Genomic DNA, 497,871 nt, shown 5'->3' with positions numbered 1-497,871 from the left:
AATGTCATCTGTTGTAGTTTTGTGAAAAATTAGAGAATTCTATTAAAATCAAATCTATATAAATTTGAATATTTCAAGTGTAATTATCAGTTGTGCCTTCTTAAAGTAATTTATTTTTAGCTACTCAAAGCAATAAGTGTATTTATTTCCCATAAACCATTACAGCATGTGTTACGTTGGGAAATAGTTTCGGTTAGATTTGTCGTTAGTTATATTTAATCCGATGTTTTTGAATTTTTGTTTATGTTTAGAAACCGATATCAGTTGAGTTGAAGTCACTTAAGGTCGCTTTGTTGAAAGCGTAAATGTATTTTTATGTAATTTGGATGTTTTGAGATTCTTTGATATATAGTAGAATATAGAAAGAGTAGGCCTACCATGTGTAAGTGTACCTGAATTACAATGTAGAATCCACCTTCTAGATGGACTTTGCCGCTATCGTGAACCTCTATGTGGATGACAGTGCACTTTTACTTACGTATAATCGTGTTAAGGTTAAGACCCAGAAATTTAATCATTATAGTGCAACTCTTAGTGTTTTCTATCGATAACATTTATGTGCAGATTTAGTCTAAGATCAATATTTATGTACTTCTAGATTCTTAAAGCGAATTTGCCGGACAAAAATTTTCTTTGTCAAATTATAAATGTTCACTTTCAAAAGCCTGGATGAATTGTGAATTGATTGATTCCAATCTATCAATCTGTTAGAGTTTTGCGTAATATTTTCAGAATTGGTATTTTGTTAGTGAACATTTGTTAATCAATCAGGTGTTGAGGCTGTCATTGGATCCAATTTTTTCCCCTATTTTTGTACATAAAAACAAGCTAATGCGGTGGAAATGCTCAATTTTTCCCTTGTTTACAATGTGCCAATTAGAAAACTTGAGTTGTACAACATTACGCCTCCATTTGTAGTGTCTTATCGTCAAAAGAACCACGATGAGCCTTGTCGATGTGCTGTTTTCTATGTACGGGGTCGAGTAACGATATTGTTTATTTTACTTTCATCAATAAGAATTTGTAATTTCCATCCAAATTGTGTAACTTGTAGATTGTAACTAGATGTTCAAGTAACGACGTGAATCATGTTGTCTTTCCTTTTTCCCAAACTGACTATGTCGGTAGTTCTCAAATTTTACATCAAGGTTGAAGATTTGAGGATTGCTGTCCCATAGTGATAATAGTTTTATTTACTGATTCAAATAAGTATTGAAAACCTTGAGAGTAGAATTGGTGTTAGTTTAGATTATATAAATGTTTTTTTTATTTGTGAACTTTTAAAAGTGAACAGTGTTATTCAATCTGGGCATCGAAACATTCCCAGCTTTTATAAAATTGTGTATTGCTGTCAATGGTTTTACTTAAAGTATTGAATAACATTTATGGTTGAAATTTATCCCATTAAAATAGAGCAGTTAAAACGATTGGCCATGTAATGTCTTACTGAAAGATTTCTATTACATTTTGTATTTTTTTTATCGTTAAAGTATTGATATCAAAATTGCTTGGTATTTTGAACTTAAAATCTTTGTCTGCTTCAATGAACTGATGTATATAACGTTTCTCACAATCAAATTTTACTTTTGTTTGTATTTTCTTGCTGTTTTCTTTTGTAATATCAAAACTAATACCACCACTGAGGGCAATGATATCACCCAGCATAGAGTAATAAAATTGTGATCATTAATATCAGAGTACAAAAAATTGAAACTTTAAATATTTTACACATAAGCCATTTTGTATTAGGTTATCAATTAATGTGCTATATAACAAAATAAAATAGTAACAATACCAGGGTTTAGACAGTAGGTAAGTTTACCTGAATTTTCCTTTGCCCGATTGGATTTTCAGTTAAATCTATTTAAATAACATTATGTTTAAAAAGTACCTAGGTTTGCTGCTACAGGGAGGGTAATAATGTGGGTTTTTAGAATATCAATAGCTTAGTATAAAATCAGTTAATTGGCCGAGTTTTATCAAAATATATCTGTAAACAAACAAACTACAACAGTTTGCTTATTCTCCATAAGAATAGCATGATAATTTTTAATTTACTTAAGCTCTAAAAATGGTGCTAAGATAAATTGGGAATTTTTTTGTTTTTAGGTAAAAATGAGAAAAATCTATTTTCACCCCATAAAACCGCGGGTAACCAGGAGTAACATTTGTAAAACCGCGTTCCCATAGTCCAATCCTGCTGGTTCACGAACTTACCTATTCAAGTTTATCCCGCCCTACACCTGTAAGCCAAATTTCATAAAAAACTGATAAAAATTACTCAAGTTATCATTCACAGACACACATATATATTTAAAAATTTTAACGAATAATGGTTTTGGCCTCTGGGGACATCAAAATGAAAAAGTAAATCGATCCTGGGCACAGGTCTTACCATGAGACCTACGGTAATAGCTACTTCCATTTATAGAAATTAACTAAAACAAAACACACTTTATTGCCTTCCCTGTAGCAGTAAACCTATGTACCTGTTAAACTAATGTTATTTAAAATAAATCTTATCTTACTAATATTATAAACTAGCTGGCCCGACAGACGTTATCCTGTCCTAATGTGGTTTTATGTCAAATGCTCGTTCTTTTTCAAGATGAGCTTGTTCGCATAACTCAAACACGTCCTGGTTGAAGTTCGTTCGCTACGCTCATTCACCTTTAGGTTGGAGCTTGTTCGCTGCGCTCACTTGCCAGCAGTTTAGCTCGTTCGCAACGCTAACTCGCCTCCACGTTGAAGTTCGTTCGCTATGCTCACTCACCTTTTGGTTGCAAATTAGCTGCTGTCATAAATTTAAAAAATAATACAGTAGTGCTGTGCCCTGTTGGTAAACCTATTAACTTTTTAATGCTAATGAACATCACAGAATCAAATTGTTTAGTTGAACCAGCTGTTGAGATTCTTTAATTCAATTTAAATATGAGTACTCATTAGGTTAACATGGGAAACTCCAGAGTCACTGGGGCGGAGCCCTTTTGACGGATCTGCACCAATCTTCACACAAACCATCCTTGAATAATGCTTAATAATGTCTGAAAGTTTCATTACAATCTGTCGAGCGGTTTCGGAGTCCATAAAGGACAAACAAACATACATTGGATTTTATATATATAGATGTGAAAGTTTGTGTGTTTGTTTGTGTGTTTAAAGGTCAATCATGCATAAACCACTGGATGGATTGGGCTGAAATTTGGCATGATGATAGCTCACATACCCGATTAACATATAGGCATATTCTTATCTCAAAAATCCCTTCGGGCTCCGCCCTAGTGGCTCTGTAGTTCCCCATGTTAACCTTATGAGTATTCATATTTAAAGGGAATTAAATAATTTAGTCAGCTGTTTCAACTAAAAAAGTTGGTTCTATGATATGCAAAAGCATTAAAAAGTTATAAGATTTACCAACAGGGTGCAGCACTATATTTTTTTTGCATTTATGTAAACAGCTAATTTGAACTAAGCAGCAACAAACAACTGTGATACGCAATGAAAACTGTCAAAGTAGGATTGTTTACAGTTATGTTTATGTTTTTAATGTCATGAATAATTTGTGATTTTTAAAATTTGTAATACTTGATTTTTCTTTATTGTTTAGGTGAAGAGGTAGAACATTATGGCTATGATAGATGTGTAATACCATAGTATACCGTCAATTTAAAGAAGCAAATTTTATCAAACTTTGTCCTCCCCCATTGCAAACGCAAAGCTTGAGTATAACTGCAATGTATGCCAACCCCGTACGAAGGACGGGTACTCTGCTAGTAGGGAATAAATATGACATTTAAAGGAGATATTTTAGTATAAATCCCATCAGGCAAATTGAGATTCGCTTGGCTTGCTGCGGCGGGGGTATTTAAATATTTGACGAGTTTAGTTACATAAATAAAACTGGTTGATTTATTTCCTTTGGTGGTGTCATTATTGCAATTTTATCAGACAATGAATTTGAAGTACTAAAAAAAATGGTTAAATTAAGTCAACTATGTGAATTTAAAGCTGTCATTATTGCAATTTTATCAGACAATGAGTTTGAAGTACTAAAAAAAATGGTTAAATTAAGTCAACTATGTGAATTTAAAAAGTTTACTTTAGAATCTGTCTACAAAATCAATGTACTAAGATTTTTAAATGAACAATGAATTTGATAATTATTTCTGTAATATTAATTACAAGTTTTATAAATAATTTATTCTGCTTAATTTGCACTTGAAACTTTAAACAGATAGATAGTTTAAGAAACCTTTAAGACTTTACCATTCATTTGATAATGAAGTTAAGTAAGTACCTGTATAGTTTTGTAGACATTATTTGGAGAAAGAAGTGGAATGTGTAAGTGATTGTATTATAGATCTATTGGTTTTATTCGTTATTCGTAAAATAAGTTTAAGTGCTTCTGAAGCGTTTGGTCGGAATGTCCCCAATGTTGTAAATATGTAATACGTACGAAACAAACTGCAGAGTCTAGCGTTGTAACAGGGTAACTGGAATATTCAGTGCTAACAGATGAGAATACTCAAAGAAATTCATTTCTGACGTACATTCGCCACAAGATCCTCTTTAGCTTTATTTAAATTATCAGCCATCGATAGCGACATAGATTTATTAAAAATAATAGTGGTTTTTGTCGTTTAATACTAAGTAGTGATACTGATAATGTGTTTTATTCCAGATTTATTGAATACCATTATAGATACCGCAAGTGGTTGTTTTAACATAACAATATTACAAAAGTGTGCATTTTATTCTTGATTACCAATTTTGGACATAGTATAGGTATTATATGCCATTGTGAAATTGTAAAATACCCTTTAAAATGTGCATCAGTCTTTTGAAATTTCACAATGCCTGAGTACAAAAGACAAGAACTGATCGCGAAAAAGTTTAAATTTACAAGATTTTAATGTTAAATAATCTATTTTGTGAGTTAGATAAGAAAATTTATATAATGCTATGTTTATTGTAAATTTCAAGTATTACGCCATTGAATAAATACACTTCACAATTTGCACAGTATATTTGTATGTGTTTCTATCCCCTTGCCTTTAATTTATAGTCCTTTTAGAGCAGATTTCAGAGTTTAGGCTAGACTTGGCGGAAATGTATAGTACTTCACTTCTACAGTGCAGTGTTCCGACCAAATGACCAGTCTTTTGTCTATTTATCTGCCTACCAACTCTCCAACTCTGTACCTTTAGTAGCCCACAGCCCAGTCAGTGTAGGTTGTTTGTTGGGGATAATTAAGAACAAACAAGGTAAACATAAGTTGATAATGCACACATACCTTTTACCATAGACCTTTTCATTAACATATAATGTGAGGAATTACAGAATATTAATACAATTTATTGTATATTTAAATTTGCAAATTTATTGAATTTTATATACTGTACTAATCATTTTCAGAAGAAATCTATAGTGTAGTGTAATTAGGTTGAAGTTTATCATCTAAATTATGTTATTGATATTGGATACTTCACTATAAATATTTTATTCCCTCTGAGGAAAGTTACAAAATCTTGACAATGATATAAATTAAACAGTTTCCACCCATAATATTTTGCATGTAAGCAATTCAAATAGACTATTATCTAGTCATTATTGTTGTAATTCTTCTGTAGTTGTAGCCTGCCAGTCAGGTCGTGGCAGCCAAGGTGAACTTCTTTTCATATCCAGCTACTTGGGGATAAGATTCCAGTCGTTCAAATTGGTTTGCTGGCTTGTGGGTAAAATTCCACTTTTTGAGTTGAACTCATAAGGAGGATAAAATTCCAGCAGTGCACTCTTGGTTCTTTATTTTTTTATAATTTAGTCAGTTTTGATTATACTAATTTAAATTTACAACTGACAAGATACATTTAATTCCACCTTTAATTTATTTAACTCTTGTTGTGCAACTCAACAGTTAGTTAGCCAAATTTTACCCTCTTGGCTGTGATGTCAGTTTTGCTCTGGGGGGTTTTAATTCGCTACCCCAAAAATAGAAGCAAATACAAGACCAAAAACCTATTTGCTGATGCCATTTTACAAACTGCTTCTTAGAAATAACTTGAATCATCAGTGGGTTAGTGGCTAGGGTAAACACCCTAGTTTCAGTTGTAATCGCTGCTGTCTGTGTGGCTGTCAAACCGCCTCATCGGCGTTTCGGTCAGAGACATCAACCCGCCACCACAAAAAAAAACGTTGTGACGATTGACGTGGTGGCGCCTTGGCGTTCCCAACCCAATGACAAGCTGCGAGGAGTCAAGTCACAAACATGTTTACGGGAATGTTGCTGGAAGTCAACAGTCCCGGAAGATCAAATAATTTATACCTGTGCCGCTAGGTCAAAAACTACAATGTTTGCAGTGTCTGTAGATCAAAAGTCCCAGTAAGTCAAATAATACAGTCCGAGCTAAAAACGTGGTCTATGTTAAAGCGGGAATGTTGCTGAAAGTCAACAGTCCCGGAAGATCAAATAATTTATACCTGTGCCGCTAGGTCAAAAACTACAATGTTTGCAGTGTCTGTAGATCAAAAATCCCAGAAAGTCAAATAGTACAGTCCGGGCTAAAAGTTTAGTCTATGTTAAAGCAATTGACTTATTGGGAATTTGACCTAATGCAACAGCAGGATTAATATAACGAAATACGGTAAAATACAAGTTCAGTTTCGCTGAGTCAAAAGTGTCGGAAGATCAAAAGCAATAAAAGTGAACGTCGATTCAGTGTAAAGTAGACCTCCTGCAACGCTTACTACACCAACAAAACTCGCTTTTAGTTACTTCGTGTTTTGTCATAATTAGAATAGAGCTAAAATTATCATATTTGGTACATAGCTTATTTATTAATGCTTCTTGCCAACTGTTTGGTCAACACTGTAAATAGGTATAGTTTATGTAATGAAAAGCCTTTCGTCAAAATTTGTGGCATAAAATACACGCAAGGACGATCTGAACATTTCTGGTTATTATATACGTTTGTAAAAGGAGATCCATTTAACTGTAGAACTATTTTATGAGTTATAATGTAGTCTACATATAAACTGTGTAATGTATTACGCCACGGAAGGGTTGAAACCTGTCCAAACTACAGTCCACTCTTGGTAATTCAAACACCTGATAATTCAAAACTTTCGATAATTCAAAATGAAGGCTCAGTCCCTATAGAATCTCTCAATATTTCAAATTTTTTCCATGCATTTTGATACACTCGGTATTTCAAAGCCCACATAGAGGGCAGGTCAATTTGTAACACGCAGTAATTCGAAGTTTCGTCGGAAAAACACTCTATAATTCGAAGTAACTCAGTAATTCGAAGTTTCGTCGGTGAATACTCTATAATTCGAAGTCATGCTGTAATTCGAAGTTTCGTAGAAAAAACACTCTATAAATCAAAGTCACGCAGTAATTCAAAGTTTAGTCGGCAAAACACTCTATAATTCGAAGTGATCTCTTCCTGTTATAACAGGAAACTATACAGTACAGAACATCCTGTTCCCATGGTAGGCTAGTGTTGGACGTTTTGATGTTTGTTTAGTTAGAGCAGTAGTCTGAGTTAGTTCGCTGACTTGTTTTCTAAGTTGGCAATCCGATCTCTAGATTGCGCGACATCTCCTTGAGCACAAACGCGTAGTTGTCGACAGCGGATAGTTCAGCTATTGGCGAAATATATAGCGCTAAATAACAGATTTCTTTGCAACTACAGTAACTGAAAAATGAGCCGTTGATTGTTTAAAAGTGTACTAAAATACGGTATGATGTTTTATTGTAACGTGCTGTACCTTTGTATGTATTAAACAAATTAACTCTCTGTAATTCGAATGGTTTATTTTTCTCCCGATAAATCGAACTCTTGATAATTCAAATTTATATGCTTGGCCCACCAATTTCGAATTATCAAGAGTCTACTGTATCATATATATTATTATAACGTAAATGGGGTTTTTTCACGATTCTGAATCAACCAGTCGATGGATTTTCATTAGTTTTGTGTTGAAAGAAAGACAATTTTGAGAACTAGATAATTTCAAAGCCATAATTTAAAATTAATGTCCCAGTTTTTTATAAATTAAGTTTTAGTTTTTAAAAAGTCTAGCAGCCGATGCTAACCTTCTCCAATAAGTCAATGCTTCTAGCTAGCTTTTAGTACATTATAATTTGCTTAACATAACAGCTGTAACATTCGTATTTGTGACACAAATTCAGCATTTGGAAGAAAATTCAAATACATACTTATGGTTGACTTATTTATACTATGTATGTGTAATGCTGACCATTGATACATTTAATTCTTCGGTACGAGGATGGCAGTTTAATTAAATGTGCATAGTAAAATACAGTAGTAGGATGTTCAAATTATTTTTTAAAGTATTCTTTGTAATCATCGATTTGTTTTAGTCCAATATAATTTGTTTTAACTAACAGCTGGTTGAATGTGCTATGTATACTTATAAAAGGCAAAGCCCTCACTGACACACTCACTCTCACTCACGCATCATCACTAATTCTCCCACTTCCCATTTACCTAGGAGGCTGAAATTCGATACACCGATTCTTTGGGCATTAAATAGGAAAACTAAGTAGTTTTTATTATGATCGGGCATTCGGGCTCCGCCCCAGTGGCTCTGGAGTTTCCCATCTTAACCTTATGATTTTTCATATTTAAAAGGAATTAATGAATCATAACAGCTGTGTCAATTTAACAATTTATGACAACAGCTAATTTGCAACCAAAAGCTGAGTGAGCGTTTCGAACGAACTTCAACCTGGAGGCGAGTTAACCCCAAGGCAAGTGAGCTCAGCGAACGAGCTCCAACCTAAAGGTGAGAGAGCGTAGCGAACGAACTTCAACCAGGACTTGATTGAGCCATGCGAACGAGCTAATCTTGAAAATTAATTAGTTTAACGGGGCAAAGCCAGCGGGTACAGCTTGTTATTCTATAGAATTATTAGGTTTTTAGCTGTCATCGTTATTCGGGGACCGAGCAGGTCCCTAGCAGCGACCACAGAATTAAAATTTTAATTTTAATTCTGTGGTCGCTGGTCCCTAGGGCCGCAAAATTAGCTGCCCGCTTACTTACTTAAAACATGAATGCATATTAAATACACAATCAGTATCCATAGAATTATTTTATTGTCACCGTTGCCTAGCAACAATTTATTTTTATTTTTGCTGATGCCTCGAATTATTTCTTCACATAACCTTAAAGTTGTAGTTGTGCTAACCATCAGTGTGCATTATTATAGAGGTGAATAGTGGCAATAGGGTATAGTGTGGTGCAAAATAGCGTTCGTACCACGGACCGAAATGGTTTTGCAGCTCTCGATCGAGACGAAGTCGAACTATCTCGAGCCGGCAAAACCTTATTTTTGGCCCTAGGTACGAAATATACTATTAAATGGGTTGTAGCTTAATCGGGTTTCAACTTTATTTAATTTACAGTCTGTTTCAAAAGTAGAAAAATAAGCAAATACATTAACAATAATACAACGTTAAAAGTATAGTGATTTACCACTCTCAACACTAGCTGACAAAGATAATTTTGATAACACAGCCGAATCTGAATGGGAGGTTTAAATGTCGTAAATGGTGTTGTGATTGTACAATAAATTTAGTGCAAGATGAGAGCTCGCCTTGTGGTCGGAAACTTGACCAAAAGTATGTATTTTTCCAACTTATCTATATTTACCCTATGCTATAAATAAGACATGTAAATGGAATTTCTTCTATTTGGTTTTATTTTCTGTTTACATTTAGTTGTTATTTCGTTACCTACATGGCAACCCATACGGCCCAAGTTATTTTTAAAATTTTAAATTCGTTTCTTGTGTTTATTTTTGAGCTTATTTTAATTTATAAAGGGATTCATCATATCTACAGGAAAATATCTTTCATTTGGTACCAACCGCGTGTAATTCGTTCCAGTAGTATGGTCAGGCTAGCTGTCATAAGTTTTGCAAAAGTTGTTTTGTATAAGACGATTTTGAATGATTTTCCAATTTGATTATCTTTTTTCACTAGATTTTGTAATTTCTTCTTTGACTTTTCAAATTCTAAGATTATTATGAAGTGTTCTGTTAGTAACAAACCAAGGTGCGTTGACAATTTTACGTAGCAATTTTGATTGGTATCGTTGAAAAATTTCAATGTTTGATGTACTTGATGATCCCCAAAGTTGGATCCCATAAGTCCAAATTGGTTTTATAACTTTTCTGCAAAGTAACATTATTTTGTGTACTAAGTTTTGATTTAGATCCAAGAAGACAATTAAGCTTAGTTATTTTAAAATTTAGATATTGTCTTTTAGTCCAGATATGTGCCTTCCAATTAAGCTTTGCATCTAAGTGCATGCCCAAGTATTTTATTTCTGTTACTTTAGGGTGGTAAATATTGTTCATGGATACTGGAGGACATGTAGCCAGATTTAGGGTAAAAGTAATGTTTTCTGATTTATTTTCACTAATTTTGAACCTCCATGTTTTAAACCAATGTGAAATTTCATCCAAGTTTAACTGTAAATTTGCTGTAGTTTGAACCGGTTTGTCGTGGACAGATAAATGGTCATATCATCCGCAAATGTGGCAACGATAGTATTTACAATTTCTGGTAGGTCCGATGTAAAGGGAATATACAAGTATGGTTCAAGTACGCTTCCTTTGGGGATTCCTGATTCTATAGGGTAAAGGTCAGTTAAATAATTTTGATGTTTAATTTGGAAAGTTCTGTTTGTAAGATATGATTTTTAAATATGAAAAACTGAATGGGGTAGCTAAATGTGGCATTCTTGTCAATAGTTCGATATATCGATAGTAATATACACTAACACAATCGTAATAAACGAAATAATTTAATTATATTTACTAAACAGATGCTTGTTTGCATTAGCAAAATAAATAACAATTTAGAAGTCATTTTGAGAAGTTATCTTAGTATTTCTGTTAAAGAAATGACATTTCTTCATAATCTTAACATCTCAAATTACTTTAATACTTTCTTCTGAAATGGCTACCATACTAAATTCAAACTCACATAACAAGAAATTAAATAACATCTAAACATAAATTAAAAAGTTTTACACCACAATTAAAAAAACAAATGTACGATTGCTCTTGCTCATTCTTCGTCAGATTAGGCATAGGCACGAGACCCTCCTTCATTGCGCAGTCTGTAGTCTTGGAGATAAGAGAGATATGCGGTAAAGATAAGCAAGAACTGGAAAGGTCCGTTGTGGGTTTGCAATATTTATCTCAAAATTCAGCGCAAGGTTAACTAAATTTTGGAATTAGGGTCTGAATACGTGATTGGTGAAATCCAGGAGGCAATACTGAACTTGCACTACTTATGTTTTATCGCATTTTTTACCTTATCTACCAAAATTATGCTATTTTCCTTTGGCACTTTAAGGGGAAACGACTATTTCACCCTGAAAATCACGTTTGGAAATCGAGAAAAGCTTTAGAAATCGGCGATTATAAGCGCTTGAAAAATCTTTTTTTCTTTTAATGGAAGCCTATTTTTTATTATTCGAGTCATTTCAAACTTCTTTTCCTCTTGCACTTTTTCAGCAAACACATATTTCACCACGAAAAACACGTTTGAAAATCGTTAAAAGCGTTATAAATCATTAATATCGCCACATTTGACTGGTAAGTGTCAATAAAAGAGTGTAAAAGAGTCCTTGGAGCCTAGACGTTGTAACTCATAAAACAATGTAAGAACTACAAAGACAATTTATAATTTAACAATATACTAGATATTTAAATTACAATCACTCTGATGTTTGAAAAAATACTTTTGGACTGTAAATAAATCTCCAGCTGCTGTCTGAAATTAACGTAATTAACATCGCTCTTATGGGGGACAAATCCAAGATGGCTGTTAGCTTTCATTGACTCCACTGGAGAACACTAAAAAACTACAAAGAACATTTCTAATCTCACACTATACTCGATGTTAAATTATAATCACTTTGGTGTTTGAAAAAATATTTTTGGACGATAAATCGCTCTTCAGCAGATGTTTGAAATTATCCAAAATGGCCACTAGCCTCCAAGGACTCCCTAAAATAACCTTTAGCTGAGCTCCTCAGCCCTAACCTAAGCTGGGTTTACCCAAAATCGGTAATTTTCGGCACTTTGCTGATCTAAGCATGGGTTAGGTTAGGTTAGGTTAGAGTAAGCTAGGTTGGATTACTTTGGTTTACCCACAAATTGGTAATTTTCGGCACTATGCTATTTTTTAATAAGTAAGGTAAATTAATAAGTACGCAATTAATAAGTACGGTAAACCATATTACTGCAGAGGCCGGTCTTTATAAGTTATATTGTCTATGAGAGATTTATTTTGGACCTATTTGCATATAGTCTGGTTGCCGGTCAAAAAACCTGGAAGTAAGGTCCACCCGAAGTTTTATGGTGTTTTCTGTTTCTTCAAGACCTACATAACTAAAATCTGCAAGGTGCCACTTTGTCACCGTTGAGCAAATTGAAATATTCAAGATGGCGGCCAAGATGGCTTAAAAACTGTATATTTGCTGTATCTTTCCCTATAGAAGAGACAGGATAATAATTTTTGTGTCTAATTTTATGTTTTAAGGGTCAGAGAATACCAATAATTGATTATCTTAGTAATAAAATACCCCCGCCACAGCAAACCTGCCGACTAAGCGAATTTCCAGTTGCCTGAATTGATTTTCAATTAAATGTATTTAATTAACATTAATTTTTATGAGTACTTAGGCTTGCTGCTACAGGGAGGGTAAAAAAGTGTTTTTTTTTTGTGAAATATTAATAACTTAGTATAAAATAAATAAATTTAACAATTTTGATCAAAATATATATTTTAATATAAAAAATATATAAAATATAATCAAGAATAACATGAGAATTTTAAAATAACGATTATTTGTATTTTCTCCGTAACTAATAATGGTACAAAAACACTTTGATATACTAAATTATTTTGTTCTTTTAAGCTCTTTAAGAAGATTTGAAGAGAAATTGGAAAATTTTGTGTTTAGAGGGTCAAAAATTAGACAAACAAATTTTTACCCCATAAAACCCCACGTAAAACCCCGTTCCCATGGTCCGATCATGGTGGTTTGGTTTACTAATCCTGTATATCTGCTGTATCTTTCCCTATAGAAGAGACAGTCAATCATTTTGTGCCTAGTTTGATGTTTTAATTAGAACATTACCCAAAATAATAAATCAATATAAGTTTTTAATAAATTTCCACATTAATTTGTTGCCAAGTTACCTTATCAACAATGTTTTCAAGTATTTACTTGACTTAAAACATTATATCTATGGTTTCTGAGGATAAGTGCTACATTCAAACAGAACACAGTCATCAAATCAGTTAACTTACAAGCAGTTCTCCTAATTGATGCTTGTGCTGTACTGGGGACAGTGCATTACCCTTCTTCAGGAACTGTGAATGACTTTATCAACTGCTTTTTAAATTATAGTTTTCTTGAATTAAGAAAAAAACACTGTTCTTTAGGCTAGTCAAAATACGGTCCAACATCAAACTTAAGGTAAAAGAAATAAAATATATTTCTTCCCCATATATTCCAAAATATATGGGATTTTGTCAAAAAAGGTGTCAAGAATATTATACTAAAAATCAAGAAAATCCAAGTGGTGGAAAGCCGCCATTTTTGAAAAAACTTCCGCCATATTGGATTTATGTAAGCTTTTAGTAAAACATCAATTATTTGACAACTAATCGTCTTAACGATTTGCGGTTTGTCTTAATAGATTCCTCTTCAAGTTTACTTTAAGATAATAATAACCTTATACAATTTCATTATTGATTTATTTAAAATAGACAGCTTTAAATTGAAACAATAGCAAATTTCGAAGATTTTTTTTGTAAAACCTTTAAATGTTTGCAAATACAAACTCAGGTGATAAGAACATTCATATTTTGTGTCTCTTAAAAGAATCTGAATACAATTTTCAACAATTATCAACCTCATATCAGTTTGTATATTGCTTTGAAGATATATTATGGGATATATTGTTATTAGTCTTCAACTTGGAACGCTAGTCGTGACGCGGGCTGCACCACTACATCTAGTTCGATTAAAATACACTTTGAGGTGGGAAAAATTGCTTTGAGAACATTTAAAACATATTTTGGAATCATACATTCATACATATAGGGCAATGTATAAAAAGATCTGACAAAATCTTAGCATGAGAACACTGAACACTGTTTTTCATAATATGTTGGTGCAGACAAGCCTTGTATGGTTTTTGCACCTATTGTATAATATGCATGTATTCATTATAGTTCAATAAATAAATTGATTGATTGAAAAAGTTGGGGTTTTGAAACATACCAAAATTCAATTTTTCATAATAGACAATTGCATATATGTGTCCGTGAACACGATAACTTGAGTAATTTTTATACAATTTTGATGACATTTGGTTTGAAGGTATAAGGCAGGATAAACTTGAATGAGTTCGAGAACCAGCATGATCGGACCATGGGAACGGGGGTTTACGCGGGGTTTTATGGAGTAAAAATTGTTTTTTCTAATTTTTCACCCTCTAAACGCAAAATTTTCCAATTTCTCTTCAAACCTTCTTAAAGAGCTTATAAAAGCAAATAATTTAGTATATCAAAGTGTTTTTGTACCATTATTAGATACGGAGAAAATTTAAATAATTGTTATTTTAAAATTCCTATGTTATTCTTATGGGGAATATTGTAAAATGTTGTAGTCTGCTTGTTTATGGATATATTTTGATCAAACTTGGTAAATTTATTTATTTTATACTAAGTTATTAATATTTCACAAAAAAAAACACTTTTTTACCCTCCCTGTAGCAGCAAGCCTAAGTACTCATAAAAATTAATGTTAATTAAATACATTTAATTGAAAATCAATTCAGGCAACTGGAAATTCGCTTAGTCGGCAGGTTTGCTGTGGCGGGGGTCTTTTTATTACTAAGATAATCAATTATTGGTATTCTCTGACCCTTAAAACATAAAATTAGACACAAAAATTATTATCCTGTCTCTTGTATAGGAAAAGATACAGCAAATATACAGTTTTTAAGCCATCTTGGCCGCCATCTTGAATATTTCAATTTGCTCAAGGGTGACAAAGTGGCACCTTGCAGATTTTAGTTATGTAGGTCTTGAAGAAACAGAAAACACCATAAAACTTCGGGTGGACCTTACTTTCAGGTTTGGGTGAAAAATGCCTTTTGGCAACTAGACTAATAAGTATGGTGATGCAAATGCAGTTGTCATCGAATTTATAATCATCGATCAGTCTAAGTTTTATTTTGTCAATAAATGTAAATATCCTTTTTGGTTAACAAAGGATGCAACCGAATCTGTAAATTAAGACAAGTATGCGAAAAACTTAAGTTTTCCAACCACCATTATTGCCTTGTTTACAACTATAAAATCGGAAGTAAAAATAACAATTAGGACAGCGTATACTAACTATTTGATTTTTGTTGTGAGTTGTATACAATATCACTTCTTTTTGAAATTATGTCAAGTCCAAGAGACATACATCTAGTTTTGTATTAAAGTCTTCTGTCAAGAACTACACGAATGTAAATGTTACTGTGGACAAGGTAGCTGAAACATTTGCAAATAGGTGTAATAAATTTAAGAATATTGTATTAGTAAAAGTATCATATACATTTGTCATTGATATCACTGTATTAAATAATGTATTACCTAATTATTTGTAGGGAGTAAATTAGTTAGTAGACTATCTATTAATCGATTTGCAAGGTACATTATGAATATTTCATAATGTAGCTTGTAAATCGATTAATGTATTTAAACCAGACGCTCGTCAAATAATGCAGTTCAAGGCGGAAATGTAGTGAGGGATACATCAGGATTAGAATGTGTGTTACAGAACAAGAAACTGATGACAATAGTTGGAATAACTAGTCAATGTCAACGCACTCGATAAAAGCGCGGGATTAAAAAAGGCGCGAATATGTGCAAGTACTACTGTATAACCAACGACAACACCTATGAAAAACCAGACATAAGCTATATTACAACCAGGCCTACGAAAAAGTCAAACTATGTAAATAATGAATCACTGAATATGATTAGACGAAATCACAGAGGTACAAACTATGTTAGATATTTACGTGGTAAAGGAGTGTAGTTTCCTGATAGGTCTAAACAACGTCATCAGTTACCAAATCAATTATTTTTACTAGTTTTAGTCATACAATTGTTCTCATTTAAACTTGCGCTATTATGCTAATTCAACCTAGGGCAGATGTAGTTCCCACAATATATCTATACTTACACGAGGAGAGCGTGGTTTCGGTGATTTTGTAAAGTAAGAAATAATAGATGTAGAAAGAAATGTGTAGATTTTGAACTTTTTTCTTTTTTCATTGATTTACTGTGTTGATTATGCACCACAGTGCTTTGTACTGTAATTATTTTCTGCCATTATGAAAAATTCATTGCCAATATTTCTTTCAAGGTCCCTTGCATTATTTTGCGTGTACTAATATGTACTAGGTGTACAATGCAGTTGTCTGCTTGCAATTTTGAGCGGAGCTATCATAGTACTGTAATCCAATACTTTTTGCAAAGTCAATGCTAAATATAGTTCACGTAATTGAGATGTCTCCTACAAGTCCACTAAGTCAATTGTATAATTGTTTCTCATAAATGGGATGACTACTTGTAGTATCCAAAGTCAATGCTTTATCTGTTTCTCTTAAATGAAATCTCTACTTGCAGTATCTAAAGTTAATGATAAATCTATGCTAAAACTATTGCCTTGGGTGTAGTACGCCAGTGTCACGGTGATAACGGCGGGAGTGGTCGTGGTAGGCACGGATGAGTCGTTGTTCTTGCAAGGCTGTTTTTTGCCTGTCTTCTGGCTCAGTCAGCACTTACACCATCGGGAAGAGATAGTACATCCAAACTAACAAAAATAGGTTCCAAGGACCCATATTAGATTTAATACAATTGGCGGCAAACGTTATTGTTGATTAGTATGTTAAATAACAATAAAACTGTTGTAGGAGTTTGTTCCTAACCGTAGGTGCTCTGTATAATATTTAAATCGCTAAAATTATACCCCAACAATCAACGTTTACAATCGTGATACGTAAACAAATGATCCAATAATATGTAAGCCGAAGGATCGTCGTAAATTAATGTCTTTCGTGTAATACAACAATATGATAATAAACAATGTTACTATATCACTAATAACGTGTACGTAGACCGTCGTAATTAGGCTCAAATTAAAATATAATAATGCAATGTCAGTATTAAACAATCTTAATACTTGTGCGTAACAATATTGCTGTACTACAGAGAAACAAGGGTTTTCGAGTCGCTGTTGAATAATAGGACAACAAGAAATTTAATAATAATACGTTAATGAATACTATTACTATTAAACAGTTTCAATCCCAAATATTTTACGGGCAAGCAAGTCGGTTGTATTATGCAGAAATAAAGCCTATAGTAGAATTATGAACGAGGAAACTCAAATAGTAAACCGCACGAATACCGTTATCAAACAGCTGATTGGGCCCCTCTTATCTCTTGCCCATTCATCCAGAGTACAATTGACGAGCTTAAACAGTGTACAGTACATTTCTTTTTACGTACAGGTCTAGAAGGGTAGGTACAGGTCGACTAGCATTTACAATTCTCACCAAATATTTGGTAAACTGAATGATAACTGAAAGATAACTGAATGCTCTGACATGAAGCAGTGTTCTTCTTTACCTATAAAACAAGGTTGACACCTTTCTTCACTGATCACGTAATGCGTGATTTTCTATAAAGTCTTGGAAAATAAAAGGAAAAATAGATAGACTACAGGTGTACTGTATGTGGTTTACACACAAATATTCATCAAACTGTGTGATAGTTTGTTATAGCAATGAACAGTTTGAGAGTACCTATCGTATTGTTTAAGTCGATGGAAAATCTCTGTTGATCCTGTTTTACAAGCAAACCAAAAAGATACAGTAGTCACCACTCTATGCGACATATTCTAGCCAGAATATTGTAATCGTATGATTCTATAAGCATTGGTAGGATTGCAAAGTACTACACAAACATTATTTCAAGGGTAATAACAGTCACAATTTCCGCTGACTTTAAAAGAGTCAACTAAACTATTATACTAATGGACACACAACTAAATGGAACAACTAATGGAAATTCTCACGATGTACATTCGTTCGATATAAGCATTGAGTATACACGTCAGTACATACGTGTATACCCAATGATATAAGCAACGGTTCTTGCAATTTATTGCTTATTGTTTTTTAGAGTTGTTTTCGGACTTACTCACACTCGTATAAGGTTTTCCACGTTTGTCATTGATAATGTAGCCATGTTGCTTTGAAATGGCGACCATACAAAATGTATGCATTTTAAGCCAAGTATGAATGGAGATGAGTGTGGGATGAGTGGAGCGATCTTGTTGTCCTGTTTGTGACTAAGGCCGACATAATCCTTAGACACAGCTGTTAATTAATAGTGCATACAGTCAATTAATAGCAGCAGAGGTCAAGTTTGGTATCAAATTAAAGGTTTTATTCATAAAAATACATTGCTGCAAACCCAAACTCAAACGAGGATGATGATAATAACGTTAATGATGTCGCTAAAACGTATCGTTTGAAATTTAACAGCTGAAAATAAGTGAAATAGAAAAGGTTTTGGTTAAATCCATCAAATTGTAATTGGACACTAGTAAATACTAGTGCACTTGTTGCTACCTCCCCCCTTCGGTTTCATGTATTCCTCTCAATCAGTTCAAACCTAGGAGGATTAAACATTAATGTTAATTAATGTTAAATCCTCCTAGATTCAAACCTGAAACACCCAGATCGAAACTCGCCTGTCGTTATTTTACCATCGCCTGTTTTTTAAATATATTTTTCAAAAAAGAAATATTATATTGATTTACTTTGGTTTTTAAAAATGTTAACGTTTTATTTTGTTAAAGATTTATGGTGATACGTAAATATTGTGGTGTAGTAGAGTATATTATATTGTAGTTAAGTGTTAAATTTTGAAATTTTAGGGTGAATCGAGATGAATCTTTGTTTATAACATGGGTCTCTCCTACCTTAACATACATACCAAGTTTGATAAACATCGGTTGGAAAAGTGCAAAGATAAATATTTGTATGTAAAAAATACAAAATGGCGGATATCTGGTTAACGAAATTATTTTGGAAAAAATGTTATCCTTGATTTTCTGTTTATTTTGACCCAAGGAATTACTAGGTAAAGTATCTCCCCGCTTATTTTAACACCCTGTTTATGATGTATTCTTATAAGTGAAAAATGTTAGCTGGTAATAAAGAAAGATGTTTTATAAATAATATGAATGTACTGGTGATCTGTATATTCACCTTTTTCTTGTCCTTAGATAAATTAAATTAGATAAATTAAAAGTCCACTCAGCAGTCGCATCGTACGATGTAGTTCTTTCCATGCGTTGCGAAATGCTACATTTGCCGTCCTCTTCAACCCAAGTTATCTACTGAACCACTGATAGTAAAAAATTCAAAAAAATATATTTTACGCATTACACTTTTGGCTACAACTTTGCCACAGACAAAACCTCTCTAACCCAAAAACAAAAAAAAAATCTCGCATGCTAACTTTTTCATGTTAGAAATCACGATTTAAAACTATTTCACCATACAAATCATTTTTTATTAATTAGATCGGTAAATAGTTTAAAGTTCCAACAAAATAGTCATCGAGTAGGACTAACCAAGAAGCTCTGTGCCAAATTTCAAAATTTTAGCACAACTTTAAGAACACCAAAACACGAAATTATTGAAGACATGCGTCGAGAGGACTATCGTTGTTTTTAACAGATTATACTTTTGACCTTCCGGCACTGTTGACTCAGCGAAACTGAACTTATATTTTATCTTATTTCGTTATATTAAAACTGCTGTTGCATTAAGTCAAATTCCCAATAAGTCAATTGCTTTAAAATAGACTAAACTTTTAGCCCGGACTGTACTATTTGACTTTCTGGGATTTTTGATCTACAGACACTGCAAACATTGTAGTTTTTGACCTAGCGGCACAGGTTTAAATTATTTGACCTTCCGGGACTGTTGACTTTCTGCAACGCGTCCGTTAAAGCAATTGACTTATTGGGAATTTGACCTAATGCAACAGCAGTTTTAATATAACGAAATACGGTAAAATACAAGTTCAGTTTCGCTGAGTCAACAGTGCCGGAAGATCAAAAGCAATAAAAGTGAACGTCGATTCAGTGTAAAGTAGACCTCCTGCAACGCTTACTACACCAACAAAACTCGCTTTTAGTTACTTCGTGTTTTGTCATAATTAGAAAAGAGCTAAAATTATCATATTTGGTACATAGCTTATCTATTAATGCTTCTTGCCAACTGTTTGGTCAACACTGTAAATAGGTATAGTTTATGTAATGAAAAGCCTTTCGTCAAAATTTGTGGCATAAAATACACGCAAGGACGATCTGAAAATTTCTGGTTATTATATACGTTTGTAAAAGGAGATCCATTTAATTGTAGAACTATTTTATGAGTTATAATGTAGTCTACATATAAACTGTGTAAATGTATTACGCCTCGGAAGGGTTGAAACCTGTCCAAACTATCATATATATTATTAAAACGTAAATGGGGTTATTTCACATTCTGAATCAACCAGTCGACGGATTTTCATTATTTTTGTGTTGAAAGAAAGATAATTTTGAGAACTAGGGAATGTCATAGCCATAATTATAATTAAGGGTCCCAGTTTTTTAGAAATTAAGTTTTAATTTTTAAAAAGTCTAGCAGCCGACGCTAACCTTCTAAGCTGGCTTTTAGTACAATATAATTTGCTTAACATAACAGCTGTAAACATTCAGCATTTGTGACACAAATTCAGCATTTGGAAACAAATTTAATGACATATTTAGAGTTGCCTTATTTATACTATGTGTAATGCTGACCATTGATACATTCAATTTAGGTATGAGGATGGCAGATTAATTAAATATGCATAGTAAAATAGTAGGATGTTCAAATTATTTTTTAAAGGAATCTTTATAACCATCGTTTTGTTTTAGTCCCATATAATTTGTTTTAACTAACAGCTGGTTGAATGTAATATTGTTCTATATAACTATTAGGTTTTTGGAGAATTTCCCATATAGGGAATAAGCTATTACCGTAGTACTTATGGTAACACCTGGACCCGGGACCGATTTAATTTTTCTTTGTGAGGTCCCTAGAGGCCAAAAACACCAATTCAGGGTGATCAGCTCAAGGAGGCCACCATTGGGAAATCGGAAACGGTAAGAATTAGAGAAAACTTTAAATGGGGGACATTCCATTATTTTTTGTGGCAGTTAAAAATATGATTTTAGTTTTTTTATCATGTTTTCGGATGGAATATGCAATTTAAAAACTTTTTTAGTCTTGACATTTTTTCGATAAACCCACTCGTTTAGGAGTACAGCCTGTGGAAAAATTACTTCCGTTGTACATTTTACATCATGTAAAAAACTCCTAAACGAGTAAGTTTAGAGCAAAATTGCAAAAAGTAAATTACTCTTAGAATTGCATCTACATTCCTTAAAGACTATAAAATAAGTTTTCCACTTTTCAAGTTTGCCGCCATTTTTTAAATAATAGGCCTATAATTCATATTTTTAATGAATTTTATGGTCTTTTTGGAATGTGGATGCAAATTGTAAGACTTTTTTACTCTTCGCATTTTTGCTATAAACTTACTTGTTTAGGAGCTACATGATGTAAAATGTACACCGGAAGTCATTTTTCCATAGGCTGTAACTCCTGAACGAGTGGGTTTATCGAAAAAATGTCAAGGCTAAAAAAGTTTTTAAATTGCCTATTCTATCCGAAAACATGATCAACTATAGGGTGTTCCATAAGAAATTTCAAATTTGGCCGCCATTTCGGAATAAACTTAAATCATATTTTTAACTGCCACAAAAAATAAAGGAATGTCCTCCATTTTAAGTTTTCTCTAATTCTTACCGTTTCTTATATCCCAATGGTGGCCTCCTTGAGTTGATCACCCTGTATAGCCTATATTTATTTATTTATATGTTTTTCCCGGGGGAAACCCCAGGACCCCCTCCTTTTTGGGGGTATTCCATACCCCCCCAGGCCCCCGGTGACCCCCCAAAATATATGTCTAGGACCGCCCTTGTCTTCTTTGCCTATAAAACACATGGGATACAGCCTTTTTTCACTGATCACGTAATGCGTGATTTTCTATAAAGTCTTGGAAAAATAAAAGGTAAAATAGATTGAATACAGGTGTACTGGGTATGTGGTTTACACACAAATATTCATCAAACTGTGTGATATTTTGTTATTATTGCAATGAACAATTTGAGAGTATCGTATTGTTTAAGTCGATGGAGAATCTCTGTTGATCCTGTTTTACAAGCAAACCAAAAAGATACAGTAGTCACCACTCTAAAAAATTGTAATCGTATGATTCTATAAGCATTCGTAGGATTGCAAAGTACTACACAAACATTATTTCAAGGGTAATAACAGTCACAATTTCCGCTGACTTTATAAGAGTCAACTAAAATATTATACTAAACTAATGGACACACAACTAAATGGAACAACTAATGGAAATTCTCACGATGTACATTCGTTCGATATAAGCATTGAGTATACACGTCAGTACATACATGTATACCCAATGATATAAGCTACGGTTCTTGCAATTTATTGCTTATTGTTTTTTAGAGTTGTTTTCGGACTTACTCACACTCGTATAAGGTTTTCCACGTTTGTCATAGATAATGTAGCCATGTTGCTTTGAAATGGCGACCATACAAATGTATGCATTTTAAGCCAAGTATGAATGGAGATGAGTGTGGGATGAGTGGAGCGATCTTGTTGTCCTGTTTGTGACCAAGGCCGACATAATCCTTAGACACAGCTGTTAATTAATAGTGCATACAGTCAATTAATAGCAGCAAAGGTCAATTTTTGTATAAAATTAAAGGTTTTATTCATAAAAATACATTGCCGCAAACCCAAACTCAAACGATGATAATGATAATAACGTTAATGATGTCGCTAAAACGTATCGTTTGAAATTTAACAGCTAAAAATAAGTGAAATAGAAAAGGTTTTGGTTAAATCCATCAAATTGTAATTGGACACTAGTAAATACTAGTGCACTTGTTGCTACCTCCCCCCTTCGGTTTCATGTATTCCTCTCAATCAGTTCAAACCTAGGAGGATTAAACATTAATGTTACCTAATTCCTAATTAATGTTAAATCCTCCTAGATTCAAACCTGAAACACCCAGATCGAAACTCGCCTGTCGTTATTTTACCATCGCCTTTTTTAAAATATATTTTTCAAATACCCCCGCTGCAGCAAACCTGCCGTCTTAGCGAATTTCCATTTGGCTGAATTGATTTTCAATTGATCTATTTAAATAACATTAGGTTTAACGATTACCTAGGTTTGCTGCTACAAGGAAACTAATAAAGTGTGTGTTTTAAGTAAAATAATTATTGCTTAGTATAAAATGAATATATTTGCCAAGTTTGATCAAAAGATATCCATAAACAAGCAAACTACAACATTTTACAATATTCTCCATAAGAATAACATGGGAATTTTAAATTGACCATTTTTTTAGTTTTCTCCGTAACCAATAACCGTACAAAAACACTTTGATATACTGAATTGTTTGTTTTTTTTAAGCTCTTTAAGAAGGTTTAGAGGAAAATTGGGAAATTTTGTGTTTTGAGGGTCAAAAGTGAGAAAAACCAATTTTTACCCCATAAAACCCTGTTCCCATGGTCCGATCATGCTGGATCGCGAACTCATTCAAGTTTATCCCGCCTTACACCTTTAAACCAAATTTCATCAAAATCGGATAAAAATTACTCAAGTTATCGTGTTCACGGACACACACACATATATATATATATATATACATATATAAAAATTTGAACGAATGGTGTTTTTGGCCTCTGGGGACATCAAAATGAAAAAGTAAATCGGTCCCGGGCCTAAGTGTTACCATGAGACCTACGGTAATAGCTACTTCCCTATAGGGAAATTCGCTAAAAAGAAAGATTATATTGATTTACTTTGGATTTTAAAAATTTTAACGTTTTATTTTGTTAAATATTTATGGTGATACGTAAATATTGTGGTGTAGTAAAGTATATTATATTTTCATCTTGTGTATTATATTGTATTTAAGTGTTAAATTTTGAAATTTTAGGGTGAATCGAGATGAATCTTTTTTTATAACATGGGTATCTCCTGCCTTAACATACATACCAAGTTTCATAAACCACGGTTGGAAAAGTGCAAAGATAAATATTTGTATGTAAAAAATACAAAATGGTGGATATCTGGTTAACGAAACGATTTCGGAAAAAATGTTATCCTCGATTTTCTGTTTATTTTGACCCAAGGAATTACTAGGTAATGCATCTCCCCGCTTATTTTTAACACCCTGTTTATGATGTATTCTTATGAGTGAAAAATGTAAGCTGGTAATACAGAAAGATGTTTTATAAATAATATGAATGTACTGGTGATCTGTATATTCATCTTTTTCTTGTTCTTAGAAGTGTAAATTAAAAGTCCACTCAGCAGTCGCATCGTACGATGTAGTTCTTTCCATGCGTTGCGAAATGCTAAATTTGCCGTCCTCTTCAACCCAAGTTATCTATTGAACCACTGATTGTAAAAAATTCAAAAAAATATATTTTACGCATCACACTTTTGGCTACAACTTTGCCACAGACAAACCTGTCTAACCCAAAAACAAAAAAAAATCTCGCATGCTAACTTTTTCATGTTAGAAATCACGATTTAAAACTATTTCACCATACATATAAATTTTTATTAATTAGATCGGTAAATAGTTTAAAGTTCCAACAAAATAGACATCGAGTAGGACTAACCAAGAAGCTCTGTGCCAATTTTCAAAATTTTAGCACAACTTTAAGTACACCAAAACACGAAGTTATTGAAGTCATGCGTCTAGAGGACTATCGTTGTTTTTAACAGATTATACTTTTGACCTTCCGGCACTGTTGACTCAGCGAAACTGAACTTATATTTTATCTTATTTCGTTATATTAAAACTGCTGTTGCATTAGGTCAAATTCCCAATAAGTCAATTGCTTTAACATAGACCACGTTTTTAGCTCGGACTGTACTATTTGACTTACTGGGATTTTTGATCTACAGACACTGCAAACGTTGTAGTTTTTGACCTAGCGGCACATGTATAAATTATTTGACCTTCCGGGACTGTTGACTTTCTGCAACGCGTCCATGTTTACTTACCACATCACAGCAAATTTGACTATCACACATATATTAATTTTGATTAGGGTAGGTTATTCAATACAGAAAGACACTGGAAGTTGCAACACATTTAATTCTTCACTTACTGTTAGCATTATGCTATTATTAATATTGTTAGTAATTCTGGATTCATTGTGCTGTGTGTATATGAACCATTTTGTAGTAAGTCACCGAGTAGGGAGTTCCTACATAAACTGTGTCTATTGGTGTCTTTCCAACCTTTTAGGACATATGTGAGAAGTCCAGTTTTGACGCTTTTAGACATTGCCTTATACCTATTGTCGTAAACGGGAAAATGGACGCTGCATGATTTTTACACTACTGTATAGCACAATTTTATAGCTAGTTCATCACATATCACGTCAGACTATTTTTAGATACATGATTTTAGACGAAATATGGTAAGAAAATGCTTTAGACGCCAAAGGGTTAGGAGCTATGGGACCCTATTGTAAAATTCAACAATGTATTTAAAAATAGATTGTGAATACCCATCAAGGACAAAGAATAGTTAGGAGCATGTTTATAGTTTATGCTCCAAATGAGTGAAGAAGTTTAAATAAATCCAAGCACAATGTGGAAATTCAAAGATTGTCTCTCCCGTTAAAATTCTACTGACATTTATAAATAAATAAGATAAATTAACTATCTAATAGTAAAGCAAATGAGTCACCTGAGACCGGACTAAACTATCTTTTCACGGCTGTGAATTTAATCAGAACAAATTAAGCTATACAACCTAGAGTGTACGGGCCGAAATTTTACCCCAGAACTATTGTTGAAGGACATTAAATTTGAATAATATTACTATTACAGGCCAATCTGGTCTGGGGGTAAAACCCCAGGCAAACAAAGACAAACAACAAACTTTTTTACACAAAAAATATGTTGTTCTGGGATATCTATCCTGACACATAGATAATTTGATTTTGAGTTTGTTTAAATATTAGAATAATTTGTTTTACATTTGAGCTATAGGGACTTTTGTCCCTATAAGCCTCTAGTTTTCGTTAGTTTCCCAAATCCGTGGGGGTAAATTCAGCCCGCGAACAAACTTTAGAGCGCTCAGGTTACTATGGCACATAGTGACGTCAAGTGGGTAAAATTCCGGTGACCCAAATTTACGCCCTGCTCATTTAACTAGGGGTTTAAACAACAGGTACTGCGTAGGTGTACGGCCCAGAATTTTACCCCCCGAAATTTTTCCCTCGGAATTTCCCCCCCGGAATTTCACCCCTGGACTTTTATTACCACAATATTACCCCCTCGTCAGATAGAGAAATTGGCGAGGATAATTAATTTTGTACTTAATGGATGTGGTACTTTTGATTAATTTGTTCTAATTTGTGTAATTGATTATGGACTTAAATAAGATTCCACAATCTTTTGATGTATTAAACCTAGGTTCTGCCGCCGAATTTTTAAAGTGCGTTAAGGATATGACGATTGTTTTTTTGATATTTTTCTATAGGAAACAGTAGGAAAACTTAAGTGTGTGCATACATTGAATTATTTTGTTAAAATATTTAATTTGTCTACAAAATGTAATAGGAACAGCAAAAATAATACGTCTTTTATTTGAAAATGCCTTTTATACAACATTATTTATTCTCATCAAATTCTATATCTGGCCAGGAGACCAGGGGGTAAAATTCCGGTGGTTATAATCCGGGGGTAAAAATATAATCCTGGGTCCGGAAAATCCGGGCAGTACACTCTAGGCACAGATAATATGGTTATATTATCTGTGCTCTAGGTCAACCGTGAAAAGATGTTTAATTCCACCTTTAATTTATTCAACTCGTGTTGTGCAACTTAAACAAACGTTCACGGCCGCAATTTTACCCCCTAGGCTGCGATGCCAGTTTTGCACGGGAGGTAAAATTTCACTGGGGAAATTCTGCTACCCCAAGAAAATAAGCTCTTTAGACTGAATTGGAACTGAAGTAACAAAGCCATAACAGATATAATCAATGCCACAATTTAGTGTTTTTCTCTTCACTAGAACAGAGTAGTTAGAGGCTTCATGTATTCATAGTTCAAACCATACCATAACCCACATGCAAACTTAAAAGGAAAAAATATGATAAGATAAAGAAGTGGATAAAGATGGATAGTGCTGGGTTCACAACAGACCAACCGTATGATTCGGTTGTGTTTCGATTGTTATCAACTGAAAGTCGAAATCGTAATCGTAGAGAATCGAACCGATGTTGTTATCGTAAGTTACGTTACGAGCGAGAGTGAAGTGAAATAAATGGTTGCCTACCTTGTTTCCGTTCCACGAACCCTTGTCTCTCGTAACACCACCCACCAGCGCGCCTTCTCCCACCACCGCGTCATACGCCCGTCATGTTTCCGTGAGGCCGGAGTTGGCGCGAAATTTAACATTGCATGCTAATAAATGGGCTGATAGCGCATGTTCAACCCTCGAGTTCTTACTTGAAAAAAGTTAAATAAATGCGTTTTGTGGTGATAACATTTCTGTTAATACTAGTCTTTATTTACAATTACCTGAAATAGCCACAGTTCAGAGATACATGTAATATATCTACATGATAAATTGCATTTGAACATCTGAACTGTGAGTAGGTTTTCATTGCATATTCAGTTCTTGGGGCCCAAAATAAAATTCTAAACATATTTATAATCAAGCTTCTAGTATGGCAAGCATTCCTTTGTTTTATAACTAGAGAGTATATATCCTGGCTAAAAATCATACTTTAACGTTTCTAACTAATCATAAATGACCTGAAAGTAATAGGATATGTAGTTTTTTTTTTAAATACAGTTAAAATAATTTTGATTATAACAATCTGTTAGCACTGCAGAACTGTATGTAAAAGCAAATAAAAGTAATATATTATTTTTATTAAGGCATGACCATGAACGCCTTTTAAGGTGAACCATGAACCATGAATGCAATTTATGGCCTATTACTGTAGGCTATGATTCTGATTCACTCACTAATAGGCTACATTTATAAAATTCTTGAATTTGTTATATCATACTTTTAAAGACACAATACCAGAAATTATTCCTTACTAGATTAGAATCACCATTTTAAGGGTAATTAAATAAATTTCAAAATAGCTTATATTATATTAAGTTTAGGCTAATAACAAGACGCATGAAAACAGTAAACCTCTGAAACTTAGATTCTTTCAAGTTAGGCTATGTAAAAATCCATGTTGGAGTCCTAAAAAATGTTATTTTTTTACCACTGTTACCGTTTGACTGTCTTCGCTATAAGTTGAGATCTTCATTAGGCAATTATAATTATTGTGAAACATTGACATTGCACAATTCCAATGCTGAAGGACAGTTAAGTATTTTGAATAACTTAAAGTTCAAAATTGCAAGAATTAAAATATTAAAAAACAATGACTGTGAAATAAAACAAAATATATTTTGCAAGAGTAACTTAACTAATTTAGAAACCCCAATAGGCACAATAGAAATTTTATTGATGAGGAAGTTGAGGTTTAGTAAATAAAACAAATTAATTAGTCCAAATACAGTGTATTTAAACATTTCACAAAAACAAGGTGATTCTTTTATCCAAGTCTTAGGCCATTACATTTGGAGTTTTTTTCATTGGAGAAACTGAACTATCAATTTGAGTGTGTTTGCTGTGGTGGATTTGGCTGATTTCCGTTTGATTTTCCCTGTGCTTTGTCTTGGCGTCTTAATCTCCATGGGTTCAATTGGAGTCTGAAACAAAAAAGGCCTTAGTTTTTTTTTTTAAAACATTACTCGATTAAAAAAGTAAGAGGTGGTCCTTACTGATTCAGATTTTTAAACAGTTTCAATCAAAAAACCAATCAAGATTAAACCAAACTAGACAAAACTGTGAGTGTGAGATAATAATTCGCTTCTACTGAAATGAGCTGTAAAAATTAAAAAATCAAGGCTACACTTGCGCTGACACCAGGTAAAAGTAGGCCTAATTAAAGTAAAAATAATAGAATACTAAATCAGGTATAGTTAGGTTTCAAAGTTCCGTTAGATAACAAAATTACTTTACACTAAATACTTCCATGTTGCTGTGCCACAGGCCTTATATGGAAGTGCAACCAAAATTAGCTAATACAATTTATTGTTTTTTTTTACAGGGATTTCATTAAAATTACAGCCACTATTAACTGCCACAGTGAGAGTAATAAGTTAGTGTCACTATTACTCTCACTGTGGCAGTTAGGCCTATGTTAAGTAAGGTTGTCACCAGACTCATATGGCAGATATTGATCCAGAAGGAAAAATTTAGGATAATCTGAGGACTTTAAAACATTGCATGAATAACGATAAAGACACTTAGCACCTGAAAATGTTGACACTGTAGGCTAAATTGTATTCTTTAATAGGACAACAGCCTAATTATTTCTGAATATTATAGTAGGTAGTACAGTATTGTAGTTCTGATAGGGTTATATGTCTGCTTGAGTTTTAAGGCGAAAATATTATCATAAGTTTTAAGTTACCGTAGCTGATAAGCACCGATTTCTGTGACTGTGAAATTTTGCTATGCCAGCTTATTTTTTCCTAAAACTAAGTAGGCCTATTCCTACGATCTTATAATACATGAAAACAACCTTAACATTTTTTTAAGGCACAGAAGACTTTCATTTTAAGGTACCGGTATTTTAAAGATGGACTGCTTCTCTGGTGAAGTAATACCAGATGGGGGCACGACCACTGGCAACGATTACATTTCAAATGGTCAGTCAGTCACTGTCAAACAACCTAGGCCTTAGTTTTTCTGTAACCCCCTGAAATGTCACTGTACAGCGCTTTGCAGAGTTAGGTTAGGTTTATTATGATCATTATGTTATTATGATAAAACCTTAACTTAATATATAATTAAGATGTAAAAGCATAACTTATCTTACCTCAACAATATCAGGCTATCCATAGAAAAGTTGTCCACGGCTGTGTTTTTTTTTCTGAACTGCTGTACACAATCGGTGAGTACAGCGTCATCTTTAAGGAGCTTGACAAGTACTCCAAGTCTTATCTAACTTTAACTTCATCATCAGATAAATGTCTACTGCAAAGAATCAATACTAAACAGTTTCTTTCAGATTTTTTTCTTTTGACAGCCTTTTCCCAGGATTTCAACAGCTTTGGGCGAGTTAATAGAAATCTGAAATAGATAAAAAATAGTTAAACAATTCACAGTAACCTTTAGGCCTAGTTTCCATAAATCCACATACATTGTAGTTCAACACCTAAACCTGGAAATGTAAATAATAGCATAATAGCTATGAAGGGCCTATGATTGATAAATAGAGCTGACGCTACTACTTGTCAGTATAGGTGCGAGTATAGGCTACTGTAGTAGCATGCTAGTAGGTATGATTACCAAAATAAAAATACAAGAATTTATTTTATTCAGTTAATTAATAGTTCAAATTAAAATGCACTTCTCATTTTAAACAGTAAGAAGTTATCTGAAGCCCTAACCAGTCTAGGCATAAAGCTGGGTTTTCCTAGGCGCGGAAGCGGAGAGCGGAGAGAGGAACGCGGAAAAGAGATTAACATGGTGTTCCGCTCTGTTTCTAGGAAAACAGTAACATTAAATTACCTAAGACAAGTGGAGTCCACTCTCCGCGTTCCTCTCTCCGCTTCCGCGCCTAGGAAAACCCGGCTTAAGTTAGCGACAACATTTCTTGATACAGTAAGTAATTATTTAAAACTTACTTGTAAAAGTGGATCCCATTTCCTTTATTGTAGGCTACGTTTCTTTGCATCCAAATTCAATACAATATCTAACCAAATTTGCTTAATTGACTCACACTCACATAATTAAGATAAACATAATTACAATAAGATATCTTGTCGTTCATTAAAGGTCAATTGTTTGGAGGACCCCTATCCTAATCATCTGTCATCGGCAACGCAGTGGTAATTAAGGTAATTAAAACCTCACCCAGATAGTCTAAGTTAACCTTAATAGGTTAAGGCATCTTGGTGGGATTATAAGAATGAATGCCAACATTTCTAGTTAAAATTTTGGCTGTATTTTAGTCAATTTTAAGTTACAGTAGCCTACAATCCATAAGTAGATTAAAACAAATAAAGCTGTAACATTTGTATACAGAAAAAAATAACTAACTTAACAAGACTTATTGAAATAATTATTTCTAGTAGGTAAGTATTGAATGAATTTGATTAGTAAAGATGCATGCAAAGAGTAAATAAGTTACTGTTTTTTCACCACTCTCCAGAAGGCCTGTTAAAAAGATGTTTTCTATGAATTAATTTGAAGGTAAAATTTGTTAAATTTTAAAATTTTACCTAACCAACACACTTAAGTTTCAGGCTGAAGCAAGCTTTTATTTAGGCCTTATTTTATTTTACATTCCAACACAGGGCATATAAAATAACATGTTAAATGGGTGACACAGTGCTGAGATTTTGTCGGCCAGTGACAATGGGTGGTGCCAGCATATTTTTTTTAATAATTCACATTTGAAATGTATCCGAATTAAAAAAAATATATATATGTAAATATTTTAGAGTAGGCTATTGAGCTATGATTTTGGCCCAAGAGGTTGTGAAGGGAGCCTTGGCCTGTTATGACATTCTAGGATACCGGTACATAATTAAGTGAGATTATATGGACTATTTACAAGCGAATAAGTATAATCGAAAAATTCATTAGAAGATGCGTAGAAATATGTGTTCTTTTCACTTTAATTCAAGTTATGCAAAAATTTCCGGGGGAACCCTCCGACCCGGCCCCGGTATCACATACCGTACCACCCGGTAAGTCCGGCGCCTCTGTTGCCCAGTGGAAATCCCTTAAAATATGCTCTGTTTCCAACATACTATATGACTTACCTATCTTAACTTATTGTGTCAGTTTCATTCTTTTATATGACCAGCATACTTTTAATTTTATTTGTATTAACTTAAATAGGCTACATCCTAATATAATTATCAATGGGGGAATTGTATGTAAATAAATCCCCCTCCTCCCCAAACAATAATTGGAACCTAGAATAATAATTCTGGAGTAATAATATTTGGTTTTTTATATTTGAACTTCAGAAACCATAAGTAAAAGGCCTAAATTGGTTTTCTAAAAGACATCATAATTTGCGCAATTGATTTGATATTTTTATTTTGCTGATTCAGTTAAGCTATTAATAGTTTGACTCTAATAGGGCAAAGCGTTTTCAAACTCACTTAATTATAAAATTGGGAATAACTAAATAAACTAAGTTTATTGAAATTCCTCAACATAGATAAAAACATAAGCTGAGTAACTTAACCTCAATCAATTATTTCACATTTGCATTTGAGCTGAGCGGCAGACGACACGACGACAGCACTCCAATCCGATCCCAATGTTAGCTTAAGCTTGTGCGAGTGCGATGCGAATGCGATGCAATGCGATTACAGATACGACTTACAACATGTTCGATATTCTTCGACACACAACCGAATCATACGGTTGGTCTGTTGTGAACCCAGCACTATCCGATAAGGATAAAAAGATAAGGTTAGGTTAGGTTAAGGTTCGGTTCTGTTCTGTCAACGGGAGCAGACAGCAGAGGCTAATCTTAACTTAATCACTTTTCCTTTTCACTTTTGTTTTCAAAACTTCACTGCTTGAAACCACATAAACAGAACTAACTGATTGTGTTATTGTTTTGTGATTTGTCGATAAAAAATATTTTCTGAAGTCCATCAGTGACATTATTATTTTTTACTCTTACTCACACAAATCATGACTTTGGAGGTAAGAAAATGCATTAAAGACGTTTTCCTTAATAGGCTACCTACCGATACAAATTAGGCCTACTAACTAACCAACTAATAGGCCCTAGGCCTACCTCATATCATAGATAAATCATACTCCCTTAGTAGATTTTTCATCCTTATGGAACAGCTGAAGCTAATTTTATTGTTTGTTCTGTACGTCCAACTGTAGAGGTTATGTTTTGTTTACAATTTTTTTTCTTGTTATTTCAGTCATTTAAAACATAATTTAACTAAATAAAATGATTTAATCATAAACAATAACTGGTCTCCTAGTTATATAACCAAATAGTAAAGCGCAAATCATGAAAACAACCCTAAAATAATAGAAACAAAATGTTGCCTACCCCAGCGATCAGTGTGGACGTACATGAACTAGACACAAAAAACAAGCTTCAAAATTTACAATGGGATGAGGAGTCTACTTGTGCTCATATCCTGCGTTTGTCAATACTTTCTTTAAGTTAAGTGTTCATTCTATTAGAAAGAATTAAAATTAATGTCACAAGCTTACAGTGTTTATCTGAGTTATACGGCTGGCTTGTTTTATAAACCCAACTAGGCCTCCATTTCCACAATTTTTAATTTTTCTTACTAGCCTATATAAGTTAGGCCTAGGCCCTAGGGTCAATGACTCCAGTATCATGGTGGTCTAGTATCAACCTGCTCTAAATAATAATCTGTACAAACCAGCCAGCCAAATACCGAGAGGAAAGCGGAAGGGCAGGTAATCTTGACGCTGGAGCACCTTATCAATTGCAATGCGTGTGGTTAACAGTGTCAAGGATGATAGGCCTACATTTTTGGTTGCATGAAATCCCCGCTGTGACCGCCTTGTTACTACCAGGATTTTAACTGGTTTGGCTGACCCCTCTACGTTTAAATGCAAACAGTTGGATGAAATAGGCTATATGAGATTAATAATCTGAAACTGTTTCTGTAGTACTAACTTGACACTGATCTCTACAGTAGTGATATATTTTAGGTCAGTTTTGTCAAAAATTATCTAACTTAAATAGACCTAACTGTAAAGGCGGTCCCACATCGTCTACGATGTAAAGTTACGCTGCAGATGCCCAAGACACACTGGACAGATGCCTGTGAACGTCGCACAGTCCAATTTAGACCCAGTTCTCGTCATTTGCCATGTGTATGAGTCCAATGCGCATATGTGAGGCCACAGACATAATGTTACGTCTGTTCCCGGGCAATCACTTGGTAATTATAAAAAAATCATCAGAAGCTTCTGTTGGAATCGGCAGTGTATGTCTGCGGCTGTGTGCTTTGCTCCATTTGAAACAGCTATAAGAGATCGGCTCAACAAATCTGAAGTGAACATAATGTTACGGCGCGGAGGGCAGTGTGGCATGGCTGTAAAGCCTGGTTTATACGGGTAGAGTTGTGGGTAGAGTAGAGTTTATAGTAGAGCTACTTTCTTGTCCACTCTACCGATTTTAAGCAAGCGACTGTTCACACAGAGTAGAGTGTTGATGATAGTCTGTAGTATTGTGTGTTCCGCCTCCATTCCCAAAATGAGTGTTCTAAACCAGTTACAAGACAGTGTCACTCTACTAAAAACTCTACTCTACTGCCGCGGATCATATTTACACAAGTATAGGTTGTAGGTTTTATTTTCTTCTTCTCTTGTTAATTTTGTATTTTTTTATTGCTCATGTTCCCGGGTTTTGCCCAATTCTTCTAATTTTTTATTTCATCTCTGTTTGTTTTGCTCGAAAATGCTACCTTAGAATTACTTTTGCTATTGCTTGCTTGCTAATGTATTGAATTTTATATTGTATTGTTTGTAAAATGGTGTTTGCCATTGAGAATAAATAAATAAACAATCTCACTTGGAATAAAACTCAGTGATCTCCAGGTTTGAAGACAAACACTAAAACCACTCGGCTATTCAAACTAGTACCTACTAAGCACTAGTTTCATTCTGTTTAGCTGTACTTTTAATTGACTTAATGGGTAGATGACAACCTAATAAAAATGAGTCAGGAAAGTGGTATTTAATACTTATAATTTTTTTTTCCAGAATGAACATCCAAGAAAACTGATCCCTTCTCTTTGTAAACAATTTTATGATCTTGGCTGGGTTACGGGGACAGGAGGAGGCATAAGCATCAAACATGGGTAGATAAGTTGTTTTAAGTTATCATGAACTGACTAAACTACTTAGGTTAAACTACTGTAGGTTAAACTACTTAGGCTATCTAGGTTAAATAGCTTTGTCGTCAAATAATGAGGGACAGCAAAGTGAAGGGGTTTTAGGGTGGGTGTATTTCAAAACCTAAGTCTACGAAAAGTTACCGGTACATGTTTTTGTTTTGGTTAAGTTACAAAATTGATAGACTGAGACACAGTAATTTATTAGTTGTTATAGGGAAATTAAACTTGGACATAGATGCAGTCTAGTGCTTATATGAATACTAAGAGTATTAGAAGTGATTAAAGAGTTTCTAACTAGGCTACATTATTCTGCACAAAAGTGAATATGCTTTACTATATTTTAATTTTAAAGTAGTACTTACCAAGTTTGCACAGTAAAAAATGAAGTAAAGATACCATTTCTTGAAATGCCCATTAATAGGTTTAACATTAAAAACACACACACGTACACACTGAAAACAATGATACCAAACCTAGTGTCATTTAATGGTCAAATTCAACTAGACCATAAAAGTTAAAATTCATACAGTGACGAAAATCTGAACGCTAACATATTCCTGTTTAACCCTAGAAAGGTATCGTCATACAGCATGGCGCTAAGGGTATCAATACGTAAATTTGACGTACATAGGAATTGCATAGTAAGGTATTGTCATACAGTGTGACACTAAGGGTATCAATACGTAAATTTGACGTACTGCCGGCCGTCTTACCATACACAAGCCGGTCATTTTACTATACACAAAGGGTATATTGACACGTAAGTTTGACACATGTGTTCCAAGAAACTGACTTGCAAGTGCATAAAGAAACACACTATGACCCAACCAAGGCAGCCATCGCAAGGAAAATGACTGCTGAGAGCACTGCCGGAAGGAGGGTATTGTCGGTTGAGAGGGTGGGGGTGAGACGCTAAAAATAACTCGCACTACTTCAAATTTACGTGCGATACTCATCTAGGGTTATGTTGCACCTGATTTATATATTTCTTTTTTTATTCCAGGAAGGAGATTTATATTGCACCATCTGGTGTACAAAAAGAAAGAATTTTGTCTGAAGATTTGTTTGTTCAAGATATTGACGGTAACGACTTAGAATTGCCTCCAAGTTCAAAAAACCTCAAGAAAAGCCAATGCACTCCTCTTTTCATGTGTGCATACAAAGGTTGGTAGTTCACAATGTTTAAATAATCCCTGATGGACGATTAGCGCATCTTCCGTATGATGTTGCTAGTCTTCCACTGCACGGAGGCTTCTCAGTTCCTCCTTTCAACAGGTTTCAGTAAACTAATTCAGGAACCCAACTTTATGATGAAGACAATGATGATTTTGGTAATGACAATGAATCAAGTTGGGGTTAAGACAGCCTATGTTTCCTCCTTAATGTTTAATTTGTTTCTAGAGGGTTTTTGGCTAAACAGTCTTGACACCTAGAAGCTTCGGTCCACCTAAATAATCAGCATTCATTTTTTCGCCATCAATCTCAGTATAGTCATATAATAGTCAGTAAAGATAAAAAAAAGTTGTGTGCGTGTGTAGAATAATTCTGATGTGTTTCAGCTCGCAACGCAGGCGCAGTAATACACACACACTCTAAGGCTGCAGTAATGGCAACTCTGCTCTACCCAGGCAAAGTTTTTAAATGTACACACTTGGAAATGATCAAGGTAAGATGTTACAACAAATTAGTTGTGGTTCCGTCCTACTCATGGGAATCCAGTATTCGGTAAATATTGTTTTTGATTCAGAACAGCGGGTTTATAGAATTTTATTGTAGAGGAAGTGTAGGTGAAAACCACATTTGGCCAAATGTTTTATGAATTAAAATTGTGCCTCAAATTTTCCATCTTAGATAAACCTTTTGCCCTGTATCTTTGACCATTGATAGAACTAGATGTTGCATTTTGATATTTAAAGTTGCAGTCAGTTTTAGAATGACAATGTACGTATTGGGTTCAGCCACCAACAAAGTGTGTTGATGCTGATCCCTGATTTCTGTAAAATCTGATGACCTTAAAAGTATGCCAAGTAAAAAAAAATCCACTTCCTCTAAACGATAGCATCTTTTTATGTCACTTAAATTATTAAAGTAAAAAAAAATAAGACACTTAGTGTATAAACTTAAGAGTGGAATATTCTGTAAAATTCAGTAATTGAAATACAGGGTGGTCATAAATTATTGTACACATTTTAAGATCAAATACAAAAAACCAAGCATGTAAATAAAAAACCAAGCAACATAGAACCATGGAAATTAGTTCATTAAATAGCAAATTTAAAACAGTTTTATACAGTAACTACAAAAATTTAATTATAAAAATGTCAACAATTATGAAAAGTAGTTTTTAAAAAACAGTCAAAATCACCTAAACTGTTATTGTAAGCTATGTTCTTTTGAGATGAGGACCCTTTAAAATATATGTTGGACACTTTCCAGTCGTTCAAACTGACTGTACCACCATTTTATAAAAAATTTACACAGGGAATTACGGCTATACTCCAAACAAAACCTCCTTCGAACAGATATTGCAGATTTACTTTCATTAAACCAAAGATTTTTCTTTTTATTGAACCCTAGTAAAGGTCACTTTTAAGTCAGTTTAAGGTTTGATTCACCAAATAGCATACACAGCTGGTGTAGAAAGGTCCATCGTTGGTTTTGTTATGCTAACTATGCCATGCTATCAATGCTTTATATGCCACAACACAAGTCATTGAGGAAAAAAAATTAACCACTTTTTATAATTATTGACATTCATGTAATTATTGTTTTGCAGTTACTGTATAAAACTATTTTAAATTTTCCATTCAATAAAACAATTCCCAAGTTTCTATGTTGCTTGGTTGTTGGTTTATGTAATCTTAAAATGTGTCCAATAATTTATGACCACCCTGTATGTCCTAATTTAAAAAAAAAACTGTGAATTATGTATGAGATACTTCCGTACCAGTATCCTAAGGTCAATGCTTTAAATAACTGAAATTATTTCTTTACCATCAATGTCAATTTTACAAATTATCTTTCTATAAAAATGTGAATTAAAAAAAAAATAAAACCACCACTATGGATAAACTAAATCAACAACAAATCATCTACATTTCAGGGCATAAAGAATCCAAAGCTTGGTCGCAACTACATGTACGACGAGATGTTAGTGGTGCCGATCATTGAGAACACGCCGTGGGAGGAGGATTTGAAGGATCGGATGGCACAGGTGATGGAAGAATACCCGGAAACCTCAGCTGTGTTGGTGCGCAGACACGGCGTTTACGTGTGGGGCGATACGTGGGAAAAAGCCAAGACCATGTAAGACACAAAACACTCTTTGTTTCCAAAACATTTAAATATTTAGTAATCTGTGACTATAATGAAAAATCTTTAGTATATAATTTTTTATCAAAGGAGAGAGAAAAAAAAATAATGAAGCCGCTTGCATACCGGTACATCTGAACATTTTGTGTGAGAGTATTTACGAGTGTGAAGGATTATGTTGAGAGTCTCCAAGAGCATGCAAGGGTATTTGAGAGTATTCTATCAAGAATGTAGATGATGTGAGATTATCCTAGGGCTTGAATGATGAATGTGAGTTCAGAGTACAAAAGATGTGAGTTCCAAGCATGGAACATAATTGTGATAGTATCAAAGAGTATGAAAGATGATTGTGAGAATATCCAAGACTATGAAAGATAAAGGTGATAAGATCCAAGTGTATGAAAGATGAATGTAATAGTATCCAGAGTATCATTTTGAGAGTATCCAAGAGTATAGAAAATGAATGTGGTTTTAAAGAATAAGAAAGATGACATATTCCAAGTCAGCTTTGAAAATTAAGTAGTTCCCTAAATTGAAATGTACAATGATAGTTTAGTTTTGATTTAATCATCAAACTCCATTAAAGTACGTTGGGTTTCAGGTGTGAATGCTACGATTATCTGTTTGACATTGCGGTCCAGATGAAGACTGCTGGACTCGACCCAACAATACCTCCTGCCGGTGTGGATGAATTATAACTTCTAAGGGAAACTGAATGTGGCATTTAAAAGAATAGCCTTTTACACAATTGATCTAGAAATGTATATGGAAGTAAATGGCTACATAAAAGTGAGATGAGCCTTAAAACCTATAAAGCAAATGTGATAATAATTATACACACAGGCTAACCCGAGTTCTACCCTTAAAACATTTTTGGTACACACTGTAAAGGTACTACTAGTATAAGTGTTTCTGAAAAAAATAAAAACTAGATCTTTAAAATATGTACAGTAGAACGTCGATTATCCGAAGCCCGGTCATCCGAAACGTCGGTTAACCGAAAGGAAGAAAGAAGCAAAAATCAATAAAATCGCCAATCACGACTGGCCGTAGCGCTACGCCGCCGCACGGCTGCTAAGTGGTGAAAGTCTAAATATAGCTCAAAGGTCTGACCCTCCCCCTTCCCCCAAACCCCTACTTCATTCAGTGTTACGCCCGCTCACTTCGAGGTCATTGCACAACCCCTCCCTCCCTTCTATTGTTTTTCATTGCCAGTCACTAGTCAGTCGCCGGCGACTGCTTTGAGTTGACCTATTCTGTTATAGCAGCTAAAAAATAGGTTAGGACAACTACCTCTTGCTTATTTCTACAATGTAAAACTAATTGTATTACTGTAGAATCTACAGTAGTAAATATTATCCAGTATTTCACGTAAACACAAGCTACATTTGAACAAATATTGATTTTTTTACCAATTTTAACCAAACTCGACTCGAAACTGCCGAGTTAAAAAATAAGCTCGAGTTTCAAAGGCCGTACTCGACTCGAATTTGAAATCTCAAGTACTCGCACATCTCTATAATTAATCAAATTTATATTATTGTACAGTATCCACAGACACGAAATCGGCAAATCGCCGCCGGCCGCTATCCCTTTCCATCATTTCCCGTTCCCCGTATTTTTCCTGTCAATGACCGATTATCCGAAAAATCAGTTATCCGAACAACCCCAATCCCCAATTAATTCGGATAATCGACGTTCTACTGTATTTACATTGTTGAAAAACTGATTATTGGTTAATTGTATAACTGATTCATAAAATCAATCAAAACTTTACCTAGGTTTACCTAGTCAATTAAAAAATGTTTTATATTTTCATGACCTCCTCTAATGCAAGGCACAGACAGGAACCCCATCCCACATGCGAGGAACATTTCCCTCATATTTGTCCTAGCGAGGGCCGCAGTCCCTGCCTACCAAACCAGCTGTAACACTAATTCATATTGAGTCTAGGACTAGGAAAAGCTAATGTTTACATGTTTGTTATTACTACTGTTATTATTTTGACAAGTAGGCCGGTGAATGAAGGGGTTTGTGGCATTGCCAAACCTTATACTGTCCTTGTATCAGAGGAGGCTGTGATATTTTATGATTTAGTCCTTATCATGTTAATTTACAATTTTAAATATATTTTTCATCTTTATAAATTTACTCAGGGAGACAGTTGTTCATGTATTGTATGTTATACTTATAAACTAAATGGGAAATAATATATTATGTTTACAAAAAAGAGTTTTTTTGGCCCACTAAAATGTTCTTTGACTTCTAGCAATCACAAATTCTCTGAGTCAGTGACATACACTTGGGTTCGTATTTTAAGCTTAATGATTGCAACGTAAATAGAAGGGAATGAGATGATATGTGTAGCTTTGTTACTAAGTTTCTCCTAAAGGGTAAAGTACATCAATTTTATTAGGCCTATTAACAATACAAGTTTGCAAGTGCACTAGATTTCAAGACACCATCTATTCACTTGTAGCTAAGTAGCTGGCATGTAAAATCCATGTGTTGAATGCAGTGTCATTTTCCTGTTCACCTGTAGTTCTCAACTTATTCCTTTAAACTGCAGACTCTTCGTTTATCGGCTATTTCAGTAAAGTATTTGCGCCATGTTCACTACTTCGCCTTACCAACACTTTCCTATTTTTCGGTTTTGTGTTTTTTAGAACCGATTCCTCCGCCATCACGACCAACCTTACTTGTCACTAAGGCACAAATTACAACAGTAAATTTGGCTAGTTAACAATCTTTTAAAATCCGGTGAACATGATAAGATGATTAGGCTCAAACCTCCCTCAAATGTTGGTGCTACAATATTTTTGTGATCAGTTTGTGACAGCAGCTCTACTAGGTGTAACCAAACACACCTTTCTTATTTAACACCCTTAACACTTAAGGTATCCAGAGTTATAGGATATAGTAAGGAAAAGGTTTTTTAGCCTGGTCTGATGATGATTGGAGTATCCAATCAATATCCATCACCATTTACCACCTTTTATATGTATTTACCGTCATGTGAGTAAGCAGTAGTATAAATATATTATTACAAGTGTTATTTGACATATTTGTTGTACTTTCAGGTAAGGAAAAATTTACTTTTTTAAAACTATTCAATTAAAAATATCTTTATTTATTCAACAATACAGTCTAACTACCTACCATAAAATGTATTTACATTAACTTGTATAAATGACTGTTAACATTATCGCTAATGTTTTCATACTGCCTTGAAGTGCCTTAGAGATTCAACTCTCGTAAAATGTCATCTACGGCTGCAGCAAAGTTGTCGACTGTACGGTAAGGCGGGGGATCGATCTTGTTTTCATCTCCATTCCGGTATTTTCCAGTTTTCACAAGATATCCTCGCATCCCCAAGTCTTGGGCACCTTTAATGTCATCTCGAACATCCTGGTAACAGATTAAAGAAATTTAAACTACAATTTAGTTGTAGGTATAGGTTAATGATGTTACTTAGCACTAACAAAATGAATGATGAAATAGGGGAACTAGGGGACTCTTGTTACTAAAAGATTGAAACTATGACAGTTTTTTGACTGAGAACCTTTGAACTAGTGACAGATTTTCTAGCTATAAAACATCTGAGAAGAGTGGATTTGGTTATTTACTTGTTACGCTTACTTTATCAGTTAACTAACCAGATGAATAATAGGCCTACAGTAAACTCTCGGTTATCCGCAGTGCATGTAGGTAAACCAAAACATTACAATAAAGTTACTAAACACAAAACCGCAATGTAAATCGTAAATCCCAAATACAGTACAGTACAAAACTAGTACAGTAGTTCAGTATTACAGTACAGTATATCGGTATCCACTGTACGTGGTGTGTGCTCAAGCAGTTTTGAGCGCTACCAGCGGCACTGCAGATCTTTGTTTACTTAGCGTGCGAGTGAATCATGTGACCAGTGAGTAATCTGCACATGCGAGTTCATTTGCCCTGTCTGCCACTGTTGACTCACCCTCCCCCTTCCCCGCAAAACACACATCACTACAGCATTAGTTCAGTTCAACTCAATCGTTCAAAATGTTTGCTTTGTTAGTGAAGCACAAAGTTTTGACTTGTCCAAGTTGTTTGTGTGTTGAGAACACTCAAATCACAAAAAAATGAAAAAGTGTTTTGCTTCGAAAAAGCAAAAGCAAATGACTGATATATGTTTTTGTTTAAACAGTAAACATTCCTTTCAAATAACAAAAATGACATTCATAAGTTTTGCTATCAGGTACGTCCTTTTTTTGTATAGTAAACTTATTCAAGGCCATTGGTTTGTGCCTTCGACCTTTGTTGAACCATTAACGGCAATTTTGCGGCTTATCTGCTAGTCAATCCCTCGGATAATCGGGAGTTTACTGTAATTCTAAGCTATTACTCAATAATTGATTGAAAACGGATCCAGTTGCCTTTGTACATACTGATAAATAAAATGGGACTTGATTAGTCAGGTAGTTGGAGCAATTTGCTTCTAACTTGAAGATTATAGTACAAGTTTGATTCTTTGTTCGCCTATTTCAAAAACTAGGATAGATCTTAGAGTAGGACAACTTTCTGTGTATTAGAGATGCTCTTCCACTAAAAAAAATTGGAAAATTATACAAACATATTGATTTATGAAACTGTAAGAGTTTCCTAAAAAATTTACACGGTACATATAAATTGATTTACGCTTTCAAATATCTCAAATTAGCTAAGCTATGTTACCATTTTGATTCACTGAAAATGAAATCCTACAATTGTATAGTGATTATCCATAGCTAATACTTAGTTGTATATTACTAAATGCAGTGTAAAATGTAGCAATTATACTTGCATTAAAACAAAATATAACATTGGGAGATTAAAACACTGCTTAATTTGTCAATAAAACGTACATCACCAATCATAATTGCTTCTGATGGGTCGACACCTTCTAGACCAGTAAGAAAGAACTCGGGACAAGGTTTTCCGAGCACTTGTGCCTTGCAGTCTGCGGCATACTCCAACCCCTTGACAAACGGACCAGGACCAAGGGCGAGTTTTCCATCTTCACCTTTGAAGTACCGTGCTTCGTGAATTGCGATGAGCTTGGCACCATTTAGAAGTAATCTAGAAGCAGGATTTATTAAATCCTTGAATTAAATGCTACTGTACATAATTTCTCCTAGATAGCTTTTGGTATTTTCTTCTAGATCCGTAAAAAGTGAACAAATGGCAGTGACAATGTCGATCAATACATTTTAGGTAGCTTATCAACAAAATTTTTGGTGAAAACTATGTAGGGCCTACCTTAAAATTAATAGATAACCTCTGAAATAATTGTTAATTGTTTATATTTTTGGATTGTGTATGCCTCTTGGACTTGACAAAACTTAATAATTTAGTCCTAAAGCTGTAGCCTAAATGTTCTTGATGACTTCAAACATTATTATATATAATTTTTTTACTAGGTACCAGAGAAAACAATATGAAAAGTTTATGGAAAAAATAAGTAAATGAGCTCAAAAACTCGTAGAAAATTGAACATTATGTTTTAATTTCTAAAATATAATTTTAGCTGTGGTAGTTATAATTCCTTACCTAAACGCTTCACTCAATGATTTATATTCAAAAAGTTCCGGAGCAAGACCCACTACTACAGCATTAGGTTCTCCTTCAAACTTATCTAAACCTGAAACACCAAACAGCACAAAACTAAGTTGGTTCAATATTTCTAACAGGATCTAAAAAAACTGACTACTAGGGAGTTTCCCTCACCTAACTCATTTATGGTCCACTTAATGACTAATTTAGGCGTGTCTTCTTTGTGTTTCATTTCCATTAATTCAGCCGTATTTGTATATTTCCCACCAAGGGTGGAAAAGGTTTTACAGGCTTTAAATTGGGTTAGAAGTTATAAAAGCTGTGATTTAATCAAATTCATTTGCGAAAAGTGGACAGTTTTAACCTGGATTGCTTTAAGTTAATGTGTCGTTCAATTTTTAAATGAAGTCCTCGAACAATTGTCTCTCTTACATTAAGCGACGTTCAAGAAGAAAAAAAAATGGGAATACAACCGAAATTAAATAAACCTAAGAAAAATAGAGGAACAACTACCTACCTTGAAAGTCTTCTAGAGCATCCGGACTGATGAGCAGAAAAGGTTTCAAAGATTGACTTGACACTGCATTCTTTGCTGCCCAAAGTGAGCTCCATATCTCTTCTATCTTCAATTGAAAGCCTAGTTTACAAAGCCTTTCATACAAACACCTTCGAGATTCCTTGGTGGTATTAGTAACAAATTTTATTTTGACATTACTTTGTCGTAACCTAAAATACAAAATAGTTGTTCATTGTTTGCTGTAATATTTTTAATATATAGGGCCTATAATACCATATTAAGTAACAATATAAAATGGGCTGAGGATGAGATGGTGTATTAAAATAACTATGGTTAATGCGAGCCTTCTTGCCTGGGTATTGTGAAGGCTGCAATTGCCGGAAGAACGTCAGCTCTGGGATGTAAAAGACAAAATTGTGTGTCAGGAACTGCCAGCCTATCATCAAGCTCAGGGGGTTCCGACAGACATAAAAGCTTATTTCTTCATTGAGAGACAGACCACACCCTCGCTGACAAGACCTCAGATCTTCAACTCAAAGAAATGTGACAAAAATTTGTTTTTGGATGTGGTGATTTGTTTGCATGATGTAAGTTACATGATACTTAATACATTAGGCAAGTAACCTTGGACACACTTGTTAACTATGTTTAGGCCTATATAGAATACTCGGAAGGTGTATGACTCTGGGGAGTGGAAATTGTAGACAGAGATTTTCTCCCTGATCCTTGTAAATTTCCCCTATTTTTGGGGTAAGACAGTCCAAACCTCATACACCCCCTATTTTCGGGTTGAATAATTTAATGGAACCATGTTTAAATTACATGTACACCCCCTACAACTCCCTTTTTTACTTCCAGTACCCACCTTAGTATATATATATATACATATATATTTTTTGTAGAATAATTATAAATAACTTCTTGATCAGATTAATTACATTTGGCTCAATACAAATACACCATTTTTGTACAATTTATCTTGCCCACTTCTCCCGTTAGGAGGCAAACCCCCCTTTTCCTGCATATTTTGATATTGGGAGTTTGGTATGCTGCAAAGATGTGGAAGGATGTGAAATGGGGACTGAAATTTTGTCCAACCCTCATATTTTTGGGATGAGAAATTCACACACACCCATTCACAAACACCTCCCTTTTGACTTATTAGGGTGGTAATTTACTTGTATAGGCTTATGGCTCTGGGAGTTGGTATGCTGCAAAGATGTTGGGGTAGCAAGAAGTTCAATGTAGCAATTCCCATCCTACTACCTGTCCCCCTTTTTGACTTATAAGGGGAGTAGTGTACATGTACAGGCTATGATGGCTCTGGGGAGTTACTATAGTATGTTGCAATGATGTTAGGGGACTGAAATTAAGTGTACCCCCTCTTTTTGGGGTGAGAAATTCAATAAAGAACGCATAGAGCATGTGATCTTGACCTGCCCCCCTGCCAATAGGAGTTCCTGCTCTTGACAATAAGCGATTCAAGTCAACGCTACGCCAGTGTTTGCTCAGTCGACTAGGTTGTACTCCTGGCAAGAAATGTTTGATTTGTAAATAATACCGCCACTCCTGCCATTGTTGCTTAGTTGTATAAGTTATGTAACTTATAAGTTAGTGTTTTTTTTTTAATTATGTAAACTTAATGCAAATAGACACAATCTATCCAACCTCATTACTTAATTAGGTCAAAGATGAAGAATCCAAGTAAGTTAATCAAATTGGTACAGTTTCATAACTGGGCTATTTAAATATCGATTGAAACTAAGTTATCGATTTGCTTGGTAAATGTTCATTTGATTTTTGTCATCAACAGTAAGTTTGGTTTGGTTATCACAGTTTCATTTTATAAGTTGGGGAGACCGGGGATACTTGATACAGTTTTATAACTTATATTTTTCTATTTTTTCCTATTTTCCCTAGAACCACCTAACCAGTTTTTTCTGTTAACAGAACATTTTGGTTAGCTAAACCCAAAGTTTCAAACATTAAAAATCATGTTATATATTTTTTTATTTTTATTTAATAAAAGCCTGCAAAGTGTATCAATTCTCCCCAGGGGTGGGATACTTGAGACAGCTTTGGGGACACTTGATACACAGGGTTAAATTGGTTATAATAGTAAGAACTCACAAGATATGTTTATGGTTTTATTCAAAAAGTATAAAAAACAGCTTACAGTTATATTAAAAATACAAGTCTAGGCTATAATTGAACTTTTAAAAGACAAAATTTAACCTTACAAATTGGTTTTCCTTCACAAAATAAACATTACTTTCGTTAACAATATAACTAGGCCACCTGAAGAACATTTATAGATATATTTAAATACATCGGATATTGGCCATGTTTCATAACAAAGTCAAGATAATTTTTGTCTTATTCGATACATAGTCCTTCAAATTTTTCATTGAAAAGAAAACGTCAATCTGTCATTTTTTTCTTGAAATTTGGGTGGTGACAGTTTTTTTTCAATTTGACCGTCATCGATACAGCTGATGTCTTCACAATCAGGCCACTTAAACTTACTGCCTTCGATGTGGCGAGCAAACTTAACGTTCCATTCATCAAAAGAAATTTTCTCCTTAAGGACTCCCACGAATCTACGAACCTTTTTCTTTGACCTATAGGCTACGAGCACCCAGTCTCCAACATTTATTGAATTATCTTCTTCTTCCGACAGTGGTTCTGGTTCAAAGTTACTGGAACTCCCACTTGACTCCCACTCTTCTTCTTCAGATGAGGGTTGCGTATGTTTTGTGCTTGATTTAAATTTTTTCACAGGCCTACTTTTTGATGTAAACAAATTTAATTTCACTTTCTTCTGATTCTTTTTTTCCTCCTTTTCCTTCACTTCTTTCTCAATTTGTAATTTAACAGGGGTGTCTGTTAAAATAAGAGTTTTGCCCTTTTTCTTCCCACCTTTTCTTTGGGCCTTCCTAGGACCTGCCTTCGGATATGGAGCTATGTCTTCAGGGGTAAGAATGTGGCGCTCCCCTTCTCTCTCTTTCAAGTTCTTAGAGACAGGAGTACTTGTTACTTCAATCTCTAGGCCTATTACAGGAGATAAATAATTGTCAGTTGGAATATCGCTTGACGTTCCTGGATTTGAACTCGTGTTATTAGGCCCGGTGGGTTGCTGGTCTGAGGAGTTTCCTTCAGAAGCCTCCGGGTTTGGTCTGTCTGTGGTTGAGGCTGGAAGAAAATCAAGCATGGTCTCCTCCTGTTTTGTAAAAACCTGTTGTTGATGGTAGTTTGGCTCAAATGTCATTGAAGATGGTTCTGCATTTTTTGACAAGAATTTTTTAACATACCGCTGAAGGGTCATTTTGTCGATATCATACTTAAGTGCTGTTCTCCGCAATCCTATTCCATCGTCAACAACTTCTCGTACAGCTGCCTCCATTGTTTCAGATGAGATTTTCTTTCGTACATTGGTAGTAGGCTTCGGTTTGTAAAACATCGGCATCTAAAAAAAAAGAAAAAAACACTTGTAGTAACAAGTTAGTCCAAAGGATTAGTGTTGTAACCTAGTTTTACCTAGGTTTAGGCCTAGGCTCATAAAGTCTGAGGTTATAAGTGGGCTAATTAAGTTAGACCTATTAGGCCGTAAATAACTACACAAATAAAAAATAAATGGCAAAATACCGGTAACTACAAACTCAAATCACACAAGCTAACATAGTTATAGGTTAAACTTAAAGTGGTCATTTTACAAGTTTAGCCAATAAAACCAACAGTATTTGACACAGATATATAAATATTTATAACAAACATTTATAAAAAATGGCTAAAGAAGATGAATTTGAATATAGGGAGACTTGATACAGTGTATCAAATATCCCTTTGAAAACTGTATCAAGTGTCCCTCTATGACCATTTTTCATAACAAGTTCCATATCTCCTTTGAGGTTAACTTAGAAGAGCTGAGGTTGATAGAGCATATATACTAAATATGTACCTTACAATGTAACATGTTATTTCAACTAAAAAATATAAATTATATGCGTGAGACACATTTATATAGATATAGGAAATACTTACTTTTAAGTGTGGAAATGAAATATTTCAAGACCATATGCAGATCATGTGCAGCAGATTATTCCAGACAACACAGGAAACTAGAAACAACCTAAAGAGTATCTGGTTTGATTTGCAGCTGATTCTAACCATAGAGTAATAAATTAGGTGGGGTGTATCAAGTCTCCCTATGTATCAAGTATCCCCGGTCTCCCCTTATAAATATAGATTATTAGTCGAGATTAGCATAGCGCAGTTAAGAAACTGTTAGTTAAGACCTCGAACACTTCACCATCCTTCAGAATTTGACTTGAAACATAGCTTAGCAAGAATAATTTTAGGCTGCACTTTACTTGACGTCCTACACTCATTCGAATGAAAATATCGATCGATATATCGATTAATCGATTGCTTCATTCAATATATCGTTTGGTTAGTTAGGTAAGGTTAACCTAACCTAACTAACCAAACGATATATCGAATGAAACAATCGAATGAAAATATCGAATCGAAAAAACAATCGAATGAGTGTAGGACGTCAAGTAAAGTGCAGCCTAATTTTATAAAAACTTACTGGATTAAAATACTCTTTGCCACATTATTTAGTTAGGCTTTTAGGAAACTGAAATTTGGTTAGGTAGGGCCTATTTAAAAAGGAAGACTCTTGTCATAACCTAAAAAGTGAGACTTAACTTGGTCATGATAAGACATAAAAAATTTAATAAAATACTTACCTGTTGAGAGCTTCAACTGCTGATGGAGTTATTTCATTTCCTATGTGTATTGTACCACTTAAATCAATTAAAACTGATTTACACAATTTTTGACGAGTGCCCATAGTTTGTTTTGGTTAGTCCTCTGCCTTCTTGATGTCATTGTTTTATCAGCTGTTAGTTCGATTTTCAGCTGTGTGGATTGGAAATGAAATGGTGAAGCTGTGGCTAGGCAAAACTATGCGCTGTTTCGTAAATTCCCTCATAAGATGATAATATTTAATGGTAAGTACATAATTGTGTTAAATTTAATTTACTTTGAGGCCTAAAAGTGGTCCTAATACGAAACTATCACGTGTGAAGGCGTTTGTAGAGTATTACCAGCAGCGCTTCCACTGCTTACAGGAGTCGAACTCCGATGAAGGAACAAAGGTCTCCATAATGGATTGAGGTTAGAGTTCAATTTATTTTCTGCTCCCTACGTTTCAGTATCAAGATTTTAAAGGTTCTTCAGTCGTTTGCAATTCCATATAAACAAATATCTTTCATTGAAATTATATTTTGGTAACTTAGTTTAGTCATAACTATCCAAACCCCCCTAAAATAGGATTGTAGTAAAAAGCTGAGGTGTTCCTCTGTCAGTGAAGTTAGAGGTGATGCCTAGGGTTAAATTTTCTGTTTCATATTTTATGTTTATTGCGTTATTGAGATTAATGAAATGCCATAAACCAACATCATATACGTTTAGAAGACTTCTTACATATAAATTAAGCATCCCAACTATCAAATTATGAAAAGCTCAGTTTAGGCCTTGGACTGTCTTTTGATATGGGCTAGACAATTTAGTTTTAACATGGGTTTTGTTTGGTGAATTTGGAATACCATTCCATCAATTGACCAAGATAAAAACTTGTAAATAGTAGCCTACATAGCCTATTTTTGCTCAAGCTATTAACTTATATAGCTAAATCTTGAAGCCTATTTGTGTGATAGGCCTAATAACTCGGGTGATTATAAGGTGACTAGAAGTGACTAAAAGCAAATCTAGTCTTTAAGTAGGTCTAGGCATACTTAAAGCTGGCAAAAAGACAATTTCTCACTATAACTTAATGTGTTTATCAATGCACTTCATTTATCTTTTCATGAGTGTATGATAAGTTAGGCCTATTATATCGTGTATTTAACCCTCCCAGTGTTACTTGACGAAAATTCGGCAAGCACCACACTTTGTATAGTGTTACTTGCCGATTTTTCGACAAGCAGACATCGTTTACGGCGAAGGCTCTATAACTGACTGAATCGGATTGAACTGGATCGAGTTAGGTATCGTTCTTTCCGTTACATTCTAAGCTGTCTCCAGATGTCTGTCTCTAAGCGCTATTCATTTTAGTTCTGAAAATATTGTAGCAGACAGCTGACATGCGTGTATTTGTAAACAGCTAGGTTCCCCCGGACCGATGACTGATATGTGTTTTATTACGTTTATCATTGTTTTAGTGTTAAAAATCAAAAGTAGTGATATACGTGGTGCATTATAAGAAGATTTAAGTGGTTTTGAAGTGCTGGTTGATGATCCTGAAGAAGTAGGTAGTGATATTGATGTAAATTATCAGCCAGATTCCTAGCTATGGTTAGGCTATGCATTCTTAGCTAAACGCTATGTACTGAAATCAGTTTTTTGCCCATAACTTATTTATTTGCAAATATACTTCCTTATATTATTATATATTTGTAATCCTCATAAAATTTAGAACAAAGTGGCTATTTTCAAATATTTATAGGCCTATAATTTATACAATTTCATTAGGCGCGAACTTATTTTTTTTTTGAAAATTTTCGAAATTATATTTTTTTTACCTAAAAAATTTTTTTTTTTGAAAAAATGTTCCTTATGTTTTATATATAATATTGAAGCCCATGATTTTCCAAACAAAATGGTATATAGAACATTAGAATTAACATTGTTTTAAGCTTCTCAGATCCGTTTTAATAAAACCTTGCAAATGCGCCAAAAATAGGTGGACATTAAGGCCTAAACTATGGACACTTGGAGGGTTAAGTAGGTAATTTGACTAATGGTGTAACTTAACTTAAAACTTAGCATTTAGCTAGGGCTACTTAGGTCATTGACTTGAAATTTAATTCACATTAAAGCAAACTTCCAAACATTAACTTATCAGGCCTACTTACCATACAATTTAGAACCAGTCCTAGCCTAGCAAGTTTATTCAGTTGAGATTCACTTTTTATTCTTTGGTAGGCCTAAAATGTCTCAGACCAGTAGACCTAGACCTTAAATTGCTAGGACAACATAAAATTAAGTCTGAACCTAAGTGAAAACCAATTTCAGATAGCCTAGTTAAGTTAAGTTAAATAGGTAGGCCAAAGCTAGGCCTAGTCATAATTAATTTTTCCAATAAGATAATTTTTCTAAACAAAGTTGAAGCTTTTTATCTTTAGACTAAGCCTATCAATTACGGTAGGCCTAAGTCACGTTAACTTAACTTAATTACCGTGCTTAACGGTTCAAACCCATAACTTAACGTTTTGTGGGTGTGCCGGGAATCAAACCCGTTCTTCTCATGAAGTCCGAAACGCTAACAACTAGGCTAGCAACACACCCAAAACCTGTGATTGTGGTTTTGTTTTTTTCTTACAAAATATGTTAAAAATGCTAAAGGTAAAGAAACAGACCACACAAAACAGACAGTAGGCCTATTTAATGGGGTAATTAAATTGTTACAGTGCTCCCTTAAAAAAATTTGAGGTTTTCCAGTTATAATAGCCTGATAAAAGTTACCGGTAGTTGCGTTTCGTAAGTTCATTAGTCAACCAAGTGTCCTTTGTCAAATCAGACCTGACCAATTAAATGTATTTTGAACAAGTGCCATTTGACCGGCTGTAATTCAAAAGCCAGACTTATTGTAAGTTCTTAAGGAATATGTCCGTAAAAATATTGGTGATGGAATTAGTTACGTTACATAATATGCATGAATTAACTAGCTGTACCCGCGGGCTTTGCCCCGTTTTACTTCATAAGTGAGCTCGTTCGCATGGCTCAATCACGTCCTGGTTGAAGTTCGTTCGCTACGCTCACTCACCTTTTGGTTGCAAATTAGCTGTTGTCATAAATTTAAAAAAATAATAGTGCTGCACCCTGTTGGTAATCCTTGTAACTTTAATGCTATTGCACATCATAGAACAGAACCAACTTGTTTAATTGAAACAGCTGTTAAGATTCATTAATTCCATTTATAAACATGAGTACTCATAAGGTTAACATGGGAAACTCCAAAGCCACTGGGGCGGAGCCCGAGAGTCTGATCAGAATAAAAACAACTTAGTTTTCCTATTTAATGCCTAAAGAATCAGTGTACCAAATTGCAGCCTCCTAGGTAAATGGGAAGTGGGAGAATTAGTGATATGAGTGAGTGAGTGAGTCAGTCAGTGAGGGCTTTGCCATAGATGTTAAGCTTATGATAGTTTGAGGCAACCTTTAGACATTTTAAAAATCTCAGTGGGAAACTTATCGATGCACTTGTCAGCCAAACCTGAGAAATTGTACGTAGGCTAGTGTTTGTTATTCTTGGACCATATCCTTATAAAATAACTTTTAGGCTACCTAGCTCTAAGTTTTAATCATTTGCCTGTCATATCTGTCAATAGGGGTTGACTGGTGCTCATTTCTAAATCTAAGTTTTAAATAGGCTAACACAAAGTTTTGTTAGGCTAAGATGGTTTGATGAAATTCTAAAAATAAATAACATCTAATGTTTTTCCTATGCAATACTAAGGTCTAGTACAGTAGAACCCCTTATATCCGTTTTTGGCATCGAACCGACTCTTGAGGATGTCTGACCTAGGCATACTTGTTCTGTCTGGAGCAATAACACTGACTAGTGACTGCTTTCGGTTTACTGAAAGTCAGAATGGTTTTGCAGTAGTTGTGGCAGACGATCACCGCTGTCGCTGGGACCGCCAGATATGCCCTTGGATGTTACCCCATTCACAGGTGTTGAGTACTGGTGTCACCGAGACCGCAAAATATGCTCACAGGTGTTGTTGTGATCACGGGAGAAGATTAATTTTGTCACAGAGACTGCAAGCTATGTTTCTCCCGATGTCCGATTTTTGTATTGTTCCGACCATGGCTATGTCCCGTCATAATCAGATATGAGGGGTTCTACTGTAGGTAAACCCTTTTAGGATACCTGACGCCTGATTAGATGGACCTTGTTGTTCAGCCTCATATAAACGGGCAAAGTTGTTTTTTAATCAATTTTTTTTGGTTATTTAATCGTTTGAATTGAAAGGCAGTAAATTTCACTAGCCAAGTCCCCCAACTGCTCATGTCACAGGGGACAATTCCTGTTGCCCAGCTAATTTCTCAGTTGATTTGAATTTACTATGCAAGTAGCCCAGGTTTTGCTAAACGGATTGTGGTTAGGGCCTAAATGAGTTCTAAAACTTGCTGTAAATAATAGGCTAATACCGTATATATTTTCATTCTGTGGATATATTTTTAATCTTAGTTCTTTGTTTCAGGTGCAATGATACTTTGTTACCTGACTGCTCAACAGCTATATTATTCCTAGTATTTCAAAAAAAGAGTAAGTTCATTATTGTACCTATAAGAATAATAATCATTAGAGTTAAGCTTAATTGTACAACATTTAGAACCTATTTATTTATCTGGTCATTTTTTGAGGGAATTGAAAATGATAAAAGTTAAAAGGAGGGATGCCTATTCAAAAACTAATGAGGATTTAACTTAATAATCATAAATTATGGGACCATTAGTTTTAAACCAAAAATTTCTTAGTGTTGATGTTGGTATTACATCTTCATTAGTCTATATAATTATTATAGTGGTGGATAGGCAGAGTCCATGCAGATCCGCCACTCTTGTTCTATGGTCTTTTATTATACAAAGTCAACTTTTGTTAGCTAGATTGAGCATGGTAAGGTTAACCTGAATTTTAATTGTCCTGACTGTACAATACGGACTGCTGACTACAACCCTAAATTTGGTGTGGGAAACAAAGATTTGAGAATTGGAACTTGCATAACTGTGGGCTAGAATTATACTACCCAATTTTTATAATTATAATTTGAAAAACTGGCCTATTCTAAAAATCAATTTTATGGCTCTGAGCTATAACTAAAAATATGCTTTACCGCTATGAACGGCTTGACTTTAGTAAATTATGATGCAGGTGTTTTAGCATTACAATGCAATCAGGAATAGATTTCGGCTGAAGCAGTGTTGTCGAAGTTAAAACACATAACACGTTCAAATATTTACAAAAACAGATGGTCAAGTCACACATACTCTTCCACTTACTTTTGCTGCAATCCAAGCAAGATACTCCCGGGCTTGCCGTTGGTTCCAGTGCCCGTAGAATTAACGTTGAAATCACCTCTAGCGCATGCGCAGCCAGAAGCATTTTTTTTTTTTAAGAGGCAATTCCAAAAAATCCGTCTGCAAACTCAAACGGTCTCTGGCAGACGGACGGGTTCTTGTGTGCATTGTCAGTGTTGCCACAATTGATAACATGGGGAGTGAATTTTAGTCCGCACGTCTGTGAGAGTCTGTCTGTCTATGTGTGCGCCGGCCTTTATACTATAGTTTGTTGTTCAAAATGATTCTGACAAATTATTTTCGGTGTAGGCTTTAGGTCTGTAATCTTTGTTCGTCTAGAGTGCCCAGCCCAGTCTATTGTCTTTATTACTTTTGCAAAGTGTAACCACAGAAAACGTACTACTATAACCCAGAATGCCAACCGCATGGTAAAAAGCATTAAGCGTTTTGAGAGAGCTTTGCCTGTCAATCCGTAGGCAGCGCCACCAGCGTTGCTATGCTTTTGTGGCGCTGCCTACGGATTGACAGGCAAAGCTCTCTCAAAATGCTTAATGCTTTTTACCATGCAGTTGGCATTCTGGGTTATAGTAGCACGTTTTCTGTGGTGTAACCCATTCTGTCGGCCTTAGTTTGTTTTATTAGTAGATATTACCATTAACAATCAAATATTTTAATCTGTCTTCAGCCTGTCTTTGGGATTTAAAAATATTTTGTAGGTGTAAGCAACAGTGGAACAAATCAGGGTTAAGATTTGTTTGTTATTAGTCTATAATAGATTTCTTTTGGCAGCAGTTTTCTCATAGGCTACGCTTTTATGTTGAACCATCTACTCCGTTTGCATACAATAGAACCCTGCCTATCTGACCTCAGCTAGTCCGACTCCTCACATAATCTGACTGTGCAATTTGCCAATTGGTGACAATGTTACTACGGTAATATCAAGCACGTTTCCCATGGTCGTGTGGACATTGCATCACTGTCTTCCGCAATCGCTGAAAAGATATTGTTTATCCCCCGCTGTCACGGTCACATCATTATCATCTTCAGTCACTGTTCCGACAAAGGTCCCGGTCCTGTAGGTGACAGATTAGCGATTTTGTTCTGTGGTAAAATTTTGGTCTATGTGGATTAAGGAGTTGTATAGGCCTACCATATCAAATTTTATTTTGTAAAACCGATTTTGCCAACACTTTTGAGTAATGTGCGCTAGAGATTCCAGCTTCTTTTGGTTTACCGGTACCGACAATTGTTAACCCATTGACTTAGGGGTCTATCCCATGACTGTATTTCTCCATGAGATAGTAGTACTGATTACCCCCTGGCCCTCAATTAGTACGTCGAATCTAACCAAAGAGCACTACAGTAATGTTGTTGTATAGGGCATACTGGCAAGCCCTATTTAAGACCCGTACTGGCAACACCCCTTCGACCGACAGGTGGCATGGTAGCTCAGTTTGCTTTAGGTTTTGCACTGACAAGCACTGCTGCAGTCTTTCAACATGCCCGGGTTCGAATTCTTTACATATATGCAATCAGTATTGAGTATTGATTTGGAGAGTGGAGAGCCCACCTTAAAAAAATAAATGGTGTCCGGGCTTAGGATGGAAGTTGACGGCATTAGTGAGTAATAAGGATTGCACACAACAGCTGTTTTGCTTCTTTTTACATTGTTGTAGAGGAGGACAGATATTTCTTTTTTAGCTTTTATTTGGTTAAAAATGGATGTATTGTGTTGCAATACACAGGCCTATATAGTAAAATTTATTAAAGGACATACATAAGGATAAAAGGACCTAAAAAGTTATAAATAAATAATTAAAAAAAAATCTGTTGTAAATGGGTTTAAGGGAATATAGTGTAATCTGCAAATCTTGTGAGAACCTCTGATTTATTTTCAGTTATTGACTTTTATCATTCTTATTTCTCTTACCTTTGTGTATTGTCGTTGCTCATTGGTTTTGACCCATACAAAATTTCCGTAACACTACTTTGGCGCTTCAGAATACTTTTACAAGACTTTCGAAAGCATCAGTGCTTATGGTTACAGTTATTGTTTGGCCAAGTATTGATTCCCTGGATTAGACTTTGGCTTAAATATGTAATATTTTCATGGCTAATAATATAGGCCTACTATTATAGGTCTGATTAAATGAAAAGTAAACAATCAACTTTTAACTTTTAGGTTTGTTTTCAGTTTAAGTTATCATGGCAGTCTTTAAATTAAGAGAAACTGATAGATTTGTTAATACGGTAATAGCAAAATTGTAACCTATAAATCTAAAAACGCTTAAGAGATGTGTAGGCAAGTGAGTAAACAACTTTATTAAGTCAACAATTTGATTTTTGAGAACGAAAGAAGCGAAAATTGCTAGCTGGCCCTATATAAAGATTCAATAATAGCCTACTGTTGCTGATTGCCTTTGTTTAGGATTAAAGTGCAATTAAAACAGTGTTTTCTTCAAACTAGTTGTCTTAGCAATATCTCGGTGATTAGCACAATACTGGGTGGTGGTTGGGAGTTATTTTTTCAGAGGTTGGTAGCCACTTTTTATCTTGCACTTGGCTGTTCCTTGTGGCTGTGTGTTTATTAATTGTTTCCAGTAAAACAAAGGGTAAGCCTATACAGTCAAGAGTTAACTGTACTGATAAAATTTAGTGAGAGCACCAGTACGCAAACACATTACATAGCTGTTATAGATTCATAGTCCAATGTGCTACCAACTGAGCCTCCGTCTCAACTTCAAACCCTCTCAGTATTTTTTGACTGCCAAACACTGTCCCCTAATTTACAGTTGCAGCCAGAATCAACTGAGCACCATTGTAACCCCAATAAAAGTATATATATTGTATCCCCCCCCAAGTATACTTTATCACAACAAACTAAACAAAAACCAAATTCTTCTTGAATTTAGGTTATATATATAAAATCCAATGTATGTTTGTTTGTTTGTTTGTCCTTTATGGACTCCGAAACTGTTCGACAGATTGTAATGAAACTTTCAGGCATTATTAAGCATTATTCAAGGGTGGTTTGTGTGAAGTTTGGTGCAGATCCGTCAAAAGGGCTCCGCCCCAGTGGCTCTGGAGTTTCCCATGTTAACCTTATAGCTACAGCCATAAGTAACCAACTCCATTTACTTGGGTTTGGCTTGGTTTAGTAAGCCATAACTCTATTTAAATGGAATTAAAGAATCTTAACAGCCGGTTCAACTAAATAATTTGATTCTGTGATGTTCAATAGCTGTGACGCATAGTGGCACGCTATATTATATAGTGTAAGCATTTCGCGAAGCCGGGCTGCATGACATCTCGTTGCCTGCCGCGATTGCATCAACGTCTCTCCCCCACCTTCCCACCTCTTCGATCCCTCTCCTTCTACTTCTTCTACAGCTGCCCCGAGAACAAGAACCAAATTATTGGACCTGCTCTACTGATGCATTGGATAAGTTGTCATAAATTATATTTATGTTGAAAATAAGTTGAATAATGCTTGGCTAAGTCAGGAAACAAGCAGAGCCTTTCTGGCTCACCCGACCATTGAAATGTAGGAAATCACAACTCAGTGGGTTGGTTGCCTTCTGCAACCAACCTTTTTAAACATGAAAAACTAAACCACATGTTCCCAGAATGTAGCTTACCAATTATCAATCAAATTCATACATATTAACCATTCAGTATTCAATTTACATATTATTTCACTCACGCATCAATATTAGTAAGTAATTGTCCAAGTTCAGTTCATAGTTGGAAGGATAGGTTAATACTTAAATAGTTAGTTCAATTAGTGCAAATCAAAGCTGGCTAGGCAAGTGTTCTGATCTGGGTAAAAGGTCTCCGTCCCTCTGGTCCCCAGCAATCTTCCTAATTTTATTGGTAGCAGATTCAGCATGCTTAAATTAAGTTTGGTCCAGACACACCTATTCCTAACCTATTAGCATTACCCTGTTTATTCCCTCCTGATTACCCGAATTCCCACCGATCTCCCTTCCCGGTACCATACCATAACCCCGGTATACCCCATCAAACGGCCCCCCGGCTACATAGCTTTAAAAAGTTAATAGGCTTTACCAACTGGGTGCAGCACTATAGTTTTTTTTTTTTTTATTTATGACAACAGCTAATTTGCAACCAAAAGGTGAGTGAGCGTAGCGAACAAACTTCAACCTGGAGGTGAGTTAGCGTAGCGAACGAGCTAACCTGAAGGCAAGTGAGCGCAACCAAGACGTGATTGAGCCATGCGATCGAGCTCATCTTGAAAATGAACGAGCGTTTGACATAAAACCACATTAGGACAGGACGACGTCTGTCGGGCCAGCTAGTCAATAATACAATTTGGTTTGGTCTAGGTTAGGTTACCATCAAACATGACCATACTATTAATCAGGGCTTCGTCTCATCTAACTTTTGTAGCTAGAATTTGTCTCTTGGTCCTTAGAACTACTCTATATATATTGATCGTTGAAATAACATAATTGGTTAGCTATTTTAATTTAATTATGGTTTAATTTACCTCTGTCAATATGGTCCTTGCGTAGTTTGTCACTACTGCAGTTTCGTGCTTGTGGAGCACATCATCAGGTGAAGGTCACAAAAAGTTAAAACATTTTCCTCACGTGAAGGTCGTCAATTTAACACACCGAAAAAACACATAATACACGAACGGTACAAAAAAACATTTGAACTTGGCCAATACATTAAAGTATTATTTAAACAAAACAAAACGTCCCAATAAGGCCCTTAGTTAATTATAGACCGTCACCGGCATATAAAATTGCACAGATTATTAGATTAGATTATTAGGAAGGAAACCAAGTTAGAAAATGACCATAGTGTAAAGAATACAATTGATTTGGTAAATAAAATATCTAACATTGACCTAAAGGGATCCTATATACTCACTTCATTTGATGTTGTAAATTTATTTACTAACGTACCAATCGACGAAACGTTAGATATATTGAAAGATAATTTAAATACACACTCTACATTGTCTTACGAGGCTAAAAACGAACTTATAAACTTAACAAGATGTGTTTTAAAAAAGAATTATTTCATGTTTGATAACAAATATTACAAACAAAACGAGGGACTGACAATGGGGTCGCCTCTTTCCAGTGTTCTGTCAGAACTGTTTTTAAATAAAATTGAAAACAAGTTTCTATTCTCTGATTTTAATCGCTATAAGAGCAAAATCATCCATTATAGCAGATACGTAGACGATACATTTATCGTGTTCCAGGGTAATGAAAGGCAGATTAAGCTACTCAGCACATACTTTAATACTTTTCACAAGAACTTGACATTCACAGTTGAAATTGAGAAAAATAAGACATTAAATTTCCTGGACGTTACCATCACAAGAGCAAACAACAGGTTTGATTTTAAAATTTACCGGAAACCTACAACCACTGACCAGACAATTCATTGAACCGCATCATCCCCATAATTATAAATTATCTGCCTACAATATCTATGTCCATAGACTGCTTTCCATACCACTAAGCCCAGAAAATTACAACAATGAAATAGACATATTAAAATACATCGCAGTATCTAACGGATATGAGAGTGCCCTGATCGACAAACTGATTAGGAAACAAGATAAAGGATAATCAGATACATACAAAAGAACCCAAAAAATATGTTAGTGCAGAATATGGCATTGTACTTAATAATGTTCTCAAAAAAGAATTAGCAAAAAACAATATCACAGTTGCTTACAAAACCACGAACAAACTGTCCAGTAATTTAAAAGAAAGACAAACTGACAATAGCGACAAATTAAACAACACTGGAGTGTATAAAATAACATGTAATGATTGCCCCAGTTTTTATATTGGGCAAACATCACGCTCTTTTGCAACTAGATTTAAGGAACATTTACCTAGAAAGAACTCCAAATCAGCTTTTGCCAACCATATCATTGATTCAAACCATAGTTATACCGATATACAAACAAATTTAGAAGTAATGCATACTTGTCATAAAAGTAAATACATGGACACCATCGAAAAATTTGAGATTTACCGAGCAGCTAAAGTACATCCAAACCATATTTTAAACGAACAACTCTCATTCCAGTCAAACATTATTTATAATACCGCCATTCACATCCTGGAACAAGACCAAAGAAAAGGTCCTGATAAGAGAAGTGAGGACGGAGGGGCTACCGACTACAACACACGTCAGTCATGAATTGCCTTCTACCGGCGCCGGACCCCGTGTGTAACGTCTTTAATGTATTGGCCAAGTTCAAATGTTTTTTCGTACCGTTCGTGTATTATGTGTTTTTTCGGTGTGTTAAATTGACGACCTTCACGTGAGGAAAATGTTTTAACTTTTTGTGACCTTCACCTGATGATATGCTCCACGAGCACGAAACTGCAGTAGTGACAAACTACGCAAGGACCATATTGACAGAGGTAAATTAAACCATTATTATTGTTGCTGTATGGTCCAGAGGCTACCCATCATGAAATATTTTAATTTGTTTAGACATAATTGTATCACGACAAGAGTTTGGCAACAATTAACATGCTAAGAAATTCTCAGCTACACACAGATGTAACTGGAGAAAAAACGTAGTGTGGGTGAGCCCCCATTTGGTCGTGTACGCCACTGTGAGCACGACAGTCGGGCGACAGTCGTGGATCACAATGGCAGTGGACGACTGCACCACGACAGTTTGTTGTGGTCGTACAGTGGGCGAGCGCTCATAAGATCCAATGTTTCACTATTGGAATGTGGTTGGTCCGACACAGTGTGGTACGACTGATATCGTATAGTGGGTGAGGGGCCTAAGGCCTAATATGTCACTAGAGTCAAGCTCATCACCTTCTCCCTCACACATAAGGGCTTTTGTTTTTTTTATTTTTTAGTTATCAGTTATCTAGGCTAAGTTTAGCCAATGTTAATCTTTGATCCATCAGTTTAAAAAGTGCAGTAGCAGAAATGCAAGTAGAATTTTTTAAATCATTAGTTTCCAATTGCCTTCAATTGTTGGATCAAAATTGTTGTTTTTCCATTTCAAGCCATTTATTACATAATTTATCATTCGTAAAATTGTCATCTTGTCCCTTGGTTTTGGATCATATCATCACATTTTATATTTATAAAATGTACTAATAGACGTGTTTTGATTGTTCCAGGAATACTATGCCTCCTCCTGCACGTCCTGGAAGTCTGAAAGACCCTGAGATTGCTGACCTCTTCCAGAAAGAAGATCCTGAAAAAATCTTTGATGATCTTCGAGAAATCGGCCATGGAAGTTTTGGTGCTGTCTACTATGCCCGTTGCCTTATCACCAAAGAAATTGTCGCTATCAAGAAGATGTCGTATTTGGGTAAACAGAGCTTGGAAAAGTGGCAAGATATCTTAAAAGAAATTCGTTTTTTGAGGCAGTTGAACCACCCTAACACAGTTGAGTACAAAGGGTGTTACTTACGCGACCACACGGCATGGTTGGTCATGGAGTATTGCCTCGGTTCTGCTTCAGACATCATAGAAGTTCATAAGCGACCACTTAAGGAAGAGGAGATTGGTGCAATCTGTGAAGGAGTTTTGCAGGGTTTGCATTATTTGCACTCCTTGGATAGAATTCATCGAGATATAAAAGCAGGTAATATACTTCTCACCGAAAATGGAACAGTCAAGCTGGCAGACTTTGGCTCTGCCAGCATCAAGTGCCCAGCAAACAGTTTTGTGGGCACCCCGTATTGGATGGCACCTGAAGTCATCCTTGCCATGGACGAAGGCCAATACGACGGCAAAGTCGATGTCTGGTCACTGGGAATCACTTGTATAGAACTTGCTGAGAGAAAGCCGCCATACTTCAACATGAATGCTATGAGTGCTTTATACCACATAGCGCAGAACGATACTCCCGTTCTTCAGTCTCCTGAGTGGAGTGACACTTTTAGACATTTTGTTGATTCTTGTCTGCAGAAAAACCCATTAGAACGACCCACTTCTGGGAAACTTCTATCACATTCATTCGTTGGTAGTGGTAGGTCTCCTCATGTTTTAATAGACTTGATTCAGCGAACCAAAGCAGCAGTTCATGAGCTAGATAACCAAAATTATAGAAAAACAAAAAAGATCCTTATGATAGATTCTTGTGAAAGTGAAAGCACAGTAGGAGATCCCGACGACACACCCGATGAACAGACTGGAGCAGATAGCAGCAAGAGTGACAGCATTACATCTGAACATTCTGTGCAGTCAATGGGCGTAAGTGCTTCGTCTCAAGGCAGCTCTACAAACAGCATTCCACCAGCACCCGAAGTCAACCATGACAATTACCCTCCCTCCATGCGGAACCGTCACAAAGGGAGCAATTCTAGTGCTTTGGTGGAGCATGGGCCTAACAATTTCGCAACTCTGAGAACTACTTCGATCGTCACAAAACAGCAGAAAGAGCATATGCAGGAAGAAATGCACGAGCAGATGACGGGATACAAGAGAATGCGCAGAGAGCAGCAAGGTGCGTTGATCAAGTTGGAGGAAAAATGTAAAGTCGAAATGGACAATCACAAGCAAGTGTTGGACAAAGAGTATGAAGCTCTCTTGCAACAGTTCAGCAAAGAGTTGGAAAAATTACAGATAAAACATCAGCAAGAGCTCGAAAAGAAAATGAAACACAATGCTTCAGCTGAGAAGAAACTTTACAAAGAAATCAGCAGCCGTCAAGAACAGGATAGGAAAGTGTTTGATGCTCAGAGGAAGAAGGAATTCAAGGCGAATAAAGAAAGGTGGAAACGGGAACTCAGTCAAGACGATTCAACACCTAAAAGACAAAAAGATGCCGCACTCCAAAGTCAGCAAGAAAATCTGAAGCAGATAGAAGCGAGAGAAGAGCAAAGGTTAGTATTAGGCCAAAAAGAGTATTTGGAATTGGAAATAAGAAAATTTCACCGTAAAAAGTTGCTGGCTTTCCATAGTCTAGAACAAGAACTGTTAAGGGAAGAATTGAACAAGAGACAAACACAGTTAGAGCAAGCTCACTCAATGCTATTACGCCATCACGAGAAAACCCAAGAATTGGAATATCGTCAACAAAAAGCAGTTCACCAATTGAGAGAAGAACAGGTTTTAAGACAGCATCAAATAGAGCAACAAAATCAGCATGACTACATGACACGGGCAGAGAGAGATCTCAAAAAGAAGCACGCTTTGGAGTTGAAACAACAACCGAAAAGCTTGAAGCAAAAAGAAATGCAGATTCGAAAACAGTTCAGAGAAACATGCAAGATACAAACCAGACAGTATAAAGCTCTCAAAGCGCAGATTCTTGCTACAACACCGAAAGATGAACAAAAAGCAGTCATAAAAAAGTTAAAAGAAGAACAGAGGCGCAAACTTGCACTGCTTGGAGAGCAGTATGAGCAGAGCATTGCTGAAATGCTCCAGAAGCAGTCAATTAGACTGGACGAGTCACAAGAAGTAGAATGTCAGCATCTTAAGGATAGGCTGCATTACGAGCTTGAGATCTTGATGGCATATCAAAGTAAAAACAAGATGCAAGCCGAGGCTCAGAGGAATAGGGAGAGGAAGGAGCTTGAAGATCGAGTTGCAGTGAGGAAGTCCCTTCTCGAGAGGAAAATGGAGATGGAAACGACACAGTTTCTTCAGGAACGATCGGAGAGGATTCGTCTCCTTCATGAGAGGCAAGACAGAGAATTGGAGGATTTTGATGAGGAGTCAGCGAGGCTGGGATTTAGTGCTCTAGCGATCGCAGAAGCTTCCAAGGAGTCTTATCCTGATGACGATAGCCTCTCCGGCAGCATGCTCAGCCTAGCGCATAGCAACTGTCCCAACCCCTAGTCGTAACAAATCAATATGTACATTAACAGTTTTTAGAAGCATTTTTAATTTAGGAACATTTGATTAATGTTTGTAAGCGATTTATATATGCATTCAATATTAAATTGTGTAAAATAGCGATGTGGGAAACATAAAAAGTATGTACAGTTAACTCTAAATTTGCAACGATAAAGAAATGGCCCAGCCATTTTACACCATAGCATTAAAACCGTTATGGTATAAAGAATCCCTTAAAGTATGAGGTTTAAATAACTTATAGATATATATTAAAGCTTAAAGGTCTATTCAATATAAATTGTAATTTTAGCTTTACCTATGCAAAGACATATTTTCACTTGTAAATGAGTCATTGTCATTAAGTTTGTACTCTGTGACGGATATAAACACTTTTTTTGTTTTTTTCTAAAACAAGGTTTTTTTTATTCGTTCAAACCTTAAAAGCTATTTTTTTTGTCCTACACAACACAATAATTAAAACCTTCAGACTAGGCTTGTAATAATACATATAGAAATAATAAGCATACTGTACAAAAAACATCACTCATTCAATAATAAAAAATGTAACTTAAAATAGAACCCTTAATTCATTAAAATGTACTGTAACATATGTTCAATTATTGGATTGTGGATTGATTACTGAATATCATACATCGGGTATTATTTTTCATTGGATGTGTGACACATTAACAATTACAATTTTTCTAGTAGCGAAAATTGATTCCAGGACATTTTAAGGCTAGGCCTATCATAATAAAATAAATATAATGAATCTATCTTTTGGGTTGATACTAAAATGAATTGGAAATATGGACACATATTATTAATTTAGATTTAATAGGTTCAATTGTAATAACAACAAATGTTGTGTTCTTAAAATCACATTAAGTTCTGTTGATTGAAGTATATTCATTTGCTAATTTTACTTTTTACTTTAAACATATAAGTTATAATTTAAAATATTTTGTCATATATTTAAAGTACACAATTTTTATAAAAATAATAAGCTTATTATTGGTTTTATTGTGCAATAAGTTACAGGCAGACAGTGATTCAACATGAGTGATAAACATATGAACGCAATATTATTGATGATATTTTACCCCATCTTGAGGAATGAAGTAAAATTGATTAAGATTTGTTTCTAAATATTTTAAACCTTAATATAACTTGATTAACCACTTGTATAAATTTGTATTGCAATATTATGTAGGTTTATTGCAATATGCTGACACATTTCTGAATAGACTAGATAATATTATATAAATATTATATATAAGGAACAATAAATGCTGATGTCTTTGTAATCCTTAGTATAACAAGTCACATGTTTTTATGTGATGTTTTTATATAGAAAATAATTAAGCCTAATATTTTGTACATAGTAAATAAACGCTTTTGTCATGCATGAGTGATGGGAAATTGTTTTAATGGCTGATAATCCTTATTGTTCGTTTTGTAGGATGAGATGTGTGGTTTATATGCAGCTTTAGTGTGTCCTCCGATTAGCACTTTTAGAAGGAGAATAAATTAATTTTAATCTCAAACTTGTGTTTATCGATGTAAAATATTTTATACTTATAATTTATTTGTTTTCTTCAGTTTTAGACTTTATGTAGCTAATTTTCTTTTTTTCACTTTTAGTAAAACTTGGTGTTTTTTTGAAGATAGTGAAGAGAACCCTCGTGGAATGATCTTAAGTGCTGGTACATTTTAACGTTTCCCAATTAATTAAAACAATTTCCTATTTTTACATTAATTCTATAAATATTTAAGTTAATCATTAGTGTAGAATTTATCGCATTATAAATATATTGCTTTATAAACAGTGTTATTGTTATATATTCATCTTTGCCCACGTTCTAATGTAATATTTTTTTAACAACACTTGAAAATTCTTTTATTGGTTACTTCTAATTTGTCTCGTCTCGTCTTGTTTGGGTTTAAATGTCACTTTTTACATTTTTTGTAATATAGGAAATCTTACAAGCACTCTTTTGGTTTGTTTAAAAAAATATGTCTAATTTTATGTTAGCCAATTGCTGAAATATTTATTATAATTCATGCTTACATTATTAAACATTTCTCAAATTAGATCTTTTATTTTTTCAAACTCCAATTCTCCTTTTTAAATCCTAGTGATGTAAAGACCGGTCACTCTTTTACATTTCATTTTGGTTTTTGGTACATTCCATCCAGATGGGATCGCAACTGGATTACCTTAATATGAATGAAGGATAAGTAGTGGATGCAGTGAAATGCTTTGTACCATTTATAGCTGTTTCTTTTGACAGAATTGTTTTTAAAGGTTCAATGATAAAACACATCTTGGTCCAATTTCATACAAACAAAAAGCTACTGATCTTATCCCAGGATCAAACCGTGACTATGGATGGAGTAGCCAACCTTTCAGGTCCAGGTTTAATTAATCGATTTAATTATAGCTTTTTATAACGTTTCCCTTTGAACACAAAATCAAAATTCTAATTTAGGCAAGTAAAGAGCAATAAACAGGCAGGCTATGACCACAAAGAATACACCTGTCCCTTCAACTCCTACCTGTTTAAAGGTGGGGCTCACACACCTAGCTCTGTCAGACCTAACTAAGATAAACGGTATCAGCATTCTGACACATACTTTCTCCCATAAGTATGTTAACAACCTTTATCATGTGTAAGCGGTGAGAGTAAATATACGGAAATGGGATTTGTACAATTTTGTTCAGAATTTAAAGGACTATAACATACTAAATTTTTTTCAAAATCGTTCGGGCCATTTTTGGAAAAATCTGATTTTTCCGTTATTTTATGGGAAAATAACATAATTTAAAATAACTTTTAAACCGTAATTTTTACTGAAATGGGATTTGCACCATTTTGTTCAGAATATAAAAGACCATAAAATACTAAATTTTTATCAAAATCGTTCTTGCCGTTTTTGGGAAAATCCAATTTTTCCGTTATTTTATGGGGATTTATGGGAAAATCCCCATTAAAAATCAAAATTTCTAAAAAATGGAAAAAAACTATCAAATTTGTAAGGACCATAACATACTATGTTGAATAAAAACCAGATTTATTTCTAAAATCCTATTTTTCGTTATTTTATGGGGTTTTTATGGGAAAATAACATAATTTACCATAACTTTTGAACCGTAATTTTTAGAGAAATGGGATTTTTACCAGTTTGTTCAGAATTATTTAAAGGGCTACAACATACAAAATTTTTATCAAAATCGTTCGGGCCATTTTTGTGAAAATTTGATTTTTCCGGTTTTTTATGGGTTTTTATGGGAAAATCCCCATTAAAAATCTAAATTAAAAAAAAAATGAAAAAAACACCTGGAGATACCATGGATTAGAACCTACATACCAAATTTCATCGAAATCGGACCACAGGTGTAGTCTCTAGCTCTGTACACATCCAGACACACAGACATCACTTCGAAAACCACTTTTTTGGGTCCAGGGGGACCCAAAACGAATATATCCACTCAAAACTCAAACTCGAAAATTTTGACGAAAACAATACTTTCTCCATATACTATGGTATAGGGGGAGAAAGTAATAGGAGCCAGTGTAGTAACTTAGAGTGCCGGGTATGCATCAGATAACAGACGTTATTCAAATGTATAACAGTGAAACTATACTGTGTAGGGGTGCTTTCATTCAAGTGTGAAACTTTCAAACCCAGAAGAATGAATGTAGTGTAGATGTTTATTGTTTATACACCTAACTTGGCCAAGAATAGAGTTCCAGGCAGATGAAAGCACACAAAAAGTTCACAATACAACTAACTTGATATTTTTCTTGACTGAGGGCTTCCTCAGAAGAAAATAGTAGGGTGTAGAAAGTAGTCAACTTTGATTCTTAACAAAACTTAAGTAGATTATACTTTGGGTGCCCAAACACTTCTTTGGTTAACTTAAAATGAGTTGCTGTCACACGGAGCTTGTTTCAGCAGCTAGTTCTTGCTGCGAAATCCAACAGCTTTAGCTGCTAGTTGTCCTGTCAGACGAAACTGGAGAACTAGTGCTACAACTACAGGTCTGGTGATGTGATTGGGACTGTTTGTGTAGTTACCAAAAATAATGTCGTATGTTGGTTTTTGAAGTTATGTTTTGACTATGATCAGCCATCATAACTACGAGAAAATTATGGCAATGCATGAAAAACATGAAGTTTTAAATTTGTTCTTGATTAGTTTAAATGTATTAAATTATTTAAATTCATTTTTCTTATTGCGAGAACTAGCACGATACTGTCAGACGGAGCTGGAATGGCACTAGAGACCACAGCTGGATGGGCATAAGACCTGCTAGTGACTGACTCTTCAAGCGCTCGTAATATTTAACTGTTTACACTCTCCAGCGGTTAGAGATACTGCTCATGCGAGTGTTTCTAGCAGCTCACACGATGCTGGTTTTATGCTGGTTCTAGCTGCTAGTTACTAGCGGTGAAAAAACCAGCTCCGTGTGACAGGGGCTGAGTTAGGACATTCTAAGGTAAATTACATTTGTAATTGTAGGTAGTATAAAGGTTCACTAGCTAAAAGGTAGTGCAAAATGAGTTGAAGCCTGAAATTCAAAATAAAAACATGTATACAGCTAATACAAGCAACCCAATCCCCGGAATCGGCAACGCTGCTAAACACTAATTGCACCACTCAACAATTAAGTTGGCGTGAACAGCTGATTAGTTGAACTCAAATCATTACAATTTTACTTCTTCTCTCTCAATCCTTGAACCTCATTGGTCTGTTACCCGTGTTGTTGAGTAAAAATGAGTAAAACTATGCTGTTATGAAAGTAAACAATGCTGTTATGTGAAACTTTTCAATCCTAAAATAAGAACTGAACTGAAACGGCTACTTTAAAAAACGGTCGTAGGTAATAGTATATTATGTTACTAGTCCTGAAAATAAGTGTTTACCAGACGAGTGGGATTACCATACGAGTCCGGTTAACACATTTTGGACGAGTTACGTACGATTGTTAACGCCATAATACTAAATCTCTACAAATCCTTACATATTACCACCAACTAAAGGACTAAAAATCACTAGTCATAACCTTGAAGAGAGGTTATGTTTTGGTTTATAACCACTCATTCTCATTGTCACCCAAATACAATATAATCAGCTGATTGGTGTCCGGTAAAACTCATTACAGTACAGTATGACGCAACGAAACCTCATTTGATTAAGCTGGCGGCAAACAGCTGTTTTCTGGACTAAATCCTTGCGTGGGAAGTTCGTCAAAATAGTGTAGTGTAGCGTAATAGCTATTTACCTTACAAGTGTAGTAAGAGCGTTTTTACATCACGCAGGTGAATGTTGTGCAACGAGCGGAAGCGAGTTGCATAATTTACCGAAGTGATGTAAACACGCTCTTGCGTAACGTGTAACGTACAAGATTTTACCTGGCCCGACAATATACAGGAGGTTACGAACAATATTTTTCATTATCCATTTCACTCATCTTCTATCAGTAACGTTCATTTACAAACAAAAGCTAGGTTAGGAAAATAATTCTTCAAAACATAACAATAAAATTCAAGCACACAGCTGATTTCCAGCGTTGAACGTCGTTGGCTCCATAGAGGTATATTTTTTAAGTTAAGCACTCAATGTTATTTAAATGGGTTTCATTTCATCACCGAGTGAGTTTTTTTCAACTTTACATCACTCGAGAAGTAACGAAGTTATATACATCACGCTTGGGATAGGGACATTTAACATGGCGGGTTAGGTAAAATATGTTACGTCACTCGTCCAAAATGTGTTTACCGGACTCGTATGGTATTGGTTAACGACCACACTCGTCCGGTAAACACCTATTTTCAGGACTAGAAACGTAATATACTATAGTATTAATAATTAACTCTCTTGATAGTTTCTTAGTCCCCTTGAAAATAGGTTTAAAAATATGAGGGGTATGCTTTTAACACTTTTTTACTGTTTTAAGATGCTCACATGAGCTCTGTTGCAGTCCAAATGTAGCATGTTCTTCGCCCACAAATTCATAATTTAGATTTTCAAAAGAAAATTTACAGCCTGGAGGTAATTTTATAGAATGGTAATAGCATTGAAAGAGTCTTCTTCCAATTCCAGTTTAATTTAATATTAAGTTTGTCTTTTGTTTCCACCACAAGATGTTTTCAAAACATCAATTTTAATCAATCTCAGGGAGCATGGATGATGAGAGGTGGTGTCTTTCTTTTTCTTTACGATATTCCATTGGTATTAGCATTGACTATTGGATATTAGGTAACCAGGAACAAATATTTACAAGAAAGTTTCTGTGCGGTCAGGAATCAAACTTCTTGCGCTGGTTCGAGGTCCAAACTAGTAGCTCTAGCAACACACTCTGCAGTTAAGATGTAATAATTGATTTCATATTCATATGTTCAAAATAAGCTACTGATAGTTTGGAAATCTGTTTAATTGTATAAATTGTTTTAAGAGGAGGTTTGGTTGTGTAGTGTCCTATATAATAGAACATTGGAGCTCAGAGTTAAATAACCAAATAAAGTTAAATAAGATTTAAGGATAAATCAACCATTAATATTTGAGGTAAAATAAAAACTGCGGTTTAAGTCAAATTTTTGAAAATTTATTTCAAATATTCAACATATTATTATCAAAAAGGTAATACTTTTAACAGGTTTATTCGAAAAATTAAAATGACCAAGCAAGATATATGTATATAAATATATTTATATTTTATACAGGGATGACTTTGATAGCTTCAATACTTTAAATACTTAGAATATATACTGAGTTGATTACAAAGCTATGATAATAGTCTATAAACATTTTTACACACAGGCTATCTACAGTACAAAATGTATTAATATACAACAATAATCTATAGAAACAACTTATCCGAACAACACTAGAGTGTTAGCTTTGTAAATTATTCAGTATAACTTTCTTCTTATAAAGGTATAAATCTCACATGCCAACCAAAGTTCTTTCTTCTAAAATATGTTTTTGAGCTTAAAAAATAATTTAATTGATGCTTACCGTACAATAGTGCAACACATATTATTGGGCCAGCAAACAATAATCTTTTAGTTTCAAAAAAGTTATCATTGTTTTAGATAGGAGTTTTATTAGGTACAAGAAAAAATGAACAAGAGGAGAAATAAATAAGAATGAGTACAAATCAAAGTTAATCCATATAATTTTAGGGTAGCATTTAAACTATAATAATAGTTAAATGGTATACAGCTACTAAACAATATTAACATTCTTCTTTATGACAATTCACCAAGTTATACAATAATAAACTACAAAGGGGGTTTAACATACTAGAGATCATCCAATGTTTGTTTTAGTATGCAAGATAGTGTTGTAATGTACAGACACAAAACATAGTGAAACAAAATGTTGTTTAAGTAATTGAGGACTTTGCCTATCCTTACAATCTTTTTAGAGGCTAAAAGTGGATACACCCTACTAACTCATATTTTTTATTTCTCCTGTGACTTAACTCATAACTGTTATGATCTTAGAATAATTTCACATTCTGTATAAAAAAAAACTTGTTTAAGATAAAACCTATTTAAATCTATGCATTGACTTTGCCCTTTTTAAATAATAAATCTCATAAACAAGTAAAAATGTAGAACACATTTAAAATTGATAATATATTGCACAATTGGAGACACAAAGGTATAGTGAATACACAATAAAGTTTTTAATATAACAATTTGACATTGATAAACAAAATATAATAAAACAAATCTTCAAGCTTAAGTTTAATGTTTTCAGTACTTGATAAAAAACAAATGTCTCTTGCTTATAGTTTGACAAAGAACATGAAAAATTAGCACCTATGTGGTTAATTAAGAGTTAAAACTAAAACATTTTTCTTATATTGACAGACTTTGTATCCTAGAATAATCTTAAAAAAAATTTAATCTCTAATTATTACTATCTGAGAGAATATACAATTATATATATAATTAACAAATTTAACACTTTTTATAGGATAAAAACATTGTTTAGTTGTATACTTGCATATAATACTCGGAAAATCAATAATTAAATAATTGTATAGAAGCAAATAAAATGTGTATTTATAGACATTGATTGCACAAGTCTGGATAGATTTTATATTGGTTAAGGCTAAATTTTACATATTAACATTACAATTCCCATGTACTTTCAATCCCATTATTAAGTAAACCAGTTTAACATAGCAAAAATTGGAAATACAAATAAAACCGATGGTGTATTCGAAATTGGTCCTGCAGAAGTGTTTGTACGTTATTGTTACTTATTGTCAAACCTAACGGACACGTATCACAGTATTCAGTATTGAAGAAATAAAGCATCATCCCGACTCCTCTAGACCGTCTATTCACAAAAGTATCTACGACTACGACTCGTTAAGTACTTAATCGAAGGTACACTTAATCGCTTCCTTAACTACCACGGGTTTAAAAATAGGTAACTTTATTTATATCTACAATAAATTAGTAAAGTCAGAGTCTAGTCGCCGCCCAACACTGTCACTTCGCGCCACGTTTGTTCTGCCAGCGAGGCTGGAGGAGTGGACAGCATCGGAGGAGGAGAAGTATCACGATCTCTCTCGTCGCTGCTTGAGCCTCCCTCTCCACCCTCTCCTTCCACCTCCTCTTCTAGTATCGTCTCCCCCGACTGTTGTTGGGCGTGCAGGTCCTGTAGTCTTACTGAGTTACACTCGGTGTCGCCGCCTGTGTTCCCGTCATCTCCTGCAAACAACACGTTTATCAATACAGGTTGTGTTTTATATAGATTAGATTAGACTTGCAACACCGTGTTGAATCAAGGCCACACTAAAATAACAGGCCGTAATGCTTGTCCAGCATGACGTCACGATAGAAGACGGAAATGACGTAATTTTGCCGTTTGTGATCAGCTGCTTGTTTTAATCTTTCATTGGTAAATAAATACATAAGTACTTATACGTCATAGCCGTCTTCTATCGTGACGTCATGCTTGGCGAGCATTACGGCCTGTTTTTTTTAGTGTGGCCTTGGTTGAATGAATGAGATGAGTTTTGGTACAAATGAAGATCAGATGGTTTATGCTATCAAATTTTCAGCCTACAATTATTATCATACTCCAGCTGAAATCAAGTTCAACAGTTTCTTTTTATTTTCTCAAATAAGTAACAAAACTGGAAAGTCATCTCATTATCAAGGGGCAAATTATCCAGGTGCTAAGACTGACCGGTAAATAACAAACACAAATTTTGTGTTCACTGAAACTTTTTGCTTGGAAATTAATTTTTTAGCACAAATTGTATGAAAAAAACCTTAATTTCTAACAAAACAGCTTAACTTTATGTTTTCTGTCTTAAAAGCAATATTTTGCTTTAATCCTAATTTTAATCCTTCTGGTCATAGATGTACAAGACTGATTGGACGATTTACAACAAAACTATCACCTTGTTTCTAATAAAACTGTTTGTTGTCAAACAACCTAGCAATGTAAACTACTTTCATATAGAAGTGTCATAAAATTGTAACAAGAAAAAATAATATATAAATTCCACGGTGTACCCTGTTTCGAATAAACAACCTTAATAGAAGTGTAATTGTAAGTATTGCTTTTTTGAGATTGTTAAATAGAGAAACAGAATTAAACTCACCACACGGTCGAAGTACAAGGTACAGTAGCAAATCTGACAGGGAAAGAATTCCGATGACTTTTTCTTCATCATCAGTGATCACTAGTCTGTGCACCTAAAACATTATCAATCATCAGTTTAAATGGTCAACTTTAGCACTCAACTGAAGAGTCCAACTATAAGCAATAAATGGTTCAGATACAGTAGACTCTCGCTCATCCGGACAAATGTGGCGGACGTCCGGTCCGGATTACGAAAAATCCGGACTATCGAGAGTCGAGCAAATACACTGTATATAGCAGTTTTTTCAATTTTGTTCCAGGTCCACAGTAATGATAGCCGGGCATATGCACTTCCACCGGTAATAATTTTTTCGGCCGAATTTTGTTCCAGGTCCACAATAGTTATAACCCGGGCATATGCACTTCAACTGGTAATAATTTTTTCGGCCGAAATTTGTTCCAGGTCCACAGTAATTGTAGCCCGGGCATATGCACTTCCACCGCTAATAATTTTTACCGCCGTTGTTATCCGAGTTTTTCATTATTCGAGGTAGTCTCGGTCCCGTTTCGCTCGGATAATCGGTCTTCTACTGTACTGAGCCACTAAAAAAAATCACGATTGCCGATCCGGACTACCGGGAGTCCGGACAAGGCCGATCCGGATGAGCGAGAGTCTACTGTATTTTGAAACAGGTTTTTTTAAGCAGACATCACATACTCTTGAATCCTTTGAAGGTTTGTGATGTTTGGATGTCTAATAAAAGTTGCCAAATTAGAAATTTAAGTTACCCTTGTACATTCGGGGCCAAATGAAAGGTCAGTATACAAAACATCTAAAAATGGATTACTTAATAAGAGTTTTAGAAATACCTTAAAGATTGATCTAATGGAAACACAGCAAAACAGCCTTTCACAATCTCTAACATTATGGATAATTTTTTAAGTTTCAAGCAATTTTATTAAAATAATGATGCTGCTTTTAATTGGTTTAAGCTTAGCTATGCTCTGGCATAGTTGGGAGAAAAAGTAGAGTGGGTAATTTCTCCAAATAGATTACAAATCAATAACATAATTCATATAACTCAAATTTGTACAAATAAATTGTAATTCTGTGAATAGTTATTCTATATTAATGTTGAGCAATGACATAGTCTTTGGATTTTCATCTTTCAAAAAGCTCTTTCGATCACTGTAATGACTAGAAGTCAACGACGGGCATTTACAGTTTTGATGAGTGAAAAAGTCCTCACCTCAGCTCGCACTATCCTCTCCATGATCGTGAAGAGTGTTTCCGTTGGTTTGCACTTGTGAACTCCTTCAAACCACTCGTTCCTGTGTTCGTTGGCCGTCTTGAGTGAAACGTCCAGGTTATTGTAGGTCTTCTCTGCCGCCAGGTTCTGTAAAAATAATTTTTCTTTAAAAATTAGAATGAATAATCTATTTTTTTTTTTTTTTTGTAAAGAGCTGCCTTGCGTTTGCCTGACCACATGGGCCACAGAGGCCTGTGCGTCAAACATAACTTTGCTGGTTATGTTTGACGCACAGGCCTCTGTGGCCCATGTGGTCAGGGGCCCATGGCAAGGGGGTGAACAAGTACAGTACAAGGATGAACTGTAGAGATAAAAAGTAGAGCCAGGCACCAGGATTTGAAGCAAAATTTTTGGGCCCGATGTCTGTAGTGTTACTGACTGAGCCACCAACTCACCAGAGTCCAAGAGTCTGTTAACACTACTTTTTGTCAAGGCAGGGTTTGGTCTATCTGTTTTGCCACATTTTTGCCAAAAACTAAAAACCAAACCTGTATTACATGCTTTAATACACTACTTGAAATGGTGACCATACGAAGGTGTATTTTAAGCCAAGTATGAATGGAGATGAGTGTTATACCATGGCTAGTGCCTTATATCAAAACGTGCTACGCTTGGCAGAGAAATGCAGATAATGACAGGCAATTTTTCAATAGTAGACCAGTAGAAACCTATTCTTGAATAAAAACGTACATTTTAAGTTTTTATGAAATTTTTGCGTGACCTAAGAGAAAAAAAGGAACTAACCCAAAATGTGTAACATTTATTCTAAAAAAATGTGTCCTTCGACAATTTTTGACACATCTAAACTTCTGCGAGCAACGAGAGGAACAAAGGTCTACTAGGGGTCAGCAAAATTAGACGAGTTGAGAACAGTTATTAGAAAACCTAAAATCTGGAGAATAACTGAAATAAAATAACAAAATCTACTTACAATAACATCAAACTTGGCGAAGATATCGACGAGGCGACCCTCAGCGTCCACCATGGGCAAAGCCGAGACTCTCCTCTCGACAAACTTCTTGAGCGCTACGATGATAGAAGTGTCAGACTCAGCTGTCTCTATGTTACTGAACGTTCCGATCCTCAACTCCTCCAACGTCTTGTGCATGTAGCTTGGCTTAGGAAGGTCGTTGATCTGGACAGATACATCGGTTAGAAGTTGTACACAGAATATATTTTCTGGAGTAGACTTGCTGTTTGACCAGTTTGGTTCTAGTCTCCTGAATAGGGCTCGACAAATTTGAACCGCTTTGTCCATAGCCAAGTGAACATACAAGTCAACACCTGTATATCACTATTCTATACAGATGTTTTAGTAACATTTCTTCATGTTTTGGAGTATTACACTGTATTTAGCAAGAATTGACTATTTTTGACCGGAGCTCAAGGAAAATAAGCAAGGGTTGAAAAGACACTTTTTTCCCGTGTAATGAACTATATTTCTTGTCATATTGCATCATTAACTAACAAACCAATCTAGAAAACAAAAATAAAATACCTTTAATCTACAGATAAACTCTCTAAACGACTTTCAGCTTGTTTTAAATTTTGCTAATATAAATAAGCAGTTGTTTAGTAAGTGATTCAATCATTTAGTTTATACGATTGTGTTTATCGTAAATTATACCATTGCTATAAACTATTGACAATAATGCAATAATAAAAAATAACCGAATACATAACCTAATATAAATCGATAAATAAATTCTATCCATGCAATTGCTTAAGATCGAAATTTTGAAATTTACAACTATTTACAACAGCTGAATTTTACCCCTAGTGACTAAAAAGTTGTATTACTCCCTAGTGAGTAAAAATGCTCACACACCCGCAAGGCATGTAATAAAAACAGCTGTTTTTGTTGCAGTATGATGAAAAAATAAAAATTTAGAATTCCACATCGTACTTACATAGAGGAAGAGAAACCTGAGTATCCTCTTGTGTGTGAGTATGTACAGAACGTTCCCAGTCTCAGGATCTATCACTGGCAGCCTGTGTATCCTATTGTGAATCAGGGTCTTGATGGCGTCGTAGAGTGAAGCATCCGGACTGATGGAAACCAACTCCTTCACATTATCTTTGAGGACCTCTGTAACAACATGGAGTGTTGAGTACCAACGAATCTATAGATTTGGAGTTTTATCCTTTCAAGACTTACGAATTAGTTTGGTTGTTGTGGCTCGACAATTGAATCCACAAAAAGGTCAGAAGGAATTTGGAGACAGCTTATGAGGGACTAAGGTGGATTAGTAGTGTGACAAAAAGGCACGACGAGAGGATAAGAAAAATTGAATTGGTACCGATAGAGGAAGAGGTGGTTGGACATAGCACACCGTCCATTCCCCGCTTCTGGTTTTGGAGACTTATTAACTTCCGCTTTCCCAAACAATCTACCGTCCAAACAACCCTGGTTATAGTTAAATACACGGGAACGGTACAGAGAAAACTTGCTTACAGGATGACCATGCGCTTTCAGCTTTAGTTTTTTGTACCGGAAATATACTTGTAACGAGCAAGGGAGAGCCTGAGGGTCTAGCAATGTACGGAAATTCCTACGCAAAGGGTACATGGTCTTCCCCACTGTTTACTCCTCTGTTAGCGTTATAGAACATGAGGACGAGAGGGGTGTTGGACTTGGCGCAAGACACCAGCGACTAGTGCTAGACAACACTTAAGTGTACTATTAAATATTTCCTCTTTACTTTACTTCTTGTGTTAAATATAAAACTGTTGATAGAAAGCATTACTAAAAAACATGAAGTATAATGTTGACCAGTTTATATTCTGTTTGGACTGGGTTAAGTTTTGCTTCATAAAATATACAAATTTTATATTATATGATACCTAATAGGTTGTAAATAACCAAGAAAACCCCAAACAAAAGTAAATAGATCAATCAGACTGAATATTTAAAAAATGTATTTTACAATAGTTTCTTAAAGTTACAGTACATGTCAGAGAATTTATCTAACTGTAAACCATTTTAAGACTCAATAATTTGATTACACCAGGATAACACTTTGAGAAATGACGAAGAGCACGTGTGTGACATTGTTTAACGACAAAGATCAGATTCAAAGCAGCTAACGACTCAAATGGCAGTCAGCCACTGATGTGAGTTACGGACGTCAGTCAAACAACTAACGTACTGCCAAACAGTGTTGAGTAACTCTCGTCAAGTGCCAAAGAGAGAAAACGCTTTAATTATACTCATCAATATCTACTTCTAACTAGTGCTTATAAAGCGCCTGACAATATGTCCATCAATAGAAATACGCTTGATTTGTAGATTACTTTGGAAAATTAGTATGTTTCCAATAATTACCAACATTTCTTGTACCTTAGTGTATCAAGTTTAAAGGTCCTTTTATTGAGACTTCATTGATTGAATTTTGGAGGAAATTTTCCAGGATTTGATTTATAATACGTAGCTGAGCAAGGAGACAATTTGATGTTATTAGATTGTGTTAGCAATAAGCACTTTATTCAAGTTTATGAGACTTATAAAATGACATATAAACTTTAGGTGTACATGTTCTTCAGAAAGTCAATCAATTTACTATATTTATTGTTTTTGAAAGCACAAAAATATGTCAAATAACACTTGTAATGATATATTTAAACTTATACTGTTTACTTGCTAGAAGGTACATATAAAAGATGGTAAGTGATCAATTTTGATTGGACACTCTATCATCATCAGATATAATAGGCGTATCTTGATTATTAGTTTACCTTATTATTATTGCCTTTTTAATTTAGATTCTGTTTTTGAAATGTCTTGTGTAGAGGTTATTGATTTAAAAATAATTGTCATATCTATTTACAGAGTACCGGATGATTCTAACTTTAAATTATTTTTAAATAAGTTTGAAGATTTATTAAGGATTCTTAACAAAGACAACCAAATAAATAATGTTTACATTGCAGCGGATTTCAATATTGATGTTTTGGAATACACAAATAAACCACAGCAAAGATTTGAGTTTCTTTCTCTAGTAGAGACATACGGTTTGTAACGAGTCAAATGGGTAGGGGGGTAAAAATATAACGATCTAGACCACGAACATTAAACAGCTAAACATAAGCTGTTGGGTAAGCCTAGTCGCGACACTAAACTGACGTCGTACCTAACCTCCAATTCCAAGACCGCAGACGACGTTGGTGTCAGTTTGGTTGTTTGGCTGTTCGACTGCATCTGAGGCCGGGCTACGGGAGAGAAGATGAGCAGCGAGGTCACCTTTGAGCGGTACGCGGCTGTAAGCCTGTTACAGCTGCCATGCGCCTGCCTTCGCTGCCAGTTTTTTTTTGTTTCGGTAACTCGTTGACCAATCAGGAATCGTTTTAACTTTCGTCTCGATTCTGAGACGAAGGTGAAGTAAGAAGAAGTTTTGTGAAGTTCTGGTCATTCGTATTCCCGGCTTTTCGCGAGTTCGTTCGTTCGTCTTGAATTCTAAGTGATTTCATTCAATTTCTTCGTCGTTTTAAAGTTACGTTTCAGCAAGCTCTGAAAGCTTAAGTTCGAATAGTTTTGTAGTGAACTTGTGCAGGAACATAGTGGGTTATAATTTCGTCGACTGGTGAGTTTCGTAGTTAACTTCTCTGGTTTTCGTATATTACTTGACCAGCTTTCGTGTACGAAGCTTGGTTGAACTTGAAGACTAGGCCTGATACGCAGACCTAGTCACACGCCTTAACCAACTAATTTAGTAAAGTATTGCAGTTGGTGAAATATATTTTCGCTTAACGTTTCTTAATCCGTATTTGGGACTTACTTTTTAATTCTTAAATCTGTTATAAAGTTCCCGAACGCCCCGAAGTTGGCCCCAGCAGACAGGTTTCTGCTTGATAATTATTGCAGAAGTTTGCTTAAGTTGAACACGTGGGGAAGTTGAAGTTTTAGTTTTTCTTTTTTCGTATCAGCTCTTGAAGCAGTTTTATTTTTAGTTTCAGTTTTTTCTCCCGTCTCGTGTCTCACTTGGACAACTTAAGCCAACTCGTTTTCTTGTCTAGTAAATTCAGACTCTGTGGGAGTTAGGCTAGGTTAGGCCTATCTTGTACTAACCTTGTTTGTTTCAGGGTGACGACGTAACTCCGTAGGTAAGCGGAGTGCCTACTTAGCTTACTTGTTGATTTGTTAACACTTTTAACCCTGAGCGCAAAATGCCCTTAGTATGGGCGTTACTGGGCAATTTTAGGGTATTATTAAAAATTTGTAGCTTGGTAAAAAAAAACTTTTTTTCTGGTGAATAATATATCAAATTAAAGAGAAAATAATAAGCTTTTAAATGACATATATTTTATTACATTACCGTAGGCTATAAATTACAGGGTTTCAGTTTGAAATAACAAAAAAAATTGAGAAAAACAAAAATTGCAACCGCAAGTACTAACCTAATTAAAAAAGTATTTAATATTTACTTTAGCATAATTATGGCATTTATATCATGTGAAATTGAAGAGAACAACATGCCCTTTCAGGAAATATATACATGTATATAGTTATATTGCTTACCTTACATATTATAACACGAGAAATTGAAATGTCGTTGTCGTATCAGTTCCCAAGCACATCTAGCCTAGGCTTTACTATAGTCTGCTTTGGTATGATACAGTCTAAAACATTCAGGCACACACAATGGTGTTTGGCACTCTGGACACCACCAAGAAGTTTCTTTTCTTCCAGATTTTCCTGTAGAAACTTTGTTTTTTTCCGAACACACTTTGCAAATTCTTGTAGGATTTTTTTTCTTGTCCGTAGAGGGGATTTTGTCAGGGAAATGACGTCCAATAAGTCGATCAGATTTTGTGGCTCTTGCAGTTTCCTCTTCTTGTAATAAAGTCCCTGCTTTTTCGCTCAATGATTTTCCAATTGCTATTATAAATTTTTCAAGGTGACAGAGGGGTCTCAGGTTTGCAGGTCTGGTTTTTCGATATAAGATAAATGCGTTGACAATTGACATCATAAACAAGTGGAAGAACATTTTTTTCCACCATTTCATCTGTTTCCTCTTGAAAGGGTAATAGGAAATAAACTGGTCATTTCTGTCCACACCTGTTTTTTTATTGTTGTAATCCAAAATCAGATCTGGTTTGTGTTTTTGCAACATCCCTTGTTTTGTACGCACCGTAACTTCTGATGTAGTCATTTTATGAGCTGTTGATAGAGCTAAGACATCTCTAGTATCTTTCCATTTTATGCAGAGTAAATGGTTTCTTCTCATGAAAACAGTTTCATTTTTTTGTAGCTTTTTAGTGGTGACAGTCTTGGGCAACTCGGTCCTATTGCTCATGCAGGTACCGACTGCTTTAGTATTTTTCTCCCAGAGAAAGTCAAAAAGCTTTGGTGAAGAGTAAAATCTATCATTATAAATAGTATGTCCTTTATTGAGGTAATCTGCCAACAATCTCTCATATAGAGCTACAACTGTATTACTGGAGTCAGACTTACCGGTGTAGGCTTCAAATTTTAGAACATATCCTGTAGATGCATCACACAAAACATATAATTTCATCCCGTACTTGTCAGGCTTACTTTTATTATAAACTCTAAACCGAACTCTACCCCTGAATCCGCAAGTTCCTTCGTCTATGGTCAAATCTTCGTACGGTGAAAAACACATTGGGAAAGAAGTCAGCAAAAGATCTATATATGGTCTTAGTTTATGTAACGGATCGTGGCCTGGAGTGTTGAATGGGATGTATGTTGAATTATCGTTGATGTGAAAATTTGCCAAAATTGCTAGGAACCTATCCCTGGCCATGACTGATGGAGCATACATAGATTTTATAAAATTGTCTGTTGACCAATAGTCACTAAGTTTAGGTTTTTTCACAACACACATGTGCAATACAATCGAGAAAAAATGGTAAATTTCATAAAGCTTTACGGTTGTCCATTTTGACCAGACACTATTTTTCTTCAATTTGTTTGATCTTCTTAGTTTATCGGTTATAGATTTGGCATATTTATTTGTCTCTGACTTCAATGATTTGATAAAAAATTCAGGAAAAAATATAGAAAACACATCAAATGGAGTTGAGTTCTCATCAATAGCAGCCGTAACACCAGCGCCTAACTCGTCAAATGCTGGTAGTGGCGGTGGGTTGTCCTCCAACCGCCATCCAAGTTCCTCATCAGTGGGTTTTTTTTTCTTCTTTTTCCTTGGTTGAGTCTGCTCCGGTTCATGTTCAAAGTTTTCATTTGGCACAGGTAAATTTGTATTATCCGGTAAGTTTTCATTTGGCGATATAGATCGATGTCTTTTGGTTTTACGATTATAATTAGTACTATTTGACCGGCGTTTTACTTGGTTGGTTACTTTATTAGGCCTAAGAGAACCTAAACAAGAAGTAGCTGAAGGCTGTAAGACATTATCTTCACGATCACTAGGTAGAAAATCAGGATCTTTGTCAACATTGTCGAAATCAGGATCACACAGTTCGTCATCCGAAGAAACTATCGAACTATTAGGCCTAAGTAATTTTCTGTTTTTGCAGATTTTATGATTAGGCTGATTGGGTGGTTGTTCATGACTAATTTCAAGAGGGTTAGGCCTAAATGGTATACCATCTGTAGGCCTAGTAGTGTCTAGAACTGTTTCTGGTTCATCACAGTTTTCTTCATCAGAGTAAATTGTAGGGTTATATTTACATCTAATTGGGCCTAAGTTTCTACTTTCATCTTCTTCAACTACTGAAATTGATTCATTTTTACAGTCATCATTGTCTATGTCACTTGGTAGTAAATCATAAAACACCAACTCATCAGGATCATTTTCATCAACCATGTATGTAACTGCACTAACCTCATTTTGAAAAGCATCTAAATTACTTACAACAAACTCACCTTCCGAACCAGAATCATAAATAGGATCATTCAAGTTTTCATTTACTGATATTGTAGTAGAACTAGGTCCTGAACATAAGTAATTATTTTCACTAAAAGATTGATTTTCTTCATCACTATGGTCTGATTCTGACAAGAGTTCACGAATATGACTCAACGTTTTTTTATCAAATATATCGCTCATATTTGACACTAAACACAATAAAAATTATCCACAACAAGGTATTGCTCATAACAAGAACTATTACGCAATCATAATACTTGTAAAAAACATAAAACATTCACTTTATTGAACACATAAACGATTGTAAACAAAGACAGCCATTAGCGCAGACAACAACAACAAAGCGTCGTCGTCGTCATCACTAAGCAATACGATGCAAGGCTGCAGACAGCTGGATCTTTTTTTTGTGTTACCAAACAGCTGGTTTTTTTTAGGTTGTGGGGTATTACAATCGAAGCCAGATGACCAAGGAATGGTTACGTAATAACAAAAATAGCAAATGTGACGTCATTACGTTGCTATGGAATTTAATATTGAAGCCCGACCTATACTCGGGGTTAGTTCAGTGTGTCTTACGTCATACCCCGACCTATACTCGGGCTTAGGGTTCAATGTGTTAAGTTAGCTAGTAGTGTGTCATTTAGATATTTGCCCACAGAGTCAAGTCAAAATTATTCATTTCCCCACAAGCCCTAGGCTAGAGTGGTGATTTCGAGTAGGGTGTTTAGTAACCCGCAACGTTCGTCTCGAGCTCTGACAACCAGGGCTATCAAAGTTAGGCTATCTGAATCACTATCGACTCCTGGGAAACTCCCCGCGACCAGACTAGGGCGAATCCTGGGATCTCGTTTTCTTACCGGTGGCGTAATTTACCTCTTGTCGTCCGCCAGGAAAATTACGTCACAGGTTTCATTGCAAACTTAACTTCTCCCACAAGGATAACCAACAATAAAGCTTCTTGTATTGATAACATACTATCACTAAAGTTAAAAACGTGTGAAGTAACTCCATCAATGAACCTAGAACTAGGTATATCAGATCATAGGGCAATCTTTGTGGATATTTCTAGAAATATTTCATCTCAGCACAAAACTGATTTACCTAGGGTTAAAAGACGATTTTTTTCAAATAAAAACATTAATTCGTTCATTAAAAAAATCAGTATTACTAATTGGCAAATTTCACTAGATAAAACGTTTAAGGAAAACTGTTCAAACTTTTTTGGATGTTTTCAAGGAATTTTTGATGAATGCTTTCCTTTGAAATTTTTTTGTAATAAAGTTAAACCTTCAAACAACAAAAAATGGATAACAAATGGTATTAAGATATCGAGCATTAAAAAGAGAGAGCTAAGTAGACTAGCAAAGCAGTCAAACGATATACATTTTATTAATTATGTTAAAAATTATAAAAAGATCTTCAGTAACGTTTGTAAATTGTCAAAGAAAATGTATAATTCTAGTCTTATAAAAAATGCAGAAAATAAGAGTAAAGCTGCTTGGAAAGTTGTAAAATCTGAGCTCGGATGTAATAAACCTTGTCTTAATTTTCCTGATATTGTAATAGATAACAGTATGCCTATAAAAAATGGATATGATATAGCTAGTTTGTTCAACAAAAAATTTATTGAACTGAGCAATGATATAAGTATTCAACCATGTGAGCAGGAAGCATTAATCTTAACTCAGACTGACTTTGATTTAAATCAAATTGTTCATCTCACTTTGATTTAACGTGAGTTGAATTGATTTAAATCAAGTAAAATTTAGTTTCACAAATGTGACTCCAGATGATGTGATTAAAACAATAAAGTCATTAAAAAATAAAAAATCAGCAGGATGGGATGAAATACCATTGGATATTATGAAAAAAGTAATGCACTCTATTGCTGTTCCTGTATCGGTTTTAATAAATCAATCTTTTAAATTTTCAGTTTTTCCTCAAAATTTAAAGTTTGCAGAAGTAAAACCTCTTTTTAAGAAAGGACAATAAGAAAATCCTAATAATTATCGTCCTATTTCAGTTCTTCCTTCTTTTTCAAAAATCTTTGAAAAGATAGCACTAAATCAAATTTTTACATTTTTAGACGCACACTCAGTTTTGGTCGCTGAGCAATTTGGATTTCGAAAAGGTCACAGTACAGTAGGGGCTCTAAACGAGCTTGTTAATGAAGTATCTTGGGCTCTGGATGGGTCACAGAGTACCATGGGGGTCTTCTGTGACCTTTCCAAGGCCTTTGATTGTGTTAACCATAGCATACTTTTAAAAAAGCTTGATGTGTACAAATTCTCAAAGCAATCAATTACATGGATTAAATCATACCTAGAAAACCGGTTCCAAAGAACTGTAATTTTGAAAAATTATTTAGTATCTAAGTCTCCTTGGGAGAACATTAAAATGGGTGTCCCACAAGGGTCTATCTTAGGACCTTTGCTCTTTTTACTATATATAAATGATTTACCTAGGAATGTTTCAACAAAAATCATTCTATATGCAGATGACACAACAGCAATTATTAAAGCTAGGTCCCATTTTGAATTGGAGCATAAAATTAATCAAACTTTCTATGAATTGGCAAGCTGGTTTGAAGTTAATGGACTAAAACTTAATCAAGATAAAACCCAACTATTAAATTTTCGTACCGCACAGTCAAAAGAAGGTTACAGTTCAGAAATTATCTTTCAGGACCAGTTGATACCACTCAGTGGCAGCGCAAATTTCCTTGGTTTGGAACTGGATATTAATTTTTCTTGGAGTAATTGTATTGATAATATTATTAGTAAATTAAATTCAGCCTGTTATCAAATGCTAGTACTACGTAATTATATTGACCTCAAAACTAGAATTGATATCTACTATGCTTTCTTTTTTTCAATTATTAACTATGGGATTGAGTTCTGGGGATTATCATGTGATTCAGTTAAAGTTTTTAAAGTACAGAAAAGGTTTTTAAGAATAATGACTTTCTCATATTTTAGGAAATCTTGTAAATCGCTGTTCAGGGAATTAAATATCTTAACTGTTCCAAATTTATACATATTCAAAACCTTAGTAATGGTACAATCAAACTATGAAAATTTATTAAATGATAATTTTGACCATAGATACAACACAAGGTTTAAAAATAATTTTAAATTACCGATCCATCGTCTGCGTCTCATTGAAAAGACACCAACATACATGGGGAAAAAACTGTACAATAAGTTACCACTAGGTTTAAAAAATATAGCCAATACAATGTCATTTAAAAAGAATCTATCAAAATTTTTAATAGAAAAAAACTACTACCATATTAGTGAGTATTTGTTGTAAACTATTTTTAAATCAAAGTCAGTATTTTTATTTTTATTGTATTTAATTTTTTAACTATAGAATGTAAGATGATCAACAATGTATTTATTATAATTTTGACAATGTCACCTGTTTTGTAGCTAAGCTATGTATAAACGTTTTGTGACAATAAAGTTTGATTTGATTTTGATTTGATTTGATTCGCCTACTGGGTCTGATGATGATTGGAGTGTCCAACCGAAATCCGTTGTATATAAAATTCGTGCAATCACGATCGTCCAATTCGTTGTATGTTAGCGAGATAGATCATCTTTCAACAACGGCCTTATTTTTGGGTGTGTGGAGGAGACGTAGAATGTCACAAAAATTGTCAGGTCTGCCTTAAAGATTTTTTGTATTTTCCTAGCAATCGAAGTGTTAACTCTTGAAGCATTTACTATTGTGCATAAAACTTAATTTGTTTATTTATTTATTTATTCACTCACTTCTCCAGGTGTCCAGTTTGTGTTCTTCTAACTCCTCCATAGTGACGGAGGGAGACGTGTAGTACATCTGGAGTATCTTGATGAAGTCTGTGATGGTCAACATTCCCACAAACCTCTGTTGTGAACTGTCCCACAGTGGTGCGGCTCTGACACCTGCGACAAACAAACTACGCTACAAACCTCTCTAACACAATTATGCCACTAAAACACACTTTCTTTGTCAGGTACACTACAAACCTCTTTGAAAATACAATCATGCCACTAAAACATACTTACTTTGTCAGAAAATCGATAAAAAAAAACTTCCCAAATATTCAAGATTCTTAGCTTAGAGGTTAGCGTCTCAGACTCCAATGTGAGGGACAGATGCAATACAAGTTGGGACAAAACTTTTAGAGGGTTTTGACCGCTTTTCCTTAAAAAGTTTGTAAAAAATTGGCGAAGAAAACAAAATTTGTTTTATCATTCTTAGGTGGTTCAAGATTCTAGATCAAAACATAACTAACCATGTGAACTAGATAAATTATCTGTTAAAATCTCAAAAATCAAGACAAATCCAGAGCAAAATAAACTATATTATCATTGTCAATTGAGATTGGGTGTAAACTATGTGCATATTATCTATATATTTTAATCCATGTAGAATGAAGAGACCTTTGCTACTGACTAAGACCAGGTGTTTCATCATCCAGGATCCTTTATTAAAAGCCAACTGACTGATCAAGGACATTCTCAACACTTCAATAAGTTATGAGAAAAAGACTGTGATACTTTATGCTGCCCATAATTTTGCTAATGACAAAATGAACAAAAACATTCAGTTTAAAAGATTGCTCCACTACCGGATTAAGTTTACAGCAATCATGGAAAGGAATAAGATTTCAAAAATTACAGCTATTTAAATTACAATAACTAAAATTCAGACACTTGTAAATAAAACTAGCACTATACTGTCAAAACGCAATAAATTGCAACATTGCATTTGATACATGACCTTGATAAATGGTTGTATTACTAACAAGTTTTCCAGGTTAACCTTGATTCTTGATTGCAAAGACTATAACAACTTGTTTACAACATTTTGTCTTTCATGTTGTAACTAGCAAAAAGTTGAAGTTGCTCAGTTTCAATATAAATCACTGAAGGAAAACACTAGTCGCTAAAACAGTTCACACCAAATCCCAACCTGTTCAAATTTCACCTGAAGACCAATAACCAATAAGATTCATTGATAGACTTTATAAATTTAGTTACCGTTAATAGGTTAAATGTGTTAATATTTATCAGAAATTAGTGATTTAATTTACATCAGCGCATTCTCTCAGAGGGTTAATTTAACTTGGTTTATTTTTAATAAAAAATACTTTAATGAAGGAATGTCTATTGTCTAGTTCTTTCTATACAGTGAAAGCTTTACCTGGGTACTTACCATTATAAACTAAAGCGAAGAAAGCTTTCTTGACTAACAGCTGTGTGTCGAACACGACCAGTTTGGCACTGGTGGGGATCAAATCGTAGCACTTGTGGAACTTGAAGAACTTGACAAATATTTGGCTCTCGTCCTCCTCTGAAACAAAACAAGATTGTGAGTGTGCGGCAGGAATACTGGAGACTTTGAATTGAAATTGTGTGGAAATACATGTCAACATTAAAATATAATCTTATTGGACACATTTTTCCAAATTGAGGTTTCCAGCTCATACATAGCTTTTTTAGTAAGATGTGCGGCGAATAAAGGGGATTTTTATTCTGATTGTGATGGAAGTACAAGAAGTTCTGAATCAAGACTGTGACCATAAACAAAAAATATTGTTCTTTTATTGAGGTGGAAACTCAGCAGATTTCTTTGTTGAGACTGTGGTGGACATACTCAAGGTTTTGTATTGAAATTGTAATGATAATACATGATATTTTGTTTTAAAGTTTTTTGGGGAGTAGTACAAGATTTCCTATAGCTTGTGAAGGTAAGATAAAGTAGAATAATTGAGATTGCATATACAGGGTGTCGTACCATTTCAAACTAAATTTCAGTGACTTTGTTCAAACTAAATTTCAGTGACTTTGTTCAAACTAAATTTCAGTGACTTTGTTCAAACTAAATTTCAGTGACTTTGTTCAAACTAAATTTCAGTGACTTTAGGGGAGAGGAGACGGTTTTAAAACACTTTTATTTGGTACTGATAAGACGATACTTTTCAGTGACTTGAACTAGAGATAGTTGGGCATACAATATTTTTTTCCATGACGATTTTTAGTTGTTGGCCTGCTCCCTAAATATGTCTCCTCTTGGATTCTGTAATATGAATTTAATCATTTCTTGCAACAAGGGGCAAAAAAGCTGGTTTGAAAAACTTGATTTTAGTTAGGCCTGATTTTTTCTTGACTTTTGGAATGTTAAAATGAAAATCCGTCACTTTTCAGTAACTTTTGTTAGGTACTTCATTGACCAGTAGACACCCTATTATGCAAGATTTTTATTTTAGACCCTGTCACTTATCAAAGCTGTCACTTCACAGCTTCATGCTAAATGAGTTTGCCCTGCATGAACAACATTGTGTTATGACAGATGCAGGTCTAAATATCACATCACAATGTTGTGTTTACTTTTTTTACATAATTGTAGGTGAAGGTGAGAAAACGCAATATTGGCTTTAGTGCAAGAAAATACTTCTTTAAAGACACAATAAAAACAAATCGGTAAAGAGTTCAGTTTCAGAACCAAAAATATCTATCCATACTATTGTATGTGCATGCACAAATAGTGTAAAAAATGTCAATGACAGACTACAGCTGATTTCTTACATTTTTAGCAAATTTTCCATATAGGGAATGAGCTATTGCCGTACTCGTGGTAAGACCTGGACGCGGGACTGATTTACTTTTTTGTATTTTGTATTACCGTATATCTATTAACATTTGCTCATTTATCGTTTATTAAAAATCATGAAACGTGATTGCTCCGCTCATCTGGCTTTCACTGCTATGAAAGCAATCCTAGTAATTTTTCTATGAGTTTCCATCCTAAGATAAATTGCCTGACAATTCAAAATAAAAAAATGTCCACACCAGAACTACAAACCTATGTAAAATATATAAATGGCAATGGACAAAGTAATATTCTCTCTAAATGAACAAAGAGTAACTTTCGCAAACTATTGTCGGTAAACAATTGTGAGGAAACAAAGTCGAAATTGCAAAATGAATTTTAAATGTGGAAGAAAACTTTGCGGTTAAAACAACATTTTGGCATCGTGTCAAGAAGTCTACATAACACTTGTCTGCAAGACTCATGGGAAAAATCCAAACAGCTGTTTACCTGCAGATGATGTAATGGCTATTTATAAATGTTTTCAAGAACTACTTGATAAAGCTGTTTCGCTTATCAATTTATTTTATCAATGTGGCATTCAATGGTTTCTGTTAGAATGTTAGCGAATGTTTTCCAAGGTGAGTTTACAGGTTACATAGTTTATTTTCACTCAGTGATAAAAATTAAAGAAAAGAATTCTAAATATCAATCCTTTAAAATAAATCAAAATAATCTAATTTAAGGTAATGCTGGATTTTCTATTGAAAAGTACAATTTGATGATGTAATTTCACAAGGAAAGAATAATCATAAATACTGGCTACTAGTCCCAAAAGTGTATTTTGTATCCAAAGGAGTGAGATTCCGATATTTTATTTTATAATGCAAAATATTGAAACAACAATGCCAAGGTTTGCCTTGAATACGGACCTGTTTTAAGTTTGACAGATGAAATTGTGTGACTAAACACAATGCTACAGTGGATTTGTTTTGCATTTTCAGAGAAATACTTTACATCATGTGCGACAATAAACTAGATTGCCTGTACAGGTTTTTCTAAGTCCCTGTACGTCATGGTAAAAAGCTATAGCCTACCAATAAAATATGCTTATAGTAAAAATGTATAACAGTGTTTGGGTGTGTCTAATGTTTGATAATGTGTTATGCCGTTAATAAATCTTGCAATGAGAGATTTCTTGTAGATGTATTACGATGGAAACAGAGTAATTCAGATCATTTTTGCAAAAAGCAACAACTATTAAATTCAATTTATTTCTTCAACTATGCAACTACAAGTTCACCAGGAAGCTAAAATAGTACTGTTACAAGGAATATTATTTAAAGAGAGCCATAACCATCCAAATATATTCTGAATCATGTTTTTTTTATGAAGATAATAAAATTCTCGTGTCGTAAACAAATTCAGCATTTTCTAAACCCAACCTCAGCACTGAACCTCTTAACCATTTCCTAACCTCAAAATCAACCAAGAATACAAATTCAACACAAAAATAAGCAAGTGAAACAGAACAACCTTCAACAAAATGACTTCCTCACATTTCAAGGGTCCATTTTGAAAGATGAAGACCATTGCATTTATGAGAACAATCTTTAAACTTACCCCAGAAATAATTGTACAAGTGAGAAGAGGAAGTTTGTTGGGCAGCCATCACAGAGGAGCAACTAGACCAGATCATTACACCAGATGACTGAGACATTTGGCCTTGAAAACCAGAGATATCCCACAAAGATCTATCAACAGTTACGTTGTCTTGTTTCCGCTTTAATCTATAGGACTGCTGATAATGTGAGAACATCGAACTCCCAAGAAAAGTTAACAAACTAATACGATTTTACATCAGGAAGGTTTACACATATTTTCAATAGAAAATTTCAGGATATAATAATGATTTTCACAAACAATCTTTGAATCCATGAAAATTGTTGGTTTTTTTACTTATTTTTAAGTTCATATTTAAGAAAAAATCTAAAAAATATTATTATAAAAAACAAGCATGTAACCTCCAGTGAGACGAAGATTTCAATTATACAGCAAAATCAGCTGAAAATGTAAAAAATTGCTCTGTTTCAATCTCTGCAATCTTAGTTTTTTGTACTCTCTTGAACCTTATATGAATTAAAAATAAACTTGAACATTTTAAACATTAAAAATAATGCAAATGGCATTTTATTTATAACTTTAGGACATGTATACAGTTCAAAGATAATAAGACTCACTATGTAAGCCAAACCCAAGGACTTTTCCAAGGCACTCCAAAAATTCCAGGTTTTTCAAGAACAGACCATCTCTTAATTTAAAGTCAACTATTTGAAAGTAAAAATGTTAGAAAAAACATCAACGACAAAACTAAAATAAAATAAATTTAATCATATAAAAAGTTTATATTAAAACTGTTTAATTACTACCAAACTTTCAACCAGAAGAGGCTAGGACCATTAATTGTAAGCCGTTAATGATGATATTTTTGCTGCATCATTAAGTTTCCAATGCCCAAAGACACCTTATACCTAAATGTTGTTCAGAGGAATTTTATACAAATCACTAAACGTTTACAAGAATAACCCAGTTACAAAATATAATAGAATAAAATATATTCCAGAAACAAACGTAGGTGCAATAAAGATAAACTACTTTATTGGACAATGCAGTTCAAAATATCAAGGATTCGCTTTGGTCCAACGACCCCGCAAGCAAGCAATTATGTCTCCTTGCTGTGTGTGTGTATGCATGTGTGTGTGTGTGTGTGTGTGTGTGTGTGTGTGTGTGTGAAGTGTGTGGTTTATGTAGGCCATGGCCAACAGTCAAATGACGACATAGGACAGTGCCCTCAGACCAGGTGGCGGCCAAACTGCTCACAAACCTAACCTAACCTTCAGCTCAGCTGCTTTTATGGTGTTTTTGAAAATATTTTAATCAGCCTTTTTTAAATTATATATTTTTTAAAATAATTGAAAAACATTTTCACTGATACATAATAATACTAGGCACAGGAAAAGGCAGCTTTGCTATAGTAAGTTTTTGTATACAAATACAAAATCTTTGCTAGTAATAATTTAAAACATTTTGTTTTAATTTTCAAAATTATTATTAATGGTTGGTCCAGTTTAACTCAAACTTTTTCTCCAAGGAGAATTTTATTAAACAAAATATTATAAAAACTGATTTCAGAATACAAAACTAAAAATAGTGTACTTTGGAAATCATTGGTTGGTTTTCATTAAAGGAAAGGTCAGTTGTTGTTGAAAACCCAATAATGTACTTAATTTTTTCATGTTCCCTTATCTTCCCCTTCTCAATCGTAAATCCCTCATCCCCTATCTAGCTTTCCCTTATCTTAAAATCTGTGCAACTTCTACTCTTGGTAGTTATTCAGTTTGATAATCATTCTGTTCATTTTATATAAATACACATAAGGCAATCAAACAATAATTTAAAACAAAAAGTAAGATTAAAAATAAGAGAATGGATTAAATAAAATTTTTGTACGTACTTATAGGAGCTGTATTAGTCATAATGTAGTAAATGTATTAGATTTTCTAGAAAAAACTATATATTGAATAGCAGTAGGCAAAGACAAAACAATTAAGCACCTACACAAAATTTAATCAATTAAACTTTTCAAGATTAAGTAATCTGTTTTGCACATGTACAAAATCCCCACGTAAAAATGAAATTGTCAAAAGGTAGACTGGGTTAGACATATAAAATCACTCTTGGCCAAACTCCAAGTCAACTCCACGCCTGACCTTGCAACAGTAACTGGGCGAGAAGCTCCTTCCAAGCGGAGTCGACCGCCTCAAACTCCTTGATCTCATCAATCCTATAGACTTCTTGGTCGTCCACGATCGACCGCAGGTGATGGCCGAGGAAGTTGCTGTAGGTGTGTAGCCGAATCATCTTCACCCGTCATGGTATCCTCTAATAATCACTCCACTTCGCAAGTCTTTCGGAGGATTTCGAGTTTAAACCGCGGAGGATATTTTCTATCTTATACTGCTGAGAATTGTCTTTGTTAACAGATGAGATTGGGCGTTTAAACTGATATGGATGAAGAAGATTAAAGAAGATGTATTTTTTCAAAATCTATTGTCCTCTAAAAGCAAAGAAACCTGTGCAATCTACCAACACTGCAGCAGATGCCTTATGACTGCCAAGAATTACTATTACTGGATTTTGGAGAGCCAAGAGGTTGATTTTGATTTTTGTTGTTGTAAAGAATAGAATTCAGCCAGCTGACATGAGGTATAATGGTGCTACTATGAATAAAAGACCGTCACAAAACATAAAACTGATATTTTGTCCTAATATAGTCTGTAATCCAGCTACTAGGAGGTCACGAATTGTGGATATTTATAGGGATGCACTGTGGATGCGATGCTCACTGGTGTGGATTAACGTCCGCACTAGTGAGTACTACGACTATCCGCAGTACTATCCTGATAATTAGACCAATTCGTAAATTACAAGGAAAAATGTGGTTCGGATTCCACTATAAACTGTAGGTCCCTTAGTTGCCATTAGCTGTATGGGCTATTAATTAACAGCTGTGTCTAAGGAACATGTCGGCCTTAGTCACTAACAAGACTACAAGATCGCGCCACTCATCCTACACTCATCCTTCACTCATATTTGGGTTAAAATACGCACATAGTGGCGTCCCCATCTTAAATAATTGATAATTGATAATTGAATTGAATTGATACTAGGACAAAATATTAGTGTTTTTTTTATCCATGTGTTATTTATAGTGTCCTTGAAATGCAATTTATTTAATGTAAGCTAGCAGAACTCTTTCCCTTTTTAAATAATGTTTTCCCTTTTCAACGAGTCTAGACCAAAACTTCTACCATGTTGTGATGTCTAGATTAGAAGACATTATTCGTTGGATTTCCAGAACAAAGTTAATTGAACCAATAACAGTTTGTAATAAAAACATCTAAACAGAACACACCACTAATCAATACTACAAACACTATACGAATAAACTTTTTCCCTAAACGAGTTGAAGTTGAAGTAAACGATAAAACAATAAAATAAAACTCAATGAAATCCTGAAGAAAAAAACTGGAAAACTTACGTGATTCAGTAAAATGGCAAAAAATTACAAAAAAAATTTAAAAAATGGTAAAATGGTAAAATGGCTCAAAGGAATGGAGTTCCTAATAATTTTCAGTTTTTAAAGTTTAAGTAATTACAAAATATTTAGTTTTATGTTACAAAGGAATGAGGTTTTGCAGGTTTGACAATGCTAAGAGATATTTTGCAAATAACATCCATCACAATGCCTTAAAAGATTGGCAATTCAACAACCAAATTGGATTGGGCTTGCATTTGGCAACTGTATTTGGCCTATTTAGGCTACAAGGAGTAAAATATTAGAGCAACTTGGCAGCCCTCGAGTTCAAAACCTGTCAAACCCATCAGTCTCCAGGTAAGAGGCAGAAAAATGTTTATTGGACAATTTCACGTGGAGGAAAACTCATACTAAATGCAGAGAATTGCTGGTAAAGCAAAGGAAGAAAGTATCTGGTTACCAATACGGGGAAAAGACTGAAAAGAGTAAAATGGAAAAAAAAATCAATAACATAAAAAATTATTTTCAGAAATGACCATCGAAATTAAAAAAAAATTACACTCACAAATAAGACATCTACCAGCATCTCAAGTAATGTTAAAAGCTTTAACGCTATTTGTTAACTCTAACATCATAAATTGACCAGAAATTACCAAAATTTGCAAGACACAACTTCCCAAAATAAAAACTACAGAAACACATCAAAACATAATTGTTCAACCTAACAAAGCATCCACCAACTCCACCATTGTTATAAAACAAACAAAGTCCAATAAAGAACCTAAAAATACCAAAGTGATCCTCAACAATTAATGCGCACACTAAATTGTGAAGAAACGGAGCGAATAAATAAAACAAACTGTCAAAACCGTGGACGCGGCGTAAACAAGAGTATAACAAGCACAACACAACACATTCACACGTCAAACAAAGCTAATTAGTGGACGCAAGGGCCACAGGCAACTGCGGCTTTAGCGACGAGTCTCGGAGAGGTTAAATTTGGAATTTGGCACCTTTGGGGCTCCCCACTCTTCCGGCATTCAGCACTCCCTCATTTGCTACTCTGCTTGCAGACTTCTGCGATCGATAAATTGTGCGTGAAACTGTCGCGACAATCGCCAAATGAACCAGCTCAACAACGGAAATGATGCCAGACCAAAGTAATAGAAAAACCAACACTAACTGTCTTTGTGTAGTTTCATGGGAGAACATCTGGATTTAGAGAATTACTTGCTTGGATTGACTCACCGAGAGTTTTGCGGGGTATAATTGGATGCATTGTAAGCAAATAGCTGCACTTCTAAGAACAATTTAGAAACAATGATCATTACGTTGTCAACATGGTATTTTGCGCGTAATGTGTCTTTGGTCTATCCATGAGTAAGACTACTCGTTCTTTAGGATACTGAAATAGCCAAACATTCCCTTGTGACTAAACATGTTTTGACTGCTCTACTACATTCAATATAGAGTGGTTTGATTAAAGTAATCTACTTCTAGAATAAGTAGAAAACGGTAACAGTAATCTACTTAAAGTATTAAAGCAAATGATACTAAAACTCACCATTTTTAAATTTAACATATTTTGACTTGTCCAATGGTAAATTGGATGTAGATCAATTCGATTATGGTAATCTGCTCTCAAATTAAGTGGCTAACGACAGTGGTAATGTAGTCACAAGGCTTAAGATGAATGAAACAAAACAAACACATTAACTCACCAAGATCAGAAATGTTGACTTTCTCGAGGAATGGATCCGCGACAGGAAGCTGAAACAAAACAAGATTATGAAAACATCGGAATTTCACACCGTTTGGTTTTGTTTGTATGTTTATGATAATAGAATGAAACAAAATACAAAATCTAATTAAAAAAGGGTTTTGATGTATTTTTTTTAAATTTATCTCAAACTTTTATTTGATTCATTACATTTTTAAAACTTGTAATGTTTACTTGTAACTTGTTTTAGCGAATTTCCCATATAGGGAATAAGCTATTACCGTAGTACTCATGGTAAGACCTGGACGCGGGACCGATTTTTTTTTCCGTTTTGAGGTCCCTAGAGGCCAAAAACACCATCCGTTCAAATTCATATATATATATATATATATATATATTTATATATTTATATATATATATATGTGTCCGTCAGCACGATAACTCGAGCAAAAATGATCCGATTTTGATGAAATTTGGTACAAACGTGTAAACGTACGTTTATTCGAACGAGTTCGCGATCCAGCATGATCGGACCATGGGAACGGGGGTTTACGGGGGGTTTTATGGGGTAAAAATAGGTTTTTCCCATTTTTTACCAAAAAAACATAAAATTTAGCAATTTCTTTCCTTTGTAGAGCTTAAAAAAACAAATAACTTAGTATATTGAAGCGTTATTATGCGCCTAATTGTTACGGAGAAAATTCCAAAAAATTGTAAATTTAAAATTCCCATGTTATTCTTATGGAGAATAAGTAAACTGTTATAGTTTGCTTGTTTGTGAACATATTTTGATCAAATTTGGAAAATGTTTTTATTTCTTACGAAACTATTCACATTTAAAAAAAAAAACAGTTTTACCCTCCCTGATGCAGCAAACCTAAGTACTTGTTAAACTAATTCTATTTAAATAAAGAATAAATGTTATATTTTTAAGTAGACATTTCAGTGTAAATCCAATCAGTCAAATGGAAATTCGCTTAGTCTGCAGGTTTGCTGCGGCGGGGGTATTTTTAAACTTGGTCGTTTCTGTTGATTTTTTTCTTTCTTTTTTATGACTTTGTTGAGGGGATTCGATTTGATTATCATTGAAAAAAAATCTCCTAGTACCGTAATGAGAATAGAAAATGCCCCTTATGTAAAAAAAAAACCTGCAAATCAACAGGCTTCCCAGGTTGGTTTATTGAGTTTTATTGGAAAGGGTTAAGACCCCCCAAAAAATTATATTCATACCGGTACTCAATTTAAGAAATTCATTGTGAATTAAATGTATACAATAAAACAGAACAATAACTAATATTATTGTTATCCTCCAACCCCCAATACAGCTTACACATGCAGCCGGTCCAGTGCATTGGTCCTGGGTTCAAATTAGGCTGATCACCAATACCGTATTTTTTTTAACTATGTAAATCAGCAAATCTCTAATCCTAGCCCGACGTAATGTTTAAAACAGTTTCAAAATACCCCTAGGATGTAAAAAGCGCATACAAATTCATATAATTTCCACAACTCACCACAACTTTCTTGAAGAGCGCCTGTGGTTTGCGCATCACACTTTGGGCGATCCGAGAGTACCACGTGGGAGAAAGAGGGGGTGCCTCGGGGTCGGGGGCGAGCGTGCTGCTGCCCCAAATACCGAAAAACATCTCGCTACATTCTCACAACATCCGTGATCCACTTCAACATATTCTACTTCACTTTGTCAACATACTGTCTTGAAATCTGTTATTTTACCAAATTTTCAAATACAACCTAAAAAGGGCAAATAATTGTTTGAGTGGTTCCATGTTTTACAGTATTCTAACTTCAATTTATCAATTTCATTCTGTCTCAAGAATATCCAGCCGCCGACAAAATTATCTGACACAACCTAATAGGGGAATGATTGAATGCATGATTCAAATACTCAGTGAAATAACTTTGTCATTGTAAACAATTTTCCGATACAAACTAATAGGTGTATGATTGTTTAAATGGTTCTCAGTGAACTATTTTTAAGGAAGTACGTCAATTGTGGCATAGCTAAAACTTTGTAATAACCTTTTAAATTTATTAAAATAATTTCATCTGCTGTTGCTCTCTATGCACAAGTTTTTTCTCGACAAAATGTAAGCTGATTGATTGTATGTATGTATGTATCAGCGAACACAGAATAAAATTTTTATTCTGTGTTCGATGGTATGCATAGGTGCCGTTAAAATATTCTACATAAAAAAACCAATAGCCAAAATTTGAAACAGATTTTAATTCAAGTAAATGAAATGCTTCTTAATTGATTACAATCTTTTACCCCAAATTTAAATGAGCTAAAAGTGTGAATTTTAAATATTTTAATCCCATATTTGAAAGATTTGTTGAATGTATGGACTTAATAATGTCAGCCTAATTTAAAACATTAGACAAATAGAAAAAAATATAATTAGGCCTATGGGTTAAAAAGAAGGTACGGTATTCAATTGAACTTATAGTATATTGTGTTTTACTTTCAGATAGAATTCTATATTCAAAGACGGCAATAACAATAAAAGTTTTCACACTCATGTTATGAAAGGAATAAAACACCTCCTTCGTAAATAATACAAAAATATTGCCTGATTCCTCATTATTTACAAACACAATATTTGGCAAGAGCAGTGTAAATAGAAATACGAGTGCTAAAATAACCATGTATCATCAAAAAATACCGGGCCAAGAATAGCTCCCTGGACTACATCAACAGAAAGCTGTTTGCTCAAGGCATCTCAAGGATTCCAAACACAGTTCACGAACATTAGAGTTTCTGTGTGATTTTTTTCTGTTGCAGACAAATTTGACTTTTTGCAAATTTGCAATGTATGAATCTAGGGATATTGTTAACATCTCTTGCAGAAAATATCTTTGAAAATCAATTTAATCGGACGTACTGTGCCACATTATTCTCAACGGTAAAAGACCAATAATAAAAATTATACTAAAATAAAATGGTTTATATATTTTAAATTCAGTTTAATGATCCATAATAATCATTCGTCAAAGTGAGTATTATTGCATTTGTTGAAACTTCAACAAAAAGATTTTCAGTATTGGGATGGAGAGTATCCCTCTAGAGCGTAATTAAATATTTTCGTATGTTGCATAAAACATGGTTGGATATTTACACTCTAATATAACAATTGTCAGACAATTTGTAATTTTGTCTAATATTATCTGTATGAAAACCACTATCACATGAACAAGTAACACACAGTATTGAAATGCATGCTGAAATAGTGACGCAGTTGGGCGTATTTCCAGCGGAGATGAATGAAAGATGAGATGCCTTGTGTAGCTTTGTATTGAGATGGATTGAGACTGTACACAACCCGACAAACTATTGAAACTTTTAGGGAAAAAATATAAAAAACATTTTCAGGATTAAAATTTGCTGAATAAACCAACAATTTTAAGTCAGTAAATACTGTACATTTATACCATTTTTCTGTACCATAAGCTTTTTCAATCAAATTTAGCTGCATTGCTTTATAGGGCGATTTTTAAATTTAAGCAACAGTAGAACCCCTCATATCCGGCCTTGGTTTTACCGGTCCTCTGTTTATCCGGCCCCTTCCAGGTAGCCAAAATCAACATTTTTTTCTCACAGCTTACAGACACTTAGATGCAAGCACTAGTCTTTGTGACTGCTCAAGTCATAAAATAAATTGTTCTCACTATTTATCTGTTTGTTTATACATTTATTTGCTGAGATACTATACTCAGTTGAGCTAGTAGGCTTAACCTCTGATCAGTTGGTTGATTATTTCCAAAGTGGGTTTAGTACAGTACAGTACGAGTACATTAATTTTTGAATTTCACAAAATGGTTAAGAATGTTGAGTAGAAATGCATGTACCATTTAAGTCCTAATGATCTTTAAGTACAATTTATTGTCATTTTTACTTCCATTTATTATGTTTTGTTACCTGGAATCATCATATTTGTACATTCATTACTTAATGACTTTAACCTACAAATATTTTTTCCCTTTTTACAAACATGTTTATTTTTCTAAAAATGATCCCAGAACAGAATTAAATGATACTTTTGATTGCATATATGATTACCTATTATTATTAGGTATGAATTGTCATTTTCATAGTAGGTTGGTTTATCCGGCCAAATCGTTATCCGGTCAGGGGCTTGGTCCCGTGGTGGCCGGATATGAGGGGTTCTACTGTATTGTTATTTCCCTACTTTATAGATCATCCTAAATGGGCCAAACCATAGGATAATGAGTGAACCCCTCACGTTATTCGGAATTTCTAATTTAAAAGAGTTAAGTAGGTATATTTAACTTTTTTTATCTTTAATCAACTTTATGAAACTATAAATATAAGCCACAATAGAAGTACCTAGGCCTACAAATAAACTGTGGGACAGACACAGATTCATTACATCTCATCAATAAACACAAGGTGCTTTGTATTGATAGAGCATTAACACTTGTGCAGATAATCTCTGATGATTCATTATTCATACAATCACAGACAATAGGCCATTTATTAATTATTAACTGGTTCCTTAGTCTATAATCAAATGCAGAAACTGCTGGGAGTGCTACTTTTAAAAAAACAAATGTTTAAAACAAGTGTTTTTTTTTTATTATTTATATAAAGAGTAGTCTATCTATGCCATTTTTATCAATATCAAAGTATTATGTCTGAGTGATTTAAATTTAACCATCTGAAAAAAGTTACAAATTGAAATGTTAGGAGTCCCATACCCTCAGTGACAAGAAGATGAAATTGCAATTGGATATTTCAACTTTTATTCAGACATTATCAAACTTACAAAAATGTAGTAGAGTAATTTGATCTTTTTTAGTGATTATACTATTATGAAAACTGCTATGAAAATAATAGCATTAAACTATAGCAGATAAAGAGTTTAATGGTTAGAATTAGAAAGTGATGCATTTGAAATCTAAAGAAGCTATTAAAAACTTTGTTTATAAATAAAAGTTATTAGATGAAAATTACTGTAGTAGCCTACTAGATATGGTATAAATAGTTTATTAAATTTGTAAAGTTAACCATCAAAAGCTCTTACACCACTTCATATTTATGCGAATAGAAAAACAATATTATTATTGAGTTAGTATTCTTCACATTATATTCTCAGAACCAAAATATGTCAATTTGGAAAATTTGGTAAAAAAACATTTTTATTGGGATGTAAGCAGAAACTGACAGCTCATGGTGTGGAGATCAATATCCAAATTAAGCACTAAAACCGAACACATACAAGTTCAACTTATAATCGAATAAATAGTTTTTACACATAACAAGTTATCATTTAACATTTTAAATTTCGAAATAAAATTGATTTGGTGATAACAACGTCAAAATTATCCATCATTGAGACAGAATTGCATCATATTCCCAAAATCCCCGTGGGCTTGGATCATATTCCCAAGGCCGTCTGTTGTCAAGGGAGTGAATTGACCCAATTAATTAGATCACAATCAGGTGATAAGGTGGGGGTGGGGTTAGAGGTCATGTGGCCATTGACCTACCCTCCCTAGCTACAGTGTCAAGGACAAAATATGTTTACCTGGTATAAAATTCAAATTTCCTAATTATGTAAGAGATTAAAATATTTAAAAACAACCACAATGATAATAAATTAAAAACTACGCATCACGACATTCTAGACAAATGCCCACCAACACAATCGTTATCAAACTGATAAGGGATATCACTGATAATTAACCGGGGACAAACTGAATCATACAATATTGTCACCGTAAAATTAAAAGTTACACTAAATAATCACGCACTCTCACTTCCAGCATCCATGACCCACACACGAAAATACGGAGAGAACAACAAGTTATCGACTCGTCACTCGCTCTAGTCCAGTGCTGGAGTGAGAACGAGAAGTGAGAGTGAGAGAGAAAGTGGACTGGGTTGTCTGCTAGATCGCAGCACACGTCGCGTCGATGTAGTTCGCGAGCGAGCCGCTAAGAGCGGTTTGTTGCACGTAGTTCCGGAGTATGCCACTAGAATGCATGGTAGGGTGTAAATATAAACAAACATTACTACTGATGAGTGGTACATGATGCAAAGAACGATATGACGAATTGTTTAAAAAATTAGTACCAATGTTTTGAAAATGACTAGTGCAAAGTTTCACTCAATATTCACTGGACTAGATCATGTTTTAACTACCTAATTGTTTCACAAAATAAATTACTTATCAATTGATATGAATTTGTTACACTATTACGTTTCCAAAAATTTGTTCGGCCATTAATAACCGAGAATTTTTAAATAATTAATTGGAAGATAAATCCCTTTCATAATACTCTTAAGTTAATCGTAAATATTAAAAAGTTAAATGTATGGAATCTGTTTATCTGAGAAATAATGTGTTTTAAAATTGACAAGAAATTCTACTTATCATATTACAGGCTACACATACAGGGCAAATCAGACCACCCGTGCACAACGGTTTGGCCCAACAAGCGTAAAAAAACTTGTTTAATGAAAATCTTTCATTTAAATTTTCTAGTGGGTTACGATTTTAAATTGCCACTTTAGGCACTTTTCCTTCAATATCGGGATCATTAAAAGTATAAATCAGAAAAGTAATAAAAAAAAATAAAAACGGGTTGAAATTCCAAGGTCTTTTACAACTTTTAGAAGTAGGGGTGCGAATTTCGAAAAAAGAGAGAAAGAGTGTCTTGTAGAAAATTTAATTCCTGACCATGAATATTTTTTCAAATCTTTGGTAGCTCTTGCCGTTTTCGAACTATAGTAGTTTTTCTCAAAAACGTGATTTTCTCAAGAAGGGGGCTTAAGAAAATCTTTTTGGGGGGTTTTAAATTTAAAATATTTTTTTTCTGGGTGGTTTGGAACCGAGATGGTCCTCCACAAAATATTTCAGACCCCTAGGCTATTCTAAAACTGTGTAAACATTTTGTATAACTGATCAGTACAATTCAGATGACATACTTTTGCGATAGTTACTTAGGTAACCAACTAAATAAACGATTACCATGATACTGTCATGTCACCTTCAATAGTGTGAAGATAAATTGTACGAGCTGTATAGCCCTTGTAAGGTGACTGTCACTCAACGTCCTGGCTGTCAGCTAGTTAACCTTTGACCTCACATTATACACAGTAGCCTGGGCCTGAGCCTTACAAGGCACCTCCAAGTGTAATTGAATAAATTATGACAATATAGCCATAATAACGTCTAAAAAAATACAAAGATCCTAATAACATTGTAATAATACTTGGTAATTCAATTATAAATAAACCTAAAACTAGGAATCTAATATTAATTGTGGTTACTGGTTTTTGTATTTCTAGTCCTTTAAATCAAAGTACAATTGAAGGAAAAATTAAGCACTCAAGTTTGGAAAAAAATATTGCTGATATGGATTAACCGATTGTGTTGAAATGGAAACCAAGTTGAAGCTAGTTTGAATACATTTTACGTAGTAACAAAAATGCTTTTCCGTTGACCGGAAAATTAATATAGGTGAAATACCCTAAAAAGTACAGGGTGTTGAGAAGTTCCGCATTAACATTGAAGTTCAAAAAATAATTGTAAAGAAACAACCAAACCAATAGTTTACTCGTAGGTTCATGCGTTATTCTGGAATTTCAATACGTTATCTATTACAGTTTTATGCTGTATTTTTTGTTTGTTTTAATTAGTACCTAGTTAGTATAACTACAAACACATTTGTGCATGTACATGTGTTTTAGTGCAGTGCCCACTGGGTTCATCTATCCACTATTTGTAAAATTTGCAATTTTCCTTCAGGGGTTTTGTACTTTTTCTTTGACTAGTAATGCCTGGAAGAGTTGAAAGAATGTATTTATGCCTAAAGGTTAACTATACAAACAAACGGACATTTTTTGTCAACATTTAAAATGACTAAAATGATTTACTAGTTAAAATTTATCGTGAGACTCTTGGTTTTCACAGACCAAAGTGAAATGTTATTCATTGTTGTTTACGTTAAAAATCGGACACTTCCTCCAAAATATTCCATTTTGGGACAATATCAAAATACGCTATTTCACTCAACAATTTTGTCTTTATTACTCAGAAATGGGTTCTATTTACCAGAAATCGTCAATTAAAAAGTTAAATAAGGGGATTCAGGACATGAATTAACCATACATATTCTAATTGCACAAAAATTATAATTCAGTGATAATAATTATTCATCCCACTACAATCTCCTATTCCTATTTTGCTATTCACAGCCCACTATTGGAAGTCCTATTTCATATTCATAGAGAATACTCGCCTATCCTCATGCATTGTTACATGTTTACAACATGGGTAATAAAAGTGGGAAGCTATAAGCCCAGCCCAACTTTATGGCACAACAAATTTTATTTATAGACCTGTTACTTTCCGAGTAGACCTAGTTGGGGCTTATACAATTACCTTTGAATTTATGAAGGCGTAAAGTTGAGGTTGAGGTAAGGAGCAAAATTTGATGTGAATTGTGTTTTGTTCAAGAAAAAGAATTTATATGTGGTTACTATTATTACTTTAATACTCGTACTAATTTTGACTATTAATACAACTTCAGTATCCAATAGTAAATGCTAAGTACTACTTTGTACTACTAATGGCCTTACTCCGTGAGGTTAAAATTAGTTTTATAAATAATCACTTGACCAAGACAACAACTTATGTGGTTTATATCTTGTATTTAAGCTGAATAACATTCTAGAATGCTGAACTTAGTGTGTGATTTGTGTAGCTTCGTTATTGTTTAAGATCAGCTGTTTTATTAGCCAGGACCATTTTATTGTAACCCAAAACGATCAAGAACAGCTGATTTATCTTCTGAACCACCCGCCGGTTGTTGTAAACATGGTCCTATAAAAAAGAACCTCCTTGCATTATTAAAGCGTTAATCGAGTTGAAACAAACTGTAAAATATTTACAAAGATCCAAACTATGACCAGGGGCCCATTTCATAATAAACTACAAGTTACAAGTTACAACTTGTAACTTGTAATTTCCATTAGATTTGCATTGGGCGATCAGCTGATTTACTAATAATATTAGTTTGTACTTTATTATGAAATGGGCCCCTGGATGAACTGAAACTTCGTAATTGTTTCTTTATGTACTTAAATAATTTAGAAAATCCGTAAATTATTCTTTTTCACATGTGATTTTAGCTTCTAATAGTTAAACATTAATTTGTCCCCATTCATTGCAAACTCTAATATGTTAAGAGCACAAAAAGCACACACTCGTTGGAAACAAATGTATTGAGAGCTTGAACTGTAACGGCATGTTTAGCCGCCATCTTGAATTGACCGGGTAGAACCCTCTTAAAATACATACCCTAGTGTATCAGCGTGTACTTGTACATGGATCTAATCTAATAAATCTGTACTGCCAAAGTAACACCAGAACTCAAGAGGCTGAGGCTGACTATAAATGGGAACACTTTGGCACTGGTTGATCTACATTGTGTGGCAAGGCTATGACAACAACCTATTTGCAACAGGCACAACACGTGCTGTGTATCCTACAGCTTTGCTTGTCAGATTCTAACCTTAGTGTCATTGGAACCGAACACAGCTCTAAAAATCACAAGGTTGCTGGTTCAATACTGAGTAAAGTCAGTAACTTTTCGCTAGTTTGAAACTTGGACTCTGTTTTTCTAGCTAAAATGTTATGGTACTGGTTATAGAAACAGCTGATTGTATTCTTTAACAATCTTACACGAAGCATCCATCTCATTAAGTACCGTACAAATATGAAGCATTGAATCCCCGTCAAAAAACTCAATAGAATAGCACGTCAACTGCAAATACACAATGGGCGAGTTAATATGATTCCAACAATAATCTATCAATTTAACATTCGGTATTAAACTTAAAAGTAAACCAATATTTCTTTATTTTGTCTGGAGCCGTTTTGAAATTCTGAGAAAAAAAACTTTAGAATACATAAAAAAAGTCAATCAACAACACATAATATTTGTGTAGCTTTTACTGCAGAGAAATGCAGTACAAAACAAAAATGCATTTCTGCAGAAATGCAGAAATGTGTCAACAAACTACTGATGACACAAAAATGTCATAACAATTCAAATCAAAATTACTGAAGAGGCACAAAGTTAAGTAATTTTGTAAAAGATGTAGGAAGTATATTCAAGAGGTATACAGATTTTTCACACAGAAATTTAAGTGCTCAAATTGAATAGTTAACTTGGAGAAATAGATTACCGGATGCTAAAAAATGTATGGTATACATCGAGTAAAATATAATATTCACTGGGTATATAGGCTGAAATCTGCGTTTACTAAAGATGTCCTGTAATAAGCTCATTGTAAGACCCTACTCGGCTGTTTTCATTGTTTTCTTTGTATAATGCCCGGCCTTTGTTATTGCTTAATTATGCGACAGGGATTACTCTTACACCTATATGTTCCTTACACTCGTTTGTGTTTGGTTATTAGTACGTATTTAGGGAGGATGTGTGACACATTTAAATACGTACTAATAACCAAACACAAACGAATCAAATATAAGACAGAATTTATTACTCCAAAACCTGGATTAGTAAATGTGCATTGAAGGATAATTATTTAAACATTCAATAATAGATTAATTATTCTTGTAATGTTTGGTGTGAAAACTTAAGTTCTGCCTATAGTAAAAATATCAAGCTCAAATAATATAATCTCATCGTTTCAATAATATTAACAGTAAAATTAAATCTGTAAATTTAATAGCTGTCGATGAAAATTTATGTTAATAAGGAAATATTCTTACACAACAACCGTTATAGCAATAGTAAAAAAAAAAACACACACATTTTGGTGTAGACAAATTAGGGGGATAAAGGATGAATCAACATAAGAATTTAACATAACAATTGATAATGAAATGTATACCTAATTAAATTTACAAATTCAACAAGGCCAATATATATAAATTTTATTTCATTCACTTATATATTGGCCTTGTTGAATTTGTAAATTTAATTATACATTTCATTATTAATTGCCAATATCTCCAATATAGGTTATATCCCGGGTTCGATCCCCGCCAAGTCACCAATGGATTTTATCTAAGTGATAATGCCGTAACCCCTAGGTCTAGCCTGAAGTAATGTGGAAAACAATCCCAGGCTCGTGCCTAGCGTCCTTAGGACAAAAAAAACAAAAAAAAAAAAATAGGTTATATAACAATTGAGGTTGGAAAATGTCTAAAATCCTGAAATAATGTTTTAAACTTAGCTAAATAAATCAGAAAGTAAGCTATTATAAAAAAAAATTTCTGTTTAAAAAAAAAACAGAGAATTTCTCAACGATATTTTTAAATTTTCAGTGGCAATATACTTGAACTATTGAATTTTAACGGTAATCTCTCCCTTACAAGGGAAAGATTATAACTTGCGTTACATTAAAGTGAGTTAATTTGGCTTGTTACACTGACATAGTGACATGACACAGAAACCCGTTGGTTATTACTTGAGTGACATTGTTATCACAATATCATCAGAAATCTCATGAAGTTCAATATCATATATTTCTATAAAAACCCACTTGTTTAGGTTCTGAGGTAGTCATTCTGACAAGAAATGGTAGTTGGTATAGGTTGTGAAATATTTTCCAATACTGTAGTTAGGAAAATATTCGTTAGAACATAGATTTGTGTGAAGTTATTAATTGAGAGTGAATTAGGCCTATCTACAGGTTATTTAACTTTATCTTCTAAAACCCCAATGAAATTCTACACAGTTCACTAATCTATGAAGTTACTAATAATAAAAATGTATAAAGAATATCAGTTACAATAGTGAATTTAATACAAAAATAACATTTTGTTGACTAAATGGATGATTTAGATTTTTTTTTGCAAATATATTGCATTGATTTTGATAGATGCAGTATTATGAAATTTTATTAAATAAAACGGCTACACCATATACCGCGGGTATAAAAAATATTTTTACTTAAATAGGCTAAACATTACAATAATTCTAAACTCATAGCTGTCAACATTCTGATAATGTGAAACAGCATTGTAAGTTCTTCATTCATTAACATTTCTTTGCATCAGCACTTCAACAGTAAATGGAATATAGAGGAAAGGACATTAATTCAAGACGTCGTCGTCGTCCGCAAATCTACAACGGCGATTTCTTGAATAAGAATGCACTTAGGCTAAGACTCGAATCTAATGATCTTTGCAACTTCAGACTACATAAAAAATAACAGGCATCTACTTGGTTGCATAAAGCCACATGGTTATACATTAGTTTCTCAATAGTTGAGTGTAGATATAAAGTCAATGCTACTACCAACAGGTAATTTTATTTCAAGTATGCCCGATCTCTGTCGATTGCCCACGTACTCTGCCGAACTTGCCTGGAAAGGTTTTTCAGTGTACAACAAATTTGAATAACGATTAACGCCATGTTATTAAACACACTGAACATGCAAGCGGTGTTTTACTTGTTAGAGAGTCCCCACTCAGACTCAAAACTTATAAATGTAGTTCAGATTATCATTCTTTTACCACGAACTGAATATATAACCACGATTTTGCCGCAATTTCGAAAGAAAAACGAAATAACAAGAAAGAAACACGACCCTATCGGTAACGGATGGAACTAACAAATAAATAGTCTTCAGCTGATCCATAAGGATGACATATCTAAGGGAGTATGTTTAATCTATAACTCACCCCTCTAGAGTCTCTGAACAGTATGGCTGCATGGTGAGGATCTAGGCATGCGTCGGAGGCGCGGTGAGGTGTCGAGACTGCGCCAAGTGATAACCTTCGCCTCTCTACGTCTACGGAACTGCGCCTCAGCAAAGCACCTGGAACAAAACACAGTGGTTGGTATATTGGAAACATTAACATGGAGATTATTCCCACTTCTTTAGGTGAAGAGGGAATCAATCGTTAAGAAATAGTTTTGGTAAAGGTAGTGTCAATAAATTATACATGACATAGTCAGTGGCAAGCAGGTTGCACATGTGTATAAGAATCTTTCCCACATCACAGTTGGTTATGTTGCTTTCCATCTTAAATGACACGATATTCACATTAGCATCTCGGAACATGGACAATATCTCCAATTGTTATTTTCTTGCACACTGCCGTATTTTGGTTCAACGTTAAAATATTTTACGTAGAAGACTGATAAAGATATATCGTTTAGTAAAAACAGCACTTGCACCTTGGTTCATTATCTAATTGGATTACAAGATGATATTTGTGCTTCAAGTTTGGTCCTACTGCAAAAGTATGATGTATCTTTAATGATAGTTTGGTAACCATAACCCAAGCTCGTTACTGGGGTCTGGTTAGTTGAAATGAAATGGTTTCATCAAAAGCAGCAGCTAGAACATCCACAAGATTCCTATACTTTCCTATATTATTACTTTTATACCAGAACCCAAGCACGTTACTGGGGTCTGGTTGGTTGAAATGAAATGGTTTCATCAAAAGTCGCAGCTAGAACATCCACAAGATTCCTATACTTTCTAATGGTAGTGCATAAATAGGTGATGGAGGTACAAATAAACTAAATACTCCTGAGATTAAAGAATTTTTAACACTGCATAATTGAAGTTTACGATGATTATTTACAGGAAGAAAACAATATATGACAGTCAGACTTTGATAAAAACTCAAGTCTACAATTAAGATTAAGGATGTTGCATAGAACAAAATATGGTCTTTGAGCTACTGTATAATCTTTGTTAGGATGGATACAACTTACATCTAAAACCATTAAAACTAAACAAGTCTACAGTTAGCTACCTTCAGTGGATGTGGGCTGAAACTCATGTACAGTGTAATGGTGCCCATAACAAGCTTGTTGTTAAACCCTTCGCCAACATGTTAATTATTTTCTATATTACATTACCTTTGTTATATTGTTAAATTATATGGGAGGGTGCCTGTCATACGTGTGTTATACTTAATATTTTTTGTAAATTACTGTAATAAATTTGTTCAGTGTCCAAAAATCTTAAATTTCCTATATCAATGATTAGTTAGCTTACAACAAATTATACGTGATATAGTCATATTAATTCAAAATCACATCAAATTACTTCATCCCTATAATACTGCAAGTATACACTCAATAAGTTTTTAGTTGAAACAGAATACAGTACAACATTTTTACAGAAACAAAATTTAGTCACAATAAGCAATTTAAATGTTCCTTTTAAAATTAAAAAAAAATCACACACTATTATTTTTATCCATTTAGCAGGTTTACCGGAAAGTATCATTACATTGGTTTGAAAATTACAAAAGAAAACCCATTAAAATAAAACAGACTTAAACGGTGCACAAATTTAATATTAGTGTATCATACATTATGTGGGTGTAAAAATTATTTCCACACACCAAACATATGAAAATAACAAATATTTTACAAAGTAACACCTCAAGGTGAATGTAAGACCATTCAAAAATGTTTTCAACACCGAAAATAACTGTAAACAAGACACAAATGTCTGTTTTGACAGCTTGTGGTGGGAGATGATATTCCTGGACCTGGCAAATGTTCATAGCAGAAATAGATAATATGAAACCTTGTGTGTAAATGATTCCGGCATAGTTGACAAATAGAAAACATTTCAGTGATTCCAAAAAGACAAAGTACTTACATTAAACAAACAAATAATGTAGTTATTTTAAAAGCTCAATGTATTTTGGTACCAAAATACTATAATATCATAACATAACTTTTCTTTTACGTGTTATAAATTCATATGTACAGTATGAAAAAAACAAATTTGACAAAAATGCAAAATTTGAAGGGGCATAAAAACCTGTAAAAATATTTAAGCTTATTTCGATGAATTTAAAGTTTTAAGACACTGTACTTATATCAAGAGTAACCAATATATTGAATTCATGGGGGAAAAACTTGAGTCAAAATACTTCTTTGTTTGGGTGAATGTTTATTTATGTGACGAAAATAAGTACGTGAATGAAGTACAAACTTGCACATAACACATTTCTAACCAAAATTAAGGATTTATTTAGTATTAAGTAAGTTATTGAGTAAAATAGTTTGATTGATTAACTTGTTTGGTTAATATCACTAAGACCAATCTGTAATATGAACTCTAAGCTAAATTGACGACAAAAGTACAGAAATATCAACAGTGCTACATCAATCATAAACTTTCAAAAAGTTCAGTTTTGTCTCTCTTGTAAAAAGGTTAAACAAATTCATTAGTAAAGCATTACTTGGGTTAGTACATTTAAATTACGACATCACATTTAAAAATTAATTTTGTGTTTAAATTATACAGAGGCCTACATCTTTTTCATGAATTGAAATGCTTCTTAATACGGAAGATTATTGAGCGTATTGATACAAATGTATTTTGGTTGAAGCGGAGACAAATTACCAATGGTTTTAGGAACCCAATTCAATCACTCTCTTTTAAAGATTGGTTTCAAGATGAATTTGTACCTTCCCAAGCAATTTATTACACTCGGGTAACAGATGGTTCACTAAAAAGAGTGAGAGTAAATACATCCTTGAAACATAATAAAACTCTTAAAATATTTTAAATATATTAAAATATTTTTAAAAAGGCACAGCATTTTTCTTGGAGGGAAATTTTTTATACTGAGACAATTCTCCTTTTTGAAGAAATCCATCTATTCCTACTTCATGAATAGATCTATAGCTTAAGTAGGATTGAAATGCCAGGTCGCAGCGTTACTCTTAACTTAAAATAATTGCCATTTCGATCTTTAGTCTGTGTCGATAGTTTGGTGATAGGAGGGATTTTAATTCTGGCACACTAGGACTTAAGGCCCACGCTCTAACCACTTGACCAGATAAGTCCTGACATACTTGAATCATTTTTCAGTAAAAAAACTAATATGTAAAATAAATAAGTTGTGATGTAGATGTTAAAAAATGCTTGTTGTAAGTGCAATTTTAAGGTTATCAAAATCTTCGAAAAGTAATTTTCATTTTTCGTTAAGCTTAATTTGGCAAAACAGTGAAATGTTCTGAAATTGGGGGAAGGGAAATTGAAACAACGAGCAAATAACATTGAACAAGAGTCAATTTCTTTCATCTAAACCCTTTACGCCACATTCATTTGTTTGTTGACTTGAACTCATTAATTTAAACTGTTTGGACAAAAATATAAAAGCTTTGATTAAATAGTAAATCGAAAAAACATGTTAAACCAAAGAATCTAAAATTTTTGAACGCTAGGTTTTAAAAACCACAATCATTAGTCTATTATTTGTGGCCAATGTAGCTTTAAAGCAATTTTACCTAGTAAATATTGGAATTTTTAACACACATATAATGTAGAAACCTACGAGGTTTTCTATGGAAATTCTTTATGACTATTTAATATACTTTAACAATAAGCAGACACTTCTTAAAATATAAATAACATCAATACATTGTGTAACCATAAAGAAAGGATCTTTAAAACCATAGCTGCCTTAAATAGAATAGATTAATGCGAGAGAATATTATTGCAAGCAGAATTATTACAGCGTGTAGCCACAATAATTAAGCATATTGACTGCGAACTGTTGAGCAATTGCCGTATTTGTTCTTCCAAACTGTAGTTTGAGTTTAGGAAGCAATTCAGGCAAAATCCAGCAACAGGAAATTATCTTTTGCTGGATGATGGAACTCGGTTCAAGAGGGATTTTACTGGGTTAATTGCAAGACTATTTTCAGTCAAAGCTTCACTAACTAGAAAGCCATTGCTGAATTAGAACTAAAAATCATAAAATACATATTTGATTTGTAGCATCATGTATTATTGAGAATATGTATAATCCACAAGGGAGCACATATGCAATTTGACGAATTTAAATTGCTTCATGTTACGTAGTGAGAATTCATTTGATAAAATTCACAGATATTTTGATATCAATAGTCTTGAAGTAGCTATTTTCAAAATTTAAAATAAATAAATAGCAGATATGGTCTGCTTTAAGTTTTATTTAATGAAAACGCAGAATCTGAAGCCACTTATAATACAGAAAAGAGATTGTATTATTAAATAAATACTATCATATTGTATTAATAGTCAAAGATACTACTCGTGTTGGAAGTAGACACAACTTTCCTTAACTGTATGCAAAACAGCGGCTGCATACGAATTATCAATCAAAATTACTTTTGTAACGGACATGTTTATACATTTTATAAACACTTTTCTAAAAACCATTCTCATAAATACAGTTAGATAACATACACATTTAAATACCAGTGTATGCAAAATAGTTATTAGACACTATTTGCTATCCATTCATAGATAAAGACCCTCATAATGTATTCAGTACCACTAGCACTGGCTGAACAAACCCCACAGCTCTAGGGATGAGCTATACTTGCATAATAAACAGGGACGGATCACACAATACGATTGGGAATGGAAGTGACACAATTTGACATCTAGAGTAAAAATAACCGTCGATGTAACTCATGAAAAGGTATTAACTTTTTATACGTCATGTATGTACCAATTAATTCTTACTTCAGTAGGGAAGATTATAAATCTGTTTTTAATTTTGTGTGTTAAATATTTTTGTTTGGTTTAGTTCTGATTTGGTTCAATTTGTAAAAGACTTACTGAAATTCGTTCATGTAATTTGTAATTTATCTATCACTTAAGTATATTTTTTCAGAAGCTGATGAAAATTTTGATAATTTAATTTTCGTATACAGAGTATTGGAAAATTAGGATCATCATTGGTTAACGAAAATGCGTTGATAACCTGTCCGGTATTGTAAAATGTTTGCAAGTTTGGGCAGATCCTTTTGTTTTCATCACCAAATATTTACGAAGGTATAAAATACTTAAGATGAACAAAACATATTAGGTTAATGTTGGGTAGTGTAGTACATAATTTTATTGCAATTCACTAGTTTCTCACTAGTTCAGCCGAACTGCTTGTTTCCTTTTTTTTGCATCGTTGACCAAAACGGTTTTATAGAGGAGATAAAGCAATATGATTATTGTTAACTTTTTACATGCAAAACATGAGTGTTGTCCAAATTTTCGCATTGGTCTAATGATGCTACCTAACGAAGGACATGTAATTAGTCCAGAGATTCCACCGTTACAATCTTAAAACCCCATCCACTTAAAAACAAACAAACTTACCCTCTTTCAAGATGGAATCATAAATCCTATAAGTCGTCTCACAATCCGACGGCGTAGTCTTCCTATTCCCATCGTCCAAACTCTTCGACCTGGTCCTGAAGACAGCCGCGCTCTCTTGAGGAACATCCAGAAGGCAGCTGGTTCTCCGAGTCGTCGTCGGACTACTTTTTTTACTCCCAGGCACAACTTTCCTAACAGCGAGGCGTAGAAGATCTTGTATACTCCTGGATAGCTTGGGAGACGACGGTGCTGGACTAGGGGACCTGGAGCTCCGTGGGGTCCGGGGACCCAGCCGGGGGATGGGGGACCGGGACCTTGAAGGGGGGTCGTCCGGCGGAGGAGTCACTGTGTACACCGGAGGAAGATGCATCACTTTGTGTGCTATTGGACCTCGGGTCTCCATCTTGTGTCAACTACGCCAACTTTGCATTGTAAAATTGTCTACGGTTTGTTGTTTTCACATAAAGTCAAGTGCCAACTCACCTGTGCAATACGGTAAGAAATGAGAGCTTATAGTGGTTTGAATAGGGATGGTTAATATTGGAAGTTGTATCCCAAACCAATCAAGATTTTTTAGGTTAAATCAGTTTCTAGGTATTTTTTCTCCAACCTAAATATGTAACTTATGTGATGTTACCAAAAAATTGAAAAATAAGACATTAAAAATAAATTGTCGCGATAGTTCGCTTTTAAATTTAAAATTCCAAGAAGATCAGTGTCATCGATGTTACCAAGCTAATTTATGTCTTACACTAAGTTTAATATTACACACTAGCAATATCCCAACTGAAATTAACCTAATTGATAAATAAGTCAGAAGAAAACTAACTACATACTTAAAATAGAATACATGCCATATATTCTATATATTGGTTTGTACATATACTCTAACTTGTTTTCTGATTTAAATAATGTAATAAATTAGTCTTAAATACAAGAGTCGACTAAGACTCTAATTTATGTTTGCAAACACTAATTTATGTGTAATAATCTCAATGTTACAAATTAAATAAGTTTTAGCAGTAGCGTACCACATGAACTATTTGCATATTTTCCCCATCAATTATTTTATAAAGCTCAAAAATAGGTTAACACTCAATCAACATACCTAGTTAATTTTATCTATGCAATTGTTTGGCTATTTGCTTTATCTTAGTAAAGTTCTGCAGTATCAATAACATTAAATTCCTATGGGACGTGATGAATAGGAAATTATTACCAAAGAGATTATTCGATTTCAGGTGTTTTAAGACTCGAGAGAGCAATAAATACAGTCGATAAATACAGTTCTATTTACTCTAGATAAAATATATCATTGACTTTTACTGTCATCACGGTGAAATGGACAATAAACATCAATATTTGTCACAATCAATTCCTTTGAATCGTCCAACAACATATCATCCTACCCCACTCACATCAAACTTTATAAATATTTCTCTTTGCCCAATACTATGATGTAAAATATTTGATAGTTTGAAATCATTGTTTTGGTCGAGAAATTGAAATTAACATTTTTTAGATTACAAACTTAAGAGTTCCTGTTTTTTTTTTTTTTTTTTTTAAGGCTTAATTACACTTTGTGACGAAACCATAAACTTAGTATCCAGGAAAAGTTTAAAATGACACTACTCAGATATGCAATAAATTATCTTATAGAGTTATAATAAAATACATTAGAGGTAGCTAAATTTAAAAGAAGGAGACATTTATTTAGGGCTGCATATTTCCAGGTTGATTATAAAAATGTTGGACTAATATTCAAACTATTGAAAAATAACATTTCCTACAGTAATTTAACGCAAATAGTTCTGCCTGTGATTTAATAACAGTATTAATATTACGTAACATGGTGCCTTACATCATGCTAAATATCTTTATGTCTATAAAAAAGACTTTCATATGTACTGATTACCATTCAAAAGTTCATTATATTATGTTTACCATGGTTAAAAGCGTATGTTTACCATGGTTTAAAAGCGTATAACTAAAGCCTAACTAATAATTTTTGAAAAAATTAACAAAAGATACCTTAGTTTAGCAAAGCATGATGATTACACTTGAATTTTACCTCCAACTGGCAAATTGCTTTCCAAAGATTTTTAGTGAGTAAAACCATATACTCAATGGTAAAACTTATAGTTGCATATATGATAAAAACTATACGTATATTCTTAAATATATACAAATATGTAAAAAGACTAAAATGTAAATTGTTATCATGAAACAGTAGAGGTAATACCAGAATATGACCTCACTTTCGGCGTTTTAGAGGCACTTTTAGGGCACTTTTTATAGGGGAAAAATGAGAAAAAAATGGAAGAGCTTTTTTTGGCCACTTTTTTAAAGATCCAGCTCTCGACCTATACACCCCTATATAAATTTTCTACTTTTTTAATACTGAAAAACACGTCTGGAATATGGCTCATTTTTTTGGCCACCCGGCTCTCGGCACGCGAACTCGGGCGCGCTCCCTTGGACATCCTTAGTGGAAATCCATGAGTTCTGGCTACTTGGGAACCCAAGCCATTTGACATACAACGAATCACCCTTTCTCCTAATTATCTTCTCTACCAAATACATGTCCTTATACTTTGTCTTTAACAACTCCTCTGTATAGAAGCCTCCCCTGATTATATTGCCATTTTCATCTTTCAAGATATAAGTCACAGGCTTTGTATTCTTAACTTCTGCTATTGTAAATAGTTCCCCTGTCCAATTTGGAGTATAACCTTTACTAAAAACATGTTTATACTTGGAAATCCTTACGCTATCACCTACCTTATATCTTGGCTTTTTAACTTGCTCTACTTTAGAAGTCAACCTCTCATGCACATATTTACTATTCTTAACATTCACTTGGTTAGGCTTCATTCCTATAGATCTATGCACCTTATTATTATATTTTCGAATTAACTTTGGAAGTAAATCCAACCATTTATAACTCCCCTGAGCACTAAATTCCCTATATAACCAATTCTTTAAAGTTCTCTGAAACCTCTCCACAATTGCAGCCTTAGTTGTAGAAAATGTGTGATAGTGATTAATATTTAATTTTTTCATTAGTTTGTTAAAATATTGATTAAAAAATTCTTTTCCATTGTCAGATTGAATGTTTTTAACCCCCTTTGGTAGAATGGTTTTAATGGCTTCTGTAACCACTAACCCTGTCTTATTCTTTAGTGGAGCAGCATAAGCTTTTTTAGAAAATGTATCTATTAAAGTTAAAATATATTTATTGCCAGAATTTTCTCTAGCATAGTTTTGCATATCAATTAAATCTATTTGTACGGTTTCATTTATACCTAATACTTTGAAAGACCTTCTTATGAAATTCTTTCTTGCAGGTTTATGAAGTTCGTATGCAATTTCATTCATTTTTTATAACATCATCCTTTCCTGTAACTCTAAATACATCACCATTAGCCCCAATCAATAGATTATCTTCCATTCTTTTAAATACATAGTTTTCTGGTATATATGGTCTATTATCTATATACTTAAATCCACTCAAAGATGTGGGGTCAGCAACTAATAAATCAGGATTGTATTCCATCAAATTAAAATTTTTTTCTCCACACACAAATTTCGATCCATCATAATGCATAGCTTGTGACATTAGACAAATGTCATCCGAATGTTCCCCTTCTGGTAGATTTCTTATAAATTGATTTCTGGCATCAAATCAATTTATTTTTTTATTATAAGTTATAGTCTGTTCTTTTGTAACACAGTCAGTGTCATCAATGGCAGGTTTAACACGTACTAACCTTTTATTATTAAAATTCCAATAGCCTGCTTCCATTTTTGGAACTTGAGAAACATTCACAGCATCTTTACTATCTGTACCTTCCATCAAATTGCTAAGTTTCTGTTTCTTTGCATTCCAAACACCATTCTCTGATTCTAAAAATTCATAATTATTATCGTCTTGTATAAATTTACCATCTTCTTTTCGTATTAAAGTCTGTTGTAAAGTGGGCACATCATCTAAACTTTCACCCTTTTCTACATTAGTAATTTTCTGTTTCTTAGCATTCCAAACACCATTCTCTGATTCTAAAAATTCATAATTATTATTGTCTTGTACAAATGTACCATCTTTTTTTCGTATTAAAGTCTGTTGTAAAGTGGGCACATCATCTAAACTTTCACCCTTTCCCACATTAGTAATTTTCTGTTTTTTAGCATTCCAATTTTTATTCTTAGATTCTAAAAACTCATATTTAGTTTTACCTTGTAAAAAGACATCACCTTTTCTAGTTAATGTCTGTCCCAAAGTTGATACATCATCTACAAACTCCCCATCTTTAACATTACCAATTTTACGGTTTAAACAATTCCAACTATCGTCTTGTAAATTTAAAGTAGGTTCACTACTAGCCCTGGGTTCTGCAGGCTTATTATATGGATTATATAAACGATAAAATTTATCTATAAACATATTTTTATTTAATAAATAATTCCACTTTCTCTTAATTCCTCAATAATGGAATCTATTTCATTATCCACTCCTGAGTTACCGGCTTGGCGACTTAGCCAAAGAAGTCTTAACCTATCTACAAGCTCATTAGGATCATCCCAATAAATATAGTCTATTTTATTACCAGTCACTTGTCTCAAACCTTCACCAACAGATTTAAAAAGAGGTTTAATTATATTAAGATATTTAGTATGTCTATTACTTGAAATTGGTGCACCATCCTTGTAACTCTTTAAATGCCCATTTGTAGCTTCCAAAATTTCTTTATAATTTTGCAAATCAGCCGGAGTATAATCCTCAGGTTCTTTTAAAGTTAACAATTGCCACAAACCTTTTGTCCCCTTGTAGGTTTTATTTGCAATTGTAACATCATCATTGGCAATGTCAACTTCCTTATTTCCAATAAAAAATTTATTTGCTTCTCGTCTAATACCATATGTAGTGTCTGTCATACTACTTTTACTGAGGTAATTTCCTAAATAGTCTGATGCTAAAAGACCAAAATCTAATTTCTGTGGAGTAGATTGTTGTAATGGTTGCAATCTTGGTATTATTGGTATTCTAGATGGAGTCATTGGGAGAATCTCCATTCGAGGCCTCTCTGTTTTGGAGATTTTTTTTAATTCTTGTAATGGCTCTATTAAAGGTTGGAATGTTTGAAACCTCTCTTCAGCCTCTAGAAACTTGCCACGTTTTAAAGCTCTATATTTCTCTCGTATTTGATTTGCAGAGTCAACCAATTCTTGTTGAATGTTTTTCATCTTTTATTTACATTTTATTTATCTCATTTGACAAAGGATTGTACTCAAACACTTTATCATGTATTATCAAACAATATGCAGATGTATTTGCTGGCACATTTTCTGCAGTTTCAATCTCTAATTTAATATCAACAATTCCTTCCTTCACTGTTTCGTTCTGTCTAGAACAGTCTATTACAATTAGTGGATATTTCTTCATAAACTCAGCCCTACTTATCATAGGATCTGGGATAGTATTATAGTAAGTCTCTCTAAATCTCATAAACATCTCATAAGCTTTAGAGACATCTCCATTTTCAAAGTCGAGATTTAAATCACTATAAGGATAATATTCAGAGTTTAGAAATACTTTGAGATTTTTTAATTTACAGTGATCAAATTCATCAGTTCTTTTTCGTGCACTATTATCCCTAGCTGTTTGGAAACCAAATATAATATACCTAGGCTTCTCCAAACTGGAAGATGTCTTTACTGACCATGTATGTCTTGTAGTATTGGGATATGATGGAAGTTCATGCAACTCTAAACTTCTAAATGCAATTTGCAAATTTTTATTTTGCAATAACATCTTTTGTAATTGTAACTTCTCTCCATCTGATGGTATCACATGTGGCATCACCCATTGAATTGAGTTAAGTGTAATTTTAGGAATCGTATCAGCAGTGCCACTCGCTGGAGCACTAGTGGTTGTTAATATACAATTCAAATCATTTTTGGATCTTTTCAACACCAATTCTTGTTTGACATTTACTAATACCTTATTAAAATCCTCAAATACACCCATTAACAGCTCTAATGGCAAACATGTACTAAACTTGCCACCTTTATGGAACTCTTTTAAATTCGTGTCAGAATCAAATGCCACATTTGACAATTTAGTTGTTTTATTGTAAGAGCTCAATATTTTCATAAGACTAGAAATTCCTGGGTTTCTTACAATGTCTATTTCTTTACCTGCAACTTCATATCTAATTTCATCAAATAAGAACGCAAATGCATTATTTATAAAATGACCTTTATCATGATTCTCAATTTCTCCCTTAATATACAGATAACTCCTACATGGGAGAGTTAGCAAATCTTGATTATTAATACATATTCGAATTTCATCGGAATTATTTATTGCCAAAGTGTTGTGGGGAACATAGGAGTGATTTGTAATTTTAACCACACTATCGTCGAATTGGGATTTCCCTGTAACGTCTAGAAAATCTTCCATTTTTATTAATAGAAAATTTTAACTTTAGTCCTATTGATCGTAGGAACCTAGCATTTTGTACACTTATAGATAAATTCTTATAAATTCTCATATCTTTTTTATATGACAAGTAATTGTAGTTTCTTCTCCATTAAAGTCAATTGCCTTGTCATGCTGATCGGCAAATGTAATACTGACAACATCTAAACTTCTCTTATTTACAGGAAAATATATAATATTTCTTGGAACTTCAATAATTTTGTAGCCAGGAGGAGCTTCTGGATAAAAGCTATGTATGGTGTGTGATTTATTTCCATTTAAATAGGACCCATTTGCAATATTACATTTTACTCTAATCACATTTACATTATTAATGTTTATTTTATTTGTAGATTCAAACTGAACACCAGGAGTAGAAACACCTTTAAATCCCAATAAAACAGACCCTAAACATGGTTTTGTAAAATCAAACACGTGGCTAGAAAGTAATGTTGCTTTCATAGTTTTATTATTAGCTGTAAGGAAAAAGTCTGGGATTTGCTTTTGAATTTCCTTTGCAAGCTCAACCACCTCATATGTTCCTTCAGAAATTTCTATTGTAACTGGAGCTTTGTGGTCATAATAGAAAACATCATCACCTTCTCCAATGGTTAATTTGTTGCCTTTAAGTTGATTTAATTTTGGAATAAGCCCTTTGAATAAAAGTTTGACTTTAGTATTAATTAATGCTTCTCTGTTCTTATGTATTATAACTTTAAGTTTACCATCTAATAACTGGTTTAAATCATCAACTAAGATCTCTCCCTTTGGTAATGTTTTTTTCTCTACTTTGTAATATGTTAAAGTATTAAGTGGTTTTTTTACATTAAATATAGAATTATAACTTTGAAAATCTACTAATCCAATTACATAATCATCATTTAATTCTATGGGAGGAAAGAACACTGACTTTAGCTCTGGCTCTGTACCCGAAAATGTTATAGTAAATGAATCCATTTTTATAAACAAAAATTTTTTATGAATGATAAACATAAAATTCCACAAATGGAACTATTTAAATCTTGTATTTGATCAGTAGTATAGAAGATTTTATGTCCCTCAAAATATTTAATTACTTCTTTTGGAGGTTGGATTCCAAATGGGTCAAAATAAATTACAATATCTTTATTTTTACGATATGCTGTCCAATGTGTGCCAGATGAACTGTCTAAATTAACTATTCCGCACTCTTTTACTTTTGGTGTTAGATTTTTTAGCTCGTTTTTTAGGTACACCCCCCGGAAGTGAGGCACGTCTTTTGCGGCCTCTAACAGCTGGTAGTTGTCCATATTTTTTATTAAATTTTAATCCCATTCCCATCTTTGCTTTTGCCTTCATCAAATTTGTCACGGCATAAGCAGCTGCTCTTTCAGCAAGATTTGCATCCTTGGCTGTTACTCTAGTCCAAGCTAAGTCTGCTAATCTCATGTCTGCTTTGTTCCGAGCAGCGGTATCGGGATTATTCATGTAGAATATGTCATGCTCTTTACAATAAGAGTCTAGTTTATTTTTTGGAGGTATATTTTTAGCTAAATTCTCACGTATATTCGTTCCAGGTCCACAGTACCGATATGATGGTATGTGAAGTGGAAATGGAAGGTTATTTATAAGAGTATTCAATAACCCTCGACCCCTGTAAGGCTTTAGGAATAAACCTTTGCCCTTTTTACATGTTTTCTTATTATTTTTTACCATTTTTATTATATAAAAAATGTCTTTTATTCAACAAAAACACAAATTTAAAATAGTACATACTAAGGAAAATATACCAAAGAATTTGGGTCTTTTTCCTACCAATATTCGATGTGTTATTTGTGGTCCCAGTGGAAGTGGGAAAACGGTTGTAATTTATAATTTAATTGTAAGAAAGGAAGGATTAAAATTTACAAACCTATATTTAATATCAAAATCTTTAGAACAAGAAAAATATAAAAAAATAATTGAAATATTTAGTTTGTGTGACGAAGTGAAATTACACACGTTTACTGACTGTGAAATCACACCAAATGATGTCGAATCACAGTCAGTTGTTGTATTTGATGACATAAATAGTCCAAATATTACACAATTTTTCTCAATGGGTCGACATAAAAATATTAACAGTTTTTACTTGTGTCAATCTTACAGCAAAGTACACAAACATTTACGTGATAATGTAAATTTCCTAATATTATTTAAACAAGATGATTTGAATTTAAAACATGTATATAACAATCATGTTGGTAATGATTTTTCATTTAACCAATTTAGAAATCTCTGTCATCAATGTTGGGATAAAACTAAATATGGCTTTTTTGTAATAGACAAAGAAAGGTTAAAGAATAATGGCAAATATAGATTTATGTTTGATCAATTTTATAATGACCAAGTGCAAGAGTATTGATACCATCTTCCAGAATAAACCTCTTGTCATCGTCAAACGATAGTACTTTCTTATTCATAGTTAAGGTTTGAAGATGATGATTTGTAGATTTAATTCTTGTCACATTCTCATAGTAATCTTGTCCAGTGGCAAGACAGTTCAAATAATGTTGATGTCTAAGGAGATGTTTAACTGTAGCACCATCAGCTCCTTTAGCTTTCTTCACCTCTAAAGCTTGTTTGTCTTCTTCATATAACCATTTTAGAGGAATATAAGAATATAACTTTGGTCTTAAACCACAATATTCATACATAATATGACCATCTAATTCGTCTTTAAACTTGCCTGTGACTTTTTTATTTTTATCAGAGTATAAGAAATGGTCTTTACTATATCCAGAGGTATCAAAATAGTGCAAGTCACATTCTATTTCCTTGTAAAAATCCTCTGTAACTATAGAATACATTAAAGAATCTGTATCTGTCATTAGAAATCTTTTATTCTTAAATTTTGACATATAATTATAGTGGAAATCATACATTATTACTTTACTAATATCCAAAATGGTCATTCCCAAATATATAGGTTTATTAAACTTTACAACTAATTTATTTAAATGTATAGCATGTAAATTGTTATCGAACTTTTTGCTACAGTCAAACCTTGGATTATTGACATATTTTGTTAATAGTGATTCATCCTTGAGATATATATCACAAAACTTGCGTTGGTTCATAATTGTTCGACCAAAGAGACTATTATTTAACAATTTGTAAAAGTCTTTTTCAAAATCATTTTTAGCACATTTGCGTTTTTCAATATTAAAATTAATATAGGGTGCAAGCCATTTGGACTGTCTAAATTTTAAAATTCTATGGTATTTTGTTGCAACCAAACCCAATTCCTCATATTTTTGTAATGTTTTATAATGTAAAATATATTTAGTTTTGTCATTTAAATTAGGTATTAATTTGCCATTCATTTTCTCAGGTGCTAATGGATAATCATTATGTAAATCATGTAAGCTTTTATCATATTTTAAATCAACTTCTAAAATGTATCCAAACTCATCATTTTGATTGTTTTTGTATATTTTGTAGTCTATCTCTTTCGTCCAATGAAATCCATCCACGGGTAGTGGCTCGCACATTGCTGTAGAGTATAGTGAATTACAGTCTAAATATATTAAATAGACACTTTCTTGATTGGGATCATAATGTTCACCCATATATCTATTATTGGCTTTAGCGTAACGTGTGGAAATCATACTGACTCCTCCTCTGATTGCACTTTCTATGAACAAATGCATGTCAATATCTTGAAATAATTGTAATTTTATGCCAGTCATTCTAAGACAGGCTTCCCATGTTAGTCCTGGAAGTGAATACATGTGTACGGGGTCAAGTTTGTAATCCTTTAAACACAGGTCTCTAAATGTCTCAAACACATCAGCCAGTAGCAATACATCTGTTTTAAGATATAAATCATGATATTCTTGTAAATTATGTATATTAAAATGGGTCCAGATATGCTTTGCATGTTCATATTCATTGGGAGAGATATGTTCTTTAGTTAAAGTACTGTAAAATTTTTCAATTGGAGGTAGAGACTCTGTAAACTTATCTGGTCCTGTCATATATTCATAGGGAAATACGCCTTTACGTTGTAGTAGTGGATTGTCTATAAATCTAAATGTATTTAAATTGGAAGCTAATTTGTATAATGGAAGGGATAGAAAGTTGTAGGAATCTAAAAATACTAAATCATCAACAGAGAATGAAATGTACTTTTCCATATCTTTGGCTATGCAATTTAATTTACGATTATATTTTCCCAAGTGTTGCATTATTAAATGTCCATCGTAATTTTTCAAGTTATGGAAGAATACTGGTATTTTCTTTGTTACTTTATAGTTTAAATTACAATCATTATGGGCAGCTCCACGGTATCGGCCATTTGAATGGCAATGATCACGTATCCTATCAAAATATAGAGGCTTTTCGCAAATATGACAATGTGTTGAGTTTTGGAAAGATGCCTCTTGCTCAGGAGTCATTACAAGGGGAATATATATCGCCATTTGACTTTTAATACAATCATAAGTCTCAAATAATCTTTCGAAAAACACATCCATAACATTTGCACCACTATATAACTCTTCAGAAATAATCTTAGAATCTCTCACTACAACGAATGCAAATCCCGATGGAATATGCTTGTTTGAGTTAATAAAGCACTCAAAATCAGCATAAATTACAAATGGGGCTTTAAGTTGATATTTATAATTTTTAAATTGTAATGTATCTTGTTTAGACATTTCCACTCGTTGGACATCAAAGTTTTTACAATATGTTATATGACGCTCCAATTTATCTTTGGTGTAAAAATGTTGTAAACAAAACTTGCAAAAATGCTTTTTACTGTTATCTTTTGTTGACCGTAGCATTAACCTATCAAAATCACGAATTAAACAGTAATGTGATTTACGACCTTGTTGTAATAATAATAGATCTATGTGAGCATTACTATTCAGTTTGGTTCTTCTTAATGGATATATAAATTTTTGGTCTTCAACTCCAAATACATTAACACTTATATTATTTTGTCTTTCAAATTTATCTATATCAGATATTTTAACAGGATACTTTATGTTTGTCATATTTAACTGATTTTCATAGGGTGCATATTTCGATACCCTTTCAGCATTTTTAGCATTCCTTGGATGTAAAGCTGCTAAAATTGACCAAAGGAAGCATTTATTATCAGCATTCTTTATATTTAAAACTGCTTTTGTCAATTTAATACTTTTTGGTGTGGGGATATATGACTTTGGAGTTAGGGGCTTATACTTGTAAACGTGCAACTGCCAATATTTAGTATAGTCATATATCCATCCACTACCTTCGGCTTGGTATTTGTGCATGGAAGTGTCAATCTTTAAAAGAGCATTTTCAATTTGATGCTTTAAATCTCTCTTCTCAATGGTTAGGATAGTAAGGCTTCTAAAATCTGCAATACATTCTTTCTCATTAACTAATTTTCCGTTTTGATCCATTGAATATTTTATAAATTTGATTCTCCTTACTAAAGTCCATTTTATTGGTAGAGGACAAGACTGAAGAGTACTTTTAAGTTCAGTTTTAATCGATTCACCGACAAATTTAATCATTGTATATGGACATTTGTTACAAGAATTTACGTGTCTTTTAAAATGACCAACAACATTTCTTTTACAGAAATTACAAGTCTTATGAGTTTGTAATATATGAGATTTTAGAGCTATGTTACTATCACAGATTAAATCACAAACTTTGCACAGTTTCACCTTCATTTTATGTATTACCTTGTAGTGGCGAATAAGGTTGCTTTTTTTGGAGAGCGATGCAAAACAATGTTGACATGTGGTCTTCATTTTTATATATGAAATTAAAAAATAGGTTGGCATCTTCTATATAGTAGAAATTACATTTTTACAATTTAAATTAATGAGAAGTAATAATTCAAATCATAATTCTAAATTTTAATATTCAAAACAATTTTATACAATAATATTTGGCAATTAAAATTTTCTAAATCAAAACTAAATTCTAAATCTTAAATAAAAACTCTTTTTAGCAGAATGCTGAGTCTACATTTATACAGAGTTAGTGTTAGTTATATAGAGAAGACTACCTATGAAAAAATTATATAGTGATTGAGATTCGGCTAAGTTTTAAAAAAATAACTTGTACACTTTTGACTCAAAGTCCCCAGTGATTGAGATTCGGCTAAGTTTTAAAAAAATAACTTGTACACTTTTGACTCAAAGTCCCCAGGTGAGTCAAATTCGGCTAAGTTTTAAAAAAATAACTTTTACACTTTTGACTCAAAGTCCCCAGTGATTGAGATTCGGCTAAGTTTTAAAAAAATAACTTGTACACTTTTGACTCAAAGTCCCCAGTGATTGAGATTCGGCTAAGTTTTAAAAAAATAACTTGTACACTTTTGACCCAAAGTCCCCAGTGATTGAGATTCGGCTAAGTTTAAAAAAAATAACTTGTACACTTTTGACTCAAAGTCCCCAGGTGCGTCAAATTCGGCTAAGTTTAAAAAAAATAATTTGTACACTTTTGACTCAAAGTCCCCAGTGATTGAGATTCGGCTAAGTTTAAAAAAAATAACTTGTACACTTTTGACTCAAAGTCCCCAGTGATTGAGATTCGGCTAAGTTTTAAAAAAATAACTTGTACACTTTTGACTCACTTGAAAATAGTAATAACAAAATAAGGTTACATTTTAGATAGGGAAGCAGCATACAATTGACATGTAACTAAAAAACTAGGTTGACATCTTCTATATATAGTAGAAATTACATTTAAAAAATTTCATTTAATAAAAATAATAATTTTGAATATTAATTTTATATTTTTAATATTCAAAATTATTTCACACAATTAGATTTGGCAATTATAATTTTCTAAATCAAAACTAAATTCAACTAAAAGAACTAAAAGAAACTAAACTTCAAACTAAAAGAAATACAGAGTACAAGTATGAGTACAAGCATCAATTGGTCACAACCAATTGATCCCATGACCCGACACGCGACAATATATTAGGCCTACACTAGTCTAGCTTACATGTTAAAACAAGAAGATTCAGGTGATGAGCGAGGTGGTCCAGGCGGGCAAGGTAGTCCAGGCGGGCGAGGTGGTCCAGGCGGGCGAGGTAGTCCAGGCGGGTGAGGTGGTCCAGGCGGGTGAGGTGGTCCAGGTGGGCAAGGTAGTCCAGGCGGGCGAGGTAGTCCAGGCGGGCGAGGTAGTCCAGGCGGGCGAGGTAGTCCAGGCGGGTGAGGTGGTCCAGGCGAGCGAGGTGGTCCAGGCGGGTGAGGTGGTCCAGGCGGGCGAGGTAGTCCAGGCGGGTGAGGTGGTCCAGGCGGGTGAGGTGGTCCAGGCGGGCGAGGTAGTCCAGGCGGGTGAGGTGGTCCAGGCGGGTGAGGTGGTCCAGGCGGGCGAGGTAGTCCAGGCGGGTGAGGTGGTCCAGGCGGGTGAGGTGGTCCAGGCGGGCGAGGTGGTCCAGGCGGGTGAGGTGGTCCAGGCGGGCGAGGTAGTCCAGGCGGGTGAGGTGGTCCAGGCGGGTGAGGTGGTCCAGGCGGGCGAGGTGGTCCAGGCGGGTGAGGTGGTCCAGGCGGGTGAGGTAGTCCAGGCGGGTGAGGTGGTCCAGGCGGGTGAGGTGGTCCAGGCGAGCGAGGTGGTCCAGGCGGGTGAGGTGGTCCAGGCGGGCGAGGTAGTCCAGGCGGGTGAGGTGGTCCAGGCGGGTGAGGTGGTCCAGGCGGGCGAGGTAGTCCAGGCGGGTGAGGTGGTCCAGGCGGGTGAGGTGGTCCAGGCGGGCGAGGTAGTCCAGGCGGGTGAGGTGGTCCAGGCGGGTGAGGTGGTCCAGGCGGGCGAGGTGGTCCAGGCGGGTGAGGTGGTCCAGGCGGGCGAGGTGGTCCAGGCGGGTGAGGTGGTCCAGGCGGGTGAGGTGGTCCAGGCGGGCGAGGTGGTCCAGGCGGGTGAGGTGGTCCAGGCGGGTGAGGTAGTCCAGGCGGGTGAGGTGGTCCAGGCGGGTGAGGTGGTCCAGGCGGGCGAGGTGGTCCAGGCGGGTGAGGTGGTCCAGGCGGGTGAGGTGGTCCAGGCGGGCGAGGTGGTCCAGGTGGGCGAGGTGGTCCAGGCGGGCGAGGTAGTCCAGGCGGGTGAGGTGGTCCAGGCGGGTGAGGTAGTCCAGGTGGGCGAGGTGGTCCAGGTGGGCGAGGTGGTCCAAGTGAGTGAGGATACGATAGAATCTCCCCCTTTTATACCCAAAAATTGTCAAAAAACCTGCCCCAGACAGACTGGCGCCAGACAGGCAGAAAAAATTAACAATTAGTTTTGATTGGGGTCATTGGGTTACACTCAGTCATTCATTAGAGTCAGGAGCGGGAGCATAGGACAGGAGCCCGACCATAGCATGGAGCACGCCATGGGTCAAGAGCATGCCAAGAGCACGCCCGCGACCGGGAGCACGCCATGGGTCGAGAGCATGCCTAGAGCACACCCGCGACCAGGAGCGCGCCCGAGTTCGCGTGCCGAGAGCCGGGTGGCCAAAAAAATGAGCCATATTCCAGACGTGTTTTTCAGTATTAAAAAAGTAGAAAATTTATATAGGGGTGTATAGGTCGAGAGCTGGATCTTTAAAAAAGTGGCCAAAAAAAGCTCTTCCATTTTTTTCTCATTTTTCCCCTATAAAAAGTGCCCTAAAAGTGCCTCTAAAACGCCGAAAGTGAGGTCATATTCTGGTATTACCTCTACTTGAAACTAATTATGATTAACCAAGAAAATATTTCTTCAAGACAGCTAGAGGACGAAGAGAAAGAAAAATTTAATAAAAACCACGTTAGAGTGCTATATTGGAGACAATTGTAAAAGAAGTCTCATGTCTGGTTTCATATCAGCCATGAAGGTGAACGAGTCCTCGTATTTCCCTTGGGTATTTATCGATGACAAAATTGGAATAGAACTGTAAGAACCTACACGTGTGTTTTAAATTTCTCACAAGATGTTGAACAAAATCCATAAACAGAGACGAACACATATTAAGACCAATGCAAATGATTGTATGTCGGGTATTAAATAGTATATTTCGTACCAAGGGCCGAAAATGAGGTTTTGCCGGCTCGAGATAGTTTTTAAGTTCGAGACGAAGTCGAGAACTTAAGTCGATCGAGAGCTGCAAAACCATTTCGGTCCGTGGTAGGAACGCTATTTTTCACCACACTATACCCTATTACCACTATATTCACCACCATAATAATGCACACTGATAGTCAATACAACTACAACTTTAAGGTTATGTGAAGAAATAATTTGAGAAATCAGCAAAAATAAAAATAAATAGTTGCTAGGCAACAGTGACAATAACACAATTCTATTGCAAAGCTATGGATTTTGATTGTGTATTTAAAATGCATTCATGTTTTAAGTAAGTAAGCGGACAGCTGATTTTGCGGTCCCGGCCTGTAAAAACCTGCTCGGTCCCCAAATTATGATCACAGCTGGCATGGCCAGCAAAACGTAACTTTCAGCCACCAATTAACGTATGTAATACAGCCAAAAACATCATAGTGTGGTGAAAAACATATATTGATATTAATCGATAATATGATTGAATTCCTGTATGAATGATTAAGCCTACTTTACAAAGTCAATTTTAATCATATAAGAAGAGCTTACTATTGATATTGCTTCTAAATCTTGTAATCAAGTGATTGATAGCAACGTAAATCCTGTCAGCCAGTTCAGAAATTGATCAGATTTTCTAGAAAACTGAAGTGGTCCTTCAGTTCGTAAGATGAAATTCTTTACCTCTTGTTTTCAAGGTTAGCGTTGCACCTTGGATACTGCTAAGTACTTTCATTGTACAGAAAACATTGAATATATTTTTATATGTGTTCATATAAGGTTATGTTTGAACGTGTTAATTGAAGGTGTTAATTGTGTTGAATTGATGTTTGCCTCTTATAGCTAAAATTATAAACTTCCAATATCAATTTATAAATAAACAAAACAAATAGCGGTAAAAATATGACATGTAAATTACAAAATTACTGAATAATATAATTGATAAGAATATAACTTGCCTTCCATTTCAATCAATAAAAACACTTATATACACAAGTCCGGTGAAACATTGCAAATTGATTTGACTGAAACCCCGCCAAATCTGGGTCGTTTGAACTAGATTAATGACGCTGATACTGACAGAGTGGTCGAGTGATTGGTCCAGCGGAGATATTGAGATATTCGATAGTGTTTATATAACAATCCGATTGATTGACATAGAGGTCAAAATGACACTCGATGACACCAACACTCATAAGGCTTGGACGGTTCCAATTGTTGTGTTGAATTGTTTTTGCAGAAAAACTGACTATAATCAATTTGAATGTGATTTTAAAAGTTAAACACAAAATAGGTAAAAGAAAACATAAAAAAGTAGTAATGAACTAATTGTGACCAATCTTTGATGTAGGTCTAATAGAAAAAAACTGTTGGTGGATTAAATTTATAAATTGATTAAAATAAGACCTTTACCAATAATTATTCAACATCCGAGACCCGTAGTAACAAAGTGTACACCAATAGTAAGTACGTTTGAAATTAGAAAATGGTAATTATTTGGACGTAGTGACTACTCGCAAAAGTGAAATTTTTTTTTCATAATGACCTAAATTTCACGCTAAATCCGAAAATGACGTTTTTATTTTTCGGAAAATACCGGAAATTCCCGAAAAAGGGAAAAACGGGAAAAACGTTTTTACTCAAAATAGGCCTACGTCATGTGGGTACTCAAAATACGCGGAATATTGTGTAGATTAAGAATATGCAAGATTTTTTTTGATCCGATGAAAAACACCGGAGATAGGGCGAAAAAACTGAATAATCGGTTAGGTTAGGCTTGGTTAGGTTAGGTTAGGTTAGGATAGGTTTGGTTTGGTTAGGTTACGTTAGGTTAAGTTCGGTTAGGTTAGGTTAGTTTAGGTTAAGTTTGGTTAGGTTAGTTTATCAATAACATGAGTATTGTAAGTAAACTAACCTAACCTAACCTAACCAAACCTAACCTAACCGATTATTCAGTTTTTTCGCCCTATCTCCGGTGTTTTCATCTAAGTTATTAAGGCCATTAAAAACTACTTTAATAGAGATATTGTGTTTTTTTAATCAAACAAACGTTATTTAATTCACAAATTGTTCATGACGCCGTAGAAAATCACAGAAGGGCAAATTTTGTTAACAATAATAAACCCAAAACCAAACATGGTAAAAAATAGACACAACATTTTCATTGTGTCTAGAATCATGATAAGGCTTGGTGTTATGTGTGTAACGACATTAGCAATGTGATAACTTGGTTAGTGTCAGTTTGAGAATCACGATGTTTTGTACAAAGTTAGAAACATGTTATGACTGTGACATGCCACATGGCTTGTGACTCGCCCGGACAAATAATACATCATTGTGGAAACTAGGATTTAATACCTAAACAATAAACGAGTGATAGAGTTTTGGGAAAAGACTTCTGATCGTCATTAGTTAGATATGAAACCAAGAGTTTAATTTTAAAAACTGAGCAATTTGATATCTCATAGAACCTGAAGGAATAAATTTATTTACACGAATTTAAATTGCGAATGTAATCCGATGAAGGAAGATACAAAGCTTAATAAGTATTAAGAGGAGCTCGTGTACAGGCTTATTACAAGTAACAAGAAAGTTACAAGCAAGACTTAGCAAAACTAACAACTGTATCTCAGGTATTACCTGTCATAACTATCTTAGTGTAGTTAACTTGAGTAACTAGGCTAAGTTATAATAAATATAACTTAATTAAAGTTTTGTAACTGTAAAGTGAGTTACATGTTCCCCAAATGTAAAAAACGCTTATTGGACGTAAAAGATTCACCATTGCCTTTTAACAGTTTTTAAAGTAATATCAACGGAAAATATCCCCTATAACTTAATGCCAGCCTAACAAATAAGCTGTAAGACATGACAATGAATAAATGCCATGAATACATCAAAATTATAATTAATTAAAACGTTAAATATTAATATTTTCAAATAAATTTGAGCTTTTGGTGGTTTATAAAATTTGACTGATTTCAAGAGCAGCAAAAGCCATTAAAATGAGTCGAAATTCTTTACGTCGAAATTCAATAAAATACATTTTTTGGTTCTGGGTTACTCAAACCTAAAAAAATTAAACCAAAGTGTAGAAGGCATATTCATGAAAAGTATCGCTCGGAGGTGTTAAAGAAGGGAAATTAGAGAAGTAAAGAAGTCAAAGAAGGGTGGGAGAGGTATTTTATTACTTCAAGTAATGTAAAGCATTTCTTTGATCTTTTCACTTTATAAATCTCTCTCTACTAAGTAAACCACGATGTTTACCGGAAAGAACTTTAGTGCTGTGGACACTGGCAAAGAGGAGGTGTTTACTCCTTTGAGAATCTTATGTAATTTATTTAAAATAAATTAGTAGTAGTTGAGTGAACACAAATTGAAAATTGTTTTTGAGAGTGTGAAGAATTTTGGTTAAATTTAGCAAAAGTCATCATAGTGAGTCGATTGTTGGATCAAAATATATTGATTTGTGTGTTAAGAAATTAAGAAAATATTTTCAATCAACTATTTACTGATTATATAGTTGATATTAACGTTCTGTTACTAAGAGAATATACACGCTCAGAGAAGTTATTTAATTTTCTAAACAAAGCAGTAGTTGAAAGCAAAATAGTTTTATTTTAATACGTACTAAACAATCTATGACGATATTTTTTCCGATTTCGAAATAATATTATAAATTAAGTCTTAATTGAATTAATTATTTATTTTGAGTACAAATATATAAACATGTATGGCGTTTCTTCCAATAATAGTCGTATATCCCGGATTTTAATAAGTATAATTTTGTTTAATTGATTCCTCAATACAGAAGAAAACGAATTCCATCCTGGTTTATTCACCAGACTTAAAATTTAAATAATTTGAACTTTGCATGGTAAGCATTTGGAAGCTTCCTATTTTAGTAATAAGTAAATTATCGAATCACATACTACATAGACAACACAGATCACTTTATATCAGATATACAAAATGAAAGGACAATCACAACACAATGACCTCAAGTAACCAGTCATTACTAGCAACAAACCTTCAATCTATCACGAACTTTGCAATCCTGGCTAATGGTGGAATAATACATCATTACAAGCAAATCATGGAGTGAATGGAACAGGTATGTGCCTACACATGTAGTTAGGGACTGTAGAAAACCTTCTATACCTTGGACCTAGGATACCATGGGCGAAGAGAAGATTGTGAACAAATGTTACAAGAAGAAACTGTAGGACAACTACCCTAAAGATTACTGCAGAAAAAATACCGTAAAGAATTATATTCAAACCTATGAGACACTCGTATAACAGTGTAGTTTAAGGTATGACATTAATTAAGATACCGAGTTATAATAGATTTCAATATATGATGTAATTCTCTAATATCATTGGAGATGAAGAACGGATTATTAGGATTTATCAAAGGATTTTCTCTAATATTGCCCTCAAATGAACAGGAATCCTTCCTCGTTTGTAAACAGATTTAGGATTTTCTGAAGGATCTTTGATCAAAATGAAATAAGTAAAGTATTAAGTAGACTAAGAGTCAATATTCGAACAACGTGTATATTTAGATTACGAAAGCGGTTTAAAATGTCATTTACAGTTTTTTATACGAACATCGAATTTGAATATTGTGAGAAGATTTTTCATCATATCGTAATGTAATGGCATGTAATGATGTTTGTTTGATGTCCGGTGTACATTGAGTATGTTGATAAAAAATCGCTTACCCTGTATAAAATTGTACTACTGTATTATGTTTGACCTTCTTTGTTTAAGTACCAATGGATAAGAATCATTTTACAAAAATAGTTAGGTAGTTACAATAATTTTAAGTGCGTGAGATACCAATTTACTACAGTGAAAATTAAACTGTAGTAGAAATTTACAGACCAGAAGCATAACTTAGAACATTCTAAATCTGATTCATTAGGATAGCAAATCTATAAGTGAGCATGTTTTATATTTAGATTTAGAACTAATACGTTATCAAAAATAGAGGAGGGGTTTCTAAAAGCCAACGCTCCTCCAAGTTTGTCCTAAACCTCCAACTTATCGTTGGCGCTCATTCCCCCTCTACAACACGGAGTTCCCCACCAACTCATTCATAAGATAACACCAGTGAAAGAAAGCTAGAACAATTTATCTAGTCAAAAAATGAATCACGTCATCCCGTTCAAGATTAACAAAGGAACATTCCGTGTACGTGGGCGCGGTAGACGCTTGCGCAAGATTAGTGGGCGAGCAACCACGGGTCGCAACCAAGCATCCAATTGGTTGCGTCATACACTCTCGTTATCAGCAATCAGCTGTGTCACAGATAAGACAGCTGATCGGTGATTTCCTCCACAGAGTAATGACAGAAGACTGGATGTAGCTCCATGTCTACTGGCCGCCTAGACTGCTTCTTGCGCAACAGACCCTTGGAATCCGGACTGGATGCTTTGCCGTGGCGGGTGAAAACGGTCGATTTAGATAAAAACAGCTGATAGAACAGGTCCAGCCTGTAATAATAAAAAGAGACCGAAATCTAAAACATCAACACTAGACATGTTCGGTGGACACTAGACATAGGCTACCGAAATGAACAATCAGGTCAAGATACAACGAACTGTACAATCGTAATTAAAAACATTTTCCCCGAATGCTAAGTGAATAGGAAATAACTTGTGAAATTTCTGACTCTAAATGCCTTTTGTCACAAACAAAAGCAATTCATCGTGGTTAAATGGGAAAATTCTGAGAAACCGTTTAATGTTTCCACCTATTCATTGCAATCCCTGGTGCAATTCAAAGAGCGATAATAGGAATACCAGACGTGTGAAATTGGTGGAGAATGCTTTGTCATACCGTTGTTTTTATACAGTACTGGAACTGTGAGATCAAAGATGCAATAGTTATTATTTAATTTAATTCAATACCACAACCGATTCCTTCTGTCAAATCAAATATTCTAAAAAAATTAACACTTATGAAGAAGAAGATTTGCTTTAGGAGATTACTGAAATGTTTCCGATAAGAGAAAGTTTACATCTACAAATTCAATGATGGTACTATGACAAGCTAGATCATGCAACAAACAAACTCAAAATAAAAACATAGAACACTACGCTAAAAGAATTGATTATCTCACAACCAATCTCAATACAATCGAATATCCTCTGTATCAGATCGCATCTTGACCTAAAAGGCAATAGCTCGGCGAAGGAGGCCTGCCAGGCTGCCGTAGATGATTGAAACGTTTCCAGTTTAGCCTTCGCCGGAATCATCGTTGGTCTCGCAAGGTCGGCGAGTGGTCACAATGGATCGTTTAGGAATGGCAACTCAACTATTCCTTGTTGCATTTCAAAGAAGGATTGGCAGTAAACTGATGTGGAATCAAATCATCTTGGTAGACATGGAAAGAAAATCTTGGCGGAGCTTAGAGCTTGGTATATTCTTGGGATAAAGTTTTTGATAGTAAAGTATTGTCAGCCGATTCAGATTATGGTGAGATTTACTTAAAACAGTTATATAGTCCTCACTTTAAAGATAAAATAGTTCAATTTTTGTTTTAAAATTTGAGCATTGACTCTGTTGACTTTGGATACTGCAAATTAGACTTTCGACTTAGATGGACATTCCTTATGGATCAGCTGAAGACTATGTTAAACTTAAGTTTCGTCCGAAATTGCTAGTCCCAGGGTATTAAAACCAAGCTCAAAATTCAAAAATACCCTAAAATAGAGACAAAATACAGTCAATACATGATCGAAAGTAACCACACACAAACAAGCTTTAGATTTTACAATGAGATGGGATGTGTACTTATTATTCGAATTCAATGTCCTCATCAAATAGTAAAACAAAACGAGTTGTTTTACAACAACCAATCACGATTGAGTTTAGTTTTTAGATGGTTAGTCTTGATTCGAGGAAAATTTCAAGAATGAATTAATTTGGTATACAAAAAATATTGGGAGATACAAATTAAACTGGACCTATAAACAAGAGCGTGTCACCCCATATTGGTATTATCACATCACCTTGCTCAGTAGAAACTACAGTATGTAATCTTCGATCTACAAGCCACTGTAGTCGCCATTTGTCATCGTTTGACAGCCACTCGGACAACTTTTCTCCGGTTCGCGGTTCGTTTAACCATTTTAACTCTCATTGCTACGTCCTCATATAGTCATCTCTTAATGTTTCTACAGTGACTCACACAGTCAGTGTATTGCTTTAGCTCTTAGCTCAAGGTTATTTAAAAACTACACTTGCTATCAAGGGTGACTTGTTATTGAGGTTCCACTTGTGTTTTACACACTCATTTGATTTATTCCACTTTACTTTCTAAACACACAAGGAAAAGACTACGATATGTTCTTATACGGTTTTCAGTCCAATTGACGCAGGGGCAGTGTGAGAACTAAACAATATGAAGGTGAGTAACTTTGTTTGTGACGTCAACGACGATATAAGGAAGTCTGCTGCAGACGTAGGTAGTGGATCAGTCATACACAGCTGTTTAGAATAAACAAATCACTAGACTGGTAAACAATCATGTAATGTTTGTGTCATCCAGATTGTGTTACCATGCTTTAGTTTGATTTTGTCGATTTCCCGCTAAAATCCTCTGTAAAATCATAGGGCATTTGTTTACTCATTATTACTTACAACCACTAGTTTTTCACGTATTAAGAAAATATTTAACCTGTGTTTTATTGTATAGTAGATATTTAAATCCAAACTCCTCTCAAACCTATATCACCCGATTCCCTCCAAAAATTCAGTTCGTATTCATGATTATTCCGACAAAAAATAAGGAAGTACCTAATTTATTTGAGCTTAAATGAAGTAAGTAAATTTATTTCAATTACTCGAACTTATGGGAAAATATAAGGTGGAACAATTGACAAAAGGCCCAATGGGTCATAAACTGTGCATATTTTTTTATCTATTTTCATCAATCGAAAAAGCTTGCAATTATCAATAATCAATTATCAATTATTTAACATGGAGACGCCACTAGGTGCGTATTTTAACAAAAAAATGAGTGAAGGATGAGTGGCGAGATCTTGTAGTCTTGTTAGTGACTAAGGCTGACATGTTCCTTAGACACAGCTGTTAAAATAGCCCATACAGCTAAATGGCAACTAAGGGACCTACAGTTTATAGTGGAATCCGAACCACATTTTTCAGAATCAATCAAGTATCTTTAGGTTAAGTTTTGAACAATAAGTATTCGGACTTTAGGTAGAATTTAAGCCTCACTTAAAACTTATTACTCATATTCGGTTTCGTACATCGTTCTGTAAATTTTTAAATGAGGCTTAAGAGATAAGTGATGCTGATCTTTTAAGCATTAATAGTCCTAAGATATAGAGTAATCATCTGAAACTTTTGAAAAATTTCTCAATTCTTTTTTATGTTCGGGCAATCGTTTATGGTTTTTTGGAAAGTGTGAAAACTCAACTATTTCATCTGCTTGTCCATTTAATATCGTACTAATCAGCGAGCACATAATACAAGTTTGTTATGTGTTCACTGTATAGTAATGGAATCTCAAGGAAAACGTTTCCCCAGCTAGGTCGCCGCCAAGATTCGCGTCGAACATTGTCCTTTGACAGGTATAATTGCACGTTGTATCCTGTATTGAGGATCACCTCATGTAAGTGTGCCAAGGCCTACGATGTACTCCGCCCACGCTTTATACACATCTCGGAGACATCTTTTATTCGACGCACTTGAAACGCCCATATGTAAATCGAAGCAGTGAAAAGATTGAATCTCACGAGCTTCCAGTTATAGGTTAAACATACAGTACTCCTTTACAGATTTGTAGACCTTGAGGATCAGATGAACACGTGTATGATTCAATCAGGTTAATGTGAGGATGTTTAATTGTTTACGAGTTGTGTCTTGATACTTAACCTTTAACGCTTAACTGAATCCTACATGTTAACTATTGTTTTCCTGTAGTATTATAATTCAATTGTAGAAACAGAATTCTCAAAAATTGTAAAATAAGCCCTAAAATGGTAAACCGTTAAAACTTTTTTCCTCATAGACCCCTATACTGAAACGAACACGTAAACATTTAACGACAAAATTGGCTAAATATAACTAAATTTGGTCAAACTACTGATAAGACGCACGCAAAGGCTAGCTTGCAGAAGGCATTATATATATATAAAACAGTCGATATCAGTTCCCCTAAAGAGTTACCAAAATAAAAAAAATAAATGAGCAGACATCAGATTGTGCACCATGATGAGCATTTTACGTGCACCATTCTTTTTAGACGGTACTATAAATAACCTGGGAAAACGTTGAATCACTCATTAGCTGGTCCTAAGAATGGAAGGTATAAAGTAGAGTATGAATGTCGAAGACCTAACAAATCAGCGATCAGGAGATAGGCTAACTGCTGTAGGTGTAGTGGCAACACAACATCAAATAAATAGCGACTACATCATGTCGTGAAGTAAAATATTGTGGATTTCCACGCAACTAGTACAGCTATCACAGTGATTATAGAGAAACGAGACTAAAATTCGCATGTTTATAGTTGATCTATATCGCCTACCTATATAGATTATTACAGATATAATACCTATATAGATTATTATAGATTATTACATTAGCGATAAAGAAAAATTTCACCTATGTTCGGTTGATAGACTCTTGTTTACACTTGTTTTTTTTTTGTTTTAGCGAATTTCCCTATAGGGAAGTAGCTATTACCGTAGGTCTCATGGTAAGACTTAGGCCCGGGACCGATTTACTTTTTCATTTTAATGTCCCCAGAGGCCAAAAACACCATTCGTTCAAATTTTTATATATGTATATATATATATATATAGATTTATATATATATATATATATAGATTTATATATATATATATATAGATTTATATATATATATATATAGATTTATATATATATATATATATATATATATATGTGTCCGTAAACACAATAACTTGAGTAATTTTTATCCGATTTTGATGAAATTTGGTTTGAAGGTGTAAGGCGGGATAAACTTGAATGAGTTCGCGATCCAGCATGATCGGACCATGGGAACAGGGTTTTATGGGGGGTTTTATGGGGTAAAAATTGGTTTTTCTCACTTCTTACCCTCAAAACACAAAATTTCCCAATTTTTCTCTAAACCTTCTTAAAGAGCTTAAAAAAACAAACAATTCAGTATATCAAAGTGTTTTTGTACGGTTATTGGTTACGGAGAAAACTAAAAAAATGATAAATTTAAAATTCCCATGTTATTCTTATGGAGAATATTGTAAAATGTTGTAGTTTGCTTGTTTATGGATATATTTTGATCAAACTTGGCAAATTTATTTATTTTATAGTAAGCTATCAATATTTTACTAAAAACACACTACTTTATTAGTTTCCTTGTAGCAGCAAACCTAGGTACTCGTTAAACCTAATGTTATTTAAATAGATCAATTGAAAATCAATTCGGCCAAATGGAAATTCGCTTAGACGGCAGGTTTGCTGCGGCGGGGGTATTTTATATATATTAGGGGATAAAAATGTTCCAAAAACTACGAGTGTAAACTCTATTATACAAAACTGTAGCAATTCCACCCCACTAAATCGCATCTGAATAGAAACCGCTCAATTGCAGACACTAAAAGAAGCGTTACAGAACACTCAATAGGCAATAGATTATTACAAGTTACCGCGGGCGGTAATCTCTACCCAACTCAGACAAAGAGAAGCTTTATGATAAATTTAATTTTATGTGAGCTTCTCTGATTAGTATCTCAATCTTTGTCTCAATCTCACTACTGTATCTGAATATCTCTTATTCGGTTGCTTCCAAGTTAAAGATGGGGATTGGAATACCACAAAGGTCTTCAAACAAATCAAAAGTGAACTTTGTGATTGATGAGTGGGGAACTTGATCCATCATGAAGTAAATGTTATATACTGTAAATACAGTAATTTACTAATTACAGTAAAGGCTATGTTATGTTCGTCATTATTACACGTACGACGACAATGAATTTCCGATTTAATTGGCTATTTTGTGGTAAAATAAATTGTTGCGTGTGGTTGATTCAGTGTTAAAAAGAATTTCACAAGTTTTGCTTGAATGCAAATTATTTTTGCAAAATTTGTGTTCTATAACCCGCGTTAGTAAAAGTGGATGAGCGTTTAAAACGTGTTAACGACACATACAACTCGGTATGAGAGGAGTGTACCTTCACCGAAACAGTTTTTGGATGGGATTGAATCACAAAAAGGTGCCATAGAAAAATTATTCATAGTTAACAATTAAGAAATATTTGTCGATACATTTTCCAATTTCACCAATGAATCAAAATCCCCTTCGTATAACAAACTAAATATTCATTCCCTTCCTTGTATGAGAGGGATTTCACAAACATCCGTTATGTGAAATGGACTTATTATCAAAAAAACCTATTACAGGGGAAACCATTCCTTAAATTTGTCTAAACTTCTTAATAGATAGTTCATTTTATTTTTGGTCTACATTTCCCAATTCCATAAATTATCCTCATCTCCTTTGGCATAACATACTACACAAGCGTGTAAAAAAATCTTGTTTCAAAAGAAAAGTTGTAAAATGTTCCTCGAACGAGACGCAGTTCGCAACCTTAACAAGAGTGAAACAACTTGTTGTTGCCGCAGGGATTGTAAGATTGTAGCCACGAAGCCCTGTTCACAGTAATGACTGAAGGCACGAAAGCAACAGAGCACCACTGTGAACTGGTGTTACATCTCTTTCCACTTACTGTAAGGGGAGTTTTGACCTGTAAATCTGTCCACCCATTATACATTGTTTAGTTGGAAGCTGTGCTAAGACACATTTTAATTTACTTTGTTGTATAACACATTAAAAAAATTAGTTTTTATTATTTTTTGCGACTCATACCGCCAATTATAACGTTTTTAAATTACTCTAGAGAATTTCATATCTATATATAAAGCCAAAAGTACCCATGAACTTTTGAAAAAAACTACAAGTCACACCCCCATAAACCATATACTTAAAATGTTCGTCATGACGAGAAACCTTGCGCAAAATTATCCATTTTTTCATAAATTGCCCTTTTAGGTCATTATTGCTTTCCAAAGGGAACTTTCCATATACTTAATGTTAAAAATACCTCAGCTGTTCTTATGTGTATGTTATTCTTTCAATTTATTACCTTATTAAAATCTGGTGTGATTTTTTGTAATGCTGCATTCTGTTTTGTTTATTTCAGCTTAACATATAATAGTTTTATTAATACTTGTGAAGTCAAACGGGTTGAAGCCCGTGGGTAACAGCTAGTTCATTTAATTTTGAAAATTTAGTATTTTAAAGTATTTTGGACTATGTATGTATTTTTCATGTTGTCGTGTTTGTACTGCAAACTACTCATACTATATCAATCTTCTGTTTCTAGAGAACTCATCACAATGTTATGTCATGTTTTATCTATGGTTATATGAAGATATATTGAACACCTAACGATTCAAATATCACCGGTTCAATCCTAAGAAATTGAATATTTTTGAAGGTTCAAAACTGGAGACAGCTGTCCTCCATTAATTAGGCTAATTAATGGTCCTGACCAGCGAGCACATAATAACTGGTCCTGACTAATGATCAGCTGGTCTTAGCCAGTAACAAAGACACAATGCATCTCACTCAATTCCATAGTTCCTTCATTCATTTGGTTAGAATACACTAAGTCGCGTCTCTATCTCGCCACTCTTTGTTCTGTGGTTCGTCGTGCAAAGCAATTCCAATTTTAGTCTTTCAAATTCAGACCCTAGATGTTTCAATGACAAACGCACATATGTCCAAGAGTAATGCAATAGTAATGTAACCTAGTGGTAATGCAATAGTAATGTAACCTAGTGGTAATGCAATAGTAATGTAACCTAGTGGTAATGCAATAGTAATGTAACCTAGTGGTAATGCAATAGTAATGTAACCTAGTGGTAATGCAGTAATAATGCAACCTAGTGGTAATGCAGTTGTAATGTACCGGTAACGACTCAAGTATAGTCTCACCTCGACCCAGCGACACGACCAGCCATACTTGATACTTGAGGTCGACCTACAATCAACACCTTCCACGACCAACAGCCAACGGCCTTCTTGATCCTCTTTCATCTTTGCCGCAATACCTCTACAGGATCTTTAAACGGTAATTTAAAATTGTTCAAGACTAGATTATGTCTTTACCTCTTTTGGGAAAGCATGTAAAAAGTATGGTTTGAAGCGGGGTCGTAGAATATAGTGACACTAGATACAAATGTCACTCGAAACTAGATTAAATCAAGATGCAATTTAGAAAATTTAAGTTACTGAATATGTTTTGATGTAGGCCTAATTGGAGTATGTTATAAACCTTTGATCAATTCAATTAGGTTATTTGGTGCTTATTTTAAGCACTAATTTCAAAGCATTTGTTTATCAAATGTAATTACTCAAACAAAACGTGAGCTACATACTAAATCCTTTTTACTCTGTACGTAGAGATACTATAGCTCAGAAGGTTTAGTGCCAGACGATTAGGGTGAGCTTAATTTGGCCATTTTACACTGAATTTCGTTATTTCTCTGTGTACTGTCGGAATTCCACGGTCCTTATGGAAAATAAAATTACCGACTTAACAAGTGACTTGCAGGATGAAATTCAAAACTTTTGAGTTAATTCTTTAGATTGTATGTCCGAAATACTTTATGTTCCCCACAGTTAAATTCCCTAAGTCCACATTGGCTAGAAAATTAAAAATAACTATGAAGAAAAGGCTATTTTATCAATACCATTGTCATACAAAGTTTCAACATATGATATGTTACATTCGACCTGTAGTTGGCTCAGTCCCAACTAAAGTGACCGACTGTCGGGTCCGCCTACCCGACGTCCGACAACCGACCTATTTCAGTCATAGTTCGACAGTATCTGTCCAACGTCTAGACTGCGCAGGTAAAATACGCAACTTGTCTAACAACTACGTCGGCTAATGTGGTGTTTATGTATTCATTAATCTTATTCTACGTATATACTTCCATTTGGTCAAGTAAAACTACAGTATTTCCATTTTTTTACTCTCCCAATTACTTGTTTTATTGTCAAAGCATCCATCTTAACCAATAAGAAAATTCATTTGCCTTATCAGGTACCTATTTAAATAAAACAACCATAATATTAGCGTAAAAATTCACAAAGAAAATATCTACATGACATAAAAGAGCAAATATTTGTAGTGTAGGCCTAATATTCAAACATTCATTTTCTATATCAATACTTACTATATATAAATTTACTCCAGTGTCAATATTTTCAGTTCCTGTTCAAAAACCAAAACACCGGTCAACTCGAATATTCAAAAGTATTTATCTAAGGGTCTAAATATAATTTTGTTGTGAAATGACAACTATAACATGTGCATTAATCTAGACAGTCAAGCAAGCACCAATATATTTCTTTTATCCATCTCTATGGGACCTACCATCTATCAAAATCCCCCTTTACCCACCCAAACATAGCACATTCATCCATCTATTTTCAAAACACAAGAACATTTGTGCAAAATCCACAAATTTATACAACTACATTGTATTTGTAATTTAATTATGAAATGGTTTCTATATACTAAAAGGAGAAAACGTTTGCTACTGGGATACAATAAAAAACATTTTTACAGTACTTCCATTTATTTAAGTACCAACATTTACACTATTCCTTTTACCCTCTCATTACGAACCCAATCATCCATCCATCACAGTAGGCCAATGTATCAATGCGTCATATTTCAATATCATAAATTCGTCCATTCACATTAGCTGTGAAATAAATGAAGGGTTAAACACCTAGGGATGAACACCTATTCTTACACAAGCATATCGGTAAAAATATAAACACAAATTCAACCAACTATTACTAATAGCATTATGATTTTAAATCTGGTTCGTAAATTTAACGAATGGTGATTATAGTTACATGTTGATCGATAATTTGTAGTCTATTTACATCTTAATCAGTTTTATGCTGGAATAAATGGAACAGGTCTTCACATAAAAACGAGTCGTTTTACAATTCGTTATGCAAAGTTACGAGTGAACTTCCACGTTGTCTGTTGACTCTTAATTATGTGTTTGGCTCACGAGGATTACATGATGTTTTGTTTACGTGCCTGCTTTGTATTATATTATATATCATTTTAAAATGTTTTAGGATCATCATAAAAAGGGATTTGTTGAGAAATAATATTTTTTTAAAGATGTGCTCCATTTAAGACAGTCTAGTGGCTTGAAGGCAACGCAATTTGTTGACCAACTGTTGGCCTCCTTTCATGCATACTTCACTCCGTTCTATATGGATTTTAAAACTTAATTTTATTTCATGGTCTAGTTTGGGATTGTTTTTTACATTCCTGCAGGCTAGGCCTAGAGGTTGCGATAGAAAGTATCCATTGGCGATTGGCGGGATTTGAACGTGCAACTTCTGAGATCGATGTACCACGTTCTACTACTAGACCAGCGTGCTCTCCTAATGCTTTAAAAGTACAAAATTATCCACCAGTTATTCAGTTAAGTAAAGAGCAGTTGTCCATAATTTAATTACTGACAATTTATAATATACATCAACATACATTGAGTGAAGGAATAAAAAATATATTAACCTATCTAACAATTCACTCCACACGAATCAAAAACATTTCATTTCCAAAAAAAAGACTATCATAGTTTTAATTGAACAAAAGTCAAAGGTAAAAGCGCTGTTACGGCCTTAAATCAATTAAACAAAACTCTAAAAAAATAAACTCTGTCGATTTCCTCTACTACAATATACATTTCCCATCGGGTTGTTTAAAAAATCGACTTCGATGCTTCTACAGTCAGTCCATCGGGACGTTTGAAAAACATCTTTGAACATGGACTAATTATTGGAAACTCCAAAACAACCATATTCATTGTTATATTGTCAATATTAACTAGTCGTCAACAAAATGTTGAGATATAACATTTGCATTTAAGTTATGATGTTAACGACAATGAAAGTTGTGTAATTTAAGCTGATTGACTTCGTTAAATAAGTATAAGCCTATCCTACATTTTTATAAATAAAACACCACGTTTAAGGGTAACGTAGAAAGTTATATTTCCTTCAACATAGAAAACGATATGATAATTAATTTGAACGTTAGAATCGTAGATAAAATGAATAAACTAATACTAAATCATCCCTGTTGAAGGGTTGAAGACAAAAAATAATTTATTTTAAGTTATTTCGTATCTCAAAACTATTTTAAGCTGATAAAAATATTTGTAAACTATTGAATTTACTCTAAAACCATACACTGAAAACCTAAAGCACACACAGTAAAATGCAGCCCAGCCCTAACAACAAAAATCATAAACACAACAGCGCACTCTAATTTAACCGGACATGACCCACTTATTAAAACATGATTTCAGGTATTACAAATAAAAGAGAATCCCAAAGGAAATAATAGAATGTAAAAACTATATTAACTACATCAGTCATATAGTTGATAAACAATGGGAAAAAAATTCACAAACTACAGTACATGGACTATATTGAAAATATAGAATTAGCATTTCATCCTACAGCTTGATTTATTGTGCAATTACTTTCAATTAAGTAAACAACTATTGGAAAGATATTTGTTGCAAACGATAAATGTTGTAAACGAATCCAACTTTCGACAAGGAAAAAACGGGGAAGCATTGAATATTTATTTACATGATCCGGTTTTTTTAACGGTTCATTTCACACAAAAAAACGGTAAAAAACAAAAACTGGAATATTGACATAACCCGTTATTGGGTTGCAATAAAGCCAATCCAACGTCACAAAACTTTATTGGATTCAACTCAAACCTGTCACAAGGAATTGTTGGAGAAGATTTAGCGGGAAATCCTGTTAGCGAGAAAAACTTTGCTGATAGTAGGTGAAATTGACTCTTTAAGTGATAAATCTGTACAATGATAACTAATAATATCATAGCATAAATTTATAACTTTCAACGTTTCACAACAGAAATCGAAATGTAAGGTTAGATGTGGGCTAAGTACGTCTAAATGTATGGTTTAGCCGTGTTTAAGATAATTTTAAACCACAACGTAAATTTTAATAACGGATATTTTTCTGAGTCGTGTTAAAAAGCATGTAAGATGTGTAATCAATGGTAGTATTTACGAATTTTAGAACAGAAAAGGCATGGGATCATAAACATAAACAAATGACGTCACTGACCCTAATATTATACTAATGACCGTTACAGCAGGTTTGGACGTTTTTAGCAGGTGATTTGGACGTTTTTGACACTTCTACGTCAAAGATAATACACACATGTATAGTTTCAGGACATGTTTATGATCCATTCCGTTTCTGTTCTTATATCCGTGGTAGTATTTGTTCCATTATATTAATCTGAATACCATTTTCCTTCTTGTATTTAATTATTATGGCTTGTTATAACCATGTAATTATTTTGTTTACGGTTTCCTTGTCAATGCGTAGCCGACATTGCACAAGGCCCCATTTATAACATTTACACTAGATTTCTTTAATAAAACATTCTGTCTCTCGAACACCACCTGGCACAAATATATATTTTAATCCTAAAGCCTACATGTTTTCTACAACTAAGAGGAAGGACATCCTAAATAATTGTACAAGCAAACCATATTAATATTAATGGGATACATAGTCCCCTAGCGAGCATTTTAGAACGGTTTGAACTAATACGGACTTTACCCAAAACGGAAATTCATCCAGAACAAAATACTTCAGTATCGTCGGCAACTACAACATTCATTCACCATACACACAGATCTCTTCGAGATCAATACAATACTTTGTATACCCAGATTAGTTATCTCACCCGGTAGTCGGCTACAACGTAGCCAGAGTTCTGATATTGCAACATCAGTCACAAAGTTATCAACCATGTTAACAAGCTTATCAGAAGAGGTTACAGTGTACAAGTTGCACAACCTGTGTTTTAACGGACCAGATCTTGTTTGGCTGAAAAACATCACTTTGGTTCTTGGTTGTTAGCCTATATAGTTTGGGCACATATTATGTATGACCAAACAGAGTTTTAATTATATTGTAAGGAATGCCTGTTCCTAAAAATGGACAAAGTAGTTATTTTTTTTATATTATGTATTTTATGAAATAAAGAACTTTTAGTTTCGATTCAATTAAGTGGTTATCGGTTGTTCGGTTGTTTCGAACAAAATTTTTAAGGTGAGCTCTTTGCAGTGTATTTCTGAATAGCTTTATACCATTACCGTCAACAATGTTCAAAGTGGTAAACATTTCAGCATTGACTATAGATGTATAATAGTTTCGATACATATAATCTTTGTTAACTTAGAAGTGGATTAGTTCAATGGAGCACATGCACAGGGTACTGAAATATTTAAATGTTAATCACAATAATATTAAATGCTAGTGTTATTGCTTGTCATAGTAGTTCTGTATCTTCATAATTGATCATAATATATTTATATACTACCTAGTACGTTTTTAAACTAATCTGAAGTTTAAGTTGGTTGTTTAATTCAGCCTGCATCAGAGATCACCATATAGGCTACAGATTTATATTATACGTATGCTTGTAAATCTCATATTTATGCCCACATTAGGGTTTGGTTAACAAACTATACAAAAATTGACGACAGCAGCTGGTATAATTGGATGGTATTTCTAATTTAAAAATGAGTTACAAAGGTCCTGGCTCAAAATCTCGATAGACAAAAAGAAGATCCGATTAATCTTCTTGTATAACACTATCAGGCATTAACTCATGGATTTCCGGGCGGCGCGGTTGATAAGGAAAAGGAGGTCCTTATGACGTAATGACATTGACCTTGACCCTGATAAAGTTCTGGGAATGTCTAGAGGCTGCTGGAGGGCGCGGAGGGCACCCGCATTGTACTGATAACACAGAACTGATAATAATTGAATCACCAAGGAATCTGATCTCTAGTCTGTCGGGCACGATGTGAAGGGTTGTTCTATTTTGTGCTGTCTCGTCTTGTAAATGATAATTACTAATTTGCTATGCAAATGCAACTGTTTGTGCTTTTCTTTTCCACAGGATGCGTCGATCGTAGGAGAGGGCATTAAGATTATGTGGAACTGAACTAATGGATTAATACACTAATACACATGATGAATGAATCAAACGTGGACATTAAAGTTAAATTACAAATACCAGGAGCAATAACCAGAAACATTTAATGCTCCCTGATGATTCGCGTCTGGAATTTCATCTGGGAGATTCCTCGGTCAAAACACAGGATGGTGTTGAATAAAGTGCTCGTATGGAAGGAATAATATTGGGCAGTAAGTGGAGAAATATGTATATTTAGCCTATTTATCCACTTTTAGAATGGTATTTTAATCGTGTTCACGAATACTAGAACGTACATTCAAAGTGATTGATTATTGGCTGAGGTTGAATATTGACAAACATTCAAAATGATTTAAAATGTACCTATTATTAATTTGTTTTACAGAATAAATATAGTTGAGTTCGTCTAATAGGCTAATTTGTGTAAAATGTTGCAGTTACCCCTACATAAATCAAGTACGAATAATAATAATGATAATTTCTGCATTCTTTGTCTTATAGAATTCTTACAGATTTACATTGTACGATCGTATAAATGTTCTCATTTCGACATAATAGAAAATAAAATCATTCCATACAAACTAGGTAAACTAAATTCGTAGAACTGTTTACAGAGAAGTTTCCAAATCATTGCATTTGAGAAATCGAATAGCTTTAACTTATATTATGTAAACTTATTTCATAGCTAGGAAAAATCATGTAATCACGAAAACTTTGCAGTTAGTCACTAAAAAAAAATTAAATAGAGATACATTGTATAATTTAGCAGTTTGGAGTTTAAAATATCATGTAGCCTAGTTTGTTTTGATCTTTAGAAAAAAAAGGTACTTTCCTGTTAAAGGGAACATTCATTATTATCGATGATTTTTTTCTCGATATATCGATATTAACAAATTGAAACATATCAGCTGACAATGACGATAAATATTGTTCAGTATCAACAAACATTAATGAAATGAAACTGTTCTAAAATAAATAACCTAACATAACTAACCAAACTTGCTGTAACATTTAAAAATTCCGCGTTTAAAACTTGCCTTTTATATTCAAACCCAAAGGGAATTATTAAATGGTACAGCAAGTATGGTTGGTTATGTTAGGTTAGCTTAGAACAGTTTCATTTCTTGTTGTCAATTTGTAATGGATCGGAAAACAAAACCATCGATATATCGAGAAAAAAATCATAGATAATAATGAATGTTCCCTTTAACAGGAAAGTACCAAAAAAATGTAGCCGCAGACTCACACCAAGCAATAAAAAATTATAAAACAATCAGATAAAATGTATCGTTATATCCAATGCAATACGATAAAACACCACCCCCCCATAGTACAAAAATACACATACTGTAGTACAGTTACAGACTACCCCTCGTATTTGATGGCAGGGACCGGCTCGCGATATTCTCATTTCTCACATCTCAATGTAACGTCCTTTGATGTCTTTGTTACATCTTTACTTGTCACCACCAGGCTTATCCCAACTTTTATCATCTTTGATCAACCAGCGTTTTGACAACTTCAACTCGAGCAGACTTCCACGATCAAATATCACTTGTCTACTATTTTTTTTCATTACCTCAAAATGTATGCTTTAAAATTGTTCCCACTGTCGATATTGTGTTTCGATGGGTGGGAGCAGTGGTTTTTCCTTTTTTGAGGTTATACACCGGCAATAGTTTCTGCATTACTCTAAGCTAGCCCTGGAGAGCGTCGCGGGAATTCGACTTGGATAAAAATACTTTTGTGTTTGGCTGGATTCAAACCCGTGACCTTGGGGATCGAAGTCCCGCGCTCTACCACAAGACCAGCTCGCAACTCGGCCCAAGTTGGCTGGGTGAACAAAAATTAGAGCATACTGTTCATGAAATTATAAATGCATACCTAATGTTTGATGGAAATACATCTGGGAGTATTAGAACCGAAATATGAGTGAAGGATTAGTGAAGAATTTAGTTGTCTTGTTTAGCTTTCCTTCTGACTATTTGATCACATACCTCAGTCAAGACCATTTAGTACCCAATGATCAAGGATAACCAATTCCAATTTCAAACCACCAAAAGGCTACCAACTCCTCAGGATCGAATCCGTAACCCTCTGGATTAGAAAGGTGAGCATTATAGCCATTAAGTAACCCAGCTTTAAGTGTGAATGGCAATACACAGTATAATTAAGGGTAAACCAAACAAAAGTATTCCTCAGTTAATTGTAAATGTAATAATGCAATATTTGTTTAACAATTACTAAACATAAAATTACAGTTGATAAAGAATTGTCGAGTTAATTTCAGGTGTAATTGGTAAATAATTACTATAATTCGTAAACAAATGACGAATTTACTCGTGAGCCATCACGGTTAACGATAGCTTAGACTCGAGTTTGATGGATAACTAATCGTTCAATTTGCCGCGGATGGATTACAACTTTTAATTAACCATCCAAAATTATGAATAATGACATTTGTATAATCCCCAGCAATGTTTACATAAACAATATAGGTTTGATTAGTTTATTATTTAATTATTTTAGACCCTCGATTTCCGCGAAAATATAGCGTGACGAATTTAACGTAACACGCTTGACCCGAATTGCTGATTTAATTCCATTAATGCACGCAATATTTCGTTTTAATCCGATCAGTTTGTTTCGTAGATTATTGAATAAAGCACCCAAGTACCAAGAAAAGTGCACTTGAAACGTAACTTTTACTTTATGAGTTGTATATAACTTTAAAATGAATTTCAACGATAAATGCATACATAAATTTAAATTTTATTTAAAATGATTATGTTATCTTTAGGTGTTTAGTGGAGAACCCCCCCTGTGAAGTAGCTTGTAAGTTGAGGATCAAATAAATATCTTAGTGTTCCAGAAGGAAAATTAAAAGCAGAAAAAGAAGTATCATGATAGACTGCAAAATAACTTATTCACGAAGTTAGTTTCTCTTAGCGCTGCCGAACTGTGTGTAAAGTGTAAGTTTACAGAAAACCACGAGCGATGTTCATAAGTTTGCCTCTCCGATCGCGGATATTTCCTCATATAATATATTTATCTAAGAAACGCGATGAGCTGATAACTTTTCATTTAACTGATAACTATAAAACATAAATACAGGATTTTAAGTAATTTTTTTCATGATTCAACATCACTGATCTTGTGAACGTTTTAGTTTTGGTAAGGGAACGACCTAAACTCTAGTGTTATTACTATATAACGTACCTTTTATTATATAGCACTATAAATTATTAGGCCAGTGATAAACAACCTGGATCAAGAATTGATTCTCATCTGGAAACGGAAGAAATAGGTATATCACAAAAACAGTTAACCTACATGCACTATGAATTCAAAAAAACTGGCTCCATACTATACACATTGGTTTTCCTCATAATATAATGTGTTGAACATGTTTTCAAACAATCAACATTGAAAAAAATTCTTTCCTGCATCGTCATTCAGAACTCTGCAAAGTCTTAACTGTTTTAATAACAAACATATAAAACCTGAGTCCAAAACCTGCTGACAATGACGCTGGCAACATTAAGGATTTCATCAGACCTAATTCAGAACATTAACTACCGTCAAATGAATTGTTTTGGCACCTGCATCGAACCGTCGAGCCAAACCTGTCCTTAAATGTAAACTGTATTACGTTGGCGTGTGCTGTAGTTATATTTAAACTATAAGCACCATGTTTATCCCTATAACACCACCATTGTATGTCATTTAAAATTATGCTTTATCTGGAATAGCTCAGGAATTTGTTCAAATAGTTTATTTTAATGTTAATTACATGTTTAATCTCGTGCTTGTAACATTTTTGTTACCATTTCACCTTTTAGGAAATGTTTTTCCACAATATTTATACAAATTTGTCCCCTAACAAGATGAGGTTTTCCGATGTTGTCAAAGTATTTCAATTCTACACTTAGCGAAAGGTTCTTGATTGGAAAATTATAAATACTAATTAATTGAATATTTCTCAGAAGGGAACTTTCGAAATCCTTTAAAAAAAAACACTTAAACAAATTACTAAACTCTGAAAGCTTTATTCTTAGAAAAATAGAAGGATGAATTAACTAAAAATTTCTAAATACAAAACTAATTTTCAGAAAATACGCAATGCTTTTAAGAACAAATAAACAACCACATGTCAACAATGGTTTAATGATAAGGAAACAGCTGATTACGTACAATCAATATCAATTAATTGTAGTGATTACAACAATGATACTCCAACCAGTACAACCAGCAGAATTGATTGGAGCATTAGCTCTGTTAAGCCATGGGTAATACAGTCAAATAGTAGCAATAACTTGAAGCCAAACTACGGTAAGGCTACGGCCACACGGGCGTTTTTTTCACGCACAAACGCAGCGGGGAAACACGCGAAAAATTAGAGTAGCATTGAAACAAATAGGCGCCCGCTACTGCGGGAAAACACACTGCGTGTGGCATACCTCATTACATTTAATGCTGCTCATATTTCTTGCGTTTTTTCACGCTGCGTTCTTGCGTGAAAAAACGCCCGTGTGGCCGTAGCCTAAAAAATGATAAGTTAATGTCCGAATTCCCACAGTAATTGTATAGCATACTACTAACTATTTAAGTATAGGACTAGTAATGGAAAAACCAACTGATCAATTTTTCAGATTAAATTGTTGGTCTTTTTATTTCTGAGTGCCAACAAGTTTATTTTTAATTATTAATTTTCATAACCTACAGTTGAATAGGGTTGGTGTAAAATAAATTAATTAGTGACACAATATTAAGCCTTCCTAAATAAATCCTATTAAAATTCATGATTTCTTTAGAAGTGGCTGCTATAAAATAGAGGGGATACAACAAGAAATAAGAACATACGACTTTTCATGAGTGCAATATTGATTTAACTGCAGCATTATTGTTGTATGTACCGTTACTAAACATGATTCGCTAAGAAAATGTTAAGTAAACCAAATAAACGGATGAAAAATAGTCTGTACTAATTATAGCGTTTAATCTTTTACGCTTATTTCGGGCAATTAACTTCACGATAAAATGACCAGTAAGGTAAAAAGTTCAAATTTCATTCCCATTTTCTGTAATTAGAAGGATTTGATTTTTTTGCAGATAATATGCTAAATTTGAAGTGCATGTAACGTAAATTTATCAAAAATACTGAAATAAAAACACAAACAACTAAGTTAAGAAAAAATGAGAACCAGAATTCTGCTCACACCAGCATATAAATAACACCAAGCCGACCGTCTTGCTCAGTGAATTTTTGATACGGGAACTACGCTCTTTCAATAATGAATACTCTACTTCGCAAGATAAAATGGATAAGACTGAGCAACAAGAATTTCGCATTTAATTTTACAATATATTCAATTAATACAATAAACTAGCCTATATAAAAGAAAAACCATTTTTAGGCAAATATTTTTCGGTAAAATGTACACGGAATTTCTTTTAGATGTAGGCCTAAGTATGTACGTACTTTTATAAGATAAAATAAATATGAAATACTGCGTTGCTGTTTATAATGCCGTCGTGAAGAACAAGAATAAGACGAAGAGAATGAAAGAGAAAAAAAATTAGAGGAGATAAAAGACAAAAATAAATGCAAAAAGAATAAAAGACATGAAATAGTACAATCATTCTCACCAGTATTCCGCCAATAAGAAAAGTAAACTAACAAAAACACATTACAAACCAGTTTTTTTTTATTATTTACACCTATATAAACATGAAAACCTAAACCAACAACAAAATGAACACGAGTTTTTCTTTATTCATTTACACCAAAATAGATTCAATAACGAACGAACAATTACAAAAAACCATTGAACACGACTTTTTGCTCGATCAATAATTAACACCAATATGGACTCAATAATAATCATGTTAAGGTAATTAACCAATCAGGTGTGAACCTGTCAAATCAAGTGTATGTCAACTGTTGACATGCCGCGTTAATTACTAGTTTAATTATAACACGAGCTGTATGTCCATACACGCTGATATACCGGAGTGATACAATGCCTTAATGGCTTCCTAGATGTAATTAGGGATCGTTAAATGGAACATTTTATAGCCCTTTGAAGTTACAGTGCTGTAAAAATTTACTAAACAAATTAAATTAGTTTAGAAACAATTGTAACATCGATTTTGATAGTAAAGGTTTCTTATTCTATTGTTAGATCCGAAGACAGTTTTGAAATGTACATTTTGGTTATGTTCGATGACGATTTTTTTTATACAGGGTGTTCAAAAAAGGTAGGGAAGCGATTTTGGAAAAAGTGTTATTTATGATTTTTTCTTTATTTTGACCCAAGGAATCACTAGGTAAAATATGTCCCCACCTCTTTTGAACACCCTGTAAGGGGAGATTTTATGAGTTATGTTTTGATTTTTCGTTGTAATACATTAGCAAAGGATAGTCAATAGTTTGAAGATTAATTATCACATTCAATTAAAATAAAACAAGAAAACAGACAAATAAAAAAATGTCTCCAACAAAAACCTGACAGAAACATATTACATAGAATGGGATTGTCAACTAATCCACAAGGATGACAATTTGTTTAAAACCACTAGGGTTTCACACAATTATTTTAATCCAAACAAATCTATAAAGTATTATGTGCATTTCTGATTGAATAAAGATGCACGGTTGAAGGTTCGTGCGATACAGTAGGCGGTATAGTTCATCAAGCGATGCTGATGCTGGTCATTAATAAACAGCTGATTTATTAGAAGCCGTCCGTCAGCGCAGTAACTCATTGTTGCAACAGCTGTTGAGTTGATTGGCCGACAGGTGATGGCATTGTCGACGTTTTGTGTTATTTACACTAAGGTTGAGTGATGGAGAATTAAGAATCTAATTAAATACGATCAAAAAATTCGTACAAAACATTGTCGCGAATATTCCTTTTTGTGCAAAATATATTTTAATGACTTTTTAGAGCTTAAAATATTTGTTGAGTAAAATCAATCTTGTGTGAATATTTTGGTAGTTTTTATTTAAAAAATTTAACTATATTTTAAGGTCGTGAAGCTAAAGTCATCACAGTTCAATATTTAGAGAGCAAAGTTAAGTGTAAATGTTGATCTTGGGACGCTGGTAAAGATCGTTTCCACGTTCTAATGAGATTTTATTTGAGCGTAAGATTAAAATTTGGCAAACATTTACCTTCAGGGGTTAGTAACCTCCTTACATTCATAAAATGGAAAATATATCTCAAACTAGAAATATATATAAACAACGCAATTCTTTAAGAATTTTCAGTATCTCCGACCCAAAACCTACATAATTATTGAAGATTAATTAACCATACACCTTTTTAAAACAGATGTAAATGGTGAGAATATAGTTTTGACTATTTTTATTCAAGAAGAGGCTAAACCATTTATTGTGATGAAAAACATTTTAAAGCCCTATTTTTGAGGTTGGATCGTCGTTGTCAATGACTGAAACGCACAAGTACGAAGATCCTGAACCTAGGTCTTGGTTATGAAGCCTACGGTGACAGGTATTTTCTTCAAAGAAATCTCTCTAAAATAAATTGTTTAAGCCTCCTACAGCTAACTTGGTGGTTTAGTAAAGCTGTGTATTCCACAACTGGATGTATACAAATATTACTATTTAACTTTACAACACATCAACCTGCTAAATTATATTAAAATACGAACTGATGAACGGAAGGAGGTCAAGTAAACACGGACGGCCTTGAATTGATAACAGATACCGAGTTACAGGAGGTTTATTGTAGTCAAGGAGGACTACTTTATGCTACCATCTTGTACTCGTCACACCACCTGATATTAGAGACTACGCTACATAGAATATCTACAAACAGCTGATTCAATGGTCGAAACACTGATGTGTCAGTTACTTTGTCTATCTTGCAATGAAAAATGTGTAAGCATACATTTATCATCCTTTTGGACAACATTTTGAGGTTAGTTCCAATCGGTTTATAAAGAGGAAGTTTCAATGTTAACTTGATATTTTAAAGTTATTTTTAGTACTCTAGTTATATTTAAATATTCCAAACTATGTTACATAAAATATTATTAAAATTTAAACCTATCCAAAATACTCATCTGGTGGATCCAATGGATCCATTTGATCTAAAACCATGAATGAAGCATACTCGAGTAAAGATTCATTTTTTATATGGGTCAGAGGTGTCTATTCCAGTGGTGTTTGTGGATTTTTATAGTTTACCGGTTGTTACTTGCCATTTACCGATTCTCAAACGATTTTAACCAAACAATAGAACCTATGCAAAACAATGTTTAAACTGTGGTCACTACCAAACAGTGAGGCAGAAAACCCTAAGGCAAGGAAGAAATATTTCATCACATCATTTAAACGACACTAACACAAAATATACTAAAACTAGCATGCTTCAGACTTCACAATATTCAACTTGGAATCATAGGAGAATTAATTTATTAAATGCAATGAAAATAGCTTCACATCATAAACAAAACTTCTTAATTGCAAGAAATCTACAAATAACGTAGATAAGTAAATCCAAGAGATAAACAGAAACAACGAAGAAAACTATGCTTCAAGATGACATATCTTTCGACCTTTGTTATCTTCTACAAACAATATTACAACACACATGTCATAAAACGTAACTTGACATACTGAACAGAAGGAATGTTATAAGATTGTGCAAAAATACTCCGTTTACGTTTGAAGTTTTAACAAATGTTATTTCCAGGATTTCTCCGAACGATTTACTCGGTTGAATATAAACTTGTACAAAATTAAGCTTAACACTGGAAAACTTGGTATACAAAAGTCATGTTTTTTTTGTCCTAGGACGCTAGGCACGAGCCCGGAATTGTTTTTCACATTACTTCAGGCTACACCTAGGGGTTACGGCAATATCATTAGATGAAATCCATTCGTGCTTTGGCAGGGTTAAAGCCCGGGACCCCAGGAACCGGAGTCCCGCGCTTTATAACCACTAGACTGTTTCGCTCCCCCACGAAAGTACGGTAGTGATGAACTAATTGTAATTGTAACAAAAATAAAAAATAAGTTTTTCTTTGTATATGAATCCTACCAGTTTTTCACCAATGACTAAATTAAGATACACATTGGTACCTAGTAGCCATTTCAAGTGTATATACTATTTTTAATACCAAGCCTTATGTATATAATAAAAACTGTACAAAATTGCATTTATGGATATTAAAATAACAATGTAGCGTAGAGTGATCAATCATAAATAATGGGAGTTAAAAATAGCTTCCCTCCGTCCTTAGGGGAATACACTAACAAGAGATTGTTCAATACAGGCTGAATGTGCAGGCTGAACGTAGGCTATCATAGACGTCTCCCGTAATAGACGCTGCAGGTTTTTCTTGTTGCTAATATAATATCCTAAGGGATTTATCCAATTGAAGCATAATACCTAGAATATTACTAAAATTAGCAGTACAGTTTATTGCATAATGATTTAATTTAGATAAACTGGTGAAAAGAAAGCTAAAAGAATGAACAAATTTAGAAACAGAAAGCAAATTTGTATACATAATGAAATTGTGTCTGCTCGATTTACGTTTAAATACCTGAATACATAAATTAAATTATGTATACTCTACAAATAAATTAGAACCACCGAATGCACATAGAACATTCAATATTCTATTCCTAGAAAAAATGTGTATGCATTTAGGGTTTAAATCATAAAATTAGTTTTTGATCTCCCAAGGAAAAGCAAGAATCACTAGGCTAAACTCCCACTGATATACAAAAAGCTTTTTGCCATAGGGCCTTTATCATCTTAATAAACATTAAAATAATCAATTTACTGTACATTTCCTGCGAGCAAGAGGCAGGCCTAACTGAGTTAAAATACCATTAGCGAAGGTAAGGCAGGCACAGCTTCGTGTCTTAATAACAGGTGATATTGCTGTAGGGAACAAAATACTACATCATTAGTTACTGTTCATACCTTCCTTAATGGTAAGCTACATATGGATGAAATGGAAGATTATACATGTTAACTTATGAATATTGTTGAATGATGAGATGGATATTTAAAGCATTTAAAGTGTTACCGGTATGTAAAATATTAAATGTTACAGAAGTAGCTGCCACAGTCTTCGTAGTTACACATACAGTAGGTCTGGGTTTGATATTACGCCTAGTTATAGTTTACAAAGAAGGTAGTACAAATTGTATCGGTACCAATGACTGTTAGGTATTCGTTTGACCAAGGGGTTCGGAGCCCACCAGAAACTGAACGTTCGCTGAAGGATAAGAAGCTATATGCATCTTTAGAACAGTCTGTGTAGTTAAAGTAAAGTAAGTACTGTCTATGAAGAAGCGAACGGAATAGAATAATACCAATCGTTAGGATACTACAACGAAAGAATGATAACCTGCAAGTGAAACTACCTTTACTAAAAATAAAAACATTACACATTAAATGACCAAGATGTTGGAATTGGCTTGTTTTCATTCCAGGGAACTTTAAAGAGGTTTAAACGGCTACAATCCCTTTTGAGTTTTCCCTCTAGTTTATTGGGGTTGTTGCAAAGTTCGGATTAAGAGACTAATCCATTTATTCCACGCACATGTGTTTGGGTTACTAATGCTTATTTAATAAGTTATTTTATAGACAAAAACAACTTTTTTTACAATGCAAAGTACAGAACATTCTATTCAGATTGATCAGAAAACATCGCAATTTTAAAGGGGAAACGTGCATAATGACCAAACGATGTTAAGTTTGTTGTTTAATTTCAATAATCAAAATTGAAATAAAATACATAAAATTATTTTTAACTCCTTTGGGACAGCGTGCATAATATTCATTCAATTTCCATTTTAAAGGTTCTACCTATTTTTAGCATAAAAAAATATTTCAATTAAGTCTCAACATAACGCAGTCTATTACCTGTTTTATACATCAACATTTTAGTTGTGCTAAATTAAAATAAAAACTTATCGTAAACTATGTCTAATGTTTTCTCCCCAGCATATCTTTATGTCATAATGGACAACTAAAAATACGAAATATAGCCTAACCTATAGACTTTTCTTTTACAGATGATAGACTTCCTCTTTCTATTATTATTGAACAAAAACTTCACTTCACTTGTATGTCAATTGAACATCAACTTTACTATACCATTGACTTAATACTGCCTATATATAGTATGGAGCCAATGACTACCGATAGTACCGGTAGGTCTAAGTTTATCGTAGTGTTGGTATAAGCATTTACTATTTATCACAAAGTGAATATCAAAGGTCAAAACCGTAAATAAATATCAATCCAAATATTCAACCCAAACTTTAATATCAACAGGGAAATTCGTAGAATCAAGCAAAAATCAAAACTAGGTGAGCGACTTTAGAAGAGGAAATGCAAATTTGAGAAGTTGGCATTCGCACAGCCTCAACATCGTTCCGCCAAGGACACTGAGTTGTTTGACCTTGAAAAGATAAACGAAGGTCACTTTGAGTCAAACCGAAGACTTCGGCCATTGCTATCAGCTGATAACTGATTCAATAATATTTACTCTTGGCTGTAACCGATAAACTTCCGCCACTTTAACTGTTTTTCCCGCCAGATGTAAATGTTTGGACCCATTACAGCCAGAGTGTTTGTACCACTTTGATCGGCGTTTATAATGGTTGATATACAGATAAGTCATAAACTGTTAATATGAACATTTGGCATCTTACATGCACGAGCCGATATGAGAGCACTGGTTTATTTAAACGTGAAGATAAAAATTGTTTAAATAGGTAGCATACCTTCATAAGATAAATCAATTAAAAAATTGTCACGCATAAAAGTGTAATAGGGGGCCTAACAACATTTTTTTTAAGACAACGTGTATGTTTTTGTGTTTGCAACAAATGAATGTTTTTCTTTTAAGAATTTTGTGATAAATAAAAAATTTGTATTTTAGCTTCTAATGTAGAAGGTGAATACTGGAGCAATGAATATGTACGAGATACATTACTAGTTTAAGTTACATTTTAAGAATTTCGAGTTATTTTAGAACTGAAAAAACATGGTAGTAACTATAAGCCCTTTGCTTGTATGGATTTGACAAAGCTATACAATTACTACAATATGCTATCAAAATATAAGATTTAATTCATTATTTCCTAGTTTGAATGATTACTCCATCTATTTAATGAATGTCCAGCCGGTCCATTCCACAAGAGGTCTACTGCTACTCCATCATTAGAAACAACAAAAGTCATTCAAATCTGAAATTTCTACTACACGAGCAAACAAGTCAAACACAAGCACGTCTCGTCAAGCCAGGCTAAATTTATTCTGAAAAATTACTCCAATTAACAACTGAATCAACTTAAAAGTCCTCAGACTTTTTATTCGTCAGTAAATGGCTGGCTCAGCTAAGTTATGTCCCAAAAACTACACAAAAAGTTAAATTATTTCAACTAACATCTCAGATTTCAGACTGCAGATTTCAAGTATGTTTACACAAGGTACAGTAGTACCAACCCAAGGCAACGGAAGTGCTGTAATATTTTTGGAAATGCTCTCAGTAGTGGAGCTGCCAATGAAAACACGCGCTATTACCATCGTCATGTTTTTAGTGTTGGGACCATCAAGTAGGATTTATCCTGTTTACGTCTTGATGGAAGATCAAAGTAGTATTACTGCTGGATATATAATTTCTTAATTTCGTTGCGTCATGTTAATATGTATAGACTAGATTTTGCAGTGAAGTAGGTTAAATAACTAACGCTTTCTCCAAAGTTTGTGAGCAACTTCATTATGACGTATTTAATCCGTTTGAGGTTCATCTGAAATTTCCTTAATTTTCCACTGGGAAATGTAATATCAAAACAGGAAAAACGGTGTCACTGGGCGTATATGTTCAGTACGATTTAAAAAGTCCTACTAAAATCAAATACATTTGTTCGGTAAAAAGTAGTTTTAAAACTGAACCCAACTGTCCTGCATCATTGGGCGATCAAATTGTTCTTGCTAAAGAAACACCTGATCTTAGTCAGTAACGAAGCTACACATGGCATCTACTTTACCTTACACTAATCCTTCACTTTTAATTGGGTAAAAGTACGCCTGGCTGTGATATTAATTGGAAATACAATAAGAGCATAATTTTAAAACATTATCGTCAATACCGTACGTATTTCTTTCGTGCGACGACGTAAAAAGGAACCATTTTACTTCCTGCTTTTCTCTAGTAAAAAGTAACTATTTATTTGTGATTTCCTGCTTTACCCAGCTCAAAAAACATAGTCCCATTAAAATTGGGAAAAAACACAATCTGAAAAAATCATTCAACAAAACAGTGTCACAACAAAAAAGCGGAGCCCGACAAAAACGCTGCCAACACAGTAAAAAGTGTCAGTTACACTTTACACCAGCTGTGAGGCGAGAGGTACGAGAGTTGGAGAGTTGCATAACCCAAATAACACGACAGCTGACAGCTATATTGCCCGTTATCTCAAGTCAAGGCGGCGCATCAGCTGACTGATGTTGAATGTTGACTTGACAGAGACTCGCGGGATTTGTAGGTCGTGTGAGAGATGAATTGTCGAAAGATATGACGAGTGCGCGGGACTTCGGTGCTGGAGGTTCGAGTTCGAATCCGAATAAAAACTATAATTGAATCTACGCTAAACACTTGATAATACCCAAGGTTTAAAGGTAGTTGGGAAGAATTGTCGACTTATATAAAAATTGTGTTACGATATGATCGGGCATTAATTGCGCCAAAGAGTTTCTCAATTGTACCAAGCCCTCAAAGGGTCCCAAAAATGATCCTCAGTTGCGCCAAGCCAAAGTCAGGTTGGAATGAGTTGCCGTTAGAAGGAATGTCCTTGTTTACGTGTCATCCTAACCTATCCTAACCTAACTTACTCAATACAGTCAAAGAGGTCCACAACTTGGAGCAGTTAATGAACTTATCGAGTAACTCCCTGGAGTAGTTGGCGCAATTAAGGAATATCCAACTACCTGACTCAGGTCAGTTGGCGCAATTAATGCCCGCCCACGAATATAATGCTGGTGGTTAAGAGTAAGACAATTTTGCGATCTGGAGTCGGATTCGATTCAGAATCAAACCAATAATTTAAACAGCTGTGATATAGAAAGACACTGATGATAAGGAAATATTTTAGCGCTTCAAAGCTATAAATATATTAGGAAACACAAATGCTAAGAAACTACATAATAATTGAACAGTGGGGAACTTACAATCTGTCATCCTCTGGACGATACAAGGTGTTAAATCCATAAGGTATCACTACACTGTACAGCTGCTTGTAGATGTCAAACGAGGAAACTAAACCAATTCAACTATTCTGGTGTCTAATTAACACGATTAAAACATGAAAGAAAAGCCACTATACATTGCAAGACCACCAACACAAATGCAACCAGGAATCTTCACCAAAGTTGTGCATATAGAAGAGAAAGCGTCAAATCAATACGATCAAAATAGATGGACATCTTACAAAGTGAAACTGCTCTTCTAGGGATTGGACTTAACATTACTTTCGCAATGGGAGAAATCCAATCCGCAAGATCCTTTATAAGGCGGACAACGCAAAGAGCGTTTAAATTGAACAAATTAAGAGAGAATTGAACGACCCAGCAGTAAACGATTAGCAGTAAAGAAGGACACAAACTATTTCAGTTCAGTTCTACTGGTTTCGAAACACTCTTTGACACAAGTTTAAATATATCATTGGAGATATAACAATAATTTAACTAGATCTTTCGTCGCCACAACACATATTGTTGCACATTTTTTCACACACCTTTCTGTAAAATTGTACAAGTAATTTGATTTCTATACTGAGCGTTTGAATTGTGTTAACACACCAAATAAAAAATAAATAGATCGATAAATCTTTAAGTAAACACGAATATTACCTTTTTTTATAAATTCACAACAGTTTTTTTACAGTGTAGTATGCGGCACATTTCAAATTAATTTGACCTTGTATGCACGTACGGTAATGTAACAGTTAAAGAAACTGTCGTAAAAAAAAAAAAAAACTACAACCTCAGTAAAAGTTTTATCGACCAACGCTATCGTCCATTATTTTGTTCACCCATTTTCTTTATTGGCCCTTTGATCAACATTAGGTTATAAATAGATTTCAATAATTTTTACGACGTGCGATTGAATGTCAATCGAACATGAGCCAACCATCTTCACTAAAAAATGCGACTTATTTCAGTAAAACAAAGTGAATCTAGAACCACGATTTGAAAAATCATCTTTAAAATGTTTTCGTGAAGTTGGTCCTTCGAGCTGGATACATTTTCAGCAAGGAAAGTCGCAACAAGGAATTTTATCTTACGATGTGCTCATTAACGTTGATAGAATATCATTCGGAAGTAACGCTACAAGAAAAACTTCACCGCTAACGCAAACTGCATTCAAATTTAAGACTTTTTAACGATTTTTAAACTTTTTGTGAGAATTTGGTCCTTCGAACCGGATTAATTTCCGACGGAAGGTCGCTAAGAGCCGGACAATGTAGTGCATTACCGCATCTGGGTCGTCACTTTCCCCAGCGAGGTCATCAACTGGTGTGGGCGTTACAGAGTACAACCACTCTTCTACATCTCCGGAGATTTTGGCAATACAAGCTGGCCTATCTGTCACGGTCGGCAGATTTCGCCACAATAATCGCACTTGATCTTGATATATCGCTGTGTCACGGTGAGTCGGTGTTGTAAGATGTCTTCATGATTGTAAAAGAGTTCGGGCAATCATTAATCATGTTGAATTGCAGTAGACAAGATCGATTAGGGAGCGTTCAACACGGTTCATTTGATTATGGCGGGTTGTTGATTAGATTTTTGGCTTAGGGGATTCTAATTGGTTGCAAAGAGAATAGTTGATGTTTAGTACAATTGAATATAATACATAGGGATAGTGTTTTGGCTGACCTAGGCAATTCTTGGTTAAAAATTTTATTGTGTTCAATATACCAAGGATGCGATTCATTACGAAAGATCTTCACTGGAAATGGCAATCATTCACAAAATAAATTTATGGGTTTCTTGTTTCTACTAATTTATTCATTTACAAAAAGGGAAGAATATTTCGGTGTCAGTTAAAATATTGGATGACTTGATTGAAGTTAATCACGTATAAACACTGTATATAGTCTTTTAGACAATTCTTGATCATACATTGGATCAAAGGTGGTTTCCCATGAGTATGTTTCATTATAAAGAAAGTGTCTTTCCAAGAAGTAAGACAGAAAGAAGGCAAAAAGGTAAGGAATTCCATGTCTTTCCCTTTCTTCCAATTCTACAATTAAGTTTGACATTACATTGCAATTCCATATGGATGAATGTTCTACTGTTCTACGTCGTGATATATCAAAATCTTTCACAATATAAACCAGTCAGATGGGAAAAGTGTTATTACATGCATCTTTTGCATCTACCCATCCATCTTAACATCTTTTACCCTACAACAGCTCAAAACCCATCTCAAACAGTTAACAAATTCAATTCACCACTGAGGAAGCAGATTTTCCTTATCCTAATTGGCCGACTTGCCAAACGTTCAGGACGACCCTGGTCTCTCCTTTTCGACGGTTAGCGTGTCTTGGGCAGTAACATAACTCTTCTAAACGGCCATCAGCGACGACCAGCTGGCGTCAAACTGGCAGACAGGACGGTTATGTCACTATTAGGCTGACTGTTGTGACCGTCGTCAAATCATGACTTTGGCGAAACGAGATAACCAGCTGATTACGTTTGAGTTAACACCGACATCAAAACTTGCTGTGCAAGAGAAGAAAATTGTTTGGAAACTGTGTTAAATGGATGGTGACTTTTGAGAAATTTTGAGGAAAGCAGATTTACAGCGTCTCATTGTTCTGACAAAACTGAATTAAGTGGCCATGAGCTGAAATCCCTTAAAAAATGCATCAAATGTAGATGAAAAATGTAATAGGCATGAATAAGCGTGTTAATACTTCAACAAAACCGTAACGAACATTTACATTACAAATATTTTATTTTCTAGAAAAAATTACTACTTCTGAATATTCAACAATTGGTTTATGAAGGAGTTTTAGGTCAAATATCGAAACTAGCAATGCTGAAAAGCAAATTGTGTTGCCAAACACTATTCCCACACCACGAATATAAGATAGTGTTCCACAGAAAATTCGTAAACCTTTTTGAGAATATTCTACTGTTATACCGATGATTAATGAATTGTATAAATTTCTGTACGATACTGAACAAAATGTTTACTATATAGTCACAAAGTACATTACAGAAAATTTTATTGATTTATTTAGTCGAAAAGTTCAGTTTCTCTTTCTTACTCAGTTTTGCTTTACAGCCCAACTTATCATTGTTCAGGATTTATTCTTAAACCATTTTAATGTACATTTCTGTGTTAATATTCTTGGATACGTCTTATATACCCATTTATCCTCTAAACATAATAAGTACCGGTATTTTAAAATATATCCACCTAAAAACCGACACTCTCTTTGAACCATGCTTTACATCGCTTTATTGGAAAGCATTGGCTCATACTATCACATCAAAGACATTAAACTCTAGAACAAAAGTATCCGTAGAAGTTTGACCTGGATAAACAGGTTGCAAGTGACGCGGAACTTATAAAGAAAAGCTCGTGAGCTCATTAAAAGCGCAAAGAGTAGTCAAGAGACGAGCTCGTTACACTTTTGTATACATTGGCTGAGAAGGGTCAAGCTCCTTTACATTGTCCACTATATAATTTCAACTTTGCATTTACATTGTTTTTACTGTTGGGGGATGTAACAATTAAGGAACAGGGTTTGTCTATTGGTGAAAACACGGGAGTTCTGTCCTAAAAACCAATGTACAAACCCCGTCTTTAAGATACGATTTTGGAGTGGCCCCGTAGTCGGAGCCCCTTTATTACCTTGTTGAATAATGGTGAAAACGAGAAAGCAAGTTTGCCTTTAATTATTCAAATTGCAGCAAGGTGATCTACTTAAAATTCCATAATAATTACTCTAATGAACTGAACAGTGCACCTCGGTTCATTATTGTAAGATGGCGAGACGACGAAAATAGAGTTAAAGTAGTAACAAATCATACTTTTGTCTTTGTTCTACAAACTCCCACTCTAGTTTGTGCTATAAAGTTAATTACATCGAGTGCAAAGTTAACTCAGTAATTCCATTTCAATAGGTTCAGGCTAATAGTGTTTACACTACTTTTCACTATGTAAAGTGCCAACGACCAGAAAATAATTGTAATTTAAATCAGGAAGTGTTGAGTGAATCTTTACAAGCTAAATTTGTCCATTCACAATCAATACTTAAATGCGTCATGGCTAATAAATGTCGAGCGTTTGTCAACCTACCCAATTCGAAAAGTTATAAACATTGTTAAAAGGTAAAGAATTCAAACAAAAATACTTATAAATCAATGAATATTCACACCCTACTAGTTTCGCCACTTAACCGTGTTTTGAAATTCGAACAAGTAAAACTTCCCTTCTATTTCATTTCTACTTTCCATGATCAACTGCCTAAGGACTTTGAATATTTTTGGGGTTGGTTAACTTAATTTATTTTTTCCGATCTACATGAATACAACTAGTTGTTGATTGATTTTTTGAACTGATACAATCTAGAAGAATAATTAGTAATTAAGCATCTACACTTTTAAAAACTTATCAAAAACATCAAACTCCTATGTTGAATCTAATTATCCATTTCTAACACGATTTTGATTCCACTTTGTACATCGTCTTTACTCCACACCTCTTTCTCTCTGTAACCTGATATAGGTTAAGTCTAGATTGTGGTAACGTAGTTGAAACCCGCATCGTGAATAGGCTTCATGTAACCATTTGCATGTAATCAATTTGAACACGCACAAGTAGCACTTTGCGTCTCACGTTTTGTTGTACTATTGTGAAATAAACTATTTGATTAACTGCATTTTCATCTTTAAAAACAATAAAAATTGAAGTGGAATTAGTTAAAATCGATGTTTTAACAAAGAAATAGTTTGGGCGTATACAGCTTTTAGGAGTGAAAAAATCTTTTAAAATGTCCTAAAACAATAATACGTTAATTTTATTGGTTGTCCTCAGCGGGAAATTTAATCAATTGAATTTGTGCTAGAAACTAAATCACAGACAAATTACCTGGATGCTATATTGTTTACTTTAAAGATTGAGGTTTCTGCTTCGATCCTAAGAGGGGGAAATAAATAAATGAAAATAGTGAAAAATCCAAACGTGAGAATTCATCAAATGCGTTATACATAAAACATTTTGTAATTAAAAGGCTCTTTTTGGAAACACGTACACTTTTTATCCAGCTTGGTCACTAGTTGCGTCATTGTTTTAAAACGCTAACACAAGCTAGTTATTTTATGGTGATTTGAACGTCCATTTGCAAATGAGAATTGTTTTTATTTCGATATGGTTTCAAGAGCAACACCTGACAGATTCTCATACCTCAGGGCTTATTGAAACTGTAATACACACATCATATCGCTGGAAACTACCGTTGTTTTTTTATCTTTTTGCATTACAATTGCGTTGTATTTTACTTGCGCCAACAGAGTGTAAACATACTTTGAATCAGGCTTTCTAGTACTATGGTCCCCATTATAGGTTTCGAGATGCCAAATTGCGATCGCGGCACTGGGCGGGGCCACGTTCGAGTGATGAAATTATAGCTTGGGTTTTCCTCTACGGATCTGTAGTAACTGTCTTACACCATTCCTTGTTTAGTCAATTTCTGCTATGTATTATTTAATTTATAGTTCAATTTATTTTGCTTGAAGACAAAATCTTTTCCATCTTGGTCGGCAAAGAATCCGTTTCACCGTTAACATGCTTTCGTACATAGTTTTTTAACATCCAAACAATAGCAGTGGTTATTTTGTATAATGAAAGGTTGATTTCCCAAAAGTCGTGGAACAAAAGTTAATGAAACTTACAAGTACTTTTATCTAACAGGCTTAGCCTGTCCTATACATTATCGCTGTAATTTATGTCATAAATCCTGTAGTTTTGAAATATTCTACTAAACAATACTTAAAGTTTGACATAGTTATTAATTATTATGCACTCCTAATACGTGTTTCATGCTAATAATTATTAATTTACCCCATAATACATTAGGATTAACAATAATCATCAGATAAATGATACATTGAGAAAGTATCGTGTTGAAGAAATAAAAATAGGTCACATTTTACTCTTTGTTTTGGGAAAAGTGTTGGAAGAATCAAATCAACCTCATATCAAGAACAGTTCCGAGAAAATGTGACTCTGTCGCCGATGATGTAGGATTTATTAAATTTCCAGGTAAGCCGTCTTTTTATATGTTTCTAAAATAATTCCTACTTCCCCAGCGTTGAAGAATAAACTATATAGGGGTCACTGTCACATTACTCAGATATGAGATTGAAAGTATTCCTCAGGGTAAATTGTGATTTTTTTCAATGTACAGAAATGGGTTTCTAAAAGGTGAAAACTGTAGCAACTTGAAAGATTATTTAAGTAACTAAGAGTTAGAATCTTTTAGAAACAAAACGTGTTTAAGAAAAAAGTAATAAAAAAACTTTTAAGACAAATGAATCGCGAATCAAACCGGCGTCACACACAACTATGCAAGGAATGTCATAATTAAACTAGGAACTCCCAGAAGACCCTTCACTGGATGAAACTCATTTCTGAACAATTGAGCGTGATAATTTAAAACTACTATCTACATATATTGCCAGTAGAATTTCAATTGTAGAGCTATAAGAACGTACAAGTCTAACAACCGTTATAAAATCATAATTAAACCAAGGTTTTGATCATATTGTATCTTATTTTGGTTGTATGAGAATTAACCGATTGTTAGTTTATGGTATTTAAGTTCATACTTTTCAATTAGGTTAAACAATGCTGTATTAATTTATTACCAAACTATTAAACATAGATTTTCAAAATAACAGCGTAGTACCAAATGGAGCAGCTGTGGCTAGATTTGTAAGCCCGTGGATCCAACGTTAACGTAATAAAAACTGTAACATATACTGACGAGCAACAACTTTCTACATTTAGGAAGATTTAAAATCAGTCAACATCAATTATAGCTCACAATCTATTGTAATTTTTTGTAAATAAACACAACTTTCGTGCGAATTGTTAACAAGTTGTACAAGTCAGCGAAATGAATTCAATGTTTTCTTCTCCAACAAAGATTCAAATAATTGCTTACAAAAATTGACTTACAAACAATCAATGAAGACAGATTTGTTATTTTGTTTACTAAATGGCAGTGCGCCAGAGTTAGAACAAAATTAATTGTTCATAGCCACACAATCCATATAGAAAATTAATACAGACATTTATATAACTGAATGTGCATGCAAGTGTAACGCTGGTTAACAAACAGGTCTTAACTAATTTTCCTTAGTCTATGTTGAACACAAAAATAGATATGAAAACATGCTATTTTAACCTGTACGACAAATTTATAATGAACTGAAAAACATATAATCAACAAGGTGGCAAGCATACATAAACGTAACAAATCACTACAAAAAAAGGCTTAACGACTAACACACGTCATCCACTACTCTAGTTGCGTATGTTACGTTATAAACATTGGCACAGAACACGGCCATAATACAAGCAGCGGAGAGTGCCAGCACCATAACCTGCTGCTATAGTAGTACAGTTATGGCCACAACACGTGTGCCTATAGGGGTTGTGGTAGCTTTGCACATTGTATGGCTAATGTAAAATAAAATACAATATAGTGACGATTTCGTAAACAATTCGTCATAGGAAAGCTGTAGAAGAGCAATTAATAAATAGAGTTAAAAGGTTCTTTTTTACAAGGAAATGTTGACTAGGACAAAAAAAGACTACTTGTTCAATAAATAGTCACAAGTCGTTAAAGAAACTCAAACCAATTCCTTCACGGTAAAAACATAATTAATTGATTTTACATCAGCTCAGCCCCACAAAAACTCTCGTGGAGAGCACCAGAACTGTTAAAAAAGATTACCCAAAAAACTATACAAAACGAAAAATAAGCCAATATCAGTATTAACCAAAATTAACATCAGCCCATACGTGTATACTAACTCTCTATTAATAATTTATTCATAAATAATTCAAAGACCAACCAATTTAACAAATTTACATAATCATCTGATACAAGGAAATAAACAGCTGTTTATCCAACAATGGATAACATGGACATTGGAAACGAAACGTCAAATAACACATAACAACTGTCAATGTTTGTCATGGAAGTCGGTCGATAGGTGTGTGAACTCTGAGGCCTATTCAATGTGGCCTGATTGACTAAATAGCTGTATAATTTGTGGTTGGAAAGCTATGACAGTGTTCCATAAAATATAGCACAACCAGTCAGTATATTATTTTTCTTGTGCTTTATGTTGATGATCACGTCAGACATAATCATTGCAAGCAGAACACTGTTTGGGTAACTCAATGTTACTGAAGAATTGGCTAAGTATACCCTATCACAGACTCGCAAAACAACATAGTCCAAAGTCCAACAAACAATAAATCCAACACCGGGATACCATTTAAGGCTGCGGCAATTGATATAAATCGGGTTTAATTACTTTCACATTTACGGAGTGAGCCGCGAACAGTGGAGTGAATGTCACTATAAATAAACCCCTTGTAAGGAAACGCCAATTTGTGAGGTAGAGTGAACAGGACAAGTTGCTAGTTGTTGGCGAAGAGTTGTGTGCGGCGTTCCTAGTCTAGTCTGAGGTCTAGGCCCTAGGGTTACTTGTAGACGTGGGAGTGGAGGAACAGAAGACGTAGATAGGGAACGGTGGATTGAAACTGGCAGATGATTTCAGTTTGACAAGTTGCTAGTTGTTGGCGAAGAGTTGTGTGAGGCGTTCCTAGTCTAGTCTGTGGTCTAGGCCCTAGGGCCTAGACCGCAGACTGGACTAGGAACGCCTCACCTAGGGTGACCTGTAGACGTGGGAATGGACGAACAGAAGACGTAGATAGGGAACGGTGGATTGAAACTGGCAGATGATTTCAGCTTGACAAGTTGCTAGTTGTTGGCGAAGAGTTGTGTGAGGCGTTCCTAGTCTAGTCTGTGGTCTAGGGCCTAGGGTTACTTGTAGACGTGGGAATGGACGAACAGAAGACGTAGATAGGGAACGGTGGATTGAAACTGGCAGATGATTTCAGTTTGACAAGTTGCTAGTTGTTGGCGAAGAGTTGTGTGCGGCGTTCCTAGTCTAGTCTGTGGTCTAGGGTCTAGGGTTACTTGTAGACGTGGGAATGGACGAACAGAAGACGTAGATAGGGAACGGTGGATTGAAACTGGCAGATGATTTCAGTTTGACAAGTTGCTAGTTGTTGGCGAAGAGTTGTGTGAGGCGTTCCTAGTCTAGTCTGTGGTCTAGGCCCTAGGGTTACTTGTAGACGTGGGAGTGGAGGAACAGAAGACGTAGATAGGGAACGGTGGATTGAAACTGGCAGATGATTTCAGTTTGACAAGTTGCTAGTTGTTAGCGAAGAGTTGTGCGAGGCGTTCCTAGTCTAGTCTGTGGTCTAGGGCCTAGGGTTACTTGTAGACGTGGGAGTGGAGGAACAGAAGACGTAGATAGGGAACGGTGGATTGAAACTGGCAGATGATTTCAGTTTGACAAGTTGCTAGTTGTTGGCGAAGAGTTGTGTGAGGTGTTCCTGGTCTGGTCTGGTCTGGTCTGGTCTGGTCTGGTCCTGTGGTCTGGTCTGTAGTATGGTTACTTGTAGACTTGGGAATGGAGGAATAGAAGACGTGGATAGAAAATGGTGGATTGAAACTGTCAGATGGTTATTGCAAAGACATGCGATTGGAAAACTATTGTTAACCTAGTTTCGATTTACTATTTCAGTTTTTAATATCTAACGGTTATAAAGAACACGATTCTAATATCAGAAGTTTAAATATCAACTTTTCTAATTCTACAAAATTGCATTTCTGGGTTCTAAATGACGATTTTAATATGTTTGAATCTTTTGTGACACTTAAATGTACAAATTGTATTATTGACATAAAAGAGTTGTAATTGAATACATATAAAATACTGATGACGTTCTATTTTAGGTTCACTTATTTAAACATAAATTTATATTTTATTTCCATATTGATACTTCGTTTCGGGATAAAAAATTTAGTTCAATTAATTGAAACCCCACCACTTCTGTAAAATACACGATTTTTCTATTTTCACCCTCCTAATCGTGCTTGAAGAGTAACTTAGTGTAAATTATAGCTTCTTAGTAGTGGCGAACTACCGGTTTAAAGTCACTTGGGGCACGTTTTCCCATAAGAAATAACATGGGATCATTTTTTGGCCACTAAAACCAAAAATCCTGATCTTTACCTAAATATCCCAATATAATTGTCAAACCTTATTTCTTACTTATTCCCCATAAATATATTCGATATTAAGCTAAAAAAGCTATTTTTTACATTTATTGACCATTACAAGTGTAAATGTAGAGTAGAGGCAATATGATGGTTTAATGCCACTTTAGGCACGTTTTCCCCATAAGAATAACATGGTGAGCTTTTTTTGACCACTTTTTTAAAAATCCAGCTCTCGACCAATACAAGCCTATATAAATGATCAATACCATTGTATAACTTCATTACTATTTCAAATCCACATGCATTCACAGGTATATTCTCAAAATCATCAACTTGACAGTGCGAGGTTTGTACGCGAACTCGGGCGCGCTCTCAACCCATGGTCCTGCTCCTGACCCATGGTCGGTCTTCTTGTCTCTAGTGGTCTAGTCCTAGTTGGGAGACCTCCTGTTGAAGTAATTTTTAGTTAAATTGTTTGAAATTTTTTAATTTATAGTAAAAAATTTAGAAAATTTCACAATTTCTGGTAAAAAATTTTGCAAATTTCAAAAAATCTATAAATAGAGGTGGCATCGGCCCAAGACCTCATTCTCGTGCATGATGCCGACCTGTCAACACTGCTCCGTGTCGCTCTCCACCAAAAGTAACCTGATTCGCCACTACAAGGTAATTCATAAAATGAAGGTGAAACTGTGCAAAGTTTGCAATTTAATCTGTGATAATAATGTGGCTTTAAAATCTCATATATTACAAAGTCACAAGACTTGTAATTTCTGTAAAACGAATGTTGTTGGACATTTTAAAAGACACGCCAATTCTTGCATAAAATGTCCATATACAATGATTAAATTTGTCGGTGAATCGATTAGAACTGAACTTAAAAATACTCTGACGTCTTGTCCTCTGCCGATAAAATGGACTTTAGTAAGGAGAATCAAATTTATAAAATATTCATTGGATCAAAATGGGCAATTAGTTAATGGAAAAGAATGTATTGCAGATTTTAGAAGCCTTACCACCTTAACTATTGAGAAAAGAGATTTAATACACCAAATTGAAAATGCACTTTTAAAGATTGATGCATCCATGCACAAATATCAAGCCCAAGGCAGTGGATGGATATATGATCATACTAAATATTGGCAGCTGCATGTTTATAAGTATAAGCCCCTAACCCCAAAGTCATATATCCCCACACCAAAAAGTATTAAATTGACAAAAGCAGTTCTAAATATAAAAAATTCTGATAATAAATGCTTTCTTTGGTCAATTTTAGCAGCTTTAAATCCAAGGAACTCTAAAGAAAATGCTAATAGAGTATCCAATTATGTACCATATGAAAGTCAGTTGAATATGACAAACATAAAGTATCCTGTGAAATTAGCTGACATGGATAAATTTGAAACCCAGAATAATATAAGTGTTAATGTATTTGGAGTTGAAGACCAGAAATTTATTTATCCATTAAGAACAACCAAAATCAATGGTAATACTCATATAGATTTATTATTATTACAAGAAGGTCGTAAATCACATTACTGTTTAATTCGTAATTTTGATAGGTTAATGTTGAGGTCTACAAAAGATAACAATAAGAAGTATTTTTGCAAGTTGTGTTTACAACATTTTTACACTAATGATATATTAGAACGTCACATAACATATTGTAAAAATTTTGATGCTCAACGAGTAGAAATGACGAAACAAGATACATTACAATTTAAAAATTATAAATATCAACTTAAAGCTCCATATGTAATTTATGCAGATTTTGAATGCTTTATAAACTCAAACAACCATATTCCATCTGGATTTGCATTTGTTGTAGTGAAAGAGTCTAAGATTATTTCTGAAGAGTTGTACAGTGGTGAAAATGTTATGGATGTGTTTTTCAAAAGATTATTTGAGACTTATGATTATATTAAAAGTCAAATGGCGATATATATTCCCCTGTTAATGACTCCAGAGCAAGAGGCGTCTTTCCAAAACTCAACACATTGTCATATTTGTGAAAAGCCCCTATATTTTGATAGGGTGAGAGATCATTGCCATTCCTCTGGGCAATACCGTGGAGCTGCCCACAATGATTGTAATTTAAACTATAAAGTAACAAAGAAAATACCAGTATTCTTCCATAACTTGAAAAATTACGATGGGCATTTAATAATGCAACACTTGGGAAAGTTTAATAAACGTAAATTAAATTGCATAGCTAAAGATATGGAAAAATATATATCATTCTCTGTAGATGATTTAGTATTTTTAGATTCATACAACTTTCTGTCCCTTCCATTATATAAATTGGCTTCCAATTTAAACACATTTAGATTCATACAAAATCCACTACTACAACGTAAAGGTGTATTTCCCTATGAATATATGACGGGACCAGATAAGTTTGCAGAGTTTCTACCCCCAATTGAGACATTTTATAGTACTCTAACTAAAGAACATATCTCTCCCAATGAATATGAACATGCTAAAAATGTATGGACACATTTTAATATAAATAATTTACAAGAATATCATGATTTATATCTTAAAACAGATGTATTGCTACTGGCTGATGTCTTTGAGACTTTTAGAGACCTGTGCTTAAAAGATTACAAACTTGACCCTGTACATATGTATTCACTTCCTGGACTTACATGGGAGGCCTGTCTTAGAATGACTGGTATAAAATTACAATTATTTCAAGATATTGACATGCATTTGTTCATAGAAAGTGCGATTAGAGGAGGAGTCAGTATGATTTCCACACGTTACGCTAAAGCAAATAATAGATATATGGGTAAACACTATGATCCCAATCAAGAGAGTGTCTATTTAATATATTTAGACTGTAACTCACTATACTCTACAGCAATGTGCGAGCCACTGCCTGTGGATGGATTCCGTTGGACTAATGAGAAAGACTACAAATACAATCAAAATGATGAGTTTGGATACATTTTAGAAGTTGATTTAAAATATGATAAAAGCTTACATGATTTACATAATGACTATCCATTAGCACCTGAGAAAATGAATGGCAAATTAATACCTAATTTAAATGACAAAACTAAATATATTTTACATTATAAAGCATTACAAAAATATGAGGAATTAGGTTTGGTTGTTACAAAATACCATAGAATTTTAAAATTTAGACAGTCTAAATGGCTTGCACCCTATATTAATTTTAATATTGAAAAACGAAAATGGGCTAAAAATGATTTTGAAAAAGACTTTTACAAATTGCTAAATAATAGTCTCTTTGGTCGAACAATCATGAATCAACGCAAGTTTCGTGATATATATCTCAAGGATGAGTCACTATTAACAAAATATGTCACTAATCCAAGGTTTGATTGTAGCAAAAAGTTTGATAACAATTTACATGCTATACATTTAAATAAATTAGTTGTAAAGTTTAATAAACCGATATATTTGGGAATGACCATTTTAGATATTAGTAAAGTAATAATGTATGATTTCCACTATAATTATATGTCAAAATTTAAGAATAAAAGATTTCTAATGACAGATACAGATTCATTAATGTATGCTATAGTTACAGAGGACTTTTACAAGGAAATAGAATGTGACTTGCACTATTTTGATACCTCTGGATATAGTAAAGACCATTTCTTATACTCTGATAAAAATAAAAAAGTCACTGGAAAGTTTAAAGATGAATTAGGTGGTCATATTATGTATGAATATTGTGGTTTAAGACCAAAGTTATATTCTTACATTCCTCTAAAATGGTTATATGAAGAAGACAAGCAAGCTTTAGAGGTGAAGAAAGCTAAAGGAGCTGATGGTGCCACTGTTAAACATCTCCTCAGACATCAACATTATTTGAACTGTCTTGCAACTGGGCAAGATTACTATGAGAATGTGACAAGAATTAAATCTACAAATCATCATCTTCAAACCTTGACCATGAACAAGAAAGTACTATCCTTTGACGATGACAAGAGGTTTATTCTTGAAGATAGCATTAATACTCTTGCGCTTGGTCATTATAAAATTGATCAAACATGAATTGTATGTGTAGATATAAAATAAATGCAAATGTTAAAAAACTCCAGTCTTTTATTTATTTACCCTTACCATCCTCTTGATAGAATTGGTCAAACATAAATCTATATTTACCATTATTCTTTGACCTTTCTTTGTCTATTACGAAAAAGCCATATTTAGTTTTATCCCAACATTGATGACAGAGATTTTTAAATTGGTAAAATGAAAAGTCATTACCAACATGATTGTGATATACATGTTTTAAATTTAAATCATCTTGTTTGAATAATATTAGGAAATTTACATTATCACGTAAATGTTTGTGTACTTTGCTGTAAGATTGACACAAGTAAAAACAGTTAATATTTTTATGTCGACCCATTGAGAAAAATTGTGTAATATTTGGACTATTTATGTCATCAAATACAACAACTGACTGTGATTTTACATCATTTGGTGTGATTTCACAGTCAGTAAACGTGTGTAATTTCACTTCATCACACAAACTAAATATTTCAATTATTTTTTTATATTTTTCTTGTTCTAATGATTTAGATATTAAATATAAGTTTGTAAATTTTAATCCTTCCTTTCTTACAATTAAGTTATAAATTACAACCGTCTTCCCACTTCCACTTGGACCGCAAATAACACATCGAATATTGGTAGGAAATAGACCCAACTTCTTTGGTATATTTTCCTTAGTATGTACTATTTTAAATTTATGTTTTTGTTGAATAAAAGACATTTTTTATATAATAAAAATGGTAAAAAATGTTAATAAGAAAACATGTAAAAAGGGCAAAGGTTTATTCCTAAAGCCTTACAGGGGTCGAGGGTTATTGAATACTCTTATAAATAACCTTCCATTCCCACTTCACATACCATCATATCGGTACTGTGGACCTGGAACGAATATACGTGAGAATATAGCTAAAAATGTACCTCCAAAAAATAAACTAGACTCTTATTGTAAAGAGCATGACATATTCTACATGAATAATCCAGATACCGCTGCTCGGAACAAAGCAGACATGAGATTAGCAGACTTAGCTTGGACTAGAGTAACGGCCAAGGACGCAAGTCTTGCCGAAAGAGCTGCTGCTTATGCCGTGACAAATTTGATGAAGGCAAAAGCAAAGATGGGAATGGGATTAAAATTTAATAAAAAAGATGGACAACTACCAGCTGTTAGAGGCCGCAAAAGACGTGCCTCACTTCAGGGGGGTGTACCTAAAAAACGAGCTAAAAAATCTAACACCAAGAGTAAAAGAGTGCGGAATAGTTAATTTAGACAGTTCATCTGGCACACATTGGACAGCTTATCGTAAAAATAAAGATATTGTAATTTATTTTGACCCATTTGGAATCCAACCTCCAAAAGAAGTAATTAAATATTTTGAGGGATATAAAATCTACTATACAACCGATCAAATACAAGATTTAAATAGTTCTATTTGTGGAATTTTATGTTTATCATTCATAAAAAATATTTTTTTATAAAAATGGATTCATTTACTATAACATTTTCGGGTACAGAGCCAGAGCTAAAGTCAGTATTCTTTCCTCCCATAGAATTAAATGATGATTATGTAATTGGATTGGTAGATTTTCAAAGTTATAATTCCATATTTAATGTTAAAAAACCCCTAAATACTTTAACATATTACAAAGTAGAGAAAATTACATTACCAAAAGGAGAGATCTCAGTTGATGATTTAAACCAGTTATTAAGTGGAAAACTTAAAGTTATAGTAGATAAAAATGGAGAAGCATTAATTAATACTAAATCCAAACTTTTATTCAAAGGGCTTATTCCAAAATTAAATCAACTTAAAGGCAACAAATTAACCATTAGAGAAGGTGATGATGTTTTCTATTATGACCACAATGCTCCAGTTACAATAGAAATTTCTGAAGGAACATATGAGGTGGTTGAGCTTGCAAAGGAAATTCAAAAGCAAATCCCAGACTTTTTCCTTACAGCTAATAATAAAACTATGAAAGCGACATTACTTTCTAGCCACGTGTTTGATTTTACAAAACCATGTTTAGGGTATATTTTATTAGGATTTAAAGGTGTTTCTACTCCTGGTGTTCAGTTTGAATCTACAAATAAAATAAACATTAATAATGTAAATGTGATTAGAGTAAAATGTAATATTGCAAACGGGTCCTATTTAAATGGAAACAAATCACACACCATACATAGCTTTTATCCAGAAGCTCCTCCTGGCTACAAAATTATTGAAGTTCCAAGAAATATTATATATTTTCCTGTAAATAAGAGAAGTTTAGATGTTGTCAGTATTACATTTGCCGATCAACACGACAAGGCAATTGACTTTAACGGAGAAGAAACTACAATTACTTGTCATATAAAAAAGATATGAGAATTTATAACAATTTATCTATAAGTGTACAAAATGCTAGGTTCCTAAAATCAATAGGACTAAAGTTAAAATTTTCTATTAATAAAAATGGAAGATTTTCTAGACGTTACAGGGAAATCCCAATTCGACGATAGTGTGGTTAAAATTACAAATCACTCCTATGTTCCCCACAACACTTTAGCAATAAATAATTCTGATGAAATTCGAATATGTATTAATAATCAAGATTTGCTAACTCTCCCATGTAGGAGTTATCTGTATATTAAGGGAGAAATTGAAAATCATGATAAAGGTCATTTTATAAATAATGCATTTGCATTCTTATTTGATGAAATTAGATACGAAGTTGCAGGTAAAGAAATAGACATTGTAAGAAACCCAGGAATTTCTAGTCTTATGAAAATATTGAGCTCTTACAATAAAACAACTAAATTGACAAATGTAGCATTTGATTCTGACACGAATTTAAAAGAGTTCCATAAAGGTGGCAAGTTTAGTACATGTTTGCCATTAGAGCTGTTAATGGGTGTATTCGAGGATTTTAATAAGGTATTAGTAAATGTCAAACAAGAATTGGTGTTGAAAAGATCCAAAAATGATTTGAATTGTATATTAACAACCGCTAGTGCTCCAGCCAGTGGCACTGCTGATTTGATTCCTAAAATTACACTTAACTCAATTCAATGGGTGATGCCACATGTGATACCATCAGATGGAGAGAAGTTACAATTACAAAAGATGTTATTGCAAAATAAAAATTTGCAAATTGCATTTAGAAGCTTAGAGCTGCATGAACTTCCATCATATCCCAATACCACAAGACATACATGGTCAGTAAAGACATCTTCAAGTTTGGAGAAGCCTAGATATATTATATTTGGTTTCCAAACAGCTAGGGATAATAGTGCACGAAAAAGAACTGATGAATTTGATCACTGTAAATTAAAAAATCTCAAAGTATTTTTACACTCTGAATATTATCCTTATAGTGATTTAAATCTCGACTTTGAAAATGGAGATGTCTCTAAAGCTTATGAGATGTTTATGAGGTTTAGAGAGACTTACTATAATACTATCCCAGATCCTATGATTAGTAGGGCTGAGTTTATGAAGAAATATCCACTAATTGTAATAGACTGTTCTAGACAGAACGAAACCGTGAAGGAAGGAATTGTTGATATTAAATTAGAGATTAAAACTGCAGAAAATGTACCAGCAAATACATCTGCATATTGTTTGATAATACATGATAAAGTGTTTGAGTACAATCCTTTGTCAAATGAGATAAATAAAATGTAAATAAAAGATGAAAAACATTCAACAAGAATTGGTTGACTCTGCAAATCAAATACGAGAGAAATATAGAGCTTTAAAACGTGGCAAGTTTCTAGAGGCTGAAGAGAGGTTCCAAACATTCCAACCTTTAATAGAGCCATTACAAGAATTAAAGAAAATCACATCTATTGGTAAAACAGAGAGGCCTCAAATGGAGATACTCCCAATGACTCCATCTAGAATATCAATGATACCAAGATTACAACCATTACAACCATTACAGCAATCCACTCCACAGAAATTAGATTTTGGTCTTTTAGCATCAGACTATTTAGGAAATTACCTCAGTAAAAGTAGTATGACAGACACTACATATGGTATTAGACGAGAAGCAAATAAATTTTTTATTGGAAATAAGGAAGTTGATATTGCCAATGATGATGTCACAGTTGCAAATAAAACTTACAAGGGGACAAAAGGCTTGTGGCAGTTGTTAACTTTAAAAGAACCTGAGGATTATACTCAGGTTGATTTGCAAAATTATAAAGAGATTTTGGAAGCCACAAATGGACATTTAAAGAGTTACAAAGATGGTGCACCATTTTCAAGTAATAGACATACTAAATATCTTAATATAATTAAACCTCTATTTAAATCTGTTGGTGAAGGTTTGAGACAAGTGACTGGTAATAAAATAGACTACATTTATTGGGATGATCCTAATGAGCTTGTAGATAGGTTAAGACTTCTTTGGCTAAGTCGCCAAGCCGGTAACTCAGGAGTGGATAATGAAATAGATTCCATTATTGAGGAATTAAGAGAAAGTGGAATTATTTATTAAATAAAAATATGTTTATAGATAAATTTTATCGTTTATATAATCCATATAATAAGCCTACAGAACCCAGGGCTAGTAATGAACCTACTTTAAATTTACAAGACGATAGTTGGAATTGTTTAAACCATAAAATTGGTAATGTTAAAGATGGGGAGTTTGTAGATGATGTATCAACTTTGGGTCAGACATTAACTAGAAAAGGTGATGTATTTTTACAAGGTAAAACTAAATATGAGTTTTTAGAATCTAAGAATAAAAATTGGAATGCTAAAAAACAGAAAATTACTAATGTGGAAAAGGGTGAAAGTTTAGATGATGTGCCCACTTTACAACAGACTTTAATACGAAAAGAAGATGGTAAATTTGTACAAGACAATAAAAATTATGAATTTTTAGAATCAGAGAATGGTGTTTGGAATGCTAAGAAACGGAAAATTACTAATGTAGAAAAGGGTGAAAGTTTAAATGATGTGCCCACTTTACAACAGACTTTAATACGAAAAGAAGATGGTAAATTTGTACAAGACGATAATAATTATGAATTTTTAGAATCAGAGAATGGTGTTTGGAATGCTAAGAAACAGAAACTTAGCAATTTGATAGAAGGTACAGATAGTAAGGATGCTGTGAATGTTTCACAAGTTCCAAAAATGGAAGCAGGCTATTGGGATTTTAATAATAAAAGGTTAGTACGTGTTAAACCTGCCGTTGATGACACTGACTGTGTTACAAAAGAACAGACTATAACTTTTGATAAAAAAGAAAAATGTTGGGATGCCAAAAAACAATATATAAGAAATCTGCCAATGGGGGAATATTTAGATGATATTTGTTTAATGTCACAAGCTATGTATTATGATGGATCAAAATTTGTATATGGAGGAAGAAAATTTAATTTGATGGAATACAATCCTGATTTATTAGTTGCCGACCCCACATCTTTGAGTGGATTTAAGTATATAGATAATAGACCATATATACCAGAAAACTATGTATTTAAAAGAATGGAAGATAATCTATTGATTGGGGCTAATGGTAATATATTTACAGTACAAGGAAAGAGTGATGTTATAAAAAATGAATGAAATTGTATATGAACTTCATAAGCCTGCAAGAAAGAATTTCATTAGAAGGTCTTTTAAAGTATTAGGTATAAACGAAACTGTACAAATAGATTTAATTGATATGCAAAACTATGCTAGAGAGAATTCTGGCAATAAATATATTTTAACTTTAATAGATACATTTTCTAAAAAAGCTTATGCTGCTCCGCTAAAGAATAAGACGGGTTTGGTGGTTACAGAAGCCATTAAAACCATTCTACCAAAGGGGGTTAAAAACATTCAATCTGACAATGGAAAAGAATTTTTTAATCAATATTTTAGCAAACTAATGAAACAATTAAATATTAATCACTATCACACATTTTCTACAACTAAGGCTGCAATTGTGGAGAGGTTTCAGAGAACTTTAAAGAATTGGTTATATAGGGAATTTAGTGCTCAGGGGAGTTATAAATGGTTGGATTTACTTCCAAAGTTAATTCGAAAATATAATAATAAGGTGCATAGATCTATAGGAATGAAGCCTAACCAAGTGAATATTAAGAACAGTAAATATGTGCATGAGAGGTTGACTTCTAAAGTAGTGCAAGTTAAAAAGCCAAGATATAAGGTAGGTGATAGTGTGAGAATTTCCAAGTATAAACATGTTTTTAGTAAAGGATATACCCCGAATTGGACAGGGGAGCTATTTACAATAGCAGAAGTAAAGAATACCAAGCCTGTGACTTATATCTTGAAAGATGAAAATGGTAATATAATCAGGGGAGGCTTCTATACAGAGGAATTGTTAAAGACCAAATATAAAGACATGTATTTGATAGAAAAGGTTATTAGGAGAAAAGGTGATTTATTATATGTCAAATGGCTTGGGTTCCCAAGTAGCCAGAATTCATGGATTTCCACTAAGGATGTCCAAGGGAGCACGCCATGAGCCGGGAGCATGTCCACGCCATAGGTCGGGAGCGCGCCCGAGTTCGCGTACAAACCTCGCACTGTCAAGTTGATGATTTTGAGAATATACATGTAAATGGATATGGATTTGAAATAGTAATAGTGTTGTACAATGGTATTGATCATTTATATAGGCTTGTATTGGTCGAGAGCTGGATTTTTAAAAAAGTGGTCAAAAAAAGCTCACCATGTTATTCTTATGGGGAAAACGTGCCTAAAGTGATGGCTCTTTCTGGGTTCGCCACTACTCTACATTTACACTTGTAAGGGTCAATAAATGTAAGAAATAGCTTTTTTAGCTTAATATCGAATATATTTATTGGGAATAATTAAGAAATAAGGTTAAACAATTATTTAGGGATATTTAGGCAAAGATCAGGATTTTTGGTTTTGGTGGCCAAAAAATGATCCCCATGTTATTCTTATGGGAAAAAACGCCCCAAGTGCTGTTAAACCGGTAGTTCTCCACTACTCTTCTTTGGTGTCTCATTAACTATATTTGTACCCAAAACTGACTAAAAAACTTAATTTGTACACACACTATATGTAGGACTCAGTCCGGATTTTTATGTGATGTTATCTCCATATAAATTGAATTTATAATGGAGTCGTCTACAAATAATTTAAAATTTTAACAATATTTCCAAACTGTAGATAAAACGTATTCAATCGCATCTTAACAACGCGAAAATATCAAAGAAACCCATCCGCGAGCCGCGGCGACCAAATTGAATGAGCACAAACCTCTCTATTATATCGGGTCCAGAGGCGTTCCGTTTTGAAAGGCGTTATTGTTGTGGTTCGTTGCAGTACATCATTGTGGTGTTTACAATGTCGCTTCATTGATAATTACGTGTCATTGTAACTACCGTAGCTGAGCGGTAACTATTGTGAGCGGTGAAAACACGTAGTGTGAAAAACAATTTGCAATCTCATAAATACGAGAAGTTGGGTTAATAGTCTTTGGAGCCTAGACGTTCTAACTCATAAAACTGTAAAAAAAACTACATAGACAATTTTTAATCTCGCCGTACACTAGATATTTTACACAATTTTGAAGTCAACAAAATTAACATTGCTGTTATGGCGGGCAAATCCAAGATGCCTTTGGCTCCCAAGGACTCTTAAAGGTATTTTCAAAAAGACCACTGATACTTGACCGGGATGAAATTGAACACGTAATTAGTTCATGATTCCAACCAACATCTAGGTGTATTCAAGATCTTGAAATTCATTCGTACTGCGTTTAATGGATGAAAAAGCTAAAACTAAATACTAAAGAACTAACTGGATAATTTATATGTTCAAAATTATTATAGCTTTAGGTAATGTATATTCTCACATTGCTTTCGTGTGGAGTTCTCCCAAAAGTTGAAAAATCGCTTAAACCAATAATTCAATAACCTATTCAACATATTTTGCCTTAATATGTTAAGCTGACATTTGAAATACCAGTATCATACAATTTGGTTAGTGCATATGTCTCTTATAAGCTTGCCTATAACTTTAAATACACACAAGTTGGCCCATAAAACCACTACAAAACTAGAACGCAAAATAAAATAAAATATTTTTTTAGAGAAGCAATTTCAACATTTTATTTTCCAGCCTTTACCACCGCAGTTGATACAATGTTACATAACTAACAACCCCGAGAGGAATCGCTCTCTAAAAAGGCTGGAAAAGAAACCGACAACCACAATAAAAACAAGGAGTAATGAAACATTTATAAGTACTGTATATAGCCATAGAGTAGTGAGTGCGGTAGTATTTCTCTCTGGCAAACAAGCAAAGTAAGTGTTGCACTTTTTGCTGCAATCAATCCTTTTGAGTAGTGATACAAAGAAGTTAGACCCATTAGTAAATAGTTGCTACATTTTTGTTCCTTAGAAAATACTACACAAATTTAAAAATTGAGAAGCAGACCATTCTTTGTATTAATAGTCAAAACTATTTATAAGCAAATACAATATTATCTACGTTTAAAAGGTATCACATCAAACTTACACAACATAAATTAGGCCTACAGTAGATACTATAATAAAAACAATGAAAAAATTTACTATTAACTTTTCATTTAAAAAGGAACCTTGATTTGCCTCTGAAATTCAGCCGTAACACAAGAAGGGAAATTACAATGTTCAAGAACATTTCCTCGATCTAAACTGAAGTAGCCTACGCTTAAAGAAACATTTACTTTTTTTACACAGGTTACTTGTAAAGGACCTAACCTTAGACCTAGATATTAACCTACTACCTACACTAACCTTAGATACTTCTAGATATGAATGTCTATGACAAACTAAATTTAAAATGGATTATGTAAATACTGTAGTTGCACTGAATGTCTATTACAAAAAAAAATTAAAATTGATTATGTAAACAGTTGCACTAGCTAGTGTGAAATTTTAAAACTAAACCGATTGAGCTAAAACTATTTGCAGACGATACAAATTCAAGCTATCTTAAACCAGCTTGAATTGTCTAAAATATGTAACAAACATTGTTTGATAAGAAAACCTTTTTTGGCAAACCAACAGTTTGTTACACCAATGATTACATGCAATTGAAATACACTATATATTTTAATTTTTTAATTCGATTTATCTTCATATTGTAAACTCTGAAAGCCTTTTTTTGACGTGTGACTCATATTGGTGACGTTTGAGAACGCTGCACATGAGTCGACTAAATCTTTTACTTAATTTGATTATGTAAAATTTTACAATTCGTCCTCTACTTATGATACAAAGGGCAATGACTTGTTTACTAATATATATTTAAATAATAATAAACAATAAAAAACAACAAAACGTCTTCTACATAAACCAGTCAGAAGTTCCTATGATAGAATTGTCTTAGTATGTCGTAGAGTTTTATTATAGATATTTTACAATTTATTTGAAGTAAAGGTCTTTGTACGCCCATTATCTTTGCTCAAGCTTACATATGTACAGTATTTGATAAAGCAACAGTCTAGAGGCTGTACTTAATCGTCCTTTAAATTGAATGGAAATTTTTGAAAAGTAAAAAAACATGATTCTAGATTTAGTCCTTTTTTGTTTGTCCCCCCTACCCGATCAATGTCCTGGAATATTATATATACTGTCATGTAAAGTATGATGATAAAAAAAAATACTAATTAGTAATTGAAAATTGTCTCGCCAAAGCTATCGAACTAAAACCTACAATCTGTCTCCAAGGAAGCGTAAATACGACACTGTGGATAAAACACAAATCTAAAGTTTTAACAAGGCGTCCAGTTAACACCAGTTTTTCTGGGATGTCGTTTAACGAGCAACATCGATAATCTCCCATCGAACAAACTTAGCTACTTTTTGTGGCGTAAAAGTTTCAAATCACAGTTGTCAACTCCTCAGTACCAATACATTGCCGGTGAGTGAGAGTTTTAAAATACAATGTCCATTAAAGACGTAACTGGCTACTGAATGAATAATAATTTCCACACTAGTATTTTCTGTTTAAAATATCACAAGTAAAAAAACACAAAATTCTTGAAAATATTTAAAACTAATCCATTTAATTTCCCCTGCAGTAAGGGTTTAAAGATAATACGTGACCAAAGAATTTAAATGTAAAATGAACAACTAGTCGACTTCAACACACTCTAAAAATTAAAGGAAATTAAACAGTTGTCAAAACATACATCAGATTTTAGCATACGATGTGTATACTTGCAGTTTACCAAGTTAATTTCCGAGTATTTAGTTAAAGGGAATTAATAAAGGGAATTCCAACTACCGTAACGAAAAGGTATCATTACTTAAATAACACCGAGTTAACGAGGACAGTTCTAACAACATTATTAATCTAACATCAATTAGTGTACTTAATCGTGAAGATAATTACCTAATCATTACGCGCCGGTTTCAGCTAAGGTTAACGCACCTCAAATCGCTGATGAATTTTAAGCTCACCCAAAAATGTACACTTTATGAGAAACAGTTATAACCTTCAAGGGGTTTCGAACTGTAGGCTTTTTAAAGTTCAACAAAGAGCGATATAATTAAATACTTGTTTATAATTACACCCAATGAATCGTCATGCTTATTTTTGTACAGAATCACTTAATCACCACACCTAATAACTTTTAATTGACTGATAAAGCAAATCTCACAGTACAACTATGATTTTGAGAGGTTAACCAACTACTGTGATTTAATTTAATTAATACAATTGTAAGGAAGAGACGATGACATGTAACACTTTGATGTCAATCACAGTAGTGAACTGTGTAGGTAGAGACTCTCTCAATCACCCCGCCCTGTAAGATTGAAGAGAGTTAAGCTGAGGTTAACGCCTTGTTTGAGTTTGATAGCTTTTGGTTGACGACAGCCGCCAATTGTCAAACTCTACCTACACTATAGTCAGTATTTACTTTCAAAAACATTTTCAACCAAAGTTACAACCATTGTACACAAATGTATTTTACTCGTATTTTGGATTAGCCAAAGAGCTGGTAAATTTCTTTAAATTCAAAGTGATGGTCCGATCCAGAATGAGAATGTTTCTGGAACTTGATGAATTTGTCACTAAGTTATCTATTATAGATGCTGACAAAAGGTACACGTTGTAAAGTTCAAAAACCTGAATAACCCATTTCCTACAAAAATGTCCCAAACATCCAATCCCATATTCATAGAGAAGAATTGTTAGAGGCGTCTAGTTTTTCCCAGGGCTTGTCAAAATTGACTAGATCCAACTATTGAAATAATTTGAGATTTTATTGTTCATATACCTTTGGCATATTCACCAAAGAACATAGAACAAAGAATACTGGTAGCTCTTTAAGAAACTGATGTAGTCATAAACATCTAGAGACATTTACAATCACTGATAACCAGATAGAAACATTTACTCATAAAAAGTCAATATTTAGTATAGGCCTACTAGAGTCTACATCATTCCACGAGAGCAACGTTAGGAAAATTACTTAATTACTTAAATTTTCCCTTCAGTAATTATATTGTAATCATGTAACAAAAGAATATTCCTCCACTGCGTGTGCCACGTATTTTTTTGCGTCACCTTCCGCCACTTTTTTTGTCAACCACGAAAAAACACTTAAAACACGCGCTGGAGGTTTCTTTAAAACTACAAAAAAATTTCTTAAAATTTGCAATTTCTGTTGCGTGCTTCGCACATAGATCACCTCACCTTTCAGGACTCGTTATCTGTTACCTCGTGAAATAACCGATGTTACTCTTAGCTAAAGAGCGTCCTTTGGACCAGAATGTTACATAACCAGAGCAACCCTCGGTGGCGGATGCCCCACAGCTCTAGTGACCCGATTATCTGTCCTAGGTCGCCCGGTGCCGTCGTCTGTGACAAGGGCGAACCCGGCACTTGGAACACGGTCAACACCGTGGAACAGTTCCACGAAATCACAGTTACAGTTACTGTGCAGGAACAGGAAAAAGATGCAACTGTTACAATTGAATAGCAACATTTTGGTAGAAAAAGTCACATTGATAGCTTTTGAAAAAAACTGGTTTACATCCATAATAGACAGGAGGTAAACACCTTATAACAGTTCCGCAAAAGTTGCTCATAAAAAGCTGCAACGGTTACAATAAAATAACAGTGCCAACATTTTGGTAAACAAGTACTGTAGTCATATTGATGGCTTTTGACAAAAAATAGGTTTGATTCTATATTGAATAGTTCTATATTGACTAGTTCTATATTGAATAGTATTGTAACAGTTAGCAAATTTATATACAACCGTTCTGATAGCTTTGTATCACTGTGAAGAAATGCTCAAAGTTTTTTTTGTTTTTTTTTTTTTAGGGGGGGGGGGGGGTTTAACTCCAAAACGGTCGAAATATAATTTATTTCAAACAAATACTAAATTGGAATTGCATTTTTTTTTGTGGAGTTTTTTAATTCACAAGAGTTGTAACCGTTTACAACATTTAAAGTAGTAAGGCCTAAACCTTTTCCGTTTAAATGAAAACAATAAATATAAACCATCGAACACGTTGTTAAACTAGTATGAATTAAAAATCAAGAAAAAAAAAACTAGTTTCAGTGTCGAGCAGTTTTCACCATAAAAACGTGAATATCTACTTTATAGGAAATTCGAAAAAAATAAACCCTGATTATATACAAATCTACAAAAATAGCAACAAATCTACAACAATCGAGGATTTCAAAGAAACAGTTACCCATCAAAGAAACATTCACAGTTAAAACAGCTTCAGGTGCGGAAATGAGATTTATTCATGGTACGCCTTTAGAGAACTCACAATCTGTAACCTGTGGGTGACAGTAACACAGTTTACTTTGACAACAATCGGATTTGCGTGGAGAAACATCGGTTAGCTGCTTATAACAGGAAAACTCAGATTTGTCTTCAAACTGAGGAAAACACAGTGTAAATACTGTAATGAATAGATTGGAGTAAATTTTTTTCATGAAGTAAGTGTGCTTTAGTCAATCTAGAGACAAGGATTCAGGTAGCTATATTCAACATCTAATAGGTCAACTTTTATTTCAACCATTTTCTGAATATTTAACAAGGACTAGTACTGCAGTAGCAATACACTACTTTAACATAGCGTGATTAAAGGCAATATTTTGAGGCTACTCAGGATAACAAAAAGACGCAATTCTTTGGGCTGAATTCAATGCAGAGTTGTTTTAGCGTGGTTGTAGATCAAACCGTAATTAACTGTTGCATGAAACTGCTATGAATTAAAACTTCCTATTACTATGTATTTTCCTGCACACAGTTCATGCAACATGAAACCATGAAATGAACATGAAACCAACAACACATGAACATGAAATCATGAACACAGGTATTTAGTTAAAACAACGTGTTGAATATGTTCAACACGTTGTTTTAAGTAAATACCTGTGTTCATGATAGTTATCCGAATTTATTTTTAGTTTGTTTTGCGTCGTTTTAAAGTTTCCAAATATTTACTGATCTTAAAGATATATGCTATGTTATGTAAATCGAAACTGAAAACGTGACAACATAATATAGGTTACCAAACGACGGTCATTTTGTTTACTGCATTTATAAAAATATGGATACATAATGACCATTGGTTATTGTAATCTAAATCACAGTACTGTACTAAAAAATCCATTAATTGACTACACCAACACCATTATAATATGGCTGTAACAGATCTTCAACGTTAAAAATACGCATATTCATTAGTTGTACGCAATTCATTGACGCAAATGCTTTTAAGCACAAAAAAGTGTCCAAACGTAATAAAAGGAATGTAAGGGTTCTTGGAACTTTCCCCTAAGTGTAGCTAAGCCGATAGTAAAACTGGTCGTAAACTAGTAATAAATACACCATAAATCTGTCAATAACATGACCATCTTTACATCACAGATGGAACGGACGTTTTGAATGCTCTGCACTTTAGAACCGTCCATGACAACAGAAGAAATACCTTGACAGGTGTATTTATTACTAGTATTTAGGTATTAACAAAAACTTAAAAAAATAAAAACAGTTATATCTTTACCGATTTGTACACAAGCGAGAATTGTATCACTTTTTGCTTAATATCTATTGCAGATTGTTTACTTTTTTGTTATAATTTACTATCTACCATTTGTAGAATACTGTAGTACTAAATCGTACAGTGTTTGGGATACCTACATAGACGAATATTTGCATTCAAAACATACATTCCAAAAATAACAATAGACTATAATTGATTTAAGTTGTACTTATTCCAATTAAGGACATTATAAACTGTAGTTCTAACAACTGGAGTGGTATTAAAAAGCATAATCAGAACCAGCAGAATAGTACGGGCAGAAACTGCCAATATTATATTATATATAGATATTGTTAGTTTCCACGAAGTAGTTGAATAGCTTTTAAATCTACCAAAAAGATTCTCTAAAAGTGCAAAATTGTGTTCACAGGTTCTTGAATTAATTGACTTTAAATTCGCCTAGATATAATTAATGATGGTATTTCTTACATAGTTTTCAGAAAAGAATAAATGATCCCCCAACAATATCAACGTGTTGTCGTGTTTTATTGCCAGACAACTCTACAAATTAGACTCATTCAGTAAACATTCTGTAACACGGCAAACACATTTTGACGAGTCAAGGCTCAAAGGTTAATTTTTATTAGACAAGATGATTATTTAACCGTATTTCTAACATCACCAAATTAATTTAGTTTTACTTATTTCAATTAAGGGCATTAAATTGTAGTTTTTAAGCTGTATTGACACTAGTAGTCTACTACCAGAACTACGGTGACATGCCAAAGCTAATACCTATTGGGGTGGTGTCCTCCTGATTGCGAACAGTCCTGATTGCGAACAGTCCAGACTGCGAACATTTTGGGTCTACGAGGTGGAGGGGGTCGTCCGTGGGGTGGGGAGGATTCCTGATTGCGAACACACTTTGAGTGGTCGGGGTTTTCAACCCTTTCATAGAATCCCTTAACAGAACGATTTAGCCAAAATCACAACTTAAGACTTGTAATATACATAATGGAGAGGATAAATGTCCTTGAAGCCACATATCTTTATGAAACGTAGTATAATTGTACGTAAAGCCGCTTGTGACAGATTCTTTCAGACTCACAAATCCGTTCTGATAATATTTAAAGTGGTTGTTTATTTAATAGTATATTTCGTACCTAGGGCCGAAAATGAGGTTTTGCAGGCTCGAGATAGTTTTTAAGTTATCAGTTATTGTTAGTTATTTTAAGGATCAGCAATATAATAGTAAATAGTTGCTAGGCAGCGGTGACAATAAAACAATTCTATTGAAATGCTATGGATACTGATTGTGTATTTAATATGCATTCATGTGTTAAGAAAGTAGGTGGGCAGCTGATTTTGCGGCCCTAGGGATGTAAAAACCTGCTCGGTCCCCAAATGACGATGACAGCTGGCATGGCCAGCAAAACGTAACTTCCAGCCACCAATTGACGTATGCAAAACAGCTAAAAACATCATGGTGTGGTGAAAAATGAATTACAATATGTTTGACTTAAACAAGCAACTACAAGAACTAAACAATCTCAGAATAAAATAAATAAAACAACCATTTCATATGAATACTATAGTTTAACACAATTAACCGAAATAACATGCATTTGCCAATATCACATTCCAAACTCAATCATTACCTAAAAAAAAACATCAATTTAACGAGCAATTTAAATAACAACTAAAACAAATACAATACTTACATACATCTTACATCCGAAATAACATGTATATGCATTATACATTACAAACACATTACAACATCAATCATTCAATCACATTCCCAACTCAAGCTCAACAACAGCGACTAAACCATCTTTAAACAGATTACAAAATATTTGTTCGCAGTCTGGACGCCTCATGTTCAGGTAGTCTACTGCATTTTTGATGTGTTCGCAAACAGGATTTTTGATGTGGTCTGGACTGTTCGCAATCAGGACACAACCATTGGGGTGGGTCCCTATCGTTCTTCACGATCGCTTCGCTACCAGCTACAGGTGGTGACAAAAAACTACCCCAACATCAGACCAGTTGGCCTTGTACTAGTACCACCCCTCTGAGCAACGGAAATGTTTACATTTAAAAATTTTTCAAACTTAAAATTATCGTGGATGAATTTGCACATCTGCAAAACGTCATTTTACCTTGCTTATATACGTCAGGGCTTGAGTCATCTTGTTATATTGTCGTTTAAAATAGCCAGTGACAAATTATTTCTGACGTATACCTGCCAGACACAAGTGATAAATTAAACCGTAAATAAACCTGCAATTGCAACAAACTTGCGAACCAAACAAACTTTCTGTAGACTCTACGTTTTAACATTGTACAATAATTTCTGAATACCTTTTAACAAAAAAACTACGTAATACTTCTCGTGGATACATCAATATAATTTAAAACAAATGACACTGATCTTCAATGGTAATATATATACTTTGAGTGATTTGGTATATGTATATGACATTAATTAAGCAAATTGAGCTTGCACAAAATTACAGTACGTACTTAAACCAACTAAAATTTATTTTTCCGCCCTTACTATGACAAAATTTATTTTAAACCAATGTACAAATAAATTGAATTTTGATGACAATTTAAAATGAGCTAATATTTTGATAATTATCCAACATAGGCCTAATATATCAAATTGTACACATTTTTTCCACCCTTATATTTTTTGTACTTAATTCTTTCTTTAACTCAGCAAAAAATAATAAACATCTTCATTCTGAATGAAAATAAATGATACATTAGTAAACCACCCAAATTGCATAAGCTCTCATCTCTTACAAAACCCATCGACTTACGGTACAGCCGGGTTATAGCATCACTATCACAAAACACAACACAACACAATACACAAGTCGGCGACACAAAACACAACACTGAACGTCCGCACTCGACGATGTACGGCGGCACACTGACGGTTAGTGATGTGCGATACGTATCGTATCGTATCGGAATATCGCGATACGCGAGGGACGATACGATATTTCGATACGATATTTGAAAAACGATACGTATCGTATCGCCTAAAACGATATTTGTATTTATATTGGCACATAGAGCGATACGATTAATGTCAAAACGATATTTTAAAGCTTTTTTTGCGCAGGCCCCCGCAGGCCGAGCAAACTGCAAAATCTGTACTCTGTGGATGTGTAGTTTGAAATAGGAGTTTTTGACGTCTGTATTTTTGGTTTTTACTTGATAATGTACCAGTCCCATCCCAGTCCAGTCCATTTCCACTAACGTGCTATCTAGCACTAGATCTGCCTGCAATCCTAAATGCTATCGGAAGGATAGGGAAACAGGTCCAAGACGTAGGGAGTTGTGAAGGAAGTAGTAAAGGCGAGCAGTGTGGAGTGTGGAAATGGATTAATGTATCTGCAATACTAAGACTGTTTTCAGAGTAAACTAATGATTTTCCCCGAGCAAAGCTTGGTCCCCAGGTACTTATATAAATTTGCCGTTTTTAGGTTAGGTAGGGGAGGGGGGAAACGATACGATACGTATCGTTTTTCGATATTTTTGACGATACGATTCGCGTATCGCGATACAGACGCCCGATTCGATACGGCGATACGATATTTTTTTCCGATACGTATCGTATCGCTGTATCGCGATACGCGTCCGTATCGCCCATCACTACTGACGGTATATTGTTGTCAACACTGCGGCATGAATGGGCAGGTCTGCCACCCTACCATGTACACTCAGGGGTGCCAATATACACACTGATAACGTGTAATACTGATAACACGCATAACGGTTTGATAACCGATCAGTGATTAGACAGAAGATGGGATAAGATTATAGCATAAATTTAAGAATACAGCACTTTGTTGTCATGTTTGGTAAGAATATTTTATAAATAAAATAGTACATTATTAAAAGGTGTCCAGTGCACAATGGAAATTAAATTCAAGGACAATTCCTGGTTTTTATCGAATTTCCCTATAGGAGAGTAGCTATTACTGTAGGTGAGGTGGGTAAGACCTGGATACGGGACCGATATATGCTTTTTCATTTTGAAGACCCTAGAGGCCAAAAACATTATTCGTTCAAATTTGTTTATGCTTTTTTCACCTAGGTGTACTCAAAGATTAAGGTGGGAACCAAAAGTACAGAGAAACATTTTGAAACAGGCAAAAAACACGGGAATATTGGCGGAATTTGAGCCCGGTGCTTGTTAGTGCTCTTATCACTATATAAATTGCACCTCAAGTTATTATTGAAATTAAAATCAATATCTTTAAAATGGGTAAAAATTGAAAGGTGCAAACAACGCTTAATGTTCTGTGGTACAAAAAATTATATGGATTCTTCTCAAAAAAGTAAATTAAAACGATGAATGAAGAAAACCTGTAAACATAATTAGTTTCATCTTAGTTTCTGTGTTATAAGTACCATAGGTCATTTCGAGGTCACTAAACTCTCTGGTGAGGTCAAAGTCGTGATCAACAAACCAGCACGGCGTTTTTGTGGCAATTATCTCGTACTTTGAAGCCTTACTGCTTCTGATACAGTGTTAATTCAAAACTGACAGATACACGGTTTTGTAGATATTTTCCTCAATTTGTTCAGTAAAATCATTGTCTTATAATACAATAGGACTTGTAATTTATTCAACTCAAGTAATATTACTTCATCAGGGCGTGTAGAATCACATTTGCTTCGCTCTAATTTTGGGACGGAACTGATGCTGATGCAAGTTTAGGAAACCTCTTCTCTCTTGCATCAAGCTTGCAGTATGTTTTATTTTGAAGAGGTTAAAATAAACTCATTATTATTTTACTGTACGTAGTGTATAAGTGTTATTTGTATTTTGTTTTTAGTTTCGGCATGATTTATTCCAAATTATTTACTATAATTGTAGTAATTTAAAATGTTTTTATTTATTATGATCGTACTGAAAATGACAACCGTGTGCTCTATTTTACAGCTGTACAACAGGAGTGTACCTGAAATTGAACACCCTGCTGCAGCGAACCTACACACTAAGCTAAATTTTATCCTATTGGATTTGCACTCAATTATTTCCTATTTAAATAACATTGGGTTTAACAAGTATATAGGATTGCTGCTTCTAAAAAAGGAAATAGTATGCTTTAAGTGAAATGTTTTGCATGTGTGTGTGTGTGTGACTGTATGTTAGGGAAGATGAATAGATTTATGCTATTTTATTACTAGCTATGTTACAAACTTTATTGTATTTTTTGTTATTATTTTAATGTTATTATTAGTTTTTTAGAGGTTAACTGTAAGAAAAGACCATGTGGTCCTAAGTTCGCCTCAATAAAGAAGCATTTTCATTTCATTTCATTTCAAATGTTAATAGCATAGTATAAAATAAAGAAATCTGCCAAATTTGATTGAAATGTAGCAATAAAGAAACTACAACGTTTGAACTTATTTTCCATAAAAATAACATGAGGATTTAATGTTTATAATTTTTTTCTCCGTAACAATAACTTGCGACCACTCTCCGATTACGCATGATGAAGATTGGTGTAACTGGTTTAAAGCCGACCAACATTGTAACATGATAATGCTACAAATATCTCACAAAAATACTAGCCTAAGAAATGGTGTACAAAATAATGAGAGAATGGATAAACAGTGGATTATCAAAACAATTCTTCCATCTGCCAACAAAGCGGAATAAAATTAATTGGAAAAGTTTTATAGAGTCAATTTCTAAAAATATTAAAAATACAAAATCTATAGAAAAAATACCAAGAAACAGCAGTTTATTTTGTACACGAGAACGCTTCTCCATTCAAACGAAATATCGAAAATATCTTCCCAAGAACTGTATCAAAAGAGTTTAAAATACAATAGTGAAATTCCAGGAGATATAAAAGTTTAAATGACAATTCCAGCTGCTTACTTTCAACTTGTATCCCGATGGGTGAATAAACTTTCAACTTGATCTGAGTTTGGTTACACCAGTGGGAATAAATGGAAGTTAAATTATTTCTCAATCTCATTCGACCGATAAAATAAACTTTAATTATTAAGTTACATCGCAGTCGCTACTGAAAAATTACCAATTTTGTAAAAAAAAACATGATTTTTTTATTATTTTTTTACCTTGTTCTATAGATTGTAAGGTTTCAGAAAAACATAACATTTGGTATAATATATATTTTTATCACTGTGAAAAAATACTTGAAGTTAAGCGTACACACCTCTTTTGGGGCATCAACTAGGCTTAGTATAAACTTCAAACCGCTGTTTTCCCCGACTTAATTTTTTTTTATATACAAGTTCTTATAACTTTTTAACTATTACAGCTATATGAATGGAATTTTTACCACACATTGTTTATACTATAAATCAACTTACTGTATATGGATATTGTAATTGGGTAAATAAAAGTACATTTAAAAAATGTATTAAAATGTATTACCTATAAATGTTTCTAAAACTTATTTTTGAAGCCATAACTTATAAACTTATTGAGAAAATAACATGAGAATGGACAAAAAGTTTGTGCTTTCATTGCTCTTTAAAATGAGATATCAAACAATAAAATTGGTTCAGTAGTTAAATAGTTATAAGAGATTTAATAAACCCCATTTTTTCCCGCCAAAAACTTTAATAACTCCAAAAAGTATGTAAATTTTTTTTTCTTACTTTAACAGCAGTAAATCTTTTTCTAAGACTAAATACTCTTAAAAAGTATATATGATAATTTTAAAAGGATTTTTTAATCACTAGTTTCAGTAGTGACTCCCCTTAAGTTCATTAAGTTCGTTGAATTTTTATTTTTTATTGCGTATAAAAATTTTTGTCAAAGGGTTGTTTCAGAAAATGAGCATACCCTACACGACAATTGTTCATACTGTATTATGTAGATATTATGATATACGTAGATCATACCAATTTTATGTATAAATTGAGATATGATAAAATAAGCAATAAATTGACGCTTATTTTCTAATAAGATTATTTTAAACAAAGTTAAACTGCAGACATAACACAGACAACATAATGTAGATAATCTACAATGAAAGGTCAAGAGTTGCACCATTGACTATTATATTGAAAACGTTACTTATATTTTAAGTTCATTGTTAAGCAAGTGTTTTCCACAAAAACAGTAATCTAGTCTTTTATTAGGAACGGTATTGTAATCCTCTTTATACGTAATTCGCCTTTATGTGTTCATACTACTTCATAGTCTTAGAATATCCATCGATGCAATTGTGTTTGTATCCATCCCCTCTTGTGTTTTTAAACTTAGCCTTCTTTCACACCAGCGCGGTGCGGGACCGTCCCGCACCGGACGAAGCTGTTTAGACTATTGATTCATATGGGAGCTTTCACACCAGTGCGGGTTGACCCGGACAGACCTAAACCTCCGTCCGGGTTGAAAAATCACCCGCACGAACCTAAACTTCCAATGCGGGTCGAATCCGCAAGAATAGTTTTTAGATCATGGGTTCTTATGTACGCTTTCACACTTGCGCGGGACGGGCTGGTTTTGCCCGCACATAAATCAGTAGTTTTGGCTGTCTATGCATATCAGTGGTTGAGTGTGGTTGATTTTGTTGTACTCTTGTTAATAGGCAAGTTTGCTGTTCTTGGTATTGAGGTTGAAATTTATATAGAGATTATTAGTTTGGTCAAGCTTTATATTTTGGTTTAGTTTGAAGGCCAGCGTGTATGACGAGACCCCAACTGCAGCAAACCATCTTTCATTTGCATGTTTAAATTTTTACAAACGATTTTATTAAACATGTCTAAATTATTTAATATAAAAACATTTAGCTTAACGACCACTTACATGTTCTTCTAAATATATGGAAGGAAATGAATTGTTGTTTAAGCTAAAACCACCTACAAATATGTGCATAAAAATATCAACCATGTATCAACCATATATCAACTACAGAATTACTTTATTTCCTATAGTGCACTGAAATAAAAAAAATGGTCCCAGATGTTATAGTATATTTCATAACAAGAGTAGAAAGTGAGTCATTACATATTTGAGATCATGTTTGAAGTGCGAGATTCATCCCACAGCTGTCACCATAACTTTTAAAAACACAAGGAATTGACATTTTTAGACACACGGCATCAATCCAATTAGGTTATTTAGCAAGGGGGCACTGTATTTTATTTTCGGATACAACAAGTAGCATAACCACCTTACTTTTATTTATTTGAATGAAATGCATCCAAAAATCACAAAGTTTCAGCCTGGAAACGCCCGGATCCGGGCAGCTAGTGTGAAAGGGCCTTGCGGGTCGCCCCGCATCGACGGTGCGGGACGGTGCCGCACCGCGCTAGTGTGAAAGAAGGCTTTGTTTGTATTCATTTTTCACAATTGTTCATTTCTCATCTTACGTATCACTGGTTCACACGCCTTACGGGGACATACCCTTAGCAATTGTCCCCGTAATTATCAATAATTGTATAATTATGCTAACAAGCGTGTGTGTTCACACCTCGTATCAATATCATATCCCCTTATCTGTTTTGTATAAAAACTAGCCATTTACTATACAAGCTTTTCCCAAAAATTCCAGTGAACCTAACAATATTTAATTGGATTTGAAAAGGTTCACACATAAGTTAGGTCAGTTTCACACAGCAAAATACCCACTTTCATCCTATCAAAATATTTTTTTAATTCCTTGGGACATTTTAATTAGCGAAAAACGTTATTTTCAAATTAATATCTGCAAAATTTACACAACAATAAAATCATATTTTGTTCACAACTGAAATTACATTGTCAACGACTACATGTATTCACGATCTTAATATATCGATATTCACCGGTTCGACCACACACCGGTTGCCGCGTATCACATACTGCTGTGAAAGGTCGACATACGTCTTGCGAGGCAACACACGACAACAGCGGCTTATAAATCCCTTGGTATCGAGATCACAACATGGTAGAAATATGGCGACTGCTTCTGCTGCCAAGTGTACATAGGAAACAGCTGGTTGTGAAACATATTGGAGAGTTGTAATTCATCTTTGGAAGGGATACGGTATACATATTTTATGAAGAATAGTGTGTTTGAATCACCAGTTTGCTGAAAAGTGGCCAAATTTGTTGAAAGGGTTGTGTGCCTATTACAAATGCCTAATTCATTATTTCACACGGAGTCCGTAGAAAAATATATTTATCAATTGCTGTAAATGATCAATTATGATATCGATGGAAGCACCAACATTTAACAAGCTACAAAGAATATTTTTCAAACTATTCAGGTTTGTTATCGTTATTGGTGGTTTTCGCCATCTTTCAAACGGGAAAGCGTGTGCCGTGAGGGCGAAGGCGTGGAAATGGCGGGAAGCGGTAAGTGGTTGTCTGATGACAGACGACAACAGCTGTTAGCCACTTGACACAATCAGCTGTGACCTTGCTCGCAACAGCTGTTGGTCTGATACAATGCGTACAAATGTCACTTATTGTTCAAACTCAATCTCGGATTGTGTGGGAAAACAAAAGCAATTTAGACAGTAAAATAAGAAATATTTATCATACTCCCTTAGATTAAACACAATGCACTGTACCCGACTGTACCGCGTGTAGAATTCTGTATCGAATTTTGATTCCATACAGTTACTAAATTGATTTGTTTTTTTTATATCCCATAGAAATAAAAGCTGCGATTTTTAATGGCTAATTTAAGTGATAATACGCTATAAAATATAAAGCGGGCCTTTGAAAGCGTTAATATCACCAATAGTGTACACGTGGCGGTGCTGAATAGTTTTATAGGCCAGTTATTGAAGCAATTTACAGCCATCTGCCGTGTCCGTCCAGTAATAGCTGACTAAAATGCATAGTAAAATATAGCCTGTAAAATTATTTGAATTCAATCCATTTCGTAGTGAAATCTGATCTAGAATATAACCAATTCGCTATAAATAAAAAATAAATAAGATTTAAATAATTAAAAAACTCTGTCGAAAATTTTAATCCTTATTGTGGGTTCTATTGAAAGTAAAATATAGTTGTCTACAGTTGTATGTATTTTTATTCTAAGTCTTAAATACTTCACCTATGATATACAACATCTGTTTTTCATACAGTACAAGATAAATATTCTAATTTTAAAGAACGCCTACACGCGCAATTCTACAGATTTAAAATTTCTATTATTTTAATGATTCCAACCACAAATACACATACTGACACTACGATAAAAATGCAAACATTAATTATGACTCATCATGATTCATCTTCTACCAACTGTACCACCTGACATGTTTTCAGTATTAAAATTTGGCAAAAATTGTTTTCAATTTTTTTGTGTAAATTTCAAATGCATTAGGCGTATATTCACAATCTCGAGGATGAAGAGGATTAAATCTCAAAGACTTGGTAGATACGTAACAAACAATAAAGAGAACGATTACTAAACAAATAACCCAAGGTGTGTATGTAAATTGTACAGATCCTATAGTTAGAATAATTTGCAATTTATATGTAACGAAAAAGTGAACATTATCTCGTCATATGCAACACATTTGTGTAAATCAGTGTGTTCCTTTGTGAATACAAATTGCAATCTCGGAGTTATAACTACCTGATAAAGTTGCAAGAGACAGTATGTAATACGCTACAAACTAATCGAGAACTTATATTTTGTAACAATTAACATCCACTTTGACGAAACACTGAGCAATTAGACTAATGTGAATCTAAATTGGTGATGGAAGATGATGAATAAGCTCAAACATGTTCTAATGGAGTTGTATTTCTTTAATTACTATAGTAACACATTAAATATTATTTTGCGATCTACTATAATACAAGACATTTTTTCACATGTCTTCAGAATATATCTAAGTTTGTCCAAGGAGATTAAAATGTTTATTAGACGACAAGGATTATCTATTTTAGCGAATTCCCCATATAGGGAATACGCTATTACCATTATAGTACTCCTGGTGAGACCTGGCCCCCGGACCGATTTACTTTTTCGTTTTGAGGTCCCTAGAGGAGAAAAACACCATCAGCTTAGATTCATATGTGTGTGTGTGTCCATTAGCACGATAACTCGAGCAAAAATGATCCGATTTTGATGAAATTTTGTATAAACGTGTAAACCTACATTTATTCAAACCAGTTCGCGAACCAGCATGATCGGACCATGGGAACGGGTGTTTATGGGGTAAAAATTTGTTTCTTTCATTTTTGACACTAAAAACATAAAATTTTGCAATTTCTTTCCAAACCATCTTGTAGAGCTTAAAAAATAAAATAATTTAGTATATCGAAGCGTTTTTATGTGCTTAATGGTTACGGGGAAATTAAAAAAAAGGAAATTTAAAATTCCCACGTTATTCTTGAAGAATAAGTAAACTGTCGTTGTTCGCTTGTTTATGAGTATATTTTGATCACATTTGGAAAATGCATTTATTTCATACTAAACTATTAACATTTAAAAAAAAACCTTTTACCCTCCCTGTTGCAGCAAACCTAGAGTACTCGATAAACTAATACTATTTAAATTGGGGGGGGGGATGTATTCCCTATTTAAATAGCATTAGTTTTTACAGCATTTTAGTGTAAATCCAATTAGGCAAATGAAATTCGCTTAGTCTGCAGGTTTGCTACGGCCGGGAGGGTATTATCACTTGGTACAGTGATAATATCAAACTGATTCAGTGCAGGAGCAAGTTCGTTTACGCTGTATCTCATTCCCGGCTATCCAAAGCCACTTACAAGCGACATTATACTGACCTTCTCTTGACATTTCATGATGGCCTAATTGCTGACCTAACAGAGAGTTTGTACATTAAAGTATAGAGCATGTCTTCCACAAAAATCATCACCACTACAGAAAATCCGCAATCTAAATGAAATTCCATGTAATTTATTGATTTTTCCTAATGGATAAGATGTAAAAAGAAAATTTTACGTATATATTCACATGATATAAATATCATTATTATCAAAGGGACTTCGGTCCTCTATGACGAGAAAAATTCAAACAAACTAGAGGACCCATGCTGCTCCGCAGCATTAAAATAGATACAATATCCGAGAAATAATCATAATTATGATTTTTCATTGAGTAGTACAGTATCTTAAACTTAAATTATTCAAACGATCAATAGCTCAATTCAAAGCCTATAATCATGAAAATCGGTCGGGTAGCAGAGCCAAACGAACTAGGAAAAGAATATATATATATATATACTATATCAGATAATTCGTGGACCCAGATTTAAGAACAATAACAATCAATATTGTCAAGGTTGCCTATGTCCTTGATTGTAGAGAGAAAATTAACTTCAGAATTCACTAAACCGTCAAATTAAAAAGTCTATTAGTTAAATTGCACAATACAGGAATTATACATTATATACATTTTCGAATCACTTTACATGGTAAAAAGGTGTTATTTTTCTATTTGGAACGTAAACAAAAACAGATTTTAAAAGTTTAACCTCGTATTATACACTCTTGCAATTTGTAAGATCGGGCTGAATTGTCGACATAGTCAACTAAATATTTCTTTAAACATAACCTAACTATTGAAACTATGTTTGGGCGTCAAGAAACCTTAAACAAATGCAGTACAGTACAATGGTATCATCGTACTTGACTGCAAATTCGTCGATAAAAAGCAATCAAATGACGCGTCATACACAAAAATAAAATGGGTTGCGTTTTTATTTGTAGCTGTTGATATTGTGGAATTTTGAATTATTGGTCAGAAAATTATTAATTTTTACGTTCAGTTCAGAGATAATAATATAATGTGTACAGTGAGCGCGAGGAAAATGAATTTCTATTAACGCCTTCGTTTAGAGCTACATTTCTTTGACACACAGTACTGCACTGCATGTTGCCGCAGTATGTTATGAAGGCGTCTTATATTGTAGGTACTGCATCTATACAGGATAGATAAAAAGATACGGACAGAGTTTAGTTGTTTACAAGTGGTTTTACGTAGATCAGTTAATTCTGAGTAGTGCCATTAATTTTCGTACTTATTTGTAAATTTGACAAAAGGTCCTTGATTTTAATACACCAATAAAAAAATGTATGCTCAATTTAGGGTTCTAATTGTAATTAAATACCAAATACTGTACAAACATAGAATAAAATAGTATATTCACAATTCTCCACGAACATTCATCATTAGTTTCTCCGAAGGAACAATATTAATATCTTTCAAGAACACTTCGGGAAATTCAGGTCAAGAGCTTTAAATCCCTACGTATAATTAAAGTACAGAAATAAATCGTCTTTGGTTAGCACAGTTCTTCCAACGTAAAATACCTCAAAGGGCGCTTAAAACCTATATTTTAAATGGCAACAAATTAATTAACTGAGGCCTATGAAATTTTATATAATGTACAAAGAGTCACAAGACATTACGAAAACACAGTGAATACTTTCCATCACGAGTGAATAGTTTAAAAATGTTATAATTAAACAAGTATATTGAAAGGTACTCACTTTGTCTCTGCTGTTGTTGGTGAAGTGCAGCCGCTCTCTGAAAAATAAAATAAAAAATTAATTTGCCATACAAATATGAAAGTAAAAATTGTCAAAAAATGTATAGTTTGAGGCAATAGTTATTTGTGCAACACTTTGCACTCGAGTTGCACATTATATTTTTACTACAGTTACCATAAAACAAATAAATTGGTAAAGACGTGCCTTCACGTTGCAAATCTGGAGTGAGACAAAGTAATTAGAGTGAGACAAAGTAATTAGAGTGAGACAAAGTAATTAGAGTGAGACAATGTTAACATTGTCTCACTGATGAGCGAATTGGCCACTTTGCTTTCTCAAATCAGTGAGAGAACATGTACATTGTTAGGTAACTGTAGGAAAAAGTACAATGATAACATGATTTGCAAAGATTGACTAGCACTAATATAACGCAGTAAAACACCAATGGCCGACGCAGCAAACCTGTAAACTGAGAAAACGTTCACTTCAATTATTATTTAATTAATTTAAAAATACTCTTAATTTAGAGTCCACGACCGGTATACGACATATTGGTTCAATTAAATTTGTATTTTGGCTACAACCACCATTTATGTATTTTTTGTGGCATTTCAAAGCGATGTATTACACGTAAATAAAAGTATTTTCAATTATTTATAAATTATATACCCAAAAAATGAAATCTATTGGTTACTTTACTATACAAATAACATGGTAGGCAGCGGTCTGGGATAAGTATTTTAAATATTCCTGTGACATACACAGACATATAGTAAAAATGTATCGTACTAATATTTTTATTAGTAAAGAAAACAAAGAATACAGTAATCCTAGGGTTAAATTTTACTAACAAAACTAAAAATAACCTTCGAAATCTTTGCAAAACGCAATTACGAAAAGAACGAATTTACGAATGTTGTTTTTCTGCACAAAACCGAATACCAGAGACACATCAGAGTACAGCTGGTAGTATCGTCTGTAGTCAGGAGTTTGCATATTGTAAACACACTGGTAGCCTTAGCATGGTTAACATAGTAAAATGCCAACTCAAATATCCTAGTACAACGTACTAGTTTCAGCCACAGACAAACTATAGTCTGGGTTTCAGCTAGCTTCATCCTAACCTTCGTCCTAGCTAGCTTAATCTTAGTACCTTCATCCTAGTACTTTCATCCTAGCTAGCCTTATCCAGCTCCTTGAAAACTTTGAGGTTAGCTAAGGAGACCGAATAATATTTTTTCCTCCAGTTCGTGTCCAGAATAGACTAGTAGCTAAATATGATAAACACATTCCTAGCTAAAACACCTTATTAGGAAGGCCTTGTCTAGCCTTTACACCTAAAAAGTGTCTAGTTCATACCCAGAAGAATAGCTACAAGTTTTTACATGTATTACATTTTCATACAAAAATGCTTACATACTTGTTGTTGAAACGCTCGTATAGAAGACGCTTGAAGACTGCTTGGATCTAGAGACCGACTGCGCGGCTTGCTGCGACGACCCTCCTTGCGTCCAGTGAACATCCATCGTAACATCACAGCCCCGACACTTCACAACTCCGAAAGGTCACAACTCCGAATGGTCACAACTCCGAAAACCCACAACTCCGAAAGCTTACAACTCCAAAATCCCACAACTCCGAAAGGTCACAACTCCGAAAACCCACAACTCCGAAAGCTCACAACTCCGAAAACCCACAACTCCGAAAGCTCACAACTCCAAAATCCCACAACTCCGAATCCCACAACTCCGAAAACCCACGGCTCTGAAATTCCACGACTCCGACTTAGACACACTAAAAATCCCAAATAACACACTGATTCACCAAACTTCCTCCAGAAGTTATTCACTTTTACGAAACTTCAACTCCGAAAAGTTATAAACCGTTTAGAATCACGGTTGCTGAGTTTTAGCGTTACATGGTCACTTTTAGGTGATTGACAGGGGTTTAGGCTACACTATTGACGATTCGTTTATTTTAGTCTTTTATTGGAATGCATATTTATTGCTTTCTTCAATGAATATCTGCATCAAAGCAAAGATCGTGTTAGTAATGTTATTATGACTTAAAATTTCGTTCATAATATCTCGAATTTTGTTCATTGGGAGATGACCGTAATCATTTAGTGACCAACGTTTCGGATCTATTGCAGCAAACCAGGTAAAGTTTCAAGTTATAATTAAACTGTTGGATTGTATCACAAAATAACGAGTAGGCATTCACAATGTCTACATATTATTACGCGACGGTATGTTGAGTATTTTCGACAATTTAACGACACAGTCATCTACCAAAGACCAAGATTTGAGAGTCAACTTCTATCATAGAAACCTTGCTCCTTACATTATTTTTTGAAATCTACAAGAAGTAAGAAGTAAATTCCTAAGTTTTGAATACTATTTAAGTCGTCATACGTCACAAGAGTTAGGATTAAGTGAAAGGAAGTCATGCAAGTGCAAGTTTAAAGTAGTTGATGGAGAAGAGGACGTAGGCATAATCCTGATAAATTATGCCAATAATGTAAATATGTGTTTGTGTGTTGTTTGTTATAAGTTATGTGTAATGTAATGTATTATGTAATTAGGATGGGTTCACAAAATAATGTTCAACATTATTATCTTACATTTCTCTATATAAAAAAACTTATTTGGTCTTATACCATACCAATTTATAATTTATGCAGTATTTCACGAATGCCTCATTTAAACAAATACACAACATGCGTTAGATCAGTAGTGTTTATATACACCCAGTACTGTATAACAACAAAAACTAGCCATGTTATTTTATCACACTACTGTATAACAACAAAAACTAGCCATGTTATTTTATCACACATGACCAACAAGTCTGCAAGTTGGGACACGTTTACGAGTTTTCACATCGACATCTCGTTACATCGTTTAAAATAGCACATCGTTATTTCCTTCCATCGTTCGGAGCACGAGATGGAGTCATTTTACGTTTATTGTCAAAACAAATAATAACCAAGTCAACTTTCCTACAACATTTGACCAATTAAAAATAAATGCTTGGATTTTTATATTTAGATACGGGTGAGGTTCATAATGTCCAAATTTCACAAACTCCAACGTCTAAAATATTAAATAAACAGTGCGTTTCATAACCTCCAAATTTCATAAACTCCAAAACTATAATTTTCAAATAATCACCGATTCACAATGTCCAAATTTCACAAACTCCAACTTTTAAATATCAAATAAACAGAGCGGTTCATAACCTCCAAGTTTCATAAGCTCCAACGGTACAGTCTCTGCCATAAGTCAATCGAATTGGCGGGATACCGAGGCGGACGGGCCGAACGAACCTCTCTGTTTTACACAAACTTACATTCACTCAACCTGCTCTGCTACACTTATTTGTTAACATACAAATTTCAAATTGATATATTATTTTTTGAATTGAAGGATAGGTACAACTAGACTATAAGGACGCAAAATACGCGTATGTACAACTAGTCGTAGGTACAACTAGACGTAGGGACCACTAGACGGAGGGACCACTAGTCGTAGGGACTACTAGTCGTAGGGACAACTGGTCGCATCCGTGCAAGCTAGGTGATACTACTTGTCGGTGGGATACACGTCTAGTTGTACCTACGTCTACTTGTACCTAAGTCTAGTTGTACCTACGACTAGTTGTCCCTAGGCCTCGAGGTACAAGTAGACGTAGGTACAACTAGACGGAGGGACAACGAGACGCGGTCCCGTACAATGGCGTTATCGCTGTCACCCCGCACCGCCCCTTCCATGCGCGCCGCTCTTCCTCTACAAGGCCGAACTGCTGTGTCCAGAGCGAGTCTAATTGATATTATTAAAATCTATCGTCGTTCACCTTTGGATTTTAATCACACCCAATGGATTTTAATTGCTTGCAACAGAAACAAATTTTGGAATTATTTGTTTGGCTAGAATATGCACGAGTCTTTTTTCTGCGAGTAATAAAACTTTTTTCCATTGCAAAAATGCCACGAACAAATGATACATACACAACTAAAAGAGTAAAAAATTCATGATAGTGTTCTCAAAATATGTCTTACTGTGTTATAATTTGAGTAAGACAAGTAGATGCATCCATTCATCCATGCATCCAAACTTTCTCACTATAATAATTTGAGTTGGATTTCTAAACTAAAAAACAATGAAAAGTAATTTTACGACTACTTTTTTTAAGTTGATGTAATGGTATTCCTGTTGATGGTATAATTGGATTGACATATTTTATCAGAATATGCCTACTTTAGATTTTATCCCTTATGCTTGCCACTAAATGTTCAGCGGGATCGTTAATGATAGGGTATATTTTTTACCGCCATACTGGACTAATAATTTGATTCTCCATCAAGGTTTCAAGTGTTTAGATACTGTAGCATTAAATATTTAATTGGTACATTAATATGTTATTGTAACAATTTTTTTTTTACTGAGTTGATATTATTTTAACGCTCAAAGAATTCATCAATATACTTGTACATCCTTTGCCACTGTTTATAGTTTCATTTTCTACTTGTCGATGGGACCAGCCTTCTTCAATCGCTTTATTATTATTAATGACGGAATCTTGATAAGTTGTATCACATCACCGTCCATACCTGCATGCAGGTTTAGTAGAGGTATGATCGGTAGGCTGTTTGTATAAATTCAATTCTCAGAACCACAGTTATCAAAGATATTTATCAGAGTTAGTTTTATTGCCGTGGGAAACATAATTATCAAGCCTCAGCCAGTAGTTTCGCGAGGAGATGGCACGGTGTATTGATGATTGTAAAAATTGTAAGATTCCAAGAATCAATGTGTTTCCTGTTCTATTTGAGATACCCGGTGTCATGTATTGTTTTGGGTCTATAAGCAGTTATCGATAAACAAAATACACTATACTTACGATAAACACGCTTAATTATAATAGAAGTAAAAAAAGATCAAATATTTTCTATCGAAACATGTGTATAATGGTGGTGGTATCTAAGCCGGGTGGTTTGTACTGTACCAGCTCACTCCTTGCTTTGCTGTATACGATCCAACGATCACATAAGACCAATAGATGTGGTGATGGGAGAATCGAATACAGAATCGAATAGTATTCGAATACAGCCCGAGTATTCGTAGATTCGAATACTTCAGATTCGTACGAATACTTTTTTGTGAATAGGTACTCTTCACCTCAGATTTTGCAGGATTTCTTGAATCTAGAAAGCGAATTCGGGGGATTCAAAAATGTATTCAACACTTTTTCAACTACTGAATTCCCTTTTGAATATCTTACGAATCCGTAGCATTCGTAAGAGTATTTAATGTTTTTACTGCAGCATTTGTTTTAATCTATTCGTTATAATTTTACCATTAGCCCTATAATTTACATATTAATCGTTAACATTTAGAATATATTGGATATTTAAAATATTATGTTACTACTGGTAGAGGGCAATTGAATAGAATTTATTATAACTACAACCGATTTATATAGTTACATGGCAAAATATCATGCATATCTGATGTAAATTATCCATACAAATGAATAAGACATATTATTAAAGATATTAATTAGTTAATATAATAGAAAATAAAACATTAATAAGACTATAACTGACCATGAAATAATTATAAGTCAAAATAAATGTACCTTTTAAAAATCATTTAATTTAAAATTACATTGAATAAATTATATTAATGAATTAATTACTGTAAAACGAAATAGGCCTAACAGTAACCAAAAGAACGGTTGCATTATGAAAAAAGAATTACACACTCATTTTCCATGCTTTGCATACTCAAAGGTGTTCGAATACAAGTATTCGTAAAAGTATTCGAATACAGGGGAGGCTACGAATTCACTGTATTCGATTCTTTAAAGTATTCGATTCTCCCATCACTAGCCGCGACGTGAAGCCAGTATTTTTCACTAATCTACAACAAGATGGCGGCTGCCGGCTGTGATGAGCCCTAGTAGCACGCGCAGCTAATTTGTTAGTTGATAGCAATGGTATCCATGACAATATGCCTTTGTATTACAAATATTTGTGTTACTAACACAATGACCTTCAAAATACGCTTTTGATTTTTTTTCTAGCGTTTACCGTTTCTTAGAAAAAGTTAGTTTACATAATTAACAACAACAACTTTTTGGGCGAAAGGAAAATTCTGAAAAGCTACAAATCTGTTTATAATATATGTATCTACATCGTATTAAAGTTTGATAAAGTTCTGATGTTTGGTTTACAATCTACGAATTTTCAAAGTGACAAGATAATTTCGGAAACTCTTTATACAACTCTCCTTTATATTCTGACTGTCATATTAATTTTTATGAAAGAGCTAAAAAATATTAATTTTTAGATGAATACAAAGAATAAAACGAAGAAAAGTTATATGTAATCCGTATTTTTCTAATTAGTTTAGTAACTTTCCTGTATAGCTCCAAATTTGAGTATCTAAACTGTATTACAAGTGACGTTGTAGGCAGAACCTGCCCGCATGACGCCACGCGGCGCGGCGGGTAGCCCCTATATTACAGTTTAAATTACAGCCAAACTACGCCAGCTAAAAATTTAAAAAAATATGATCCAAAAGGTTCAACTCTTTAGCTACAAAATCCACCGTTTTTTAACTTACCTGACCAAAAAATAAAAAAAGTAGCAGCCGACGAACTTTTTCATGTCATATTTTAAAACTCATTTAAAAGTACCGACTTTATTTGAAGATTTAAAATAGAAAATACTAACTTTTAAGCTTTTAATTAAAACCAATAGTGTCATAGACTTGTTGACTTCACTCATACGAAGTTTTAACCATATAACTTAAGTCTAAGTAGGCTAAATGTCGAGTTATATTGAAGCGGAACATTGAGTTTTGGGGCCGTTTAATAAGCTGTGGCAACCACTGTAGAGACTTCTGGCTCAGACTGTACCGTTGGAGGTTATGAAATTTGGACATTATGAACCGCACTGTTTATTTGGTATCTTCACGTTGGAGTTTGTGAAATTTGGACATTGTGAAACAGTGATTATTTGAATGTTATAGATTTGGAGCTTATGAAATTTTGAGGTTATGAACCGCTCTGTTTATTTAATATTTAAACGTTGGAGTTTGTGAAACTTGGACATTGTGAAACAGTGATTATTTGAATGTTATAGATTTGGAGCTTATGAAATTTGGAGGTTATGAACCGCTCTGTTCATTTAATATTTTAAGCGTTGGAGTTTGTGAAATTTGGAGTTTATGAAACGCTCCCTTAGATACCTTGGAGGTGCACGAAATTTTTCTTTATGGTTGTTATTTCAATCTTAAAATTATGTTTTGATTAATTAAACATTAAGATCATAGGGGGGCTATTTGATATGAATTAACTTAAGTGTCAATACTCTTTGTGCATAACCGATTGTAAGAATCTAATTATTCGTTTAGTTGGTTGGTAGAGTTACAATTTGAACTAAGTTAAAAGATTTTAGTGAAGTAAATTGATTGGTTTAAAAAGGTTTTAGTGAAGCAAAATCGAACAATACAGAAATCGAGTGGAAACTGAAGACGGGGAGGTGAAAAAGATGCAATGTGGCATGGAAAAATAACAGTCTATGAACATTTTATAAATGTTTTCCTCAACCTTTATTCATCAAAAGAGTCAAATGGCTAAATACTGCACGCCAAAAAGTATGTCGTTCAAATATTTAAACTGCAAAATCTATGCTTTAACCAAGTACTTTGTAAAAGTCTATAGTGTTTGAGCATAGCACAATTTGAAGACCAAGACTATCTATTTGGACCTACCATAAGTCTTTATCTTTGGCTCTTTAAAGCATTTGTATGTGTTTACTTTTTGAGCTTGTTCTCTACCTCTAGTAATTTACTATATCAGGCCTTGACTAGAAAACCATGATAATTTAATTACCCATCTCTACTTATCATTCGACTCGATCTTATCGATTAGTACCGAATTAAAACACGCAGTAACACGTCTAAGTATGGAAAAATTCCATCCAAAACGTCGACCTATAAAAGTTTCCAGTCTATTATTAGAATCCCAAATCTGGTACCAAAAACGACCAGACGACAAGAGTAACATATGACCTCTGACCTGTCAAGGATAACAGCCTCATCCTGCCACAGGTCAACCCACCTGCAGCTGGGACGTGTCTAAAATTGATATTTTCACAATTTTGTAATATAATATTATTTGTAATCAGTAGTTTAGCCTGTGCTTCTCAATAGAGACAAGAACTAGGTTAGAATCTGCGGAAAACTATTATTTGAACAGGAATACAGTATCCCCGAGGTCTCAGGTTCAAATCCGTCCAGTCACAAATTGCTTTAGTTTTGTGGTATTGCCTTAACAATGTTTAAAACAGTTTCGGGGTATATTTCTAGCAACCGATGATTTGAAAGACATAACAAGAAAAAGTATTGAACACCGTGTAATTTCCATTATTAGTTACAGTATTTTACAATAATTCGAGCTAAAAAAATCTTTTACTTGATTTGTTAGAACAATATGTCAAACAAACATAATTAGAACAAAGCAGATGCAGATGTTGTAGCTTTCTGTGGATATAACAATAGTAAAATGATTCTCATACTAATGTAATACATTTAAATGCCCTGAGGACATAACCTAAAGGGGGTATTAGATGAGAAATAAAGCTTCAATTATGTAAATTCTTTAATTAACATAAAAAAATTTTTGTAGCGATCTGATAACGGACATAAGTTTTAATTTCTTGCTAACCAATTATGATATGCAGACACAACAAAATACTGGGAGTAAAAATCTTACATTTTGAGCAGGAAATAATAAATTTTACTTTTACGAAAAGTAATGTACAAAACTGTACGAAAAATAATGTTATTTTCAACGACAGTTGTTTACATTGAGGTGGTTAAGTATCAAATAAAAGGAAATCACAAAACGCCGTGACAATGAGTGCTGTAGAAAGCGGGAAACTAGATCCGGAACAACAAGAAATACAATAGAGCAACTAGTTGTCCAACAATAACGGTTCAAAACAGAGTATTGTACCAATGTTACTTGTCTAGAGTTTGAATTGGGAGGTTTTAGTTATAATTATTTTTTATTTGATAATTTTTTTACCATACCAAAATTGAATGTTCAACGAATTTCACGGAATGCTTGATCCTTAACCGAAGAGAAACTAATAAACCAATCCTACAAGGGTTTTGCTTCTTAACATTTAATTACTAATTACCGTTGCGACTGAATAAAACTATAAGAGTTATATACATTTTACCTCAACATAAGAAGGTGAAACTAGTGTTATATTTGTTTAAAACTATCATTTGTCAAGGTACTGTTGTATACTATTGCGAAATGACGTACAACTTACGACAGTTTAACGTAAATTATTTAATAAAAAAATTGTGCTTCAATGAAGTATGTATCATTTAGTTGATCTATTGTTAACATATATATTTTCACTTGGAAGTACATAATTTTAAACCATAAGAATTGTTTTACGTTTTGAAGGAAACGGTTAAATTTCTGATCTTGTTATTCCACTTCTATTAACTTGGATAATCCATGGGACATGTGACCAAATTATACAAGACTAGGGATATAATTGAACCAGCAAACTTCAGGATTTAAGGCAAGCACTATAACAAATCGTCGTAGGATGTGAAAAAATGAATTTGGGATAAAGAAAGAGGATACTACGAAGCTTAGGGATGAAAGTGGGGATTCTACTAGACATTGTGGGATTTATATATCCTGCCCGCGTAGCTGAAGGCCACGATAACACAGGACGCAGGACACAGCGCTAGGCCTATCTAGGACGCCAGGACCTTTAGGCCCCTATTACACGAGGTAGCCTGGCGACGTCGCCAGCGACCAAACTGGCTACTCAGCTTGTCATGGGGCATTGCTTCTTATGGATGTTATTACACGAGGGTAGCCAGTGACGCAGCCACACTTTGGCGACCGACTGGCTACCGAGCCCCGTCGCCACTGTGGTAGCCACTGGCTACCCATATTGGCGACGCTGCGTTGTAGCATATGGAGCTTATTACACTAGGTCGCCAGTATCACGTCGCCACTCGGTTAGTTCATATCACGGGGGTACTTGCACACTGTTGTGTTGCGTTCTGTTGTGTTGTGAGTGTGTGAATTGTTCACTTCAGTTGATAAAATGTCTATATCATCCTTTATGACTCGAAGAAACTGTATTGTGACATACGAAAATAATTGAAACATTTTTTATTGTCCGCACAGAGCTCATCAAAAAGGGTGTAATATAACCCTTTTGATTCTCTTGCACTAAGCATTGGATGAACGTACATTTTTCTCTTCCTTTGCCTCCTTTTCTTCAGAAGTAACAGAAGGAGAAGATACTTAAAATCACTCATTATTCACTGTAAACACCGCTCATAACAAGTGCAAGTGCAAGACAAGCACTCACAACAACGGCGCCACGGCGGTGAAAATTCTGGCTACTCAACTGGCTACTCAACTGGTTATAGGTTTGGTGGCCAGTGCGTCGCCAGCTACTGCCGCTGGCGACGTCGCCAGGCTACCTCGTGTAATAGGGGCCTTAGTTTCGGCACCCCCACGTGAAGCACTATTGTTGTACTGACCTCTTTCCCAAGTAGGAGATATTCAGCGATATTACCGTTGATTATAGACAACTGCCGAAGTTAAGTAGTCGGTTATGGTAATTCGTTGATTGTAATCCCTACTCAACGATGTGGGTAAGAGCGTTGCCTATTGATAGAAGAAAACACCGTATTTCCAAGTTTATCTGTAGTCGGTTTAAAAAATTTACCCTAGAGAGCGAATTGATTACGGAATTGTGTCAATTTCGCAAACTTGTTAATCAAGCAGCCCGAAAAAGACAACTAACTATATACTTATAAAATATTTTAGCGTATTCTCCAATAGGGAATATACTATTACGGTACTATTATTAATAGGTGGTACGGAAAGACCTAGCGATTTACTTTTTTCATTTTGATGTCTCCAGTTGCCAAAAACACTGTTCGAATTTGTATTATGTGTAAATATGTGTGTCCGTGAACAATTTAAACTAAAGGAATTTTGCTTGATTTTTATTAATTTGAGCATGAACGTGTAGGGCTTATGTTAGATTAATAGCATTATCATTGTTTTAAAAGCATTGAAAAAGTACAATAGTGACAGTAGCATAATCTGTGAGAGGCTCTTTTTGAATTAGAAAGATACAACTAAGGCCCCTACAGATTTGATGTCTACTTCAATTCAAATATTTCTAACTAAAATCAGAGTTAATAAGTATAAAGTGTCGAATGAACTTTAGTGAGTTCCATGGTACAGAGAAATATCTCAACATCCGATTTTTTCAATAATAATATTCCATCAAATTAAAGGTGGATTCCGAACCACAGGGTCACAACATTATCACATCGCTAAAATATATTTGTGATTGGCAAGATTTGAACCCGGTTTTTCAGAAAATATAAGACACCGTTGTATTTAATGATGTACATTTGTTGAATAATTAATCGTGGATATCTTTAATTTGCGTTTTTACAGTAAATACATATACAATTTATTGTTACATCTCATAACTCTTATAATTTAACCCTACTTCATTTATTTGTACAAATTTTCAGTTCATTTAAGTGATACGAATCTTAAGTCAAAGAACATGGGCTACGTTAAACATTTATTTTAGTTGCTACATCGTCAATTTGTTGAAATGGCTAGATACAGTACGGTAGCTGGGAATGAGATTTAGTTTGGATAAATGAGCAATCTTCTAAACTGAATGCTCATGAAATTATCGTGTTTATGTAAACTCTGTCCAAACCACATCTCAGCCTTGGGAATGTCGTGTGCAGTGAACCTGGAAATGTGGGGCTTCTGGGGTCAAAACACTTCAACACAGAGGCGATTTGTCTGAGAAAGAAACAAAAATGTTTGAGTTGAATTCTGAGTTGATATTAGATTATGTAGTTATATTTTTTAATCTGCAATCATTACGTTGTAGTTTTTGCTTCCAGGATTTGTGACTCAGAATGTAATTGTTTCGATATATTTAATAATTTTAAAGTAAAAAGAACAAAGATTTAAACGTTTATTCCTATTTAGGTAGTATTTATTTCTTATTTGTAACATTCGATTTTTTAAAGAATATAGCAACGGATGTTTGATTAAATCTGTTGTATGATGAATTTAATACATGATTGCAAACTATTTAATATTTTCTTATCAAACACGTTTGGGCATTAAAATCATCATCGCAATTGAACCACAGGTCGTCAATCTAGTCATTGCAGTACACTTACTTACTTTTTTTTTAAGATTTAAATAAAAAAAACAACTTCACCCAAACTCTGAAATGGGTTAACTAAACTTTATTGCAATTTATCTTTTGTCATAGGCTTTAATTATACAGGCTTGCTGCGAGGACTGTGAATTAAATTAGATAATAGCCAGCTTAACACATTTTACATTATTGCAATAACACTATTAACAAAACCATGAGGAACATTGCGAACCGAAATAGTAAACCGAATGGAAAATACATTATAAGAACACTACACAGAATGTATTTTAAAGATTAAACCCATAAAAATCATACCCTACCGTTAATTATCAAACTTGTGACCGTTAACTAGAGGATCGTTGTTTATGTAGAATAAAACGGATGACCAATTCACTATTAAAGCATTTGACGATGATGAGTTAGCAAAAATCTTACATGACGCAACGACATTGTACAAATACAAAAAAAAACATTGTGTAACAAACAATTGACTAAATAGACCATATATACTTGTGTAAATAACCATTGAGTATAAATAGTCAATGGAATAACCATATCAGGTTGACCAGAACACGTTTGAATTTTGAATCGACGAGAGGCGAAAGGAAACAGCGGAACTCCGCTTGATTATCAGTCCATTGGAGGTCAAGGTCATCAGACAATCAGTCATCAGACACAAGTCATCAATCATCAGTGATCGACACTCAACACTCATTAATGATATGATAAGCAGCGTCTTCGAAAGTGTTGTTTCCCTGTAGCTATGCATCTAATCCAACTAAGGCATCGATTGAGAACAATACAGAACTTTTTGGTTTAGTCAAGATGTTTTACAGTGAAAACAATTACTGTTTACCATGCATCTAAATTGATCAAACATGGCCCAAAACTATGTAGTACATGTCAATAGCTTACTATAAGGGTTTATCCTCAGGAGGACTAATGTTTTTCAATGTAATATATTGAGCAGTTCCTCGAAACACTTATAGTAGTAAAAAAATGTACTTGTTTGTAAAACAATGTAAAGCCTCAGCGAAAAGCCATATTGTTAGTTTGCTTAGAGAATATGTTAGTTTTTAAAGAGACTATAGTGTAAAACCTCTACCTATCAAACACATAAGTGTTTGCCAAGTTATTTAAAGTTTAAATGTACGAAGAGATGAGTGAGGTGGGACATGTGTGTGGTGGGTGTGAGCCGACGACAGAAGCGCATGCGCGGGAATCATCAGCTGATAACAGAACAGCTGTTGTCACGTACAACGGCGCTACTGTCACAAACAGCTGTTTTGGGCCTGCTCTGCTCTATATTAGACAGCTCTACTTACTGAAAAAATAACAACACTAACGTTGGTAAAACAGGTAGGCCTACGATGTGTAAAAAGACTTGTTCATCTTAGAACTATGATCATGATGTAGTTCCAAAGATATTTTAAAACAAAATTCATAAAATTTGTTGGCCAAACAATGTGTAGGTGAGCACTTCTGTTAACTTAAATGTTTTAACAAATCAAAATACTATAGCCTATTAAATGCAACAGAGGTGAGAGGAAAAAGTAAAACCGAATGTTGTTAATAAAAAATAAAAAGGAATTGATTGAACCACGTTGGTAAGCCATTTAAACTTTAACTTGTGTTGTGTGGACGAATATATTTCCCACGAAAAATACTAAGACAGAACGCATTGAATTACCAATTGAAAATGGAATGCAGCTGGGTGTGTTTTATCCCAAAAAATAGTGTAGAGAATCGAGTGAGATTAAGCCTTGTGTAGCTTTGTTACCGATTAATTTAGCCATGGTTGTTTATTAAAAGACTAATAATATGCCCATAATATGTCTAAAACATAACATAATTGGAATGCTAAAATCAGAGTCAAGATTCAGACCATCAAAAAGCTAAACATTCCCATTATGACAATAAACCTATATTACAATAGTGAAGATACTTTCAAAGAAGGTGGATCATTTAATTACCTGCAATAGTTATCTAAACTTGGAAGTACTTGAGGCAAGTTCAATGTTAACACATGACACAACAATGACTAGCCAAAGTCTGCTGCATTAGTGTTTCACAACTTGCAAAACCATTAAAGTAGACATCTATCATTTACATTGTTAATAAGTTGAAATTTTAGTTTTAGTTTAAATTTCGATTTTACATCGAATATTGAATATGTATATGAGTATTGAATATGTTTAAAATCCACTGTAAACAATACATGCATTCAAAATTCAAAAATTCAAAATTCAAAATTCTTTATTAAGTGCTCTTATACAGCTTAACAGCCAATTACATAAGGCACTAATACACAATAACATAAATTACATGCACGACAACTACCCTACAGCAAACAGCATACAACTTTGATACATGCACATAAAAAATATTAATATATATTAATATGCGTTGTGGGGATTAAGAATTTATTTTTATAACTTAGTTAAAAAAATCTATAAGAGTAATAAAAAAATATATATATATCTAATGAGGTAAGTCAAAAATCAACTTAACCACTAAGTTAGCTAGGTTTACTATTTTGAACGCACGCCGAACTTTTCCACAGTAGTAAAGCTATTCATATTTGGCTACCAGATTGGGAAATGCCACTCCTACGAGCTAAGCTTCGAAGACGATAAACTATGAATAACAAACTGGTTTGGGTTTTATTTGGATCCATAACCTTGAATATTTATATTTAGCTCTTTGGTGTATTTTTATAACCTGGGCTCTAAAGATTTCAACACTTAGAGTAGGAGTCAAAGTTCTATTTGGGCTAACCTGATATGTTTAATCCAATAAATTAATAGGAAAGTAATTACTCTCTTTAGATGGAATATCATTCGTGAAGCTAAGGAAATATTCAAACCAATTTAATAAATCCTACTATCGAATCGTATCCAACATCCCTAAAACATAGCCTATATGTTCATCTTAAAAATTCTAAAACAGATTTGTCTCCAATATCAGTAAAAAGAAAATTATATTTAATTTTTTCCCCCTGAAATGTGTAGTAATATCTCATCCCTAGGACAAATGGACACGCTATAATAGGGGCAGTTTTCGTAAAAAAATTAAATGTATTGAAACCGAAAGTCATTTAAAGTCAATATTCAACAAAGTCACAAACAGTTAAATTGAGGTCAATTAGTTCACTTTTGTTTGTTTTGTCTAACTAACTAGGTATTTGATTACTCTTGTTTTCATTCGGGTACTTTTCCACCAACTAAAAAAAATATCCCTGTTTAATACCTAGTAAATGTAAAAATGTTTTTGTTCAATTAGGCCTACTTGCCTTATGATAATTAATTGGTTTGAAAAGTTTGTCAACAACGCTATGGACTTAATTGGTCATGAGGTCTAGAACAAGAGTAGGAAAACAAGGCAGGAAGTTGAATCAATTAATTAGTACTCTGGGCTAATTTTTAATTGGGGGGAGGATGTCCATTGCTGGCATCTCATTGGCTAGATAGGCTCTGGTTAATGTGAAAGAATAAAAATAAAATAGAGTGCTTTTATGAGAATGGATAGTAAAAATACAAAAAAGTTATATTTTTTATGCTTAATGGTCATATTTTTAAAACGGTTCATGTTTGTAATGATAATGTTTATTAAAACTAATAATCTATTTACCAACGAGACATTTTAATAACTAATCATAAATATTAGGTATAAATAGTCCCATCGATTGATTAACTTAAACTATTGGATACGTAAACCCAAGGACTAATTTGGTTACTGAAATGTTTAACCTGAGCACAAAAACATTTATTCTAACACCGGATCCTTTTAACAACACTGGAATATGTAAAATAATGCAGTGTTTTCCTATTTCCTCACAAAGTATACTTTAAGACCTGAATGTGAAAGAAGACTCCAGAAGGGTGTCAAGGCCGAACTCAAGGTCATCTGTTATCACACAGGGTGACTGACTCCCCAAGGTCATTGATAACATCTTACCTTACATCATGGGACAAGGCGAATAGTAATTAACGGAATCCTTTTAGTTTTTAATGCTATAAAACAGAGAACGTGTTTTGTTTTCTGGATGGTTAAGGTTTAAATACATTTTTACATTCAAAATCAACACAATTTATATTTATGTTTTTAATTTATTAAATAATTTGTGATATCGTGCGAATATTAGATATACTTTTTTTTCTATTGTTTATGTGCAGTGGTAGAACATTATGGCTATGGTAGATGTGTTCTCTCATACCGTGACCTCTCCCTTTGCAAACGCAGAGCACGAGTATAACTGCAATAAGCATTTTATACTTATACGCCAACCCCTTACAAAGGACGGGTACTCTGCTAGTTAAATATAAAATTTTAAAACAAACAATACGTTTGTTTCCCAAAACAATTTTCATTAAGTCCTCGGATACTTTTTGTTGAAGCAATGGTTTGGCCCGAAATGTTTTATTAGCTAAAGAGATCAATTTCGTTTCCTTCGGATATACTTAAACTTTTGTGAAAATTCGTATGAATTTGAAATATTTCATAACAAATATTAAATATCAAATAATATTTGAAAAAATAATATTGTAACTCCTTTTAATTAGTACGACTCTATAATTGTATTTTTTTATGAATTTTAAATATACTGTACAGTACTGAAAAAATATCAAACAACAAGAATGTTTAAAACTCCTATTAAAGATTCGATGTACGATACTACTAATGTTTACACAAATGTTTCATGTTGTGTTTGATTAATTACAAAACATCATCACATATTTGTAACATGAAGTAAGTTCCTAAATTGTCTGCTCAAACTTCAATTTCTTATTTTAATAATACATTACTACCTTATTGTGACAGTTGTTACTTGCAAAAAGAGTTTTAACTGAATTGTATATTTTTTTATAAAAGCTAAATAAAGTATTTTTTTTATTCTACAGTTTATTAGTTTCCTGTTCCTATAAACACTTTAAGAACAAAGTAACATTTGTACCGACAAGTTGTGTTAACTGGTAAGAGTTATTTTAGGTACACTTAAACTTTATCATTAGTTACACTTCAGCTAGCACTTATAAACAAAGGTTTGTAACTCTTTCAAGACTATTGGTTTGTAACAAATATTTAACATAACCTGCATCATTTTTGTAGAAAACTAGTTTAATCAAAAAATTTATAAAAATTTAATTTTTCTTCTCAAAAATTATTTCTCATAATACAACCTCCACGCAGATAGATTTGAAATGAGTGTGATTCAAGCAAAATTGGCATCTGAACATATCACGTGAATCGTTTGGTACAGTTTCAAATGCAGTAAAACTTTGGCAAAAACAGAGCGTTAAAAGACACTATGTTTCTTAAAGACAGTCGTTTTCAATACCAAAACTAAGGAGAGGAGCAATATACATATACTTAGGAAAATATTAATTAGGCTATGTAGTGTCTCAGAATCCGGTACAAAAGGGTCAGGTTTGATTCCTGGCAAGTAAAAAAAATCAAAGGTTTGGTCCGCACTCCCTAAGAAGAGTTTTTAATTCCCTCGTTCAAAATGCCACTGGTGGGGACTCAAACACTGTCAAACTGAATTTAAATATTTTCCCCCACAAAATACAATCTTATATCTCCATTATAATTTTTAGGATATTGTTTAGTTTTTAAACAGTAGGGCTAATACATTATTTATTTCTCATATTTCTAAACAATAAATTGAAACAAATTTTAAAATTTAATTTATAATAATATTGTTTGTAAGTTTTCAAATCAAAAACAATAAAAAAATTTCCAATATAATTAAAATATTTAAAAAATTCGATTATGAATTATATTACTGTTCTTTGCATCTATATTTTAAAGTACATCTTTTACTGTTATCCTTCATCGATGAATTCCACTTCGTCCTTACTTCCAGCAGTGTCAAACTTAATAAAGAAGAGGTGCAATATGCTAAAAAGGGGAGCTAGGTAATACATGTCCAGGTGTCTTCAACATATGTTTTCGATTAGGAAGATGGCATTTCTCACAAATAGAATACATTTTCCCAATATAGATGGATAATAATTTTATTTCATCTTTTATTTTTACTATAGTGACTTTTAAGAGATTTAATGTGAAAAATTATTTATTTACTATTAGTACTTTTTGAATACTGTATATGCAAAAAGGGGTTATTGTTATCTTAGTTGAGTATTTACAATAGGAAATAAAAGAGTGTGAAGATAACGGATAATGGTTTTTAGTTGAAGAGACAAGTTGTACACACAGATAACTAAAGAAGCAAGACTTCCAGAACTCTATGTGGTCATGAATGCGAATTATGAAAGTGTAAAGGGATAGTTTATGAGGTCAAAGTTTAAAAACACAATTAAGGAAAGAACTCTCTATGAGGGGTAGTAGTTGAAAAATTTTAAACGTAAAAATCAATAATACAAAGTAGTAAAAATTCAACTACCGTATATGTCATTTTCTATGAAATATATATTTTGTAAATAAATTATATAAAAAACACAAGCCTGAGCTGGTTAAAATATAGATAGGTATAAACATTACTTTGTATAGTAATAAAAAAATATTATTTTTTATTGAAATAGGAATAAATTCAAGTTAATAGCTATTTGTTTTGGAAGAACTACATTAAATATTTAGCTGACAACATAATAATATATGTATGAAGCATAAAAAATACAATTTAAAAAGTAAACCCTGCGACTCCTTTTGTGTAACCCTCTGAATGAAATGAATTTTTTTTAAACACACCGAGTATTGCACCACAAATATTAAAGATCACCAAACACCACAGCACCACAGCACACACACCAAACCACGACACAGACTGACAAACTGGTGACCTTCATTGCAGAGTCCCCCCTCACACTGTGATAGCATCAGCCACACTTCCACTGTGGAATTGTCATCCGCAGATTACTGTGGATTACCTATCCAAAAACTACCTGGTGAAATGATTGCCTCTGTAAGACTAGTCGTTAAACTAAATACATGATTTACCTCTAAAACACCTCAAAAAAACACTGACAACTTCTTTTAAACTAAATAGTAATTCCCTCTCTATCACTATCTCTCTAACCTGACCTACTGAAATTGTTATCCCTCTTATACTGTACTATCTTCTGCAAATATTACAAATTACCTCTATAACACCATCTACAGCAAATTTGATCTCTAACACCATCTACGCAAATATGATCTCTCTATCATCTACAGAAAATACTATCTCTCTAACACCATCTACAGCAAATATTATCTACAATAATCTCCATGAATTAGACTTTCCAATGACTCATTAATAAGATGAGGAAAGAAATCAACCAAAGTGGAAGGTGATATTTTGAAATAGAATAAAATTTCCTACAAATTGATACCATGCACTTCTTTGAAATACCCAAAAAAGGCAGCCAAAAGTCGCACCCAAATAAAAAGTGTGAAAACACTGTTTTCAATGTATTTATTATGGAAAACATGTTATTTTTAATTTTTCACCATAAATCATGACAAAAAGAAACTTTTAAAATTATTTGCAAATCTACACAAATTAAACTTTCCAACGACCCATTAATTAATAAAATTGGTCCAGTATAACTCTAGATTTAGTTGTAGAAAGATTTTTAAAACAGAACTATATTTAAGTAGATGCTGTTCTGTATCAACAAGGCAAGTTTTGGCTACATTATTTACTGAATTACTAAAAATCATATTTAATGTACTTTTTAGAAGACAACCATATTGACTATTAATTTTTCAATTTTTCAATCTACAAAGAAAATTGTACTAAGACGTAAAAACAATATTCTTTTTAGAAGCATTTTGTTTGAGTACTTCAGTTATTGAGGAAAGAAAATGCAAAGAAATTGATACCAAAGTAGCGTAATTGTAATTTTTCATTGTGCGGAAAAACTTTTACTTCCTATGACGCATAAGGAGACAAACAAGCTCATAACTTCAGATAAGATACAAAGTCAATGTCAAGATAATGAGACATGTTACTTACATGCCTTTAGGTAACTCAATTTCTCTTTGCAAGAAGATATATTGGAAAGGTTTGGAATATCAACTATGTAAAAATGTCATTACAGTAAATTATTCATAAGGTTTATTGTAGTGTAAGCGAAGATAAAAATTCAATGCAGAGTGTTTATAGCATTGGTCTTAAGTGTTGTTGGTAAAAACAAAAGATGTTGAGCGATTAAATCAAGTGTTGTTGACTTGTTTAGTAAAGAACATTAAATGACACCTTTATCAATGTAATTCCATGCAAATTTATACTGATTCAAAACTGTACTTCAAACCTTGGAAGAATAATTTGAGAAAAGTCTAAAAAAATATATTGTACAGCTTTTCAACCTTCATTTATCTGAATGAATACCAGGTAAATGTGGAAAGTAAACACAACTTAAAAGTTATTGAAAAAAATACTGTAATATTAATAAGTTAAAAGAAAAAACCAAACCTATATTCACAAAAATATGGTTACTTCCAGCAAAAACCTTCCTTGAGCAACCAATCCATTTTTATTTTCTAAATAGGTACACAAATTTTTGAAGGTGTGAGATTGAAACAACGGGTCTAAAACGTAACACATACCTATTTGTGACTAACCCCCATAGTTTGTGAAGAAGTTTTCCCATTCTGAGAAACTACCATGTCTGAGAGACCTATTCTTTTTTTCCTGAATATTTTGTTCTAGAAGAAACTTTAAGACGTAAATTCTGCATTTTAACCACTAAGTTTAATCAGCTTCGTCCTATATTTACTCTGAAATCCATTGTATAATGTAACTTTATAAAAACCTCAACTTCGACCAAAGTCTAAAAGTTAAAAATGATTGAAAATGTTGAGTATATTAGTTATGAAACAAGTAGCATTATATTAACTCCATATATATTTAGGCAAGCATGTTTCTTTAAAACTGCTTTTCTCAGCTTGTGTTCATCGTAGGGAAAATCTACGCATACTGTTGGAAAGATATTATCCTGTAGGTGTGCAGAATCGCTTTATTAATTAAAATAGGCCCAAAAATAAGCACAAAAAATTAATTTTTTTTACTAACACGGGTCTTATGGGTTGCCATGTTGGTGACAAAATATCAACGAAATATAAACAGAAAATTTAAAAAATGGAAGAAATTCCAATCACATGTTTTATTTACAGCGTGGGTTGAAAATAGAGAAGTCTGTACATTAGATATTTTGACCAATGGACGACATATAGTTCTTATTAAATTACAGTACTGTACCATCATTGACTATTGGATACTGAAGATACTGTTATTAACTTGTTCATCATAGCAAAAACCAACGATATACAAAAGAAAATCCTAGAATGAACTGAGTTTTAAAACCAGTCCTGCCTAGACAACCAGGACAGATCTCAAACAATCAATCACATCAACCTCACATACTAGACTCTGACAACAATGACCTTAATTGGCTAATACAATACGACCTTTCAGGATAGAGCACACTATTGTAAAAAAGATCAGAAATAGACAAACCTCACTAATTCCCTCTTTGATTTTATAACAAACAAAAGTAGGAATATTTTCTTCTTTTAGTAGCCTAAATTGTAGAGAGTATATAATGTTGTCATATTAATTTTGTACCGGTATTTGTTTTTTTTTCACAATGTTGATTTTCATGAAAAAAAAACAACAAAAGTTATGCCAGCCATTAGTGTAGAAATATTTTGAACTGAAGTCAATTGAGGAACGATTTGTTTGTGGACTTACTTTCAAGAGCAATAGTTGATGATTGTTTAAGTACTTAATTTTACAACTATAGTTGAATGATGATTCGGACATCAAAGTCAATAATCCGGATTTGTCTCTAGTATGAAAAGAAACCTTTTAAATTAAGGACTTAGCTGCTAAAATAACAACTAGTGCTGCAGTTCAAAGGCCTATCACACATATTTTTAAAAAGCTCAATATTAGTGTCTGATGTTTGATTCTATATAATGCTTTTGCTGCACATGTTTCGATGGATTTAATACGATATAGTCCTTAAAGATATAAAATGTTTTGAATGTATCTATCTTATAGACCCTCTACTGTAGGAACTATAATAGATAACCTACTATTTTCAAAAGTTGTTTACTCAAATATGTGCTGTCCCATTAAGGTAACTTAGTTAATTTCGATAATTTGATAATCCAGATGGGATCCAGTTGCAATTAAACCGGATTATTGAGGTTCTACTGTACAAAATAGAACTTGGTCATCCATCAAGCTAAATACGTATTGATAAAATTTGCATAACCACGACATGTATTTGCATTTGAAAGTGTTAAGATACAAAATTTTCAAAATGTTTTTTGTAGATACTATCTATGACAAAATTTCCAACTAATCATGATTTATGAATCAAGAACTTTGAAATCCAAAACCTACCCTAAAGATTTTAGAAGGATATAAAACTTTGAAGACTTTGCTTGTAAATACAAACTTTTACAAAATTTCTATTGTAAATAATAGGCCTATAATCAGATTTATTTGAAAACTAAAATCAACTTTATAGTAAGCTTATAAAGATTTTTTTAAGTAGACAGATATTTTACATTGACATACATCAAAATGTACTTTCCATATCAAGTTCCAATTTTTCAAAATATAATATTTAACAAGTGTTCTAAAAAATAAGTCACACTTAAACCACAAAATCACATCAACTACAGTATTGAAAAATAAGATGTTTGAAAAGTCATCTAAATATGTCAAAACCATGCAGGAAACTTTAAGAAAAATATAGAAAAATCAAAACACCTGTCAACGACACACTCCAATCACAAATCTTGGAGATAGTGTAGTTTTCGAAGTATTCAAGCTTTCTCAGAAATGCTTTTGAAAAGATAATCCAGGATATAAATTCAAAAAGTTGAAATCAGTTCTATTAAAACCTAATGTTTTAGGAATTGTAATTAATATAATAGTGTACACAAAATAGTATCTATAAAAAGGTTTTCTATAGAGATACTATGCTTTCTCCTTTATATCTTAATGTTTTTCTTTTTTGAGGCAGTTTAGGGCCTACATATTTTTCACAAAATCTGCAGTCTTGTATTTTTTTATGTTATCAATAACCGTGAATATAAAAAAATTATTATAAATTTTAAAAATATTCTAAAATTAATTTGTCTTTTTGTAGTTGTTTTACGTATTTGGCACAAAGCTTTAGATGAATGAGAAAGTGAATCCTTCCCACTCAGTATAAACTCTAACCACATAGAGGTAAGATTCAGAGGAAATTTACTTATGGTACAATCATGCACTTTCAGCTCTAGTATGTCGTGGTAATATACTTTACTTGTGATGAACAAGGAAGAGCCTGAGCTGCAAGCACTGAGCGGACATTCCTATCGCACACTGTCTTCCTCCACCCTGTTGTAGTACCAAGATGTGGTTTTGAACTTGTCCTAGTTCTAGACACTAATTAAGTGTACCACCGAGTTTTTCCTCTGTACCTTCTCTGTGCTCTAACTCGTAGCATCAATTTTACAGCTACAGTAGACTCCCTCTTATCCGGACAACTTTTAACCGGACTACACTCAGCGGAAATGACATCTCATTAACCGAACAATTCTTATCAGCACATCAGTTTAACCGGACTATATCGGAAGGAAGTGGGCAGTACTGAAATGAGAACGATTTTGAAACCAGTGATCACATGTCTAAATACAATCCTTTACTAAATTTAAGTCAAATATTTGGGTTACATAACATGTTTTTGGGGACGTTGGCTTGACTGGAAAACCCGCTTTCGGGACTGACCTCGGTCCCAAGGAGTCCGGAAAAGAGGGAGTCTACTGTATCTGAATTACGTTCTTACATCCCTTGCAAACTAAGAAGGGAATTTAAATATACGTTACAAAATAGCTGTGACTCTGAACTTCATCCACAGTAGTCATAAGGGACAGCGAGCTTGTGCATAATGGATTGTAATTGAAAGTCGTTAGCGTGGCGATTAATTAGCGAGCCAATTTGTACAATTGGTAAGTCATCGCTAGATTAGCTGCATCATGTGCTGCTGATCAACAATTGAATCACCTTCCTCTAACTAAATTAAGGAGATTGATTGTTATAGACACCTTTGATCAAACTACACTTTCAAGGGTTGTCCGAGTTGTCTGTAAATAAAATGTTAACAAAAAGGACCAATAGTTAGAGAAATGTTGCTATAAGGACAGCTTTTCTTGCCTATAAGAAGAATTTTTGTACTTTTTTACTCAGTTGGTCAAACATCAGCCTAAGGTGGGGTACAAAGCAGTAAGTCAACAAATAACATAGCTAAGGACTGTTGGCGATTGGTTGGGTTTCAAGTCAGGCCTTCAGGACAGAAACCATGTGATCTAATCACTAAACCTGTCACTCTAAATTGTTAGTACTAAGCACACTAGTTAATTAATTGCTAAAAATCAACCAGAATATACCTGTCTATAAAATTTGTTTTATAACTATGCTTAGTGCAAATGTTTTTATAAAAAGTTGTTTTAATTGATACTTAGAATTTAAATTCGTATTTACTAAATTTTACCTCATATTCCAAAAAAAAAAAACGATCCTTTCAGGACGAATTACCCTCTTCCCCAGGTGTCATCCCCTAACTAAAACCCTGATTCCCACTGTGTCCCTTGTGAATTAATGGCTTTGCTTATTTATTTAGTTGGAATTAAAATTAGTATCTGCGCAGAAAAAGAAAGTTGCTTCACTAAAGAAAGTTGTAAAATAGATTATAGAGTAGTTTAAGTGATTTTAGAGCATTTATGGTAACATCGGTGTCACCCACAATAACTTATATTTCCTGCATAACAGTACTATCTAAAATTAAAATTGTTAACTAATCAAAATACCACTTGTAATATGTTCCTTTGACACAAACTTGACTCATTATTCAATCTAACAACCATTTTCAAAAAATATATATGAAATTATGTTATTACACTTTAACAGTCTTCAATCAAGTATCAATCAATAAGCACAAGAACAACAGCTAATTAATTTTGAAGCCACAGTCTCCTCACTCAATATAGGTCAAACTGTAGACAAGAGCATGCAAATGAATAATCAAAGCTTCTTGATCTTCTCTTGAGATCCAATAACACTGTCTCAATAACTGACACTGCTGAACACTATTTACAATGGAAATTTTGTAGGGATGGCAAAATTCTTTTGATTTTATCAACATATTTATCTTTTGAGACTTAGAGGGAAAAGTATTGATACCTAAGATATATGTAGGCCTACCCAGAATCGGTAAAGCCGTATTTTTCAAATATTAAAATTTGTTAATACATTTTATGTAAATAGCATTAGTTAAGATGAATGAATAGGTTTTCTGCTATAAGGAAGGCTATAAAGTGGGGGTTTTAGTGAAATGTCGATAGCTTAGTATGGAATAACTGAATTTGAAAATTGTATCAAAATATAAAAAAAAAGGAAATTACAACAGTTTACTTATTCCCCAAGAGAATAAATTGGTACTTAGTCTAGGTCCTAAGGTCAATTCACACACATCAGTGCAGTCACAGTTCAGTCTCAGTTGCATTCAAAATTTGTCAGTCAACTGTAAGTCAGTTGGTTTTAGCCTGTCAATTTTTTACAGTGATTTTACAGTCAAGCTTATTTATATACTAATATAAGATTAAGCTAAGTTTCTTCAATATTTTAAAATGACACAAAAAAATAAAGGGAAAATCTGTAATTAAAACTACCATACATTTTAAAAACATAGGTTAAGCACATACCCCACACACACCATCAGGAGTCTCAACTATCTGAAAATATTTTTTAAAAGAAATCTAAAATTTACGAACGGACCTACGCCATATGTTGTAAAAAATTGTTAGCCAAGTCCCCAACATTGTTGATTGCACTAACATTTATCTACAAAACAATTAATACTACTAAATGCTGGAATCAGTTTTACCAACAGTGGCAACGGTTCCATACGGGCCAAGGGAAAAAGTACACCATCCTTGCATTTACCCGTCCACATAGACTACAGATCTGTGCGTGGAACGTATACAGCAAAGCAAGGGGTGAGCCGGTACAGTACAAAGGTGAACTGTACTGATAAAATGTTTCCGGCAGTGACTAGGATCCCAACTCACGACATCGCTGCCTTGGGCTTAAGTCCGTGACGCTACCAACTGAGCCACCGACTCACCTCATTAGACAAAGTGTATGTTTCACAGTTTTAACTAGTGTTTTTTAAACAAATAGTTATTTGTGCAACTAGTGAGAAAAGTGAGCAATTGACTCACTCGAGAGAAATCCTTACTCACGAGCCGTAGGCGAGTGAGGAATGGTTTCTCAAGTGAGGCAATTGTACTTTGAACTCGAGTTGCACATTATACTTTTCCTACAGTTACCATAAAACAAATAAATTGGTGAAGAAACATAACCTATTTTTACACAGAAGTGAACTTTTAACATAACATTTAATGTGAAGTGACAAATACAACAGTACAACAGCTGACCAGCTGATTTACAGCCAGTGCTGCCAACGTATTTCGCGCGCATACGACATTGCCTGCATGTTACGCGCTCACTATTTCGTGCCTTCACGTTGCAAATCTGGAGTGGGACAAAGAAATTAGAGTGAGACAATGTTAACATTGTCTCACTGATGAGCGAATTGGCCACTTTGCTTTCTCAAATCAGTGAGAGAACATGTACATTGTTAGGTAACTGTAGGAAAATTCTTTTTTCCAAACAGTCAATCTCTTGTGGAAATACAACTTTACCCTCAACTCTACCAGATTCTATTTTCCCCTGAAGATGAACAGAACAATTTCACCGCACGTCAGCACATATTTAAAAGAGTCATTTTCGCTCACTATAACAATCCTCCTCGACTCCATACGATTATTTCATACCCTAAGCATAAAATGAACTACTTCAGCCCCCAAGAAAATATTTTGAAACAAGTCTAATCTGTGACGTTTCTTATCAAGAAACGAAGACAAAGAACACAAGTTAACAACTAAATTTGTTACACTTGTGTGTCTCAACAATCACCGAGTCGCAAGTCGCTGTGTTGTGTTGTGATGCAAGCCTTAATTGAATATGCAGTTTCACACCCACGACATCCTCTCATCCACTTGTCTCAGCCTAACACTACAACTCTCCACTCAATCTATTATGTTTAATTGGAATAGAATTATTGGTACTGTCACTTTCATCATTCATCAAAATTCTTGGTATATATTTTATGATGAGAGTCAAGTAAATTTATAATCACGTTTTACAAGAGAATTGAAAAAGTAGCCAATTTAAAATTTCATGATGGAATGAACTCTGGATAGTCTAAATTAATTAATAAAGGATAAAATTACCTGGTTACTGTCAAAACAATCTTAGGTAGTTTACAACAACCACAGCTGTTTTGTGCTGTCAAAAATGGAGCACATCTTCAGGTTCGAATGATTTAAAGAAATAAGAAGTGCATAAAACAATTAGCACACACGAGACTACACATTCCATAAAGTAATTGATCAGATTGGCCAAGAGACGCAGCACTTGAAAGGATGTCAATTTTATTTTAGCATATGATTAAATCATGACTATCTTCAAATTATTTTATTCCAATGTGAAAGAATAATGGCCAGTGCAGGTCGAGGAGTTTAGCAAGACTGCAGTAAACTGTATCCTTTTTCTATTCTTAAATCATAGAAAAGACGTTTGGATGAGTACACCAAAATGTTTGAATTCAGTTTCATCCAAGGGAAGAGCGGTAACATATACTGTGTGCCAGTGTTTGGGGGCGTAGTTCTACGAGAATCCGACAGATAGCAGCACTGAACAATCGCTAACAGACCCTCAGATATGGCAAATGCAGGGAAAACTGGAGAAATACTGAGATATACGAACAAAAAATACCGCTAAACCAGAAACGAAGCAAGACAAACACTAGTACAACGTTCAACTTTAATATGTGAGCAAACCCAATCTTTCTAAAGCCTAGTCCACACTTGGTGATTTGTCTACAGAAACATTGTAGGCCAAAAGTTTCCGTAGTGTTGCCCTTTTGTACCTTGCGATGTATCAAGATGATCGGCCGAATGTATGCCGACTATCAGCAGACAAATCTTCGTGTTTCTGGAGACAAAATGCAGTGTTTCTGTTTCCTATACGAATGGGAAACATGGAGACAAGATATAAGTCTTTTTTCTCAAGTCTGCAAGTGTGGACAAGTCTGAGGTATAAGATCGAATTCAACCCGAACCTACTGTTGGTCAGGGACGAAATTGCACTCTTGTAATGCGTACGTTTTTTTGTTCTCTTTGGTCCAACAAAGCCTTTAACAGAATCTAAATATCTGTAAGAGTAATTCTTGCAATTTTTTTAAATCCTGCGCCATCTTCTAATAGAAAATCTGGTAGTAGGTTTTGACAACAGTACGAACCTTTCTAGAGAAACTTGCGGGTCCACATGATCAGCCACATGATTAAGAAATAAGAACTACGCACAGGATAAAATCACTTCCTCTTCAGTCGCCATACCGATAAACACTGGCTGGCTAGTGTGGGCGCAAAATAAATTGAAAACTGTTATCCAAAACTGTGTTGATCCGACTGTCAAATGACTCAGTCTCCAAGTGTAGACTAAGCTTTACATGAGTGGCTAGGCCAAACTAACTGATGGAAGTTTGCATTGTTCTGCCTGTCTCGGTGTGTGTTTACAAATGAAAAAAGACATTTGATTCTGTCAAGTTTTTTTTTTATCCATAATGGCAACTGGTTTAAAGCGCAACAGTAAAATATACAACATTACATTATTTAGACTATGTAATATACAACTTTATAAAGACATTATTTTATTAAGTAAGCTCATTAATTTGTCAAATATCGACTTGAAGCCCTTTTTCTTGAGTATTTCACATCACTTCTTATTATTATATAGTTTATATTCGTCTCCATATAGACCGAATGGTTGTCTAGTAGTTAAAGCAGTTATTCCAATGATCTTCTTAACTTATAACATTGTTTTAGGTTTCAACTCACTACCGTGATCTGTTGGACCAGGATCAGATCTGTTGTTCGGTCGGACGGCCAGATGAATAAAACTCAAGCACCCTCAAACTGTAGTGCTGGTTTAGTTTCTACTAGTACAATTGAAGAAGAAATGATTATACTTTCCACTGCAATTCTTTAAAATTTTTATGACTAAGATTCATCACATTGTACCTTGTTCTTGTGGCTATTGTTGATATCATAAGTTTAACCTAAACTTGATCAGTCTTTATGATACTATTAAAACTAGCCAGTATACACACAAACACAGATACATTACATGAAATGACACACAGTGATGATTTTAGATACTCAGGTTTACAGTGGTCACCTAGACAACATGCAGAAACCAACGACCACAAACAATAATCCTGCTCAACAACCAAAACCACTGAGAGCTTGAATGTATCTTCATCACTCTCCTTCTGAGTTTACCAAGCATTAACATTTCCTAAGTTCTACAATGTGTTAGAACTTGATGACTACCGTGTTGGATTGTGAAACCAAAACGTGGCAAATTGCTTATACTTGAAGAATACACTTGATGAATAATGCCTAACATGGGCATTTACCTGGTCACAATAACCCTTTAAGACTCATGAACTCATGAAATCCAACAAATTGAAGAAAGAATTGCTTTTGCTCGACACTAATCTAAATATTTGTTAAGAAATTGCAAATTGTTAACCTCTGCAAATAGTTAACTTCCGATTAAGTCATCGACCATTGTTTTTTTTTTTTCCCTAACACAAGCAGGTGAACACAAGTAAAAATCTAATCAGGCTGGGGGTGCGGAATACTACCACCCCCCAGGTGAAACGTGACGTCACAGAATCTGCCAAACTAACCAATATGGGAGCCGTGTCCGCGACTGGAATACCATCCTCCCTAGCAAAATGTGATGATATATAATTGTAATTTTAATTTGAATAATTCCATTTGATAACAAAAAAGGCATGTATTCCCACAGAATACAGAACTTTGAAGTGTTACAGCGATTTTGGTTGGTTAGGTTAGGTTAGTTTAGAACAGTATTACAGTGAAACTTGAGTTTCCGTGACTGGAGTTCCCCCCCCCCCCCCTATCTCTGACGTCAACATGACATAGGAACCTGCTTGGGGGGGTAGTTGTCTGGGGGCAGTCTTCCGGTGACCCATCAGGCTCAAGCCATTTTTTAAGACAGAGAATAGAAAAATTTAGCTCAACAACCAATAAGACCAACCACAGAGATGCATGGTACAGAGGAAACACTCAATGATACACTTAGGGCAAAGTCCAACATCACAACCCTCGCCCTCATGTACTACTAAGCTCATGGTGGAGGAAGATCCAGTGCCATATAAATTTCTGCACAGAGCTCTTCTTTGCTCGCCTAAAGTATATTTTGAGCACAACATACTACAGCTAAAAGCGCACAGTCGTCTCATAAGCATATGTTTTCTGTACCTTACTTCTCTGTGCCCCACCAACCAACTCACAGCTCTATCAAAACTAAGTGACGCAACTGTACAAGCAGAATAGTTTAGTTTGTGGGTTACAACAGTTTAAAAATATGATGCAGGTTTTAGAAATTAGAGATTCTATCATCATCATCATTTTTTTGATGAAAAATAAATCATTACACTGTTACCCTAAACAGATCTCCAATGTTAAGTAACAGTAAAAAATCAAAGTCTTAGGTCTACAATTTTGTTTGCTTTAACTTTAACTACTATCCTTGACTATTAATACAACTAGACATTCAATCCCCAGGTTAAAGTTGTTGCCAGGTTTTTGATCAAATTTGTCTTAGTTGATGTGGGCCAACAACAGATTGCACTGTTATAATCCTTGTTTGGAACTGTAAAATATTGTAGCATGCCTCTTGAAGACACACAGACAATCTAGAGACATCCCAGATACAAGAGACTACGTAGAGAGTTGGCTGAAACTGCTTCTGCAGATAGGTCTGCAAGTCAGGGGGTAAAGCTTAAGAACAGATTAAATCAAATATGGCTTCTTCAACAGCTGCTACATATAACTCAAGTATTCAAAAACCTACCTTGTCTAAAACAATTAAAAAAGATGATCTTCCCTTCAGAATGCGATATAAAGCGTCAGGCCATTCAAATCCACACAATTTATAATGAAGATACAAAGATTATGCAGTATGAACTATCATGAACACATTGATATGTAGGTGAATTATCCCCTCCGCTCAAGCATGGAGTCATCAAGCATTGAAACCTTGAAACACAATTTGAACTTTAAATGAAAATGATTTCCACCCGAAAATCCCGTCAAATACTCAATACATACATACAGAAGTACCAGTCTCCTTTGATGTCTATCGCGTTTAACATTCCAAAGCATCTGAAATAAAAAAGATACTACATAACTACAGTCTTTATAGAACTCTAAGAATAATCAACCTGAGAGTTAAAAAATAATGAAATCAGAAAGTAGTCCTCAAAAGGAACAAAACTCTCAATTTAGATTTGAAGCTGGTAACACACTTGGCAACTCTCACAGAAGCAAAACATGTTGCGTTGCAATGGAAGAACTTACAATAATCCAGCAAAACATTTATCGAATTTTATCTTATGGGAATAAGCACACCTGGCAACACTCACAGAGACAGGAAAGAGTGTTGAGTGCAGTTAAAAGCTTCTCGAATTTGCCACGGTGAATTCAAAGTGGAAGTCTTTTTTTATCGGCGTGCCGCATCACGCTTCCGCAAGAGTTGTCAAATATGCTAGTGCCGCTCTGGAGACGCAGGAGGAAAAACCTTGCCAAGTGTGCTACAACCTAAACATGTAGCAGAATAAATTTACACAAACAAACTAGTATGGTTACTGGTGGTTATCTTGAGCTTAACAAAGACAACTTAACATCTTAATACCAATGTTTCATTGACAAGAAAGTAAACAACTAAAAATGATCTTTGTTTGGATAACCAAATAATCTTCATGATAACTTTGTTGACCAAAAGAACACAGTGTTTTGCATTGTGTCCGTCATCACACATGTTATGGCCGGCCACAAATACATGTTAACACGTTCAGTGCGAGGGGCAGAAATTCTCGCCCCGCGGTACCGGAACTGATGGTGCGGGGCAGGAAATGTCGTCCTTCGTCAATGCCAACAACCTTGCTTCAATGTGAGCTCAGCCATTGCCGGGGAACTTTGTAATTGTTGTCAGCCTATAGCTTAGAATGAAAGCTCTATTCTGGTGTAGGTTGGTACTAAAATTACCTGTAAAATCCCGTCTGGCAATGCTTATGTCCCGGATCCGGGGATTTTCTCTCTTTGAGCCATAAAGACATTGGCTACGGATCCAGGCAGTGTTGCTACATTCGGGTGTTTCAGTGAACTACGTCCACTCTTGGGGTAACACAGCACAATCACCGCTGCTATTTTTTGATTCGTCATACTGAAATATTTGAATGCCAATTGTGTTCACCATTTGGGTGGCGCGCTGGGGCTTCGCCGCCATTGGCGAGCGCCTGTTTGAAGGTATGCCACACTGAACGTGTTAATAAATTGTATTTGTGTTTTTGAGTGTTATTGTATTTTTGTGTATTGAAGACGACAATGTGTTCAAATGATTTTATGAATCAAGAGTTTCTACAATGAAACTGTTGTTCAGAAACTAGTCACCCAAGACTAAAGTAGGATTAATGACATAAGGTATGTAAATCTATTTATATGGTCAATAATCAATCCTGGAGGTGATGATGGATTGATCAAAAGAGAAGTCTTAGCTTTTCTGAATAACGTAAGTGTACAGTAGGCAAATGAAACACTGTATGGACATTTGCTAGTAGTTTTACCCATACTTAACACATTTTTCAGTACTTGCCATTACTTGCCGTGCTTGATGGGTTGGTTTTAAGAAAATCCCATATTTGCTCCTTCTTGTCATCCTGTTATTATTCATATGACTTGCTTGGCCTCGAACCATTGATTACTGGACAACTGTAAGTTTGAGAAATTATACGCAGAGGAAGAACTCATATTGAGTTGGGAGCTTTTGGACCAGTCGAAAGTTTTGGTAATATCATGCAGTAACAACAGTTGGCTCTCCGTAACTTTCTCACCGCTACAATCCCTCTCCCGCTCTCCTTTGATTGTGTATACATTTTACATCAGCAGAACTACCACTCAAGATATAACCACATAGGACATGGGAAGTTTCATCTGGATTTTTTACCCTGGTAACCAAGATGTAATGTCCATTATTCTTGAAGGTGAAGGAGACTTAACAGGGAACCTTAAAACCTTAATGAATTTAAGGGCATCTTTCCTCAAACAAAACAGCCAAGCGTACTACAATGGAAATTAAACATGAAGTTTATAAGGAAGAATGTGCCTTCAAATATTATTACAGATTACTTTGCCTAACTATATCAACTCTAAAAGACCTTTTTGGGTAGTTATGTTACACAGTTTACAATGTACCCTGGAAAGATGATGCGGTCATAGTTGGGATGATGATTTCTTACAACTAAACATATCACTTTGCTTTGACCCTCTCAACCTGGTACGAATATCACCAGAGACATAGTGCTTAAGCGACCGTTCTCCATCAGCATTCAGCGTTTGGGCAGGCTGGTTCTAGACTTCTTAATTCAGAGTAGGTTGACGCTGGATCACCTTGCCTCCAGAACATCTCGTGTGTTCCAGGCCTAAATGACTGTGATAATGGAATGTGCTAGGGAAAACCAGAGGCTAGGCTTCAGGGACATCAACATTTCCATTTTTACAGACAGCCAGGCTGCGCTTAAAGCGCTTGACTCTTACGAATTCAATTCCAAGGTGGTCTGGGACTGCCTCTCTGCAGTATGCGACCTGGGCAGGCGCAACAAGGTGGCTGACAGGCCAGCAAATGTCACGTCAGCCACAGACTCCGTGGACCACAGTCTTTCTGTGGAATCTCTCGTGGGCATGCATGTCACTCAGTCATGTCATGGGCTCAAGAGGAACATAGGAAAATATGGGTTAGGCTTCAGCACCACAGGGTAAGTAAGCTCACCCTCTTCTCCCCTTCCCAGATGGTCCCCTCCAATGCTATACGTTTAGACAGGAGGCAGCTTATACAGATCACAGGAATGGTCACTGGCCATGGCTTCCTGAAATTGCACCTGCATAGCTTGACGATCCACAAAGGAGACACTGCGTGTAGGAAATGCGTGCAATCAGCGGAGGCTGCTGATCACCTATGACTGCACAGCTCTGAATGAGGTAAGGGACAATACTATTGGTGCAATGACAAGGGGCAGACACCTTCCTCAGGAGGAGCTCATAGACAAGATGCTGAAGTTCATTAAGCAACTCAGGTTTGACGGACTCTGAAGCACCATGTGGGAAGCGCAAAAAGCCCATCAGTGGCTGACGTGCAACAAGACAAGGCCCGCCCCTACAGAATCAATCAATCAATCAACATCTCGTCCTGTTCCTATCAATACTAGTCATTTTCTCTCAATTAAGCGGCGAGTTTGAAACTCTTGCATTCCCAAAGCAACTATTGATAATATCCTTACTATGGATATAAATTATGCATTAGTCTGTAAATAAGTGAAGTAGGGATCCACGCGGCAAGGGACAAGTACCAGTTGGCTAGCAATCTACTTACGTTATGTTGACACATCTCCTAATTAAGTAGAATTTATATATGTTTTGAATATCTAAACTTTTACCCTGAATAAAGTGAATCGCTCGTAACAATTTAAGTGATCAAGCTGCAATCATGCCAGATGATCATTTTCCTACAAGTCTACAAATCTTGATTGTCACGCTGGATATCGATTTGATCAAGTATTATTCCTTACAGCTGTTTGTCTCGTAACTGAATAGCTAATGATCCACCTTGTTAAGCCTCGTTCCCACGACACAAGTTAGGACAATACCACGGATGTCCATGATCAGTAAATATGCGAAAATTTGCGGACCTACTGTTCCCATGACTAGTGTTGGATCGTACATTTTAAGACCCGCCGATGGACTGTGACGGGTGTACCTCCCCCCCCCCCACCCTACACTGAACATGAGCCACAGTCCTTTTATGTTTCATAAGTTTACCGGCTTTGGGCGGGAACGATCCGGACCTAAACAAACCACTACGGACTGCTACAGGGACCACGGACGATCTATTCCCACAAGGCGTATTGATACGAGCAGTTGCTCAAATTCATCCATGGAATCGTCCCACCTCGCGTTGTGGGAACGAGGCTAACAATGATGTGAAATATTTAATTAAAAGCTAAAATTAACAACGATGTGATCCTTTTTCATTCAGTCCATTCGTTCAATTTGAGAAGTTTGTCATACAAAAACTATAAAATTCATAAAATAACAAAATTCAAAGACAAAACTTACCGCTTTCCTCTTCTCCTCGGCAGACACTGCACTGTGAGATCGATGTCTAAACAAATCCATCACTTTGGACACAGGACCGCGCGACGAACCACTGTCACTGCCCGCGCGAGGTCTCGCACCAACGGCATCGGTACTACCGGCCGCACTCGCGTTACCCTCCGTGCTCGAAGCCGAGCCACTGTTGCTCGCACTGCGCGATCCCGACCCCGGCGACATCAGAGAATTCTGAAAAAAAAACATTGAGTTAGAGACAGAATAACTAGACATCTTAGTTTGAACATTATTAAAGAATATCAGTAAATTTACTTAGTTATTGGGTGTCTATATGTTGCCTAGTCATTGTGTACCGCAGAATTAAGTTTGACTCAAGTATGTACTTTTAAAAATCACCAGTTGTGTAGTGGAGCGGGAACGCATGGGAACACTGCTTTTTCTAATAATCCTATATTATGGTGAGCATTCCCTAACTGGACATTTTACTACTGCAACACTGAAAATAACTACTTTGATTGAACTGCAATACATGGCTTGTAGCAATAACTCTGGAATCAGAACTCAATCCGTTACTGTTAAAAATTTAACAACTTTTAAAAAGTGTTCTTTGTCACTTTGACCTATTAACTGTGCTGAATTCATAATAATGATGATAATGATAAACCTACTTCAATTTAAAACAATTGTAATCTTGGAAAAATCAAATGTACACATGGTGAAAAAAAAACAATTTCACACCTAGCTTTGTACTAAGTCAATGTTTGTGGACTATAAATTTATCACATACTTAGCAATACCACAGAATTTCCTATAAATCCCTGTAAGGACAATTTTAAAAGCTTCATAGATGGTTTTACTACAGTAGACTCTTACCCGGACTCCTCAGGACCGAGTCCAGTCCGAATAACGGGTTTTCCGGTTAACCTAATGTCCCAAAAAACTTGTCATGTAACCCAAATATTTTACTTAAATTTAGGAGAGCATTGTATTTATACACGTGATCACTGGTCTCAAATCTTTCCCAAGTGAACAGTCGTTTCAGTACCAACCACTTCCTGCCGATTGTCCGGTTAAACCGATGTGCTGATAAAAATTGTCCGGTTAAAAAGATGTCATTTCCACTGAGTGTAGTCCGGTTAAAAGGTGTCCGGATAAGAGGGAGTCTATTGTAGATGCTTTGATTAATTATTAAGAATCAATGAAAAAAATCATACCTCATCATCTGTTATCCTTTTCAACCATTTATGTTTCAAATATTTCATTGGCAAGAATTGAACCACACTACACTACACTAGTAGCACAATACCCAAAGCAACTCAACTGGAAATGATAATAAAAGTGAAATTTGTATAGATAATCTGCATCAACTTGTTTACCAGAAAAAACAAGGTTATCAGTAATTATAAGAATGTTAACTGTTTTAGAATTTGTTAAAAATAGGGAAAACAACAACAGTGTGTTATTTTAAACTGATCCATAAATTAAGTAAGACTGGTAAACAATGTTTCTTAACCTTATTTTTGTACGTTCTTATCAGTTCAGTACCAAAATAACATTTCCCTGTGATTTTTTTTTCAAATTTGATTATATTATTGTACTTACTAGCATTGGAAACATGCCATAAAATGCGTATTGAATTCTACCTACATTTTTAACATTATTATTAGATTATTTCAAGGTCCCCTCATTAAGTATTAGAACAAAATCAGAGGAACAAGTAATTATTTTTGATGATTTACAGATAACCTAAGTCACATAAGAATCAATTAGTTTTGAACTGAAAATTAAAACACTGACTTCAACCTCTTTGGAATTTGTTTTTAATGTATTACAAAACCAATGTATCAATAACTGTTCATCCTCTCATTGATTTTGGATAGCGCAAGTGGACTTCTCATCAAATCATATTGTAAAAACTTAACAATATTTTGATTTGTTTTTTATGTCTAGTTACTTTAAGTGTGCTTATGTCCAAACTCGTAACTCCGTTTGATGGAACCTGTCTCCTGGCCCTACATCCACCAGGGCATTGCCCAATCAGGATACAGGTTCCATCATACAGACTATAGTGTTTAACATCTTGGACTTAGTTGAGATAGGGATGAGTTTGCTCCCCGGAACATCCAAGAAAATTTATGGTTTGGCACCACTTTTTCTCTTAAAAGCATTGATCGATTCCGATAACAAAACTCCAGTTGCATTGAGAGAAAAAATTCTTAAACAGCAAATTAAAATATCATGATATCAAGATTTATAAGGTGGTATATCAAGAGAAACACTTTATGCTATTCCAAGGCAATGTAGAGACAAGATGAATATAGGGTCGTTATGTCTGCAGTCTATAAATATTGGCCTACTTCTCTCACTATCTACTCAACATGTTTATGGCACTGTTTCTGGTGATTGCCTTTAGAGATACAGATGGGTTTATTTTTAACAGTATGAAACTGTATTTTAACAATTAATTGTGAAGTAGAAGTATGTTTTTGTTTTGTCATTGCAATTTTATCTTTTACTCTAAGGTTTTTCATTTGTGTTATTTGTTGCGTTTTATAATTCTTTTAATCATTCAATTTGAATTTCATACTGTTGAAAACATTTTAATTGGAGTTATAAATTAGAATTAATAATGAATCTTTTGATATATTTGTAATAAATGCTTTATAGTTGGCTTAAAAAATATGTGACATGTCTGTCCTTTTAGCTATAAACTGCCTCTGTAAAACTGGTAGGTTTTCTGTCATGTCAATGCATTGCAACACTGGTGGCGCTGCCTACGAACTGACAGGCAAAGCTCTCTCAAAGTACTTAACGCTTTTTACCATGCGGTTGGCATTCTGGGTTATAGTAGTATGTTTTCTGTGCTAATAGGCAATAAGGCGCTTAACACCCAATCAACTTCAACAAACCTGCACAGCATTTTTCATCTGAGCAATGAGCGTGGTAGGTTTCTTGGCACGACTCGCGTCGCTCTTACTGCGTGGCCTGAACACGTCAAAGACAGTCGGAGTGGTCTTGCGCGGAGATGTAACGCCGGCGAGGATGTCGTCCCCAGACTTGCGTCTTTCTCCGGGGTCTCGACCACTGGAGCTACTGGCTGCGCTCAAAGCACTTCCTCCACTCGACGTCGAGCCAAAGTGTAAATGTCTCGAATGGGAGATGCTCCACGTTCCTGGAAAAACATATGATATTAGCTAAGTTTGAAAGAAATACCTTGAGTTCTGTCTTGATTAGGCTGAATCTTTACCACGGAGAGTAGAATTGACTTTCAGCTTTGAATATTGATACAACTAGACATTCAATCCCCATGTTAAAGTTGTCGCCATTTTTTAATTAAAAATGGACGTAGTTTATGTGAGCCACAAACATTGTGCTGTTTTTCACCCGATGAGTTCTTTGGTTTTGTACTGTGGCACATAATTTAGTAAACATATTGCTGTGTATCCACGATTTAAGTTGACACTCAATGCTTTAGCAAATTTCCCATATTTAAAGAATAAGTTACACATTAGCCTACTGTAGGTCTCATGGTAAAACCTAAACATCGGACTACTTTACTTTTTTTATTTTATGTACCCATAGGGTAAAAACACTATACCTCATTTAAATGGGGAATAACATTAACATGATTTAGATAAGAAAAACAGTTTATGACATTCCGTGTAGCAGCAAAGCTAAGTACTAATTAAAACTAATGATATTTAAATGCACTCAATGCTAAATGGAGAAAAAATCTGACACCTTTGAGGAAATATTTTAGTGGAAATCTGATCAGGCAAATGGAAATTTTTTTGTCTGCAAGTTCGCTGCGGCGTTATCAAGTTTCTCGAAAATTTGTAAATTAAATCTTTCAAAACAAGTCACAATATTTCCCGGCATTGTAGTGTAGGGACAGTATTGTCTATAAAGTTGGCAGCATTTGACGACCTTGGCAATGAGGGGCTCGTCCACTGCGTAGCCTATCCGGCCCAACCAGTTGCTCACACCCACCGCTAGTACGGCTGGCCTTGACCAATCACGAATCACGCCTCTCTGCAGATGTAAACAAACAAATACCGGTAGCCGGGACACGACTAAACGATGATCCCAGAGTGCGATAACAGGATAGGTACAGTGATAATGTTGAATAATGAATTGCAATTGTGAGGTTTGAACATTTCTAATATCTCTTTAGGCTTCTGAAAAACTCTGCTACAGAGTTTCAAAATGTCAATAGGTTCAATGTACAAACGTACATTTTGGTTACTGTTACTATGATATCAAAAAACCAGAATGCTTATGAGTCTAGACATTCGAATAAACTGTGCGGGTAGTAATATTTTAAAACTCCCTTTCCGTAATTGAACCAACCAAATAATTTAAGATGAATTTCTCTGATTCGATAGTTTTTCACTCGATAGAATCAGATATACAGTAATTGGATACTGAAGTCGTCAATAGTCGAAGATTGAATCCCTACAACCCCTCTAAAACCTTTAGTAAAGATTTGGTAGAAATATGAAGTAAATTTGTGTTCTGAAATTTTATTTTTACGCGAAAATAGGAACGTGTTTTTGGAATAAAACCTTAGGTTGAGGAACAAAAATTCTTTTTTCGCGTAAAAATCAGTCTGCAGAACACAAATTTACTCCCTACAGGTGAGAGGATCTTTTGTTTGTATGTCATTGGTGAAATATACCCAGAGCTTAAGATCTATCCAACATTTTCGCTCAACAAAAATCTACATCAACAATGTAATAAAAACCAGTACTCGACTGGCCATAAAAGTAATTGTCAGACAAACAACGCAGTTTGCCTTGAGATGGCCGGGACCCGGGACCGGACGGGAACATTTACAATGTAAATCTGCCTAGCGTCGCAACTCTAACAAGTATATCTGGACACACCAATGTAGGCACGTCCGTCGTCTAAACACATTAGTCATACAATGTTTGCATACAATGAACTACTGCAACATGTGGAGCACGATTTTTGCAGTTTATTCTGCGAATTGTTTACGTCGTTAGTTAGATCAAGCAGTTTTCTTTCTTAGAAATTCGATATTTCAATTCGAGATTCAAAAAACATTTTCAAAGTTTACCTTCATTTACTACAATGAAGTCACAGATTGGCAGAGTTTGATTTAAGTGTTGTAAGGTTGTGTTGCACAACAGTTAAAGTTCTAACAAAAATATTAAATTTTGAAATTTTTTTTGAGAAATTTATCTTGGTCTACGGAAAGATGACTATACCTTTGAATCAACAAAAAATGGACCAACGTTTTGTGTGCAAAACTCCATCTTAGGGATTAACTCCGTAGAGGCCTGGTACCATCAAAGCCTGAAGTTAACTAGTTCAATCCTAACTTATTAACCTTATGCTGTAAGAGGGAATCCTTAAGCGTAACCTGCAACACATGCCATGACCAGCCTCAAAGCTATAGGACGAGCAGTCTACATACCCTACAGTAGTACAGTAGATGGTATACATACTTTTACTACAACTACTACTACTACTACTACAGTAGCCACGTGCGGTTTTCCGCGACACTAGTTCATAATTGGCCGAGGTCGTTGGGGTGAACAAACTCCGCATAAACAGCTTCACCCGACACATGTCTAAACCTAAACTACTTGAATGGCTTCCTTCCACCTGGGCGACGTGGTTATGGTAAACAATTCAAACTTGGTTTAACAAACGCATCCGCCACACGTACACGGGCGGAGCCTTCGTTATCACATAGGAAATCAACATTAGTGATTGGCAGGATTTGAACCCGCGGTCTCGCACATTCTAAACAGGTTTAACTTGGGTTAACAAATGTAACCAATATACGCTCCTACGCACTGGTAATTAGGATCATTCACTGTACAAATCAAAGCCAATGGTTCTCAAGTGGTCAAAAACGTCAGTACTTTTGACTCAGTCTCAACCATTTTGTACCATCATAAAACCATCAGTCTATTGGATTTATACCACTAATAATACTTAATAACACACAAACAACAAAAACTTTTATAAAAACACAATATTAAAAAATGTTCACGTGATAATCTTTTAAACAAAAGCTTTTAACTGAAGTAAAAAAGTTAGCCTACTATTTAGGATGTTGACAGTGACAAACCCACAGTTAAAAAGTGAGTCAGTAAATTATTTCACAATCAAATTTAAAAAGGCAAACCACTACGACGGTTTCGATAGCAACACAAATCCTACGAAATTACAATTTGGACAAAGGTTCGCCAATTGACGTCGGTTAAGGCCTAATTGAGATTCCAACGGGTTTGTGATATTGAATTCGTTAGTATTTGAGTTGAAAGACGCAATTTGTGAGGCGAAGTTTACACATAGGAGGTAAAAAATGATGGTGTACCAACAAAACAACGGTTAGTGAGAATCTAATTTGTTATTTTTGTGAGGTTTTGCTAATTTTCCGTATATAAGATGCTTATTGATTACCTATGTATCATTATTCTTCAAACAGTTAAAAATATAATAGAGTTAATTAATAAGCCAAATGTATAACACAAAAATATTAATACGTACATGTTGAAATAATTGTGCAATCAAAACACGACAAGCCAATAATTAATGTCAATTCAATTTCTACAACCATTATTCTGAGGCCACATAACACATTTAAAGGATTATTCATACAAACTCAATTATATACTCTATTCATAGTTTGTTTTGGTAATTTAATATATTTTTTACAACTTCGTACAACGAATAGATAAAGAGATCATTTTGCCTTTAAATACAAAAATATTCAATTTGAAATATGGCAAAATGCGTGTAAATTTATCCAGTGTCTTTTGAAATAATGTATACAGTATGTTTCTTGGTACTAATTGCATTTTAATTTTAGAAGTCAGATGTTTTATTTTCTCTAACCAATAACCAAAAATTACCTTAGCAAAATATTGATATTCTAAACGTTTTTATGGACATGAAAACACGCCTATTTCCAAACATGTATATTTCTAGGAAAGGATGAACTCATTTTCAAGGTAGTATTGAACGTTATCACAACAGCTTTTGCTCTTATCAGTGATAACGCCAGTCAACATTTCAACACTGTACACAGATACCCCAGGCTGGTGACTTACTTACCTAAATGCAAGCATGCATGTTATGCTTCCTTATAACTCTTTGAAGACAAATTTTAAGTCTTATTTGCGATACTGCAAGGTGTGTGAATATATTCTATTCATGTTTTGTTATCTTACAAAATTCAAAAATTTGTGAAACACAAATATGCCGACCTATATGTAGTTAAGGGGAAGTGTGGTCAACACCAGCGCTCCAAAGCGTTACCGGACCTCAAATAGACCTGTATACCAGCTTCAGTTTTTACAATAGGATGAGAAAATAATTTACAGTATTCGACGTAAACTGTTGTTTAGGAAAGTTTAAAGGTTTGTAAGGACCTTAAACACTTTATGTATCGTATTTCGACAGCTCGGATAAAAAAAATCTTCAGAAATGTCCAAACAGATAAACTAATGAGGTATACGGCTCAACCCCGAGGATAAAATGTTTTTAAAACGATTTTTGAAAGGTTAGAGGGCAACGCCTCAGAGAGTCCTCAAATACCCGACTGAACCTACGTTACTAGCGGTCAAGATACTATTTTATATAAATAATTAATTGGCTTTTTATTGTGCAACGCAATTAAAAGTGTTACCATAGACCTACCAACACAAAGGATATTTAATCTTTTAATCCTAAAATCTTTTAACGAATTTCCCATATAGGGAATAAGCCATTACCGTAGGTCTCATGGTAAGACCTGGACCCGAGACCGATATATTTTTTGTTTTGAGGTCCCCAGAGGCCCAAAACACCATCTGTTCAAATTCATATATAATATGTCTGTTAGCGCGATAACTCGATCAAAAATGCTCCGATTTCAATGAACTTTGGTATAAACATGTAAACCTATATTTATTTGAACGAGTTCGCGAACCAGCATGATCGTACTATGGGAATGGGGTTTTATGGGGTGAAAATAGAGTTTTCCCATTTTTTACCCTAAAAACAAAAGTGTTATTCTTATGGAGGATAAGTAAACTGTCGTAGTTTCCTTGTTTATGAACATATTTTGATCAAATTTGGAAACAGTTTTTATTTATTTCTAAATATTGACATTTAACAAAACGAAAAAAAAACAGTTTTACCCTCCCTGGTGCAGCACACCTAACTACTTGTTAAACAAATTCTATTTAAATAGGGAATAAATGTTATATTTTTAAGTTGACATTTTAGTGTTACAAATCCAATCATGCAAATGGAAATTTGCTTAGTCTGCAGGTTTGCTGCGGCGGGGTTTTTTAATAGGAGTAGTTGGCGCAACTCAGGAATACCCGACTACCTGACTCAGGTCAGTAGCGCAATTAATGTCCGCCCTAAAACACCAGCTAAAATACTACCATAATTGTCAATGGAAACAAGACTGGTATGTAAATTAGTAAAATGCCCAACATGAGATCATTATAGAGTGAGATGGAGCTCAAAATTTGTTGGTCCTTCTCCGTTATTTCACTACCACTATGGTTAGGAATGTTCTTAGGTTAGGTTTATCTAACTCTATACTAACCTAACCAACGTTTAATTCACTACCACTTCTATTGCTATATAATCTATTTCTCTAAAGACTAGTTATAGGGAATTGACAGAAAATTTTGTTGAACGCTAAATTAATTCTTTTACCGTTTAAAACGTGTTATTATATCACAATTGAAATTTGACAGGTTTGTAAATTAGGTAGTAAAAACAACTGAATTACTAATTCAGAACATCTTTGTTTATCGCTTTCGTCATAGTTTTTCATACAAAAGATTTATTTTTGTTACCATGGATATTGAAAATCGCATTTATATTAATTCAATCAATGCACGCAACAATTTAAACGAAATCCAGTTTAGTAAATATACTTTTATTAGGTAACTTCTTGGTATAAACAAGTGGATCTGTAATCTCCTAAGAAGATTGTTCAACCCGGAAGACATGGGATCCAAAAAACACCGACACTTTTCCTCTCAAGGCTCAAAAGTATAACAGATTGTCACGTCACGTCAAATGTGTGGATATACACGGCTACGTTGTACTATTTGATTGTGTAAGTACACGTCTATGGAGTGTTAATATAAGAGCAACAGCCTACATATAAATGTAATGTAATTTTTCAATTAATGTTAATAGAACTAAATCTAAAGCAATATAAATCGCTCGAAATGTATACAGTAATTTGTAGCTTTAAAAACAAACGTAGCACACAACATCTACAGAAGGAAGTAAAACGTTAAGAAGCTATACATTATTTTGAGACTTTGAAGTTGGACGACAAAGATATCATTTTAGTAAATTTGTTGTGTAATAATAACGTAATCCATTTGATTAGTAATATCAATAAGGTCGTAATACTATGTGTTGGGCATCACCCTACACTAGATCCAAACATCTACAGTGTCTAGAAAACAAAACAAGGATCGATATATTAGACGATAAGTTATTCCTTGATATTCCTTGGATAACTCCCTCTATTATGATTATGTTGTTGAAATTAAATCAAATATTTTGTTATCCAATTTGTAAACTCAAATCTCTCTGGATTTCGGAATTTGGATTACCTTACCACGTCGTATTGTCATCAGATTTCATGTTGAATATTATCTTTTTTTTTTAAATTGAGAGAAAAATTCCGTTTAAAAGTTCACATTATAAAACTAGTTTGTTTGTTCGCAGTTATTTCCAAAGGATATCTCATTGAGAAATAAAAAGTTAACTAATGTGAGTGATATGTTTACTTCCGAATCTTTCATATTACTTTAACTTCAGTTGTAATATGTTATGATTTGTCTCAGATTTAATGCAGGAGTGGGATTGGACTAGAGACTAGAGGAGACAGTATACAAGTACGGTATATTATGTTATTTTCTCTAAATTATCATTATTATTTTTAAGCCGTTCCTCGACCCGGGCGAGTCGAGTCACAGCTTCGCGGAGAATTCTGTATACTTACAGTTGGATAGCGACACAAAAACAAAAACAATTTAACTCTCATATGGATGTATTAATTCACTTACATCCCTGCGAGAGGCAAATGCAATTATTTACATTTTATGTATTTAGTACAAAAACTTCCTATGAGTTTAATAAATATAATAATAGTAAAAAGTTAAGTAGCTTTTAAAATGTATATAAACGATAGCAGAAGTTTGATTAAATTGTATAACTTGTATAAAACAGAGCTCTCGCAATGCAAAATGTTATTTTCTCTAAATTATCATTATTATTTTTAAGCCGTTCCTCGACCTGGGCGAGTCGAGTCACAGCTTCGCAGAGAATTCTGTATACTTACAGTTGGATAGCGACACAAAAAAAAAACAATTTAACTCTCATAAGGATGTATTAATTCACTTACATCCCTGCGAGAGGCAAATGCAATTATTTACATTTTATGTATTTAGTACAAAAACTTAATAAATATAATAATAGTAAAAAGTTAAGTAGCTTTTAAAATGTATATAAACGATAGCAGAAGTTTGATTAAATTGTATAACTTGTATAAAACAGAGCTCTCGCAATGCAAAATATTGCTTTGTTTACATTGGGCCTGCAATGAGTTCAGGGGTTTACCACCAGATGGCATTGGGGTATATCTCTGGCGGCCAGTTTAGCTACCCTTAAAATTTTCGATCTAAAGAGTGATGTGGTCAATAAAGGATTCAATAAATTTAACTAGTTTAATAATGACAGAAACGTAGATATATATATATATGAAATATTTTTTTTTATTTAAGTATAAATTATCCTAAAATACTTTTTTTTATTTCATGTTTGTGTACGTCATGAGAGTTTATATGAATATTCACACCACATCAGGATCGATGGAAGTGTTCTAGAACTTGACTAGAGTTTGAGAGCAACACATTTCTTAACTGAACCTTAGGTGAGTTACAACTTCAATTCTCAGTTTTACTGCAGATAATACAAACTAACATAATTATTGTGTTAAATTAATAACCATTCGTAAAACTTTCAAAAGTCAGATGTTACGTCCTTCAATTTAAATTTAAATTTACTTTTAAAATTCATAACCATTCATGCGTAGCCTAAAGATTCAATGTTGACTGTTATCACAGACAATAGTCTGTGATGTTATATATTTAAAGCATTTATATTAAGTTTACATTAGACCTGCATTTCGAAAGTTAAAACTGTAACAATTGTGTTTCGTGTTTTTGTAGGATGCCATTTCCAAACACCGCCTTCTAGTAAGCATGTTGATAACACTTAAGTTGCTTTGTTGATGGTTTAAGTGCACATTACAACACATATTGAACACGAAAAATGCAACAAAATGTTTAATAGTGCCAATAGTGGTGATACGATTGGCATTTCATGAAAAACAGAACAGGCAAACAACCACAAAAAGGTTGTTACGATTGGAAATACCGGCAGGTGCTAAATCCATATAAGTTTATTTCTTAATATATCAAAGCCCAATTCTTAATTTTTCTTAATATTGCAATTCTATTGACTGGTCCTTAATTTCAACAGAAACACCTAAATGAACCATAGAAGAAATATTTCTTTAGCCATCAAAGAGGTGGGTCGACAGGGCCTGTACATACAACGGATTGTTGGGAAGGAAATGACAAGTTTGCCAAACTATACGTTTATTGTGTGTATAGCGTCTACAGAAAGCGTCAAGAACTTTGAAAATCATAGAATCTTTAGAGAAAATTCAAGATGAACCTTAATTTGTATTAAAAAAATGAAATATATGCTTTTCAATGTAGTATCGAGGTATTGTTTTAGTCGACCACAAAACAAATAGCATACTCTTGGAATAAAAGTCACATTGTCAAATTAAATTGAATGAAACCGACAAAATTAATTTCAGCCTGAGTGTGCTGCTGTCCATAATTGATTTGTGGCATATAACTACAATACTTTTAACCAAGCCATTCTAGGAAAACATGTTGGAACTATAACTCCTTGTCAATGTCATCACCATAGTGTAGAAAGCTCAAGAGACAATCTATATCTATACTTATTTAATACGCAAGCAGGTTTTTTGTGACGATTACTCCTCCGAAACTACTGTACCGATTGACATGTTTATGGTGTCATTGGAAAGAGCGTAACGTGAAGTTGTGCAGGAAACTTTCTTTTTAGGGAAATAATTAGAGAGTGAGGTCCTGGGGCCCTTTAAAGTTTCGTATTTCTCCATAAGGATAACATGGGAGATAATTTCTATTTACAGAAACATATGTTTGTTACTTGAAAATAGTCAAAGTCTACTACATAATAATTGCTGTGTATTATGACTGTTAATGTATACTACATTTCAATCAATGATTAAGTACCTTAAAGTTTACTCATAATGGATCTGACTACTTTATTTTTAATGCTGGGAATAGTAAAATTCAGTTGAGACTAAGTTACCATGATTTAGAAAACTTTACTATAATCACAAATCTTTGACATTCTTAATTCATTAGAAACGAAACAGCTTATCGAGAAATCAAACAAATCATCCACTTCATGTGAATACTGTTTTTACACAAACATTGTTTTTTTTACCAATAACTTGATTCTATTTTACTTGTGGGTGTATTTTGAGTTTGCAGTTATGAAAGCGCCAAGCCAAGTAACTTTTATCTAATTTTCTTTATAAACTAACAGTGGTAATGAATTACTACATGAACTTGACAAGTCATGTAATTAATTGTCAGTATACCAAGGGGAAGAAGAGTGGGTCCTCGAAAACAGTCGAAGGCGGAGACACCCATCTAAAAAATCGAACTGAGTTTTTAAATATAGAGGCCAGTGGATTGCCAAGACACAGATTATACTAATAAAAGGGGGCAGTGGTTTTATTGATATTAAAACATCAAAAAGGGCCTCATTAATGGCACAAGGCTTCATGTGATCAGAACGGTTAACAACAATGTTAAGTAGAATGTAAAGTCCTAACTGGAACAAATGGGTAGGGACATATTTTGATCTCGAGGATACAAATTTGCCCGTCTGAAACAAACTTACCTTTTAAAATGGATAGATGCAAATTTCTGTTATCTTTGGCATTTGCAGCACAAGCACTTTAATTAAAGAGCAGCACTCTTCTTAGTCACTCATCATCACCAATTTCAGTCATGAACAACTGTATATATGTTGTTTTAAGTAAGGCTACATCTTTTAATAGGATACGCATATTCATTACGGAAAATTATGACCAGGGTAATATTCCTGAAGGTAGCTTTAAGACTAAAATCGTAGTATTCATGGAATGCTTTGTGATAAAAATATATTGTTTAGTGTTTATTTTTAAAAGAGTTTTCTTCAAGCAGCATTTTATGACCCTCAAAATATGCTACATAGGCCTATTGGTTTGATATGATCAAATGTTTTGTTAAATGTGTTTTTTATCTAAAAAAAATTAATACCCTATAACATACATGAACACTTATTAATTTACTAAATATAATATGCATAACGCTAGAAAATGGCTGGACTGCTTCCCTTCTAAGGTTTTATTATTACTGTATTTAATTTTCGACGTCGAGTCAATATATATCAAGATAATTGTTATATAAATTTATATGTTTTTGCGGGGCGTTGAGCCGCACAGGTTCACTAGTACTCATTTAATACGCAAGCAGGATTTTTGTGACAATTACTCCTCCGAAACTACTGAACCGATTGACATGTTTTTGGTGTCATTGGAAAGAGCGTAACGTGAAGTTGTGCAGGAAACTTTTGTTTTAAGGAAATAATTAGAGATTGAGGCCCTGGGGCCCTTTAAAGTTTCGTATTTCTCCATAAGATTAACATGGGAAGCAAAAATTGTTATGAAACTCCAGCTGTTGTCAGAAATTAAAATTGAGAAGAAGAACACATGTTAATTGAAAACCGTCAATAAGTATGCTAATTTAACAGTTTGCTACATATATTTACTGACCTGGTTGAAATGAAATATTCACCATTTGAATTTGGGTTGGCGTAAGTATTACAATGGAAAAAAACAAGAGAGCCTGGATAATTTGATATACTAAAAAGAAAACTGAATTAAAACTGTGCTGCATTTCTAAGTAATCTTTGAAAGTGCAGATTTACAAACTACTATGGACATATAGGAAAGTTATATAACACCACCAAGGAGAAGAAATAGAAATAATGTTTTTTTTTTTTTATAACCGTTATTATTGACAACATAATGTGGCTTTGAGTAATATGCTATTCGTAGGGAACACTAAAAAACAACATCAGCTTTTGAAAAAAGATAATATATTATTTACAAGAAATGTTGATTATATCGATCTGTTATGTACATCTTGATTTTTATTTCCATAATCTTTGAGTCGAATCTTTTAAAGTCATCATCAATTAATTATGACTGTTATTCGTTTTTTAAATAACGCCTGTTATACTTAGTAATTGCTCGAGTTCGAGCAACAGGTACACTAGTAATTAAAAAATATAAAATTACTTTGATATACTTTTATTCGAACGAGTTCGCGAACCAGCATAATTGGACTATGGGAACGGGAACTTGTGTGGGGTTTTTTGGGGTAAAATTGATTTTTGACATTAAAAACACAAAACTTCATAATTTCTCTCCAAACCATTTTGTAGAGCTTAAAAATTAAATAATTTAGTACATTAAAGTGTCGTACTAAGAAGCAACGGTTACGGAGATATAAAAACACAACTGTAAATTTAAAATTCCCATGTTATTCTTATGGAAAATAAATGAACCTTTGTAGTTTGCTTGTTTATGGATATATTTTAACCAAATTTAGAAATTTGGTTTATTTCATACTTAGCTATCAACATTGCAATAAAAAAAACACACCTCAATATCTTCCCTGTAGCAGCAAACATCTATACTAACTAAAATTAATATTATTAAAATAGGAAATATTATAGGCCTATTAAATATTATATTATAGGAAATAATATTATTTAAATTTGACAATTTTTGGGAATATATTAGTAGAAATCCAGTCAGGTAAATGGAAATTCGCTTAGTCTGCAGGTTTGCTGCGGCAGGGGTATTTGATTCTTTAAATCGTTGGATCTATATTGGATTGCCATTTGGCATTGGGCCTTTAATTGATTATACTTTCTAACAAAAGGTCGATGCTATTAATTCTAACAGACTTTAGGCCGTTCACTTTAAAATTTACGCTGGACTCGAAACGTTAAGTTAAATGTTTAATACACGTTTTGAACCAGAACATGTAGTTCGAACTGATCAAGAAACTCGTCGTCACAACAATTTAAATCGCAAATCAGAGTAATAAAGTCTAACCTTAAACACCTTAAACATTTTATGTATCGTATTTTGACAGCTCAGATTAAAAACTAATTCTTCAGAAATGTCCACAGATAAACTGAGGTATACGGGGCTCAACCCCGAGTGTAAAATGTCCGATTTTTGAAAGGTTTAAGTCGATGTCCAAAATATTGTGAGTCCTCAAATACCCGTCTAAACCTACGTTACTAGCGGTCAAGATACTATTTAATATAAATTAAATTCGCCTGCGTGATGTAAAAACGCTCTTACTACACTTGTAACGTAATTACTCCGTAGTTTTACTTTCCGACAGTTTTCTATTAACAACTCCTTTGTCAAAGGTGACAAAATTACCTCGTCTCTGCATGGATTTAGCAGGTGTTGTCAAAGCTCAAAGATCCAACGTGGTTTTAGTTTATTACACAAGTTAAGGTAGGTAAGGGTGAGTAAGGAAATGAAGAGTTGTTATTAAATTTAGAATTCTTGAGTTAATTTTACAAAGTTTCTAACTACTAATATTTGCTATCATTAGTAACAATAAGTGTTTACCCAGCATTGACATCCGAAGGTTACCGGTTCAATCCAAGATAAAGGCAAAAAGAATTAGTGTACACATTTTTGTAACAATGCCTAAAAAGTTAAACCCATATATAATTTGATTTTGCTTTTAATAAGCAAGTCTGACAAACTCATCAACTGGTCTTAGTGACAAAAGCTTTCATCATTCTACACACATATCTCATTGATATGCACGCCATGAGGTGTCGTGAAGCCAGGTCCTAATACGGCGCGGGCAACACTTAATCAAAAATTGGAAAACAATGATAAATTTCAACAGTAATGGATCTCCAATCTTCTAACTAGCAATTGGGTTGTTTACCTATTTCGCCCAACACATGTGTGTCTATTTTCGAGCAAGATTAGGAAACCGCGAAGAGTAAAATGTGGCCTGTACATATCAATATTTTACATAATATATAAATGCCAGATTTTGGAGAAATTACAATAGTGAGGTTGACAAATCATCTAGTCTAGTTAGATAATATTAAAATTGGGGACACAAGCCCAAGGTATAAACAAATCAAAGGACTAAACTAAAAGCACAATTTTGCATATCCACGTACAATTTTATCTTTGAAAATTTGTTTGGTAACGAAGGGGAATGACTTTTTTATTGCATTATATTTCAAATTTGGACATAAAAAATTTGAATTTAATTTAAAAAATCCTTTATATCTTAGGACGCTAAGTTCAAGCCCGGAACTGTTAACTCATTATTTCAGACTAGTCCTATAAAATTGACAAAATCAATTAGTGGTTGGCCGTATTAGAACCCGGTACCTCGAGGGTCTGAACATCGTCTGAATTCCCGCGTTCTACTAGACTAGCTAGCTCCCCATTTGATTTTCGAATCACCACAATGCACTTGCACTGTGCCGGTGCACACTGGCTACATAAATTTTACTTAAATTGTAAATACAGTGCTGTAGTTAGTTACTGAAACAGTAAACTCTTTGTATATGCGTCGCACGTTGAGAAGCACGAACTGCGAACACAACAAATGCGAAGGAAAGAGACAAAGTAAAACAGTCGAAGCTGACTGGCTTGCCAAGAGTGTGGACATAACAATGAGGCCTCTGTTGCAATACAAGACCGTACTGAAGTAGACGACAAATAACATTGTTATAGTTGCGTTTTAAGTAGAAATCCTTTTGGAAAATTTGGCACAAAATTATTCGCCGGTGTCTTTTGACGAAAGATTTAGTGATAAACAGATTTCCGTAACCAACAAAAATTATTGTAAAACTGTGTCGTAATCTAAACTTTACCTAACCTAATGAAAAAGCTAACAAACTTACAACGAAAGCAAAATGATTAAGGTATTACTATCTCATCCAAGAAATAAAAACGCTGGTCAATTCATGATTCACCACGACTAAACGGGAAGGAAGATACTTTAATTATAATTGATTTTGTAATTGTTAAAACAGAAAAAAATAATACAAAACTGATCGGAGGAACTTTTGTGAAAGACCTCCACACAGACTTTAAGACATTTTTGTACCATCTTAAAAGTTATACTGATCGACTTGGAAAAGCTATACAGTCACTGACGATGTTAAATCAACAGCATTTTACATTCCTATATTTTACTAATTTTACTGGCGTAATTTATTGAGGTAAGTAGTTGTATTTATTTTTTTCCATTTGTTTAATTTGTAGTAAAACTATCCAAAAGATGAAAATGGAAAAGTCGTAGAGACATTGTTGAACTGTGAAGCTAATTCCAAACTTAGATCCTGAGTTTATTCTGGTATTTTGGCCATCTTTATTTTATTAATGACAATCGTTTGTACTACAATAATTATACATTTAAGGCCGTTGCGCTACTATCCGAACAAAGCAATCCGAATCTAAAATCCGGATACGTATAGCTATGTCTGCAGAAAAACAACAATAACAAGTTAAACTTCCCTCGTAAAAATACGCGAGCCAAACAACTCAACGTTGATATACGGCGTGTTTGGCATGTTTTGGCGCAGAAATGTAGTGATCAATAATATCGGCGTCACAACTAACACGTTTATTTATATCCGTCGCATGGAGCTAAAGATAGACACCGGTTGCTATGAACCGTGAGCATCGCGTCACCTTCAGAAGAATTTAGTGTAGTTTTGTAGGGATAAAATCCGTCATGAAGGTCGAAAAATCAATCCGACTAAGAACTTGAGTAGGGCCTACCTAAACCTAGGTAAATTAAGTCTGATTCCATGGTTTATTTTGATTAAAAGTATGTACAGTATATACTATGTATAAACAACCAACACTGCAATGTAAACAAAAAAGAGCACTTGTACAGTCGTTTTAAGAGGGTTTTGAACAAGTAAATGAGCAGTATCCACCTCCAACTAAATAAATAGTTTAATTTTCTTTCCTGAAGATTCCGTGTAATCTTTAGATGTTTTCTTAAAAAAGAAATTGTGGATTACTAATGTTATTTTTATATGTATGAGAGGAACACGGCCTCAAGTAAAAATTAATAGCCCTCCAAACGGCTGATAAACATTTGGAATATTATTATTGTCCATAAAAATGATAATTTCACAATTAAATTACGCGCAAAATATAAAAGAATCGCAAGCCATGAAGCTGTATACAGATAAATAAAATTAAAGGTTAAGAAAATTTCACCACAAAACATACTAGAGAAAGCCGCGTCAACACAACAAAATATAACATTTGTTGACAACTGGTGTTTCCAGCAAAAGCTTACAACATTCTGTAGTGAAGGTATAAACCACGACATCTGTATACTCCTTATAAAAAAAACAAAATTTATGCTGTAAACGCTGAAAAACTGATGAAAACATTTCGACAAACGCGTTCTTTAGATTGTTGCTAACTGTTGTATTGTTTGTTGTTGGCTGTTGACTGTACATTTGTATCGAACACCTGTATAAACGGGACCTTTTAGATGAGTATGAAAGTAAAACAGGACAACATTGTATACATTGTAGACTATTGCACATGTAGATGTAGGCACTAGGCGGTATCACTGACCACAAGATCATCATATCCATATCCATCACTCGGCCATGGAGACCACACAAACAAGTCCTGATGCCGACTGATGATATATTTCATCCATCGCCGATCCGTAATCTACACACAACCTCAACACCTTCTTACGATTCACTGTCTCCGATTATGGGTGTCCATAAAAAACGTTTCAGGACTTTGGGAAATGGGTCCCCATACTAGAAGGAAGAAAAACGTTTATGGGAAGGTATGTCCGAAAATGCATATTTACCCAGATATCCGCCATTTTGTTTTTTATACAAAAATATTTTTATCTGTGAAGTTTTTTATTCGATGATTATGAAACTTGGTAAACATGTTACCATACACAAGACCTATTATAGAAAAAATAATAAAGTTGTTCCGATTCTAAATTTCAAAATGGCGGCCGTTTGAATTTTTCTAACTTAAATAACTCGAAAACGGCTAATTCTATGAAAAAATGTCAAGAATACTTTTTTTTAGCATTTTTAATTGCCTATCAAACAATACCAAGATCAAAAAGATCGGACAAAAGATAACTGAAATATTACGTTTTTTCTGTAAAAATAAGGCAACAATTAGGGGTTCCCCGACTAACTTTTCCTTATTTTTACAGAAAAAACGTAATATTTCAGTTATCTTTTGTCCGATCTTTTTGATCTTGGTATTGTTTGATAGGCAATTAAAAATGCTAAAAAAAAGTATTCTTGACATTTTTTCATAGAATTAGCCGTTTTCGAGTTATTTAAGTTAGAAAAATTCAAACGGCCGCCATTTTGAAATTTAGAATCGGAACAACTTTATTATTTTTTCTATAATAGGTCTTGTGTATGGTAACATGTTTACCAAGTTTCATAATCATCGAATAAAAAACTTCACAGATAAAAATATTTTTGTATAAAAAACAAAATGGCGGATATCTGGGTAAATATGCATTTTCGGACATACCTTCCCATAAACGTTTTTCTTCCTTCTAGTATGGGGACCCATTTCCCAAAGTCCTGAAACGTTTTTTATGGACACCCTGTATACTGTCTACTATACAAAAATAACTCCATTTGATACGCAAATCGTCGATATGTGATCATCTGACTAATTTACGACGTCACATCAACCGTGTGACGTCATGCACGATGTCACGTGACCTGTGTGACGTCATTCATCAACCCTTGACCCGTGATAACACGACGTCATGAAGGTCACTTGGAGTCTAGGTTCCGTAAACAAATAATTATTATTCATTCATACCAGTACCGTATTAAAGAGCCTTCTGTAAGAAAACCTTGGCTTTGTGTAGATTTGCTGTGTTGTTTGTGTGACGTGAATGAATTTAAACCCGACGAAACGTTACAAATATTCTCGGCAAAGATAATTCCATGACGAGATACTTTGTAAAATATCAAATTGCAATAAGTAAAACATGATTATCATGGTTTTTATTCGAAACTGTAGAATCATACAACAACGTATCTATGAAACAAATGGGAAATATCAAACTTAGCACATACAGTAGAACCTTGATAACAAGACTCTCATAGGGATTATAAAACAAGACTTGTTATCAAGGTCATCAATAACATGCGATTAGGGGTAAAATCATTTCAAGGGGATTTGAAAATGACCCTTGTTATCAAGGGTGACTTGTTACCTATCGAGGGTCTAGTTATTGAGGTTCTAATGTAATTGTTTTATCACACAAACAGTTTCGTATACTAAAGAATGCTAATTACTGATACGTTTTTATTAGGTACTTCAATGATATTTTTTACAAACAATATATCAGAGGTCGGTTTAGATTAACAGTGTAAACATAAAGCCATGTTTAACAGATAGACGCCCTTTTCAAATAAATGTTTGGCAGTTCTGAACGAAATATTCTCAACTTATCATCCAATATCCAGCCATGTATCGTTCGCTAATATTTAAAAAAAGATTTCCCGCTAAATTCTTCTGGAAATTTCTGTCCAGTCATTTTGAATTCAAACACTCAATGTATCACGTTATTATTAACTACATAACTAGTTACTTTATCGGTAATTTTCAACACGGTAACCTCGAGAAAATGATAATAATATTTATTTAAATTAACTCTAGAAAACAGTGGTCCTACCATCGACACACCATCAGTCAATCAGTTAATTGTACAGTAGTAAGTTTTAAACATTTGGTTTTCATTACTCACATTTCACGCGGTGAAATATTGATGTTTAATTTCAAAAAGTAGACAATTTAAATGAGGCTACAGGTAGCAGCATGAGTGACAATTTCAGTTACGCCTGATAAGACTGAACTCTATGTTTATGTTGATAAGGATTATTTTTTTTGTACACTGACCACAAATACTGGATAATGGTTAGTTAGTTTCCGAGTTATATTTTTTGTTAAATGTTTGTTTTTTAGGAAATAAATTCATCATTCATTAAACTCAACAGAACATAAACTCAATTAAAATGTTTGTGCATCAAAAACTGTATCAACTGTCAACATTGTTGTTTTAACAGTATAATAATAACGATATATTTATTCATTGAGTCTTAAAAAATTCAACTTAACAGTGGATGCACTTTTATACATCGAACCAAGTATGAAAGTGTGTGTTACGCGAATTAATGGCTTAAAAAATATATTTGATTAAACTTATTTATAATTTTTAATATATACTTCAAAACAAATTTGGGTAATTAATTCTTTAAATATCTGGAAACCCCAACTTGTATCAAATTAATAAGTCAAACTAAGAACAGTAAACAATCACAGTGTGACAAGCAACAGCTTGCATTGTTAAACTGCACCTCTCAGATAAACTGAATACCTCGGCTCATCTAATGGGCAAATTACCCCCATTCCGCGGGATTTGAACCCGACTCAACTTGGCTGGTTTCCTAACAACCCTTTGTATACGTAACCACTGGGTACGACCTCTTTAGCAGACCGTGGCATAACTGGGTATTGCGATTGTGAAAAACTATTGAACCTTTCCTACTGTGACTATGTGTTAACTATCGTTTAACTGCGTCCGATTATAATTCGATGGGTGGAAATCGTCAGTTTTGGTCACTTTCAGTAGAACAAAGGGACCATCTATATGGACCAGTTGTAGCATTTTTTTTTTAAGAATGTAGTTGTGTGAGCCGGTCACAGAATGCGCTAGTGTCTAAAATTATATTTTATAGGCCTACCTTATTTTTTGTTGCTGACCAGGTTAATGGGTCATAACAGTTGCTATAACTCATCATAAGCCATTCCCTAAGTTTTACTTGGTTAAAAAGATTGTGTATTCGTTACAATTTTGATACATGAAAACGTGATCCATAACTATAAGATTATTTATGGGCAATGGAACTATAAATTAGTTAAGAAGTTATAATATCTTTTTTATCGTCAGAAATCACCAGTTGAATTAAATAAAAATACATCAATATTAACTCTTATAATTACCTAAAAAATTATAGAAATTAACATTGAACACAGTTTGGTGTTAGTTGACTTTGCGTTGACTTCACTATTATGTCTACATTTTAACTTGGCCCTTCAAACTAGTAAATCACGTTTAAGGTTCTAAAAAAGTAAGCAAAATAGGATCTAGAAGCTATTTTCGTCGACCATCAGTCACCAGATTTATCAAGAGGTTGATTGATGATAAAAGGTCTTGATAGTTGACTAAAGCATTCATTGAGCCAAAGTGAATTTAAAAATTTTGACGAAAACAATACTTTCTCCATATACTACGGTATAGGGGGAGAAAGTAAAAATGGAGAATTGGGTATGGTTCCGATAACCACAGGTTCATAAAGTAAAGGAAACATCCAAAGGTTGCCAGTTTGACCCCGAGAAAAGTCTAGCCTAAACCTTTTGAATTGATCGAAACTGTACCCGAATACAGGATTTTAATCAATATATTCCTGGTTAGAACCAGCGTATCTAGTCAGTAGCAAAGATTTCATCTCTGCTGGTGTGTCGTTGTTATACAAATGTCTAATCTCTTATTCTTTTCTACTTCCCAAAAAATATAAGCTTGGTTAACAACTACAAGTTCAAAGAATTATGCAACTTCCTCCTACACTGTTTGTGCACATGCTATCCCGGAATGCCTATTCATTAAACCGTGCAGTGTGACATACTCTCTCTTTCTCCCACTTGTTTTCTCTCTCACACACACACACAGTAGTTGTCTCAGCAGGTGTTATATTACACATGCACTACATTACACTCAAGGACGGCCTCGACTACGCCTTATGGCCAAGTTGACAAAAGGAGGCATTGTTTATGGCGAATGTCGAAAATATTCATCGAGCATATATCTGAAGGTATCACTTTTATCCACGTCTGGTAATAACACTGTCGCGGAGAATAAACAGCTCAAATATTGTGTTTAGAACAATAAAGTGTCAAATTTTTTCAGAGATGCACTTTTTTAATGGAAAATTTGAAATCTGCCAGTTAAACACTACTTTAGCATGAATTAACTATACATGTAAAGTATTGTTATTATAATGTTAAAAAGAATGTAAAACTGGTGGACGAACAAAAATAACGAGTTTAAGAAATCAGTCGTTCTCACTCAGGAGTGTAGGGCCACCGGTAATAAATTCGGGGGCCATATTTATATACAAACCTAACCTAACCTAACCAAACTTCTATATGCGGATTAGGGCCAGAGGTTGCCGGTTCTCCGTTTCCCCAAAGGATACCACTTTGGGAGTTTCTGTCTAATACAGTAATAATAAGTACAATAATTAATTTTTGTTCACAAAGTGGTAAATGCTTATGGTAAGGTAGGGGATGATAATGGATTTACTCCATTACAGAATATTTTTTTTTATAAAGAAAATTACAACTTATCCTAACTACAATAAAGCAATTATTTACTGGTCCGGTAACGGTGTTGGAGTCAAAATGTGTAAATTTTTTTGTATTTTTAATTTTTAAACATAGAAAATAAGCTGGGAATTTGCTCAAGTTAAGAAAGATTTTTATTGCAGGCATCTCGATAGGTATTGCACAACATGTTACTGTAAAACAGTTACAAGTTATCCTTAACGTTTGAGCCAATCCCTTTCACGTTGTGTAGTATATAAACTTTTAAAGTATTATTATCAAGTTTGGGTGAATAACTATGTACTATTTAGCAAGTGGTTAACATTTTTAAATGCTTTGAAAACAACTTGTGGACTACCCAGGTATTTCGAAATTAACGGTACTGTATCTACAAAACAAAATACCGTACAGAAACTTAAATCAAATAGGCCTACTGTAATTTTATCGTACTATGCAAATATATTTAGTTTAAAAGCGTTGAATGAAAATCAACGTCTTTTATCCAAAGCCATCCTGTTATAAAGAATACGTCTTATCACCATGGCTGATTGGTGATAAATAAAACAACAGCTATCAACCGGCGCCTTGAGCTCTTAATTAATGATAATCTAACCATCCAATGAATCAACTGGACAAACAAGAAGACTATTCGAATGGAAACTAACGCGAGCGCATTGTTTCAAATGGAAAAATTAGAAAATTAACACCATTTTCTGTCATCCTTGAACATGAATGGCAAATACCCCACTCGTAAGCAAGATAACGTTTTACGACAAGCTTATGAAGTAGAAGTACCAATACTTAATTAGCAAGATTGTTGTAGCATAGCTTTGTTGCTACAAAGGTTCTGTAAAAGCACAAATTACCAGAACCACAGATAGCCAACTTCGTCCACAGAATATAACCTAACCTCACCTAACCTAACTCAACATAACCTACTAAACCTAACCGCCGCAACGGCCCTCTCTATCAATAAATATAATTGAGTAAAGATACAATTAAATAAATAAACAATATACAGAAAGTGTCCCAAAAGAATGGATCAAATCTATAGCTTAATATAGTACGTATGTTACCAAGGGTCGTAGAAAGTCAACGATGGCTACTTTTTTTACGTCTTCAAGTTGTTTAGTACCCTTTAACAGTAATCAGCTGTTCCATTGTTGTTAGCACGTTTGAATTTTCAAAACATACGGTTGCAATATGAAGGTGGAGTTGAAAGCACAGCGTATTGACTGGTTATGCCGTTTAGTCTATAGAGGAAAATCTGTGGTGTGATATTTTTGTCTGGTGGTTTTGGAAAGATCAAGTGTATCTATCGCACACCAATCTCAACATCTAGATCTAAGGCAATGATAAGGGAAGCCTTTGAAAAATTATCCGATGAAATACGCCAAAATTTTTGGTCAGATCTCTGTGAAATAACGGAGAACATGTAGAGGTAGGCTGTGAAACCATGGTAGGAAAAATCTGATGAAAAATTAAGAAAAACATGTATACAGTTAACTTTTTATCTTAATAATAATAAAGCGTTTATGCCAGATCATTTTTTTATACCATTCTTTTTGGGACACTCCATTTATACTACACACGTTTCACTGCAGATCATCATTGAATACGTAGTTTAATCTGGCGGGAATGCCTATTAAAACACCTAGATCTGGATGGAATATTGATTAAAAACATCCCGAGATCCTTGAGCGCTTATCAATAGCAGACGGGTTTACCCAAGGCTTCGATGTTACTCAAGGTTAATATTGGACAAAGAGGCGATAGACAAGGATCCTTGTATTACACCATTTGTTACACTGAAGCAGCAACGACGCTGTATTTCAAGATAAATTGGCGACCTGACAATAAACTACTTTATAAGTCGGTGACAAAGAGGTAAATTACACTCAACATGGAACCTAAGAAAACCTGATGAATTTAAATAATTGTCAGAGGTTGCTTGAAGTTTTTATTTTAGTAGGATATTTTTAGTACTCTCATTTTAAGTTTTTTTTTTTAAATCATTTATTGTAGTAGTAACTATATTAAGTATTTTCACTGTGATAAAATAATGAAATAGGTACCGGTACAAAAAACCCCCAGAAAAATGTAAAATCCTCAAACTACCCTACGTAGTGTGAAAAACGTATACAGTAATCTAATTCCAAAGTTAACTTTATTATCAATTTGGAATATCAATTGAATCACCTGACCAACAGAGTGTGCTGCATTTTAAACATTTTAACTATGCCTAAATTAACTAAAAAAATTAACAAAAACTACTATATATTTTATGCCTCCCTTCTTCTATTCATGAGGAAATCAAAATGATAAAATTTAAATTCACTAATATCAAAATCGTTTGGCCGCTTTAAGTTACAGTCAATTGAAAGACATGGATGTCTTTAAGTTTCTAAATTTAATATCCCTTCAAAGTACTCCTGTCAATATTTCCGATCAATAACCCAACATAAGAAAGAAAGGGAAGGTAACTAAACAACCAAGAGGAAGAAAATATGTAAACGTAAATTCAGACCAAATAAATGCAATTACGTTACAATACAACACTCTCTTACATCCCCCGCATAGTGAGATAAAAGTTTCAACTATCAGTAGCGTTGTCACTAGTCAGAGCTATTCTTATCACGTGTGGACGAGTCACGTAGGCCGTGCAGGATACAACCATTGACTATGGATACTGCAGCAAACACCCCATTGATAAGGCTAGCTGTGGCCAAAATTGTATTAAAAGAGAACATAGTTGAACCACCATGAAAGTGTGTGCTAATTTTGTGATTCTACTTTTTATTACAAGTTTTATGTACGTTAACTTAACTGTAAACTATTTGACGGGTCATAAAATATCCTGTAGCTATGCAATAAGTTGATATCCTTAATTTTTGTATGTTTAAATGTGTCATATTCAGCCGAGTAATTGTATGCAATCAGAAAAATCCTCAGCCTCAGTTACTGGCTGTATTACTATTTCAAAATACTGAAAAATAACAACTTTTGGTCCCTTGAAGCCTAGCTGGTCCTAAACATTTGAATCTTGTTGAAAATGTGGATTCTGGATTATTGAGTTGCGAAATATATAAATAAGTTAATCTGCATTGGTTAAATTAATTTGATACTAAGCTCTTACTTATCCGACTTCAGGTTCAAAACAAAGACATTCATTCTATCACGAAACTTACAATACGATGAAATAAAAGGAAATTCAAGATAGAAAAAACTTTATAATTAGAAAAGAAATGTAAAATACAGTACCTACTTTGATAACACGCAAAATCATGTAAACAAACTTCTAAGGAAACACTTGTTGTTATCTCACATGTTTAGTAGAAAGCAAGAACAATCAAAAGACTTACAACAGTACAACATCCTTTTTCACAATTGTAGCACAATACTGGCGCAAAGTTTCAAAACAAAAACACTAGAGTTATTTACCGGCAACGCGACAAAGACGAAAATACACTGAACGAAATAGGTTAGAAGCGCGGCGCAGCGGAGCACATGGTGGCATTGCTACCAACTGTAACTCGCCGCGAGAAATACCCGGTTGGCAACACTGATCACAACAAACAACATTAGGTGGGTGGAGGGTGACATCAGTGAGTAGTGCAATAAACAAGTTGCAAATTTGCTATCAGTGGAATAATTTTAGCTGCATGTGGAAAGTTTTAGATCACTCAGTACACTACAACGAAGTTGTTTGAAATCTAATACAATATTGTTATACTTCGTTCACAATATTTGGGCGGTTTGAGGGGAGGTTCCCCTATCACTTTTTTGTTTTTAATGCATGTTGCTTAATCAGCTGTTGAGCTATTATTTTAAAGGTAAGGGTCAAATGGAAGGGATGATTTCTTCCCCTAAAACCGGCTGAATATTGTGAGCTAAGTACTGTAATACAGTAGTAACAAGTTTTTGTATACAGTACTATAATTAATTTGTCTTAGATTGAGTAGGTCGTTGGTAAGGGCGAAATAGACATTTTACCCTTATGCTAAAATTGTCAGTTTTAAAATATAAATTATGAAAAACTTAAGAGAAAATTAAACGAAAGATTGTTCCATAAGTCTTCTCTACCTAAAAACTTGTTAGTTTATATCAGTAGGATGTATATTTTTAATCTGAATTAAATGTTATTAGTTCAATTAAATGTTAAGACCGGTTTATGGAAGTAAATGATAATCAGTTCTCATTGGCAAGCGAAACGTCATTTCACAATGAAGCTATTCACATTCAAATATCCCACAATAGCGATCCAGACTATCGAATTCGAAGAACATTAATTGCGATTTCTTTCGCCAATTAAGTTTACTAGCGCTGAAGACCACTTAACCTGTCCAAAAAGACTATAGTAATAATTAGCATTGTCGAGTTTATTCGTATAGAATCACTGCCCTACGATTTGTTATGACACCGATTATACAAAATTTACCCTCTTATGGACTATATCCTTGTTGGGAGTCAGTCATAACAAAATATAACAATGTACAAGTTTTATAATGCTTCTCCTCTGGCATAATGTCCACGCGTAAAGAAAGTAGGCCTAGAAGAGTAATTTTTAGTCGACATCTGCATATTTTAAGGTGTTTCGAACATAAAAATTGCATCAATACCTGACCAGTTATTCAAAAAAGATTAGAAATCGTCATCATAATATTACAATATTAATGAAAACTTTGGAAAATAGATGTTAAGAATTTACCATCCAATCCATCAATTAATGGAATATCCAACACTATAAACACAACATTGGCGATATTGCTGTACATGTACTGATCCGTGTTTCCAGTAAATGAGGTATCCACGGCGGATGAAATGTCCATGTATATTGGTTAGCAAACATTTCTACGGGGAATCTGAATATTAATTACTTCCTGGTCTGCTATCAAACTACTGTACAACCTGAACGACCTGACGTTAATGAAAAACTATAGACTCGCTCCAGCATGTATTATATATTTATTTTTACCATAGGAAACACGTATTAGATATTAGACTAATACCAGTTGAGGATGAATTGTTTGAATTTAATTGCGTATTTTAAGTTAAAAGACAAACTTTATTAAATTATTTTGAAACATTCCCTACTTTTTTGTTGATGAATGTACGAAATGAAAATCCATTTTATTTGCTTACTAATGATTGACTTATTTGCCTTTATGCATTTGTATATGCATGCCTATATGCCTTAGTACATGACGATTTTTATTAAAATTTAAATACATACTAGGAGTATCGGTTGTCGCACAACGCTCGATTTCGAGCCAACCCAAGTGTTTAAACAATTAAGACAGCGATCATTTTATACAGAGATGTTAGAGGTAATGACAGCGATGAAGGATATTTGACCTGGGTGGGGGGAAGATCAAGTGATCAAATTTGGCAGTGATTATCTGTCGTCAGCTGTTCTCATCATGCCACTGGCTAGATACGCCCACGTCGAGCTGCATGTTAAATTGTTACATGAAGATGCGCGAGTAAAATTCATAAGCCATAAAAATAATATTGTTTTATCTGAATGTTGATTGTGTCAAGGTTGACGCAAGATCGGAAACACGTTTTTTATGCAGATTGTTTAACATTCTTTATCAGTCCTCAGAATAAAGAGTGTCTCCCTTTTCATTTTGCGATACTATGTTTAATTTATAAATCGTTCTTTGTGAATGGTTTATTTCACAGGAAAATATTTTATTGAGAAGATTTGCAACTGAGAAGAATGTGCATAGATGGAAAATTAATTGTTTATGAAATTAATCTTTACTGAAAACGTGATAAGGATGATGCAAAATAGCATCAACTATAAATGATATCAGCAATCAATCCCGTTTAATATCTCCGATAAAAACTACTCGATAGTACAATAACTAATACAAAATCAACTCTGTAAACTTTCCTTAAAAGTGAGACAGCGTACAGTATCTAGTAAACAACCTATAAATCTCGTACGATTTCGATAAACACACCACAATTATTGGAATTGAGTACAACATTTTGTGGCAGTGTTAAAAACAATTATTTACTTTTACCCTAATAGGTCCATACGTCACTAGCAATTTTTGCCTATTTCTTATTTAACATTAACATGTCAATTTTTTGCTTTAGTTTACACAAACCTTTTGTAAGCCAACCAGACTAAACCACAGATGACTAATCGAAAGTGTGGATGTTCCAACGGAATGAACCATGATTCCATATCTAATCCAACGACACAGTCCACGTCCACACATAATAAATTATCTCTACCAGGTTGGCTGGACTCTTTGTCGCATTGCCATCTCCTGCCATAGTTAAATCTTGTGGTAATATACCACCACCTCTGGTTACCCAGGGCAGTAGAGGGAAGTGCTCGCCTTCGTCCTGAAGGTTGCTGGTTCAAACCCAAACTACCTCGATTCTGGACCCAGATACTATATATTCTTTAGTGATTCAATCTTTCAAAATATCGACTTTAGTGAGTAACGGTTACCATGATTACTATAGGTCCTGGCGCACACCGCTGGGAGCTCCGTGTAGTTACGTAGCACCCCTGTAGGTATATATAGTCAATGGTAGCACGTACGCCGTAGCTACATGGCGCTCCCAGCGGTGTGCGACAGAACCTATGGCAACTTCAGCACAGTTGACCCTCCATAGCCTGAAGCCAAAGTGTGAGGAAATGGTGTTGTGTTTTAGCATACAGTAGTATATTTCCAATCCCAATAGGCAAAAATTTCTTTAACTCCATCCATCAATAATAATTCGGCAGACTGTCGAATTCTTGAGGAGATTACACATATACAAGGTTTTTGTCTTCAGATAATTTAAGCTGTTCATTGATCCATAAACTATGATTAAATTCAACAAAAATGTACGTTAGATAGTAACAAGACCAGGGTTTGGACCGTTCACTCAAAAAATTCATAAATGGTAATAGCGTTGAAAACATTCAAATAGAAACATGAATAAGATCAATCATTTGGGAGCAAATTTGTAGCTAACCCTTTTCAATGATTTCGACACCTCATGGTACCTTGATTCGTTGGAAACAAATTCGTCAATATTTCGACAGCTTTCGAAAAATAGCATTTTCTAAATATAGTAGGTAGAAAAGAACAAGTACATAATGTATAACTTTTCGGCTCTTTTAAAAACTTCAGTGTCTAATAATTTAGCTTTAGGTCAGGAAGCTAACTCAATTGACTGTTCAAGTTGGTAATCTCCTAAATGTCATCTTACACATGACTGAATATGTTATCGTGTCATTTGATTTTCAATTCGACAAAATGAATATTCTACAAACCTTTTACAAGACATGATGCCTTACAACAAGATTTCATAATACAACCTTATATGAATTTTTTCTGACACAAAGGGAAAATATAATTTAGTCCACAGCGTCGCATCTTATAATTAATTACATTTACATAAAAAGACTTTCGAGATGTTCTTGAGGAAAAGACACAAAAGATCTGTTTGCAATCCTTTTACGAAGATCATTTTGAAATGTTCTTGGAAACAATATCGATAAAGCACACATGTTTCAACACGTTTCGCAGTCTCTTTCACATATGATCTCAAACACAACGTCTATACTTGGATTACGTCATTTCAAATAATAAGTCGTTGGTATGTTTGTAAAAAAAAATACCTAAAGACAGTACTTGTATTTAATTTGTACTCCTCTGACCACACTGGTTCCAACTCTAACAAAATTCTGGGTAAAAAGATTACCCTTCATAAATGTGTGGATTATTCATCCTCACTGGTTGACGATTAGAAAAATTGAACTTCTGCGAAATAATTAGATGATTTTTGTAAGTTACTGTTATACTTTAAAGTTAATCTTACAGAGTTATATAAATCCTTAGAGTAGTATGTCTGTCATTTTGTCGATGTTATCTTTTATGATTTTCAGAAATCATTTAACAATAACAATTTTCAACGACAACCAAATAAATTTATGTTTCCAAATCGCTGTCTTCAGGCGCCTTTCAGTTGACGACTAACTGGTGGAAAACTAACAAGTGGAAAACTTAGTGGAAGACTTTGGTGTAAACGCGGCTTTCGTTTCAAAGCCAGTCTCACTACGCACTACCGACTGAGCTAACAACTCACCGAAATGTCTCTTTCGTTCAAGGTTAACTTAAGTTTACGCGTGTTTTACTCATTGTTTGAAATACTAGTGAGCAAGTTTGAATATAGACCATTGTATTTGGTTGTAATATTTTTATCTCAGTAAAATAACAAGTAATTAATATTAAACCTGAACAGACTCTGCATATACCGGTTAGGAACATACCTAAAAATTGCGTTCAGCTTATCACTATTCCCCAAGCATGAAAGTCCACCTGGGTATGGTACAAGGCCCCAAGTATCACGAAGTATCGCGCTCACATTACCACCAGGTACCTTCTCTGACCATTTCAAGGATTCGACTATAAACTAGACATGAAGGCCCTTAAATAACTGCAGTGAAAGAACTATACCTGACGAGCAAATACAACAAAATATAATATTACTGTAAAACTATTTTATTTTGTGAAAACTAACCGTGACAATTGACAATGTGATTTCATGGTCGAATAAAATCTCTTGTGCAGACAATTAACAATTCGAAATTATTTGAATGTAATATAATCGTGCAAAATTTAAGGCTGTAGTTAGACATCGGATTTGTATGTAAAATTAATTTAATCAAATGAACTAAATTCTACGGTAGTCATTGCGTTTTGTTTTTTCGAGGTAGTATAATCATTATATTCCACGGCCACGGTGAACAATAAAAAGTAAAAAGTCATTACTGTAAATTGAATTACAAAAAATTGGTCCAATATTGTATGAATTGTATCATGATGTTAAATTTCACAATAACCTTACAGTCCTGTAGCACCACAATATCAAGGTCGTACGGTAATATCGAACAGTTAAGTGGAATTAAGGGAGGAAGCCTTACGTAGCCATAAAAGGTAGACACATTTTACTTTTTTATGCAACTGTGTGTTAGAAAGTTCTTTATACAACACACATTATACTAACTCTATCAGATTTTGTGGACCCTTTTGTCACATTGTCATCTCCCACCATAATTAGGTACCTTTGTATCGTGGGGGTTTGGCACGAGTATTAGAACAGAAACAGTGTGGATCACAAACATAAATAAATGACGTCACTGGCCCGAAAGTAAACGTGTTTTACTATTATTTTTAATATAACCATTTATAACTCTCAAACCCGTGACAAAACCAGATGTTAAGGTAATTACCCTAAGATTAGGGCCAGTGACGTAATTAGTTTATCTTTATGATTATGAGGGAACAGGTTCAATCCCCGGCATACCCACAAATATTTTATGTGTTTAGAACCGCTGTTAGCATGTGAACTGTGAACCTTCTTTGAAATTTTAGCCCGGGAATTTTACTTATCTTTTTATATGATAAAATAGAAACGAAGCTGTGATAATTTACCTGCTCGCTGCCTAGGCGGTTCTTGTCCAGCCATGGCGTGGTCTTCTGTCACTATGGTGGGTAACGGCTGGGAGCCCAACTCCTGCAACGAACAACAAACATTAAACAACCGACCAAACACTAAATACAGAGATAGTGTGTTACACGAGGTTATAAAAATCTGTTATATACCTCTATGTACTATTAGACCTTCACATCTAGTAGTGCGGAACCACCTTACCTTATTACTACAGGCTAAGCTTGTGTCATTATCACATAAAAAATACATTGGCGATTGGCGGGATATGGACCCTGGACCTCGGACAACGAAACACTGAGCTCTAACACTAGAGTTCGCTCTCTATTGTCTATACTAATTGTGCATTTACTATACTTATTCATCCTAATTTCAATTATTCCCAAAATGTAAGGGACGAATGATAAGTTGTTTTTTTTTTAAATATAATTTACTCACACAGTGATGTATACTATAATAAGATAATAACTTGAATCTATAATACCTCTATTACGCAATAGGTTTTGTTTTCTGTAGATTTCGTGTTTTGTTTACAATTTGTTTCTATTATTTTATGGTTAGTTTCTCAATATTTGTGTCTCACTGTTTGGTTTTATAGCTAGTGGACGAGTTATTGTTTATGATTAGATAGTTTTATTTGGTTAAACGATGTTTTAAATTACTGAAATAGCAAGAAACAAATTGTAAACAAAACACGACATCTACAGAATAGTCCAGGAGCTGAGGGGGGTTGAGCATGCATGAAAGTAGTACGCAATGTTATTGCTGATTATTGTAATATGGACTGTGGTGATCAAAATTACGTATGTCGCCTATTTCAAAAGTGGTCGATAAGGTGGGGGGGAGGGGGCAAACATGGCGGTTTGCGCTATGCGTTAAAACGCTGATAGTTCGAAAACGGTAAAAGATAGAACATCGGTTAAAACGTCGTTGTAATCTTAAAAATGTGGACAACAATAATGGTCATTGGGTCCGAGGTCGTATCTCTATAAATAAACAAGTTATTGTATAAAATATGTAAAAATGGACTTTTCGTGTATTTTTTTTACCGAAAGTAGAATTAATTTGTGAGTGTCGCAAAGAAGTAATATCAAATATCTTTGCTGATATTTGTAATATGAACTGTGGTGATACAAAATACGCATGTCGCCTACTTTTCAGGTGGTCGAGAACTTGGGGGGAGGGGGGCAAAGATGGCGGAACGCGCTATACATCGAAATGACTGTAGCTCGAGAACGGTACGAGATAGGACATCGGTTAAAACGTAGTTTTAATCCAAAAAATATTACCAATAGAAAAGATCATCGGGTAAAAAGTCGTATCTTAACTAATAAAAAAGTTATAACAATAATAAGTTTAACAAAATCTACATCGTACAGCTATTTTTTTTCGAAAATCGTATGGATTGTTGATAAATAATAGTGTAATTACTTAATTACTCGGCTAAATATTAACTAGATGCATTTTCTTATAAGAAAAAAATATATTATTACGAATACATTTGGTTTAAAATGTAAAACACGGCCTCCAAACGCCTTGGGGTTCGTCCGTTAGGTTGCGTTATAATTGCTGCTGTTTTTAAAATAATGATTGCTTGTATTTTGTATTTCATTATACACTGAGTATATAAATGAAATAATGATAAATAAATAATCAAACAAATAAGATAATAATTAAATATGAAATATAATATATAGTAGTTTAATTCCATTGTAAATATAAACACCATAAACTTTAAATTTCTTGACCGCTCTCATGCATTAATTATATATAGATGTATATACATTTGTATCAAAGAAAATATTTACAATTTTTTTATTTGTATTACAGGTGCTAAGAGAAATTAAAAAAGTACCTATTTAAATTCAACAAATAATATGAACAACCAGTGTAATTGTTATGGATAGAATGAAGAGATTTGCCGTATTTTTTTATTATAAGGTATTTATTTTTGTAGTCATGTTTTTTTATTTCATATAACTGTATTAAATAAGAATCTGTTACATAATCATATTGTAATAACCTACAACATTATAATAATTAAAATTGGATTTGTAGTGGTAGTCTGTATTATGCATTTGATTGCGGCGAAACCCCAAGTATTATATGTAGTTTGGAGGCCGTGTTTTACATTTTAAACCAAATGTATTCGTAATAATATATTTTTTTCTTATAAGAAAATGCATCTAGTTAATATTTAGCCGAGTAATTAAGTAATTACACTATTATTTATCAACAATCCATACGATTTTCGAAAAAAATAGCTGTACGATGTAGATTTTGTTAAACTTATTATTGTTATAACTTTTTTATTAGTTAAGATACGACTTTTTACCCGATGACCTTTTCTATTGGTAATATTTTTTGGATTAAAACTACGTTTTAACCGATGTCCTATCTCGTACCGTTCTCGAGCTACAGTCATTTCGATGTATAGCGCGTTCCGCCATCTTTGCCCCCCTCCCCCCAAGTTCTCGACCACCTGAAAAGTAGGCGACATGCGTATTTTGTATCACCACAGTCCATATTACAACTATCAGCAAAGATATTTGATATTACTTCTTTGCGACATTCACAAATTAATTCTACTTTCGGTAAAAAATCTACACGAAAAGTCCATTTTTACATATTTTAAACAATAACTTGTTTATTTATAGAGATACGACCTCGGACCCAATGACCATTATTGTTGTCCACATTTTTAGGATTACAACGACGTTTTAACCGATGTTCTATCTTTTACCGTTTTCGAACTATCAGCGTTTTAACGCATAGCGCAAACCGCCATGTTTGCCCCCTCCCCCCCACCTTATCGACCACTTTTGAAATAGGCGACATACGTAATTTTGATCACCATAGTCCATATTACAATAATCAGCAATAACATTGCGTACTACTTTCATGCATGCTCAACCCCCCTCAGCTCCTGGACTAGAAAACCGAAGAGAACTAACAATAAAATTGGCTTCAGCTGTTCCATAAGGATGGGAAATCTGTTAAAACTAGATGAATCAAACTCTTACTAACCATAGGTCTTATTTTAGAAAAGCAACTTTATTTGAAAAGAAAAAAAATATATATATAACTTTTTCAGCACTGGAACGTTTCTGCAAATAGTCGCCCATAATTTAACAATGTCTGCGTTTATAAGATACCACACAGCTTACTTTGTACAAAGAGTACATAGAACAAAGTATCGGCGGCTGAAAGAACGTCCGTCGGTGGGCGGGATGGGAGCGAAACAACCAATATAGTTGAAACAAACAAGATCAGCTGTTGAGCAGCTTGTCCTGATAGCAGCGAGGAGAGGCCAATTGGTACTTATTGAGCGCTGGATATTACTGGATAAACTACTTAACATCCCGAATAATATACTGTTGTCAAATGGTTGATTTACTGGATAAATATGTCAACAATCAAATATGCCATGGATCATTGTGCTGCTAATAAGTGGTCCTGGATGAGAAATCAGCTGATCCTAATCAGTAATAAAGCTAAACAAGAAATATTCCTTTCTTACAATCATATATAAAAATATTCAGCATAATTTTGGAAACATTTTCTGTAAAAATCACTTAGAATATTTTAGCACAGATTGCTACTTTTAAATTTACAATCACCTTTAAAACGCTGCAAATCGATACAAATTAAGTTTTAGATAAAATAATAATGAAAGAAACTTTAAGTAGTTTGACTCACAAGCTGATTAAAGCTACGCAAATGTCTGGAAGGTAAAATTATTTCCATTTTGCACATGAATACATAAAGATCTGATCGAAATATTAAAAAGGTTTTACAATTAGTTTACTGAATAGATGTGGTACGTTTGGATGTAAAACAAATTTCTATGATGTTTCATTACTCTACATACCTTCCACAGCTCTTAGTAGAACGTGCAATGGTTCTCTGAAAAGATTCATAATTTATCTCCCAGCATATTCAATTAACTAACACCAAATGTGGTTTAAAATTTGAAAACTAAAACATCAGTATAGTTAATTATTTAAAGCACTGCATTATCATATTCGTATAAAATATAACATAATACATTGGTGTGTTTATGTAACCAAAACCTAGAAAAAACAAATGTAACAAACAATGTAGGCCTAACTATAAAATCTTGGCTTTGTTAAATCAATCAGCCCTACGCATTCAGAATGCCAACACAGCACAAAGGTGAACGTGTATAGCATAGCGATGAGAATTGAAGGCGAAGCCTATAAACAGATTTGATTACTGGGCTACATAATTATCACATGGTATTGTCCACGGTACTGGTACTACTGTATTTACTGAATTAGCACACTTTGTTATTATAATATCCGTGCCGGGAATACAAATTTACGTCCCCACAAAATTATCACTAATATATTGCACATGCCCTACCTAACAAACAATAACCAATGTTTAATAAATAGTTATTCTCTGTAATAACATTGAAACGACGGATCCCTCCTTATACTGTGGTATAATAACAATAACACATTTTAAAACAGTTATAAACATTCAAAATTATTCTTACAACTTTCACTATCAAAATACGGATGAGACCATAATGTGGTCCTAACAATATTTATACTGTAGAAACATTGACCTAAATAGCAAGCAACGATTTGTGTTCTGCTTATTGGTGGAAGTTAGCCAATCGGGAAGAGCTTTAAAGCTCAAGGGGTTTACCATATTCAAACTCTAAATCTTGTTCGAATTGGTTCAAACTATATATATAAAAAGAATCCATACTGGTCGCTATTGATTGTAGATATTTGCATATAAAATAAGATTCCTAAGATCTCATATTAAGACCCGGTACCAATTTGTTTAAATTCGTTTTAAGGTCTCAAGAGGCTAAAAACACCGTCAATTCAAAATTCACATATGGATTTTTTTATGGGTAAATATTTTGATCAAATTTGGCAATTTTTTGATTTAATTCTAAGCTATTGACATTTTACTAAAAACTCACTCTGTGACATTCCTTGTCTTGTACACAGTAGCAAACCTAAGTACTCATTTAGCCTAACTTGATTTTAAAAGGGAATGAATCAGAAGTATGTGAATAGATACCTAACCATCTTAGTTTATTGTTATGTATAATGGTTTTGCCGTTGCAATGAACTAAATAAATCAGACATTTTTAAGACCACTAGGCCTACTAATATTTGACCTCTTGACGGTGCGCATAAACTTGTCCGTTAAAAACACGATTACATTTTAAAATACTAAGTGTAAAAGAACCAAGTAGCTCTAATTTTTTTCCTATCACTTTTTTCACACCACACCGTAAAACGTGTTCCAGAATAGTATTTCATATTCAACACTTGTATTCTGACGATGTTTACTCAACTGTATTGACGCCAACGACAACGTTTAGCCTGTTAGTGGACAAGGACTTGGATTGACGTAGAAGAGCATTGTAGGTTGGGATATACTGCGAGTTAAAGCTGTGATAAATGAAACCATTACAGAAGGTTTCCGCAGAAGACGCTTAAAAAAGAGTTTTTTTATGTTAAACATTTTCAGGAAAGACCACAAACTAAATTATTGTTAAAATTGAGTAATTCCTAAACCCCAAAATTTACCCTACTTTTATGTTTAAACCATGGGAAAGAATTATATTAAAGTAATGCTAACAAATCCGCATTATAAATTATAATACGAGTTTCTTTACTAGGTTTGCATTCGAAATCTACCGTATTGGATTAAATTAACTAAAACTTATAATTAAAAATTATATTTAAGGAGCCTATGTACTAAGGAATAACATAAGAATACCAGTATTTTTAATATTTAATAATAGGCTAAATAAAAAATGTAAAATACGTGTATATAATGAATGTATCACAATTTTGTTCTATTGAAGCAGGACATTCCGTACTAGCGGGAATAGTTATAAAGCAAATTGCTTTTTCAAAAATTGAACATCGTATTTCAACAATCAACTTCATTTTCATCAACGAACTGAGTTTGTTTTAATCTACATGGCCACTATGAAATATCCGTATAACCTTTTACCTTGATTATTGTCGTGCAAATCGAGTAATTGAGATTGGACATTTATCAAATTCCGATAAATTGTTCGTGATTTTATCTCAAGAATTCGTAACATTACAAATGTTAAGTATGTAAACAAATAGAACTGTATTATCTTAACGGACTTTTTTTTTCATTTAAGGTTACGAATACTCATTTATTACTCATCAGTGTAATTTGATTTTTAAAAAGAATCAAATTATTTACAATTACTATTTACTGAAAGGTGTACCAGCATTTATAAAGCAAATAAATTCGACAGCTCAGTCACGGATTTGTAAAAGAAGTAAAATACTGAAGCTGACTAATTATGAATCTCAGAAATCTGTTATGTTTCCAGCTATAGATCCGGGCAACCGTTTAGTTCCTCAAAGTTCTTTTCAATCTGCATTTCTAAGCAGAGACGGTCGCAGCTAAGAAATCTGATTTGCCATTCCAATCTCTTTAAATCTCCACCTCTCAGCTAGAGCTCGTTTTAATTTTTAAAATGATCCAGATATTAAAAATGGTGTACAAAATTTATACAAATTTATATTCATCATAATTTTAACTTTAAACTAAAATATTACGTTGCTGACGATACGGAATTTCTGGGTAGCCGAGTGGTTATAGTGCTAGCCTTCTAGTATGAAGTTCGCTGGTTCGAAGTGAAATTGTTACCAGAACCAGATGTATTTTTTCTCATTGGGCAATCAATTAAAGATGCTGTACAGTATAGCAAAAGGTCCACGTTGGGTAGTAACAACTAAAAGACTTTAATATTGCTTACCATTCCCTTACAAAAACCGTTAAAAATTTACTAGCGTAAATAACACATGAAAATAAAAATAAAAATACGAATATATATTTTGACTATCCTGAAGGTAGACTTCTCATCCTTATGACGTTTTTAAAATCTATTTTGGTATGTATATCATGTCTGAAAATGAACTGAAAAGTGAAAAATTAAAGCCACTGAAAAGTGACGAAAGAAGGCAAGTAATTATTAATTAATTAATTTATTATTATGTTATTAATTAAGTAACTTTACATATGAAAAAGAGCACTCAATTCATACATTATTAAATTACATACACAGCTCCCTATTACTTTAATGTAAATTTATTAAATAGTTTAATTAATTGTGTTTTAATTACTTTTAATATTTCATTTGATATTCTATTTGATACGACAACGAACATTAAAGTTACCCACACAACAGCTCAACAAATCATCCATAATTTATAATGTTACTTCATCATAATTATCTGGACGATCTGTAATAATCTAGACTGAATAATCTATACTTATTTAATACGCAAGCAGATTTTTTGTGACAATTACTCCTCCAAAACTACTGGACCAATTAACATATTTTTGGTGTCATTGGAAAGAGCGTAACGTGAAGTTGTGCAGGAAACTTTCTTTTTAAGGAAATAATTGGAGAGAGAGGCCCTGGGGCCCTTGAAAGTTTCGTATTTATCCATAAGATTAACATGGGAAACAAATTTGTTATGGAACTCCAGCTGTTGTTAGAAATTAAAAGTGAAATATTTATTGATGGTATCCATGGTAACAAAGAACAAACCCACAAAATTTAAAAATGTAAACAAGCAGAACTAACTGTCAAACTAATTTTGATTTGACAATTCCACACAGCTGGTTCAAACATATTAAATACTGCTATGATTATGAGAACAGGAACATTAATGATCATAAACATTAATAAAATATGTCACTCGCTCGAATCATTTTTGTCTATGCCTGAATGTAAACATTTAACATTGATTAAATTGAACTGTCGAACTATGTTAATGTCATTAGTATGGAATTTTTTTCATTTACATCATTTGTTGGTCGAGTTTGTTTCAATATTTTTGAACTGCTGTAATAATATTTTACAGGAAATAATTGTTAGATAAATTCATGGATATAAGTAATAATTCATAGATTCTTCAATCTTTGCTGTTATTAAAATTGTGTAACCGCAGCAAACCTTCAGACTAAGCAAATTTCCATTTACCTGGCTTAATTAATACAAAGATATTCCCTGAAAATGGTAATGTTTTTCCTATTTAAATAGCATTAAGTTAATTTTAATATGAGTACTTAGGTTTGCTGCTACAGGGAAGGTAGGTGTGTTTTTGTTGAAATGTTGATAGCTAAGTATGATTGTTATTGGTTTGCAAATCCTGTAATACTTTACAATTGCTCGAATCCGAGCAACATGTACACTAGTAAATTATTATTGCACTCTGAGACATAAATTTATAATGAGGACATAAACAATCCACGATGGAGCGTTGGTTATGTTATGTTATTCGACGACAGGAATTGTAATTAACTAGGTTGTTAGCCATTAAGCGACAATAGCAGAAACAATTCATTTTGTTTCACACGCATTTAAACCTGTCAGTAAAATACTAGAAGACTCCACATGTGTAAATTATTAACTATATACTCTACTAGTATTTATTTGATGAGCCAGGGAGTTTTTATGTATTATTTATGTCATGTTCTAGGTTCTTTCTAGCCTGAAGATGGAGAGAGATTGTAGATCCCGAAACGTGACGTAGCTTTGTTTTATCATTGATTTCTCGATACTTAAGAAGAAAATTAAGAAAAGACCATGTGGCTCTTAACCTTAACTGCCAAAATAAGAAATTTTTCACCACACTATGATGTTTTAGCTGTTTTACATACGTTAAATGGTGGCTGAAAGTTACGGCTTGCTGGCAATGCCAGCTGTCATCGTCATTTGGGGACCGAGAAGGTTTTTACATCCCTAGGGCCACAAAATCAGCTGCCCGCTTACTTTCGTTTTTATATTAAAAATACGATGAAAACACGAATGCATATTAAATACACAATCAGTATCCATAGCATTGCAATAGAATTATTGTTTTTTTTTGTTTTTTTTTTCATCACTGCCTAGTAACTATTTATTATTATTTTTGCTGATTCCTCAAATGATTTCTTCACATAACCTTAAAGTTGTAGTTGAGTTGACTATCAGCGTGCATTATTATGGTGATGAATAGTGGTAATATAGTATAGTGTGTGAATAGCGTTCGTACCACGGACCGAAATGGTTTTGCAGCTCTCAAAAGTTTTAAGTTCTCGACTTCGTCTCGAACTTATAAAATACAGTATCTCGAGCCGGCAAAACCTAATTTTCGGCCCTAGGTACGAAATATTCTATTACCTATCACTTTTTACACATTGTATTCATTACACGGTAAATCATTCTTCGATAATCAATAAAGAACATTTAGATTTTACAGAACAATTGGTTTCGATAGGACATTATGTGAGGGGCTCGAAGTATATTTTAGTGTGATATGACAAAAGGGCAAAGCAGGTACTTAAAGATGCCAGTTATAAAGCCTTGTACAGCAACAGTTTGCAAACTGTAACTGTAAACTCTGTAATGTTATTACAGAGAATAACAATTCATTAAACATTGGTTATTATTATGTTTATTAGGTAGGACATGTGCAATATATTCAATTTCTTTGGGAACGTAAATTTTATTTCCCGGAGAGTTATGGAAGAAGAATGAATTTTATTTATCAATACTGGTACACCTTTTAGTAACTAGTAATCTATATAAATAAAATTAGAGTTTTGTCTGTACATTGCTCAGAGTTATATATTTTTAGGTTATTTTTACGTTTTATACATTAAATAAGCAGAAACGAGTCTTATCTCAATTTCTGTCTGTCTGTCTGTCTGTCTGTCTTTCCCTTTGTCTGTAACACTCGAGATGGCATTTTACGCTATCTTCTCCTGGAAAACGAGAGTACCTATCAAGATCCAAGTCATTTTAATGCATTCACTGGATTGGCGAGATTGTCTTTAGCCATTAAAATATGGCCTCACTACTTTGTAAATAATATTACGAACGTTCAAAAATGTAGTTTTGTGCGATTTATGTCAAGTTTTCGTCCAATTTTTATTGCATAATCATCTTTGAAATAACGAACAGCTGTTCGGATCAAGATTATTTCTCCTAGCTGTCACTGATATGTTTACAAATGTTGTTTACAAATACCGCAACCTTTTTCAATCAAGTTTTGAATGTAAATCCCAAGTGATTAAAAACGTTTTTCTTACATAACGGATTTAATTAATCGAAAGTGCAATAATATAGTGTAATAGTGTAACCGTGTAAATGAAATTAAATAACTAGGCATCATCCAGTTCAGGAACCAGAGATTCTTTGTGTATAAATTGTTCTTGAGTTTTGATAACCAGAACGAAGACCTTGAATCAGTGTTGTATACGGCTGGGAAACTTTAAATTTAATAATGATCGTCGCCAAATGGCTTAGAAATATGGTTTCCACTCATTGACACGGCGCTTCAATGGCGGTTGTGTAAAGTGTAAAGTAAAAAATCACAACTGCAGTGGGTGATTGTAACAGAGGTTTACGGATGATGCTAAACTCGCTTTTCTAATGTGTTATTTTCTGTTCCTACCATTGACTATATATATATAGTCAATAGTACCTACTCACCGTGTGATGCAATCGCTGGACCATACAGCCAATAGGCCCATAGCCCTCTCTTGGATACGTACGCCTACCCAATTATTCATAACAAACTGTTCGACGACGATCCTTGATACCGGTACTTTTCCCTAGAATACACGGCCTACCTACTTAAGAAATAAAATTACAAACGTCCAAAAACCCAACGTTGTGTGATTTTTGTCACATTTCCTTCTAATGTTATTAGATAGCCTTTACCAATCATTGTTTAGAGAATAGGTAAGTAATCTATTAAATAACAAAAAGATGTTTGTATGAGGTTGTTTTTTTTTCAAACTGACACCGATAAGTTTACATTAAAAGTTGTTTACAAATAAAGCAATAAATGGGAATTAACTTTGATTGCCGTTTAAAAACGTTTTACGAGAAAATCCAAAACCAAGAGATCAATAACCTCGGGACTTGATTAACTCATATAATTGGTCGGCTGTACTATAGTTCTCAACTGTGAACGTTGGTTTTTGGTACCGGTTCTATTCCTTAGAACCGTTGGTACTGTTGGTAGTAGCAAGAATCATTTTTAAGTACCAACACATCACTGTACTTTACAAATTAGTTATCGTTGGTGTTGCACCTTATTTATTATTACAGGCGTATTCAATTTGATTGATGTCTTAACTGTACAATTTTGGCTTTTTCCTTCTTGATTCCAAAATGTTAGTTTATGCTAAGAAAACGATAACGCATTTTAGTAAAACATTTATTCAGCAAACCATAATGAATTGTTTAAACGCTTTACGTTGTTTATGTATCAATAGTTTGTGGCCTATTTTGGTAATATTTACTATAAATTACCAATCGTCTATAGTACTTCATTTCATATAGTAAGCCGTCATTTCGGGTCATCATCGGTCCAAGCAAATGTACATTGTTATGATGAAATTTGATGACATTAACAAAATATTTCAGATACTAATTTTACAATTACTTTGTTATGCTTAAAGCGTAGCAAATCCCCTTTAAGTTCTGTATTTTTGTGTGTATGTCTGTTAGTAAAGCATTAATGTCCTTATTTCTCAGTGTTTCACGGAAAGGACAAAAGAACCTTTATAATGAAAATTGTCAACACGAATAAAGTGTTAAATTGGGAGGTTGAGGTAGTACCTTAAATACTTTTAACAATTGTGGAAGGTAACTTTCAATTATAGGCCTACATTAGGGCTGTGCCTCAAAGATCTATAAAGCATTTTTTAGTTTGATCATTGGATTTAACATATGGACCAACACGACCCAGGTTACATATAATTTCGAAGCATTTGTTTTGGCTTGAAACTGTCAGATACTGTATTTGCGAAGGTTTATATATAATAGTTTTGCCAGCATATCTGAAAATATGCAAACCAAATTCTGTTCTTAATAAAATGGTTTCAATAACTGACTACAATAAGATCCCCGTGCGTAGAACGGGCACACAGCTAGTTGTAAATAATTTGATTCTTTTTTAAAATCAAATTACACTGACGAGGTGTTAGCCCGTCCTACGTACGGGAGTAGTCAGTTAAAACGGTGTAGGCCTATAATTCAGAACAGCTAGTTTACACGTATAATGACAAATTTTATTGCAGCCTACAGTAGAAAGATAATTATCAATTGAGAAGTGTATAGGCCTAGTCAATGATATTACCTTCCATCACATAGCCTACCTACATACCTCTTCCATAATACATATCACCACAATACAATTACTCATACTATACACAATTTCCAGTAGGTCTGAATTGAAACTCCCTAAAATAAAACGAAAACATCCAATAAAATTCACAGTACACATAATTATAACGTTGGTGTCCTGAAATCATTAAACGAATCGTCCACACACATCCTTTATGTTAATTTCACTGCATCAATTGCTAAATAAATAAGTGAAAACAAAGAAAAGTAACAGAACAACATATTAGTTTGTTTTGTAAACAGCTGAGTCAAAAATAATATTCATTTGAACAAAAGAACTGGTCACATGTTGAAGGAATTTAAAAAGTAAAAACGCTAGTAAAGCTAGTGACGTAATTAATTGTAATATCCTTGATAATTAAACCACCCTCATTAAATCAATGTACATCATAATTCCCCATATTCATTTATTTAAACTATAAAATATTCAGCGCCTCCAAACGTAACCACAACTAAACACACACGCCAAACAACTTTTTTAGATTCCATAAAAGGATGGTTAGTCTAATTGCAGTATCCTAGGTCAATGATGACGTTGTGTTCAATCTATGTCATTCATCTGTATATCTTTGGATAACACCCGTCTGAGGTTGTGGTGGTAATTTAAAATCGTATTCCTGAGGATTCTTGATCTCCATCTTTATGACATCAATATTTCCGGGCCTAATCCAAACAAAGTTCAAGCATTCAAAAACATTGATTGTAAACAAAAAGCTGCCAACATAAATTAAAACATGTAAAAATTGTGATTTTCCTACCCTTTTCAAAAAAGTTAGCAGTAAAATAATTTGCATATCTTTTTTATTTAACTCGTGTACAGAGCCTCAACTTGTACACATCGATGGTGTTACTTATCTCGATGGTCTACTAATCTTACTTATTTCCTATAATCAATGACAAAATCGGAGTAAATAACCTCATAGTTCTATAGGGAATTTTTATAACTAACCAGCTGTTAGTTAAAACAAATTATATTGCTCTAAAACAAATCGAAGATTACAAAAATTGCTTAAAAAAATAATTTGAACATCCTAGTATGTATATTAAATTAATCTGTCGTCATCTTACAGAAGAATTGAACGTATCAATGATTAGCATTACACATAGTATAAATAAGTCAACCCTAAGTATGTCTTTACATTTTTATCCAAATGCTGAATTTGTGACACAAAAGCTGAATGTTTACAGCTCTTATGTTAAGCAAATTATTTTATGCCAAAAGCTAGTTTAGAATCTTTGCGTCGGCTGCTAGACTTTTTAAAAATTAAAACTTAATTTCTAAAAAACTGGGACCCTAAACTAAAATTATGGCTTCGACATTCCCTAGTTCTCAAAATTATCTTTCTTTCAACACAAAAATCATGAAAATCCGTCGAGTGGTTGATTCAGAATCGTGAGAGAAAAAAACACTGTTTCGTTTTAATATTACTAGAGGTCGTCCAGTGGTCGAAACTCGACCAAAAATATGTAATGTCCTCACTTCTCTATTTTCACCCCACACTGTAATTAAAACATCTGATTGTAATTTGTTCCATTTGTTTTGATTTTCTGTTTATATTTCGTTGTTATTTCGTCACCAGCATGGCAACGCATAAGATCCATGTTAATTTTTTCAAATTTTTTAACTCATTTTTTGCGCTTATCTTTGAGCCTATTTAAATTTATAAAGGGATTCTGCACACCTACAGGAAAATAGCTTTCTAACGGTATGCGTAGATTTTCCCTACAATGCACACGAGCTGAGAAAAAAGGTTTTAAAGAAACATGCTTGCCTATTAATATATAGATAGATAGATAGATGAGTAATAAATGAGTATTCGTAACCTTAACATGAAAAAAAAACGTTCATTATGATAATACCTTAATGTATTTACCTTATGTAATGTGTACCTTATGTATTTGTTTACATACCTAAAAATTGTTATGCAAAAAAGTTTATCTTGTATATAATGTTACGAATTCTTTAGATAAAAATACGAATGTTGGAATTTGATCAATAATCAAGTAAATAGTATGTTATATAGTAGTTTCAGTAAATAGTATGGACAAAACCATGTGATAATTATGTATCCCAGTAATCAAATCTGTTTATAGGCTTCGCCTTCAATTCTCATCGCTATGCTATACACGTTCACCTTTGTGCTGTGTTGGCATTCTGGATGCGTAGGCCTGATTGATTTAACAAAGCCAAGATTTTATAGTTAGGCCTACATTGTTTGTTACATTGTTTTATATTTTATACGAATATGATAATGCAGTGCTTTAAATAATTAACTATACTGATGTTTTTTTAGTTTTTAAATTTTAAACCTCATTTGGTGTTAGTTAAATGAATATGCTGGGAGATAAAATTATTAACGAATAGAATATGTTTTTCTTTTCATAGAACCATTGCACGTCCTACAGAGCTCTGGAAGGTATATAGAGTAATGAAACATCATAGAAATTTGTTTTACATAACAATTTGCAAATTGCTAACAATTTGCAAACAGTCTGCAAACAAATATGCCGGTGTGGACGAGGCTTTGAAAAGATACATATGCTTAAGTACAGTAAACAGATGTAAATAGTCTTTACAGTTTGGCTTGGTAAAATGTGGCATATTGAACGGAAATCAGCAATTGTTAGCAACAAATTCTATTAGTAGATCAATTTAACTGGGTCAAATAATTTATAAAACAGGTTATAAGTTTAACATAGCAATTAGATCTGACTCCTAACGTCAAAGGGTTTAATTAAACAGGGATGGAAAATGTCAGCAATACTTCAATCAAGAGACTCCTTGATGTTTAATGCATAGATTAAACATAAGTTAATTAGCGCTCTCAAACGTCACCAATGTAAAACACATTATAAAACATACTTCAAAATGTACAGCAGAATAAGAGGTCTACTTGAACCTTTCAAAGTAAATGTTCAAACCTAACGACAGATAGAAAGTTTCTAAATACAGAAATATTTCATACACGGACTTGTTCCAATTACACTCAAGTTAATTTATCCGTTTAAATGCCACACCAAGTGTGAAGCATGCTTGTTGTGAGAGCAATAAATTACGCTTAACTCCACACAAGTACGTTATTATGCCACTGCCGGTTCAAACACATGCCTTCTCTTAAGTGTTCGTCATTTCACAGCAAAATACATTTTGGAACTGAGTAAAGTAATTATCCCATTAAAATAAATTTAAAATTTAGATATCAAAGGAGTTGTCATTTCAGTCATTAAATAGGTTTCTACTTAGTTAATTATTTTTAAATACTCTTAAGGGTTTAGGGTTCTATTACAAATACAGTATTACGTTATACTGTTATTTTTTATTACACATCAATCTACCTTAAAGGAAAATTATTCTCTAAATTACTCAGTGACTTCTTAATTGTTTTTGTGCTATCACTAGGGTGTCCTACTATTTGCCACCAGTGTCGTTTGCCACCAGTGTCATTTGCCACCAGTAGGGTCAGTTCCTGGAATTCCCGCCGTGGCCGTTCCTATGAGTCATAACCATGTAGATGTACTTATATATTTTTTGGATATTAAATAAATGTTTATAACTCCAGTTACAACTGCGAATAATACAAAAATAACATTTGGCACAGTATACAGCGCATTAATGATATTAAATCCCATTAAAATACTTGAAAAGACGCAGTTTCGGTGTTTAGTATTCTGCGAATATACAGGGTGAAGAACGTACCACCTTTGCAATCTCAGAAACTATTCGATTTAGAGAAAACATTATATGGGGAATTTCAACTACTATTTTATGACATTTAAAAACATGAATTCTCTTCCAACTTATAAAGAAGAATAAAATCCAACTTCACTTCAAGTATTCCACTACACCTAACATTCCGTAGAGAGATTATATCGACAACTTTATGTTTTTGATAAGGCTAAAACAACAAACTGACATCCCCCATGTCAAGGAATTACAGCTTTAACAGTAACCCCACAATCAATTTCTCAAAACTATGCTAGGGGGTTCATTCATTTTCACAGAATTACGATATGAACTGACATGACGTGATAAAGGAAAAAAAAACTTACACTGTAACGGATATACCTCCCTTTGAAATTAGAATATGTCTTCCCAAAAAATATTTTATTTTAAATTAAAATCATATTACACTGATGAAATCACGGAAGTGTTTAATTACAAAAGATCCACCAATACGATTTTAATACTATTTAAAGGTTCTTCCAAAGGAAGAGATACCAGATAACATACTAATAATAACTCCGATGACGTACGGTATGGGGAATGTTTTATTCATTGAATAATCAACAAAATTTGACATTTAACGCAATTAATATCATTAGCCTATATTGTTTTTACACTTATTACTTTTTAAACAATGCTAAATGCTCAAAATATGTATATTTCACCAAATTTATCGCAGTTAGATGAATTAACCTGAGCCTTGAGAGTATCCGTCGATTTCGACGGGTTTCACCTAGTAAATTATAAATGTTTTAAAATTACATCTACATTCTAAAAAGACCATAAAATATATTGACATTATTCCTTTGAGACGTTAGGTTCATGTAACAGTTATGGGATAAACAACATATCTAAAAACTGTGTTTTGTTATCATAAGTTATCTTGAAGTTCTGTGGAAAGAATCCTTCATATGTCGGTATTATGTTGTGTAAAATTCTGCCTGATAACTTCTTAAAAATAAGCAACTAAAAACATGTATGTTGACCAAGTCCGTCTATCGTCTAAATTTATTTGTTGATTGAAGTGATTGAATGTGGTTTTATTGAGTACGTTATTAGTTTACATTTTTATTTAGCCGCTTTAGATATATAGTTTGTACTCAAGATTCATTTAACTGTGATGTCATTCTTGTGCAATATGCATCTACTTATATATAATTCAACTTTGAAAATCTTTGTACAACTAAATCTAGAGTTCTACTGGACTGATTTATAACACTTTGTAAAACTTGATGAGATGAGAACAGCACTAACTATGTCGTAACACTACAAAACCACAGATAGGAATGAGCATTTCCGTCGTGTATATTTCCCTACTCCTAGAGAGAATGTTGGAATTTTTACCATACAAATGTTGCAAGAGAGGGTGATAGTGTGAATTATAGGTATTCCTTGGTCCATCGGCCGGTGCCTAGAGGGGTGATGACCCACGGACTAGGGTTGGGGCTGATGACTCACCGAGCCAGGTATAAAGTGGTGGCAAATGACACAAATCCTAGAGTGGTGGCAAATGACACTGGTGGCAAATAACACATATTCATTACTAGGCCTACTGTTGTGGGAGAGCAAGCTGGTCTAGTGGTTAGAGCGCGGGACTTCGGTTCCAGAGATCCCAGGTTCAAATTCCGATAAATCACCAATGGATTTTATCCATGTGATAATGCCACAACCCCTCGGTCTAGCCTGAAGTAATGTGAAAAACAATTCCGGGCTCGGGCCTAGCGTCCAAGGAAAAAAAGATTACCACTATTATACGAATACTAAAAAGCGTTTCCTAATAGGCTACTACACTACTAATACAAGAATTTACTGTTATAATATTAACCTTTACTAAAAAATGAGTGGAGTACGCCTTTAAAACTTTCTTGTAAATTTATAGCCTTACGAGGGGTTACAGTATAATTAAACATAACATGATGTTGGAAGTAATCTTTGATAATATCCATTTTCAGATTTATTTCAGAACATTTTAACAATTTCACTTCAGTTTGGACGCTAAATAAAAAAATAATAGTGCAGCATCGAGTTAAGTAATTCCATAATTTACTTCTACATTCAAGGTTAAAATAGGAAGTAAAATATTTAGTACTTGATATAGTAGGTCAAGGTTTGACTCCATAGGAATTAGTGCTTACAACATAAATCAGTAATTACAGCATCTGTCAGTAGCTACAATTGAACGAACTACAGTACATAAGGTTTTATTAACTAGCTACATCTAGTGGGAATGGGATGTCCAGTTCTTATATTAGTCCCAAGTTATCTCACGTCCATACATCATAGTTAAACACGGAAATACTTAAATGTAACATAGTTAACTGTGAGAACGGTGTTGTCAAAACACAAGCGTTATCAGGTTTTTTGGGTCACATAGTTTCGTAATGATTTATATTAGTTAAAAGTCTGTATAACCTAGTTTCACTTTCTTATAGTGTCCAAGTTCAAATTTTAATATAAGACGTACCATGTTATTTCCACGTAAAGTTTGGAGATTAAAGAAAACCTGCATGTACTTGGAATTAATTTATTGAGTAGGCTAACAGTATTATAATTAACTAAGTTGGCAGCAATGCACCGGAATATTTAATAAGAATGGAAAGAAATTGTGTCGAAAAAATCAAACTAGCTCGTTTACAAAGAATGAGGTAAATATTGTCTAACTAAATGCATTCATACTTAAAAGTGAGTAAACTGTAAGATATGTTTATTGGGTTTAAACGTGCTTTACTTCATTTTTTTTTAATTGATTTTCTTAAAAATAAATTATTCTGTGAAGTTGTAATACTTGAACGTTAAGCTTTAGAATTGTTAATATGTTTCGAACAAATTTATAAATGTAAAAACATGGCAAAGCCTTAACATGCATTTGAAAAAATATATTAAAATGTACGTTTGCTGTCAAAGGTTCGAACCATCGTTTGAAATGTAATTGGCGTTACAAAAAAAAAATATTTATGTTTAACGATGTAAAAATATCTACTTTGGTCATGTTTAGAAACTGTTTTATTATACAGTTAGTTACTACTAGATACAAACCCAAAACTGTGTCGTATTTTAGTCTTAAAAGTCAGTTTCCACTAATAAACTCACCATTCTAATTCTGCAGCTTAAATCCACCATGTCACAATCATTTCACCAAGTCACCAGACAAAGTGGGCCAGTTATTTCGGGAGTAATCGTCTTTAAAACAATACTTTCGTTGAGGATCCAGTGTCTTTAAAAGCTTGTTTCCCTAGCTTATTGGCCTACATCCAACCAATGCAACCTCCAATATCCATTATCCATTATCTAACCCGCCATCATCCAACATATCCATCAATGTAGATAATCTTGCATCTTGCACCCAACGTTATCCCTCTTGCAATATACATAATTTAAATCCAGCATCTACATAAATATATAATCCAACACTTTTCGTCCAATACTTGTTATCCAATAGGTATCCAACATCCATCATATAATACAATCATTTCCCAAAACTCAAAGCCATAATTTAATATTTAAAATTACTTACACAAAATGTAACATTAAAAACATACGCTAAACACACATGTGCCCTTTTTCTGGCATATCAGACTAATATTAGGTTATATATCAACCTACTTAACAAAATAATTAATTTCATAATACGATCCCAATGCATTTTTCATCATATTGTCCGGAAAACAGGGTTTTTAGCGAATTCCCCTATAGGGAAATGGCTATTTAGTTCTCTAAATGGTCCGCAAAAGCAAAATCATCGTTTTCAGGTAACTTCAAATAGGGAACAAAAAACAGGTGGTAAAACTTTCAGTTCGCCAACCTCAAAATTTGTTTATGGCACATTATAATGTTGTTTACTATTTAAAACGCACATTATAAAAACACTGCTAATCACACGATATTTTAAGTTATGTTTGTAAACAACAGAAATGTAAACACTGATGACGACTTTGTTCACTTATGTTGTCAAATTTTCTAACGATTAGAAGGTTATTTCCAGTGTATGATGAAAATAGTTGTTCATCACACGGAGCGAAAGTGTCTTTGTGGTATTTAATCGTCTTTACAAGCGAGAAATATTTCATCATTTCAAGCGTTTTTATTTCATCGCTCCTTGTGATGAAATATACTGTAGTCATGAAACATTATATAAAATTGAAAAAACCCGTAATTCACATAGAATTGAATATTTTAACCAACCAATCAAGATAATAATTTTAATTTCGTAATTAATATGCCCTGAGTAAGAAAAACTTCGTTGTACCTGCCTGTCTTGTTTAAATAAAGAAAATACACCAAATGTTTCGCATTGGTTAGGTGGAAATTTATTTGCAAGTCAAAAACTTAACAAAGGCTTGGTTAAGCTACCCAAACCAACATGCTTCCAATTAGAACAGAGGCGAATGAATATAGATTTCCCATTCTCAGTGGTTACAACAAGTACATCTCTCGACCACATACAAGTCAATTTGGTTATTAATCTCAAACCTCTCTTTATTCAAGAATAGTACGGGAATTTAATCCTGTTCAAATAACAAAACATTTATGCTAAAACATTTACATACTAAGTGGGAGTGTATCAGTCCAAGGTTTTTTTTAATGTAACCAAAGGAAAGGTACTGTACTGGATAATTAAAGGTTAATCCAAAGAACTTGTGATGATGTTCTAAAGTAGAGCCCTCTTGAGTAGAAAAAGTGTGTATTGTAATAGTTTTACATTCAAACTGCGTTTAATAGTTACCTACTTGAAATATGCATCGATATCTCCCCAATGAATAATTATTTACCAAACAAGTTAGCTTTACAATTCACTTAACAGTTATTTGTAGCTGCATATCACAATAAATGGCTTAGTTTGAATTGTCTAAAGTATGCCTGTAAAATGATAAGGTTTCGCAAAGTCTTATCTATAGAAAAGATTAACACTCATCTTTGAAGTAGGATATCGGGACATAAACATTCGAATTAAATTTACAACTATCATCAGCTGATTTGATTATAAATTCCAACAGGACTTCTTTGAGTTTTCGGCTCATATTACAATTAACTTAGTGGAATGCATAACAAAATAAAATCATAATTTTACAATATAACAAAAACTAGATGAGGTCTTAAATTGAGAGTGATCTCGAAATGTCATATTGGTGAGATATTAATTATGGTGTTAAGTTGATCACTCTGTATAGTTACAAAACTAATCATCACTTTACAATAACTAAGTTAGCAATACACTTAGTTATAAACAGTGTTTAACTTTGGTTATTAACCTAATTTTGTCAATCATAGAGCTTTAGCACGTGCAAATACCAGACTTTGACGTCCAAGGTATATAAACAGAAAGTTTTGATTAAAGTGAGAAACTGAGCTAATTTGGAGACCAGACAAGTTCGAGAAACCACTCTCTTAGATTAAGTAAAAGTTTAAATTTACGATGGTAATTTTTCTTAGAATACCATATCAAAGGTGTTTCAGGTAGGTCGGGGAAAAGGCGTAAAATCTTTAAGGGGAAAACAAGGGTATTTGTTAACAGGACTAAAACCTGTTTTCTAGTTAATTTAAAAAGTAGAAAACCCCCTTCATTTGTACTTTCTTCCTCGTACATAGCATAAATATAGACAAGTAATGTTTTCGTTCAAATGTTCGAGATTGAGTTTTGGGTAAAATGTCCCTTCTGAACCCAAAAAGTTGTTTTCGAAGATGCCTGTGTGTGGTGTTTGTATGTTATTGTATGTGGATGAGAACAGAGCTACAGATTACACATTTGGTCCGATTTTGACGAAACTTGGTATGTGAGTAATCCATGGTAACTTCAAGCGTTTTTAATTTATAATTTGGTTTTGAAATTTAGATTTTAACAGGTTATTTTCTCATGAAATTCTACCAAACAACGGAAAATTGGATCAGTAAATATACTGCTCAAACAACAATGGTTAACATTTAGTATTATTGGGGTCCCTTAACTCTAAACAAAATAGTACAACCCCTAATGCTGTAAAAATTACGGTTCATGAGTTATTCTAAAATTTCGAATTTTTCCATAAAATTATAATATTTACTCAGACCGTTTGCGTATAAACAAGCTAATGGGAGAAAGTATGTGTCAGATTACTGATACCGTTTATTACAATATACGTAACTTACAGCTTACAACTATCTTATAAGGCCTACTTGTTTTGTTGCTTGGGGTATTCAACGCATTAAAAAAATTCTAAAAATTAACAAGTCCAACTTAATGGAGATACATGTGTAAATTTAAACCATGATTTAATGTTAAAAATTACAAGAAAGCGATTAAGGGGGATCGTTTGGGTACAGTGATGGATTAGTATACCTTAATACATTAGAGAGGTGGTTTTCTACCTTTTAATGGAACTCACTAGAAAATAAGGGGTAACCCTTATATATTTGACAAATACCTTCCGAGAAAAATGTGCATAGTCAATTTAAACTTTTACTTCATCTCAGCAAGTGATTCCTCAAAATGATCTTCAAATTAGCTCAGTTTCTCGCTTTGATCAAAACTTCCGATACCTTTAACGTCAAAGTCTGTTATTGGTTATTTGCCTGTGCTAAATTTCTATGATAGATTAAGATATACTCTTTAATCTATGCTACAGCATACGATGAAACATCAAAAAGAAAAAAATAATACACCAGTGTATTATGGAATTTAAACAATAAGCTAGTGAAGCACTACAAACTATGTAACAAAACTGCGTAGTTCACAGTGGCGCGTTATATCTGTAAGAAATGTTTACAAAACTGTTGTCCGGATTACGCCAAGTCCGTATTAACGGTATTCGGATTATTTAAGGGTTACTACAATTCTCTGTTGCTCTGTTGGTCTCCGAATTAATCAAGAATTTACACAACACATATTCTTAGTCCACATCCAACAAAGATTGAACTAAAATGAAAGTCTTCTTTCAAATGTTTAATATGGACTTTTAGTTAGAAGAGGAGTTTGGTTAAAAGCAGCTGGTTTTTACAGTAAAGTGCTTGGATGAAAACTTCAACCATAGCGTTTTTTGCTTCAAAGATTTTTATTTAAGAGGGTTACTTAGCAAGAATTGATGTCTCTTGAACATTAAATGTGATAATGTTTCATGTAGCTAGACCAAAGTAAAAACACGCATTTCTAAAAAGGATCTTTCTTCCTTAAGAGGGTTACTTAGCCAAGCTTTCATTACGTATCTTGACCATTAATGTGATAATGTTTCATGTAGCTAGACCAAAGTAAAAACACGCATTTCTAAAAAGGATCTTTCTTCCTTAAGAGGGTTACTTAGCCAAGCTTTCATTACGTATCTTGACCATTAATGTGATAATGTTTTATGTAGCTAGACCAAAGTAAAAATACGAATTTCTAAAGAACTCTATTATAAATGCGTACATTATTTATTAAGTAAGATACATTAACAATTAACTAAGTAGTTTTTGTAAATATTAGTTTTATCATAACCAAACAAGAAAATTTATGAGTGGAGTTCTATCTGGTACAATTACGAAAAAAATACCGCTGATGGTTGATGTAAAATTGTGTTTCGTCAATACTCAAAAGTTACTGGTAGTGGTAAGGCAAAAAAAGTGTAAAGGTTTATGCCTATTTAATTAACACAACTTTGTGTATTCGCCATAAAGAAAATTAAAACCACCTATAGGATTTATACTTAGAATTTATTAAAATATATACCACTCTGGTAGGGTCTATAATTGCATTACAAACAACAAATTTTGGCTTGTTATTTTCAAATTACTGTGCTGGCAAACACATTATATTAAAATTGTATTTTACTACCATTAAGTATGTGATTAAAGTTTATTTATAAAATTACACAGCACTGTATATTAAAGAGTGTTATGTTATTAAAATAGGAACTAACATTCAGATCAACGTTTACAAATAAAACTAAACAAATAATGCCTTTATTAAGCTACCTGTAAGAATTATAATTTGTTTATACATGTATTGTAATTATAGATTGTGTAGCCTACTTAACAAATTTTTTATAAAAATAACCTTCTATCTAGCTTAACTAACCTTTGTACTTGGGGAGAAAAATCCCCTCGCTCTAGACAGCATGTTATCCAAATTGTGTCAAATCACTAACAAAAAATGTCTGTCATTATTCGAGTGTACAACTTGGCCGTCGAAAGAAAATCCGTTATCATTTATTGTCCATCATTAGTGTCAAAAGAAAATAAATATAATTTTCCTGATAAAAAACTAAAAATGAGTTAGAAAACTTCACGTTACCAACTAGTTGTAGAATTTTCACAACACATTTCTTATTAAATCAATTGAAATCCGCAAAACAAAAATTAAAATACTTCTCAATTTAAACACTCATGAAACAACACTTCAATCACTTATTAACCTGTCAAAAACCCGCACAACACAACTATTCGAGCACGACAAAACATTGAGGTTATCCAACCACTATCAGCATCGAGTGCTGAGATGTTGGCATGACTGCGTCGCAAGTAGTACTACCACCATAACAACACTAGACCCGCATGCCGAATACAGGGGTGGCGGTGGCGGTGGCAGCCATTCAATGAACGCCCAGGCTTACCAACCAATACTAATTTACTACACTGTCTTAATCCGGATAAATACCAAACATTACCAGCTGTATCAATGTACAGATTAGTTCATAATTTCGTGTGTCTGGTTTGGTTGGACAAATCCTGTTTTTCCTGGTTATACTTGGTGGAAAATTTGATCTTTTAATATAGGACAATTTAGTTTCGTGAAAAGGTTATAATTAATATTTTTTAGGCATTGAAGGTAGGCCTAATATTCTGATACAAACGAGTCTTTCCTATAAATAACATTCTGTACATTTGGTATACAAGTAGTAGGCCTACATTAAAGTAATGAATAACCATTCTAGTAAATAAATCGAATAAGCATGGAATGTCGAAATTTGATATTTAAACTTTTTTTAAGAATTAATACTGAAGGACTTAGATCTACAAAATAAAAATTTACTGGGATTAGTTAAGGAAATTATGAAAAACAAATCCTGATTACCCAAACTACACATAGCTTCATCACATTAATGGGAAGTTATTTATTAAAATCATGGATAATTAATTATGTGTTTTCATGGTTTTTGGTTGTTGTATTCGTATATTTGGGATTTACTAGAGAATATAGTTCATCAACGTAATTTATCATTATTAAAATTATAAAACATCCCAAACAAATAAAAGATATTCAAACTTGTCCATCCAAACAATGAAAAATATAAGTTAAAATCAGCCATCTGCTTTGATTAGTTAGCAGAATAATCTGATAATAATGATCCTTACTTAACCTTACCCCCTGACCTAATTAGCACATCATTTCTGCTAACAGTTGTGGTTTTTTAACTATTTATTTCGTGTTTAATTCGGGTGAGCAAGAAAAAAAAACTATTACACCTCAGAAATGTTTAACTAGTCAAAACGATCATATTTGTGAACTACGACATTATTAGATATAACAAATGCCTATATATTAATGTGATTTTTTGGAACAGTTAATAAATAACATTTTGAATAGATTATTTTATGCATAAGTAGGTTGTATTTGGAACAAGAGCACGATGTATTCCGGAATAGCTGCCAACTGTCCAGGATGAATGGGCATTGTAAGTTATTTATATGCTTTTAAACTAAAACTTAGCACCAGAGAACGTTAAGTATTGCAAATACTTTTACTGAAACACCTTATCCTACTTTAAAATTCAAACAATCAAATTTCTATCACAATTTAAGACAATATTCACAATCCATTAACAAAATTTAGTTGTATGAACATTCCCGTGATTATTATTTTTACTAAGCAAATGAGTCTTCCATTTTTATTAAAGCTGAATAATTGAGTGACAAATGAGTTTAAAATGGATTGAAATAATTTGTGTAGGTTTTGTTGCGGATTCAAACCATCTGTTTCTTTAGCCAGCACCATTTATTTGGTTCAGCACTGGTTAAACACATTTTATATGTCCCTATGCATAATTGATTGTGGATAATTTGATATTCAATTATGTATAATTCACACAAAGAAACATAAAAAAATAATATCGATATCTTGTTAAATCCCACACAGTTACATTTCTCCCGATTTTCCTTGTTACAATTCAATTCAAGAAACATTTCCATCCCACCAAGAATATCCTCAGATAACGATATGGTCGCTCCAATGTAAACATTGCTGTCAAACGTTGCCTAGCAACCAGCTGCTGACAATATAAACATACAGCCACGACTAGTTGATGTACAGTTAATACCATTAGATTCCATGAACAACCTATTTACCTCCTGTTGCAATGGTTAACTATTATACGGGATCTATCATTTATAGGGTTGATAATTTTGAATCCCTTTTAAGGATTGCAACAGCTGTTTACATTGTTGAACATGTTGGTTAGAAATGTGTTAACTCGACAATACATCGCACAAGTTTCCGTGTAATAATAAAACCATCGCATTACCATCTTTACTGTATTTTTTCGATACTATGTGTAACTATTGACTTTGAACAGTGAGAGTAGACTCTTCATATTGTAAAGTTTGAAGAATGTATCATGCTGGATTTTTGAGCGCACTAAAGTACCAAATAGGTTTTAATATTTTATCGCTGATAAGCTGTATCCAACCAAGTGGCTGTTAAAATACAAAATCACAACTATACAGAAAATAATCCATTGCTATTTATAACGTCTTAGGTGTTCATTTGCCCTCCCCTCATATTTTAAACGGAATTCAACATGCAGTCTTATTAAGGGGCTAATGACTTAATATAACATCAACTGTAACCAAATACACCTTACCCAAATTACATCAAGTATGATTATAATATTCCACAAATAAATATGTTGGCCACAATTTGTTTGGGTAACACTCAAAAAGTGCTGGAAACTTTGGGAAACTCAAATCTATAGAAGCAATAAAGGCAAGGTTATCGGTTTATCACAGTTTGACCTACTTCGAGTTATTGTGTACTTGACTTGAAACACCAAGCCTAACAATGGAGTGTTCCAGAGGGCTACATTGTGGTAGGAATATCGACTGAATCCCGACCAATACCTTACATAACACACAATATGTACTTGAAACCCCCAGTTCCTATCGGTATTGATAACCAACAACAAGAACAACATATTTTTCTCTATCACTTTACTAAGAGGTCTGCGACCTCTTGCATTTTCCCGTCTAAATAGGCTTATGACCTGTGCGTGGAACGTATCCAGCAAAGCAAGGGGTACTGCATTTACCTAATTTAAAACGTCGTCATAATTCTGCATGTACAACCTTTTTCCTTGTACACTTACAAATGACTTATTATCACATTTGAGTGGGCCCACGCCTAAGCCCTAAGTTTTAAGGGTTTTCTGTACTGCCATTACCTGATTACATAACCCTAATCACAGTAAGCGGTCCAGTAAAGGGTGGTTTGTACTGATCAAAAGTAGCGCGGATTGTAGTTATTAGGCAGATTAATTTGGTTGAAAGTATTTGCCTACTCTCAGCAAATCTAATCTAATATACGATCCGAGCAAGTTAATACATATCAGCGTATAATTATCACCGTACAAAAAAGAAGAAACAAAAACTCCATTTCAACACCAACATTTTGGTTAATACACAAATTTACAAGAGCTACACAAGAATAGAATCGCAAAATGATAAATAACAAGGAAAGATCGCGTCCAGTGGAAAGCGCAGAAGTTTCAATAACTATCATTCATTGAGAAGGCGGCGCCAAAGGTGCGTATTTTAACCCAAATTAGCGAAGGATGAGTGTAGAAGTAGATGATCTTTGTAGCTTTGCTACTGACTAAGATCAGCTGTTTCATTAGCCGGGAACATTTATTTAAAGCCCAATGATCAGGGACAGCTGGGTCCAGTTTCAGACCATCAAAAAGCTACCAACTTTTCTGGATCGAACCGGCAACCTTTTGACTGTAAGGCGAGCACTATAATGTTCACCTGAACTGTGTGATGCGCAGTAGAAAGGTAGCAAGATAGCGCTGAAGGTATACTACGCAACAACCATCAGCATGCTGAGTCAACACGTTCCCACAGGAGTGCTGCGTATCTCATCTCAGCACAACTTGGCAACTTGACTGTTGTTGTAACTAAGTTGAAAACATTTGCCAAAGTGTGTAAGTAGCTGCAAAATGTGTCGTTCAAGAAGGTTCCATTGGTCGTATATGCTAACATTTACTTAGGGAAATTGTTGAATGACACACGTTCAATTTTCATTTTGGAAAAAATATAACCATGGCAAAAGTAATTTTGGTTGAATAGTTTTAGGGAATTTTAGAGACCTAGAAAAAAGTGGTTAAGTATTTATTTTTAGCGAATTTCCCTATAGAGAAGTAGCTATTACCGTAGGTGGCATGGTAAGACCTAGGCCCGGGACCGATTTACATTTAATTTTGATGCCCCCAGAGGCCAATAACACCATTCGTTCAAATTTGTATAAATCTATATACATATACGTCCGTGAACGCTATAACTTGAGTAATGTTTGTACGATTTTGATTAAATTTGGTTTGAAGGTGTAAGGCGGGATAAACTTGAATGAGTTCGCGAACCAGCATGATCGGACCATGGGAACTAGGTTTACCGGGGGTTTTATGGGGTAAATATTGGTTTTTCCCATTGTTGACCCTCAAAACAGAAAACTTCATAATTTCTCTCCAGACCTTTTTAAAGAGCTTAAAAAACCAATAATTTAGTATATCAAAGTGTTTTTGTACAATTATTGGTTACAGAGAAAATTCAAACTAATTTTATTTTAAAATTCCAATGTTATTCTTATGGAGAATATTGTAAAATGTTGTAGTTTGTTTATGGGATATTTTGATCAAACTTTTTAAATATATTTATTTTATACTAAATAATTAATATTTTACCACAAAACACTATTTTTTACCCTCCATGTAGCAGCAAGCCTAGGTACACATAAAACCTGGTAATTAAATACATTTAACTGAAAATCAATTCAGGCAAATGGAAATCCACTTAGTCGGAAAGTTTGCTGCAGCGGGGGTATTTTAATGGTTACAGTAGTGAAGTTTTCCATAATCCCTTTGCCACACCATGTAATTATCCTCAACTTCTTCACTTTGAGTCACTTGGACCCATGACTATTTCGTTTTCCGAATGGATGGTAAATATTGGTAAAGATAAACTTCAGATGACTATGGAAAATTAATATTGTTATAGTGTCAACACAGTATTTTATCGGCGTTGATCAAGCTTAAACACATGGTAGTGAAATTACATGGCTGAAGGAGAATTTGCGACATCGATCCTGGAGTTCCGGGTTCAATTCCCAATAATTAAACAATATTTGAACAATTTTTTTTAGTAACAAAACGAAAAAAAAACGTTTTCCAAATTATATTTTTGAAAAAGCCCAACTGCCAAGCCATAATAAATATTTTCAAACTCTACAGTCTACATACTGTTAACATTTAGGTGGTAAAAATAGTTACAATTACGGGTCTACAATTATTTACATCATTAAAGGCTCCAATCACACTATTTGTAGCCTGAAAGCTGCTTAATAAACAATTACCAAGCGTAACACATTTACAACATCTATCTCCAGACTAGATTTAGCTTTTATCTCAACGCCTTGGAGCTAACTAAACACGCTAACCTGATAGTCACGGCATGTAAGACGATACAATCGAGAGCGTTCTGGTTCTAATTGCATACGAGGTTTGTGAATAAAGTGTTGAGCCTTAACGTATTATTTATTAGTAATAAAAAAAATTTCTAGGCAATATCTAAACAAAAAAAACTTAGTTTGTTTTCGAATCACTAATCTATATTATATACAGCCGCTTGTGTAACTGACTCACTGACTGATTCATCAGGTATACAAATCTTTGGGCACTTCTAGAATAGCTAGGAAGCTGAAATTTTTTGTGGAGGTCCGTCTAGGTCCCAGACCGACAGAAAAATCCCCAAAAGTTACATTTTCAAATTACAACCCCCCCAAAAAAATTCCATTAAAAACGACCATTTTTGGGAAAAACACGTTTTTTTAAAACAGCTGTAGCTCGAAAACGGTAAGAGCTAGATTCAATTTGAGGAATAATCGTGAGTTTGGAATTAAATTTTCTACAAGACACTATTAAGCGTTTTTCGAAAATCGCACTCCTTTACCTTCAAAAAACGCTCTACTTCCAAAAATTGTAAAAATTCTTTATTTTTTTAAGCGTTTTTAATTTTTAAAACGACTTTTCGCACATATATTTATACTTTTTATGCTCCCAACGTTGAAAGGAAAGTCCCTAGAGTGACCTTCTATAACTTAAACCTACTAAAAAAAATTCAAAATGGCGGATTTTCGATTAAAAAGTTCGTTTTTTAACGTATTTCTAATGGAAAATTAACATGCTACGACAAGCAAACTAGAAGTAAACGTGAGTAGGTGAAATATGGGCGTTTGGCGACAGAAAAAGCATTTTTGTCACTTCTAGAGTAGCTACGGAGCTGAGATTTTGTGTAAAGGTTTGTCTGGGTACCAAACCACCCAGAAGATCCCAAAATTTGGTTTTTCCAACTGAAACCCGCCAAAAGTAATTCCGTAAAACCCTAGTTTTTTGGGGAAAAACACGTTTTTTTAAAACTGCTGTAGCTCGAATACGGTAAGAGCTAGAAACGATTTGAGGGAAAATCGTAGGTTCAGAATTAAATTTTCTACAAGACAGTTTTCTCCAAGAAGGAGACATATCGAAAATCTTACTCCTACACCCTCAAAAAACGCTCTACTTCCAAAAATTGTGAAAATCCTTGAATTTTTTGGTGCTTTTAATTAATAAAACGACTTTTCGTACATATATTTGTACTTTTTATGGTCTTAACGTTAAAAAGAAAGTTCCTTGAGTGACATTCTATAATTTCAACGTACTAAAAAATTTAAAATGGCGGGTTTTCATTCAAAAAGGTATTTTTAACGTTTTTTTAACGTATTCCAATCCCATTCCAACCCCCTCTCTTTCATCCCCATTAAAATTGTTAAATTTATGACAATAGCTAATTTGCAACGAAAAGGTGAGTGAGCGTAGCGAACGAGCTAACCTGAAGGCAAGTGAGCGTAGCGAACGAGCCCCAACCTAAAAGTGAGTGAGCGTAGCGAACGAGCTCCAACTTAAAAGTGAGTGAGCGTAGCGAACGAGCTAACCTGAAGGCAAGTGAGCGCAGCGAACGAGCTCCAACCTAAAGGTGAGTGAGCGTAGCGAACGAGCTAACCTGAGGGCAAGTGAGCGCAGCGAACGAGCTCCAACCTAAAGGTGAGTGAGCGTAGCGAACGAGCTAACCTGAAGGCAAGTGAGCGCAGCGAACGAGCTCCAACCTTAAAGTGAGTGAGCGTAGCGAACGAGCTGACCTGAAGGCAAGTGAGCGTAGCGAACGAGCCCCAACCTAAAGGTGAGTGAGCGTAGCGAACGAACTTCAACCAGGATTTGATTGAGCCATGCGTTTAGTTTAATTTTTTTCTCATCTCCACCCCGAATTCGTGTTTAAACCTGAAATTATCACGGCTACTATTAAAAGGGGGCCTGGGGCGGAGTAAATATTGTTACCTCCTCAATCCCTTTGTATTGTGACGTTATATAATTGTGGCTAAATATAGGTTTACAGTAAATGCCTTAGAAAATTTCTGTATTAGAGCACCAAACACACATCGAGACTTTAATATTTTTGGGCTTGTTTAATCAACCCCTTAAACATACTCTTTAAGAATTACCTAGCAACTGCAAAGTAATCATTATATTAAAACGCAGAAAATATTCATAAACAAAATTCTGTCCCCCGAAGAACATTCCCACTGACCCCCAACCAAAAAAGGGGGCCTGGGGGCGGAGCCCCCAGCGAGCACAAGGCGAGTCCATATTAATATACAACCGCATGTGTAACTGACTGACTCACTGATCAGGTATACTAAAGATTGGGCACTTCTAGAGTAGCTAGAGAGCTGAAATTTTCGGTGGAGGTCCGTATGGGTCCCAGACCACCAGGAAAATCCCAAAAAGTTACATTTTCAAAATGCAACCCCCCCAAAAAAATTCCATTAAAAACGCCCTTTTTTGGGAAAAACATGTTTTTTTAAAACGGCTGTAGCTCGAAAACCGTAAGAGCTAGAATCGATTTGAGGAAAAATCGTAGGTTCGCAATTAAATTTTCTACAAGACAGTTTTGTCAGAGAAGGCGTCATATCGAAATTCGCACTCCTTCACCTTCAAAAAACGCTCTACTTCCAAAAATTGTAAAAATTCTCGATTTTTTAAAGTGTTTTTAATTTTTAAAACGACTTTTTGCACATATATTTATACTTTTAATGCTCCCAACGTTAAAAGGAATGTCCCTAGAGTGACCTTCAATAATTTTAACCTACAAAAAAAAATTCAAAATGGCGGATTTTCAATAAAAAAGATTGTTTTTTAATGTATTTCTTATGGAGAATTAACATGCGTCGACAGGCAAACTAGACTTAAACGTCAGTAGGTGGAATATGGGCGTTTGGTGACAGAAAAAAACATTTTTGTCACTTCTAGAGTAGCTACGGAGCTGAAATTTTGTGTAAAGGTTTGTCTGGGTACCAAACCACCCAGAAAGTCGCAAAATTTATTTTTTTTCAACCGAAACCCACCAAAAGAATTCCCTTAAAACCCTATTTTTTTGGGAAAACATGTTTTTTTTTAAACTGCTGTAGCTCGAAAACGGTAAGAGCTAGAAACGAGTTGAGGGAAAATCGTAGGTTCAGAATTAAATTTTCTACAAGACACTTTTCTGAAAGAAGGGTCATATCGAAAATCTGACTCCTTCACCTTCAAAAAACGCCCTACTTCCAAAAATTGTAAAAACTCTTGATTTTTAAGCGTTTTTAATTTTTAAAACGAATTTTCGTACATATATTTGTACTTTTTATGGTCCCAACGTTGAAAAGAAAGTTCCTTGAGAGACCTTCAATAATTTCAACGTACTATTAAATTTAAAATGGCGGGGTTTTTTTTAATTTATGACGATAGCTAATTTGCAACCAAAAGGTGAGTGAGCGTAGCGAACGAGCTAACCTAAAGGCAAGTGAGCGCAGCGAACGAGCTCCAACCTAAAAGTGAGTGAGCGTAGCGAACGAGCTAACCTGAAGGCAAGTGAGCGCAGCGAACGAGCTCCAACCTAAAGGTGAGTGAGCGGAGCGAACGAGCTAACCTGAAGGCAAGTGAGCGCAGCGAACGAGCTCCAACCTAAAAGTGAGTGAGCGTAGCGAACGAGCTAACCTGAAGGCAAGTGAGCGCAGCGAACGAGCTCCAACCTAAAGGTGAGTGAGCGTAGCGAACGAACTTACCTGAAGGCAAGTGAGCGCAGCGAACGAGCTCCAACCTAAAGGTGAGTGAGCGTCGCGAACGAATCTATATTATATACAGCCCCTTGTGTAACTGACTGACTGACTGACTGATTCATCAGGTATACAAATGTTTGGGCACTTCTAGAATAGCTAGGAAGCTGAAATTTTTTGTGGAGGTCCGTCTATGTCCCAAAGCACCAGCAAAATCCCAAAAAGTTACATTTTCAAAATGCAACCCCCCCAAAAAAATTCCATTAAAAACTCCTTTTTTTGGGAAAAACACGTTTTTTTAAAACGGCTGTAGCTCGAAAACGGTAAGAGCTAGAATCGATTTGAGGAAAAATCGTGAGTTTGGAATTAAATTTTCTACAAGACACTTTTAAGCGTTTTTCGAAAATCGCACTCCTTCACCTTCAAAAAACGCCCTACTTCCAAAAATTGTAAAAATTCTTGATTTTTTTAAGTGTTTTTAATTTTTAAAATGACTTTTCGCACATATATTTCTACTTTTAATGCTCCCAACGTTGAAAGGAATGTCCCTAGAGTGACCTTCCATAATTTTAACCTACAAAAAAAATTCAAAATGGCGGATTTTCAATCAAAAAGATCGTTTTTTTAATGTATTTCTTATGGAGAATTAACATGCTACGACAAGCAAACTAGAAGTAAACGTGAGTAGGTGAAATATGGGCGTTTGGCGACAGAAAAAGCATTTTTGTCATTTCTAGAGTAGCTACGGAGCTGAAATTTTTTGTAAAAGTTTGTCTGGGTACCAAACCACACAGAAAGTCCCAAAATTTAGTTTTTCCAACTGAAACCCACCAAAAGAAATCCTTTAAAACCCTAGTTTTTTTTGGGAAAAACATGTTTTTTTAAAACTGCTGTAGCTCGAAAACGGTAAGAGCTAGAAACGATTTGAGGGAAAATCGTAGGTTCAGAATCAAATTTTCTACAAGTCAGTTTTCTCAAAGAAGGGGTCATATCGAAAATCTGACTCCTTCACCTTCAAATAACGCCCTACTTCCAAAAATTGTAAAAACTCTTGATTTTTTAAGTGTTTTTATTTTTTTAAACGACTTTTCGTACATATATTTGTACCTTTTATGGTCCCAACGTTGAAAACAAAGTCCCTTGAGTGACCTTCTATAATTTGAACGTACTAAAAAAATTAAAAATGGCGGGGTTTCAATCAAGAAGGGAGTTTTTAAAGATTTTTTTAGCGTATTCCAATCCCATTCCAACCCCCTCTCTTTCATCCCCATTAAAATTTTTAAATTCATGACAATAGCTAATTTGCACCCAAAAGGTGAGTGAGCGAAGCGAACGAGCTAACCCGAAGGCAAGTGAGCGCAGCGAACGAGCTCCAACCTAAAGGTGAGTGAGCGTAGCGAACGAGCTAACCTGAAGGCAAGTGAGCGCAGCGAACGAGCTCCAACCTAAAGGTGAGTGAGCGTAGCGAACGAGCTAACCCGAAGGCAAGTGAGCGCAGCGAACGAGCTCCAACCTAAAGGTGAGTGAGCGTAGCGAACGAGCTAACCTGAAGGCAAGTGAGCGCAGCGAACGAGCTCCAACCTAAAGGTGAGTGAGCGTAGCGAACGAACTTCAACCAGGATTTGATTGAGCCATGCGTTTCTCCAACCTAAAGGTGAGTGAGCGTAGCGAACGAGCTAACCTGAAGGCAAGTGAGCGCAGCGAACGAGCTCAAACCTAAAGGTGAGTGAGCGTAGCGAACGAACTTCAACCAGGATTTGAATGAGCCATGCGTTTAGTTTAATTTTTTCCCATCTCCACCCCAAATTCGTGTTAAAACCTGAAATTTTACCTTTTTCCCTATTTTTGGTGATTTTTACTGCGCAAGGGGTCCATTTTTCATGTAGATAATTTTACCAACCCCCCGCCCCCGAAGGGGGCCTAAGATTATTTTAAAATATTATTTTACCTCACTCTTACTCCTAAGACTTTATATCGATGCTTGTTGATGTGAATAAAGTTTTAGAGGTTGTGACTTAGCAAATTTAATTCATCATAGCACCGGCCCTACATCGAGACTCTAACATGCCAAGACTGGTTTGGTTTGCACTAAACAACCCCTTTATGGAATACTTCGCAACTGCCTAGTTATCACTACGTCTTTTACGGAAAAAGCAAAAATGTTTCCGGAAAACATCCTGTCCCCCGTGAACATTTCTCATCACGGCTACTATTAAAAGGGGGCCTGGGGGCGGAGCCCCCAGCGAGCACAAGGCGAGTCCATATTATATACAACCGCATGTGTAACTCACTGACTCACTGATCAGGTATACTAAAGATTGGGCACTTCTAGAGTAGCTAGGGAGCTGAAATTTTCGGTGGAGGTCCGTATGGGTCCCAGACCACCAGGAAAATCCCAAAAAGTTACATTTTCAAAATGCAACCCCCCCAAAAAAATTCCATTAAAAACGCCCTTTTTTGGGAAAAACATGTTTTTTTAAAACAGCTGTAGCTCGAAAACCGTAAGAGCTAGAATCGATTTGAGGAAAAATCGTAGGTTCGCAATTAAATTTTCTACAAGACAGTTTTGTCAGAGAAGGCGTCATATCGAAATTCGCACTCCTTCACCTTCAAAAAACGCTCTACTTCCAAAAATTGTAAAAGTTCTCGATTTTTTAAAGTGTTTTTAATTTTTAAAACGACTTTTCGCACATATATTTATACTTTTAATGCTCCCAACGTTAAAAGGAATGTCCCTAGAGTGACCTTCAATAATTTTAACCTACAAAAAAAAATTCAAAATGGCGGATTTTCAATAAAAAAGATCGTTTTTTAATGTATTTCTTATGGAGAATTAACATGCGTCGACAGGCAAACTAGACGTAAACGTCAGTAGGTGGAATATGGGCGTTTGGTGACAGAAAAAAACATTTTTGTCACTTCTAGAGTAGCTACGGAGCTGAAATTTTGTGTAAAGGTTTGTCTGGGTACCAAACCACCCACAAAGTCCCGAAATGTAGTTTTTGTAACTATTATGACAATAGCTAATTTGCAACCAAAAGGTGAGTGAGCGTAGCGAACGAGCTAACGTAAAGGCAAGTGAGCGCAGCGAACGAGCTCCAACCTAAAGGTGAGTGAGCGTAGCGAACGAGCTAACCTGAAGGCAAGTGAGCGCAGCGAACGAGCTCCAACCTAAAAGTGAGTGAGCGTAGCGAACGAACTAACCTGAAGGCACGTGAGCTCACCTAAATGTGAGTGAGCGTAGCGAACGAGCTAACCTGAAGGCAAGTGAGCGCAGCGAACGAGCTCCAACCTAAAAGTGAGTGAGCGTAGCGAACGAACTAACCTGAAGGCACGTGAGCTCACCTAAATGTGAGTGAGCGTAGCGAACGAGCTAACCTGAAGGCAAGTGAGCGCAGCGAACGAGCTCCAACCTAAAGGTGAGTGAGCGTAGCGAACGAGCTTACCTGAATTCAAGCGAGCGCAGGGAACGAGCTCCAACCTAAAGGTGAGTGAGCGTAGCGAACGAACTTCAACCAGGATTTGATTGAGCCATGCGTTTAGTTTAATTTTTCCCATCTCCACCCCAAATTCGTGTTTTAACCTGAAATTTTACCCTATTTTCCCTATTTTTGGTGATTTTTACTGCGCAAGGGGTCCATTCTTCATGCCGATAATTTTTACCAACCCCCCGCCCCCGAAGGGGGCCTAAGATTATTTTAAAATATTATTTTACCTCACTCTTACTCCTAAGACTATATATCGATGCTTATTGATGTGAAGAAAGTTTTAGAGGTTGTGACTTAAATTTAATTTATCATAGCACCGGCCCTACATCGAGACTCTAACATGACAAGACTGGTTTGGTTTGCCCTAAACAACCCCCCTATGGTATACTTCGCAACTGCCAAGTTATCACTAAGTCTTTTACGCAAAAAGCAAAAATGTTTCCGGACAACATCCTGTCCCCCGTGAACATTTCTCATCACGGCTACTATTAAAAGGGGGCCTGGGGGCGGAGCCCCCAGCGAGCACAAGGCGAGTCTATATTATATACAACCCGATGTGTAACTGACTCACTGATCAGGTATACAAAATATTGGACACTTCTAGAGTAGCTAGGGAGCTGAAATTTTTTTTGGAGGTCCGTCTAGGTCCCAAACCACCCGGAAAATCCCAAAAAGTTACATTTTCAAAACGCAACCCCCCCAAAAAAATTCCATTAAAAACGCCCATTTTTGCGAAAAACACGTTTTTTTGAAACGGCTGTAGCTCGAAAACCGTAAGAGCTAGAATCGATTTGAGGAAAAATCGTGAGTTTGAAATTAAATTTTCTACAAGACACTATTAAGCGTTTTTCGAAAATCGCACTCCTTCACCTTCAAAAAAGGCTCTACTTCCAAAAATTGTAAAAATTCTTTATTTTTTTAAGCGTTTTTAATTTTTAAAACGACTTTTCGCACATATATTTCTACTTTTTATGCTCCCAACGTTGAAAGGAAAGTCCCCAGAGTGACCTTCTATAACTTAAACCTACTAAAAAAAATTCAAAATGGCGGATTTTCAATTAAAAAGTTCGTTTTTTAACGTATTTCTTATGGAAAATTAACATGCAACGACAAGCAAACTAGAAGTAAACGTCAGTAGGTGAAATATGGGCGTTTGGCGACAGAAAAAGCATTTTTGTCACTTCTAGAGTAGCTACGGAGCTGAAATTTTTTGTAAAAGTTTGTCTGGGTACCAAACCACCCAGAAAGTCCCAAAATTTAGTTTTTCTAACTGAAACCCACCAAAAAAAATCCTTTAAAACTTTAGTTTTTTGGGAAAAACATGTTTTTTTAAAACTGCTGTAGCTCGAAAACGGTAAGAGCTAGAAACGATTTGAGGGAAAATCGTAGGTTCAGAATCAAATTTTCTACAAGACAGTTTTCTCAAAGAAGGGGTCATATCGAAAATCTGACTCCTTCACCTTCAAAAAACGCCCTACTTCCAAAAATTGTAAAAACTCTTGATTATTTAATTTTTAAACCACTTTTCGTACATATATTTGTACTTTTTATGGTCTTAACGTTAAAGGTGAGTGAGCGTAGCGAACGAGCTAACCTGAAGGCAAGTGAGCGCAGCGAACGAGCTCCAACCTAAAGGTAAGTGAGCGTACCGAACGAGCTCCATCCTAAAGGTGAGTGAGCGTAGCGAACGAGCTAATCTGAAGGCAAGTGAGCGCAGCGAACGAGCTCCAACCTAAAGGTGAGTGAGCGTAGCGAACGAGCTAACCTGAAGGCAAGTGAGCGCAGCGAACAAGCTCCAACCTAAAGGTGAGTGAGCGTAGCGAACGAGCTAACCTGAAGGCAAGTGAGCGCAGCGAACGAGCTCCAACCTAAAGGTGAGTGAGCGTAGCGAACGAGCTAATGTGAAGGCAAGTGAGCGCAGCGAACGAGCTCCAACCTAAAGGTGAGTGAGCGTAGCGAACGAACTTCAACCAGGATTTGATTGAGCCATGCGAACGAGCTCATCTTAAAAAAGAACGAGCATTTGACATAAAACCACATTAGGACTGGACGTCATCTGACGGGCCAGCTAGTAGGAAATAAAATTGAAAGTTGCCTTGGGCACTTCAAGATGTGCTAGGAAGTTGAAATTTTGCACGATGACGTGTCTCCACACCTAACCACCGGGAAAGTCCTGAAAAGTAACGGTTTCAATGTTCAACCCCTCCTGCTGCTGTATTACAACCCCCCCATGTACATTCCCACTAACCCCTTTAAAAACGGGGGCCTGCCCTGCAAAGTTATCCCTGAGTCTTTTACACAATATAAAATTCCCGGACAACCTCATCTCCCCCGTGGCTCATTTGTACTGACACCCAACCAAAAAAGGGGGCCTGGGGGCGGAGCCCCCAGCGAGCACAAGGCGAGTCCATATTAATATACAACCGCATGTGTAACTGACTGACTCACTGATCAGGTATACTAAAGATTGGGCACTTCTAGAGTAGCTAGAGAGCTGAAATTTTCGGTGGAGGTCCGTATGGGTCCCAGACCACCAGGAAAATCCCAAAAAGTTACATTTTCAAAATGCAACCCCCCCAAAAAAATTCCATTAAAAACGCCCTTTTTTGGGAAAAACATGTTTTTTTAAAACGGCTGTAGCTCGAAAACCGTAAGAGCTAGAATCGATTTGAGGAAAAATCGTAGGTTCGCAATTAAATTTTCTACAAGACAGTTTTGTCAGAGAAGGCGTCATATCGAAATTCGCACTCCTTCACCTTCAAAAAACGCTCTACTTCCAAAAATTGTAAAAATTCTCGATTTTTTAAAGTGTTTTTAATTTTTAAAACGACTTTTTGCACATATATTTATACTTTTAATGCTCCCAACGTTAAAAGGAATGTCCCTAGAGTGACCTTCAATAATTTTAACCTACAAAAAAAAATTCAAAATGGCGGATTTTCAATAAAAAAGATTGTTTTTTAATGTATTTCTTATGGAGAATTAACATGCGTCGACAGGCAAACTAGACTTAAACGTCAGTAGGTGGAATATGGGCGTTTGGTGACAGAAAAAAACATTTTTGTCACTTCTAGAGTAGCTACGGAGCTGAAATTTTGTGTAAAGGTTTGTCTGGGTACCAAACCACCCAGAAAGTCGCAAAATTTATTTTTTTTCAACCGAAACCCACCAAAAGAATTCCCTTAAAACCCTATTTTTTTGGGAAAACATGTTTTTTTTTAAACTGCTGTAGCTCGAAAACGGTAAGAGCTAGAAACGAGTTGAGGGAAAATCGTAGGTTCAGAATTAAATTTTCTACAAGACACTTTTCTGAAAGAAGGGTCATATCGAAAATCTGACTCCTTCACCTTCAAAAAACGCCCTACTTCCAAAAATTGTAAAAACTCTTGATTTTTAAGCGTTTTTAATTTTTAAAACGAATTTTCGTACATATATTTGTACTTTTTATGGTCCCAACGTTGAAAAGAAAGTTCCTTGAGAGACCTTCAATAATTTCAACGTACTATTAAATTTAAAATGGCGGGGTTTTTTTTAATTTATGACGATAGCTAATTTGCAACCAAAAGGTGAGTGAGCGTAGCGAACGAGCTAACCTAAAGGCAAGTGAGCGCAGCGAACGAGCTCCAACCTAAAAGTGAGTGAGCGTAGCGAACGAGCTAACCTGAAGGCAAGTGAGCGCAGCGAACGAGCTCCAACCTAAAGGTGAGTGAGCGGAGCGAACGAGCTAACCTGAAGGCAAGTGAGCGCAGCGAACGAGCTCCAACCTAAAAGTGAGTGAGCGTAGCGAACGAGCTAACCTGAAGGCAAGTGAGCGCAGCGAACGAGCTCCAACCTAAAGGTGAGTGAGCGTAGCGAACGAACTTACCTGAAGGCAAGTGAGCGCAGCGAACGAGCTCCAACCTAAAGGTGAGTGAGCGTCGCGAACGAATCTATATTATATACAGCCCCTTGTGTAACTGACTGACTGACTGACTGATTCATCAGGTATACAAATGTTTGGGCACTTCTAGAATAGCTAGGAAGCTGAAATTTTTTGTGGAGGTCCGTCTATGTCCCAAAGCACCAGCAAAATCCCAAAAAGTTACATTTTCAAAATGCAACCCCCCCAAAAAAATTCCATTAAAAACTCCTTTTTTTGGGAAAAACACGTTTTTTTAAAACGGCTGTAGCTCGAAAACGGTAAGAGCTAGAATCGATTTGAGGAAAAATCGTGAGTTTGGAATTAAATTTTCTACAAGACACTTTTAAGCGTTTTTCGAAAATCGCACTCCTTCACCTTCAAAAAACGCCCTACTTCCAAAAATTGTAAAAATTCTTGATTTTTTTAAGTGTTTTTAATTTTTAAAATGACTTTTCGCACATATATTTCTACTTTTAATGCTCCCAACGTTGAAAGGAATGTCCCTAGAGTGACCTTCCATAATTTTAACCTACAAAAAAAATTCAAAATGGCGGATTTTCAATCAAAAAGATCGTTTTTTTAATGTATTTCTTATGGAGAATTAACATGCTACGACAAGCAAACTAGAAGTAAACGTGAGTAGGTGAAATATGGGCGTTTGGCGACAGAAAAAGCATTTTTGTCATTTCTAGAGTAGCTACGGAGCTGAAATTTTTTGTAAAAGTTTGTCTGGGTACCAAACCACACAGAAAGTCCCAAAATTTAGTTTTTCCAACTGAAACCCACCAAAAGAAATCCTTTAAAACCCTAGTTTTTTTTGGGAAAAACATGTTTTTTTAAAACTGCTGTAGCTCGAAAACGGTAAGAGCTAGAAACGATTTGAGGGAAAATCGTAGGTTCAGAATCAAATTTTCTACAAGTCAGTTTTCTCAAAGAAGGGGTCATATCGAAAATCTGACTCCTTCACCTTCAAATAACGCCCTACTTCCAAAAATTGTAAAAACTCTTGATTTTTTAAGTGTTTTTATTTTTTTAAACGACTTTTCGTACATATATTTGTACCTTTTATGGTCCCAACGTTGAAAACAAAGTCCCTTGAGTGACCTTCTATAATTTGAACGTACTAAAAAAATTAAAAATGGCGGGGTTTCAATCAAGAAGGGAGTTTTTAAAGATTTTTTTAGCGTATTCCAATCCCATTCCAACCCCCTCTCTTTCATCCCCATTAAAATTTTTAAATTCATGACAATAGCTAATTTGCACCCAAAAGGTGAGTGAGCGAAGCGAACGAGCTAACCCGAAGGCAAGTGAGCGCAGCGAACGAGCTCCAACCTAAAGGTGAGTGAGCGTAGCGAACGAGCTAACCTGAAGGCAAGTGAGCGCAGCGAACGAGCTCCAACCTAAAGGTGAGTGAGCGTAGCGAACGAGCTAACCCGAAGGCAAGTGAGCGCAGCGAACGAGCTCCAACCTAAAGGTGAGTGAGCGTAGCGAACGAGCTAACCTGAAGGCAAGTGAGCGCAGCGAACGAGCTCCAACCTAAAGGTGAGTGAGCGTAGCGAACGAACTTCAACCAGGATTTGATTGAGCCATGCGTTTCTCCAACCTAAAGGTGAGTGAGCGTAGCGAACGAGCTAACCTGAAGGCAAGTGAGCGCAGCGAACGAGCTCAAACCTAAAGGTGAGTGAGCGTAGCGAACGAACTTCAACCAGGATTTGAATGAGCCATGCGTTTAGTTTAATTTTTTCCCATCTCCACCCCAAATTCGTGTTAAAACCTGAAATTTTACCTTTTTCCCTATTTTTGGTGATTTTTACTGCGCAAGGGGTCCATTTTTCATGTAGATAATTTTACCAACCCCCCGCCCCCGAAGGGGGCCTAAGATTATTTTAAAATATTATTTTACCTCACTCTTACTCCTAAGACTTTATATCGATGCTTGTTGATGTGAATAAAGTTTTAGAGGTTGTGACTTAGCAAATTTAATTCATCATAGCACCGGCCCTACATCGAGACTCTAACATGCCAAGACTGGTTTGGTTTGCACTAAACAACCCCTTTATGGAATACTTCGCAACTGCCTAGTTATCACTACGTCTTTTACGGAAAAAGCAAAAATGTTTCCGGAAAACATCCTGTCCCCCGTGAACATTTCTCATCACGGCTACTATTAAAAGGGGGCCTGGGGGCGGAGCCCCCAGCGAGCACAAGGCGAGTCTAATATATATACAGCCGCATATGTAACTCACTGGGGGATACAAATTCTAGCCCACTTCTAGATGAGCTAGAGACTTGAAATTTTCGGTGTTTTGTAGGTCTAGTGCCCAAACCCCCGGGAAAATTCCAAAAAGTGACATTTTTAAATTTTAACCCCCCCGAAATTAAGGGTTTCCCCCCCATGTTATTCTTATGGGGAATAACATTAAAAATGTCCGACTTTGGTGTGCCCATCCGAACGGTTTAGAAACGTGCTAGAGACTTGAAATTTGCGTAGTATTGTACTATGGGATCTTAAATTAACGGTGAATTTTACAAAAGTCCCATTTTCAAATTTTAACCAACCCAAAAATCCAAAATGGCGGACCTCTGAAAACGACAAAACACGTTTTTTCCAACCGGATGTAGCTCGAAAACGGTAAGAGATAGAAAAGATTTGAAAGTATATCCAGGAACAGGAATTAAATTTTATACAAAACCCTCTTAGGCGTTTTCCAAAAATCGGACTCCTTCAGCTTCAAAAAACGGCCTACTTTCAAAATTTTGTAAATTTCATTCACATTTTTTACGGTTTTCGCTATTTTTTCATATTTAAATAATTTCTTTTTGCAGATATTATTAATGCTCTGTAATAATCTCACTTTACTTTATATTTTACTCATTTAATGTTTTTTTGTATCTTTACTCCTTAACCCCCAAAACTTAGGTTTAATGTCAAAATTTAAAGGTTTTTTACAACTTTTACACGCCCCATGTTATTCTTATGGAGAAAAACATTGAAAAATGCCGACTTTAGTATGCTCATCTGAACCACTTAGAAACGTGCTAGAGACTTGAAACTTGGTAGTATTGTAGTATGGGATCTTACATTACCGGTGAAATTCCCAAAAGTCCCATTTTCAAATTTTAACCCCCCCAAAAATTCAAAATGGCGGACATTTGAAAACGAAAAAACACTTTTTTTTCAACCGGATGTAGCTCGAAAACGGTCAGAGCTAGAAAAGATTTGAAAGGATCTAAGCGAAAGGAAATTAAATTTTCTACAAAACCCTCTTTGGCGTTTTCCAAAAATCGCACTCCTTAACCTTCAAAAAACGCCCTACTTTCAAAATTTTGTAAATTTCTTTGAATCTTTTTACGGTTTTCGCTATTTTTTCATATTTAAATAATTTATTTTTGCAGATATTATTAATGTTCTGTATTAATCTCACTTTACTTTATATTTTACTCATTTAATGTTTTTTTGTATCCTCACTCCTTAACCCCCAAAACTTAGGTTTAATGTCAAAATTTAAAGGTTTTTTTACCACTTTTACAAGCCCCATGTTAATCTTATGGAGAATAACATTGAAAATGGTAGACTTTGGTGTGCTCAACTGAACCGTTTAGAAACGTGCTAGAGACTTAAAACTTGGTATTATTGTAGTAGGGGATCTTATATTAATGATGAAATTTGCAAAAGTCCCATTTTCAAATTTTAACCCCCCCAAAAATTCAAAATGGCGGACATTTGAAAACGAAAAAACACTTTTTTTTCAACCGGATGTAGCTCGAAAACGGTAAGAGCTAGAAAAGATTTGAAAGGATCTTAGCGAAAGGAAATTAAATTTTCTACAAAACCCTCTTAGGCGTTTTCCAAAAATCGCACTCCTTAAGCTTAAAAAAACACCCTAATTTTAAAATTTTGTAAATTTCTTTCAAATTTTTACCGGTTTTCGCTATTTTTTCATACTTAAACAATTCCTTTTTGCAAATATTAATATTGCTTTGTGTTCTCCTTACTTTACTTTAAATTTTACACATTACATGTTATTTCGTAACTTTACTCCTTGACCCAAAATACTTAAGTTTTTACCACTTTTACGAGCCCCATATTATTCTTATGCAGAATAAGATTGAAATTTGATGACTTTGGTATGGTCAAATGAATCGTTTAGAAATGTGCTAGAGACTTGAAATTTGTTAGTATTCTAGTAATGGATCCTAAGTTAATGGTGAAATTTGCAATTCCAATTTTTAAATTTTAACACACCCAAAAATCCAAAATGGCGGACCTCTGAAAACGACAAAACACGTTTTTTTTCTGTCGGCTATAGTTCGAAAACTGTAAGAGCTAGAAAAGATTTGAAAGATTTTTCATGAACAGGAATTAAATTTTCTACAAAACCCTTTTAAGCGTTACCCGAAAATCGCACTGCTTCAGCTTCCCCCTACTTTCAAAATTTGGTAAATTTCTATAAAATTCTTACCGGTTTTCGCAATTTTTTTATACTTGAATAATTTATTTTTGCAAATATTATTATTGTTTTTCCCTTACTTTGTTTTAAATTTTACTCATTTAATTGTTTTTCGTAACTTTACTCCTTGACCCCCAAAACTACGAGCCCAATGTTATTATTATGGAGAATAACATTGAAATTTAATGACTTTGTTATGGTCATCAGAATCGTTTAGAATCGTGCTAGAGACTTGTAATTTGGCAGTATTGTAGTATGGGATACTAAGTTAAGGGTGAAATTTGCAAAAGTCACATTTTAAAATTTTTAACTCCCCAAAAGTCCAAAATGGCGGATATCTAAAGACGATATAACACGTTTTTTTACGGCTATCAGAAATTGGTATTTTTCAAATTTTTACTGGTTTTCGCTATTTTTACATACTTAAATAATCGCTTTTTGCAAATGTTATTAATGCTTTGTATTTTCCTTGGCTTAATTTCGGTTTTAATCATACATGTTTTTTCGTAACTTTACTCTTTAACCCCCAAAACTTAAAAGTTGAATATCAAAATTTAAAAGGTTTCACCAGTTTCACGAGGTAATAATAGACTCTTTACCTTTTCTGTATGCACAAGGTTATTAAAACTATACAAAGTTTACTGTATTAGAGCTAACACCAAGGTATGAATATAATAAGGACCATTTAAAAAGTCCCCCCCTCTCGAAATCCCCCTTATATCTATCCTATAGCCACCACAGATTCATCGGTCTAAATCACGTTTACCAATTTCTAGATTAGCTAAAAATCCTGAAATTTGCACCCTGTCGCCCTGTGGCACATTTGTACTTACAAAATTTTACCCCCAATTTTCGCTACTTTTCCCAATCTATGTAAATTCTTGGGAACTGTTTCATTGACTGCTTTGTTACCCTCTTTGTTACAACTAAACTACTATCTACTAATTCACACCCCTTCATCCCACCGCTAATGACGACTAACAGCTAGGGGGCCTGGGGGCGGAGCCCCCAGCGAGCCAAAGGCGAGTAAGAGGTTTATACAATCCTTCCATACAAATTTAAAAATTAATACCCTCGCCGCACCAAACCTGCAGACTAAGCAAATTTCCATTTACCCGGGTGGATTTATATTAAAATATTCCCTAAAAATTGTCAGATTTATTTCCTATTTAAATAACATTAATTTTAGTGAGTTCTTAGGTTTTCTGCTACAGGGAAGATATTGAGGTGTGTGTTTTTTTATTGAAATGTCGATAACTTAGTATGAAATAAGCAAAATTACCAACTTTGATTAAAATATATCAATAAACGAGCAAACCACTACAGTTTATTTATTCTCCATAAGAATAACGTAGTAATTTTAAATTTAAAGTTTAAAAATTATCTACATAACCATTAGGCATACAACAACGCTTCAATATACAAAATTATTTCTTCTTTTAAACTCTACAAATTGGTCTGGAAAGAAATTTGTGTAATATTTTTTGTTTTAAGAGTCAAAAATTAAAAAACTCCAATTTTTAACCCCATAAACCCCCATTTTCATAGTCCAATCCATGCTCTGTGGTCCAATCATGCCGATTCGCGAACTCGTTCGAATAAAAGTAGGTTTTCACGTTTGTGCCAAATTTCATCAAAATCGTATCATTTTTGCTCGAGTTATCGCACTAACGGGCACACACATAAATATATATTTGAACGGAATGTTTTTGGCCTCTGGAGACCTCCAAACGAAAAAGTAAATCGGTCCTGGGCCTATGTCTTACCATGAGACCTGGTAGTAGCTTATTCACTATATAGGAAATTCGCTAATAAAATGAAATACATGTAAGCTGAGATCCATTTATAAAGCTTCATAAGTCTATATAAAGCTGAAACTTGAAGCCTACGTTTACATTGATTAATGCGACTCACGTTCGCTAAGATTGTATCTGCTTGCCAAGAGATGTGCTTGATAAATTTCACCTGGGATTTGACTAGTATACGACAGGAAATAAGAGCATTAAAACAAACGCATTCCGTAGCATGATAAAAAATCAAATACCCGTGCCGCAGCAAACCTGCAGACTAAGCGAATTTCCAATTACCTGGTTGGAAACTATCTGAATTGGACGAATTTTGCTCATTTTCGAGCTACAGGTGTTTTTGAGCTCTGGGGACATCAGAATGAGAAGTAAATTGATCCTGGGTCCAAGTCACCTACGGTTATAGCTTATTCCCTATATTGAGCAAAAACGTACACACAAGTCTTTTCAACATAAAATTTCACATAACGTGCTGATATGACTCAACAAGTCGCCGAATCAAATAAATTAGCAATAAAAACCCACTCGAATGCATACGTGTTAGCAGACTGTTAATTCGACATAAAGCTGGTAAAGACTTAAGCAAAACAAATTTTCCAAAAAGTAGAACTTAGCGTCTTGTAGTGTATTTTGTCAGCGGCGAGACGTTGACGGTTCAATGACTGCTGTCTCTGCATTATTTTGGTCTGATTATTCAGTAAATGCGGAGGTGTATGTTATTCGCTGACATGTTCAGTCTAATACGATGAAACGGAGTGGAAAGGAAAATGGCCGACATTGCGTCATTGACTTTGGATACTGCGAGTAGATCGCGTCGTATTGGACAATTTGCAGTTTTTTTTTTTTTTTTTTTTTTTTGACGTGAATGGGATTAACTGTATAGTCAAATTTGTGTGCTTAAGAGGGTCATAAAGAACGTTTACACTTAGGGCCGCTGATCATCTTATTTTGTCTCTCTTTTTTTACAGTGTACGGTTTGATTTTTCTACTTAATACTGTAATAACTTTAAACATGTCCTAATGTTGGAAAATGGAATTTAAAAATTATTCTATTTGTGGTAAGTAATTCGAGGGTAAAATAAAACTGTCTGCAATATATATGTTATTCCGTACGATTGAAGAGATAGGAAGATGTGAAGCACAGTACAAAACAAGTAATAAGAACAAACTGTTCAATTCAATCTGCCTACTAGTAATGTTTTATTTATATACAGCTTCGGCCAGTAGAAGCTAGTCATTTGCTTGTAAAATGAAGCAATACATGTGTTTTGACCTGTCTAACTAAATAAGTAACTTAAAAAAATGTCTTCGTCTTATTTGAGTCCATTTAAAACGGTTTACATAATATGTAATTGTTTTTTTTTTATTTACTGGTAACTTTTATTACTGGTGAGCGTAGCGAACGAGCTCCAACCTAAAGGTGAGTGAGCGTAGCGAACAAACTTCAACCAGGACGTGATTGAGCCATGCGAACGAGATAATCTTGAAAATTAAGAAGTTAAACGGGGCAAAGCCCGCGGGTTACAGCTAGTACATGTTAAATCTTAGCGTTTGTATATTTGAAAGCTATGTATGTACTGCAGGACAAGCAAAAGCAGACAAATAAATTGTAAAATAACTAAGTTTCAAACGTAACACAGAATAATAAGTAAACAACGGAATCGTTCCCTTATCAGAAACGTTTAAATTTATTGTCTCTAGCTTAATAATATAGCTAAATATAATCTGTTATGAATATGAAGCATGCTTAATCTATGGTCACTTCAAAGTCTACAGTCTATGGTTGTTCAGTATTCATTAAATGCAGGCCAGCTGATCAGTGAGAGAGAGAAAGGTGTCAACTGCACAATCCCCATATTGATGAAAAAATATTAATTTAAACATTCCTTTTTCCAAATGGATTCCTTTCTTATGCCATCACACTTTCCATTTGATGGAAAAAAGTTTAAGCTAAAATACGAGGTGTAATCTTTTTTGAGATCCTCTACCAACTAATGACAATATTTTGTGTCAAGTGATAAATCAATTAGCTGTTGGCATGGATTTAAATTAATATCTAACCCAATAGTACCCTGTAGTGAGATAGTCATGTACTTCATCTATTTTCTTGGCTTCATATTTTAAATTTGATGGGATCTCATAATTATTATAACGTTTAGTGTAGCACCGGTAGTTTTTCTCTCCTCCTATTTTGTCTTGTTTAATTAACTCTTTGTTTTGTTTATGTCCATTTTACACTTTTAATTTGATTGTAAATTGTGTGAACATTGAAAATATCTTCTCGACTGAACTACTTTACATGAAACCACATTAAACGCATGACCATACTCTACCATATCTTCCTCCAACCCAAGACTCCCAGAACTACAATTGCAGTAGGCCTAATATAACTATTCAGTGTCAAAATTAACAAAAGTCAAATATATGTATAACAAAAAATTAATTTAATATCGGCCTACATTAATTTATTACTATTACAGTATTAATTTTATCAAGGATAGTCAAGTCTGGTTCCTAACTATCAAAAATCAAAAAGCAATTGATTTCTATCGGGATCGATCCGGTAACCTTCTGATCAAAAGGCGAGCCCTAAATCCACTCAACTACCCAGGTCATGTATTTATTAATAGTCTTATTTACACATCCAGTTTTATTTAGATTCACATGAAATAACTACCTGTTCAAATAAAAGTCAAACAAATGAATGTTTATTCTATGCAACAAAAACATATTGTTAAACGGCCTGGAGGATTACCACGTTTCAACTCGCGAACAATTTAATTAACTACGACGCAGTAAGGCTTTAACAAACACAAATACAACCGACCTACTTTCAATCAACCGGGGAAAAGTTTAAATTGAATCCAATACAGTTTTATTGACACAACTATATTTTCAACGCAGTTTCATATTGCTCTTAGAAATGCATTATTTGTTTGAATGGTTATCATCTGAATCGCATTAAAATTGTAAGCTTAGGGAAAGAAAAATTCAACGAATACGACTTCAAAAAACTTACTAAAGCATGACTTGTACATTCTTGTGTTGTTCTGAATGGACATTACATTGCAAAAACAAATATTGTCGAGCGGATTTTTGTAAATTGAATTTTCCGATTCCTTTAAAAAAATTATAAGGTTGTTCTTCTTATGAAGGTTCTTTTCACCTTAAAGGTAGTATAACTTATTAGATTAACCTTCAGCTCACGAATGGGTTCGAACCGTTGGGTCATAGCATTATCCGACGCTTCTTGGTGACTGGACGGATTTGAACCAAGACCACTTGTTCAGAGGTCCCAACAGTGTTACCACTAGATTTGCAGTGCCATGTTACGCAAAATATCACCTTCATGCACTATCAATACTAAGTAATTATCTGATTTAAGTGTTCATCATTTCAACACGAGCTCAAGGGTGGGTAAATGGAATCACGACCGTACTAAACACTAGATCCTATTGTGGTCGAGTTTATACTCCCATTACTAATCCGATTGTGAATGTATCACATATCAATTGCGTATGTCTAACCCATCAACATATAACTAACATTCACACCGTTCACATTAATGAAACATATACTTATGTGGCCATTAAATACTACAATTTAGTTTTGGCGTTAATAGAATAATCAGGCATTAAAATGTCATGAAGATAAAATTGATGAATTGTGTAGGTATTTTTCATTGAACAAACGACTTTTGGAAACCCCTTATATCGACCTAAAACTGTAGTTTTCTATCATAAGCTGTATATGAACCAGTCTAGAAAAGATAAAAGTCTCTCCAGCTAGGAGAGACTTCTCTGTATTAGATAACTCTCTTTCTAAAGTCTATCGGATTTCATGTTAATTACAAGCTGTCTCCAATCTGTAGCTTCAGCGAGATCAAGCTAGTCTAGTGGAAGAGCACGGGACTTCGGTCTCCGAGGTCCCGGGTTCAAATCTGTTCAATCACCGATGGATTTTACCAATGATGATGACACGACAATCTAGGCCTTGTCTAAAGCAATGTGAGGAATGTTTCGGGCTAGAGTCCTAGGATGTGAAGGTGGCTTATCAAATAATTCAATGAAATCCGCAATTTCAGGGAGCCAGTGCAACTAACATACATTGGTTTTGGTGCAATTTGAAACAAAGTCCTCATTATAGAAGTTGCGTGATTAAATTACAAAACCAATCACATTGTAAACTCCCTACTAGTGTTTAACAAGAACATTCATCAACGACAAAATTCTAAATAAAATTTTTTAACCAAAGATATTTACTGAGAATCATTAACAAAAATATATTGAGAAATCCTAACACTATACAATGTAAGCATCGCAAAGCTAAAAGATAATAGTGCAAGTTTCAATTTGTAACGGCTGCAGAGCGAAGAGGGGCCGCAAAGCTCTACCGCATAGGGGCAGTGAATGACCCGTTACGCAAGTGATCCCCTAACGCTTTCTTTGTAAAAATGTACCAGCTGATCTCGCAAGCAGACCGCGTAGAACAAATCAGCTGATCTACTGCCGTATCACGTATCAGCTGGAATTCATTCCATTACTTGAGTGGCCGCTCCTTGCGATAAGTTACAGGATCAAGTGCTCCATGAACTGAGAATTTTGTTGAATTATGTAATAAGGTAAAAACTACTTCAATAATTCGCAAAACGAAAAAAAATGTAGTTCGCCACTAATTGAGCTTAATTTATGTTAGGCCAACTTTGTAATTTTGTAAAAAATTATGTGTTAGGCCAATTTAAATATTTGAACTGTTAAAGATTGTTTATTTGATAACATTAACAACCACGAAAACAGTGAATAACAGCTACAGCACAGTCACTGAGATGGTAAAACATTACTCTTTAATCTCTTTCCTCAGTGGAATTTGCAATCGTAATTGAATGAAAAAGGAGGGAGGTTTATCTAAGTCAAAATGGGTGTGGCTGGTCGATTTGCTTGAAGTACGGGACTTCAATCTCGAGGGACCCGGGTTCAAATACTGCCAATCACAAATGGATGTTAGCTTTGTTACCGTAGTAAGTCCTACATACCTACATGTAATTTTAGTTGCCTTAGTTACCAATGCATTTTATTTGGATTTAAATTTTTGTTGCATACCAATAGCGAAATTTCTTAAGGTTGATCTTATGGTTTTGATGGATCCTGCTAGAAATCATCAGCAATCCTGGACTCTGAGGAGAATTTTTTTCCAAGAAGAACACCATTCGATTGAAGATTCCTTTCATCAGTTTCCTTGGAAGATCCAAAAGTGTTCTTTTGTATCACGGAGGAAACAACCTGATTCGATCACTGAACATTTCCCCAGAGCACTATGTTGATATCCTTCATCAACTCCTAAGGCCAACTGTAAAGTCTTCTTCCATGATAGAGCAAACATCCAGGATTCGATTAGAGGAATATGCCACAACCTCTAATCACATAATCTTGACATCCTGGATTCCATACCATGAAATCAACGTGAAGAAGCCACGTAGAAGAAGATTAAGTCAGAGGTCTACAAACTTCTCAAGTAAGTTATCAGAAGAGGAGTCACAAGGCAAGATGCAATCTGGTCAGGAAAGTCAAACAGTGCACAGCAATGCCTTGTTTTCAACTGCGACCTCCCTATTATGACTACTAATTAAGACGTCTCGAATATTACTACCGATGAAGACATCCCAATTATGCCTCCCAACGAAGACTACTCAATTACCCGATTATGACCACCGATTATCACTACCACCTCGATTATGACTAGGCCTACCAATGAAGACATTCTATTCTACTTCTTCAAACCTCCCAACGATGACATCCTACAGATTACAGACACAATTTACAGATTTACTCTATATTGAATCAGCAGGTTGTTAAGGTAAGAAAATTTTAGGTTTTTAACAAAACTAATGATAAATATTTTAACACTTAGGAAAACAAACGTACCCCTACATATATCATTGGCGATGTCTTAAGACGGATGTATAGTATAAAATGAAATATCGTCCACTTTATAAAAGGGATGCACCAAAAAACCACAAGTAAAAAAGCTTGATTTGAACTCATTTAATGTTCTGATATAATAAACGTCTGAAAAAACCCACAAAATCAACATTTTACAGATAAGATGCTATGGCCTTTGACTTTTAATTGAAACCGTGGGATCCTAAAGTAAATTTATTTTTGTTGAGGACGAATTATAGTTAACAGTACGAACCTTATACTTTATGAAAATAGGTTTACAGTGTTATTAACGGTTTATTTATTTATTAATCTTAATAAAGCCCTTTGTGATTTTAGGATACAAGGCATTGCTGTGCACTGTTTGACTTTTATTTCCTGACCAGATTACATCTTGCCTTGTGACTCCTCTTCTGATAACTTACTTGAGAAGTTTGTAGACCTCTGACTTCATCTTCTTCTGCGTGGCTTCTTCACATTGATTTCTTAGTATGGAATCCAGGATGTTAAGATTATGTGATTAGAGGTTGTGGCATATTCCTCTAATCGAATCCTGGATGTTTGCTCTATCATTGAAGAAGACTTCACAGTTGGCCTTAGGAGTTGATGAAGGATATCAACATAGTGCTCTGGGGAAATGTTCAGTGATCGAATCAGGTTGTTTCCTCCGTGATACAAAAGAACACTTGTGGATCTTCCAAGGAAACTGATGAAAGGAATCTTCAATCGAATGGTGTTCTTCTTGGAAAAAGATTCTCCTCAGAGTCCAGGATTGCTGGTGATTTCTAGCAGGATCTGTCAAATAATCAAGCTGCAAATTCACAAAATAACTCTTTAATTGGCCACTTAAAATTAAATTTCAAAATGAATTCATCCGGAACCCCAAGCCAAATCATCAGCAAACTACGTATTTGAAATTCACCAAGTTTGAACACGAGAAAGAACACTACTACATGCATGTCTTTGTTGAAGTAAATTAAATGTGTTTTTATAAATTATTTATTATTATTATTATTTAATTATTTATTTGTCACGTTAATTTTTAAGTATATTTTAAACAAAGGTCCCGTTTCTATGAATTAAGTTGCATGTAAAAAATCTTTTTTGTGATGCATGGAGAAAACAATGGTGTTCTTATAATAGGTAACAAACAATAATTAATAGTCTTGGAACTTTTTAGATGTCACTTATCAGATAACTGTAGAGCAAATACTAAAGGAAAGATTGTCAACACCAATCGTAGAACTAAACTAAATTTGTAAACTAATATTAAATGTTTATAGAAAAACATACTGATTTTGTGGTCTTCAATATATATATATACTAATCTAAAGCAAGGCATGTACGGGTCAACCTTATTTTCCATTCGTCAACTAGGCTGAGTGGTTCGGAACCCTCCCTCAACTATTAGTTTACATTTAGGGATTTTTTATACTGGAGAATTGCCTACCTGTAAAACCACAATGTAATTTCCACACCTAAAGTGTTTTATGTCAACTACTTCAGCGGGTTGTAGTGGGAGTCTATTGAGCGGTCGCTGAACTAATATTCGATGCGACGGGTCCTCATAAATTGATGTAAATATGATACGAAGCTCATCCATCACCCTTGGGACACAATTGACATCCAACGTTGGACATCGTTTAACCCATTATGTTAAATATCCACGAATATTGGAGTTTATGCAATATCACTCACCGTTGTGTGCAACCACCCGTCATGTCTAAGTAATCATACTGATATTAAATGTGAAAGTTTATGTGTTTGTTTATTTGTTTGTTTGTCTGTTTGTTTGTTTGTTTGAAGTTCAATCACGCATTAACTACTGGTCGGATTGTGTTGAAATTTGGTATGATGATAGCTCACATTCCCGAGTAACATATAGACATATTCTTACCTCAAAAATCCATTCGGGCTCCGCCCCAGCGGCTCTAGAGTTTCCCATGTTAACCTTATGAGTATTCATATTTAAAAGGAATTAAATAATTTTGCCAGCTGTTTAAACTACACAATTTGTTTCTATGATATTCAATAGCATTAAAAGGTTATACGGTTTACCAACAGGGTGCAGCACCATTAGTTCTTTATACATTTATGACAACAGCTAATTTGAACCAAGCAGCAACAAAAACCTGAGTGTGAGAACTTTACTTCTTTCTATTGTTTAGGTGAAGTGGTAGAACATTGTGGCTATGCTAGATGTTCTATGTACTATAGTAGGCCTATACCGTAGATTATAGTAAACAAAATTTTCTCAAAACATGTCCTCTCATTGCAAATGCAAAGCACGAGTATTTAACTACAATAAGCATTGTATACCAACCCCGTACGAAGGACGGGTACTCAGCTAGTTAAATTATATTTATAAGTAAACTGATAAAAGTTCCAAGATCAGAATCAAGTTTTATTGTACTTGCTTAAGGTTAAAATTATAAACATTTTGTTTGCGTGGAAAAGCCGTCAATGAAAAGGCAATGATAAGACCATAGGTACATCTCAAACTGGTGTAAAATGTCACGGAAATTCACAGCCGCATATCAACAAAGTCGTCGACGTTCTATTAAGGAATGTGCAACTAGTGCAAATGAAAACACACTGTTGAGTATTACACACTAAAACATCTCATTCCTGTACCGTTTCACTATACACATTCGTTTATTCGTCCAAACTGAATATTTTTACTACATTATTTATCATCAATTTATAAGGTTTCATGGAAACAGTAGGGAAATTGGAGAAGAGCAGACACAAAGTACCTTTGCTGCACTTAAGAGAAATTATTACTGAGTGTAACAGTTCTCTCGAATGCAACAAAGTGCGCTCATAGATGAGGACCTTCTCTAGCGCCACTTTGTGCACTATACCCACTCAAATAACTATTACAACTCTTGATCTGTCTAAGACAGGAAATTTATTTTGAAAAATGTAGGAAAACTCTTCGATTAAACGTTAAAACTGATAAAAGGTGTCATAAGAACTTCTTCCAAACTGGATGGGACTTCTTCCTACTAATTGGAGTATCCAATCAAAATTAATCACCATTTTCCCGTTTTATACGTTACCATTTGCCGATTCATTTTCTAAAAAAGAATTGGTGATAAAGAATTATACTCTACTTATAAGAAGTTACAATTTGCACTTTCAATTACGTTTTCTTTTTAATTCTAGGGACACGATGTTAAAACCACTACGTCCCGTTCGTTCAAAGATTCGAATGAAATACGGGTTATTTCGTAAGATGAATCTCCTGTCTGACTAAATAACCAGAACACACTGTTGCACTTGGCACATTAATGCAACTTTTATGTCACTGTTTGGAGTGCATTTCCTGCAAGGGGATACTTTACCTATTTACCCTACATGGTTATTGTAAGTAATGTAGATATGTCATAGCAGACTACCTTATAGTGGTAGAAATAGCCAACGTTTGCTGAAATGCACGGCGAATAAGCCGACAGTAAAGTTTACTGTTGCACTAAAATAGGATTTATTGTTAATGGAATGGGTCATACATACTTTCTTACAGATGCAATATCCTACGGGATCAAGACGGTAAATTTAAAGGGTGTCTATGTGTTCTATGGACAAGAGAAACTAAATAACTTTATATGTGGAGTTTCTCTTCAGTACACGAAGAGTGCATTTTGTTGTTAACTGTTAATTTCTTGTTATTGCCACATGATAGAAATTAAAATTTTAGGATAGCCAGCCAAGTAGTAATTGTGTTCACCTTCGTATCAGAAGGTTGCTGGCTAGATCTCAGTCAGAGTCAATCTATACTTGGATACGATTGGTAAATTGGGCCATCAATCCAAAAAAACGCTATCTAACGTCAAGGTCAAAAAGGCCAGTGTTGATAAGGAACTGCTAACTATAAGGAAATAAGATAAGTACTACTTGATATTCTAAGAAAAAGCATTGTGGGTATAATTTGGAAAGTTTCCTTGCAAAATGAAAAAAAAAAACAGAGAAATACTCAAAGACACTTGTAACCAGATAAAACGAGTTATTTATGAAATTATTGCTTGTTCTCATACAATATGAGCAACTGTTAAAGAACCAACTAATAAACAAGTTTCGCATAAAATATTATTTGTATGTGGGCTCAAACATTTTACTTCATAACTATCATGAGGTTTTTACGAGATCTAAGTCTTTAATTATTTACATATCAAGCATGTACAATTTATGTATGGAAAGTAATTCATGTATGAACACTAGAGGGATTGGTAGCCTTTGATTCAAAGAGTGTTCTGTACATGTTTAAAATAACTCCAAGTTTGTCTTGGGTGTCTTTGACTTTTGACGTTGACTTAGCTGTTGTAGGATTTAAATATTGAATGACTCAAGTTTTCGACGAGTTCTTTGACTGGTTGTGACGTATTCAGCATACAAGGTTATTTATGTAACTGTAGATGTATTGATCTTGAATGTCTTCAAGTGTAAAAAAATTAAACGTAGAACTTAAAACCGTATATAAACTCCATATGCCTAATTAGTCGTAAATTGGTCTGTGAATATAATATTGTTTATCAATCGCACCAGTTCCTATGCGAATTTTTATATTTTCTACACTAAATTCCACGTAGTAAATGTTTAGTGTACTCAAGGTTATGCGAAGACCAACATCACTCGGGCGAACTAATCCTGGCCCTGTCAGTTTTAACGCTGCCCATTGCAGCAATTTACGACCCACTGCTCAGCTGACGTACAACTTGATGGGACGGAAACATACTACATCTCGTCGCTACATCAGTAGCATCAGCAACTTCAGTGGAATTCCAGTGGTTACTGAATACAACAGATGTTATTATTGCACTCACCTTAAAACAGATGTTATTATATTTTGACACTATTGGATCAATTCTACGCTCTTTGAAGGCTTAAAATTTGTTTAGATTTGTACGGCGAACAAAAAAATACGTACTTGGTACGATAAATAAAATCAGAGTTAAATTAATAGCCTTTGTTACCACAACTATTACAAGCCATATGTTAAGATTGTTGGTTAGCTTAACCGTATGTATGGGCTAAGAACAGCTGATTCTTTAGCCAAGACAATTTAATTAACGGCAAAATTTCAAGGACAGTTAGGTAAGTTTTCGGTCTCTAAAAATCTATCCACTTCGTTCGTTTGATCCATATCCCGGGTATTGATATAACACCGTCGTTGCAAAGGTCCATTTTTATCCTTTAACAGTATTTATAATTTTGGTTTAAGTCACTTGTAACTCATAACTTGGATCCCAGAGAATGTTAAAGGGCTTTTAAATTGCACTTTCCAAAACTCATACTGTAAATAAAACTGCAGGAACATAACTTCGAATAATTATAATGACCGATTTTTGTAAGACCAATATAGATTTTTCAAGCAATAATAATCATTCATATTTAAAGAAATGCCTCTAAAATGTATTTACGTTTCACTAATTTTTGTCCAATCGCAATCGGAAAACAGATGTCTCAAATGTTCTACAAGTTAAGCATAATTTAATTCTATTGTGATTTTCAAAGGTGAATAGGTAACTCTAGCTACTTTACACCAAGCTTAATCACAATTTTCACCAATAAAAAAGAAATCAAGGAAAATATAAATGTAGAAAATGCACGAGGTCAATTTTATTTTATTTCACCGCGACATTTTTTAAAACAATCTTCCAACAATAATGTTACTAAAGTACTCATTATAATTAAAAAATACAGAATCCAACTATCCCAACCACCCCATACCAAAATATTTCTAATCGGAAAAACTAATCCAACCCAAACTTCTAATCTAAAAGCACAAAATCTACAGATCAAAACCGCTACCGCTACAGATCCAAATTGCCTACACCTACCACATGTTAATAGTAGTTTACACGTGGTCAGGTGGAATAACAAACAAACTACTCTTGGCGCACTCCAGTGCAAAACAATGTACTCGTATTAGGACCACACGGCGCTATATCGACCTCGGGGGTGAGAAGTGGGTCAAGCTCGCTCCCTTCCCGCCAGAACCTCGCCCCTACCCGCCAAAACACACCCCCTGATGAGTCACGTAGGCCGTCCGCCGTCTCACCACCCACGCAGCTCCGAGGGAATTTATCCCTTATTGGGATATTTTAAGAGTAGGGTTGGTTGAAAGGGCATAGAAGCGACTGAGGATCGGGGGTTCACTACTGGGTTTTTTTTTCTCTTGAATGGGATTTTTGTAGGATATTGGTTTGAAGAACAACAAAGGAAAACACAACCAGAAACGAGTTTTATTTTAAATATTATCTTGGTCAAGATAACAAAGGATGAATTTAAATGAGAACTGATGATCCACCGTAGGGATTTTATCCCTTATAGGCTTTGTATATGTTTTTAAAGTAAGATATTGATATTGAAACACTCAGCAAGAACCGAGTATCATATGGAGTTTGTCCATTTAATGAGACATTTTTTGTTAAGTGGAAAATAATAAAAACCCCGAGTATCATTGGGAAGGGTTTTATCACTTAAATGGAATATCTGCATGAATCGAGGATTTTTTTCATAGTAAGGGATATTTTGAGGAAGAATATCCCTGAGAAACGGAGACATGCGTGACAATAAACAATAATGCTCCCAAGGAGACTATAAGCAATGGAGCATCACTTTGTGTTTGTATTTCTTATCCACTCGAGAAGAATCAACGTCAAGGCGTACAATATCATCCGGCGCAGTTATCAAAGCATTGTTATAGAACTTTACTAATTTAACATGTTTTAATTTTGTTATCGTACGCCTCCTGAAATAACCAACGAAATAACAGGCGACCAGAAGTCGATATCCAACAGCCATGATTGATCGGCTAAATTTAAGAAACACTCTACACTAAACACTAAAAGTTATTGACGTTTAAGACTTCTCACAAAATATTTTTTTTGCTATTACAGTATTTTACTATTATAATTATTCTATTATAATTTGGGTACGTTATTTAAAAGTCCTTATGAAGCTGTCCAATTTCAAAAAGAACATCTTGAAAGATTGACTGGATTGCTACAAATTCACTAGTGGTTTAAATTAACGAGTACTGTCTTCCGAAACATTAATACAAGAAATTTAGTCCAACCAAGCATGTAATATGGAAAAAAATCTAATAATGAATAAATAAAAAATAAAAAATATGATATTCTTTTGCGTGGAAGAAATATTAGTGAGCATTATAATAACATTTGTGGTGGAAAAAAAATTTGATTAAATACTATATAATTAATCTCAAACTATTTGAACATAGAAAGTCGCCTATAACATTCGCACTGTGCGTGATAAAGATAATACGAGAATTCTCTACTATTCTTTTGGGAAATGATGTAAAGCTATACAATTCTTCAGGGACCGTCGTATTGCTGTTCCATATACGTCTCTGTTCTTGGACTTCGAGGACAAGCTTAATCAAATGTTTTCTGTTCTCAGCTGGGAACACTTCAAGAACTACTTGAAAATTCACTATGTGAAACACAGTGGGGGTTTCAAATATAATTATTTTGTTTAGTAGTTCATATTACAACTATTTGTAAAACTAAACAATACCCAAATATGCAAAATATAGCATTGTGTATGTTATATTCTGAATTTAACTGATAAAATATATGTAAACCATTATTTCATATTTATCACTTTTAGCCTACACAAAACAGCAATTTGAACTGAGCACTCTAACAAAATGAACCAAGTTTGTGAAAATATTGAATGAAGTGTTTACTCTGTTTAAAAATAGTCTAGTGAGAAGTCATCAGTTAAAGAACACTGTCCATACCACACCCTTAACCAACATCGTTTCCCCATTACCTAATGGGCTAACCTGATACTTATTGAAACAACTACAACATACTCTTCTGACATTTGCATTCTATTCAGGGCGTTTTTACACCCTGCACTTTCAACAAGCAGAAGCAGTTTCATAAGAAAATTTGATGAGATAAGACACAATGATGAATTTAAAGTTTTCTGTAACAATTTCTGTATTATCGTTATACGTTTAGAAGTGCAGGTATTTTGTATAAAGCAAACTGTTTTGACTGAACGATAAACTAAAAAAAACCTCTTTGGTGTAAATTGTCGATAATATTGAAATTTTGATGTCCTTAATAGATTTTCTCTAAAATATTCACAAAACAAACATTTTATAATATAAAATTGTATTAGAAACATATACATTAATTTCGTACTATATTACCATTGAATTTGGATATTAAAGTTGAATTATCACCCAATTGTAATATCAGAAACCTGTTCTGACTGATGTTTGTTGTTCAGTGACGTTAAAATGGATCGAGAAACTTTGCTTAGCCTATTCAATGAAAGTTTTACCATTGATAGCTTGTGTCCTTTATACTATTTCACGATCTCCGATGGCAACTAGTAGTTTACAAATGAATCGGTCTATTGGTCGTAATAAAATAAACTAGCGTGCCTGCTGCTCGAATTTGAGCAATTTTGAAGTATTACAGGCGTTTTAAAACGAATAACAGTCATAATTTCCGATGACTTTAAAAGAGTCGACTCAAAGATTACGGAAATACTCACAATATACTTACATAACAGTTCCATATAATCAACATTTCTTGTAAATATCTTATCATTTTTCAAAAGCTGATCTTGTTTTTTAGCGTTTTTTACAAATTTTTCCCACTCATAGCCGCATTAGGTTGTCCATAATAACGATTTTAAATTCTAAAAAAAAACATTATTTCTATTTCTTCTACTTGGTGGGTTTCAATGACTTTCCTATGTTTCAATAGTTTGCAAATTGGCTCTTTCAATGATTGCTCAAGAAATGCAGCACAGTGTTAATTCAATTTTACTTTTAGTACAGTATATAAAATTGTCCAGACTGTCTCACTTTTTCCATTGTAATATTTACGCTAACCCAAATTCAAATAGTAAATATTTCATTTCAACCAAGTCAGTAAATAATGTTTGTAGCACACGTTTCACGTTTCCTTAAATTGCGACTAAAATATTGACGTAATTAAATTATACAGCTGATCATAATGTAAACAAATGTGTTCTTCAAAAGGATTACATGGTTACTTTAAAAGCCACTGGGGCAGATGTAAGGTCAGTTTGCAAATCTACACACCCAGACGAACATTTTGGTATATAATATGTGGGGTTAAATCTTAAAACAAAAAGGCCTTATTGTTCACAAAGTTTCATGTAGCGTATTAATAATATAGATATGGCAAAACATAATCGAACTCAAGCGTCATTATGGAGTTTTATGTTGGGGAAAACCAAATTAATGTTCAGAGACGATTTAAAAACTAACTTTTTAGACACTAACCCCTAATATGGATTCATTAGGGACTACACTCAGCACTTTGATTGTTACCAATAATAATATACTGTCCACTAAAGTTTTACAACACACTTTTTCGCAAGACAATTTTAAAACACAATGTTCCCTAGGGGACAAATACTTGCCCAAGTTTACCCTCTATCCACAATATTGTCCCTGGAGAAGATTCTTTACAAGGCCTTGGGCTATATCTTTCTTTACGTCTTTCTACCCTGACTATTACACATTTTGGTGTCACATTCCAAGTTGTGTTAGTCTTGTAAAATCATTGTTGTTTCACACCTAAAAATAATTCATTCTGCACCAAGAAACAGTATGAGAAAATAAATTTGGAACTGATTTGGGAAGAAAAAGAAATCGAAGAATGCACAATTGTTGAATTAGAAGAAACATTTATTTCAATTTCGTTTTGGTTGGATGGAAATATATCACGATAGAATTCCAAACGTGTGTAGGGTTACGAAGTTCAATAGGTATTCGATATCCAAACAGTTTCAGTCAGACTAAATTGTTTTAACCATTTGCAGATATCAATTTTCGATATCGGTAAACTGGGCTATACAACCATAGATAAAAGGAGTAGACATATTCTTTTAACTATACTATATCTCTTTGTACTATACTCCTTTTATCTATGATACAACGTTGAAGCACGGCTATAAAACCGTGTGTTTTGGCTTTGAATCCTCAAGTAATAAAGAGTTTCCAAATAAAGAATATCTTATGGCATTGTGGTATAATCTAGGACTCATTGCAAAACAAACCCAGTTTTATACTGGTGGGATTCTGAAATAACTTCAAATACGATATATTTTATTTTACAATCGCATTTAAACCAAAGGTCAAGATTACACATGCTACGCAAAAATGTTTTGATAATTGTATGTCAAAGCTTTGCCCTGGCACTGATGTAATATGACTCTAGCGGAAGCAGCTCTAGTCGAAACCATTGTGATGGTTAACAATGTCAATACATAAGTGACATTTTTCACTAGATACTGAGGTGGAAAGGACACTACATTATAATGCTAAAAAAGGCTTGGATTTAAAACACTACCTTATAGAACATCTGACGACAACTTTAAGTTTATAAATATTAGTTTTTACTTTTTGAGTAGCATGTGTAATCTTTGGTATCATTTATCTCTAAATAGGACAAAGTTGATAGCATTATGGGATAAATATAGAAATAAGGATTACAAAACTAATCCATTCCTACCAATTATTTGGTAACCCACAAAAAGTACATCCGGGTTCAGGATTTCTGTTAAATTGCATATCAATCAAAATTAATGAACTAACAGATACAAAATATTCAAATGGAGAGTGGAGGTTTTATTCACAACGACACACAACATAAGGAGCATTAGCATTGTCAGTCTTACGTATCTTAGCTTGGCGCAGACACAATAGCCAAAAAGATGAAACAAAAATTAATCCTGGACCCTCTGAAGGGGGAGTGGCGAACACCACTTTTAGACAAATCAGTTGAAGCACCCTCTCACTCTCCATCTCTCTCTCTCTAGGCCGGAATTACACCCCTGATCACATGACCTTCGCTTCACCCTTCCCTTCACCACCATCCTCAATCCAGGGTGAGCATTGCCGGTCAAGGATCCCTCCAGGGATACCAAAACTCGTAAAGTTAGGTTTGGTAAAACCACGGATATTTTCTAATTATCGAACAGGATCGGGAATTTATGCTTTACAGAGGAATTCTTGCAGGCACGTTCAGTCAAAGATTATTAAGATAACAATAATGTCAATGTAATGTTCACAATATTCTGATTACGTCTTTATGTAGAAGGGGATAACATGACACGGCAAAACTTGTGTTTTGCTGAGTGAAAAAAGTGGTAAGTGGGACTAATAATAATTCTAATACCTCCTCTTACCGTCTACAATCAACAAAGAATTTAAATGTGTGTTATTACTATTACTAAAACAATGACAAGTGTTCAACGGATATTACCTGTAGCACTACTGTCATACTTTAATAGGCATTGCAGCTTGATAATTTTTAAGCTTTGATTATTATCAGTTGATTCATCAAATACTACATATGGAAACTTTAAATTCTCCATTCAATAATCAATGGTAAAATCTTCAATACATTTATTGTGAAAGTAACAAAAAAGTGGAATTTTTTATTGGAACCCTGAGACGCACGAGTAAGGGACCTATCGATGGTAGGGACCTACTCTACGAAACCATTATCACTATACACTATGAATGGTTTACATAGTCTGGTTTATAGTCACCAAAACAAAACACTCAAGACGGTTCAGATTCTTTACGCCTACGAGACTTGTTAGATCTGGAATAGTTCAAGATTGAATACTGCATTGCATACATCCAACATTGAAGGTTTTGCCGTGTGTCCTATTTCGACCAGGTATAGTGTTTGTGTGCGACTAAATACACGACACGGGACAGGTGAGGAACTTCCCCTCACAACACGTAGGCCAGATGCAATTGGGTTATGTAATATTTCAGCCTACACGAAATACTGCAGTGCCTTCTTCGGTGGCAAAATTATTTGTTGTTATGTTACACAATTGACACAAAAACTGCTTAACAATTACACTAATAAATTATCTTTTGCGTATTGTTAACCATGAATAAGATAACAGTAAAGGAAGACGTTCAAGGCATGTGTTTACAGGTTTCTATGGCATTGATTTTGAAATATTAAACGTCATTACAGAACTGTGTATGTCTTGTGCGACACAATGATATAACCTCCATTTCCTCACGTGCATTCTAAACTACGTGCATGGGCAAGGTAGGTGTGGCGGGATTGTAAACAAAACAACCCACAACTTGAAATACATCCAGCAATTTATTTTCAAATATCTACAGTATCATGCTCTATTGCGACTGCTACAATGAGACTCAATAATCAAATTTACCCAAGCTTGTTTCTGAGGATCGCACGAAACTTTGTTACTGACACAACAGAAGAAGCACGCACTCTGCGACAAACACAACCTAACCCCCATGTGCTCGGGTACAGTCGGGTACGAAAATTGTGTAAACCCTCTCAAAACCTAGCCCAGTGTCCAAACCGGCCGGCAGGTCAAGGGGCACTGACATCTCGACACGCAGAACACCTGTCCTACGTCAAGAATTGGTAAAACAATCATACATAATTGACGTAATCAATGGTCAGTGCTATAGTGAGGTGAGCCGACTGTACCGTAGTAGCGAGTGCAGCGCTAGTGGCGGCGCGCGGCGGGACTACGAGCGTCAATAGTGCTGGTAGTTCCCGAGTTTGCTGCTAGTGTCGCCACCTGCCGGACGTTGTATCGAGCCGTCACGTGACCCAGCCTGGGCGAGATGTAAACAAAGGAGAATTTCCATCGTTGTCATTATTCCAATTGAGGTTAAAGTCGAAACTAGTTGCAACGCTGTGATAAGCGTGATAAACACCACTCTAGTTGCAACTGTTATCTATAGTCAATGATACTACAACTGGGGTGTTTACGCCAAACAATTTAAGACCCGTCAGTCAGGTATTTGGCAGCGTCCCAGTCACCCACTGAAAGTGCTCGGAAAATTTCGGACGAGACTAACAATGGCCGGGACCTGAAATTTACTTCAAAACCTGCAGATTTTAAAACTTGGTTTTTACATAGAATAGTTCATACGATTAATGATTTGTACAAAATTAATTTAATTTTTCTATTTTCTTAAATTAATTTATGCTCGTAAATCGTTGATAAAACCCAAAAATTAATGTCGGTGGATTGACTAAATGGGGACGCAATTTAAATACTACATGATTTCGCAAAACTTAAAATGTAGACTGCTAGTACTGGTTCACCAATGTCACTATAACATTGAGAATAGACTTATCCTCATTACAATAAAATAGCTTATCTTTCGAGAGAAAATCATGAAGGTGTTACGGAAATTTCGGGAAAATAACTAACTTATCTTGATCAAGTCGAAAAAAACATCATGTTAATTTCAATAGTGGGAGAGGATATTCCTACAATTTGGTATTTTCTTTAGTTAATCATTACGGTTAATATTGCGATTTAAAACATGATATTAATTTAAAAGAGGGCTGACAATTTTATCCTTACATTCAGAAAAAATAAAGTAAATGATAAAATAATTAATTTCATAAGTTTATGAAAAATGACACTTTAGTGACAACTTTATGAATAACTTATTTACGTCCTCTCAATAAAATGTACAGTAATTCATCAAAGTTTATAGCAGACGGAGAAGGCTTTCTCGCGAATGAATCGTGAAAATTACATAGCTGGGAATGATCTCTTAAGATCATACCGTACCGTAATGTCTCCAGTTTCGAAGATTACCTAACTATAAAAAACAGATCGTAGATAGCTTTCCCTGGGAACTGGGAAGATACCAAGGTTGTTAACGCGATTCAATGTTCACAGCATTTAAAATAAACTATACAATATTTGAAACACTATTATTACTCAGAAGATAAGTACAAACTCCTTGTAAAATAATAACATATTTTATAATAATAACATATTTTCTATTATGCAAAGTGTTGCGACTCACCCTTTTCCGTCGGACCGTATCCGGGTCGGCGCGTCGCACCCAAATCTCCTCGGTAGAATCGTTATCCAGGGTGGACGTGGAAGACGCCTGCGACTTCATCTCGATCATGCTGGAGTCGAAGAACCGTTTATCCAGGTGGGGCGAAGTCCCCCGACTCATCGTGCGCGGGGACAGAGGCGGTGTGTCCGGGGTAAGGGAAGGGTTCCTCTTCGGGGTCGGTGGCGCTGAAGAAACAGGCGACGTTTCTTCTTTGCTTTCTTTGGATTCCGCTTTGGATTCGTCCTTGGATTCATCCTTGGACTCGTCCTTGGACTCATCTTTGGACTCGTCTTTGGAATCCTCGTCGTCCGACGTGGTAGCAGACGTGGTACTAGAGCTGCTTGAGGATTCCGCTCGTTTATCATGATCCCCATGGTCAGCCACGGTTTCATCCTCCTCCGGACACTCGCTGAGCCGTCGCTCCCACTGGCTCCTGGATGGCAGACGGTTCACGTGATGAAGGAAGTAGTGTTGGAACCACGAAACGTCCTCGGCACTCGTCCTAGAGTCGTGTCCGAGGATTTCCTTGAGGGCCGCAAGGGAGGTGATGGTGTTGTAGTTGATCTGATTGACAAGATCGTCGAAGTCATCGTCCTCTTCGTCACCGTCTTCGGCTGCAGGTGGCGTTTTGTCCCCGTCCCCGGACATCTCTGGAACATACAACATCACAATGAACATTCTGTATGTTTAATCTACCACAGTCAACATCCATCTTCCTAAGCAGAGAGCACAGAATGGAAATTCTATTCTGTGCTCTCTGTTCCTAAGATATCCCTGGTTAGTGGTTGCAAACGTTTAATCATATCTCTTTTCTGAAGCCCCACAACATACCCCACAATTTAAACATCCAGTATAGCGTCTCTATTATGTAAAACAGTCAACATCTACTTTTCTAGCATACACGTAACTCCTGTCTTCAACACGTGCCATACTAAAAGTCAGCCTTTCCACAATCCACCCTGCTACAATGACCATTATAAACCATGCTTTATACCAATTCCTCGCGGTGGAAACATAAGCTACCATTGACAACACATAAAGGTTTTAACTTGTTGATCAAATAGGAAATTTTAAAATACTTTTTGCACTTGGAAACACAGAAATTATCCGAAAAGCAGTGTGAACCTTCAAGGAAAAGATTTTATCTAGGACCACCCTAAAAGATTCTTGGTAGAAACAATTATCATTTAACCAAACAAAACATTCAACTAATATAACAGCCGCTGTACACATTCAGAACACCTTTTACAGATAACTGTACAAGTGAATCTAATTAATCTGAGATCTCCCTGAATCCGTTTAGTTCTAATCAGAGATTACTCCGGTACAGTAATTAATTACAGACATTTGTTCACTGATTGTATGAGCTAAACTGCAATTAATTACCACTCCTTGTTTTACATTGTGCAGTTGAATGAGCTTAGCATTGTGCAAGAGGGGTAAGCTTTGATATATTAACAATCTTTACCTATCACTTCATTTAAGCATGTATAATCAGTCAGTGCAAGGTTCTGTATAATATAATAGGACTGGGACCGTGGCGTCTTTCTGTAATCCAGCTACAAGGAGGTCACGAATTGTGGATATTTATAGGCATGCACTGTGGATGCGACACTCCCTGGTGTGGATTAACGCCCGCACTTGTGAGTACTACGACTATCCGCAGTACTATACTGAAAATTAAACCAATTAGTTAATACCAAGGCAAAAATGTGGTTCAGATTCCACTATAAACTGTAGGTACCTTAGTTGCCATTAGCTGTATGGGCTATTAATTCACAGCTGTGTCTAAGATGTATGTCGGCCTTAGTCACTAACAAGACTACAAGATCACGCCACTCATCTCCATTCATACTTGGCTTTTAACCTACTTTCAATGAAAAGTATAAAGTACATAATTTTGTTTTATCTGATAAAAAATTATTTTTGTATTAAAACCTTGGGTATCAATAGACAGTTTGAAATCTCAACAATCGACACTAATTGACTAAACAACTTGTTGCATAAACATGTTGCTCTGGCATGAAAATGTAATATGTCCGTGCCATAACCGTTGCTGACTTGTTTATTCAAACAAGAACGTTTGGCAAAGTTTGGTAAACCTCACGCCGTAAACTTCCTGAATAGCAAACATTGTATACTTGGCTGACTCGCTATCACATCGTCCCACATTAGCTGTCGAGGAAAACAACAACAAAGAAACAGGGAACGACTTTATCAATAGTATTTATTTGTTATAGGTAATGGATACTTATACTATTAACCATAGACCATTATTGGGAGTTGCTTTTTTACACTATAACATTTGGAAGAGGTGACAAAGCAAATGTGAATTAAACCTTAAAAAATAATAAAAATAGACAAGTTTTCATATTGTTGTTTAAAAGCTTAAAACTATGTCTAGTAATATAACAACACATTTGTTAACTGTAACTTGGCTTCTGGTGTTTTAGCAAAAAGGTAAAGCACAAATGGCAAAAGCTACTAAAAATAAATATGAACAGTACAAGCAAACTACATACATACTTTCTCCCAATCGCTACATAATAATAATAAATAACTATTTCCACATTAATCTGTCGTGAGCAGAAACGGAGGGGGAGATAACTGGGATTTTATGAGGAAATCACAAAAATTGCAATAACATGTGTACAGTTATTTATACAGCGTTGGGGTTGTGCTATTTTTTTTAATCAATTGATTGACGGTTAAAGAACACACATTAAAACAGAAACATGATTTACAAACCACGATTATACAGTACAATAGGATTTTAAAGTATTTTCCAATATCATAGAATTATGGTTTAGCTAAGAGGTGTCATTGTTGGTGTCAAATGAAGAATGCTAGGCCTAGCTGAAATGAAGATGGTAGTGCTAGTAGAATTTTGTTGTTTGTGTTTAAATGTAGGCAACAACTGTAAAAATTGTCAATCAAATCAGTAATATTCACTGAGGGAAGCTTATTAATATTGCATAAATTCCCTCGATATTTAGAGTGAACTGAGTTTCTATTGACGACTTCGCGTAATCCTGTTGAAAACCCTATTACTGATTCCAGAGTACGGTACAGTATTGCTATATCACAGCTGATAAGGCTTTAAATACCTGTCACCATCACTATATTCATTATGAATTTTTCGGATCAAAACCTATGATACTGCAAGTAGTTATCTTAACGTACTTTAAATCCATAAATTGTAGTGTTTTGTTCATGTCTGGCACGTTAAAAAGCTGATGGAAAATAAATGTACCCTCTTTTTCAAGGGTCATTTAGTGCATTGTGCTCTTAGCATTTTTGTTACAATAACATATACGATAAGGGATTTTAAAAAAGCATTGTTTTTGGCTCATATAGATAACATTCAAAATAACAATTAGCAAACAATAGAACGTTCTCAACCACAATAACTGGACTGTAATAAATTACATCTATTTTTAGTCGATCCATAAGGAATATAAATCTATTGGCTTGACACCAGAGACTGTTGAAAAGTCGCATTACTCTTGAGTCTCTATATGAAAATCAACCGTCAACAAACAAGACATCCACTCTGGCAACAAAACAACTTTAAATAGAACGCATTAAAAATAAGTGCAATTTGGTCCAATAGTTATCAAGCGAATTAAACATCAGAAAGCTCCCCAAATGTGTTGGTAAGGAGCCTGAAACCTTAAAATAATTTTAGGTTGAATTTAAACTGAGAGGAAGTCCTAGCACTTCTAGAAGTGCTCAAACATTTGTTTACCTGAGTCAGCTATAAAAGAGTATATAATTTAGATATTCCTTCTAAGATTAAACATATTCTTATATTTGTAGATTTGTCTCAGTTTATCAGCTTAAGACGATTTTAAATAGTTCAATCCGCTTGAGGTATGCCCAGTAGGACCATGACAAACGAAAGTTCTTACAAAACTTTAATGAGATATTAAAAATTCCGGTGTTTGGAGTAGGCCTACTCCCAAAAAAATTACGTAAAAACGCCATTATACACATTTTAGGTGGAGGTTCCAGCATAAAATAAATTATCAACAATTTATGGTATTAAAAATTTACTCGTTGATATTTACATAAACATTATGATTGATTTCGAGCGGAATATCTGTAAGTGTCCAGTGCATGTAAAACTACAATAATATAACATTTTATAACAGCGCTACGACAAACATAGACTCAGCTAGTAACAATATTTCCTAGGTATGCTTGCTGATACGCCTATCCGCTTGGGTTTCAGAAGATAAGCCACTTGCGTCACTTACCTAACTAGCCACAATAACAAAATACGATAATACTACACAACTAGTTTTAAAGAAGATTTCCTACCTTCGCAAAAGTATGATGAAATTGAAGTTACCTGTGTCTGTGTGTATGTCTTTTTCACCACCATTCAATTCTTTTACTACTGGTCCAATTAAATTGAAATTTCACAAAAACATCAAGCAGATTATTATAGGAGTAGCTTGATACATCTTCGACTATAAGGTTTTATCAAAAGGTTTTGCCCAAGCGAAAATTCCAGGCGGGGCTTTGGAAATTAAGCATCGAGTCGTCTAAATTGCGTCAATAACAAACGCAGCAATTTATAACTTACTTTGGAGTTGTTTACTTTTTACCAAACCAGATTTAATAATTTGTATTTTTTAATAACACGCAGCTGATTTTAACAAATAAAATAAGATATTTTGATACCTAAGTGTTTACTTATTCTATGGCGATATCATTGATTAAAGAATTTCCGTAGCGTTCTATCTCCATCATGATTAAGAGTGAAGTAGACAGCAGTGCACTTGTAGGTTTACTAATTTATGGTTCTATAATCCATAACAATGCCATCCATAGTAATGGTAACTGTTGTTCGCAATAGTTTTAAAATGGCTTTAAAAGGATATATTCTAGATTCTATGGCAATATCATTGATTAAAGAATATCTGTAGCATTCTATCAAACATTAAAGGTGAGTAGACAGCAGTGCAGTACAGTAGTAGGTTTACTCATTTAAACTATAGTTCTATAATTAATAGTGATGGGAACTGTTGTTCACAATAGTTGTAAAAAGGCTTCAAAAGGATATATTCTAGGTCCATAAACCACCATAGCTTGATACGAGTCAAGTTTGATACGAGTTACGTTTCTTGTAAGGGAATTAAAACGCTGATATTGCTACTATCTATCGTTAAAAATTGTATTAACAGACTCATTTACTGATAGCCCAAATAGACCTGGGTTAAGCATCGAACTCGATTAGGATCGAACCGGCAATTCTTCAATGAAGAAGGCGAGAGCTATAACCACACAGGTACACAAACAATAATTACATAATACTAGATACTAAACATTACTTACATTATGATCAGATGGATAATTTAATTGCTGTAATTATTTTTGTTGCCATTTGTGGAAACGTGAGCTACAAACATTTACTGAATTGGTTGAAATGTAATATTTGCTATTTCAATTTGGGTTGGCGTAAATATTACATTGGAAAAAAGTGAGAGAGCCTGGATAATTTGATACACTTAAAAGAAAACTAAATTAACACTGTGCTGCATTTCTTGAACAATCATTGAAAGATATGGAAGGAAAGATCATAGGAAAGTCATATAACACCACCTAGTAGAAGAAATAGAAATAGTGTGTTTTATTATTATTTTATTTTTAATCGTTATTATGGACAACCTAATGCTGCTATGATTGGGAAACATTTGTAGAAAACACAAAAAACACGATCAGCTTTTGAAAAATTATTATATATTTACAAGAAATTTTGATTGTATCGATCTGTTATGTACATCGTGAGTATTTCCATAATCTTTGAGTCGACTGTTCTTAAGTCATCGGAAATTATTACTGTTATTCTTTTTAAAATAACGCCTGTAACTGCTTGAATTCGAGCAACAAGTACACTGGTACTAATAAACCTAATACAAAAATATAGCGTAACGTTTTACAACGCAGGCTTTAAGTACAACAAAGACACACAGTGACACATTCGTCATGACAAACATCCAACTATTAACAGAATACATATTGTATGATAATATTAATTTGTTGGTAATTATTTCGTTGGCACGAGACGGCACCATTGTTTCCACACAGGAGTGTCAACAAATGTGGAGTTTTGCATGACTGATTCACGAAACCAACGTTGGTAAGCAACAGATAAATGGAGGTTTTTTTAAACTGTAATGCAGTATTTAAAAAGTCACGATGATTCTTTAACTAATAAAAAGCTACATTCTTCTAGATTAGCATTGAATATATAACATAATTAATATTGTATATTCAATGAGATTACTCAACTCTTGGGTAAGAGGGGAGGGAGGTAAAATGAAACAATACTTGATACAGAGCTGCGGGTACGAATTTCAAAACTTTTGCCTAAACCAAAACCTCAAGCACCGAAGCACCTACTGGACCCGAAATGAACTCATTTGGCCGCATTGATCAAACCAAATATTGTTAAAATAGCCACAGTATTCCCTTTTATTGCCCCACAATCAAACTAAAACCATAAGAAAATAAGCATATTTAGTTCCAAAGCACACCGACTTCCTTTTTAAAACGTCACAATCTCAACAATGCTAAGTGATTGTTTAATTGAATTCCCCTAATTAATGTACCAAATATTCTAGAAAAAAATCAAGAATAAAGCTTATCCCAAAAAAATTATAATGGCTTTTTTTCATTTAGAACTTTTAGATAGGCATGTAAAAAAATTACATATGTGAGTCCAAGGGAAGCCTGTTTATACGGTTTACGGAACTTTTAAAATGGTTTAATTGAACTTTAAGACTACAAGGTAACTAAAACTAACAACAATGTGCAATAGACCACAAATTAAAGAGTAGATATATCTACTCTACATACTCTTCTGTGAACAGACTTGCCAAACACTTAAATCATTGTAGCCAAGATGAAATAATTTGACCTGGAAGAGAAAGAGATAAAAGTGAAGTACGTGAGGCTGAGACGGAATCAGTTAATTGGAATCTTCGTTAGCGTCAATAAGGGACAATTTACAGAGAAGTCACCGACGTTCACTCATGTATAACGTCCGAGATACGATAGTTATCTTGATGCCTTTGTTATGGGACCATCAAAAGTAAAATCAAGTAAATGATAATGTTAGTAGGATGTGTTAATGTTAGTAATATTATTGGTTCACGTGTAAGTTGATAACCTACTTGTCATCAAAAAATTTGTGTATCTGAAATCAACGGTATCAGAAATCTGACACATACTTTCTCCTATTAGCTTGTTAACAACCTTTTTCGTGGGTAAGCGATGATAGTAACTATGATATTTAATAGGTGAAATCACAAAAGTTGCGTTAACTTTTGGACCGTAATTTTACGGAATTGGGGTTGCACTATTTTGTTTGGAATTATAAGGACCATATGGCTAATTTTAATCAGAACCAGGGTTGTCGAAAAATCAATTATGGGTTTTTATGGATAAAATAAAATAAGTTACAATAACTTTTGAACCATAATTTTTACAAGAATGGGAATCCTACCATTGTGTTCAGAATTTAAAGGGCTACAACATTCCTATCAAAATCGTTCGGGTTTACTAACTTATAAAGTTATTTTTGATAATACTATTGGTACTTATTATGCTTTCATTAATTGCTTGCCCAATTCACTGTCGACATTAAGGATACAATCCGTAATAATATTATGTTAGTTTACTTATTACGTTTAAATAGAGGTCGGCTTGTCGTTAACACATCGCTTCATAACCTTAAGTTAACATACAAATAGTTACAAAATAAAATAAATAAAACAATAGCATCAATTAATTTTGTATGAGAGACTGTTTTAACTGTTTTAGACTGTTTTAACTGTTTTTTGTTGATCTTGTCCATTCGAATACAAAGTCAGTGAAATAACCACAAAAATATACCAATTTCGAATACAATATTAGTGAAAACACTGTACCAAGTTATATTTTTGCTCGAAATATACCATTTCCCCCTTCATACTTACCTCAACTCAAGAAGGTCTAACAAAGCTTTACGATAACTCTAAATAGAAAGAGGACAAGTCAAAAGTATTGGTGACATTACAATGTTGTCTATGTTATCCATTATGACGAGTACACAGCCGTTATCACTCAAGGTCAAATCACTTGTCGATCTAATGTCAAACATTTACCAGTGATAAGAAGATACTGCCGTGGCGCCCAATCGGCCCACATGCTAATAGCTCACTAATTGCTCTAAAGTACAGTATAAAGCCTCACTAATTTTTCTCGAGATTAAGGATAAAATAAGCTTAATTATTGATGCCCGACTCAGTATAGTATAATCTTTATTTTCACCAATAAATGGGAAAAATAGCTTTTTAGCGAATAACTAATATTTATTGTCCATAAACTAAACCGTACGGTAAGACCTGAGACAGATTTACTTTTATTGATGTCCCCTGAGGTCAATTTTCAACAGAAGCCAATTTTCAACATCATTACTACAAAGGTTTTTAAAACCAGGTAATATTCTAAAAGCCTCTTTGTATAGAGACGACCTATTAGTCTAGTGACGCACTTTTAATAATGACTTTGTTAGGAAATTTCCACTCGCCCAGGCTTATCACTACACCGTTATTAGAGCTCAGTTCTCACATTAATAAATTGAACAATATATTTATTTTAGATTAATTAGTTTACGATTTGCCTGACGTATTATAATTTATAAAACAAGTAAATAAGGCAATGTTTGCGCGCCCTTTTAATTTTCGTTACAACCAATTGAATCTCTACAATAAAAATTGTGTATGCTACATTTGTTAAGACCTACAATAAGGGTGAGAAAAATACTTTACAAAAATCTAATTCTTCTTCTTTAGGTAAATAGAATGGAAAAGGTGCCAAGCAAGATAGACTCTTAAAACCATTAATTAAGTTAGTACGGTATTCAAAAATATGTTTAACTACTATCCCGTCTCGGTGAGTATTGAAAAGTAATTTTTTTAAAATATGATTTGGTTTTGGCGATTTTTGAGATGATTATTACTTTCTCCCTTTATAGGCTACATAGTAATATGGAGTGGCTTCGTCTAAAGTTCCAAGACCAAATGTTGTTCACCACAGCTACTGTATCACATTACACCTCACATTATTGTCGAGTTGTCATAACTTTGTTGTAGATCTTCCTAAGCAAAGCTCGGTCCCCTAGTATACAAAGCCCTAGTAAGAGGCCGGTAGTCACTATGTGGTCATGTAGATCTTTCCAACCAACGATCAATTGTTCACCACACCCACAGCTATCACATTACACCTTACATTATTGTCGAGTTCTCTTTACTTTGTTGTTAATTTCTCTAAGCAAAGCTCGGTCCCCTAGCATACAAAGCCCTATTAAGACGCCGGTAGCCACTATGTGGTCATGTAGATCTTTCCAACCAACGAGCAATTGTTCACCACACCAACATGCTATCACATTACACCTCACATTATTGTCGAGTTCTCTTTACTTTGTAGTTAGATGAAACAACTCAATCCTCAAAGGAGAGTAGGCCTACTAAGTCAAAATTATATGCCTATAATCCAAAGCAATATGTAAACTGTGTAACGTTCATGCAAACGAAAAATATTTACATTGAAGGGGCGATAGATAAGTTTAATGTGTTGTTGTAGGTAAAGTTAAATCTAACAAAATCCTTTTCATCTGTCGAAGATAAGCTTGATTTATTTTTAGTTTGGTGTTCGCAATATATGATGAAGATAAGATACAAGGTTAAAAGACACTGGAAATGCATTAAGACAGCTTTATCCGAACTTTTCTTGACACTTGACAATCCAAACTGTTTTAGTAAGTCACATGTATAAAGTAAACAATTACGAAACTCATTAAATTTGATGTTCACACAGTTTAAAAAGTCAAAACGCTTTTAGAAATCAAATCCAAACCGTCATAAAATCATGAAATTCCCTTTTGTTTTACTAAAGGACAATTCGCACAGTTCAATTAGATATTAAAGACAAAGTTGAAACCCAAACTGTGAATTATTATAGTTGCTTTATATTTACTTTGATGTTGACGATCAACAATTCGGTGTTTGAATGCGTGATTCAAAGTGTAATCGTACACTACTTTGGTCTGCATTGTAGTTGTAGAAGCATTCGCTCTACTTTGATGTTGGTTGACGAGCATTTCAATGTTTCATATTGGATGGAGCAGAAGTGAAATAGGTACTGTACTATTCTCGTGGTAAAGCTGTTCTGTTTGCTCGCATATACTGTAGTTATGAATTAGGTGTTATTTAAACTTGAGAATATAAAGGTGTTATGTTTATTGTTTAATGGCATATTCCTACGAAATGTATTATTATAAATGAAGAAATTTACTTTAGCCTCCAACTTTCAATAATAACACACGGTTTGAAAGATGGTTTATATTTTTATAAAGTTAATGCTCCTGCTTCGCCGTGAAACTTTACAACAGTTTTTAAGCAAAACGGGTTCTAAACAGGTTTTCATTTTTGGCCCATATTTTCTTTAAAACATCTGAAGTAACAGAATCGACGTTTCTGAAAATCTTTGTTTATCATTTTCTTTACTTTTTACAGAAATTGGTTTACGGTTTGAATGGTTAAATCCTGAGAAAAATCAGTTGCTTTTTGGTGCTTCCAAACTGAGCTCAGCTTTTCTTGAGCATATAACTTTGGTCCTTGCAAAAAATAACAGCTGGTCTAAGTCAGTAAAACAACTACATTTGTCGTCTACTTCATTATAAACCCATCATACACAATCATAATTCTATAAGGGTATAACACATTAAACTACGGAAAACTAGTCAAAAACAACAACCAAACTTTTTCGTCTCTAATTTACGTCAAACACCAAGGAAACAATGTTTCAAATAATCTGTTGTAAACATCTAAAATGAAACCTCTACTTGGGTACACAATCGAGTGAATTGTTAAAATAACACAACCTTCGCGCATTGACATAGGCGTTATTAGCACATAAAGCACTGGCACCAACTAAAGGTATGTTGGAACTCTTCCAACGTCCAGGCCGTATATCGTAGGCGAGAATCTCCCGTGTTTTCATGAGACTTTGTTAAGCCACAACTGAAACTATGATGTAGTGTAATTTCCCGAAAAAAGTGACAATATAAAAATATATATCTATGTGTCCATATTACTAAAATACCAAAATACTAATTATGATAGGAAAATCACGTGGACATACTTTAATTAAAATATTATGATTGAAGGATGAGTTTGTACGGAGTTAGATGCCTTACGTAGCTTTATAACTGTCTAAGACCAGCTGATTTTTATCTAGGATTATTTATCAAAAGCCTAATAATCAATAACAGCTGGGTACGGTTCAGAATAAAAAAAACTACTCTTTCTCCAGAAACAAACTGACGACCTTCTACTTTTAAGAACTCAGCTCTTCTGCTTTTTTCATCTGGAAATTATAATTATTTATAAATAATCATACACCTATTCCATGAGAAACTACAATATACATTCCTAAGTTTTGTATCAAAATTCTTTGAACAGGTTAGTTTTAGACGAATGGTGGTCTATTTGTACAACCATTTTGAAGAATCCAAACACCATCATGAAAAGGTTCCAGTTGACATCTATTTCATACGACATAAAAAATTGTAATTCAAAATTATTACTTGATACATTAACCCTATATTATTATTAACGGTATTTACTGGAACTGGACGATTAGGCCTGATAATTAATAGCATTACAAGTCGAAACATTGTCATTCAAACATCTATTTACATACTGTATTTGCCATCTTCCGCGATTTTACATTGCATACAATGTATCTAAAGTGTTTTGATAGTTAAACGCGTTTCATTTGTACAATAGCACCAAAACGAAATAAATATTCTTTTCAAGTATTTAATCATTTTTATTTTTTGTTGTAAACAAATAACGGATAAAAACAACAACATAACAGAGAAAACACAAAATCCCACTACAATAATTATCACTTCTCGAAGGCTACGATAAATGCAATACTTACAATGTATTCATGTAAATATAACACAGATATAAATAGAACATAAGCTAGTTTAAGTCCACCCACGGCTCGATGGTTATGCGTGACTACATAGAAGTAGATTCACCTTCGCCACACACGCTAGGGGGGCCGCACGAAACTTACTTTGATCATGGAACTTTTTTAAAACAGGCTGCAGAAAAAAATTTAAAGACCCGATAATTTTCTAAGGGATGTTTTGTTTATTGTTTTGAGAATATGCAGATTTCGGTGTTGTTTTCATTTTATAATTGTCCAGACTTTGGCTAGGTTTGAGATTTTTTATTTGACATTGTTTTTCAAATAACTTTAAGGCTAGGCATAGAAGGATGGGTTGCAGCATTATTTTTTAGATAAAATTCATTGGCGACGGGATTTGAGCTAGAAACCTTCGGAAACCGAAGTTTTGCTCTCTAGCTTGCTCCTCAAGGGTTAAATTGCGATTGTGTACCAATTTATGTTTTCTTGCCAGAGGACGGGATCAGTTACGAATCTCGAAACGTCAGGAAAACGTCTTACTAAACATTATAAATAACGTACGCAGTAATCTATCGGATATTCATTGTTACGGTAGTCTAAAATTGGCTTTAATTTCACCATTGGTTTTACCAAAGATTATATATGCTACGCAAAATGTAAAAATAAAAATTGCGTAGCATATGTAATCTTTGGTTTTACATTACTACTTCACTTCAGACTATTTGTAAATTAAGTAAATTAATCATCTGCATTAAAGTTTACATTTAATGTGCTGTTTTAAGCACTAATACAGTACGTACAACCGGAAGCAATTCCAACTATTAGCTTAAGCTTAATCTAATATTCCTCAGAGAGAAGCCCTGCCTGCTGTCGACAGGGCTTGTAGCTGTTGCTACATTTACTATAAAATGTATAAGAATCACAATCAGTTCACGATTTTAGCTAAATGTGTATTGATAGACAGGTTTTATGAGCAATGCAATCAGCCAGTTGTCAAATAATAAACATAAGAAGTGTAAAAAATGGCAACACCCCTCAACGTTGTTTATGTACCCAGTAGCAATAATAATATGCAATTAATCAAATTAATGTCGCCAATATTGTAAATCACAGAAACAATGTACGGTTACATTCTCAAGTCGGTTTTTAGTGTACGGTTTATAAGTCAAGTTTATAAACATTTAAACGATTTTAACTTCTCTCAAAATCGAACCAGCCACATTTCTATTACCAGACTAGCAATCCACTTAAACACCCAACTACAGTTACAAAGCTCCACAAAGACTTAAACATCAAGATAAATTTAAACAGATATATTTTTCCAACAACAACCTTGACTTAAGCAACAACCACGTGAAATATGAAACTTTGTGGCAGGAGAATGGCGACTTATCTGGCATTCTCATTTAAATGACAAGACCAGCGGCTAAGTCGGATCAGGGGGGGTGGGGGGGGGGGGAAATAATCCACCATCTCTTGAGGGCTTCTCATCCCCCTCTCACTGGCTGTTTTCATCTCACTCCCACTTCAGAACGCATCCTAAATATTTTATCAGTTTTGCGGCATCGTGAGGATAGCATCGAATATAACGTCACATTTACGTAATTCACAAATTGTAAGATAAATTTAAAATTACTGCTTGCGAAGTGACCAAGCACATAACCAAACGAATGTGTCTAGAATATGTTCGTTACACAAAAGTTTTGATTTTTGATTTTTGATTTTCACGAATCTTCGAAAATTTCTTCTAAATCAAGCAGTCATAAAGGAGTAAAAAGTTATGATTTTATACATGTGAGCAACCATCTACAATGTAAAATAACAGGTTTTTGCACCCCTTCATACCAGTTTTGTTTAGAGACAAGAATCGAAACGCAAATGGTATCAGATAAAATAGGTTGATATAGCAGATTAAGAAACATTTTATCCATTGTGAGATTTTCTACTAACTATGTTAATTTCGTTGTTTTGAAAATATATTTAATTTTTAGCACAAGAAATTTATCGTTCAATAAATTAGGCTAAAAATGGAGGGTAAAAACTAGCTAAACAGAATAAGGGTAAGAGATTTAAGTTGGTGGGGTGGTTAATATTATTGAATTCAGTTTCATCAATAAAAAAAAACTAATACTCACATTTAGATAACAAAAATAAAAACGAAAGCATTATGATTAAAATATTATTCAACAACTTTCAATTTGGTGCCGTGGTGATGACGTCTGTTTTGAAATGTGTTTACATTGTTATATCGTCGGAGTGGTTGAGATAGTAAAGTTACACTCGTAAGTGCGTACGATGGTTCAACAAATACTCGAGTTATGATTGGCTTGGCTAACTTGAGTTGTAAACAAAGCTGTAAATTTATAAACGACATGAATGTCTGAACATCGGTTTTTTCGAGGTACACTAACTTTTACTAGGTCAAGCAAACTTAACAAGCAAACTGCAACAGTTTACTTATTCTCCATAACAATAACATGGGAATTTAAAATTTACAGTTTTGTTTAACTTTCTCCCTAACAAGTGCATGAAAACGCTTCAGTACAAAATTATTTGTCTTTAAGCTCTACTAAATTTGGAAAGAAAATTGCAAAATTTAATTTTTTTAGGGTCTAAAATTGGAAAATTCCGTTTTTACCCCCATAAAACCCCCTTTTATGAACCCCCCCCCCCCCGTTCCCCGTCCGATCATTCTGGTTCGCGATCTCGTTCGAATGCGTGTAGGTTTACACGTTTGTACCAAATTTCATCAAAATCGGATCACTTTTGCACGAGTTATCGCGCTAATGGACACACATATATACAGGGTGTTCAAAAAAGGTGGGGACAAATTTTACCTAGTGATTCCTTGGGTGAAAATACAGAGAAAACCACGTATAAAACTTTTTTCAAAATCGCTTTGCTTCCAAACCTGATTAGCCTCTGCCTTGTTCTACCCATTTTACAACTAAAAATCGTCATATATCAGGTATTTCTTATTCGATCTTTTTGAACTTGGTATCGTTTGATAGGGAATTTAAAATGCTAAATAAAAGTATTCTAGACGTTTGTTCATAAAATCAGCCGTTTTTGAGTAATTTAAGTTTAAAAAATTTAAATGGCCGCCATTTTGAAAATTTAAGTTGAATCAAGATGATTTTTTTCTACCATGGGTCTCTTTGATCATTGATCTTAACATACATACCAAGTTTTATAAAGATCAGATGAAAAAGTCCAAAGATAAAAATGTTTATGTAAAAAATACAATATGGCGGATATATTGTTAACGAAGCGATTTTGGAACAATTTTTATACTTGATTTTCTCTTTATTTTGGCCCAAGGAATCACTAGGTAAAATATGTCCCCACCTTTTTTGAACACCCTGTATATTTTTATTTTAACGAAGGGTGTTTTGGTCTCTGGGGACCTCAAAACGAAAAAAATTAAATCGGCAGCGGGTCTAGGACTGATCATGATACCTACGGTAATAGCTTCTTCCCTATATGGGAAATTCGCTAATAAAATCCGTAAACAATGTTCAAATGTAATGATTCAATAGGTAGGGTATATAAAAGTCTGGATAAAGTTGGTAAAATCTTTGAGTGAAAGCAATAAAAACCGTGCCAAAAGAAAGTACCGCAACCTTCAGTTCACGCGCACAGCCAATGTTTCTAACATGTAGCTGTTGTTAGCACATGTTTGTTCGTCGCTATTTTCGTCCTCAAACATAATTAGTGGCTTAGCACCGAGCTCCTTTTGTCACTTAGGATTTCGCTGACAAAAATAAGTACATCATAAACCGTGTGTTGGCATCAATAGAGTAATTTGATATACAGGGTGATTTGTACTCAGTGTGACAAAATTTTTTTGGTGTAAGTACAAAGTAAATGAAGTGTGATGATGCATATCAAATGTTCCAAGTCTAAAAATTAGCTTCCCAAAAAATTATTTTATGTTTTTCAAAAATAACCATGTTTTTAAACTTAATACAGCGATTTCTCAATTACCTGTATATGGATTTGAGTAGATAATGTAATTTTCGTGTTCTACATTAAATTTTGAACAAGAATAATATAAAATGACGGAGGATCAGTTGTAAAAACTCCATTGTAAATAGATTCAAAGATAAAAATTAAGATGTTTGATAAAAATTTTAAAAACAATGGTCTATTGCATTTTTCACACCCTGTATACAAGAAAGTGTCTGAATATGTTAAAAACTGCGCCATTTTATAAGCTTTCCAAGGATATGCTACACTATTGAGGTTTATGTCTGCTTATGTACGCTTTAACATTTAAAACATAGAAAGTCGGTATTAAGCAAAAGTTGTATTTTTGATTCAGCTTGAACAGTAAAAACAGTAAAAAAGTTCCCTGTTTTCTGGTATTCAAACCACTAAAACAATCAAAAAAATATCTAAACCTCAATTGTGTAGCATATGGTTGGAAAGCTTATAAAATGGCGCAGTTTTTAACATATTCCAACACTTTCTTGTATACAGGGTGTGAAAAATACAATAGACCATTGTTTTTTAAAATTTTTATCAAATATCTTAATTTTTATCTTGGAATCTATTTACAATGGAGTTTTTACAACTGATCCTCCGTCATTTTCCATTATTCTTGTTCAAAATTTAATGTAGAACACGAAAATGTCATTATCTACTCAAATCCATATACAGGTAATTGAGAAATCGCTGTATTAAGTTTAAAAGCATGGTTATTTTTGAAAAACATAAAATAATTTTTTGGGACGCTAATTTTGAGACTTGGAACATTTGATATGCATCATAACACTTCATTTACTTTGTACTTACATAAAAAAAAATTGTCACACTGAGTACAAATCACCCTGTATAGGTCAAACATGTTTAATGTTTATGATTTAGGGCTTTTTTTTAACAGGGCCCAAAAAAGTGCTGATCCACAATTCTAAAACTACCGTAAAACCAAAATGTTTAGGTTTTTTTATAAGTTGACAATTTTTATCCAATATTTTAAATGTGCAACAGTTTTTTACATTGGGTTTCAAAATGTTAATATGCAATAAAAGCTCATTTGTCTGATTCTTTGAAAAATAATTGCTTTTCATTGCTAAGCACATGAACGAACTTAACATAACCTATTTTCAAATTAAATTAAGAGGCTTGCCATTAATTTGCTAGAAAGGTGTGTAGCCTACGAGAATTAATAATGTGAGTTTTTTGAATTCTTAATTCCTGACACGGATTTTAACCACTTCATAAAGTTTCTTGAAATATAGAAGAATGAGATGTAAACAGTACAACATTTTTTGATTATCATTCAACCTAAAGCTTGATTTTTCTGTAGCAGTTTAATTTCTTTTGTAACGTGTAATGTTTTAACCGATTTGAAATACAACTTTACTGGATCTATAATTGTAGTCAAACATTGTGTAAACTTAAATCTTTTTGTAATATGTTTACTTAAAGAGCTGGTTTTAAAAATTAAAATTTCAAATTGACAATCATGGGTTTTGATTGTGTAAAAATTCAATTCAATTTTGTTTTGAGGAATAATAATGAGTTTAGTTGTTATCTTGAGTTGAAATAAATGAGGTATTTTGTCACTGGCAATATTTTTATGGTTGTCAGTCGGTGGTATAACTTGTTTAGTGATGTCACAGACATGTCAGTATATCTACATGTCAGTATATCTACGTATCAGTGAGGTCATTTATCGATTATACCCACAACGAATTATTTATAAAACCTCTAATAACTTATTGGTTTTGCACAAATAAATCCTTCATCAAAATTAAATTATTGAAATAAAATGAAAATTAAAGTGCCAAGTAAGTATCATACAGCCTCAATATATTTGGTACTATTATTTCAGCCAATAACCGACCAGTTATAGGCAGTACATATTGATGTTGAGTTTGTATTTCCTTATCACAGTTCAGTACAAGACCCTTGCTTATTGAATGACCCATTAATTTAGTGAACAGTTGTCAACATCAACCAATCATATTAAACATCATCATACCAAGTCATTCAACAAGTTTATTTTCATGCACCATACTGAAATCTATTGGATTTTTAACAATTACTTTGCTCAATTTTATTAACGGTAATAAATTTACAAGGACCTCCGTAGCATAATTAAATCCCAATGTTTTGTACCATTAGCATAAAAGTTCCCATACCATCTGTTCAATACAGTATTTTTTTATTATTATTTTATATTACATCTTTAATTTAAGGTTTCCAACGATTATAATTTTTTAAGATTGACATTACATTCAGAATCAATTTGTTTTCTAGGACTCACTAAAGTTACCCTGAGAGGAACTATGAATAGCCAAAACCAACATGAGTAAAATACTTCAACAGGTTACTTAAGCCTCAGCAGCATTAGGGATATAAATTATCTTTATAAATTTTGAATAACTTGGTCTAATCTAACCATTATTACTAATGATACTGCAGAATACTAGATTGCGATTTGATAATCACTATGTGAAAATTTTAAAGGAGATCGATCGTACATACACACTTAAAATTGTCTTATGATAAAAAAAAAATTAGAGGTCAAACACTTAATGCAAAAAAACCCTTCCAATGGTCAACTCTTTGAAAATCCATTTCATTTTTTGTTAATGCATCAAATACAGATAGTTATCCACATCACCCCAAAAAACTATAAAACCCTAATGTAATTAAATTCTTGATGACAGCAACTAGTTGAATTTATTAGTTTAGTAATTTTAACGTAATGAAAGTGCAGACAAAAAACAAACATCTCATTTTTACAAACTCAAAATAAGTATGGATTTGTCTGATTCTGTCAAACTACAAAAAAAGTCACTGATAAGCTTTTTCCCTGACCAATCATCCAATCAGCTGACTTAACTTAGCCATCTTTAACTTGTTTATCTTTGACAGCTGCATAGGGTACTCTGTTATCTAGCTTACTTCAAAAATCAGTAATGTCAATCAGCTGTTTGCTTGAGAGTCTTATTGGGTTATCAGGTGACATTGTTACCTCCACAAGTATAGAACATGGCTTTTTTTCAAGGTTATGTAGATATTATGAATGAACATGTAGAGAGTCAGTGATTACTAAATGATCTATGTACTTGAAGCTCTGTGAGATGCACCTGTGGATCTTGTAGTGAACAAACACACAGCATTGCAAACTGACACATACTTTTGTCTTGCTTACACAATCAAACTTACAAGTGCATTTCTTTGGATGAAAAGCCTTTCTTAACATGTATGCAAACTTAATAAATGCGCAAAAACTGGATTTGGAAATATGATTGTTATAGTATACGAATGAAACGTATGAAAGGATAAAATCTATATACCTAGACAATTTAAATATTTTTATTTTATGCTTTGTGGTACTGTAACCTACTTAATATTTTTTAAGTCTAAAAGTTTGTTCAATAGAGATGAGGGAGGGGTTAGTTGTGTTTGGGTAGAAATCTATATATTTAATACGCAACATGAAACTTTGTGAACAATAAGGCTTTTTTGTGTTAAGATTTAACCCCACATACTATATACCAAAATGTTCTTCTAGGTGTGTAGATGTGCAAACTGGCTTTAGATTTTCGAAATATAACTTTTTAAGGGCGTTGGCTGCCCTCAAAATTCCTTCCATAAGGATAACATTGTGATTGATTTGAATGTCATTATATTCAGAAACAGATGTCAATACATTAGTTTTACAAACATTAAATCCCAGCTGTTTTGTTTGGTTTTGAAATGTAAACAGTTTGAATGTTTTTAAAAATTATTAGAAACCCGGCAAAGAAATGTTACCTATTAGGACACGACGGGAGAAAAGTTTTACATTATATTTTCGTTTAAACATGCCAAGGAACCGACAACAAAGAAATATTGCCGGTCGGACATGGCGAGTCAACATACGGCAAGCAATGCAAAACGTAAGGAGCCCAGATGAGGAGCTGGAACAGTTAGTGGCAATGTATACTTACAAAATTACACTTACAAATAAACTTACATTAAAATGTCAGAAATGTGGTGCGCTACATCTTAAAGAAGAGCAAAGAGGACGAGGCGAAGGATTTTCATCCTGCTGCCATAAAGGAAAAGTGAATCTACCTACCACCATAACGAGAAATCTATTATATCCAGAGCCTACTAAATGGCTCATCATGGCTTAATGGCAAATCATTTGAGCAGAAACTACAAAGAGAACATTAGATTGTACAACTCTGCGCTCGCAATGGTCAGCACTCGAGCTAAAATTGAAGTATATAACGGTGAAGGGCCTTTCATGTATAAGGTGCACAACATAATTTATCACCCAATTGGTGTTTATGGGTCATATTAATTAATTAAAACAAGTGTGTAATTAGTAACACAAGTTTATTAATAAAACCACATTGTAGTCACAACAGATACACAGGGTCACATGTTGAGGAGTTGACGGAAGAGTGTCTGTAGTTGGAATGAAACTAGAGGGTGGAACGGAAGGGGAATGGAGATACATAGAGGAATGGAAACATAGAATATATAATTATACAATACTGTATCAACATCTCCCTTATCAACAAATAACAAATTTTTTACTTTTACTGTTAAGAATATGTGAAAGAACTAAACAAACATTTTCAGCCTACTCATATCTAGTTAGGTTACAATGAAGTACTAGTTAGCATCAAATGTAAGTCTCCTAGGATTTCTGATTGTTCTACCTCTTTTAGTCACATAACCCTCCATGTTTTGGATAACATTATTTTCATCATGACCACTGGGAGTGGGAGGAATCAAAGGACTGGGCTGAATTAGACATTTTTGTTGGTTGGGAGTGGGACTCTGGTTTTTATGATTAGGATCCTTAGAATTGGTGCTAGGAAGAGATGGATTTACATTTTCATCGGGATTGTCAGTTGGAGATAAAATAAAAAACTTTCTGTTGCGATTATACAATCTACCATTATCATCCTTTACCACATAGGAACGGGGTGCATTTCCTAAAGCTGTTATCTTACCAGGGGACCAAGGACCATCTAGGTTCTTTTTAAAAAGAACTTTGTCATTTACATTCAACTCTGATAAAGGTTTAACATGTTTGTCATAATATTTTTGAACAGACTGTTTTCTTTTATTTACAAGATTGGGGTTTGGTTTTGTGACCTTTGGCTCTAGGAACTTTGCTGAACATGGTAATAATGAATTTAAGTTTCTCGAAAACAATAATTGTGCGGGTGAAGGTAAATTACCTTTAGGAGTGTTCCTGTAATTGAGTAAACCGATGTAGGGGTCTGTTTTTGAATGTTCACATTTTTTCAGTATACCTTTGGCTATTTTTACTCCTGACTCAATCTGTCCGTTGGACTGGGAGTGCTTTGGTGACGATAAGACATGACTAAATTCATAGCTATTTACAAATATTTAAAACTCATGACTAGTGAACTGAGTACCTGGATCAGTTACTAGTATTTGGGGAATTCCATGTCTTGCAAACATTGACTTTAATTTGTTAATAACACCTTTTGAGCTAATATCATTTAGAGACACTAATTCAATGTATTTAGAGTAATAATCCATTACAACTAAGTAGTGCACAGATTTTAATTCAAAGAGGTCTGCTGAAACTTTGGACCATGGCAGGGATGGTATTTCATGAAACAGGATTGGTTCTTTACAGTTATTGGGGGAATGTAAAGCACATGTCATACAATTATTTACAAACTCCTGTATGTCTGACTTTATACTAGGCCAATACAAAATATTTTTTGCTCTCTTTTCACATGTACTTACACCAACATGACCTTCGTGCAGTTTTGTTAACATATCTTTTTGCAAACTGCAAGGAACTATTAATCTATCATTTTTAAACACAAGTTTGTCAATTACATGGAGACTATCCCTTAAGTTCCAAAACGGTTTTACAGAATTGTCAAGATTATTTTTGTTTTCAGGCCACCCAGATTTAACAAATTCTCTTACTTGAACTAAAGTACTGTCCTCATCTGTCTTAGAAACAAACAAGCTAAATTTTTCTCGAGAAATAGGTAAACTATTTTTGAACAAATTAACTTGGCATATTATATCATCATCTGTATGATCAATTTCCTCTTTAGTTTGAAAGGGTAAGGATGACCTTGATAAGGTGTCTGCAATATATACAGAAGTTTACCAGGCTTGTAGATCACGTCAAGATCATATCTTTGCACTTTTAACAACATAGTTTGCAGTCTCAAAGGGGCTTGTGACAAAGGCTTTTTGAATAAGCTAACTAGGGGCTTATGGTCTGTCTCTACAGTTATTTTCTTAGAAAATATGTACTGATGAAATCTGGTACAACCAAATGCTATGGCTAGCATTTCTTTCTCAATTTGACTATAATTTACCTGGCTCGGAGTCAATGACCTTGAAGCATAGGCCACTGGGTTACTATCACACAATAACACCGCTCCTAGACCTGTTGAGCTACTATCAACAGACAATGTCACAGCTTTTTTAGGATCAAAATAACATAAGACTGGGGGGCTGACCAAAATCCCTTTTAATTTCCGGAACGCGATATCTTGTGGCTGATCCCAACGAAAAACAACATCCTTTCGTAACAACTCTCTTAAAGGTGTTGTTATTGTTGAATAGTTAGGGATGAATTTAGATAGATAATTAGTCACGCCAAGAAACCTTTCCAGCTCTTTGCGATCAGCTGGGACCTGCATATGCTGTATCGCAAGAACCTTCGAAGAGTCTGGAGAAACGCCACACTCTGAGTACTCAAACCCGACAAATTTAACTTTAGGCACACGGAACTTGCATTTGGACATGTTAAACTTGATGCCGTTAGCCTTTGCGATTTCTAAGACTTTACGAAGTCGCTCGTCATGAGATTTTTGATCAGCCGCACTAATACAAATATCATCAAAATAGCACACTACGCCCTCAATATTACCAAATAACTCTGTCATTTTAGATTGAAAATAGTCAGGGGCACAACTGATTCCATAGGGCATACGTAGAAATCTGTATCTTGCAAATGGTGTATTAAAGGTACATAACCTACTTGAATTTTCATCAAGCTTAAACATCCAAAAGGCAGAACTAGCATCAAGAACAGAATATATTTTAGAATTTGTTAGCTTACTACTAATCTCTTCTGCATTGGGAATTTGACAATGGGGACGCTTTAAATACTTATTTAGATTTCTGGGGTCTAGTACAACTCTAAGACCAGAGCCTTTTTTATTAATTAAAACCATACCATGTACCCATTCAGTAGGTTCGTCTATTTTAACTATTATGCCCAATTTCTCCATTCTGTTTAGCTCATTTTTTAAAGGCTCCAACAAAGCAAAAGGGACTCTTCTTGGAGGCTCAACTTTAGCCTCATAATTACTACACAATTCTAATTTAATCTCACCAGGGATTGTACCTAAGTTACCATCAAACATGGTTTGATAATCTTTGAAAACAAAGTCATCAGCGTTTTCAACTGTTACAGAATTCACTGTTCTACTTATGAGACCTAAGCTACAGCAGGTTTCTAGGCCTAACAATGGTGTACATTTTATATCTACTATTACAAAAGAGATTAAGTGTGTTTTGTTCTTAACCTTGCAAATTATATCAACTTTACCAATGACATTTACTTGTTGACCCGTGAAAGATGAAACAGTAACGTTACATTTGTAGATTATGTTCTGATCTAGACCTAACTCTTTGAAAAGTGAAAACGAAATTAGGTTAGTTTGAGCTCCACTGTCAAGTTTAAATTTGACAACTTTACTGTTAATTCCTACGTTTTCAAACCAATCAGCAGAAGTTTGAGTATGATTCACACATTCAATAGTGAAATTCTCAAGGTGTAGGTTATTTTCATCTAGGTTTTCACTAGGTTGAGTCTCATTTAGTTCATCAAAATTTACTTCATTCACTTTTTTGAAGGACTTTGTAGGCCTATTTTGGCTTTTGATTTGATTATTAGTTGGTTTTGACTTAGATTGACAGTAATTTGCAAAATGGTTCTTATGCTTACAAGAAAAACATTCAATACCATACGCGGGACATTGATTCACTAAATGATTTCTACCACAATTTCTACAACTATTAATGAATTTCTTATGATTAAGCCTAAACTTAGACTGGCTATTTGACTGATGAGCGCTGGGTGTCACTTTAGGCTTGGCGAATTTGCTTGAGGCGCTAACTTGGGCAATTTGGGCTCCTTCTATTTCTTTAATTTGAATTGACGACAGTTCAGCAGCTTTGCATATGGCAACAGCTTTGTTTAGGGTGAGGTCCGATTCCCGTAAAAGTCTTTCCTTCATATGCTGATTTTCGAGGCCACATATCATTACATCACGCACTAGGTCTTCGCGAAGTTCTTTGAATTCACAGTTTAAGCTTTTATTAACCAAATCTGTGAAGAACGAGTCAAAACTTTCACCGGGATTTTGCTTTCTGGTGAGGAATTTGTGTCTTTCTACAGTCAAGTTCTTCTTTGGGGAAAAGTAGGCCTGGAACTTATCTACCACAGTGTTGTAGTTGGTTAATGAATTAGAGTCTAGATTAAAGGAATTGAAAATTTCGAAACACTTTGCACCTAAATTATGCAAAAGGATTGCAATTTTCCGTTCATCTTCCTCCTTATCAAGGTTTGAGGCAGTTAGGAATATCTTGAAACGTTGATACCAAAACGTCCAATTCTGGGCTAGGTTTCCTTCTAAACTTATGGGGCCTATATTTGAATCGATACTGGCATTTGTATTTGGGCTAGATGATGAGGAAGCCATTTTACTACGGTAATTTGACAGTTCTTACTGAAATTTATTCTTCAATGAAGATTATCCACACTGAGTAATAGGTTATGCTAGGTACTTACGGCAATTCTCGCGTAACCTAACCTAAAACTAATCCACTTTAATCTGCTGACTAGCACTGAATTTACTGTTCACACAAGTGAAAACTAACACATAACCTGACACCATGTTTATGGGTCATATTAATTAATTAAAACAAGTGTGTAATTAGTAACACAAGTTTATTAATAAAACCACATTGTAGTCACAACAGATACACAGGGTCACATGTTGAGGAGTTGACGGAAGAGTGTCTGTAGTTGGAATGAAACTAGAGGGTGGAACGGAAGGGGAATGGAGATACATAGAGGAATGGAAACATAGAATATATAATTATACAATACTGTATCAACAATTGGCACCTTTACAACTGTCAGAAGGGGTGCATCCCACATATGCCCAAAATCATATCTACGACGTTGAAACCGCTGTTCAAGAAAGAATGCTAAACAAAGCTAATGGCTCTTGCAGCACTGTACTCATGCACATTTTGATTCAAAATTTGGTTTATATTAATCCATACGCGCAAGTTTTCAGCTCCGTCCTGCAAACTACTACTACTGAACAGCAAAAAGAACTTAGAATGCATATAGCCAACGATTGAGGTCAAGACCAACGTCGATACAACGACGTTGCTATAATAATATCCTAATTTATTATTCGTGCGAATTCGCACGGGTTCACCTAGTTATGTATTAATCAAAAGCGAATTCAAAACTACTTGATTTTATTACTGTGAGAATTAACAATTTTTCATTTAGGTTGTCAGACTTCAAAAATATGAGAATATAGTAAGTTAGCCTACTGAAGACAAAATTTCTTACACCTACTTGTGCTTAATTAAAAATTTTATAAAAATCTTACTGACAACTCTTTTTTTATAACTTACTATATATCCTCATATTTTTTTAGTCTGACAACCTGACATAAGCAGAACATCAGCAAACTTAATATTATTTCAACCCCATCCACTATTTTAACCACTCTCTTAGATACAGGAAGCATTAAAATCAAGCTAATATGTCGCTAAATGGTACATCGCGAAGATAAAAACCAAGTCTCTTTCAGAAGAGAGCCGCCACAATTTTAGTTTCCCTATCCCTACACGATTAAATTGTTTGAGTTTTGTGATTATTTCTGTTCAGTCAATAAAAGATGTATGAGTCAAGCTATAAACTAAACTAACCTAACCCAAACTATGGGTTTTTCACAGCTTCAACAGTGGCAGCCTTTTTGAAAAAGACCCTAATTTGTTTGAATATTTAAAAATTTGAAGTTTGTTTACATAAAAAAAATTAAGTTTGTTCTAAAGATGTTGCTTACTAAAAGATTTTTAAACAACACAAAATAATAATCATTGGAAAATTCGTCAAAATACCACGCTTATAAAAACTCATTAATGATCACAGAATAAAACATGAGTGGCACATGATTACAAAGATAATCGATACAGCACTCATTATGAAATTAGACGCTGAAACAGACTTGTTTTTAATGAGCTTGCTTGAGGCAACATTCCTTTATAAGGTGAGGTAAGGGTTTATTGCAAACATTACTTTGACCTAAATCTCCAACTGTTAGCATACTGATACATCTACAGCATTGCAATTGTTCTAGACACTAATAAATACTGTATGTTACCGAGGTGTCGGAATGATACAAGAAATTGTTTTTAACTCTAGGCTATACATAAAATAGATGTCAAACAGGTCCACCATATTGATTTAACTTACAAAAAGGGTTTGCCCTGGTACATCCCTTTTCCAACCGTTACAGTAGTGCTACTTAACCAATTTTTACAAATGGAGTGTCTAACTCGTCTAGCTTAAATGATCTGGCGGAATGAAGAGTGGTATGCTAACTAAAATATTTGTTTTGTTTAGGGCTTCGCTCCCCTAGAGTGATTTTTTGAAGAGATTGCTTAAAAGATTCAGTGATGACGACCAACATTCTTTTTTAACGGTTTAAATGTGAATTTTAATTTAATACTCAGTTGAATATTTATCCACAGTCTGATTGTACACAAGAGACAAAAGGTTGTATAAAAATGAGTTTTAAATAGGCTAAGGTACTTTTTTCATAATTGTCCCAACCTGATTTCGAGGTAAATAAAACAATCTTTATTGTTTGGATCAAAAAGCAACAGATTAAATTTACTGTAGTTATTAGTGAGTTTGATTCACCTAATTAACTGCCTCAAACATAATTTTTTTTGTAAAAGGCTTTTACAACTCTTTACCAAAGAAAGTACTGGAGAACAACCCAGAAGGAAGAAGACCCCTTGGTGGACCGAAACTGAGATGGTGGGACCAAGTAGAAATGACATGAGAAAACTGGGAAGAAAGAAGGAGGACGCAAGACACAGAGGTGTATGGAGGCAGTGTGTGGGGAAGCCAGTAGCATTTCGGGTACCAGTGGCCACAGCAGTAAGTAAAAGGCTATCGCATTGTTCGTTTTGCCTCAAAATCGAACCCTATTACAATTTGCTCACGGTCCACCTTGACTGCAAGTACTTAAAAGTTAAGCTAATACTTTTTTGGAAAGAGGACACAAAACCAAGTAAGCTAATTTGCTTATCAAACAAAAATACTGTTAGTCTACCTTGAGGTAGGCTTCAACTAAATTTAGAGATATCTTAATTGGATTTAACACTAATGGAAGGCTTCTAGCTTTAACCTACTACTAGGATATGGTAACTTATACAAAGAAAGTGAAAATATGTTTAAACAAAATGTTATTTGTGTTTTAAAGGAATGAAATGGTCAATTACTAATATTGTGTGATATAGTCCCTGTGAAGCATTGTGTATTGTGATAATCCTACATTTTGTAGTCTTGACTCGCCTTTCACTGGTACCACATCAAGCAATATTAGTACTTGACTGGGTTGTTTTGGGTTTAAAATGTTGTTTGTATGGTCTTTGAGTTCCGGTGTTATAATTGTTTATTCTGTGTTTTGTCTGACAATCATAACAATTTTGACTTTGAGGGATAAGGAAATGGATAAAGAGGCCTGATGATATTGATACAAAAAAGCTAGGGCTTATACTTAACTTAGTCTTTTAACTAGCCTACCTGATAAATTATTGTTTCACATTCAGCACAGGTAGGCTAACTTACATTAATTAAACCTCAATTTAACAACACGACTAGGCTAATTTTGATATTAATCTGATAGGCTAAGCTAATCATGTAAAATTTTAATGACAGGTAGGTAGGAATTTTTATTTTTTTTCTCTTGATAGGCCTATTAAATCTTTGCAATTGTTTTTATATGCAACTCTAACTTAACCTAACTTTAATTTAGGCTTTTGAAACTCATCCCTTTCTAAAACCTCCCCTAACTTATCGTTATGAGTTGATTTAGAAGTCGTTCCAGTGACAGGAAAATCGTAGATAAGTGTATCGTATGTAATTTTAAGTAGGCCTAATTAAGCTACCGGTATCTATTCAATATCGTATCCATATTGTGTAAGCTGAATCATAAGCAGTCCTAATTCAATCTACAAACAGTTAATATTATATGTTGACAAAAAAATTAATTAGGCCTAAAAAATTTAGGAAGTAACAGAAACATCAAGTTTTCTTAACCTGCTGTAAACTTAACTTTATTTTTTATGACAGGTTCCTAAGAGGTTGAAGTTTTGCCAAATTAAAGATTATAGACCCCACCATGGATTTAGCTGAAATCACAATGATAACAAGACTGTTCCAAAATTATCGAAATTATCGTTTGCCAGATTTAGGCCTAGGTATAACTTATCTTGTGCAGTAGCATAGGGTACCATCAGCCATAACTTAGTTAAGCTTGTGATTCTAAATTTAAATACAGTGCATTCAAGATACAAGACTGTAAATTAGATGTATTAAAATTTAAAAAAGTAAAATTTTACGGTACCTTTCTTACGAGATCCTTTACAAAAGGTAAATAATTAATTATCAGTCTTAGATCTCAGGGATCTAGAAAATGGATCAGCTGCTGATGAACATAACCTTTATGTCTACTTTATTGATGTCCCTTAAATGCATCATAATCACTCCCGCGAATAACATACGAACTAATGTGAAAATATACACTAAAATTAGATAACCACGCACTAAAACACTGTTTTAATAACACTGCTTTACCGAAACAATTACCGACATTTGGCAAAAGTTTGTTGCCCCGATATCCGAGTTCAGTTCGTCCGCAACGACAGTTGCTGCGACTACAGCACTGCCTGTCGGCAATTAAGGTAAACATAAAAGTTTCCTTTGTTCATGCAGCTCTTCTCTTCTATAGAGTGCAGCACTAAACGACTAATGGACCGATCGACGAACCAAAAGCACAGTGCCTAAGCAACTTCATGGTACGGTAGGTGACAAAAGCACATTTTCTGACGTCATCAAAGCGTTGTAATACATATATAAGAAAATATAAAATATGTGTTTTAAGTCAATTTTCCTATGGTTGTTGTCAAATCATGTTTTCGATATAATACTGCATGAACATTATTTAGTTATTGTTATGTTGAAATTTAATTACTGTATCACATTTCAGCCATTGACTTTGGATACTAAAGTGCAAACATAAATGCAAGAAATCTTTTCTCATCCTAAATTGTATGCTTGTTTTGATGTGCGTTTCATTTCCGGCCCAACGATGTAAAGTTGGCCCGGCCACGCTTCAACGAGTTGATGTCACCCAGATATTTCCAGGGTAAATTTTAGTTAACACTAACATATAAAACCAGAGTAGTATGGTAAACGTATCAGATGTGAAGTGATGTTTTACAAATGGCTCGTTCTTCATTTTGTAGTAATAGCATAGATTTTTAGCTAATTTCCCTATAGGGAAGTAGCTATTGCCGTAAGTGGCACGTTAAAACCTGGACACGGGACGGATATACTTTTTCATTTTTGTGTCTCTGGAGGCCAAAATTTTTCCCAGTTTTTATGAAATTTGGCTTGAAGATGTAAGGCGGGATAAACCAAAATGAGATTGCGAACCAGCATGATCGGACCATGGGAACAGGGCTTTATGGGGGGGGGGGGGGGGGTTTATGGGGTAAAAATTGGCTTTTCTCATTTTTGCCCTTAAAACACAAAATTTCCCAATTGCTCTTCAAACCATTTAAAGATCTTAAAAAATAGTTTAGTATACAGAATTGCTTTGGGCGGTTACGTAGAAAATCCAAAAAATTGTAAATTTAAAATTGTTATTTTTATGGAGAATAAGTTAACTGTTGTGGTTTGTTTATTTCTAGATATATGTTGATCAAACCTGGCAAATTTCTTTATTTTATATTAAAATGTAAATATTTTGCTAAAAACACACTTTATTGCCCCCCCCCCCTGCAGCAAACCTAGTTATTAGTAAAACCTAATGCTAATTAAATCAGGCAAATGGAAATTCACTTAGGCTGCAGGTTTGCTGCGACGGGGTATTTTGTCTTAGAACGCTAGGTACGAGCCCGGAATTGTTTTTCACATTATTTCAGACTAGACTTGTCTAGACAGGGGTTGGCCGGTTGCGACATTATCACTATGATAAAATACATTGGTGATTAGGCGGGATTTTAACCCGGAACCGAAGTCCCGTGCTCTACCAATAGACCAGCTCGCTCCCCAATAGCATAGATTAAAGAGTAGACAAGGTAAAAGCATAGATAAAACATAGTCCCTTAGTAGATTTTCCATCCTTGTGGAACAGCTGAAGCCAATTGTTTCGTTAGTTATGTCCGGTGCACTGTAGAGGTCGTGTTTTATTAACAATTTATTTCTTGTTATTTCAGTCATTTAAACCAAATAAAACGATATAATCATAAACAATAACTCATTCTCTAGTTATATCCGAAAAGTGAAGCACAAGTCATGAAATCAACTCTGAAATAATAGAAACAAAATCGTGTTGACACTAGCCAACGGTGTCACCGGACATGGTAGGCCTAATAGTTAGTAAAATTAGTAATTCTAATCCTCAATGGATAAAAATAATAAGTCTACGCACTCAAGCGGTACTGGAAATAATTAATATGGCTTAAATTGTCTGATCCATGTCTGAACCATGAGATAGTGCTTCATCGGACAGCACAGAGTTATATAGATAACGCAGAAAAAGTAGTAGCACAACTCCTACAGAGATGCTGCAAGCAATATCTTTTCCTGCAACACAAGTAAGTTGTGAGATTGCCGAGCCACATTTGAAGGAAGAACTAAATCCCAGAGTAAGTCACGTCATAATATTTTTAATAAAACAAATGTTACAAATTTATCATGAATTTATGAATTATAATTTATTATGAAAGTTCAAAGGTAGAAGATTTGTGTTTGGGATATGTTAAGGCAGTCTTTGTGACTGGTGTCATAATTGTGGTTGTCTGAAGTAACAGAAAATATAGAGATGTCTTGTTTCATAAAAATTAGCAAATTATAGATGTACAGGCTAGGAAAAATTAAGAATGTTATTGATTTTAAATATATCTTCACATAATTCTCTAGCTTTGAGAGAATAAATTATTCTAATGATTCGTTTTTGCAATTTAAATACCTTTTTCTTTTTGTCAGAATTGTCATATTCCAAATTCTTTGTTCTTAAAAGTTCATGAGAGTTTAAGAATGGTGGCAAAAAACAATCTACTACTAGTAAGTATACCCTTCTGTAATGAAACCTTTTGACATATTCTATTTGAAAACAAAAAATTGGCTTAAAAATTGGTATTAAAAAATTATTTTTTTGATCACTATAAATTAGGGGGATGGCTAAGTCCAGTGGTTAGAGCGTGGGACTTTTGTCCTGGAGCCAAAGGGTTCAAATCCCCCCAATCACCAATCGTTTTTTCTAGCATCCGTAACCAACTACTGTAATACTTTAAGAAATACTTCCTATCCTAACTAGAGAACAAACAAGGATAAATGTATTAGTGGCGACCTTCCTTTACTAAAAGCCTTAGGTAATAGTAATTATGATTACATCTAACATAAATAAATAAAATACCTATTTAGCAAGTCACTTTAGGATTTAGCTTTTAATAATGATCTTAAAACAATCAGTTGTCTTCCCACTGTTTGTTGTACCAACTTCCAACACCAATGCGAAATATACTATTTTGTGCGTGGACTGTACCACTGATTTTGGAATTAAATTGATTATACCTTCTGCATATCATAATTTATTCTTGTTTCAGTCATCAGTTAAAGAAGTAATCTGGCAGATGGCCAACAATTAATTAAATGGACCTCTCGACGCAGGGAACGCATACGAAATATTTCAATCCCGAATGATTAACGACTCTAAACAGCACACTGTTGAGATAATCAGATTCTTAGCAGGATACAACGACAATTTTAATTTACAAAATATATAATTAATTTTCATGTGTATTCTGTTGTATCACGCACACTATTCAGATTCCTTTGAACCATAGAAAACGTCGAAAGGATTGTCGATAGCAAAAAAAGAACTAACGCCGGATTGTTTTAATCAGTTTCCTAGCTTGGTTGTTGTTTTCGTAACTTTATGATTCCAAGGATTTCAGTGTCTATAAAACCACATTGTTATCAAAGATGTAAACACGAAGAAAGTTGCATTGAAAAACATATTAAAATTTCATCATAACCTATTTGTGGCACTCTATTTGTCAATGAGACATAACTTAAACTATTGCGACTTAATATATATATATATATAAAACTAATAAATAAATATAGTTTATACCATTTTAAAAAGTGACATCATTGTATTGTCCAACTCGGACAAAGCAAAAATGTTTACAACATATTCCATGGAAATTTTTTCAACTGAGATAGTGCAATTCAGTCGTCAAATCAAAACTTGTTTACTCAGAAAACGCCAAATTAACTAGAACAGAGATTCGATTTTATTTAGTCACCTCAATTACGGGGGGGAAATATCAACAAATCGTTATACTTGTGAAAAATAAGGGTTTAAACATCTTCTTATGATTTCGTGGAGTTTATCGATGGGAAGGAGGTATTTCTCAAGATTTTTAGATGGGAAGTAGGGATTTTCTTCGCAGACTGGGACGGCGTGCCGGGTACAAGGGTCGCCAGAGCCTATATAAGCTCCTGGTCAGCTGATCAGCTTGTAGTATTCAAGATGCGAGCGTTGTTGGTGCTACTATTGGCGGCAGTGGCTGCTGCCCAGGTCCCCCAGGGACATGCTGCCAAAGTCGTCTGCTACTGGGACGGCAAGTCGTTTTGGAGGGAAGGTAAACAGCTGTTTATTGACATTACAATTAATAAGGTATTCAGCGGAATAGCTATCTGTCTTGAACGGTTTTGTAAAACGTTTTAATGTTATGTGAGGGTTATAAGTATCTAAATTTTGTTTTTCATGGACGTTTAAATACGTCGTACAGTGGCCATAAAGAGTTTTCTTTACCAAAAGCCTATGATGGTAGTACATCCTAATCAATTGCTTAGTAGTCTTGCTATTTTTGTCGACGTACAGTATTTAAAGGAAGAGTTTTAAAATATTTATTGAGTTTTAAATGTTTGAAAATAATTTTAATCATTTAATTTCATAATTTAAAATTATTTTTAAAATATTTTAAAAATTTATTGAGTTTTGAAATAGATATATATTTATTTAAAGCTATAACGATATTTATTGTTTAACCAATTCGTGTAATACCCAAAAAGGGACTTAGGGCAAAAAAAATCAATATATTTGAACGGGAAGAAGAGCCATGTAAATCTAGGTCTAAACGTTTGCAACTATTTAACTTACTTCGTCTAAATTATTTTTAGAGTTTTTTTTTAAATTACACTATTACATACATTTTAACGTGAGATACTGTATACACTTTACCCTTGGGAGTTTTATTCGAATTCTCTTCCAGTCGGTTTGAAACATCAATTGCGCAAGCCTCGAAAAATAATTTAAGCAGCAAAACAGGAAAGTTCAACCTCTGATAACTTGTGGATGTGGATCAGCAACAACTCGCCTCTTGTTAGTAAACTGTGACTTTCGTTTCTCGGAGAAGATTAGCGTAATTGGATTTAAATTGGAGGAAAATCTAATTAATCAGTAATCAACGAAAAGTTTATCAAGTTGTAAAAAACTTGTATCCTCTTTTTTTCTTAGAGGTTCTCCCAATAAAACTTAATGAAAGCCAAGTTTGTAGTTTTCATAGAATAAATCATTCAAATTGTTGTAAACCGCAAACATTTAAAGGTATAGGCCTAGACAAAAATACCCCCGTCGCAGCAAACCTGCATACTAAGCGAATTTCCATTTACCCGGCTTGATTTCTACTAAAATATTCCCTATAAATTTTCAGATTTATTTCCTATTTAAATAACATTAATTTTAGTGAGTAGTTAGGTTTGCTGCTATGGGGAAGATGTTGCTCGGAGAGGTGTGTTTTTTCAATTGAAATATTGATAGCTTAGTATGAAATAAACCAAATTGCTAAATTTGATTAAAATATATCCATAAACAAGCAAACTAGAATAGTTTATTTATTCTCCATAAGAATAACATGTGAATTTTAAATTTACAATTTTTTTAATTTTCTCCGTAGTCAATGAACATTCAAAAACACTTCAATATACTAAATTATTTGTTTTTTTGAGCTCTTCAAAATGGTTTTACCTAACAACAGTTTGTATCAATGCTACTTTGTAATTTCCAACCTAATTTAAAAGTACTATATTATTTGTCATAAATTCGTTTAGATAAACTTTTATGTGGCGTGCATTACAAATTGACCTCAAATGCATACGATTCTCGATCAGTTTAATACAGTAAGATCAAGTCAATTGATGTAAATCGAGGTAAAATAAGAGCAAATAATTCTTGGGAGTTTTGCTTATATTGCCCAGTGAAACATAGTAGAATACGTGTACTATCTTTAGTTCGTGAATTTCAACAGACAATATTCGTGTCAAAACGAGTTATTTTCCAGTGCAAGACTTGCAGTTATTGTTATTCTGTTGTCAGCTGCGAGCGAATCAGCTGATTAGGCTGACTTTTTGAACACTTTGACAGTTGACACCGAACGTTAGCTTTCTTTGTGCTTACTGACTTCGTGTTTTGAAGATTTCTAGTCCATCTAGTCTTTAGTTTATGACCAGTTGAAGTAATTACAAATTTACTTCAATACACAGACCTAATTCCGAATTAGAAGAGTATTGCCTTTTCTTAATGTTTTCAGTCATTGTAAAGTTCATAGCTTTTGAGCGATTTGTCTTTATTCTTCTTTGTATAAAAATCCAGGTAAAATATTTTAATGCATTGCTAAGAGGTGACAAAATTAATCACTCCTATACAAGAACTAATTTAAGGTTCAATAAATTACCGTTCCTTATAATTTTTATTGTTTCAAACTCAGTTTAAGAACTCCTGTTTCTATAAAATGTTTCATGTTTCTAGGTGAAAGCATACTTTATATTTAATGCTACCATATTTTCTTAGTTTTATTGTACATCTGTTGAACTCCAATCCCAGAAGCTATAAGAGCTGATAAAATAGAATGAGGGTTTTTATCGCGATCGCGGGAATTGCACGACATCACCGTGATCGCAAAGCGATGTTTACGGACGTTACCGAGATCGCTGGCCGCGATTTTACCGTTATGAGTTTTCAAATTGATAATACCTATGCTAAAACGTTTAATTGATCCAAAATAAAATTGTAATGAAAATATAAATTCAACATAAATAGTATATTCGAACATTATTTTGTAACAAATTATATTCGAAATTCAGAACTTTTTCTTTTATGATTTGTTATTCGATGTTCGTACATTTGACCAATACTAATTAATTATTAACAGAAATATCTTACAAAGGCAGGTACTTAGACTTAAAATTTATGTCAATATCCATATAAGAAATATAAGTTTTCTTCTAGGAATTTAGAAACCAAACGTAACAAAATTTCTGAACTTACATCTTCACTAAGCAAACTTGGTTTCTAAATTACTGTATTTTACTGAACGTCACCAATTCACTTTAAAACTTAACAATATTGTTCGAAATTACTTAAACAGCTGATTTGGATGTTTGAATGATTTATCATTGATACAAGAGAGATTTTCCTGTGTACCAAGGGTATACAATGACCCTTATTTGCAACTTCTGGAGGTCTGAAACCTCTAACCGGTTTATCAAAGCTAGTGTTGAGTTGTTGGCCTTCAACCTTATGTGTTCTCTTTTTAGATGACTTGAAGACTCATCTATAAACATTTAAAAGCATGAACATCCATCTCGATCATGGACACAAAAAAAAACTTCGAAATTATCTAAGCTTTGTAAGCTAAAGCTGTCCTTGTTCATTTAAGTTTTGATAAATGGTCCTCGGTCCTGGCTAAAGAAAATAAACAGATGGTCTTTGTTAAAAAGCTAATCACAAGATATATCTTTTCAGTCAATAATATCTCACTCAATTCTTAAATACTTTATTCTGAAATGGTGACCATGTGAATGTAGTTATTTTAATCCAACAATTCGACACTCATCCTTCACTTATTTTTGGGTTGCGATTTTTCTACCTACGTGTTTTTCCATATGCGTTTTGATAAGCAAAGTTTTAGACAGCCTAAGAAGAGAATTCCTTCTTTAGCCCAAAAATAGATTTTAGAACATTTTGTATTACAATTAGTTGTGGGGAGGAGCCTTTTACCCCAAAGATTGAAACAAAATACTGGTATGCCCCTCTAAAAGACTTGGTACTCTGTTTTTTTTAAGATTTACTGAGATTTACATGTTTTTCTAAAACATAGACTTATCAAATGTATACAAATTTAACTCAAACTCTTGAAAGGTATAGAAACTTTGTTTAACACGGAAACTTTCTGTTGCGTCCACGCCTTACCTGACATTTTTTATTGAACATTATTGTAAATTTACGTTTGCAAGACCTCTTAAGCCCATTCACATTCAATGTTGGCCCACTGTCACATGCTTCGTAAGCGATCTAACACAATCAGCAGCGTTTGTCTTGACCAAACACTTAGAGCTTGTTAAGCAACAAAGGCTGACACATTTCACATCCTGTGCTTTTGTTAGTGATGCAAAATTTTGCACTTGTTGACTGTGTGGTGTAATTTTGTGCTATTTCCAGACCTCCAATGAACCAATTTGGTTGTTTGTTTCATCCCCGCCAAGTGTAGTTTCTCTTAGGCAAGGTTAGGAAGTAAAATTGCAACAAAACAAAATAATGTGAAACTGAAATAATGTTTTCTTCATTCATGTAGTTTATTCTTATCAAATAAAATTCAAAGTGTGTACGAGTAAAATATGGATAAAAGTAAACTAAATTTATATTTATTATTTAAAAAAAAATTGGTTGATCAAGAAATTAAATACCTTAACAGTTTAATTATTTTTCCTAAAGTCACCTGACAAAGAGGGCTTTATTGCACGGATTATATGACGCAAAGTAGCTAATTCCTGAATTTACTTCCTTTGCTGCTCTTCAATATTCCAACCAACAACATAAAATAGTGTCGCTTGAAAATATAATGTGTAACGCGAGCACCAAGTGCCTTTGCTGCATTTGAGAAACTATCTACACTGTTACTAAGAACACACAAGTGCCGGTGCCATTAATTGGGGTTTCAATTATACTGTTTAAGAAAACAGCTGATCTTAGTCTCTATAACAAAGCTATACATCCATCTTTCATTCATATTTGGGTTAAAATTTCCCTTCCCATCAAGTCCACAGGGTTACTAGTTTGCACAGCCTTTCCCACTGGGGTTAAATATTATTATCAAACTCAATATTTGGGATGGTTGTCCCAAAGAGTTTGATAATGATCTTTAATGTAAACAATATTTAAAATCGTAACCTTTACCAATAAATAAAATTCCACAGCAAAACATGACCCAGTAGTTAATGATTGTCTAATCAAAACCAATACGGTAGGTACTGTAACACATTTGATAATTAATTGTACAGGTCAGTTTTTCTGTTCTAAACTGCACAGCTAAACTTTCTCAATTTGTTTTAATTTTTTGTAATTGACACATTTGATTTCTTGCGACATTTCCGCCTTTTCCTTTATAAAATAACGAGTAATCAAATAATTGTGGAGTCATGGTGAAACCTCAAACCTCACTCGACAGAATCAACAGACAAGCGACTTCAGCTTCTTCGTCATCTTTGACCTTATAAGTTGCTGATTAATGGAACTTACTCAGCTGAGCTTGGAGTTGTGCAATGTGTTAAGTAAGCCCAGCAAAGGCAAGGCCCATATACTTTGTAAAGAGTATTTTCGAATAATATATATTAAACAAGAAGTAACAACAATTTTTCTTGATGTGTTCTCATAGCCATATCGTATTGAAACATTGAACTTAAGCTTGCCCAACTGAATTCTGGGAAACTGTAAAATCGTGTTGTTTGATAACCATCAAACATAGGTATGGCGATTGTTTGCATGTATATATTTTTTTTACATTTCAACTTGAAGTAGGGCTAAAATTAACAAATTTTACAGGTTTTTCAAAATATAACCAATTGTTACGGATCTACAGATTCATAAAATAACTATTGTTGTAACCAATGTTTAGTATAATATTTATCAAAAGACACTTTTTCATAAGTTATAGGCATGCAAGTGAAGTATATATTACCGGTATTGATTACTGAGATGCAAATAGAAATTGAACTTCAGTCCTTGAACCTTGAACCACACGCTCTTTTTATTTACAACAGACTTATGTGGATTACTGTGCTTTTACTGAAAATGTATTAAAACTAGAGGTTCATCTTAAATTCTTACCTATCTTACATTTAATTCATCCATGTATAAATCCCAAAGTACCCATGAACTTTTGAGAAAACTAAAAATCACACCCCCATAAACTATATAGTCAATGCTATTAGGTAGGTACTTAAAATGATCGTCATGACGGGAAACCTTGCGCAAAACAATTCATTATTTCATAAATTGCCCTTTAAGGTCGTAACTTTCCTTTCTAAAGGGATAATTTTTGGTAATTTTCCTTTCCTTTCCATATACCTAATGTTAAAAATGCCTCAGCTGTACTTATTTGTTTGTTATTCCTTCAATTTATCACCTTTTTAAAATTAGGGGTGACGAGGTGTTAGCCCGTCCTACGTACGGGAATTCAGTAGTCAGTTAAAACCGTGTGCAATTCAGATAAGCTAGTTTACACATATAAAAACAAAGTTTCTTGCAGTTTTAATGTGAAAAATCATCTTGTAAACAAATTTTGTGTGACCAAATATGTTTTTATTCCATCATAGGCCTATACGATATGCATTTTAAATCCGATAATTTTACAATAAAGCAGCAATTCTGCAATTTTTACGATGTGAAAAGCGTTGAAGTGAGATTTGCAGCCGATTCGCACAGACGCACACTGGTTTTAAGTAGCCTACAGTATAGAGAGAGTAATAGCATTGACTATGAATCCTACAACGATACCACCTTCCATAGCATACCTGCCTCTTCTATAAAAAGTAAACACGCTAGTAAAGCTAATGACGTAATTGTCAATGTTTATTATCCATACCGTTATCAGTTCTATCCTTGATAATTACCCACCCTCATTGAATAATAAATGTACATCGTAATTTCCCATATTAGTTAATTTAAACTACAATATATTCATAGTTGAAATAAAAGTGATATTTTCACGTTTGGGGGCGCTGATATAGGCACTCCCAAACGTCCCACAACTGAACACGATTTCATAAAAAGATGGTTTGTCTCATTGCAGTATCCTAGGTCAATGTTGACGTTGTATTCGGTTCAATCTATGTCATCCATCTGTATATATTTGTATAAAACCCGGCTGAGGTTGTGGTGGTAATTTAAAATCGTGATTCCTGATTATTCTTGATCTTCTTTTTATGACATCAATATTTCCGGGCCTAATCCAAACAACGTTAAAGCAGACAAACATTAATTGTAAACAAAAAGCTACCATGAAGAATTAAAACATGTAAACATTGTTCTTTTTCTATTCTTTCCTTGAAAAGTGGAGCAGTAAAATAATTTGCATTTATCCTTTTTTATTAAGACTCGTGTACAGAGCCTCGATTTGTACTGTGGTTTAATTAATTTTGGTCTAAACTATTTTAAACTGTGGTCTAATTATCTCTACTAATCTTACTTATTTCCTATAATCAATGACAAAATAAGAGTAAATAAAATAACCTCATAGTTCCATAGTTTATATTTAACCAGCAGTTAATTAAAACAAATTATATTGCTCTAAAATAAATCGAAGATTACAAAGATTGCTTTAAAAAATAATTTGAACATCCTAGTATTTTACTATGTATAATTTAATTAATATGTCATCCTCTTACAGAAGAATTGAACGTATCAATGAATTGAACAATCAAGCATTACACTAGTATAAATAAGTCAACTCTAAGTATGTCTTTACATTTTTATCCAAATGCTGATTTTGTGACACAAAAACTGAATGTTTACAGCTGTTATGTTAAACAAATTATTTTATGCCAAAAGCTAGTTTAGAATCTTAGCGTCGGCTGCTAGACTTTTTAAAAATTAAAACGTAATTTCTAAAAAAACTGGGACCCTAAACTAAAATTATGGCTTCGACATTCCCTAGTTCTCAAAACTATCTTTCTTTCAACACAAAAATAATGAAAATCCGTCGAGTGGTTGATTCAGAATCGTGAAATAAAAAAACACTGTTTCGTTTTAATATTATAGATTACTAGCTGTAACCCGCGGGCTTTGCCCCGTTTAACATCTTAATTTTCAAGATGATCTCGTTCGCATGGCTCAATCACGTCCACGTTGAAGTTCGTTCGCTACGCTCACTCACCTTTAGGTTGGAGCTCGTTCGCTGCGCTCACTTGCCTTCAGGTTAGCTCGTTCGCTACGCTCACTTGCCTTCAGGTTAGCTCGTTCGCTACGCTCACTCACCTTTTTGGTTGCAAATTAGCTGTTGTCATAAATGTAAAAGAAATAATAGTGCTGCACCCTGTTGGTAATCCTTGTAACTTTAATGCTATTGAACATCATAGAACAGAACCAACTTGTTTAATTGAAACAGCTGTTAAGATTCATTAATTCCATTTCTCATAAGGTTAACATGGGAAACTCCAGAGCCACTGGGGCGGAGCCTATTGGACGGATCACGAAATTGATGGTGTATAAACCTATTCCATGACATTCTACACGTATGTACCAAGTTTCGTGGCAATCGGTTCAGCGGTGTCCGAGTTTATCACCCCCAAACAAACAAATATATATACAAACATCCTCTTTTATACTTATAGATTTGTTTGTATTGTATTCTGTTTTGTTTATTTCAGCTTAACTTAACCAATCAATAGTTTTATCTTTGACTATTATTATACAACATAAAAAAGTCAAGCCATGGTAACAGCTAGTATACTGTAATTAGCATGGCCAGGAGGTTTTATTTTGAGAGGAGGAATTGATTTTTAAAACGAAGAAATATTAATAGTTCATTGAAAAACATAATTCTAAAAAAATTTTCATGCTCCAAGTATATGAGCACGTTGAGAGCAAGGCGTCCTTGCGTTGAGAGTGCTTTAACTTCCAAAAAACCTTTTTTCCTATAACCTGAAACAAGCTTGGCCATGTAACGATGCAACCTAAGTTAAATACTTCCAGTACAGTACAGACCAGAACAGTTTATTCATATTGCATTATCTGTGTCACTTTCTAGAAACTGGTTTAGAGAAAATTGAACTTTGAATAAAGTTTATCGCAAGTAAATGATTAGATAATTCAACGCTGTGGTTCGAGGAAAGTGGAAAGTATTATTCAATGAGTTTGCTTTGAATATTAGAAGGGAGTAAAAGTCATTTCCTATTCTAAATATTTCTCATTATCTAGAGAGAAAAAAACTAGAATAAATAATAATACAATTTTGGATGCTTATCAGTTATTTAGTAAAAATATTCTATTGATATTTGGTATGCAGGAATAAACTCATATATATTTTTTTAATTGACAGGAGGCATTTGGCCTCACCACTAACCACTCTACTCCTTAGTTCTGACCACTATCTACCTTCTTCATCGGCTCCCAACACACTCTCATGTCTATTTCAACTTCATCTCTTCCCCTCTTCTTTGAGAATTTAAGGGGTCTTTCTTCCAGCGAGGTTTTCCTTCCACATATGTTTTCTCATAGTTCCATCTTCCCTTAACATATCCGGTTCACTTCTGCTATCAACCATCAGCCAGGCTCTTGAAACAGACCCTAAGAAACTAATTTGATGGCTTGAAACTGCCGAAACTGGACTAAGCTATCATTCATCTTGGGCTTTTCATGAATTGCTAAGGTTAAAGAAACACATGTTCTTATAATCCGTTCACAAATTTAGGCGTAGTCTGTAATAGGTCATCTTACTCCATTCACTATTTACCATGCATCTACAAGAGCTTAAAATATACACTTAGATGTGCTTCCAAAACATTTTCCTACAATCGGTTTAAGAAACCTATAAATATTTTGCTCATTATTCCATTTTTTTCAACAATTTCTAATTTTCAGGAGCTGCCAAGGTGACAGCTGAAGACATCAAGCCCGCCCTGCAGTACTGCACACATCTGATCTACGGCTACGCTGGGATCGACGATGATGACCTCGTGTTGAAACATCTCGACGAGAAGCTCGTGCTTGACTCCGGCAAGGGTCAGTACAAGGCCGCGACAGGGCTGAAGACCTTCAACGCTGGACTTAAAGTCCTTTTGTCCATCGGAGGCTTTGGAGACACTGATGACTTGGGGAAGTACCTGGAAGTGGTGAGTTTCTACAGTATAACTGTCAGCCATTTACTGGATCTCAACTTGGAGTATAGCCACTAGCCAGTGAACGACCATTTGGTCATTAACTACATATGGGTAAATTGTCTTTCAAAGTTTTGGAAACAATGTTTTCTGTAAAAAAAACATGTTTAGCCTCTGCATAAAACACTGATGGATATTGCCTGGTGGTTTTGTGCTAGGAAGCCTAGGAAGTACCAAAATCAAAATTAAATCATGTGGATACAACCATAATTTGACCGCAGGCTAAAGGTTACGGTAAAATTAGTTAATTCTCTAGAAGCTATTTGAATGATCCTGAAATAGTTATTTATTTTATACAGAATGTCCAGGTTCAATTTGAGAATCGGGTTATTTGGCAAAAAGGAGGGGGAGGTACATACAATTTTAAAATATTAAATCATATGCGGTCATTCACCAGTGCAATGCTTTATGTATGATAAATTGTCTATGAACATAGTACATTCAGTTTTATTGTTAGGAAGTACATGAGAATATTGACAGGACTTTGAAACTATTATTTACACTGTAGCTTTGATAAAAATTTACCATATCGGATACAAGAGAGGATGAAACTCAAGCTTAAACGGTCATTCGCTGGTGCTTTCATCCCATAATTGTACTATTTAATCGTAAAGCAATACAGCATGATATTAGTATTTAGAAATCACAAAAACATTTGCTTTGAAAGTTAAGTTAAACAAGGTCAGATAAGGGATGTGTCAGAGGCTATTGGTGCAGTAGATAAGGTTTGTGGAACATGGCTGATTCCACTAACTGCTGATACAAGTTTCTAGAACACTGTACCAGTTTAGAAAGGAAGAAAGTCAGATTCAATAAACAGATTTACACAATTAACTATTGGTATTGGAAAAAAGTCGTCCAAGATAATTTGGCTATATGTATAGGCCTGAGAGGCATGAGGCACACAGTAAAATATGGGAAATTTTAGGATGAAAAGAATTTAGTTTAATTGAATGTAAACTTTTGGCTTTGGATGAACCTTTCTAAAGTAGAAAATTTGCTTATTGGTATTGTTTGCAACCTTCATTGGTAGCTAGAACTTTTAACAAAGTGTGCTTCTGTATAGTATATTTTCTTTATTGTATACTTCTTAATATTGCCAAAACTGTAGCGGGAAAATTATCGTTAATTGGAACAACGTTTAACGTACCTACTATTATAAGATAAAAACTAAAATACAACAGGAGCACATCCAATGAGAGGCTCCTCACATATCTTCTGATTTAATAAAAAAAAACCACGAGATTCAGCTGCTGTATGGTATGGATGAGGGGTTTACTTCAGTATGTAGTCAATGTCAAAATGAAAAATTTTCCAGCAATGATCTATCGTATTAAAACCAGAAATCATCTGGTCTGAAGGAAAATCCTCTTTTGCATTGGTTAACTAATCTGACTGTATCCACTTCAGGAGCTTTGGTTGAAATAACCCTTCAATTTTCTTATGCAAAGTGTCAAATGTCTTCCAACAAAGTGAGACGGTAATCTCTAAGAAAAAAAAAACTCCCAACTTAATTATTTCTTAAATTTGACTGAAAAATTCAAACATTAGGTGAGTCAGTAGCACTACAGAATTTGGGTCTGTGGCAGAAATATAGTGGGTTTGTATCCTGGTACCTACCACTACATTTGATCAATACAGTTGTTCAACCCTTGTACCGATTTTTTTTGGGGATTTAGATATTTTTTGTGAATTAAATACTTTCCCAATATATAAATGGGTTGTTTTTCAGTTGGAAGACATTGAGAAGAGAACCAAGTTTGTCAACTCTATTCACGCTACTCTGAACCAGTTTAACTTCGACGGAGTAGACCTCGCATGGAGATTCCCAGAAGTCAAGGAGAAGAAGGACAGAAACATTCTCAGTAAGTTAAATTGACAACATACTTGAATAAATTCTTTTGTTTAAGGTTTATGATGGTTATCAAGTCAAGTTAATCTATTTTCGGCTATACCAGGTTTATGAACTTGAATTATACTAGTTACCGTATTACCCTTTTCATTGGCACCTTATATACATTTTGCCAGCTTTTGAAGCATCTTCAAGGGGTCTTGGAGTTAGTTATCTATTTAAATTATTGTTTCCATAACTTTCCATCAAGCTATGAAACTTTTATTTTACTATGTGGAAATGTGATGGGAAGGGGAACGATTACTTCAATTAAAAAATATTAAAAAAAAACTCAGTCTTTATGTGCTTAATTAGCATGGACATCCCATCTATGAGGAGCAGCTGTAACAAAGTTTGCTCATCTTAGAGTGTGCTATTGTCAAAACTATCTTCACTCTTCTTTTCAATACTGTGATAGTTTATGGGGACATAAACAAAGCTATATTAGTTCACTGCTGCTAGTTTTCGTTTAAGTTTTTTTTGTTAAAAAGTTGGTGACCAACTAAATCAGTAATTGACACCAGCACGTACTCTCTTGGAAGCTCAAATACATTATCTTTGCCTAGAACTGGCTACAGCTTCAATAATATAGAAACGGGATACAGTATTCCCTTCGTAGTTCATTCACACTACGAAAGCTTTTGTCTAACCTATTTGTCTTCTTGTCAGGTTCAGCTTGGCATGGTCTGAAGAAGGCTGTTGGAGTTGGTGTGGACGACAAGTGGGCGGAACACAGAGATCAGTTCGTCAACCTCGTCCGGGAACTTAAGGGAGCTCTTCGCACCGACGGAAAACTTCTGTCTCTCGGAGTTCTGCCTCATGTGAATGCCAGTGGTGAGTTGGGTTATCAGTATAATGATACTTGACTATTATTAACTCCTCTAAAATCTGTAGTTAAAGAGTTGTGGAGGTATATAATAATCTTAAACTATTCCTCACTGTGGTCTCACGTTTACAATAATCAGCTGTTTTGCTATAAGAAAATGAACTACTCTTCCATTGCTGGGACTCAATACCTCTTTTAGATTGTGTTAATTAGAGTGGCAAGAGGGATTTACAACCTGCTGGTAGTCATGAACACCTAGCATCAATAAGTTCATAGAACATTGTCAGGTAAATTAATATTTTGAAAATACCCTGAAAATTGAATAACTATGAACATTTATCTTATCCCCAGCTTACTTCGACGCCCGCAACCTCTGCCCGCAGTTGGACATGTTGAATCTGTGGACGTTCGACTTCCGCACACCGAAGAGAAGCAAGCCTCAGGCTGACTACTCCGCCCCTCTGTACTACATGTACGACAGAAACCAACACCAGAACGCAGACGCCCACGTCAAGTGGTGGATGGAGAACGGATGTGACGGTATGTCAATCACATTTTTATAGGATTGTATACAAGGTTTATATTAAGTAAACTAGATGAGTCTTGATTATTTTACTTATATTTGCACCCTGTAGTCTCAGGCCAGACACTAATGAACTCAATTTGTTTACATGCTTTTCATGTGGGAACAATACCTACCTATTTACTCTGAGTTTCTATATTAAAGAAAAGCTAATACGTCAGTCCCTTGAAATATCGAACTATATTCAGTCAAAAACCTTTCTTGGATGGCTAATAAAATAAAATTGGATCATTTTGATGGAATCTAATTTAGACACTTACGGACACATAGACTAAGGCAACAGTGACACAGTTATCTAACAGAAATTAGTTTTAGTTAATTAATCTGTTACATTTTAAGTTGATTTAATCAGATTGTTCTGAGTGTTACCGATATGCTGTTTAGTTATATTTTTATAAAGATTCAGTCCTTAACATTTTTCTGTATCAGCAATGTGTTACTCTTATTAGTAAAATATACAATTTGCAGAAGTTTACATTTAAACAAATCCAGATCAATTCAGCACTCAGATGTAATTTTTCGTTTGTTCCACAAAAACATCTATATACTTAGATAGTAAAAGCACAGAATTTGAACTGCTCCTTCCTGACTTCCTTATCTCACATCAACCAATACTTATCTTCAAACCGTTTCAGCTTCAAAGATCAACCTCGGAATTCCCACTTTTGGCCGCTCCTGGAAGCTGACAACAGACAGCCCAAGCTCCGGTGTTCCGCCAATCCTCGCTGATGGTGCTGGTGACGAAGGAACGTACTCTAAGATCAAGGGAACCCTGGGCTACTACGAGACCTGCACCAGAGTCGTCAGTCCCACAAACTCTAAGGCTCCCGCAACACTCCTGCGCCGTATGACAGACCCCACTAAGAGACTCGGCACTTACGCCTACAGGCTACCCCAGAAGGATAAGGTCAGTTCTATTTTCATGTTTTCAATCTGAATTTTATATCAATTGTACTGGGTAGCTGAGTAGTTTTAGTGCTCACCTGGCAAATCAAAAGGTTGTGGGTTTGGTCATGTTTAATTTATTTTAAATTTCATAACTTCAGTAGGATTTATTATTAATTGAAGACAGCAACGCAAGTATGTAATTTCAGTTAAGAGTGACGAGCTTTTGTTACTAAATAGGATCAGCTGTTTCTTTTACCAGCACCATTAACTATAAGCCAAATGAACAAGCACAGCTGTGTCCAGTTTTATGCCCATTAAAAAGCTACTGACTTCTTATGGATTGAGCTGGTGAACTTATTCTTATTTTTGGGCATGCACTATAAAAACACAGCTACCCAGGTGGCATTAAAACATGAGATGTTTAGTCTACTGATATCCATAAACAAAGACTACAATTTCTAAGCTTTTTTAATCTGGGTAGCTGAGTGGATATCTAGTGTACGCCTTGTCATCAGAAGGTTAACGGTTTGATCCTGAGGAACTATTTTTTTACATTTTGAAAGTGGACGTAGCTATTCTTGATCATTGGTCATGAATAATATACAGATAATCTTAGTCAGTTACAAAGCTATAATCTTATTCAGTTATTCATTCAACACACTCATTGTTCTCTTATCTTGGCCATTTAATTTCCACTCTGGTGCATCTGTGCCATAAAAATCTCTAATCTCAAACCTCCCTAATCAATCTCTAAGGAAATAAAACAGGGTTTAACAATAATTTCTCCTGGTGAAATCCTTAATGTTGATTTTCTATTTTTAGGGTGAGGAGGAAGGATTCTGGTTGTCATACGAGGAGCCCGAGACTGCAGCCTATAAGTCAGCCTACGCCAAAGCCAAGGGACTAGGAGGAGTTGTGCTTGTAGACCTGTCCCTGGATGATGCCAGAGGTGCCTGCGATGGTACAAAGTTCCCCATTCTGCGCAGCGCCAAATCAAACCTCTAACTGAACACTTTTTCTAATTGACAAATGTTTCCCAAATAGATTGTAGTTTTGTATGATGTTTTCTTTTATTAACCCTGAGTACCTTATGATATAAGTGTGTTGATTTTTATTTGTGATGACTATTGCTGGTATTATTTTACCATTTAAATTTTTTTGATGTTAATGGGCAAAAACATAACTCATATTGTAAATGTTTAAACATTCTCATCTGAAGTTAACTTTCAAAATAAAAAATAAGGTTTTTACAGTTTTACCAATGGTTTTACTTACTTAGTTTTTATTAGCAAATTTCCCCTATAGGGAATAAGCTATTACCCTAGTACTCATGGTAAGACCTGGACCCGGGACCGATTTACTTTTTCGTTTTGAGGTCCCTAGAGACCAAAAATACCATCCGTTCAATACATATATATATATAAGTCCGTTAGCGTGATAACTCGAGCAAAAATCATCCGATTTTGATGAAATTTGGTACAAACGTGTAAACCTACGTTTATTCAAACGAGTTCGCGAACCAGCATGATCGGACTATGGGAACAGGGGTTTATGGGGGGTTTTATGGGGTAAAAGTTGGTTTTTCCCATTTTTGACCCTCAAAACTTAAAATTTAACAATTTCTTTCCATACCATTTTGTAGAGCTTTAAAAAAATAACTTAGTATAATGAAGCGTTATTATGCGCCTAATAGTTACGGAGAAAATTCCAAAAATCTGTAAATTTAAAATTCCCATGTTATTCTTATGGAGAATAGGTCAATTGTTGTAGTTTGCTTGTTTATGAACATATTTTGATCAAATTTGGAAAATGCATTCATTTCATACTAAACTATTACATTTTACAAAAAAATACCTTTTTACCCTCCCTGTTGCAGCAAACCTAAGTGTACTCGTTAAAATAATGTCATTTAAATAGGGAATAAATGTGATATTTTTAAGGAGACATTTTAGTATAAATCCAGTCAGACAAATAGAAATTCACTTAGTCTGCAGGTTTGCTGCAGTGGGGGTATCCTCTTTTATCATGGAATAAACAATCAATTAAGGATCACTATAACACATCACTTATAACATGTTTATATTTCCATATTTCTCTCAAAATTACTGGATTTATGTAACAATTAATTGACAGCCTCCTATGTATATACAATTGCACCTGTTTTAACGTAGCACAATATCATGTCAACATTTTAGCAATCAATGTATCAAAAAACAAAAAACCATTAATTACATCTTGTCGGAACTGGAGTCGGATTGAAAGGTTTGTGCAAGATGCCATCAATTTCTCGAGGTCGTACCAACATGTTGGTGCGTGTAAACGGCTGCCCAGACAAGTTGTTGCACCTTTGGCACCCTATCACGGCCACATTTAACTCCCTATCTGCCTCAGTTTTGTCATATTCGCTATACGTAAAGTGCATATTTTTGAAAGTTATTATGTGTAGTGGGGATGTTTTTAGTGCCCCCAGAGGGGAGGTAATGGTCCGGTGTTGGAACCGGCACTTCAGGTGGGCCGCAGTCATGGACGACTGGACATGCCAGCCTCTTGGGGTTGTACCCAGAGTGAGAGTACCCAGTGATACTCCTCTATCCAGGATGGGGGGTGTTCAGCTTTGCGAGACCTTGGTTTCATCTGCCTGTGGCTGTGGTTCTTTGGGCTTTGTCCTGCCTGTTGTGTACGACTGACATTTTGCGAGGCATATTCTCGGCTCTGGAAGTAGCCTCTTCCTGGGAGGTGAAAAACGGGCAAGTGTTAAGCCCCTAGAGAGGAGGTAACTGCTGATTTTTTTATACTGAACCGTATTTTCTAAATAAACCAATTTTGGAATCTTATTTTTTACTCAAAGAAAAAATAGTTGATCGCATATTGTGCTAGTACCGGTATGGAAGATTTATTTGACATTTTTTATAACGATGGGTAATAAAGACATAAAAATATGGCATAGTTTATAATATAGTTGCCAACTTATCTTAAAGGGCAGACCTGAGTGAAAATTTTGAAAAAAAAAACGTTTTAATGTCCCTGGCCTTTTATTTTGTAGATACTGTGTAGTATTTTTTGGGACATGGGCAACATGTTACAAACATTTATTTTGGTTTTTACTAGGTTCTAGGTATTTTTTAGTATTTTTAAAGTCTCGAAATGCACGACCATCACGTGTCCCTAAGTTACATTTTTCAACTTTCACGCTTGGAATAATAATAGCCAAATAAAACGCGATTTCACGACTATGGAGTATCAAGACCATTACGGAGGTTTTCACAACCAAAATAGCCTTATCAACTAACTCTACTGTGTTGTGTTATGGTCGTAAAAATGAATTTAAATATCATTGTGAATTTGCACAGTTTAGTTTAGTTTAAACACACATTTTTAAAAGCAAGTACAATTAATTTAAGAATGTAAAAAATAGTCTTGTGGAGTATTAGGAGAACAAGAGTAGTGGAATGGAATTAAAACATAAATAAACAATATAGTGATTCTCGTTAATCACCAATTCCAGACTGTAACACTTGTCTCTGACTATGACGTTCATGATTTGGATCATAAAAATGTCAAAAATTGATATATCATCATTATTCTAATGTGTTATACATACAAGAAGGACGCCTCTTTAAAAAATTTTTAAAGGGTTTCCAAATATCGGGAACGTTTGTTCAGAGTTATACAAACTTAAAGAGATTATTGAGCTTTTTTCCATTTTTTATAGTTTATAGATTTTTTTTAGAAATATCAAATTTACCAAAGGCTTAGTGAGCTGTTTATTGCGAAATGGCCCTTAAACCTAATGCATTTACAAAAAAACATATTTATAAAAAATATTAACTCTAGCTGTTATATTCATTTTTACGTCCGTAATGGTCGTGAAAGAATTTCATGTTTTTCCGTTAAAGATTCTGTAAAATATTTATAAAAAACCGTTAAAAAAACCACCAAAATATTACGTGACCATAGACATTTGATGTAACTTCAAAATGTCAATGAAATAAAATAAAACTTTTCGAAAAAATGTTTTATAAAGTGCTTTTCTTGAAAACGTACGTTTTTACATTTTCACTCACCTATTGCCTATGAAGGTGGTTCATAAAAACATCAGGATGTGTGTGTCAGATTGTTGAAAACATAAGTTGACATTAAAAAACTGGCATCATTAAAAAGTTAGAGTAATGTTGTATGATTTTGTTACTTTTAACTAGACATTACCGTTGGGAACTTTTTAGACAGTATAGTTCAGAGTTCTGCCTGTTTTTTGTGTTTTTTTTTGCAGATCCGCAGCACCTTTTAGCTTACATCAGAATAATTATAGAAAGCGGGTCAATAATGTACACTGACTTTTTAAAAGAAAAACTCAGTTGACATTTTTAAAATATCCAACTTTTTTAGAGCGAATGATATTCGGATGCATGTTTTAAGGTGAGTAGAATATGCAGAGTGAAAATCGAGTGAGGTGATCTTTGTGTAGCTCTACTGTTACTGACCCCAGAATGGTAAGTACATATTAGGATGATCAAATTGATTAAAATTATAGAATCATAAAACGTTTTTGTGGAAATTCGGGCCCCCCCCAAAATGCTATCTGGCCCATTCTGCCCATACCTTCCAAATGGAAGATGGAAGTACTTGCTGGATTTGCCATCCTCAATGATGTCATTTGAATATCTTCCAAGGTTTAGAAACCAACATAAACGACTAAAATAAAATATAAATATTTATTTAGTCGATATATTAGCGCAATGTAAACGTTGCCCTAGGCTACATAAATTTACCATTAAAACTTTTTTAAATAGGAATTATATAGGATGATAAAGTGACGCGCACAGGCATGAGGCGTTTTAGACGGGCAAACTTCATGGTGAGCAAACCTCTCATCATATTTATTTGTGCATTTTAAAACCATATGTTTAGCATTGGCTACATCCTTTCATGGGTGTTGCATGGTTATAATCAATGGCCTTTGTCGTGATCTATCACATAATGTTCTGTCAGTTTTCTGTGATCTGCGAAAGATTAAAAAAAGCTAAGCACAGCAGACTGACGTTTTGGTGTTTGTTTAGTATTGTTTGTTAGTAACCTACTTGTCATATATCAAGTTTAGAATAAAATCACAAACTTTCTAATTGTATAGTCAAAGAATAGTTAAAATAATTTGGTTTTAACTTGATTGCAGTCAGAACTGAAACTCCTTGGAACTGTGATACTTTATTTATTAACTCATTTGTATTGACATTGGCCTAGGCTAACTTAACTAAGGAAGTTCCAACCAACATCTTGTGTCTATTTTCTAATTGTCTGATTTAAGTTTTGCGTTTTACTTAGTTTAATAAAACACGAAATGGTTAAACTTTATGCATTAAACGTTCTATTCAAGGGAGTCCATAATGCAGTATGGCTAAAATCATCTTATGACTTGTCAACATTTGGATTCTTTCAAAGAGGAAGTGTTCAAGAATTTATGGGATTTGTGAGCAAAACAATAGTCGAAAGGACTCAAACGGCAGCCAGACAGTCGGTAAAGGAAGGAGGTTAGTAATCTGTCATACGCTATTCCACGGTAGGTCTTAGCTTATGGGATGGCTGAAACATGTTCTCTTTAGTTTTATTAGACCTAGGCTATAGGCTATGTTGTATGTTATTGATAAAAAATTTCTGAACTTATATTCATCTAATCTTATGTAAGATAAACACAAAAACGTAAACCACACATCGACAAATACCTAGGACTGTACTACATTGACTGTCTATAAAAAAAATCATCGATAATAATGAATATTCCCTTTAACAGGAAAGTACCTTATCAACTTTACCAGAGAAAAATTATCAATTAAAAAAATAAAATCTACAAGTTAAATGTAGGCCTACTTTTGTTACTTCACAAGGACAGTAGTAACGCAGCTTGCACAGCAATAAGCCTGATGTTCCCAGTACATAATGTGAAAATGAATCAATATCAATTTTGTAGGCCTAACTTATGGCCTAATTGATATTGATGTGGACGCCACTAGGTGCGTGACACATTATAACCCAAATAGCACGACTATCTCCCATAAGACCTGTACTGCACGATTAACGTGGAATTGAGTTTAGAAAGGAACTTATCATTTAAAAATTGATCCTATAACTTAGGTACAAGTTAATTAGCCTAATTTAATTTGTAAAAGAGAAACCCTTACAAGAGGCCTGAAGCTAAATACCAGTTTCAATTAGGGTACGGTATGTATCTTCAGCTAGCCTACATTTCTGCATCAAAAGTTTATGCATCAAGATTTAACGAGTGGATAAGGTTATATTTTCAAACCAAATATTATGCGTAGGCTACACAACTGTTATAATAACTTGATAAGGGAAATCACCAAATAAAATATACTTAATAAATAGCACCAGAATAATCGGCTTGTGTTTTTTTTTTATGTTGCCTAATGCCTGCCTACTATGAACAAAGTGGGTCATGTGTGCTAGTTTATGAGCGTAACACAGTAACTTAGACCCTCCGAACCATACAAAGTTGGTTTAAGAAAATCTTGGCACAACTACCTTACACCCATGGCCATGTCTTCCCAATCGTGATTTCTGAAAAGTATGAAATTGTGTAAAAAGTGTTTATAAGTATTTGATGCACATAATCTGTAGTAAAAGAAAAATCTACCAAAATATCAACTGGAAAATAGATTTACCTAACCCAACCAAACTTTCTCTAATACTTGAATATCAAACAGCAACTTCATTTAAAATTCTTACACAATTTCATACTCCAGGAATCGCAAAAGCTACAAGCACTGTGTTCTCTTTTGTTTACAAACTACGAAACAAAAGGTTTTCTTTGTTCTTCATCAAGCAGCCTTCAGTGAACACATATTTCCATATATCTAATGCAAGCAATTTGACAATCATGCACTCTGTGCTTAAAGTTCAGTTGACAAGAAACGCAATTATGTCCGAATAACGCATACATGTACACAATAATTGTATTAAAAGACACAATTATTGCAGTCGTGATGTAAGTAGGCCTACTAAGTTACGTTTGCCATTTCAACTCCCAAACTGAAAACTAACAAGGAGGAAGTTGTATGTACAAAGAAATCATAGAGACCAATAATAATGTTTCATTTTAGTCATGTGACGCGATTAAATTATACCGTAGGCCCCTACTACAACAACAAATTATTCCTGGTAAAAAACTGTCTTCCTTTATTCTGATCACACTTTATTCTGATTTAATAGGTAATCAAATTACTTCCACAGTAACCATTAAAATTTAATTTGCTATTCACTATTTAATATCACTATTTTCAGAGAAATGTTCCATTTACCAGAAACAAATATCCTGTAAGTTTACTCCCATAAATTACCCTTTCCCTCTGGCAAATTACTCTTTTCTCTCTATATTTTGCCCACCTTGTAAATCTCTTATTCCCGTGTCCCCAAGTGTGTTTAAGAGTTTTACTTATTTGTTTTAAATATTGATCAAATGAAGTCTCTGCATGGCAAAAATCATTTAAGAAAGTTAAATACAGATGACATTTTAAAGGTGATTTTTGAACGTTTAATGTGATGTGGGACTTGTGTAGGCCTATTACTACCCAAATCAATTGAAATAGGAGGCTATTGATAATTGCTTTGTAAAAAATCTGAAGTGGTGTTTTGCTACAGTTTTCATAACATGTGTGCTCTTGGAGTATATAGGGATTTTTTATCAACACTTGACATGTTCATAAACCTGTTGGTATATATGTGTTCCAGAATATACATGTCACGTGTATGTCCGAGGCGATAACCTGGCTGGGGTTCTTTTATCAGATCATGAATATCCTCACAGAGTTGCCCACACCTTGTTGACTAAAGTGTTGGACGACTTCGCGGCCAAGGTGCCATCTCACGAGTGGCCCACGGCTAACGAAGCTACCATCGCTTTCCCGCAACTGAACACGTACCTCTCTAAATACCAGAACCCCAGAGAAGCTGATGCTATGACCAAGATCCAAGACGAACTGGATGAGACTAAGATTATTTTAGTGAGTTCATAAACTTTTCTTAAAGTTTATTTCTAAGCACATTAGTTGGCTAGAGCTGGGGACAAACCAAATACAAGTGAAGACGGAGCAAGATCTGTGTGGCATTGTTACAGACTGAGATCAGCTGTTTTATTAGCAAGGATCATTTAGGTTATTTAGGCCGACCCCAATAATCAGGGAAAGCTGGGTCCAGTTTTGATCTATCTTAGCTACTGACTTTTCTCATCATGATCGATCCAGCAGTTTTTTTATTGTTAGGCGAGCATGAACACTCAGCTATCCAGGCAGTGGTTATGTAATGAAACTAATGTTCTATGAAACTAATGTGAAACCAAAGTCTTTTTATTTATTATGAGAGTATTTTTTATTTGAAAATTATTGTGCATGACAGTTAAATAACTTGTCAAAAAAATCGTCATATAAATATAATAATAGACCATTGTTTGCACTGTTTTTATTGGACAAGTGGAGTGTGAAATTCCATACTCCAAGGACATGAAAATGCACCACTTCAAACTGATACACATTGAAAAAAGTAGTCTTGTTTGACTTGTGGGGAAAACCAGTGATGGTAAAAAGCAACAATATAAAATCAATATTTAAAAGATTCAATAACAGTCGATATTCATTATTATTTTGATTGTAAATTAGTTATATTTTTTACAGCATAATACAATAGAGGCAGTTCTGGAGAGGGGGGAAAAACTTGATGATTTGGTTTCCAAATCGGAAGGACTGAGTATGCAGTCGAAGGCGTTCTACAAGACTGCTCGAAAAACCAACTCCTGCTGCAGCTATGTAGGTTAAATAATTACAATATGGTATTTAACATTGTTGTAATAAACCATTTTTGCAAATATTGTTTATATTACATTTTTAAGGATGTATATTTTTATATTTTATCCGATAGTAAAATATATATTTACAGATTTTTAATTTTTTTTATAGGTTTTAAAGAAATATCTCAAGACGTTTTATATAAATACTAAAACTTAGGTCTATAAATGAAAGTATTTGTTTACTTTTAAATTTGCATGAAAACTCCTTATAAAGGAACTATAAATTGATATTTCGCCATTCTACACAGTAAACAGTTCTGGTTTTTTAGACAAGACAGTTGTTTACAGAAAGGAATGGGTAAAATCAGCTGGAGGGCTGTAAATTTACCGAGCACATTTACAGGGCAATTGTTCAAAAAGGAATTGTATTGGTTTCTTCAGAATGCTCTCAATGAAGCTATACAATAAATACTAATCAGGTTTGGAAGGGCACATTGAACTTCCATAGTAAATATTGTAAAATGTTACCTTTTTAAAAAATTAAAAAAATAAATTGAAAATTTTTTGTATTAGGTTTACTATCAATTGAGATAGGGACACCACCTGTGTATCTTAACCCAAATATAAGTGAAGGATGAGTGTAGAATGGAGTGTCAATCCTTGTGTAGCTTTGTTACTGACAAAGATCAGCTGTATTATTAGTCAGGATCATTTTTTAAAGCCAGATCAGGGACAGCTGGTTCCAGTTTCAATCCATCAAAAAGCTACTGACTTTTCTCAGGATCGATCCAGTAACCTTGTACTGATGGTATTTGTTGTGTTTGACCCTGTTGCTGGTGCTGTAGCGAAAAGTATCATATACGTCTCATCCAGAAATTCCTGTAGGCTATATTAACAATTATTGGCCATCCTCAATAAGATAAAAATTTAAATACTTCACAAAAGTTAAATTGTATACTAATGAGAGCAGGAATTTCTTAACTTATAATTATCATCCATACAAATTAAGTAGGTAGCAGAATGGAAAGTTATTATGTCCTACATACATTATGTTGTAAACATGTACTAGTTTGTTGAGCTTTGCCTTTCAGCTCAATTTTGTGTGGAAAAAATGTCAAAACTTTGATTAGGCCTATGATGTTAAGATGTTCATATTTAACAAAATTGGAACAAAACCTTTTTTTGTTATAAAAGCTGTTTTGTAAGCTAGTAAATTTTAATAATTTGCTATTATAATTGAATACATTATAGCTAGTTTATTTGTGTACTTATGTTTATATCCATTTTATGCACAGTAAAGTTTATTCATCGTGTTACGTTACATTCCTTATTGCAATACTCGATCTATTGTCTTCTGTTATATTTCTTGTTTTAAATGGGTTTTAAAGGGAAATGTTACTAAATGGTGTGTAAGCGTAACTGTTATCTTTAATGCCTGGTTTTTATTGTTAATAGGTGAAATAAATCGTTACCATTCCACGCTCTCTTAAAAATACTGTATAATTATTTTTGTTAAAACTCAAGCCCACATTTTTTCATATTATGTAACAGTTGGTTGTGTGATCATCAAACGAATTGTTAAAATAAGTTTTAGTCACGATTTACAAACATCGTTTTGGGTTTCTAGCATTAAAATGTGTCTTTATAATCGGGGAGAATCTCCACCGGAATTTAATTTGTAAAGACAAAATATACAACCTTTTCTATCTATTAAAGTTTCATTTATTAGGTTCACTTGTACTTGTACTAGCTTATTAATTTATTTTGCACACCTGCTTTTGGTGTCTTTGAACTTTTAAAAACTGTGTCAAATAATAGTAAAAAAACACAATCGAATTTAGATCCTGAAGTTTTATCTGTACTCAAAAATATCAATTGAATCAATGTGTCATAGATTGAAGTGTCAATGAATGAGATGTATGATTAAAAAAGTTTAAACCCTCGAATCAATGTCGGTGTACGAATAAGATGCAACACTTCTAATATCATACACAGGATAACTGACTCATTGGAATATCGGACTCTTTTTGGCAATGAGTCATTATCTCCGATTTATTATTTGAAATATCACCAATCCAATCAATCTTTTAAGTTATGATAAATATTGCATTTGTCTTACACCAAATGAGTTTATTACATACCTTAACCTGTTTTTTTGCTCCTGTCAAAAATTATTATGTTCTCCTTTTAATTTTTTCATATTCTAACCGAACAAGTTCTTTTGTTTGATATGAGGGGCTGGACACAATTTTTATAAAAGCATATGTAAGAAAAATTAAATCATAATTTATCTTTAAGTTATGTTAATTTTAATAACTATTAACAGATTATTATTAAAATATCCTTAAATGATAACTGTTATGTGTTTTTGCCATGTGTATAGTGTAATTTTATGTACGGCCTATCAAAGTTGTATGATGGTGTATAGTTTTTTAGTTTAATTGTTAGGTTTTGGATTTTATTGAACATTTTTGAAGCGATAAAAACACTTTTTTTACATGCTTAACCTGTTGGCAGAAACCTTTTTTTGTGTGTACAGTATTGGGATATGTATTAGTATATTTAATCATTAGGGCGTAAAGTGACTCCTTTTTGACCCGAGCACTCCCAGCTTTTTTTTTCAATTTTGCTCATGCAAATTAGCAGCTGTTTAGTAATTGATTCATCATTCTGTCTCTTACGATTGTGTTCCTGCACATTATACTGTACCATCGATATGTCCAAACTATTGACAAGAATGTAACAATAAGCCACAACCGATTAAACCAATCGATAAATAATTTTGATACATGTGATTGCCTACAATCAAAGTTTACAACTGTTTTTTTTACAACAGCTGACTTTGACTCGCTAGGAACTAAAAATGCTTTTTAGTCTTTCTACTTGATCCGAAACACATGTATTAAAAACAGCTGTGTTTGCTGCAGTATGAAAAAAAAATCTTAAGATTGAATTATTATTCTGTAAAATGAAATAGATTTATCTCTCAATAATAGCAGGTTTAAACAATTTTCATTTAAGTTCTTTTTTTAAATTCAGGTTTAAATGTGTTGAGCTGAGTGGTAAAACATTATGTTCCTTGGACAAGATATTTTAAAAGAAAACATATTTTACAAATACATTAGTTTTATATGGGTCCGTCTTCCTGATCTGAGTGTGGAATGTTGTAGACGTTGTCAGAATGTCGTCTTGAAGGTGTAACTGTAAAATTCCTGTTAATGAAACTGTGAGCTTGTTCAAGTGTAACTTAAAGGACATAGGTTTGTTTTGCCATCCATGTAATGGTTATATTATCCGTGTGTGTTCACTGTTGTCGAAAAGTTGAGCTATTAAAGCAGTGTTCTTTATAGATTTTTCCCTTTATTTTCACCTGAGATTTCTTTCTTGTCTGTTAACACATTTTCCTTTTGTGTAAGATTAAATTGTAAAAGCATTTAGCCTACTACAATTGAATATATTATGCAATATGGTTATTGGTTGTGATTCGATAATTCAGTAATCTGGAATATTAATCTTTTGGTTCATAGCAATTTTCATGTCTGCATTGCTCAGTCCAGTTTTTGCTTTGCAGTGTTTGTAAAAGGTTGAGTCAAGATCAGACGTACACACTTGAGCGAGCATTGTGATTTTCGAGCCAAGCTAAGTCCAGCCTAAAAGAACTACTAAGGATAAAAAACCAAGTCTGAAAATAATAGAGTGAAGCCGAGATTTTAAACCCGCAATATTATTGAAATGAAATGGAATACTTCTTCGTCCTACTAAACATCTCACAAATCCCGTGATACCTGGTGTATTATAGGAATGAGTATCGATAGTCTAGGTTCGATGTTTTTCACATCTATGGTAGGGTAGAGTACAGATGATTTTGGCCGAAAGTATTGAAGTGTCGATGTTTTCCATGACTGCATTGTATTAGTTTTAGTTTAATTAGCTGTTTCAGTACAGAGAGTAGATGAAACTCGGAAAAAACATCAATGTTTTAGCCACAAAAACGACGATGTTATCGGTACATCGATGTTGACCTATTGATGCTCATCCCCAGTGTAGGTGATATTGTCATATCGTACACTACGCTTATTGTGATTTACACTATCGCAGTTCTGCAGTTTAAAATTTACGATATTGCAAGACATGCTCACAGGTTTGCCTTAGACAATCGCCGGTGTCGCCGAGACCGCAATTTATGCTCCGTATATTCAACCTTTTGGCCGTTTCTTTCTAGGTCAGATAGTTTTACTGTATTCAAAAGCTAATTTTATTATTAACAACCCTCCCAATATTCACTTGAAAATTGATTTGAATATATTTATGTGTTGTCCCAAATAAATGTTTTGACCACCAACCAGTCAGTAAGTTTTGTTGATAGGCAATATTTTTGAAATGATCAGGAAATGTATCATTCTGGTCCAATATATTGAGGTAATGCTTCGTGTTAATCTATTGTTATACTCCGTTCTCAAAGTTTAAGCGGTTTTATGGGAATTAATATACCCCCTCCACTTGATCCTGCTTTTAAAACCTGAGCTCAACAGCTCAGGTTTGCTAAAACGCCAATCAGCTGCAAGATATACATTAAGCAACAAAAGTAATGGGGAAATTCCCCTCAAACAGCCTAAATTTTGTGAACGGACTCTAGTAGGCTTTTAAAACAAGTGTTTATGGTTTGTGTAACCCTTCCTGAACATTAACAAGTTGTTAAATACCTCAAAATACTGGACAAATTTTACATAGACTTCTTTGGTTTGCTTTGGCACATTCTACCTGCCTTCTTTTGAAACTTCATTTTACCAGGCTACTACATAAATTTCCCCAAACAAGAATTCCATTTGACATCAAAGATGAAAAATATTAACTGTTTAGTGTCTGTGACTTATGAAATTGTTATGGGAGAAAGAAATTGCTGAAGAAAGGTTTTATGAATACATAGGTTTGTTGCTACAAGGGAGATAATAGTGTTTTATTGGTATGTTCATAGCTTTAGTATGGAAAATCTAAATCTGCCAAATTATATCAAAATATCCATGAACGAAATACAGAAGTTAGATATATTTTCCATAAAAATAACTTGAACATTCTACATAATTTACAGTTTTTTGGAATGTTTTCTGTAACCAACAGCAACATTTGCAAAAATTGAATTTTTTAAAATAAAATCTACAGAATGGTTTGGAAAGTAAATTGCAAAGTTCTATGTTATGAGGGTAAAAAATGGGAAAACAAATTTTTACACCATAAAATACTGTTCCCACAATCAGATCAGGCTGACTTATAGGATATTTATAGGCATGCACTGTGGATGCGATATTCCCTGGTGTGGATTAATGTCAGCACTAATGAGTACGACCATCCGCAGTACTATCTGATTATTAGACCAATTTGTTAATTACAAGGCAAAAATGTGGTTCGGATTCCACTATAAGCTGTAGGTCCCTTAGGTGCCATTGGCTGTATTAGGTGTTTTTGGCCTCTGGGAACATGAAAACAAATAAAAATTAGTCTATTTACCACGAGACTTACAGCCATTTCTTATGTAGGAAATTTGCTGAAATTAATCACTTTAATGTTCTTTGTAAGATTTTTTTTGCATTTCTACGTACAGTAAATATGATTAACCAACGTAAAAAGGGAAAACCATTTTGGATAGTACAAGGTTAGCATTTAGACTTTTTTGTTTGAAAGAGGTCAACAACAATAGTCTTGTACTTTTATTTCAATTACTGTGGGCTCAAAATATACAACTAACTGTACAGGAAATCTATTTCTTAATAATCAATAACTGTTTACCATCACGGTATGAGGTACGCGTTGTCATCTACTCCATTACATACCCTCGACCAACTACTCATGCCTTGGCGGATGATTCCTTTTGCCTGGATAATTTTCCCAATTGACTTCAATTTTATCTTGATTTTATTTTGTCTTGATTATCCCGGGTTTCAGTTTAATGGGATGAGGTTAAAAGAGGTTGTAGCCTACATTTATATTTTTGTTAGGAATGGACCTAAATGTGACCATCATTTAGTTACCTTCTTGGATAAGATCAATTAGCAACTGCAATTTACAGGTTACAGATGAGTCGGTGGCTCAGTTGGTAGCGTCACAGATTTCGGGCCCAAGACAGCAATGTCGTGGGTTCAGACCCTGGTCACTGCCACAAACATATTAGTACAGTTCACCTTCGTACTGTACCGGCTCACCCCTTGCTTTGCTGGATACGTTCCACGCACAGATCTGTAGTCTATGTGGACGGGGAAATGCAAGGCTAAAAGAGGCGGCCAACCTCTTTAAAAAAAATTTCCTGGATAAGCACCACAATCCAGCATACTAAGTACTAAGTAGGTTGGCTGACACAGGGATATTCAAGTAAAATTCTCATCTGCAATAAACTCAAATAAGCAAATACCCCCGCCACAGCAAACCTGTAGACTAAGCGAATTTCCATTTGCCTGATTGGATTTACACTAAAATGTCACATTTATTCCTTATTTAAATAACATTAGTAATGAATGCTTTTTCCAAATTTGATCAAAATATGTTCATAAACAAGCAAACTACAATAGTTTACTTATTCTTCATCAGAATAACATGGGAATTTTAAATTGACTGATTTTTTGAATTTTCTCCGTAACCATTAGGCGCATAATAACGCTTCAACATACTGAATTATTTATTTTTTTAAGCTCTACAAAATGGGTTTGAAAAGAAATTGCTAAATTTCAAGTTTTTAGGGACAAAATTGGGAAAAACTAATTTTTACCCCATAAATCCCCCCATAAACCCCTGTTCCCATAGTCCAATCATGCTGGTTTGCGAACTCGTTCGAATAAACGTAGGTTAACTCGTTTTTTTTTTTTTTTTTTTAATAAAAGAGGTTGGCGGCCTCTTTTAACCTTGCATTTGCCCGTCCACATAGACTACTGATCTGTGCGTGGAACGTATCCAGCAAAGCAAGGGGTGAGCCGGTACAGTACAAAGGTGAACTGTACTGATAAAAGTTTGTGGCAGTGACCAGGATCCGAACCCACGACACTTCTGCCTTGGGCCCAAAGTCCGTGACGCTACCAACTGAGCCACCGACTCACCTAAGCATCTAGTTTGTACCAAATTTCATCAAAATCGGATGATTTTTGCTTGAGTTATCGCGCTAACGGGCACATATATAAATATATATATAAATATGAAAAATATAATAATAGGGCTATTATACAGGGTGTCCCGGAACTCTCTACCAATATTTTAGGGCATTGCTCCTGGGTAAGAAACATACCTAAATATCATATTTAAATTGTCCGGAAGTCCTTAGTTACTTACACAGCCGCCATTTTGTTTTTTCAGTTATTAATTGTTTTCTAAAGAATGGTTAAACATATGAAATTGAAACTTTGCACAAACATTTATGACAACTAGAAAAAGCTACAAAAAAATTATGACGATTTTTCAAATTCATAAAACAAAATGGCGGCCATTTACAATTGTTATAAAATCAACGTTTTTTGAGTTATTTAAGAAACAAAATTTTAAATGGCCGCCATTTTGTTTTATGAATATGAAAAATATGAAAAATCGTCATAATTTTTTTGTAGCTTTGTCTAGTTGTCATAAATGTTTGTGCAAAGTTTCAATTTCATATTTTTAACCATTCTTTAGAAAAAATTAATAACTGAAAAAAACAAAATGGCGGCTGTGTGAGTAACTAAGGACTTCCGGACAATTTAAATATGATATTTAGGTATGTTTCTTACCCAGGAGCAATGCCATAAAATATTGGTAGAGAGTTCCAGGACACCCTGTATATAAATAAAGATTAAACGTTAATAGACTTAGTAACCAAGTAAAATTATTTGTTAAAATATTTTCTGACTATAGCTTCGGCTCTAAGGCGATTTTCAAAGTGGCCAACGTAAATCTTTGAAAATGGCCTTAGAGCCGAAACTATGGTCAGTAAATATTTTAATAAATAATTTTTACTCGAGTACTATGTTTATTAATGTTTAATCTTTATTTATACATATAAATATATGAATTTGAACATATGGTGTTTTTGGCTTCTAGGGACCTCAAAACAAAAAAGTAAATCGGTCCCGGGTCGAGGTCTTACCATGAGTACTACGGTAATAATAGCTTATTCCCTAAATGGGAAATTCGCTAAAAGCAGTCATGTAATGGGAATAAGGTAAATTAAAAAAAAATATCCCTATTAAATGAACTGATGCAAATATATTTATTAGGTCTAGATATTTTACAACAAATACAAATGTGAAAATAAAATCATTAAATGATATCTATGAATAATGCTTTACATGTTAATTAGGATGTGTTTTAAACTCACTTTTGACCGTGCTAGAAACCTACTTTATTTGGATAATGCCACAAAAATGAGTTTAAGAGTAATAACAAATAATATTTAAGTCAAATCAAACTATGGCATCGTTGAGGCTATCATTTAATATTGATGTATCAGTTGTGTTTTGGCCATGTATTTATTACAGAGTAAGAGATCAGAAATTACTTTTAAGAGTTATCATGTAATAAGCTTGGAAGACCAGTTTATTTAATGTGGATTTCTAAAGAGTTAAAAAAGAGATATCATTCAAAAGTTTATGAATTAAATATTGGTCACTGATGTGGCTGTTTGAGGCTATTTAAGCTGTCTTATTATCTACATTATAAACTTCACAAACCTTTTAAGTCAAACTGGGTTCACTCTAAATATTAGTGAGGTAACTCAACGTAACTGGAACTTTTAAAACTTATATAATCAAAGGTTTTGTGTATCATACATGCATTATGAATCTAGGTGTAACAAAAATACAGGCACACGTCAAGATAATGATTTACAAATTTAATCTAGCAGAGCCAGGTAAATTTCCACACAAAATCAGCAATCTGTCAAAACACAAAATTAAAACTTTGAAAACAAAAATCAAACATATTTCTCAACTATATTGAACTAATATAAACCATTTCCTAATCCGAAATTCATAATTTATTCTACAAAAGTTTGCAGTACATTCCTATCAAATGCACACAGTCAAAAACTTTGATTAACATGAATATAAAACAGCAGCTCAAGTTCATAAATAAGCATTTAACTGTATTACAGCCGAAATAAAACAATAACTATCGATTAACATTTATTTACAATCAGAGTTGTGGAATGATGGGGCCTAACTGATGACACTAACAAATTTTACGAAGTAAATTGGCCTTATTCATACATGGCCAAAAACATCAGTAAAAAATGCAAATTAGAACAAACGCTTTACAATATAGAAAAAAGTAAAAAACGATAATTGTTGTGGAGAATGTGACTTGCGATACAAGTCCAATGCTCCTTATTTATACAATAAAATATTGATCGCCTGGCGCAACTATACTTCCAACACGAGTGAGTGTTCATATATGCTGGAGTCAGTCAAGTTTCATGTATTGCACACGACGGCACTGGCTTATTCCAGGTCGGGTAGATCTTCGTCGTCTGAGTCTGACTCGACATCTACGTCAAAGTTTGGTTTGGTATCTCCTCCGCCAAGTCCGCCCATGGATCTCATCATCTAAAATAAAACCGACATAGTTACTTAAGAATATAGCATCACAGAACCAAACAATCAAAATCTTGTAAAGCCAAAATCATTAATTTGAAAAGCCGCAGTCGCCGCACAACCCGCAAATAATTAAGAGGCGGTCGGACAGAGATTCTCGGCTGCCGTCACTTTAACATGGAGCGCATATAATAATTCCTCGTTTTCTGGTCTATCCGTGTTCCAAAAAATATTTCCCACACTCAAAACATTGTAAATGTATGTAGGATTAAGACTGTACAATATAAAAATCATAATGTTTAATTATAAGCCGGATATAAAATAAATCATTTCTTACATTTCCCATAAGGAATTGCAATACTTTCTGCTAAAATATAAAATGACTGGCACTATGAATAATTCTGGTTCAAACGCCATATTGAAGAGCATATATTCATTAGTGTATTGAGTGTGACAGATATTTATTTTTCGATGGTTAACATTAAGTTTTGTATTTTTTTGTAAACGCTTGCAAAAAAGCCTTGCTTGCCGACTGAGTACTAGTTCGACGATGTCCCGGCCGATGGCAGCACAGTCGATTGTGGACTACAGAGCACGTTTTCAAACCGCGCCAAATAAAATGCATTTAAACTGGCCACAGATCTGTTTAAATAAATAAATAACGTTATGTGGTTACATCCCTGATGTATTATAATGCCAAGGAAATGATGATATTGAATTCACAGGAATCTAAGAATCTAATATTTTCGGACTGTGTATTTACCGTAGGTATGTATTAAAATATTACTGTCATCAGAGATAAAAGTAGTTTTACAACACCCGGTTTGATACAAACCATTCATCAATATAAAACAAGTTCCGTTAGAATAAACGTCTCTTTTGGTCATACTTAGTACGTTGATTAAGGACTTAGCTGTATAAAGATAGCTGCTGCAATTTACACGATTTGATACAAACTATTTGTCAGTAAGAAAACAAGGTCCAGTGGAACAAAAGCATTTTCTGACATACGTGGTATATACGAGGAACCAAATCCACCCTCCGGACCAGCACTGCGTCGTAGCCAAGCCGGCTTCTGACTCACGGATTATCTTGGAATTGCGATGTCCCGTTTTAGGTCTATAATATTCGAGCTAAGATAAAACCCCAAGTGCCCATCCGAAATCCTTTTTATATATTAGAGGCACAGGATAAGGCAAAATCTAGAAAAAAACATCAAGAGCAAGATTGCAACTTCAAATGGCTTTGAAACGTAAAAATACGACACATAGGACCTACTGTTTTTATTTTTTATATTTTTTTTATTTAAATCGTTCCATATATCTATATAAATAAAATACAGTTTTGTCTGTAGGCCTACATTGCTTAGAATCATGCAGTTTCTGGTTACATTAGGTTTCATAGCCTAAGAAAGCCGAAACGAGTCTTATCTCAATTTCTGTCTGTCTGTCCATTCTTTCATTCTGTCAGTGACGCCAAAATGTCATTTTACGCGGCCTACTCCTAGAAAACTAGAATACCGATCAAGGTTCAAATCATTTTCTGTATTTACTGGATTAGTGAGTTTCTTTGGCTATAAAAACATGGCCCCGCTTCTTTGAAAACAAAATAACAAACCATCAAAAACCCAATTTTGTTCGATTTTTGTCAAATTTTCTTCCAATGTTTACTATTAAATTTTATGAAATAACGATCAGCTATTTGGATTAGTTCTCACTTCTAGCTGTCACATATGATATGTTTACATTAAATACTGTTTACAAATACCGCAACCATTTCCGATCAAGTTTTGTAAGCACATCCAAACCAAGTGGGATTAAAAAACGTTGTGCCTTACTTAGCCGGTTTAATTAATCGCAAGTACAACGATTGTTCTTGAGTTTTGATAACCGGGGAAAAGGCCGTGAATCAGTGTTGTATAGTGCTCAGTGCTGGGAATATACCGATCATCGTTTAGAGATTACGTAATCTTTCAAATAAGAACCCTTTGTTTGGATAAGGGGTTTTTCTTCAAACTGTCATTAATATGTTAACATTAAAAGCTGCTTACAAATAATGCTATTAATGGGAAATAACTTTGATTTTCGAAAAAAAAATCCAAAACCAAGGTAGATTAATAACTTCGATACTGTTTGAATAGGTGAAACATGTTGTGAGTTCTACTTACTACAATTGAACTGTTGACGTACGTAAAGGTGCGTACCTCATATTAGTCTAATTAAACAGTTCAGGGGCTACATCATGAATTTTAATTTTACTTCGATACTGATACCAAGATACCACATCAAGTGAAAGATTTTTTGGACAAACCATAATGAATTTTTAAAGCGTTACGTTGTCAACGTATCAATGTTTTGTGGACTGTGTATTTATTTACTTATTTATATATTTGCCAACGGATGTACACCAATTTTACAGTTTGATTAGGATTAGGCCTAAATACGATTATCATAAAACTTGATGACACTATAACAACTTTTAAATAAATATCCCCTAATTCAATTCTGTATTTTTGTGAGTATGTCTGTTGATAACGCATTAATGTACTTAATTCTCAGTGTTTCGTGGAAAAGACAAGAGCACCTTTGTAAATGAAAATTTCAACCTGAATAAAGTGTGCAGTAGTGAGGTTGATGTAGTATGTAACTATTTTAAACCAGTGTGAAAGGTGAATTTCAATTACAGGCCTACGTAGGGCTATGCCTCATAGATCTAAAAGAAATTCCTTCTATCATTAGATATAAAATATGGACTAAGACGATCAGGTGACATTATATTGCGAAGCATTCGTATATTCAGTCTTTTGTAAACCATGTTCAGTATTTTTCATAGGTATTTTAATGTAGTTTAATTAGGGACAATATTTGTAGTTTTTTATATAGGTTTGAGCATATACTTTAAAGGTTTTATTTATGCTATTTTAATGTATTATACATTTTTTTAACGTTCAACACGAGAAATTGGGAAATTTTGTGTTTAGTTAGAGGGTCAAAAATTTAGAAAAAACAATTTTTACCCGATAAAACCCCGTTCCCATGGTTCGATCATGCTGGTTCGCGAACTCATTCAAGTTTATCCCGCCTCACACCTTCAAACAAAATTTCATCAAAATCGGACAAAAATTACTCAAGTTATCGTGTTCACGGACACACATATATATACAAATTTGAACGAATGGTGTTTTTGGCCTCTGGGGACATCAAAATGAAAAAGTAAATCGGTTCCGGGCGTAGGTCTTACCATGCCACTTACGGTAATAGCTACCTCATTACAGGGAAATTCGATAAAATGTATGGGATAGGCCAAGTAGTTACATTATTTAGCCCAGTAGCACTAGTATATTATTTATAATTGAATACATTATCATGTATTTTGATAAGTGTATAAATCAAAATGTCTTACTGAAAGTGCTATTTGTATCTCCAAAACATTTTTTTTGTGGAAAATGAGCATATTGTGCGGTGACGAACTGAGACCTGCTCCGGTATGTTTTCCATGACTGCATTGTATTAGTTTTAGTTTAATTAGCTGTTTCAGTACAGAGAGTAGATGAAACTCGGAAAAAACATCAATGTTTTAGCCACAAAAACGACGATGTTATCGGTACATCGATGTTGACCTATTGATGCTCATCCCCAGTGTAGGTGATATTGTCATATCGTACACTACGCTTATTGTGATTTACACTATCGCAGTTCTGCAGTTTAAAATTTACGATATTGCAAGACATGCTCACAGGTTTGCCTTAGACAATCGCCGGTGTCGCCGAGACCGCAATTTATGCTCCGTATATTCAACCTTTTGGCCGTTTCTTTCTAGGTCAGATAGTTTTACTGTATTCAAAAGCTAATTTTATTATTAACAACCCTCCCAATATTCACTTGAAAATTGATTTGAATATATTTATGTGTTGTCCCAAATAAATGTTTTGACCACCAACCAGTCAGTAAGTTTTGTTGATAGGCAATATTTTTGAAATGATCAGGAAATGTATCATTCTGGTCCAATATATTGAGGTAATGCTTCGTGTTAATCTATTGTTATACTCCGTTCTCAAAGTTTAAGCGGTTTTATGGGAATTAATATACCCCCTCCACTTGATCCTGCTTTTAAAACCTGAGCTCAACAGCTCAGGTTTGCTAAAACGCCAATCAGCTGCAAGATATACATTAAGCAACAAAAGTAATGGGGAAATTCCCCTCAAACAGCCTAAATTTTGTGAACGGACTCTAGTAGGCTTTTAAAACAAGTGTTTATGGTTTGTGTAACCCTTCCTGAACATTAACAAGTTGTTAAATACCTCAAAATACTGGACAAATTTTACATAGACTTCTTTGGTTTGCTTTGGCACATTCTACCTGCCTTCTTTTGAAACTTCATTTTACCAGGCTACTACATAAATTTCCCCAAACAAGAATTCCATTTGACATCAAAGATGAAAAATATTAACTGTTTAGTGTCTGTGACTTATGAAATTGTTATGGGAGAAAGAAATTGCTGAAGAAAGGTTTTATGAATACATAGGTTTGTTGCTACAAGGGAGATAATAGTGTTTTATTGGTATGTTCATAGCTTTAGTATGGAAAATCTAAATCTGCCAAATTATATCAAAATATCCATGAACGAAATACAGAAGTTAGATATATTTTCCATAAAAATAACTTGAACATTCTACATAATTTACAGTTTTTTGGAATGTTTTCTGTAACCAACAGCAACATTTGCAAAAATTGAATTTTTTAAAATAAAATCTACAGAATGGTTTGGAAAGTAAATTGCAAAGTTCTATGTTATGAGGGTAAAAAATGGGAAAACAAATTTTTACACCATAAAATACTGTTCCCACAATCAGATCAGGCTGACTTATAGGATATTTATAGGCATGCACTGTGGATGCGATATTCCCTGGTGTGGATTAATGTCAGCACTAATGAGTACGACCATCCGCAGTACTATCTGATTATTAGACCAATTTGTTAATTACAAGGCAAAAATGTGGTTCGGATTCCACTATAAGCTGTAGGTCCCTTAGGTGCCATTGGCTGTATTAGGTGTTTTTGGCCTCTGGGAACATGAAAACAAATAAAAATTAGTCTATTTACCACGAGACTTACAGCCATTTCTTATGTAGGAAATTTGCTGAAATTAATCACTTTAATGTTCTTTGTAAGATTTTTTTTGCATTTCTACGTACAGTAAATATGATTAACCAACGTAAAAAGGGAAAACCATTTTGGATAGTACAAGGTTAGCATTTAGACTTTTTTGTTTGAAAGAGGTCAACAACAATAGTCTTGTACTTTTATTTCAATTACTGTGGGCTCAAAATATACAACTAACTGTACAGGAAATCTATTTCTTAATAATCAATAACTGTTTACCATCACGGTATGAGGTACGCGTTGTCATCTACTCCATTACATACCCTCGACCAACTACTCATGCCTTGGCGGATGATTCCTTTTGCCTGGATAATTTTCCCAATTGACTTCAATTTTATCTTGATTTTATTTTGTCTTGATTATCCCGGGTTTCAGTTTAATGGGATGAGGTTAAAAGAGGTTGTAGCCTACATTTATATTTTTGTTAGGAATGGACCTAAATGTGACCATCATTTAGTTACCTTCTTGGATAAGATCAATTAGCAACTGCAATTTACAGGTTACAGATGAGTCGGTGGCTCAGTTGGTAGCGTCACAGATTTCGGGCCCAAGACAGCAATGTCGTGGGTTCAGACCCTGGTCACTGCCACAAACATATTAGTACAGTTCACCTTCGTACTGTACCGGCTCACCCCTTGCTTTGCTGGATACGTTCCACGCACAGATCTGTAGTCTATGTGGACGGGGAAATGCAAGGCTAAAAGAGGCGGCCAACCTCTTTAAAAAAAATTTCCTGGATAAGCACCACAATCCAGCATACTAAGTACTAAGTAGGTTGGCTGACACAGGGATATTCAAGTAAAATTCTCATCTGCAATAAACTCAAATAAGCAAATACCCCCGCCACAGCAAACCTGTAGACTAAGCGAATTTCCATTTGCCTGATTGGATTTACACTAAAATGTCACATTTATTCCTTATTTAAATAACATTAGTAATGAATGCTTTTTCCAAATTTGATCAAAATATGTTCATAAACAAGCAAACTACAATAGTTTACTTATTCTTCATCAGAATAACATGGGAATTTTAAATTGACTGATTTTTTGAATTTTCTCCGTAACCATTAGGCGCATAATAACGCTTCAACATACTGAATTATTTATTTTTTTAAGCTCTACAAAATGGGTTTGAAAAGAAATTGCTAAATTTCAAGTTTTTAGGGACAAAATTGGGAAAAACTAATTTTTACCCCATAAATCCCCCCATAAACCCCTGTTCCCATAGTCCAATCATGCTGGTTTGCGAACTCGTTCGAATAAACGTAGGTTAACTCGTTTTTTTTTTTTTTTTTTTAATAAAAGAGGTTGGCGGCCTCTTTTAACCTTGCATTTGCCCGTCCACATAGACTACTGATCTGTGCGTGGAACGTATCCAGCAAAGCAAGGGGTGAGCCGGTACAGTACAAAGGTGAACTGTACTGATAAAAGTTTGTGGCAGTGACCAGGATCCGAACCCACGACACTTCTGCCTTGGGCCCAAAGTCCGTGACGCTACCAACTGAGCCACCGACTCACCTAAGCATCTAGTTTGTACCAAATTTCATCAAAATCGGATGATTTTTGCTTGAGTTATCGCGCTAACGGGCACATATATAAATATATATATAAATATGAAAAATATAATAATAGGGCTATTATACAGGGTGTCCCGGAACTCTCTACCAATATTTTAGGGCATTGCTCCTGGGTAAGAAACATACCTAAATATCATATTTAAATTGTCCGGAAGTCCTTAGTTACTTACACAGCCGCCATTTTGTTTTTTCAGTTATTAATTGTTTTCTAAAGAATGGTTAAACATATGAAATTGAAACTTTGCACAAACATTTATGACAACTAGAAAAAGCTACAAAAAAATTATGACGATTTTTCAAATTCATAAAACAAAATGGCGGCCATTTACAATTGTTATAAAATCAACGTTTTTTGAGTTATTTAAGAAACAAAATTTTAAATGGCCGCCATTTTGTTTTATGAATATGAAAAATATGAAAAATCGTCATAATTTTTTTGTAGCTTTGTCTAGTTGTCATAAATGTTTGTGCAAAGTTTCAATTTCATATTTTTAACCATTCTTTAGAAAAAATTAATAACTGAAAAAAACAAAATGGCGGCTGTGTGAGTAACTAAGGACTTCCGGACAATTTAAATATGATATTTAGGTATGTTTCTTACCCAGGAGCAATGCCATAAAATATTGGTAGAGAGTTCCAGGACACCCTGTATATAAATAAAGATTAAACGTTAATAGACTTAGTAACCAAGTAAAATTATTTGTTAAAATATTTTCTGACTATAGCTTCGGCTCTAAGGCGATTTTCAAAGTGGCCAACGTAAATCTTTGAAAATGGCCTTAGAGCCGAAACTATGGTCAGTAAATATTTTAATAAATAATTTTTACTCGAGTACTATGTTTATTAATGTTTAATCTTTATTTATACATATAAATATATGAATTTGAACATATGGTGTTTTTGGCTTCTAGGGACCTCAAAACAAAAAAGTAAATCGGTCCCGGGTCGAGGTCTTACCATGAGTACTACGGTAATAATAGCTTATTCCCTAAATGGGAAATTCGCTAAAAGCAGTCATGTAATGGGAATAAGGTAAATTAAAAAAAAATATCCCTATTAAATGAACTGATGCAAATATATTTATTAGGTCTAGATATTTTACAACAAATACAAATGTGAAAATAAAATCATTAAATGATATCTATGAATAATGCTTTACATGTTAATTAGGATGTGTTTTAAACTCACTTTTGACCGTGCTAGAAACCTACTTTATTTGGATAATGCCACAAAAATGAGTTTAAGAGTAATAACAAATAATATTTAAGTCAAATCAAACTATGGCATCGTTGAGGCTATCATTTAATATTGATGTATCAGTTGTGTTTTGGCCATGTATTTATTACAGAGTAAGAGATCAGAAATTACTTTTAAGAGTTATCATGTAATAAGCTTGGAAGACCAGTTTATTTAATGTGGATTTCTAAAGAGTTAAAAAAGAGATATCATTCAAAAGTTTATGAATTAAATATTGGTCACTGATGTGGCTGTTTGAGGCTATTTAAGCTGTCTTATTATCTACATTATAAACTTCACAAACCTTTTAAGTCAAACTGGGTTCACTCTAAATATTAGTGAGGTAACTCAACGTAACTGGAACTTTTAAAACTTATATAATCAAAGGTTTTGTGTATCATACATGCATTATGAATCTAGGTGTAACAAAAATACAGGCACACGTCAAGATAATGATTTACAAATTTAATCTAGCAGAGCCAGGTAAATTTCCACACAAAATCAGCAATCTGTCAAAACACAAAATTAAAACTTTGAAAACAAAAATCAAACATATTTCTCAACTATATTGAACTAATATAAACCATTTCCTAATCCGAAATTCATAATTTATTCTACAAAAGTTTGCAGTACATTCCTATCAAATGCACACAGTCAAAAACTTTGATTAACATGAATATAAAACAGCAGCTCAAGTTCATAAATAAGCATTTAACTGTATTACAGCCGAAATAAAACAATAACTATCGATTAACATTTATTTACAATCAGAGTTGTGGAATGATGGGGCCTAACTGATGACACTAACAAATTTTACGAAGTAAATTGGCCTTATTCATACATGGCCAAAAACATCAGTAAAAAATGCAAATTAGAACAAACGCTTTACAATATAGAAAAAAGTAAAAAACGATAATTGTTGTGGAGAATGTGACTTGCGATACAAGTCCAATGCTCCTTATTTATACAATAAAATATTGATCGCCTGGCGCAACTATACTTCCAACACGAGTGAGTGTTCATATATGCTGGAGTCAGTCAAGTTTCATGTATTGCACACGACGGCACTGGCTTATTCCAGGTCGGGTAGATCTTCGTCGTCTGAGTCTGACTCGACATCTACGTCAAAGTTTGGTTTGGTATCTCCTCCGCCAAGTCCGCCCATGGATCTCATCATCTAAAATAAAACCGACATAGTTACTTAAGAATATAGCATCACAGAACCAAACAATCAAAATCTTGTAAAGCCAAAATCATTAATTTGAAAAGCCGCAGTCGCCGCACAACCCGCAAATAATTAAGAGGCGGTCGGACAGAGATTCTCGGCTGCCGTCACTTTAACATGGAGCGCATATAATAATTCCTCGTTTTCTGGTCTATCCGTGTTCCAAAAAATATTTCCCACACTCAAAACATTGTAAATGTATGTAGGATTAAGACTGTACAATATAAAAATCATAATGTTTAATTATAAGCCGGATATAAAATAAATCATTTCTTACATTTCCCATAAGGAATTGCAATACTTTCTGCTAAAATATAAAATGACTGGCACTATGAATAATTCTGGTTCAAACGCCATATTGAAGAGCATATATTCATTAGTGTATTGAGTGTGACAGATATTTATTTTTCGATGGTTAACATTAAGTTTTGTATTTTTTTGTAAACGCTTGCAAAAAAGCCTTGCTTGCCGACTGAGTACTAGTTCGACGATGTCCCGGCCGATGGCAGCACAGTCGATTGTGGACTACAGAGCACGTTTTCAAACCGCGCCAAATAAAATGCATTTAAACTGGCCACAGATCTGTTTAAATAAATAAATAACGTTATGTGGTTACATCCCTGATGTATTATAATGCCAAGGAAATGATGATATTGAATTCACAGGAATCTAAGAATCTAATATTTTCGGACTGTGTATTTACCGTAGGTATGTATTAAAATATTACTGTCATCAGAGATAAAAGTAGTTTTACAACACCCGGTTTGATACAAACCATTCATCAATATAAAACAAGTTCCGTTAGAATAAACGTCTCTTTTGGTCATACTTAGTACGTTGATTAAGGACTTAGCTGTATAAAGATAGCTGCTGCAATTTACACGATTTGATACAAACTATTTGTCAGTAAGAAAACAAGGTCCAGTGGAACAAAAGCATTTTCTGACATACGTGGTATATACGAGGAACCAAATCCACCCTCCGGACCAGCACTGCGTCGTAGCCAAGCCGGCTTCTGACTCACGGATTATCTTGGAATTGCGATGTCCCGTTTTAGGTCTATAATATTCGAGCTAAGATAAAACCCCAAGTGCCCATCCGAAATCCTTTTTATATATTAGAGGCACAGGATAAGGCAAAATCTAGAAAAAAACATCAAGAGCAAGATTGCAACTTCAAATGGCTTTGAAACGTAAAAATACGACACATAGGACCTACTGTTTTTATTTTTTATATTTTTTTTATTTAAATCGTTCCATATATCTATATAAATAAAATACAGTTTTGTCTGTAGGCCTACATTGCTTAGAATCATGCAGTTTCTGGTTACATTAGGTTTCATAGCCTAAGAAAGCCGAAACGAGTCTTATCTCAATTTCTGTCTGTCTGTCCATTCTTTCATTCTGTCAGTGACGCCAAAATGTCATTTTACGCGGCCTACTCCTAGAAAACTAGAATACCGATCAAGGTTCAAATCATTTTCTGTATTTACTGGATTAGTGAGTTTCTTTGGCTATAAAAACATGGCCCCGCTTCTTTGAAAACAAAATAACAAACCATCAAAAACCCAATTTTGTTCGATTTTTGTCAAATTTTCTTCCAATGTTTACTATTAAATTTTATGAAATAACGATCAGCTATTTGGATTAGTTCTCACTTCTAGCTGTCACATATGATATGTTTACATTAAATACTGTTTACAAATACCGCAACCATTTCCGATCAAGTTTTGTAAGCACATCCAAACCAAGTGGGATTAAAAAACGTTGTGCCTTACTTAGCCGGTTTAATTAATCGCAAGTACAACGATTGTTCTTGAGTTTTGATAACCGGGGAAAAGGCCGTGAATCAGTGTTGTATAGTGCTCAGTGCTGGGAATATACCGATCATCGTTTAGAGATTACGTAATCTTTCAAATAAGAACCCTTTGTTTGGATAAGGGGTTTTTCTTCAAACTGTCATTAATATGTTAACATTAAAAGCTGCTTACAAATAATGCTATTAATGGGAAATAACTTTGATTTTCGAAAAAAAAATCCAAAACCAAGGTAGATTAATAACTTCGATACTGTTTGAATAGGTGAAACATGTTGTGAGTTCTACTTACTACAATTGAACTGTTGACGTACGTAAAGGTGCGTACCTCATATTAGTCTAATTAAACAGTTCAGGGGCTACATCATGAATTTTAATTTTACTTCGATACTGATACCAAGATACCACATCAAGTGAAAGATTTTTTGGACAAACCATAATGAATTTTTAAAGCGTTACGTTGTCAACGTATCAATGTTTTGTGGACTGTGTATTTATTTACTTATTTATATATTTGCCAACGGATGTACACCAATTTTACAGTTTGATTAGGATTAGGCCTAAATACGATTATCATAAAACTTGATGACACTATAACAACTTTTAAATAAATATCCCCTAATTCAATTCTGTATTTTTGTGAGTATGTCTGTTGATAACGCATTAATGTACTTAATTCTCAGTGTTTCGTGGAAAAGACAAGAGCACCTTTGTAAATGAAAATTTCAACCTGAATAAAGTGTGCAGTAGTGAGGTTGATGTAGTATGTAACTATTTTAAACCAGTGTGAAAGGTGAATTTCAATTACAGGCCTACGTAGGGCTATGCCTCATAGATCTAAAAGAAATTCCTTCTATCATTAGATATAAAATATGGACTAAGACGATCAGGTGACATTATATTGCGAAGCATTCGTATATTCAGTCTTTTGTAAACCATGTTCAGTATTTTTCATAGGTATTTTAATGTAGTTTAATTAGGGACAATATTTGTAGTTTTTTATATAGGTTTGAGCATATACTTTAAAGGTTTTATTTATGCTATTTTAATGTATTATACATTTTTTTAACGTTCAACACGAGAAATTGGGAAATTTTGTGTTTAGTTAGAGGGTCAAAAATTTAGAAAAAACAATTTTTACCCGATAAAACCCCGTTCCCATGGTTCGATCATGCTGGTTCGCGAACTCATTCAAGTTTATCCCGCCTCACACCTTCAAACAAAATTTCATCAAAATCGGACAAAAATTACTCAAGTTATCGTGTTCACGGACACACATATATATACAAATTTGAACGAATGGTGTTTTTGGCCTCTGGGGACATCAAAATGAAAAAGTAAATCGGTTCCGGGCGTAGGTCTTACCATGCCACTTACGGTAATAGCTACCTCATTACAGGGAAATTCGATAAAATGTATGGGATAGGCCAAGTAGTTACATTATTTAGCCCAGTAGCACTAGTATATTATTTATAATTGAATACATTATCATGTATTTTGATAAGTGTATAAATCAAAATGTCTTACTGAAAGTGCTATTTGTATCTCCAAAACATTTTTTTTGTGGAAAATGAGCATATTGTGCGGTGACGAACTGAGACCTGCTCCGGCACGTAATCGCTGAGACGCAAAGGGTGGGTGAGCGAAGGTAGCAAACCAGTGAAAGTGAAACATGCGGTGGGACAATAGACAAGGGCTAGGACACAGGCTGAGGGTAGTCGAGTTGATGCTTTCAAGTTTCTAGGTAACACAGGGTTGTCAACCATCTCAGATCCCGTTATGCGACAGCCACGAAACTGGTGGCCAAGGGTGGTACTATTACAAAAGTCTGTTTTGGGAGGACTGTGTTGTTGCTCGTGACGCCTGCAAAATATGGGATACGGGGCTCTATCCGACCGCCTCTTAACTGATTCCTCCTATTACAAAAGAAAGCCCCTATATGTTAGAATACACAAAAGCTATTTGTGTGGAGAAATACTCCACTACCCCTCTCTTCTCTTTTCTTAGGTAATTTAATTGTAGGCTACTGTTTTCCTAGAATCAGAGCGAACCGTGACTGGACGTGCGGAAAATCGCTTCTCTGCTCTCAGCATTCTGCTCGCCTAGGAAACCAAGCTTAAGCCAGAAAGATTAAAATTTAAAAAATAGTACATACTTCAATTTCAACTTCCAGATGTGATTTTCACTAAATTGTTAAAAGTTTCCAGTGGCAGACTTGGATATTGTAAAGTTTGAAAGATATTTTATTTTCAAAACAGGTCACTTATTTGCTATTGAAAACCGGCTTTTGAATTTCAGCAATACCAAAAAAACTTCATTTTGGTTATCAAACAATATCTCCTTCATAAACAATAATTAACAAAATCCTTTTCACTTACTTCTTCAAGATCATCAGGTTGTCCGCCGCCGAACTCGTCTTCACTGTCGTCTTCATCTTTCCATTTGTTAAAATCTACTTTTAGCCAATGGTATTTCTTCTTATCCTTTGTTAATTGAGGCCAATATGGGCCTTCTTCTTTCTTCTTCAGAATGATTTCAATATTCCTGTCCCTTACAAATTTTGCTGATTTCTAAAAAAAAGTAGAAAATAGCAAAAAAGAATTAATAACAGACCATCAGTTGTGCTGCGGTTATCATAGGTTCTGGCGCATACCGCTGAGAGCGCCATGTAGTTAAGGCGTACACGCTATGTAAACTACTCCAGTGGTGTGCGCCAGAGCCTATGGTAACCATGGTAACCGCAGCACGCCTGACAGTCTATATTTAATTCTTTTTGTCCATGGTTAAATTGACAAAAAGGGCAAACCAGGCCTTTTCATTTAAGTAGGTACTAGCTTTGAGGAAGTTTAATTATTTAGCAAAGTGTAAAATTATAAACAAATCAATACAAAAACAGTTGTTTATGTCATGTTGTCATCATCTCAAAGTGTGTTATATATAACAAGTTAGGCTATTGTACACTATACACACCCACAAAAAGGCAAACAACAAGGGTAGGCCTACACACAAGGCATATGATTAATCGGATGAAGCTAAACGAGTCAACAGTGTAGGCCTATTCATTCTCTAAAATATCTGAGAAAAATATTTTGACCTAGATATAACGCTTGCCAGTATCAGAAGAAATGAGGGTAAACAATTAGTTTGATTAAAGAACTGAATTAAAAATATAACATAACGTCCTTGGAAGATATGCTTCACTGCAAAACATAAAATAATTAGGCCTACTTAGATTAATAAAAAAAATACAGAATATTACGTGGGACATATTTTATGGTTTATAACGACCGAGCGCAAAAATACAAACCAATTTCAATTAGAATGAAACTACATCAAATCCTATGTTTGGCTCTAACTAATGAATCAATCAATAGCGAAGAAATGTTAATGGCAAGATTAATCAAATTTATTTATTCAAAATTTATTCAATCAACGGTCAACACCGTTTTGTTTAATGATTACATAATGTTCATGTCAGCAACTGCAATTAAAATAGGCCTACAAAACCGACTCGCCAGATGGCTATTTGGCGATTACACTAACTTTACGACAAAGAAGCCTAGGCAAAAAACCGATGGAGGTTAATCATTCCTATCTATATGAAACATCAAGTAATTAAAATAAAGAACTTTAGCAGAAATAAAATTGAGAGTTTGAAGTTGAGCGATGAATATAGTTTGCTCCATTGGTACTGGCAAGTAACCCCGTTATTAGATCTATTAGAAAAATTAGATTAAGAAAATCTAAATAGGCTAGTAACTTAACTTACCTCGGGGTCAATTTCCTTAAACAGTGGTATTGTGAGTTCATGAAGTTTCTTCTCTGTTCCTCCGATCCCTTTGAAATATATTGCTTCTGGTTCTAATCTGATTTCAGGAGTTTTACAGTCTTCCAAACAAACTGTTAAGAAAACACAGTTCGTCCTCTGTGCCCACATCACTGGGGGAGGAATGGATCTAAAAAAAAATTAGTCACATAATTAATTACAGTCTTCATATCTGATTAGCACTTAAAAATGTTTCATGTAAACTTGAGAGAAAGAATAAGTTTACACACTGCAAAAGGAATTATCTTGTGGTAAAGACCACAGTTTGTACTATCCTGTACAGAAATATTAAAAAATTCCTATGAGTAAGCTAAGCCCTGAAATGCTACTGAGCTAATGTTGATACATGGGGATTTTTTCATATGTTACTAATGACTTGGAAGTCTGATTCTTCACATCTTGCATTTGAATATCCACACTGGCCCTCAGCCTGTGTGTGGAAGAAGTTCCGGACAACAAAACAAAGAGTGAGCTGGTACAGTAGCCTACAAGAGTGAAATGTAGGTACTGAGGTAAAAAAGTAGTAGGCCTAAATGATAGGTACCAGGATCTGAACCCACAACATTGCTGCCTTGGGCTTCGACCGATACGGCAAGTTATTGTAAGCTAGAGCATCTTTTATGTCATATCAACTATCTCTAAAAACAAAAAAATCCCAAGCCTCAGCAAACCTGCAGGCTAAGCGAATTTTCATTTGCCTGATTGGATTTTCAGTAAAATATCTCCTTAAAAATGTCATATTTATTCCCTATTTAAATAACATTAGATTAATGAGTACTCAAGTTTGCTACTACAGGGAAGGTAATAAAAGTGTTTTTAGTTAAATGTTAATAGATCAGTAGGGCTACCAAATGAATTTTCAAAATTTGATCAAAATATGTTCAATAAGAAGTAAACTACAGTAGGCCTACAACAGTTTACTTTTTCTCCATAAGAATAACATGAGAATTTTAAATTTACGGTTGCTTTGTATTTTCTTCTAAACCATTAAAAGCGCAAGACAACGCATAATAAACCCAATTAATTGTTTTTAAGCTCTACAAGTGGCTTAGAAAGAAATAGCAAAATTTTATATTTTTTGGGTAGAAAATAGAAAAACCCCATACAACCTCATAAGCCCCAGTTAACATACAGTTCTCATCATGCTGGTTCGCAAACTTTTTTGAATAAATGTACGGTTAGCCTACATACTTATACCAAATTTCATCAAAACCGGATAACTTATAATTTTTGTTTGATTTATCGTGCTAACCGACACATGTATAAGTATATACAGGGTAATTGGTACGATACTCAGTGTGACAAAAATTTTTTCTGCATATGGTTGGAAAGCTTAAAATGGCACAGTTTTAACATATTTGACCACCTTCTTGTATATAGGGTATAAAAAAATGAAAAAGACCAGTTTTTTTTTTTTGTCGTCCAACACCTTAATTTTTATACTTGGATCTACTTACAATGGAGTTTTACTATTGATCCTCCATCGTTTTCTATTATTCTTATACAAAATTTAATAATGTAGAACACAAAAATGACATTATCTACTCAAATCCTTTTACAGGTAATTGGTAAATTGCTCTATTAAGTTTAAATATATAGTTATTTTTGGAAAACTTAAAATAATTCTTTGGGAAGTAAATTTTTAGACTTGGAACTTCTTATATGCATAATCACACTTTATTTACTTTGTACTTACACCAAAAAATTTTTGTCACATTAAGTACCAACCACCCTGTATATATGAATTAGAACGGATGATGTTTTTGCCTCTGAGGACCTGAAAACGAAAAAGTAAATCGGTCCTCAGTCTGACCATGAGACCTACGGTAATAGCTTATTCCCTATATGGGAAATTCACTAAAAAGGAAAAAACCAGAATTTAGACACTAACACAATCTGTGTGGCTAAATCATGAATATCTCCAGCGGACATGTGTAGTCACCTACCACGTTGACATAAACGACATCACAGTTGTCCGTAATCGTGACAAAATCCTGGACATTTCCCGTGGTATGTAGACTTTATCGTCGTCTCACGGAAACATACAACAGTCTTACGCTATCGCGAGAAATTCCTGGACGTCTCTCACAGTTTGAACAGACATTATTGTCGTCTCTCGTAGTAATAGAAACGTCATCCACGATCGCGGCAAAATCATAGACATCTCCCGTGGCCACGGAAATGCCATCATTGTCATCCGCAATCAAGGGAAAATCAGGAAAATCTTCTGCGGCCGTGTAGACGTCATCTTCGTTTCCCGCGGTCACAATCGTCATCTGTCTTCCGCAATCGGACAGGGCAAATGCGTGAATTTTTCTATGGCGCTAACCTCATAGACACGTAATTGCAATCTTCTATCGTGGCTAAAATAAAATTCCCGGAATCGCTCCAAAAGTCCCATTTTTGTCCAAGTTCCTTCAAATTTAAGGGTTTTTCCCCTGTTCTCCCGGTTTTCCCGATTGGTATATACCCTGGCAATGTTGAGTTTTTGACAACCTGGGTTACACAGTGATTGTCTCTTTCAAATCAATTTAAGATTAGTAAATCAAGATCAGGTTAAGATAAATGTTATTTACATAGGTTAACTTGCAGGGCATAATGGCATCTGGCAATGACCTGTTCTCTGATTCTTCCCAACAATAGGCCTAGGTTGTCTACAGCTTTTGGGAAGGTTGAGTGTTTCACTATAGTTTGTTCACCATTGACTTTTAGGTATTTAGGCTCATCCAGTACTGAAGAACTAGACTGCATTTTCCCCATTCTTTATAAAAATCAAAGTTACTAAGATAATTATGTACTTCAGCTACCTAATGATTTTATGAAGATCCACCCATAGACAGTAACCAATAAAAGATTGGACTAAAGCCTGCTTATTATAGCTCGAGATGAATATGCAAAATAAGTTCTAGGCCTATTGAAATTCAAATTAGGTTAGACAATCAACGAACAATAGATGACCATCAAGCTATCTTTAAGAGACTGGGAAATTTTAAAGAAGACAATTCAAACACACTTTTACGCATCCTCTTTCTTATGGGTGTTAAAAAATGTTTTAAATCGTTACCACAATTTACAAAATTATATCTAAAGATAACTTATAAGTTTTAAAAGCCCAAAATTGAACTTAGGTTATAAAATCATTGACAATCTTTCTAAAATGAACTTTGATCTAAATTAGTTAAGACTTGCATAGTAAGAAAGAAACATTCTGTTCATTAATGTACCGTAAAACATGTTAACATTAGGCCTAGTAGTAACTTAAATAAATATACCACCAAAATTTTTTATTCAACTTTCTTAAGTTCAATTTTAAGTCTTTTTAGTAGGCTAACTAGATGCATTTTAGGGTCTGCAACTGATTTCTGAAATTTCACTCAAAATTCAACCCTGATTCCGATAATGGCATTCTTTTCTTGAGGAAAATTTTGAAAAAAACACTTTTCTTGACACTTTTAAGGCCTTACAACACGTCATGTGGTAGGCCTACTCAAATTAACTGGAATAACGAGCAAAAAAGAATATTCAATATTTATTTTGGTCTGACATCAAATAAGCGAGATATTAACGGCTTCCAAATAAGATTTTAATTAGTTGTTCAAATAGCAGTCTTCCTAACCTAACCTAACACATAGTCCAAACTTAGGTTAGGTTATAATTGTTAGGTGGTGTGGTCGGTATAATACTTAGGTAAGTACCAGCCTACCCCTCAAATAACCTACCCGAAAAGCTCCCGGTACTTTCCTGTTAAAGGGAACATTCATTAATATCGATGATATCTTTTGATGTACGGTATCGATATTTTATTTTTCGATCTGACACATTGAAACATATCAACTGACAACTACAATAAATAGGCCCTACATAATATTTGTCAGTATCAACAAACAATTTTAAAACATTATATTGAAATCAAACTGTTTTAAACTAACCTAACATAACTAACCAAACTTGCTGTACCATTTTAAAATTCCGTTTGAATGCCCCCACATGCCGTTTCTGTTATCAAACAGAATTTTGAGTTAAGGAATATGGATGGTAGATGTGTTATACAATAGCATACCGTAAATTTGAAGAAACAAATTTTCTCAAACCCTGTCCCCCCCCCATTAGCACAACTTTTGAAATGAAATAAAAAATACTTTATTCCATCAAAAACACAATAGTTGTTACAGAGTTGTACAAACAAAAGGATTATTCTCAACATAGGCACAGCCTACAATAAGCATTTTCTACTTGCACGCACACCCCGTACGAAGGACGGTTACTCTGCTTGTTGATTATAAATTAAAACTATTCTAAACTAACCGAACCTAACCAAACTATGATTTTATGATTCCGTTTAATAAGAGAAAAGACGGCTGCACTTAAGTTTACGTCCTACACTCATTCAAATGAAATAGCCTATATTGATATATTAGACTATTCGATATATCGTTTATTTCATTCGGATAGTTAGGTTAAGTTAACCTACCTAACCAAACATGATATATCGAAAGAAATAATCGATAGTATATATTTTCATTCAAATGAGTGTAGGACTTAAATTAAAGTGCAGTCGAAAAGGGTGGTGAGGGCAGGCCTGGGGATTGTCGATTCGTAAATCCGTTAGCCCTTTGAAGGTATAGGTTAGATTAGGTAAGTTTAAGTTAAGTGTAGGTTAAAGTCTACCGGGTTGTTAATACTGTAGAATTTATATTGTTTTAAGCTACCTATAGGCTACAAGTTAAGTCCATGTACTTAGTTGGTTAAACGAGTCAATTTTGCCTCAATGTTTCATCAAATAACTTAGGCCTACTCCAATACCGGTAAGTAGCTAGGCCTAGTGTAACTTATGAAAAAAAAAAACTTTATTTATATGGTACCATATTTAGTTGTTATAACTTATTACCCAAGAAAAAAACAAAATGAAACTTACAAAACTTTTTTATTATTTTGTGATAACTTAGCTTAAGTTTTGTTTTTTTCTTATGCAATGATTGTATATTTAAATACAGTTTAACTTAAATTGTATTACATGTAAAATAAAAGAAACCAGATCTTTTTGTGCCAAGTCATTCAAATATTAAGTATAGGCTAGGCTAGCACTTTTAGCCAAAACATGTAAAAACACTGGTTTTTGCCCTGGCCATTTGGTGCATCACTATGCGTATTAAGTTTAAGTTAAGTTATTGCTGGCCTATAGAGGAAGTCGTTGAATCTTTTGACCGTGCTCAAAGGGTTAATGTAAGGCTAGAAGTTAGATAGGCAAAGGGCCTAAAGAGATGTTTTAAACTTATTATATGAAACTAACTGCTAATGCATTTTTTGTTGGTTTGGCTGAATAAAGGGGGTTTTAGACTTCCATATCTGTTGACACAAACAACCGAATAAAAATATCGATTGATTGATAAAAATTGATAACCAAACAATATATCAAATGAAACAATCGAATAACTTAATGGATATTTTCATTCGGTTGTTTGTGCCAACAGACAACATAGGCCTGCGGAATTAACCCCTTAAAAGAATTAACTTATAACTTATGAAAATTAAGACCTAAGACATATTGATCTTTAGGCAAAATTACATGCAATCAATCTTGTCATGGACACTTGAAGTGCACAAGACAGTCATAAGTACAATAGTAAAACATGATACACTAAAGCAAACATAAAAAATAAGTGTTCATTCAACAAAATTAAATAAGAGTATTTTAGAAAAAAAAAACTAAAAACATCATGCAAAAATGATGGAGCTAAAGTCTGCTTGGCTGCACTTTACTTTACGTCCTACACTCATTCAAATGAAACTATCGATTGTTCGATCGTTTCATTCGATATATCGTTTGGTTAGGTTAACCTTACCTAAATTAACCAAATGATATAACTTATCGAAAAATCGATATATCGATCGATATTTTCATTCGAATGAGTGTAGGATGTAAAGTGCAGCCGTCTGCTTCAAAATATTCTTTAAGGCTGCTATAATTTCCATAGCCTAGGCCTAACTTAAGTACAGTAGGTAGGCCTATGTAGCCTAAGTTAACTTTTGTCAAAGCCCCATCAAACTAATTTCCACCTAAGTACTAACTTAGCTTATCTCAGTCAATTAATTTTAGACTCAAGGACTAGCTTAAGTGGCCTCCACTTCATTATAGGCCTACACAAATTCATTTCAACCATGTACGATATAGGCCTAGGCTAGATAGACTAAGTTACTTAGACAAAGAGAGGTTCGGCTACTTACTCCTCATTCTCGTGAACCATTTCTACGATACAAACTTAGATCTCCAAAATAAGGTTTTGGTTCGGAAAACCTTAGTGACCAAACCTTGATGTTTCCAGTGGGCCTAAACTTAACTTAGGCCTAGGCCTAGCCTAGACAGAGCACTGCTAAGTTTCGCGGTATGCGATTCTCAAGGTCTCAAATTGGAACAACGAATGACAAAACTTCAATGGGATGATGACATTAACAATTTTCAATTTAGCTTGGTTGATAAACAGTAAAACAATAACTCTATTCTACAAATCAGAGATCAATAATCGTAGAGCTTAGTTAGTCGAGAGCACGGCTAGGCAATCAAGATGGCGGAAGCATGATGATATTTTGTTATAAGCTAGAATACCTAATTTAAAGGTGCAATAATTTAATACATAGAGTGGAAGTTAAATCTGAAAAGGATACAAATTAGGGAAACCGCAAATTAATTTTACATAAAATAAGCTTAAAATACTACAAACTTACTCGTTTTCTCCTGACATGATTTTTTTGGCCGAACGGAAAGACAAACGAAATGAACCGATAAACAACTTTTGGAAAAAGCAGTTCAAACAACCGGAAGCATATGTTTTTTCTCAAGAGTAAAGATAACCTTTTTTATATAATACGTTTTTGTATTATAATAGAGTAAGCTAAGCTATAAAACACCCACTAGTTTAAACAACAAATCATTAAAGTTTTAATAATAAAATAAACAGTTACCTTGTTCAATATCCTTTTGTGCTATTTGATGACGACCGGTTTCGTGACAACAATCACATCATCAGGTCAATCCTCGTAGAACGATTCGTTAATACATAAAGTTTTTACCGAACACAAGACGAAAACACATTGTATTTACAAGATATTTACACGGAGAAACCATCGCGATGCGTGCACGCTTATGTCGAGCCGGCCGCGACTCCGAGTCGCGGCCGGCTCGACATAAGCGTGCACGCATCGCGATGGTTTCTCCGTGTAAATATCTTGTAAATACAATGTGTTTTCGTCTTGTGTTCGGTAAAAACTTTATGTATTAACGAATCGTTCTACGAGGATTGACCTGATGATGTGATTGTTGTCACGAAACCGGTCGTCATCAAATAGCACAAAAGGATATTGAACAAGGTAACTGTTTATTTTATTATTAAAATTTTCAATATCCAGTAGTAGGAAAATGAACTCTGATTAAAGTTTTTTAAACTCACAATCAAATATAAACACCATACCCGTTCAAATTCATATATAAATATATTTATACATATATATGTCCGTTAGCGCGATAACTCAAGCAAAAATCATCCGATTTTGATGACGTTTGGTACAAACGTGTAAACCTACGTTTATTCGAACGAGTTCGCGAACCAGCATAATCGGACAATGAAAACAGGGGTTTATGGGGTAAAAATTGGGTTTCCCATGTAGGCATTGGCGGCAACGAGAGTGCAAACAAGCTGGCAAAAAAATGTGCGAGCATGCCACTCTTAGGACCAGAGCCATTTTGTGGCATCAGCAAAGCTGCCGCTACACATGTAATCAACAAATAATGGTCCAGGGGACAACACCTTGAGCGTTGGCGTAATTATCCTGGACAATCACTTGGCAAAAAACTGCTCTCAGAACCTAGCACCCTCTCTTCACTCGCTGGCTGCTAAAGCTGGAGAGAGGGCAGGTAGTTGCTCTTATCACTGGACACGGCCATTTCAGGAAACATCTCCACACTCTAGGAATTGTCAATGACAAGCAAAGGAGTGTCGACTTTGTAACCAGTCCGATGAGACTGCAAAACACATTATTCTGGACTGCGATGGACTACGGGCTGGGGACAGCTCACTTACTCTACAGATCATAGACTATACGAGCTTTTTAAATAATATTGAAGGTTCACTTGCACTACAGGCTCGTATACTATACGAGCCTATCGAAAATAAAAAGTAAATGAAGAGGGTTCACTTACTCTACAAATCATTGTGCCTATGAGCCTCGTGTATTATATTTAAAAATACAGTAGGAAGGTTCGCTTACTCTACTGATCATAGTGACTATGAGCCAAGCTTACGAATTATTTGATAATTCAGGAATCGGCTCGTATAGTATACGAGCCAAAATAATGAATAATATAAATTATAGGAATAGGCTCGTATACTATACGAGCCTGCAGAAAAATATTAGATGGCTCACTTACACTACAGATCATTGGCACAATGATCCGTAGAGTAAGTGAACCCTCTTCAAAATATTAGATGGCTCACTTACTCTACGGCTCATTTAGCTACTCGTTGCGCGGTTTGCGTTCGTGAAACTCTAGGCGCTATGCCCGGCTTCGACTGCTGCGACTGCCTACATAAGTGTATTGCATCACCTCAATTATTTATTAAAACGAAATAAATATGTATGCACAAGTAAATTTATTACATTTTTGGACTGAATACTTTAAAAATGGAGGGAGCATAACTTTTATGTTTAATTAAATTAAAAGTTATAGAATAAAACATATTTTGACTATGTGATTTGATCATGTTATATAATACACACTTGTATGATCCAGATACAGAGCTACAGACAAAACCTGTGGTCCGATTTAGATTAAATTTTGTATCTGGATTCATCCACGAGTCACTAATTTTTTAAGCACGGGTTGAGAAATAATGGCAAAAATTTATAAAAACAGTTCACCAGTTTAGAATATTTCTCAGTTACTGTGAGTTGCAAAAAAGTGTATACAGAAGCATTTGTGTTCACAGAAAATATAGAGGACTAGATGTATACAGAAGATATATTAAAATACAATACGCATACAACTATCAACGTTTACATATGTAAAATTAATTAATTTGTTGTGGTATTGAGTATTTTTAACATTATGACGAAGCCTTAACAAAATATATTTTTTTAAGGAGTTCTAGGGTGTTAAACTATATTGTATTTATCTTTTGTGGAAGATTCTGTCTACGATTTATGATTGCTAACAATTTAATACAAAGATTTAAGTCTCTGTACGTGAAGACTAAAAACACGAAACAAACTTTAAAGGGATAGAAAAGATTTGATCAGGAGCTGGCGTTTGATACCTTTTGGGAATAAATATAGCCTCTACTTCAAAGGTATACATGGTGAAGTAGCCTCTGGAAGTCCATCTTCAGGTTAACAAAAACGTCAATAGGTCATCTAACCAATTTGGTTAGATGACCTATTGACGTTTTCTGAAGATGGACTTATTTTCAAGTCCGAAACTATAGTAGTGTATTACTGAAGAAGGATCACTTGACTAAGCCAGGTAACTTAAACCATTTAGCTTAAAGTTATACAAGTTGGTTTCACACCAACATTTCATGCACATATGAAATCTATATAATTAATACGCGAACACGAAGTTTGGTTGAATCCTCCACCATTTCTAAACCGATTTTATCCACTGACGTCTCATTGGAAAGAGCGTGTTGCGTAGATTTGCAAACTGGCCTAAAATTTTTGAAAAAGTCCCTTGGCCTCTGCCACAGTGGCTTTTTATTAAGTTCCCATGTTATCCTTACGAAGAACATAATATTGTTTACATCAGCTGTTTAATTTAATTGTGTTCTTTGTTTTTCAATTCAACGAAACGCATTGGTTACATTAACTGATTTTGTGGAAATTAAATATCTATCTATATATTAATTACGAAAGCCGATTCTTTGCGTCAAAATTGTGGGCGACTGGGTAGTCGTAGAACGACGGGAGAGGGTTCAAATTAAAGGTCTCGATCCCGGAAAAATAGTGAAATTCCCCAAATTTTAACACAAAATTAGACATAACCTTTGACTTAGTCAATGATATAACGTAAAATGTTCTCCATAAGAATAGCATTAGAAGCCATTTGTCTGTTGATTTTTGTTTACCTCAATACAGCTGATCGTGATTTATCATTAAGCCAGTAAGCAATATTACATTTGGATTTAACTAGTTTGCCAGTAAATTCTGCAATGTACTGTATACTATATAAAACCAGGGATGACGTTACATACAATTGAGACTTTTGTCGTTATGTCTTAGAATGTTGAAATTAATTTTACTGTGCAATTTGCAAATTTGTGTATTTGTATGTAAATTAGCCAAGCGCATGAAATTTAGTAGAATCGTGGGAGATGGTTAAAATCATAGTAAATGGAAGTAGAATGGCTGAAATATTTAAGCTTTGGTTTTTTTTAAAACATATGTTCACGAAGTTTACAAAGTTATTTTACTTTGATTACATTTCTTCACATTAGTAGGTTATTGTTGTGCTGAAGGAATGTTTAACATGAAATAGCCCCATTGACTAAATAATCAACGATGCAAGATTAGTTAGAAAACTTCTGTTTTGTTTTTATTTCAAAACATATATTGAAAATTTATTCAAAACTTTTGTTTTAAATTTCATAACATTTAATTTGACACGTAATTGTAGTGTTTAATCTATACTTTGTATCGAGTGGAATAACCTTAACAGTTACTCTAGAGAATAACCTGGGAATAAAATTTGAAATAGGTTTGTACAGGCAATACATATATTCCTTTCATTAATTACTATAACAAATTCCAATGGGCGGAAAAATAAAATTGTTTGGAGTAGATTTTAATCAGGTATCTACTGTCTGTTGCTCCAAGGAAAAAAGGTTAAAATAATATAGCCCAACATGCATTGTATATATATATACAATCTATATAGATAGTGAAGAGAGAATCTATAACAGTAAACCCTGGAGGTAGTTTTCGATTCTTCATGTTTCACTAACCAAAAATATGTACCTATATTAATTGCTGATGAATTTGTTTTCTTGATTGGTTTCATTAACATGATAATGGAACCCTAACCAATGGCAAAAGAAAAGAGTTAGTAATCAGTCGATGATTAGCTTTTTTAACTGTAGGCTAAATAAATAATATAAACGGTAAAATGTTTTCAAACAAAATTTACATCCATTGAATGAAAAATAATATACTATTAACATGACTATAGCTGATATGGCTTAGCTGTCGGCTATCTGTACATTGCGTCATAACAGCAGACAGCGCTATGTTATTAACTTAAAAATTATAACGGATTAGCAAATAAATACTTTACTATGGTCTTAACAAACTATGAACCCACTGAACGTTTAAATTGGCCAATTTTAAAGAGAGTCAACCACAGCTTTAGGAGGAATCCCACCACATAAGCTGACACAGAGAGTAGTTTATATTTTATGTTGATCAGAAACGAAACTAGGGCAGCCTTTACACTAATTCAGTTGTGTCTTTACAAAAGGAGTAGAGCTATAATATTAGAAATAATAACTGGGCCAGGGTACTAATATGAGTACATGTATTATTGTAGCACTGTATCGATTCTGACACATAGATAATTTTATTCTTAGTTTGTTTACTTATGTTTACTTATTGTTGACTTATGTCCCTACAAGCCACTAGTTGATCAATATAAAGCCCAAAGTACACATGAACTTTTGTGAAAACTACAAGTCATACCCCCATAAACCATATACTTAAAATGTTCGTCATTACGAGAAAACTAGCGCAAAACTATCCATTATTTCATAAACTGCCCTTAAAGGTCGTAATTGTTGTCCAAGGAAACATAGGAAAGTCATAGAACGCCACCAAGTAGCAGAAATCGAGATTTTTTAAAAATATTATCGTTATCATCCTATATAAAAGAAGAACACCTACAATATGAAGATTCCCACAAACAATGAACAAGGATGTTATCGAAAGTGCTACTATTTTGTAGGAAAAACGGACTTAACCATTAACTTTAGGATGATTTGCAAAGGAAACCCCTCTAATGCCGAATTAAACCGGTACGGCAAGGACATTATATATGTTTTCATAAAAGTCAAGTGATATTAAAATAACATGACTACATCCAAGAAACCTTAACAAAACTTGCATTGAAGGATTCGCATTATTCACATTCAAGGGAAACAAAAACCCATCTGAACAACATTAGGGCCTTACAATTCTGCATATTTTCAGGTAAATATAACTTACGTTATAACAGTAACTAGCCAAATTAATGCCAATATATCTATCAAATATTACAATATGTATAATTTTACACTAATTTTTAATGAAACAGTATGTATTTCTTGTAATTTCAAGCAATACATAATGGTAATTTGTAGGAAATTTTATTCTCTTTCAGAATATCACGCTCCACTTTGGTCGATTTCCTCGCCATTTCAAAGTTATTTGCAAAAACGTTAAGCAACCTCCAAATGTATAGTAGTGAGAAAATACTGAATTAAAGATGTTGTTTATAAGCTTTGTACAATTAAATCTACAGTTCTACTGAACCGATTTTATTAATTAATAGGTCATTGGATAGCATAATTTGTGAATACTGTATTTGCAAATAATTATGAAAGTACTGTTGAGGTTGCAAGCAAGATCGTTTGGATATAAATCGATGATAAAGAACTCAATTTTTTGAACAATTTGTGTTGGTCGTGATTTAGCTGTGTGCTTTAATGAAATGGGAGTGGTATTTCAATGAAGGTTCTTAGGTCAAAACAAATAGAATAACGTAGTTAGAATTAAGTAAATATATTTAAAACTAAATTCCATATCCAAGATATAATACAAGTTTATACTTTATGATTGAGCGATACAGTATCTTGAACTTAACTGATGAAAACTACCAATATCTCAAGTTAAAGCTTTTGAAGTATTTTAAGACCAAGACATATAAAATAACTTAAATAAATATAGAGTTACGTATCATTGATTGCAGATAGGTAATTATCGTTGATTCGTGATTCAGCAGTGTGCTTTAGGTAGTCCGATCTCAATAAATAATAGCTCAAATAAATCTGCGGTACGTCCTTAGTTTGGCCAAAATTATGAAAATCGGTCGGGTAGAAGAGCTAACCCGACTCGGAAAAGAAAAACCAACTATTTTTATAGATGGTAATAATTGGTTTACCAGTATGTATAATCTAATCATACGAAACATCTTACTAATATTATAAATGTGAAAGTTTGTGTGTTTGTTTGTTTGTTTGAAGTTCGATCACGCTTAAACCACTGGACGGATTGGGCTGAAATTTGCCATGATGATAGCTTACATTCCCGATTAACATATAGGCATATTCTTATCTCAAAATTCTTTCGGGCTCCGCCCCAGTGGCTCTGTGATTCGCCATATTTACCTTATGAGTATTCATATTTAAAGGGAATTAAAGAATTTAGTCAGCTGTTTCAATTAAAAAAGTTGGTTCTATGATACGGAAAAGCATTAAAAAGTTATAAGATTTACCAACAGGGTGCAGCACTATATTTTTCTTTGCATTTATGAAAACAGCTACCGTAATTTTAACTAAGCAGCAAAAAAACTGTGATTCGCAATGATAACTGTCAAAGTAGGATCGTTTACAGTTATGTTTATATTTTTCATTTCATGAATAATTTGTGATATTTTGCGAATTGTTGATAATTTATTTTTCTCTATTGTTTAGGTGAAGTGGTAGAACATTATGGCTATGGTAGATGTGTAATACTATAGAATACTGTAAATTTAAAAAAGCAAATTTTATCAAACTGTGTCCTCCCTTATTGCAAACGCAAAGCTTGAGTATAACTGCAATAAGCATTTTATACTTATATTCCAACCCCGTACGAAGGACGGGTACTCTGCTAGTGTGTTAATAATTCAACAGCTTATTGTTATCTAATTAATTTTTCTTTATAAATGTTGTTGTTAACAATTTGCATTTGTAATTAAAGTGTGTTCATTAGGTTTAGTATGTGATTCTAATGTTATGTGCTTAAACTGTACCATTAATATTAGTGAGTAAAGTGGTGTATGGATTTCATAACTATTATTCTACTAGAGACCGTTGTGTTTAACCACAACGGGTACTGTTGCTAGTTAGTATATAAATGAGTTCTTTACTCTTTATTTGTAATATAAATTACATCATTATATTATGTAATGACATTTTTAAGAGGGTTGACCCAATTCCAACTGTAAATTGTATGTGTTGTTTAAATAACTGGGGTTCTGTCATTAACTTGTACAAAACTACAGAGTATATATTTAAACAACTTAATAATCACTTCTACATCACAAACACAACACACAACATTGGATTGAGAACAGACTGTTGCTAGTAGATCTATAAAGCAATTCCTTTGCTTCCTTCATTAGATATAAAATATGGACTAACAAGATTGGGCAACATTTAATTGCGAAGCATTCGTTTTGGCTTGAAACTGTCAGATATTGTATTTGCGAAGGTTATTATGTATTCCTATACAGTAATAGTTTTTCCAGTATATCTGGAAAAGTGCACACTAAATATGGAAACCAACTCCTGTTCTGAATTTAAGAAATTTCTACTTACTCACAAGATTCCCGTACGTAGAACGGGCACCAGCTAGTAGTTAAATATACTTACTTTAATAAAACCACTCGGTCATTATAGAATATCTACTGTGAAATAGGGATGTGATTCCTAATTCCAAATCAACTAATTATTATTTATTATTTAATTATCGTCTTCAAATTAAGTGATGGTTGCTTTTAAAATAATAAATTTAACATAAGCAAATCCATATCTATCTGCAGCAAACCTTCAGACTAAGCGAATTTCCATTTACCTGGCTTAATTAATACAAAGATTAAATATTCCCTTAAAATGGTCATTTTTCCTATTAAAATAACATTAAGTTAATTTTAATATGAGTACTTAGGTTTGCTGCTACAGGGAAGATAGGTGTGTTTTTGTTGAAATGTTGATAGCTAAGTATGATTGTTATTGGTCTGCCAATCCTGTAATACTTTACAATTGCTCGAATTCGAGCAACATGTACACTAGTACTTATTTAATACGCAAGCAGGATTTTTGTGACGATTACTCCTCCGAAACTACTGAACCGATTGACATGTTTTTGGTCTCATTGGAAAGAGCGTAACGTGAAGTTGTGCAGGAGACTTTCATTTTAGGGAAATAATTAGAGAGTGAGGCCCTGGGGCCCTTTAAAGTTTCGTATTTCTCCATAGATTAACATAGGAAACAAAAATTGTTATGAGCCTCCAGCTGTGCTGTTGTCAGAAATTAAAAGTGAGAAGAAGAACATAATGTTAATTGTAAACAGTCAATAAGTTTGCTAATTTAACAGTTTGCTACAAACATTTACTGACTTGGTTGAAATGAAATGTTTACTATTTGAATTTGGGTTGGCGTCAATATTACAATAGAAAAAAGCGAGAGAGCCTGGATAAATTGATGTCTTCAAAAGAAAACTGAATTAACACTGTGCTGCATTTCTTAGTAAGCATTGAAAGAGCTGATTTAAACTATGGAAATATAGGAAAGTCATTTATAACACCACCAAGGAGAAAAAATAGAATTTTTTTAGAATTTATAATTGTTATTATGGCAATCTAATGAGGCTATGAGTAAGGCTATTTGTAGAAAACACTAAAAAAAGATTAGCTTTTGACAAATGATAAGATATTTACAGAGATTATATCGATATGTTATGTAGCTACATCATGAGTATTTCCAAAATCTTTGAGTCGAATCTTTTTTACATTCGTCAGAAATTATGACTGTTATTCGTTTTAAAATAACGCCTTTAATACTTAGCATTTGCTCGAATTCGAGCAACAGGGACACTAGTTTAAAATATTGAGTCTTCTTGCAAAATTAATGTCGACATTATCTAGGGGTTGTTCGGCAAAAACTTTATTTTTAATGATTCCCCAAACAGAAAAATATAACGGTGTAAGATCGCAGTACCTTGAGGGCCAATCAATTTGCAAGAGAATTTGAAGTTTGAAACAACAATTAAAATCTATGCAAATATATAGTTACAATTGTAAAAAACCGCTTTGAAAAATGCATTGAAGTTAGTAAAATAGCATATTTTGAACAATTCCTTTAAGTTTACAACCTATGTGTAGTGTAAATTCAGTTTCAATATAATTATTATATAAGAGTCATCTGCAAAAATCGTCCCACTAGCATTAAAAGGCATCATGCGTGGGAACGCATATAGCTTCCGTTTCCCAGGAAATTTATAGACTTTTGAGCACTAACTTCTGTCACAGTATTATTCTTAATTCCTATCCAAAATATAAAATTTGTTTAGTCGAATTTGACGCTTTGGTAAACTAGTCAGTCTACCACTTGAGTTTGACCGTGTAAGTTGGTGTCCGTCTAAATGCACAATGTTAAAATGGGCTAAAAAAAGTTATAATAAGTTCTCATAACTTTAGAATGGATCAAGATTTCTAAAAACGGATTGCAGCATCATATTCAGCATAAAAATCTAGTTTAAAACAATGGGTCACAACTCTACCTTTACATTTGAAAAAAAACTTTGTATCCAATATGGCAGATCCAAGATGGCGGCCAAAAATGTATACCCAGTCAAAATGAAGTACTTACTACTCTACAATGATCTGACGTGGTCCGGAGTTGATATATTAAGAAATGTAGAAAAAAGTAGGGGGGGGGGACTCATTTAAAACTCACCCTGTATATATAGATATATATAGATGACCATACGTGGGGTTACGTCATACTCCCATGCGCGCGTTTAAGGGTTTAAATGAATGAATTGGTGATATGAACCAGCCATTACGACAAAAGCAGCAGCAGCTGTATCTTCGTTCTCCATTATGAAGGTGCACCGGTGTAGGTCATCGAACTATGGTGTAGGTAGGTGTGGATGTAGAGTAGAGGGCAAAGAATGTGCTTGCTGTATGAGGAGGGGTTGTAGGGAAATGTTGGCGCGTACTGTTTTGAATGGAAACAGCGCGCCAACATTGTTGGGACAAAATGTTTGATGGAATCACCCAGGCCCCGTGAGCTGTGCGGCACGGTCCGGGCAGTGCAGTACAGCACAGGGTAGCAGGGTAATAGTTAGCTGGTCCCGTATTCCGAGGGCCGAAAAAGGTCCGGATAATAAAACGACTCCACTGTTCCCAAGGGATCCAGGTTTGGGCGGCTAATCCAGCGGGGCAATGAGGCATGAAGCGTGATGTAAACAAACAATAAATACTTGCATTCATGTGCTCGTCAAAGAATGGTGTGAATTTTTGAATTCCCTCACCAGGTCATCATCTCATCACAAAGCTCTAACATGGATGAGGATGAGAGCTGTGTTCAAGTTTTGGAATAGACTAACTATGGAGTCTATGGTTTTGGTAAAGTAGGTGAACTAATGTCAATTCAGGTACCTACCTATTTAAAAAAAAATGTGTACAGAGTTTTTACTTTGATGTACACATGTAGCTAGGTCAAACAACGCATATAACCTCACTACATACAAAACATTCGGAAACACAACAGTGTCATCACATCTCATCGCATTTGTATAATTTGTTACCAAGGCTGGACTAGGTTATGGATTTGGTTCCGCAAATGTTCAAGATTTGTGATAAAATTTCCTACAATTATGGTTCATTCCAATCCACGAAATACATGCACAGCGTTATGTGATATATATGGCCAAGGCAAAACTACCCCACAAGTTAATGAATTATCAAGTAAGAACAGGATGATTAAATACATGGGTCGATGTGGCAAGAGAAGGAATTAAAATTGCTGAGATCGTAGTAAGAATGTTACTGCTTTCTGGAGAATCAGATATTTTTATGAAACAAAAAAAACTGATTTAATATGCTGATAGAATTCTGTATTTTTATGACCAAAGTTGATGATAACTTATAAATCCGGATACAATCTGAATGATTTTCCTAAAGCAGATGGAATTAGTGGTTAGTAATAAATATTGACTCTTTCCGTAACATTATAGACTAATTATATGAACTCATTCTTCCATATAGTGAAAGTGGCTTTGGTATGAAACAAACTCATGAACAAACTATTATAAGACTCCTAAAAAACCTTTTGGGCAACCTAAAGCCGATAAAAAGGTAGGAAATATTGTGTTAAACGAATTCATCAATCACGTTTTTTAGGGAACACAATCATCATACTTATTATTGCTTATCCTCCCTCCATTTAACTAAGATTCTAATGACTTCACTCTATCCATCGCAGTTAGCTGAATTCAAGATTAACCGTCGATTTCGACGGGGTTCAACTAGTAGAAGTAGAATAGTCAATTGAGAAGTGTATAGACCTAGTCAGCGATACCACCTTCCATAGCATACCTGCCTCTTCCATAATCATTATCACAGATCACATAATCAAAATTCACAGTAGGCCTACACATAATTTAATTTAGGTGTCATAGCATCAAAACTAATCGTCAAACCTATCCTTAAATAGTATATTTCGTACCTAGGGCCGAAAATGAGGTTTTGCCGGCTCGAGATAGTTTTTAAGTTCGAGACGAAGTCGAGAACTTAAATCGATCGAGAGCTGCAAAACCATTTCGGTCCGTGGTACGAACGCTATTTTTCACCACACTATACCCTATTACCACTATTCACCACTATAATAATGCACACTAGTCAACACAACTACAACTTTAAGGTTACGTGAAGAAATAATTTGAGGAATCAGCAAAAATAAAAATAAATAGTTGCTAGGCAACGGTGACAAAAACACAATTCAATTGCAATGCTATGGATTTTGATTGTGTATTTAAAATGCATTCATGTTTTTAAGCGGACAGCTGATTTTGCGGCCCCGGCCTGTAAAAACCTGCTCGGTCCCCAAATTACGATGACAGCTGGCATGGCCAGCAAAACGTAACTTTCAGCCACCAATTAACGTATGTAATACAGCCAAAAACATCATAGTGTGGTGAAAAATCTATTTCACTGCATTAATTGCTAAATAAATAAGTGTAAACAAAGAAAAGTAAAAACAATAACAGTTTGTTTTGAAACAGCTGTTTGGTTCAAATAACATTCATTTGAAAAAAAAGAACTGGTCACATAGCACGTAGCAGGAATATAAAAAGTAAACACCCTAGTAAAGCTAATGACGTAATTGTCAATGTTTATTATCCATACCGTTATCAGTTCTAGCCTTGATAATTAACCACCCTCATTGAATAAATGTCCATCGTAATTTCCCATATTATAGTTAATTTAAACTACAATATATTCATAGTTGAAATAAAAGTGATATTTTCACGTTTGGGGGCGCTGATGTAGGCACCCCCAAACGAAACGTAACCACAACTGAACACGATTTCATAAAAGGATGGTTTGTCTAATTGCAGTATCCTTGGTCAATGTTGACGTTGTGTTCAATCTATGTCATCCATCTGTTTATCTTTGTATAAAACCCGGCTGAGGTAGTGGTGGTAATTTAAAATCGTGATTCCTGATTATTCTTGATCTTCTTTTTATGACATCAATATTTCCGGGCCTAATCCAAACAACGTTAAAGCAGACAAACATTAATTGTAAACAAAAAGCTACCATGAAGAATGAAAACATGTAAACTTTGTTATTTTTCTATTCTTTCCTTGAAAAGTGGAGCAGTAAAATAATTTGCATTTTATCCTTTTTTATTAAGACTCGTGTACCGAGCCTCGATTTGTACTGTGGTTTAATTAATTTTGTTGTAAACTATTTTAAACTGTGGTCTAATTATCTCTACTAATCTTACTTATCCTTATATATAATACGTGAAGGCGATTTTTAGAAAACACTACTCCTCCGTTAATAATGGACGGATTTTTACAAACGACGTGTCAAAATAAAGTATTATTTGTGTAGACGCCCCCTTTCACCAATTCATGTAGTAAAAATCCTCGGGCTTTGCCCCACAGGCCATCAAAGTTGGAGTTTCTCCCATAAGATTAACATGGGGGAATCTAAATATTTGATTGGAAACTTTGTCCCCACTAATTTGAGAGAACGGTTGGGCGTAGAAACTTGGTAGAGGTGTCGAAAGAAAGGTCTTGGTCTGTAGATGAGTTAAAAAAATAAAAACTAAGCAAAATCCCTTAGGACTCTGTCCCAGAAGCCTTAAAAGATCCCTCCACAGAGTTGTTTACATTTTGGCCACGAGAATAATACTTTTTAATGAAACAGCTGTTCATTTTTAAATTGTATTTCAAACAACACATATTTATTGGGAGTTGAATTCTACCAAATAAGTATTTGTAATGTTATTTTCTGATTTTAAAATTGATTTTCTTCTTTATCATGCCATGTTTTGCAATATAACGTTCCATTACGAAATCAGTGGAAAATCCTTTTATCACAGTAATTCTTAAATTATTTCTTATTGAACTATCTTATATCTATTGTACGGGTTGGTGTGTGCATTTTTCGCCACTTTTGCCTACATTTTATCATATTATTCTACAAAATATCAAATATTTATGTAGAAATGTCTGCTCTTATTGAGTCTAATAGAATCCAAACTTAGAAACGTTGCCTAAAATGGTACCTATCTTGACAAATTATTTGCACCTGCCTATATTACGGACTTTGGCGCACTGAATTTGTAACATTATTGAAAATAACACAACATTTTGGCTGTAAAATATGGTACAAAGAGAAAATACAATTTAAGCAGCTACTGTCATGACAGAAATGTCATATTCCTTTTAAACTAGATCACATAATCCTTTGACTGGGACGGGTGGCGTCGTCCTGTAATCCAACTACTAGGAGGTCACGAATTGTGGATATTTATAGGAATGCACTGTGGATGCGATACTCCCTGGTGTGGATTAACGTCCCACACCACCCCACTTCTATACCTGCCTCCTTTTGGGAAACCCTGATGGCCTGGCAGTGATGTTGGGTCTGACGGGCAAACGAAGTAGATCGGGTGCTGGGTCCGAGCCCGCCAGGGGTATCTGGGGATCTATCGCTCTGGATATCTCTGGTTCCCAGCAATGGGTCAGGCCTCGATCGGGCAGCGGTGTAAATGGGAGGTTGGGGTTCCCCCCGTCAGCGTGCTGATGGTCCCCTTCCTCCTGGCTATTGATGGCGGGTTCTGCCTGTCAGGGATGAGATAGGTCCCGAGTGTTGCTTGCACTAAATGCGTCGGGGCGCTCTACTATGGACCTCTAGGTTCCGACCTAGTGGAACCCAGGTGGAGTGACGCTTAAACAAGCAGCCGGAATCCCTGGTTAGGATTGAGGGGCAACCCTCTTTCCGAAGGGTCTGCTTCGGCAGCCGGCGAGCCTGATGACCTTAAGTCATCCGCCCATGATGTGCTAAAGGTTGATGCGTAAGCTTCGGCCTACATCATGGGGCCCGGGTATGTCCTGGAGGATAGGTACCGGGTAAGCAGTCAGGGGGCTTCGGCTCTCATGACAACAAATAATAATAATAATAATAATAAATTAACGTCCGCACGAGTGAGTACTACGACTACCCGCAGTGCTATCCTGATAATTATACCAATATTCATAAATACCAATGCAAAAAAAAATTGGTTCCAATTCAACTATAAACTGTAGGTCCCTTGGTTGCCATTCGCTGTATGGGCTATTAATTAACAGCTGTATCCAAGGAATGTCGGCCTTAGTCACTAACAAGACTTCAAGATCGTGCCACTCATCCTACACTCATCTCCATTCATACTTTCTTCATACATTCTTCCATTCACTTGGCTTACCTACTATGAATTGTCGTCATAAAAAAAACGTATTAAAGGATTAAAGTATTTATCATATACGTTGATTAACAATATGTAAACTTCAATATATACGTAACAGCCATTTTACAGTATTTTTGCTTTTTGGAAATGTTCCATTGCTGCTATGTCATTTGCATTATTTATCGCCAATGAAGCCGCCAAGATCATAATATGAACTAGGAGGTCCCTAACAGTTCAAGAATAAAAGCCAACTTTACTTCATGTATTCCACTACACCTAACATTCCGTAGAGAGATTATATTGACAACTTTATGTTATTGATAAGGCCGAGACAACTAACTGACATCCCCCATGTCAAGGAATTCCAGCTTTATCAGTAACCCCATAGTCAATTTCTCAAAACTATGCTAGAGGGTTTATTCATTGGCACAGAAGTACGATATGAGCTGACGCGACGTGACGAAGGAAAATCAAACTTACACTGTAACGGATATAACTCCCTTTGAAGTTAGAACGTGTCTTCTCAACAAACATATATTTTTTCTCAAACACTGATGAAGTCGCCGAAGTGTTTAACTATAAGATCCACCAATACGATTTAAATACTATTAAAAGGTTCTACCAAAGGAAGAGATACCATATAACATACTAATAATAACTCCGATGACGTACAGGATAGGAAATATTTTAATCATTGAATGAACAACCAAATTTGGCAACTAACGCAATATTGTTATTTTTTTACACTTATTACTCTTTGAACAATGTTAAATGTTTAAAATATGTATATTTCACCCAATTCATCGCAGTTAGATGAATTAACGTAAGCCTTGAAAGTAACCGTCGATTTCGACGGGTTTCCCCTAGTTTCCTACAATCAATGACAAAATAAGAGTAAATAAAATAACTTCATAGTTCCATAGTTTATATTTTACCAGCTGTTAGTTAAAACAAATTATATTGCCCCAAAACAAATCGAAGACTACAAAGATTGCTTTAAAAAATAATTTGAACATCCTAGTATTTTACTATGTGTAATTTACTTAATCCGTCATCCTCTTACAGAAGAATTGAACGTTTCAATGATAAGCATTACACATAGTATAAATAAGTCAACCCTAAGTATGTCTTTATATTTTTATCCAAATGCTGAATTTGTGACACAAAAGCTGAATGTTTACAGCTGTTATGTTAAGAAAATTATTTTATGCCAAAAGCTAGTTTAGAATCTTAGCGTCGGCTGCTAGACTTTTTAAAAATTAAAACTTAATTTATAAAAAACTGGGATCCTAAACTAAAATTATGGCTTCGACATTCCCTAGTTCTCAAAATAATATTTCTTTCAACACAAAAATCATGAAAATCCGTAGAGTGGTTGATTCAGAATCGTAAAAAAAAACACTGTTTCGTTTTAATATTATAGATAGATGAAGTACACTTTTTCACGTAGGTTAGGCCAATAATACAGTAAAATAACAATTAAAGTGATAACATAAATTAATACAAATCAAGATGAAAATGATTACGGGATGGAAATGCAATTTGCAAATGATTGCTGTACTGCAGATTAGAAGATATCCGATTAAATATCAAGGCAATAAGGATTGATAGTATTAATGAAGTAAAAAAAGTTAGTTTACACTAGATTGGTCGAAAACTTAGATATGTGAGACATGTCAAATGCCTGAAACTTCAAAGGGAGTTTTCCTTCGTCACAACGCGTCAGTTCTTATCGTACTTCTGTTCAACAAATAACCCTCCAGCATAGTTTTGAAAAATTGGTTGTGGGGTTACTGTTAAAGCTGGAATTGCGTGACATGGGAGATGGCAGTTAGCTGTCTCAGCCTTATCATTTTCATAAAGTTGTCAATATAATCTCTCTACAGAATGTTAGGTGTAGTGGAATGTACTTGAAGTGGAGTTGGCTTTTATTCTTGAACTTTTAGGGACCTCCTTGTTTAAATGGTTGCGCAGCTTCATTGGCAAGAAATAATGCAAATAACATAGCAATTTAGCATTTCCAAAAATAAAAATAAGTACTGTAAATTGGCTGTTACGTTAATATCGACGTTTGCATGCATTGTTAATCAACGTATCTTATAAAGGATGATGTGATCTAAATTAAAAGGAATATGACCTTTACGTCACGACAGTAGCTGCTTAAATAGTACTTACTCTTTATGCTATTGTTTACAGCCAAAATGTCGTGTTATTTTCAATTTTGTTACCAACCCAGTGGGCCACGGTCCGTAATATAGGCCACTGCAAATAATTCAAGATAGGTATACCATTTTAGGCAAGGTTTCTGTGTTGAATGGATAAATCAAAGTAACCTCTCTGAAAAGTCTGCAGTAAATTGAAGTTTTCCAGCTTAATGACTTTCTAAATCATACACATATTTCTACATAAATATTGTAAAATGTTTTATCCAGTTGCTCTAAACTATTATTAATTTAACAAAATATGGACACGGCTCATATGGGCAACGTGTCCTTTTGCACTTGTATTATTGTGTATTGTATAACACAATCGAAGATTTGTCCAACGTTTGAAAACATGTATGACAATAATTTCATGAACCTATGATGATCTGTCTAGAATAATATCATTGATAGTCAAAGATAATATGATAAAATATAGACAAAAGTGGTGAAAAAGGCAGACAGCAACCCGTACAATAGATATAAGATAGTTCAATAAGAAATGATTGAAAGAGTTACTGTGATAAAAGGATTTTTAACTGATTTCGTAATGAAACGTTATATTGAAAAACATGACATGATACAGAAGAAAATTAATTTTACCTAACCCGCCATGTTAAACTTCCCTATCCCAAGCGTGATGTATACAACTTCCTTACTTCTCGAGTGATGTAAAGTATCAAAAACTCACTCGGTGATGTAATGAAACCCATTTAAATAACATTTAGTGATTAACTTAAAAAATATACATCTATGGAGCCAACGACGTTCAACGCTAGAAATCAGCTGTGCTCTTGAATTTTATTGTTATGTTTTGAAGAATTTTCCTAACCTAGCTTTTGTTTGTAAATGAACGTTACTGTTAGAAGATGAGTGAAATGGATAATGATTAATATTGTTCGTAACCTCCTGTATATTGTCGGGTCAGGTAAAATCTTGTACGTTAGCGTGTTTATACATCACTTAGGTAAATTATGCAACTCGCTTCCGCTCGTTGCACAACCTTCACCTGCGTGATGTAAAAACGCTCTTACTACACTTGTAAAGTAAATAGCTACCAGCTGCTATACCCGTGCTTTGCAACGGGAAGAAAATGTGACCTAGAGAGCTATTAAAGTGGTGCTGATGTGTGTTTTAAAATACAGCAACTCTATGATTTAGTTTGAAAATATAAACTGATTTAAAAGCGCAAACAGCGTAAACCTACTTACTTTCAAACCCCTACTTTTGATGTTAATAGATCCCTAAGAATATGGCAACATACCTTAGCATACTTTAGCAATACCCTTCATGAATAACATGTTTAACCATAATCCTTCAATTTTAGTCAAGCCTCTTGACATGTAGCTTACTCTTAAATTAAAAAATGAAACTTTGAGCAATACTTTACAAAACGTATACAACCTCACTAACCATCCTCAATCTACATTCACAACACCAACGTCTTTTTCGAGTAAATAAACAAACACCAGTTCATTGTACAGACCAGCTGTTTCATTAACTAAATTAAATTAAATCATTTAAACATTGAAAGCATGCCAGGCGTAGCCCTTTGGAAATCAGCCTGTGGGGCAGCCCCCTCAGGGAATTCGTCCATTTCAATACTTTTCGGCAAATCTACACACTCTAAGCTTCATTTTGATGTGCCATATGCCTATATTTTCATTTGGTAAATGACCTTAACCGTTTACATAAAATTTGATTGTATCACTTTAATAATATAATAGATTACAAACAGAAAATAACATTGCAAATACTTCTTTTGGACAGTTCAGTAACTCCTAATAAATGTGTGTTGTTTAAAATACAGTTTAAAAATTAACAGCTGTTTCATTAAAAAGTATTATCCACATGACCAAAATGTAAACAAATCTGTGGAGGGATCTTTAAAGGCTTCTGGGGCAGAGCCCTAAGGGAATTTACTTAGTTTTTCTTTTGATAACTCATCTACAGACCAAAACCTTTATTTGGACACCTCTACCAAGTTTCTACGCCCAGCCGTTCTCTCGAATTAGTGGACACAAAGTTTCCAATTAAATATTTAGATTCCTCCATGTTAATCTTATGGGAGAAAACCTAACTTTGATGAATAATCCTGCCCAAACTAATAAAGATTTCAAAAATTTAAAAACACTTTGCAAAACTACAGATCAGGCCATTTTTTTTTACACTTTATTCATTAAAATCGAAATTCAATCTATGCCTGGCTTGTTCTCAGCCAGGTCTTTGCCCATGAGAACGTGACTTGAACTTGAGATCTTGCGATCATCTTTACTTTTCATTTCTATGAGGGGTCAGCGAACGTATTGTATTGTTCATGAGTTTGTAAAGAAAATGATTTATTAATTTAAATTTTTAATTTTCATATGTTTATAAGGGCATTTAACAACTGCGCAATTAATAAGTACTGTAAACCATATTACTGTAAAAGGCCGGTCTTTATAAATTATATAGTTCTAAAAGAAATTTCTATTTGACCTCTTTGTCACAAAAACATACTTCTTTGTATAATGATTGTTATGTAAATGCAGTTGTCATCGTAATTTACAATTATTGATCTGTCTAAGTGTTATTTTTTCAATAAATTTTTTTTTTTTAACAAGTATTTATTTACAATCTATTCAATACTAGAATAATAAGTAAATTTTATAACCATCTTAACATGGGTTAGTTACACTCCATCAAGTGCACTAACATAAAAAAAACTTTTAAAAAGTTTAACTAAAAACGATTTGGAAGGTCTATTGGATTAACTCTTTTGAGCCTATATTATGTAGCTTCACTATTGTCGAGGAGGTTGACTGCCAGGAAATTTGGATGGGTTTCTAATTTTCTTTGGTATTTTTCACTTCGTTTCTTTATTTCTTCTTTAACATAGGGTAATTTTGTATCTTGATGAATTACTTTATTTGTGACAAACCAAGGTGCTTGTAAAATGTTTCTCAATGTTTCTCAATGTTTTCGATTGAAACCTTTGAACTATTTCTATGTTTGAGTTGGAAGTGGTTCCCCAGAGTTGGATACCGTAGGTCCAAATAGGTTTCAATATAATTTTGTATAAAAGTAATTTATTTTCAACAGATAATTTTGAATTTCGACCAATGAGCCAATTTAGTTTGTTTGTTTTTAAATTTAAATGAAGTCGTTTGTTCCAAATGTGTGAATGCCATGTAAGCCGTCTGTCGAGATGCATACCAAGGTACTTAACTTCGTTGGATTGTGGAAGCATGACATTATTCAATGTTACTGGGGGACAAGTTCTTGTAGACATAGTAAATGTAACTTGAACGGATTTTGTTTCATTTACTTTAATTTTCCAATTCTGTAGCCACTGAGACAAATCGTCTAATGCAGCCTGAAGGTTTGATGATGCCAGAATAGGATCCTGATTTGATGATAAAAAAGCAGTGTCGTCTGCAAATGTTGCAACCGTAATACCCTGAGTACTTGGAAGGTCATAAGTGAACAAAATATACAAAATAGGTCCAAGAACACTGCCTTGTGGTACACCTGATTCAATTTCATGCACATCTGTAACTATATCTTGATATTTAATTTGAAAAAAGCGTTTGGACAAATACGATTTCAACACTCCATAGTATGTATGGGGCAGCAAAGTTTTAATTTTGAACAATAATCCTGTGTGCCAGACTTTATCAAACGCCTGGGCTACGTCCAAAAAAGCAGATGAACAAAAACGTTTATTTTCAAGATCTTCCTTGATTACATTCACTATTCTATGCACTTGCTCAATGGTGGAATGCCTTCGGCGGAACCCAAACTGATGGGAAGGCAACAATTCTTTTTCATCAATTATAATTTGGAGTCGTTTTAAGAAAAGTTTTTCAAAAACTTTAAAAACCACAGGAAGAAGAGATATAGGCCGATACGAGGATGCTTGATTTAAAGGTTTACCAGGTTTCGGAATAACAACAATTTGTGAAACCTTCCACTGTATTGGGAAGTATTCAAGGCGTAAAACTGCATTGAAAAGTACTGTAAGGAAAACTGTTCCTTTTCTAGGAAGCTCTTTCAACACTTTACCTGTTATCAGATCATAACCGGGGGCTTTTTTACCGTTTAAATCGTCTTTTATCACTTTAGCTACCTACTTCAGATGGTGTGAACAATTTTATTGGTAAATCAAGTTGATTTGGAGAATCGAGGAATTCCAAAATTTCTTGCTCAACATTTGAATTAATAATTTTTGAATAATTGAATTTTCAATAAATGTAAATATCTTGTTTGGTAAACAAAGGATGTAATTGAATCTGTAAGTTAAGACAAGTATGCGAAAACTACAGTTTTCCATTAGCTCAAGCCTAAATTATATTGTATTTAATCTAGCTTGTTATATTTCGTTATTTTGTCACGTAAAAACATTTAAATTATGTATGATGTATAAATATAAAAAAATTTAACAACAAATCCATTTGAAAGTAAAGTTTAGACATTGGTACGGTCGACATTGGTACATTATCATTGGCGAAAATGCTCATGCACATTAACATTATTGCGGCTATGTGTTTAAGTTGTAACATGGTTTAGTTTCATATAGAAATTTGAGAAAATAATTTTTATTTTATTTTTTGTTGTAATGATTTGAAATTAAAGATTTACATTTACAATAGTCAAGAGTAGTCTGCAGTGGAAAGACTTCTTGATAAGAAAGCTCTGGAAGCTTCCTTATCACCTGGTCCAGTGCATGTGCTGGCCAGAGTAGGGGTAGAAGGTTCCAGAACTGAGATATCTTATATAAGGGAGCTGCTTCCATGTGGGGTTGTTAGTTCAAGAGTGTAGATGTACAGTGTCCAGACCTGGGGTGAATTTTCTGCAGCCTACTCAATGAGTAGTAAGTTTATTTTATTTTTTTATGTTATTTTAATTCATTCACTTTTATCCCTCCCTCTCTGCTAATTATTGTAATAACAAGAAAGACCATAGATGTTTTCTTATTAGATATTTAACTTTTCTTTCAATTAGTAAAAGATGTAAATATAAAATGCACCTTTTTTATTCTTTTAGAATTTATTTAATAGAGTTAAATTTGGATCTAAAAATAATAAATGCTTATTAAAGTAAAGTTTTTAATGTTTCTAGAAAAGTTTAGCAATTGTAAATTTTATTTCATTCAGGAAGAAATTAATGTAACCTAATTTAATTTCGAAGGATTTTAATTCAATTGTTTAGCTTTTCAATTTAAAGAAGTTTGAAACATTAAAGAAATATGTATTTGTATTGTAGACAGATAAGCTAGGAACGGGTTTGTTTGTTCACAGGGCTCAAGTGTGTACCAGTGATTAATGGTTTTAAAATGTCCCATAAAAAATATTAGCCGAATGTTTTAAATTTGTTGATTTTTTATATTTAAAGAAAACTAATGGAAGTAAATAAATTTCAGTTTGATTTTGGGTTTGGTTTTGAAAGTGTTTAGAAGAAACTGTTTTATTTTAAATAAACCATGACTTTTGTAACAATGATGAATTTTTATTTTGGGTCTCCTCTTAAGGCCAATTCCACTAAATAGAAGATAATTGATCTTGGAAATAACGTTACAAAGTTGAGACACGTTTGTAGAAAACACTAAAAAGGCAATCTTCTAAACAATTTAAAAATATTTACAACTTTAATTATATAGAAATGTTCATAACACAGTAAGTAATTCCATTAGTTGCATAAGCTTTTACGTGAGTCTTTTTAATTAATTGAAAATTAAGTCTGTAATAACTCCTAAAATAGCTCCTGTAATACCGGTACTTGATAATTGCTTGATTTCTAGCAACGAGTACACAAGTTAAAAATTCAACAATGCATTAACATAACAAGCTCTCTTTCACGCTGCAAGACTAGTAAACGGCAGAAGTAAGGCAGAACGGCAGAACTGCGGTATTGGTTTACCATACACGCCTGCAACGATGCGCTGCAAACCGCGCGACGAGTAGCTAAATGAACCGTAGAGTAAGTGAGCCTTCTAATATTTGTAGAGGGTTCACTTACTCTACAGATCATTGTGCCAATGAACTGTAGAGTAAGTGAGCCGTCTTCTATTTGTGTAATAGTTATCATGAAATAGGCTCGTATAGTATACGAGCCTACTCCTGTAATTTATTTAAATTCAGTATTTTGGCTCGTATACTATACGAGCTTATTCCTGAATTATTCAAGAATTCATACGCTTGGCTCATAGGCACTATGATCTGTAGAGTAAGTGAACCCTCTTCATTTATTTGATATTTTTGATCGGCTCGTATAGTATACGAGCCTGTAGTGCAAGTGAACCTTCAATATTATTTACGAAGCTCGTATAGACTATGATTTGTAGAGTAAGTGAGCCATGTGTTTTAAGAATTACATATTTGGAGGCTCATTGTGTCAATGATTCGTAGAGTAAGTGAACCCTAACCTACGGGCTAGGAGAAGGGCTATGGTCTAAAGCAGCCAGGTGATGAACCAGACTCTAACATTGGGCAAAAGCTCCTGCACCTAGTCAAGGTGCAGGAGTAAAGTAACACAGGCATAGGCTTACCCAGTTAGTGGCAAGTGGGATGTACAATAAGCTTCGGTTGACGTGCTAGGACCATGAGTCCACCCTCTTACAATCAATCAATCAATGAGAACAGGGGTTTATGGGGTTAAATTTGGGTTTCTCATAAAAAAAAAAATAAAAACATAAAATTTAGCAACTTCTTTCTAAACAATTTTCTAGAACTTAAAAAAGAGAAATAATTTAGAATATTGAAGTGTTATTATGCGCCTATAATATGACTATGGAGAAAATTCAAAACATTGTAAATTTAAAATTCCCATGTTATTCTTATGAAGAAAATTGTAAACTGTTGTAGTTTGCTTGTTTATGAGCATAATTTTGATCAATTGGGAAAATGCATTCATTTCAATACTGAACTATTAACATTTTACAAAAAATGCCTTTTTACCCTCCCTGTTGCAGCAAACTTAAATACTCGTTAAACTAATGCCATTTAAATAAGGAATAAAAATGTGATATTTTTAAAATTCATACGATTGTAAATATTGATTTATAAGTCTCTGCTGATATCATATAAGTATAATGTAAGCCATTTTGTAAATCCCTGTATATATTTGTAGACCTATGAAAGGCATGTTTAAAAAACAATATGACTTAGCTAATGCAACTTGTTTTGTTGAAATTCTGGCTATATAATTGATTTGATTTGATTTAAGGAGACATTTTAGAGTATCCAATCAGGCGAATGGAAATTCGCTTAGTCTGCAGGTTTGCTGTGGTGGGGGTATAACTATGCATTGTATTAACTAAAGAATAGCACAGAGCTAGGTAGTTTCACATATAGGGAATCCAAATCCGCTAAAAGGCTTTAGATTTTTAATGGGGATGTTTTGTTTAAGTATTCAGTATTCAAATTAGTCATTGGCTATAGCCTACACGCTGAATTTTTATTTCAGGATTAGTGTTGCCTACAGTATTATTTTGAGGCTTCTGATTGGTTGAGGGAACATCATTACCACGACGATACGGTTGATGACATCGGCCTCGGTGGTGTAGTGGATAGAGTGCTGGGCTGATGATCCGAATGACCCGGGTTCGAACCCCACCCGTAGCACTATTTTTTTGTATTGGATTTTTTTCATTATCAACAAGTTTGGTTGGTTTGGTTAGGTTATGACGGTTTAATTTTATAATTAAAACATTACGAAATTGAATTTGACCCATTTATAGTTTAATTTTATGAACATATTTTTTTTTTCGGTTAAACCTTCATTTGATTTTTCATTATAAGCAAGTCTGGTTAGTTTGGTTAGGTTATGATAGTTTAATTTTAGAATAAAACAATTGTAAAATAGGATTTGAGGCATTTATAATTTTATTTTATGAACAGAACTATTTTTTCGATTAATAAACCTTCATTAGATTTTTTCATTGTCAGCACGTTTGGTTGGTTAGGTTAGGTTATGACGGTTTAATTAAAAAAAATATATATATAAATTGAATTTGAGGTATTTATAATTTTATTCTATGAACAAAAATAATTTTTCAATTACTAAACCTTCGTTATAGTCAATCAGAAGCCTCTAAATGACACTGTTGGCAAAATTAATCCTGAAAAACAAATTGTGCAGCCTACACTGGAGGCAGATGACAAAGAGAATGTAGCGTGATGCATATCCGTCAGGTGATTTTACAAACATTCTTTACATACGATCAATATAGCATACTTTTATTGATTATACAACTCCGTCGATAGAGGGTATTGTATAATCAAAGCTACAGTCCAATGATATCAATCATAGATAAAAAACCATGTTGGTTAGAAAAGAATACATTAGAATTTGATGTACCGATGTACCACAACTAAAATTTTAAAAGTGGAAAAATTACAATGATATGTATTAGCAATAAATAGTACACACATTAATGATAAAATACAAATATATAACTTTATATAATATTTGCCTTTCATAAGTAAGTTCACCAGTTGTTTTACCGCTACTCTTTGAGAGACGAGAATACGTTTACAATTTAACAGCTGAGTTTTGGCGCGTCGTCTGCGTTTGTCTGGATGTCTGCAAAACAATTGTTTTCTTGCCAGTTTAGTCGTTTAGTGGTGAAGATTTTAGTAAACACATAGATGGATTGATCATTCTAACTAATAATTTAGGCCCAGTGTAATAATTAGCACTAAAATAGCTATAAATTTTGGTAAATCCAGGATTCAACCGTTTGTATAAGTATATCTAAAGAGGGAAGAGTTTGTAAACTGTATAAACATTATACTATGCATGCATGAGGTTGGTTGGTGATCAATATGAATAACAGGACATAAAAGCTTATGAAATGTGAAATTGTACTAGTTCATGGACAGTTCAACTACTTATTACTGATGTTAGAAGCAAACCTTTGAGTTCAATGGGTGAGTATATAATAGTTCAAGTTGGACAGTGCGGAAATCAAATTGGAAGTGTTTTTTGGCCTTCTGTTTTAGAAGAGTATGGAATTCTTCAGAAATCATCAGTGTTAGATATTGGACAGTCTAGAAAACTCGATAAATCATTTAAAAGTTTTTTTAATTGCCCTCAAGGATTGCCTCCAAAATGTACTACATTCATGGATTTAAAACAATCAAAAATTACTGCAAGAGCCCTGTTTATAGACATGGAAGAGAAAGTAGTTGAGAGATTTCAACATGGATCAATTCATTACTTGTTTGATAAGAAATATCATCTTACTGATAATCCTGGATCTGGAAATAATTGGGCTGTCGGACACTACAGTCATTTCAAATGCTATAAAGACACTTTGGCTGACATGTTTCACAGTATAACTGAACAATGTGATTCTTTAGCCGGCTTCTTTTTCATGCTTTCTTTAGGAGGTGGAACAGGATCCGGTCTGGGAACAGCAATAGTATGCCTTCTTGAAGATCAGTTTCCCCGTATTGACAGGGTTGTTACTTGTGTTCATCCAGGTCAGTACAACGACGTTGTTACAAGCCCCTATAACATTGGCCACTCCCTTCGGATATTATCTGAGCACGCTTCGATTGTACTCCCAATAGACAATAAAGCACTTATAGATATTTGCAATAGACATAGTTTTAATCGAGGAGTGAAGCCTTTTGAGGATGCAAATAAAATCATTGTTAACATGCTTCTAAATCTAACTAGCGGTTCAAGATTTTCGGGCTCTTTGAACTGTGATATAAGTGACCTTAGTTCGTTAGTGCCACAGCCAGGATTACATTACTTCAGTTCTAGTCTTAGTCCTCTTCAACTATATCCATCTCGGGACCTAGCCTTCCAAAATAAAAAGTGTGATCTTATTCAAGAAATTTGTTCCAGAGAAGATCAGTTGATGAGAGTGAATGCACTCGGAGGAAAAATATTTAGTGCCGCCCTCCTTTGTCGAGGGGATGTTTCTCTCCCTGTGCTAAGGGATTACGTGAAAAAGTTCAGCTCAAAAGTAGAATTTGCTGGTTGGAGCCTATCAGGGATTAAAACCGGTCTTTGTTCCATTCCTCCCGTGAGTCAAAAAAGAGGTATTTTATGTTTGGCCAACTCATCTAACATGACCCGACTTTTCTCCGATTCTCTTAAACATTTCAATCTTCTTTATAGAAGGAGAGCTCATGTTCACCACTACTTGGATGTTGATGGATTTGAGCTAAATGATTTTCTGTTGACAGAAGAAAGTTTAGCCTCATCTGCTTTGAAATATGCTGATGCTGCAAATTGTATTGAAGTTCCTAGGCTCCAGGTTAGTTGAATGTTCCGTAACTAGTACGGTAACTGGTGGATTGCCAATAAGAACTGTAAATATTGTATCCTAACTTATTCTTGTTAAAATATTTATTTTAGTAAATTTTTATAAAATAAGTATTGCTTTCATGTGAAATGTACCTTTCTCCAAGCCTAAAGTAAAATAACAAATCAAAGCTCGCCTCTAGAATTTCTTTTACATTTCTTATCGGGCATTAGGAACAATATATATTTTCTAAGTACCGTACCGTAAATATATGCATGATTCGTCTCAGTTAAAGAACAATTCTAATAAAACCCTCATTAGCCTACATATACCGTACAGTTATGGACACTTATTTGATGTTAAGAGAATTTTTGGACTCAATAAAACTAAAAATGGTTTTAAATACCTGTTAACTTACTTGTCTAAGATTTTTAGAGGGATGAATCTCTAAAAAATCAAGTTAAATTGAAAAAACTTGTTACTGAAGTTGTTTTAAAAACTACCTGCTAAATATTTTGAATGGTAAGTATGTATTATTTATCTCAGTAAATTTAGATTTTAGGGAATTTTACCGAATTTCCAACAGGTCTATTGGGAATAAGCTATTACTCTTGACTGGTGTTTTAATAAAACACACAAATTAAACGTAAGTTATTTATTTGAATGAAATTAAATTAAATTACATAATTCACAATTGTACAACATCTTACTTAGACAGAGGCCATGAAAAGAAGGAAGAGCTAAGCTACTAATTTCAGTAAGAAGAAAACCATAGAGTAACATGATTTACTGTACATGATATGTTGAGATGAATGAGCTTATACTATATCAACAATTACCGTGAGTCTTGGTAAGACCGACCCAAGACCATTACTTTATTTTTCTTTATTTTCCCCGCAGCATACATATTTTATTAAGCCGCAGCAAACCTGCAGACTAAGCAAATTTCCTTTTGCCTGATTGGGTTTACACTAAAATGTCTCCTTAAAAATATCACATTTATTCCCTATTTAAATATAATTAGTTTAACGAGTAGGTATATAGGTTTGCTGCAACAGGGAGGGTAAAAAAGATGTTTTTTGTTGTAAAATGTTAATAGTTTAGTAAGAAATGAATGTATTTTCCAAATTTGATCAAAATATGTTTGTAAACAAGCAAACTACAACAGTTGACTTATTCTCCATAAGAATAACATGGGAATTTTAAATTTACAATTTTTTGTAATCTTCTCCGCAACCATTAGGCGCAAAATCACGCTTCAATAGGCCTATACTAATTTTTTTTTAAGTTTTACAAAATGGTTAGGAAAGAAATTGTGAAATTTTGGGGTTTTATTGTAAAAAATTGAAAAAACCCATTTTTACCCTATAAATCCCCCGAATGAAAAAGTAAATTGGTCTCGGGTCCAGGTCTTACCATGAGTACTACCACTACGGTAATAGCTTATTCCCTATATGGGAAATTCGCTAAAAGAAACAAATCTGACATGTTTAATGGAATATTTTAGTGAAAATCAAATCAGGCAATTGGAAATGAGCTCAGTCTGCAGAGTTGTTGCAGCGGGGTACAATTTTGTTTCTTTTAATTGTTGACAACAATGGTGTGCCGTCTAAAGATTTTACTCTAAACTTAGAAAAAATGTTTCATTACATCTTGGAAAGCTTTTGTGTCATACTTTAATCTAATCTTAAATTTATTTTGCTTTTGTATTGTGATACGGTACATTTTGTACAAAAATGCCTGTTTGCTTTTATACATGCATTGGTTTGTAATAATTTGTCCAAAGAAAAACTTTACTAATAGATAATACAGTACTGTATACAATAATTAAACCCCTAGAATGCCTTTGAAGTCAGTAAATTATCATAAGGGTATGCTCTAATCCTTAGGCATCTAGATATCCACTCCACAGAGAAATATTGAGGGTGTATGACGCAATGTTTCATTTTGCCATGTGAGCTATGGTGTTTTGTTATGGGGACACACACCCACGACCGAAGACATTGATCCTGCAAGAGCTCTGACAACAATCACCTTCAACGATTGTCTGGCTCACCCCATAAAATATCCCCGCCGCAGCAATCCTGCCGACTAAGTGAATTTCCATTTGCCTAAATTGATATAGCCTACAATTAAATCTATTTAAATAACATTAGGTTAAACGAGTACCGAGAATTTCTACTAAAGTGAGGCTAACAAAGTGTGTTCTTTTGTAAAATATTAATAGTTTAGTATAAAATAAATAAATTTGCCAAGTTGTATCAAATATATACAAAAACAAGCAACCTACAACATTTTACAATATTCTCCATAAGAATTACATGGGGAATTTCAAATTTAAAATTTGTTTGAATTTTCTCCGTAATCAATAACTGCACAACACTTCAATATACTAAATTATTTGACTCATTAACCTCTTTAAAATGTTCTAGAAAGAAATTGGGAAATTTTGTGTTTTGATGGCCAAAAGTGAGAAAAAAAATTTTTTACCCCATAAAACCCCCTGTAAAACCCGGTTCCCATCATCTGATCATGCTGGTTCACAAATTCATTCAAGTATATTCTGCCTTACACCTTCAAACCAAATTTCATCAAAATTAAACAACAATTACTGAAGTTATCGCGTTCACGGACACACACACACACATACATAATTTTATATTTTTCTTTTATAGTTTTGTTGACTTTTTACCAAGGAAAAATGTGGTTCGGATTCCACTATAAACTGTAGGTCCCTTAGTTGCCATTAGCTGTATGGGCTATTAATTAACAGCTGTGTCTAAGGAATATGTCGGCCTTAGTCACTAACAAGACTATAAGATCACGCCACTCATCCTACACTCATCTCCATTCATACTTGGCTTAAAATACCTACTATATGTATGGTCGCCATTTCATTGAACAGTATTGAACAGAACTGTTTAAGCTACGCCCGGGTACTTATAATAAGCCCGTCCCAACAGGGTGCCTTAAACCATCCCGGGTCATTTGCCTCCACCCTCCCCGACCGGGTGTTTAAGCTACACTCGGGCACTTATGGAAGCCCCGACACTTCTGGGTGTGTGAATCGGCACGGGCCGATTATGCTGGTGGCCCGGCTGTGCAGTGTGTCCCAAACCGACCCGGGCCAATTGTGGTAGCCCGTTGGGCCCGGGACACGCCCGTAGACCGGTGTGTACGGGCAACCGCAATGGCCTTGGCCATGTGCCCCACCCGCCCCGGCCGGGTGTCGGAGCTATGCCCGGGTACTTATTCTAAGCCCGTCCCACCCAGGTCACCCAAACTGCCCGGGCCAATTGTTCCCACCCTCCCCAACCGGGTGTTTAAGCTACGCCCGGGCACTTATCGGTAGCTCGTCCCTCCCGGGTGTCTGAATCGTCCCGGGCCGCATATTGTGGCCCGGCTTGGCAGGGTGTTCCAAACCGGCCCGGGCCTATTGTGGCAGCCCGTTTGGCCCGGGTCACGCCCGTAGACCGGTGTGCACAGGCTACCGCAATGGCCCGGGCCATGTACCCTACCCACTCCTTATAGATACCTCCGGGGAGAAATCAACCCCGTCATCTCTCGCACCCACCTTATTTGAATATTACTCCATTGACAGTTAACTCATCCCCATTTTATAAACGAACTCATTATAATCATACCCCTACCACCAATTTGACTTTGCTGTAAGTTTCCTTGGGCGTGGTACTCGAGTCATTCTTATAAGCATCTAGGCTAGCAGTAACGTAGCCAGGATTTCAAAATAGAGGGGGTCGAACGACCGGGGGGGGAGTCTGGGGGCCCCCAGGTAAAAGGGGGTCCGGGACATTTTTTTAAAAATATATGCCCAAAAACGGCCTTTTTTAGCTCTCTTGGCATTGAAAATTATCAACCCCAACGTCAATACAGTATAATTATATAATTTTACATTTAATTTAACAAAAAAATATTATATTTAAGACCGGAAGGGGGGTCCAGACCCCCAGGACCCCCCTTGGCTAGCTGACGGCTACGCTGGCATTTTCGTTACATTGCTACGTTTAGAATCACACACCGCTCTACATTCTTGTCCCACATGTTCCAAATTTTACCACCCACAGACCTTTCGATCAACGACCAAAATCAATAATTTCGTATAAGGTACGCCCGGGCACTTATGTGGAGCCCGTCCCTACCAGGTGTGTGAATCGGCCCGGGCCGAATATGGTGGCCCGGCTGGGCAGGGTGTCCCAAACCGACCTGGGCCAATTGTGGTAGCCCGTTCGCCTTAAACTCCAGGCCGCGGCCTTGGAACTGGCAACGTCGCATGTGGTGTTGTAACAGCTGTTTTGTTTGGAAGCAGCTAATGGTATTTGTGTATTTACAAATAGAGAGAGAGAGAGAGAGAGAGAGAGAGAGAGAGAGAGAGAGAGAGAAATACTTTATTAAGCAATCGTCAAGATTGAAAATGGCGTCATAAACAATTTACAATATTTACAAATACAAAAAATGTGTACAAAAGCGAATGAGTCCATGTTTTACACTTGGAAATTGGGCCAGTCCAAAAATTCTGTTACAGAAAAAAATGGTCGTTCAATCAGCCACTTGTGCAACGTCTTCTCTTCAGACCTCTTTCACTTCCATTGGTAGGATATTGTACAGCTTGGCTCCGGCGTATGTGGGCTTTCGCTGAAAACTCGTTGTGCGGTGCACTGTCAGGTTGAAGTCCTGAGCGTTCCTCATGCTGTATGCGTGAAGGCTTTTGTTTCTCTTCAAGTTTGCGGAGTTTGCAAGGTGGATCACTTCCAGAAGGTAAATGTTGACCACAGATTGGTTACTGGACTATGACAATATTGACTCCGCTCAAAAATGTACAGATATAGAATTTTAATTCATATTGTTTCGGTTTTCAATTAGTGTTTTATTTTCAATATTTTAATAAATTTATGTTCATAAATTTAAATTTAAATCAATAAAGTGCGAATTAATGAGCTGATGTCACCTGTCTATCATGTTATCTTATGGGACGCCTGTCACTGAACAACACCACTTGCGACGTTGCCAATTCTACCAGGCCGCGGCCTGTAGTTAAAGGCGGCCGTGGTCACGTCCGTAGACCGGTGACTGGTGTGTACGGGCTACCGCAATGGCCCGAGCTATGTGCCCCACGTTTTAGTATAGGGAATGCCATTGATTATTGAATATTGGAATAATTTATCATTCTACAATCATTGATAATATTCATTCACATTGATTATTATTTCTATGGTTGAGTCTTGAGTCCTGTACAAGATCCTTGAACTTGCTGAAGAACTAGACTGGACCGACTGTAATATGTCTGTCCAACATTCTGTCTGACGTGATTCAGTGATGTCATTTTGGTATCATCTTCTTGTAATTTTGTAAACAACGTCGTCGTCTCGTCGATTGCTGTGCAAGTTTCTTTGATATCGCGAGATTTAAAATAACAAACATAATATTTCTTTGTAGGTTTAGTACTTGATATGTATTTAACAAACTAATGGTTTCATATTGTCTAGAGTTTGTACATTATTTGCTAATTTGTGTAGTCTTACTTCAATGGCTATGTATATGAACAATAACTTTCTCCCTGCAGGAAAGTATATGAGGAAAGACTCGACTAAATTAAAGAAATCATGATAAAAATATAAAATCCAATTACTTTTTATCATAATACTGATGGCTTTGTGGTGATCTTAAAGAGGCTTTATCAGACAACTATTTAATTTAATTACAATGCTGGTTGTTGGCCTGAGAGTTGTTAGAGGACCTGATTGGGCATGGGACAATCAAGATAGAGGGGAAGGTCATGTTGGAACAGTTGTAGAAGTTGGTAAACCAGGATCTAAAGTGTCCCAAACTGTGTTTGTTCAATGGGATAGTGGAGATAAAACAAATTACAGAGCTGGATACAAAGGAGCTTACGACCTGAGGGTGTTTGATAATGCACCAGCTGGTAAGTAAACTTACCATCTTACTATAATTTTTTTAGCTTATTAGCGTTAACCAGCGTACGATGCTACGCTTAACAACTATTATCTTAAATGGTAATCTGTTGTTTAAGATAAATAACAAAAACTACAACTAGAAAATAAAATAATAACTTAGTCTTAGTTTGAAAAACTTGATTGATTGATGCTTTTACAGGTGTTAAACATGCTAGTATTATCTGCGATGGATGTAAAATTCAAGGAATCGCTGGCATTCGGTACAAATGTACTCGATGTTATGACTATGACCTGTGTGGACCTTGTTACCATATGGACAAACATGACCTCAACCATATCTTTCAAAGATTTGAGACTGCCAATGCAATTGGGTAAGACTGCTCTGAAATTAATCGTTTTAATGTTAAGTAGGCTATAGGTTCTAAAAATAACATACCTAAGTTACCTAATTTACCAACTTCTGTAATTTATGTTTTACAAAACTTATGAATTGATAGGCTACCTTTTAGTTGGCCTACTAATGCTGGGATTTACTCTAGAGATTTATTCTGATTCAGGTTAGTTAGGCCTAGCCTTTGGCAAGTAGTTTTCACATTATTTACACAAGTTCTAAATGAAACTTTAAAACTACCTAAGTTATAGGGCCTAATGTATGTTGCGCAATCCGTAACCTGCTAATTGCAAACCATGCTTTGCTTAGGCCTACACTGTTAAATCCTCAATTTACATCTTTTTTTAATTTGTATAGGCCTTCTTGGTTATGTTTTTGACAAACAAAATTATAAAGTATGAGCTCACTGTTATGCTTGTGGCATTTTTACAAGAGATGATGGACGGGGTACTTGAACGCTTTTAGTGAAAGTGGTCCTGATCCACATGTTTTGTGAATGTTTCTCTCATGCACCTAAGTATGGGACACTAACCACTAGGCTAGCAAAACATTGACCTAAAACTGACCACTATTGTATTGTAACTGATCAACAAATTTTCATTTACAGAGTCGAAATGGTTGCTCGAAAAGGAAGCAAGAAAGTCCAGTGTAAGGGTATCTTCATCGGAGCGAAGGTGATCCGAGGCACAGACTGGGAGTGGGCTGATCAGGACGGCGGCCCCGGACATACAGGGAGGGTTGTGGACATCAAAGGGTGGGACAACGAAACCAGCCGCTCCGTCGCCAAGATCACCTGGTCGTCTGGTAACAACAACGTGTACAGAATCGGACACAACGGCCGGGTGGACCTCAAGTATGTGGAGGAGGGTGTCGGAGGTTTCTACTATCCAGACCATCTTCCCGTTTTAGGTAGGCATGTAGGCCTAATGTTAATCTTAAACAGTAAGCAGTCATTTGTATAGGCTGTTGCAGGAAATGTAAGCCTAGATCCTTGATAATACAACTCCACCAGTTAAATCGAGTGTTAATTGATTTTTTTGGTATTAATCTGTCTTGTAGATATTTATGATTGGATTGTAATCTTTTACAAAAAGTCTGTTGGAAGGTGAGGAAGCTGGAAAGGCTGTTGGCCACAATTTTAATTAGTAAAATGAAGGGATAGCAGACTAGCTTATCTTAGAAGAAGTACAGGTCCTCTGAGGGACTTAGACACTTGAAAAGACACCTGACAAAGTCCTCCAGGAGAAGACATTTTTTAATGTGTTTGATGAGCTACATGTACTTTTGCTGAAATGAGCTAGCTGCTATCCCTTCATTAGACATGGTTACATTAGGTATTTTACTATTAATACTCAGTTATTCTATGATTATCGAAAGGAAAGTAGTCAAAGATCGAGACAGTTGGTATGATAGTTTTGTAAAGAATGTAGGCCTAGTTGAAGAGTTAGTGATAACAATAAAACATGGGATTTTTAGGTCATCCGGTGGAGGTCTCCACATCTCAAGCTGATAGTGGAGACACTGCCCCCAGACACCTGACGTTCAAAGTGGGCGACAGAGTCAAGGTACTCATGGAGGTGGAAACACTGAAGGTTATGCAGAAGGATCACGGCGGCTGGAACGACCGGATGACTGAGGTAAGTCGTACGACTCTACAGTTTATCAATAGCTCCGTCTTAACAAACATAAATTTAGCAAATTTCTATTTGATACTGTTGTTTTATTTTAACAGGACAGTAGAGGTATTCCGGATAATGTTTTGCTAGATTAGTGGCCAGCATGTCAAACTTCAGTACAAGAAGGACAGGTTTGATTCTCGGCATATCCACAGTGATTTGAGAAATTTGACAGAAAAGAAAAAGCACTTACCGTACTTTAGATTTGAGATCAATATAAATATAAGTTATTGGCTCGATGACCATGTGGATTGTTGTTACAAATAGGTACTCAAAACTGTTATTCTTGCTAAATTAGATTTTATAACTTTACAATGTAGTAAGGAAATTAAACAAAAAATCATGAAGATTTTATTTACATACAACCAATCCAAATCAAACCTAAATATTCAAATTGGTGTTCTTAGAAACTTAGAAATAGGGACTCATAGTATCTCCTAGTCTGTTTGCTTAATAAGTGCTTTGTCATGTATAATCTTAAGTGGTATTTAAAAGAGAAAACCAAACATTGACATTATACTAGAAAAAATGTATTATATATAGAATCTCTACTTTGAAAAAAAAAACTTTTATTACATGGGAATTAAACAGTCTTAGTTTCATTTTTTGTTGTTTTTTGCCTGCTGATCACAATATAAATTAATACTAGAGGTTAAAATACAATAGGCTACCTTGTAATCCGTCAATATGACCATGTTACCGATGAAGGCGACCGGTTTCAACCCATCAAAGGGGTCATCTTTAGGCAAAGAATGGACATAGAATTACTCCGAAGAGGTTGTCAAAAAGTCAATAAATTAGAAACAAAGAATAGTAACACCTAAACACATTTTAACAAAAAATGTGCGTGGCCACAAATCGAATGTGCGGCGGACAGTATGCATACATTGAGTTACAAGTCCCTACCCGACTTTTTGACAACCTCTTCGGAGTAATTCTATGTCCATTCTTCACCTGAAGATGACCCCTTTGATGGGTTGAAACCGGTCGCCTTCATCGCTGACATGATCACATTGACGGATTATTAAGGTATTTTAACCTCTAGTATTGTCTTAATTTATAAATTGCCTAGTAATGAAAACCCTATCATTGAGCCAAACTAAGTTATAATCGGGGTAGGAAGTCTGTTATTTTAAATCGTATAGCTCTATTTTGTTGACAAACAGTTTTTATTTTTATTTTGATAAAGCACCTGCATATAGTGTACCTACCTAAAATGTTTGAATGTTTTTTCTGTCTCTAATTATTTTTTACAACTCTGTATACTCTGTGGAAAGTGAGATATTAATAATCTGAATAACAATGGGAATCACCTTGTTATAGTACATAGGCAAGGTGGGAGTAGTACATCGAGTGACAGACCGAGGTGATATCCGAGTTACTTACGAGGGATGCAACAACCGCTGGACATTCAACCCGTCTGCACTCACCAAGATTGACGCTTACGCTGTCGGTGACCTTGTGAAGGTCATTACAGATCCTGACAAGGTCAAGGACTATCAGAAAGGTCACGGAGAGTGGATAGAAGTCATGAGAAGTGTGAGTTATGGATAAAATATTTTGTTGGTTGAAACATATGATAGATTTACTTCAAGAATGTGTCTAGGGCTTCCAAACATCCCAGATCCTGGGGGAGCGAGGTGGTCTAGTGGTTAGAGCGCGGGTTCAAATCCCGCCAAGTCACCACCAATGGATTTTATCTAAGTGATAATGCCGCAACCCCTAGGTCTAGTTTGAAGTAAAGTGAAAAAAAAATTTCGGGCTCGAGCCTAGTGTCTTAGGAGACAAAAAATCCCAGATCCTGAAAATCTTGGGTTTTAGAGGTCACTAAAAGCCTAATAATTTTCTTATTTATCCCCAACTGTTATATTTTATCTGAAAGTTTTCATATTTTACCAATGAAGTAATACATTTCATTGGCTAAATCAGGACTTATTTTAATGCTGACACAACAACATTGTGTGTTGTCATAAATTGTAAATATTTTTTTATATTTTTCATAGGTAGACGTCACATTTCCCACTGTAGCATAAATGATGCATAGTTTATTTATATTTTACACATGAACTCTTGAAAATTACTCTGAAAGGTCCTCAAAACCCCCTAAGAACCACCCAATTTTTGTATGGCAGGTACAGCCTACAGTTTGAATACCCTGTTGATTATACATAGACATAAACATATCAAACAGATACACATTTTAAGTTAAAATAACTTTAAGCTAAACTAGTCTCGGTACTAATATATAGGCATGCAGTAAAATGAACAAAAACATAGCACTGACATTTTGATTTGATTTTGTAATAATAGAACTTCTTCAGTGAGTAAGATTAAGAAAATAAGATCTTAAGTTATTCATATTTTACAACGGATTTACAATTTTTAATAAATTGAATTTTTCTTTACTACTATATTATGCATCAATGAGGTACCTATTTTGTCTCATAAGTTAACTGTACTAATTGATCTGCAAGACAAGTTTTACATTAACTACAATTTAAATTAGATAAATGTTATATCCTTGTGTGTCATTATCAGTAAACTGTCTGAGTCTTATATTTACAATACCCTTACAGCATGCGCTTTGTTGACAAACAGGGTTTTTATCAGTTCACCTTTGTTTTCAAGGCCTTTGTAACATAGGTGTTGTGAATTAGTCATCAAAATTGTTTGTTTTACATCTTATCATACATTTTTTATGGCAACATTTTTGTACCAGTGTGAATTAAATCATTTGTTTTACTTATAATAAACTTAAAAATAACTTGTCTGATCTAATTGTAATGATCTATGAATAAGAAAAGATTTAAAAACTATTTATGGGAATTTCAGGTTTTTTTACATTCGGAGGAAAACAAGTGTGATACCGGTATTTATTTTTACTAGTGCACCTGTTGCTCGAATTCGAGCAATTGCGAAGCATTACAGGCGACTCAAAGATTATGGAAATACTCACGATCTATACAACAGTTAGATATAATCAAAACCTTATCTTGTAAATATCTTATCTTTTTTCAAAAAGCTGATCTTGTTTTTTTAGCGTTTTCTACAAATTGTTCCCTCTCATAGCCGCATTAGGTTGTCTATAATAACGATTATAAATGAAAAAAAAAAACTTTATTTCTATTTCTTCTACTTGGTTGTGTTCTATGACTTTTTCTGTGTTTCCATTGTTTGCAAATCGGTTATTTCAATGATTGCTCAAGAAATGTAGCACAGTGTTAATTCAGTTTTATTTTTAGCCTATATCAAATTGTCCAGGATATCTCACTCTTTTCCATTGTAATAATTACATCAACCCAAGTTTCGTCTACAGATGCAATATGCCAGAGAATATCACCTATTGGATACAGACATTAATCTCCAAGAAGTGGTAAAAAAGGCAGAATCCAACCCATACAATAGATATAAGTGAACTCCATAAGAAATAATTTTAAGAGTTACTGTGATATTAGGATTTTCCACGATTTGGTAATAGAACATTATATTGCAAAACATGACACGATGCAGAAGAAAATCAATTTTAAAATCAGAAAACCCCATTGCAAATACTGTACTACTTCATATTGACAAATTCAATAAATCACAATTTAAATATAACAGCTGTTTCATTAAAAAGTAGTGTAGAACTATGCATACGGTCGTAATGTAAACAAATCTAAAGAGGCAACTTTAAAGGCTTCTGGGGCAGAACCCCAAGGTAATTTACCTCGTTCCTCTTTTGATGGCTCATCTACAGACCAAGACCTTTCTTTAGAGACCCCTACCAAGTTTCTACGCCCAGCCGTTCTCTCAAATTAGCTGTGACAAAAACCCCGTTTTTCTCCATAAGAATAACATGGGATGGGAATTTAAAGGCCACTGGGGCAGATCCCCAAGGGAATTCACCATGCTTCTCTTTTGATGGCTCATCTACAGACCAAGACCTTTCTTTAGACACCTCTACCGAGTTTCTACGCCCAGCCGTTCTCTCAAATTAGCTGTGACAAAGAAAAACAGTTTCAAATTAATATATAGATTTGAACAAAAGAACTGGTCACATGTTGAAGGAATTTCAAAAAAGTAAAAACGCTAGTAAAGCTAGTGACGTAATTAATTGTCTATGTTTTTATCCATTTCGTTATCAGTTCCAATATCCTTGATAATTAAACCAACCTCATTGAATCAATGTACATCGTAATTCCCCATGTTCATTTATTTAAACTATAAAATATTCAGCTCCTCCAAACGTAACCACAACTAAACACAAGCCAAACAACTTATTTAGATTTCATAAAAGGATGGTTAGTCTAATTTCAGTATCCTAGGTCAATGATGACGTTGTGTTCAATCTGTGTCATTCATCTGTATATCTTTGGATAACACCCGTCTGAGGTTGTGGTGGTAATTTAAAATCGTATTCCTGAGGATTCTTGATCTCCATCTTTATGACATCAATATTTCCGGGCCTAATCCAAACAAAGTTCAAGCATTCAAAAACATTAATTGTAAACAAAAAGCTGCCAAGATGAATTAAAACATGTAAAATTTGTGATTTTCCTACCCTTTCCAAAAAAGTTGAGCAGTAAAATAATTTGCATATCTTTTTTATTTAACTCGTGTACAGAGCCTCTACTTGTACACATCGATGGTGTTACTTATCTCGGTGGTCTACTAATCTTACTTATTTCCTATAATCAATGACAAAATCAGAGTAAATAACCTCATAGTTCTATAGGGCATTTTTATAACTAACCAGCTGTTAGTCAAAACAAATTACATTGCACTAAAACAAATCAAAGATTACAATGATTGCTTTCAAAAATAATTTGAGCATCCTAATATTTTACTATGTAAATTAAATTAATCTGTCATCCTCTTACAGAAGAATTGAACGTATCAATGATTAGCATTACACATAGTATAAATAAGTCAACCCTAAGTATGTTTTTACATTTTTATCCAAATGCTGAATTTGTGACACAAAAGCTGAATGTTTACAGCTGTTATGTTAAGCAAATTATTTTATGCCAAAAGCTAGTTAGAATCTTAGCGTCGGCTGCTAGACTTTTTTAAAATTAAAACTTAATTTCTAATAAACTGGGACCCTAAACTAAAATTATGGCTTCGACATTCCCTAGTTCTCAAAATTATCTTTCTTTCAACACAAAAATCATGAAAATCCGTCGAGTGGTTGATTCAGAATCGTGAAATAAAAAAACACTGTTTCGTTTTAATATTATAGATAGTTCAAGAGTTCCGGTTTTCAAACGAGTAATGAAAAACTCTGTAAAGTTTTAGTAAAGTTTATACATTTTAGTAAAGTTGATTGATAAGTGGAATTATCGAAAATCATTAGTTAGCATTAACATAAATTTTTAAATAAAAATCTTTAAATTTATACCGTTTAGTGGATGAAATTACATCTACTGTACATGAAGCAGTAAATATGAAAATTTGAAATTTTTTTGTGATTTTCTGTAAATTAAAGCAACCCTTTCTGCAAATCTTGATTGTGTTAGGCTAGGAATTATCATCTCAGACAGTGCAAGAGTTACTGGTTTAATCCTTGACCTATCCACACAAATTTGAGTTTTCAATCTGCTTATCCATAAAAGTGTTAAACGTTCTTAATTGTAAATTACCACAGGCAACTAATCTCAATTACTCACTAAAAATTAAAACTATTAATTGGAGTTAATATTGTTACAATACTGGTTCCAGGCTCTAGGTAAGGTTGGTACTGTGATTAAGATATATTCTGATGGTGATCTGAGAGTAAGCGTGAACGACCACACGTGGACATTGAACCCTCTCTGCGTAGAACAGATAGCCGAGGACAATCCTGCACCTTCTGTCAATCTAACTGACAGCCTCCCTGCATGTGAGTGGATAAATAATTAGTAGATGGAATAGTTTGGATGGATTTCGAAATATATACTTAACCTTTACTGACCTTGGTAGCTCAGTTAGTCTTAGAAGCCAGATATTAGTAGTGGGCGTGACCATGGCGTGATGAACATTTTTTTCATTTGCTTGTACATACAAGTCTCAGGCCTATGTGTGAAGCGTATTTGGCAAAGAAAGGGGTGAGCTGGTACAGAACAACAGAACAAGAGGCGAACTAAATTGATAAAATTTTGTGGCGCATGCACAACATCGAGGCTGTGGAATCATAGTCCGTGGGGCTATTGACTCACCTTTAAGTTAATAGTGTAGTTTTGATTGATTTTGAAATGAACCTTTGCCAAACATGGCACCTCAGTGATAACGTTTTGACCTAAAAAGCCAAACATATTAGTGTTCCTACCAGTTTACTGTACTATTTAAATACTAGAGATGGTTAAATAATATGGGAAATTTTGAATCTCATAATCAAAAGCAAAACTTAATTTCAAAACTCATGTGATGAGGTCCAATAGTTATAACTGTTAAAAACTGTTGGAAAGTACCAGTCAAAATAACCATAGAGTAATATCTAACCTTTTACTGTTTGTTAATTATTACTGGCTAATTGATGTCTAATCTGTAATTGTTTTAACAGTAGTAGTTGTATGGTCACTTGTATGGTCAGTCTTGGCTGTCCTGCTCCGGTTGTTAGCCACTCAGCCTACATTTTGTGATCCATTTATTTATTTTAGTTTCAAAGTTGCTCACTAGGTATTACCACTCAGCATATAGGAAAACAAACATTTTGTAGACAAAACGTGTTCTTTGACACTGGATCTGTTGGCCAAATCATCTGATTGTTGTTATGTTAGGCAGTAAGTTTAATCATCCAGGCAGTGATGGGGACAGTAAAGTTAACCACTCAACTGATAAAGACAAAAATAGTCTTTCAGATCTCTCAACTTTTTAAAGGAAAGAGCACTTAGCTTAGAAATTCATTGAGGAAGAAACAATTTCACTAAATTTCATTCATGTAGATTGATTATATTGTTTTCTGTTGTAAATATAAAATTTAAATGTCAATTGCCTAGAAATATTTTTTTTCAGGGTAACTCAATTATTGTATATCAATTTCTTCTTCCTCAATGTTAAAGATAGTAAGAGTTTGTGGTATTTTTACAGGTGACCAGGATGCCAGTCTTGCCAACATGGTAGAAACTCAGCTGGAAATTTCCAATGTAGACAGACTGGTGAGGGAAGCAGCTCAGGGCCATATAGATGCGATACGAACGTTCATCACCGAACATCCGGACCAGGTAAGCCAACTGTAAAATGTGTTCAAATGAAAATTTATATGTATCGTTGAAAAAACGTAGTACATTGGATTTTTTGAGGTCACTCGATTCTCTCTCAAATTACACATGCTAATTAGTTTTTGTATGCCTTTCCATGATGGAGTTTACACAATGCATGGAAAGATTTTGTCTAAAAGGCCTAGCCTGAACCTTAAAGGGTCAGTCAAGAAATGTACAGTCCCAGCAAAAACATACTTGGTCCACAAAAACAGCTGAGAGACAATCATTGTTCAATTATGCGCTCAAATAAATAAAAAGAAAGCTACCAAAATTTATATTTACATTAATTATATCTATGTATATTTATTGAAACTGAATAATGCAATCCAAAGATCTTACTAAAGAAAGCTGACTTAACTGAACTACTGTAATTTATTTAAAAAAAACCTCGTAAAACATTCTAATATAACATCCCTTTATCAGATTGACGCCCAAAGTCATGGCAAGACGTTCCTATTGGTCGCTAGTCATCAGGGCCATATGGAGTTGGTCTGTTACCTGCTCAACAACAACGCCTCTATACAGCTGACAGACGACGAGGGAGACACTGCGCTTCACTACGCTGCCTTCGGGTGAGTATACAATATTTAAGATTGTAGTGTTTGAGGAAATTATTTGCTAAAGATGTAAAAGTGGAAATTATCATTGTGGTTTTGAAATTTTGTAGATATTTTATTTTTGACTTTTTTCGTTTATGTTACTTTTTTCACTTTGCAACATCTGTTGAGTAGAGAGTTGAATAATAAATTTTGTGTTATACCACATTTTCAACGATATCAGTGGTTCCAGAAACAATTAAGTAGTAATAGGGGGTGTGTGTGTGTGTAATAGCTCCTAACAATATTGCTTCTGTTACCTGTTTCTGTGACCACAAATCATAAATGGTTCTTGGCTTTTCCCACGCTTAACTAGCCTCCTTCGCTCTCTGTCCTTTCCCAGTTCTAGATTGCTGTTTCAAAAATTAAGAGCGTTGTATTGCTTTTTTTTCAATACCGGTAATGCAAATAATACAATTGGTAAAAACTCTTGTGTTTAAACGAAAGCAGTTGGATTTTTGTGTTAAAAAATCTACTCCTTTAAACTGTGATATTGGCTTACATGAATTTTCAATATCTTGTCAGAATAACAAGATAACAACAACAAGTATAACAAGATATTGTTGTTGTTGTAATATTAACAAACATGGGGTAACATGTTTTGCTGAATAGCATTTTAAATACCTCAGCCCATAAAATGCATTAAATTTGCTTCAGTAGCTTTGTTGAACAAATCTAAATTGTCGGCTAGAATTTTCACAAGTTAAACAAGGTAGTCATCTCTTGAACACCGACATTCGCCTACTTTGACCACAAAACCATAGTTCATGTTCATTTTCTCTCTATCTAAAGCTAAGAAAGTACAGTAATATAGTTTCTCCACCGCAGCAACCAGTCGAGTATCATGGAGGTGCTGCTGGAGAGAGGCGCAGACGTGAACGCAGTCAACAAGAGCCATTGTTCTCCCCTCCACGTAGCCGCCAACAAACAGTTCATACACTGCGTCCGGGTATTGCTGAAACACAAGGCTAATGTCAACGTACAGGTAACTAGAGTTGTGCCCGACTTTTCAAGTTGATGAGATGTTTCTAAACTAAAAAAGCTTCAAGGTGGAAATAGGCTTTGTATTGTTAAAATTGTAAATTAAAATTCATTGAAATGACCGTAATAAAGTTACAACTGATGGAGTTGTTGACAAAAGTAAAACCTATTTTAATTTTTAGTGATATAAGTTAGTCAGAAAATTTTAATTTTATTTACGTCTGCTTCAGACAAGTAATCCTGTGAAAATGTCACCATCAAAAACAGTTTTTTTAACCAAGCTTTTGAAATGTGAATTGCTCTTTCACCCATTTCAAGTCATTGATACTTCTCCAATTTGTCAATGCTTAGGGAACGAGTTGGCATCAGTCTACAAAATAACGGCAGCACCTACACAACAATTACATAGAACTAATTAACCTACTAACTAAATTACTGGAAAAAACAAAAGTCTCATCAGAGAGCAAAACAAAATTAACTTACTATTTAAAAAATACAGTTTACTTACTGCCATATCTTAGTAGATATTTGGCCGCACCAACAAAGCTCCTCCACCTTTTTTAAACTCCTCCGTCTTCCTCAGTTGCTCATATTCCCCAATATCTACCACCATTTCGCTCCACCACTTTTGCCGTGGCCTCTCAGTTGTCTTTTCAAGGTTTCTTATTTTTAGAATGAAAAAGTCAAAGAAAATAAAAATTATTAAATGTTAGAACAACCCTTGAGAAGAAGTCAACTGTAATGGTATGTCTAATTTTAACATCATGTGAAGTGTCAAAAAATAGTGGTTCTTAATGTACAAACAACATAATTACTATGCAGTAGGAGTATATTCTCAATGTATCTGCTCCGGTGTTCAGTCATATAACCTTGAAATACCTTAATTTCATAATACTCCATTGTTCAAGGAACAGATAATATAGAAGGTTGGATAATTTTACAAGCTATAGAAAGTGGTAACTGTTTGCAGGATTCTTACGGAGACACAGCCTTGCATGATGCCATTGGAAAGGAGTCCCAGGACATCGTGGAAATGCTGTGCAGTGTTCACGGCATCGACTTCACCGTCCGCAACAAACGCGGCTTCAACATCCTACATCACGCGGCACTCAAGGGCAATAGCTTGTTAGTAGGTGTTTATAACCTTGATGTAAACATCAGGACTAGGAAGGGGGAAATGTTCCTGGCTAATGAAACAGCTGGTCTTAACCAGTAACAATGCTAATGGAACTTCGCTATCAGGCAAATGGGAGTTCACTTTGTATGCAGGATTGGTGCAGCATTGGGGGTATTTTATTCTAACGCCTTGAAATTACTTAGCCTTTGTTGATCAATTCATGTTTTTGTATGATCAATTATCCTTCCTTATTATAGGAACAAACTGAACTGTTAAAAGTTGTGCCATCTTCAAACAATTCGCGTTGAAAACACTGTTTTTGTATTGTTTTGAGCATAAAAGGGACCCCATAAAACTTTGTTTTCATATTCCGATCATGCTAGTTCGTGAACTCCTTCTATAAAAATATTTATTTCATATTATATTCATCTCGGTGGCTTAGCCAAAGGGCATTGTAATAGTTCTTTTACTCTGCATTTTGTTAAACTCAAATATCCATGTAAGAGTGATAATTTATTCAATAAGTTATCAACACCAATTAAAATGTACGTAATAGGTATTTTCAATTTTTAAGCCTTTATTTTTTAACTGCTTTGAACCTCTTTAATCATGAACGTGTATTTTCTGCAGTGCAACTGAAAAGATCTTGGCTAAAGCGCGCCACCTGGTGAATGTTAAGAAAGATGATGGGTTTGCGGCTTTACACCTGGCTTGTCTCAACGGTCACCGAGCAGTGGTGGAGACACTAGCGCTGCAGGGTGGTGCAGACACCAACCTTCCCAACATCAAGAAACAAACACCTTTACTGTTGGCAGTGTCACAGGTTAGTGAGAGTACAAAGTACACACATTTACTTTGATATACAGGGAGAAAAACTGTACCGGGACAGTTATGTATAAAAAAATAAAATAAAAATGGAGCTTCAAATCTTGGTACAAATTTACTGGGCATTAAAATAATTTTAACACATTACTCAGTGTGATACGCTACCTCCTCAGGGGGACGGCTCGCTAAGAGTCAGAAGAAAATCTTAAATGTAAGCATAGGATGATACGCAGATCAAATTAAAGGCCTTTACTAATACAATACCCCAAATTTGAACTCAAACGAACAACCGAGTTAACATTTTCTGTCTCGTGTTGTCGCAGGGTCACTGTTCTGTGGTGGAGATGCTGGTTGGTCAACTCAAGGTCGATCTGAACGCTGTGGATGAGGAGGAAGACACAGCGTTGCACGTGGTGCTGCACAAACGCACATCTATCCACACGGAGATCAATGAAAATGAGGCGCCTTCCATCTACGGGGTGAGTGCTTGCAAACTTTGTATCCCCCAAAGTTTTGATAATCTTAAGAACTTTTGTTTTCATCCCAGAGAATAGATTTTTTACTTTATTCAAGGCATTGGTATTTTTTACCTTATTTGTAAGGAACCAATCCAAAAACTGGTCTTTGAATGTCTTCAGATTTGAAGTCGAACACCTTAACTACAGTACTTTGCAACCCGGACAATTGTTCTTCAAAATATTCTCAAAACATCACTAACTGCAACCAAACTCACTTGTATCTTTTACATTGACGAAGAAAAGAATTCCTTGCAGTTTAAATCACATTGTTCGCAACACAATGCTTTTTGTGTGTTTTCAACTGGCTGGAAATCTTAACTTGGGTTAGTCAGTTATTTATCCATTCCTTCACCACTAATGTATTCCTAAGCCAAATACTTTTTCCTCCAAAAAAGTAACCGTAAATAATCTATGTGTTTTGTCAGATATGGGCGGAGTTGATGAGTCAGTGCGACTTCCCTGTGGCTGTAGCTATTGCCTGCTACCTGGTACAAGAGGGCTGTTCCGTAGAGAAGACCAACAGTAAGAAGCAGATAGCGTTGGACCTGGTGTGTCCTGCTGTCCAGGAAATCATCAGACAGTATATTCCCTCCAAAATGTGAGTAGGACATCATCAAAATGTATATTCTCATTCAAAATGTAAGAAATGCATTCTTGTTATATCATCAGATAGTTATCCGTTATCCCCTTTAAATGTAAGTAGGACATCATCATCACAGTGAATCTCCTCTCTGGTATCAGTGATCACTGATTTTTTATAGTTTTGAATCCCATTTGTATTTGGATTGTCGCACTAGTTGAGATTTGATTAACTCCCTTGTGACATTATCGGACAGTATAATCCATGAAAAATATAAGTAGGACATCATCATATAGTGTCTCCCCTCCGAAATGTAAGAAGGACATTATTAAACAGATTTTACCGTGACTGCAGCAGATAATGTTCACAATTTTTGCATGACCACAAAAGATGTTCAAGTTTTTGCTGAGAAGACAGTTAAAATATTCACAATTTCGACGTGACCACAGAAAATGTTCTAAATTTTACCGTTACTGCAGCAAGACGTTCACAGGTTTTCCCTGACTGCAGATGATGTTCTTGATTTGGCCGTGACCACAGAACATGTTAAAGATTTTTCCATTAGGAGGAAGGTGTTCACAATTCCTCAGTGACAGAGGAAGATGTTCTTGATTTTACAGTGACAGCGGAAAACGTTCACAATTTATTGAGTGTATCTGACCATGTATTCTGTGACAGCCCTCTACAGGAGTCGGAGGGGGTGGCAGAGGAAGTGGAGGAGGAAGACCAGTGCCGTTCGACCCCAGTAGAGTGCTCTGTGTGTTCAGTACTAGCAGACAACAACGTACTGCTGGAGCCGTGTGGTCACCGTGTAGCATGTGAAGAGTGTAGCGCTCGCATGAAGAAGTGCATTCAGTGCGGCTCACAGATCAACAGAAGACTGACTCAGGGTAAGTTGAACATAGTGTTGCAAGGTTTATTGTGGTTTGGACGTGGTAATGTTGTAGTTAAAAAATTGTTGTCAAATAAATTTTTTTAAATGTTTTTTTAGTAACAATAAGAGGCTATTTGTTAAAAGTTAATTTTTGGTGTTGGGAAGTTTATGTTATTTGAGAAGAATTATGGCAGACATATTCCATCATTATTAAAACACAAGTTTTGATGACGTAAAAGGATTTGATTTTTGATCCTGTCCGCAGTTGAGAAAGTATCTAAAACATTATAAAACTAGTAAACAAACAGGAGGAGGGTATCAGATTCCAGGTCCTGAAAGTAATGAATACTTGTTCTTATTAAACTAATTATTATGGAAATGGTCACTATTTTAAACTGACTTTCTAAAAATATTTTCATATTAAAAACAATTTGGTTTAGAAGAGTATGGAATACTTAACCCAAAATTAGAATACAGTATCAAAAATCCTCCTAGATCAATAATTAGTAATAGTAGCCTATTCTTGATATGACGTTTATTGAACTGTCACTACAAACATCGTATAACTTTTTGACACGTCATCTTATTGTTGCTTTAGATGGAAGGATTATTGCATGCAAGAACCATCAGCCTAGCGCCGAGCGACTGCGCTACCTGGAGAGCAAGATAGCGGAGATCGAGGAGGCGCATTGCTGTTCAATTTGCATGGAGAGACGGCGCAACGTCGCGTTCCTGTGCGGCCACGGCGCCTGCGACAAGTGTTCACTGACCTTGCGCACCTGTCACATGTGTCGCAAGACCATCACCAAGAAAATAAACCTCTACTGATAGTGATATGTGAGTAGTGATGGTAAATAAGTCTTAGGTTAAAAGAATGAGGCTGAAACCCCTAAATTCAGGGTGTCTTCCAGTCATTGTTGTCACTGGTTTTTAGTGTGTAGCAGAAGTAATTCTTATATAAGAGAATTGGTAGACACCCTGTAATGTTTAGGCAAAACATTTTCTAGTGCGTTATTAATTAGGAAAATTCAAGAACATGGTTCATTACTTAAGAGGGTTCCCTACCCCCATTGAAAAACGTCAGAAAACCGCTTCGCGCGGTATCATATAGCGATTCTAGTTTTAACATTTAAATTGTGAACCAAACACCATTTTGTACATAAAGAGTGGTTCTACTAAGTTTGCTTTTTAAAAAATGTCTATGCTTACGCAATCAAGAGCAACGACTTGTCAAAGTTAGTGAACTTTACAGTTAAAGTTCAGTAACTTTAACAAGTCGTTGCCCTTGATTGCGTAAGCATAGACATTTTTTAAAAAGCAAACTTAGTAGAACCACTCTTTATGTACAAAATGGTGTTTGGTTCACAATTTAAATGTTAAAACTAGAATCGCTATATGATACCGCGCGAAGCGGTTTTCTGACGTTTTTCAATGGGGGTAGGGAACCCTCTTAAACAAGCAATGTAACTTTTAATTAAAATTTTAAATTGAATTGAGTTTAAATTTTAAGATACATGCTAACATAGCCAACCTAACATGAGAATGACGTTACTTTTGATAACCCTCCATACATTTTACTTTGATAGGATGAATAGCTTTGGGTGTGTGGCTATGATGTTCTTTCACCATCCCTACAGAAATTCTTGATTTTCGGTGACAGTTGATATGAAAGAAAATTATTGTTTCCCAAACTTTAGTTTAAAGAAAGGGCTGATTTCACCTTTTGCTCACCATCGCTTACCTTTTTTTTCATAATTTTAGCTCAGTGCATGTTTACTGCAGTGCACAATATATATAAAAAAAAGTTAACAGAGAAATAATAAAGCTAATATTATAATAGCTTAAATTTAACTGAGGTCTGTTACTAAGTATGTATTTAATTTCGGAGTCATGATGAAAAGTATCATTTCGTTAGTTAGGAACTTGTACCAAAAGTGATCTTCCGGCATTTGCTTCATGAAACTCATCGACTTTGCCTCGTTCATGAAACTTGAGCATGCAACGGAAAAGGTCACTAGTATTGAAATATACTATTCCATTTTCCTTCTTTACCCCCATATCAAGTCTACATAATACAGTAAAACCTCGATAACAAGACTCTCATTGGGTTTATTAAATGTGAATTTTTGTCAAATTGGACTTCTTAGTTCTTATCGAGGTATACAATAACATGTTTTTTTCTTTTGGGTAAAACAAATTAAGAGGGATCTGAAAATGACACTAGTTATCAAGGGTGATTTGTTATCGAGTCTTCTTATCGAGGTTCCACTCTAGATTGATGGATAATTAACTGTATTCAATTTGTTGCAGCCATGTGTTCCTACATCACGATGTTCGTTCCTTCCAGACTTAATCTTGTGATTTGAGATTATTGTGTACATCTGTAAATAGTACTTGTATTAAACTAATCGAGCCAAAAATGTATTTTAATATGAAATAACGGAGACGCGAGATCGTTGAGTATAACAGTTTTATTTTTGTCTTATTTATTTCTAGGGATTTGATTTAATTGTAAATAGTATAAACGACAACAGCTCAGTTTTATTTTTTTAGTATGTTTATGAAACATTTAGGCTACAATAGTGGGATTATGTTAGTGATAAATTTAGTTTCGAAACTAGTAATTTTGTGAAGTTTAAACTATTTCACTATTTTGCCAGTTTAGATGCTTGTGTTGCATTGTATATTTAGACAAATACTTACATTTTGCTTGTTAATAGTAACTGATTGTTTCACGTGTTATACACTCTATGGTTACCTCGATGGTTCCAGCAAAGAGTGAAATATTAGGCAATTGTCTAGTTAAATCAGTAGCAAATATTTGTCTTGGGCTAAATAATTGACAAATACATAGTATAAAAAATTAGATTTTTTTATGTTATTTGATTTTATCACAAATCACAATATTATAAACCTTTGAGCCTAGTAGAACCATCTCAATGGCATTGTATGACTTTATAAAAATGATTATTTCGCTCATTGATTTTATGTAATGGTGCTTAAATCTGTTTCCTACTTTTGGTCAACAAAATCTTTGTCATAACTATTTTTATATGCATATTTATATTTAGACATTTTGGACATTATGTTTACTTTTACTATATCATAGCTTGTATTCATTAGTTCAATTTGCAAATATGCATGGTTGACTGTATTTTTTCTTGCCGTATTTAGTATTTTAAGATATAGTGTATATTTATTATATAAATTGAATTCCCGTATGTATTGCGTAATAATGATTTGAAATTCACCGAAGAATAAAAGATTTATGTTATTTACCAAGGTTATCAAAGGTTGTAAGTAAAAAATAATTTATAGGAAGAGTAATATAATATAATTATATTTTTTTTTACTCAGTTGTATACAATTATTTTACTTTAAGAATCCCTTGGATTGCTTTATAAAAGCTCCACCCTAAAATTAAGGAATTGAATGGCAAGCGAATGCAATAGGTTTGAATATGTTTATATTTATTAAGGTCAACAACTGATAAAACTATCTTAGGGTAAGAAAAGTGATTATAAATAGAATTAAATAACAATTTGTATAAATTAACAAACTAACACTAACGTGCAGGTACTTCAGTTTCACTTGCAAAGATTCAGACATTTATCTTAACCCTGTAAAAAAATATAAAGCGTGAAATTTATGTCACATTGACTGGTTTGATACAACTTCAGTGCTTGAAAATGGTCGTAGATAAATCCAAAATGTCTACTGAAGTTTCTAGGCCCAAGGCTTTTAATACCGTCCTCTTTATAACTCTTCGTCATTGTCTTCTTCTCAGAAACCCTCAGCACCACTCGCAGACACATCCAGGTCTGGGATGGGCTTAGAGGGGATAGAAGACAGCTTAATCTCGCAGGTGGATACTAAGCTGTGCCTCAGTAGGTACTCTTTGGCTTTCCTCCAAACGCGTACAAGGGAAGCACATTCTTATCCACAGCTCTGTAGATTCTACTGGTGAGATGTCCGCACAGTGGACCTTCCACTGTGGCCAACACTGCCAACTTGATCTTCCTTTTGTCCATCGGCTGCAGACTTTATTTGATCTCTGACTGCAGAGTTTCTTCATCACTTACAATCTTAAAACACTTGGCGTTGTCAGTGACAGTCAGTCACAGCTTCTCACGGTGACGGCCCATGTTCTTGATGCAAAGTGTTTTGAACACCCCACACCAGCTGTTTGTGGCTACCTTCAGTTCCCCAACTGGATTAGGAAGGCTGCTGCTGTTACCACGGGAGGTTGGAGAAGTGGCTCTAGAAATGTGGGGAGTTGCCAGAATGTTATTTGATTAGTGAGAGGTGCACCGATCTTCTTGTAGCTAAGTTTGACTGCTTGTGCGGAGGGAAGACAGCTTGTAGAGTAAGTTCTCCACATCTGAGTGGGTTTCTCATTTCCGCCGTGTCAGCATGTATAACAATAGTCTGGTTAGACTGGACGGTGGAAGTTGGAAGGATGCACTTTGTAACCAAATGCAGCAGTTGTTCTGAGCACCACTAGCTCATTACCTCTGTTGTACAGAGAAAAGTCAGAGGGTTCCACCTTGGTGACTGGAGCTCCATAAAAGAAGGGCTTGAGAGTTGCAACCAAAGTCACAGGTGCAACAGGTTTCAGTGACCAGAAGAAACCTTACTATCCCCTCAACAAGAATGATTGTATCTGGAGATCCAAGATGATGATAGGGCAATGATAGGAGGTGTCTCACTCAGCACAAGTTTTCTGACTATCTGTCCTGGATCCACTATCTATGTCATTGTCTGCTTCTATCTCCTTCCAAAATTGAGCAAAACGTCCTCATGAGTCACCTTAGTAACCGTTAATCTTCAAGGGTACTGTGATGCGGCCCTCATTCTTCATCATGATGGTATGTTGATATTTACCATCATGTTGACATTCAGGGATTGGTATTATTTCACCTTTATGTTGGGTCAACACTCAACAAAGACACCTTTGGTATCTCATCTACAATTTCCCCAAATATGTTTCTGCATTCTGTTGCTTGAGTCAGTGGATTTTTTTGTTACTTCAATTTTCATTTTTATCACACCTCCGATTAAAGCTGCTACATTTATAGTTAGAATCCGTCTTTGGCCAGGGTTGAGGATCAGTTCAGGAATAGAAAAATGAACATGATTTGCCGAATCCTTCCTATGGTCATCCACGTAACATGCCTTGCTTAAACTATACTCCGCCGGGTAAGAGAGTTCATTGAAGACGTCAAAGTCCATTGACTACGGAGTCATCACATACACAGGCATCTTCAAAATCAGTAATGTTGCAGACATGTCACCAGATTCATTCATTGTGTCAAAGTTGGAGTATTGAGTATTGTCTCTTGTTGAAGATCTAAGGTTCAACTCCTTGGCAGAAGCTATTATCCCCTTCAACCATTGATGAAATTCTGTTTGGTTTTAAGGACTCATTAGGTTTGCTCTGGGCCTTAGTCTGCGAATCCATAAGCTGATCAAGCACCTCCTTATGATTGGCTCCATTTTGTAACTTCTCCAGCAACTCCTTGATGTATGACAGTGACAGGCTGGGCACAGAAGTGTCTGCCTCGTCTCCGTGTATGTTGGAGTATTGCTCTACTGGAGAGTGTGGCAGCGCATAGGTATATAAGTTTGCAAAAAATTAACTAGTCTATTCTTCACCAATATCTCAAAGCAATAATAAAATACACATTTTTGTATGAATAAACTGATTAAACATAACAGATGCATGTTGAAGAAGGAATTGGTCATTTGACATTTCCCAATGAAATATTATATTAGTTAAAAGCGGCATCATATAATTAAGCTGGCATTCTGCTTCGTGTTTTTGTTTTCAATCTATATTCACCTCAGTGCAGAGAAAATTAAATATAGCTTTTCCTTGCTTTTAAGTACCTGATAACTGATTTCTTGCTTGGGGAATGGACAGCAATTTTCCACACATGATGAGAAAACTGCAGTCTAAATCAAAGTAAAGCAATACACAACACTGTTAATACTATTAATAACAACTGATTACCAAAATGTTAATCTTAATAAATTAAATGAGTGGTTTTTGTTCTAGTTGAAATTGCATGTTAATTGTATGTTATGGACAATTTCTACTGGGTAGTGAACAATGTTGTATTTATTTATACCATATACATATATATAATATTGATATACTGTAATATTTTAAGGTTGTAAACCTAAATAGTCCCATCTTTTAAGAATTGTGATATTAAAACATTGAAATTTGTATTGGCCTCTTTTTGGAATCCTTGTACAAAGTTATTTTAGTTGTATAGTCCAGTAAATAGAGACAAAAATAGGGGGGTTAACTTACAAACGGTCCGGTAAGTCTAAATTTTTTATATGTTGTCTAGGATGGTAAGTAGGTGTTAAAACCGCAAAATGCACAATTCTACCCCCTCCGCGCCCGCCGCCATATTGAAAAAACGATAAAATCTGTACTTTCTAGAGATTTTCACCTATATCTCCGTTTTGGTGCGTTTTAGCAAAATATATGTAATGTAAATGTTGTAGACAATTAAATTTCCTATAATATAAGTATAACAATTTGGTTCTAAGACTTATGGTTACGAAAATATTTAAATTTTTATACAATAAAACATTATTTTTTTTTTTATTTTGACAAATCTCTATTAGTCCGAGCAAACTAAAAAAAAACTGACACAGGGAACGTTAAAAAAAATGTCAAGAAAACGTTTTATGGTTTTATTTTGTAGTGTTGGGTCTGCAGAGTGACATACTAAAAGTTGCCAAAAATCGGTCTACCGAAAACCCCCTAAAATCACGATAAAAAATGGCAGCTTTTCTCAACATTGGACAAATTAAAAAAAAATACACCACATGCATATTTTATTCAAAATTTTGTGAGATATTGACTTGGGACGACCACCGAAGTTTATTGGGTGGTTAGTACTTCATTTACATGGGGAACTCATTTTTGGCCGCCATCTTGGATCCACCATATTGGATATAAATAAAGAAAATTAAATGTAATGATAACGTTGTGACACATCATTATAAACCAGATTTTCACGCTGATTTCAATGCCGAAATCCGTTTTTAAATATCTGTTTACGTTTTGAAGATATATTCAAACGAAAACTCTCCCCCATACATTTCTTATGGACTTTTCGTACTTGGAATGTTTTTAAATACCATTTTTCTTATATCTCCAGTTCTTATCAACGCTTGCAGTTCAGTATAGCCTTTAAATATTCTGTGATGTAAGCGCTTTCACCTATTAATCGTTCAAATCGAACGAGTTAGCAACGAGCTACAAACCTAAAACAATATGAAATGTAACTTTTTTTAATCTTTGTTATTGTTTTGGGGATTGTAGCTCTTCGCTAACTCGTTCGATTTCAATGATTAATAGGTGAAAGCGCTTACATCACAGAATATTTAAAGGCTATACTGAACTGCAAGCGTTGATAAGAACTGGAGATATAAGAAAAATGGTATTTAAAAACATTCCAAGTACGAAAAGTCCATACGAAATTTATGGGGGAGAGTTTCGTTTGATTATATCTTCAAAACGTAAACAGATATTTAAAAACGGATTTCGGCATTGAAATCAGCGTGAAAATCTGGTTTATAATGATGTGTCACAACGTTATCATTGCATTTAATTTTCTTTATTTATATCCAACATGGCGGATCCAAGATGGCGGCCAAAAATGAGTTCCCTATGTAAATGAAGTACTAACCACCCAATAAACTTCGGTGGTCGTCCCAAGTCAATATCTCACAAAATTTTGAATAAAATATGCATGTGGTATATTTTTTTCAAATTTGTCCAATGTTGAGAAAAGCCGCCATTTTTTATCGTGATTTTAGGGGGTTTTCGGTAGACCGATTTTTGGCAACTTTTAGTATGTCACTCTGCAGACCCAACACTACAAAATAAAACCATAAAACGTTTTCTTGACATTTTTTTTAACGTTCCCTGTGTCAGTTTTTTTTAGTTTGCTCGGACTAATAGAGATTTGTCAAAATAACAAAAAATTTAATGTTTTATTGTATAAAAATTTAAATATTTTCGTAACCATAAGTCTTAGAACCAAATTGTTATACTTATATTATAGGAAATTTAATTGTCTACAACATTTACATTACATATATTTTGCTAAAACGCACCAAAACGGAGATATAGGTGAAAATCTCTAGAAAGTACAGATTTTATCGTTTTTTCAATATGGCGGCGGCCGCGGAGGGGGTCGAATTGTGCATTTTGCTGTTTTAACACCTACTTACCATCCTAGACAACATATAAAAAAATTAGACTTACCGGACCGTTTGTAAGTTAACATACCTCTATTTACTGGACTAGTACTGGACCATGTATATTTGCGATGATAATGTATTTTTACATTATTTTTAAAATATTGCATATATGCAATATTTTCGATTACATTTTTTAAGGACTAGTCTTTGAAACATTTCCATAAATTCTAAATGTATTACTACAACCGTTTTTTAAACCAGCCTTTTCAATTCAATTTTTAGAATCAGAAAATATTTACTTAACCACATTGTTTACTTACTTTACCACACTAGTGTAGAAGAAGTATTATTGCACATGTAATGCTTTGAACGCCCGATTTGCCAACCAAAAGTTGCAGGAAGGTTTATTGAAAGATTTTGAAAATGATATTTAGTTCCAGTGAAACATTCAAAGGTAAAGTATTATAGGTAAAGCAACTTGCGTAGTTAGCCGTTATGACACTCGTACAATTTTTAAGGTGCTCGCCAAAGCTTGTGCCTTAAATTTATACTTGTATAAATAATATCTTTGTGAACTACTAACAAAACTATAAATCCTATTATTTTTTATAATGCACAAATAGTTTTGTTATGTTGCTTTTGGTTAGCGTACCAGTTTCTTTAAAAGTTTCCTCAAATATACCATCTAATTGAAATCTTATAGGTGTCAAATTAAAATGACAATCCAAGAATAATAATTTATTTTTTCTGTGAACTGCTTATAACTTATGTTGTCTGGTTTGGAACCTAAACAATAAATTTTTAGACTGCTATAATATTTGTTGGTATTGGCCTCTATAATATCCGCCACAACCAAGAGTTAAGAGAATCATTCCGAGACCCCGATATTGTAGGAGAGTCCAAAAGCAGAAGGCTGAGGTGGGTTGGCCATATCTTGAGGAGAAATTTATTTATTTTTTATTTAAAGAGGTTGGTGGCCTCTTTTTAACCTTGCATTTTCCCGTCCACATAGACCAAGCGCCCGTGCGTGGATCGTTTACAGCAAGGAGTGAGCCGGTACAGTACAAAGATGAACTGTACTGATAAATTTTAGTGGCAGTGACCAGGATCCGAACCCACGACATCGCTGCCTTGGGCCCGAAGTTCGCGACGCTACCGACTGAGCCACCGACTCACAACTGAGGAGAGCTTGAAGAAGATACTAAGAGGAGATCCGAGGGGAAGGAGACCAGTGGGAAGACTGGCGCCGCGCGGTAGTTGGTAGTTAAGTTGTGACTTGTGGGGATGGGGGTGGGACTGGGAGGGAGAGGAGGGGCAAGTCAACCGTAGGCCCTACATGCTGGCCTACATGCTATTCCCGTAATTTGCTGACGTAACCCAAATTGCAAACAAAAATCAGCTGATGATATAAGTATACATTTGTTTTGATTTTCTTATTGTTTTTACAATTTTTCTCAATGGTAAAATGGTGTTTGCAATCTGAGTGACGTCAGCATATGACGGGAATTAGCACACCTATGTGCTAATTCCTTCCACCATGCAGGCCTCCTTGCCTCTGATAGTATAGTGAGTGCGCCCGGTTCCTGGCCCGGTTCACACTGCTGCCTGCCTTTCCCTGACTACATGAGGTATAACCTGAAAGTTGAGTATTTTCAATTTTGTTGTATTTATTTACTTTTACAATAGGGGAAAATCACTTAACTACAAGTTGAAATCACCCTTTATATTTTTGAAATCCCCGGCTGATAAAACCATATTTTTCCTAGTGCGTGCGGTGGTTATAATTCAGTTCAATGTAATTTTAATGATTTTTTCTCTAGATTTAAGATGATTTTTGAGGACCATTTTCCACTAAAAACTTGTAAAGCAGGACACCGAAAAAACAATAGGAAAAAATGGGTAAATTCAGAGATTAGAGAATTAAGTGCTAGGAACAGAGAATTGCAAGCCTTGGCAAAACAATCTGATAACCATGCCTTTAAAGAGTATTGTAAAGTTTTTAAGATAAATTTCAAAGCTGTCTGTTCTAGGGCAAAAAGAAATGCAAACACCTCTTTTATAGAGAAAGCAGACAATAAAAGCAAGGCAGTGTGGTCAGTTGTTAATGGGGAATTAGGTTTAAAGGCAACTCAAGAAAATAGCTTTTCAGACATTGTTTTCCAAAATAAGTGTTTAAAAGATGGTAATAAAATAGCTGATACTTTTAACAATAAATTTACTGATATTTGTTTAGAGAATGAAATTTCACCATCAAGGGAAATGGCAGTTAGATTTGCAATGAAAAATAATGAGTGGAGTCAAAGTTTACCAGTTTTTCACTTCAGTCCAGTAGATGAAAACCATGTTAATAAAATAATCAAATCATTGAAGAACAAGCGATCTTCAAGATGGGATGAGGTTCCTTTGTTTTTATTGAAAAGGATTGCCAATCAAGTTTCAAAACCATTAACAAATATTATAAATCAGTCACTCATTTCTGGAACATTACCTTACCAAATTAAATATGCAGAAATAAAACCACTGTTTAAAAAAGGAAGTAAATTGGATATTGACAATTATCGGCCGGTGTCCCTGCTTCCTGCATTTTCAAAGGTTTTTGAAAAAATAGCTAATAAACAAATCTTATCATTTTTTGAAGACAATAATTTATTTATCAAGGAACAATATGGATTTAGAGAAAATAAGAGCACAGTTTTAGCCAAAGCAGATTTAATCAGGTGTGTATCGGAGGGCTTGGATGGATCGCAGACCACAGCTGGTGTGTTCTGCGATCTATCCAAGGCTTTTGACTGTGTGGTACATGATATTCTTCTTGATAAGTTAAAAGTTTACAACTTCTCTTCTTCCGCATTATCTTGGGTTAAGTGTTACCTATCTGGTAGACACCACAGAACTGTTATTAAAAAAAATGATATGGTTTTTAAATCTGAATGGAGGAAAGGAACGCGGGGCGTGCCTCAGGGTTCAATTCTTGGTCCTATTCTGTTTTTAATCTATATAAACGATTTAGCACAAAATTTTGATTTCAAAATTGTTCTGTATGCAGATGATGCTACAGCCATTCTTAAATCAAACAACATTTTAGATTTACAGCAAATTATTCAGAATTCCCTCACAGATTTGCAAGTGTGGTTCAAGGCCAATGGTCTTAAATTAAATAGTAGCAAAACTAATGTTATCAATTTTAGCACCACGCAAAGACAGGAACAAAATCTTAATCAAATAATATTAAATGATGATCACCTTCCTATTGTAAAGTCAACAAAGTTCTTGGGTCTCGAGGTTGATGAAAAACTAAACTGGAAAACATATATTGATATTTTGATCAAAAAATTAAATTCTCTTTGTTTTCAAATGTTTGTTCTGCAAAAAATTACTGACTTACAGACGAGATTGATTGTATATCATGCATTGTTCGCTTCATCAATGCAGTATGGTGTTGAGCTTTGGGGAGGTAGTTCCGGTATGGAGTCTGTTTTTAAATTACAAAAAAATATCTTAGAATCATGACAAATTCTAAACCTAGAACATCCTGTAAATCTATTTTTAGGGAACTCAAAATTTTAACACTACCATCTATGTACATTTGTAAATGTCTGTTTTATGTTAAATCTAATTTTAATATGTTGATGGAAGATCAACATATTCACAATTATCAGACTAGGAACAGAAATGATTTCCAGTTTCCTATTCATAGATTAAGTTCCTTTGAAAAGTTGCCTCAGTATTTTGGTAAGAAATTATATAATAAGCTACCAAACAGGATAAAGAATATTGATAATGATCTTAAGTTTAAGAAAGAAGTTCAGTCCCTGCTGCTAAACAAAGTATACTATTGTATAAATGATTTTTTATGTGACACTTTGTAATATTATGTTGATATGTTAATGTATATAAAATTAAGGAATTCGATTAAGTTTTTGCCGAAAAATTGTATCATGTATATATTTTGCTTTTAGTTTTTAAGATGTTGACATGTCACCTGTTTTACCAGCTGTGCTGGGGAGAAAAATGTAATGTGACGAATAAAGAATCTGAATCTGAATCTGGTTCAGGGCGCCCCCCAGCCACCGGCGCCCCTGGGCATATGCCCAGTCTGCCCGTTTATAAAAGTGGGCCTGGGAAGGATATGGAAATGATGAGACTAGTAGAGGAAGATTCGGAGGAACGAGAGAACTGGCGACAACGTGTTGGCGAGTCCAAGTACCAGCTTGGGTACAAGTGGCCATGGCAGTAAGTACTATAATATTTGTAAAAGGTTCTTTTCATAAATAAAAATAAAAATGTTTCTTTTCAGTATCATAAAATTTCATTCTACTTTAAGTTCAAGCGATTTTAGGTTATGTTGCAACTTAATAGGTTTCTGTTACGTAAAACTCTACAAGCAAAATCCTAGCCGATCAAACCTAAATAAAAAAACCTCAGTACCGGTATGAATTTTTTTTTTAAAATGATGTGTGGGATACAGAAGACACAATAAACATATAAAGAATTTATTTGTATACAAAATTCTACATCCACAGCCCCTATTGATCACATTCATTATATCTTTATTATTAAACAATAAATTTAACAATGTAAACAACTGTTTACTTAAAACTAAATTAGGCGTCAGGAGTGAAGTCAAGTCACCAGCAACCAATGGCAAAATTATGCTTTTGACAGTATCACTATTTGAGAAGCTGTCATGATATGTTTAAGAGCCGTTTGAGGCTTGAGTATCAGACTTCACTCATGATACCTGCTGTAAGTGTACATTAGGGATGGTCAAGTCTCGAAATTTCGGGAAATTTTCGGACAATTTTCAATCTCGTTACACGAGACGAGATTACTTTTTGGCCGAGATTTTTATCGAGACGAGAATAAAAAAAAAAAAAAAAAAAAAAAAAAAAAATTAAAAACGCCTGCAGAAAGTCAATGCAATACCCGCAATACAGGAGCGTGTTGTAGTTGCGTTTCCTTTTCGAAGGCGTTCTTATTTAATTAATTCTTTTAATGTAAATATTACTTTCATTATTTTAATAATATTACTTTAATAACATTTGAGAAGTTTTGTTAAGTGTAAGCAGTGTGAGGAATGTTTTATTACTATAAAAAAAGTCAAAACAAGTAACTATTTTATAAAAATTAATATTGCTTTTATTTTATGATTTATTTTATTTTAGGATAAGTTGAACTCTATCCTAACTGATATCACCATGTTTCCTAATCGTAGGCATTTTTAATAAGTTAGGCGTGATTAATAAAAAAATGTTATGCTGATGTTATTTAATGAAAGATTGTAAATATTCTTGCCTATTATCATTATTTTAGTATTTAAACAGTCATCTAACAATGTTACAAAATCAGGTAAAATTTCGAACGTGCATTTCCCGTTGTGTATGAGAAGAGAAATCTCGTCTCGATCTCGTCTCGAAATTTTATGAGAAATAAAAAATCTCGTCTCGTCTCGTCTCGAACTAAAAATCCAATCTCGTCCATCCCTAGTGTACATAATATGACATACTGAACTGGGAATGTAAGATCTGTTTAAATCTTTTGTAGAAATCGGAGGCATGAGTTACCTTTATTTGTTAAGCGCTAAATTAATTAATTCTGCTCTTACTATCACCAATGGTATAGTTGTTATAAATGCAAACATGGTACTCAAAAAGACTAGGCACGGAACGGAATTTTTATTTTTTAAATAATTGCCAATACAAGACAAAGCTTTGCAAATAAGGACCATCTAAATAACTATTTTTTGAAGCAAATGTTAAACAATCATACTGGGGACAGCCAACAAGGAACTGTTAATCAAATAAATCATAGAATAATGGATTCAGAAGGAAATCATGAGATGAGGGTATTGATCATCTAGTAGTAAGACATTATAAGTCTCTATTAGGAGTACATAATGTCGCAAACCCAACCTCAAAGGTTCATCCTAACAGTAAAGTTTGTGATTCAAATGGGATAACAAACATTATGTAAAATCAAAATCCTATCCATATAGTCTGTAAATTAATTTCAGAAAAGTTTTCTGGGAGATGATAAAATTGTTTCAGTAGGTATCATCATATCTGATATGACATTTGAACTCCATCTTTTTTTTGCCATTGGAGTGAACACAAATGAATTACAAGTTGGAATTACAAATGAAAATCTATCCTAAACATAACCTGCACATAAAAAACTGACCTTACATTCAAAGTTCAAAGTAAACATGTTAAAAAGGTTAGTAATAAGGATTTAAGTACATAGCTATAATTGGATACTGGTTATTGCACACCAACTAAACCTAGACATATCATATTGGTGATGTTTCTTTATTACGATGAAATGTTTTACCACAAGTAGATAAACTCAAACTATGAGTGTCTTCTGATAATACTTCACCGACAGACACTATATAACAATTAAGAATTAACAAAAAATTATTTTATTTTAATGGAATAGTTCAGCTAGCTGCTTTCTTATTTCCCTTAAAACCGTAAATCTGCCTCTGGACTTTCCTTTAAAATAGGTAACTAATTATGATGGTTAATATTTACAAAAAAATAATGATATATTTATATATATATATATATATATATAAGTAAATTAATCTATATCTTAGACTACAGAAAACAAACACAATTTACACTACAATGATGAAATCATTTCATGGAAAATTCCAAGCAAAACACAATTTCCATCAGTTATGACTGTTTTTGTTATGTAAAAATAACTTTATCAGGTACAATACATGCATTGCATATTAAAACCCCATATTTGTTAATAATATGATTATAGCAGCTTTCTTTCTTAACCCTGCACATTTGTCATATGGTAAAAAAATATATCAAATACAAAAACGAACAAAAGGAATGTATAAAAACAACGAATAGTATTATTCATGGTTATGTTGCCACCATGGTTTCGACACTTAAAATATATATTTATATATTTTTTTTAAATTTCAGGTTAAAATGAGTCAATAATATTACTTGCCTAGCATTGATAATCATTGATAGTAAGAGAGTACGTATTAGCATTGATAGACCTATATATTCCATCTCCATGTTAAAGTTGTTGCCAGTTTTAAAATTAAAACTTATGTAGTTGACGAGAGCCACAGATATATTGCACTGTAAATCACTGACTTCTGACGAACATACAGGGTTTTTTACCAAGTCAAAAAGGTAATATGACTTATAGAATCAGTTCAAATAGCTAGGAAATGTCAGGAAAGACACTAGGCCAATCCATGACTGGCTTACAGAACTATGTTCTTTTTATAGAATGCGACATCTGGTCCATATAGACGGGATGTAGGGATGGTCAAGTCTCGAAATTTCGGGAAATTTTCGGACAATTTTCAATCTCGTTACACGAGACGAGATTACTTTTTGGCCGAGATTTTTATCGAGACGAGAATAAAAAAAAAAAAAAAAAAAAAAAAAAAAAATTAAAAACGCCTGCAGAAAGTCAATGCAATACCCGCAATACAGGAGCGTGTTGTAGTTGCGTTTCCTTTTCGAAGGCGTTCTTATTTAATTAATTCTTTTAATGTAAATATTACTTTCATTATTTTAATAATATTACTTTAATAACATTTGAGAAGTTTTGTTAAGTGTAAGCAGTGTGAGGAATGTTTTATTACTATAAAAAAAGTCAAAACAAGTAACTATTTTATAAAAATTAATATTGCTTTTATTTTATGATTTATTTTATTTTAGGATAAGTTGAACTCTATCCTAACTGATATCACCATGTTTCCTAATCGTAGGCATTTTTAATAAGTTAGGCGTGATTAATAAAAAAATGTTATGCTGATGTTATTTAATGAAAGATTGTAAATATTCTTGCCTATTATCATTATTTTAGTATTTAAACAGTCATCTAACAATGTTACAAAATCAGGTAAAATTTCGAACGTGCATTTCCCGTTGTGTATGAGAAGAGAAATCTCGTCTCGATCTCGTCTCGAAATTTTATGAGAAATAAAAAATCTCGTCTCGTCTCGTCTCGAACTAAAAATCCAATCTCGTCCATCCCTAACGGGATGTCAACTTGATATCCAAAAGTCAATGCTATAACTAACTGCACAGTTTGTGGCTAAACTAGTTTAGCTGCATCTACATTTACAGTCTAATTTATATTTGACAAAGTAGGCTATATCATAGATAAAACATACCTCCTTAGTAGATTTCTCATCCTTTTGGAACAGTCTAAGACAATTATAGTGTTAGTTGTGTACGGTTTACTGCAGAGGTTGTGTTTTGTTTACAATTTTTTTTGTTATTTCAGTAATTTAAAACCCTTGTTTGGCAAAATAATAGGATCTAATCATAAACAAAAACTCGTCCCCTAGTAATATAACCAAACATTTAAGCACAAATCAAGAAATTAACCCTAAAATAATAGAAACAACACTAGCGCCTAGTGTCACCGTACATGAACTAAACACAAAAAACAAGCTTCAAAATTTACAATGGGATGAGAAGTCTACTTGTGTTGGTTAGTCTATGGCTATACTTATCTTAAACAAGCTAATTGATTTTGCATCAAACCAATCAGGCCTATACATGTAAAATATAAATATTCAATTCACACACATCAGTTTTGCAGTTCCATCAGTCGCTCTGCCGTCATCTGTCAGTCAATTTTAGACTTCTTTTCACCGATATTTTTGGATTGTTCGTACACCTGACGGACGTGATTGAGGTTAGAAAAGTTTCGTTTATTTAAATGATCGAGTTTATATTTTAAATAATGTTTGTAACATCCAACAAGATGGACGATGTAAATTTGTTAGAATATTATGTTTTAATAAAACATTTTTGACTGTAACCACACTGTAAGTAGAATGACGGAAGACTGACTGAAACCAAATGACTGACAGATTGACTGAGAAATTGCAGATACAACTGTGACTGGACTGATATGTGTGAATCAACCTTTATTGTACTGTTAAATAAAATGAGCTGTGTAAATAAACAGCAGCTGTATCCTCAACATTCACTTAATTTAATTTGTTTAATTTTTACTGTTTGCCAGGCCGATTACTTGAAAGCCAATACGAAACTTGAGCGAAAGTTTACCTGATTCCAAAACACACAGTGTATGGCGTAGATACATCCGTCTCAACTAATTTACAGCATAAGAAAGTTTTTTTTATGTCCCACCTTTACATCCTAGGACGCTAGGCTCTTCCAGAACTATTTTACACATTACTTCATGCTACTCCTAGAAGGTCGTGGCATTATCACATAGATGAACAGCACAAGACAACAATCATCTATATAATTATCTCATCATATTGAGACAGGGGCACATTGCTGCATAACTAAACTGCAATATTGGAAGATGATTGCAGAATGTAGTGAACTGCCTAGCCTAGTGTAGCTTTTTCTTACGAAGACTTGCTTGAGCCAGAACCAGAACCAATCATTAGAAAATCCTACGACCAAGAACAGCTGGGTCCAGTGTCAAAATAGCAAAAAGCAACAAACTTAACTCAAGATTGAAACAGCGATCTACTGATCAACAGAGTGCTGAGCAACCCTACAAAATTTCCTTTCGTTACCTTCACTTTCAACAAGATAGAATGTAAACACTAATGTGCACAACAATTAATTTACAACTGGATCCATACACTAACGACCCAACAGATCAGGGAGCCTTGGTAAATACGCACTTTGATTTTCCTCTGGAAGGCTAACCTCAAAGTCACTGTAGTCGACATTCCCATTCTGTGAGTCAACGCTGACCTCAGAAAGTGCCTCGGACGGATGGTTGGAGCTTGATATACTTCCGTTGCTCGTTGGTGCTGAAGTAATCTGTGCTGACGTAATAGGTGCTGAAGTCATTAATACAGAGAGAGCAGGTCGGTCAGCCTGATTGTTTTCTGAGTTTTCAACAACTTCTCGGTTTTCTTCTGCTTTCACTCCCAACGCTGTCAGAAGAGGAATGTCACACTCAACTGGTGGAGAAAACACTTCAATCTGCAAACCAATTATTTTATTTCTTGTGGAGTCTAATAGAGAAGAATGTGAAAACAGATGATATCAAGCAATAAAATTATCAGCTGATATTAAATCAATGGCTATGATAGTGGTTTAAATACCTTATTCATGCAATCCAATTGTTGTCTCCACAACTAGTTTCAACCTGCTAGGAGGTCATCATCAGGTGAGTACAAGGATGAATTACTTCATGAAGTAATTCATCCTTGTACTCACCTGATGATGACCTCCTAGCAGGTTGAAACTAGTTGTGGAGACAACAATTGGATTGCATGAATAAGGTATTTAAACCACTATCATAGTTTTTTTTTTTTTTTTATTGTAAAGGTCAGAGTCTAGACGCAACTTCCGCATTCTCAACACGGGTCCGCTTGTCGAGTTCAATGTTTTTATCGGCCGTGTATGTGTGCGCACTATGTGTTTATTATTCGTCGTGTGTTTGTGTAAATGTAAAAAAACTGTTACTGACGACCTTCATATGAAGTAATTCATCCTTGTACTCACCTGATGATGACCTCCTAGCAGGTTGAAACTAGTTGTGGAGACAACAATTGGATTGCATGAATAAGGTATTTAAACCACTATCATAGTTATTATTCGCAATCCGGAGGCTACCCACACCATAATAAATCAATGGCTTTAGGAGTTATAATTTACACTCGAGAAAACCAATTTTTCCAATTTACGGTGGTTTGGAGATTTGAGTTTTGGTTTTGACACAACACTACATTGCACTAATCTGGGTGTCTGTGTTATTGTGATAAGTATGTAACACTAGAAAAGGTTTTATGCAAAAGACGTTTTCAGCAACATGTGGGGATATTTTTTGTATATCTATACCTTTGGCACTTTCAATGTTTTTTGGTCAGAAAACGGTGCAAACTCTGGTCTTGTTACTATCTAACGTTGACATTTTATTAGATAGCATCATTGATTGACTGGGTCTGAAAACAACTCGCTTGGAATCGAACCAGGCATCTTCAGAGTTGAAAGTCACCTCGAAATGATACCAAAAAATGCTAGTGTAAATAAAAATTTGCTCATAAACATAAGTTTATATCTGTAATAAAATATCAATAAATGTATTCAATATGTTTCAACACCGAGAAGAGATTAAGTCAGATGATAATTGACGCACAAAAGAAGGTTACAAAACAACACTGGTATTTCTTCCAAACATAAAACTTCTTCAGAGACTAGATAAATGACAGTTAAAAATCCAAAACTGAACCAATCTTTAGTGCTACCAACAGTGAATAATAGCAAAACAAAAATGGCTCTGTAAATACATACCTGTGAAGGTGAGGCAGAGCGGGGTTGAGCAGTGGAAGGTGGTTGCACTGTCAGGAGTGGAGGGGGTTGTACGATCATTTCACCTAGACTCGGCGGCAACATCTGTAAATTGTCGTAATTACAAACAGTTCACTAAGTGTAGGGAAACATAATCACTCTCACAAATGGATAATCATATTAAGAAGTTACGAAAATAATCCGTCATCAAATTTGAAAAGTTGATAGTTTAGTTTTACCGTACGCTATACAAATTTTGAACACCAGTTTTTGAATGTTGATATAAGCTATTTTGAAACTTCAAAAAATCAAAGGTTTTCAGACAGAAGAACACCAAAGAGTGCATTAGTTGGAATATTCAACAATCTGACCACATTATGTAATTGCTCATTGATTTTTTTTTAGTTTAATTGTGATATTGTTATGTAAACTATGGAAACTTGCAGCATAAACATAAATAACATCGGGGAAAATCTATCTATGTATGAATTGAATAAGGATGTAACACAGCACAAGGGCCTAGGATTTTAGGATTTTTGTGGGGATAACAGACCAACCTGAATTGAAAGAGTACAAACTGACACAAGTTTTTTTTTTCTTGACAGGGTTTTATTTCACTCCCAAATAGTGTTTTTATTTCAATTAGTGCACCCTAAGCATTCCAGAGCCTTTGACATTCAAAACGGCCTAATATCCCAAAAAACTATTGCCTTGCTGAAACCAGGAATGTTTACTTCCTTCTCTTTGCAATACAAATCCTTAAAAATATTCAACTACATCATATTCTGCAAAAATATTAATTTTGAGTATCATATAATACCTTATTAAAATTCCATACAGTTTCAAACAATGATGTCCAGATAGGTACCTTAGTGATCCGTTGAACCTCCTCCAACGACATTCCAGGTGGCAAAAACAGCTTTTGCTGGCCGTTACCGTCGATGAACACTTGGAGGGGTAGTTGCACTGAGAGCGGAGGTGGTGTGGGGTGCCGCATCTCATCATGACGAGCTTGCATCTCTGGCGGGTTGGTGGGAGTCAAACTACGCTGCCGTACCAGACCTAAAAACATAAGGGTGTAACATGAGAGCACAGGGGTTTTAAGTAGGGATGGACGGGTCCCGAAATTTAGGGAATTTTTTGGGAGAAAAATATTCCTGATTATCGGGACGGGATTACATTTGATTCAGGAATTTTTCGGGACGGGATTTGGTCCGATCGTAGGCGATTTTGCCGCTTGGCGAGTGACGATGACGGCGCTATTGCGAGAGATGTTCACGATAGGTCCGTGAACGCAGGAGACGAAGTCATAAAATAACTTCTTGATCAGCATTGTACGAAGTCATACCGACGATCCCGCCGAGACAGCGAGTCATACCGACGATCACGCCGTGACCGCCGAGTCATTCCGACGATCATGCCGTGGTCGCTAGTCATACCGACGATCATGCCGTGACCGCGGAGTCCTAACGACGATCACCCCGTAGTCGCGGATTCATACCGACGATCATTCCGTGACCGTGAATCATACCGACGATCATGCCGTGGCCGCGGATTCATACTGACGATCACGCCGTGACCGTGAGTCATACAGACGATCATTCCATGACCGCGAGTCATACCGACGATTATTCCGTGGCCGCGGATTCATACCGTCGATCACGCCGTGACCATGAGTCATACCGACGATCATGCCGTGAACGTGAGTCATACCGACGATTATTCCGTGACCGCGAGTCATACTGACGATCATTCCGTGACCGCGGAGTCATAAAAACGATCGCGCCGTGACCGTGAGTCATACCGACGATCATGCCATGACCGTAAGTCATACCGACGATCATGCCGTGACCGCGAGTTATACCAGGGAACCACCCCGTGACTGCGGTCATTTTGACGATCACACCGCGACCGCGAGTCATTTCGACCGCAAGTCACAAGATTCTATAGGTACTGTACCTGTAAATTGTTGCCCATTTATAAGTTTTTATACATCAGTGCCACAAACAGTAAAAATTGATTTCGTTGGTCTTTTTTGGTAACCGCAATACTCAAGACTTTCTTTTTATGCACAGAAAAAAATCCCGTCCCGTCCCGTCCCGAAAATCGGGTAGGAAATAAAAATCCCGTCCCGTCCCGTCCCGAACTAAAAATTCAATCCCGTCCATCCCTAGTTTTAAGGATTTTTGGTTAATAGATGTTTAGAAGGGAGACAGCATGCAATGTCATATGAGACAGTCTACTTTATTTATCTAATCAGACACATATTTAAGCTGTAGTTGTCCCATCTACTTTTCCATATAATTTTTAAATAACTTCCAAGACCCCGCCAATCCCTCCCATTCAAATACGACACAAACTCATATCGTGTTTTTTGGTTTCCTAAAATACAAGTCGCAAGTCATTGAACAGAGGAAACTAGCAACAAAGTGTGAAACAGTTTCATTCTCGTTTGAAACACAAGAAACTAGCATGGCTTTTGTCAACAATCCATGGTTTATAAATAATTGAGGGCTA

At 34.2% G+C, this 497,871-nt stretch overlaps 9 protein-coding genes and 1 long non-coding RNA gene across 14 annotated transcripts in view; 5 read left to right on the top strand and 5 right to left on the bottom strand.

Annotated features, from left to right (window-relative positions):
• Positions 1–28,897: 28,897 nt before the first annotated feature.
• On the bottom strand, positions 28,898–31,372 carry LOC128992589 (uncharacterized). The gene is made up of 3 exons (XR_008490723.1): positions 31,074–31,372; positions 30,263–30,516; positions 28,898–29,087 (listed from the first exon to the last, which is right to left on the bottom strand). It is a non-coding gene; the product is annotated as an uncharacterized LOC128992589 (long non-coding RNA).
• Positions 31,373–32,907: 1,535 nt separating this feature from the next.
• On the top strand, positions 32,908–40,825 carry LOC128991943 (methylthioribulose-1-phosphate dehydratase-like). The gene is made up of 6 exons (XM_054415241.1): positions 32,908–33,120; positions 35,182–35,279; positions 36,319–36,479; positions 36,875–36,981; positions 38,419–38,621; positions 39,229–40,825. The coding sequence occupies exons 1-6, from the start codon at positions 33,109–33,111 to the stop codon at positions 39,323–39,325; spliced, it is 678 nt and encodes a 225-aa protein (XP_054271216.1). The 5' UTR covers positions 32,908–33,108; the 3' UTR covers positions 39,326–40,825.
• A 931-nt stretch (positions 40,826–41,756) lies between these two features.
• On the bottom strand, positions 41,757–49,679 carry LOC128991503 (haloacid dehalogenase-like hydrolase domain-containing protein 2). Its single transcript, XM_054414432.1, has 5 exons — positions 49,470–49,679; positions 44,719–44,927; positions 44,199–44,289; positions 43,514–43,727; positions 41,757–42,035 (listed from the first exon to the last, which is right to left on the bottom strand). The coding sequence occupies exons 1-5, from the start codon at positions 49,571–49,573 to the stop codon at positions 41,865–41,867; spliced, it is 789 nt and encodes a 262-aa protein (XP_054270407.1). The 5' UTR covers positions 49,574–49,679; the 3' UTR covers positions 41,757–41,864.
• LOC128991502 (serine/threonine-protein kinase Tao-like) lies at positions 49,620–65,575 on the top strand. 2 transcript variants are annotated; one of them, XM_054414429.1, is made up of 3 exons: positions 49,620–49,733; positions 53,994–54,058; positions 61,959–65,575. In XM_054414429.1, the coding sequence occupies exon 3, from the start codon at positions 61,966–61,968 to the stop codon at positions 64,630–64,632; it is 2,667 nt and encodes an 888-aa protein (XP_054270404.1). In that variant the 5' UTR covers positions 49,620–49,733; positions 53,994–54,058; positions 61,959–61,965; the 3' UTR covers positions 64,633–65,575. The 2 variants fall into 2 exon arrangements, with proteins under 2 accessions (XP_054270404.1, XP_054270405.1); XM_054414430.1 differs by lacking the exon at positions 49,620–49,733 and adding an exon at positions 49,827–49,899.
• A 5,753-nt stretch (positions 65,576–71,328) lies between these two features.
• LOC128991571 (5'-AMP-activated protein kinase subunit gamma-2-like) lies at positions 71,329–369,991 on the bottom strand. The gene is made up of 15 exons (XM_054414581.1): positions 369,699–369,991; positions 340,972–341,660; positions 274,226–274,307; positions 244,018–244,280; positions 241,115–241,339; positions 205,513–205,549; positions 109,524–109,660; positions 96,818–96,866; positions 88,622–88,759; positions 87,193–87,345; positions 77,474–77,652; positions 76,495–76,698; positions 75,504–75,650; positions 74,273–74,366; positions 71,329–73,370 (listed from the first exon to the last, which is right to left on the bottom strand). The coding sequence occupies exons 2-15, from the start codon at positions 341,656–341,658 to the stop codon at positions 73,129–73,131; spliced, it is 2,637 nt and encodes an 878-aa protein (XP_054270556.1). The 5' UTR covers positions 341,659–341,660; positions 369,699–369,991; the 3' UTR covers positions 71,329–73,128.
• Positions 369,992–373,870: 3,879 nt separating this feature from the next.
• LOC128991572 (chitinase-like protein Idgf4) lies at positions 373,871–388,830 on the top strand. The gene is made up of 7 exons (XM_054414582.1): positions 373,871–374,010; positions 383,289–383,539; positions 385,317–385,449; positions 386,145–386,309; positions 386,653–386,841; positions 387,520–387,791; positions 388,595–388,830. Exons 1-7 carry the CDS (start codon positions 373,899–373,901, stop codon positions 388,775–388,777), a joined length of 1,305 nt encoding a protein of 434 aa, XP_054270557.1. The 5' UTR covers positions 373,871–373,898; the 3' UTR covers positions 388,778–388,830.
• Positions 388,831–392,831: 4,001 nt separating this feature from the next.
• LOC128991573 (synaptobrevin homolog YKT6-like) lies at positions 392,832–399,912 on the top strand. The gene is made up of 3 exons (XM_054414583.1): positions 392,832–393,297; positions 395,513–395,784; positions 396,451–399,912. Exons 1-3 carry the CDS (start codon positions 393,108–393,110, stop codon positions 396,589–396,591), a joined length of 603 nt encoding a protein of 200 aa, XP_054270558.1. The 5' UTR covers positions 392,832–393,107; the 3' UTR covers positions 396,592–399,912.
• A 13,987-nt stretch (positions 399,913–413,899) lies between these two features.
• Positions 413,900–427,750, bottom strand: LOC128991574 (prostaglandin E synthase 3-like). 2 transcript variants are annotated; one of them, XM_054414586.1, is made up of 4 exons: positions 427,669–427,750; positions 420,889–421,075; positions 419,498–419,689; positions 413,900–415,256 (listed from the first exon to the last, which is right to left on the bottom strand). In XM_054414586.1, exons 1-4 carry the CDS (start codon positions 427,683–427,685, stop codon positions 415,152–415,154), a joined length of 501 nt encoding a protein of 166 aa, XP_054270561.1. In that variant the 5' UTR covers positions 427,686–427,750; the 3' UTR covers positions 413,900–415,151. The 2 variants fall into 2 exon arrangements, with proteins under 2 accessions (XP_054270561.1, XP_054270560.1); XM_054414585.1 differs by lacking the exons at positions 413,900–415,256; positions 427,669–427,750 and adding an exon at positions 427,171–427,506 and having other exon boundaries at positions 419,447–419,689.
• A 32,736-nt stretch (positions 427,751–460,486) lies between these two features.
• LOC128992129 (E3 ubiquitin-protein ligase MIB2) lies at positions 460,487–482,078 on the top strand. Its single transcript, XM_054415557.1, has 16 exons — positions 460,487–461,073; positions 461,265–461,436; positions 462,064–462,365; positions 462,933–463,093; positions 464,456–464,671; positions 468,836–468,995; positions 470,183–470,316; positions 470,779–470,927; positions 471,780–471,936; positions 472,903–473,057; positions 473,680–473,872; positions 474,198–474,353; positions 474,818–474,990; positions 475,651–475,862; positions 476,445–476,683; positions 478,157–482,078. The coding sequence occupies exons 1-15, from the start codon at positions 460,854–460,856 to the stop codon at positions 476,672–476,674; spliced, it is 2,790 nt and encodes a 929-aa protein (XP_054271532.1). The 5' UTR covers positions 460,487–460,853; the 3' UTR covers positions 476,675–476,683; positions 478,157–482,078.
• Positions 482,079–493,195: 11,117 nt separating this feature from the next.
• LOC128991957 (serine/threonine-protein kinase pelle-like) overlaps positions 493,196–497,871 on the bottom strand; it is a 14,310-nt gene continuing 9,634 nt past the window's right edge. For all 3 annotated transcript variants that reach the window (XM_054415267.1, XM_054415268.1, XM_054415269.1), the window contains 3 exons: positions 496,223–496,416; positions 495,358–495,459; positions 493,196–494,043 (listed from right to left, as the gene is read on the bottom strand). In XM_054415267.1, the coding sequence (XP_054271242.1) occupies positions 493,696–494,043; positions 495,358–495,459; positions 496,223–496,416 (644 nt within the window). In that variant the 3' untranslated portion in view covers positions 493,196–493,695. The remainder of the gene's footprint in view (positions 494,044–495,357; positions 495,460–496,222; positions 496,417–497,871) is intronic.

This window comes from Macrosteles quadrilineatus, unplaced genomic scaffold, assembly GCF_028750875.1.
Source record: "Macrosteles quadrilineatus isolate MER2022 unplaced genomic scaffold, UCM_ALF_1.0 Scaffold_4__1_contigs__length_99947679, whole genome shotgun sequence".
In the NCBI taxonomy this organism is placed as follows: Eukaryota; Metazoa; Arthropoda; class Insecta; order Hemiptera; family Cicadellidae; genus Macrosteles; species Macrosteles quadrilineatus.
Note: the sequence above shows the minus strand (reverse complement) of the source record. Positions and strands in the feature narration are given on the sequence as shown.

Excerpts from the sequence above, each read along its gene's own strand:
- LOC128991943 (XM_054415241.1), top strand. Across the intron at positions 35,280-36,318 it reads GGCATAAGCATCAAACATGG|GAAGGAGATTTATATTGCAC; the intron begins GTAGATAAGTTG and ends TTTTTATTCCAG. Across the intron at positions 36,480-36,874 it reads TTTCATGTGTGCATACAAAG|CTCGCAACGCAGGCGCAGTA; the intron begins GTTGGTAGTTCA and ends GATGTGTTTCAG.
- LOC128991503 (XM_054414432.1), bottom strand. The coding sequence starts at position 49,573 with ATGGGCACTCGTCAAAAATTGTGTAAATCAGTTTTAATTGATTTAAGT. Across the intron at positions 44,290-44,718 it reads TGCTCTAGAAGACTTTCAAG|GTTTAGATAAGTTTGAAGGA; the intron begins GTAGGTAGTTGT and ends TTGGTGTTTCAG. Across the intron at positions 43,728-44,198 it reads TCATTGAGTGAAGCGTTTAG|ATTACTTCTAAATGGTGCCA; the intron begins GTAAGGAATTAT and ends TCCTGCTTCTAG.
- LOC128992129 (XM_054415557.1), top strand. The coding sequence starts at position 460,854 with ATGCTGGTTGTTGGCCTGAGAGTTGTTAGAGGACCTGATTGGGCATGG. Across the intron at positions 471,937-472,902 it reads AGGCTAATGTCAACGTACAG|GATTCTTACGGAGACACAGC; the intron begins GTAACTAGAGTT and ends AACTGTTTGCAG. Across the intron at positions 474,354-474,817 it reads AGGCGCCTTCCATCTACGGG|ATATGGGCGGAGTTGATGAG; the intron begins GTGAGTGCTTGC and ends GTGTTTTGTCAG.
- LOC128991502 (XM_054414429.1), top strand. The coding sequence starts at position 61,966 with ATGCCTCCTCCTGCACGTCCTGGAAGTCTGAAAGACCCTGAGATTGCT.
- LOC128991573 (XM_054414583.1), top strand. The coding sequence starts at position 393,108 with ATGGTTAAACTTTATGCATTAAACGTTCTATTCAAGGGAGTCCATAAT. Across the intron at positions 393,298-395,512 it reads ACAGTCGGTAAAGGAAGGAG|AATATACATGTCACGTGTAT; the intron begins GTTAGTAATCTG and ends TATGTGTTCCAG. Across the intron at positions 395,785-396,450 it reads ATGAGACTAAGATTATTTTA|CATAATACAATAGAGGCAGT; the intron begins GTGAGTTCATAA and ends TATTTTTTACAG.
- LOC128991572 (XM_054414582.1), top strand. The coding sequence starts at position 373,899 with ATGCGAGCGTTGTTGGTGCTACTATTGGCGGCAGTGGCTGCTGCCCAG. Across the intron at positions 385,450-386,144 it reads GAAGGACAGAAACATTCTCA|GTTCAGCTTGGCATGGTCTG; the intron begins GTAAGTTAAATT and ends TCTTCTTGTCAG. Across the intron at positions 386,310-386,652 it reads GCCTCATGTGAATGCCAGTG|CTTACTTCGACGCCCGCAAC; the intron begins GTGAGTTGGGTT and ends TCTTATCCCCAG.
- LOC128991574 (XM_054414586.1), bottom strand. Across the intron at positions 419,690-420,888 it reads TTAAGGAAATTGACCCCGAG|AAATCAGCAAAATTTGTAAG; the intron begins GTAAGTTAAGTT and ends ACTTTTTTTTAG. Across the intron at positions 415,257-419,497 it reads AACCTGATGATCTTGAAGAA|ATGATGAGATCCATGGGCGG; the intron begins GTAAGTGAAAAG and ends GTTTTATTTTAG.
- LOC128991571 (XM_054414581.1), bottom strand. The coding sequence starts at position 341,658 with ATGTCCGGGGACGGGGACAAAACGCCACCTGCAGCCGAAGACGGTGAC. Across the intron at positions 88,760-96,817 it reads AGTCAACATTTCTGATCTTG|AGGAGGACGAGAGCCAAATA; the intron begins GTGAGTTAATGT and ends GTTTTGTTTCAG. Across the intron at positions 77,653-87,192 it reads CAAACTGGACACCTGGAGAA|AGGTCCTCAAAGATAATGTG; the intron begins GTGAGTGAATAA and ends ATGTTGTTACAG.